Source organism: Siniperca chuatsi, linkage group LG8, assembly GCF_020085105.1.
Source record: "Siniperca chuatsi isolate FFG_IHB_CAS linkage group LG8, ASM2008510v1, whole genome shotgun sequence".
NCBI classification, from domain to species: Eukaryota; Metazoa; Chordata; class Actinopteri; order Centrarchiformes; family Sinipercidae; genus Siniperca; species Siniperca chuatsi.
Genome location: NC_058049.1, coordinates 21,339,946 through 21,905,959, shown reverse-complemented (window position 1 = coordinate 21,905,959; position 566,014 = coordinate 21,339,946). Strand labels below are relative to the sequence as shown.

General features: G+C 41.3%; 9 protein-coding genes across 30 annotated transcripts; 3 read left to right on the top strand and 6 right to left on the bottom strand.

The window, feature by feature from the left end:
• Window positions 1-14,997: 14,997 nt before the first annotated feature.
• Window positions 14,998-71,038, bottom strand: efnb1 (ephrin-B1). The gene is made up of 5 exons (XM_044204821.1): window positions 69,989-71,038; window positions 46,475-46,752; window positions 24,272-24,364; window positions 17,796-17,912; window positions 14,998-15,625 (listed from the first exon to the last, which is right to left on the bottom strand). The coding sequence occupies exons 1-5, from the start codon at window positions 70,102-70,104 to the stop codon at window positions 15,231-15,233; spliced, it is 999 nt and encodes a 332-aa protein (XP_044060756.1). The 5' UTR covers window positions 70,105-71,038; the 3' UTR covers window positions 14,998-15,230.
• Window positions 71,039-81,423: 10,385 nt separating this feature from the next.
• Window positions 81,424-107,563, bottom strand: stag2b (stromal antigen 2b). Of its 3 annotated transcripts, none has more exons than XM_044206082.1 (34): window positions 107,439-107,563; window positions 105,110-105,237; window positions 104,955-105,036; window positions 104,648-104,791; window positions 104,430-104,526; window positions 104,163-104,239; window positions 103,764-103,968; window positions 102,727-102,878; window positions 101,669-101,742; window positions 101,438-101,561; window positions 100,266-100,364; window positions 99,992-100,071; window positions 99,647-99,754; window positions 98,835-98,946; window positions 98,597-98,714; window positions 98,399-98,502; window positions 96,642-96,734; window positions 96,442-96,531; window positions 96,108-96,311; window positions 95,602-95,672; window positions 95,359-95,446; window positions 95,172-95,252; window positions 94,959-95,051; window positions 94,317-94,491; window positions 94,035-94,174; window positions 93,019-93,120; window positions 92,738-92,886; window positions 91,379-91,507; window positions 90,913-91,139; window positions 87,631-87,850; window positions 86,602-86,709; window positions 86,384-86,510; window positions 84,588-84,665; window positions 81,424-83,320 (listed from the first exon to the last, which is right to left on the bottom strand). In XM_044206082.1, the coding sequence occupies exons 2-34, from the start codon at window positions 105,151-105,153 to the stop codon at window positions 83,297-83,299; spliced, it is 3,819 nt and encodes a 1,272-aa protein (XP_044062017.1). In that variant the 5' UTR covers window positions 105,154-105,237; window positions 107,439-107,563; the 3' UTR covers window positions 81,424-83,296. The 3 variants fall into 3 exon arrangements, with proteins under 3 accessions (XP_044062017.1, XP_044062015.1, XP_044062016.1); XM_044206080.1 differs by having other exon boundaries at window positions 107,306-107,512; XM_044206081.1 differs by lacking the exon at window positions 107,439-107,563 and adding an exon at window positions 106,791-107,201.
• Window positions 107,564-108,233: 670 nt separating this feature from the next.
• Window positions 108,234-113,768, bottom strand: LOC122880699 (X-linked inhibitor of apoptosis). Of its 3 annotated transcripts, none has more exons than XM_044206075.1 (8): window positions 113,622-113,768; window positions 111,714-111,995; window positions 111,053-111,620; window positions 110,807-110,906; window positions 110,553-110,670; window positions 109,547-109,586; window positions 109,204-109,386; window positions 108,234-109,078 (listed from the first exon to the last, which is right to left on the bottom strand). In XM_044206075.1, the coding sequence occupies exons 2-8, from the start codon at window positions 111,942-111,944 to the stop codon at window positions 108,885-108,887; spliced, it is 1,434 nt and encodes a 477-aa protein (XP_044062010.1). In that variant the 5' UTR covers window positions 111,945-111,995; window positions 113,622-113,768; the 3' UTR covers window positions 108,234-108,884. The 3 variants fall into 3 exon arrangements, with proteins under 3 accessions (XP_044062010.1, XP_044062009.1, XP_044062011.1); XM_044206074.1 differs by having other exon boundaries at window positions 113,607-113,766; XM_044206076.1 differs by having other exon boundaries at window positions 110,592-110,670; window positions 113,607-113,766.
• Window positions 113,769-114,983: 1,215 nt separating this feature from the next.
• On the bottom strand, window positions 114,984-118,534 carry psmd10 (proteasome 26S subunit, non-ATPase 10). The gene is made up of 5 exons (XM_044206077.1): window positions 118,331-118,534; window positions 118,142-118,240; window positions 117,625-117,771; window positions 115,801-115,967; window positions 114,984-115,483 (listed from the first exon to the last, which is right to left on the bottom strand). Exons 1-5 carry the CDS (start codon window positions 118,442-118,444, stop codon window positions 115,330-115,332), a joined length of 681 nt encoding a protein of 226 aa, XP_044062012.1. The 5' UTR covers window positions 118,445-118,534; the 3' UTR covers window positions 114,984-115,329.
• A 209-nt stretch (window positions 118,535-118,743) lies between these two features.
• On the top strand, window positions 118,744-120,125 carry nxt2 (nuclear transport factor 2-like export factor 2). The gene is made up of 4 exons (XM_044206078.1): window positions 118,744-118,896; window positions 119,060-119,146; window positions 119,527-119,671; window positions 119,830-120,125. The coding sequence occupies exons 1-4, from the start codon at window positions 118,882-118,884 to the stop codon at window positions 120,012-120,014; spliced, it is 432 nt and encodes a 143-aa protein (XP_044062013.1). The 5' UTR covers window positions 118,744-118,881; the 3' UTR covers window positions 120,015-120,125.
• Window positions 120,126-120,128: 3 nt separating this feature from the next.
• Window positions 120,129-129,925, bottom strand: acsl4a (acyl-CoA synthetase long chain family member 4a). The gene is made up of 15 exons (XM_044206073.1): window positions 129,772-129,925; window positions 126,823-127,348; window positions 126,555-126,732; window positions 126,356-126,465; window positions 125,546-125,684; window positions 125,289-125,439; window positions 124,756-124,879; window positions 124,499-124,570; window positions 124,230-124,369; window positions 123,966-124,138; window positions 123,800-123,874; window positions 123,511-123,699; window positions 123,199-123,313; window positions 121,675-121,832; window positions 120,129-121,451 (listed from the first exon to the last, which is right to left on the bottom strand). Exons 2-15 carry the CDS (start codon window positions 127,177-127,179, stop codon window positions 121,294-121,296), a joined length of 2,139 nt encoding a protein of 712 aa, XP_044062008.1. The 5' UTR covers window positions 127,180-127,348; window positions 129,772-129,925; the 3' UTR covers window positions 120,129-121,293.
• A 2,265-nt stretch (window positions 129,926-132,190) lies between these two features.
• eif4ebp3l (eukaryotic translation initiation factor 4E binding protein 3, like) lies at window positions 132,191-136,263 on the top strand. 2 transcript variants are annotated; one of them, XR_006379012.1, is made up of 4 exons: window positions 132,191-132,600; window positions 134,529-134,705; window positions 135,252-135,341; window positions 135,670-136,263. XR_006379012.1 is itself a non-coding variant. In XM_044206079.1 (3 exons), the coding sequence occupies exons 1-3, from the start codon at window positions 132,471-132,473 to the stop codon at window positions 135,696-135,698; spliced, it is 336 nt and encodes a 111-aa protein (XP_044062014.1). In that variant the 5' UTR covers window positions 132,193-132,470; the 3' UTR covers window positions 135,699-136,263. The 2 variants fall into 2 exon arrangements, 1 of the variants encoding a protein (XP_044062014.1); XM_044206079.1 differs by lacking the exon at window positions 135,252-135,341 and having other exon boundaries at window positions 132,193-132,600.
• A 4,782-nt stretch (window positions 136,264-141,045) lies between these two features.
• Window positions 141,046-151,283, top strand: zgc:165573 (cysteine-rich and transmembrane domain-containing protein 1). Its single transcript, XM_044205338.1, has 3 exons — window positions 141,046-141,201; window positions 144,967-145,286; window positions 150,217-151,283. The coding sequence occupies exons 2-3, from the start codon at window positions 144,986-144,988 to the stop codon at window positions 150,318-150,320; spliced, it is 405 nt and encodes a 134-aa protein (XP_044061273.1). The 5' UTR covers window positions 141,046-141,201; window positions 144,967-144,985; the 3' UTR covers window positions 150,321-151,283.
• Window positions 151,284-152,687: 1,404 nt separating this feature from the next.
• Window positions 152,688-355,128, bottom strand: tenm2a (teneurin transmembrane protein 2a). Of its 17 annotated transcripts, XM_044205099.1 has the most exons (40): window positions 354,496-355,128; window positions 348,107-348,186; window positions 305,860-306,185; window positions 288,896-288,940; window positions 288,726-288,764; window positions 287,220-287,513; window positions 219,665-219,871; window positions 211,712-211,943; window positions 201,166-201,404; window positions 190,102-190,224; window positions 188,463-188,689; window positions 187,590-187,785; window positions 185,459-185,560; window positions 184,813-185,007; window positions 183,159-183,359; window positions 181,017-181,202; window positions 180,026-180,052; window positions 175,647-175,793; window positions 175,108-175,318; window positions 173,590-173,709; window positions 171,854-172,115; window positions 171,304-171,571; window positions 167,703-167,846; window positions 165,947-166,196; window positions 165,514-165,534; window positions 165,135-165,364; window positions 163,368-163,522; window positions 162,976-163,077; window positions 162,487-162,660; window positions 161,521-162,158; window positions 161,047-161,222; window positions 158,842-159,077; window positions 158,414-158,710; window positions 157,611-158,168; window positions 157,207-157,476; window positions 156,593-157,003; window positions 156,310-156,420; window positions 155,784-156,051; window positions 155,230-155,360; window positions 152,688-155,100 (listed from the first exon to the last, which is right to left on the bottom strand). In XM_044205099.1, exons 3-40 carry the CDS (start codon window positions 306,083-306,085, stop codon window positions 154,363-154,365), a joined length of 8,457 nt encoding a protein of 2,818 aa, XP_044061034.1. In that variant the 5' UTR covers window positions 306,086-306,185; window positions 348,107-348,186; window positions 354,496-355,128; the 3' UTR covers window positions 152,688-154,362. The 17 variants fall into 17 exon arrangements, with proteins under 17 accessions (XP_044061034.1, XP_044061032.1, XP_044061042.1 ...); XM_044205097.1 differs by lacking the exon at window positions 348,107-348,186; XM_044205107.1 differs by lacking the exons at window positions 219,665-219,871; window positions 348,107-348,186 and adding an exon at window positions 280,299-280,349 and having other exon boundaries at window positions 354,496-355,127.
• Window positions 355,129-566,014: the final 210,886 nt, after the last annotated feature.

Genomic DNA, 566,014 nt, shown 5'->3' with positions numbered 1-566,014 from the left:
TCAAGTATGTTATACTGTATATATACACACATATTTATGTATATATAAAAATAAGCCACTGAAATATTCAGTAATTACCAAATAAACATTTTTACACCTTAACAGCTATAATGCAAACTCATAACATATGTAAACTTGCTGTAGGTATAGAGCATACCTTGTCATACATCATTACCACATTGTGTTTTACAGGGAGTAAGTGCGTTTTAGTAGTTTTTTGTATTCAGTTTTGTTTGTGTGGTATTGACTTTTAAAAGAAAACCACAAATGACAAAAATTATTATGTGATGGTTTTCTAATTTGTCACCTCTCTTCTGGGGGAAGAGAATGCCAGTCAGACAAATGTCAACATAGTTCTTTTTCTTTTTGTGTGTGTATTTTAACAAATGACCAATGCAGTTGTTTTCTGACTTTTTGTTCAACAAATGGAAAATCCAACAGGACACCACCCTGCCATCTCTGAGGAGTGACCCCCCAATGCCATGGTTGCATACCAAAGATAAGAAAACAAGTCAGAAACTGTTGGTGTTGGACAGTCTCTGGTTCTTATAGCTGTGGCAGCATGGCAGCATGGGTAATTCTTTGTGTAATATTGCAAGTACTTTCAAGAAACCTTTCAACGTCGTTTTTGTGTGACCCATTTACAAATTGTTTAGTTTTGTACCAGCATTTCTGTAGATTATGCAATATTTTGCTTGTTTGTAGAAGGAGATTTTGTATAAGAAGGTTTAACACATAACATTAATATTCTGCTGCAGGAAGACTTCAGATCCTTTCCCTAGATCTTCTTATATAGTATGTTTAATGTCCACCACTGCAGAAATTGGCTCATTTAATAGAGGCCACACTCCTGGATTACAGTTCAATGTATTTCAACACTTCAGTGCTCTGTGTCGTATGCCAACGTGCAATATATCAGTCTCTATTTCTCCTCTAATGCATGTAACACAGCAATTTGTACTTTTCTAATCAGTGCTGCGTAAATACATCACTGTCAACATGCAGCACTCCGCTGACTCAGTTCTTCACTCAAATTATAACCATTGTAAGTGATCTTAATTTTACAGAGCTGGTGAATTATGAATGATATAAAATATTTAAAAACCTGCATAGAGCAACAGCAGAAAGAGTTTCATAATCAAGCTAAGTACGCAATGGTCCATACTTAACTAAATGAGCCCAGAGCTGTGCACTGTGTAACTGTTTGACCTCTACGCAGCACATTAATTTTCCAAACATATGTTGGCTATTTTGGCAGCCCTGGACTGTGAAACTGAGACAGGGGGAGAGAGGTCTGTTGTGCATGTGAGCATGATCTAAGTGGCTGTGAATACAGGGAACGGACCAGCGGTTAGCGGTTGGGGGAAGAAAGTTAGCAAAGTGAATGACATGTTTGTGTGATGTGATGCAGATTTTTCTGAAGCGGTCTGAAGGAATGGGATAACCCGGGGCCCTTTGGGCTATGAACTTCAAATCATTTCCACACATACATGAGCGCACAGCAGACGTAATTATGCCACCAATCCCCATCAGCATAAACACTCGTAAGGTACAGCTGTTGTACTGTGTTTGATGTTAAATGACAAGGTGACTTGGTGTCCTGTAGGCCACCTGAGAGGTAGAGCTCTGCAAGGGGACACAGAAATCTATTCTCCTCAGTGCTGAGAGGAACTTACTCAAGCAGAGCAGCAGTTATTTCCCCACTCTGCTCTGCTCCGCTCTGCTCCCAATCCCTCCCGGTTTGCCTTCAAGTCAGCACCAGTTAGTAGTTCCTTCTGTGTGTGCGAATGTGTGTCTGCAAGACAGTACGCCAGGCTAATTTCCACCACGATGCACTGCAGTTGCTATGAGCGTTCTCCAGGATATTGATGTGCTGCATATTAGGCAGCAGAGTGAATCAGCTCTGTGTGCTGTAAATATTCTATTGTCACTTTAATGCCTCTGTCAGTGGCTTTGTCCAGGGTAATTCAGTCCGCTGCTGTTTCTGTCCCCTGTAGCTTCCACCAGCGAAGCGTCTCTCACACATCTGCACACACTTCATGCACACGCATGCAGATACAGAGAGACTGAAACAGAGAAAATGAGAGGAGAGAGGAGAGAAAGATAGGGAGGACACACACATCTCACACACGCATACACACACACACACACACACACACACACACTTCGCCTCAGGTTTTTCTTGCCGTCACAGATGATCAGGCCCAGTTTTGGCTTTAGCTCAGCTCTGACCAACCCCTGGTCCTGGAGCCAAACTGTTAAAAGACATTAAGTCAGCACAGAGACGCACCACTGCCTCCTCTCTCTGCTAACCACGGGACACTAAAAGTGTGTGTGTGTGTGTGCACGCGTGTGTGTGTGTGTGTGTGTGTGTGTGTGTGTGTGTGTGTGATGGAAACAGGGTGACTGTGGGCTAAGATCTGCACACATGTATATCCTAATGAGTCTTTGCATGTACTGGCGCATGTGTAGCCTTCTCCTTGGTGAGGTCAGATAGAGAGGGGGCAGAATATTTGGAGCAGCCTTCCGGTCTCTCTGGGCGCACCACATGCCTGTCGCAGCTCAGTGAGCAGACTGTGAAAAGCTTATGTAAATGACGAGCCGCTCAGATGTGAAATCAGCCCTGTATTAAATTGTTTTGTTCCACTTGTCAGAGCTGATTAGTCCAAAAGCTCTCCAAAACACAGGTATTGTGTTGATTGTATTCATATAGGAGCGAATGCAAAAAAATAAATAAATAAATCACAGATCACCTCAGGAAAGAGCATCTGTGTAGGTAGCAGGGTGCAATTGCAAACTGAAGTGTGATCATTAGTCAGTTATCCCATGACAGATTATTCTGGTGGTTTTTGAAGATGCTGGATGGCCCTTCACAGATGCACACTGATTGCCATCCTCCCCCATATGTATCCAGAAACACTCCACCTGTCTCTTCAAAGGAGGCCGTTCTCGCTCCATTACAAAGACTAGATCACAGGTCCCATTAGTCTAACCTTAGTCCATTTCTGTCTGCATGTCATAGACCAGGAACTGCATGCCCCCCTCCCTCTCTCTCTCTCTCTCTCTCTCTCTCTCTCTCTCTCTCTCTCTCTCTCACACACACACTCTGGGCAGGTGGCATGGCATCTTCAATTCTGAGCTGGGATAGTGGTGGGAAATTAGAGTGGAGGAGAGAGGGATGTGAGAGACGGTGTGAGGGGGGGGGCAAAGAGAAAGAGATAGAGAGAGAGGCAGTGAGGAGATTGCAGCACGACGGCTGGAGGGCTCCCAGCATAAAGCAGGTCTTTGAAAAGGGCAGACAAAGAGAAAAGGTCTCGGCCAAATACCTGAAAGAATGTTGAGAGGAAAGAGGAGCGCGGCCAGAGGGAGATAAGGCAGTTAGCCGCACACTGAGGCAGCTCCTGTGTCATTGGTTCAGGTTACTTCTGCTCACATGTGTGTGTGTGTTTGCGTGCGCTCATCTGTGCTCTCGTCCATTTGAGCACCGAGGTCGATACCGGCCCTGCCGACATTCCGGAGTGGTCTGTCTGCATTCATGGTCCAGTGAGGTCGCTGACAAAGCCATGATGGGTGAGGCTGCGTGTGGCGCCTCCAGGGCGAGCCCAGGTTGGTGTGACAAGACCCAGACCACAGACGTGAACCACAGCATCATGCCAGACTACAGGGTAAAAGAGGGATAACAAAGTCTCAATATTTCTGTTAGACTCAGGAGGATTCTGGTTCCCATGCGTCGCTTTTTCAAGCTCTTCTCCTGGGCTTCAAAGCATCTTAAGAGGGGAGCCTGCTTTGAAAGTGATTTTCAAGTCTGGGCTTTATCTGTGTGTGGGAAATCACCCTCCAGCTATTTTGTAAGCTTAGCTACCTTTGAAAAGACTAACAGAGCCCTAGGATAAAGGGATCTACTGAGCTACCGTAGCAACAAACCGAAAAGAGGTGCAAACCAGCTTCTGCCTGTGTTGATGTGGAAACGACAACAAATCTGTCAGGTTATTAGAAGTGGATAATATGAGTATCGAAACAAATCTAAGCAGTTATTAGTTGTGATTGAGGTCTGATAGCAATTAGCCTCGCTCCAGGACACAGACTGATTCCTGTCTAATGATGTCATTGACCTTGTCACCTCCCAGAGGTCAAAGTGTCCATGTTAAACCATACGTAATGGTTCCGTGTTTAGACTACAAGGGCCTGTCCAGCTAAATGGTGATGGATCGCTTCTTTTCGCTGGTGGTGGTGTGTGTTGCATCAGATGATACGGGTCTCAACATGATACGCAGTTGATTAAATCAATACTCCAAGGAAATGTGTGGAGGGCTCCATTTCAATCCAATAACACTGGGGCATTAGGTGCGCGTGTGTGCACGTGCCCACACATGTATGCGTGTGTCTGTGTGTACCCTTGAGGAGCATTTGCACAGTACACAAAATAAAGGACAAGGACATTGTGTTTGTTTGCAATATACTTTTGAAATGAGGTCATCAACACTAAATGCACGCCTTTAAAGAGGTATGATGATCATATGAAACACATGAAAGCAGAAATCTCTTCCCTATTAGCGATGACAGACTAGATGATAGTGGTCATTTACTGCCCCAGGTTCCAAAATCATAAGGCAGAGATAGAAAATGACAGCAGGCTCACGCAAAGAACCAAGGGCCATTTTTCTATTTTCCTTGACTTGTTCATTAGATTTGTTCGCCAAGAAGCAGCCAGCTGCTGTTAAGGCAGAAAACTGAATGGAGAGATGAAGGATGTAGAATAGGAGATATGAAAGAATTTCCACCCATATGGCAGCTGCTGTCCGCGTTTCGTCAAAGATTGTTAGCAGGACATGGGCTGCCCTTAGGCTGTGCACATTAACAAATGCATGCACGCTGTTCATCACACTGTTCGCACTTCTCACACAAACATAAACACAGCAAAGCAACGCAGAGCTCAGGACAAGGAAACTAATTTGTGCTATTTTACTGCCTACCTCTCCTTCTACCTCTTTTTCTCACTCACTTTCTTTCTGTCTCACCCCCAGCGGTGACCCGTAGTAACCCCCAGTCTAATGACCGCCACAGTTTGACACTCATTAAAGGTGGTCAATTAACCAGAGGGCCCGGAGTCACTTTCATTAGACGACTCGTAAAGGCCTATTTTAGTCTGGCTTTAAACATAAGGGGGGCAGACAGGATGGGTGCTGGGTACCTGGACCTCGGGTGGTTGTAGTTGTAGTCACAGGAGAGGGGGAGGTTTAAAACCTGCAAGAGGAAGACAAAAGAACCTCCGGAGAGTCATTTGTTTTGTTTGTTATTTGTTTTGTTGAACTGGATTCTGTTGGTGTTTTATGGAAACAAACTCAAATGGTGAAAAACAGTGAAATTGCTGAACAGAGCACAGAAAATGAGATCTCATGAGAGGGAAGATGAAAAACAGAGCCATCTGCTCTGAGGATTGGCTCTCTAAAGACGATCTGGTCTCATTTCAATCCTTTGTACCACTCCTTTACAGTAAATCAAGGGAGAGACTTTTTCCAATGGTTTAAGCTTTTGTATGTGTGTGTGTGTGTGTGTACTTATGGATGCACGTGCATGTGTGCAAATATAGTTGCGAGTGCGCCGAAGGGAATGTTTTTCCCATTGTGCACGTTTCCTGCTATAACATATCTTAGTGTGTGTGGATCTGGTTTTAGGCAGAAAGCGTCTCCCGGTCCCAGGCCTCTGGAGTCATCAGCCTGTGAAGGTCAAGTCTGATTCAGAAAGAGACAAGGCAGATTGGCATGGAAATGGAATCTGCTGTCTCTGTGCCAAACGTCCAGACTGACTGACTGACTGCCCTCAGCCTCTCATCACATCCAAGTCTATCCTCTCATCGCATCGTCCACTCCTCCTCCTCTCGTGGCCGCCTCTGCATACCAATATCAGAATAACACCGAGGAGGAACAGCACTGAAACGGGCCTGTTTAATAATCACGATGTCAAACAATGTCTGCATGAACGGGAAACATGAATCCAGCTGTTAGTTGCAGCTAGGAACCATCTGCTTTAAGCAGAGCTGTCTCTTCTCATTGCTTTTTTGCATATGGCAGATTTTGCCTTAAGCCATTTTTAAGCAGTTATTTTATAATGAAACAAGAAATGCACTTATTGAGCTAATGGATTCATAAGCAGCCGCTGCTAAGAGATATTGTTCAAATGTTTATTATATCTTTATGAGAGAAGTCAAGTTAGATGAGTTGTATGAGGTCTTGTGTGTGTGTGTGTGTGTGTGTGTGTGTGTGTGTGTGTGTGTGTGTTCTGCTGTTGTATGTAATGAGCATGCGCTTATGATATGAATGAGTGCAGTGAGGCGTGAGATGAGTATGTGCCTGCTGGTATGGAACAAGTCCTTGCACTTCTTGTGTGTATATGATTTTGTGAGTGGATTATGTGTGCGTGTGTGAGTGTGTGTGTGAGTGTGTAAGAGCGAGAGAGAGAGAGAGAGGGAGGGAGGGAGGGAGGGAGGGTGGGAGTGTTCATTGGGCTGAAATGGGTCCCTGCCCTTCATGAATATTCAGTTACCCCCCGCGTTTCCACTGATGTCTCACTGATGTCAGCTTGCGTGTGGGAAAAGGAGTTGCCCCGGTAACAATGCTCCCCAAAAGCTGTTCTTACTGCTGCAAAATTAAAGGGGGATGTGTACTGTAGTTCATCCCCAAAAATGCTTCCCCATCCCCAAAAAAGTTGTGCACTGGTCTGTAGCCAGTAATAAAATACAGCTGAGTGAAATCTTCTTGATCTCATGTGGCACCCTTAAAACTGGGGCAGCACGTAGGTCACATGTTTAGGTCAGTCACCCATCAACTGAAGGATTCTCTAATGCATCCTGTCAACCGCTGTGCAGCCACAGCATCGCAGGGAACACAAAGACATGTCTGCACCCGCTCATGATGCTTCCTGACTGCTCTTCTGAGTTTTTAATTTCTCAGCTGGGTATTTGCTGTGAATTTGTCTGTTAAGGTGAGTGACATTGAGAGATCCTTTCGCTGCTGCACTGAATGAGAGATGTTATTATTCTGACACTGTCATTGTCAAACAGACTTGCAGAGAGGCACACGGGCATGCGCACACACACTCTCTCTCTCTCTCTCTCTCTCTCTCTCACACACACACAAACACACATTCACTCTATCCGTCAGCATCCACCATCTCTGCCCCCACAGATGTTGCCCAGTATTTAGGTCAGTTTGCTTGCAGATGGGTGGTCAGCAACGCTTGTATTGGCTTGGGTTTCCAGGAACTGATACAATAGGCCAGTCAGCTCTGAGCGGCCACCCCGGAGCGGCCGGAAGTGCAGCTCTTTATAATCATAACAGACAGTGTTCACTTACGGATACCAAACAGCCTGGCTAATGACTGTAGCTACAAGATTTAGACTGCTGTGAAAATCCAATGTACTGAAGAATGCTTGTACTGTAGCTTTGGAGACTGATCATATGACTATGTATTACTTACAGTATGTTACTGTCTGCTACTAGGAAGACTTCTACTACTACTACAATGGCAGTGCTACTGCTATTACTATTATTATCAAGCACTTTTCCTGTTAAATGTTTGTGCACATCGCTGCTGAGTTTTATTTTAGTAAGACTGTACTTTGGGCCATAAATGCACTGGCCATAACTAATCAGTTATTTCATTAATATTTAAGATTATTGAATGTCAACTCACTCTAAAACTGTATTACAGTACATAACAGAAACAAAAGATGGCAAGTTTGTTCAGTTTCATCAGATTATCATTTAATGTTAGTTTTCATTGAAAATTCTTGGGTTTTTGTTCAATGATTTTTGGTATATGTTCAATATTGATAGGTTTTCATTCAATATTCCCTGATTCTCCAATCCAATAGTTTCAGGTTTTCATTTAAAATGTTTTCAGTCAGTGATGCAATGTAATATTTCCTGAATGGTATGCTTAGTAACTTAGTAGATTCAATTGTATTTTTAATGTTTTAAGACTTTAATTTACTTCTTGAGTTTTGCCAGCCATACCTCCTGGGTTTCTCCTCCTTCACCAACCTGTCACTCAGCCAAGGCCAGGACACAAATCCTTGTGTGGCAGCGGATGATAGGTGTCTAGCTTAAAAACAGGTTGAAAATAAAGTTTCATAAACACCAACAATGCATAAAGAAGAGGAAGGCCATTACTCTAAAGTACAAATGTGTGTCTGTATTTGCCAGGTGACTCTTTTGTAGTGTTAAACATCAAGAGCAGTTTGAGTGAAAGGGGGGAAATGAGAGAGACAGAAGGAACTAAAGCTTCAAGGCATAATACTGTAATTGGAAAATTGTGCAAATGCGTTTTGGAGTCATGTTATATAAATGGCCAGCAGAGATAATGCCTGAGATTCGAGGCATGGCCTAATTGAGAGTAGGAGATGGAGGAGGAGAGGGGTGGTGATGCTGAGGGGCCGAATGAAGTGTGGGTTTTAAATTGGGTGAAGGAAATGTGGATGGAAATGGGATGTTTTCAAAGATGTGGGAGGGAGGGAGAGCGAGCTGTTTCTGTTTAAAGGGGAGGAGGGAAAGAAAGAAAGGGAATCATTTCCACTTTCTTCCCTGGTCTCCACACCTGTGACCCAGCAGCCAGCCGCCCCAGCTATTTCTCCCATAAGTGTGTGTGCGTTTTTTATGTGTGTAAGTCTCTTAGGTTCTCTCACTCTCTGTATGATTGATGAGTCTCGGTCAGACCTGGATCTCTGCCATGGCCCAAGCCTGATCAGGCATGTTCTGGTCATAACAATGCCATCAATATGTGGCTGACGGCTGTGTGTGTGTGTGTGCATGTGTGTAATGAAACATAAAAATGAAGCATACCACAACCCAAAAGAACCAAGATGCTTTGGCAGAATTTCCATTTCCTGCCCCTCTGAAGGATTAAAGAGGAGTGTTGTTTAGATATAGTTCCCCCCATTGATTGGAATTTGAATCGCATTAATTAGCCTTTTCAAGAACAATCCATATGTTACTGTTTGACTAATGAACTCTCCTTTCATGGTTTTTCTTCTCTCCGTTTCCGTTTCTGTGCACCGTCTCAGGTTTCCTCTGTAGCTCTAAGACTGACCAAAAATCTGCTTGATATTTGATGAGCAGCATTTGATGAAAGGCATTAGTGGGCCTGCATTATTTATGAATGGCGAGTGATGCATTAACCCATTAAATATGTATGTGTACATTACATGAGAACGAACATGTCCCATAGCATGTCATATTGATTCTGATGTGAGTTATGAGTCTCCTGCATGATCCATATGAAAAAACATTAAGAGATGGCACACCAAATCGCTTAAGAGCTATATTGACGGACTCTCCCTCCGGATGCATGGTCACAGTTAAGAAGTTGCAGAGTTTGAACTTCCTTGCTTCAACAGATCAAGGGTAGTGTCTGCGCATGCAGCAGATTTAGTGTGGGAGCGGGGCGTGTGAAATAACGTGATGGGGAACTAAGATGTGGTGCCAACTTATGCTGTTAAAGGAATCGTACCAGTGTTATTGAATTCTTTCCCTCATCTGGTTAGCTATCACTTTACATCTCCCTCTGACAACTTTATTTTCCATGGCTTCTTCACAAGCTGTACTGGCCTCGTGGCCTCGTCAGAACTGGAAATGACTTGCCTTGCAGGCAGTGATGTAATAGCAAACAAAATGATAAGTAAACTATGCTAATGCACAACTGGTTGGTGATCATCTGAGGCTAACAACCACCAGTGCAATCTAAAATGAATAACTCAGCTCAAAAAAAGCATCAATCTATGCTTCCTCATCTTAAAAGACACTGTGCTCATTTAGTTTACATCAGTTTGAAAGTAATTACTATGGTGGCCACACGCTGTGAATTTATATCATGCAATTTTTGTCAGCCTAAGAAAAAAGTTCAACATCATTTCACACAAAAAAATGCGAGTTTGCTCTGCTTCTAGGACTCTGTACCTCAAAAGTGACTTTATGATAATCTCCAGTGATTTACTTCTTTTCCACATTACAAGCTGTCAGAAAAACTGAACTGGAAAAAATAGCTTCTCTTGGAAGTTCTTTTCACAATTAGACTTCGTGGTCATGGATGAAAATGAGTGTAAGTTAAATTGTTCCCAAGCCACCTCAAACTGCTGGCAGCTGTTGCTTTCCCAGGTGACTTGTTTCATCTATAAAGACATGTGAGCCACCATGTTTCACAATGGGTAAAAAAACACAATGTGGGGAATTACACATGCTCACATCAAGTGAAAACTCACAAGGGTGTTTTTGCTGCAGTTTCAAAATGTACTGCTGTTTAAATATGGAAATGAAGTGTGCAAAAATACTGACATGTAAATGGACGAAAACTATTTCACTTAGAGACAACCCTTGATAATCGTTGTAAGCTGCTGAATTCTTTTAATGATGCAGCTATATATATATACTGTATATATATATATATATATATATACTGTATATATATATATATATATATATATATATATATATATATACTGTATATATATACTGTATATATATATATATATATATATATATACTGTATATATATATATATATATATATATATATATATATATATATATATATATATATGTAAACTAACATGTCTAGTATTAAAAATTCAAATGCAACTGTTGAATAAACTGGACAATTGAATATCAAGCTAATATTTGATTTAATGAGGATCTATAGGGTGCATAAAATGAAAGATTAACAGTAAAAATGCAGCAGTGCATGCTGCAACAGTAATATTTCCTTATTTTTGTGATGTTGACTTTGTTGTAGAACAACAGAAGCACCCTGTGGCAAATGCACACACACTCAAACACTCACATACACACACACACAGAAAAACATGCAGTCACACACAGTAGCTCAGTGGGGGGAAGGTTTTAATAAACCCACAGTAACGTGGATCTATGGGGGCGTCTCGGGGCCGAGCCAGGAAACCAGATGAACATACCTGCCCCGGGGCACAGAGAGAAACAGCGAGGGTAGGAGTGTGTGTGTTGGGAGGGGGGGTAGTAGTGAAGCCACAGGCACATTATGTCTCTCATTGCCCTGACTTTTTCTCTGCTGCCATCCGTCTCTTCACTCACCCACACCCAGCCACACGAAAGCCATGCCCACAAACACTGATGTGTTTGTCAGAGAAAATGCCCAATCACTTTAATAACATTTCATGCCATCTCTGCTTTCACCAAGGACTTGGAGTTTGTTCCTCAATCGGCTAAACGCAGACTGTAATTTCAGACAAACGCAATGGAAATGCAGAGTGCAGCCAATCAGATTTAATCATGTATGAAGAAATGTAATTTTGGAGGACACCAGGGCAGAGCGGGTTGATACGGGTATTAGTTACTATGCAAAAAGGCGTGTCCATACTCCCCGAATATGAATTTATGAAGCCTGCTTGTGATTTCAATCTGACTAATGTATCAGAACAAACCCATCTGTGCAGCACTGACCCCTGAGGTGAGGGTTTGGGGGGGCTGAGAGGGAAGTGCTGTGAGCGTGGGCGGCTGGTTTATGCTCCCACCATGAACCAAGGTGGTCAGAGAGATGGGAAATGAAATCTTTTACCCACATTTGTAAAGCTTGAAGGAAAAACAAAGGAGGAAGAAAGAAAGAACATCTCTCCAGAACAAGTTCCATGGGAAAAATTTTATTTATCAATATGCGATAGTTTCCAAACTGGTGGAACGTTATTTCCATTGTAGCTGGTGCCAATAGGTTACGCTGAGAAGCGGCGAAGAAGTGAATGGCAAAAAAATAAAATAGAATAACAAAACTTGACAGTTATGATTCAAACAAAGGGAAATAAATTCAACAGGTTTTGCTTACACATGCACATTGAAAAATAATACTGTGGCTTTGAACAATAGCAGAAATCAACCTACAGTGAGGCTCATACCATGAGCAACACCCTTGTGCTAAATTAGGAAAGGAGGGGAGAGAGCAACTTTAAAACAAAGGACCGCCTGGGAGATAATGAGTGGTGTAAACCGGATGATTTATTGGCGAGCACAGCACGCTCACACTCGTAGCCCCTTTTCTCCTTTTTCTCCCCCCCGTCTCTCTCTCCGCCTGGCCCGATAGACTTATTAAAATTGAGAAAAGATTCGTCTTTCTGGACCAAAATGTTTTTGTTACATCTTATAATGGAGTGGAAGGTGTAGGTAACTCAAAGGCAGTGGAATTACACAGTCTTCATATGCAGAGTTAAGTACTGTCTCCAACGGGGAAGGGCCTTATCATTCATAGTTTCAATGACCTATCCATTTCAAAGCCGCCTCAGTGACTTCAGTCCTGAACAGTTTCTGAGCAACTAGAATCCTGTTGAATGGCGATGTAAAAACTCTGAACCCCGTTTGTTTTGAACACGTGTGGTAACAAAGACTTTTTGACAATACTGGACGCTGCCAAAAAGACAGCTCATGTGTCCGTTGCAATATTCAGTTTAACTCTAAAAGAAAATAAAATAAAAACATATTGCAAACAGAGACAAAAATGCAAGGATTCATACAAAACACACTTTAAAAAGACAGCTATTTACAAACATCCTCCATTACAAAAATCTAATCTTAAATTTTTCTTATGAGCAGTGTTCAGGTGAAATTACATCTTAAATTGGGCTCTATCCATATATTTACATTTCTCTCTCGTTTTAATTTTTTTTTTCTCCCCCAAAACTTGAATAACATTAAGTGGTCACTAGAATGAATAAAAATGAGATATGGTTTGTGGTAATTTGGTAATGACTCCCTTGGCTGGTGTAGGTGAATGGATGCGCACCGATCCGAAACAAAAATATTTGATCTAGATGTGTTTCACAGAGGGCCACTGAGGGCTGCATGCTGAGTTAAAACACAGGACCACAAAAGCACGAGCAGCTGTTTAGGCTGTTAACTCTGAGGTTAACGACACGCAAAAAGCCACTGGAGTCTTCCCCGAGTCCTCAAGCTGGGCTGCCTTTTAACTCAGCAGTGTATAGCTGTGGATGGCAATAGTATGTGGCAGCGGATGATAGGTGTCTTTGCCGGTGAATAAACATTAACTGGCAGTCTGACCGTTTGACTGGAGATAAACCTGGACCCGTCAGTCTCGGTGTGTCTTTGCGTGTGTGTGCACATGCGCGTCAAACGTCAGCTCGTGTCTGCGTGCTGAGGAAAGGCTGTCCTTATCTGCTCCCCTCTCCTCTCACACATCATTAACCGGGACTGCAGCGCTCCACACTTTGGCAGCCACACTGTTTGGAGCACCTAGTTCCAGTCCCAAAAACTAAGTCAGCTGCTAGACCACAGAAACCATTCACAAACACATACATACACACACAGAACTGCAAATATAAGCACAAATAAGCACTCACACATAGACGCAACTACATGTGCACACAGACAGATTCGAACAACCCCCCCCCGCACGCCACCACCTAGAAGCAAGTGTCGGTGTGCACACATCCAGCTGCAGTAAATCCTGTCTCGGTGCCGCTGCCCTGGGCTGTGTGATAGCTGAGCTGCAGTGTCCTCGCTGGCTGAACACCTTGACTGTGGAATATTCTGCACAGCATTTTTATTCACAGCACAACTGGTGAGAAGATGGAAACATTAATGCTAAACTACCCACCCCATCCACACCGCCATCTTCTTCTCAGGTTAAAGCCAAGTCACAGGAACATTTTCTCCTTTATCTGCCGCTCTCTCTCTCTCTCTCTCTCGCTCTCTCTCTCCTCCCCGGCTGGTGAGTGTGGGCATGGAGATGGCACATAGATTAGTCACATGCTGGCGACGCCACTGACTGCACACTCCACTGACTCATCCACAGATGGCAGCCAATTGGCATTTGAAAATACTGTATTTCAATGTTCAGCCGTATCTCGCCATCCAACTTATATATAGGGCATCTTACCTATGTAGGCCAGCCAATCAGTGTCGACCATCCAACCTACACCCACCTCGCCCAGGCAGCAGGCACCAAACTGAATGTATGATGCTTACACCGTAGCACCAGAAGCTAAAACAAACAAATATCAGCCTGCCTGCTGTCTTAAAAACCATCTCCCCGAAAGCTCATCAGACACATAAAACCTTTAAATGGTGCCAATTGGAGCACTGGAGGGGTTTTGTAAGATCTTGTCTCTCTGTCGGCTCGTCAGTCTGTCTGTATTGTTTTTGAAGCTTGCGATACAGTAACTTAGTGTTCTACCCCTAAGCCAATAAGTCTGCCCAGATACAAGACTGGTCTGGGCATGCCCAAACACACACACACACACACACACACACACACACACACACACACACTCACAGAGGACACACCCTCAAATACACACAAGCAGGTCATAAATACCAGAGTAATGGTAAAGCTCATATCAGACCAGTGGAGAAGGGAGTATTCTCAGGAACACACACACACACACACACCTTGACATCAACAGTCCAAGTCAAGGTACTTTCTCAGGAAAAACATGAAAGCAATGGACGACATGGATGGTGGGAAGATGGAGTAATAGTGATGATCTATTCAACTCTATACATTGTGCACTTGTAGGAAAAGTCTAACAAAATACAACTGCTTTGTGAACTGAATCAGGGTTTGAGGAAATCCTCCATCAAAAATAGTAAGTAAGGCAAACATCAGAGGTGCAAAGGGAGAGGAACACATTATTTCACACACTGTGTCTGATACCTGAGCTATCTGGAGAGTTTCCTGGCCCCAGCACAGAGCCCTGACTAACACACACGCACACATGCACACGCAGAGACACACACACGTTTTATGCTTGCACACAAACTGCAGGCTGAGTGGCGTCCGGGACCTGTGTCTGCCTGTTCCTGGCTAGTGTATTTAACTGGGTGTAGCACAGTCTATACTTAAGGGAACTGAGATAAGTTATATCCTGGGGACAGCGAACCAGGAAGCTAAGAGTTCCATCTGTTGGTTCGCTCCAGCCCCGCCCCCCTGTCGGATCACAGCAGGGAGATGGGGGAGGGGGAGGGGGCGCTTGTCAGACAACCAAAACAAACAGAATAAACCTCTCTCATAAGTCAGTTCACAACCCCGCCGGTTACTGGTCAGTGCGTGTCTCTCCAGATTTGTGCAGCAGGTGGTAGAAATAACACGGGCTTGAAGAATCATCAAGTCCCCAAAATGCAAAGGAAAATGTTCTTCCCAAGAACATAAATCAAGCGCTCCTCTCTTTCTCTGACTGTGTTGCTGGCTGTGCGGAGCGTGTCAGACTTTGTAGTAGATGTTGGCAGGGCTCTGCGGGGGCATCTCCTGGACAATGTAGACGGGGTGGCCATAGTCGCCGCTCACCTTCTCATAGTGAGGGCAGTAGTTGTTCTCTGTCCGCAGCGGAATGATGATGTCACTGGGCTCTGTGCCAGCCGTGCCCCCGGGTAGCTTGGGATTCGACAGCGTGCTGAGTGACAGTGCTGAGGGGCGGGGCTGCGAGTGGGCGTTTTTTCTGGCGCGCTTGCGCATCTTGATGAGCAGGATGACGAGGAGGAGGATGAGCAGGAGGAAGATGATGCAGCCAGCCCCGATGGCGGAGAACACAGCTACCTTGGAGCCGAGGATGCCATCCGAGTTTGCCGAGGAACCAGACTGGTCCTGATTCATGTGGTCTAAAGAGAGAAATAAAAAGAGAGGGTTAGGGACTGTACAAAATTATTAGGGAGGGAGGGAGGTGGGGTCAGAAAAGGGGGAGGGAAGATAGAGATCAAGAAAGGGTGTTTTATTTTTTCTTACCCAATATTTCCATTTGTAAGATTTATATATTTTCATAATATAAAAAAAGAGATCAAAAAGATTGTTTTCAATTCATTGTCGGGTGAAAATATAGCATTGCAGAAGCCCTTCAGCACAGAGCTGTTGCCTGTTCCCAGTTTACTCATTTGGTGGCTATAATAACAGTTTAATTAGCAGCTCTTTATTCAAAAATAGAGGCTGTATTTTCACCATTGTGTTACATTTGCAATAATTACATTATTTTGAGATATGTGGGGGGTATTGTATTTTTTTTTTAATAGAGGGGGATGGTCGAACGAAAACATTAACAACACTTTCATACAGTCCCTTAGAGACTGCTGAACACTCTGAGAAGTAATAACATTTACAGTAAGCCAGTCCTGTTGTGCAGATCTTACAGTTTTGTGCCTAAATCAACTGTGATCACATCCCTGTTTGTTGTTTGCTCTACATGACTAACAGCCCCATTGATGTAATCTAATTGAATTAGCTCAATCAAAATAGCCTCCGAATGAAATCCGTAGTCATCACTCAACATAACAAAGATTCCTGCTCTGATAAGATTGAGCCCGGGCAACTTGTATGACATGTCGAGGCCACATTTGTATGGCAAAGGCCAAGTGGGATATGAAAAAAATGAGGAGGGCATATCTGAACATCTGATTTTATTTTATCCCTTTGTCTTTGGGGTTCAGGATGGGGAGGATGGGGGAAGTGTGTGTGTGTGTGTGTGTGGGGGGCTGTTACTAGATGAGAGAAAGAATGACTGGCTCCTCCAGTGACTGAAATCTGAGAAGAACCAAATCTGTTTTCCATGTATGCATGCAGCTGCTGCCAAAGAGCAGCATTCACCTCCTCCCACCACCACCACCACCTCTTTACTGTCCATGACCCCCACCAGCCCCACAGGCACACAAAAGCCTCATACCTCTGGAGACTGCCATCCCCACTAATGACTGTGTCTCTGCACTCGGCTGACCACTCTGCACTTAACCATTTATTGAGGAGGGGATAACTGCGCCTTACGCCTTATCACAACTAAATGACATCACTGAAAACTACCGTTTCCAGCCTTATCTGTGAAATCAGAGACGCAAAGAATTTTGTACATTCTGGGCGCTGGAGAGAGGCTGTCAGAAATTTCATTCCTGAAATATCAGCCCCTCAAACCACAGTGACATGTCCTTCATTCCACCCTCCACTTCTTCACTTGACATAATCACTGATCTAACAATGGTAGACAGGTAAAAGCCCAGGTATAGGGAAAAGTGACATTAGGAAATCTTTTTATAGAGCAACTAATGTCAAATAAGCAATTATTAAATGAGGATGGCTTATCACATTGGGACAGGCAGAACAGTCTGTACTTGGAGGAAGTTTGTGGCGTACAAAGTTGTGGAGTGAGTCAAAAAGTTGAGAAGTGGTCCCTCCTGTGGAAAGCAGCTATGAAAGGTGCTGGTGAAAACAGGAAACAAGGAGGCCCCAGAGCTTCCAAGGAGGCTCGAGTGACTTCTTCAATTACCTCTGCTTTTCATCTAAATTTATCTGCAATTCTAATGAGGTTTAAAAAGATATATAATGAAGAAGTCTGTCTTTGAGTCTCCTTGGGTGCAGCACACCCTTTGTGTAGAGTCTGAATTAGTAAAGTGACTCAGGGGTGAGCTGTATTTGTTTTGGGTGGGGTTTTATTATTATTATATTATTGTTTTATTGCAAGCTGCATTTTGGTGAGCATTAGATTTATTATTATTAACATTGGTTTTACACCTTTTTTAGCATGTTGACCCCCAGAAGTCAAAGGATGCCTGCGGCATAAAAACATATGAGAGAATAGTTATTTTGGGAGACTCAACTATGATTTATATTTTCTCTTTTCAGGCTAAATGTGATTAATTATTAGAGGAACCCTTGAGGCTGTGAATATTCGTTTTTTACATTTCAAAAACCTTTATTTTACTAAAATATTTGCACTTTAGAAACTAGCATCCTGTAAGTCTGAAGCGGCTGCAGTGTATGGGTATAATGTTGGTTTGTCAAGCTGCTCACCGGTGTTTCCTGGCATCTCGGGTCCAATCCGACCCTGGTCAGGCGGACTGGGACTGGACTCCGGTATAGCGTTGTCTTCTGGAGCCTCCGGCGCCACGGGGTTCGCTGCGTTTGGAACTGTGGGAAACAAAAAACACACAGAAACTCAGCCTTGGCAAGCTGCATGCGCTGAATTACAATAACTTGTTCCTCAGCATCGGTAGGGATTATTTTTTATTATCTTTTGATATATCTTTTATACACAGAGAAGGTTATCTTTGCATGTGTTGAAAGCATCTCAGAAGTAAAGATGAAAGCACAAAAAGAGGAAGGACAAGTTAGCAAACGTCTGTGAAACACGCCAGTATCCCTGTCCTGTCGTAAAAAATGAGCTCACATCTACATCAGCTGCTCCTTCAGCAAACACTCAGACAGGCATTTCCAACACTGACACATTCATGAGAGCGTAGGACACACACACACACACACACACGCGCGTGCACACACATAAGTCCACACCTAGAACACTCTTACAATACACTTAGGCATGGCAGAATGAGGGTAAAGTAGTTATATATTAACTTTTTATTGTTTTACATTATTCATCACGTAAAAAGGCCATAATATGCTTTATTTATTGCTCTGGCTTACACTCTGCCTGAAAAGAGGCACACTTCTGAAGAGGAGAGACTAGGAGGACAGGAAGAGAAGGGGGAAGACAAGGAGAAGAGGAGAAGGGGTTTCATAAGCTCTGAGGGGAACGCAAAGGAAACAGACAGTTTATCTGTCTGTCTGTTGTGATTTCAGCACACACACTTTGAAGTCTTTGTGCGGTAAACACTGGTGGGTCTGCGGCGTGGCTTTTACGAGGGCAGGGTCGGCAGACACAAGACAGTTATACCCTATTACTGAAGCCAGTCCGATGGATTCCACAGCACACTATCAGATGCTTCTCCTCTATCAGGCCTTATCTGCATCTGCCCGAAGGCCTGCTAAAGGGGTGTGTGTGAGAAATAGAGAGGAGGGCGTGTGGGGAGGCAATTTACATTTGAGTCCCTCGTGGCAAGTTTGTGTGGCGTGTGTGTGGCCATGCATGGGTGTGTGTGTGTGTGTGTGTGTGTGACAGTCTAGCAGTCTATTTTCTATTTCCACCCCCAGTTTGGTCGAGACTCACGCAGGGAAATGATTCGGGTGTGGGATGTCTGGAAGATAAGAACGATAGAAAAGAGAGAAGAAAAAGAGAGGAAATATGGAAAGAGGAAAGACAAAGCGGGACATAAATTCACGGGCAACATCCACTCATTTTTTTTGCATTTGGCAAACATAACCACACTATTAACAAATTAATCTCCTCTCCTCCTCCATCTTCTCCATGTCCAGACCACCGCATTGCTCCATACTGATTACAGCAGTGGTGAACCTAGCCGTGAGCTGTTGTGCGCCATCAATAATTGATGAGAAAAGACAGGAGTGAGAAGTGGGAACATTCATGTATGGCAGAGGATATGAGAGGACACAGTGATCTGATTCTCTCCGTGCATGTAGCCCCAACACTGTTTGTCACTGAGCATGTGCAGGGAGCGTTCTACTGTTCTGACCCATTTTTCTGGGTGTACTGCTGACATTTCCCTTAGCTATGCAGGCAGCAACTACCTCAGAACTGCCAACCCGCCAGAAGGAGGGAGAAGGCGGGGGGAAGAGGAGGAGTGAGAGTGAGGGAAACAATGATCGCGCCACAGAAGAGAGAGACGGATATGTTGGGAGAGGTAGAGAAGGAGAAAACGGGTGGGGCATGGGGGGTGCGAGGCGGTGAGTCAACACATTTCTAATGAGCACAGTGACATGTTGTGGTGGAGGAGAAAGAGTGCTGAACGGCGATGGATGTATAAAATATGGGCTCCCCCGTATTTCCCCCTTCAATCAATTTTGCTTCCTCTTTACTTCACATTTTATATAAAGACAAAAGACAGAACACGAGGCATTTAAAGTACTATTAGATATCGACGTGCCACGGTGCATAATTTCCAGCAAACAGATGAGTCAACATGATTATGCCCGGGAGTGTCTCCACAATAAAAAGCAACTGTAACAATAAAAGAATGTGCACATATTGCACACTGGCATGAGTCACCAAAATATAATCTACAGAGCAAAGGAGTACGAGTGGACATATGGGAAGATCTTGGGCTTGGACTTGGACACAGGAAGTGTTGGCATTCAGCTGCAGAGATGGAGGAAATGTGGCTTAAACAAAATAGCATCTGGGGTCAGAGACAAGCAGAGCCCAGGTTTTCTAGTGTGGCTACAGAAAGTAAAGGGCTAGGGCTGCAAATAATGACTGTTTTCATTACTGATTCATTTTTTGAGGGTTTTTTTTTTTTAGTTAAGTGATTTATCTTTTTAGCCTATAAACTAGTATTAAATGCCCATCACAATTTTCAAGAGCCCAAGATGACATCTTCAAATTACTTTTTGTCTGACCAACAGTCCACAAGACAAATATATTCAATTAGTGGAGTCAGTCAAAAATATCTATAAAAAAATAATAATACTTTTTAAAGGCAGCCAATTATATGGCTTTTGTGTGTGATGAATTGATGATTTGCTTTGTCATATATGATAGTTAAACTGAATATCTTTGAGACTTTGCATGAAATGGTCGGATAGCAGTGGTGGAGGAAGTATTAAGATAAATTACAAGTAAAAGTCCTGCATTGAAAATGTTACATACGTATGTAAGTATTATCAGTAAAGTGTACTTTAAGTATCCAAAGTAAAAGTTTTCAATGCAGGAAAATGGCCCTATGTGAGTGTTAGAATATTATAAATTATATCACTGGATTGGTATTTCTGATGCATCAATGTATAAGTAGCATTTTACTTTTGTATACTATTTTACATACTGTTGAGTGGTTTCATCTCTAATAAGGCATCATAATTCACAAGATCATCATACGTATGTAAAATATTATTTTTTAAAGTATCTAATAACTATATCTGTCTAATCAATGTGTATGGAAATACTCAAGTAAAATACCAGTACCTTAAAATTGTATTAGAGTACAGTACTTAAGTAAATGTGCTTAGTTACATTCAACCTCTGTCGGATAAAGCAATTTAAATACGTGACCTTGGGCTCTGGGAAATTACATTGGGCATTTTTCTGTATTTTCTAACATGTTATAGACAAAACAATTCATCGATTAAAAAATAAAATAATCGGCAGATTAATCAATAATGAAAAGAATAATTAGTTGCAGCCCTAATGGTAGCTTCTTTCTGTCAGAAATTTTCATCAAAGTTTCTGCCGACGCTCTAATTTCTCACGGCCTTTCCTCTAATAGTTACTGGGTTGGATTGGCACATTATGCATCAAAAATTCCACTCACAGAAATAGATTTAAAAGTAGTAGCAGCTGGGCCAACAGCATCTTTTCTAACAAGGTTTTTAGGGCACATTGATTGTGAGTGACAGCTCGCTTTCGGACTGTTTTGGGAAATGAGCGCACGGCTCTGGCGAAGTTGAGGAACAGCCAGCAGCCACACAGACTCGAGCTGTGAGGAACTTTCCTAGAACCTTCCTCGAATAAGACATTTCCTTTCAACTTTCATTAACGTGAGTTTGGGGATTTGTTTTCCTCCAAGTTAATAGTTTAGTGTAAAAGCCTGTGTTGCCTGCACTCATACAGCTGTTGTCATTTGCCGATGGTGTTGCAATCCCAGGCTGTCGGATGCTCAAATTGACCTACATGGAAAAGATAATGCAATGCCTGTCTGTTTCCGAGATGGTTGTGGGTATTTTTCACTGGATCTGTTGAATTTCTTCCGACTCAGACCTTGCTAGCATCAGCAGCTTGTTAGCTTCTCTTCTCCCACCGACTGCCAGGATACACTGCTGTCATCCCACTAGCCAACATTCAAATATCTGCACAAGTTTGCAGGCACACACACACACTCTGCCACACACTGCAGATTTCTCAGCGAGTCTCAGTTTATTTTTGACATGTTGAGATCCAGCTTTTAAGCTGGAATCAGATCATCGTGGCGGGCAGATGTTCCTCTCAGATGGTGGTTAGTGTCTGTTTCGGTCAAAACAACCACACTGAGGATGGGGGGAATGTTTACAGAGTAACACATCTGTGTACTGTACCCTGTCAAATTCAGGATATGGATGTCCACATACTAAGTAAAACTGCATCTAAAAGTGAAATGCATGATACAAACCAAATGTTGTGTCCAAGGATATCTAAACAAAGCTGGCTTGTTTACTTCTAGCATTTTTAGATGACTTACCCCGACCGTGCACTTACATACCAATTTCAAACACATTTTCATTCTGGGGTTACTGTATAAGAATCTGGTTAAAAAACAGCTGAGGAACATCAGAGGCCTTTCTTTTTAGTCATTTCCTGTTTGGTTGTTATTTCTTAGTGATCTCACAATTTGCGCAAACTGTTTATGTTATATAAAAGATTTATTCAAAACTACTGTATATGACTAATAGAGGTGGATGTATTAGAGTATATGTAATTTCACAGCATGATATTGATATATCGTGATTTTTTACTGGAAATTCAACTGAGAAAATGAATATAGACAAAATAACCAGATGGGAATGTTCTTTTGTGGCAGACTTATACCTAACTAAATACCTAACAAATTACGGTACTTCATCACATTGAAGCAAAAGCCCTGTAAATCCAATACTGCAGGCCTACTTACTGATTTCAACATTGCCTACAATGGGCCTTATACAACCAGAGATATTAAAGCAATGGTTACCTCAGACTAATATATGGCTAAATCTTTTCTATTGTCTTACAGTATATATATCCCCATATCACCCAACCTTATAGACTAACTAAATAATGTAACTGCTGATTTGAAAGTGATATTTAAAACTTGAATAATCTTTTTATTTGTAGCTATCTTGAACACTTCACATGAGAGTTTCATTTTAGAATGTTTTTTTTTTGGTAGCAATTTATTTTAATCCCTCTATTTAGCAGTTATAAAACAGTATATAAACAATAATACATGGTTTATAACATGCTACAATACACTATAATGTAGTTGTAAGATTATATGAGGACATTTAATGTTTTTATTCATGTATTTGTGAACAACTATAACTCCTCCTGTGAAGCATCTGTAAATGGTATTTTGAAAGATAATGACTGATTGACAATATACAAATGTAATCATATAAAATATGCCATTATATTTTTATGAATGTGAAATATTAAGTCTTTGATTATTATATTAATTATTTATATTAATTGTATTATATATTGCATTACATTTTTTAATGAAATACTATGTTAATTGTTTTTATTTTGTTCATAAATACTTCTTCTTTACTCTCCATAACAACTAAGCAAACTCCATCCATGAAAGCCACCAGATGTAGTAAGTGAACCTTGAGTTAAGAGTTTTTTGTAAAACTGCTATTTCCGAGGTCAAGAATGAACCTTCAAATTCAACATGTCTTCAGAAATTTTGAACACATTTATGCATTTTTTAACCTGCCTGTTAACGATTTGTGCATGTGTATTAACAGCTAATAAATGTTTTATAAAACTGTATGGATTTGTTTATGTGTGTAATCAGATATCATTAAACATTATTGCATCTATGTTATTCTGTGTTTTTATTCATTCACTATTCATAAACCAGTTATGGATGGTTTGTAGAAGTTATCATTTTTGCCAAATACATTAATAAACACTTTAAATGTCCTTATACCTCCTTACAACTACATTATAGTGTGTTATAAACTATTTAGTAAGTGTTTTCTTACTGCATGTTAATTATTATTTAATCATTCCTTTTAGCTTTTAAATAAAGGAGCGAAATATTTTTTTCTGAATATATCTATATTGTGTTGTAACCTGTAAAATCAAACATTGCAATCTAACAGTGTGCATTTACTATATTTTTACTACTATATTGTAAATGGTTGTTAATGGTAGGGCTGGTAAATATGCCTGGAATATAATATTTTTAACAATATTAATAACAATATTTTTCTATTTCAATATACAGTATAGCAAATGCAAATGTCTGCAAATTCACATATGAAAATAATAAAACTGATGTTAATCAAAATAATGTTCCATTGCTATGCATTACATCTAACATACGGCTTCAAAAGTGGAAAACAAAACCTTATCTTCATTTGGACACTAGAATTTTGTAAAATGATGGAACGATATGATCATATCATCAAGAGAAATGGCAGTATTGAATTATCACCAAGCCCTAGGTAATGCCTCTATAGAAGTTATATCAAACATAAAAAAAAAACACAAAAGCATTAACACTGGTGGACAATTCATTTTATAACACAACTTTACAGTTCTACCGAGCAGGTCCTGTCGGAGGCCTGTGGCGGACAAAGTCACGCTAGCGATAAATGAAAATGTCACACCAAAGTGAAACATGGCTTTAAGGCAGCAGCACTGTATTGTGTTCTACATGTGAGGTGAGCACATTTACCTTGCCCGACTTTCATGATGACTTTCATGGCTCGGCTCTTGCACACGCCTCCCTCCCGGTTCTCCAGGCCCTCGACTGTACCGTTGGAGGTTGCTGGAGGGGGAAGAAGGAGATGAGGAGAAAGAGGACGGGGTGAAGGACAAGAAGAGGGAGGAAGTGATGGAGGGTAAAGAGAAGAAAAGCAGCAGAAGAGGAGAAAGTGGAGGAGAGAAGATGACACACTGGTTAATGAGCATGTCCATAACGTACAGAACTAATCAATATTTACGACAAGCACTGATTAGCTGTTCCAGTGATTAGCCGTTCTCACCCTCAATCAACCGCCAGCTTCTCTCAACGGTATCTCTCATTAACACAATAAAGTGAAGTCAAATGAATGGAACAACATTAGAGCCAACTGAGGGAGGGTGGGTGCTGAGGTGGAGAGGAGGAACCTGTGTGTGTGTGTGTGTGTGTGTGTTTTCTGTCTGTGCATAGTTTAGCAGTGAGACATGCCAGCGAGAGTTCCAGCTGCTTGCCAAGTCCTCGAGCAGCTTACTCCCTCTGAGCCACATGTGTCATTACTTGCTGGTAGTGCTGAGAGCTAAATGCCTCCCTTAATGTTTGCACATGCATGTGTGTGTGTCCATTTATATATTAGAGCTTGTGTGTGTGTGTGTGTGTGTGTGTGTGTGTGTGTGTGTGTGTGTGTGTGTCAGCCTCTCTCCATTTGTTTTAAAGTGTGAGTTCTGCTCCGACTTGAACGAGGAGCTCAGGGTCGAGGGTTGCTTATTCAATGTCACATTCACTTCAGACACTGTGACACAATTGGCTGTCTATTTTAGGGCCCATGATAATGACCTAGGGAGACAGACTGTGACTCTGACCTTAACACTGAGCGGCTAAGCACAAGGCAAGTTGTGTGTGTGTGCGTGTGTGTGTGTGTGTGTGTGTGTGTGTGTGTGGCTGTGCGCCTGTGTGGGCGCATGCGATGGCAGCTCTAATTTTGGAATTCCCCAAATGATCTCCATCTCCGCTTAGTCTGCTGTTTCAACTTACTCCCTTCCTCTGAAATGCTTTTGTTTCTCTTCCTGCATTATCCGTCTTGGTCTCACTCTCTCTCTCTCTGTTTTTTCGCTCACTTCATTTAGTTTTTTATCTGCGCTATCTGACTCTACCCCTCCCCTTCCCTCCCTCTTAACTCAGTGACCATCTCCCCGGGTGATTGCTTCAGATGGCACCCTCATTATGATGAGATAGTCTTGGAGAGGCTGCTTATCTAATGATGACACAAAGAGAGGCAGACTCAGCTACAGAAAGGGTGGGGTGTGGGAGGGGGTCCAAACAATGCACTACAAACATCAAAATAGTTATTCTCGCTGGCATGATGTATCAATGTTTCCACATGCATTTCCCTGCTGTAAACTGATGTTGTATCAAACAGTGTTGAAAACTGGCTCTGTAGCTATGGAAAAGCTCATCTACTTGATTCATGCCTTGTCATTCCTAAGTATTATTAATGTTGACATTTTGTTGCCCTGTGGGAATTCATCTTTGTACTCCGGCAAAATTGAAGAAAACTAAATAATGAATTGCACTAATATTATGTTACATTATCAGATCATACTCAGGCTCTAAATTATGAGGAGAACCACAACATTTTGTTAGTGTGGCCGGAGTACGTGACAATTTGTGAGAATGATTGTGATAACATTGTGTCAGGAGCTCTTTGGCAAATTCCCTCCACTGTAGACTCAACACGACTGAGTGAACCGGACACTGAAATATATACGAGGGGCCGGCGGAGCCGAGTGCAGCGCAGGAACAAAAAAGATTTCAAATTTACGTGGGACATTAATGTGGATGAACACTCAAGGCTAAGTGAGTCTTATGATTTATGTAAAGTCTATGCAGGGAGCATGTCTCTTCTAAAGGGAACATTCAAAGACAGTGAGGTGAATAGGCCTGTTTCCAGACTTAAAGGCACACCGTCTCGCAGCCCTGAATGGCCCAGACGCTGCTATGAGTGCTAACCTCATCCTGCCATTTTCCACCCAATTTCTACTCTTCTTTCAATTTTTAAATTTCCAAGGCAAGGTTATACAAAAATGAGCTCTTTGAAGCTCGAGCTCAAAGGCGCTTGAATAATCTGACTAAGAGTGAGCGTCATGCTATGAATTTTATATCCACTCAGGGAGAGCAAATCTTCTCAGTGTTAACTTACTTCTGTCATCTAAATTAACTATTCCTCCAGGCTGGCTGAACGGGCTCCTGCATTACTGATGTGGCATGATGATAAGTTGGCCCTCAAGGCTCCTGTTTAGACAAACAACTGAAAGAGAGCTGGATTTATAAAGAGATGATCATTTTATATGTTGTTTGTATTCAGGCCATTTAAAACGTCAAATAATTCTAGGCCTTTACTGTACCACTGGAAATTCATAATTCGATTAACTGTGTCCAAATTTAACCACATTTCCTTATGCGAATCCATCTTTTAAGTACTATTCAAGATGTAAATCTACTACAGAAACAACTGTTGAGTGCATTAAAAAGTGTGCAGTGAATCTTTAAAAACAAACTTGCAGACTGTTAAGCAGCACACACTCCTGTTTGTCATTTTAACCTTTGTCTGATATCTGTATTTACATCTGTCATGTCAGAGTTTGCTCAAAAAAAGATGATTGCCTGCCACTTTTCTCAACCTCCCTAACCCTACTACACACTGCCAGCTTTTTTTTTTAATCTGAAAGCCTCTCACTCACTCTATCTCCTCTTTACCTCCCTCTCTAACCCTCTCTCTCTCGCGCTCTCGCTCTCGTTTCATCCCAGCATACTGACGTTAATCCAAATCTGGATTTCCCAATATTAAAAGGCCGACGGTCATGGCGTGTTTTGGAAAGTGGAAACTGGGGAATTGGGTCTTCCTGTGTCTCGGCGGAGATAAAAACACAAGGGGATAAAGCAATGACAGGATGAAGAACAAAGAAACTCCCATTCCGCTGCTAATGATTTAGTGGAACAGACCGCTTCAACATTAGCGGTCCAGAATGCCGAAAGAACTGGTCATTGCATGAAGGAATGTTGCTTTTTTTAATAAAGCGGTCGGCTCCAAAGCTGGTTTTTTGTATGATTTAAGGCCCTCTTTGTGGGTGTGGATCATTGGCCGCAGAGTGACTAGTGGGAGAACAAAAGATCTACAGCTGCTGAAGTCATAAGAGAAACCAGGTGCCAAATGTTGATGTTGGGAAATATCTACAGTGCAAATGTATCAGCCAAGAGAAAGCCTTACAGGGGAAAGAGCTGGCCTGCAACAAAGGCTCCCATTCCAGTACTACACACATACCACTACTGCTAGCACATTAACATGCATGTGTAAATGCACACACTTACATATACACAAATGCACACAGATTTCACAAGGACATTCGGGGTAGAGTGGAGTGCTCCCCTAGGTGCCTCGAGGAGAAGAGTGGGAGATGTGTGAGAGATACAGTGCTGACTGGCCGAGACGACACAAGCTTAGGCTGGAGTGCGATGCGGCGGTCTATATTTATTCTCAGGTCTGCTAAATGAGGTCACTCAGGTGGTCCTGCTGAATACATTCCCCATCTCCATCATGAATCATCTGCTGCTTATTATTCCTGTCCAGCCCAGGGGGGGGGCTTGCTTTCATACAGCGCAATGGGCTGTGTGTACACGTGTGTGCATGTTCTCCCGTGTCTATGCGTGCGCGTGCGTGCTCGCGTGCGCAACATCTGCCCAAAGCACCGAACGAGGGGATAGATACAGCCCATGTGACAGACAGAGAGCAGGTTGTTTAATGAGAAAGTGGATGAGAGGTGACATTCATTGGCTACCTTTCACACACCCCCCCCCCCATTCTCCACAGCATTCAGACTTCCACTTAGACGAGCCGAGCAGGGACCGGGTAGTCACAGTAACCACCAGTAATAATGTCTACATTTTCACACAAAAAAAGAAGCTAAATACATAAACAGGCACAACCATGATCTGATCACTCACAGTTAGCATCAAGGAAAAAAAACAGCACACAGAGCTGTTTCATCCATTTGAGGCAAAGCAGGCAGCTAAACACAGCCGTGCCAGGCATGTGTGTCTGTATCAAACACAGCGCCACAACAGAAATGGCTATTTCTCATACCTGATATTGCTATCTCGCTTTTTGTTTACAAGTGGGGAGAAGGAAAAGAGAGGCTATTTGCACAAAATATTTCACTCCTGAATGAGCACAGAGAGGATGAGATTAGGTTTATGGGCCCGATTCCAGAGATAACCCTACCCAGTAGATCTGGCATGCATGCAAGCACTCACGTGCACACACACACACACACACACCCACAAAAACATACAGAGTGAGGTTGGCAGACTGGAATAATACTGGAGGATCTAGATGTTTGCACTTTGAACCTTTTCTAATCCAGAGTATTAGGGCATGGCTAAAGCCTGATTATGGCAGAATGAAATGGATCTAAATAGAAGTCCAAGCCTCCATTTCTTTGTTCTAGAAATAGATATGGAAATCAGTAATCAACCTCCAACCTCTCGGTAGCCATCTCTCCTACGTAGCCTTCTGCACAGGTTTGGCATCGGCAAAGAAAATTCATTCAGACTTTTCATATCATCTCAGATGAATTAGGTGCCCTCGGCTCAGCCAATGTTTTCTTCTCGTGTTTCTTTTCAATAATAAAACCTGGCAGACATTATAAAATAGTCATATCTTCAGCACTAGTGCTGCACATTTTTCATGCTCTTTTGAAAATCCAATATTGAATTTTGGTTAAAATAAATGTGGTGTTGAGTAATGTGCATGGACACAGCTGATGTTTTCATCTTCATGTTCAACAACGGTGCTTTTTTCCTGTTTCGTTTTTTGAGAGCATCACCATGCTGCAGCTCTAACATCACCGCGTGCTTCCTGTTCCCAGGAGCCGCTTTGCTGCGTGTATAGTAAGCAGGTAGCAGCATTAATGTCAAGGTTTAAGGTGGTTAGCGGCCCACTGCACACAACTGTTGCTCAGCTCACTGCTTCAGTATACAGCCAGAGGGGGAGCTCCTCTCCTGCGTCCTGATTAGACTGCTCTCTCGCTCTCACACACGCACACACACACACACACACACACAAGCAAAAAGCAAACGCATGCACAGCTGCACACACACAAATGCAACCACACTTGAAATGGTTGCAAAAAAAATATACAGACATGTAAGCACTTTGGCCACAGAAGCGAACACACACTGAAGCACACACTGACACGTACACACACACACACACACATTGGCTGCCTGTGTAGCCAGAAGATCAGGCAGGACTTAAGAGCTCCTCCGGCACCAAAATTACAGGGTACCTCTAAATCCTTCCAGCAGAGAGCACTATGGGATAGTGCGGGTTGGGGGCTGTGGAAGGGTGAGGGAGGGCGGTGAAGTGGAGAGGTGTGTGTGGGGGGGTGAGGTGTTTAGAGAGGGGATGGAAAGAGGGGTGTGTGGGGGCAGGAGAGGAAGCGGGAGATTCCATTTTTTGAAGACAAGCATGTGTGTGAGCCAGGGAGGAGTGAGACTTGATCTGTCTGAAGTGTGCTTGCATGCAAGTGTGTGTGTGTGTGTGTGTGTGTGTGTGCGTGTGGGGTAGTGGATGGGGGTGTCTGTGCGTGCGTGCATGTGTTGGTGAGGGAATATGGAAGGAGGTGATGAAGTGAGGAGTTGAGAGGAGGAGGAGGAGGAGGAGGAGGAGGAGGAGAGCTCAGTTTGGAAAGAAGAAGAAGTGGGAGGTGATCGCTCTCTGTGAAGCAGAGGAAGCATATGTGTGTGTTGGACTGTGTGTGTATGTGTGTGTGTGTGTGTGTGTGTGTGTGTGTGTGTGTGTCTGCCAGCTTGCTTCTCTCTCACTCACACTAACCACTTCTCTTACACTCTCCCCTGAGTCTCTCATTGTGTGTGTTTTGGCCTCTGTGCAACTGTGTGCATTTGAGCATCTCTTCATGGAGTTGTGTGTGTGTACATTAATGTGTATTTTAGTGTGTGTGCATGCTTGGACAGATATTTGCATGAGTGCGAATTTGTATTTCTGCATGTACACGTACAAGTGTTTGGGAATATTTTTTATTGTGTGTGTGTGTGCATATGTTTGCGTGTGTGTGGTCCCTGTACATCAGTCAAGACAGTCCCAGATTACCGAGCCAAAGGTTGGGCAATATGGACTTTCATGGCCAGCACCATTGGGCTAGTGCTTCAAGACTACTTATGACAGCTTTTAACCTCTGCAGAGGACCTGTCAGCAGCTCCCAAAGTGTCTGTGTGTGAAACCGGGAGTGTGTGTGCGTGTCTGTACAAGACTCCCAGCCTACAGACACAGAGAGCTTCTGCATCATTTAGCTGGGGGTGTCTGTGTGTCACCTCTCTGGTGAATCCAGTGGGGCAGAGCTTTTACACCACTGCACTTTCCACTCTCCATTTCCCAACTCAGCATGCTGCAAAACCCCATGCTCCCGTACACAGCACAAAACTTCCCTGTGTATCTGCGCGCACGCGCACACACACTCACACACACACACACACAAAAACAGAGGATGACATTGTCCTGTATGCGCAAGCACAAGGAAACACATAAGAGAGGATACGCACATGCAGAATTTTCACATACACACACCCACGCCTACACACAAACAAACACAAGTACACACACGGTGCAGGCCGTCTGTCGGATCAGTCAGAGATAAAGGACGCAGAATAACAGGAGGACCTTGGGGAGCAGAGCAAGTCATCTGTCTCAAACACGAACAGACTGAGCACACTCCAACATGACAGATGTAGACAGACTCATCTTAGAGCACATCGCATCCTGAACCTTTTTCCTGCATCTCCCCCACTCCCCACGCACACAAAATGAAGGAGGCCTGTTCAAAATGTGCATGCATGCTTCTAAGCCGAAACCCACATAATCTGACAGGTGTGCACTGGGGGACTTCAGATGATTTTGAATGCGGTCGATTGGCACAATAAAACAGTGTAACCTGAGGGAGGGGGACTTACAGTTTATAATACTATAAGCTGTTGCATATAGTATTAAAGTTATGAGAAGCAACGACAGCAGCCGAAGCATCCAATATTAATTTCATAACCACACTGACTAAAATGTAAGCCTACCACGACTCTGCTGTTCTTAATATGGAACATTTTTTAGATATCAGCTATTTCAACTTTACCAGCTATTTCAGTTATAATTTATTCTGTTGTGTGGAGAAGTTGCCAGTAGCCCACACAACCCTCCCTAATGACAGAGTAGCTAATTGGCTGTAATGGCTCTTTTCACCGATATCATCGAACTGCAGCCGCAGAAAACATCAGCAGTTTTACACAAATCATATACAGAGTAAAAACAGGGGGAAACAGCCTGAAGAGGCGGCCTATAGTTGTATGCACCTAATAGCAAAGACTTAACCATAAAAGGAATAACATTTCAGACGGTTGTGATTGTTATTTTTCTTTTCTGTTTGCAGCAAATGTCGCTCCTTATCAATTAAACGTTTCTTTTTACACACACATTAACACCCTTGAATACACAAAACTAACACATGAACAAACACGCCTTGAGAGTTACACACAAACACCCAGTGCAGACACACACTTGCCTCTGAACTCCACTCTCAGACAATGCATCATTTGACTAATAGCAGCTGAAATGTTGCGTGTTCAGAGAAATAAGCAGAGGGGAAACTGGGTCAGGGAGAAAAAAACGGCATTTCACCTTCCTATTGGTCAGAGCTAAAGGTTAGAAGAGATGCAACACATGCTGAGGCAAACACACACACACACACATACACACACTTAAAAGGTTAATATTGTTCATGTGGGAGTTGCTGAGTTACTGTTTATCTTGCGCTTAACGAACATGTGTGTGTGTGTGTGTGTGTGTATGCATATGGCTTGTTTGTGCGTTTGTGTGTGTAGCTAACAATGAGTACACAGGGTTTCATCCTTGTTTAAGAGGGGAGTTCCACATTAGTGTTCCATTAATCCCATCATAGGCTCAGTGTTTTCCTTACCTTACCATAGAAATTAGTGGGCGAGATGCCCAGTCTTCTCAACCAACTGCCGACTGATCCACATCAACAATAAGTCCACATGACTTTTACTCCTGTATTTATGGTCTTACTTCAACAGATAACAGCATCACTAGTTTCTGATCCGCCATCACATGTCATGCTATTGGAGCTTCCGTTAAACTGACTGATCACTTCCTGCTGCTACTTCAAATTAAAAGCTGCACACCACAGCCATATCCTTTGGTCATGCCCGGGGTTAAGAACATTCTGGGAAGTTATACACAAAGAAATGGAGCGTATTATTCAATTTTCATTATCCATTAACCATCATTTACAGTGGGGAGAGTCGGGGAGAATGCCAAGAGAAATGGTGGACAAAAGAAACAAGTATCAGTTGACAATATTAAGAGTAACTGCCCTGAAATTAACTAAGAATAGGCTGCAAAAATATGTCCATAAATTTCAAAATAATACACGATATATAATAATGACTACCTTTATTGTTTGGGATGCATAAAATAAGAGGCGATGAAATGGTTAAATTATCTCTATGTCAAAGAACTCTTATATTTAATGTGAATGTATTATCAAAATGTTCTATGTATTTTTTGTCTTTCTATAACTTACTCTTTCTTATAATCTAATGGGTCTTACACATTTGTTAGGGCAATTTCCATGAACCAAAAATAATCCTTTACATTTTTGCATTTGGCTTGATGATAAGGATAATATCAATAAAGAGCTAGAGTGATTTACCAGTAAACCAATGGACTTTTATTATCATGCAGCTACAGGAAGTGCAGCCTTATAAATGGAGGTTAGCAGCCATGCTAACTTACTTAATGTGGTTTATATCAGTGGTTCCTCATCCATTTTTGCTTGTGACACCATAAAATTAATATTAGTCTATTTGTGACACCTTGTCACAGATTATGGCCTGTGGACATGAGTTGTGAGCAGCTAAATCAAAGAGAATTTTGTGTCTGTTTCATTTTAAGAGGCATTAAGAGGTGAAAGTATCCAAAATTTCATGAGAAAAATGAGAAAAATAAACAAATTTCGCATAACAACAATTTTTTCTTTCTAATCCCTTTATTCATAATCTTTCATCACAATCTATATTTTTGTGGTTTTTCTTGGGACCACTTGTTGTTTCCCGACGCCCTGTTTGGGAATCATTAGTCTATATAAAGATATGGACATTTTTCAATGCTTTTTTTGTTGGCGGTTCCGTGAGCTGTTTTTTTGTTGGGCTGCAGACAACAAGCTGTTTTTGCAGTTTGAGTACATTTCAAACCTTCAGCATGTCATCAAAGTATGACAAACACTTTTTACCTTATTGCTTCTGTATGGAAAACCACAATGCATGCATCACAGCCTCAATTGCTCCTGGCGAGACGCTGATCTCCCAACTGTGCATACAGTATATTCAGAATATGCAGGGTGCATTTTATGAAAATTTATTGAAAACTATTTAGCCCCCAGAGCAAATGTGTTCTCGATATTCTCATTCAATTTCAATGCATACATTTTTAACGCAATGCAAAGCACAGTGTTTTTAGCTATTTCTTATAGTAATTAAAGAGAGTGATGCTCTGATTATCCAATTATTGTGTGCACTAAATACCTTTGTATTAATCCCCATCCCAGTAGTTATTTCCTGAAAACATCCAGTAACTTCCATATTAGTGGGTGGTATTGGTATTGTCAGGTTACACATGTGTAATCAGCTGACAGATGCACACAAAAGGTCTCGTACTGGGCTTGTTCCTCAGCATGAGGCTCACTGAAGTTTTTGTCTTGCTTCATTTGCACTGATAATCACATGAGGTGAACCATGGTTCACTCGCTAAATCCCAACAGATGATAAAACTGATCCTCTCAGTCTTTTCTCTGGCCTTTGTGGTCGCTTACAAAGGTGATATGGGACTCTGGACTCCGGAGAGGAGTCACCCTCCTCAATCTAAAAGGTCCACGAGCTACAAATCAGCCTGTGCTGCCTGATAAAAGATGTGCTGGGATGGATCGGAATGCGGTGGGAGATAGTAGTGGCATGTCAAAGGCCACGAGGCTCCAAAAATCTAGACTGACTAAATAGCTAATCTGTGAGCACCCCCCCGCCCTCCCCGAGGGAAACCAGAGCTGAAGCCCTGGAACAAGTTAACGAACAGGAACGGTGGAGGACGAAATATCCTCAGAGAACTTGAAAATCGTCCTGGTGCATGGAAAACGTGTGCTCGCAGGGACCGCGCATGTGTGTTTCTGTGTGAATTTACGCGAATGTGTTTGGATGTCTAAGCCTGTGTACATGTGTACAAGGCTCGTCTCTGTGTGAGTGTGTGTGTGTGTGTGTGTGTGTGTGTGTGTGTGTGTGGAGCTCATACACTGTGTCCATTCATCCTCTGTGGAGAGAGGAGCATCATTTTCACTGACCTTTTCAATCTGGCCTCCAGAAGAGAGTTATGACAACTGAGCCTCGTGTTCCTCGGTACAATAACAAACATCAAAGATGTTAGAAAAAAACAACAAACAAACAATTACTCTTACCGCTGGCTCAGCGCTTCCATTCGCAAATAGGCAATGCAAAACAAACCTAACTAGAAGAGTGCACTCAGTAGAGTGCAGATCTCCACCAGGTGTGTCTGGGGGCATGTGGGTGGGGAGTGCAGGGCAGGCTGTGTGTCCAGTGTGTATGCACGAGAGTAGTGTATAGTATAGTGTAAATTTTCTTATATAGATGTATGCCAAGTTTTTAAAGTGTTTGTATAGTTTAGTCTCAGTTTTCTTTAAGATACATAGAATAGCGTAATGGTATTGAAACCGAGCGTCCTGGGTTCGCCCTCCCTCTCCCCTCCCAAATAAAGAAGAGTTGAATCTCACTCAGTTGTCCCTCCCGGCTCCCTTACAGTCAAGATGGCGGTGAAGATATCAAAAACGGGGATTTATTCGTATGTCGTATCATGCCTAACTTTAGTGGATCATAACATATCGGTTATGGAATTAATCAGCAGATGCTTCAAGATGAGACCAAACTTTTCTATTGATGTCAGTTTTTGAGCCACGACAAAGGCCAAAATGTGGTCTGCAACAGACTAGATAAACCTTGTTTTTGGCCTAGCTGTTTGCTGGAAATGCCTTTTGCTGAGTTGTAACGCATATCGTAAAATGGCGAATACTGCTGAAAAGACGAAAGTCTAAGCTTTATGCTAGGCTCAGTCAATAAAATAGGTTTTTCAAAAATTGTGAATCACTGCAACTACGAGAGGTCCTTCAGCATGCAGTCAGAAATGTGCCACACACACACACACACACACACACACAACCATAATAATGAGGTATTCTATGTAAGAGGGAACAGTACAGTGATTCAATGTGCGAGGAGAAGAGACAAGCTGAGTGCTATGGCTCAGGTGAGAAAACTGCCTTTTGGGTAATGAAGGTGCCTGGGTGATGATCAGGTCAGAGAAACACAAAAGGGGAATTATTTCGGGCTGCAACTAACGATTTTTTGCAAAATGGCAATCACAATCACAAGGTGATGTTTCCAAATATCTTATTTTGTCCTGCCAACAGTCCAAAACCCAAAGATATTCAATTTACAATTATTAACAGAGAAAAGGAGCAAATCCTCACATTTGAGAGGCTGGAAGGTGTGAATGTTTGGGATTTTTGCTTGATAAATGACTGAATACAGAATAATTGACGAATCGTTTCAGCACACGCGAGACGACAGCGCAGACAGACAGTGAAGACAGTGAGATGGACAGAGTGAGACATGCCAGAGACAGAGCGAGAGACAGAGTGTACTTGTTATTTAGGAGAGAGTCGATGTCAGCCCATCTGTTGTCCGCAAAAACAAAATCTGCAAGAGGCAGAACAAAGACAGAGATAAAGAGCGAGAGAGGGAGGACAGTGCACATGAGTGTGGGCGTGCATGTGTCCCTGTGACTGTGCATGTGTGAGTGTGTGAGTGTATGTGTGTGTAAGTGTGAACCTGCGTGACTAAACCCTGGGGGAATCTCCTGTACCTGCTAACATGGAGGCAACTAAACAAAGCTGACTGCAGCCAACATGTGACCCGAGTCAGAGCAGCTCTAATGCACACAGACACACATATACACAGCCATTGAGAGTCACAAGGTGGCAGAGAGACGGAAAGATATATAAGAGATAGAGGGTCTGATGTAGCTGATGTGTAAAGTGCCAGAGCTCTGAGTGTGGTTCCAAACCACAGCGAGCCTCCTTCTCCAGCTCTGAGGTCAGGCTGCAACACAAGAAGCAGGAAAAGAAACACACTTTTCCTCCCAATCCCTGTTATTCGCCAAAACCCCAATCAGAGAGCACAGCAGACCACAGACTGAATGCTGCTGATTACATCCTAATACACACAAAGCCAGCAGCTGACGCACGTATACAAACACGCACATACACACACACATACACACACACACCGATTACATCCTCTCTGGTGCTCCTCTCTCCTCATCCCTGGTATCAGTTACACGGTAAAGCCACACTGATCGAGGATCAGTGTTTTTTGGTGCAGGGCGGTGAAAGAGTTCGGGAGATTAACCTCTAGTCTGAGAGCGAAGAGAAACTGAGGCTGCGGACCCTCGTGCCCCCAGCACAAATAAACAGCTACAACACAAAAATGTCTGGCAGACTCGAAACAATTTCCTGAAGGATCTGTCACTGTGCAGGAGGGATAGGGAGAGGAGAAAGGGGGGGGGGGATCTAAGAAGAAGAGAAAATATGTGGAAGATCTAAGAAGGAGAGAAAATAGGTGGAATAGCAAGGCAGAGGGAGAGAAAAATGAAGTTGCAGAAGAAGAAGGCAGAGAGGAACAGAAAGAGAGAGAGAAATTGGACCTGTGGGTTTGGGAGGTAAAATTGTTCCTTCGCCATCTACAAAATCATCAACTCGCTGAGAGAGGCAGCACAGCCTGAACGCAAACACAACACACATTTATTTGAAGGCATGGAGCTTTCTATTCAGTACCCATCTATCCATCCATCGTGGTACGCATGCACAAATTCTGACAGCACACACGTTCGCACCCGTGGGACTGCTGACTGAAAATATCTTGTGCTCAGCTAAGCTACAGTTCTCTTGAATGTGCATTAACAAACACTGAATACATACAGGGGCTTCTATTACACGCAAGTCTGTGCAGAGAGAAGGAGGATGGACGTGTGAGAGCGAATTGTGTCTTTTGTGGGAGCATTATAAGTGTATATATATATATATATATATATATATATATATATATATATATATATATATATATATATATATATATATATATATATATATATATATATATATATATATATATATATATTTGAATTTGCTTATGTGGCTTTGTGCTTATTTATGCCTGTGTGTTTGTGCGCACACACGCCTCTTGTGTGTTTGTCTGCTCCTGTTACTGTGTTTGTGTGCCTGCGGTTGTGCTGGAATGGAACATGGACATTTTGCCACCGAGCTGAATTCACAGAAACGGGCTTGGTCCTGGCCTGCAGAGCAGTATTTAGACTGTGTATTTATGCGTTGGACAACCACAGCAATCTCTATCACCGCCTTGTGATTCATGTTTGTTTGCTTTGCTCGGCGCTGATTCGATTCCATCAAGAAGCTCCTTTTTCTCTCTTTGCTCCCCCAAAACGCTTTCCGCAGAAATGTTCACGCCATCCACGGTCAGAGTTTCATCAGCCGTCCCTCATCGTAGCTGACCAAGCATGCAGTGGTTTCCATAAGCAAGGATGCGACATTAAAACTAACAGCCTCTATAATTATACATCCATATTTCTCCGATGAGTTTGTGTAAACAAGCCCGGGCTCCAGCTCGGGGAGGCGGACTTCTTGGCAGTCCCCGGCTGAGGGTGCCACTGAATGGCTGTCGGAAAACAAAGCCATTTCAGAGTGTGCCTTGGAAAAGACAAACCACTGTTCTAGGGATGATGGAGAGGGAGAGCGAGCTCCATCTGAGAGACAGAGCTGTGATTTGAGCTTAGCTATTGGCCGAAGAAGAAAGACACTGAGAATATGTGTTGTTGGCAAAGCAGAGGGCTGACAACCTCAGCCATCTCAGATGGAAAGGGAAATATGCATTTCCAGAGTGTTTTAGATTATGGGTTGTCATTGTTTTATCCTGCGCTTATGTTTCTTATGCAGCAATACACCATTGTCCGATACAATTTAGCTTATGGACAATGATGCTCATCTTCTCCTGCCCTACATTTACTTTTTCCTAATCACCATGGACTCTACTCCAAACATGCATCTTTCCAGCAGTCTTAAGATGTCTCCTCTCCTTTTGCCTGAAGCTATTTTAGAGTTGCAAAACCACAGAGATGGTTTCTGCATAGCGGATGGAATTAAAGAAAACCAGGAAGCTACTTTGAACAACTGAAAATCATGCTCATAGAGAAAAGAGTCATTTGGAAGCTGAGTTTGTGATAGTTGAGAGGATGAGAACGCAAACAAAAAATCAACAGTGTTGTTGTTTCGCAGAGTTGGCTCCGTGGTCTCTCGTGGTCCGTGTGTTGAAAGGAGATCTAAGCTATCAGTTAACAAAAATGACTTGAACACAGACTTCCCACAGCACCTACACACACACACACACAACTTCCAAACGTGAGAGCAGACTAATGGAAGGAGAAAAGGATTGTTGGAGGAGTCGGAGCGAGAGATGCCATAGTAGGAGAGAGAGAGAGAGAGAGAGAGAGACAGGGAGCACTCGCACGAAGGATAAAATATTCTAATAAGATAAGCATGGAGCCCAGCCGAGGAGGGATGAGTGTCTGCATTTGAAGATGCACGGAGCGGACTAATTGAGATGAATACATGAATATATCAGCTTCATCTAGCAGCGACGGGTTCAGCCGTAACCAATGGTTACCATTCACTTGTACAGCCACGTGAGCAGCCCTCCCTCTAAAAGAAAGTCCTCATGCCCTCCCCACCCCACCCCACCCCACCCCACCCCACCCCACCCCAACCCACCACCACCACCACCACTCTAAACAAACTCCTCTGTAATAAACGAAAGGCAATAACCAGCGACAATAACGCTGTGCCTGCTAACCCTTTCTGAATGAAATATCCAAAGGAGAAGTAGCAGAGGCAGCCTGGATAGATTTGCAAAGCAAGCAGAAAGTCATATATTACACTGGTACTCTAATAAACACTGGGCTATATTCACTCACAGGGGGGGGGGTTAAATCTCCTTATCCCAGGCCATGCTGCTCCAATGGCACTAACCTGACCTGTTAGCAGGGTTTACTTTGAAAATGAAATCCTTTGAGGCTTAAAAGGCGTAGTCGGTAACATCAATGACAGTTGCTCGATGTCAATCCACAACTGATTTTTCTACATGAATCCAATTCTTGAAGCATTTTGCTATTCATGATAATTTACTAATTGAAAAACATGACATATACTGGAACAAAATGACATTTTATAAAAGGTATGAATGAGATGACTTTTATGAGTAACCTCTAGAATCAGGGGATATAAAATGATAAAACTGATTCTTTATCTGAGGATACATACCATTGCATTTAAAATAGGACTGACAGAAATGTTTTCCAACAATATTAATCATTATTCATCATTCATCATCAGGTTCTGTAAGCGATTTTTAATGTTCGCAATCTGCTAAATATGCAATAAAACAACACGTCCTTTGTTCTTTGCTGCTAGCATGTATGTGGGAGAGCCCACAGTCAAAAGGAAAATCCTGCACAGTGTCTCTTCCTTGTAATTAAAATATTTCAGTGTGATTTTACTGAGGGAGGTTACCAGATGTTAACAGTTATCACTTCTCAACAAAAATTAATTTAATTGTGAGTTAGAGATGAGTGAGTTTTTGGCATCTCTATAATCTGACAATCAAAATGCCTTTGTCTTTTTGAAATGCGCCGCTGACAAATGCAACTGCCTTTTTTTTTAAGTGGCTGCGATTTGATTATGGTAATTTTATGTTAACTCTAAAAGATGACATTTAACACTTTTTTCTAATCAGATTACTGTTATTGCACTGCGACAAATCGAGCTATAAGCCTGCCACTGTTTATATTTATTTGACTGTGTACAAGCCTTCATTTGTATATGTGTTTATGTGTTCATGTTCCTGAGCTCTTGCATTATTAATGCAAGTACCTGCGTGGGCGCGCGTGTGCACATATGTTGGAGTGTTTATGTCTTTGCAAATGTAGGGCAGGGGAGGATCTTGTGATGTGCTGCAGCAGGGCAGGGGTTTTAAGCTTGACCTTCAACTCTCCCAAGGGCAAATAAGAGGACAAGAAGTTGACTTGTGAAGCAAAAGGAGATGGTGGAAGTTGCATGTATATTGCCCAATGGAGGAGGATTCTTTGGGGGGGTATTTGGATGGAGGGGTGCATAATTTGTAGGTTGTTGAGCATAAAATAACAACGGTACAGAAGAGAGCCCACGCAAAAGAGTATGATTGTTAGTGATATGCAACATGCCTCCTAAACTTAATCCTGTCAGGTGTGAGCACCGCAGAAAGATCATCCCACGGTGTCACATGCAGTTTGTCAGATATATTCTTAGGCATTGTTCTTCAAAGATTGGGTCAGCACCCATGTTTAAATGAGTCAGGAAATAAATAGAGCTTTTCCATTACCAGTTTATCCTCAAATAATAAAGTGTTTATCAGTTGCTCTGTGTTTACAGACAAAAAAAAATTAGGAAGATGGACTGGATTTACCTGCAAAGTCAAAGAAACTAAGCGAAAACATCTTTGCTGTTTGCTGCGAGTGGGCATTATGTATTTCACTGAGGCAATCTTCTGGAGGTGAGATAGCGTGTGCTCCACTGCGGCAGTATTCTGGTGGGGAAGTCGGTGAGTGTCAGAGTCCACGATGGTACACTAAGATGGAGAGTGACAGGTGTCAGGAGGGATCAGGCTTACTCTGCCCGCTACACAGGAAATCAAGGGAGAAGAGGAGTGCATGACGACAGGCTGCCTCTGTTTACTGCCTCATGGCCTTATCCTTATATAGAACAGAGACTCACCGGCCCAGCTAACCACTGAAAACATATCACCAAGCAGTCATGGTACATTATTTCAATGAGGAGTGAATGGGAGAGAAAATGGAGGGATTTTTTTTGGCTCCACTGGGGACGTATAAAGACTGTCTGTATATATATGTGTGCGGGTATGTTTGCTTGTCCCTTCTCTCTCTTTCCCGCTCTGTTGCTCATTTTCTCCATTATATTTCCTTTCGCCTTAAAAGCCTCCTGTCTAAAATCACTTCTCTCCTGACTCTAACCCCTAAACACAGAGCGGCCATTTTCCTCACAAACAGCCCATTCCATATCCTGTGTTTAGACAACGCAATGAAATACAACCAGTTTGTCTGCTCATACACTGGGGGTTACGTATATGTGTGTGTGTGTGTGTTTGTGTGTACATAGGGGTGGGGTGCTGATGGACAGCACAGGCTGGTGCTGGTATGGGGTTTAGATCAGTGCAGGGTTATCATTACCGAACCCCTGCTGTGTTTCCATGACCCCTTGTCCGTGAGTTTTGACCTTTAACCCCCCCCACAACTCCTGTCAGAGCTGGGCTCAGATAGACGAGACCGAGTGGACGGGATCCCCTGTGGTGACGCCAAGGCACGGGACACACACACAAATACACACACACACACACACCATTTGTTGCTTACTTTACCACACACCTTTTGTTGCTTATTCTACCCCATGGAAGGAGCAGAAAATGCAGAAATAGGGGTGGGGGTGGGGTGGAGATGATCAAGGAAAAGACAAACAGAGCCACGGAGTCAGAGTGGAGACCGTGGGTGGACAAGAACAAGACCGCTGGAAGATTCAGTGGAATGTCCACTCCCTATGCATCTTCTTCTTGTCTCAAACAGTGTCTGCCACGTTTGACCGTTAATCAGGCCAGATAAGCCGGGTCTTTATAGGCCGAGCAGATTTACACCGCTCTGCTGGCCGGCTGGACCTCACTCCCAGCAGAGACGTAGGATAAGGCACTCACATCTTCTAGGCGGGGATAAGCTGGCCTAAAGGGGCCTCAACACACACACTCACACACACACTCACGCACACACAGGACTATACTGTACAGGAAAAGCAGGAAAAGTGTGTTCAGCGCAGGTGCTCGCTGTCCCTCTCTTGCTCTCTCAAGAAAACACACACATGTTACACACATACAGCAACCACGTGTGGCCATTATCTAAATGATAGATGAAACGTGTCATGATGTATGCACAGGCTGCAGTGGAATAAATAAAGCAAGCTCTTCCTGTTGCAAAGGACAACAACATTAACATAATACCAAGACAAATGCTACATCCGATTACTGCTGACGCGAGAACGTTACAGTATATGAGCCTAATGATGATCCACCATCAGGCTGGATCCTGCACGTCCAGCCTCCCTTGTGAAGGATTTACAACGGGCTCTAGTTCTGAGGTCACAGTCTGAAGCACTATGGAGCGAATGTTAAGTATTCTTAACACTTGCATAATACACACATCAGCAAGAATGGTGTTATACAGCAGCAGAGACACAAGAGAGTGTTGTATAAAAGCAAATTCAACCTAAAGTAAAGTTGATGTTTTCTCTTTGATGTTGGATCATACTGTAGTCAGGATGCATGCCCACGCACATGTCACTAATAGAGTTAGTTAAAATATTTATGATGTAATCAGGAGACAATATGTGGAGCAGCCCCACTAACAGCCGGCTAGGAAAACTTTGAGCGGACGCCGAAAATGCCCATGGTGTTTTCTAAAGACATGTGGGTGTAATAAGGCTCAAAGAAATATTTCTTAAAGTCCACATGATATGTTGCCACGGGAGTGGCCCCCCAAAAGATTGTCGCTTGATAACATCACAAGCTTCATGCTTCCCTGCATTCTGGCTTTGAGGGAGATTTCACAAATATCGATTGAACCGCTGCAGATCAAAAGAAAAAACATATGTGAGATTTAATTTAGCGTTGCTTTCTCCCTCAGAGGGAGATTATATAAAGACGCAGTTTTTTACTGTAAGAACAGAGTGGATTTATTTTCTTAACATACAGTACATTTAACTTTATCTTCTGAAGCCTTTCAAAACTTAACTTAAAGATATTAGGTTAAATTGTTTAAATAAGCTTTCTCTCCATATTCAGCAAAACAATATTATATAAGGACATAAAGATGATGATAGATGTGAAAATGGATGCATATTTAGAAAGGTTAATTATGTCGGAGTAGATGTTACAGTATTCTGTATTATGTTTTCTCTTCCAAACGTGAATTTACTTCATAAGAGATGATTAGTGGTAAATCAAATTTACTGATTTGTCCTGCAGTGCCTCTATTGATGTCTCATTGTGCCAGCAGTTCTTCGGCATGAGGCAGATCTGATCATTTCATCGATTCAGTGAGGAATCAATTACAGATGTGGCAGAGCCCCCAACTGACAGTATCCTCAGACCAGAACAACCACAACACATGTTATGATTTTAGAAAACTGTTCAAGACATTCCAGGAAATGTAGGAAATGACTAACTAAAGTAAAAATGAGATAAGGCTTAGGTAACGTCTAGAGTAACGCTGTCTTCTGCATTATGAACTGAGCTGCCGTATGTTAGCTTCTGCAGCCGCTGAGCTAACAAGTTGGAGAAACACACTTTAATACACATTTGGTGCTTTTTAGCTAGCATTTAAGGCACCAGAATGTATGTGGAATTGACTCAAAATAAACTACAGTGGCCATGTTCATCGTAATGAAGGAACATGTCACCCAGTGCAACAGTGTGGCAACAACAGAGCTCCATGGCACAGAGGTATCAGCTCTATCAGGTGGCTTTGGCTTCTCAGGCAATGTGTGTTAGTAGGATAAATTCACAGTTTGTTTTTGGTCTTTTCATGGAATTTGTTGAGAGTCAGAAAATATAGAATATCACCAGCCTTATCCTTTACTGCAAAATATACCAGAAGATTTCACTAGGTAAAACAAATGTAATTAATGGCAGCTCCTGTGACCATCAACTGGGGTTGTGATGACCAAATTGTTAGATATATTATGTATGCTTCATTTCATTCTAGTGGTTATAGACATACTTGCAAAAAACATTTCCTTGATGACTGAACTGTAGTTAGACTTTAGACATTTTCAGATGTATTTTAAAGAAACAAATCCTAAAAGTAACAATATCTTATTTCCTTCAAAAGTGTTGTTTGATACACCCATATATGATAGGGCTCTGCAGCTCTGCTGGCATATACAGTACACAGTTACAACTAAGACCTACTATTCTCTAAGCCCACACCAATGTAAAATGCCAGATCAATTCTGATAGACTCTGTCGTGTCATGCTTACAGATTACTTATCTCCTTTAAGTTTTTTAGCACTGTGGTGATGGAATTCCTAAGCCGTCAGCAGAAAACCACATCCCATCTCAGGTGACTGCTGAAGACATAATCAACTTCCTTTCGAAGCAGGGCAAAAGTACACTGAGAGAACGGCGAGTTACTGAGACACATACAGACGGTCCACCACCACACCTTAAACTCTGCTCAAGTCACACCAATCTGTCTCTAATCAAGTTAAGAGTAACAGTACAGCTTCTGTTTTGTTTCTGTTTGACGCCTCTGGGAGTTTGAACTGGAGGATTTTGATGAGTATGATACCAAGCCTCTTCTCATGCTGGTAAGAAAAGAATCCTGAGAAGACTTACAGTAGTTTGGAGTAAAGTATTACTTTATTCTCATTCTATCTTCTAAATATGTCCAAACTGCACTACACAATTTCTTGTTTCAGGTGTGGGCACTAAATGTCAGCAATAAAATGAGACATTGAGTTTAAAGCCCGGATGCTCCTCAACTTCCCAGAGGCCTTACCTCCTAATTTTCAGTGAGTCACATTTGACATACAGTACATTTATTAACAGTTAAATTACAGTGGTTTTAATATACCTGTGACATTCTGAATGGTTTTACAATTTTTTATATTACTATAACCTACAGACAAAGACTATGTGACAAATGTCTGTTGGGGTTACAAAGGCCATTTTGGACAACGTCTCCATTGTGCCCACCACTGTGGAACATCAGGCCACCTTCTCCCGCTCCATCAGGGATGACATGGTCCTGTCTAACCTTACAACCTGTCTATCCTCTTGAACCTGTGGTCATTGTAACAGTACACTCAGAAGTCAAGATGACCAAAGAGAAGAGAGCTCTGGGCTTCTTCCGCTGGCTCTTTCAACCACTGTGCTGCTGCTTTGTAGATAGTGACACAGAAGCTGACTGCTTGTCTTAGGTATTAAGTATTTTCCATTCAAAAATTAATGCTCAGGTGTAAATGAAAAATTTTACATTATAGTCCCAGGTTTTTTTGTGCAAATCCACAAATACTGGGACAGAATATGATTTTAACTGCAAAACTATTACTCTCTAGTTACCCCCAATATGACTCATAATAAGTTAATAATAATACAATACCCAGAAACAGGCTGTGTCTAAAAAGTACGTGAAAAGGGAAGTGTGTCTACATATTTTATTTTGTCAGAGGACATATTCAGAGAACCTACTTCAGTAAATATAGTAATACCACCACTCTCTAGGTTACACAAGCAATTCATTGGAATTAATTAAATGGAGGTGTACCAACTGAACACTGTCTCTATTTTCCAAATTATTACTACCTAGTTCTTGGTCGTCTTGGAAATTAGTAGGAAATACTTCTGAATTTAAAGTCCTGTAAAAAAAAAGTGTTACACAATTTTAGATTATTACAGAAATATCCATTTGTAGAAGTACAAATGCAGAGACTGAAATACAAGTACCTCAAAGTTGTATTTAAGTAAAGTAGCGCTTGAGTAAATGTCAGTAAAGATTGTAGGTTTGTATCCTGAACTGACAGACAACTCTACCTCCCTGAACACCAACTGCCACTGTGCCATAAGCAAGGCTCGTCACCTTCAGCTGTTGCTATGGAGCTGCTGCAGCGGCCATTAAAATACAGTTTTACTAGGAAACTCCCATGTGTGACTGTGTGTAACTGAGTGTGAAGCAGAGATTATTACTCAGATTGTTCAGTCAGGCTTCTCTGGTTAAATGAAGGTTAAAAAGCTAAATACCAACAATAAATCATCTTTTAAGACAAACTTACAGGTGATGTAGTAGTTGACGTTCCTCTTGAACTCCAGGCCCATGTAGTTTGGGCTGAACTCCTGGAATTTGATGGTGAACTTGATGTCCTTCTCCGGCTTGTTACAGTTGACCAAGACATTAGGATCGAGGACTGTACTGCAGCTCTCCGCCTGCTCCCTCTTCACCAGGTACAGCTTGTAGTACTCATAGTCTCTGCCTTGGTCTGCTTTGGGACAGATGATGTCCAGCTTGTCTCCGATGTCTGGGTAGATCACCAGGCCCTTTCCAGCCAGAAACCTGGGGGATGAGGGAAAAAAAAGAAGATGAATTGTTACTAACACATAATATAGGAAGTCTGGAAAAGAAGCCACATAATTCAACAACAGTTTATACAGTCTTAATACTCTGAGCTATAGGAGTTATGGGTTTAGATTTGTCTGGCATGGGCTTTTAGGCAGAGCGTAGTTAATTTGGCCCCACAAAAACACTACATGTAGCAGCTTGACATTGTTCGGTGTTAGTCGACAGAACACTTCACACAAATCCTCTAAAGTTTCTTCTCATACTTGGATCCAAATCAAAGCATACCAAAAGTTTGCAAGGAGGGAAACAAGATGGCCAAACACAAAATGGCTGCCACAGAAATGGCTACAGATAGGATTACATCCAAAGAATGCCACAGATTCTTTTTTCAGATTTTTGGAGTTCTGTTGAAGACCTGTGCTTCAACATAAAGTCTACACTGCTTCTACTTCAGAGGTCTGAGTTTCTGGAAGAAAACTGTGTGCGGGGGTCAGCCGAGAGGTTAAGGCTTCCTGGTTCATCTTCCCTCTGCCATGAACATCTACTGGAGGATTAAGATAATCCATCTGGCCTTACTGTACCTCTCCACCTCGCTCTCTGCTGCCAACTCAATCAGATCAACTCTTGTTCTCTTTTATTCACTAAAGGTGGGGAACAGGAGGAGACCCACTGTGTGTGTGTCTGTGTGTGTGTAAGTGTGTGTGAAGAGAGGGGGCGGGGGTACACTGACTATTTGCAGTGTTTGGGCAGTGGTGTGTATGTTTATGCACGTCTGCATGTGTGTGTATGTGTGCGTGTCGGTCAGCAAAATGGGCTGAGGTTGCGGTCTGATGGGGGGGCAGACGGGCTGAATCATTGTTCTGGACTTGTTTGAGGCTTAAAATGTCAACACGGTTCAGCTCTGCTGTCCCAGTTAGCCAAGCATTAACCCAGACAGCCGGACTGACCACGGGTGTGTTTATGTACGTGTGTGTGTGTTGTGGTCACAGACAGCGAACACAGCAGCGGGGCTATCTGCTAGATCTGCCCATGCCAGCGGATTTAAGCAGGACTTAGCGGCGCGCAATGCATTTGTTGTTCTTTTTGATCCCTCACGTTTTAACAAGACATCAGGGGCTGGGCCCCTCTCTGTCTCTCTCTGTCTCTCCCTTCTTTTTCTGTGTAATCTCACCTTATCTACAGCCCCTCATTTCATCATCACACACATCATTTCACCACTAAATAACTGACTCTTCAGACAGGCCCAGGGAAGGGAGGACTGTGATGCCTCCTGAAAGAGACCGTTAGAGGAGTATGTGAGTGTAGGGGGGGGCTTATGACCGCCATCCCTCCTCCTCTGATGTTAAACACTGGCAAATGGCCAGCCATTTTAAGAAATGATCATTTCAAAAGTCCCATTTTCTGAAGAAATACCCCCCCATGAAAATGAAGATGATTGGATTAAGGCCCTTACACCATCCATGGCCATTCTTCTTGGACAGGGGCATTAACAAATAAATGACTTCATTCATAAAAGAGAAAAATGCAACATGAAATTTGCAAAACGGTCAAAATCCTGTCCATCCATGATGTCATGAAAACATGTGTGGATAGGACCTCTCGTATGAGGCTTGGGAGCGGGTGAGATGTTATTTCCACGCTATTGTCTGATGCTCTTGGGGGTGAGGAGGAGGGGGCTGGGGGCCGATAGGAGAGAGAACGTGGGGTATCCTTTGTCCTACCTCTCCCAACAATTTGCTGGTTTTCAGCAGCAACACTCTGCATGTGCTCATATGTGTGTGTGTGTGTGTGTGTGTGTGTGTGTGTGTGTGTGTGTGTGTGTGTGTGTGTGTGTGTGTAACTGTACATATGTTTTCATTCGTGTGTGTGTGTGTGTGTGTGTTCACCATGCCAGGGTACACGTGCGTGTGTCTATGAAGACACGGACACAATCAGTCTCTAATTGGATCTACAAGATGCATCAGTGAGGCATAAACAAGTTTCCATGGCAACATTAGGCTTTGTTGCTGACCACCCCTCTCTCCTCCCCACCTTCTCTCCATTCCTCCCTCGATTCCCCAATCTCAGCCCCCTCTATTTCAACTCCCCAATCTCATTCCCTCTAGCTTTATTCCTTCCCTCTCATTCACCTCCTCAACATTTCCCTCATTCTGTTTTCTCTCACCCCCTCCACCCCCCCCCTCTCTCTCTACACACACAAAAAACACCTACAGAAAAACAAGCGTGAAACCAGAGGGAAAAAAGAAAAAACAGGCAAACATCACAATTAGACCTTGATTTGTTTCACTTAACAAGTAGGTGTTTTCTATTTTCTGTTTCTTTATGGGGAAATTGTTGGCATTTTTCAAATCTTCTGTTTCAAAAATGTTAAAAGTACTTAAAAGCCTGGCTTTCAAATAAAACAATGAGCCTCACACCCCACTTCTCAGTATTACAACCCATTTATTCCATTATCAAAGCGAACCCCAACAATTTAGATGAATAATTAAGATTTCCAAAATCTTAATATCTTAATATCCCTGAAGGATTTAATCACAAGCCGGCCCTTGTCATTGATTCAATTTTCCAAGCAGGCCTCCTAGTTGGCGGTTAGATAGCTATCCTAAGTGAATTCTCGGCTTCTGTTTCCCAGCCTTTGTTAACTGTCTGCTATAATGAGGCTCTGGCTGCTGTGGAGGTCTGGAAGCGCCATCACAGATGGGAAAGAAGCAACATAAAAGAAATAGGGCAGCAATTAGTGTTTAGCCCAGTTTAAAAGCCCTCCACTTGGCAAGCTGCAGCCCAGCTCCAGTCCAGGATGTGAAACTAAACTGGTGGGCTGGGACTTTGTCTCCCGTTTGTCTCTCTGTTGGCTTAATCAGCGCCACTCCGGTGCTACACACAGCCACGCAATGGAGAGGAGGAGACGAGTGACTGAAGATTATTGTACTTTTGAGGAGGTCGAAAGGGGCGAAAAGGGAGGTTGAATTGCATCTTTCATTCATGTTGTCTGGAGACTTTATAAGACCTGTTGATGAAAGAAGTTTGAGTGCACAGAGGAAGAGCCGTGCAGATACAAACGATGTTTCTGGGAAATGACCCTGAACGAGAGAGAGCCTTTATTCCCCGCATGTCAAACGAGGTGGATCTGCCTGAACCAAACAAAATAAAGAGAATCATTTTCAAAACAACTAAATGAGGTTGGTTTTGTTTCATCTGGATGGCTCCACGGCGCGCTCAATCCAGTAAAGAGCTTATACAAACAGACCTACACTACAGCACAGCAGAGAGAGAACAGAAAACAACGAAGCAGAGGGAAAGAGAGGAGAACCCCCTCCTCTCTGTTTTTACATTCCACTGGTGAATATGAGCACATGATCTCACATATGCTACCCCCTCTCCCCATACACATACACACACACGAATGTGAGAGCACACAAAAGCACTGTGGGGTGCATCCTGGACCTTCCCAGCCCAACTTCCCAGCCACCCCTATTCAAGCGCCCTGCCCTCACCGACTTTTATATAAAACGCCACCTACACTAAGGCCCACTCAAAGCCCCTTACAGAGCCTCAAACCAGCCCCCCCCCCCCATGTTCTCCACCCCCGTCCAGTCAACTCAGGCCTCAGCCCCGAGCACTGCACTGGCAGGCAGCCTCGGCCGCTGAATGAATGGACACAGGAACTGTGAGAGAAAAAGGCACATATCAACAGAATGGTGTCAAATTGATTTGTTCTTCCCAAGCAGCAGCATGAACATGCCATACATAATCAATTATCTTCTACCACATATACAGGGCAATCCGTCTCTACCAGGGGGGAACATGCCAACAGCCCGGACACAGGTACTACCACACACAATCATCACCACAACAGGTACTCAATTCTCCTTGTTATCAGTGTAGTAATTATCACGCCAGGAAAAGTGTTCCCTCACCAATTATCATTTCTCTTTTACATTATCCACAAAATCAGTGTGGCTGCTTCCCCCCTTTATTACAGATGACACTTTCCATACTGCAGCCATATACAGCCGTTTCAATCACTATTTCTTAGGCTTATAGTTCAGATTTTATGGCTTCTCATGAAACATTACAGTAATTCACCCACATGACAGGGTAACATTTATGTCTTTTAAGAACACAAAGCCATGTTTTGCAAGGAGTATTGTAGTTGAGCTCTTCTGTAATATATATAGCGGCTGGAGGTTTAAAGCTGATTCACTTGCCTCAGACGGTCTACGTTTTGCGTAATCATAGGGTACAAACGCATCCTGTTCCCATTCAAGTCAATCAGTATTAAATAATTCTCTGCTAGACTGTTTCAGCCTTAAACTGCTTTTAGATCCATCAAGATAGAGCCACATGCTCGCTCGGCCTCACAATGGAAACATTCAAAAAGCAGCTTCTGAAATGGCTTCCCTCTTGATGTGTGGTTAAGATCCACCGAGCGTGTTGACACAGTGTGATCATTTCATACTTGGGAGAAAAGGCACATATCATCAAACTGTCAGTGTGTTTGTACGGTTCCAGATAAATTCGCCACATGTATAATGCTGTCGAGTCGACGAACTGTCGGCTATATGGCTACCAGATCTAAAACCGGTTTAAACAGTCTCCCTCTAGCGCTTGAAGCGACGCAATGGGAAGGTGAGCTGGTCATAGGTCTGCGCTCGTAGCCGGCGGTTCAACCTGAGTGCTTGTATACATAGTTGGCTTCTGTCAGGCTGTTGCAGGGGAAGATGTTCTTAGGGAGGCCTGACTGTAAACACACACACATAAACACACACCCCGCAGTGTATACAAACCCGTTTCCTCACATGTCAAACACGGTAAACAAGTCGCCTCAATGCTGGTGCAGGCCACACACACATAGAGAGACACACGAACAAACACAAGGATCCTGAAATTAAGCAAAACAAGACCCATCTGGCTCCAGAATTGTTTAGCAAAGCAGGAAGGATTTGACCCTTATTATAGAAGAGCAGCACAAACGGATAGTGGTATTGGATAAACTATATACTCAATCCAAGTTGCATTTAAACTCCAGTAGGCCAGACTTGGCAACGGTGACTTGCTGAAAAGCAGAAATATCTGTATTTTCCCTTCGTGCTGTCCCCATTAGAGGCACGTAAATGAAGATGTCAGAGGCAAAAAAAGGCAGACAGAATATCCTGAATTCCACCCCGCAGAGAACTGCTTTTGTACGTGTGAACACAGACACCCTCTCTCTCTCTCACACACACACACAGACAAACACACACTAGCTTCAGTTAGCTCAGTCAACAGGCTGGCATGCAGAGCAAATCAGATTCAGCGTGACTCATAACAGTTGCACACAGGCGAGTTATAACACACACACACCTCTCCTGTTCACCAAACAAGCTCAGTATGCTTGCCCTCGATCACTGTCGCATGAGGGGCTAGCATCACACCATCAGCGGCCGTAATGAGCTAACAAGATGACGCCCAGATGGCCTTGCCACAAGGAGGACAGAAGTGGACGTTGTTGCTACATAAACAGGCTGAAGAGGACTGTTGAGCGAGAGGAGTGTCAGAAGTCATTAGGGAGGAGAAAGAGCATAATCTGTTTCTTCTTATGGCCTCTGTGGTTTCCGTCAATGCCGAGCCCATCCCTCTCTAAGAGCAGGGGAGTTAAGCGAGCATGGGTGTATGCGGTTGTGATTGAACGTCATCCACGGTATCACTGACAGCGAGAGAAGGCCCAGACCGTTGCTCTCTGAGACTCCACTTATTCATCCCGGAGCCCAGAGACTGAGCTCTTCCAGCTGGAGGGCTGGGGGGGAGAGGAGAGAAGAGGAGAAGAGAAGAGAAGATTTGGCTCGGCTAGACGAGAGCGCTTGGGTCAGTTTCAGCCTGAGTTTAGCCCTCATTCTGGGGTTGCTCTGTGACCCAAACACACACAAGCCTCTTTCCTCTTCCCCTAGTTACTTCCCTGGCCACGACACAACACACATGCACAAACACACACACATACACACACACACACACACACACACACACACACACACACACAGCCAGCTGCCTCCCATCTCAGAGGAGCAGCCACAGATGGGCTCTGCATGCTCCGTAAAGATCTCTCCACAGGCCCAGTCTACAGTCGCTGCCAAACCCGCCTGGCCCGAACCCGCTGTATGTGTGAGAGTGTTTGTGTGACTGCGTGTACAGATATACGTGTTTCCATACATGCCTGAGTGGGTGACGGGGTGTGTGTTAGTGTGCCAGCCACCCCGAACTTGCCAGAGTTGGTGTGTGTGTGTGTGTGTTTGTGTGTATATGGGGGGGGGGGCTGGACAGTCGTAGAGAGAGGAATCCCCCAGGACGAAGAGCTGCAGAGCAGAGAGTCAAGAGCTGGACCAGGATGCAAGGCTGTAATCAGTGCCGAGCAGAGCAGAAGGGGAGAAAGCAGGAGAACCTCCCAGACGAACAATACCATCTCTCACACTCACCCGATTGTATTTCAGTCCCACTTGGGGGAGTGAAGGAGAAACTAGAGAGAAAAAGAATCATAACCATTATCAAACCCATGCAGCTTGCCCGGGTTGTTAACCAGCAGCCATTTTCTGCTCTCTATCTCCAACCCCATCAATAAGCCCTCAGAAAGCATTTCTCAGAAAAAACAGCCCTTTAATGTTGCTACTCAATCAGCACATCACATGTACTAATAAACACACACAATCACGCACACACACACACACAGCTTCATATTATACACTAGTTATTTAATTTCTGTTTGGCTTAGATAGAGCCAGTCATGGTTAAATTCAATTTTTTACAATTGCCCTGCTATCTCAGCATGGTTAAAATTACTCGAGGGATCACAGTTTTAGACTGAATAATGAAGCAAAGTGAAAAGCTCACTGAGGATGAGAGTCAGGCTAGGGTTTGTAGCTAAAGTTAGCTAGTTTTTCAAACGTGTGCTCGGGGTTTAGTTGCCCTGCTCAGCAGTATTTTGCCACAGACACAACTGGGAATCAAATCAGCGAGTGATCAGCCACAAGACATCTCCCAAACAAACCTGACACCCATCACTAATGAGGTTTTTCTTCTTTGACATTTTGGGAAACACACTTATTTGCTTTCTTGCCTAGAGTTAGTTGACAAGATTGTTACCATTTTTATGTCTGTATGGTAAATATGATGCTGGAGCCAGCTGCAGGTTAGCTTAGCATAGCATAAAGACAAAATAAACCCCAAAAAACTAGGGGAAACAGCTTGCCTGGCTCTGCCGGAAGGTAGCTAAATCTGACCAGCACCAACCGTAACACTGCTATGTGTTGTTTTTACACTTTGGTTTCTGTACAGATTAAACAAGCGGGATATAACATGTTAATTAGTGAGCTTTAGAAGTGCTGGTAGGCAGAATTTGTTACCTTTGGACAAAGCCAAGCTACCTTTCCCCGTTTCCAGGCTTTAAGCTAAGCTAAGCTAATTGACTGCTGGCTGTAGCTTCATATTTAGTGTACAAACATGAGAGTGGTATCAAACTCCCAGCAAGAAAGCAAATAAGCGTTTTTACAAAAATGTCAAACTATTTCTTTAATTGGAATAACATGATATTGATCCTTAAAAAGATATTTCTTTTTTGATTTACCCCACCTATCTTCTAGAATGAACTGCTTCCAGTTCGAATTTTACAGCAACACTTTATGATCAAGGGGGAGCTGAATCGATATTTTATGACTCTGTATGTTGTTAACAGGTGTTAATATGACACAGCTACAGAAAGTCTGGCATACTGGAGAGAAACCAAAGCCTTCCTGGAAGAACAAAGGGAAGACATGGCACGCAGAAAGCAAATCAATCAATCTCTGCCAGAACACGTCTGGCTTTGACAGCATGGTTCTGAACCCGAAGAAGTAAAAGATAGCATGCAGTAAAGTTCAAAATACTTTCATTGTTCATCTGTCAGTGTGAAAGACAATCGCAAGGGAAAGGGAGGGAAAATACTAACACAATATTTATCTTGCGTCCCCTTCCCTCCTGACTCACTCTTTTTTAATGTATTCCTGCTATTGTGAGGAGTGCTGGGAGATGGATGGGTAGAGGAGTCCGGTAGGTGATATGTGTCTGCTACAAGCACAGTGCAGTCACTCACACATTTCCCCTGTCTCCAATCTCAAGCAACGGCAATAATTCAGTCACCAACAAACAGCGCCGGGGTTTTTTTGTGGCATTTCAATTGTCGGTGGTTGGTGGTTTTTCTTCTACATTGTTCTTGAAACTGCTTCCCTGGGAAACTGGGAAAGTCAAACAGCTGACGAGATGTCACCTCATGAACTCTCTCCTCGGTTTCACACACTCACAAACAGCCACGTCGGCGATCTGACACACACTCTCCCTCTTAACCATTCTCTTTTTTCTCCTTACACGCACATACACACACATACACACACAATTCATCAACTCATCAACTGCTTGTCAAGCTCAATGGCACACAGCTCAGTCTAAACAGGCCGTGAGCTGCAGCTTCTCACATCCACTGACTGTTGCCTTTCAAGGCTGGTGACTCTTGATCATATCATGTCAGACATGTGAGTCTTATGATGGCTGCTGGCCTTCCCTTCGTTCACAAGTCAAGGTAAAAGCTCACAGTAAATCTAAGGGATTTCTGTAGAGTCGGAACGCATTCCTTAGTTTTTCATTTAGCCTACAGCGGCGCAAGCTTGAGAGAACGTGTGTGGTGCAATAAAACTTAGCTTTAACAGTCATTTCCCTGTAGCCATACCTGTTCACTGTGCATGCCCATACCTGGGCCTCACAAATGCCTGTTGTGACTGGTCATGCGGTGCTATATGGGGAGCATGTATGACCTGAGGAATTATCCTGTGTTCAAACAGGGACATATGCATGCATGAGCACGCACACACACATACACACACACACATGCGCGTATTCTTGCATGTGTAATATACACACACACACATTCTTTAAAAGCCAACAGGAGCAAAACAAGAGACGATAGGCCTCTCTGTGTGCAACTGACAGAGTGAATTACACTGTGAGCTAAAACACTAGCTTCCTGTCTGACACAGCAGCACTGGATGGCTTTCAGATGGATTTCGCCGAATCTTGTACAAACAGTGAGTCAATAACAGGGCAATGGCCATTCGTTGAGGAAGAACAATTCATAAGTGATTTGCAGAGAAAATGTGTGTTTAGGGCACTTTGCACCACAGTCACCCAGCCACAACAAAGGTGCGCTGCCAATAGGTTCCATTTGCAGGGCTTGACACCAGAGCCGCATGCAGATATCTAAATATTCCCGAGCCCTTAATATGTGACTCGATATACCTCATTGCAGACAGGTCTTGGGGGAAAAAAAAGAAATTCCACTGATGAAAAGCTGATAATTCTGTCTCTAACGATTCAGTAAGCCATGAAATCAATGACAAATTTGTGTTATGAGGAAACGTACAAGACATTTTAATCCTTCAGCACTTTGCCTCTGATATTTATGTCTGTCGCCAGCGCTTTCATTATCATAAAGCGTGTTTAATATTTCTCAGCTGTGTGAGGGGACCGCCACACTACAGATGATTGAGTGCACTCGATTTAGTGGCTCTTTCTGTCTCCCCTTCTCTTTCTCCAGTTGTGTCCACGTACTTCAGGACCTATACGCGCGACAGAATCGACCGAGAGAGAGGGCAACAGAGAGAAGAAGAGAGGGAGGGGGGAGGAAGCTCTGTGCAAGCACTGAGGACATGGTGCCAACCAGAGAGGCCCACCGTGCCTCAGTCCCATCTCTCCAGCTGAGGGCTTTGATTCGCCTGATTGTCTCCAATATTGAGACACACAATAAACACAACACTTGGCGGCCATTTGCAATTCTAATCAGTCCCTCTCAACTGGCCTGGACAACCCAGCTACAGCCCTCTGGGATATCACTCATCTGACTGCAAAATAATGACACAATCATCGCCATGGCTACGCTCCTACTGCATCCCATGAGCGGCGGTACGGAGAGGAAATTAATACACAGGAGTGCTCGGAGGACAAAATGAATTAGCCAGGAGATTAGCTAGATACCAGGTTAATGAATATGCCACGCAGGCAACTTGTCCCGTCTAGCATTAGGGGAGTGCCCCCCCCCCCCCAAACATCACTAGCGGCAAGTAGGCGAGCCAGCAGGACCACACCTGCTTCTGCATGGCATGCTGCAACAGGATTTCAATAAACCATCTTCTTTCAACATGAAATTCTGACTATGTAAACTTAAGCTGATTGTTTCTTGATAAGACAGCAAATTGCAAACTTCAGCACTATCTGATTTTGACATGCTGTAAAGTGACGATAAACCAGCATGCAGACAGTGATATGATCATTTCCCACCATAAAAGTCTATGTTTATGTTGAAGTATGTGAAATAGTTTGTTTTCCGGATGTTAAGAATCATATATCATTGCAATTTAAGAAGTTTAAGATGAGCTAAAGGATAAAAGATGCTTTATCTTTAACAAACTGTCCCAAAATCATACATCTGTGAATTATAAAAGCCCATCTGTTTGCTTTTCCAGTGCTGTTTTCATTGACTTGACAACATGATGGTGATAGATGCTTGCAGATAATTGAGAGCAAAGTGACATGCAATCATCCACGTTTTAGTAGCCGTGATGTATTTGCTTTCACAGTCACCCGGAAGATGAGAAACTCAAATTTATTTCAGAAAATAACAGGCACATCTTATGAAGCTGGCTATTTGACTTGCAAATCATTCAGATGATTCATAACGGCGACTGTGCTCGTTTGCCCTCGTTTTCAAGCCAGCACGAGAGCATGCCTGCATGCATGCGTCCAAGTGTGTGTGTGTGTGTGTGTGTGTGTGTGTGTGTGTGTGTGTGTGTGTGTGTGTGTGTGTGTGTGTGTCTCAACGCTTGCAGAGGCATGTGAATGACAGCCTGTCAGTGAAAGAGATGTCATTATCTGGCTGATGCCTGTGCAAGTTGTGACCGGGTGCAGGGTCACATCACTAGTGGGGAACTGATACTCTGCAGGAACAGGAAACATTACTTTCTGATTTCCCACTAGAGAGGAAACACTCTTGTCACAATCTGCAATGCCACTGTTCGACCTCATTTAGAGGTTATTCCAATATGCGGGACAAAAATGTGTGTGTGAGTGCAGCACACTCATGACAATAGCATGAATGATACTTACCTCAAAACCTTTTTTACAGGAGCTATTTCTTTAAAACAACATAGTGGGGATTATTTTTTTTTGCTTTGTTCACAAGGCCTTGATGAGAAGACTTCTGGTAAACCTCCCCCCCTTCCTGTCCTTAGCCTTTGACTTTTTCTATGTAACAACAATACACGGGTTTTAGTTCAGTGTCCTGCAGTCGATCTGTTAGGGCGCTGATAAGAGAAGCTGATGGATAGGTTTAATCAGCCAAGCCCAGGGATCAAGACCACGAGACAGATCAATCAAATGCTGTGTGGTTTATAAAAGAAACAGCTTTTATCAGTGTCACAGGGGTCTCTGTCTGCTCTCTGTCTTTTTTTTCACTGAGGGAAGAAACTGGCATTAGAGAAAATAGAGAAAGTATCTTGGGTACATGTGTTAAAAGCTGCACTAATTAATGTGACTAAACATAATAAGCCAAATGCAATAAAAAAAGCGCAGTCAAAATGAAAAATGCACATCTGTAATCACTATACCAAGACTATTAAACTCCTAAGGCAGCTCTCCAACAAAGCATGAAGCTAAATGTCCCTGGTCTCTAACATACTAAACACCTCCTGACATAAACTGAAATAAAACTCCAACTAAACCCATTCTGAAACATAAAAACTTAACTGATACTAAACCCGCACTGAAATCAAAAAGGAACACAACAGAGAGACCAAAAAAAGCTGAAAACTATCTACACCGAACAAACAATAGATCTCCATATAAGAGAGCGCCAGGCGCTGTTATAACTAGGACACAGTTTTTAATACACAGCTGCCTTCTGTGTCTTAAAAGGAGCTTCTTATCAGAGAATTTGAGTGACAAGTCTATTCTCTGCTTACAATCTCAGCTCATGATTGTAAAAGACAGCTACACATGTCCCATCCAATCCAAGACAAATTAGTTGCTCTTTCTTTTCTCCCTTGGATGGGAGATCTTATCCAGGCGGACATGCTTAAGTTGTCAGTGGGTTTTATAAAACCCATATTGAACAGCATATTGACTGATGCAATCGCAGAGACACACATCATTAGGCTCATTAACAGTGAATGTAAAAGGGGAGGACGGCCTAACTGGTGTAGCGGGACTCTGTGTCTCCTCTGATAACACTCGCCTTTAACAAGCAGAGCTCAGGCAAGATGCAGGCTGCCGGTATTAAAATGAAATATGTGTGTGTGTGTGTGTGTGTGTGTGTGTGTGTGTGTGTGATGTGCGTGCTAATAAATAGCTTGTTTGACATGATGCTATTCTCATTCACACAGTTTGCTCTGTGATAACTGGGCGGGTTGTGGCCTCGTAAAGACACTCCATGTGTTGTTTTAGGAAGCCATTACAAACTGGGCCGTCTCCATTACAAGGGCTATCTGATCATTATTACTGCCATCTGTAACGCACACTCAAACCTTAATCTGCACAAGCCAACCAACCACAGCTGACTTCTGAGTGTGCGCACACACACACACACATCCTCACTACCTTCTGCTGTGATATATATGTGTCTGTGTGCATACATCCAAACGTGACACAGCCGCTGTTCCCTCGTCACATTGCGGCTTTCGGGTCAACACGTTTTAGTCCAACCTACTTAAGCAACGCTGAGTGGAGCACCACAATCCTGTTGAAGCCACAGACTTGCAAGTCTCTTTGCAAGGCCGAACCCCAACACCCGTGCAATGCAATGCAATCGCAATCTCCCAGCCAGAACTGCCCGCACCCTTCAAAGGCTCATCACAGGGCGCACATCTAATGCAGAGAGAAGGCCGGTTAAAGCCTCAGCCAGGCACACTGCTTTGAAGCGACTGCTCCAGCCCCTCCACTAGGAGCCAAATCATTTCCCTTCCCTCTACCATTCCATTGTGTGAGTGGTGCACCAGGCGGCTCTATTCGGTGGCCGCATGTGGGGCGCCTTAAAGGATCACGCCACTCCATTCCAGAGCACGGCCACTACAGGAAATGAGACTCTCCCAGATGCATAGGGGCTTCTGGACAATAAATATATTCATGCATTCATGTATATTTCAAATACGAATTTGACTCAGCCCGCATAATGCACATGCAAGGTTTCCGACTTTGAGATTCTTGACATGCACAAGGTGCTACAATCAGAAATGTATAAATAAATCAGAAAATGCAGCAAACAGAGCTACTAAAAGCAGCAACACAGGCCTAGGCCCAGCGCACAGAAAGGACTCGCAGAGGTTTGTCTGCAAAGAAAAGCTTTCATCTCGGAGACAGGAGAGAAGAAGAGAGGAGTGATGTGGTGGAGGTTCGGGCTGTCATGTTTCACAGTGGGCGACTTGAGAGACAGATGAGGAGAATAGCTAAAAGTAGTCAAAGTTTTCAGTGCAGGGGGAAAATGGAAGATGAGACAGCAGAGCACGGAAAGAGTGCCACACATTAAGATTAGCAAGTTGAAATCACAGTGTGAAATATTATATTACAGAGCCTTAAGAGGGAAAAAGTACCACGGTTACTCATTAAATCGAGTCAGCACAATGCCGTTGGTCTTATTCTTTGCGTAGTTCATAAAGCTAGTGGAGAGGTTTAGGATATTGTGTTTGCTTTAGCAGACCTTCACTCCTATTTCCAATATCGGAGAGATGAGAGGCTTCCATGACCAAGCACATCATGGGGGAGAATAAACACACATCTGATGGGAAACATGTGTGTGGGAGATGAAACGGCCTCCCTCATGTGAATAGGATGAAATATAGACCTGTGTCCTGCTGCGCTCCAATCACGCCCGTAAGAACTCGGCGTGGAGGGGAAACGGCAGATCCCCGACAGGCTCTCTCACTCAACACACACACACACACACACACACACACACACACAGACACAAGCTGCCAATATGGCTATTCTAGAGCAGATTCATGTGGAGGCCAGAGTCTGACAGTGACATCTCCATTCACTCTTGAATTCTTTTTCTCTTCCCAACATGCATGGACACACACACACACACACACACACACACACACACACACACACACAGACACACTAACAGAGAGCCAGAGGCCATGGGAGGAGGAGCAGCGCTGGGGCATAAAAAAGCCTTTCTCCCTGCCGTGGGTCTCTGTGGGGTTTAGCATGGCATTATGGGAAGATTAGACTTTAGAGTGCTCTACTATCTGATGTCATTGTTGGTTTTACATTGTCTGGATGGCTTGTGGAACTCGGACCTGATGGCAGGCACATTTCTCTGAAAACAAAATGCTCGGGGTTGCAGTTGTGATTGATTGCAGGTTCCTATTGTATCTGTCTGGTATGGCTCTATTGGAAGAAGAATTAGTCAGACAAAAACTCATGGAAAACGCTCCACATCTGACTCCATCAATCAAGTCAGCAATCAAAATAATTCAATTAAGAGACTTAAATCCCGCTGGCTTACGAGTCCCTGCTCCAATAGCCCAGAGACAAACTCAATTTACTGACAATCCATACATGATAGCACTAACTCCACTTTAAGGCTCAAATCTTTTTCCATTACTTACATTTTCTAAATATCAAGGGAAATGCAAAGGAAATAGCTGATTTATACTGTTTACTTAGGGAGAGGAAAACTCGGAAAAGATTAAATAAACAAACAACTTTAAATATATAATAAAATTGCAGGCTGTCCAGACAACTAAACTAATTTGCAAGTTGTTTAGAAGGAGGACTTATTTGCACAACACAGAAACTTTAGAAATGTTTTCATAGATCGGGTAAATGGCCGTACATCAGAGATGCAGGATTGTGGAAAGACTGGGAGAGGGAGGTTTCTGAATATGTGTGTAATTGTCTTTTTCCCCCGTTTCCGAGGTGTGAAAGGGAATGCAGGGTTGCACTGGGGTGTCCCAGGGAGAGGCGATTGAAGCGTCAGTCACAGCTGCCACACAGAGCCCCGGCGCGCAGCAAATCCCAAACCCGGCCCTTGTGGGCGGAGGGGCCGGGGCCGGGCCTGGGAGCAGCAGGAGTCCCATAGGCCTTTTCTTCCAACTCCTCTCACCAGCACAAGGGGGACCGGGATCATGCTGGGAGTTTGCTTAGAAAAGGCTGAGCCAAGACTTGGCAGAATGGGTTAACGGAGGCATGCATATACACTCACACACACACACACACACACACACAACTCGAATACTTTTTTGGGCTGTCTGTCTTGCCTGTGGGCATGGTGGGAAAAAAAAGGATGAAGCAGGGGGAAAAAATCAAAGACAAATCAAACTTCCAACTAACATCTGAAAATTTGGAACACACATTTATAGAGACACACACATACAGAGAGCAAGAAAGGGACTGCTGAAACAAGATTACTGGAGAAATGAGTGGTTTTTGCTCTATGCCTGGGGAGCCTTATAGTGGTAAAGTCCTGAGGATTATACACTGTGCCATTTCTATGCTCTCCCTAATAGTCTCCATGTCCTGCCTCTATGCCATAGACGGATTATGATGCTTTATAATTAACATGGGGGAGGGGGGTTGTTACAGACCGCCCATCTGCCATGCTGACACACTTACAGGGGGTATCCCTTGGGAAAAAGGGGCTGCTACCACATTATTGCATTACTTTATCATTCTATCATTCTATTATCCTACCACTCCATTCAATTACACTGTCACTCCATTAGTGTACTCATAACAGTGAACAAAGAGCTCCATGATGATCATTAATGATGTGTTCAGAGCTGGTTGGGTATGGTCATGCTTCATCCAGTCTGAACTTGTAAAATATTATCTGTTACAAAAGTAAAGCTCACTTTGGTTCCACAGGTAGGTGGTTCAACAGTTCCCATACAAAATGTATTATATCTTATTATATTATATTTATCTTGAGTGATAAAAACTTATTTTTGGAACATCAAAGAATATTTTTGTGGAACGGGAAAGTTCATTCTTGAGCTTGGAAAGTTTGACACGTGTTTGACAAAAACTCAAGGTCGACTTACTAGCTTTTTTTTCCAGAGCTTTCAACTGCACGTCACGGTCTGCCTCAACAGGTGGAGTATGCTTCATAAGAAGACAAAAAAAAAGCTCGTAAAATTACTATTACAGCTAGTACATGAAGCTTGAGTTAGGATTTGTTTTGATATTTTTGGTCTACTACACCTTTTGTAATTTGTAGATGTGGTTGAAAGCTACTAAATTTGCAGTTCCAGAAAGAGCTTGTAAAAGTGCTAGTAAAGCTAGTAGGTGGACCTTGAGTTAAGATTATTTTGTCTAATATACTTTTAGTAATTTTGTAGACGCAGTTGAAAGCTCCAGAAAAGGCTAGTAAAATTACTAGTAAAGCTAGTAAGTGGACCTTGAAATAAGACTTTTTTTGTCTTATATATATTTTTTTTAATTTTGTAGATGTGGTTAAAAGCTCCAGAAAACCTAGTAAAATGAGTAAAAAAAGCTAAAAAAAAATTGACTTTGAATTAAGATGTTTTAAAATATTTTTTTTGTAATTTTGTTCTTCAGCACTAAAGAAATGAAGAAACAGTTGTCTACACTTGCATCATAATTTAACAACCTCAATTTTTCAGCAAAACCATGACATTTTTATTTGTTAATAAACATGCAATCCTTGTCTTATCCCACCCATTTTCCATCATTGTTTATTGGGATCTCTCATCCCCTTCCCCAAAGTCCTGGCACATTAAATTCAAACTTCCCCACAAAAGTCTTTCGAGTGCCACAAACTGGGGGAAAACAGATCCCTTGCTGACTGTATACCGGTGACAATTCATGACGTCTTAAAGAAACTTGTAGTGCAGCTGGCTGTTAAGTTTGCCTGCCCGCTGTTTGGGCCTGGCGTCTGATGAGGTCTGCCTCCACAGCACAGAGGGGTTCTCTGAGAAAGAGTTAAGTCTATGAGGTCAGTCCAGAGGACGAGGTTACGAGTTCCCGAGTCGGAGCCGCAGGGGTAATGGTTTTAGAGATGGCTGTCACACAGATCCGTTCCACTGTCCAACACCGCCGCTGATCTCCACCAATCCAAGTCCGCTTGCTTTTCAATCGCTCAACTTCTCTCTCCCTGTCCCCCTTTCTTCTTTTCTCTCTCTCTTTCCCCTCGCACTGACACATGGAAGTAATCTGGGAGCTCTACGCTGGACTGAAAGGATGTGCGGTTGAGCCCAGGGCTGCGTTTCAACGCTCTACATTAGCTTCCTTTCCTCTCCTGTTTAATCCCCTTATTTTCAACTGCTCTTATGTAAAACAACTAAGATGGCAAACAAAAGGCAGACTTTTCCCCACGTTTGCCCAACTTTTTCCCCCACTTCCTGTAACTCGGCATCCCTACATTTTCACTTGATTCAGCTGAAGTGCAGCCGAGGCGCGAGAAAGAAATCTTAAGGGACGCTTTCCAGCACCAGCGCCTGTGCCTCTGCTTGGCAGAGCTTGAGCTGATGGGAACTTCCTGGTTGCTGCCAGCCAGGCCTCCGTCTAATGAAGCCGGGTCGCTAACTGCCTGTAAGGCAGCCACTGTTCAGCCACTCCACACTCGTCCACCGCTCGGCCCTCAACACTTTCACAAGGGCACACTGGCACGCTTCTAACACTTCCTTAATGCTCCACTGTGACTGGACAAAGAACAATGGCACACCAACATGCACTTTGAAGCGCTCATTCATTTCCATAAGCTTATACTTGTCCCTTTCATATGAGACTTAGTGTCCTTTAATTGTAGCGTAAACACATTAATTGAGTAAAAATGAACAGAACTCATTAATTTGCAATTTATTTTACAAAATAATTGCACTTTAAATTACTGCACCAGATAAGGACCAAATATCCACTACTTTGTGTTTGTTTTGGCCCACTTACATCTTAAATTAATGTGGTTTTATTACCAAACCAATTTTGTTGAGTAGCACAAAATTTAAACAAACAGGTTTGTCATAGTTTTCTGTGACTCACAACAGACAAACCTAAGCCCATGTCTGTCACGCCTATGTGAGAGTCTAGTAGTTCCAAACCCTGGTTCTCAAGATTAAGATATACAGTTAATGCATTGTTTGTTCTAGGGCTGCAAGTACCAATTATTTTTATTGCTGATTTATTTGTCTATTATTTTTTGGTTTTGTGATTAGTCAATTAGAAAATTCAGAAAAATAGCCATGACATCATCTTGGAGCCAAAGATCTTGAAATTGCTTGTTTTGTCCAACCACTACTCCAAAACACAAAGATATTAACATTAAAGTATATAAAACAGAAACGTAGGAAATTCTCACATCTAAGAAGCTGGAAACAATATGGCAATATCTACCACGAGATTTTTCTATTCTTTATATTGTGGTATCTATGTCTGGTTGTATTAGGTTGTATTAATGTTAATTGTTGCAGCAATGTGATGAAATATCTTTATCTGTCAGGTTTTTAATTCCCTGGATAAACCCACAAAAAACCTCAGACATTCTGTCTGGTTAGTTCAGCCATAAACAGTTTCTCACGTGAGTTTCTAGAAAATGTAATAATCCACAATATATTGATATCGTGACAGAAGATTTTTTTGCAATATTGTCTACCCCTGATTGATTATTAAAGTTGCTGTTGATTGTTTTTGATCAGCTAATTGATTATTCAACTAATCTTTTTAGCTCGTCTTCCAAGTGATTCACTGCATTCAGCTGTTGTGAATCAGTGCCTGTAATATGTCTTGAAAGAAAACCAACTATAACTCTGGGTCACGAGGACCAGTTGGGAACTCATACATGCACATTTAAAAATAATGGTAAAAATTAGTTGCAAATGCTACTTGTCCCAAAGCCGGGGAAACGAAACTGGGTTTCATGCGCACCACTGCTTGAATATAAAGAAAGGAACGCATCAATAACACACAAAAAGCAGAGTGATCAGTTTTCAGTGATGTGGCAGCCAAACCACCAGCGGATAAAGTGAGTCCATCTGGAGCAAAACCATGATGGAAAAATAGTTTTGTTTTTTTTTCCTGAAATAACGCAAAGCACTGCGACCCCTTTCTGAGCCCAGGTGCCTCACGTGGATAACCACACGAAGAATCTGTCGTTACGCGCCGCTGAAACAACAGACATGTCGACACAGAAGTGCACACACATAAAAGCAAACGCAGCTGTCCTCGTGAGACATAAGGTGCCTTTACAGCACCATGGGCCAGTTGCTTTCCAGAAGTATTTCTTATTGGTTGGCCCTCTCTCTTTCTCTCTGAGTGGGGCTTAGGCTCTAAGTCCTCTCTGTGTGTAATGAGATCTTTATCAGAGGGAAACACGATCAGAGTCTAAAGGGGGAGAAAGGGGGGACTCGGAGAGGCAAGGAGAGAGAAGGTGTATATCGCAAGGGGTAAAGGGGACAAGCAGCAGGGAAGAAACAAAAACAGGCCTCTGACCCTCTCAGCAGTGACCCACGCCGCAGCGAGCAGCAGAGGGGAGCGTTCACTGGACTCCTCGCAAGGAACCAAATCCTGTTTCTGGTCTAGTCCTGAAGTTTCATCCGGCTCTTGCTCAACAGGTTATGGCAGTTTCAAGTTTTGCGGTTGCAGTTTGTTTTTTTAACCTCCTACTGAAAACCTCGTTATATTTAAATGTCAGCTCAGCGAAGCTTTTCTGAACATCACTTTGCAGGAGTCAAAGGTTCCTCAGTGTTTCGAGAAAAAACCTTTAAAACATCTGCTTTGATAACATCTGTCTCCAAAAACAAAGATAAGGCAGGAGTTTGTTTTTTCCTAATTACCTCATAGGAAAAACATTTTTTCCACCCAACTATTTTATCGGGAAAAGGCAATTATGAAAACAAAACTTGAACTTTAATTAGGCCTTCTGTGCACCTATTCTACTAACAGCAGTCAAATCAACTCATGCTGTTTTGAAAATGTATTTAAAAATAAACTCGCCAACTCATCATCTCAAGAGTTTTTGTTTTCTCTTAAAAAAATTATAACACAAAATTGTTTTTCTGTTTTTCTTGGGAAAAATAAACATGTTTGCTAAATATCACAGTGGTAATCAAATCCAGCTTAATCATCAAGCTCACTGAACCTCCAAAGCATGCAAGCACGTTATAAACCGAACCAGTCAACTGTTAAACTATGAGCCAGGCAGCTGAGGTCAATGGACAGCAGACCCACAGCAACAGAGGCTTTAGTTGACTTTTATCAACACAAACACCTCTGTCTCTGTTAGGCTATTTTGTGGGCTTCAAAACTGACACACAGGCTAAAAAAATGTCTGCAAACTGTTTCCAAGCCTTGCCGAAAATGCGAGTTCAAAATCAGTGCAGCAGACTCCTGCCCAGCCTGTGGCTGTTTCCTGGCTGTGTGTTCTCAGGTGTGCAAGTGTGTTCGTGTCCGTCTCTCTCCCATCATCTTATTTGTCTTCTGAGCTGCTGCAAACAGGCTGTGGTAGCTATAGGTCATGAGGTAAATATTAGCTAAGGAGGGTTAGAGGACGTGCAGGAACCACTCATAGCAACCTTGTCAGATTATCATTAAATTTTCATCACTGAAGCAGTCCCCAGCACACTGGGAGTGTGTGTGTGTGTGTGTGTGTGTGTGTGTGTGTGTGTGTGTGTGTGTGTGTGTGCGTATGTAGCATGCCTGTACATTGCTGTGCTAGCTTCAGCCAAACGGATGGGACGTGATCAGTCATAACAAAGTGACATTTTCTGGCGTAATCCCACTCAGCTAAATGAGAACTAATCCGATTTGCTCTGATCAAATGTTAGACGGTTCTTTACCGGCCGGGGACGTTGACACATCCAGCCTTCTTCTGCACGGCTGCTCCTCCACCCATTCCATCCCCCCACCTCACCCGCACCCCCGCCATTTCACTCATCCAGACTTAAATTAAATATCAAAAAGGTCTGAAACATCCTGCAGCAAAACCAAAACTCAGGGATGTTTCTTCTTTTTTTCCAGACGGCGCTGATGATGTATGTTGCCTGTTCAAGCACGCTGGGAGGAAATCAATTAAGCAAACCCCAGTTATTGATAATGCAGGAGCGGGAGTGATGGCATCCTCACATGGAAATCCATAACAGCAGGAATGCTCGGAGGGACTTGCACATAAGCCTGCACACAAACTCACATAAAGAAAAAACACACACACACACACACCGTAGTGGGCCAAACATGCTGGTTTCCTATACTTTGTCTCATAACTCACGGCCTGTAGGGAGGCACTGGTATTGTTATATTTTGTGTGTATGTGGTACAGTGTGCAAGCAGAGGGCCAGATTAATTTATTAGCTGAGGCAGCAATGCTCCCCAAAGTGGGAACAGGAAGTAAGAGGTCGTAAATCTAGATAAGTCACCAGATAGTGTACTGTACATTTCTATAGGCCTCTCCCTCTCTGTTATCACTATGGAGTAATATAGGCCAGGACAGAGGGAAGGATTTTAAAACAACAAACAGTGAAGACAGATGCTGATTGCTGTACAAGTATTCCTTTTTTATTGCCTATCAGACAGTGCTGCTGACTGATACATTTCAGAAGAAAAACAGGTTTGTCTTTTGTTATTGCAAAGCCTGCATACAGCAGGATAATTGTCTATTGTTTTCTAAGCGCAGAGGAGCAGGATAATTAGGTTGAGAGAACACTTTGCAGAGTGCATTATTGTTCCACTGTGAACTTTATGAAATATTCAGCCAGCATGGGGATTTTACAAGGAGCAGAGTGGAGAAACAGATGGAGAAATGATCCTCCAATCCCTAAACCAGCGGGGTAACCTTCTTAGACATTCCCTCCAGGTGACATCATCAATCAATAAATGTCCCCCCCCTTTTTTTTTTGCATTTGACTGACACAAGGTGTGGGTTTTTGTGCATGTATAATATGTGTGTGTGTGTGTGTGTGTATGTGATATGTCTGTCTGATGACGCTCATTGTTCCACTACCTCTGCAGCCATAGTCAAATAAAAGCTGATGGGCCGTAGTCTTACCATTAGGACCAGGCCACACACACACACACATATATATATATATATACACACTCCAGTGAACATGGCAGCAATATTCATACTCACTGACTGCACAATGAGCTCCTATGACATTTGACATTTGGGGGATAAATCATGGATTCACTTGAATGAGTAAGTTCTAGTTATAAGCTGGTAGAGCTACTCTCCATTTCCTCTCAGTGCTGTGAAGGTCAGCTCCAAGGCTCCAACCATACAGAAGAGGTGGGTTTTTTTTTTTTCGTTTTTAGTTTATTTTCCCCTTTCCAACATCATGCAAATGTGGGAGTCAAGTCTAAGTGGGTGATAATTGTTACCAGAGTGTATTTTATTATCAGCAGTCTGGGCTCACTCTGCTTGTTTTGATGGAAATAATATGAATTTTTTGGGAGAAAAAAAAAAAAAGAAGTCTGGCTTCAACGGCTTACTTTTGATTTGATGTGGAGAAATTAGGCTGGATCCAAGCCATGACAATTAAGGAAAATTAAATTCATTTCAAGCATTTGGTACCTGTGGTATCTGAAACCATCTTATCACACTTTTATTGTGTGTGTGGGCAAACTAAAATTCAAACAGTGGAGAGTTGGGACGCAGTGTAGGCCCTCTCAGAAGGCAAGCAGTCCTGAGACCGCACTGAGAGGAGACATTTCTTCGAGCCAGTTAACTGGGCTACACCTTGACACACTTGGCATGCTTTCCTTGACTGTTCTCTTTCATTCTTTACTAATTACATAATTCCAAGAAATTGTAGGGAAGAAGTGGACAAACTCTCACAACTCTGAGATAGCTGTGCTTGAAGTGTCCAAGCAGACTTTGCCCTCAATCTGGTATAAAGGGGCATGCAATATTATCATAAATTGCTATAATTAACCATATATCATTGTGTTTTAAGTGAGGCCTACTGTATATTGTTTGAGCCTATACCTACTGTGCTTCTCTGGTGTTGGGAAATCCCCCCTCAGAAACAAATCAACACAAAACTTTAGGACGCAGGAATGCCAGTTAAAAACTAAACAAACTGTGTTCTTATTTAGATAATTGCTACATTTAACAGAACATTTAACCCAGCGTGCCCACAATAGCAACTTTTCCAGTAATGTTAGTCCTCCATTACGCACACACCCAGCGAGTTTGCTATGCTTGTACAAATTGAAATACGAGACTTACTTGAGATTCTGCGAGCTCCAAATTATAGTTTCCAGCGATTTGGCCGAAGGTAACGCCGACCTGCACATTAAAATAAAGATCCAGAGATAATACTTCCAACAACCGAGTCCCGCCATTCTGATAAATGTACAGACAGTGAGCCGATAACTCAGAGGGTCGGACAGTGCGCCTGGCAGCCTTTATCTGTGGTTCGCCCGGTGGTAAGGTGAGCTACGATCAGTCGGGAGCATGTGAGGTCGATATCAGATACATGTCCTTCTGTTCCGACTTCTTAAAATCTGCTCCAGACCCCCGTGTCCTTGACTGAACTGTCCGCAGGACGAGCTAAGAAGCCCCCGGTTCTTCAAGGGATCTGGAAGGAAAGCAGCCCCCGAGTGTCCTGGTTGACCTGTGGCTGAGACAAAAACCGCCCTCCACGACCTTCTTGCTCTGTGGAGAAAACTCAGCGATACGATCTGATGTGCGGTGAAACAGATCTAGCCAATCGCACAGTTTTTTGGAGACACAATTTTGGCGATGCGGCTGCGCCGTGCCTTTGTCAGAGCTCCCCTGACGGTGTCTGTACCTGTCGCTGTATATAGCCTACAGATGACCACATTCATCCATCAGTCACAACTCCGCAGCACGCTGGGAATCCCGAGGTCCACTTCATTCCAGTGTTATCTTTCACTCCCCCTCCACCTGCTATTCTTCTACGCGGAGGAATTGAGTTTCTATTGTAAATATCCCTCCCGGCTCTCAGCGCCGTTCCGCGTGCGTGTTGCGCTCCAGAAGGGCAGCCTCTTGTCCTACTCGGGCATGCTGCGTGGTCAGTGCGTAAATATACTGTACGTCTCCCTCTTGTTTGCTGCCGCTCGGACACAAAAAAGAAAGTGCAGAGGGGAGATTAGACCTGCTCACCAGCCCGCTCGGTGGCTCTAAATCCGCTCGCCAACATTTCTATGCCGGTATATGCTTTTTTTTTATCGTGTAACGCACTCTCCGCACTCCGGTGAGTGCAGCAGCTCGAGCTCAACTGTAACCCGAGCCGAGGAGAGCGCAGGAGGAACAGCCCACAGTGCGAGCCGCGGCCAATCACAGCGCTCTGTCCGAACTTGGAAGCAGGAAGCGAAGGCATTTATGGGGACGTGGAGGGGTGGATGGTGGATAGAGGGAGGGGGGTGAGTCAGTTATTGGGTTGACCCCACATCTCCACCAACCCTGCACCTCGGCCCGAGCCATCGACCCAAATTGAAGTGGACTTTGGTGTATTCGTCATACCGAAAGCTTTGGTGAGGAAAACGAGCGTGCGTAAAACTGGAAGTTACAGAAGTAAAACTTTGGTCCCTTTAGGTCCAGGACCTGCTTGTCCCTGTAGATCCCGGGCTAAACATTTATGCCATGCCATTCCTGTAATAAAGGCCTATCAAAATCTCTCCTTAGGGAATTATAATTATGTCTGCGGTAGGTAGGATAAGTGAATTTGTAATATTGTCTCTATAACTAGGCTATAATTCAGTATAATACTATTATAAACGTCTCTAAATGTATACATAGTCTAATTCTGCAAACATCTTTAGAATTTACTGTATAGGATTACAGTATTTGTTATTTCGGTCCCTTCTGTTGTCTTCTTTGAAAGGAATGATGATTAATGGTCTCTTTGGATCTCTTTCTAGTTGTCCCCTTCTGGGATAATGAACTGCATGAGAACTTAGTTTCCAGTGTCAATAGACAATAGACGGTCGGTAGCCTATAGTCACTGGACCATTCATTCATCGAGGAAGAAATGCTTGACACATAATTGATCATGTCCATGTCTGTGCCCCCTTTGTGTGCGTTAATGTGTGTGTGAGAGTAAAAAGGAGAGTTTCTCTTAATTTAGTTGCATTTATTCAATCAATGCCGCCCCCTAATGGTTGCGATGAAATCGATTCACGGAATACAGGAGGGGGGTTCAGTGTAACTGGAAAGGAAAAATAACAGACATTTAAAGACATGTCTTATGGTTCCTGAAATGATTTTTTTTATTACATTCCTGTTTTGTTTTGACAGCCCATAAATCTTTGTGAAACAATGAGCTCAACATCAGCTTCACACCCAAATGATTATGCACTCTAATTATCTGAGTGTATTTGTATTTGTATGTGTTTCGTGTGTGTGTGTGTGTGTGAGAGAGAGAGAGAGAGAGCCAGTGATAACAGGGGCCACAGAAGTTGGAGCACCATGGCTGCATGAGAGTAGGGATTTGTGGCACAACGTCACCTGCTTCCGAGGTGCATGGAGAAGGGAGAAAAGTCTGAAGAGGTCATAAAGTTTACACCGCTAAGTGTTGGTGGAGTTTTGCCATGGCTGCATCCTCAGGAGCCTTGCTACAGACCATCAGAGTGTTGTCATAGCAACAGCAAACACAGGCCAGTTGCTACAGAGCTGGCATGTCTCCTCTGATGGCCGGGACGTCTGGGATACCTGACACCTTGATGGCCAATCAGATGGTCATAGATAGATACCTGATCTGCTGTGAGCCAATGAGACTCCTCCTGTGTACAACTTTTTGATGAGGGCCACAGCTGTGGCCAAAGCTCAGTGACCAATTGGAATATGGCTCCAGGACGATGACGTTGGACATACCGTGCTGTTGTTGTAAGAGTGTGATCAAACCACAGCCTGGAATAAGGAGAATCAAAAACACTTTATTAGCCAAGTACAATATAATACAGAGATTTGCCTTGAGAAACAATCAAAACTAATCTTTTACAACAGTACACGTGGCAGAAGAACAACACGTCATCGTATACAGCCACCTATGAAATAGTGGCGTTTTCAAGGAATGAGGTCATCATGTTAATGTGTATAGGTGGCTGTGATTAGTGCTTCTATAAATAGCCTGAATGTGCTTTGATACCACAGAAGCTCATACACAGACGCTTGTCAGACCCTTCAAAATGGAGTCGGGCTGCAGCTAGAGATTATTTTCATTAATGATCATTGTTTTTTTATTAATTGTTAATCATTTAGTCTATATAACTTGTCAGAAACCAATCACTGTTTCCCACAGCCTAAGGTGACATCTTCAAGCTGCTCATTTTGTCTGACCAACAGTTCAAAACCCAACTAAGAGTCGTCAGCCATGCTAGCGGCTCTGTGAGGTTATACATAGGCACAGTGGAGCTTTGAGCTAGCTTAAATGCTAATGTAAGGATGCTAACTTTCTCACAGTGACAGTGCTAACATGCTGATTTCTAAGCAGTTATAATGTTTACCACGTTCACAATCTTAGTTTAGCCTGTGACAAAGTGCAGTTGAGGCTAATTGGAATGTCATTAGCTTAGCGAGTATTTAGTCATAATCCAAAGTATTGGACAAATTAAAATGTTTGACCAGATGATGGCCGTTATAATGATATAAAATAGTAAGATGCAGGAAATCCTCTCATTTAGGGGGATGAAACCAGAGATTTATCAGTTTTTCTCGACAAAAAGATTGATCAATTCTAAAAATGGTCGCAAGTTAATATTCTGTTCATCGTCTAATGATTAGTTTAACCTCTAAAATGGAGAATAGTTAGTCATTCTCCGTAGCTTTTGTTTTCCTCTCTGAAACTCCGAGATGAACCCTGCTGCCGAGGACATAGCTCCTTCCCAATCTGATATTTACACTTAGCAAACACTGAAACCATGACATCATCATTCCGGGATGAAGCCACTGCAGGCCTGTAGTCAGCCCAGCAACCTCACAGTGAAAATAAATCACTGTTAAAGTGGCCTCCTCTTGCTTTTAATCTGCCATTAATGAAGTCTGGCATATTTCCCTCTGGTGTGGCTCTGTGACACGGCCGTGATCTACGAGCCAGGCTGGAGACCAGAGGGCTGCGGCCTCGTAGAGCAGTGGGAGATGTGGCCCCAGCCAGGGCTATGGATCCAGGTATGAGCGGAGCCCCTTTGGCATGCACGGGGTCAAGTGGTTAACCCTCGTTATCTGGAGAGGACGAGGAACATGTGACTCGGACGTTCCAGCTATAATCAATAGCGAACAGCCATTAACCACTGAGACAACAGACCGTCACAATCACACATACACACACACACACACACAAGCACTTAACAGCATGTTTCCCGTCCGTCTCACGCACAGTAAAGTGTTCACTAAAGGAAACACAAGGGCACAAACGCACGGATTCACTCCAAACACTGAGCCGGTTGAAACAGTGGGAAAACTCTGTTAATGTAAACGGACTATTTTCAGAGGCTGACACTTGAAAGTTGTTGTATGAGCTATTCATGCTGCTTTGATTTAACTGTAATAGCAGTGAGGCCAAACACAACAGCTGGGGCATCCGCAGACTTACATTTCCTGTTTGTGGTATGCTTGATTGCTATCCAGACGTCTTCCTCCTCTCTCGTCTCCTTCTCTTGCTTCAGTCTACCTCATTTACTCATCTCAGCCATCATGACTGACAGGAAAGCACTGATTACAGATAAATAACAATCTGCGCTAAACATGTCCTCCTCAATTTAACATCCCAGCAGGAGATGTAAGCAAAACCTCTTCTCTTCTCTTTTCATATCAGTAATTAGGTCTAATAACAAGCCAAGACAATAGGTGTTTCGTGTAACCATCTTTGTCTACATATAAACATCTTGGGATCTTGATAACAATCCTGATTACTAGCTGGTTGTGATCCTCCTATCCGAACTCTCCGCAGTTCCCCGCATTATTCCTTTTTAGCCTCTCAGATGAGATTAGAATTTGAAAAGAGAGATTGTTCTTTGATGCTTAATATCAAAGAACTCGGCGCTCAACAATTCCAGATGAAAACATAGGCAGAAAGTTAGGACATGCACACATGCTCATTATTAACACATTGTGATTATTTGTTAGTGTAAACTGCATTTTGTAAGCCCGTGTGGCCCAGAGGGTTTAGGGAAGAGCTAAATTGACGGAGAGAATATACCAAATGCTGGCCTGGGGGGGGGTTCTGTCCATTCTAATAGAATTACAAGCCTCTGATAGATGAGTCTTTTCTCCAAGGCTACTTGTCTGTCAAACATTAGGTCACACTCAGCTTCCAGACTGGGGTGGTGGGCACCGAGAAAAGAGGGGGATAGGAGGGGGCTCAAGGCATGGAGAAGAAAAAGTCTGGAGAGGTGCCTCACTCCCTGCCAAGAAAAGGAGGGCAACAAAAGTGAAAAAGGGTTAGGGGAGAGAGGGAGGAATGAGAGAAAAAGAGAGGGTGGGAGCTGGTGAAAGAGAGTGAAATGAGCGAGGGTGGGGGTTAAAGAAAGAGAAGAGATTGAGAAGTGTACAAAAGGGTGCATTCGAATCCACTCTAATTAAAGCCTGTGTGATGGACAGGACCTGTGGACGTGCCTTCTTTTCTTTTTGAGTGTGTCAGTGTGTGTGTGTGTGAGGGGATGGTGTGATGATGGGAGGGGCCAGGCCTCTAGTAGAGATGTCTACTGCCAGCAGCCTGAATGGGACAAAGACCTGAATAGAAACTTCAAAGCGACCTCTGTGAGCTAACCCCCCCCCCAAACACCCTCTTCTTCACAGTCCCATGGCTGTGTGATGGTCAACAAGCTCTTGCTCAAGTGGTGTGTGTGTGTACTCACGGCATGTGTGATTCTGTTTTCCAGTCTGTTATTTTCTGACTGCTACATGCATTTCTTGGCAGCTATGCATGCAGTGTGGATTTCAAAGTGTGTCTTTCTGCCTGTGTGTGTTTTTGTCTTATGCGAGGATGTGTGTGTGTTTGCTTTAAAGAGCAGACTGCAGGATGCAGATATAATTGGAGCAGAGGATCTGACTCATTGCACTCCCCCTCTGAACTGAGCGCTGGCTCTCTTTGGCGGGATTGGAATTGAAACAAGTAGCCCACAGAACTGACGTGTGGAAGAAATTATTGTTGCTAAATGATACAGAGGGATTTAGCATCTAATTTGATCCCAATGTCCTTACCGATTTTGGCCTGTGTTGTGATCTTGTGGTGTGTGTCATCTAATTCTATTTGGCTCCGGCTCAGGGCTTCTAATGATCTTCCACTTATCGCCCCTCTCTCTCTCTCTACAGTAGATACTCCTAAAAGTGTCTCTCCCCGCAGAGCTAACAGCCTCACACGACTCCACTGACTGCTGCAGAGAGTCTTTCTGGGCCCCTGAGAAAAACAGGAAGACCAGGGGTGACGGCCAGAGCAGGCAGAAAGATAAGATTTGTGTGTGTATTGTACGCTTCGGCATGTGTGTTATCGTGTGTGCGTTACAAAGGTATCTGTCCTGTCTGAGCCCACTTGCATCAGTCAAGAGTCAGGTCAGACTCCAAAGCCCCTGGGATCAACGTGTCATTGTTGCTGCCTGGTGTCACTGACATGTCCTCAGTGACATCATCACCCGGGGACAGTGAACAGATGATTCATCTCTCTTCATCTGAAGAGCCATTAGAGTCCACCGCTAATCAGACTACAGAATAAAGTAGTCCCAATAACCTCATCAGCGCTGCCTTTTTCCCCCTGGCAGGTGCAGCGTAACGCCGTGGGCCGCTGCAGCTTTGATCATGTATTTATATTTTAAGAGGTAGTACAGAAGCCCTGCATGCAGGCCTGGTTCTCATAATGACTGTGCCGGTAGAGAAACATCCTCTGAATGTGCCTTTATTCCAAATCTAGCAGTCGCTGACATCAGTTTCTGAGAAAATACGCTTATATTTGAACCATAAAAAATCACACTGAGATAACCTTATCTGCAGATAGAATGTTATCTGTCATCCTGATTATGTCATATGTTTTCAGCTGAGCGTGATTCTGTGCAGCTATAAATAAAGAGGCCATAAAAACCCTAGAGGAGGTCTGCGTAATGCCCACACACACATAATGCTGTAATTGTGACACGCCTTTAAAACAAAGACGCAAGAATAATCACAGCTAATGTACACACTTGTGCACATGCCCGCATACAGAACAAAAAGCGAGCATTGCACCCCTAGCACGCACTGTTGCACAAACACACCTTTGGCAACCAAAGATATACACCCAAAAAAAAACCACACTTTAAACCCAGAGAGACAAACTCCTAAATCTGAGGATGTCCTTGTTAGTAAGCAGCCGAGGGTACACGAGTGCTCTCAGCCGCATCATCAAAGCCTCAGCAATTACTCCCATGCTCCCTCACTCTGGCATAAATCTGTTCTTATCTCGGCTCGCTGCAGGATCAGGGAATATCAGCTCCAGCATCTGCTCCATCTACAAACCCGGCCACTAAAAGCACAACAAAGTGGTTCTGCAGGCATAAATAAAGGAAGGAGGGGCACCGGAAGAAGTGAGGAGGGGGCGTAGAATAAAAGATAGGCAGAGGGTGGCACAGGGGTGTGGGTTCCTGCTTGCCTTGAGCACATTTTGGGCTCATTCAGACTGTAGTCTGTCAATCAGCCAGCCCCCCCCCCCAAAAAAACTGATTTACAAGCAGCTCTGCTCGGCTCAGGAAAAAAATCTTCACGGGAAATTAAGACATATGGAGAGAAGGAAGGTCAACAGCTCGGGTTGGGGTAAAAAGTCAGAGTTGAAGAGTCAGTGGTCAGGGGCAGATATGAAGTTAAGACCAGCATGTCATTTTTATTGGAGGGGTTAAGATAATCACGGACTCTGTTTGTCAAAGGGCCTATGAACTCCAGAGAAGTTAGGAACAAGGCCCCCCGGACACATATTTTGCATTATTAACCCAGTTTACGCAGAGACGTCCGCTGATTCCAGGTCTGTTATCGAAAGCAAAGTCGCTCACACCTGGCTGAAGCAACGGCGGTGACGAATGAATAGGTCGCCCAACTATTTTTAGGAGGATGTTTATTTTCCTCACGGCCGGACTGAAGCAAAATCTTTCATTCTGACCTCTTTATTGCAGATGTGACCCTGACCTCCCTCCTCCACCTCCCATTCTGTCTCCTGTACCTCCCTGTCCTCTCTGCATTTCCTCCTTTCCTCTCTGTGCCGTCCACTCCCATTCGCCCTGGGTCAACCACTCCCTGCTCTCCAAATATACGCCCTGTGCGCGAACGGGAGAGCTAGCTGCTACATTTTTGTCTTGCGATGCATATTGTAGATATTACGCAAATTTACAACCATTCAAGGCTATTCAGTTCAACATGAGCTGAAAGACCGCAGCCCGCTGGCTGTGAATCAGTTATAGAGATAAAATGTTACAAGTGAATGTTATGAGGAAATACCTCAGCTCCAGGTGCTGGCTGGGGGTCAGGGGTCAGAGGTTATGGGTCACACACCACCCCTCAGGGCTCTCTGACCTCACAAGACTGATGAATAGTGTGCTAACAAGGACCAGCTCTCTCTTACTGTGTCTGCACTCTCTCTTCTTGTCTTTGACTACCTCTAACCCCCCGCCCCGCCACACACACACACACACACACACACACACACACACTCTCTCTCCTACTCTCCTGGGGACTGATCTGGCAGCAGCAGAGTAGTAATACTTATACCTGCTGAACCTTTAAAGTACCTCACCACCTGTCGTCTCCCTTGGATTTATAATTGTCATCATATCACACTCAAACTAGGCACTGTCGCACTCTTACATAACCTAACCCCTATCTACCAGCACATGCAATACTTAAGAATAGATTGAATAAATTATTATTGGGTGAGGTGTTAAATCTTGGCCAGCAATAGAAGTGCTCTCTTTCTAATGAGGCTCCCTACCTCATTTCTGGCTTGTATCAGCGCAGAAGGGATGTGAGAAAGCTGATCACAGGCACATGCGTGGGCTACCCGCCCACACATACACATGCAGACACACCCAATGCACCCCCTCGCATGCATGCACAAATGGACATGGCGCAGACGTGGACATTGCACACACACATTTAACGCACACACGCGCGGGCCCCCTGGACCATTTGCACAGTCATATCATAGAGCCAATTAAAGAGATGAGTCTTATTAGCAGAGGGGTCCTGGCCCTCGTTAATCACTGGGGTTTCCTGGCAGGGGCTGGTGACACGCAGAGCTCTCCGTCATCTTTATGAGACCTGTCTCATCACGCCCTTATAAGACACTCATCCAAACTTTACTGAGACTCATGATTTAGCAGAGCTGGCTTGGCCCAGAAATGCGTTCAGTCATCTGCGGGTCACCTTTGAATGAGTTTCAAGGGATTTGAAAATGGAAGCGTAGAAACGTAGGCCTTGTGTGGCGCATTGCTACCTCACAAGCTTGCATGTTTTCAGAGTTTCCCCCACCCCTAATTAAAAAAAACATAATCTTGTTTCCTCTTCCTGCGAGGAAAATCACTGTTATCCTCACTGCAGAGCTCAGGCCCACTGGGATAAGTGAAAGTGGCTCCACAACAATGATGTGAGGTGAGGAGAGAAGGTGTAGAGAATCAGATTCCAGCGTAACCCAGGGTAAATATCATCCTGCTCCCAGCTGAAAACCTGTCTTGTTTACTCGCTTCATGGGCCAAATGCCCTGCCAAGACCTCTGGACCACCTGTAGCTCTGCCGATGACAGATTCCCTCCGCACACTGGACCATCTCAGCTCTCAGTGTCAAAGGGAGACTAATCCTCCTGCTTCTATCCCCTAACTACAATAGGCCTGTCACTCGTTCACTCATTCAGCATACCGTTAGCTGCTCTGCCTGTGTGTCAATACGAAGAAAACCGACAGGAGGCAGACAGTATGTTCCCACGGCACTCTATTCATAGCTTTCCACTGGAATCTCTGACCTGTTCTAGCCTGTCTCATGAAACCTGCTCCTCATAATGAAGGGCATTGATCCTTTTTCTCATTTCATATTCACCTTGACATCTCTGTTACGGCTCGCAAAGCGTCTCCTCTTAATCCAGGAGAGATTCTTTCCCTTTATTTGGTTATTTTATTGGGAGCACAGCACATTGTTGTAATGATATGGCCCAGAAATGTCAAGGATGGGGTGTACTGTAGTGCACCATGAGGCAATAGAAGAGGAGTCTGGACGTTTGAGTGTCAGGGGCCTGGAAGTTGCTTTATCTGTGTCCGTGTTCCTAATCTGAGGTCCTGGTAAATGATTTTCCAGGGTCAGCTGCTTTCCTCTGCCCTTACAAGCCGAGGAGATTACGACCAATGCTCTCATTGATGATTTATCCAGACTTAAAATTCTGTGGGTTAATCTTCTTGTAGAATACTGGAAAAGTCTTGTGCTCCACGTGCAACAGCTCTCCTCTCCTGCAAGTTGTAATCAATATCATGAAATAGCGGCTGCGTTTCCTCCCAAGTCCTTTAACTATGAACAATGTAGAGCAAACATGTATATCTTAAATTGCCATGGAATACTTTTCAGATCCTGTTAGACTAGTTTCCCCAGTGAACTCTGCACATGCATGTGTGAATCATGATTCCCAGTCCTCCTGCACTCTTTTTGCGGTCTCAACACCAGCTAAACTGATAGGGCCTGTGGGTTATCAGGAGTAAATACAAGCTAGATGCCCTGCAGAGGTTGTGGCTCTGATTTAAACTCAGCAGCCCTGACCTCAGCAACAAAACTTAGCCTAACTCAGCCCAAGCAGATGCACTGCTGTGGGAACCACAGAGGGAAAAATAGAGGGAACATTTTTTTGACTCAGAAGCGTGAAATGTGGACATAAAACACCTCAACTTTCATTAAACTGGTTTGACAACAGTTATACACTTATGTAAATGTTCTCTTTGGTCTCTTTTTGCATGAACACTAATGGTGCATAATAAAAAAAATAAAAAAAAAGGGCTTGACAGCTCAGAAGACAATCAAGCAGGGCTGCCGAGGTAAGTGCTTTTCGGTACATTATTCTGACAGCCGACATGTGACAAGCAGACTGACGTAGTGATAGATGAGCCCCTTCATGTATCACAGGCCGGACATGAAGGGGAGCACTCTGCCAGGTCCTATTCTAATACGCCCCGCATTGATCTGAGCTCCTCTTTATTAATCATGCACTTAACACAGAAGTCTCTGTTGCTTTCATCCTTTCTTCTGCTACCTCATGTCCCCACTTTTATCATTACAGCAACTATGGCGCTCTTTGTCTACCGCAGAACAAGACATTGCTCTCGCTACAATGGGGCCTTTTGATAGTCAACACAAATATAAAAGCCATCACATCACGAAATGTGTGCATTGAAAATGCAGAGTACCTGAGAATACATATTCATAGCCTTTTCAGCAAAGTGAAAAAGATACATATATTACAAAGAGTGACACCGTGTACAGTAGCAGCACTGCCATTGTGGGGAGAATAGATTCCCGCCTTGGACTGTACTGCCTCCTAGTGCCATTAAAGTGAATAACTTCAGTGTCACCCCAACTAAACTATATTTCACCCCAAACTGAATGAATGTGCAAAAGGAAAAACAAAGACAATACTGTGCAGCCTGGATCTAATTAACCCCAGTATTAGTTGTAATAAGTTCATTGTGGTCAAAAGTACAAAGTACCACAGATGAAATGTGTTGATTTTTATTCAAAAGTTACTGTCTCCAGACAAGTACAAATCAGAAAACAGAGTGACTGAAAGAGGATGGGATAATAGACAACAACTTAGAGTGTAGGCAAGAGTGCAGAAAAAAATAAAAACACAGAAATGGCCAAAAGGAAGGGGGAAAAAAAAATTAAATTTGTATATATACACATGATCTAATAAGAATTTATACCAATGTAGTGGTAAGTAACAAACAATAAACAGTACTTTTTCCTTAAAAGAATTTTCTTTTTTACTTACATAAAATAATTAGGCAAAACACATATAGGCTGTTCATCTACTTTATCACATTACATCTGACCACCTCATGTTTCATGTTCTAAGAAGCCAATTATCCACCTTTAAACATGACTGATCCTCTGACATGGAAGATTACTGTGAGAGAAGGTGACCTTCACAAGCATGTTTAAGGCTTAAGCATGGAATGACTACAAAATAAAAACCTCAGTAGACAAAACATTTCATCAAAACTTGTGTGTGACAAATATATGTCAAAATCTAAGCTTTGTCTAGCTGCCACAGCGCTGCTGAATAACTTTCATTTTCAGTATTGTCTGAATGACTACCGTTCACTTTTAACATTTGAAATTTTAAGTATTTTGTGACAGGACTTTTCATGTTGAGAAAACCTTAAAGCTGAATTTCACAAGTCTTTTCATTAGTTTTATCCAAACTAATTTACATGTAGGAAAAAAGGTAGAAACCCGAAGACATTATCAAGACAAAAAGAAAAAAAAAAAAAAAACAAAAACATAAAAATACAAATTTAAAAATCTTCCTTGATGCATGGCTTCACATGCTTTCATTTTTTTTTTTTGTTTTACTTACACATTTCTCAAACTTTGTGACTGAAGGTTGAAAAGTTGAAAATAAGAAAACCAAAAGCACATATATAAAATCAGCACCGATTCATATATAACTTTTATTTAAAATGTAGAGATACCCATTTCAACATTATGCTGCTGGATTTTAAGAGAAGAAGATGTGTAATTCTTTAACCGAGCTGCTTTCTGCCAGAGCCCACACAGTGGCACTACTGGGATAAAAATCTGCTCATTGTTGGGGGGGGTGGACACATTTCTCAAGTAGATGGTGGTTAAGGAGTGGTCCAAATCTTAGGGTAAGCTCTAGGACTTACTGCTTAACAGTGTGGAGCGTTCAGTGGACTCTGGGAATCTTCACAGCATAAAGGGATCATGACTGATTCTACGTGACATCTCACCATCTTAACCACCAGTGGTTATCAGGACCTCAAATCAGGCCCCTCAACACGGAAAAAAACTTAAGAGATAGAGGGAGAAGAAAAAAAAAAAAACTAAGAAAAAAAAAAGCACAGAAACATAAAGACCTCCATCCACTTGGCTAACACAGTACAAGCAAGCTACTACAGTCTGTTTATAAATTACTACTTCACACCTGGTAACTTACTACAATTGTAAAAAGGGTTAGACATAAACAAAAAATGTTTCTTAAGTTAAACACACCAATTCATCCCGTTTTTAAAAAAAAAAAAAGAAAAAGGAAAAAAAAAAAAGCTATCATGGATTTTTCTTCAGACATGTCTCATTTCTAATAGGTTTGGAAGTGGCCTGTTACACTATTTCTGAACAGGAAGAGCTTACCCAAGATTATAAAAGTAAATATTTGAAACAAAGTCCTCTCTGAGCAAGCAACACTGAGTGTGGGTTGTCATTGGTCCACGTGGAGTACAAGCCAGAATTTTTTTTGTTTTGTTTTTTCTTACAGAAAACACTTCTGTTTTCACCTCTAAAATTCTCTTTAAATACAAAGCGCCTCTTCTGTTATCCCAGCGTCAAAGTCATCTGGATATTAGCTTAAAACATGGACACCCCAAGGACCTAGAAGACACAAAAACATGCTTTAATAATCAGTTTTACATTTAATATGAAAGAAATTGGTAGGAATATGACATGCTGACATTGACAAACACAAAAACTCTCTCTTGCCTATGACCATGTAAGTCCTAGTATGAAAATATACATGAATAATGAGCTAGTCTAATACACAATTTATTATATTGCCACTATTTGCTTCTGCAAATGTATGAAATAAAAAGGTTTGACTTTTTTATTATCATCTATGAGATCTATCAAGTTAATGTGATGCACCACAATTAAGTTAAGAATACTTCTGGTCATGTCAAGGTGGTTGCATCATTATAGCAGTTGCTGCCAAGGTATCGAAAAAGTAATCTACCTGATTATTTAAAATTAAAATACAGTCCAAAAAACTATTTTGTCTGATTGTTACATTTTATTTTGTCTGATTTTAGACAATCATTTACTTTTTTGTAATTCAGTAATTCACAGTGGAATTTTTTTTTGATTTGAAGCAGACTTGTTCTGCACTGGGGAGCAGTGGGTTGTTTTAAGTGGCAAAAGCTGAGTATCTAAGTGTGCTGTGTGTTTCTTTTCTCAGAAAAAGCTTAATGGAACAAGACACATTTGTGTTTGCTGAAGCAAAAACAGTTTTCTGCTTTGACAATGAAATTATTTAAAGTTGACACAAAAGGAGGAGGAGCCCTGCATTTCAAAGTCCAGTATAGGGACAACCCTAAGGCAAATCCCCAGAGTTTCTTAAGGTTGGGACATGTTGAAACAAGAATTTAAGGATGGCAGTACATTCTGAAATAAATAAAATTTGGTATGTTTACACAGGCAAAAATGGTAGCTTTGCAAACAATATGAGATGTTGCATTTGGCTGCAGTGCATGCAGGCTGGTCAGCTGAACTTGTCTAAATGTTTTGCACAGCCTCATTGAGTGCCCCAAATACAACATGCTTGCAAGTGGTCCAAGTGATGTGACTGGTTGCAAGCCATCTAAACTCGATTTACTTCCATAGAGTTATACTAATTTTGGTGCAAGTCTGTTTACTTTGAGGAAATCACAAGTTGTGTCAGCTCTCACTGTGCCTCACAAGCTTCTCCAGCTGGCCATTACACAAACACACCTGGAGTCTTCATGAGTATATTGGTATTTGTTTATAGCACTACATATAACAGCAGTCTAAGGACAAATCTGAATTTAGAGTACGCCATCAGCCTTGAGGTAGTCAACATACAAGGTGAAACAAATCTAAGTGACAGAGTGTAGCTGCTCCTTACCGATTCGTCCATGATAGAAGCAGGGTCAAAGTAGTCTGGCTTGAGCTCGGACCTCTCACGACGGTTCTTAGAAGGTGGCTGGAAGAGAAAGACAAGTGTGTTTAGAGCAGATACTCCAACAACCTTTCCTGCTCTAACAGCTGTTTTGGAAAACAACCAATGAATATTTGAGCAATCTTTGCCCATACTAAATGGGGCTGAATGATACTGAAAAACACAAAAACAAAAAACAAAAGAGAAAAAAAAAAAAAACCCAGCAAAAAACAAAACAACATTGTGACATTACGGATTTCTGCAATACTCATTACGTAAAAAAACAAAAAGATATATAATTTTAGTAGATATTTGCAGCATTAAACTGCTGCAGCTCAATTTGAATAGAATTTATCACATATACAACGAATGGTACGAATTTAGAGAAACTAGGGCAGTTTTTCAATTTTCTGGTTGATTCAACATGACATTTGGAGCCTTTCTCAAAGTGTACAGCACTAGCATAAGCATCCAAAATAGACATTTGTCTTGGATAAAATTTAGTTCTGGCTTTACACTCATCATACGTGGTTCTGTGGTGTTGGCGTAAATGGTCAAATAAATTAGTCATGTTGCTTCGTGTTGTACCAACAGTTGGAAGGCACTGTTGACAGAGTACATCTTTCATCATCTTTTAAAAAACCAAAAGCCAGATATATCCTTCCCCACAGCCACAATTATTTTGGTTGATTTCTTTTGTCTTCTTTGCTCATTTTGAAGTTACAAACAAAGATCAACCCGAGCTGCTCGTTGCATGCTAAATCAATTTTTCTTAAAATAACTGACTGGTTATTCCACATGCGGGCAGAGTATGCATGCAAAACCAGTAAAAGAAATTGAATTAAATCAGGATATATTATGGTCTTAGAGCTTAACTAACCGAGTTAGCTTTTTCATTAGTAATAAAAATCAAACTCGATGGAAAAACTTTGAAAGGGGCTGGTAAATACTGGAAACAGTTTGGCCACATAAAAAAAAAAAAAAAAAAAGACTACAGTATTTTTCTAGGGATGCTCAGATTAATGATCTGCCTTCACTGACATTGATAAATGACTTGATTAGTAGTCTTAAAAACTCACCAGTCAGAAAGTTTTTTGTTTTAAATCAAAAAATAGAAAAAATAAAAATAAATAAATAAAAGAAAAGTCTCCACCACACTGGTTTCTAAGGCAGTCTAAGGTTTTTTGTGATGCAGGCAGGCAGGATCTTTGGGCTGCTACTTCTTAGCTGGCAGCCTGAGATTTGTTTTTGACACAGAGTTTTGAGGTTTTTACATTTTTGTCCTCTGAGTATCTCAGAATTAAAACAGATTTCGAGCAACTGTTTCTTGCTGCATGACATTGCTTCCAGTATTGCAACTGTAAAATAAATCCGACCACGATGAGTCTCCAGATTAACATCTGGCCTTACTGTCCTAAGACCAGATGTTACATCAGTAGAAACAACAGCAACTAATGTTGCCTCCTAATGGGAATTTTACGACGTGTCTAAAAGAGATATAAAAATGCCTGTTAGCTATGTAATTTGATCTTCTGAGACAGTCAGATTTTTCAGTGAGGCATGCAGACGAGAAAGATCTAAGCAGGACACTGAAGGTGGTAAGGATGCAACTGACAATTTTGGAAGGGGTAACGAAATACAAATCATAGTAGGACATCCCTATATTGGGTTTGTGTAAAAATCCAAACATGATTTAAAGAATACTGTATTTTGGATTCAGTATAAATTCATAAACACTTAATTCAGTGACATTTGTATCTTACCAGATCAATGTCCATGGTGTCAAAGTCCATGCCTTCATTGAGGTCATCCATACGACCCTCAGACGACATCATCACATCCTCCACAATTGGCTCTTCGTCTTCCTCCATAAGCCCAGTGCCGCGACGACTACAAAAACAAACCATTATATAATTATAGAAACATACTTTTGACGAAATTTTCACAGGCACCACTATGTGCAGGTGTGGGTGTGTCTTACATAGCATGCTGCAGATTGGTCCTGAGCTTGGCATAGTTCATGGCTCTTTCCTGCTGCTGGCGTGCCTCTTCTTGCTGTCTCTGAGCCAGCATCCACGTCACCTGGGAACTAAATGCACAAGAGCGCATTAATTAGCAATGTTTTTAATCCATATGTGTTTGGTGATTTAACTGGAGGTACCAGGAGGATGTCAAATACAACTATATAGCTGGCCCACTGGACCTGCACCTATGAAAAGTCAGCTTGGATGAATAAACTAGTCAGTCACTATCCCAGTAGGGCCAACACTTGGCAGGCTGTTAAGTACAAGCATTTTGCTACCATTTGCCCTCAAAATTAATAGCACGCAAATGGGAAATTACACTGAACCCTGTCCTAATGCATTTTGGCTCATATTCCATATCTCTGATCCCATTCTCAGAGAATAAGTGATCCACTGAACTGAATGATGGGCCTGGATATGGGCCTAGATATATTTATAAAATATTATGGTAGCAAAGCATTAGGATGCAAGGAAATTACAGATAATTAATTAAAAGAAATGGCCATCAAAGAGTTTCTGAATTGCTGGGGCAACACAGCAAATGATGAGGAGAAAAGTTAATGTGGGACTGTGGAATTTAAGAGCGTAAAAATATTCCTTGATGGTGTGCACCGTGAAGCTGAAAGATTGATTGAAATATCCACTTTAATTATGCCCCCCTAAGGGAACTTGTTTTTATATACATAAAATAAAAGAGTGAACACTAATGACATAAATTAACACTGATCTGTTTTAGGTCTCAACAACTTTCATGTCAAACATTTGTCTGAAGATGTTTTGCTTTCTGTGGCCTGGCCAAGTAAGGTTTTGCACTGAAATAAAAAAAAAATAAATAAAAAAAAATAAAAAAATATGGTGAAACTTAAAAACACATTGTTTGCATGTTATGAGGTGGACTTAAATTTTCTACAGTGGCGTTGCTTTCATTTAAACTTTAAACAACTACATCATTACATCTCAGGAATGCAACAGTCAGGCCTGCATACTTGTAATCCATGGGTGTCTGGTGGTGCTGAGGCGTCTGTGGATGGTGCTGTGGGTGTTGGTGAGACTGCTGCTGGTCGTGAGGGAGGGGGTAAACCCCCATGAAGCTGTCATCACGGCCCCTCTTAGGGTCTCGCATGGCAGTGGAGGTGAGGTGGGGGGACGGCAACATGACTGGGGTCTGCATGCTCTGCTGCCACACCTCGCTGCTGCTGCTCTCCTCTGGAAAGGAAGGGCCAAAGTGTCAGACAAACTTGCAACAAACATGCACCTGCTTGTTTTAGGCGCCCAACATTTCACTCAAGTTACCACAGTTCCTCCTAAATCCCTTAACTATGAACAATGTTAAGTTTCAAAACATAAAAAATAAACACTTAGGACTGTTATTGGGTACTATAGCAAAACCAACGAATAACTTTACGCTAATGCTGGGGTTTTCATATCTTATCCATTTTGAAGAGATGTCGGGATGCCGGTATAGTATTTTTGAATTCAAATTTGTTATATTCTCCAAGGATGTGGAATACAGTACTGGGTGGAAATGCTCACTGTATCCAGAGGTCTGTCCTCACACAGAAGGTGGAGTTTGTGATTCACGGATAAGGAAAATAAATTGAATTAAGTGAAATTAAGACAACTAAAAAAAGGGGACACAACTAGGCCTGTCACAATTATTACATGACCGTGATTATTTGAGAAACCGGATCATTTTGCATAATTGTTAGATTCCATAATCAAGGGAAGTTTTGCAGTTGATTATTTATTATTATTTACATGCTGATATTTAGTCATATTTGCTTCTATTCTTAATATATTATATTTAATCCAGGTCTACTAATTGGATTAATTACAATCATATTTTATTTGTTTGTTACCTGTAATGCAAAATAAAGAAATACATGCATCTACTAATCTACAAGAGGAATTGGTGTGAGATATGTGGATATAGCTAGGTTTACACTCTGTAACAATTTCTGGATCCTACAGGTGTGTTTCCATCAGCTGTTGAGGCAAATCTACCTGAACGCAAGTTTCCAATGTCAAGAAAAAAAATAAAAATTGAATAAAAGAGCTTGGCTGTCCAGACCTTACTGCTAATGAGCAGGTTATTTTGTTTCATCTCATATGAGACCATATTTCTTGCTTTCCAAAGCAAGATGATGACAGAGTTGCCAATAACCGGTCTCTTGATTTATAGTGTGTATACAGTAGAGTGTCTCCCCTTCGGGCGCAGCAGTGCATTTGACAGCTCTGGGGAAAGTTATGCTGGAGATCATTTACAACCAGTCCTTTGCTGCTTAATTTCAGTATGTTTAGAATTGTTCACCAGATTAGAATTGTTGTGCAATGTAATGGGACCAAACAGCTGATCTGTCATGTAATATTTGCTGCATCATTATTTATTCGACAAACACGTTTCCAGGGCTCTAAGCATGGACAGTTTCTGTGCCTGAAATGTGTTCAGGAAATGAAGAAATTAATGAATTGAAAATGAAATTTATTAGCACAACTGATACAAATAAAACAACTACATTTTTCCTGGAGCTGATGATGGATGTAGCTAACGAGTGAACATAGTGCTGAAAGCAGTTTGTTAAGTTAGCTTTATGTTCCAAAATGCAAATGTTACTTTTTGTTAGTGTTTGTCATGTCTGTTCAGAACATGGTGGTTTATGTTGGTAGTCATTTTTATGCTTTGGGCAGCTTTTTATGGTTTTACCCATTAGTGAGGTGGCTGTTACATTTCATGACACCAGCTATATTTTACTGTGCTTGAAGTGCTTGAGAGCTGCTTATTCTCTCTCATGTTTCACTGCTTTCTGCTGTAGTGTAGCACACTCTGCTGGATAAACTTTGTAGTTACACCAATATATTAACTCATGCTTTTCTTTCTCCCTAATATACTAAAAAGAAAACAGTTTTGGGTAATATCAGATAACACATATGCCGATTCCGATATATCTACAATAGGCCAATATCGGCTGATAATATCAGTTGACTTCTAAATCAGTCAGGCTCTAATAAAAAATGCTTGGATGGAAACATGGCTTTGTGTTTTCCTGTTGCATATCAACTTTTGAAAATAAAATCAAGCGTCCTACATTTATTAACTGTCTTGAGACACTTTTTGGTTACATTTGGAAGGCCTACACAACAGTTTTAGAACAAGCTATTTAAAATAAATCCGCGCACATGTGCAAACTATGTGAAGATGAATATTAACACTTCTTTGCCAATGAGCGCATCGTTTCGATGAGCAGCCAATGAAATTAACATGGATTTAGGTCTAGTTGCAAAGCCAAACACATCAGTACCACTGTGGGGCATAAAATTAACAGAAAAAGACAAGTAAATCATTAATCAATTATTTGTATGACAATTAATCGTCAACTAAAATTTCATGATTGTGACAGCCCTAGACGCAACCCCACCAAACTTAGGATGCAAGGACATAGGGCTCGGCGACATATTGAATATTAATTTATATGCGATATAGCAGATGACCATATCAAAATAAAAAGCCCCTGTTTATGTAACGTTACTACGCCGTCTTCTGCTCTTTGCAGAAGTTGGTCTAGACTGTGGACAGCTAAAGTTAGCTAGTTAACAGCTAACTTTGAGTGATTTTTTACACTATTGACATAATGCATTCCCTAGCCCCTTACCCTAACCATCACAACTAAATGCTTAACCCTAACCATAACCTAATTCTAACCTAACCCTTAAAACCAAGTCTAAACCTTCAAACAGCCCTTTGAAGTCGTGAGGACCAGCAAAAATGTCCTCACTTTCCAAAAATGCCCCCCCTCCACACACACACAGATTTCAGTGACCCTGTGTGATTGGTAAGGAGCAGTTTGACTCTGGACTCTCTCCTACCATCTGCTGTTTAATCTCCTCACCCATCAGATCGGCTAGCTGTGCCAGGCTGGTAGGAACGCATTTGGGTTAATCTGGGCTCCAACTCTGCTTTTGTAAGGTCATTGCTGGGCTGAGCTATAATGTATGTGGTTTTCATGGAGACCTATGCGACCAGTATGCTTGTACGTTTGTTGGTGTTGAGGAGTTTGAACTGATTGATGTTTGTAGTTCACAATAGAAAACTGCTGCTGTCCAGTTTTTAAGCTTTAAAAAATTATGCAACTGCCTGCACCAACGCAACTGCACTAAATTAAAGTCAATGCCCCTTTTTCTCTGAAGTGGAAAAAAATAAAATAAAATAAAACAAGAGCTAAGAAACCACCGTTATTAACCACATTATTAAACATTACAGTGTGCGATACCTTCTGGCAGCTTCCTCTTGGCTGCTGAAGTTCCAGCTGTAGCAGCAGGAGGCTTGATCTTCTTGGAGCGGATGGAGGAGCCTCTGCTGGAGTAGCCACTCATCACCGACATGGTATCGTCATCACCACCAGCCTGCAGAGAATTCCTGTAGGAGATGAGGGGGAGCCAGCAATCCTCTCGCTGCAGTGCCATCTGGAACGTCATGAAGCGCTCCAGGTACATGTGGCTGGGGAGAAGCGGGAGGTCACATAGACAAGATGAATAAAAACTTGTGCATCCATGCATACAGAGGACAAACTATACACACAACCATGTGCACATTCCAACTGGAGGGGGGAAAAAACAAAATAAACCTCACATCAACCACTCATGCATCAGAAACACCAGTTGCACCAGTTGTCACAAACACCTGTTACACTGAGACACTGAAGTCTCCCACCTGTCAGCTCAGCAGAAAACACTTACACAGTCCTCTTGTCTTGTCTCATAAGCTTGGAGGAGAACTCGCTGAGGATGTCCAAGAAAGCCAGGTTGAGGGGAGGGCCTCCTTCTCCCTGGGGACTGGGATCCTTAAATGCAAACTCGATACCATCCCTGAGAGATGCACAGAGACAGACACGAAAAATAACACACTGTGAGTGGAGAAAAATAATGTGTTTCATAGACATAAAACAACAAAAAAAAAAAATTGTTGATCCAAACTGTAGTGAAACTCACAAACATCTAATGAAAAACAACCTGTATTTATTCAAACCAGGGACACTGGTCACATGGTACATGTTTAAAACCAGGCCACAGTCATGCCTTACTTAACTACTTGTTAAAGTTTTAATTTGACTATTTGTCATTTAATGTCTCCTTCAGAATGTTTTTTTAGTAGGGCAGAAAAGCATGTTAACTCTTACAATGAAACCACAAATCTCACTAAAACCAAGGGTATTGTGGTTATCATTATAAAACCTTCATGGGTACTTGATATTAATCAGACTATATGTTGATCATCAAACTGGATTAATGTCGAGTTAAAATGACTTTCACTCACTTTCTGTTCCACCCAACTATACCCAGTAGTCATGTCACATTGTGCTATAACGCTGTGCTATATCACTTTGAAAGTTTAAACATTTTAAATACTAGATGGAAACAAAGCATAATCTTTAGCCTGTCTTTCATTACTCAAAACACCAGTTGCACACCCGGCATATCCCGTTACATAGTGTTCCCATATGTTGGAATCCTGGAACCTGACTGAGACTATAATATAATAATCCACATGAGAGAAACAAAGCTAATGTGACGGGAGTGGGGTATTTACAAATGTGGAGGATTGTGTGCTTAAAAAGAAACAAAATGAATCAATTTATAAAAAGGTCAAGATAGCATGGAAAATATTCTTCCTAGTTTGCCACTGCACCAGTTTTCACAAGCTGCTGGAAATACATGATGATGAAATTACAAATTTTGGATCACACATTTAGCTACATAAGAGCACCATAAGGAACACCTTGCACAGCTCTTTTGATTTGTGTGTGGGTTCCTTACACAGAGTATGTAACAGAGCAGTTTTGTTTTTATAGCACTATTGCTCCTCTGTGTGTTTGAACAGCCTGTTGTTTTTACATGTTAATACTTTCAGTGCATGGGAACAGGCAAAACTGCAACATTTTATCACTTGAGCCTCTCCAAAATCCAGAGGAAAAAATAACATGGCAAGAGGAAACACAGTATTCAAGGAGTAATTTGTCTAACATGACAGTTTCCAGATGCAAGGCCAAAATTGTAACAAGAGCAATGCAACGTAACAAGAGCAGAATGAAGCCTTACTTGTGCAGCATAGCGATGGCATCTCTGGTTTTGACTTGGTCGAGACCGAAGGTTAGAGAAAAACGACGGGCCAACTCTTTGATTCCACAGAATGCAGAGGAGGAGCGATCAAACCCATGACCCAGTTCAGACAGCATTTCATTGAACAGCTAGCAGGAAAAGATATATGTGAAACATTAGATCAACAATCTCTTAAAAAAAAGAAAGAGGGGGAAAAAAAATGGACAAATGGACAGAATTACTAAATAAATGAATGAATGAGCAAGAGTGTGTACACTGACCTGCTGCAGACTGAGGATGAGCGTCTTGGCACATTGAATCTTGTCAATTTGCCGAGTCTTACTCATAGTCTCCTTGATGATGTCACCATAATCATTGTAATACTGTAAAGAAAAGAAAAAAACATTACTGGGACATGTAGAATTATGTCCACATACATGAGCTGATTTACATGTCTAATTTTAAGACAGACAATGCATGAATTCCTGCAATAGCAGATGTTAAAAACCATGTGTTGCTCCTGCATAGTCCTCCTTAGGGCTGGGTATCATTCAACATTTTAGATATCGGTACTGGTACCTTGACTTCGATACTGGTGCCTGAACAATACTTTGTTCGATACCAATTTTATAAAATCAATTTTAACAAAAAGAAAATTCAATACACATTACGGTACAATTAATCATTTCAAAAGGAGGAAGCTATTCAAAGACCTGGGAGCAGCTGAAGAAAGTTTTTACTGTACAGTATATAGTGGGACTATATAAAATATAAATAAATGTCGAAAGGAACAATAATAACAAACAGTATGGCAGTAATAAGCCATTGTAGCATCTAGTCTGCCTAATCCAAAGAAGAAGGGAATGACTGTGTGGGTGATGTACGTTTGTGCAGATAAGCAAATGGCGGTAAAAAATAAATAAATAAATGAATAAAAATACACAGCGACACATAAATACATAAAAACACAGTAAGCCCCGTCTCTGGGCTTAACGTAGTGTTTTTCCCGAATACCTCAATGACGTGTAATGTTAAACAAACCATCACCAGCATTATTAGATCTTGGTACAAGCATGCTGCATGCTTATTGGCGCACTGACGCTGATGAGATTGACTCCTTAGGTATCGAAATTTGGTACCGAATGACAAGGCATTTTTTGATACTTTATAGTTTCAAAGCAATTTGGTCGGTGCCATATCCTGAGTATCGAAGTTCGATACCCAGTCCTAGTACTCCTTATTAAAGATGTACAGTGAGTGGCAAAAGCATTTTTTAAATGATAAAAGTTCAACTTACCCTCATGTACTGTTTGAAGATGTCAGCTCCAGTCTTCATTTCTACCACACAGTAGATAATCAGTTTACAGTAGGCAGCCAGGAGGTTTCTCCTCTTGTGTAGAGCTTCAATCTTTACCGCCTCATCGTCCTGTTGCCCATCTGAGATGATAGGGGGGAAAAAAGAAAAGGAAAGCAGTTCTAAAAGCTGCACATTGGCTGATTTGAAAACCCTTTTACTTGCTCTCCTTGCAAATTGGAACAGAGAAGAAAGTAAATGACTGCTAAAACTGCACATTTGCACCTGTGCTATTTGTGTCATCATCCTGGTCTATGAAGACATGGTTCAGGATGAAGGAGAGCAGTTCGGACTGCAGCGAGTCCTCTGGGGAATAGACCAGAGGCTCCAGGTGTTCCCTGCCTCCGGACACCATCTGGTGGCTGAAGATGAGCAGGAGATCACACAGGATGGTGAATGCCTGTAGGAGGAAAGGGAAGGGGGGAGAACAAAAAGGTTAAAACTCAGTGTTCATAAGTGCAATACAAAAGGACTTCTTGCAAATGAGGTATTAAACTAGGTTTATGAGTATAATTATACAGAGCACCTCATGGATTTTTGAAAATCTGACTTCTTACATCAGTTGTGAGACACAGATGGCTTAGGAAACAAGTTTTATGAAAGACGTTTTCATTACATGAGGCAAATAGAAGGTATGCACTGAAGTCACTTGTTCATGCAATACAACCCTTATTACCAGCACTTTGTGGCCAACTGCGGCTGCAATGAATGGCAGTCAAACCTCCTCTTAAGAATTCAAAGTTTTGATCACTTTGCCTAATTGTTGATGATCTTCCTTTTATACTTCCGTCTCTTGCTTTGCTTTTAAGCAGATTTTACTACTAGTAGACTTTACTTCATGACTTGTTGTTCTTGTGTTTGTGTCACCTGTTCTTTGACGGCTGTGTTGACATTGGTGAGGTAGCGCTGACACATCATACAGAATGCCCTCATCTGCTTCCTCAGGGTAACCAGGTCATCCTGATTCAAGAAACAGAATTCAGACAGTTTTTTTTTTTTTAAACCATCACTCACACCTATCCAGTTCTCTTTAAAACAGTGCAGAATAGGGACGATGAAGTTGGCTTTAGGAGACCTCACCTTCCTGGAGCTGCCCTCAGATGACTTGGCCAGGTGCCACAGGATCACGTAGTGGGTACACTGCAGCGAGTGGATGACTATCTGCTCAGAAGGGAAAACAATCCCACAAGGGTTGATATTTATTAGAATTCACAAATAATTTGTTGAATCATATAACTTCACTTGGTGCGTATGTGTATTTAATAACCTGCTCAGGCATGTCTCCATTCTCTATGCCTGTGTTGAGCAGCTTGAAGTTGCTGGTAAAGAGGTCCCATCCCGACAGGTCATGTGCACTGCAACAGATTTAAGAAGGTCAGTTTCAGACACATGTACACAGAATCATAAGTAAACTGTTGTTGTAACTGTAGAGGGCACAGAAGACGTGAAAGTGGCGACAGATATTAAGTGTATGAGGAAACAGGTACTCTAGACAGAATAAATGTCATACTTGTGAAATGCTGTGATCCTTTTTAGAGTTGACAAAACCTGATAAGCATCATCTTCATCAGCATCTTCACCCTGGAAAGACAAATTGATTCATTGCAAATGAAATATATCTGAAGAGCATCTTCATGTTTCACATTAGCAGTATGTCATCCCTGTAAGGTATATTCTGACTATTCAGAAAAATATAGCCAAATGCAAACAACTCTGAAGACCCACTGCAGCTTTTAATAAACAACTTAATATAATTAAATACATTAATCACAGTCAGAGACAGCAAGTAAGTCTTATTTGCTGGTAAATCAGTTTTAATTTATTGACAATTTGGAGGAGGGTGCCACAAAAAAGGTTTAGGCAACCATACATAAAAACAAAAGGCAAACATGGGGGTGATAATATTAAGCGCTAAAGATGTTGGGTGTAAGAGGATTAGGCCCACTTTACCAAAAGAGCAATGAGTATATATATGCATGTTTAGCAGTGCTGACGTGGGCATTCTGTCACTCTTACCTCTTGTAGAAAATCCTCCAGTAGCCTGTTGAACTTGTCCACCAGCTCATCCAGCAGCTGGGACCGGGCAATGTCCACCCTGTTAAAGATTGTGAACTCTTCATTGCAGAGGGCATGGTAAGTCTTGGAGCAGGCCTCCAAAACTTCAGTGTCTGTGTGCTTCTCCACAATTTCCCTTATCTGACGCAGCAGGGATTCCAGGTGCTTGGAGAGAAAGAGTGAAATCATGTTGTGATAACAGTCAATGAAAAAGATAAACCATTTTGTTATTATGTTATATTAACTGATCCAATTGTTCCTAATTTCATTGGTGTTAAGTTGATAAGAGTCTTACCTTCTCCAGACGACCTGTGGTATAAATTTCCAGGTCAAAGAACTGAGGCAGCTGCAACAAATTAGTCACCTTCTCTGCATCCACAGCGTACTGTAGAACAAACATTCAACATAATGATATTTTCTGATTGATGAATACACACCTGAAGCAAACAGCTCTTGAGGAGTACTTGTTACGAACATAGAATGGATGTAACAAACCTTGGCCAGTAGAGGGGGCAATGCCACAGCAAACAGCTCTGTCATTCTGGTTCTGTCATCCAGCTGAGTCTTCTTCTCTTTAGCTGTCATCACCTGATCACAGATGCAGCAAGTTAGATGCTTGTCCTCAACTAGTTTGCATTCATGCATGCAAAAGGTCTACTCTTCAACATTTTTGTAAAGTTTACTCTTTGACCAGGTTATTTCTGGTTAATTTCAACCTCAGCTATTTATTTATTTTTTAATTATTGCCATGTGCAAATTTGTCACTTTTATGGAGATTGATGTAGCTCCACTTCACCATGTTCCCAGTGGCAGGCTTTTACTGTGTTTTATGGATAGATTTACTAAAGTAAAACCAAGAACATGTCTTAACATTATTCTTCTAAACCTGATTCTTGAAGACAGGCCCCAGTAGTGCAGCTTTCAAATATACATTTAAAAAGGCCAAAAAAGTGTCTGTTCAGCACTGTAACATCTACATCATAATGTCTATTAGCCTTGGAGACAAACCCCTTTTAATGTTAAGGTTATACGGGTTGTAATGTCAGATTTTGTAAATACAACAGTCCAGATGTAAAATAGCTACAGATCAACCTTCAACTGGTAATAACAAGCAGAATATCTGAAAATGTTTTGCAGGCTCAGTTATCTCAAACCTGATTTCCAAAGTGCGTCAAAACAAGCACAAAACATTGCAGCACATTCACCAATATCACCATGTAATGTATTCAAAAATTAAAATTATTTCTCTAATACACTCCCCAAATGCAATTAACCATGACTAGAAAACAATCCTTTTATCTTTGAAAATGTCTTAAATGTTGCAAAACACAGCTGTCAGACAAAGCAAAGAAGAAAACAAAGGTTGAAAAACAAATCAAATACACTACTAGCATTTATAATGGTTGGATCAGTTATTTTAAAGACATTAACTGTGCAAGTGCTGCTAGAAGGATATGTTTGTGTTCATCTTGCACTGACCCAGCTCTAAAGTTAAGTAAGTGATCAATGTTCAACACAGTCGTCATCATGGCAATCCCAGGACTGTCAGGCCCATGTTAGAAAAAACAATTATCCTTTAAATGAGGGTATATGCAGGAATCCTGAAGTTAAATGTAACTCCTTTTAAGACCTCATCCACACTTTGAGTTGAATGACTTGAGTGACTAACCCAATGCAAGGTTTATTAGAAAGAGTAATATCAGTAAAACATGAGAGCTACAAACACAATCTTGTTCCCTATAACACACACACACACACACTCTCTTTTGTGTGTATGTTATGGCACAATTAAAGGAATTAGAGGTCAAGACTTTCCCTACATGTACTTGTATAACCAGTATTTTACCAATAAACTTTGATAAAAAGGAAACTTTGGTGAGCTTCATGTAGGAGCTCCCTCTTGACCTCTTCTGTCCATGCTAACAACAAGCTGTTCTTTAAAGTATGGGTCTAAACTGAATCAGACTATGTACCCGTTTTTTTTCTTTTCCACAGGCAAACGTCTTGGCTATTTTTGAATCTGGGAACATCGCTTGAAAAGCGATTTTAGCATACAACCTCTTGGACAAATATACATATTGAAAACAAGCAACAAAATGTAATACCTTAGAAAATGGCGCGTAAGGCTTTTTAATACTTATAAATACTTTAAAGGGCCTTAGTTGTTGCTAAATTGATTTATCAACTTTAACTACTTTTTGAGACCCTGCAAACACCCAGTCCACTATTGAAAATGTTTTAGCCACTCTTACCCTCTTCCCTGTGCCTCTTCCAACAGGTGGGTGGCATTCAGCAGCCTGGCGTACAGTGCACAGCATGATTTCAATCAAGGCTGTCTCTTGTCTGTCTGTAAGAGCTGCAAAAAACACAAAACAATTAGCATGATCCATGTCAGTTTGTGCTCTGAACCATATACAAGCAACGTAGGCTGCGAGAAACCAGTGCCATACCTTCCTCTCCTGGCAATGGGTCATCTAGCAATAAGCTGATCATACACTCCCAATCCTTCAGTAGCTCTGCACCGCATTCCCAGAGGGAGTCCACTAGGTAGGCTGCATGCTCATGGAGCTAAGGAGAGAGATGTTCACACAAATGAAGGATAGGTGATTCAATTGCTTAATTACTGTCAATAAAGACAGAAATTGTAGCCTATGTGTGACAGTAAAGGAAAAAAGCCTGATAATATACCTCACTCTCCAGGAAGAAGAAGACAGTGGTCTTAATGAGGTTGGCGTTGGGGCTTTGTCTACCTCTCCTCTTGGGGGCACCTTCCTCCTCTGGTTCCCGCTGGCTGAACAATCTTTGAGGAATATTAATCATTAGTGTATCACACAAAAGCAACCACTTCATAATCCTCTATTTCTTAGAAGTAGCAAGGGGCGTGGAAAATTAAAACTCATAAGCTAAGCTGAGAACTGACTGACTTGTAAAATGAAACTTTCAACAGACGGGTCATGGAACAACTTTACAATCTTGACTTCTGAGTTTCAACTGGAGTTAACTGTGAAGGTGAACATGAGAAAAACTTAGTGAATCAAAAGCTACAAAGTTTAGTTTGTATGCACACAGAAGTACTGAATGTGCTTTTCAAGTAGTCTCATATAAACATTCTTAAAGAGTAACTTAACATCGGACTAAAAAGCAGTGTTTTGCTGCCCTCTCTGGTTGAAAGTTTCAAGCCTGTTTTGCCTCTGATCGCACCCAGCACCACTGTTGTGGTCAGATGTGTGCTCTGTTGAACCTGTAATTACACCCAACAGTGACGGGTCCTGTGACCCCACCTGTATTGTACTGCAGCAAGGTAAAAAGTTAAACTACCGGAGGTCAGCAAAGACAAGACTTTCATGTGTCCTTGAAAACTATGGTGAATCCTTTATTCTTTCTCCTCCTTCCCCAACCTGCCTCTACATACATTTTCCTGAACTCTACGCTTCTCTGTTCAGTGATAAACATTGATTTGACTCCTGTTCAGTGATATGTGTGATTTATGCCTGACATACTTTTTAAAGAGGAATTCTCCAGCTGCAATGGCAACAGGCCTGTGTGCTGAGTAGACCAAGTGATAGACACTCTCACAGTCCTCAGGGGTCAACACCTCATCTGTACTACTGCAGAGACAAACACAAAGAGTAAGTCAACTTAAGTTCCAAAGTAGTAGCAAGTAGCAGTGTGCTCTGTTGAACCTGTATTTATACTATATTATACTCTATATTTATGATTCTGGGCACACTTGTACTTGATGTATTTCATGAAAAATGTGTACAAGGGCTTGCCCTTGATGTACAGACTATGTCCCACAGATACGTGGTAAACAACATGGAAGTCGGGACAACAACAGAACTTACTTCAAGACTAGAGTGAGTAGTTTAATTGCTTGTACTGCAACGTCGTACTCTTTGTCAAGAGTCATGGAGACAATACGGTCCTGTGCAAAGAGAGAGGGGACATATTTAATGAGTTATTTGGCTAAAATGATTGATTTGATTATTAAGTCATATTCTGTCACTTCAATCACAAATGTATCCATAGAACATCAGCTCAATGTTTGTTGCTGTATAAGAGTGTGAAACAATGAAGTTGGAGCTGTTGTGTTGAAGATGTCCAGCAGGTGGTGCTGACCTTGAAGCGACTGGTGAAGAGTTCCAGTCTTGCATTGAGTTCTCTGTTGTAGTAGAGACCCTGCAGAGCTGTCAGACACTTCAGACGTACCTCGCCTTGCTGGAATAGAGAATTAGAAAACAGTCATTTACTGCATAGTTGCAGTAAGCAGCAGCAATCAGTAATTTTTTCTACTTATATAAACTATATTTACTGATAGATACATATATATTTAGATAGATAAGAGTTTGACCAAGATGAAAAAGGTTTCTCAACTGATCACAATTGAAAATAAAGGTTTGTTTTATACTGTATTTTCAAAAATAAGTAAAACACCAGCATTAAACACCAGAAAACACTAATAACAAATAAGAAATTAACTAATATGTTTTTAAAGTAATTTGTGTTTGTCTATTAGACCTATCAATCAATGCTGGACTAACAGCAGGTTTCAATCCTGTGTTCAGAAATTTCATGGCTACACTTTGCAGTTGAGTCACTGATTGTGCCTTTAACAGCCCTGCATATCTACACAGGTGTTTTCAGTTATTCTGACTGATTAGACATCTGCTCAGATTGAAGCGCACTGCTAAGAACTGGGAATTATGTGACATCACCAAACTTCATAATAAAAATAATAAAATTGATAAGTTATCCTACACTTAATGGTGCAACAAAACTAACAGGAGAGTGAGAAAGATGTCAAAACTCCTGTATTGGTGGATCATGGGTGTGTAGGGGCTTTAAAGGTCCAGTATGTAACATTTAGGAGGAGCTATTGGCAGAAATGGAATATAATATTTAGAATTATTAGTTTTCATTAGTGTATAATCACCTGAAAATATGAACCGTTGTGTTTTCATTACCTTAGAATGAGCCGTTTTTATCTACACAGGGAGCGGGTCTCCTTCCACGGAGGCCGTCATGTTGCACCGCCATGTTTCTACAGTAGACTAGAACTGACAAACCAATCACTGGCTCAAGATTGGGCCTTTTTTTTTGCGAGTTTTGCGGCCACACAAGTTTCTACTACACGCTTGGAATGGGAGGGTGAGACGAGCAGTATTCAAATGGTTGCAAACTGCAATTTCACCGCTAGATACCACTAAATCCTACACACTGGATCTTTAAAGAAACTACAAAAAAAAAAAGAGAGAAAAAAAAAGAGCTAAAGAAACCTTCCTGGGACCCACCTTATCATGCATCGTCCATCCCACATACTTCAGATAGCTGTCGTTGAGGAAGGCATCGCTATAGAGTTTCATCCACACTCCAATCTCTTCTATACAGATTGCCCTGATTTCTGCTATCGAATCACTGTTAAAACATTATATCATTATTTGTTCAACAGAATACAAGAAGTTTTCTATAGCAGCATCAAAAACCATATTTTAATAATAGATGTCCATTATGTGAAACCATACCGATATCGGTGAACAAACACTCCTTTGAATATCGCATTCATCATGTTTTCAATCTCGTCCTGATTTTCTTGGAGCTGAAATGGAGAGCAGAACAAAACACATGAACACATTTATTTGGTCAAACATAAAGCCTAACTGACTAGAATGCTACAGTAAGAGGTGACCAGGAGGCATTGTTAACATAACAAGACATGTGTGACAGCTAACTATGCCACCATGCTATGGTGTGGAGGCACAGTGAACCAACAGATGGATGCCCGGTGGTGCCTGCTGTTATATAACCTAATAAACTGACAATGCTAGCTGAATAACACTCAGCACTAACACAGTCACTGCAGAGGTGTTGCAGTTCTAAAAATGGAACAGATTTATGACCAAAAGCTAGAGTAGTTCACAATTATTTACTCTTACACACATTACTTTGACTGGTTAGCTAACGTTGCAGGGTGGCTGTGTGCAGGTGTCTTTCATGATTTGCCTGAACAAAATGGCATGTAGGAGGATGTAGCGTGCAGGTTGGGCAATGTTTAAATTTTATCAATTCTGATTTCAGTAATAGTTCTTATTGAATTCTGGCTCAAAGTCTAGGCATAGGAATTGAGTACAAAAAGAGAGGCTGCCATAGGGCTGAGTGCAAGGCCCCAGCCCTGGAACATATCTCCAGCAGTAGAGCAACAACAACCTCTCTGTTGCAACGTTAGTACGAGTGAAACCCACCGTCTTCCATAACTCTGTACGGATGTTTATTTTACATAACCAAAGAGCAGTGCATACATATCACAGTGAAAGCACACTACATTCAGCGTCTGTTGTTGCAACTTTCTGACAAAGTTATGCAAAACTTTTCTCTAGTTTGGAGCATGCCACATTGGCTAGTGAACCTGATAAACCACTACTCAAAATCCACCTGCATCTCACCAGAATTTGCTGACAATCTACAACCCAGTCAGAATTTGAATCATTCAATGTATACGTATGTCTAAATGCAAAAGACATGCGTTTAGGCCAGAAGTGTTTTAAAACAAAGACAGCAAATTGTCATGTGGCCATTCACTTACCTCTTTGCGTTTCTGCAGGAGCAGCTCCAGCCTGTCATTAGCCCTTTTGGCCACAATTTTATTCCTCTCTGCCTCATACTGGCGCTGGGTGTTGTCCATGTTGATACTCAGATTTAGAGCTACATTCACCAGAGCTGTCATCAGCTTCATGGCTGCCAAAAACACAACAAGTAACATCAATAAAAAAAAAAAGGAACCACACATAAATACTAACTCTTTAATGTAATAATTAATAATTGGCTGCCAACACCATGTGTGTGAGTTTACCTGACTTGCCACTGTCTATAGTGTCAATGTTGGGCAACATAAACTAGTCCCTGGATAAAATGTAATCTTTCAGTAACCTAGTTACACCACAGATCAAATCAAAATACACGACAGACCAAATCAAAGGCCGATGAAATATGGGAAATTAGAAAACTATTTGTTTGTAATTGGGAGAAAATTATTTCAAATTTGCTATCCCTTTAATTTAACTAATTAGACCTCGGCTGGAACTATGTTGGAAATTAATTATACAGGGTCAACAAACTCCACAAATCGGTCCACTTTTAGCTGCATCCAGTATACACTTAACCTCACCTAAGCGCAGTAAGAAATCATTATTAAACAGGGTACCATCTAAAATAGATCTGCACCAACGGACCCGCTCCAATCTGGTAGTCAAGATCAGTGCAGACACCAAAACAAACAACAAAAGCATGTTACAGTTTAACACTGACAGTTAAGGACAAAGATGGTTTCTTAGACAGAACAATACATGAATGTTTTGTGGTCACACCACACACCTGCTCAATTATGACTGTTGTAAAATTAAAATAAATTATATGGGCTGTGTCTTCCGCATGCCTCAGGTTCTGTGCCCCCAGATCCCTCCAAGCTGGCTACTTTTCCCACCCAGCTAACAACGCTGTATATAGCATAGAACACGTCAATTACTGCAGTTCAGCACTGACATTCAAATGTACGTCTCTCTCTCTCACACACACACACACACACACACACACACACACACACACACACACAGTTCATCTTACCTGCCAGTGTTGAGGTGTGTCTGAAGGCTCGGACTTGGGAGTCTGATAGTCCGGTGAGAAGGGAGATGACTGTGTCCATCATGTACTCATCATAGATGATACTATATTGACACTGGCGCACTAGCACCGAAATGAATTCACAAAAGCTTGATTTGAACTTCTTCCACTGGGGTCCTGCTATAGTTAGAGGGTAGTCACCACTGTCCTACAGAGGCCACAGAGGGAAGAACATCAGAAATTGCAATTAGAATTTGTTGTTATCGCTATCCTGCAAGAACTTAGCAAGTTTCAATGTCCTTGGCAAATAAAAGAATTCTAAATTTGATATTTAATCTAAAATGGCACTTTGGAGGTTTATGGTTAATATGGTAATGATTATACTGGAAAAACTGAAGTTACCTCATCGAATTCCTCTGTCATTCGTCGGATGATCTCAGAGTTCTGCATGTTGCGGAACATTTCTCCGCTGACCACACCTGATAGACACAGAGGGGTTAGATAGAAGACAGTTTACTAAATGGTCAAGAAGACCAACCAACTCAGGGAGAAGAGAGTACCGAATATGTTTGAGTGGTTCTGTAGGACACACAGATTCAAATGTTTTCCTCAATACGTTTAAAAAGGGCCAATCATGGAATAGGATCACTTAAACAGACACACACATACCTTTACATCCCGAGCACTGGATGAAGAAATTGATGAGATCTAGTAGTGCAACATCTCTGTCATGTTTATAAGACTCAATCCAGTCATCAACGACAGACTGCAGGAAAATAGGGATAGACAAAATCAGAAATCAATTAAGAATGCAGACAATTAGTTTTTTCATATGACTGAAAAAGATTTTTTCAATGTGGCAGTCTAAAGGACCTGGTCATTCATACCTGCATTGCACTCCTGCCCAGCTTCACCACCTCAAACAGCATCATGTTTTCCATGCCATTCTCCTGGTGGTGGCCATTTATCCGGCCTGCTCCCTTCCCTCCTTTGCCTTTCTCCCCAGCTGCCTTCTTCCCCTTCTTCCCACCCTGGAATAGAATAGATGACCATGAGGAATAATTAAGTGTGAGAACCTTTGCAGAGATTAAGAGAAAAATTAGCTAGCTATAACTGAAAGAGACAATATTGTGTTATTTGACCAGGATGTCCTGATCCAGGACAAGGGCAGAGAGCCATTTGTGCTTTCTATACCTTTCCTTTAGCTGAGATTGTACTCCTTCCATCGAGATCCTCAGAGAAGTCTGTGTCTGAAGAGAATCGGGTGTCTGTATCCCTGATAGACAGAAGCAAACATTAGAATGAAAATTTATATCAACCTTAAAATTAAAGGGGAAGCAATCACTTACTGAGTATAGGAGAACTCTGATGGTATTTCTGGTGCTGCTATCATTTCTGTAACATCTTCTGGATAACTTCAACTTATGACTGGCTTGAGATCCTCAGAAAATACAAGACAGGAGAAGTTGCATGTGACCTAGAATGTGAAACAGAGTAATTTAGAGAACTACACATACTTAGTACACATTTCAACATAGCAGAAACAATAAATGCTGCAAAAGCAAACATAAAATATGTATATGTTCACATAAATCACATCCTCGGTAGTGAGCAAATGTTTCTTTGATGCCTTTCAGAGAGAGAGAAAAAAAACAAACGTTTCACATGGTAACAGGGGGCGGACAGAAATGCTCCTGTCACACTCAGCTGTCTAGCCATTGGCTCCCTCTCTTTCTCTGCTACCCTTGGTTTACAGACAACGTCACAAGGACCATTGGAGTGTCTTCCTCAATTGCCAAATATGGAACTGCCCTATCCGCCCCATACATATTTCAGCCAATCAAAAGACAGTATCAACATCAACAAGATACTGCAGGCCACAGAGAAAAACTATGGCATGGTTGTGATGTGTAAATTAGTGGCACATACATCAAAGGGGAAAGCAGAAGAAACTTTTGAAATTAGTATTCTTACTTTGTCTTAATTCAGAAACTAAATTTAAATGTCTCTTTAGCAGTCAGGGGAGTCAATAAAAGCACTCTGGGGACAACTGTTCAGTCTTGAAAAGGCAAACTTAAACTCCACCCATCATATACCCGCTCTGGGTGCAGTAGGTGCGTCTTTCAGTCCTAGTACATGCAGTGATGACATACAAGTGTGTCATTCTTAAATTATAATAGAATTTAAGAGAAGTGAGTAGACTTTCAAGAAAGATATAAAGCTGATGTAACGATAGTCACGGGATTCTCTCTTTCATTATCCTGCAAAGGATGGCCCACATTTGCCAAATTGGGGATTTTGCCAAGCACACATTTTATGAATATACAATGATCGACGTAAAATTCCCCACACCTTCAAAACAGTCAGCGTAGACCCATGCACTATGTACGGGGTAACGTTAGTTACGACTTAGTGACTTTAAACTTAACTGGGACATTTATTGGTTTAAGAATCTGATAACGTGCCTATTTCCTTGATAGTGAGGGGATACTGCATGACAAGATGACGGGATTCTATGGGTGTAAAATCTAGACTGAAAAAGTGGCGCCAAATCTCATAGAGTATCTCATAAACGTGTTAGTGTCAAACGAGACTAGATGATCTTAGATAAAACGAAATAGTGAAATCCAATAGTGTGGATTCCTGCAAGTCAACTATGCCACAAACTACCGGCTCAGTTCTCTCCAACGACGCCGGCACGGCTACGCTCTTCGTCGGCTCCTGTCAAAATTGACGCCGGTGCGCTGCTAGTGCTAACGCCACTAGCTAAGCAACCGAGGATTTTGGCGTCTTTCCCCCAGCGTCAGCTAGTTGAAATTTGATAAAGTAAGCATGCACTACTCAGTGCGAGCAAACTGCGATTTGCCGAACAAGAAGGGCGACAGACTTGTACAATGCATTATCGTTGGATATCGAGAACATGTCAGCATTTACTAACGCTATCGTACTTGGACCATAATAACAAAACAACGCAAGCCCTACTGTACTAGCGCATGCTAATATTGGCTAGTACACAATAACGCTACTCACCAATGTTTCCAAGGACAGTAACTGCATTCTGTCTACCCACCAGCCGTGTCCAGTGCTTGCCCGAAGATAAAGCAAATAATCAAAACAGATATGCTGTAATTAATGAGCTGATAATAACTCCCACTAGTTAGCTATGCTAACAGCTACTGCTAACGTTACCTAAAAAAACATCACGTCCTTGCGTCCTCCATCTTGCCTCGGGAGTTCCAGTACCGTATTGCATAAGCAACAAACACTTTGTTTACAAATATATAAAGTGCAACTAAGTCGCTTGAAACAATAGAACGTTTCTTTCGGCTGCGAACTAAATATTTTGCGTTACTGTGCCAAAAAACCAGTTCGTTAGCTTGCTAACAACCGAAGTAGCCATGTACCGCGAGCTAGCGAAGCGACTTGGTTCAGGCAGACATCCGCGCTCTGGGCTCATCTACAGCTAGCCTGGCTAGCGAGACGGCTAGCAAAATACAAATCAACTAACTTCCAGATAGCTCTCCGCCATTTTACAGCTAACTTACCTTGTTGTGAAATGTAATCCCGGCAGAATCGCAACTTTTAGTATTCGTATAAAGCCTCCGTCTGAATTCCACTACAATTCTGTAAAAAGAGTTTAAAAGTCGCGGTCAGAGGCGGTTTCGGACGTTCTCTCACCCCGCTTGCTCCGTAGTTCGGTTTGTTGTTTCGACGACCTGGGAGGAGGAAATCCTGGTGCAGAGCTACCACCTAGCGGCCACAATACCCGTATTAGATACACCGTTGATGAGCTGACATCTAGCGGTCACTGACAAGTACTACATCTTAAGACTGCTGCTTCTGTGTTTTGTCTTCTCTTACGAGCTGTTGTGGGAAACGCCAGAAACAAAATCAAGTCCAGAAGTCTGAACTATTTCGGTAAATACAGACTTAAATCTATCTCACTTTCATTTGTTTCGAACAAGGGGGTAAGAAAAGAGAATTTCTATACAGAGTTCATTACCACCAAGGTTCAGCTTCCTTCCATTGTTTGAGATATAACCTATCACTAAAATTAGTTCATTTGAACCCTTTTGTGACACAGGGAATTAAATCCATCTTTATATATTTTAATCTATTAATCTATGAAGAGTGACAAATGCAGAGAATTAATCTAATATTGCCTGTAAGCTGCTGCCATATTTTTGTAATTACCAAAATGCTGTTTGGGTTCTATTTGAAAGATTAATAGCTACAGGAGCTATTTGTCACATCAAACCTCAACTGAGAAAAAAGGAGCGTGTCTTGCTGATAACATGTAGTCTGTATAACTGGAATAACTCATGAGGAAATTTCAGGATACTCATTTTACAAAGTTATACAAACCCTTTCTAAGTGAGTCGAGTTGGTGTCCTCTAAACACAAAATCCATCCAGTTGTAGTTAAAAAAAAAATGCAAAATGTAATGGTTATCAAAGACAAACATATTTTAAGTCCAATTATTAAAATTTATTCACTCTTGATGACACAGCAGATTGCATGATGAAATTGTAAAATAATTTCACACCACACTGATTAATTGCAACCACTCAACTAGATTTGATTTTGTCAATTATAAAACAAAATCAAAGAATCTACCTTTATACATTTCTTTACAGAGCAGCTTACATTGAGAAAATGGAGTCGAAAGCATTAAGTACACCAGACTAAAAAGATGAAGTGTATCAAAGTGACTTATAGTACATCCCATGTCCAGTTCAATTAAACTGTCCAAAATAAAACAGCAAAAACGAGACGTGCGTACATAAACGCGTATGATGAGTGTAAGGCACCTCTGGTAAGAAAAAGTGTTACAAAATGGGAATTGTCGATTAGTGTGTATTTTGGTTTCAGTACCTATAAATGGCCTAGAAAATCTACATCAGCCATTTATAGTATCATCTCATCTCAGTGATTGTGAAAATAGTATTCTTGTGAAATGCACTCACTTTCATTCTCATACACATACAAACAACATGGTCCTTATATACATATATATATATATATATATATATATTACAAGCTATCTACATGTAATGTTAAAATACAATATTATAAAGATAGTGAGAAAGCAGCATTGACTTTTGGAAAGAGTCCGTGATTCCCTCAAGCGATATAGGTCTTGAGCTTCTGTGTTATGGCTCCACAGCAGATTGGACACTTGATGAGCGACTCTGAACACTCCTTACAAGTGACCAGATGACCACATGGAATGAAGACAATACAAATATCTCTGTCCATGCATATTTTGCACTGTTTCTCCCTCTGTAGCTTCCGTAGTTTCTCCAGTGGGTCCTCATCTGGAAGAGGGGGAAAAAGATCAAAATGTGTTTGCTCAAATTTAAAATCACTGCTGTTCAGGCTTTGTTTTATGTAGTCAACAACAGTGCTATGAACATAGTTTAGCATACAGTAGGTACAGTACCTTGTTCCGGTGTCTTGACAGCATCACTCTCTGGTGTGTTGTTAAGACAATCCTCCACAAGTGCTTCCAGGCTGGAGTAGCCTGAGCCTGTCCTACTGATTTTCTCCAAGGTGGTCTTTTCCACCACACTGGGCTCTAGACCCATGCTTATGGCCTTCTGAGCCATGGCAGACCGCAGCACCTCTGAATACAAAGAGGAAACATCATTGTACACAACTACTTGTTTTATTCAGTTACATTATTTTAATTTGTTACAGGTATACCGTATTTTTACATCTTGTGCAGAAGATTCTTAAATGCTCAAAAAAAAGGGAAGTCAAATTTAAAAGATATAAATGTTTACCATTCCTATGTCCTGAAAATCCATTCTGATGACTTGAAGTCTGGAAACAAACGTGTGTCATAGTTATTTTCAGAATAATGCAAGTAAAACAAAAGCCTGAGTGACATCACTACATGTAACAGCACCTTTGATTGCTAATTGTTCCACAGAGCCAAATGATGTACATTTATCCAGAGAACAACAAACATTACAGTACTGAGTATTATCATTTAAACATTGTAAGCATGCATTCTTTTTCAATTTGTCAAAACAAAAAACAAAATTCCCACATGTGCCTCAGGACCATGTGCATCACTGCAGCTAAAGGACAGGTTCACATTTTTGTCAACTCTGTCTTAAAACAGCGTTTACATGCCCATAAATACACTGAGTTATTGGTTGCTGTAATTGTTCCTCCGGTCCATATTGGCTGCAAAGAGAGCCCCTCTTAAAGCGATTTCAATTTAAGTGATGGGGGACAAAATCAGTCCTTTTGTCTGTGTAAAATGCATTGAAAAGTTCAAATCTTTGAGATTTCCTTTTTTAGTACAAAATCCCCTCCTCCCAGGCAGAGTTTGCTTTCTGAGCCACTGCAGAGGGATAGTATCAGAAAGAGGGAATTTGGTACAAAAAGAATTTGTCTAGGAAAGAAAATGTGAACGTATCCTTTAAATGGCTGGAAGATATGATTCAGACTGACTATGTTTACATGCACAGAAGGAACCGGGCCACAGAGAGAAATCAGATTAAATGCCTTTATGTGCATATATGAACATATATGAAAATTTATTTCAGTTTTAGCCTTATTTTGGATTAAAGTATTTTGGATACAAGGTAGCACCACTATGAGTACGCACACACTGCTGTCACAACAATACTTCTGCAGTCCTGGGTCTTTATCATGCACATGTGCCACATGTAAACCCATGGTTAGAAACCAGGTTAAGCATATCATTGGCCAGGAAATCCAGTTTCTTGTTTACATGAGGTTTACAAAATCACATTACTTGGCAAAGTCAACAACAACCTGGGTACTTAAGTGCATGTAAAAGCACTGAATGCTTACAGCTCCACTTCGTCGTGGGTCTTGTAGCTGGATGTTGCTGACAAATTCTTGTCCTTTTTCTGCTAACAGGAAGCTGCATCTGATTAAAAAAAACAAAACAAAAACATAATTATAGTAAAACAAATGTAAATGCCATAGCAAAAAAAACAAACAAAAAAAACAAAAAATCTCTGTGTATATGTGTTAAGAAAAGGGAACATCATGGTTGTTCTTACCCAGGGTAGTGTTTGGCATGTTCTTCCCAAGGATCTTCCTCAGGCTGCCAGCCTTTCAAACCCCCATCACAGCGGAAACACAACACCTGGTCTCCGTTCCCTGCAAGGACACACACAATTTAAAACTTCATTCACAGCTATGATCAAATACCAGAGAAAATATTTAATCACTCCGTTTTGAAGTGTTACTTAATGTTTCTTTAGTCCCAAGACTATGCCCCCTTTGCTCAGGTATCTGTGCTCTACCTGTGCTGTAGAAGCCAGCTCTGGCAAGCCTCTCGTGGTCTATAGGGTGTTGGACACCCGCAAAGCTACCAAGCCTCTCCTCAAAACTCCCCATACAGAGGTGAGTGTTTGCATGTCGTCTACTGCCGCACTCCTCTTCCTCTATACCCCCCTGGAATGGGATGTTGCCCACATCGTGCCCAAGGATGAAGAAGCAGTAGGGGAAATGTTTGGCATGTTCTCCCCAGGCGGTGTCCCCTGCTTCCCAGCCACCCAGCATGCCACCACAGCAGAAACACTGCACCCGGTCGCTCTCCCGTGAGTAGTAGAGGCCGGCTTGGGCCAGATCTCGGGGTCTCACAGGAGCAGTAGAGGGCCAGGATGAGAAGGTCTGAAGCCGGGCCTCCTCATTCCTCATGTGAGGGGCCATTGGGTAGGTGGTCTCATCAACCACCTCTCCTGTTCTCAAACGATATTCCATGTCCTCTGCTTCTTCATTGTAGGTGGAACCGTTAGTCAGTGTGGTATCAGAACTCGGGTTACAAATGGTACGGTGGGTGCAGCTGAGAAACCTGCATGCAGGGGAAACCTGTAACAACAAGGAAAGTATGATTGATCTATTTAGAAAAGAATGGAAACAAAAAAGTTAATCACATTTGTTTTTCATTACTATTATGATTACCTCCTTATGCCTCTCTACAGGTGTATCTCCCCTGCACCAGTTTTCCACAGTTTTTCGGCAGCTGAAACAGCGGACACGATCAGCATGGCCAGTGAAGTAGAAGCCGGCCCGGGCCAGTCTTTCTGCTGACACCCGCTGGGTCAGGCTGGAGCCACGGAATGAGTCCAGGCGACTGTTCATCATGGAAAAATCATCTGAGTGGTCTGTCTCCAAATCGCTGTGATCACACATGATAAACCAGGCAGGAAACTGCTGAGTGGACTAACTTGATGGAAAGAATGTCTGTAAACAAAACAGGAAGAAAAAATATGCTGATGCTGTAGGAATTAGGTGTATACACATTTTGAAGTTAAGCAAATATCTAAACAAGGATCAAATAATATCAGAAAAATCACTTCTTGCTACACAAGCGTGTAGAATTTAGAAGTAGCTAACAGCCTAGAATACACTTAAATTTTATTTCACAGGGTCGAAAAGTAGTCAGTTTAAAAATCAGACAATTCTGTGGTCGAATGGATTTCTGTGTCTGGCACCAGAAAGCCGATCAGCACATTTAGGCTCTGTGCCTTTAAGAGAAGCAGCCAGAATGAAATCACATGAAGGCACTGGATATTCCATGTGAGGGATGGGCACTGGAGAGCAGGATTGTCTACAGGCTCAGTACATTAGCATTGCAAAGGGTGTATCCCGCCTTTTGCAGCCCAACAGCACACACTATGCCAAAGGACAACAATAACAACACGTCCTTAAGGATGGTATAGGACAGTTAGGCATACACTGATAAATAAATAGGTCTAATATGATATGTAGGACATATAACTAAAAAGATCAACATTATAGAGGTGTGGCATAATATTTTAGTAAGCAAAGGTACATGCTGTGTATTCATTGCAAGATAAATTATGTTGCAACACATCATGGGAAGCATACCACACCCCCACTTATACATATTTTCTCCAAAGGGTGGAACGTTAATGTTCTCGTCACTGCATTGCTGTCATGGTGGTGGTTCTTTTCTTCTTTTTTTGTACGTGTAGCATTCTCATCTGTATATTGTACTGTACGTATGCCAAAAGGAGAACTAAGACCAGCATAGGTACAGCAAATAACTTATGTAGTGGAAGAACAACTTAATCCCAAAGCAAAAACAGCATTGATCACAGCATATCAGCACTGATTAAGCAACTATTTATTGATCTACTGATATCTTTAAAACGGTATATTTACTTTATTGAGGGGCGCAGCTTGTGATCTTTGTACTGCGTTACGTGTCGGCATTCTTTCAAGAAACCAATCACCAGATCAAGAGCAAAGTTCAGGTTTAAATTTGTGTTTTATGTACAATCACAGAAGCCAACATCTCAGACCATTTGTAAAGATACTCGCTGCATCTGAATCAGCCAAAACTGCTTCGCACAAGGTACATGGCGTCAGAGGTGTTAAGCCATGTGATAGCAAGTCATAACTCAGATATCCACCTACTACATTCACGTATATTAACGGTTAGATTGTAACGACAGGCCCCGAAAACTCCAGAAAGGTCGCGCAGCTTTGAGTTAAACAATAGCGACACAACAGCCCCATAGTTTCAGGTAGGTAACCACCGATTAAAGCAAATAGACTGCTTCTTGCATCTGACACCTCCCTAACTAGAAACACACTACATTAGCTCAGTAGTTAGACGAATAAAGCAATTTATTGAGCTGAAAGTATGCTAATCAGTATGGCGTAGTCAATTTGGACGTTCACCAGTGCTCCTGAGCTGCAACGATAGGTTATTAAACGAGACTGCGAAGATGTAATCTAACGCTAGCTACAAACGTTAGCTAGCTACGTTAGCTTAACTATTCTACGTAACATTAAGTCAAAAAGTTGCAAAACTTCAATAATTACCGTTTAATAGCTTACAGGCAGATCCTCAGTCTCTAATTTCAGGCAGTCTTTGGTGTGAACACCGCCTACAGCAGAATCCAATGATTAAAGAGGACTGTTAATTTGACGTGACCTCGCTTTCAGGAAGTGAAGGCATCGGGGTTGAATAATGCGCACCCAGTCGTGCGCATCCCAGCTGACCACAGTTGTGACGTCAGGAACGTTAGGAAAAAGTTCGCGGTGTATAAAGTAAATGGGGATTTCCCAACGAAACCCCAACTTTAAAGGTTACACAGTTTACAGACTTTATTTTTATTATAATATTTATCACCCACACAGCCTGTTAGGCTGATACGATAGGTATATGTCTTGCTTGTATTACATAATTTGATCACATTTGTTGTCAGTGGTGGAAAGAAACTTCTACTACTACACTTGAGTAAATGCACTTGTGCTCTGATCTACGTATTCCAGTACCTACTTACTTGAGTTACTGTACCTCATTTCTTTCCAGTACTTTACTTGAGTAATTTAACTACTTTATGCTTCTACTACTCCGCTACATTTAGCTCCTGAGAGAAATATTGTTCTTTTTTACTCCACTGTACTCCGACAGGTATACTTTGGAGATTAAGATTTTAAAAACCTATAATAAAATATGATGCATATGTTATGCAGTAATTAAACCACCAAACATAAAATGGCTAGAACCAGATACATCTCAGTCAGTTACATTAAAAATGCTGCTTACATTTAATAAGTATTACTATATATTTTATAATAATATAACTGGCAGACACCATTTTGCTTACATAATGGCCACTTTTACTTTTATATTTTTAAGTAACAATTTGCCAATCCATGGTTATATGTCACAATTTATTATTATATCCTCTGGAATAAAACTGAAAACACAAACCTTTATTGAGTTGTTAATGTCAGCGTTTGATTTTAGCAAATTTTCTTCATGTATGCCTAAACACATACTTCCTTGACAACTGATAATACATCCAACCAACAATTCTGGCCTCTTGAAGAGTCCTTCAACAGATGTGCACAAAGCCCTACTTATGACCTGTGCTATTTCACAGTAGCTCACATATTTGCCAAAACTGTCTTTATAACCACTTTCAGCCTCCTCCTATTCAGCACTGCATTAAAAATGGCACACACAACAGTAGAGAGAGATATTCACAATACTTTACATACAGAACATGGGAGAGAGCTAATGGGTCAAGCTATGAATAAAATCACAAATATGGAGTAAATATTGTCCACCATATGGAGGGCAACTATTGTTTCATTAATTAAAGGTGGCAATAGGTCAAAGGACAGACAGCAAACAACATTTGCTGGATCCAATGCTTGCATGTACAACAAATAAATACATCCCAAACATGCTTTATCAACAAGCTGAACAGATTTTTATTTAGTCATTTTTGCAACAATTCAAACTTAATGGAAAATAGGTTACAGCATTGGATAGACTGCGCTTTGTGCAGGAGAGAGTGTTTTTGATCAGACATCACAACAAAGTCTGAGCAGTTTAACTGCCCCATCTGAGGAACAGGATGTGGTACAGTCCAACTTTTCTCTCTGGCACTCTCATCTTCCACCTGTTACACATCTGAATGTGTCACACCAGGCCGCTCAGGGACGATCGACTGGAATGAGAATTCTCATTATGTAACTTGGCGATGGTGGGGATTCGAGCTGGAACATGACCTGTAGGTCAGTAAATGCATCATCCCTCCACAATCCGACGAAGTAAGTTGCCCAGACTGCCCTTGGCTAGCTGGAGGGGTGTCTTCTCCTCCTTGTTCTCAATGTAGATGCTGGCCCCATGTTCCACCAGCAACTTGGCTGCTTCTACACGCTCCTCATCGCACGCCAGGTGGCTGGTAAAAAAAAAACAAAACATGCATGTAGAACTGTAAATACAAAAATGCTTTTCGTTTTTAAAATTTTCAATGTTGTAAGCACCACATACTAAATTCCATTCACCTCCCTTATATTAATGTGGAGGTAAAAATCTCAGAGACTGATATCTTAAATTCAAAGCAAATAAAGCCAAACCTAGCTCCATGGCTTTTTAATTTAGAACTGACCCTTTAAGGGTTTGTGTTCGCATTTCAGCCTACATTATTCCACTGCAACTGTACATTTGTGTCGGCAGCCACAGTGTTGTATTAGACAACTACTTATTCACACATACAGTGGTGTGTTGCCCTGTGAGTCCTGGATGTTGGTTGAGGCACTCTGTTTGAGAAGCAGCTGGATGAGGCGGTAGTTGCCCTTTGCAGATGCTCTGTGAAGGGGAGTGGACTCCAATTTGTCGGTGACATTGGGGTCTGCTCCGTTTTCCAACAACAGCAGGGCAATCTACAAAGAGGGAAAGCTGTGTTACTCACAAGTCATTGACAAGTGACCTATTTTTAAAATTCAGTGATTTCCCATTTCACAGGAAACAGGTTTTCTGTTCCTGTGCTGTTGGTTTCGGAAAGGCAGGCCACAGTTCATTTGCGAAACTCCATGTAAAGTTCCTCATTTCATCCAATAAGTACATTTCCAATTTAGTGTCTAGTCTAGTATTTACGGGACTTGCTGCATGTTGTCGCTCTCCTCAGTGGTGAGGGATGTACAGCAGAGACAACAAAGTCATTTTCTGTGTTCCAAATGCATACTAAATACTAATTGTATACAGGTGTGAAAAAATACCCAGTTAAGCGGCAAAATAAATAAAAGGCTGAACTTGTTGGAATTTGGAGAAGGTAAAATGAATGCCAATCCAAGGTTATATGTCACAAGTTATTATTATAATATCCTCTGGAATAAAACTGAAAACATAAAACTTTTAGTTGTTAATGTCAGCGTTTGATTTTAGCAAACTTTCTTCATGTAAGCCTAAACACATACTTTGATAACTGATAATACATCAAATACAAAAATTTGAAAACAAAAAAATATTAACTTTCATGGTCTTTTTTAAACTCCTATTACCTCAGTATAACTAAGTAATGCTAAATATGCTAACTTCAGTTTGGCAACAAGTTAAACTAAGTTGCCCACTTTCTGTGTGGCTCTCTCACTTATCATAGCACATCGCGCTTAAATACGTGATGTCGTCATCATCATCATCATCATCGTCCTCATGTAGGATATGGTTTAGTTCCTAATAAATGGAGGGGAAAACCCTTAAAAAGAGTGGCGATGGGCGTTTCCTGATAACAGTTTCTGGTTCAGAATTGATAATGCTACTACTATGCTACTATAGAATGATGCAACTGATTTTGAGATGGTGCTGTTGTTCTCAAATATTAAATGTATTGTCCTATTAAACAATTAAAAATACCTATTACAAAATATTGCAGAAGTTGATAGCAATGTATCCTGCAGTACACATATTATCCAAGTGATAATTCTAACTCACTTAAAAGAAAAGTAACAGCTAAAAAGCTAAAAAAAAAAAAAAAAAAATATTAGGACTGCAACCAACGATTATTTTCATAATCGATTAATCTGCCGGTTATTTTCTTGATTAATCGTTTGGCCAATTTAACATTAGAAAACAGTTAAAAAATGCCCATCACAGTTTCCTAGAGCACAAGGTGATGTCATCAAGTGTCTTGATTTGTCTGACTGACAGTCCAAAACTCAAACATATTTAATATAATGTCAAGACAAGGAAAAGCAGCTAATTTTCACATTTGATACGCTTAAACAACACATAGTTTTTTAAAATATGACTTAATGATTAATCGATTCTCAAAATAGTTTACAACTAACAACTTTCTATTGATTAAATCATCTATTAATAAATAAAATTGTTGCACCTCTAAAAAATGTGAATACATATATCTAGAAATAAATAGATCTAGATATTGGAAATATAACACTATTGTAAATTAAAAATATAATTTCGATTACATGTATAGAGCTACTTGAAAGACAAATTTAAGATTACAAGCATGTAGTACAGTCGTGTGGCATCATGTAGATCAAACTATCATCCAATGTTACTGCAACCTGGGAACCTTACCTCATATCTGTCTTTAGAGGCGGCATAGTGCAGAGGGGTGCATCCATTTTGATTAACTGAATTCAGCTGAGCTCCTTTGGATATTAGAGATCTCACTATGTCTTCTCTGCCTGCAGATGCTGCAATGTGAAGAGGGGTCCACAAAGCCTGGGAAGTAACACATCACATGTAGTCATTTCACAAAACAAAGTGAACTGGATAATCTTGAGATTACTCAATATTGTATCTGTTCACATTGTAGATCATGAGACTGAAATAACTTTTTTTTCATTTGACATTATTATAAACACTGAAATAGCCTCAGTTAATTTCAAAACAAATTACACGTTTACATCAAAAACATAAAATTCATAAAAAAACATAATTTTGCAGTTAGGGTTGTTGTGGTGTTAGGACTAGCCTACATTATATTGTAAGGTGCACCTATCTAGTATTAACTGTCATCAGTTTAAGTAAAAATTAAAAACATTTAACAAAATTCTGTGTAAGAACCATTAACGTTAAGGCCTAACGTTACATCATCCTGCAGATTCACTTCGACTCCCAGGTCAAGCAGAAACTCCACAATGTTGGTGTGGCCAGCAGAACAAGCCCAGTGCAGGGCGGTTCTACAGTCCTGAAATTACAGAAAGTCGTGGGTGAAAACGTCACTTGACATTTGTCATTATTTCAGTATTGACAGGCTAACAAAAACATGCGTTCTTACCTGGTCCGTTTTGCAGGCAAGCGTTTTATCTGACAGAATGCACTGTTTCAATTTCTCAAACTGCCCCGTATAAGCTAAATTACAGACCTCCACATTTGATACTGAACCCTCCATTGTTAAGTATACTTTAAACGTCAAGCAAAATGTATAGTAGCCTAGCGGGGTTGTTTCGTTTCAGATTTGAATGACTCAGGAAATTATGAACTCTACTTCCGCATGGGTCGATTTTTCCTCTTCAAATTAAAAAACTTTAAAATACTGTCAGTGGCATCGACTGGCAATGAGACTGAATTGTCATGTCATTTTTATTGTTCATTTAGTCTTTATTCTATCTGAATCACTGAACACATAGAAGATGTCACAGGTGTGCAACCACGCTATCAGTGGAAAGCACAAACATTTTATTTTGGTAGGTATATTTGGTACCCGGAGGAAGTAATACATGCGGCAAAATGGCTGCTAAGTGAATAAGGAAAAGAACATCCACCAAAATTAATGCTTGAAAAGATTTTCTATTATTCAGTATCGTTCTGATCCACATATCTGTACTTATGGCAAACACGCTGGTATGTTTGAAAATTTCGCCACACTTTTATGCTGAAATCAACCAGCTATCTTAACGAAATGTTTGCTAGCTAGCTAATTTCCAATGTGCGCCTTTTCCAACGAACAGTCGCAGATACCTTGTTCACTAGTGGACAAGCATTTAATACATGTTTGTCTCACTAGGATTTCAGGACCCATGCCGACCAGTCATGCAGATATTCAGAAGAATTTGTCAACATTTATTATGACTGCATGGATAAGAAAAGGAGGGTGAGTGGTGGTCTCGGTTTGTACACTGAATTAGAAAACATCAGTACTGTAGTTATTTTAAACCATTTACTAGAGCTTGACCGATACATCGGCATGGCCAATATTACCGTCAGACTTTGGGTTCACAGATATCAGTCTTGGCGTATATATCAGCCAATAATAATAAATAGTCCAAAATGGCCAAAGATATGTTTGAGGTAACTTAACGTTACGTTGTGTCAAATAATATTATCAGTTGATATGTTGTTATATTTTTATTTCTCAAATATCAGTGTTGGCTTCCAAAATCCAGTATTTGTAGGGCTGTAGAGCACACTGTATTCAGTGTTTGGTTGATGTCATTGTGGCTGTTATTGTTGTTCTTGGCTCCTCTGTCTCAGAACTTGACCCGGCTCTACCTGGACAAGGCGACCTTGGTGTGGAATGGGAATGCAGTGTCAGGACAGGATGCCCTGGGCGAGTTTTTTGAGTCGCTGCCTTCCAGCGAGTTCCAAGTTCACACGCTGGATTGTCAGCCAGTTCACGGTGAGTGGGGCAATCTCAACATATAACATCTCATAGTGATATTGGTGATTCTCAAATGTGTCTTAGAATAGAGGAGAACTGTGTAAATGTGAAGCAGAGCATTAAAGTGTTTGCAAAGTAACTAATCCAGCATCAATCTACCCTTTCTTCATTCACAGAACAAGCAACCCAAGGGCAGACTACACTGCTCGTGGTGACTGGTGGGACAGTTAAGTTTGAAGGGAACAAACAGCGTTTCTTCAACCAGAACTTTCTTTTAACAGCTCAGGCTTCACCCAACAATGACCAGCCTGTTTGGAAGATTGCTAGTGACTGTTTCCGATTCCAAGACTGGAATAGCTGAGGCTTACGCCATCCCTGCTTTCCCCTCTAAAAATGTATGGACACATGTATGAAAATCAAGCTGCCGTTTGTTTATTTCTGTTTTTGTAATAAAAATCAAAATGTCATGCAACACTGAATACGAAAAGCTGTTTATTTGTAAAATGATGAACAAGGCATGTGACCATAATGATGGAGTAATAAATAGAAACAGGTTCACCAAACAACCAACTGTTATGTGACTGTCAACGTCTGTGTTCTTAGTTTTAATGATGCTAATCCATTAACACAACAACATTTCGAAAAACACAGAAAACACTTCTATAAAATTGAAATGAACAGACTTATCAGATAACTGTTATACCAAATTGTACATTAACCTGATAACTGAGGTAAAATATGCACATTATTACAGTATACCAGCTCTGACTAGCTAATGATAATAAGCATTTTAGTAATTAAGCATGCTTGCACTTCAATAAATAAGGTGCCCACAAGAATTTTGACAGAAGTGCTTTCTGAACAAGGAGCCCACTGTTAGACAGTTTAATATATTAAAACATTTGCTTATCTTCCTGAGTCATTTATGTTTACACATTTTGGTCTTACTTTCTGAATCAATTGACACAATAAAAACTCATAAATAAAACAACATTGGTGAGAAAAAAAAAACAAGTGGATAAGCAGACATGATCACAAAACTTTTTTTTCTCTATGATCAATGTCAGTAGTGGGGATATTTTTTCTAAAGCCTCAAGTAAACTTCACATGACTATTTAGCCATTTTTGTTAACACAAGCGTAAACTATTTGTTTCTATCTAGATGCCAATTTCTTCAGTTTGACTACACTAAAGGCCGAAGGCACAGGAACATCAGTACTTCAACCTTAAAAAACATTACAAGCCTCTGTGATGATTACAGTTGTTAATGTTTTAAATGGAACTAACAACAAAGCATCAGCGACATATGACGGACAGTAGTACTTTCAATCAGCTACAAACTGAATGCCAACAGATTTAAGTGGATGGCAGTTAAGTCAGATCCCTTTCATGGAATAAGAGTTGCCACTTGAGCGTATCACTTTGACAATCAAAACTTCTACACAAGAATAAAAAGCAGCACATGTGGATCAACAGCTACAACTATCTACGGCTTCTGCCTTTTTGCTTCAAGACATTTTCATTTGGACGCCTGTGGTACACAAACGGCATAAAGATACAACTGGGTACCGGGAAGATTATTTACACATCAAAACAGTGGTTAAGGTGATAATGGGGACTCTTGGGTGAAATTGTCGAAGTTATTTGCCCCCATACATTCTCTCTATGTGGTGGAGATAGTGGTTCTTCAGCTCTTTCCTCTTCAGCTTGAATGCATCTGTGACCAGACCTGTCTCGGGGGTCCACGGCTCTGGACTCAGATGCACCTTCATTGGAATCTCAAATCGCTGGAGTTTAACTATATGGATGAAAAGTGAAGAGAAACAGAACAGTGATGCTCACCCATATTTACCACAGTTTAGTACAATGGATAATTTGCTCTTTTTCCACTAAAATATTGTTACATAACATACAGAAAGAACATGTATATGTGGAGCTAAGGACAGAAGTAAGAAGTAGAAAGTTAAGATTATTAGTACAGCCATATCACAATATAATGAAAAGACATGGTAGACTCTTACTGTTAGCAGCAACCTCCTTGATCGCCTTCAGAACCTCTCTTTCCATGTTGGGGTGAGTGCAGATCTCCTCCCATGTTCCCACAATGCCTCTCTGTTTGGCCAGTTCTGTCAACTTTTTCTGGTTGGGAACCACAAAGCTGATCACGTAGTTCTGATCACTGTAAGGATCAACATTAGAAACAAGGTTGATAAAAGGCTAAAGTTACTGAGAAAATGTTATTTTATGCATGTGCTCACTGCATACACATATACACAATATCAATAACATAAAATTTTCTTTGCATATCATAGAAGACTGGACTATTGGCCTTGGCAGGAAGTCTGCATTCTCCAAGAGCCCTTCTAGTTCATTTTGTTTTGTATACAAATATCCTTGTTTTTAAATTTGTCTAGCATATACTTGTTGCTGACATGGGGTATGTGTGTGATGTACTAAATAAATAAAAGCAAGGTACAGGAAACTCAAAGACGAGGAATTTGTAGCTTAACAGGTGTTAATGATGTATGTTGTCTTGCCATCAGCTCTTAGAAATGTCACCAATTGTTTCTATGTTGTTTCTTTACCTACATTTTATTGTCTTTATTTCCTGGTTCAGACCAGGTTTAAACCAGTCTGGCTGTGTTTTGTCACAGTACAGATCGGGAACACTGCTCCACCTGGGCGTCTCCTTTGATGTGAGTTGACAGGAGGTGACTTCTCAACTTCCATGAAGTGTTTTGACAGGGAACATGTAATGCTGACAACTTGCTAGTCTCTCTATATCTGCTGCAGCGGCACACACAGTGCAATGCAGAGCTTGTTTAGTAATTTTTGGCGTTGTTGAGTGAATCTCTGTATTGATATTCGGGTTATTAATACTCTGGCAGTGTCCAGCACAAACAAACTTTTCATTTGGTTTCATGTTAGGTTGAACTTGTTGGGTTGCCACTATTTGATAACGAGTTGATAATGAGTTTTTTAGCTGTAATTAGACCATGAGAGATTCACTTCTGTTGACATTGATTCAAATGTATCATATTCTCAGAAAGTTTGTCTTTGGAATAATTCCATCCGTGTACGATGCTGAATTGGATTAAACACTAATAGAACATATATGAATATGTCTCAGGTGTAAACATATCAACTGACCTATGCTCTTCCCAAGCTTTCTTTATATCCTCTCTAGAAGGCATTTTGAGATTTTGAAAGGCACTGTAAAAGTGAGAAATGTGATCTCATGCCCGACTTAAAGACACTTATCAAGTTCATCTGCTTTAGTGCTGGAAAAATCTGGGAGGAAGGATTTTAAACAATTCCTAATTCTAGTCACTGATTTTATTTGCATTTAACGGTTGCCCATACCATCCTGGCATCTGGACAAAATCAACAGTGATTTTTAGTCATTATTTTAGGTTTTCAGTAACTTTAAATGCTTTGCACAGTACATCACATGTGTTCCTAAACAGATATGGAAGAAATGTGACTCAAAATCACATTTCCTGTCACTTTAACTTTTCCTAAATAAATGACGGCGACTTACTCACCTGTTTGCGTAAGCACAGATGTTGTCTATGAGAGAGCAATTTTTCAGGGCAGACTCGACTTTACCGAGAGACACATACTCCCCGGCCTGCAGTTTGACCAAGTCTTTCTTGCGGTCTAAATGAGAATATAAAAATCTGTTCACAACAGTGCTCTGTTATCAAGCACAAACAGTTTGTCTGTCAGAAACCACAACCACATTGACTGCAGTGCAATGAAATTAAGTATGAATGGTGTGCCTTTTACAAAACACCATGAGATGACAGCCATGGGCCTCAGTAAAGTATAATTGCTTTGAGAACAAATATACACACCCACTATTTGTAGACAGCCATCCGGGAAAATCTCTCCTACATCTCCAGTGCAGAACCACCTCTGACCATTTTCATCCGCAAAAAAGTCCTGATTGTTGCTTTCATTCCTGTAGTAACCCATGGTTACATTGGGACCACCAATCAGGATTTCCCCTCTTGGGTTTGGTTTGTCTTTGCTGGTGTAGCCACCTGAGAAAAAGTGGCAAATTAAGTAGTAAAATACCCTGTAATTAAACAAAATACTCAATATCATTCTGCACGGTAAGTACAGCATGTTTTTCAGCCATACCTTCAGCCCAGTCCCTGAGTCTGATCTCACAGCACAGAAGAGGAGCTCCAACACGGCCGGTGCTGATGTCCGCAACTGTATAATAAGACACAATAACTTAATAACGTAGATATTCAGTCTCATCTTAACACTCTCTTCCTACTCTACACTTTAAATCTCATCTTACTCTCTGTGATGGTGCCTGCTCCACAGGTTTCAGTGAGGCCATAGCCCTGGCCCACTGGACAACAGAAACACACATTCATGAATCTCTGAGTGGCTGCGGACAGGGGGGCTCCTCCAGACAACATCATCCTCACCCGTCCTCCCAGCAGTTTCTTCACTTTCCGGAACAACAGGCTGCAAAGGAAGATTGATGTGTGTTTGATTTTAAGTTGAACAACACAATCACATTTCTAAGGTCACTGGAGGAGACATAGTGGTTTCTTACGCATTGCAGAGTGGTGCGTCATAGCCCCTCCTGATCTGTTCTAGTTTATATTTGTAGCCCAGTGTAAACAGCTTCCTCTGAATGAAATTCATTTCCTGCACTTTGCTCATCACATTTTTGTTGATGCGATCCATTATTTCCTTGTAAGGAGAAAACATATAGGATTAATTTATACATTTCAAGATGAGTAGGTGTAAACCTGAGCAAACAGAACAGATGAGAACAGAGTAGTGAGTGATAGAGGAAAAAATTTAAAGCAGGATTCTTACTGGCACAGCTGCCATCAGGGTGGGTCTGAGCACAGAGCAGTCTCCTTTACTTCCTTTCTTTATCTTAGTGGACTAAAGGAAACAGAAATAAATAAATAAAATTGTTGAAGGCACTGATTACATTAGACTGCAACAATGATTAAGCGAATGGCAATAATGTAGACAAGTACTAGTAACCACACCCAGGCATGTTAAAAAGAAATATAGCATACACATTGACAGCTACAACACAACCTGGTGTTGGTACTGGGTATTACCTGGTCTGACAGTGTCTGGGGGGATGAGTAGCCGATCCGACAGCCATATGTGACACAGGAGATTTCGGCTGTCATTTCCAGAACATGAGCCAGGGGCAGATAGGCTATGTAAGTATCATTAGGCCTGCCGGACCACAGGGAGAGAAAGTAAAAGGTTAGGGCCAGTAGTTACTACACATTTTCTGTTCCTTGTTCCAATTCTGGTAGTTCCTTGGTTCAGAGTTCACAGTAATATAGATAGCACAGTCTCAAAAATGTACCATCCACTTCCTTACACCTCTAGGCAGCTGGCAAGTGGTGGCTATTTTGCTCCTGGAAGCCCATCCCAGAACAAATTTATATGGACAATTCTAAAGTTATCTACTTGGCATTGTTTTAGTTGGAATAGACAAAAGAACACTGGAGAGATGTGCTATTCTGTAAGAGCTGTGAAGTTGGGGTAAGTTGAACCCTGGCTGGAGAATGGTAAAAGAAAACTGCTGTGAATATTATATTATACTAAATCATATATAATGACCAATACTGAAACTCACCCGAGTCCAGGAATGCGTTCACACTGGCCTGTCATTCCTGCAATTAGGTTACTGTGGACAATCATGACTCCTTTGGGTCTGCCTGTAGAGCCACTGGTGTACATCACCACAGCCAGATCAGAGGGCTGGGGCTTCACAATTGCCCTCCCCACTGCAAGACAAACAAAACAGTTATTGTCTTGCACTGTATGTGTGAGGTTTTTCACTCCCAAATTTGACAAAGTAGCACAACCAAGGTGAGTCAGAGAAATACACACTATTCTCAGGCAGCGTGCCCAGTTCTTGTACGGCCTGCATGCTGTGGATGGACAGTCCTGCTGGGTAGCCTTCTGTGCTCACTTTCTTCTGGTCTACATAGATCACATGCTTCAGTTTTGGGATCTGTGGAAGCACATTCTGGACAGAAAGAGAGGTCAAAGCTGCCATTACAACATGATGCGCAATCACATGATTTCCTTTTATAAATAAGAAGGATTTCTAGCTCCATATTTACTGGCATAATTTTTTATAATGGGCAGCAGCTTGACCTACTAAATTAAAGAAATCATCCACTGGAACTACTGGAAGATCCACAAATATGTTAAAAGAAGTTTGGAATCTAAAAAGTCTGTTTGAGATGTTATCATATTCATATAAATTATTTTACTACATATTACATTCTTTATTTCTCCCAGCTTTGTTTTTTTCTAACCATTCTCACACTTTCACACTGTCACTGTTGTGACACAGTCCACATTTTGTTGTGCCTAATCTAAAAATGGCTTGACAAGCATTACATGTTGAAAATAACTGCCATAATGAAGTGATTAACTGCAATATGTTTCCTACTTATAAACACCCCCGTGTTCATTCATTCCTCTATGTGGTTGCAGACAGTATACTATATTTTTCTGGGTTCACCATACCAACTTTGAGGTTAATAAAATTATCTATTTAGTCCCAAATTATCATCTCATGAGGGCTACTTATATAGATAGACAAGATGTTTCATGGCCATTGTTTCATCATTGCTTCTCTTTAAATCAAAGCGAGCAGTTCTGATTATGTGCTGTAAGGGATTAACTCACTTTCAGTTTAGTCTCAAGCAGTTCCAGACTGGTAACTAGATGTGTAACTCCAGTCTCGTTCAGTCCAAAAGCAATTGCTTCCTCTCCCAGTGTGGCATAGAATGTCACCACTGTTGTGATGACAAAACATAAAATGAGCAGTTAATACATTAATACATTATTCACAACATAACATCTGTACATACTGTAATATACTTACATGGGAAATTGTGTCTGAAGCATGCCTGGGCAGTGATCATCCATTCTGCTCTGGTTTCACAAAAGATTGCAATACTGCTTTTAGGCTGCTGCCCCAGAGCTGCCAATCCACTGCCAAACTGACTGACTATAGAGTCCACGTCATTGTAGGAGAACCATCTATATTCCCCCAGGATCAGCTAGCAGGAGAAAGAGTAATTTGCAACATCAGACATCTTTGTCCTCACAAGCATCCTTCTCCAAAAAAATATGGTAATGGGAATCCTTACCTTTTTAAATACTTTACCACTGGGTTGAATCTCATTCTCTCTGCTCAAAATATCTCGGGTGCCGAGACAATGTGCTTGTCCAAAGCGCTGCACAGCATGCTCGAACAGCTTATCCAGTGTGTCCTTGCCTGGGAAGTCCTCCCTGGCCAGGGAATCGAAGTGGTCCACAGAGCGGTATGGTCCCTCTGCACAGCCTGAAGTGGAACGGGCCTTTATCCGCCTGGACAGAACTTTTTTTTGCCTGGCACCAGTGATGTAGTACCAGGGCAGGAAGGACAGGACGGAGTACAGCCATACCAGAAGGTGGATTGGAAAGAGGAGGATAGACTGGAGGGCGGAGTCTGACTGGAGACCCATACTGAGTAAGTGTGGAAGGGAACTGAGCAGCAGATGTTTCAGGCGTGTAAGGACGATTATGTCAGATGGGAAGTCTCATAAAGAGAAAAGCCCCCAGAGTAGACAATTTTTATGAATCCCACAACTGTAGTATGAAAATATTTGGTCCACTGATTTCCAAGTGTTACACCTTAAGTTGGAATAAAACAGAAACTACCATCAGAAAAGTTTATTTATTAAGCACATGTGAAATAACTACCATTAAAGGTAGGATAGGTAATATATTTCAGAGGCATTTTTTGTTATATTTGTTGAAATTCTCTTTACATCCTGACAGCAATCAATAAATGAAATTCTCTGGAAAATATTTTTAAAAAGCTGGTAACTGTGGCTGTCACTGGCCTGTAAAAAGCCCAGCCAATCATTTCATCTGCAGCACTCTGCCCATGCACTCATTGCGCATGAAAATGTGTTTTGGAGGAGCGGCTTTGGAGGCAGGCCTGAAGGGAGGGGGTGGGACTTTTTTTGGTTGGATACTTTCAAAATCTAGCCGTCTCTTGCTAGTTTCTCCAACGTTACCTACTCTAGCTTTAATCAAAGCTTTTTAAAAGTCAAAAGTCAAAGCAAAAAAAGTCAGGCTTGATTTGCACCCCAAATATCAGTTACATGCCAACAGCTGTCTGGAAGAGGAAGTTGGTTTGTTAACTAAGTACGTCTGGTGGCACACTTCTCACAAAAACAATGACAAAACAATGGTTTGAGAATCAAAGAAGTTAGCTACCTATAAAGGTTATCTACCAACTGCATCTGAAAGTCATTTAAACGAATCCCTTGATAACCTCCTCTTACACCCAGGAGGACTGTGCTATGCTGGCTAAGAACTACACCCAGTACTCATCAGAGACTCACCTCCTTCTTGCTCTGTACATCTGTCAGCTTTTAATGCTCAATTATATAAGAGAGCTCCTAGAAGGGTGTGTAGTGTACACACCCTTGTCTGCCTTTAAACAATAAAGGGAAGATTACCTGAGAGGATGGAGGGATGAAGCAGTGTTGAGATATAGCCTCTCTGACCAAACTGCCCACTGCCCTGTGAGTTGTGCTAAAAAAGGATCAAGCTGCGGACAACCAATGACAATACTCTTTAAGCTCACCCCACTCGGTGGTCAGTGAAAGGCCACTCTAGGACAAGCTCAGCTCGCTAATAACCTTACAGTGCATGGTGGATGAAGGAGTTAAACTGACCAAACTAAATGTTGTTTTTCTTGTTTTTGTTGCACAAAACAAGCAAAGCATTGCAACTGCACACTGTGAAAGGCAGTAATCATAGCTTACAGCTGTCATGTGGGACCTACTTTCATGTCAAAAGATAAACAGATATAGAAAGATATGACTTCCGCAACATTAGATAAAAACAACCAAGGTCTTTGTATGGGTATTAACATGACTATGTATCTACTCAACTATTTTATCTAATTTATGGTAAATAAAAAGTCAGTAATGTACTGATGTTACCAACCCTCCCTATTGTGAAGGCCTCACTTTACATAGTGTGATTCACATTTCAGTGAATCATAGCTCTAATCTACGTCACAAATCTTCTGGCCTTACTCCTGAAGGTGCATGAAGATGATGATGCTATGTTTGTAATACCAGAACTTTTGCTTGGGCCTTTACAGCATAGTGGATTCCATTTCACTGAAACAGACAGTAGTAAACCACAAAACATTCTTGTGTAATAACAGCATATAGCCTATAGCACACACTCCCTTCCAGATAATAAAGCCGCTGTGAAAACTTTGTTGCGTGACTTCAGAGACTAGGTTTTGTTTTGTCTATGGGACTTGAATTTACAACAGAACATTTAAATGATTTCATTTGCAAAAGATCGGTATGCCTGGAGCTAGGCAAATATTCTGGCAAATGTTAATGTAATTAATGAAGACAGCATCGTGTGATAAACCCAACTTGATGTGTCAGACCCTATTTTATACAGTCTACTCAGACCTGATAACGGCGGTTAGTTTCCTGTCATACACTTATCATCACATATGAGTGAGTTATTTCCATGGCAACATAACGTAGCCATTTTGGACGGATATTGCTAATGTAACCCATACGAATTACGCACAATATTAATTATTATATGGAAATGCCCAAATTCAGTGTGAGCATGGTCGTTTTTACGCGCAAGACTTATTGTTTAAAAACGTCTTAAACTCATAAAAAGCTATATCGAAATGAAACCAAAAAAAAAAAAGAAGTTATCAGAATTGGCTATCTTCAAAATAAGATAACCTGTGAGGCGAATTCAACCTCCTAATACATGCGTTATATAGCGGCTATCTGACAATGGGTGAGAGGCGGGATGGCAGACGAAATGATGACAAAAGCCGCCACACGTTGTTGGTACAGCTCGTGTCATTGAGCAACCGTCGGCAAGTTGATTAACGTTGGCTAACGTTACTGAGCATGTAGCTAAAACCAATTCAACATTGCCCACACAAATGAACCCTAACTTAAATCTACAAACGGATAAAGGCAGTAATAAGATTACAGTGGCCAGCTAAAGAGTGATACCCTGCTTATCTGGCAGGCTTGAGGCATTCTTACCTTCAGCAGCGGAAAACCCGGTCAGTCGTGTGTCTACCGCTATCCAGAAATGACCGAAAGTTACCTTTTCTTGGGACCTAGAAACCCGGAACTACTACGTCATCTGATTCCATAATTTTGGACCAATGAGCAACCGAGGCGGATTTGCCCTCGGTGTTTTTTCCTCTTACGTCCGCTAAATAAAAAATATTACAGGAAGTAAGTTTCGCCACTGTCGTGGAAACCAACTGCCGTAAAACCTCAAAGAAAAATAAGTGCTGCCACTGTCCCCATATCAGATGTTATCGACATTTAATTGTCTATGTACTTGTACATAGTGTATGTGTCGAATTGTTGAATCCCATGTTTGAATTGGTTAGGCTACTTGTATATTTGACTTAAATGTGTGTATTTTGTGTAAACGTATTGATCAGTGGAGGCAGAAAACACATACTACCGATTACATCTCTTATGGCATCACTGTACTAAGTAAGTAATCCTGGAGACTCTTTGCTGGATATGCTGAATTGTATGGTACCCATGACCCTTAATGGACTTTGCAGCAGGAGAAAAAAACAGATGTTCAAATTTTAGACCTATTATATATTTTATATTTATACATTTAGGTAGTAAATTAGTGTGCTTACAAGTGCATTAAAGATCCCACCCAGACATGTTTCAATTAAAAATACTCTGCTTTGTAAAATAATATATGTCTCACATGGTTTTTCTACAACAATTAAAAAATAAAAATCAATTACCTCGGTAAAAATTCTTGAAAGAACACGCACTCCTCCCTCATAAAAAAAATCTAAATATTTTGCTTTCAACTATCTACTGGACATAAAGATGTATTCTGCTTCACTGAAAAGTCCATTCTCAGTATATGTGCACTGGAGGCTCCAAGTCTCCACACACAGAGATCAACTGTATTTTTAAGGAAGATACTACTGGTCATAGACAATTTGTAACACTGAAATGGTACATTCACATCTGCGTTACAGTGAATTTAAATCTCAGTTTATATGGTATTTGTTCACAACAGTGGCCCCAGTGTATTCCTGTCGATGTCGCCCTCAAGTGGTTGGGAAATAGGAGTAACTTCTTCATAGGAAACCGGAAAGGAACTTAAAGTGTAAATTAAAATTACGAAATAGGTTGTTTGTTGTTTTTATTTTATATTCTATTTAAAATTAATTGTCCTGATTAAACATTTGTGTAGCAATATTTTTGGAGGCAATATTCTTTCTTCCTTTCTATTGTTTATATTTTTCAGGGGCAATAGACATTTTATGTGGAATTAATAAGGTGTGTTGCCTCATTTCGTTGCCCTCATTTTGTGTCCAATATGTGGAAACAAATATTTCCGAAAAACTCTACAGGCAGTATCTGCACAGCTTCGCATCATGGATTCCTTCCTCTGTATTTATTTGTTTAGTTTTTTTATTTTTTCCTCAAATATCTTTATCAACAAAACCGATGTACAACGATGAGACATTACCCAAGAGATGGGGTAAGGGTACATCAGAATTAGGTTCAAGGTAATACAATAAATACAACCAAAATACCGCAAAACATGACCAAAATAACACAATAAAAAAAAATTTAAAATTATGCATCACCTCATTATAGAAAAAATAAGCACATAATATATTATTGATGTTGTTGAAGTCGATCAGGGATCTGCAGCAGCTGTGACGAGCTCTCCGTGAGAAACGTGCACACTCTGTTCCACACATTGAAACGCCTGTAGGGGGCAGTGTTAGCGAGTGAGTAACACTGACGAGGTGGAGTTGCGCGTGTTTTGTGAACCAGAGAAGCCCTGGATAGCAATTTTCATCTCATGTCATTTTATGGTAATTCATTTGACGCCATTCACCTAAAGCACTATTTTGTGTTACATTATACTGCATAGCCACATTAAAGGGATGAAGAGAAGCTTACCTGAATGGAGGTAGATCCTACATCTTCACATCTTTAAAATGTCGCCTTAAGCCTTTACCTGCAGATCTATTCTCCAGCGGGGATTTGAAGCGTATTCTAAGCACTGGGGAACCTTGCAAAAGCTCAGGTTAGAAGTGGATGACTGAGAGAATGAGGTTTGAATCATATTTTAAGTTGTGTTAAATTACTCTTTTTCTATTTGTTCACATTTTAGAGTTTTGCACTGGTTTTTATAGTGCAAAATCATTTTTTCATAAAAGAGATTTTTCTCCTAATCTCACACTTTGGATGATCGTATCCTTTAGTGTAAAATAACATAGCTACACGTTTAATCGGGGTTAAAAAACATATGTGTACTTCTCATCATAATCAATATTGATTTCCCCCCCACCCCCATTCTCCATTGTTACCACCGCCCCTACAGACTGTCTTTTACAAGCAAACATTCGCACCACATGGCCGTTGCACCACGTGTCTCATAGCTGTTCCACAAAAACATCACGAGTGACTGTTGCAGCTGTGGGTGCTACAAATACAGCACATGGTAGCTGCTTGTAGCGACGGACACCACCGAGCCCCAAACTCCGTGCTTGCTTGAACTCTTAGTTTACACGTTGAAGTTATATAACTTTTACTTTAGTCAAGTTTTGTTGTAAAACACCTACTTTGAATTTATTTGTCTTCGTGCGAGGCTGTGAGCGAGCGTTATTTAGCGAGTTTAAAGACTTTAACAACACTTGTCCCAGTCCGCCTGCAGCAACTAAGCAGAAGCTAGCATGTCGACCGGCACAAATGAAAAAAGCTGCCCCATCCCCACCAGGGTGCTCACCCTGAAGGACTGGTCCCAGCTACCCGACTGTTACAGCCAGACACCCGGGGGTACCCTCTTCTCCACCACGCCTGGAGGTAAGAACTGGGGAAACGGAAAGTGAGCGAAACCCTTTCTCTCGAGATAATATTGCTTTAGTCTACTTTTGTTTTGTGAAATGCGTTCACACCACAGAACTATCCAGAAAAAAGTCTGTATCTTCAGTACAGTTTGTGTATGCGTGCCATTACTCACATCGCAACGATAAGTTCTCGCGAGACCCTGCAAACAATAAGCACATGCTTAAAACTGTTGATAAAAGTATCGGATTAAAATGTTATTTAGCTCACCATAAAATAACCGTATTAAAATGTAAACAATTGTGAGTGAAAGTATGATAGTTAGATAGATGCCTTGTTGCTCACATAGTGACAGTTGGATGCAGCCCTCATGTTGTCAACAAGTTTGCTGTCTTTGTTGATTTGGCAAAGTCAACAGTTTTTGTGAAACAAACAATGAAATCAGGATGTACTTACACCATAAGTAGTGTACACAACATTTTTTTGTTTTTTATATCACTAATTTTCCAATTACAATCAGTACTGCATTGTAACACAGACGTGTATATATTTTCATTGCTGAGAGCAGAACAATAATAGTAACTCTTCAGACAAGATGTACACATGAGTATTGGCATAAACATGACAAATAAAAACATAACTTTTTAAACACATTGAAGTCTGAGCACACAGTCACTTGTTGTTGCATGAAAAACACTGACATCTAAAGACAGCAAGAGCTGTCGAACCCGTGACTTGTGATTCTAAGAGGGTGTATGTGTCCAGCTGCCAGAACAGCAGAGTGATTGGCCTCTGCAGTGAGCTGGAGGCCGTCCTATCCCCACTGCTCTCTGCTTTGCATTTCAGGAACAGCTGAGAACATTCTGTACAAGTTAAGAGGGGGAGGGAAAGGAAATGTCTAATGCATGGGGAGTATGAGCAATATATGTTTAAAAATGTGTGCCAAACATTGACGGCACTGGTAAACAGCGTAGGACGTTGCAACACAAAGTTCTGACTTGTGTTCCACTTGACGTGCAACACTTTTTACTCTACCGGGGTTATGCCATGTTGCATTGCTAACCCCTTTTTTTTTTTTTTTTTTTTAACATAACTGCTCTGCACTCTATTGCTGCCTTGCAATGCATTGCTTGCGCTATAGCTTGTATTCCAGCCCCCTTTCCTCACCCCAATTCTTTGTCTCCCCCCCTCTGCTTTACTTCCCTTTGTCCAGGACGAACTACTCACGGCTCAGTTATTACATAACGTGTTTTTCCTTGTACAGAGGTTGAGAAGATACTGTACAGACTGGTTCAAACTCCAATAAATACACAGCAGACCACTCCTTGACTCAGTCATGTCCTGGTCAAAATTATCACAACACGCTATTTATGACACTGTTTTTGCTTGGAGTTGGCCTAAGTCCAAATGGTGAGTGCCATGCCAAGTAGATTTTAGATGTGGCAAGCAGCAGGGTTTGTGTGGAGCTTTGAGCTTAAATCATGTCACCGCTTTGAGAAAGGTTGAGAAAAGCCATCCTTGGCTACATACCTAAGCATGTTTCATCTGCTGTCAGTGTTAAAGCTTTTACCCAAAGAACGAAACATGTGGCTTTGGTTTAATCTCAAGGCCTCTTGCTTCAAAGAGAGAATGTTTTGTGCTCTGATTTCCTAGAACTCATTGCTGTGGCAGCTTTCATCCCTCCACCCTGCACGCACACAGAACGCTACTTTTCCACTCAGATCCCCCTCCGGTTGAGGATAATGATACTTAACTCCCCAGATGTGCACCTTGAAGAGATGCAAAGTTGCTCTAGTAATAATTAGGCTATCATTTGATCCTGTGATATATCAGCATTTGGTCGTGTGTGTGTGTGTCTTCACAGCATTTACTTCTTTCAGGAAGTGAGTTGATGTTTGTTTACTGCAGGTCAAACAACAGATTTTTTCTTCTTCTCTCAAACATAGGTACTCGCATTATCTATGACAGGAAGTTTCTGTTGGATTGTCGAAATTCCCCTCTTGCCCGCACCCCCCCATGCTGTTTGCCCCAGATTCCAGGGGTAACAGTACCTGCTACACACCCCATGGGGAAATTGCAGGATCTCAAAGAGGAGGCCGAGGAGGAAGAGAAGGACATTGCAGGTAAACATACCACTATTTAGTTCTTATCTCCCCTTTCATGCTTTTTGTGGTTTTATGAAATCAAAATATCCCCCACAATACACATTTTTTGTAGCCCTATCAAATTTCCTTATGCATAGAATGCTTTTCCAGCTTAATGTGGTTTTCTTATGAACTTGCAACCCTTTTGTTTCCACTGAGTCTTCATTTTACGTTGTCATGAGTATTCAACATGTGCTAATACAGCAGAAATGTGCAACATGTGTTCCTGCAGTGCCATGCCTACATGTCTGCAGCACAGCAGTTGTGTTGAGGACTGAGATAGGAGTGCTCTGTCATTATCGCTATGTGTTAGTTTAGTCTTTCAGGGGCTGTGCCTTCATGGGCATAACCAGGCTTTTAAAACTAGGCCAGTGGCTTATTTACTCAACAATCACTATATATTTTGTACTGTAATAAGACTGGTGGTGTCAGATGTTAATTTGTTGTTGCTGAGGGATTAAGAAAAATTATTAACAGTTATTTAGCAAATCGATGGTTTTACTTAATGTTCTGTATTTCTGATAGCCCTCTCCAGAGGATAAAAGACCTCATTTTGGCAGTGCTTCTCTTGTGGGGCTTTTCGTGGCACTGTAACCAAAGGTTTTGGCATCATAGGCAAGTTGAGACAGCTATTTATTATTGAGAGAAATACATCCAACCATCAATCTGTCCCTCTCCATTCCTGCTGTCAAACTAAAGACCATGGGGATTAGGGTTGACCCCCTTTTTCCTCTGTCTGGCTTGGTAAACACACATGGGGTTTGGACTTTTAGTGTTTTTTGATTTTTCTTGACAGTTATGAATGTATTGATAAGGTCTGCACTTTGTCATCTTCTCTGTAGTCTGTTAAGGTGTGGTTGTTGGGCTGCAAACACAAATGTAAACTGACAGCTGATTGTCAAACTTTTTAATCTCAACTGTTTCTTCTGTCCCTTTTCAACAGATGACAACCAGTTTGAGATGGACATCTGAGCTCCAGTAATACCTCCTGTGGAGAGTTAAAACACCCCCAAGGTCATTCATGACTGTAATGCATTTCATATAAAGCTTTTTTTCAACTTTTTTTTTTTTTTTTTTTTTTTTTTTAATAAAAGCTTTTGTGAGGAACCAAAAGAATAGAAGAAAGCTGTAGGGTGTTTTTGACCCTAAAAAAGTGTGTTAAGTAAAGAAATGGTATTAAAGGGGTTGGTTGGTTGCTCACTGCAGCAGGATTGGGGAAAAAATCCATTTTGATTTCACTTTTTTTTAATTTTTTTTTTATCTTTTGTAAATAAGAATATTGTACTATGTAGCCTATTTTCTAAGTTGGAGAATATAAGATGATTACATTATGACATGTAGAGTTTTTTCACTGCAGGCATCAGTTTTGTTTTGTTGTATTTCCCCCCCAAAAAGGATGGCTAATTTTCTTTGTGATAGGCAAAGTGTCTCCTAATGTTGGGGGTCAGGGCCCACAGAAAATCAGCTCATACTCTGTTTTGTATGGAGGAAGAGATGACTTGTGAATAATTTCAAATAAAGGCTGTTCAAACTGTCAGCAGTCACGTGTTGTTTTTTTCATTAAATGTATTGTCACATTCTGTATTGAGTAATGTTCAGGACGGTGTTATTCTTTACACCATAGATACAAAGTGTAAGAAAAGCATTTAAACTTTTTCTTTTTCTTCTTTACTATTTCATAACCTTTTAGGAGTTTCTCTTAACTGAATTTGAAGTTTTAAGTGTCTTATGACATGAAACTTTGCTCCTTGAAGCTCAATGTGTGTAGTTTATAAGAGAATACAGGAGAAATCTGTGGTTAATGTGTGCCTAGTGTACATTATAACTAGGAGGAACTAGGTTTTAATAAAATCTTCTCTGCAACAGCCTCATAACACCTTGTGTAATGGAAAAGCATGTGGCCACAGAAAACTACACGTTTTAATGAGTTGCAAAAGTGCCTCTTGCATGGAATGGTATGTTTTTGTGCACTGGTGGAGTGAACTCTCCTCACACAGGCAGACAGAGTTGGCCCATCTGTGTTGAACTGATTAAGCAGAGAAGCAGTTGCTTTAGGTTAGGTAAGTTATTAGCATTAAGGTCAAACATAAGCATACTTTGTTAACAGTCAGAATGACCTTAATACATGCACATCTGGTGATAGCTGACTAATAAAACACACAAGTCTAATACAACAAAAGATATAGCTAATAATGAACATTTTTTAGACATTTCTGAACAACAGGAGTGAATTCCAAGTGCAACAGTAGCACATGAAAGGCTGAAAGTAACCCAGACCCATGTACACTGCATAGTCAGCTTTTCACACTGTCAACAGGGTCAGGGTATGCCTGCTTGTTCCAGACACTGATCTGTAGATTAGGGAGGCTGACTGTAGGAGTAGACCTGGTCTTACGGAATGCGGGCAGCTGCAGTCCAAAGGCCAGACATATTGAAACCACTCTGCGATGTGGGGGTGTGACACCTGCTGGTATTTGACCAGGCAGTTAGTTCAAATATGTAATTGTGGATTTACTGAGTATGAGTTGTGTTGAGGCAGATGTGGCATAAATGTTTGTTTCAACAATGATGACCCCACAATTTGGATTTTAAAGCTATTGCTGATGTCAAGGTATATCTTGCAGTGCAGTATTCAAGTGAGAACAGATAAGCAGGTCCCTCTGCGTCATGTGTAAGTTAGTGATGTGGGTCAGCCCGCTCAGCTGTTCCAGTCCCATGGCCTTGCAGATGTGACTGACTGCATTGCATTTAAGCTAACAATGGACTTTTGGCCGAGAGGCTCTGTTATACTGACTCCTTTTTTATAATAAGATTCAAAGAAGGTTTAAACATGTGCTCAGTATTTGGTTGATCGCAAATAAGAGCATGCAAAATAAACCTGCTATGTGCCATAGTGTTACTGTGCCCTACAGCAAATACTAGACCCAAATACTGGAAAACGTGCCAACCTGCATGTACTCTTTGAACAAGTGTGTGTGTGTGTTTGTGCTAGGCGCACGTGAGAACAAGGCCAGGTGCCAAGTGACAAAAAAAGAAATGACATATGCTCCCGTCGTGGAGTTTTGAGGGATTTCCTGTCTGGCAGAGGGGGAGATATGAAACTGAAACTGATACTCGATGTACTCCACAAACCTCACTGTTCTTGTGCATACACGCACCCACATACCTTTGCACAAGCTTTTGGTGACACACAGTGAGGAGCACATTTACTGATACACCAAATCTGATGTAATCATCCCATGTCCTATTCTGGGATGGGCACCAATTTACAAACACAGCTTTGAGGTCCAGTAAAAAGGGTGAGGGTGAGGGCAGCTATGCCAAAGGTGTATATAGAGGTAACCATCTATCACAGACTTTAAATGAACAACTCAAAACCTTGTCTACAATAAATTCCTTTACCTTTATCAGTAGGCTTTCTGACCCATTAAGCTTGATAGTACCAATGAAAACCATTGGTGACAAATTAAATCAACATAAGGTATAAGGTAATCGGGTTGGTGACTCTCTAGCTCAAAATTGCTCTCTCATGACTGAAAAGTCATGGCTTTAGAGGAGACAATGTGCACATGTGTCATTGTGATTACATGTTTAAAGTTTGTTCACTTTGGACAAAAAAACTCACAGATGTACGCATGGGACTGACATGACTGCCACTCTATATTTGTAGTGGATATACAGTATGATTACTAGCCACATACATTTGATGTAAACGTCATGTAAAATTTGAATTGGCTTTCACTGCAAGCTTCCAATCACACCTGCACATGATTTCCAACATACATTAATTTGCCATTGGTCATTTTTAATAATTATGATCTTATAAATGAGATTACATCAAGACTTTTTTTGTAGCTGTGTAATAAAATGGTCAGTGTGGGAGGTCCTTGCTAGTATGTTTATCACTGGGCATGTGACAATGACACATGAGCTTGTCAGTAACTTTATGGACAAGGTATCCATCACTGAGCTAGGGCCAAAAGTATCTGCAAAGATAAATTTGTCATGGCTTATTTTCTTGCAATGCATTCTACAAAACCCCCATATTGTTATATTGTGGGCATGACACAATATAATTACACATATTTCAGAAGTAAAATTAGTCATAATTTCAAAATAAAAAAGACAAAGGATATAGTGCTGTTTAACTGAATCACACACATTACATTGAATCCAAATAAATAAATGTGTAAATGTGACACAAGGTTCTGCTTGCTCCTTATATAAAATGCTTCATCTTGGCTTGTGGCGAACCAGTCAATGGTTTGATTGCCATACATCCTTGAAAGGTTGTTTTGGAAAATATCAGCTTTGTTCCACTATAAACAACTTTACTCCAAACGACCACCCCTGCCTACCTTCTGAGTTTCAGTGAACCCCACTGCCTTTTTCCAGAAACAAAATATTCCCCCTTTTCATCTCCTTCCCCCTACTTCCCCCCCCCGCTCCCCTTCCCCAGTAAGAGGGTTGGGAAGAGTTAAGCTGGTTGATGAGGCTCTATTTTTGTCAGCCGCTCCTGTTGAACCCGCCGGTGCAGGCTCGGGCTGAATTGCCGAGGCGACGATGTAAACAGAGACTCAAACACACGGCCTGCTTGGTCACATCTATCATGACATCAAGGGGACAGGGGCTGAAGTGGGCCGCATGTTTGCCTCATGCATGAACACACATTCACAAACTTAAATTTATATTGCATTCACTCAAACATTTACACTGCAGAAATCCAGACAATTCAGACTTTTGTTGAGTAAGATAATATTCAATTCCAAGATCACTGCTGCATTTTGAAATGAAATCCGAGACACAAGCTGTTAACAGTTTCTTGGATTAAGTATATTTCATCATTGGTTTAACCTGTTTAGCACTTGGAACAAAAGATTATATAATGAAGGTCTTAAAGTGTAGAAAATTACAAGAAATACTATGATATAATGATATTTTAACTCACACTGAAAGCAGACCTTGGCCTTGTTCACTATACAACAAATTTGTTTAGAATGACAGTGTACACCGTGTTGCCATGTATTTGGCTCAATCTTAGGATAAAGCTTATGATTTATTTTCTGTTAATGATATGCCTCATAGGGCAGTCTCAGATCAGACTTTTAACAGTTGCTGCCAGGCCACTAATAGTACTTTTCCCCAACATCTTTTCCATGCATTACTTTATACTAGCTGTTAACATAGCTTAGTGTGTATCTGTCAAAGGTCAGGTCCTTGTTTCTCAGGGGCACCACTGATCTATAACTATCTGTCTATTGATATAGGATCAATAGGATCAATTGTACATACTCATTGTGCAAGCCATATCACATGTTACTACACAGTCTGGTATCACCTTGCAGAATAGAGACCATTTCCTTTTAAGTTCCAGTGTCAATGACAGCTGTCATGCTGGCAGGCTGCTGGTATGCCACTATATTCATACTGTACTCATGTAACGCATGTCTGATGGAAGAAATGAGATGATGTTTTACAACCCTGTCTCCCAACCCTATGACCCCTTGTTTGTGTGTGTGGTACACATGCATGGGTGCTTTACAGATTAATAAAATACATGCAAACTGTATCATCATTTTATAGAATATGATACTTTGTTATAGATTAACTACCCAACCATATGTAATGTAAAAAAAAAAAAAAAATCAGTGTTTGTTGTCAGTCTTCAAAGTGTTTTATGGTTGAAAAAGTGCTCCTCAATGGCTGAATTTATATTGGAAGGCATGTGATGCTGATACTTAAATTTCTGAAAACAAAAATAAAACACAGACAAATTTATTAACCTACATAATAACACAACAGTTTAATAACTCATTGCCTGCTTTTTACAGTGCAAGAAACAGCAGCAACCTACACTTCAGAGAAGACTGTGAGTAGTCTGACATCTGCTGGGAGAAAACCAGCAATGCACCTTGCCCAAATAGGTCTGCTGTTATAGGGTGAATAAAAACACAATGATGTAGATAAACAAAAAAGCTCCAAAATATTTGCATCTATAAAATAATAGCAGCTGCCAAGTTTCCATATGCTTATTAAAATAAAAAAAAATCAAATTCCAAGGGCGAAAACAACTAGGTCACTAATTAATGATTAACATTTATTAGTCACTCATCTCAGCTATTGTCTCTCATTGTCATTGACTTGGTGATGTAGGCCTATTTAATCTTTTATCTAGTCAGATGATCAGGGGCAGGAGTCTTTTCCCTGACTTCTCATCGCTCTGGCTTGTGATTGGACGCTATGATCAACGGCTGTCGGAGCAGCCAATCCCGTCCTTTGTTGCCCACTAGCACTCCCCGTGCTGTACCCTTCAAATGACGTCACGTCCCGCAAACTTGATACGCACTGGGTTTCTAGGCACTAGAGGGTCGCTCATTGCGGTAAAAATAGTAATAAACACTGAAGACAGAAGAAGTTTATTTCTAAACAGACAGTGCTGCTACTTACAACAAACCGCGATACTATTTATTCAAAGGTAGGTGGTCCACACACGTCCGTAACTCTTATTTTTATGTGTTTATCAGCCTAGTCATCATGAATTTAGGACCGAACAGTGCTATAGTGGGTTGTGGCCTGCAGGTGCCACTTCTATTCGGCCTATGTTAGTAGCGTTTAATATTTCTTAAACGTTATAGGCTATAGATAACTAACCTAATGTCGGAATGCCGTTGTGAAAACACTACTACCAATACTAATATTAATAGGCTACTAATACTAATAAAGGCGAATATGGTAACATTAAGCTAATGACAAACTAGCTTAATAGCCGAACTCTTAATTAATGTAACGAGGCTAAATATCACTTTAGTTTGTAGCAGCAAAGATTTTGGTTAATGTACTGTAAATTATAGATTTTTTTATTGAATCAGTTTGTCGTGACCTAACTCAGCCCATGTGTTTGCCCATGTGTGTGTTTGTGTGAGATAGTTGTGGTTCTGATTCTTCCTAATTAGATCCAATGGGGTGTCTTCATATACACTCATGATGTCTCTAGACGTAGAGAAAGTAAACACAGGCTGCCAGGCTACAGAGCCGCAGCGTAACATGGATAGCTCAGTATGTGTAAGCAAAGTCTCAATTAAATGAAGCTTTTGAATAAACTGTGCCAACATAGACTGCCTACCTTTTTAGGCCATACTTTTAGGGATAAAACAAAGAATTTATCGTGTTGATGTGCAGTATTTCTACTGGACATATTACCTTAAAGTTGACATCACATGGCTCATTTAAATTGTACAATGCATGTAAAATCCTGTTTAAATTTCTATAGAAAAAAAGGGAATTTGTTAATTCATGCAAGTTCTCCCGGTATCCTCAGCTCATTGCACTTGTGTTTTATAAGCAGAACACTGGCATTTACTGTGTCAGCTTAAATCAGCTGATGCTAGCAGCACTTAATGGATTTTACAAAGTTTAATTTAGATTTGATCAGGTGCCTTGTTTTGTCCCTTACTTAGTTTACAGAGGCATTGTTTTGATTAAGGTTAATAACTTTTACCAGTTAAGTGGCTGTTTTATTGTAAATTGTTTAATGCTGCCATTATAATAACACATTTGTTAGTCAACTGACTATGCCTTTTTACTCCTTCATCAATATATTCAACGCCATTAGGTTCAGAGGGATTTAATGGATTCAGAGACATCTCAGGTGCACTGTCCGCGTGTGTGTGTCTGTACATGATATTATCACTATGATACTGTTGTGGAAACATTTTCTGAGCTCACTCACTTATTCCTGCAGTCCAACAGGGGAAAAACAAATGACACACATGCAAATGAACATACACTCATACAGTAAACATACAGACAATATTGTGCAAGCCCTCATATGAGTCAAGACCTGTAAATCACCTCTCATCAAAACTTAATCTGATACCTAAGACTAGTGCAGATTTATATGGGTACAATAAAGGCAAGGTGACCTACAAGGTGAACTTTGATGCTGTAGACATCCTTATTAGTGTCAGATTACTGATTATTTGTAAGGTCCCGTTGAGAAAAGCCCTTTCTCAGCCTTTGGCCAGTAATGTAACGCTCTCTAGTCACAGATGAGCTGGAACAAAGGTTTGACAGCCATCGAAGAAGCTTCCCTGTGTACAGGGAGAAAGAGAAATCTGATAATTGTATTATTTTACTACTCCTCGCTGCCTTAAGGTACAACAAAAACAAATCATCATGGATTGTTCTGTTCCTCCTGGAGCATGGTAACCATAGTTACAGAGGCCTTGCCATCTGTCAGTAGCTTTAAGAACACATTCAGGTAGTGAAATGTCCAGCCATCTATTGAAAAGCGCTGCACAGAGAAGCTTATTGCTGATGTTAAAGCAGGAGGTAGTAATTGTCACTTAGTACAACAGAAACTGTTGTATTCCTTCCATTTCCCCATGGGTCTATTTAATCTTACACTTTCATGGTATTTAGAAATTAGTATGAAATGTATCTTATTATCAGGTATAACACTACCCATGAGCCACCCATAAACCTTGTTGTTAATATTATTACCAAATTAGGTAATCAAAGAGATGAAAAACATGTTTTTTTCTAATACAGAAGTGGAAAAAAAAGGCATTGGCAACCAGTTTTGTGTCTACCAATTCGAGAAATGCCTCTTGATACTATTCAGTTTGCAGCTACAGCAGTATTATAGACAGAAGATGGGATGTGGATGGAGAAGCTGAGCAGAAAGGGGTTGGAGTGCTATTTAGATGTTTACTGTGTACATATATGACATCACAGAGGAATCCTGGGAGGCCTAACAGAGGTGCAGTTTTCCATCTGGCCCACTTTCCTTTGTTATGGATGATCTACATGAGCAAATTCAGTGATAAAGGCTAGCATGAGGGTTGTGATGGACCTGATTGCCTCAGAAGCCATTGATGGTAGGTCGGGAAATGCACTTCCTTCTCACGAGGTCTAGAGTGGAACAAATAACCTTTAGACACTAAGATGATAACAAACATTTATTGTACTTTCTAAACGGCCTACAAATTATAACAGTTCCTGGATAAGAAACAGCATCAAAAGAAATGGTTTCTTAAATCTTCCTTCTTATGTTCGTCTCACAAATCGTACGGAATCTATGTATGTGTGACGTCGATAATTTGACATCTCACCTTTCGTGTTTGTTTGTTTGTGTTTCTGAGTAAAGAGGAAAACCAAGTGTGAAGATACAACCAGTACAGGCCTGTATTGTCACTGCAGTCTCTTTCTCTCCTTCTCTTTCTCGTGATTCATTTGATTAGCCTCACCCTGCACACTGTAAAGCTGACTCCTTCATTTGTAAAGTCTGTGTGTGAACAGTAAGATATTGTAATGGTGCTTATCTCTGGTAGGGCTGATGTGGGTTGTGTTTGTCCATTGACTCATAAGACACCCTCAACAAACTGTACAATAATATGCTGTGCTTGTGTTTCCTGTGTGGCTGTGGAGATCACGGTTGTTTGCCATATGAAGGTTGAGGGATTAGGGAAGACAACTATATGCTATGTACTTTTCTGTTCTGGTAAACAATTGCATCATTTTTGTGCCTGCCTGAAAATGTTCTGTTCTTATATTGGGACCCAGAGGAATTCATTGCCTAATGTGACTCTAGAGGCTGAATTTAACATGCAGACACACACTTGCTTACATTTTTTCATGGTCCATACAATACCACATATTGTTCTGAATAGAATTATGGTGCATTCACATCTATAAATATAAAGGTAACTTCAAACTATGATGATGGAGTGTTGTTTAAGCTTCACAGCATAAGAACATCTGTCATAAGGTCCTCCAGCAAATAAAGCCATCACTATAGTAAATGATGTTTTTATTGTTTGAAAATGCTTTTTTTTCCCCGCCATTTTAATAACCACAAAAAGTGTATACTGTGATCGTTGTAGTAGGAAAATCAATATACTGTATATAGTCCTACTGTATGCAGTATAATTAAACTATTTCTAAGTAGGCTTTTAAATCTTTATTATACAGTTATATATGAGAGTATTTAAGGTATTTGGAATTTTTATTGTACATTATATTATGTCTGCATAATAGCAGAAAAACAAGTTGTACTAATTCTAATATGTGACATGTGGTACATTATTTTGTATTTTCCCCTTTTGACATCAGTACTGGCACTGGTGAATACATAGGACACACATCATCTGCTTGTCTTTACTGTATACACTTAGCCAACTTATTAAAATGAGAAAAGTGCCATTATTTACACCATCACTCCTATTTTCTTGTTATTTAGGTGATTGTTCAACCCAAAGATGAATTTTGAGCAGCCCCCTCCATACCCAGGCAGTGGCCCCACTGCTCCAGGCTACCCATCCCAGGGCCCACCTCCACAAGGCTACCCACCTCAGGGTTATCCTCCGCAGGGATACCCTGTTAACATGGAGCAGCCTAATCCAGCTTACCCTAACTACCCTGCTGGACCGATGGGCCCTGGAGGTCCTTATCCTGGCCCAGGACAGCCTCCTTATCAAGGGTACCCTGGACAACCACAATTTGGCTGGCAGGGGGGACCCCCTCCTGACCCTATGTATGGGGAAGCTCCCAAAAACACAGGTGAGTGGTAACACACAGCAGAGGTTGATTCAAATATGTACAGTATTCATAATGGTGTCAGAACAGAATGGTTGGAAGACCACTGATGACATGAGAAGTGTTATCCTGAATGACGTGTTGACAGGGAATTGGAAAGTAGAACAATTGTTAAAGGGTTTGCGCTCTTGAATCCAGGCTTTTCAAAAGATAGTGTCAGGTGCGTGTAGCACTCCCATTACGCAGAAAATCTTTCTGCACACCAGGGCTGGGTATTGTTTAAAAAACTCTGATACCAGTACCTATACCGGTACCCTTAAAGTGATACTGATACCAGTAGATTTTGATTGGTATCGGTTCATTCGATTTTGGTGGCATCATCGCTGAACTGCCAACTCCATTAAATACACTGCGCTCGACTTCACCACCAGAGAATGAATGTAGCTGCTAGCTGTAGCTGCTAGCTGTAGCTGTGGTGGTGGGCCAATCACATGTTGCATTAAATTGAAGAATGCTTGTGGTGATTGGCTGCAAGCACAACCATACAAATAGTCATTTTTTTCTAGCTCTGGGTACAAAAAGGATTGAATGCAGGTATCGTTTGACTGGATAAGTTTTGATACTACTTGGTACTGGGTTATTTTGGGCGATACCTTAAAGCTATCGAGTACTGATACCCAGCCTTACTGCACACTGACACAAAAAGTAGAAGAAGCTCTTCAGATGCAAAAAGAACACTTTTGACAAAAATGTCCACTTTTTGTCACCTTTGCACCTGGAATATATGTATTCTTTTTACATCTGAGGAGCTTTTAGCCTAATACATTTAATCAATGTAACAGGACATAAGTTTGAAAACAGTATATAAAGTAGTGAAAATGAGCTCAACCTTAAACATCTGCGCAGTAAAATGCAACATACACATTATGCAGCTATTCCAGAAACATCATATATAATAGTATAACACTGACGGGGAACATTTTTCTGTAGAATGAGTACTTTAACTTTTGATACTTTAAGTACATTTTGCTGATAATACTTACATTTACTTAAGTAAGGTTTCGAATGCAGGTCTTTTACTTGTAGTGGAGTAATTTTATAGTGTGGTATTAGTACTTTTACTTAAGTAAAGAATCTGAATACTTCTTCCACCACTGGTGTGCAGGCAATTTTTCTACATAATTGGACTGTTGACTGGGAATAGGGCTGCATCGGACTCACAGAGACGACGGGGTTAGCCGTGCTAGCACTACCGCTAGCGAGCTAATCTGCTAGCATGTTTACTGAAGGCTGACCACTAATAACGTGAGCTATTCCAATGTTATCTGACCAGACCATACTGACTTTGGGTGTGATCGTGTTCTTTATGAGATTTTATTTAAAAAATGTCGCAGTGGACACATCTTAGTAGGTATTGATTAATTAAAATTGACATTTGTTTGTCTTTTACCACAGTAACATTGAGCTGTGGCCACTTCATTATCTGATATTTCTCCAGCAAGACAATCTGAACAAAGGTGGTGGAAGTCTTTTGCTGTGCGACAGACTCACACATTAAAGGATTTGTGGGAAATGTCTGTGATAAAATAACTTTGGTTCAGAAACTGGAAAGTAATTTATATTGAAGGGATCCTTACATGTTGTCAAAATCTGCTCAATTAGACTTTGTTTTTCATGAATATTCATAATGATACAGTATAATGTCATATTTTGGAGGAAGGGTTGCTACAGGTCTTCAGTCTGTTTCTCCCATAATCAATTAACATTCTAACATTGTTTTGCATTGTTGAAATCACAATTATAAAATTATTAAATGTCAGCATAGTCCTATAACAAGTTTTTCCCTTTGCTGTAGAGAGTCTTACTAATTGTCCTACTAATAATACCTTAAATTGGCCTGTCGGCTGTCTCTGTTGGTCCCATGACCCTCTCCGTGCCTCTTGTAGCGGTCCGTCCGTTTTCACAGACATTTTGACATGTCACAATAGGAAAAGCACACGTGTAAATAATAAAATTGATGATGGCTTAATTGCATTTAGCTACTTTGGTTTCAGGGTCCTGGTATTCTGCATGCTGGCTCATTGTCACATGGCTTACAGGGACACTTGAATAAAACGAAGACAACGACCCAGCGACCCTTTTTGGAGACAGTGCTCCTCAATTTTATAACTAGGAGCATCAGTGCGACTTGCAAATATGCTCCCCGTTTTGTTTTTTTTGTTTTTTTTTAAAATCATCATTGTATATCATATGAAACAACTATAATGTGTGTGTGAGTGTGTGTGTGTGAGTGTGTATTACTAATGCTGTGGGGACATAAATCTCTTTACAATCACATGGGGACTCGCCTTCATTGTGTGTGTGTGTGTGTGTGTGTGTGTGTGTGTGTGTGTGCCTGTGTCCGGTCCGTAAGTGCTCTCGCTCTCGCTTGGCTCTTTGGTGACAATGAAACGAACTATCGATTCATGTTTCAAAAGAAAAGATCGTTCATTCCCTCCCATTGTCCGGTTGCTCTGTGGGCTGCTTGAGCAACCCATTATACAAAAACAAGAGCGAGAGAGGTGCGTCGGCGGTCCAGTTTGATTATGCACCAGGCCACGTCGTCCTCCTCAAGATCCTCAATACCAGTTCAACTGTTAGTCAAGGTTTTGCAGCTGAAGCCGCAAGACAGAAGACAATAGGGATACGATAAGCACGGTTTAAGTTTGGGTCAGTGTCACTTTTCGTGAACTGACCAATCACAGCCTGGTGGGGCGGGACATTAAAAAAAGCTTGACGTGCTACAGTAAACTTTCAAATGTCAGCTCGTTATTATGTGTGAATGGTTGTAATAATTGACAAGTTAGTACTTAGCATTAACAAATTAGGGACTAACGACCAATGTGAACCATTTTTCTTGCACAAGGATTTAATGTTGGAACAAAACCTACAAAAATTATAAATGTTGGTTGTGCATTTCTTAAACTGCTGTATTATCCTACTGCCATTAATATTGTACTAGTGGTAGGCTATATAGTATACTATTATACAAAATTATAATGAATATAGTAACATTATATAATTAATTACACTAACATTATACTATTATATTTAATTATATTTTTTATTTAATGTTATATTATTAAACTAAAACATTTATATTAGTTACTCATCCAGGTTGTATCATAGTTGTTAGTGTATCATAGTTGTTATAAATATTGTTCAGTAATCTTGTTTACATAAACTGTGGCGTGGGTTGGTGGTATATCGGCGGGGGGCAATATTAGATTGCAAAGAATGGAACGCTCTGTATTGTATGTACTGCTCTCAGTGTGGCCGAGCACAGCATTTCTGTAAATTGGCTATTTATTACCAAAGCAGTTATCAGAAGTACAGTTAAGATGGAAAAAAATATAGTGGTGCTCCTAAATTTTGTGCTGGTGCTCCTAAAATTTTCAGTAGGGAGCACCAGTGCTGCTAGTGGAAAAAGTTAGTCTGGAACCCTGTATTAGTAACACCTGTGCTACTGTTAAAAAGGTCATTTTCATTATCAATTAATCTGCCATTTATTTTCCAGATTAATTGATTGTTCATTTGGTTTATAAAACTTCAGAAAGTAGTGGAAAAGCTGTTACAATTTCTTAAAGCCCAAGTCTGACCAACGGCCCAAAACACAAAGATATTTACTTACTTACTATAATGTAATGACAAGCAGAAAACCCTCACAAGTAGCTGCAACCATGAAATGTTTGGCTTTTCTGCTCAAAAAATTATGTTTTATCGATTAACAAAATAGTTGCTTATTAATCTGTCGACTAATTGATTAATGAATTACTTGTTTCAGCAACTGGGACTGTAAAAATGCAAAACCCATCAGTATGTAGAGTAAGCAATTAAGGATTTAAAAGTGTGAAATCAAGCCAGGTTTAAAATAAAAGGTGTGTTAATGCAGTAGCACCTTCCAACTGAGCATCCAGAAGAGAGTGTAGCACAAGCTGGGAAACTAAAAGCACACGTCATTGTAAAATATTCAAAATGAATATGCAAAGAGAACAGTCTAGCTTCCAGAGAGCACAATTAACATCTTTATGTATTAAAGCAGGCTGTGAGGTGTTATTGCTCATGTAACTGACTTTAGATAAGCCTCTTCTGGCTGATCAAAGGAGAGTGTTCTGCTATCAAGATTCTTGCTTTGAGTCATTTTGATAGAGGCATTCATTATTAAATATTGGCCAATCATTAACCAGTTCTTTGTCATATCATTATCAGAGTTCAGTATGATAAGTGGTCAGCTAGCGTCACTTATTCTATTGAGCAGGAGCTGGTCACCTTGATAACACACTCACGTATGAGTCACTGCACCTGGTTGTTAAAAGCTGGATGAGTGTTTCCCTCCACATGAATGATTAATCACAAACACAAGGAAGGGGAGATGTAGTCATTCAGGACTGTTGTTTGACTTGACTTGAATTTGTCTGGAACACATGGTAAAGCTCACGTATGGGTAACGTAATCCTTTCACATGACTTATTTAGATGTATTCACTGAAGGGGAAAGCCACTGCTGTACATGAAGTAAAGGGAAATGCTTTGTTGTGGCATGGAGGAGTGTAGTTCTGAAAGCTTTCATTTCATTGGTTTAATGATACCTCAGAGCAGTGCTGATGTTACTCAAGTGTAACGCTGTCTGATCATGGCTCTGGGCTGCTATGGCATTAACATGGTAATGTGCCTCCCATGATGAATGTAATTAGAGGAAAATCATAGCAGCCATGGTTACACTTGAACTCACTGCTTGACGGTGTAATTCTGAGAATTATCTCTGGTTAAATGCAATTTTAGAAAAGGAATCACTAATTGCTTTCTTTAAATTGTCTTCCATTTTTTCCCCCTTCTTCTCTATATCACCTTGTCAACCTTTTTTGGCTCTGTTCTTCTTTTCTTTGGCACTTCTCTCCCTTTTTCTCTCTCTCCAGTGTACGTGGTGGAAGACAGGAGAAGAGATGACACAGGAGACACGTGCCTGACAGCCTGCTGGACAGCTCTGTGTTGCTGCTGTCTCTGGGACATGCTGACATAACCTATTCCCCTAACTGTTCACTCCCATTACCCCCTTGCCCCCCCATTTCTGTGCCTCGAACCCCATCACCCTTTCCCCCATCTGCCTTAAACCTCGCACTCCCTTAAAACCACCCCTACTTTTCCACTACAAGTCTTTTGCTCGTCTATAAATAAAAGCCTCGATCCCATATGGACATCTCTTCTTCCCAGAGCTACTTATTCTACCGTGATGTGAAGCCCTCAGCACTGACTGACAAACTGACTGACCCTGTCCAGGGGCTATTCTGTAGCTGCTTGTAACTGAGCTTCTAAACGTAACCTGAATCTCACACTCTTCACTGTACCAACACACAACAGGCACAGACGCACACACACCAAGGTAGATACACAATAACATATACACACATACATTATACTTGTATCTCAGGCTCATCTAGTGTGAGGCTCTTTGGCACTTTATGATGATTACCTCTGTAAGATACTACTCCTGCCTGCCCTCTCAACCATCTGCAACCCTCCCTAACCCCCCTTCAGCTATGCTACTTCCCTTCGCCAAGGACAGCCCCTTATCCTGGACCCTCCATAACCCAAAGGCCACCAAGACCCTGGCCGCTAATGAGTCGAAGGCACTCTTAAGAAGCTGATGCTTGAAATGTATCCCTTTTATTTGCACAGAAGCTGTTTTTGCCGACGTATGTCTTCAAGTGAAATTATATGACAATAAATGGAATGCATTTTTAAAGACGACAGTGATTTATGTTTGATTACTGTTAACATTCAGTGGCCTCAATGTTTTTTTTCATGGTGATCTTGAAATGAAAAATTATTCCAATATTATTTTTATTACATACCTTGGAGAAAAAAAAATGAAAATATGAAGAAAAAAATGTGATTGCTTAACAGAAGAAACCAAATGACCTGTTATTAGATGCCTTTTGCTTTAGATGAGAATCTTGCATTAAAATAATTTATTCCCATGAAATGAGAGGCATTGTTATTTGTGTTTATCTGGGGGACTGCAGCATGTGTGTGTGAGTGGTGTGTGTGAGGATAAAGGAGAGTAAGGAGGATAGATCAGTATACTGTAGCTGTAGGGGGCCTGGCTGGATCCATTCAACTATTTATAATAATTGCTAGTGCAGGATGTTGGTTGCAACATGGTTGCCTGCCTGAAGCATTAGCAATATGTTTCACAAAAGTGAAGCTAAGTGAAACTAAAACACTGGAGAGACAATTTTACACAAAACTGATAAGGGAATAAATTCCAGGATGTGTCATGGCTTCCTAATGCACAGTACCTTAAAGACGGTGAGATGGTGAGAACATTTACAATAGCACTGACATGCTACTTAGGCCTACTTACATTACTCTAATGTACTTTTCTTGAGTATTTCCATTTTATGCTACTTAATACTGTTATGCCACTACAATTCGGGGGGGGGGGGTACTTTTACTTTTTACATTTATCTGACAGTTACAAGTTACTTTTCAGATTAAGATTTAACATACAAAAAAAGGATCAGTTTATAAAATATGATACATGATAGATTAAACTACCCAATAATATATGAAGAAATTCAAATTAACCCCACCTCGACCAACTACAACATTTAGGTACTGCTTAGATGTTAACACTGACAGGGCTCATTTGGCATATTTGATACTTTTTGTCGCTGATAATTTTGTAGTTTTACATCAAAATACAGGACTTACATGTAATGGACAGTGTCACTTTTACCTAAATCTGCAATAACTGATATTAAATGGCCACTTGGGGGCAGTGGATACAAGCTGTGAACACACCATTGACACATTATCACCTTTGAAGTTAATATGGTGAACGTGTTAGCAAACAGTTTTATATTTACACATGCAGCAGATAGCGAGCAACATTTACATTAATTTAAAATCCTGTTTGTGTCCACTTAGGTGATAATTGTCAGTGGGTTCATCACTACGAGCAACTCCCTTCTCAATATACACAGTCATTTGATCCATTGTTATTATAAAAATATTGATTATAGACAATTTAACCTCTTCAACCACTGCTGAAAGGGGATGAAGCATCTCAAATTCAATAGTATAGACTACAATTGTCCCTGGAAATAACATGCATCTGTATGCACTTGGAGTTAACGGGTAATTGTAATGGCTACTTAAAAGCGCATCAAAATCGATGAACAGTCAGTGTCAAAAATATTGACTCCTATAACATACCTTATCAGCGAGGTTGATGCAAAATTAACAAAGAAAGCTTGTTTTAATCAATGGAGCTTTCCAGTATACCAACAACACAACACACAGTGACATGTTGCTACTGTAAAAAGAACATCAATTGTCTTCAAACACAAAAATTAGATGAAAGTGAAAACTACACAATGCTCAGTTGAAGTAAACAATTATGTTTTATTGATAAGGTTCTCAGAAGAGTCTCGTTTCAGTGAATGTATAAGAATCATCCTTTGATAATACTGATTTGGTACATTATGACATCCAGCACGAGTCTCTTCACAGTGAGAGGGATCCATTGCTGCTACTGCTGTTGGGATCTAGGACAGAAATAGCTCTGCTTCCAAACAAACAAAAAAACAGTCAAAAACAACAAACTGGGGATTGATATTGTAGATATGGAATATTAGAGTGCCACAAAACTCTAGAGTAGTAAGACCAGCTAAAGATTTTGCACATTACAAGCCACTTCCTCTTAGAAATATAAAACTTGATATTCTGGACGATATTCTACTGTGCTGCATAAAGGTAAGTCTATACACTGTACATCGAAATATATTTCGAAAAAACAGATTTCACAGTTTTAAAGACTTTATTTAAAGTATAAACCGTTTTTTTTTAAAACACTTTATTACATAAATTATTCTTTTTGAGAGTGACTATTATTTGCCCTGGCAGCAAACTGAAATTAATACAAAAACAAAATCAACATTTCTTACATATTTTACAAAAGAAAATAAACTCATCCATTAATGTTCATTTGGAATAAAACAGGTGACTCATTCATGATTGTCATATAGTACTAAGAATAAATAAATAAAAAAGAATAAAATAAAATAAAATAAATACTAACTTAGCATGTTTTCCAGACTGTGAGTGGTGTGTTTGATCGTTCTGTACAGAAGTGCCTTGGTGAAAGTCTCACAATTCTACCGCGACTGAAACGTACAAAACTACGGCATCTACAGTATACGCAACATCCTGAAATTTAGTGTAGTCGGACACATATGTAGTAATATGATTCTTCTCCCCATTGCAAAATAAACAATGTTGGGTGATACCACTGTCCACAAATATAGCCATCACTTTTTTTGACTTTTTTAAAAAGTTTATTTTCTAGTCCATTAACAGCTTGGATTTGTTCAAGGATGCTGTTAGCTTGTGTGTTGCTTGGTTGGATGTGCGCTGCCTCAGCAGCAGACGACTGGTCCGTGGTGGACGATGGGAGGCCTGAGACAGGGAGACGACTCATAGTATTGGACGACCTTTAACATTGCCTTGTCTGTCGCTGTTTATGACGTCCTCCGTTGATGTGTAGTTGTAATGGCTGCACTCTGTAGTGGCTTTGTCTCCACTTTGGTCCCTGTGCCTTCAGTGTCTATTAGAGACAGACAAGCCTTCCCCGCAGAAGCCAGCACAGTACAACTCCACCGTGTGTTCAGTAGCTGTCATGGCCGCTCTCAGTGTGACCCAAAAAATATGGGCGAAAATATCACTATCTTTTTTAAAAAGGGGAATCTTCTTATTCATTAAGCAACCGTTCTGAAAGTTCTTCAGTGCTTTTTCAGTTGTTCAAAGTTTTTTCAAAAAAAGAACCGTTTGACTAAACTTTAAATTTTTTGCCTGTGGCAGTAAAATTAACAATATGTTTTCTGATAAGTCATTCTTTTCCCTGCAGCGTTCCATGAGTAACCCCGTTTGTTGGTTAATTCTCCATGGGTTTTGAGAGGAGCAGGGTTGAGGAGGCTGGGTAGGAAAAAGTAGCTGGATCTAGAGAAGTGAAAGTGAGAGAGAGCGAAGAGTCTGCCCTTCAAGCAAGTTCAGGTGGGCTGTTACCTCTTGCCCATCTCGTTCTGTCTGAGGAACTGGATGTTGTTGCTGCTGTCGGCCAGTTCTGGATACTGCTCCACAGGCAGTACATAGTAACCATCGTAGCCTTGTACTCTACCTGTCGTTAGGAGCTGCTGTCTCTCCCCCTCCGTCCAGAGGCGACTGCCTCCCTTCCCATCCCTGGCCCTCTGCTGTTCCTTGGCCCAGGCTCCAGCCAAGGCTCTCTGCCTGGCCAGCTCCAACAGTCTTACCTTCTCTTCATCCACCACATCCACAGCAAGCCCGTACCGAACACTCAGTACTAACGACGGAACTGCAAACTCCACAGTCACTCCTCTCCTCGAGCGGCCGCTCACCGTCACATTGATACCGGTCTCCAGTGATTTACGCCCGTTAGTAAGCCCCAGGGCCAGCAGGTCACTGTCAGCAGAGCCCACTTTCACAAAGTAGTGACAGTCCTTCCCGTCCTGGGTGTAATGGGTGCCTTCAAGGTACTGGGCGCCACTGAGCACCAAAGCCACTTTACGGCTGTCGTCATTGGCCAAAGCTGACACGCCAGCCACCACTCTGCTTTCTTTCACAGCCAGCATTACTCCTCGCCCTATTATGGGAGTGCTGGTGCCGAACCAGTGACCAGGCTTGTCCTTGCGTCTTCGGCGTTCCTTGTTGAGGAGACGACCCTCCAGGGCCATGAAGGCCTGGTTGTGACGCTCTGCTGCCTGCTGCACACCAGTAATGAGCTACATGAATATAGAAATAGAAAAAAGCTTGGTCACTTTGTTGAAAGATACAGTAATGTATTAACGCACAACCGACTGCCACTTGCTTTGATTCTGTTGATTCAATATTTTCAGCACAGTAGTCCTTACCTGTCCGTTCTCACAGTGCTGGGTGGCCTGCAGCTCATACGGTGGCTCCACAAAGTAGAGTGAGTGTCGAGGGAACCCTGGGATTATGTTACTGAGCTGGAAGCCAAACATCACCAGCCAGCTCTTCACATCTACAGCAGACAGGAGGGGAAATGACTTTGCTGAATGACAACGTTAAACACGGTAGCAAATGAATCTTTTTTTATCATAAAAGAGTGAAAGCGTGTTTGCCTCTGTGACTCATCTGGTGTTAGGCAAAGCTATCGGCTCCTGTGCCATCTGTAGTACATTGTTACTTGCTTAAACTATCTTGTCCATAACAATCTGTTTCTTCTGCACACTAGCGATATCAGAGACAATGTCAGGACATAAGCTAAGTTGAGCTTGTGTCTGCAAGCTCTAGTGTAGTGACATTTTGAAATGGCAAGGGGAAATGGACAGCTTTAAATAAAAATCCAGCCACTTTAGACAAGTAAAAATGGCTAAATTATGCAGAAATATTCATACAACAGTATTCAACATGTGCACCATATTAATACATAGTAATCCTCTACCTGTGACATAATTTTTTACATCCAGCATGTCACTGAGGGGGTTGTTGTTCTTGAACATGTACAAATTAAATGGAGAGGGATCCTTCCCGATCTTGGGCCAGATGCTATAGTCAGGCGAGGTCCAGCGCCCGGCCAAAACGTCGTAGTCCCGCTGTGTGAAGTGGACCAGCTTAGTCAAGGGGTCGTAGAGACCACCGTGGAAACCGACCACCAGCTGGAACTCTGGGTTAGAGTCAAGGTACACTTCTCCATAGGCTGTGTACTGCACCTGGGTGACACAAGCAGAGTCAATTTGCTTCAGCTCTTCCTCTGATGGAAAGGTCAGAACACTGTGTCAGGTACACAAGAGCGTCCCTGGAGCTGATAAGGATTGTAGGGTCTTGTACAAGGACGCTTTGGGCATGACTGATGCCAGAAGCCTTTTCCATATGCAGATTTCTTGTTGTTTTTACCACACAATTTTACCACAGTTTTTGTAGCAGTAATTGTTTGCAAATAAGAGATTCAAAACTACGTTGTGTATTACCTGTTTGATCATTTGTCCATTGCTGCTGAAGACAGCCAGCGGTGTGCCAGTGTTGTCAGAAGCTATGTAGTATTCCTCTCCACTGCTCACCTCCATGGCGAACAAATGTCCCTGATCATGAGAAAGTCAGAAATTCAGTACATTTATATTACTGATATACTTATATTGCTCTAACAACAATATTTATCAGTATTCAGGTTTCCAAGAAAAGATTATTCAGTATTGTTGATATGTTGAAATATTAGGAAAGGTTATTGGCACATATCTGTACACCCACGCCTACCTGCAGGTCATAGTAGAGCGACGAGATGTCTGAACTGGAATGGTTGAAGATGTGTGTGATCCTGGTCGGGTGGTTGAGGTCAGCATAGAAGAACTGAAGGTGCTGTCCCAGGCTGTTCCTCGTGGACACCCTGCGGCCCAGCCCGTCATAGTGATACACAACACTCCAGCCGCCGGGGCCTCGATTGTAGGCCCTCAGTAGTTGACCTTTGGAGTTATAGTCAAAAACGTCTGAACCACGCTGGCTGAGGAAGCCGTCTTCATCCAGGCGGTACTGGACATCTCCCAGGCGCGTGATGCGGTCTCTGAGGTCATAGCGGAGCGGCAAGATGCGGGCACTGTTCCCAGGATTCAGCAGGTGGAGGTTACCGTTCAGGTCGTAGCTGTAGCGCCAGGTAGACCAGTCATTCACCTGGAAAAAACAAAGAGGTTTGTAAATGTGATTCAATCAGTTTTTGCCTACTGGAACCATATATATGCCCTCACAACAGAAAGGTCAGTGACAGAGTGTAATGTCAGTGACAGATTAGAGTTTCTGAGTCATATTAGGTGTTCTAAAGAAGACAGTACCTAAAAACCCACATTATACCAACTCTCTCCACGCATAATATTCACCTTGACGCCACTCAGCTGTCCGTCTCCGTCATAATCATAGCGGTACTGAGTGGTGTTGGCATATGGCCCAATTTTGAGCTCTCTCTTCACCACCCGTCCCATGCTATCATACTGTACGGTCATCCAGTACATAAGTGAACGGAAGATCTCGTACTGGACCTCCTTGATGCGACCGTGGGTGTCAAAATGCTTGCTCAGCGTCATAACGGCTGTGGTGATGATCTGATTAATGTCGTAGTATATGACCCCGAACTTTCCAAAGTGCTCCACCTGTAGGACGGATAGAAAGGTTCAGAGAAAAGGTGAGTCCTCTGGCAGCCAAAGAAGGTACATTCACAGACAAAGTTTGTTTTGTAAGTTGAATTCTTTTGACGACAATGTAGACCAGGACAAAATGTTTGCACCTTTCCAGAGATCTCGTCGTATCGGTACAGGTCAACAGGCAGTGGCGTCTCACTGATGACTGGCTTCATGCTGGCGATACGGAAGCTGTTGTCATGGTAGGTGTAGTCAAATCTCGCATTGACCATTCCCTCCTCACTGAAGCGGTAGATCTGCTTGTCGATAAGCGGGCCCATTTTGCGATAGCGGATGGTGCAAGAGAAGCCCCCACTCTGCAGGTTGACCATCTTCAGCACACCAGCTGTCTCGTCATACCCAAAAGTGACGGCAGTGCTGTCGTACACAATCTCTGCCAGCTTTGCCAGCTTGCCGTACTTGTAGAGGACCCGGCGGCCTGTGCCCAGGTAATGCGTGGCCTGAGGTCTGCCATCCTCACTGAAGTCATGGATGATGGAGGCGTTGCTCTCTGGGGGGTTGTAGGTGTTGCGGATGTAGCCGACCGACACGTGTGTGAACATGGTGTGGCGGGCTACACTGGGCATGGTGACAGCTGTGACCCGACCTGAGGCGTCAAACTCAAAGACGTACTGTCTCTGGCTCTGCAGGAGCAGCACCATGGACTGGAAGCAGAGAGAGAGGCAAAGTACGGATTAATATAATAGCATTAACGATGGGTGACTTGCCTCCTGTGAAATAGCACCAGGACTAATTTGCTCTGAGCTGACAAATTTGAATCTTCATAACCATGAAAATGATGTATTATTTCACTCAATTCTGCAATCCAAATTACTATTCATTCTTGCTACTGCCATGCCTTGGTAAGATTTGATACCTAGATGACAATGTTAAAGATAAATATACTTACTTTGTCAAGGTAGCTGTAGCTCCACACCTTCCCATCCACAAAAGAACGAGAAAGGATGCGTCCCTGGGGGTCGAATTCGGTCCTCTCACTCATGCTCCCCCTCTGCAGCCCAACAAGCTGTCCAGTAGTCGAATATGACACATTGACCACTGCTAGGCTGCTGCTGGGCAACCACATAGCTGGCCGGCCCTGAGCATCGTACATGATGCGCAGCGTGAACTTTCGATGATCATCATAAATCTTCTCTGTGCGTGTGTTGCGGTCAAAGTCAATGGAGAGAAGATTGCGGCCATGAGCCTAAGGAAAAGGGAAAAAGAAAAGGTTAATTTGAAGAAATGTTTTTAGGTTATATATTTATGCCGAGATGTTAGGCGTGTTAAATAACTATTTATAAGGCCGTCACTGACACATGAAAAAGGTCAACTCACTCTTAGCTTCCTCCCAAACACAGTGACCTTGCCCTTGGTCTGCTCCTTGCGCAGACGCCATTCAATGGAGTTGAGGCCGTTGTCAGTGGGCAGGGTGATGTTCCTGCGCCCAATCGTAGGGCTGACAGAGCCTGCCAGGATGTGGGGCTCAGTGTGAAAGCTGATGCCCATACCATTAGCGTACATCACTCTTAGGGTCCCGTTGTTGCACAATTGGTAGCTGTTCCTCACCTGGTCTGTAGGGGGAGACAAACAGATATAAGGTATGCAAGAAAAGCAGCCACCTGGGGGACCAGATGACTTCTAACCATTTTTATTCAAATCCTGCCTACTTCTGAAGGAATGTCAGACCTTAAGTTTGATTGGGGTCAGTCATAGTCAATAAAAACAGCGCTGCACAAGAAATCCTTTTCTTAGGTTAGGAAGGTTCCTTACTGAGTTAACTGACCTGGAGGTATGTGACAGAAATGATAATAGAAGCTGGGTAGGGGCATGGGTTTGATAAGGAGAAATGGACATTGGGTAAGGGACAGGGGATACGTCATGTATATTGCTGTTGCTTGGCACTTGTTTTCTGTTGAAGTTTGTCTTTTGTTGAGAAAAAAAAGATGTGATGAGATTTGAAAAGAAATAATAATGGCTCGTCAAAACCTCTAGATCCGGAGGAAATGCTCAGTGCTGTCCTTTTAGCCAAGGATAAAAAATTAAGTTTACTAGAAAAGGGAAAAGTCCAATAAGCCTAGAGGCTCATGTCAGTAAGAACACGATCATGTCCATAAAATATTTATGGACATGATTCCTTTTCCTACAAACTCCAAAATATTCTGAATGAAAATAGTCAGGCTAAACTGACATCTCTCTACAATACTCCTATCTCTACAGTTTAATGACTCATTCCAAACACAAGAATGGAAACAGATAAACCCATGCTTAATGCTGAGGCTAATTTTTTCCTCAGATGTCTGAAAACAGGCGTCCTGATCACACTGATGTGATTGAAAGTAAGATAGAATTATTTTCGGCTCAGAAATATCTGGCAGATGCAGAGGGGGGAGCTTTTTTATTTCATTTACAAAAGGTGAGGGGATCAGATGGTGTCTCCCTTTGAAGCCCCGCCATAAATGACAGTAATCCATAAGGCCAATTTGTAATAAAGCTCCAGGCACATTTTAACAATGCCTCAAACAGACAAGTGAAGCTTTTTCCATTGACTTGGCAGCAACAGCCTTTAGATAAATCTTCTCTGCTCTCTCTGTCTGAACAACCTCGTAATAAAACAGAAGCGAGATAGAGGGAAAGAGAGAGAGAAATGAGAGCTTGAGGGCCAAGGAGAATTCACTGTGCAGGAGTTAATGAAGAGAGCGAGAAAGAGCGGAAAGAGAGGGAGATGGTTAAGTGGGTATGTCAGCAGAGAGCTGTGCTGAAACCCACACAGTGTGGTGGAAACCTTAAATGACTTACAGCTCTGTGAACAACTCTCCCCTTTTCCTCCCGCAACGCAGGTGGATCACTGAATACATATACAACTTATTCTCTCTGAGGCCTTCAGATTTATATATTTCACAGTCATACTTCTGTCACGCCACTCGCACTGGTCAAGGGAAGGGAGACAGTTATTCTCCTTCTTCTTCATCCTCTCTAAACAGACCAAATAAGCTCAGGGATCATGGGAACTCTTTGAGAGCTGTATTTGTATGTTGGTGCATTTGTGCGTATGTGTGTGTGTGTGTGAGGAGAAAGCTTGAGGGATGAGGAAGATTCACTCTCCATGAGTTAATGAATTTTGCTGTGATGATATTCAAAAACAGGATGATCCCAGCTGGGATTAACAACTATATATTGGTAATTTTACTCCATGAGAGGGAGTGAGAGAGGGCTGGATGTGGGTAGGGAAGGAAAATAATCTCCTGGAGCATGTACATAACTGAGTGAAAATTACAAGACTTTCAATTAGAGTGGGCAGGCCGGCGCATATCCACCATCACAGAGGGCAGCTTTGTTTTTGAATTACATAAATTTTCTTCTACTCAAAATAATTAATAAACAATATACTTTCTACTGAATTTTGATTTATATTGTCCTAAGACCGGTGCCCAGCATTTCTCCACCTTCGTGCCACATACTCTGCAATTTCACAAGTATTAAAAAATTCATGACCAGCTCATTTTCCACTGCATGTCCTGTATCTGCTGAGTGTGTCTCTACCTTGCACCACAGTGTACGAGGCTTCAACAGAGGATAGGTTGGTGATGACAGTGACATCATCGTCTCTGCTGGAGCTCTCAATGTCGATGTTGATGGAGCGTTCGATCTCGCGGTGGAGGCTTGTCACCATGCCCGTGGGGTATGTCACGTTGGTCAGGCGACCCTCGCTATCGTACCTGGGAGATGGATTGCAGTGAGGGTGGACATGTTCATACTTGTACCGGAAATGTTGAAACACACACGCGTGCACACTCACACAAAAACACTGCCAGAGAGGATCATAACAGGTCATCTTACAGGAATTGGCTGTAGTTATAAAAGCTAACATTGGGGGGCAGCAGTACACTGTGTGAGGTATCCCTGCACTAGAACATGAACATAAAATCTGTGAAACACATTAATCGTGTATTACAGATAGGTAGAAATGTGGTGGAAATACACAAACACACATTCAGACACCAACTATACACTCACTGGTAAAACGTGGTCCATCCAGTCTCATCAGCTTTGGTAGCAAGGAGGCCTGTGTTGCCACTGTAGCCCATCAGAGCCACTTCCTGGCCCAGGGCTGACACACTACGCAGCCCCCCAGTGGGGTCCAGTCCCAAGGTCACCACTTGATTCTCGGGCAGCAGCACCAGTCTGAGCAGGCCGGCTCCTCCTCCCTGGCCCAGGCCGTCCCGTCTCACCTTCACTGTATTGTTGCAGTTATCCACCAGCATGGCCAGCTCTCCGTCAGGACCATAGGTAAAGTTGTAAAGTGGCTCCCCTGTCACCAGACTAATTGTCTGGATGTGAAGCCCCTCCCCATTGAAGACATACAGCTCCTGTTCCCTTGGTGATGCAACTTCATACTGCGCAGACCCTCCGTACCCCACACTTGAGACGGCAGGGCCGGGCCGGTTGGCTCGCACAGCTCTGATGCGTATGTTGTTGAGGTCTGCAATGAAGAGTGTCCCATCAGGGGACACAGCCAAGGAAGTGGGGGAGTTCAAGCCGGCGTCGGGGGCGTAGCCGTCATCACCGTAGAAGCAGTTGCAGTTGACGTCATTCTTGCAGTCACAGTCGGAGGCAGCACCAGCCAGGAGAGAGATTTCTCCGTTAGTGCTCACCTAAGAAAAATGCACAGACAGAAAATGGAAGAGGAGAGCCAGTTAATGATGAGATTGAAAAAAAAAGTCACCACTCAATGAAAGAAAATGTATTACCTAAAAAGACAAATTCATTATGGAGTTATCAAAACAGAGGAATGGAAAAAAAATAAAAGTGCCTGAACGGTTTGTAGTGTCTGGATCTGAAACAATCTCAGAATATCTTAAAAAAGCCTGACCAGCTGTGCCCTCAGTTCTGCTAGCCAACAAAATAACTTTAAAGTAACAAATTCATTCTAAAACAACCAGATAGCCAAACAACTGTGCACGGTACTTCTCCATCTCATACCTGTCTAACTCTGTTGATCTTTTTCTCGTCTGTCTCAGCGATGTAGAGGATGCCGGTGTGGGACAGGGCAATGGCTGTGGCGCTCTCCAAGGCCGCATGTATAGCCAGCTTACTGAGGCTGTAGTCGATACCTGGCACTTGACAATGCATGGGCCGACCTGCTATGATGCTCACCTGTAACCAACAACAGAGAATGTCACATCTATGATCAAACAATGGTAAGAATTCCACAAAAAATGTAGAGCTGTGGTTTGCTATTAAAACAGTGCAAATGAAACTCCCCATAATGAAGTAAGAATAGAATATAGTAGAATATTCCTAGAGCTAATTAATCAGTAATGTTGCCACCACTTCAAAACTTAGAAAACTATGTTAGAAGTTCTTAAGTGGCTTGTAAAAAGCCTAATTGGGACAAAATCCTATCAAAACCCTACAGTGAGTGTCCACCCTAAGGGTTTTGCAGTGGTGATCCAGCCTTGTGGTACACACCTGGTGGTTCTCAGTGATGCGTAGGATGACATTGTTTTCCAGGACATAGAGGGAGTTGTCCATGGGGTTCACTGCTAAGTCCGTGGGCCACTCGAGACGTACCTGGTAGGCAGAAACAGAAGTTATACACGAGACAATATCTATGCTGAGGGAGGCATTTTGAAAGGATGCCAAGGTTCAGACTCTTCTTCATTTTTTAAGTGACTGCAGTCCTCAATCTCTTTTGATCCATTCATTTATCCATGGACTCTTTAATCCCTCCCTAAATCAGTCTCTCCCTGACCTCCTGGCTGGCACGTGTCCACACAATCGTCATAGCTCAGCACTCACGGGGCTTTTAGATCAACATCTATCACACCATCACCCCTTGCACTTCCTCCTAACCGTCGTACCTGGCTGACGTCCATGCTGTTGTCACAGCTCAGTGGCCGTACGGCAGTCAGATCGTTGGCCCCCAGCAGAGTGGATATGATGCCGTTCTGATCCACCTTACGGATCATGGTGGCATCCACAAAGTACATCAGCCCATTTTTATCCACTGCGATACCTGTCAAAGCAGAGATGAACACCATGAGTGACGACTCATAACTCAACCGCTGCGGGCAACCCATAGACATTTTAAGTCAATTAAACTTCACTCCTTCCACCGGCTGAAAACAGATAGCAGCCCTGACAGCTGAATGGCTCAATGCTTCATCGAATGAGAGGGAACAAAGTGATGGAACGGGCACTGAACTGTTAGAGAAGTGTTAGTTTTGGGATGAGTCATCTGGATGCGGAGCTGAGCTCATGCTCCTCCCAGAGGGCAATTGTAGACTGCAAGCAGATTCTTTAGAAAGGCTGTACTTCCTTGGTTTCTCCTCGCTGCTTTTTTTTTTTTGTCACCCCCACTTTTCTTCTTTTCATTTGTTCCTGCCTTTCTCTTTTTTAGCATTTACCAGTGGTGCAGTGTCAGCCTTGTCTGTCTAACAGGCAGCAGGCATTCAGACAGGTGTGTTTGTTCGAGGCAACTGTGCCCCAAAATAACTTCTAGACGCACTGAGATACACAACAACAGATGGAGGATACAGCGAAGGGCACAGAGCAAACGAGAGAGAGAGAGGAAAAAGAAAGAGAAAGAGAGAGAGGTAGGGAGAGATAGTGAGAGAAAGATGGAGAAGAAACAGCCAGAGAGAGGGCAAGCTGATGTGTGCTGGCTGACTTTGCCTATGACAGGTAAGAGGGAATCAGTGGCTCATTGTCTTTTCCTATCTCTCACATCTTCCCTCACAAAATACACACACACACACACACACACACACACACACACACACACACACACACACACACACTGTATATATATTAACATGTACACACACTTGTGTCACTGACAGGAAATGTGACAGCGTGACATCCTTGACAGTTTGGTGTCACAACGTTCTAAGATCCAATGATCCACAAAAAAAATCCATTAATAAGTTTAACATTAGCCTGGTTTATAACCTCCTTCTGTCTCTGTCCTGCTTTAGTTGAGTCAAAAGATGGGCGCATTGTGAAATAAAAACTAAAAACTCTGATCATGGAAAATTTAAGGCGCCTTCAATTTACATGTCTTGTGCACTGAACTACAGGTCATGATCTTAATATGGGTCTGAATGAGAAAACACAACTTTGAAAAAGACAATCATGAAGGCATTTTTAAAAATTATTTTCATTAATGATTTGAACATGAAAATCTAAAGAATTAACATAAATGCAGCAGATTATGATACTGTAATCATGGTTCTGTAATCATGAATAAATGTATAGGTTTTTGGCCCTACTGGCCTTAATACACCACCCTAGGGCTGCAACAAACAATTAGTTTCATTACAAATGACGTTTACTGACTGAACGACTAATCGTTTAGTCAATAAAATGTCAAAAAATAGTGAAAAATGCCTGTCACACACAGCCCAAGGGAACATCTTTAAATGTCTTGTTTTGTCCGAACAATAGGACAAAACCAAAGATATTCAATTTTTGAGGATATAAAACAGAAAAGCAGCAAACCATCCCATATTAAAAGTGGGAATCAAAGAATGGCAACATTTTCACTTGATAATTGACTAAAACGATTATTTATCAATCGATCAAATTAATTGGTTATTCATTTTCTAGACTTTTTAACAGTGGCTCACCTTTGGGGCTCATAAGTGTAGCTTCAGTGGCTTTGCCGCCATCACCGCAGCGCTCATCAAAGGGCAGGCACTGCTCCCCTGTCCCAGCCACCACCTCGGCGTTGTCTGACAGCAGGCGGCCTCCCGTTAATGAGCGAACACGATAAATTCTGCGGGAGTTGGTGTCTGAGATGAACAAAGCCCCAGATACTGGATCCACTGCGAGGAAGTACTTATGCGTTGGGTTATTACTGAGGTGACAGAAAAAAAAGACACGATTATTAATTATATATATATATATATATATAATAACTAAATTTTATATCTTCAACGAAAGTATTTTTGCTATTATTGCTGGAATGCACTAGAAACTTTTAATTTATCGTCATAAGGATCTTACCTGTGTCTGAAATCTTTGTTCCTTCAAGGGAGAAAGCGAGATAAAAGCACAACAAAACAAATGTTAATTCACACAGTCTGTGGAGAGCTGGCTATGGTGTGAACAGCAAAATTTAAACATAGGTAAAAACACCCTGGAGAAATGGTATCTTGCACAGTGTATAATTCTACCTCAATCTTGTCATCCCCAGTGTCTCACCTTATTTTTTCAAGGGAAGACACATGTTCTATGTACTAAAAACATCTAGTCTTTTCCCCCTCTTCTTTTCCTGTCACCTTATTTTAATCTAACCAGCCCTTTTTGTATCTATCAGTATTTTTTCCTGCTACATCAAAAAACCTCTAAATTCTAATGTGCTTTCTAATTGATTATTCTTGTATTTTCTTCTCTTCTCCTTTCCTTTTCAAAATTGATTTGGGGTTTGGGGTTTTACCTTAATTCCAGGATGCCAGTTGTGTTCATAGATGGGAAGACCCTGCGTACAAAGTTGAGGTCCCCGACATAGAGGCTGCCATCGATGCCCATTGCCAAAGCGACTGGTGCCAGCAGCTTGTTGCCGTCTGCCAGGCCGTTACAGCTGGGGCAGGAGATACTGCGCCTCCGGCCGTTTCCCATGACGCTGGTGATTACTGGGGGCTGCTTTGTCACAAAGATGTTCTCACCACTTCCCTTGTGAAGAATGCCTGGACAGGAGAGAGGGCAGAGAGCAACATAAGTATGTTTGGAATCATTATTTCTTACTTCTTACTTACTTTGTTACTTTGGTAACATTTTGAGTTGCCATAGAAGCTGGTAGATTATACAACTATTTTTTAGCCACGCTAGCTGTGTGGCTCTAGGGATGGTAATGTCGGCCGGTCTACCATTTCGGTCAAGACTTAAATATCTCAACAACAAGGGAATGGATTGACATTAAATTTTGTACAGACATTCATGGTTCCCAGAGAATATAATGACTGACTTTGGTCATCCCCTGAATTTTCATATAGCGCCACCATGAGGTTGACATTTGTGTTAGCGAGTAAAATGTCTCGACAAATACTGGATGGATTGCCATGACATTTGGTACAGACGTTCATGTCCCCCTGACGATGAATTGTATTAACTTTGCCGATCTCTTAACTCTTTGTCTAGTGCTATCATCAGGTCAAATTTTTAATTTGTCCAAAACTAAACTACTGTTATTCCCATCATCCTCTGTACTTTGTGTTAAGTGCTAATGAGCAAATATTAGCATGCTAACATGCTTAATGAAGATGGTGAATGTGGTAAACATTATACCTGCTGAACATCAGCATGTTAGCACTGTTAGTGTGAGCATGTTTGCATGCTGATGTTAGCATTTAGCTGCTAGCATGGCTGTAGGCTCTTAGCCTTAAAATGTACAAGGATGCAATCAAAGCTGTTTACTGGCATGTGGCACTTGTATGTTTCGTTCATCAGTGTAGTTCACAAGCAGCTGATATTAGTGACATTTTAGTATTTTGGCATAACATTAGTCTTTTTGATGGCCAGAGTAAAACAGTGAAGTATTGCATCACTCTCAGGAAAAACAGTACTCTATTGTACAGCAGGCTAACATCAGACGATAAGGACAATGGAGGCATGGATGTAGCCCCCCACTTCTCTATACTGTACACCACTGGTTCTCCAATTGTGTCCATTCTAATAGTACAGTGATTGTCACAGCAGTCCATTTATATTTCCATGCTTTTTAGCATTACTGCATAGAGTGTAGATAATGGTATAGTAGATGATGCAACAAAAATGACTCCCCCTCGCCCACCGCCACAGACACCCCAAATCAGTTTCTAGAAAACATATCTCTGCCTCCCACTCCAAACCCCTTGCCTCTGTTCTAGTAGCTGCTGCTGCTGATTGGTCGATGCACTTGTTTACTCAGTAGGGTTGGCATGAGTGAATGAGGGAGTCAAACTAGGTGAGAGAACACAAGCTCTTCCTGTGAAAATCCTCACTGACAGGTAAAAAGAGCCTGGCAACTCCATGTGAACCACAGGAAGCACAGTGTGGTCTACACCCTCCTCAAGACAATAGCAAGTTTAGTGAGATATGCAATACTGTAAACCTGCTACAAGTGGGGAACTGGCTAAATATAAACTAAAAGGAAAACAGGGAAAACTGTAAAAGTGCTAATTTGTGAGGGAATATATGGATGTGTGTATACGTACCACTGCGTGTGTTTAGTATATGATGCTTGTCGAGTGACCAGCCGCCCAGATTGGTGGGATCCAGTTCGTAGCCTTGCAGAATGGCTGTCCTCTTCTCCCACAGGATGAGACTGGCACAGGATTCATACTCATAGCCCACTGACACTATATATAGGAAAGAATAGATGTGAGAGAAATAGAGAAAAAAGAGGTGGGACACAAAAAGAAGTGATGAAAAAAAAAAGACCAAGTCAAGTCAATGTTATTTATATAGCTCAATATCACAAATTTGCCTCAAGGGGCTTTACAATCTCTACAGCATGTGACACTCTTTATCCTTAGACCCTCAATTCAGATAAAGAAAAACTCCCCTCAAAAACTCCTTTAACCTGGAAAAAAATGGAAGAAACCTCAGGAAGAGCAACAGAGATCCTTCAGCCCAGGACGGACAGACGTGCAGTAGATGTCATGTGTACAGACTGGACCAACATAGTAAAATTACAGCATGGACAATCAAAATTATAGATTGTAAACATATATACTGTATGTATATATATATAAAAAACTTTGTCCTTCACCCTCCGCGGGTGGTCTCATGATATACACTTCAGCAGCAGTGATCCTCGAGATGCTTAGCTATAAGAGCAACCATGGGAGCCATGAGAAACAGTACCCACCATGGAAACGAAGGCTTAAAAATCAAGCAGGCACGGAGAGAAGTGAGCCAACTGACAGAGGCCGAGAGAGGTGCAATGAAAAAACAAGTACCCAACTGCCAAACAAAGGCTTCAAGCCTTGGCCAGCTGCCTAAAGAGGTACACGAGAGATAAAGAAGCCAGAAGAATAAACCGGCTGTTCGCAACTCAACCTGCGAAAGTGTACGCTCAATGGCACTGATCCACACCACCAGGATCTACAGCTCTGACATTGGGATGTCATTCGGGCTTGAGAAGTGTAGTCGAATGGTGACAAAGAGAGGGAAGGTAGTCCACACAGAAGGGATCTCACTCCCAGAAGGAACAATAGCAGACATTGAGGATGGTTACAAGTACCTTGGAATACCACAGGCAAATGGCAACCTCGAAGAGGTAACAAGAAAAACAGCAACTGCCAAATATCTCCAACGAGTAAGGCAAGTCCTAAGAAGTCAGCTCAAAGGCAAGAACAAGTCCCAGGCAATAAACAGCTACGCCCTGCCAGTGATCAGATAGCCTACAGGAATAATAAGTTGGCCAAAGGAAGAGATACAGACCACAGACATTAAGACACGAAAGCTCCTCACCATGCATCGAGGGTTCCATCCCAAATCCAGCAGCCTGAGACTGTACGCTAGCCGTAAGGAAGGCGGCTGTGGACTAGTGAGTGTGAGAGCCACTATCCAGGATGAAACATCCAAGATCCACAAGTACATCAAAGATAAGGCCTCAACAGATGACGTGCTCAGTGAATGTCCCAGGCAATGGGGAACAGAGGAAGAGATGCTGGAGGAGGGACCATCATGGGAGGACAAACCCCTACATGGGATGTACCACCAGAACATAACTGAAGTGGCTGATATCAAGAAATCCTACCAATGGCTAGAGCGGGCCGGACTGAAGGACAGCACAGAGGCACTCATCATGGCTGCACAGGAGCAGTCCCTGAGCACCAGAGCAATATAGGCCCAGATCTACCACACCAGACAAGACCCAAGGTGTAGGCTGTGCAAAGAGGCCCCTGAGACAATCCAGCACATAACTGCAGGGTGTAAGATGCTGGCAGGGAAAGTATACATGGAGCGCCATAACCAAGTGGCTGGAATAGTGTACAGGAACATCTGCATGGAGAATGGACTGGAAACCCTGAGGACAAAGTGGGAAACACCTCCAAAAGTGGTAGAGAATGACCGAGCCAAGATCCTGTGGGACTTCCAGATACAGACTGACAGAATGGTAATGGCGAACCAACCAGACATCGTGGTGGTGGACAAACAGCAGAGGAAAGCCATTGTGGTTGACGTGGCAATACCAAGTGATGGCAACATCAGGAAAAAGGAACACGAGAAACTAGAGAAATATCAAGGGCTCAGAGAAGAGCTGGAGAAGGCGTGGAAGGTGAAGGCGACAGTGGTGACGAAGTTAATTGGAGCACTCGAGGCAGTGACCCCCAAACTGGAGGAGTGGCTACAGCAGATCCCTGGAAGAACACCAGACATCTCAGTCCAGAAAAGTGCAGTACTAGGAACAGCAAAGATACTGCGCAGAACCCTCAAGCTCCCAGGCCTCTGGTAGAGGACCCGAGCTCGAAGGATGAGACCACCGCGGAGGGTGAAGGACGAAGTTTTATATATACGTGTATATATATATATATATATATATATATATATATATATATATATATATATATATATATATATATATATACACTACTATATATACTATATATATATATATATATATATAGACACACACACACAAATATATACATATATATTATATATATATACACATACATTTATACATATATACACATACATAAACATATATATACACACACGAAAAAAAACAACAACAGAGGAAGAGAGGTTATGTAAAACTTTATCAGAGCATAACCTCTAAAGTTTAATTTAAGTTGTGAAACGTGTGATACACAGAGAAGCTAGTTAGCACCTGTATCAAAACCTGCACTCACACCTAACTAACACTCTCACATGCTGCTAAATCAATTAAAAACCTTGTTAATTGGACAGATTGCCCAGTGGGCCTTTAAACCTACAGGCCACACGGGTTGCCACAGGGAAAACTCTGCTGGTGCCCCAATCATGTACATGTGCTGACAGAATCTCAGTTGATTTGTCTAAATGTACAAGTAAGGAAAATTAGTTGAGATGAGGTAGACATGTTGACTCTGAGAGTATTTACGTACGTACGTGTGTGCATGCATGCATGTGTGTGTTGTTGTGTTCCAACGTGTTATAGGAAAAGTGTGTTAACACATCAACTCCCACTTGAGTCACAGTGAGAATGCTGTTGCCAGCACCTTTTCAGCACCACTGCAAACAATCATGTAGTATACCTGCATCTGTATCCACGCTTAGCACGCTTTATATTCTTTGAGAAATGCGAAATTACAGTTACTTTAGGGAACTATGGGATCTTTGAGTGAATATAATTTCCCAAACAGTATGCCCCTCATGATTTTAGTCCACACTGAAGCCCCAGATGTCCACTGCATCTGTGGCCTGACAGCAGTGTTTGGCTGACAGCATCTGTGAGCGACAGTGACAGCAGAATGTAATAGCACTGAGGCTCCCCTGGACTGCTGCTTGCTGCTCCAGTAGCTAACTGCTAACTCACCCTGATGGCTAATAACCCTTCACCACAGTTACGGCTGGCTGACTGAACCACACGCGGCTTCAATGAAAAATAGACATTTGAAAAAAAGCACTTAACTGTGGCTATACTAAGTAGTGGATGGAGGCTGGGTTTCTAGTGTATCATCTCTCCTTCAGGCTTCCTAATTAGCACTCTCTCCCTCTGACATAGCCAGTGCTGCCTTACTGGTAAAGTTTCTAATCCACTGGGGGAAAAAATGCCCCCAAACCCCCAACACAGCTTCTCTTCCATCCATCCCTTGCACTCACCAACAGCTTCAGAAAGCCCGTAGACCCTCTGCCCATATGCATCGGTCTTATCCCAGATGTAGGTGTAGGCCAAGTTGGGTGAGGCATGGAACCACTTCTGGAAGAGGTGGCCCTCCACTGCTACCATCAGGTGGACCTTCAGCAGGCCCATGGACACCACGGCTGGAGTCATCGTCACCTTGAGCAGGGAGTGGTAACCCTGTGTCCTGGAGCTTAGGTAGCACAGCTTTAGATTTGTGCCAGGCACCTCGATCTGCTCATGCAGCACCTGGAAGACAAAGAGAGGAGATGACAGGAGAGAGGGATTATGGGGGATTAGAGAGAGAGGGAGTAATGGGGGTCACGCTTCCACTGACGGCTGAAGGACAAAAAAGAGAAAAAAGCAATGGAAGAAATAACGAAATAGAGAAAGAGGGAACAAATGGGGGGAAAAGCTATGGAAGCCAAAGGCGAAAGAGCGCTACAGGAGACAGGCATACAGGAAAGTGGGAAGAGAGCGAGGGAACCAGAAGGGAGATTAGCCGGCTGCCAGAGGTCAGTGGTACTGCACCTGTGTCTCCGGTATGATGGGTTTCTCCCCTGGCTTGGAGCTGAAGAAGGAGGAGAGAGGGGATGCAATCACAAGAGGGTCAGGCCTGACGAAGCCGCTCAGGTCACAGCCCGGGATCGTGTTCTCTTCTGTCTTAAGCACCAGAGTGTCCATAGCATAAAACTGGCTCCAGGGCAGCCACACGGTGCGCTCCTGGCTCAGGAAGGGGGCGCGCTCGAACCGTAGGGTCAGTGATGCACCACCGTTAGCTATCAGGTCAAACCTGGAGAGGTTTGCGAGAAGAGGATGGGAATGAGGTACAGATGGGGAGTGTTGTGGTGGATGGTTATTTGTACTCATACACTGTCAGCGTTTGTTTCTTTTAATATAATATCTACTCCACTGCTTTAGGAATAACTCATCAATAAAAAAACACCTGGAATAAATTATTTCATTATGGTACAACACACTTTTACAACATACACGTCTAGACAGGCAGTCTAAAAGGTCTGAAATATGAATCACACAATGTTAGAGCACTGGTCTCAGTGTAGAAGTGATTTGTATTAGATGTTCTCCTTTAACCTTTTGTCACCAAATTATGGTTAACAGCTGTGGGTTAATGAGTAGTATAGAAATAGGTCACATACACATGTTTGTAATGGCAAATGGCCAGGGCTTTGTAAGTGTCTGGAACTGCTGTGGCCAAGAGCCTCTAACAACTGGAAGAAAATAGCACTCATCAAAAACTAAACAAGGTCAGACACAGGAACATGTTCATTCAAGTCACAAGTTCATGAAACTGGTGAGTAACTGCCCCTGAAATACAAGGTCAATTAAATGTTACTAGAAATTCAGATGTTTCAGCGTCAGCTTGGCCTAACTGGAGAAAATGCTGCAAAGAAAGCATTGATAAGAGGAGGAAAAGAGTGCTTAAAGAACCTGAGCCAGGAAACACAGAAACTGCAGATTTAATGAGTGGAGGTCAGTCTAAAGAACCAATAAATCAATTTTTGAAATAACATGTTACAGATGTCAGCCAGATATAACTTGTAGGGGGAGAAAATTAGACTGAAAAGTCAAATTAAAGCAGCCTAAAACTCCCCAGAAACTGGAATTCCTGCAGAAGAAATAGAAAGACATGTCAGGTGTTGGGAAAGTGCCTATTAAAGCAAAGGGTTATGGTATTTATGAATCCACAATTTCAAGGGTGTTTTTCATTTTTGCTTTAAAAGTTTCTTTGATGGCCCTATTATTTGGTTTTACATTTTGTAACATGTCTATTCTGAGTGAAACGTCTACTGTTGTAAAATTATATGACCTGACATAAAACATCATCAATTGTGAAAACAAGTCTTATTTCCTGCAATCGTTCTCAAACATTTGACTGGCACAATATAATGCATTATATATAGTATTTTTCTTTCACATTTTCCCATTGTTTTCATTCATAATGTAAATGTTTTCATTAAATTTTCATTTCAGTTATCTTTTTTATTATTATATTTTCACTTTGGAGATTGTGAGTGTTTAATCCTGAGTTGTCTTGTTCTTGTAAATACATTTACTCTGCTCTTATTTGAAATCACCCTTCCTTTCCTATGTCTAATTATTTGTGGCTGCAACAGTGTAGTTTCCTCATGAGATCATTGTAGTTTTCTAATGTAATCTAATCTAATTTTATCTAGTCTAATCTAATAATACAGCCTATGGTGAGGTAGTTTCAGCAAGGAGTGCTGGGTAGCTGTTGTACATACATTCCATCCTGCCGTGTCAGCGTGTATCCGTAGTGGGGATTGTTGACAAAAGACACGTTCACCCCCACCAGAGGGGTTCCATCTGTAGTCAACACCTGACCCCGGATTAGAGATGCCAAACTGGAAGGAGACAGAAGAAACAGAGTGAGAGAGCGATAGTCAATCTATCAGCCCAGCCTGCCTAACCATCAATCATCTGGTTTGATTAATCTCACCATCTTTTAATCATCCAATTTGCCCTATCATTTATTGCTCTGGTCTTCCACCACTCATTAATTAGAAATAATCAGCAACCCCCGCCATCTACATTAACTGCATGTCAATCATGTAAACAAACCATGACAATGTGGATGGATGTGTGTGTAGGTTTGTATATGACTGTGTGTGTGTGAGTGGCTGCGCCCTAGAGAACTGATACACATAGAATAACATTTAAACATTTCAAAGTATATCTTTGATGAGTTATTTCCTTTGAAACATCTGATGTTGGAATGTGTAAATGTATGCAGACAAGAATCAGCACCATGGACAGTCTTGGACAGTCTTGGCTGGAGTCTGAAGTCTATTTGATATTTGTTTTATTTAACCTAAATCTTTCATTGCACACATTTATCCACATAAATGTCACACCTTCTAAGAGCATCAATGTATTCTCTAATCTCACAGGCATGTACAATCATTTATAAAACATTATTGGCGAAAACAAAAAAGCAGCATGTACTCTCTACCCCCAAATTATGAAAATTAAAGCCAGTGAAATAAAAAAATACTTTTTGAATATTCATATGTGTCTGTGAAACATACATTTTTTTTGATGACTCATTCTGCACTAAGGGGCGTATACGTACATTTATCCAATCAAATGTGATTTGGGGTGTGTTAGCTTGTGGGTCAAAATGCCTAGTAGAGTGATATCAGGGGTTGGTCGGTGTGTGTTTGGATGTTTGTTTATGTTTCCAAGAGTCTGTGGTTTCGGCCGAATTGATTAATTCCTCTCTTGTTTTCTGCAGTACAAAACGCGAGTGAGGGTGGTGTGGAGGGAGGTGGATGGTTCTCTACAGCTCCAAAATGAGGAGGTTCTCCAGAGACTCAAAGCTCAATAGGTCATGTCCACTTTTGAGTGATCAGATCAAATTCTTCAAATCCCTCTTGAAATTGTACCCCACCCACATATTCCGTCTCGCTGGGAAAAAAGTCCCATCAGCTTTTGGAAGCTAAAGATGCCCTAAATGCTGTTTCACTGTGTTTTTAAGGTTAATGTTAAAACTACAAGCTTGGTTTTGAAGTTGTAACTCAGATCTGTGAAGTCTATGCGCAGCTTTGTCAGGCTCTTAACGCTGTGTGATGAAGCTGAATACAATTTTCCACAATGTGGACAATAAAGTTCCTATCTGAGGAACTCCTTCAGGCCATGGTCTAGGTAGGTGTCAAAGTCCCTGGTTGTCTAGGATATCATTGGTGCTGTGTATACTAAGAATGTGTGATTGTAGCCTGTGTTTGTGTGTTTTCCCGCCATACCTTGAGTTGAACGGGTTTTCCCCAGGGAGGATATGGGTGCTGTCCCGTCCAACAAGCATCTTGACGCGGTCGTAGAAGGAGCGGACGTGGGGCTGTGACATCGGGCTCTGCTGGATGACCTGGAGAGGGTCCCGGGAGCCCCGACACAGAGGGCTGTTCTGACAGGGACTCTGGATGCAGCAGTCTGGGTCCATGCAGTCTGTTAGTCCATCTGAGAGATAGAAAAAGAGCAATGTGATGGTGTAAGAGCGGCAAGGAATGGACCAAAAATCTACCCCTACTTCTTCCATTCTTGATTTAATATTTTGATAATCTTTGATTCTCTCACAGAGGAAAGTTTAATTTTGCCATTTGTAGTGAGGGCTCTTCTCATGAGACCGCTATCTTAATTCTATTTCTTGTTTTAATCCATTATTTTTCTCTATCATCCTTTATTCCTTTCACAAGCATTTTCTTTTTTTTTTGCAAGATGCATTCTTAAGTGAGGGCTGCACTTCAACAGTTCTACCCCAAATTGTCTCCTGCTCCCCTTAATTCACCTCCTTCGTTGTCCTTGTTGTCAGCGCAGGAGGTCTCCATGGCAACACTGCAGCCGGGGCCCCTCCAGCCTGTCTGGCATTCACAATGCCAACTTTGCTGTCCCATGGTACACTGGCCGTTCCCGTTACACAAGTTAGGGCAGCCATCTGCGAGGAGAGGACAGGAGGAGAGAGGGGGAGGGAGGTGAGAAGGAAGGAAAAAGGGGAGGGATGATGGGAGAGAAGCAGGGTGATGCTTGTTTGTTTTATCATCAGTGATACACAGATGAACACACACATTCTTACACACACACATGCTCATATGGTTATGATAGACCAATGAGTCTCACACAATTTAATAACCACACAGCAGCATACTGTAAGTATTGATTGTTCAAGAATCAATATAATTCAGCACATGCACACCTGCCCTTCTGTATGTCTTTACACCTGGGATGGCTGCTAACGTGTGTGTATGTGTGGACAGTGGTGGATAGATTGTTTGATTCACTTACTTGATAGAGCCCCACCCGATCATCACTCTCTCTCGCTCTCTCTCTCTCGCTTACTTATGATTCAGGGTAGGTAATGGGATTCTGATGGCCTGAGAGTAACGCTTTCTCATGAGAGAATGAGATTATGTTCGATGGAGTGTGTGTGTGTGTGTGCATGTGCGTGTGTATGTGTGTGTCTGTGCAGTGGCAGTCTATGAACTAATAAACCTTCACTTTAGCTTATGCAAAAAGCCCTACCAGAATCTGAGGCCCTGGAGCCAAGAAAGTTCTGTAACTAGCATAGCAAGGCCATCCTCTACTCAAGAGTGACTTTAAGGCAAGGAATAGCAGACATTTTAAGGGAGTCTGGATAAGGAAATTTGCAATTATAGAGAGCAGTGCCATTTTGTCAAAGTTACATCTGGTAAGTTTTGGTTGGTTGTAATGGTAAAGAACATTTAATGGAATAGTTTAACATTTTGGGACATATGCTAATTTGCTTTTTGCACAGACTTTGAAGAGAAGATTGAAACCACTCTCATTTTTGTCCGCTCAATATGAAGCTGGAGCCAGCAGGTTAGCTTAGCTTAGAATTAAGACTGGAAACAGCTAGTTTGGCTCTGTCCAAAGGTAACTAAATCCTCCTACCAGCACCTATGAAGTTCACAAATTAACAAGTTATATCTCGTTTGATTAATCCATACAAAACGTGTGTGAAACCTTCAATTTGCGGTTTTAGGTGGGTTTTTTTTAATGTGCAGGACTATGTCTTGGCTGGGAGCAGTGACTTCCTAGACTCTTGTTGTCACTGCGTGGTTACTAGGCAGCCAGCAGAGACTCCAGGAAGTTATTGTGCCCAGCCAAGAAAAAGTCCACATAACCCTCTGTAAGACCGCAACTTTTCACTTTTACACTTCTGACAGAGCCAGGCTGGCTGTTTCCAGTCTTTATGCTAAGATATGCTAATTGACTGCTGGCACCAGCTTCATATTGAACGTACAAATATGAAAATGGTATCGATCTTCTCATCTAACTCTTGGCAAGGAAGCAGATACGTGTATTTCCCAAAATGTCAAGCTATTCCTTTAAGATTACTCCTATATCAAAATAATCCCACTAAACTGGGTCCAAATAAGAACAACCGCAAAATGCCAAGAAAGAAATACTTTTGTTTCTGAAAGCTAACTGTGACATTTTTATATTCTATTTGATAGTTTGCATCCACGCTGAGACAATGTTGCCCATCAATGTCTTTTACAAAAAGGCCTTTAAACTCCTGGCCTGTCTTACCATTTTCCTGTATTGCTCTAAATCACAACTTAGCTCTAACACAAGATTGTGTGTTTGCCACATTATAATCTATCAGAGCAAGGGGAAAAGAAGGCATGATGACACACAATGACAATGTTTTCTCCAGCAGCACAAAGAGCCCCAAACAAACTTGTCACAGTTATTTCCTCTTCAATAAATGACGCAGCAGGATGCGACACTCTTAAGTCTACCCACGGGAGATGGAGGCAAAGACAGGGTTGACTGATAAAACAATACGTGCATGCACGCAAAGGTACTTGCTCCTGAACACACACACACACACCCAGCACGACGCACCCTAGAGATATGACCTGACATTTCCCACTCAGTAGTAGTGTGCCGACACAGAGTGAGGAAGGACAAAATAACCCAGCAAGAGATTATGAATATGAAATGCTTTTCATTGAGTCCTGCTCAGTAGATTAATGAACATATTTTCACTCAAGTTGCACTGTAGGATTTTGCCCTCTAACAAATCGCCGCATCAATAAAGCCATGCATTATGAATACAAATAGTGCAATCTAAACCGTGGCAGCAGCTAAATTAACAGGCATTTCACCCCGATTGGCATTTTATCATATGTCTCAAACACCAGGCAATGAGGGAAAGTCAACAAAGGACTTTGAGAAAGACAGTGCGCCATCTTGTATGAACTCCCAAGAAAGGGTGGGGGGGCAGAGAAGCTTAACCACGTTTTTCAGCTCAACAAGAGGAATCAAATCAAAGGTTTTTATCTTTAATTATTACTATTTTCTACATCAGGAGACTGCTCATGATGCTGTATTAACAGTCAGGCTGGAATAGATTGTCCCCAAGTATTGAGCTCAGGGAACAAAGGCAGTTAGCAGTGATTGCCTGTTAAATGGAGTTGCCATTTAAAGCAGCCAAATACTTATGAAGCACCCGGACAGGACAATCCATAGTGGGCATTGATCGGCTTGCCTGGGCAGGCCGGCACAAGGCTCCTCTCTCTTTAATGCCAGGGCCCAGTCGATACCCACTCATACTAACTAGAATAAAGTGGGATTTCAGAAACTATTAAGTCCACCCTCCCCACTAATGTAGTTGGACTCTGATGAAATCCCCTTAAAAAGGAGAAGAAATTGCCTTGGGTTATGGGTCAGCACACACACTCTTGTGTGGTGAGCGGTGTGTGTGTGTGGGTGTCAGGGTATATGACTGGATAGAGAAAGATACTGTGTAAGACTCCGAGGAAGAAGTGAGAAAGAGAGAGTGAGACAGAGATAGAGAAAGAGACAGAAAGAATGAGAACAAAGTGCATAAAAGAAACAGAGTCGAGACTTTGTGCTAAAAAGTTCCACCATTCTCTCCATTCCCCCCGTTTGTAACTCTGTCTCCTCTAAAGGTCACACAGTAAAGGTCACAGGCATACATTCAAGACCACTGCTTATAGATGGACCAGATAACTCTGCACTTTCTCAGATAAACCTCTAGTCATCTACTCTTACTATTCTTAACAAACTACCTTAGAAATTACATTGATTGTTTTACCCCTCATGTTCTCTGACCTGTCTCTCTGCTTCCCTTTGGCTCCATCTGTTCTTCTTTACTCTCCCCCTCTGTCTTGCTCCCTCTTTAACCCTGCGATTTACCTTTTCTCTGAGCTGGCTCTTCATAAAACAATGAGAGCTATTCCATTAAGCGTAGAGGGTGAGAGGACACTCTCAACGGTGCTCTGGGGACCAGTACTGTCAGGCAATCTGTGCCGCTCCGACAGAAGTTCAGCTGCGGGGCTATCTATTAAGTATTCTTGCTGTGCATGTGAGACATTTCACCCTAGACCTGCACTCTTCTCTGTTTGCGTCAATGTCTTAACCTTTGCCATGATTCTGTTTATCTTTGTGTGATCTGACTAAACTGCTTGGTTGTTTATTTTTTCTAGGCTTAGGTTGGAGGGGATGGGTTTGATGAAAAGATAGAAATCTGGAATTAATACTGTATGCTTGCTGAGTCACACACGCACAATCAAACACACACATGTGCACACAAAATAAATGTATTAGCCACTCTACCATGGCCGCAACCGTTGCCACAAATACCCAAATGCAAACACACACACACACTCGACAGCTCTGTGTTTTTTGACACCACAATAAGGCCTTGCATCAGTGGCCTATGAAATTCACCAATTACCTCAAAAGTTCTTTACGGCTTTCATCATTTTCTCCTCGTGTGAAGCAGCTGTGTTTACGCAATACATGACTAGAATACCTGAGCAGAGTTATGTGTTTGTGTTTCCACATTAGAACTATGGAGAAGAACACACTCACTCGCATGCACATCCACACATTCACAGCACAGCCCCTCAACACTGCTGATCCCACACTAGGCTCAACGGTACCCCACAACACATCTAGGCTCAATGACAGCTGGCCCTTGCTGTAGTGCACTGCTGTAAAAGGGAGTGCGCTACATGTAGGGAGTTATCATTGAGGCTGGCACCCTAATCTACGGACAGATAGCACCACAGAGTCTACAGAGCCAAGCCAGGCCAAAACCCACAAATGCAGCAGCTAGCTTCTACCACCACAGGCTAAGAAACAAAACACCAGAGTCAGAGTCAGATACGGTACCTGCTTTGTCAACCATGCTCCCATGGTCTGCAGTGGGAGAAAACGTGCAAAAGGTAAGAGATGGGGAGAGTATTTTTTTAAAATAAATGCAAGCAACATCATGCAGAGCTGAAATGAACAACAGGCAAGCTGAGATAAGCTAACACTGAGAGTGTCTGGTGCTAGTGAAGTGTGCTTGCCGCCAAGCTGAGGCCTGACAACTCTTTCATCTCAGGTTGATGCTGCAGTCAAAGCTGCCCTACTTTCTGATGGGGGAAATGGGGAGATCATAAACTGTTATTCCCCTGTGCGTATATATGTGTTGGCGTGCGTGTGTGCGCGTGTGTGTACGTGTGTACGTGTGTTGCTTTGTGTGTGTTTTGGTGTTTGTTTGTATGTGTATCAGATTGCAATCACAGGGTTTGTGGTGACAGGGAAATGAGACTTTGTGTCTCAAAGCGCTGTGGGTGAATCAAAGGAATCTGGCACTCATCCATCCAAAGTGACAGTGATGTCAGTATGAGAGAGTGATTGACTGACATTAAAAGTCACACTCACACACACTGGCACAACTGTGTGCATGCACACACACAAACAATGTGAGAGATATTTTTTTTGATCACAGTGAGGTGAAGAGTTTTACCTTTCATCGCATGACTTTGGTGCTTCAAAGGCCATAAAAACTAAGACTCCTGGAGTCTGCAGTTGAGAGGCAACCTAAAAACAGCTAAATCATGTTCTTTTGTAATCCTCCCACCCCCACTTCTAAGAAGTTTGCTCCTCTCCTCTCTGTTCGCCCACCTCCTATGTCAACCCCCCCCCTCTTCAAATTTCCCATGGTCTCACTTTTGCCTCCTTTTCTCATTTTCAAATTCCTTTAACAAAGTGGAAAGGAGCTGCCAGTTTAGTCTGACTGGGTGCTGGTGTTTTTGTGCACGCCCACGTGTTGACACGCAGACACATATCAAACACACACCTCCGCACCCACACACAAATACGCAGATGCACTCACCGATGGTGCAGTGCTCTCCGTTCCATCCCTGGTGACACTGGCACTTCCCGTCCTTGCAGGTGCCATGTTTGATGCAGAGCGGGTTGCACACACGTTGGTCACAGCCTGCGCCGGTCCAGCCCTCCTCACAGCGACAAGCTCCGCCCATACACACTCCATGTGTCCCACAGTCAACTGAGCACACCTCTGATGGAAGCGAGAAATTTGGGTCACAAACATTATTTCTGGACTCAAAAGTTGATGGTTTTTGTAGGTTTGTATTTCACTGTTTGTCATATGTGCATTTTGACACAATGGGGATACTACCCAGTAAGCATTCATTTAGTGACTTGCAGGTCAAAGGATGTCTAGGTGAGTTTTTTTTTTTTTGATATTTGGGTTACATACTGTATATCTGTTGTTTCAGCAGTATCAAAATGGCTATATCTCAACATGAAGCAGGTTGTTGAAATATAATCATTGAAATGGCATTGAATCAATAGTGATATGTAACCTGGACGTCTAAAAACGTTCACCCCAGTTTCAACCTGCAAGTCTGAAAATCAGTGCTATGTTTGAATTCATCCCCTGTAAAAGTGAGTAACAATGTCAAATTACCCTGGCAAGTGCCAGAAAAGGCAAGTGCCCAAAGCTGCAAAACAATCAAACACACATTACACTAAATACAATCCTCCATCACACGCCTTCAATTAAAATCATTGATTACAGTTTTGTGAAGACAGGGTTTATTTCCTGAGCCTCCATTACAGTCACTGTTTGGAAGGCTCAGATGTTGCAGGCAGCGATGGTGCATGTGGTGAGATGTGACAATCCCGTTCATGTACTCAGGACCCCTGGTGTGCGGGGAATGTAGTATGTACAGATGTTTTGATACACACTTGCTGAGGGATCCTGCAGTGTAGAACAATGTTGTCTTTATTAAAGTCAAGCATGGCTTCTCTCATAACAAATGCTGGAGCTCTGTTTGTGATCCTGAGATGGGAAGCTTTGTGAGGCTGGCATGGTGGAGGTTGTTGTCTTTCTTACAGTGGTAGTTCTATTTTATTGTGGAAGTTGAGTATTTCATTATAAAAGGCATTTAAACATGAACTCTTTTCGCTACTTTTACAGCAACTGGGAAATATGAGCCTCATGCACAGGAAGTGACTCCAGGCGCTCTCCCTTTTCCTCTTGTCCCCCCATACAGACGTTCATTCATCTTTGGTTAATTGTATGTGTCGCTATCCACAATGCAAACACACCTCCCAACATTCATGTAGCCATTGAGAAACATCTGGAATTGGCATTTCATTATCTCTCCTATACTAAAATCATCTAACATCATCTCCCAGGGCAATTTGGAATGAATTTCAAAATTCTAATCATAGTCTATAAAGCCCAGAATAGTTTGGTTCCCCAGTGCATTTCTGGCACGTTCACTGAAGTCCAATCAGACCTCTCAGGTCATCATACAATGGTCTTCCAACTGTACCTATAAGATCAAGATCTGGTGAGGAGGCTTTTAATTTGGCCGATCTCTCTGAGATCTGTCAATGTGTTGTGTAAAAGTAAAATTGACACTTTTTTCTGTTTCTTAGGCTTATGCTTAGTTGCGCTGTGTGTGTGGATCTGTGTTTTTGTCTGTGGGTGGGGTGCGGGGGTATGTTATGTGTTTGCTGGTATTGTTTGTGGGTGGTTATTCTTCATTTTTTCCCTGTGTTTCTTTTGTTGTTGTTGCTTTTTCTTGTATTTTATTTATTATATTATTTTATAAGTTACATGTTGTTGACCATTTTGGATTTTGAGCACTACCCTGATAATCGTAAAAAGCTGTCATGACCATACTGTCACTGACAGTCTATCGAGAGAGATGATTTTTTATAGCCTTGACAGTAAAAAACTTGTCACATTTTGTTGTTGTTCCAATTTGGCAGAGTTAATATAACAGTTGCTGTATTCTATTTCTCAGCAAGTTGTATTGTATTGGTCTTGTAGATTTCATCCAAACACAGTTTGAAAACCAAAGCAGTATGTAATAAAATTGTAATGGTTGGGACAATGGGTAGTCAGTAGCACTATTTTCCTAACTATGACACCCAAAACTCCATCATTACTCCATGTATTAGACTCTTGCAGCTGAACCAGCCCTGCAGTTGTACTTACCCATAGAGCAGTCAGGTCCCATCCAGTTGGGGTCACAGCTGCACAGCCCGGTGTCTGGTATGAAGGCCCCGTGGCCGTGGCACTGGTCTGGGCACTGGGCCCTAGGCAGCTCGCAGTGGAGCCCCCCCCAGCCTGGCTTACAGTGGCACTCCCCATTCACACAGATGCCATTGTTGGAACACGTCGGATCCAGGCAATCCACTGCATTAAGCCAGAGATACACCAATGTGAAAAGAAAATACAGAGAAAAACAAAATAAACACAAACCAACACAAGCTCTAATATATTAGAGCTGATGTTAGAAACAAATTAAATAATATGAGTTTTTTTAAAAAGAGACATGGCAGAGAACATATTTTCATTCTTTGTGTACACAAAACGATAATGAAATAAAAGAAAATACTACCAGACATATTACTAAGGCAATTAAAGCACGCAATAATGAATAGCTGAGTTTATAATTGGGGCATAGCAGCAAATGTGTTCTACTCTGAAAGAGCAGCGAGCCTCACTGAGACAATTTTCAGTGTGAGCGCTTGTGTATGCATTAGTGTGTATGCGCTTATGTGCTAATACATAAGGGATAATCTGACATAGTCAGTCTGCCAGGTTGACAGGCAGCTCTGAGTCCGAGCAGTGAGTGAAAACCAATTTGACAAATTACCTCCTCCCGGCAAAGCGCCCACCCGTCCCTCTTCTGGCCTTCTCTCATTGCTCTGTCCCAGTCGCTCCCACTTTCTCTCCCTCTCTCTCGTCCTTTTTGTCTGACACCTCTCTCAGCCCTCCTCCTCCCCCCCACCTCAGGCATGATTGACCCCGGTGCACCCCTTCGTGCATACACATTCATAAAAGCACGTGCTTGCACATAACCTCGGCCCTCCATTTCTGTTTGCCTGGCAGAAACGGCGGATCACAGTTATCGATTTTCATGTCGCTGGCACTCCAGGTAAATTGTTTGAGGGACTCTGCTGTGATGAATATTAGATTTGAGACCAGAGAAGGGAAAAAAAAAACTGGATGTGAGGGAGATGGAGAAAAAAAAAAAAGAAAGAGCAGGCGAAAATGCTGACCTTGTTCTCCTGCCCTGTGTCTTGACTTCTTCTGTCTATCACGCCACTCCTTTCTTCCCTTTGTCTTTCTTTCCCTCTCATCATCGTCACCCTTGGCACACTGCACTCTCTTTTCTCCCTCCTTTTCCAATTCTCTCTTTCTTCATACATATTCACCTCTCACCGCTGCCCTGACTCCCCCCCCCATCTCTTATCCCTCTCTTTTTCTCTCTTGCTTTCTATCTTTTTGACGACAGAAAATGTGGCCGATCCTTCTTAACAAGGATCAATAGAAGCAATTTCATCCCTTAATAAAATCTCTGATGTGTTTGGCTGTGGTCTCATACTTCATCTGTATATATGGAGGGAACGGACATTCAGTCAGGGTAAGATTATGTTATGATGAGCTGTCTAACTTGAGTTAGAAGGAGTGCATGTGTGTATGTGAATGTGTTTGTTGTGGTGCAACCATTCATGCTTCTTTTAAAATAATCACTCTGACTTGTTGAAACCCAAAGGTACAGGCAGAAAAAACCCAACTGACACAAATTAAACCATCAGACATCCTTAAGGATCACCACACCATTAACTCTGCCTCCTCTCACCCTCTGCACAGTTCTGCCCTTTGTAGCCGATGGAGCACACACAGTTGCCGTCAGTGCAGGTGCCGTGGCCGCTGCAAAGAGGGTCGATGCACTGCGTGACGGGGACATCACACTCGGGTCCCTTCCAGCCGCTGTAACACACACAGGAGCCCTTGTCGTACTGGCCGTTGCCACTGCACAGCACCGGGCATGCCGCTGGAGGAACGAGGAAAGGGAGGAAGGGTGAGAGATTAAACCCTGTGCGTGACAAAAGAAAAACAATTAGCAGGCTTTTTAGAGATTCTCATGCCGCCCACCCACACCCGCCTAACCCCACCAACATTTCCCCATGCAGGAGGGTGAATAGAGTGGTTAAGGGGCTGGAGAGTGGCAATGACACGAAGAGTAATTACAGGCAGAGGTAACTAAACTATTCATCAAAGCTGTCTATCCCAGGTGAGCACAGAGCCAGGGAGACGTTAGCTAGGGGAGCTGCCATCCATCATCAGTCATCTTGTCTCGGCTCCACCTAAGGCCATGCGCCATCTTACTGCTTCTAATCCTCTCTACTTGCTGCATGGAGCTGAAATGTGCCTGCTCGTCTAATCAGACAGAGCAAACGACAGAATTTTATGATGGAAGAAATACTTTTGTAAGCAGCTAATACCTTTGGAGCAGTCCATGCCATGGAATCCTGGAAAGCAATGGCACACACCAGAATTACACTCTCCGTTACCATGGCAATTGCGCGGACACTCTTGCACTGAATCTGTGAAGAAGACAAAGTGAGACAGAGAGAGGGAAACAGGGGAGGGGGTGAGAGAGTTTGATGGCAAGCATCAAAGCATTCGATTAAATCATTGGCACCATTCATTCTCTAAGATGCTACAAATCGAGTCAAGTTGCTCCGAGTCTCACTCAAGAAGACATCAAAAGCAAATGCCCTCCTCCAAGATCCTATGCATTCCTTTTCAGTGCTTTTTTTCATGGTGTGGCAAGAGTGCATTTTGAATCAGCCATTCCTCGAGACGCTATCCATTACCCATCCATCATTTCTCTGCACACTGTATCAGAAAAGAGTTCACATTGTTCACTGCTGCTCTTTCACCCCTCCTCTTCCCTATATTTCTTGCACCTCTCCCCTTGTTTTGGTTGATTACTCCTCACTCTGGCCCCACCAAGGTCATTAATACTTCATCCAGGTGTGGTTGCTTGGTGCAACTAGGCAGATTTTAGCTGGACTCCATGTGTGTGTTTCTGGCTGTGTGCATACATGACTTCATTGCTCCATCCACCTTTTAGTGGCTCTTAACCCACTTACCAGAAGAGAACAGTTTGGTGGGAAGAAACAGGGTCGATGCTAATGATAAGGAGGCATTTTGGACTTTTATCCGTCCCTTCCTCCTTCCCTCATGCTTTTTCCAGCTTCTGCTCTTCTTACACAAAGCACTCCTCAGCCTATGCACACTGCCTTCGTCTCTAACACTTCCTCCCTCTTTTTCTGTCCTCAGCCATTTCCCCCAAATCTCAGCCCCATGTCTCCCTCTTACCCTAATGCCACCCTCTCTTTCATTCCCCTCTTCAGCTCTTCCTCCTCCCGTCCTTCACTCCACTTCACTCCATTCTGGCTTTGCCCCCACCTATGTCTTTCCTCTAGCTCCCCCTCTCACTCCTCACTCTAATTCTGCCCTCGCCGCCTCTTCCTCTCCTTCTCTCCACTACTCCTACTGCTGAAAGCTCTACCACCAGATATTGACAGTGAAGGATTCTTTCACTCGGCTTGACTCTTTCTATCCATCCCCCTTGTTCTCACACTCATGCCTCCAACACAAGTGAAATGATCTGGGGTGCTTTTTCAAGTCCTAACATCCAATTTACAGGGTTGTAGTGGTATTTTATTCAGGTTCGAGACAATTGAGTTTTTGCTGCTGGTTGATATTTATCCTTTCACACATGCATACACACCAGTGATTCTACACTCTCTGATATAATAAGTTGTGTTTTGTTTTTGAATGCATACTATCAATTTATTCTACTATGTTTTGGCAAACACATATCTTTTAACTCACTAAGCAGTCCTGCCTACTTGACAATGTTGCAATAGTTGTGTTGCTAGTGGCAACATTGTGGACATGCTGCTGGTGAGTGTTTTTGCACCCTGTGAATGTGTAAAGTCTTTGACGGGGAAGAAATACGTGGAAGAAATATGACTAAAATGCTACCATTTCCCTCTTAAAGGGGAACTCTACCGATTCTACACATTACTGTTTACAGGTCTTGGGGGGTACTACTGCAAATGTGTAAAAAGTTGTATAAAGCCTTTTGTGGCTCCAGAGGGAGCTGCACAAAATCTGATAAATTGCCTGTCACTTGAGTCAGCATTGGTTGGGGCTGAAGACTACAAGATTGAAAATGAAAAAAATCTTACATTACATACATTAGCCGCTACTAGCATAACACACCTGAACTGCCTGGGTTGCATTGTGGGTAATGTAGGCACCAGGTTTTGACAAGGAAGAAGAATGTGTAGAATAAAAAAGACAATATCTCTGGTTGCTCTATCGATTTTTATTCTTACAAAAAACTGTCCATCGTGAGTCCGACAATATTATACTGTAGGAGTGCAATGCTAAATCAGTGGAGTACTCTTTTAACTGGTAGTGAATAGCTTTGTCTCCCTACTCTTTCCATCACCTAAATGCTGGTGCTTAATCTCATTTTACCTCCCAGCTGCCCCTCCTTCCATCACCTTTTTCCCCACCGTCCACCCACAACTACAAACGCTGACTCTGTCTCACCCATGACGTTTGTGCTGAAGGAAACCGTCTCTCTCTCCCGACCATCATTGTAGAAGGCCAGGTGCCAGGCACCGGCGTCCAGGTACTGGACAAACACTGCCTCATTGAGGACCACAGTTTGGATGCTCCTCCTCTCACGTGGAGACTCGACCACGCTCCACTTCTCCTTCCCGTCCAGGCGCTCCATATAGTCATACTGCAGGAGAAAGAAAGAGAGAAAGGGAGTTTTGGGTTGAATGGAAGTGAGAATGAGTGTAAGAAATCTATGGTACAACTATGTGCTGTGGTGGCACTTTTTAGACTTTGAAAAATGACCCATAGTTGTATATGCAGGAAGATTAAAAGATGGGGGAAGTATGCGTGGATGGAAATTGCCAGGGAAGCATGAAGAATGCAACAGAGAGATACTTGAGGGCTGTCATTCTCTTTGGGTTTCTGGAAAGATTACAGAAAGTGTTTTTTACTGCAGCACAGTAGCCACAACTTCATGATCTTTTCCAGCTTAAGTCAGGTCAGGCAATGAAACAGTTATCTGGATGCAATTATCCCATTCTACAAATCAAATCTGCTGTTAATTGAGTAGTTTCTAATTAATAAGAGGCAGTAAAAGTTACATTACTGTGAAATTTAATTAAGCGTAAATCTTAGACTAAATGAGTTTTTTCAAACAACTATAATAATGAATCACAAATTAATTTTAAGATGTCCCATGACACAAGCAAGTTTTTTTTAATATATTCTCCATTTTAGCTGATCAATATGAAGATAAAGGGTCCCTAATGGATAAAATGATAATCCTGTGATTAGTCCATTACCCTAAAGGTGCAGAAGATGTAGAATCTACACTTGCTTGTACTTGGTGCCAGATTTTACCTGTGCATGTGAGGGAGGCAGGCCCTTGCGAATGTACACTCCAAACAGGGCGTCTTTGCCGAGGGAGATGTTGAACTTGAGGAACTGGGGTAGACTGAGGTGGAGCAGGGACCTCCAAAACACTCCTGGAGGTACTTCTTGGGTGACCCGCCTCCCAACCTCAATGTTGCCTGTGTCTATACTGCTGTTCCGGCCTGCCCACGGACCTGGAGCGAGTGGAAAAGACACTGTGTAATCTGTGATTATAGGCATTGATTGTCAGAGTCAATATCAATCATCACAGTTTATTGGAAATAATCCGTTATAAAAATTCATGGCCATTGAATAGCAGAGGATGAGCACCATTAGCTCTGCAAACTGTGCGCCCACAGTTTATGTTAAAATGAGTGTTGCTACATGTGACAGTGGGATGCAAAATGATGTCTTTGTATCAAAGCCTGCAAGGCTGTGGACTTGTTGTCTGGGCTAAAATGAGAGAGGGCTGATAGAACTGCAGGGTACAGCTTTCCAAGCAGACGCGCAGACAGGCACGCACGCAGAAACACACAGCATCCTGCAATCAGGTCAGTCAACAGCAGAGTGTTGTGGCCCAGACAGAAAGAGACAGAGTGTGAGTGTGTGTGATGTGTGCGATGGTGTGCAGAATAGTGAAGAAATAAAAGTAACGATGAGAAGAACAACAGCAGCATCTGGCCTAGACGGCTGGGGAACGCAACACAACAGTCCTCTCATTAATACAGAATACAGACACAGAGCTGCAGCCCACATGTACCTATAGTACATGCTGTGTGTTACAGAGCAAGATCGAGCGAGTGAAAGAAGAATAGAGAATCGCTGACTGAGGCGATAAACCTAGCTCGACACAACTCAGCGGAGTGGTTATACAGCACATACTGATAGCACAGCTAGTACTGTGTCATGAATTATGAAAATATTTTAGTTGGTGTGAGTCTGCAAAAGAAATCTATCAGACTGTTTTAGTATGCTACACACAGCAGAAACAGCATTTAAAAGCCTTAAAGGATAAGACTGGCGCTATTCTATATTTTTCTTGCTTTCAACAAATCAGACAATGTGTTGTGTCTGTCCTTCTGTGGCACTCTGTTCCAAGGCAATTTGTTCCTACTGAAGACTTTAAGATCTTTAAAAATGGGTAAAAAATATATAGCTTTATTTTAGGAGTAAATACTGCATTTGGCCAATTTTAGCTGCGGATTAATACACATTTGGCATGCTAGTGAGCATATACCGCACCAGGACTAAGTGGTAAGTGGTGTTAAGTCAAAATAAACTACAGTGCCCATGTTCATTGTAATGAAAGAACATGTTACCCAGTGCAACAGTGTGGCTCACTGATTTTTAATAGTTTTTGGACAACAATGGAAGTCTATGGCACAGCGGGAAAAGCTATATCAAGTTTTGGATACACAGACAATACTTGTTAGTAGGTTATTTTTGTAGTTCATTGCAGGATTTGGTCTTTTCACAGGATTTGTTGACACTACAAAATATATGAAAATCACCAGCCTTATCCTTTCAAGAGTAGGTTGTAATGTCTTTCAGACCTGAGTTTTGCCTTGTAACTCTACATACAGTGTGTAAGGATTTTAATGTGGGGTGTGTGTGCTGTAGTTCATACCTCTGCCTCCAGAGGGCAGCGTGGCCACATCACTGTTGACAGGCAAGCCAGCTCCCAGTCCGTTGTTTAACACAGGGCCGTCGGATGGTTTCAGCTGCCATGTCAAACCCAGCAAGTTGATCGCTGCACACAAAGGGATGGAGAGACAGAAGAGGAGGGAGAGAGGGAGTGTGAGGACATATGATTTGAACAGTGAATTGTCTTCAAGTCTGGTATAAAAAAAGCCACACTTGAAAGCTCATCAAGCCAAAGAAATACAGGAGGCCAACCCTGTATGTCTGATCTGTCATTTATACGGCAACCAGTGCAGCTTTTAGAGAACGCTGCTTTCATACTTGTGTTAGTGCATATCACTCAAAAACACTGTTAACAAAGTGGCAGGTAACCTACAGCACAAAAACTAGTCGTCCCACAAAACAGACAATTAAAAACCATAAAGATCCTTATTTCGTTCCTTTTCTTTACCTCAACCTCTCACAATATTCTTTCAACCTGACAGCATCTCCTGCTTTTATTTGGAAGCTTTTACACCATCTCACCGAAAGCAAGTGACAGATTGGTCTCTGAAGAGACCGCTCCATGACTCTCCTTTCCCTTCTCCTTTTCTTTTGTCCTCTGTTGTGTTATTGTGTGCTGGTGGTATAAGACTGCTCGAGTGTGTTCGCTCTTCACTTTGTCAGCTCTTTATTCTCCCTGTGTCTCTTCCATCCTGTTACCAAGCGTCTACCCCCCCCCACAAAAAAAAAACAGGAGAAAGGAAACAGCACGAAAAAAATTCAACAGTAAGAAAACAGTCCGTTCCCTTACTGTACACAAAGGTAGAAGTTCTGTGATTTTTTTTGGGGGGGTGACAGGTATGCTTTGGAGTGTTGTAAATGATTGTTTTAATGCTTTTGAATAATCTCCTGAGTAGAAAAACTGGAGATGCAACGTTTGCTCATGTCTGAATATTTAAAACAATGTTATAAAGCACAATGCACCTGCAGTTTTGTACATATGCATGAATACTGTGATGTGAGGATGCACATGGCCTGGTTGTGTGATTGTGTTAGATGCATTATGTAGGTGTTATTGCATGCCTCTCAGCGTTGGCCTGATCCCCACCACATGAGCCTTATAATACCTGCATCCGAGGCCTGGGAATCAATTTCCCTCTTGTCAAATTCCATATCCACTTGCCCAGGGTTTTCACAGGGATGAGTGTAAAAGTTGCAAGAAAAGGGCAATGCGGCTTTAGGAACTGCTGCTGGGGCAGACTCATTCTCACCCCCGAAGTCCCATTACTCTCCCCCTCTATCTGTTTCTTTGTTTCTTCCTTTTTATGTTTCTTCTCCCCTCCCTCACTCCCGGTCAAAGGAAAGCGCTGACACCTCGGCTGCTGCCCGGCCTCCACTGTCAGCTCTTTTTTATTTTTCATGGCGGCGGCGGGAGGGGGGTGTCCTCCCTCCCCGCGTCTCTTTTCTCTTACATCCACCTCTTGCCCTCTCCACTCTCATCGCGCTGACCTTCATTCCTCTCCCTCTTTTCCTTTTAATTCCCCCTTTGTTCTTCCTTCTTATCTTTGCCTGTCCTTCCTTGTAGATAACGCAGACATGCATCCGTGCACACATGCAGACGCACGCACCGCACGAAGATGGTATCGTGGCGCGCAGTCGATGGAAAGATTACCTATTGAATCAGCAGGAGACAGTAGGCAATACTTAGTCTATTGTGACGGTGCTCTCAATCTAGGTCATCCCCAAGAACACACCAGACAACCCTATAGTTAGCTTACTGTGTATGTCTTTTCATTGTGTGTGTGTGTATTTGAGGGCTCATGTGTGGTTTTCCCGAATGAGTTTTTTCTTTCCTCTTCCTCTTTTTTTCTGTGGGTGGTTGTGAAAAGTTGACCAATAGATGGCACTCTTACTCCTTGGTGACAAGAGCACAAAAGCCAATGCTTTGTCAACAGGTTTCTTTGCAGCAACAGACAGAGCAGGAGAGACAGAGAGAGAAAGAAAGACGGAGACAAAGAGAGACGCTTGTTATCATTCTCTTTACAAGTACCATCCCTCATTTTAACAACACTTCTAACTTTGTTAGGGTGTAATTTTAGTCAAAATGAAACTGCTGAAATTGATGTATTTAGCTTTGTGTTGCCATAATTTTAAGCGTTTTCCTTTCGGATCATAATTGCCGTAATTACTGTTTTCAAGCTGCATTGGAAGGCTTTATTAAATGCCATGCCAATAAAGCCTATCTGAATTGAATTCGACTGACAGACATGGATAGAACAAGTGAGACAGTCTGACTTGGGCTGTGCTCCTTTTTAATCTCTGTCTTTGCAATCATGTTCTTTTTAACAGACACACACACACACACACACACACACACACCAAACAGACATGTACACACACATGGAAAGATCACAGAGAAACAGGTTTAACAAGCAAACGAGCTGGATTAAAAATAGATCAGTTGCTTCATGAGGTTTTTATGTAATCTCAATGCATAATTCAGAGAGCCAAAGTGCTTGCCAGTATCATCTGCAAAAGACAGCATCTGAAACAGCAGCATCACACATGATCACACCTGATCCTGTGACAAAAAAAAGCAAAAAACAAAGGATGGACTGATGGACAGAGGGACGTGGGAGATGAAAAGGAGGAGGTTGTGGCTGGGCTCGGAGAGGGGGCAACGATCAGGAGCTCTTGGAGAAATCGTGCCGAACCTCGGCAGAGAAGAGGAGAGAAGAACAGAGAGAATACTGGAGGACACAGAGAACTGAGAGAATATTAAAGAACGTATAAAATCCCCTGAGGAAAAAAAAGGATCAGGAAAACAGGGTACAGATGATGTTGCAGAAAAGAGAGGAAGAGATGAATAAGGGCCTCTATGGATGAAATGAGGAAGAAAGAAGAAGATGGCAAGTGGAGGGGAAAGATTTAAGGGATGAGTGGCTCTGTATTCATTGACTGGTTGGGTAAGAAAAAATGGTTGTGATTCATCCTCTGACAGTAAGTGGTTCACAACACAGGCAATCAGACAGAAATACAATGCTTGTGTGTAGGCTACGTGTGTTTTGGGAAATATTTATATGTCTCAGAGTTAAAGGGTGTAAATGGATTTCTGCATGAGAGGAAAAAAGAGAGCAGCAGAGATGGAGAAAGGTGACTTTGTGGCAGACTGTGCATTGAGTGTCCCCTGACTGGAAAATATAGTATCATCATCATTCTGTTCTCTGGAACATGTTCCAACTGTTCAAACTCTCTCCCTTTCTCTCTTTCCTCCTCTGTGTTATTAACACTCTCGCCCGTTTCTGTCTCACCTCAACCATATCATTGCCTATTTAAATGGCAGCATCTCCCATTGAACCAATTGCACTGCTCCTAATTGCACCAAAGGCAGGGAATTGGCCTCTTGCATGATTTTGTATGTAATCTCTTGCAATGCGACGACAATTACACAAAGATCACAAGTGTACACACACACAAGCACACACACGCACGCATGCACACACACACACACACACACACACACACACACACACACACACACACACACACACACACATAGGTAACATACTTTTCTTTGCCATCTCCCCTGGCCATCCTGATAAATGCATATTAACTGTTCTAATTCACCACTAAATTAACAACTCTGACCTCAATTAGGGCACTAATTGTAGTTGAGACCAACCCCCCATCCTCGGCCTGGCTGCTAATTGGTTTAGGAAGCCTTTTCCCTGCTTTTCTACCTTTTGCACCCCCATCTTCACGGCGAGCTGGTAGACATTTTGTTGTCCAATACAAACACCCACATAAAAAGCAGCCACCTGAGAAAACGACACCTTCGGTGTTTCTTTCTATACCACTCGCACCTTTCTCTCTATCTCTGCGGCACAGGGGTGCAGTGCTAATATTGAAGAGACTGAGGAAAGAACAGTGTGCTGCCTCAGGTTCTCAATATTCAGGCCATTTGGGATATTTCTTAGAATTTACCACACAATATCCACTTATGTAGTCTATAAATAAAGCAGCCTTCTCTCTCTGCTAAGTTTTGAAGGCGCTGCTTGCTGAGATCATTTAGTGTCTCAGACAGAGGAACGGGGGCGGCGGTTGGCTGCTGCCCTTGGGGGTCATGTACACTGAGAGATACAATTTGTCTGCCACTGAGTGTGTGTGTGTGTGTATTTGCGTATGCATGCTTAAAATTGCATGGTATTAACAACAACTGCATGCATATGCACACCGGCACACACTGCAACCCCCGACGGGACCTCCTCACCTAGCTGATGCAACTGAACTGTAATTGACTGCAACACAAAAGGTTATGTGAGTTGCTCGCAGCTCCTACCTGCAAAACATTGTCTAGTGGAGAGAAACGGCAACTCACTCAATCACACAACAGAAATGGCTTCCTTATTGGCACTGGAATATTGAGACGGTCCTGACGCAGATGTAGCCGTGCGTGTGTGTTTGTGTGTGTGTGTGTGTGCGCGTACATGCGTGTGTGATGGGCTAAATGAAAAGAGATGTGAATCTGAGTGATGTCCTCCTTTCTGAATCCTCATTTCCTCTTCAGATATCTCTACCCTGACCCCCCACCACCAACCCTCCCTCTCCGCCTTCACCTCTCCACATCAACCCACTCTGCCTCGTCTCATCCCTTCCTACCTCGGTCCTTTCCCTCTCATCGATCTGTATTAGAAACAGGATATGAGGAACTATGCTATCTTATCACAGATCAGAGAGTGAAAGAGAATGAGCGAGGAAGAAAGACGAAGAAAGAGTACGTTCTGGAGGCCAAGAGAGAGACTGAAAGAAAATGAGAGACAGAGAGAGGAGAAGAGAGGACAGCGATTTCTTTCACTTTGCCTTCATCCATCTCCTGTTTCAAACACAGGACTAGTGAAGCACCATGGGCCTAATTGGACTAACGATTGGGACCAGATAAGACCAGTGCTAATGAATAAATGAATGAGGAAATAAATGAATGAAATGAGCCCATGCACTCTAATGTAGGCAATATGAACACTGACGTCAGTGAGCCTGCACATTCTGGATTTATGCACACATAAAAGCAAAGAATATTTCCTCCAAAGCACGTACAGAAACTCCAGGTATACTAACGGAAAGTCAAAGGATGAACATTGACGTTACCACCACATACTGTCTGAACAAGTGTGCACCCTGCTTTGTAGTATCTGACCAGTGCAGATGACCCATTTATCCCTCTGGTGCAGATGGTATAGCACCTTGTGCCTGGTCCTGGCCATGCCCTGCCCTTTTCCTGGACTGGCAGCGTGTGGTAAGATCCTAACCTTTATCAGTGCGACAGGCCCTGCTGCTACGGACACACGCTCCATGTCTGATCCTTATGCCCAGGTTCCTGCATTCACCATATGCCCAACCGTACCTTCACCTCAGCACACGTGCACACACACACACACACACACACACACACACACACACACACACACACACACACACACACACACACACACACACACAAATGTATATGGACAAACACACAAACACATCCACACTGGCATGAGCGACACATCCTGACCTCTAGCTGTTCCACCTTGGACCAGCAGAAGGGAAGCCACATGCAGTGAGTGAGAGGGGACTTTGGGGTCAAGGAGCTGGGTTTGGAAAGGCGCCACGTTGTGAGACCTGCAGGCAGACAGTCCAAATACTCAAGGGCTCACAATTTTTGTTACTTATTTTAAAAGAAAATCAATGAATTTACTTGTGTTTTTGACTATTAAAATAGGGGGAGAAACCAGATAAAAAAATCAACACAATTATGAATTTTTTAAATTCATAATTAACAACTAATTTTCATTGTCGCAAGATAAAGCTGAGGAGTCCAGAGATGATTAATAAGATAGAAAAGAAGAAAAAAAAATCATATTTCTGCTCCAAAAGCTTTTATGATTTTTGTTTAATCTCTGCTTTTTAAAAATTGTACAATAATGAATAGTTTCACTTTAGGTATCTAAAAACTATTCAAATGAAACATTCCATGAGGGGAACATCACTCACATAACCTTTGATAAGGGATCGCTAGTAGACACTGATTCACTTTAAAGGGCCAAAAATCTGTGACAAAAAAATCAATAATATAAACATTTAAAATGTATACATATCACCTGAAATAATCATATTTATGCTACACAAATGTCTGACTTTTCAGTGTTTGTCCAATCTTTGCTTTTATAAAATTGTGAATATTAATATAATGAATAATTTCACCTCTCAAATCTCTTTATTCAAATCCAAGAATGGAACATTACTCTTGGATGAATGCTCAGGCGTTTTTGAAATTCGGCTCCCCCTTTTTGATTGGTTGTTACAGCCTGTGGCTTTAATATATAAGTGCGTTGTTTCACATTGTGAAATTGATACCTGACAAAGGCCCATGACCATCTCTCTAATAAACTCAGTGCTGATAATGTGTGGGAATTCAACCTTTTCTTTCATATTATTTCATTTTCCTATGCACCTACCTGTCTACCAGGTGTGCATTAGATAACACTCAGTTTGAAATGAATCTGGTTTAAAATTGACTAAAATTTGTTAAAAACTAAATCAATTAACCTTACCCATACTGTAGGGACACATTCTCCTGAAATGCCACCATTTTTTTTTTTGCCAGCTTTCAAATGATTACTTTGGCAGTTTGCATCTGCCTACATTCTGATTAAGGACAAAAATATGCTAAATATTTAAGAAAATGCAAACCACTTTCATTAGAATAATACCTGGAATATTTTAGCAAAGCAATATACTGTATCTTTGAACAGTAAAAATCATTAACATGTTATTATGTAAGGGAGCAGTGATATGAATGCACTGAAGTAAGACACTTAGAACCGGGAAGAATGGGCAGTAAGCGATTGTGATCGGTCTGGAACAGCGAGACAGCAATGATGGATGGAAAGTGGTCGGCTTAGAGGCATGAAGGTCACACTCGATGACAGTGTGTGTGTGTGTGTGTGTGTTTAATCAACAGACAGGGGACCTGAGAGTAAGACTAAAAATACATTGTGTCTGTGCATGTGCATGCATGTGTGTGTGTGTGTGTGTGTGTGTGTGTGTGTGTGTGCGCGCTCTCATTCATCAGTGGTGACAATACCATGTGGAGTATGCCACTGTGGCCGACAAATTCAGCCATCACACACACGCACGCACACATTCACACGAAACTCCCCTGCAAAGGTGACACAAGCGCCCACCAGCAAGTTTACTCATTGTAGTCAAGGGCACACCTCTGTGTGTGTGTGCGTGTGTGAAAACAGTCCACCTGGACACTACTAGTCTGACATGTCCTCGATCTTTCATCTGCGTATCATACCAGCCTTTCCTCTCCTTACTAACCACAATGTATCTCTGTCTGTTTTCCTCCTGTACAGTTTCTGTCCTTAGACTTAAATCCTTCTTCTCTTTTTATTTTTTATCTTTTCTTCTCTTTCTATACAACTTCTTTTGTCACCATCCCCCTGTTCCTGTCCTTCACAGTCTCTCTCTCTGTCACACTCCCTCTGTTCTCTGTTCGCTGTGATCAATTAGGAGACATTAGTTCCACAGATATTCCAGGTGACAGAACCTCAAGAGGCCACGCTCTCCTTCATCTCTCCTCCTTCTGCCTCCCCTCAGTTTCTTCTCTTCACACCTGGCTGTCTTGTCACTCCTGCTCCTCCTCCCTGTCAGCTCCCCTTCTTTTCTCAGCAGTGCAAACAACAGACCTCGCTCCTCTCCTGCTTTTCTCCCCCTCAATCTCGCGCTCTCATCCCTTACGGTGCTGACAGTGACATATCAGCCTCAGCCGTCCTCTCCTCCGTCTCTCCAGTCATCTATCCTCCTTTTCCTCTTCCCTTTATGTTCTGGCTGCATGCTGACAGTGACGCATCTCCCTTCTTCCCCTCTGCCCTCTCTGCTCCAACTCTATTCCACCCCTTTCTTTTTTCCTTTCCCTTCGCCTTCCTCTATCTCACTCTTTCCAGGTTGCCGTTCACAATGACGGACCTGTCTTCCCTCCTGTATGCCAACCGTTCACCTGTATCCTAGCAACCACCTCTCCTTTGGCTCGGGTACTCCATGCGGAGCAAGCAAACAAGACGCCGGGGGAATGAAGAACAAGCACTCGCGTTTATCCTCCTCCCTCCATCCGTTCAGTCATTCCTTCACACGTAAAGAGGAGGCCATACTCCCCCAAAGGTGGGAACTAAACACTTTAACTGGAAATGCGACTGTCTGTCCTCACATACAAATGAGCTCTCTCTAACTACAAACACACATTTACATACAGAAATGCACAGACACACAGCTGGACATGTTTTTTCCATGTTGTGCGTGTTTATCTCATCCCCATGGCTCCATTTTAACAGCAGGACATAGTGAATAAGCTTCAAAGAGATATTGTCTGCCGTGTTCCTGAAGCATGCAGAGTACCGCCTTTCTAAAAGGTTCTCAGTGTGCATGCATACAGTACGTATGTGCGTTTCTGGTCGATTGTCGAGCAATTTCTGAAGCTTTATTTATGGTCTTGTGAAATAACAAAGAAAACTATTTGTTTGAAGGCCAGCACACCCTCAAAGCCTCACAATCAGACACACACATTGTCGCACATGCATCTCATAGGTTTTTCTTAGGGAAGGAGCACTCACACACATACACACACACGTGCACAAAAAGAAAAGTGCTGTTCAGGCACATGTGTCCTGGTGTAATTTATGAGTGGGCTCCTGGGCGGACGCCTCAGAGGGGTCCTCTTCACGCTGCATGGCTCTGGGTGCTCCGCACAATCCCCCCAGTGAGTACTGGGCTCTCACACACACACCTACATAACACACAAACAAGGTACTACAAAATCCCCCTTATGAGCAGTGAACTCTTCCGAGTGAAACTTGCTGCACGATTAACGCTACAAAAAGCTAGGTAAACACAAGGGTTTCAGGCTTGGCAGCACTGCTACAGCTCTGTTCAGCACAGTCAAAACACCAGAGCAAAACATTTCCTCACAGCAGCTGAAAAGGGGCCCTACAGTTAGCAAAAATAATAATAACAATAAAGTATAATTTCAGCCTTGTTAAGCTTACTGAATTATAGCCAGTTACACAGTTAAGTTTGACATATAATAAAACAGTAAATGCACAGAAAGTGGAGCTTAAAGGAAATCTTATTAGCAACTATTGCTCTTCACTTACAGAATTCCATTCAAAAAATGTTACGTTATGCAGTATATTTACACTGTGTGTGTCTCTTTTTAGCTATAAATACACCTAGAAATAAAGTTATTTCTTAGTATGGCTAACAAGCTAATGCTACCAGCCAGGCACTACAGACAGGCACTACTGTTAAGAAATTGTATGTATCTGGCAAGTGCCCAGATGGCACACTAACACTGATGTAGTAGCTAAAAAATGTGGATAAGGCAGCAATTATGTTCTCAGAATAGACCTATCTTTGAATTGTTTTCATAATTAGTCGCTAATTTAACTTACATCAGCTTAGTATTATTACCAATTATATGTTCTCTGATGAAAACAAATATTATTTCATTCATTAAAGCCCCAAGTGAGCTCTACTAATAAAATACTGAGGTTTTGGTTGTTTCTATGCTCCACTACATCCCTGCCCTCAAATGTCTAAGGGGAGGTGTTGTGAACTTTGTGGTGGTTGTGGGCTTCCTTCCTCTCCCCACTCCTGTTTTCGTAGCTCCATATGTGGCTGTCCAGCGCAGTGTGGCCGTGTAAAGCTCAGGAGAGGATGGATCTGTCTGTGTGCCCCAGGCGAGGGACATTGATCTGCTCGAGAGGACACACACCACTCTCAAGGGCACTCCGAGGGGATACACAAAAGAACGCGCACGCGCGCGCACACACACACACACACACACACACACAAACATGAAAACTTGCATATGGGTGCAGACGAGTGCACGTTTGCAATTTGGACACATCCAGGTGAGTAAGCAGAGGTGGATAAAGCCCATATACAAAGATACACACATACACTCACTGTGGATGGATAGATGGTTGGTGATGTATATATATATATATATAATGTAAAATTATATTAATAATGTATGTAGAGGTGATAAGGGGGTTGTTATTTCTGCTGATGCCACAGTTTCCTAAGATCCCCCCATCTGTTGACTCTGGTCTCTGGGGTAAGAGGCCAATCAAGGGCTCAGTGACACATCTGCCTCCTCACCCACACACACACACCACACACACACACACACACACACACACACACACACACACAAAAACAGACACACGCACACAATCAAACATACATACATTTTCATTGCCTCCTCTTTCTATTGTCTATCTCACACCCACATGGACACACAGGTCTGCATTCTCTTGTCCAGTGAATGAGGTCAAGAAGGAATACAATCCACACCCACACACTCTAAGCAATGCTCTTTCTCTCTCCTTCCCACAGATCCACCTGCAGACAGCCATCAGAATCTCTTCCTGAGGTGCTTGGTAAGTGCTCTCCTCTGAGTATCTGCCATTCCTTTAAGTATGACTATCACGCACTGGATTCAGATCAGTGAGAAACATCCACTTCCCTGCAGCGTCTGTTAGGATTCATACCTTGACTGATACCTGCTCATGGAAACAGCCCCAGTATGCTGCGGTTTATGTATCTTCCTGTCTGTCTGACTGGCTGTTAACTGATGCTGAGTGGAGGCCAGGGGTCCTGCTGAGTTTGATTTTGACAGAGCAGCACAAAGCTACAGTGACAAAGCTCACGCCTCGAGAATCTGCTTTGTGTTTAAACCGGGCTGTTAGCTGGACACTTTTTCGTTGTAGTCTGGGATGATTACAAATAAGAATTCATGTAGGGGTCAGGGCAAAACAAACAGGGCTAACCAACCAAAAATAAAAGAGATATTCATGTGTGACAAATCATGTGGTTCATTCAGAGGTAGTTCTAGGGTACTTCACTTTTCCAACATTTTATTGGCCATGTGTATCTTTAACTTCTCATCAAAAGAAAACCTCTAATTAAAACATATAAAATGTAATTAAAATTGAAAAATACTTGGTGCGTGCTCACTTACCGATGAAGTAGGACAGTAGGATGGCCAGCAGGGCAGCAGCTGCGATGGCTGTCACTGCGGCACATTTCCAGCTGCAGTACTTGGACGGCTTCTTTAGCTTGAAGGCTGAGCGGGAGAAGGTGTTTCTGGGTAGCAGGCGAGGGGGCGGAGAATACACCGTCCCCGAGGTCAGAGGGTAACCGGGGGAGGAGCTACTGAAGAGAGGGGTGGTCCCTGACGACGTCTTGAACAAGAAGTGCCTGGAGAGAAAAAACACATAAGTCAAAAGGTCATTCCACAGGTTCAAAAAGATTACGTAAATGTTCATGGTATTTGTCGATATTGGTTATGAAAAAAGTGGTAAAAAAGCTCTGGTAGCTCTGTGGGAAGGTAAACATGGTGCAGACACGCCAATCTACCAGAGCACAGGGTCACATATGTGCAAGCTTCTGTCCAATCTCTCTTTCCGATGAACCCTTCCTGCCATATGGGTTTGAACATCCTTGAACTGATTGTGTCTCCAATTCAGCCCGTTCCAGTCCAAAGTCTCTTTTTAACCTCCACCTGCTCTACTCTTTTTTTTTCTTCCATTCCCTTACTTCACCTCCGTTCACCCCACTTACAATGTACCTCTCAATGGCTGCAGATGATCAGTGTCGTCCCCCTTTCCTGTCCTCATTGCCCCAGTGGGGTCAGAGCTCGGAGACAGGATAAAAGAGGGATTTGAACCATCATTCCTTTGCTCATATTACCTATTATCCTCTGCTATCGCTGCACCTGCTCACCCAACGCGTCTCCTTTGCTACTCTCCCTCCCTTCTTCCTATTTCTCTTGCTATCATTTTTCTTCACCCTACTGCTACTCCACTCATGTCTTCCTTCATTCACTCCTATAAAGATTTCCCTCCCTCCTTCCTTTCAGATCTCTTTTCTGATCTGACCTGACTTTGTTGCCATAGTAAGAAAATGAAACACTGCACTTGAAGAAACTTTTCAAGGACACAGTAGGAAAAAAATTTGCAACACCTTTGTGACATCTTTCGCGACATACGCATAGCACACATGGGGAGTGAAGAGCTGGTCCTATACACTCCAGGTGGTCTGACAGAAGAAAGCCCTCAGGTGAGCGTGACAGATCAGAAGAGACGAGGTCACTCTATTGTCTCAAAGATGACGGAGGAGAGGGAGTTTTTGTTGTCCTGTGTTTGTGCTTGTTTGTGTGTTTGTGTGTGTGTGTAGGTATGCATACTGTGGTACTTTTATCTTTATGAGTTTCTGACCTTGGGAATGAGGACATTTCTGCAAAGAAAGGACATTTTGTCTGGTCATCACTTCTCCAAAAGGCTGTTTGAGGGCTGAGGCCTCGTTTCAGTATTGATGTTATGCATGTTGTCATAAGCTGTGTTTCCACAGCAGGAACTTTCCCCAGGGACTAGGAACCTTTGGAGGAACTCAGTGCATTTCCACTGCAGAGACCAGGGTCAAAGTTAAGTTCCGGGGACATTATTTTACCCCCAAAAGGTCCCTGCTTGGGGGGGGTAGTACTTTCCAAAAGTACAGGAACTTTTGGGGTGGGGCTTGCTGTGCTGAAGGTGTCTGATTCGTCGAGCTCCGACCGGCGGAGCAGAAAGTGGTTTGACTGTCTGGATCGATGTGTTTCTGGGTCACAGGCTAGTCTTCTCTGGCGCAGCGGCTCAGCTACTGTGCTGTTGGAAGCCGTGGTGGAAGACACAGAAACGGATGACCAGTCGGTTTGTATGATGCTTGTTAAATGCTATAACGCTAACTGTTGTCATGCTATTGCTACCCTAGCCAAAAGTTAACGTTAGCTACATGCTAAAGCCAACAGCTCATGGTGTAGAATCGTGTGTTCGTTAAGGCAAGGCTTGGCTAAATCGATCATACAAAATGATATTTTGTTAATGTAACTTTAGTCACAGTGAGACACAACGTTTTTTTTCTTCAACAGGTTTTTCAGATGAAACGGGCGGGCACACTGAACTGCAGGCTGCAGAGACTAGTGTGTTTACTCCTACGACCAACAACAGCCTTTGTCCCATGCCTCCTGCTGAAGCACACAAACGCTGTATTTTACACATTTATATTTCTGCAGATAAATAAAGAGTTGTGGAAACAATTGTGTGTATAGTGGCTCTATATATGTAAAAAGACATGTAATGCTTATGTTACCGTATTCTAACATTTACAACGCTCTGAGGAAGCAGTGGCTCTCAATTTCACCATTATACACCGGTAAGCTCAGTATTTAAAACAGGCGAGAGTGCATAGGTTAAAATAAGCCAAGGCCCTTATGTTGAGTTGCAGGTGAAGTGTTTAGTAAGTTAAAACAATAGAGTTATACAGCTGTGTGATGGGTGTAATTTTTCTAATCTTCACGGGTCTTCAGACCGCGGTGGAAATGCAGACAACAATGGGCTGTAGGAACTTTGTAGTTCCTTAGAATAAAAGTTCCGGGTACTTTGGGTGGAAACGCGGCTATGGTTAAACAATAATAATTGTTTATTATATTATTATAATGTGGGTCTTATTTTCGTAGTTTTGTCCATAATTTCTCAGGTATGATAACATTATACTCACCAAAGTAATTGCTGAGATCTGGGAACACATCGACATTGCTACAACATAGTCTGAAGGTGCACAAAATGAACGGTCAGACGATAAGACAGGTTGTAAACATGCCAAGCACTTAGCCAGATTATCTTAACTACTCTATTTGGAGGCAACAGAAAGAGAGCACACCCAAAATACTGGTAATAATCAGGGCTGCCAACTCTCATGCATTGACCGTGAGACTCAAGCAATTGACACTTTTCACACGCTCTCAGGCCACACGTCCTTTTTCTCACGCAATGAAAAACAAATTTATAACTGATAACGTTGTGGTGCGAATCAATTCCGCCCAGCTGATGCAACACCAGTGTATGCCAGGATAGTAATCAAGTGGACCCACTTTCGCATTGTGAGTCGCAAACACTTTGTGACTAGAGTGATAACGTTATTGGTTTTGTGATAAATAAATTAAAAATTAAGCGTCACCAACAACAGCAAGTTTGATGAATTGATCTCTGTCTGTCACTGATTAATTGATGTCTTTTTCCATCTTAAAATGTAAAAGTTTGGATTCATGAAGGTAAGAAGGATTATGTTCCTATATAAGACATTCAATTTAAGACAATGAGATGGTGGCTAAACAATGTTTAAATTAAAAAAGGGAGTAAAAAGGCATGTATTTTGAGTGGAAGTGAGAAGGTCTAATCATAATGTACTCCATATAGTAAAGAGTACTAGACACTGAACTTGACTTGAAAGTAAATGAGAGTATGATTTAAAAAAAAGCATGTAGGAATGCAGGAAATGTGGGGGACGATCCCCAGACCCCCCGCTTTTCAAACCAATGTTACGCCCTTGAGGTGACTACTACAAATTTTAAATTTAAATCACCAATAACAACCATTAAAGGGTAGCATGAGTAGAATTTTCCTCAAATTTTTTTTTATAGATTTATACAAAAATAATCCCTCTCAATCATCACTTATGACCCACTCGAAGCATGTGGCGGTGTCTGTATCTGCAGAGACCCTGCCATCTGCCTGTATTTTCTTCTTTTCTTCTTCTTTGCTGTGTTTGGGACGTTTCTGGGCGTCAAACTTTGGGCAGTGGTGCATAGCCTCCAGTGCAGGATGTAAGGTCGGGACTCTGTAAAAACGTAGGGACCAGGTTACATCGCTGTCTCTCACCTCTGCTCTCTGCTCAAAATCCTTCCCGCAAGGTTGGGCGGAGGTGTGGGCATGCTTATTTGTGCTTTAGAACATAGCCGCTGTGAAACAATCATAAAATAACGTTATATCTGTTTCACTGCTTTGTTCTCACTAACGCCACTCCCTCTCGTCATTCACTCTCTTGGTCCCTCGACCACTGCTTCTCTCTCTCTCTGTCTCTCTCTAGCTTGTCGAGCCGGGAGGAGGGTCTTACTTTGAATCTTGTGCAACAGCAACTGACAAATCCTACTCATTCTACCTTTAACAATATATGAGAACAAAATTTAATCATATCCGCTCATATATTTAACCCTCCAGATTCTCCTGAGAGTCCCATTTTTCAATGCCCCCTTCCCTCTGTCCTCCTGACAACAAAATTACTCCATAAATTCACTATAATGCAGGAAAACAGTCTCTAAAATTAACAATTTTCCAGGGGAAGATCCCCAGATAGTCTGGTTAGTCTATCTTGTAAAGTGTACTTGCTGTACACATTCTTATAAGACGGTTTGGGCTTTTGGAGTCATTCCAAATAAAAAACGCTAAACTTTAAGTAAAGTCATAAGTCATTGGTGTTTAAGTCAAAGTCGAGTCACAAGTCTTTTCTGTCCCAAGACATGTAACTCACCTCTGGCAGTAAGTCAGCTATATTCCTCAGAAGTAAAATAATACAAACAGGTGTGTGTGCACAAATGTGTGTCAGTGCTCTGTTCTTTCTTCTGTAGCTCGCTGTCTCTTTTACTCAGACTAGGCTAGTTGGACCAGTAATAACCCACTGCTGTAGCTGGATCTGATGATTGCTATTTAATATAGTGCTTAAATGCACTTAGCTGTGTGGTCTGCTATCCTTTTGATGTCTTTAATAGCTGCTATTTCATAACAGTGTGTCTGTACATGTGTCTGCTCAACTAAAAACAGTTGGTGAAAACAGGTGATGTGCTCAGAGCATGAAGATTTGGTTTGGGAGCACCGTTCCACTCTCTATCAATTATTCAGCCAGTCTGTGCTCTGTTTCTCTCTTACTCTCTCATCATCTCATGCCACTGATTGTTTGCATTGGTATCCAGCTGGATTCTTCTCTTTTTTCCCCCTCTACCTCTTCTCTCCTCCTTCCTCCCCCTTTACCTGTCAGGTACGTTGCGTGACACCAAGGAAAATAGGGGAAAGAGGAGAAAGGGAAAAAACCCTCTAGACAGATAGAGGCTGAAAGAGTGCGAGGAGGTGGCACGCAAAGAAATATGAGGTTATTGTCTAAAAATACCAGCCTCTCAGTGTCACAGCCATCAATTTTAATATGCATGCGTAAATCTACACGCTCCCAAATGCAAGAACGCGCATGGCACACACGGGTATATGCATAAACATGCACACTTCAAGGTCAACCAGCATGTGTCTTTGCTTCAACTCATTTTCACAGCCATTGATGCACTGTGATGGCAAGGCCAGCGGTAATTAATTACAATACCCCTAATATATGTGTGAATGCAAGGAGAGGGTGAGCTAGTGAATTACTTGCCATTCCATTTGCTGGTATATATTTTAACACACTCACTGAATTTATGTCATTCCCTGGCTTTGTTTGTGTGCAGCTCCATTGTGAGCTTGGTGTGGGATGGGAATATGTCTATGGGCCATACTAATTATGAGTAGGAATGGAAAGTGTCTAATGTGCTCTGGGGAGGTAATTGACATTGATTTATGTTGCGGAGGACTATGGAGGGGTTCTATCATAGCAGGCAGCCGGCAATCACAACTCTGTATCATTAGGCTGGAGTGTGTGTGTTTACTTGTATGTGTGTCTGTGTATTTTTGTGGGAATATCGTGGGATTTTTGACAGTGGTCCAGCATGGAAACACCACAAATAATTAGAGAGAGCTAACAGAGACCCCTCCACTTCCTCCTTCTCCTGAGCTGCCAGCAGTAAGCCCCCCCCAAGTCTAACCATTGCTACCTTGCTGTCATGCATCCTGCCTTACACATGCAACACACACACACACACACACACACGCAAAACAAGCAAGCCCACTCACGCATAAACAATCAAAATGTATGTGGGTTTTCTTTCATGATATTGCGCCATATGTGCTAAACATTTAATTTGTATCGTTGCGGAGCAAAACGTGACATAAGAGAAGGATGGCGAGGGAGGATATAGATTAGAAGAGGAGAGGAAGAGGAAGGGTGGATGTGTTTTCACTCCATTCCAACCCTGTTCCCCATTGACAGAAAAGAGGACCTGGACAATTAACCACAGAACAGAGAGCATGCTGGGTAATTAGCAAGAAGTCAAAGCTTGCATTCCCCTTGAGCGAACAAACACACACACTTTTGCAAGCACACGCACACACACTCTTCATTTTCTCAGTTCTCACAAACATGTGGTTGGTTAGGATAGCACTCTGAGAATCATCATCAGAGGTAGAGAACAATTAATGAAGGTCGACTTGGTATGAGGGTGACTGAAAAATGGTCAGATCTGACAATGAAACAAAGCACTCTGGGAGTGGAGGATGCTCAAGGATGGCGTCATGAGGATTGTTCCCTGCTACAATTGTAGGAAACAATAATTGGCAGATGGACGCAGTATAATGGGCATTCATTTGCTGAGTGTTGCTTTGAAGGAGGACATGGAAAAATACTGAGGCTGAGTGATGTGTGTAATTTTTTTTTTAACTTAATTAAAGGAACAATTCACCCAAATTACACCTTGTTTTGGGGTGGAAGCAGGTGTTCCAGAGGTGGATATCTCAAAAGCTCAGCAGATAAATCCAAACTATTTGCATGGCCAGATGACTAGTTGTAAGTGATTGTAAGTATTTTGATGATGGTTTAAGGGAACTGACCCTTTTCATCTTTTGCATGTAATTTCCTTGATACAGGATTTCCCACCCTGTTTTTTGTGAAGGCGCCCCCACCTTACCTGAAATAAAGAAATACCTCTGCTAACGTCAGAGGAATTTATTTAACATTTTTATGAACTATAATATTAAACTTATTAAGATGGGGGTGTCAAGGGGTGTGGTTCTGTGCTATACTAGCTCAGCAGCAACCCCTTGCTAACACTATGGAGAGTGACACAAACACCCAAACTTGTCTTCCACCAGTTGGGGCTGGAAATATTTTTTACCCACTCAGGCCAGGCTACCCTTAAGCGTCCGGCACGACCGCATCAAACCGGGCGAAGTCAGTATTGCGGCAGTGGTGTTTCAAAGCAGGAAAAGGTGGCCAACTCCTTCTTCTTCTCCTCCACCCTCTGTTCCCACCGGTAGCATCTCCAAATCTGTCCCCACACACACACACACCACCCTCCGCTGCTCCTTCCAGATAAATTGAGATGCTGCAACCCTCTCAGCGATCTTATTTCTCCCCCAGAGCTGTGGCCCACAGCGGAGCAACCAGGGGGTGCAGGGGAATATCCTGAGATCACAGAGAGAGATTGAAACTGGCATCAGCTAGCCAAGAGGCTCCAAGGGACCGATTGGAAATCAGGTGCTTTCTCGCAAAATGCTGTGACTCGTGTAGACGCATGTGCACTTGCATGCACACAGAGAAATGCATTATTTCTGTCTTGCTCACACACATACACACACACACACACACACACACACACACACACACACACACACACACACACACACACACACACAATGGCACCAGCCATCTATAGTAATTTATCTCACACCGGTAAAAGTATCCATGTTCTACGGGCCCCAATCTCCCTCCTCTGCCTTTCTGTCTTCTCTCATACACACTCCCCAAAACAATCTCCTTCAATCACCACCTCACTCCATTTCTCTCCCTCTCTCTCCCTCTTTATCTCTCCCTCCTCTACCGTATACCATTTCTTTCCATTTCCCCCCCTCTCTCGCTCCCCCGACTTATATTTCTCTGCTATATCACCGCTCCCTCCTCGTCTGTTTCTATCTCTCTCTTTCTCTGCCAGTCATCCAAGCCCTGGGGTGTTCTTAGGTGATCAATCTTCATCCTTTCAGCGCTGTCACACTATCGGGTCAAGCCAAAACACACACACACACACACACACACACACGTGCACACACACATTTAATATAATGAGTGGACAACAAATGCCAAGATTTACATATGACTACAGTGGGGAGCAGTCGCAGTCAACGAAAACACACATGCTTGGATGCAAACATACACACAAACGCACACAATCGCACGGTCCTTTGCTCACATGTGCACGTGCGCTCATCATCTCCTAGTTGCTGATTATAATGAGATAGAGGACATGCTCTGCCAGTGCAGGGATGGTGAGACTCTCTGGCTCTGCCCGGCTGGCTCTGACCCAGTCACGAGCTCCAGCAGCTCCAGCCAGCCCACCCAGCCTCCGCCATCACCAGGCCCAGAGAGGAGGGCCCAATCTGGGCAGGAGGGTGGAGCTGGAAACTCTGTCGGCTGCTCTGGGCTCCATTCACTGCGACAGGCTCTGAGCCATGCCCAACCCCACCACCTGAACATGATCAAATACAGGCACTGCAGAGGGCTCAACAGCGTGCATGATTGTGTGTTGTTTTGCTTAATTCTGTAACGATGGCAATCACAACAGCTTATGTGAAAAGAGGATTTATGACTATTTTTGTAGGGCAAACCTCACAAAAGATCACTGCATCATTTGCAACAAGAGAAATAACAAAAATGTCCTGTCTCCTCAAACTATGTTATGGCATACGCATCACCAAGGCAACACAGATCTAGATAAACAATTGCAACTGGAAATAGCTTCTATTTAAAGGCATTGGTATTCTTGTTCAACACCATGCTTCTTCTTACCCATCATGCATACTGGCGCAATGCATAACAGGTTGAGCATAGACCTGAGATCAGTGGGGCTGAATTAAACATGGCCAGGCCTCATAAATACTGCACAGGGCCGGCACTCTGGGGAGCTTATCCGGGACCATCAAAGCTGGAAGCTCCAGCGCCCAGCAGGAGAAACACAACTACAGCTTGCAGAGTAAATGCTCAGAAAGCGTACGCATGCTAGCAAGCATGTAGGCAGTGTCCCTTTCACTGCATGCCTCATGAATAGTAATACCCTGCATGAATGCTCTGTTTGCCTGGTAAGTGTTCTTTGTGTACTGGCAAAAGCACATGTGCAGGGTGTGTGAAATGGTTTGTATTTCCTGCTCCCTCACTCCAGGTAGCATGCTTAATAGCTTTGACACATGGCAGCTTTTTGTATGTGTGGCGCTTGGAGATGAGGTCGAGAATGCATTTGAGTAGCACACCTTTGTGAATCGGAGGCCAAGAGCCATTTTCCTTTTAATTAGGCGATTCATATATTGGCTTAGAATGATGGAGGGGAGACGCTCAGTGAAACTCTTTACATGGTATTCTGTGGCTTGCTCAGTTAACTAAAATGTGTAGCTTTCATCTTAAATTAATCAATAACAAATTAGGCTACATGTACTGTATGTAAAATGTGTTGGTCTCTTGCTATGTAACACTGCCCTGGATGACTATGAGAGGAAATCTGAACATTTCCCTGTCTTAGGGCATAACAATAAATAATACATTTTTTTGAGGAAAGAAGGATGAAAATACTAACTCATAGTGGGAAAGACAATCACTGGGAAAAACAATTATGTTAGGTAGGTGTTATGTCACAAAAACAACTAAGAGCCTTGTCACGCCATTATTTATAACAGTAAAATTTCAAAATACAAAGTCTCTTAATTACAGTGGAATCGCCATGATAAGTGGACTCAGAGTTCAACTGTGGTAAACTTTGACACTCAAATTTGTGCTGTTGACCAATAGCAAGCCCATTAAAACTTTTTTCCAGCTAACTTGCCTTATTCTTTATTCATGTTTGGTGAATAAAGCATGGTGTACTAGAGTAGAGTTGTGCAAGATGCTTCAATTTTGATGGACTTGCATTGAAGCTCACACTGGTCTGCAGTTTGCTGTGTGAGCAGTCTCAAGGTTAGAATTTGTTAACCAATTGCAAACCATCTTGTCAGCGCTGACCTTTCAGGAATGGAGAGCCATAGAGCCCAAAATGGAGTGTTGCACCATCCAATTTTATTTAGCCAAACTCTGCTCTACTGGAGTAAAAACTATTCCACAAAGGAGGTATGGTTTGCAGTCAACAGTGCAAATACATCTTTTGAAAAAAACTTTTATACTGTTATAAACTGTTAACTCACAGTTAATGACAAAGCTAGCTTGTGTTTAGCAAGCAAGCAAGCTTGGCAGACTATTGTGGTTGGTTAATAGTGCTACTGTTAAACTAGCATGTTACCAGTTAGCTTGCCAGCCGCAGTAACCTGCAAACTAACCCCAGAAGTAGTCACTAGTATGTCACCAAGCTTCCAACATCATCTATTTTGCAAGGAAATGTGAATACATTTAGCCTCTTCTTCTTGTGTGACCAGGTACTGAGTTGTGTTTTTTGCTGCTTTACACTGGCCTGACATTGATTTTTCCAAGGTGACTATTCCTTTTGGTGAGTTTGCATTCTTAACATTCTAACCAAGACAACTTCTATGATTGCCTGAGTGAGTGAACAGTTCTGTATCAGGGCTACATCCTGATACCCTGCTCTTATTTTCTCTCCTAGCATTTCTCTCTGACACCATCACTCTATGCTCACAAGAATGTTATTGAAGCAGCATTGCTCTGACCTTTAATTCCTTACTATTGATTACTCAAGGCTTATTCTGCTGTTGTGCTTACTGTAAGTGCTAGAGATTAGCATCAGGTAAACATGTCAACTGTAAACACAGGGGGAAAAATAGTGAAGGGAAGAGATTTCCTCTGACCTGGTCTCCAGCGGGACGTTACTGTTGAGCACCCAGCTGTCTTGTAGCTGGACCGACTCTGGGGTGGTCGGCCCGTCTCCAGTACCCGGAGCGGGGGCGTGAATGGGGTTGCGTCCCCCTCTCAGGGTGTTTCTATTCAGGCTGTTGGCAGACTGGTGGGATAAGGTGTGGTGGTTGTGCGGAGGGGGCAGTGGAGGCCGTAGTGTGGACTGACTGTGGTGGTTGGCAGCCCCTGGAAGTAGACAAGAACAGAGAGGAATTTAAGTGCCACACTTCTTTGTGAAGGAAATCAAAGAGAGTTTCAGATGAAGGGAGTGAAGTATTTCATTCCAAAATGCAAATGTAGGACAGAAATGTTGTTTGATATTTGATGTTTAGTTTTCAGCATGCCAAAAAAGTAAACCTTTTCAGCTAGCAAATAACTTCATTAACATTCCATTATGTGCTACTTTTGTGTCGACAATCATTTTGTCAGAGTAGGTGTCATATTTTCCAAATGGTCGATTTATTTTTGAAGGAAATTCCAGCTAAATAGATACATGAAATTTGATAATCATGTTTTCACATTTTGCTTCCACATTTTCCTACGTTCTCTCCATCTTATTTTTAGCCAGTTCTTCCCCTCTTGTTCCTCTCTCAGTCTCTTTCTTGTTTTCTTCTCCACAACTAAGAGACAGTGTGTGTGTGTGTGTGTGTGTGTGTGTGTGTGTGTGAGCAGTATTAGAGCACTCTGCACAGCGTGTGCCCTCATCTCTTGCTCTCAGACTTGGGGAAACATGTCAGCTAGAATCCAATACCAGCCCTTCCAACACTGAGCTAATGGACTGTTGAGTGAGAGAGCTGAAAAACAAACCCAGATGACTCAGACAAGAACGCCCATTCACACATCACCTTTCTATCTCTCTCTCTCTCTCTCTCTCCTCTCTCTCTCTCACTGTGAATTAGTGGGGGATTTGAGCCTGTATAGAGCATGTGTGTGTGTGTGTCTGTGTGTGGGTTCGTACAGAAAAATCAATAAACCACATACTATACAGTACAGAAGAGCTTGACACAGTTGCATCACTTCTTGTGAATTAGCACTTTTTGTTCACACATTGACAGGTGCATATACTCAATGCACAGCTGATCAGACAGAAGTCGAAAACCACACAAAAAAATGACTTCAGGTCATGACAAACTGTCCACACCTCTATTCTATTACTATTGGAGTAGAAATCTCAGGATTATTGCAAAACACACATTGATGTTACATTTGGATTTGAATTCTGGCTTTACAACACATTTTGCCTTTTCTTTCATCAATGCTACACATCGCACTTTCATCATTATTTTTGAACATCTAAGCGTGGAATACATTATCCTGATTGTGTTTGTTTGCGGATTGCCTTCCTTGTGGTGATCAAAGGACGGAGTAAGCGCACATATGCACGCATACGTTTAGGGCGAAAACAACAAAAGCGTCTCATTTGTCAAGCTGCGTGATCACATTTGTCCTCCTCCATTTGTCATCTCCTCTTGAATTAGATAAGAAAAGAAAGAGTGTGCGAAAGGAAGTGAGATGAGCGGATGTGTCGCACTCTCCTGTCCGCTTTTCTGCTTTGATATTTCAAGAGATTCCTAAGATGAAGGATAACAACTTTACATGTACACACTAACATAAAGCCTATTTATTTTTATGTATTTATAGCACTATGTCTCCTTGCATGCTAACTTTCCCTCTGTCTCCCTTTCCTTCTTCCTAGTCACGTGTTTAGAGCAGATAGGGGGCCGTGATCTCCCTTGCAACTCCAGCTATAATGGCGACCAGTTTGTAAGGTGACCTGATTCTTCCGCGCCGCCATTGGGACACAGGTGTCACCCACATGGCCCTGAAGAACAGATGCTTGTGAAAGGAGAGAAGAGGGGAAGGAGATGAAAGAAAGATGGAGGGGCCTGACCTCTGCTACACAGGAGGGACACAAAACATCTGTTTGCACATGCAAAGATGCTCTTGGGAGAAACAGACACACATACATGCATGCATACACTTGCATATGCAACCATACATGCAGTTGCACACCTGCAGGAAAGTCAAACTCTTGCATCATACATGCAGAGTGAAAATTGATATTAAAGAATGCAGAGTTTTATTTCTCGTGCTCTCCTCCTCCTCCTCCTCCTCCTATACAGCCTCATTTCTTCTTGAGGATTGTTGCCTTCTCTTTCATCTTGCTTTTATTTGCATTTTGTTTGTGTCCTTTGCTGAGATGTAAAGCACTTTAAGATAAACCTTGTTTGTTAAAAGCAATTTATAAATGAATATGACTTGACTTCCCCTCTCTGCAATGCCCCTATAAATGTGAAATAGCTCCTACTACGACCTATCTGCATAAATTCTTTTATCTAAGCATTGCAACAATGCACACAACACAGAGCCATATACTGGAAAAAAATAAGTTTGCAAGCACACATGCAGGCATGGACATAGTCCGAGTAATTTGAAGATAAAAGTAGGCACTCCCACGCTCACACACTACCCCACTGTCTCCCATGTTTAAGTCTGCATACAAAAATGCATGCATTTCGCTTTTGTTCACTTTCCTGCCATAAATATTGAACAGTGTTTTCATTCAGATTCGGATGAATAATATATGGCACACCGTGTATGGAAGAGGAGTACATGTTTTTTTTAGCCTTAGTTTTCCATGAACCGCTGTGGCCTGAGTGTGTGTGTGTGTGCAAGTCTCTTCGTAGGCACCTTACACCACTGGGAGAGCGTATTGTTCAGTAATCCAGCTACTACATTGTTACACAGGGACTGAGTCATATCCTGTACTGTTGCAGACACTGACATCTACCACATTTTGTAATAAAGATTTTAACATTTCCCTTCAAAAAAAGAGATGAAAATGCTATTATCTATCATCTAGCAGCAAATTCTATTACATGTCACCAGATAATGTCAGAAAAATGTAAATGCTGAGAAAAGTACTGCTAGTAATTCTATGCATTTTCTCTCATTATGGCCTCCTGGGACTGGCAGAATTGTCATGTACTGTCAGGTTAACTGAACTGAATTGCTACATGGTAGACTTTGTTGTTTCTTTTATTCTTCATTGAATCAATATTTGCAGAATAAAGTGCATAAATGACTCATTACTAATTTTTACTGTTGCTATTGTACAAACATACAGCTGTACAAAACATCAGTTTATTCTTCCAAAAGTCACACAGCCTTTAGTAGGAGTTTAAAAAAAAGTCTCTCTAGACATGCTCCGAAATATTTATGATCAGAGACAAATTGCTTTTTTTTTCTTGCTACAGCACAGGAGATTGATGTCAAAGAAATTCATTCCCATGTAGACTTCAAATCCATAAAAAGAATCCTTAGAGCTCGCCAGAGAAAACACATACACATTGAGAAGTGGGGTCTGCCTGAGTAGCAAGGCCGAGGTACAAGGCTGTTTTTTTTTTCAAGCAGATAACTCCTGAAGAAAACAGCTGATTATTTTGGCCACAGAAACACAAATCTGACTAACCACTGGAACAGAGGCTGTGCGCAGTAACGAGTAGACTGGAGGTAAATGGATCCAATAAATTAAGATAGGGGACTTAGTCAGATGAATTGTCCAGTTGTTAAAGTACAACCCGCAGGTAGGCTAATAGGAACAACCATTTTACCAGGAACCCAGTCTGATAAAAGACAAAACATGCAGTGAGGAAATAGAGCAATTAGGGAGCAGCCAAGCAGATCACATTTTATTCCACTTTATCTTTTCCTCCTTTCTTTTCTCTCTGTTTCAATCGCCAGTGTGAGTAAACAGTGATCACGAAAAGATTTTCTCAACAGCTCTCTGTTTTGTTTTCACAGCCACTTTTTGTGGAGAAGCTTAGAGCCCTTTTCTGAGTGCTGCTGAAGCCTGACCCACTTTATTCTGTCCAAGGTCCCCTGCGACTGGAGAGGGGGGACTATAGCTGTAAACTGGTGGGTTTGGCTCAGGCTAATCCCTGGAAGTTCATTATGCTCGCCAATTCAAAAGGAGCCTCATTCAGCAGAGGAGCATTAGCCTGTCGGCTAACCTGCCCCCCCTGTAAAGCTCACTGTGCACACATACATCAGTGAGAGGAAGGGGCTCTGCACACCATATTAATCTCACAGCGTGTGTGCGTCTATGTATGTGTGTATGTGTGTGGCCAACTGGCAGTTTGTTTTGCAGCCCTGGATGGGCAAACTGTTTATTGACATTTTCTGTGGTTAACAGAGAAAAGTCACAGGGCTGGATGTGCATCTGTGTGTGTGTGTGTGTGTGTGTGTGTGTGTGTGTGTGTGTGTGCAGGACAGAAATGCCCATTCAGCAGTTAAAAAGGGATCATTGGAGGGCTCAGCACCCATCCCTCACCCCCTACCCTCCCTCTGTCCTTCTCACTTCCTCTGTCTCTCCATCTCTTTATTTCATGTCCCAGCTTCTAGCCTTCCTTTTTTAAAAACACTGTGTCACCCTCCATTGTTTTTCATGCACCTTCTCTCGGAGCTAATTGCTATGCTCCCTGTGTTTTAAGGTGGTATATTCCCACGTGCCGCTGCTTCATATGTCCTCTGTCTCCGAATGTCACATGCTCCTCATTTGTCATTCTTCTCAGAGCTCAGAGGCTGAGCACAATGGAAGGAGAGCTTGAGGTGAATCTAAGAGGCACACACATACAAACACACACACTGACAAAAGGGGCTTAATTTGCATATAGACTATTATACACAAGTATACACACAAACACATACAGGCACAAAAAAAGACATAAAGTTAAAGACATACATTTAAACATGCAGGCACACACACACACACACACACACACACACCGCCTCTGCCTTGGCTAGTCATCTCTGTCTAATTAGGAGGCAATAATCCGCTAGAGAAGAGTCATCAAATTCAGCCAAAAACAAACAGTCTCCATGAGCAGAAATGCATGTGTGCATTTCACCCACACGCACACACAGATGCATATAAATGCACACACACACACGCACACACACACACACACACACACACACACACACACACACACACACACACACACACACACACACACACACACACACACACACACACACACACACACACACACACACACACACACACACACACGCACACAAATCATCCCACTGTTACGCAAATGTCTCCCTTACATAAGCACCATTAGGAAGAATAACATTAGTGCAGATGAAGGGAATGCATCTTTGTTGTGGCTTTGTTTCTGTAGATTTGTTTCAACAAAGCCATTAAACATTCATTGCTTCAGCAGTGACTTGAGGTGGCTTCCCTGACAGCAGATAGCTAGCCACTTTAGAAGAGCTGGGGCTAAAAATAGCTTAGCATTCCCCATGCATAATGAATGGCCAGAGACAGCGCTAACGCTAGCTCTTTCCAGGAGCGATCTGCTACGCTCCGTTTGGCCGTCTCAGCTCTCCCAGCGTTCCGGGGGAACGTTCCCAGACAGGTGCTCTGAGCCAGACAGTATTCCCATATAAACATTCGCAGACCCAATTCCCAGCCAATCCTCGGCAACAACGTTCCGTTCCCATTCACCTGTCATGCTTCACTAGGAACACAAGTCATGTCTATCCACCTGTTAGCTTAGGTAATGGTGGACTACTTTACAGGAACACACATACACGCAAACACAAACACACACACACACATACAAACAGCATGCAGCTTCCTGAGGATTATCTCACTGTGGTCAGTTTCTGCCTGGCTTGGTAAGGCTCATTTCCTGCCCAGCGTCCACTCTCTACATGACCACACAAAACTCACACATTCAGACAGGCACACACTCCTACAGCACATGCATAAACAGTCTCCGGTTATAGGTGTTTTATTTCCCTGCAGTTGTTCCTGTGCCTTCCTACATGCCAGGGCGTGTTTATGCAGTGCCAGACTGCCACTCTAAACTCATTTAGGTCGATTTTAATGGATGCCCAAAGTCAAGGACTCTTTTTGCACCCATTAGATCAGAGTCCTGGCTGGGAAATGTGGCAATTTGCAATTTCATCTCAATGTTGTTCTCCTTCTATCCAAATATCTCTCTTTCACCCTCTAAGCTCTCATCAGCTTACCCCTTTTCATTCACATTCCCCCTTTGTCTCTTTGACTCCTTATGTCTCTTGGTCCCTGTGTTCCTTTCAGTCGCTTTCTCCATCTATTTTTTGCTGGTGCACTTTGGGTGTTTTATTTCTCTCTCTCCTTTTTGATTTTTCCCATGCAAGATGTCTCATTAAACAACTTCAAAAGTCAAAGTTTGGCTTTCTCTATCTCTGCTCCCATTTGCCTCTTTGCGCTTCTTTTTCCTGCTTCTCTGTCATTTTTTTTCTTTCTTTGTCTCGCTTGCTTGCCGTCTCTGTGTGTTCATGCTCAGCAGAGACTGAAAGAAGCCCCAGAACAGAAAGTGTGGGTGTATGCGAAACAAGAATGAGAGAAACAGAGAGTGTGCCTGTGAGCCTCACTCTCCCTCTTTGCCAGTGTCTGCCATTAGGGTGTCAGTGGCAGAGTGAATTTATTTGCTGTGCGGTTACTGGGCTAATGATTGATGTTGCCCCAGCAAACAGTAAACCAATTAGAAGGCTGATGTAACGTCATTTTAAAAGCGTCCTAATCACGTTGCTCTTGAACCTGGGACCTGGGCCTTCCCTAATGAAGATTTATACTGGATCAAAGGAGAGCCTAACGCCATTAACAATAGATTGTATTCCACCAAAAATCACATTAGGACTTCTCTGCCCACCCCCTTCCCTCCCATCAGGCCTCTGCTAAATATATCTGCTGATTACAAGTGCAGATGCACAGAGGAATGGAGAAACGGGGGAAGAGCGGGAAGGAGAGGCAGAGAGGGACAGAGAGGTAGAGAGAGTTGGCTCACAGTAGCTAATTGTTCAGAATAAATGTGTATGCTGATGAACAAACTCATCACTGCAGTAATGTGTGTGTGTGTGTGTGTGTGTGTGTGCTTATGGGAGAGAAAGATGGTTGCGAGGTGCTGATATAAGCACACAGGGCCTGTAACAGCCAACAAGAGAGTGTCAAATGATGAAAGACAAAGCTTAGAGCCGGGGAAACTAACTAGTTTGTCTTTGCTACACTGATCCTCCTGCCGGCTCTTAAAATTCATCATTCCCTTACCGTTCACTTTCCGGTGGATTATTAATGTCATATGGAAAATAAGTACAAACACACCTACTCACTGGCAACCAATCTGCGCTCTGCAGAGTGTAGGGGTTGCTTTCACTTGCATCATTGTTTTCTGGAAATAGTTGACAAAGGTGGGAGGGTTACATTTTAAATGTAATCCATTAAGAGATTACCAATTGTCGTCTCAAAATGAGCTTTTTGTTCTGTGAGCCACAAAAGAAGTCACGTTTAGGAACAGAGAGTTTTCTTTTATGTTACTTGATTGTGCTTCTTCAAAAATGCAGCATAAGTTCATTGATTTATAGCTCTTTAACACACAACCATTAACATGTACTGTGATCTTTTATTGTTAAAAATATGTAAGTAGATTTTAAATGTATCTGTGAATGATCACATTCAAATTATTTATTTCCCCGCTTATAATATCGCATAATATCCATAATTGACCAAGATTACAATCAATATCCATCTTAAATCTCTAACTGTATATTTTATGATCCCTTACAATATAAACAATAATTGCTTAAGTCCCTTTGGTTTGATTCCCAGCCTAGCAAACAAATGCTGACTTCGGAGGGATGCAAAAAAGCAGAAATGAAGAACAAAAAGAACAAGATGTGACATTAAATAAAAGCAAAGGATTGCTTGGCATTTTCCTGAGTAATGACTAAATCAGATCAGGAAATAGACACATGATGAGGTAATGCAGTGACCCAAGTGATGGATGACATATTGATGTATAAATGAAATGACTGAAAGGATAAATGGGTGGATGAATGGAGAGCTCGCTTACCCGTGGAGGAGGGCTGGGCCCGGAGCATGTATGAGTCATCCGGGTGGGGCTCCAGGTGAGAGTGGGTGGAGTTTTTCTCCAGCAGGGGCACCTGGCATTCCCTGATCGGTGGAGACGGGCCGGGGGAGGGGTGGTGGGGGGCGGACGAGGAGGACGGATGGGACGGAGGGAGCAGGGAGGAGGAAGAGGTTGGAGGGAGTGGGCGACCTGGAGGATGAAGGGAGAGAAAGAGGGGGGAGAAGGAGGGAGGGGGTGCGTTAGACAAAACAGATGGCAATGACTGACAGTGATACAAGGGCCTGTTCCAAGGCAGGTTTGCTGAGATATCTGGATCATTTTGCTTAGCAAAACTCAGAATCTCTTAAAGGTCACCCAAATTACAAAAAAACATATTCTTTCACACCTCTGGCATTTGTAGCCATGCAGATAGTTTTGGTTTAATTTGTCCAGCTTTAAAGATAACTGTTTCTGAGATTTCTGCCTCTATCCAATACAATGGAGGTGGATGGAAATTAATGTCAACAGTTTTCATTGGAACTGTTTTCTATCATATAAATAGATCTTGTGAAAACTGTTGACAGCGTGTTCTGTGGAGTTTCCAGACTAACTGGAACAATGTTTCTGGAAAAACAGTTCCAGTTGAATTTTTTAAATGTAAAGTTTTAGCGCTGTGACTAAAAACATACATTCGGCGATGCAGAAATCTCAGACTGATAACGCAAAACAAAACCAAAACTATCTGCATGGTGGGAAGTAGATGAGAAAATGTTTTTTTTTTTTTTAGAATTTGGAGGAACAAACCCTTAAAAATTTGGAACATGGATTGATGTAAAAAGACCTGCTGCAGGTTGTATTCAACAAAGTTATCCAGTTAACTTGTAAGTAAACTTGCTTCTTGGAACAGGCACCTGGTCATATCAATGTAAAGCAGTTTGGATACAAACACAAAACCTTGCTCAGATTTTAGAGACTCAATATAGAGATAGATTCACACAAAAAGTCCACAGATCTCCTAAATACATTAATGTGTGACAAAAAGAGTTTAACTAGTTTTCCATGCTAATGTTGTGGAATATTGATATAAAAACAGCAGCATCTACCTAAAGTTTGCTAACGTTAGCCGCCGTAAGCTACTGGTCATGCTAGACCAACTAAAAACGTAGCTGCAAAACTTGTGTATTGTATTGAATTAAGCAAGAGTGCGTTTAATTTCATATGAATTCAACTTTTCATTTGTAAGAGAAAGAGTATGCTATTTGTTCTTTCAAATTTTACATTGTCTTGCTTTAAATCAAATGGTAGGGTAAGATTTTCGTGAGGACCTACATCCATTGTACGATTGTCCTCTACATGGATAAGACAAAAGAAAGTTAACAGCCAAGTCTTTAAATAGTGGGAGCCATGGGACGCGTGGACACAATCAGGCTGTCCCATACACCAGAGAGAGAAGAGAGGGATGGAGAGAATTCACTCTACTCTCCAAAGGTTTGGAATCAAGGACAAAGACAAATCTAATAAATTCTATTTAGAGACGGCTCAAAATATAGAATAATTATGTCTGCCATATTTGCAGCTCAATCAATCAACAATATGGTAAGAATGAGGCCAATGAATCCAGCCAATCCACCGAAGGTTATTACAACTACTAATTAGATAGTCGACCAAAAAGACACTTTAACACACTGATAATCACTTATTTTCTCCTGATTCCACATTCAAAATGATAGCCCTGGGCGCCAGCGATATTTTGTTCAAACAGCTTTACTAATAAAGTTATTTTCTTTTTCTCACAGATGCCTTGTCCTTCACCTTGCAAATTTAAAATGTAAGAGGGTGGAGAAAAAACTGGCTAGCTTGCCCCTGGTTTTACAAACTTCAGCCATTCTTTCTTTTGCCACTGAAAACTTCACCAGGAAAATCGAGAAGTTATAATGCACAGCCTTTCAGTAAGTCACTTCTTATTTTATTGCACTTTTTCTTTTTACACAGAACAAAAACAGGCCGGAACAGAGGTGGAAAGAGAAAGAAAGAAAAGCTGTGAGACCTTGAAGAAAAAGACGAGATAGCTGAACATTCATCATCATACTATTTCTTTTTTTCTCCTTTTCTTATTGACAGTTCTTCAGAATACAGACGTGGTGTGATTGTAATTTGACAGCATTCGCCTTCCCATCACAGAGTATTGATAGAAATCAAAACGTGTAAAGGCCATGATAGATCGGGGGCTTTTTTTAAGCGATGGTGCAATATTGCTTGCATCAGGGAAACAGTACCTGGGCGAGGGAGGTGGGAGGATTAATGTAGACATCATTTAAGAAACAAAGTGGTTGGCTAGTGGAGTTGTTGGCTAACTTGCCCATCTGTGCTGCCTCAAAATGAAGCACATTAATCATGGAAAATACACGTTTGTGTCCAGGTACCATTGCTGTTTATAGAGATATATTTGATAGAAATGGAGGCAGAGTGATGCCTCTGTCCTGCTGTCCAAACTGCTCCAGCTTAGAGCTTTGCGTCATGGAAACCAGAGCTAGGATCGATCCACATCCCCACGTTAACTACACCCCAGAGAGATGCCAGCCTTGTCTTCTGTTTAGGTATGTGTGTGTGTGTGTCTGTGGGTGTGTGTGTCCAGTCAATCTCATCAGCGCAAACAGAGAAAAATGGATAAACAATGGCAAAGCAAACACTGTGGCCGACAGGAGGGAAAAGGAGAGCGGCGGGGAGGGACAGTGAGAGACGGATGGAGAGAGGGGGGCAGGAGACAACGAGGTCACAGGGGTAACCAGGGGAATGGAGAGTGAAAGAGAGAGAAATGAATGGAGGGAGCAGAGGACGGAGAAAACAGGACAGTCAAGAAGCTATGAGCTGACAAAACTTATTGCCAATAAAAAACGGGGAAGAAAGCAATAGAGGAGCGTAATTATTAGGGGAGGAGGCAATAAGAGGGGACTGAGCAGTGGAAGATGGAGGACAGGAAAAAAAGGAATGAAGAGTTAAAGAGGGAATAAGCCAAGAAAAAAACGATTGATCTAAAGGAATCGATCACTCACTTCAGTTGATGGCGAGAAGGGGTCTAGCTATTTGCATATTTCACAAGACCTATAATGAGGCTATTGGTGACAACGGGCAATGAAAAATGTCCACGTGTGTGTATGTGTGTGTTTGTGTGTGTGTGTGTGCGTGTGTGTGTAGCAGCACACATTTAAGATTGTTTCATTGCGATTGCATGTTTTCATTGTGTGTGTACACAACTATGCGTGTGTGCGAACTTGTGGACATAAGGTTATGTGTATGAGAATGGTTATTAATATTTTAAATCACTTTAATTACAAAAAAGGAAAAATTGCACTAGTTGGCCAAAAGCAATTAAGGGAACTTTAATCTCCTTAGCAATTATGCTGTGGGGCATCCTTAACTCAGTCATTTCTGCCCGCTACATTTCGAGAAAGGTCAGTGGAAATTGCTTTGTGTTATTGGAACAAAGACTTAGCAATGAGCTCACGTGGTTCTCTTGATGATTTGTTCGTTGCCATCCTTCAGCCGCCTCCCTGGCCATCTGTATACATCTCTCAATCCTTCTCTCTGTGCCCGTCTCTCACTTTCTGAATCTACCGTTCTCTCACAAGTGTTGATTAGTGTGAAGGATAAGTGTATCACGGGGGAAAAACTAGGCATCCTAAGATTGTGGCACTGTGTTAAAGGCAATACTGGAGTCCCTTGATGATTTCGTTACAATGTAAAAAGAAACACGATCATCATTAGTTTGCTGTGTGAGCACCAGGCTTTGATTTTCTTGTGTGAGTCATACAAGTGTATGAGCTTTGCCTGTTGCTGTGCTACTGTATGTCTCTATTGCATCATCTCAATATGACTTTTGTGTAATCTATTGTCTCTCCATGAAGCCATTATTTACCGCGCAATGGCACTATACATCAGATATAATTCTGCTTGTTGACTGTTCAATGACTTCTCTTCTCCTCGTCCTTGTCTCTATTTCTGTCGCCCCCCCCCACACACACACCGTCCATCCGTCCACCCATCTGGCTGAGGTGAGGAGTGGTAGGCCGAGGAGAGTGGAGTGGAGCGAGGGATGGAGCGACAGCTGGAGCCCAGTCAGACAAGGAGAGACAAATTACCCCTCTAACGAGAGCCATTCATCATCACTTCATCTCTCCCTTCTTTCATCCCTCTCTTCCTCCACACCTCATACGTGAAATACAGTGCACCTGGGTAGCAACTCCGGAGCCCCCCCCCAAAAAAAACAACTCACCGATCTACCACACAACTTTACACTTGATGCTGTTTTCATCTAGTCGCTACTCATGTGGCTCATGCTGCCAAGTCAATCAGCACGCTCTTCTATTAAGATGACGGAAAATAACGGAGAAGAGGGGGGAAACAACAAGATAAGGGAGACGTGAAATGATTGAATGAACAGTACGCGGGGAAGAGGGAGGAAAAAGAAACGACACACCCATGCTGGCACATGCAGAGACTCATTACCATGGCTGCTGTCAGCACAGATGTTGGACTGAGGGGGAGCTGTCAGTCAGTGTGTGCGTGTGTAAGTATGCACGTATATATGTGTGTGTGTGTGTTTATGTGTGATAGTGTCTGACAGTGATCTGAGGGCTATTTAGTGATGACAGCTGCTGACACAATAGGCCCTTTTCTCTATTTATCTATACAGTGCAGTCTGTCTCCTCCATCTCATCTCTCTTCCTGTTCCCCCCTCCTACTCTTTTCCTCAAATCCTCGCCTCCTCTTTCCTCTTATTCATTCCTTTTTAATATTTCACATTTAGCTCGACTGAGGCAAGATGCACACCTGTTGTTGTCTGTATGTGTGATCAACAAATGGATGTTGCAGCCTATCCAGGAATGGTCTGAGTTCATCCGCTTGATACCTTGAATGTGTTCTCCCACAAAATCCCCCTAATTTCTTTCCTTTCGTAATCAGTGCCACTGCAGAGTGATAAAATGAGTAAAGAGGGAAGGGAGAAATGAGAGGATGATTCAACAGACATGTTTTAATTAATAAAGTTGGGCTTTCACAGCCTAAAGAGATGATTGTATCACTGGCTCTTTCTTTGATGTGTAACAGAGTGTCTGGGATCTTCTCTGGCCTAGAGCTCTCCTCTGCTTGCGCTCCGTTCCTCTCTTTCATCACGCCTGAACCACTCTATCACTCCAAAACTATGGGGGCCCTCCTCCCAAACAGGCAGATCCTCCACACACACACACAAACAGCCTGTAGCCAAGGCAGAGGACGCCTTCCGGCTGGGAAAGAGGTGCTATCCACACTCACACAGCGTCACATTGTTTTGTTCTACATTACAGCGTTTCTCGATTTCAGTTTTTATATTCCTTCTAGGATTATAACTAAGGCTCAGTATTTGAAGTACTCACAATTTTTTGCTGAAAAATATCTGGCTTTTATTAAAAGTGGCAGATCTGTTTTAAAATGATAACTGTTTCTGTTTCCATGCACCCAAAAGTTGTATTTTCTGATGCAAGAAGGCCAGTATGTCACTTACAGTTTAAGATATACGCAACAGGGTGCTGCAATGAAAGAAACCTGCGGCAGGAATCCTAACAGATCCTCTCTGACTAACTCCGATATCTAGTTCAGAAGGTCATTCCTCACTCTTCTCCTCACTCAAGTGGCTGTTTTTTTATTTTGAGAAGAGGAGAGATGAGGACAGACACAAGCTGACACTGAGCAATACACTCAACCTTTTGACCCAGACGTCCAAACACAGCCCAGCACCTATCTGCATCTGCTAATTGAAACATGCCTCCCTGTTGCTGAGAAGTGCAAGTGTGTGTGTGTGTGTGTGTGTGTGTGTGTGTGTGTGTGTGTCTGTGGCTACACATAGCAGGATGCTGCAGCACACCCTTGCTGTCCATTGTCAGAGGTGTCCACTGCGTAACATGGAGGCTGCATTACCATATAAATAACATCCATGTTGTTGCTGCTGCTGTGGATTGATGGTATTGTTATGGATTCTACACATTGGACCCTCATTGAAAACAATCAAAATCCCACATAAAAGCAAATGCACGGATGCACATACACAGACACTCGCTCATAAGTGCACACACACATATACAAGCATGTGCACATGAAAACACACACACACACACACACATGCACAGACCCTCAACCCCAGGTGCAGAGAGATAGACACCCATCCTCTCAGCTTTCCATTACATCTGAACATGCTCTGTAACGGCTGAAAAGAGTCGATCTTCAAGGGGGAAATATCTGTCTGTGCGTGTGTGTGTTTGTGTGTGTGTGTGTGTGTGAGTAATGTGTAAAATCTGTAACAATACAAGCCTTTTTACTGCTGCTGTGTTCAAGAAAATGCTTGATGTCTATTCGTGAATCAATTTGATAGCAGGAGAAAATAATGTCATTTTAAACTTGAGGGCAGAAAACACAATAAAATATAAATCAGGACCAAAATAATAACATATAAGCTGCATACAATATAATAATAGAGTAAGGAGCATACAAAAATAAGTGATTTCTTGCCACAGAATGGATGCTGGAGCTAAAAAAAATGCCACCCAATCATTTCCAAATTTGTAATTCAAATTATAAAATACAGTGACAGCAACTGTACAATGCCAAACAATCTTTTAATAAATTTAAGGGCCAGGCAAAAGCATTTTTTCCACAATAAATTCAAGTGTTTCACATTGTTGGAAGTAGATTTTATGATACCAGCAAGGCTGCCTCCATATTTTGTCACCTGAGAGAAGGGTTGAGAGCGAAATATGGACAAGCTCTTTGATGACTGGAGATAGCACTTGGTCTTGGCACTTAGTGAAGACACTAACAAAACAACAGAAACCTGCTTGCAGCTTTGGAAATACCATTTTAGATTTTATTGCATCTGGAAGAGCAATATCTGTGTGTTTGTTATCTTGACTGGAAAAAGCTTTTAGGTGTTGTAGTGTAAAAATCAGCGGGGTGAAATGCTGCAAAGAGCTTTTCCTCCAGTCTGCCACGCTGCTGAATCATTTGCAGAAAGTTTAGTGACATGAGAACAAATTGTGATAACAGATAACATGTTGTGGACATGAATTAGGACAGGATTACTAGGAGAGGATTAGGTCCTTCAGCAAAAATTAGACTCCACATTTTCACCTGCTTGTCATGTAAAAAGGTGAGTTCCAGTTAAATTTAAGTTAAAAGCTAGCTTTGATTAAAGCTGTAATTAATGTTTACTAAAAGATTAAGATGTGGCAGCCTAAGTGTTCTGATAAAGATCAAGGTAAGGATTTGGAAAGAAAGAAGCTTTGCCAAAAATAAAAAAAACTTTTATTGTTTATTGTTAAAAACATCTTCATTAATTAGCACTTAAATCTGAGTCATCGAAGCTTAAATTAAATGTTTACACCTATTCATGACACCCTAAATTTCCCCTCTGATAGTTCCTGCTAATGCCTGGTTATAGTCGTGTCTCCTGCACACAATCATATTATGGTGGATGGAAAAAAATATTTTCACTTGCAAAGAAGACAAACTGTTTTTGCATTTTAAGATAGGGCTCATTTCATGGAATTTTGGGAGACGAGGCTCATGCAAAAACAAAACTACATTAACCACAATTGCCCAACATCTGAAAGAACGACAGTCATCAAGAATTGAATGCGTACGGAATCACTTACAAAAAGAGGCATGAAAAACACATGCAGACACACAAGAGCGTATAGAATAGAGAAATACACATTTAACAACATACTGTAGATGCACAGATTTTAACACATGCACAGGTGCTTACACAAATACCTATTCAACATAGCAGGGCTCCACTGAACCAACCGGCAATTGCTGTGGTTGCTATGACAATCTAGTTCCGTAAAAAGCACTAGAAGAACAGAAAACAGCTGAAAAACAAAGAAGAAAAATTAAAGAAAACAAAAGGATTTGAAGGAGAGAAAAGAACTGAGGGAGGAAGAGCCCTGGGAGAAAGAAGAGATGGTAAGTGATCCAGATTTGTTTGGTGCATGGATCTGCCAGTTTGCGACCTTGTGCAGTCAGAGATAGCGTGTTGTATTGTAATCTCATGAATAAACTACATTTCAATGAAGTCTTTTTTGTGTGTGTGATGTTAAATTATGTGAAGTACGTGTGCTTGTGTGCGTGTGAGACAGTTAGCTTGTGAGGCTGAGTCAGCAGTGTCTCCTTTGATGATTAGCAAACACACACACACACACACACACACACACACACGCACACACACACACACACACACACACACACACACACACACACACACACACACACACACACACACACACACACACACATATACAGAGAGTCCACCACAGTGGGATCAGCCAAAAGAGGGGTGATGTATTTAGAGCCAGTGGATAATGATTGTACTGTGGCCTGTTGCTGAGAGAAACCTCTCCTCTCTTTGATGTTCTGCAGCCTCTATTTATAGTAACAGTAGAAAAAAGGATGGAGAGCTGAAAAAGACAGTAAGCCACATTATATTCCCTCTAACTAGCTTACTGTTGAGCACCGCACTCTCTCTCAAGGTGAACAGGCTGGAGTCTCCACACTCTGGGCCAAATTCACTGAGCCTTTTTGCGCCTCAGTTCAGACGTATTCTGAACCTTAGAGATGTGTGTTATTTATCAAAGAGACACAGCAGCGTGAGGCGGAGTTTGCCTGTCATCTGAGGTGCACCTTGTGTGCCTCTTTCTTTTATGCACATGCATTTGTAGGAGGCTTGCACAAATAATACAAAGAATAGGCGATACAATAACTCTGGTTGATTCTACTGGATTTTTACAAAGGTTCTTTCTATTTGTGAGGGCCATTGTTATAGGGGTAATTCTCGCCTTTAAACAAAACTGGTTGTGGCAAAGGATAGAAAAGTTAATCAAGTGTGAGGTCACCGCAATCAAGGGAAGCTGCAGTGAGTTTGTGTAGGGAAAAAAAAAATCTCAGAAAGAAAAAGATAGAAGTAGCCAAGAATACATGAACACAACATCTGACTCTTTTATAACACCAAAGATGGGGCAGAGTGTGGTCATTAAAGATGAGCTAAGAAGAATTGTGGTGATTGCTCTCCTTTGTTGAGGCATCCACATTATGGTGTCTTGTATTTTTTAAGCAATCTTTCTTTTGTGCAACTTTTAATATAACTGTTATTTTCCTCAAAATCGGGTTTAAGTACTTTAACTGCCTTACTTTTACAAACCTTTTTATAAATAGGTCATTGCAATTTTATCATAATAGACGCCCAATTTATTTTCCCAGTTAGACTTTAATTGTGGGCTTAGTTGATGCGATTGATTGGATATTACAAATTTTGTTTTCTTGGATCTCAGACAAATCCTGCTGCTGAACTGCACCTTTTGAGCTCTTCATCACTTGCAGAATGTGTTTAGGAGGCGGTCCTAATCACTGATTACATTATTAGCTGGTGCTTTAGTAAATCAGATGTTAATTACTCACAGATTGCGAGCTCAAACAGAATGAAAGGTGCAGCGCAAAGTTGTGCCGCACTTTCATGGATGTAACATAAATCCCAGCCTCCCTCCTTGTACAGGTGTGTTTGTGTTTGTTGAGTGTGCAGAGTGGAGAGAAGGGATTGAAGATTACCATGCATGTCTAGGCTCTTTGAAGTACCTGCTGCATTGGTCATGGAAGGCTGAGTGTGTGTGAGTATAGGTGTATATAAGTTTTGTGTGTGATGGGGATAGGTTAAGTCACAAGCCTCTGCCTACCTACCTACCTATTTTTTCTGCAAGAACACGCAATCGTCACACAGCCTTACAATTAGCACAGCTTGCATCAGTTGACATCAGCTGACTCAGAGGAATATGGAAGTCCCCATGCTGATGGACTTCACATGCAGTTGTGCATCTAGGTGTATGCCTGAGTGTGTATTTCGGAGCGCTTGTTTGTGTGCCCATTTTGCACAAACACTCTCTTGCAAACGTGATGCAACTCTCCAAGGCACAACCTGCAAACCCATTCAGCTAATAAACAGTTGTGCCCAGCCAAGCAGAGGCAAAAGACTTTACTAGGCACTGGAGGAGACAGACAGCCCAGTCAAATGTTCAACATTAGGCTATTAGTCTCACCCCCTCACTATGAAGTACAGGCCTCGGAGACAAATAATAAATGCTAATCTTTGTAGGACGAAGCCAAGTCAGTCAGTTTAAGCTGAGAGCGTCGAATGAGATTTTTAATTACTGCATGACCTGGGGTATATTAGCGCATATTAATGAGGATCATTAACCTAGAGGTAACTAAGACCCCTCCTCCTTAACTACAACTGATAGCACCTCTGCTGTCTGACACTAAACTATCAGTGCGTCGATGTGTGTGTGTGCGTATGTGCATGCGTGTGTGTTTTAAAAAAACATGTTTCACAGATGGCAGATTCCATCCTTTGTAATAAACTGCACATCCTTGGTAAAAGCAAATAACTGGAGTCAATCTCCTTTTACAGAGGAATTATACAGGCTGAAAGCCTGAACTCTGGGTTAAACGCCCAGTGCTGAATACAAAACCTTGGTTTGTAACTTTAATGTTTTTGTGGCAATTTGTAGCAGATGAAAGACAGCAGGGGCAGACACTGTAGAAGAAAATATTTTCATCTGGCTTTTTATGCAGCCTCAGACCAAAAAAAAAACATTTTCAATGGGCAGCAAGTAGGTACAGAACAGAGCAGAATGAAAGATGATGAAAAGGAAAGAACAATTTCGACATGCGATGGTCAAGGTCATTTCAATGGCTAAAGAAGAAGACAAACAGAAACAAAAGGAGAAACTTTTTGCCTGTCTCTCTCTTTAACTACAAGAGGTTGTGCACCTCCTATGGTGTAAATGCCAGGGACGATATTGACGTCAACGCACCCCATCACCGTCTCCAACCTCGTGTGTCAGCTTCGGTCTAGTACTGCCATTAGGCCACAATCTCGGTTGTATAGAGGCAGATGCTTTTCTCTCAGGAGAGGAGGGACGATCCGTATTTGGCTTATATCATTTGCTAAGCACACACACACAGACACACACACAAACTCATTCACTTCCTTATCTCTTACTCTGTCCATTTCTCTCCACTCTCCTGTCTCAGCAGTTTATCCTTTCATCTTTACATAACTGTGCGGCCCCTCTGTGACCTGCTCTAAAACTAGTTGTTCCACAGTGTACACACGAAACACAGCTAATCCGCAGTGCAGGGACCCATCCACCTGAGCCTTGTATCCCTCCTCCAACTCTATCTCATATCTCTACTCATGTCAATACACCAACTGGAATAAAAACATCAATAAGATAATGAGGACAGTGCCAGTGTGAGGGGAATCAGTTGCAACTGATACACACATAGAGCTTATATATGAAATATAAGGCAACACAGCAGAGAGAACGGGGCTCCTTTGTGCAGTGAATCCATAGAAAGAAAGAGGGCTGTGTTGTTGAGAGTTCTGGGTGGTTAAATGCACAATGGAGGCAATCACTTGAGCAGTGTGCAATTCTGTCTGGTGCTGGTATGGAATAATGGGGCATAATACTGCTCTCTGGTAGCCATTTACATTATATAATCTGATGGTAAGTGTAGTATGGCTGAATGCACCATGTAGTGTTTGCACTGTGTTTGAATTTAGACAATGGCAAGTGTGTGTGTGGGGGGGGGTTGTACATTTTATGTAAATTGTGTGTATAAATGTGTGCACCAGCCAGTGTGTGTGATTGCATCTTTCTTCAGCACACCGCGCATTAATTCATTCCCAGTGGTCGTCTAGAGAGCGCAGGACTCCTATGGGACATCTGCACCTTCATTAGACTCTACTGATCATCACGCTGCAGCACCAAGAGAGGGCCTGTTCCCCTCTTTCATCACTTCTTCTTCACTTCACTACTCCCTTGCCTCTCTCCCATTCTGCTACCCCTCGCCGTTTCTTATACGTTGAGCTATTTCTCTAACGTTTTCTTTAAATGTTATCTTCATGGCATTTCTGGGTTTATTAGGCTGGTGCAGAGAGGAAGGAAAGGATTGGAAAGAGCAGGAGGAATGTATGAGAAAGTTCTGGACTTACTGGACTTGAACACAGCCGCTCTGTGCTCGCCCCCATGCCACTGCTCCACGGTGTATCCCGCTCCCTCAATTTGTAATGGCTCATGATTTCACCGCCTCCTCTCTCATCTTTCAACATTTCTGTCACTTTACCCCCCCCCCGGCGCGCTTCACCCCTCTCCACTTCCTCTCCGCCCTCATCCCGCATGTTCTTTTGCATTTTCATTCCCATCAGCCTTCCTTTCGTCATTATCTCTCAGTTAATACTTCTCTCTGTCTCGATCCCCAGCGCAAGTGGTTCTTACCCCCAGGGGGTAGGTTCACTAGCACTCCACAGACCCCTACAGACATGTAATGCACCCCGTGCCCCCCATCATCTCCATCATCTCCCCCCTACTTCTCCGACTCCTCTCTCTCTCTGTCTCTCCCCTTCTTTCTACGCAGTGGATGAGAGACGCCAGCTGGAGGAAACAGAGAGAAATGGGCCCAATTACAGCATTGGGAACTGAAAGTTGGCTAATTAACTCTAATTCGCTAACAAACTGCTTTTTCACCAAGAATCATCTCTCTCTGTCACATGGCACACACATGCATGAGAAACTGCATTTGCATGCACTGCCAAATAGAAAGAAAGGCATAGACACGCGTTCACATTTGCACAACTGCAGGTACACATGCACACAAACACAAAAACATACCCTTGCTCCCCTCCCATCTACACACACACACACACACACACACACACACACAAGCACACAAGCGCACAAGCCCACACAAATGTGCGCGGACCCACTTGCTCAGCTGTATTTACCGCAAGGGCAATATGTTGATTACGTTAGAGTGGCTGATTATTGCATAGTGACAGTAAAGGAAACAAATGTCTTTCATAGGCAGGCATCTATCTCAGTGAGAGGGCTTCTAGCGATAGACTATAGCAGCAAATGACTGCGCTGTATCCAGCTATGACAGACAAAAAAAAGAGGGCAGGAAGACGAGGAAGGGGGGAAGAATAAAAAGAAGGGAGTGATTGCACAAATGAGGTGCAGGGAGAACAAAAAAGTTAGAGGAGCACCAGATGGGGAGAACACAGATGAATAAAGGATGAAATAAAAAGTGGATGGATGGAGGGAGAAGACAAGAGTGAGGACTGAAACTGTGAAACAGTTTTCACCTACAACGGGATAATGGTGGTTAGAGGCAAGAACAATAGGTTTATCTTGAGCAAAGATGCTATCTGGGGTAAAACACAGACACAGAGACACACACACACACACACAGGTATAGACTGTAGGAAGTTTCATTACTTGTGTGTTACAGACTGTACATGGAATTATAGTGTAGGCAGCACTTGGAACAATAAGCTTGTCAATGTTGAGTTATCTGAACAGGTGTCCAGTGGGCACAGCTCCTCTGAAATGGCAGTCTGATCCTGCACACACACACACACACACACACACACACACACACACACACACACACACACACACACACACACACACACACAGTATATATGAGTAGGAAGGGTGAAAGCATCACTTGAAGCCATTGATAGTGAGTCAGGATATCCTCTCATCCCCTCTCAATGAATCGTGAAATTCTCCTGGATTACCAGACATGATAAGAAGCATCTTACACATGTGTGTAATAATACACATATGTACATGGATAGCACACACACACATACACACACACACACACACTGAGTCACATAGTCAACACCTGACCACTGTGCAGATGGTTTTAGATGGGAAAATGCCACTTCTCACTGCACCTAACACTTGTACTCCCTCCAGTCTTTCTCTCTCCCTCACTTCTTCCTCTTTCGCCAACTCTCACTCTTTTCTCTTCCAATAAATTCCCCTCTGACTCTACCTTTCTCACCGATTACCCTGCAACGAGATTGATAGTTACTCTTTCTTCCTTTCTCGCTCTGTTTCTCTGATCCACCTCCTTTTCGTCTCCCACTTGCTCCATCTCCGTCCCTCTCTCACACCTCATTAGTGATGCTAATACCCCAAGTAATAGAGGACACCATTCACAGTGTATATATGTGTGTGTGTGTGTGTCTGTCTGTCTGTCTGCATGACCACACACTCTGGAAGGGACTGTGTCTGGGAAGGGGAGATGAGTTTCCCCCTCTGATCCCATTTCTCCGTCTGGGCCCTGCTCTCCTTCTCTCTGGGAGAAAATCCGATGGAAATGCAATCACAATCAGTTAGGGTCCAGACGAGGATGGACACACACACACACACACACACACACACACACACACACACACACACACACACACACACACACACACACACACACACACACACACACACACACAAACATACACACTATTCCACTACCGCAAGGGAGCCATGCAGAAAATTGTTTTGGACATGGTGATGAGGAGAAGGGGGTCTGCGGTATGGTGAGGGGGGACTTTTTAATTTACATTTTTAATGTAAAATATCATTCAAAGAGGGAAAGTTAGGCATCTCATTATACTGCTTCTTTATTACACACAAGGCACATCAGTCTCAGAGGACTGTGTCCTGAAAAATATGCACACACGCATAAACACACGTGTGAACAACCTGCTAAGCCCTCCAGCCATAATCACCATGTTAGAAATGGGGCTCTTCCTCAGACACCATAAATCTGGAGAGAAATAATCTACACTGTCCTCCAGATATCATCAGTCACAGATCATCTTTGGATTTCCCACTTCCATCCAGGAGGGGTGACTTTGGGGGAAACTTTGTTGGTGAAAAAAATGAGCAACTCTTCATATGAGACAGCGATAATGCAGCTGCAGGATTATGGCTGTGGAGGAGTTGACTTTCTGCTCTGCTCACATCACAACAAGTGCTCACACCTGAATGGTTTGTTAGTGCCTTCCAAAATGACCCATATGAGTGTTTTCTGGATAAGATTAGGTAACTAAAACTACTTGGTTAAGGTTTAGGGAAAGATTGTGGACATGGTTAAACGTTGACTGCAGGAAGCAGATGAGATGTGAACCTTGGTCGCCAGTCTCAAAGTGAGACACTTTGTGTGCCCAACTATCCACACCAACCTCCTCTACACTGCCATGACAATGTAACGCTACTTTTCCATGAGAAAACTCGCTTACTCTCTTATTTGCATGATGACAAGAAGTTGCTTAAGTAGCTGACAAAAGAAGTTAACTTCGTTTGTCAGTGTTTTGGTGATTGGCATGTAGTGTACAGGTGATTTGTAGGGCTATCGTGACTGGAAACATGGTGGATGAGAGCAGTAGGACTGAACCAAAACAAAGGCATCTGCTAAGCAAAGCTGTTAAGAGAATCGCTTATCATGCAATGGGAAGATGAACCCCAGCAAAGGAGGCTACTTTTGTCTCCGGGGGCTACTTTTGTACTTTTGGCAGAGGTGGTTTGCTTTCAAATAAAGATGCTTGTCCTGTGTGTTTGTTCTACACAAGCTGCTGATTTCCACAACAGAACAAATACAGTAAATGGTTCACAGCAATAAATCATAATCTCCGTCTTTCTAAACTCTTGCTCTGCTCAATCGAACGAGACACTTCCCGCCTTTAGCGTTGCCCCGCCTCCGAGGTCACAGCCAGTGATGTCATGCCAAAATGAGACTGTGTCGGCCTCAGAAGCCCCTGGAGCTCCTTGTGGCCTGCCCATGTCATAAATGATCATCATCAGGCCATCAGTCTGACATACGGGCTGCCGTGAGGATCAACCACCTGCAGCAACACTAGTGGTGATGCCTCTAATGGCGTGTGTACATGTCTTTGCCTTTGATTATATATGAAACCATCTGCACTCGCTGCTATTGCAGCTGCACCATCAGGATGACTCTTGGGGTTTTTTTTGCCACACATGTACATCTGAGCGTACATTATCAACATCTGCGTATGTTTGTGTGGACTAAGAGGACATCTGGCCATGTCAGCAGTGATTTAAATGTTCTCTAAACAGGAGTGTGAGTTAATAAACCGTCCATCTGACGGCTGAATTTGATTGATGCTGATTCATGTAAGCAACGCTGTGTCTATTTAAAACTTGGTCCCTAACCTGCAATAATTTAAATTCAAAACCTGTTTGCTTATCATATTGAATAGCAATTGTAAATCAGCAGGATTTGTGTCGGCGCTCTGATAATCATCCCGCAAAGACCTCCTTGTCAAAAAGTGTAGTTTCACAAAGTAATGCAAACACACGGTTGGAACGTGAACCCAACACTGCCCTTCCTCTCCTTCCTCCTTTTTTCTCTCTCCTTTCATGCTGTTTTTTGTCCTCTACAAGTCTCCTGTAGTTCTTAAAGGCTGAGACGGCACTGTGGGAGTCTGATCGCTACTGAGTCCGCACACACACACACACACACACACACACACACACACAGTGAGCTTCTTTTGTGGTGCAGAAAAAAACCTGCACCTTTAGAAGTGTGTCTGTCAAAATGAAATTGCTGGCTGCATTACAAGCCTTTGAAGGTATTGAAAACTCATTTTTTACAATCACCCCACAGGCAGGTAGAGAGACGTCTGTGTGAGTGTGTGTAGTTAGACAGTTTCCACCAGGTGGTTTAGGCAATATTCTCTGTTCTTTTAGTCAGCTTGCAGTTGATTATTATTGTCTTGGCTACAGTTTGTTGCTGAGCTTGTTGTCGTTCCTCAGCCCTCCACCCACCCACCACGTCTTCGTCTGGATAATCCTTACCTCTTTCTTCCCTTCGAACTCTAAGCAAAGTCATTTCTCCCTGAGACCCCCCACTGGGGAAAAACAAACTTTCAAAGCCAGCCCAACAATGAGTCACACGTACACACATTCCTCTATGAAAAGACACACTCCCGCAGAGGAACATCAAGAGGCATAGAACGGACATAATGGCTTTCTGATAATTATTCATAAAGGTGACTTTTGTGTGAGCGCCACTAAGTGCTCGAGCTCAGCAGCATGGAATGAGCCTGGAGTTAGTCACAACACAGGCAGATGACCGACATTATGGTCAGGCTGAAACAGACTGACAACACACACACACACACACACACACACACACACACACACACACACACACACCCCTATGCTTAGACACAAAAACACACACACATGGGCTATCAGCTGAGGCACACACATATGCAGATTCCGTGACTCGGAATCGTTAATGTTTCAATTAGCTGCAGAGGACAGTCTGGCCGCACACTGATGGCCATGCCTCCCATCTGGGGTTACTGCAGTCAAACAGGCATGCGGATGGACGGACAGCATGACGGAGGGGCTGATGGCCCTCCACGCTGATTAATTCTGAGAAAATGAAGAAGGCGGGGTGAAATCAGAACACAGCGATGAGAATAATCAGGAGAGGCAGTGAGCTGTACTTTTCCCGGAATTACAATACGGGCACCAAGAGCATATGGTTGTTCTCTATTTCAGTTTCTGTTAGCATTACACCTCCAGCTCTACAGTTATATAAGTCTCACTCCTTTGTTTGAAAACAATCTTTCACCTTATCTCTTCCGCATTCTGCTTGAACCCGCTTTTGTTTGCAGCTGCCGGGACATAAGCAGCACCCATACTGCTGCAGCAGCATCGACAACAACAACTGTCCCGAAGGACCAGGAGGGAGGAGGGCTGCATCGTCCCTCCATGATATCTCCCTTAAGAAACAGGCTACCCCTTCTCCCCTAATTTCTATTCCCAGTATTTTCTCGTTGGCTAGAAAACGATGCCTTATCGTTCCCGTATGGAAGTCGTTACTGAATGAAAAAATGAAAAAATATCAATGAAAAACAGCAAGGACAAACTAGATTTCTCCCTCTGTCTCACTCCTCACCTCTCTGCTCAGACCCCTCGTCATCTCACTCTTATACTCCCTCCATCTCTTTCTCTCCATCACCCTCTCTCTGGTGGAGGATAGTAATCCCATTAGGATCAATATTCCAGGCGAGTGAGCATCCTTTCACTGCAGCAATTACAAACCTTTAGAGATATAAAGGAGAGCATTTCTTCACAGCTTAGACCATCAATCAACTATTTAGCTTCAGAGGCAAAGGATGTTGTGTGTCTATGTATGTGTGTGTGTGTTTGAAAGAGACTGTGTATGTGTGAGTGCGTGCACGTGTTTGTGAATGCTGCAGTATTGTTCCGTCTGCGTTACTGAAATGACTGTTGGGATTTTCGTCTTATGGATCCTATTATGGGTGTATGAATACATGAGAGAGTTTCTTAATGCACACTTCCCATCTGGCAGTGCAACAAGGCCCTATCATCCCCCTTGTGAATGCATGTATTAGCATTGTCCACAGTGGGATTTCACAGATGGATAAGCTTGGGTGTTTAGCCAGGGGTTAATATTACTCGCCTTCACGTTACACCCCTATCCCATCCCACCGCACCCTCCATCCTCCTTTACTTCCAGCCTGTGCATCAAATCCATGCAGGTTGCCTCTGCAGCATCACTTCATTGCTATGCTAGTGTGCCAAACACACGGTATGCTAATTTAGCAATCTTTGAACTAGGTTCCTTGACAGCTGTGGAGCCTTCCTATGATCGTAATTCTACTAAAAATTGGTTTCGAGCAACATAAATACCACTGCTACAATCCCTCTCTCGCCATCTTCCTCTGAATACTCTCTCTCCCCTTTTACTCTGTCTCTAATGAGGTGGCGTGACTGACAGGAATGGTGAGGGCATATCACTTCTCATCTTGTCAGCTCTGCGGCCACTTGTGCCCCTCAATGTCACAGGGCTCCTCTTTGCCTGGAGGCTCCCGGCTTCCATCTATCTAACTGCTCCACAACCCCCATCTGGCACGTCTCGCCCCGAGACAAAGACAGCCTCGGTTGGGTCACATCTGGAGGCACCCTTGGTGACGGGCTCTGGAGCACAGTATGGCTACGATGATGTTAGAAAAGGGAGAAAAGGGGAAAATGCATTTCATCAAAGAGCTTCATATACATTCTCTGCAGTGGAAATTTAATCTGCGTCTGGGTTACAATTTGTTAGAGAGTATAACAATTTAATCAGTTCTTTACTGGAGCGGAAAATAGAAAATGCTATACTGTAAGTCTGATGCAGCAGTGTGGTTTACAGTGGATCTTAAAACAACAAATGCAAAATATTAAGGCTTACAAAACCCACCAAGGAAATGACAGATCCAAATGGCTCACTATTTTTATCGACGATTCGAGAGCTGCATCATAGCCTGTGGCTCACACTGTCAAAATGATCGTTCTAATTCTTTGCCATGAAAAAATTCAATTAGACTATCATTAGACCAGGCTGATGATGAGGTTCTGTTTATCGTTAACTGCACATTATTCGATTCTTCATTTAACAGGCAGCGCCTCATTTACTGATGATCCATTTAACAAATGCTTTTCTAAAAGTTTCTTTGGGCTGAAAAAGTGGAGTTTTTGAATGTATTTGTCTAGAGTGTTGCACATAAAATCTGGGTAAATTTTCATGTCTCTCTGTTTGACACAAGCTATCTGCTTTATGTTGTGCAATGAGAAGTTCCCTTTCCTGCCAGTTTGACTCAGAAACTCAAGCATATGACTACATGTGAAAAACAAAGGGAGTGGCAGGAGGTTTAACTGGTAGATTGTTGTATTCAGTCCCAAACAAATGGGAGACGGAGCAAAAAGCTTGCATGAGTGTTACTGAGAGCAGCAGAAGGAGGTTGATGGCACTTGTGGTAGTGGATTAACTGTTATATCCCTAACAGAAAGTGGTAGCCGGAGAGAAGCCGAGCCCTCGTTTCGTGAGGGATTTTTTTTAAATAGAGAGGGGAACAGATTGACTCCTATAGGGCCAGCACCGTCTGTTCTTCTTTTCCTGCATCAACTTTCTATAAATCTCCAAATTCTAACACTCCCAGAAAGGAATCTACTGTAGTTCGAGCTACACTTGGAAGCCTGTGGGACCAAATTTGGCTTTGCACCCTTGTCCCTGCTGGTGAATCTACCAGATGCCATAGTAACTACTGCACATCCTTTGCATTTCCATCACATTATCGCACTTCTAGCATGCACACATTCCCACAGTCACACAAATCTACACACGCACACCAAAGGTCCTCGTACCGATCACCCACTCGTTCCTCTCAAAACCCTGGAGACGGCAAACACAGGCTAACAAGGGAACATCGGATGAAAACAGAGCGCTGGAAGAAATGCAGCGCTGGAGGAAAAAGTAGCAGGGTGGAGGACATCTTTCCTCAGAATCAAACTGTGCATATTTTCATCTTTGCTCATAGACCAACTCCCACAGGACATCAGTATGCCAAACCAAAGGCCTGCTGCGTCTGTTTACTCTGCGCTACAAGAGAGGAGACTGAATCAAACTCATTTCAGTAAAGAGAAATTATATCTCCTTTGATACCACTGTGTGTGAAGGCAAAATTCGCTATCAAAGCTGCCTCATCGAGCAGATAAGTCCTGTTCCAATACCTTCGAGGAGCTAAACGCCAGCTTGACAAATATGAACCTAATGCTGTTTCGTAAAACATGCTGGACAAATATAGCAGAAGGCGGCAAAGACACCAAAAATGGTCACAGTCAAGCGCATTAATTGAGAGACGAGATTTTTGATTTTATCCAAACAATGTGAAAATTGAAAACACAGTGTGATAGCTTTTATGGAGAGCATCCTCACAGCCTTGAGTTTGTTTACAGGGGCGACTGGCAATAATGGTTATAAGCTGGCCTTGGAAAAACAGTCCATCACTATGATATCGGCTAGATAACATCTACAATATCACATACACTGGAGCATGGAACAAAAACAATGGATTTAAAGTTTGTTTATCTCCCTACACACCTCCCCAATTATAATGTCAAGAGAATCGTATCTGTGAATCAACAAACAATTTTCCTTCTTGACGACAGGCCTGCAAGACATATTTAGAAGAAATAAATGCATGGAAATTCAAATGGAACTCAGTAATATGGTTGTGTTGTTGCCATTCTTTTTCTGATTTCTCTGCTTTTTGCTGCATGTTAAGTTTATGCATGTGGGTATGTTGGTGAATAGATATGTACTGACAGTCTGGCAGCCTCCATAAGAACCTTGCATCTCTGTCAGACCGCAGGCTGACTGACTGATGAGGAGAAGAGCAGCAAAGTGGAAAATGAGAGGAGAGGAGCAGGGAGAAGAGGAGGAGGAGGAGGAGGTGTGAAAGAGGAGCAGAAGGGAAGGAGGGCAAACTGGACGAGAGGATTTGAGAAGGTTGAATAAAACAAGGGACAGAAAAAAATGTGGCTGTGATTGTGCTTGCAATGTGGTGGCTTAGAAGAGGTGGGGAGGATGGATGGAGGAAGGGAAGGAGGCATGGAAGAGCAGTGACAAAAACAGCCAAAATAGAAGAAGCTGATTTAATAGCTACTGTATGTGTGTGTGTCTCTGTTTGTGTTGCGTGTGTGTACGAGCAGGAGCTGGTGTAGGTGAGTGGCAGGGTGTAATAAGAAATGTGACCTATTGATTGGCTGTAGAAAGATGTCAGAGCTCAGCGTGCAGGGCGGGATGGTGGGGGTGGGGGGACAACGACATCACAAGACAAAATGGCTTCCTTCCTCATCTTCTCCTCCTGTGTATTTATTTCATCTTCATTCACGTCTGCTCGGATTTAACCACTTGCCAACACTTCTTTAGCATCTAGCCCAAGATTTGGCTCGGTGACAGATAAAATCTGATTATTATATGATTATGATGTGTGGTTAAGGTAACAGCGCCCGAGGGCTGAGGAGTGTTATCATGTGAGAGTGTTAAACAGAAGAGGAAGTGGGCTTCCCCAGATTGACAATCCAATTAAATTACTGTGTGCTGTGTTAAGAGCGGCTGCAGGCCACCCAGGGAAACAACAAATAATACTACATTTCTGGCCTACATACACACTACATTTAGAGGGGCTGTCTGTGCAGCCATTTACGAAAAATAAACCCTTATTTGTATGGCACTTTTCAATACGGGTAACAAAGTGCTTTACAACACTCAATATAAAACACACAAAAAAATCCAAATAAAATATAAAATAAAAATAGGAATCACACAGTAACAGCTTTTTTATAAAAATGTGTCTTAAGACGTGAGATAAAACAGGAGACTGACTCTGCAAGCCTGATCTTCTCTGGCAGATTGTTCCAGAGTGTAGGGGCCCTGACAGCAAAGGCCTTGTCTCCTTTGCTTTTCAGCCTAGACCTTAGAATGGCTAGCAATGCCCTACCAGAGGGGTTAAAAGGTCAGAAATATAGTGAGGGGCCAGCCTTTCCAGTCTGTCGATGAGCGTGTTATGATCAACTGTGTCGAAAGCAGCGCTGAGGTCCAAAAGAACTAGAAGAGAGCACTCACCGGCATCTTCAGCCAACAGAAGGTCATTACAGACTTTGAGAAGAGCAGTCTCAGTACTGTGAAGGGATTGAAAACCAGACAGGAGCAATTCGATTGGTGGGGGGCACCAACAATCCGGTCAAGTGTCTTAAACAGTACTCTTGAGTTTTTGGTATTCTGAGAGATTAAAGTGGAAAAGTGAGTTGCTCGTGCATCATTAACTGCAACATTGTGTTTCTTCATTAAGTCCTTCATGTGCTATACTACAGCACAAACACACACTTATACACAGCTTATATCATCTGTTCCTCTAGGCTATCATATATGAAAGGTGTGAGTGGATCCCGCAAGAATGGCAGAGCGTGACTTGACCTTAATGCTGTTGCTTGACTCTTAGCATTATCGATAAGAGCAATAGCATACCGGCCAGAATGCACACTATTCAACCTAATATTCCCATCTCTTCTGTAACAAGCTGTGTCTCTTATGGCCCACCTTGTCAGTGTTTCTATGTTTGCAGGAGAAGAGATCAGAGGTGTAAGTACACAGGAAGCCTATAGACAGACCAAACAATTCAAATGCCACACAGGTGATTGATTAGCTGACCTGACCTGGACTCCTGCGTCAATGAGATGGATCATGAAAGAGCATCAAAGGGTGAACGTTTGACGGTGTGTGTATGAAGGTGTGTGTGTGCATGTGACGGGTTCCTAATGCTGCTATAAAGGGCCATTCATAGCTGATCAACTGCCAGACTGTTGGTCAATTATTGATGAGGTTGTTTGATATTTAGAGGAGAGGAGAGGAGGAAGAGAAGAGAAAAAGTAATACAAACTTCACTTTCTTTATCTTTAAATTATAATCGTCATACCTCTTAATTTTCTTTCTGCTTCCCCACCCACTCCCGCAACTCTTTTTTTTTTTACCTACAGGCAATTTATGTGTAGATGCGTTTACTTCTGCTCATTTTGTTCTTCATGGTTGAACACAATTTGAGCAGTATTTTGGGAAGAGATTTTGTGTTCTAAAACAATATGGAGGCCTATTTGTGGATGCTGTCTCGTATTCATCCTTAAAGGGACACTCTACCTATTGTACATTTTACTCATCATGGTTAGTGCCGGTGGTGGAAGAAGTATTCAGATACTTCACTTAAGTAAAAGTACCAATACGTTGATGTAAAAATACTTCATTATGTGAAAATTCTGCATTCAAAGTATTATCAGCAAAATGTATTCAAAGTATCAAAAATAAAAGTACTCGTTCTGCTGAATGTGTAGTAACATTTAACTATAACAGCTATTTAAGGTGAGCTAGTTTTAACTACTTTATATACAGTTAGGCATTTTAGTCCAGTGGTATCCCATATTACAGGAACCTACAAATTTGACACTGAATGTGATTAAGGTCCTCCTGAAGTATCACCATACTTGGAACCAGATGAAGGCAGAGGCAAAATATGTTGGGTGAGAGAAGGAACAGATTTTATTTGCAAAGAGCAGAGTTAAGTGCATTCTTCATTGTTTCCTGTATGCCTTGTGTTGCACCACATATCTCTTGCAACGTGCATGTTCCCTTTTATCTGCATCTCCAGTTTATGTTCCACCCCGCCTTGTTTCTTCCAATATCTGCTTGACTGCAACCAAACCGTGTTGACCAATTTATGCGGAGACGCATTGTCCCATACGGGGCCCATCTAGACAATCAAGGCTACCTGATGAGACCCTGGGGGAGATGAAGGGAGGGAGGGGTGAGGAAGGAAGGATGGAGGAAAAGCACATACAGGAGTTGGAGGGGGAGGAAGATGAGGGTGGGAAACAGGCGCCGAAAAACAATGAGGCAAAATCAGAAGATAAACGAGGCGCTATTTCAGTGGCAGGATTTATGTACTGTCAACATTACCCTCGCTATTAGGGGGAATCCAATTACTCTGCGCCTCTCCTCTCCTCTCCTTTCTCTCTGGGAGGGAGGGAATAAGGGAGCAAAAGAGTGAAGGATGAAAAGAAAATGGATACAGAGAGAGAGAACAAGAACACCTCTGCATGATTTATCTAATTTCCAACACATATTTAGATATTAAGGAGAGAGAGCAGGAGAGGGATGGCAGAATGGACTCAAAAACTGAGTGAAAGAGACAGGAAGAAGCGGGATCCACAACGGCACAGTGTAAAGGAATAACACAGAGAGTGAAAGGACGTGACTGAAAGCTCCTGCGCATGAGAGAGGGGGGGAGAAATTATGAAAGGGAGAGAGGATGCTGAGATTTGGAAAGACAGAAGCTCCCTCTAGATTTAATTGCATGCACCTCCGCTTTTAAATGGCTGATAAATTATACATGAAGGATGCTAAGACAATAATTATGAGCTGTTTTAGTGCAGAACAGCGGGATGAGGACAGACAGACAGCGGCGGAGGAGTGGAAGCCTCGAGTCGGCCAAGATATCCTCCACGGAAAAATCTCTGGAGAGCGTGCCAGGTCCAGGAGTGAAGGAATCACAGTGCATTATCATGATATTATGGAGGCTACACGGAGCAAGTAAGTAGTGGGTAGTCTTAGTGAAGCATCAAGACACACACACACACACACACACAGACACACAGACACACACACACACACACACACACACACACACAAAGCAGCACACATAAAAGAGTGCATGAACACAGGATTTCTTTTCAATGCAGTGCCCTCAGGTTATAGCCCCAGCAGCTTTGGCCCCTCAGATTTTCGGCTTTGTTTATGTGACCTAGCCTGCAGCACACACACACACACACACACACACACACACAAGGATCCTAGCATTTATAGTGCTCTGTCAATACTTCCCCAAAGTATCCTCCACTGAGTTTTTCTTTACCATCATCCTCTCACTCCGTCCATCCATGTCCTATATCGGTAGATTTTTATACAGCGATGATATATTCTTTCCTCAGTCTCTTGATAATCATTATAAATCTCTATTAAACCCCCACCTTCTGGATAGATGGGGAGTGTCAGCCCACATCTGGCACTATATGAGTGTGTGTGTGTGTGTGTGTGTGTGTGGAGGGGTTTGAAATCTATAAATGAGAGTGTGAGAGAAAAGGAGAGGAAATGAAAGACATACAAATTGACAATCTAGCAAAAACAAAGGGATGACAGAAAATCAAACATCTCTTCCCCACACACCGTCCACTCTTGCGCTTCAGCTGGGTGTGTGTGTGAGTCCTTTGTCTTGTTTCGCAGGGCTCATTCGAAAGCTGTACGGGAGTCAGCCAGTGATCGCAGCAGTGCTGTTGTGCCCTTAAGCACAGCCACTTAACCCAGGCTAACTCGCTCACTCAATACACTCAATACCCGGTCGGGCAAAAATGGAAAGCCTGCAATGGCATGCTGCTTAGCATAAAAGCTATAAAAAGACACAGAGCTGCGCTAATGCTGTGTCCACAGTCCGTGTACTTGTCATATCTGCTATAGCTGAGGGTGGAAAGCTGTGTGTGTTTGTGTGTGTGTGTGTGTGTGTGTATAATCCTTAGTGGTTAGCTGGGGGCATCGCCACACTGGATGGCAGCATCAGCTCTGAGGCAGATAGTGACTTAGCTCTAACTGCTTCCCTCTGCTTGGTGTACAAACACACACACAGACTCTCTCTCTCTCTCTCTCTCTCTCACACACACACACACACACACACACACAGACACACAGCACATATAACGAAAGGTCAATTTCTTGCCACACCACTGGTTTGCCCAGGAAACCTGAATTGATTGATTTGACTCGATTCTACCGCAGGCTGAGAGAAAGACAGAGAGGGTGGGAGAAAGAAGACAGACAGACAGGCTGACAGCACAGATAGAGAGAGAGATAAGACAGAGAAAGGAACATGGGATGAGATTTTGAGAGAAAATCAGGAGGAGAAAAATATGTTTCCTGTGTGTGTTTCATACTGTGAAATCTAAAAGAGCAACACCTCAAAATGTGAAATATGAGCCAACAATTCTGTCATTATCTATTATCATCACTGCCACACACACACACATGCACACCTTGGTGTGAACCATGGTAAAAGTGTGTGTGGAGAGGCGCGATTGGATCAATCTATTCTAGTCGTGGTGTCTGAGGGGGCAGATTTTGTGTGAACAGATGGTGTTTACCTAGTAGCAGGTTGGTTGGATCACCTTACCAACCCCCTCTGCCGACCATACCATTTTAGCAACGTCGACCTTATAACAGACACACACACACAGACACACACACACACACACACAGGATGTGCCCACGCGGACATGCAAGCACACACTGATGCAGAAAAGAAGGAAAGAAAAAAACTGATTCTCATACACGCCACTCCTCTCATCTGAATGAGGGGTGATAACTCACCAAGCCGCTGTCGGGGAAAGGATAGAGATAAACGAGGGGTGACGAAATGAGAGAGAAAGAGAGCAGCTAGAGAGGGAGCGGCAGAGATAGAGAGAACGAGGAAGTGGAGGAGAGAGAATTGGGCCATTGGTGTTTTTTTTCTGGTCTGTAGTTATGTAGGTCACTTTTTCCTCCGACTCGGGAGTGGGGGAATTTGTAAATCTGACATAATAAGGCATTTGGCCCGCAGTGACGCTTCTGAAGACATTCTGTCTTTCCTGCTCATTTTCGTTGCACCATCGCACAGCTAGCCCAATACTACTTTACCTGGTGATCTGAGGAGAGAGATGGAGGATGAATGGAAGGAGGATGGCTGATTAGTTTTTTGCCAGGGGAGGGAGAAGTGAGAAAAATGAAGAATATTTAAATGGAAATAAGAGTCTCCACACAGACATACGCAAGCGCGGAAAGGGTTGCAAGCTACAAAAGACACAAATTCCTTGATGGCCTCAATTTCAGAGGAAACTGAAAATATTTGGTATTTCATGCTTGCCTTCCTTCAGAGACTTTTCTTGCTCTTCTTCACCTCTTTCATGTAAGAGGCGGTGACAGATCTGAGGTAGGACGACAATTCCCTATCTCGTTAATAATTCATCTGTAGCTGTGACCACTCCAAAACAGAAAGAAAGAAAAGATTTTTGAAATTCCTAACATCTTGGGATGTTTTCTTGATGACATTGCATGTCCTGTCAGTCTTGAAACATTGTTAAATGTGCACATACATGCAAGTGCAGAAACACACACACACACACACACACACACACACACACACACACACACACACACACACACACACACACAGGAGCAGACGGTGCAGTGTATGAGGTCTGACAGTGCTCTCCAAGGACCAGCTTGTGTTGCTAAAATAAGGCTGTGTCTGGAAAGAGGTGGATTCCCCTTGAGTGGGGCACAGAAGAGCACTAAAAGCTAAGTGAAGATGAAAAAAATAGCCTCTAGAACTGGATGGGAGAGTGAGAGGATGAAGGAGAAGGAGAGGAGGAGGGAAAGGTGAAGGGCAGGAGAGGGATGGAAACAAAATCAAGGACAGAAAGGAAAGGAAAAAAGTAGCAGAGAATACATAATTCTGAGTAACATTTCAAAAGCATACTTTCAAAGACAATAAAATTTTATCCTGGAATACCTAACTTATTCATGGCTACATTTTGTCAGATGGTAATTATCTATACATAATGTACAATGACAAAATTACTACAACTGGACATAATTTAAAATAGACATGTCTAGGCATGGCAGAAAAGAGAATAATATAATCAAACCTCTGCACACCTACATACGGTAATGTGAATATTCCAGGAAATGGCCAGGATGTGAGAGGGAAAATGAATATCCTGACTACTCCATGAAATATTAAGTTTCATAATTATTATCGATTGAAAATTAATTGGCAACAATTTTAATAATCAAATAATTAAACTAAATTAAATAATTAAATTAAATAATTAAAAAAACTGTTGATTAGCCAGCACAAGCAATTTGAAGACATGCATTTTTTACTATTTTCTGACATTTTATAGACTAAATGATTCATAGATTAACTGAAAAACAATCATTGATGGATAAATAATGAAAAGAATTGTTAGTTGCAGCCTTATATATCAACAAATATGTACATACACATGTATACACATGACTTACACTGAGTTGGTGTTTTGGATAAGTTGTAAAGTATTTTACGACTTGCCGTGGATAAACACATGGAACAAGGGTTTTACACTGGAAACATGACTGAGAGCTTTTTTACTCTCTTCTCCCCATCATACGACATTGTGCCTCCCCTCCTGTTTCTATCACTCTGTTTCTGCATGGCTTTCTCCCTCTCTTTTATGCCTGTGTGCCTCTATGTCCCTCTCCCTCTCTCTCTCTCTCCATCTGTGCCCGTGAGTAGGTACATTCCTTCTCCATTAGCTGCTTTTGTTGCTGTACCAGGGGACACTGGGAGGAAGATCTGGAGAAAGAGTAAGAGAGAAGGATGACAGAAAATAATAATAATAATTATGACGTGTCTGGATGCAGCACCTTGTCCACATACCTGCACTCATACACGAGGCACTGGAAAATTACAGGGTTTAGAGGAAATTGTATGGAAAAGAAGAGCCAAACACACAGCAGAACCAGGAATAACCAGGAAAAATAACACAATAGCTTTGCAAATTGGCAGCATTGCAGCACTGTCTTTAAGTGGGATTGTTTTGTGCATCTGTACTTTTTTATGCATGTGTGTGTATCCATTGTTTTAAGAAAACATGAGGCACTTGTGGACTTGCTGATGGCTGAGGCTGGAAAAACAGAAACATTAAAATGAGCTGTTTTTTAAGTCACCCTTGAAAAAAACCTCCCCACTTTTGATATGTTTCACTCGGCCGTCTCTCCCACGTGTTTTGATTTCCCACTTTATTTATTCCCTACCTTATTTACTTGTATTGTTTGTTTGTTCTCAAAGATGACTTTGCAGGGCCTGAAATTGGCAAGTGGTGCTTTAAATTTGTGCGGCCTTGATCGGGTCACGCAGCTAACAAAAGAGACACAGAGGAGCGATGCTCAGGCAGAGAGCACTAGCTGTTTTTTTTAAATATTCTTGAGGGGTGGCTTTTATCAGGAGGCTTTGGTGTCTGCATTCAGCTCCGGCGGTCGAAGTCGTCTCTTTCCGGTCACTATTCTAATTGAGACCGCGACAAAAAGAAACGACAAGTCCCCTTTCTGATGCCGATGCAGCCTGGGTAATATCCCTGCTGTATCCCCAGCGTGCTGTTTCAATCTCACCCGGTCGGCGTGAGTATGATAGAGCAAGATATGAGCGCATGAGCACCAGGGGACAGGAAAAAAAAAAGTGGGGCTGTAAACAACCTCAACCTGTTCTCTGAGCGCTCCCCGTCTATGTCTGCACGGGGAGCGGCGAGAGACCGAGAGATAGGGATGAGACGAGCTGGAGTGTGTTTGAGGAGAAGCACCCCTCCTACTGTCTCCTCTGTCTATCTTTTTCCTTTTCTCTCTTTGCAATCCCTCTTTCCCTGCGAGTCAGTGTGTGTTTGAGTGGGTGAAACACTGCCACAGTCCTATAGCCTCCCGTGAGACACTACTTCAAACAGACTGGAGAAGTACTGCCAAGGGTTCACTCGCTGGATGTGTGTGTGTGTGAGGGTGTGTGCATGCAACAGCTATGTGTGAGAATTGTGTCTATACGCACAGATGCTCTCTAGGCCTCCATGTTCTCTCGCTCTCTCATCTACTCTTATAGTTTTTAAAAAAAAAAAAATTGTTACATTACATATGCACAGATTCCAAAACAAACTGTCATCAAAGTGGCACTCCAGCACTCAAACAGCCTCACTTTCCCTCCCTCTTTCCTAAACACATGACACTCGCACAGAAACACAGACACACACACACACACACACACACACACACACACACACACACACACACACACACACAGACAGACGTAATTAAACAAATCCATGGTGTCTATTAAGCATGAAGGCATCCCTGCTGTGAGAGACATATTAAAACCAGGATTAGTCCAAAACAATTACAAAATGCTACAGATAGTCTCTGTACCCCTCTGGACGGTGCTGTAAGTGTGTGTGTGTATGCGTGTGTGAGATGGCCTCTGTCACCTCATGTGGGCGTTAAACTGGGAACACGGGTTCCTTTGCTCACATTGCTCTTACATGTTATGTTTTATTTAATACCAATTGTTGGTGAGCAAAGGCAGCAGGGACCTTGAAGCAGCACTAAATAAAAACCACTTTGAACAGTGCAATGGCAATGACTCAAGTCTCATTATATTTTGATATGTGCCGTTAACAGTGATGTGTGCAGTTAACAACGTGAAGAGAGCTCTGACAAAAAGAGAAAAAACTGATTTGCTGAAACAAATATAGAAATACACAAGGTGGAGGAATGATTTGCTACCATTACTGGATCTGAAATTTCAATATTTTGTGCTTCACCTGGAAAGTACAAAACCATTATCCTTCACCATTGACTCCCCTACTCTGTAACTCTTATTCTCTCTTTCTTTCTCCCCCTTCCTCTTTCCCTCCCTGTCACAGAGTAGAAAAAGAAATCTCATGTCTTGTCTATAAATCATTAAATGGCTTAGCCCCAAGATAAATTGCTGACTTGCTTGTACAATATGAAACTACTAGAGCTCTTAGACCATCTGGTGCTGGTTTATTTGCTGTTCCTAGAGTAAGAACAAAGATGAGTGAATGTTCATGTAGTTACTATGCGCGTGAGGAACAAATTACCAAAGGATCTGAGGTGTCAATTTCTATGCATGCACACATGCGTAATATATCTCTCTTATTATGTGAATGGACTTTGAAATTGGCTTTGAAATGGACCTTTTCCCAATCTATCTTATGTAAATATTTGTCTTTAATTCTTCAGTTTAAATTCTTTTAAAACAATTTTGCATATAAAATCCTTCCAGTGCATGAATTATGCTATATAAATAAACTTGCTTTCTTCTCATCCTCCCTTAACTCTTTCTTCCATCACTCTCCCTTACTTTCTTTCCTCTCTCCCTCTATAGATCCATCCAGCCACCTCTTTCTCTCCATCTTCTCTGCCTCTCCATCTCCTCCTTGGCAGAAGAAGTGAGAAGTCTACCTGCTGGATAATCCTGCATTACATCCTTAATCCCCTCACCGTTTTTGCACACACACACACGAGCACACATACCTATTCGTACATGCACACACACAATGCTAAACAATAGATGCAGCTGTTGCACACACCTGCATGTACAGCACATTTTTCAGCAAATAGTATGTGTGCATTATCAAGTGACAGGTTTAATTAAATCTTCTCACACTTTTCATTAGATTTTTAATAGTGAAGACATACTGTTGAAGCCAATATGGAAGCACAGTCTTCCCTGCTGTGACACTCACAGATTGGACAAGCAGAGCCTCTGCACATAGTGGACTGTCAAGTATAGGGTCTGACATTGGTCTGTCTAAGAATATCTTAGAAGAAAAAAAAGAAGCATACAGAAAATTAGTTTGAGGTGTGTGTGTGTGCACTCATATGTGCATATTCTTTAGTGGGCAAAGGGCAAAGGGTGAGAGAAATGAGAGCGATAGAAAATAAAAACAGTGTGAGAGATAGAGACTGAGCAGCGGACGAGAAACAGACACAGGGAGGAGTGGAGACCAAGCGAGTATGGAGATCTCTGAGCAGTGGTTCTCATTAAGAAGTGGCTCCAGGGTCGAGTCACTTGGCATTGATTTGTTTAAAATCCAAAGCTCAGCCATCGACAAGCTTGGCGTCCTCAAGTATTAGGACATCCTCATATAACATGGTCAAATTTTTAAAATAAAAATGATGAAATATTTAACCAGATGTCAATCACATTAGAAAATGGATACAACAAAATCCGTCTAATTTCTCACATGAACCCAGACAAAAATCTGAACTCCTCAAACACTTAAGTGTGTGTCTGGTTTCACATACTCTAGACTTATTCTAGTGCATTTGTATGTCCATGTGTATGTGTGCTTCTAGCTGAATAGCCTATGAATAGAGGCCATAGTCAATCAATAGCAATCTACGGCCAGCCTTCGCAATATTAATGGAACTGTGCAAGAGCTGGCATTTGGCCAGTGCCATCACTGCAGCATCAGTCTGAAAGCACACGTGTGCACGCGCGCACGCACGCACACACACACACACACACACACTCAGAAAAAAGGTTAGAGAGACAAGAGGTGAGAGTCACAATGTGTGTCAATATGAGACAAAGAGAGAGAATAACACAGAAGGAGGGAGAGACACACATACAGAGAGATGAATGTGCTGTGTGACATTGTTTAGGTGATCTAGAATGATCTATGGAATCATTTCACTGCCCCCTCAGCCCTGCTGCATGGCCCATCTCCCCTCATCTCCCCCTTAAGCATTGGTCATTAGGAACACACACATGCGCGCACATACGCACATACTAACACACGTTAAAAGACTGAGTTTCACTTTGTCATCATCCCTAAGGCAAGGTCACAGCGCCCTGTCTCCTCAAAACACACCCTCTGTTTAGTACGGCAGCTGGAGCCGCTGTCTGGTGAGCTACTGTGTGTGCAAGTGTGTGTTTATGTAATCAAGCCTGTGAATTAAGATGAGAGAGAGATTAAGGCTGGTAATGTACAGGAAAAAGGTTATGTAACTATAGCTTATGTGTTGAGTTCCAAAGTCATATAATGACTTATTCGTGTATCACAGCTACAATGACCTTTACAAGTCCTTTCAGAGTCTACAGTTCAAAGTGAACATACTGCACTGTAGTATCTTTTGAGTAAATCCCTCCTGAGCTGTAAATAAGCCTATGCTGTGACTGAATACTGAAATGGAAAGAAAAAAGGAAGCCGTGATGTTTCTCTGTTTAATCATCTCCTTGTGGAAGCGAGCACATTACATCGAGTTAATTGAGGGAAAAGTGAAAAAACATTTTAGTCGAATGTGTCATCCACCTCACAAAATTGATGGACGGCTAATGTACCTTTTTCGGAAAAGTCATTTCAGTGTGTTCATCAAAGTAATTCGAAAGTAATAAAACTAACTCCATAATGCATTACTGTCTGCATGAAGACAGGCTTGAAGTCCTTGCTGTGATTTAAAGGACACATGTAATTGATAATATCTTTACTAAAATGAATGTGACAGCAGGGAATGCATATACAACACAATGACGTCCCCCCACAGCCGAGTCAGATAAACTCATGTACCCCTTCATCAACACCATGGAATATGTTCATTTGAATTAATTTTACACTGGATGTTATTTAACACTATTAATTATATATATGTTTTCATACAATTTAACTGACAATTTTTAGGTTAGTTTGGTCATTTATACTACTACCACTTGGATTAGCAGAAGCTAACCATTTCAACCATTTAGCCATTACTTTTAGGTAACTATTTAAACAGTTGCATTACTTTTACTTTCTATTTCAACCATTTGTGTATTACTTTTAGCTAACTGTTTAGCCCTCTCTGCATGCTTGCTAACTAGTTTTTATGCCTTTTCAAGTGCAACAAACAAGCTAGTGCTCCGGTGTTACAGGTGACTCAGTAGTGTGGATATTTATTTTAAATCTACACATAATATCTATTTTTTCAAATTATTAGCTACTCCACTATCTTTTCACATAGCACCGGCAACTGCAGTTGTAAGTACCAGTGGTAGAATGTAACATAAGTAAGTACATTTACTCATTTACTGTACTTAGTTACATTCTATTTTATGCAACTTTATCCTTCTACTTCACTACATCTCAGAGGCAAATATTGTACTTTCTACTCCTCTACATTTTTCTGACAGCTTTAGTTACTAGTTACTTTTCAGATTACAATTTTTTTGATGACTTTTAATTAGAGTTTTTTCTGATAAACTGAAGCATTAAGTGTTCCTTTATGGGTTGAGAAAATTCTCCTACTTCTTAAGCTAAATAAACTATTTGGAGTAGCTGGAAAACAGGACAGTGACGCTACAAACATATGATGATCTTATAGAATATTATGCATTGCTGTAGATTATATACTGTTAGCTTAAAGTAGTTAAATTTGCGCACTGACTAGCACCCCTGGTTGGGAATCACTGCTATAAGATATGCCCTGACACAACAAAGGCAGAGACAGAATTGCATGATGACAGCTCCTCCACTTCCAAAAGTAGCCACATTTCCACTATTGCTCAGCAAAAACAACTCCCTTTCTGAGCGTGTGAAACAATCCTATATTTGACTTATTTTTGTGCCAGAAACAGCACAGCAAACTACCTGGCTGTCTCTTTGAAACTGCTGTATGCAACTCGCCATTGTCCTCATCCCAATCCCTAAAATCAGTTTCACATCTGTCGCAACGTGACAGTCAAGGAGGCAGCCAGTAGTTGGCGGGGCGGAGTGACTCACAGTCTGGGCTGGATGAGAGGTAGTCTCTCCTCCTGTTTTATGTTAATAACACAGACCTGAATGTTCAGGAGAAGGGAGGAAGAGATGCAGGAGAGAGAACAAAAGAAGGGGTGAAGAGTTCAGGAAGCTGGAGTCAGTGCTTTGGGGAGAAGGATATTAAAGATGAAGGGAGGTGCTGTGAAGGAGGAAACGTGGACGGGAGGTAGTAGCAGCAGAGAGGCAGAGATAGCAGAGAAATGGGAAACATTAGATAAGATGAAGAATGAAATGGTGAATGGTTAGTCGGGTTTCGAGTTTACAAACAACGGCGTGATGAGTCAATGAGTCACCGCTGTCGCTGCTACCCCAGAAGGTATAATGAGGCTGTGTAGATGAATGATGGCACCTCTAAGACAAAAACTCTTTTCCTGCAGAAATGCTGGGATCAATTTGTCACTTCAGCATGACTGTAATTGTGACACTTTCATCTGTCACATAGTTAGCTTTGGCACGGATCGATCACTTAGAGTGTTGGCGTTGCATAGCTAACAAATTGGATAACACTGCATCCTACACAGTTGCTCTGATTGAGGATATGATGGTTTCTTGCTTAGAGGAAAATTAAAAGGTGAATGAAGATGATGAATAACTATGTAAAAATATTCTTCTTCTTTATTAATATGCGGCGTAAAGTAAAGCAAAGGATTTAAATTAACTGCGATGTCAGCCTTTGTTTTCTTTTTCTTTTTATAAATTAGCTTTTTAAATGAAAGCAGAAAAAGCCAGAGATAAGAGGACAATGACTAGACAGCGTCAGGTGTGGATGGAGGGATGGTTAGAGATATGAGAGGAGTGGGATGTGTTGGGGTATAGGTGACACACATGGCAGCGCCACATGCAGATGGTACACATGGATGAGCAGCCAGGGTAGTGAAGCATAAAACCAGCCAGCTCGCTGATCAGACACACACACACACACACAAACCCGCTCAAAAGCATGCTGAGAACACCAGCTAGCTTGCCAGCCCTTTACTCACCCAAATCACCACTGTGAAAATTAATACCTCCAACGGTCCATACAAAAACCAGCCACACACAAACACACACGCACATGCGCACACACAAGCGCACGCACACACACACACACACACACACACACACTCTAGAAATCAATAAATGCATTAAATATTTACATAGGAAAATGCATCCATAAAATGTGTGAGGAAGCCTTTTTGAAACATTTTACTTATAAAGTCGGTTCAATAAAAAACAGCCTATGATCCTTACCTTTTAATATCAGCTGTGTTAATCTTAACGATTTCCTTTCTTTTTTCATTTCCTTTTTTTCAAAACGGACTTGAAAACTGCTTTTCCATCAGCGTGACACACACACACAAACACAACCACACACAAGTGCTTACCTGATGAGAGACCGGACAGACTGAACAATACAAAAACACAAGCCCCTTTTCCATGATTTCAAACATGCACACAAAGCCATCAAACTGCACATACTGAACACAAATGCACAGGCGCTGACGGCGCTGACGGCCATACACACAATAAAGCATGGTGCGTCGGGGAGGACACAGGGGCCTGAAAGCAATCTTCCAACTGACCTTGAGTAGGGAGGACAAAACGTGTGATGGAGGGAGAGAAAAAAAAAACCCAATGCAAGGAAAAGGAGTGAAATACATAATCTATCTCCACTGGCAGAGGGAAACAAATGCTTTCACTGTGATTGAGGACACATTGCCCTCACATATCGACACACACACACACACACACACACACACACACACACACACACACACACACACACACACACACACACACACACACACACACACACACTTTGGACTACAGAGCATTAGATAGAAAACTGAAAGCAGAGAAAAACTAATTTTCCTAAAACAGGAGGGGAAAAGAGAGAGGAATGGAGAAAACGAAGCAAAGAAAGAAGATGATGGAGGAAGAAGGAGAAAAGCAGTGGGTGGAGAGAATAGAGGAGTCACTAAAGAGGCCAAAATAGGTGGAAACAAAGAGGGAGAGGGAGCGAAGCAGACAGAGACAGATGGACAGAGTAAAGAAAGAAAGGGAAGGGAGAAAGAGAGATGACTGCTAGTGACCGGCCTTTGTAGATGACTGTTGTTGCTCACTTTCGAGTCAGTTTCACTGAGGCAAAGTCTTAATGACTCACAGCCCAATACTCCGCATAATCAAGCTGTGCATGTGTGGGTCTGTGTGTGCGTGTGTACGAGCCACTAGTCTTGTAACAGAGAACTTTATTACCATCTGTTCCCACACATGCTTATTTGTTTAGCCGTGACACGCATGTCTTCTTCAATCGCTTTGCTATTTTTTCTCTCTCCCACTCTGTGCCTCTTCCAATCACCTCTCCTTTTGTGTCCTCTTCTCCCCTCCGCCTCGCTTCCCGCGTGGAGGGGTTGTATTCCAATAAATAGCGTCCAACCAAAAAAATCTTGGTCATTATCTCAGTGGCTTCCTAACTACCTCACTCGTCGTGGTGATATGGAATAGAGCTCCGATTTTAATCAAAGCGTGTGTGTGCATGTCAGTCTGTGTCAACGTGTGTGTGAATGTGAGTGTGTGTGTGTGTATGTGCCTCAGTACCTGTAGATGCCATTAGGTGGAGCTGGTGCCTGACTGAGTGAGAGATAGAGAGAGAGGCAGGACAGATAGCTGAATGAAATGAAGGGAAGGCTCCCTCTCCTCTACCTGTAATGATTAATTTTTCTGGCAGTGTGTTTTTAAGGGGTCCAACACTGTGTTGCAGGTTGGATTGCTTGTGTCCAGAAGCATCAATTATGCATGGTACAGGGAGTATCACTTGGCAGTAGTAGTAGTATGTTATTGGCTGTAGGTTAAAAAAAGAATAGAAAAAAAATTATATTGTGCACTCTTGAGCTTGATGCTTTTAGAGCCAAAGAACATACAATATAATAGACCTTTTTCATGCCATAAACTTTAATTCATATTAGCAGGAAAAGCACAGGTGTAACTAATGACATTAATGATGCTCCAGTAAGCCATACCAGTAAAAAAACATGCCAAAGTTCCCAATCTGGAACGCCTTAATGGAATGCAGCCATTGTTAATGTTATTATGTACACCTGTGCTTTTACTGCTGTGGCATGTCAAAATGCTTGCAGTGAAAAAGGGGCAATAACTGAAGAGACAAAAAAAGTACAATTACTGACACAGACCTTAGCCAAAAGTTAAAAGCAAATGAGAGATGAGAGGAGAAGTATCATTCACATTCACACATTATTCAATGAGAGCACTTTTGATTTTTACTTTCTGTGAAGGGGGCCTCAAATCAGCTAGGCTCACTGTGAAATTTCTTCACGATAAGATTCAGACGTTTCAAAAACACACAGATCCCCCGGATTTGTGAAAACACACAGACACGAGCACCTGTGCAACCACAGATCTTGTTGGCAGTTCAGAGAAAAGGGACGGTAGCCTGGAGGAAGGGCAGGTGTCCACAGATGGAGCTCTCTCTGTGTCTCTTTCTCCATCTCTGCCACAGATGGACCCAATCACACCTATTTCTCTCTCACATGCCCTATAGCTACATAGTCAGTGTGAGTGTGTGTGTGCGCGTGTCTGACTTGTTTATTGTCACATTAAATGGGTGTCTTCCGAATTAATCTCTAAATATGCATACGTCTAGCATGGTTACAGCCTACAGCAGAGCACATGTGGTGTTTACGGAGAGAAGCAACGGCTACTACAATGTGAAAATACTAGACTTCTATCAGTCTGTTTAAATTATAAATTACAGTAAATGTGTGTGTTCTGTGAGATGTGCATATTCCCTAAAACACACACCAATTTTTCAGAGCGTAGCATGAAAATGAATCCTAAGACTCAAAAGTGTCTGCTGGCTCAGGATAACATTTCATTTCATGTTTGCATGTTTGGTGACAGCTGAATACATGTGAGGTGGCCTGCAGTGGGTCTGTCTGTCTCAGATGGCAGGGGGTCCTGCTAGCCAATGGGACCACCCGCTCTGTAAAGCAGGAAGTGAACCACCGATCTGTCATCTGTCTTCATAAACCCACCAGTCAGGACCCTCCTAATTAGTCACCATGGAAACCATGGATAATTCCCTGGTCTGCCATGCCAATCACGTCCTGTCTGTGGCAGCAATCAGAAAGGCACATTTATCCACCGCTGGGCCGGATCCGTGTAACAGATGTGCGTGTGTGTGTGTGTTTGTTAGTGTGTGTGTGTATGTGTGCGGGCGGTTCAGAGAGTTTGTATGTGAGAGCTTGTGAAAGGCTTGTATTTCCTTAGACAATGTCGCCTTTATGTTTAAGGAAAAAAAAAACATATTACGCCTGTTGAACTCATAATGTTTGTTCAGATATGAGGCAGATGTGTCGGAGCTGCTGACAGGGGTGTGTGCCATGTTGTGATTGTCTGTGGGAACTGTTTGATTAGCTTGACGAGTGCTAGCAATCCCCTCACACCCACAAACAATCAAACAACTATTATAAGCACCAACACACACATAGATACAGACGCAGAGATATACTGTAGACACACTTAACCTTTTCCCTGAGGTCAAACTGTTCTGTCAAACAATACTTCTACACAAAATATAACCCCTCCTGTTCTCAAATAACCTGCACATTCACTCAACAAATCAGTTCAAAACAAATCAGACCATTTTGATTTTTAAATTGAATCCACTTCACATCTAAATATTCAATCCATTAACCAGCATTGACTTTGAAAGGCAAATACCTAGAAATAACCTTGTAAATATTGAGGAACACACACATGAATAAATTATGGATTGAAGTGGAACTGGGGCGACCCGTGTCCCGTCCATTTCTTGCCATCAGCTACCTGTCAATCACTGTAATTACCATCAAATGGAATGTGCTCACTAGAAAGCTGGGGGCTGACACACAAGGGTGCACTTACATACGCACCAACTTCAAATCAATGACCAACAAACACACACGCGCAGAATCGCATATGGACGGCACATACTGGCATTCGCAGATGCCAATCATAACTTCAAGCGCACATCAAAGCCAAGTTCTATTCAGATGTATGCTGTTTGATCGCCACCACTGCCTCCATCGTGTACACATATTCTCTCACACACACGAACACCCACACACTCCATCATATGTGCATATAACCTATATTACATCAAGGTATTACAATACAAGATGCATAGGTTGAAAAAAGGTGAGATAATTCAAGATGGTTTTCTGTTTGAGCGTGTGTGTCCATCCACAGCAGAAGAAACAGGGATTGGCTATAGTCAAGTTACTGTGATGTTCTATTGTTCCTTACACTGTTGTCTGGAGAAAATATAGCACAATTCCATCTGACTGCTGTAGTGACAAAGAAGTATCCGAGGGTCTTACCTGTCTCATGAGAGAGGGTCTTGGTTCTTCCTGTGTTGCCTGAGTGATGCATTGCTCCGTACTTGTGTCTCTCTCTGATTAACCCTCTACCCTTATCTCCTCTTCTCCACACTCCACTCCTCTCCACTCCCTTAAGAGTCCTCTTTTCTTGATTCTCAATTTTTTGCGCCCTGCTTTCTCCCTTTTGACAAAGTCCTTGCTGCCTGTCGTCTCTCCCTCGCTGTTGTTCTTCTTCACTCTTGTTTCCCTTTCTTCTGTCCTCTCCGTCTGTTTGCAGTGAGCTCTGTGGAGCACAATCCGCAAGCTGAGTGCCGGAGCACCGCACAGGAGGAGAGAGAGAGAGATAGACACGCACACACTCACGCAGTGTGTAACGACACGCTTGCACACGTGTAGCTGTTGCACTGCAGAGACAAACGCCACACACCAAAACACCAGAGGGGGAATAAAGATGAGCGCAATGCCCTGCACTGCTTTCTCCTTTTTCCAGGAGACTGCAGGTCTTTTTGTCTCCCTCCTGTTTCTAGTCCTCAATCCTTTTTTTTGCTTAATCCGTCACAGATCAAGGCCAGCTTGGGCATAGGGGAACGGATGGATGAGGAGATACTGTGAGTGAAAAAGAGAGTGCCTTTCAGCCTGTGGCAGGCAGAGCAGTAGAGAAGGAGAGATGTGGCTGCGGCTCCATCCTCCATCTGCCCACAGCTGAGACTGAGAGCAGACTCAACACACACACTCACGCGCTCTCTCTCTCTCTCTCTCTCTCTCTCTCCTCTCTCTCTCTCTCTCCCAGCAGCGCCACACCACCGAGATGGAGGGGGAGGAAGGATGACGGCGGGAGCTAACGAATGAGCCAAAGGGAGAGAGAAAAGGGGTAGGGGTGAGACAGTGAAAGAGGGAGAGCGCAGTGGTTGGCAGAAGGAGGAGGAGGTGGCAACGAGGGTGGGAGAAAGCAATGGAGCCCACGAGCGCTAGAGAGTGAAAGAGTGACAGAATCATGGGAATGTGACAAAGCATGCACATCAAAGGCGAAGGGGAAAGAGAGAGGAAAAAGGATAAAATGAGATATAAGAGACACGAGGGAATGGGTGGCGAGAGGAGAAGAGGGGATGAGGCAAGGTGGAAGGAGAGGAAAGAGAAGGGGTTGAGGGTAAAAGGAGAAAAGGCAAGGTGGTGAAGCAGAGACGCGGAGCGTGAGGGAGGGAGGAAGGGCAGAGGACACTGCGGCGAAGAAGCCAGTAATATGTCAGATCTCACATGAGTGTGCTCACATTCACATAATGTTCCTAAATAGGAAAAGAACAATGTCAACAATGCAGGAGGATAGCAGCCACAGAACCAGCCTCTTTGACAAAACTCTTCCTCTCAAACCAAACATCAACCTCACATACCATAAAAATGAGAAAAGTGATTAATCATTATGTTGTCCTCTGACAGAAAGACAAAGATACTCTGGAGATATCAAACATCAAACTAGCTACATTAAGCCTATAAAACATAAAGGCGTGTTTCTTTCTCTGTCTCCTCACAGACTCCATCCACCAGCTCAGGTGGCAGGTTACCAGGTGAGTGAAGGTCCTCACAGTGCCCAGCAGAGGGCAGACGTCTTGTCACATATCAACCAACACGCTGAGGTCATCTCTAGCTCATCAACATACTGGAATATTAACATAATCCTACGTTACTGAACATTCGGTATGCATCTGACACATCACTTAAGTCACTTGTTAGACATTATGCATTTAGACAGCCCTGCATCAACAAAGCTGTTCATCATTTAGTATACATTCAGAGATAATTCAACATGACTAAGAAGAATGATATTTAAGCTAGTTATTGGTAAGATAGTCTGGAATATTGGTGTGTTTTTTTCTGCTCTTGGACATTGCATGCCAGTGTGGATAGTGAAGGTTACTAGAAGCCATAGAAGAAGAACGATGACACAGAAATAAAAGTAGACAGTGATGTAAGAGTGAAAAGAGAACGATACACACACTCACAGGCATTGAACTGCAGCTATAGAACTGCTGTTCAGAGGAAAGGCTATAGCTGACACAAAGTAGGTGTGTGTAGTGTGGTGTGTACCGTAGTGAAGAGGGAGGAGGACATGAACATAAAAGGCCAAGCCCTGAGCCACAACTCCAGAGGACCGCTGTCAGCCTCATTTTCTACCTCTTCATGCCATATATCATCCTCAACGAGTCACAGATGCACACAAGGCACCATGGCACCCCGGCTTGCACTTCCACGGTTGGTATGTGTGAGCACGTACGCACATGCCCGCACATGTGTATGCACAGATCAAGAGCAGTACACGCACGCAGGCAGGTACGCTCCCTTGGTACACACACTTTCATACACAGGTCTTGAGGCTCGATTTACAGCGGGGGGTGGGGGTGGGGGTGGGGGTTGGATCGGGGGGTGGGCGGTTGTTTGCAGCTATGACTTCATCATATTAAAGTTGAGTGTGCGGCCCAGGTAGAATCGGCGGGGGCGCTGGAGGAGACGCTGGATTTCTAGATGAGGTTCACGTCAATTTGTCATGATAAAAAACCCCATCTGAGACAGAAACAAATTGCTTTCTTGACAACACCTTGTAATACTCCATCATGCACACACACATACACACACACTGGCATGAGCCCCTGTGCATATACACATGTACATACACACACACACACACACACGCATGTGAACGCAAAGTGATACATTTTCTCATGCAGGTTATTTATCAGTGCCATTCAGCATCATTATACCTGGCATATCTGTATAACCATATATATGCGGTCTCTATGTGGGCTACATAGGAGCTCCCACTCAGCGTGATTCACAGGAGAGTCCATTCAGCCCGCTATACTTCAGTGTGGAGGGCATGAGGCTTTACGGATGTAAAGAAAAGAAGAAGCTTGTGTTAAAGGAAAAAGAAAGAGAACATATGGAAAGGTCATACAGACTAAGGTGAGCAAGGATTGTGTAACAGTATGAGAAGTAAAGAAGTAAATAACCTCTGCTTATTAGGCCTATTAAGCAGATTTACTCAATCTCTCCCCCTTTTTCTTTATCTCACCATTACACTCTTAGGTTAATGTTGGGTTTCTAAAACTTAAACTAGGCAGTTTGAATTGCAAGTTGTCAATTTATATACTCCTAGAATGTTATTTGGTACTTTTAAATTTTTTTCAGTGTGTCACAATTCCTTTCTTCCCTCAGTGACAGTTTTTGTTATTTTGCCCCTTTTGCCTGTTCCCATCCACCTACCTCCTCCTGTTTCTCCTCCTTCTACCTGCCTCCTGAACTGAAACGCCAAGGGAGAGTGGGTGAAGGGGAGCGAGAGAGAGTGCAAAGAGAGGGAGGTAGGGGAATAGATGGAGAGAGAAGGTGTGCTATAAGGTACCCCCATGGGTTGAACATGGTCATTTGTCATGAGGCTGAAAGCTTAAGAAAAGACTAGTTAACCTTTACAGCTGATACCCGTGAGACACAGGCAAAAACATAGCCCAGCAAAACACCTCCAGGAGAAGGCTTACAGTATGCACACACACACACACACACACACACACACACATGCTTGAATGGCCCTTGCAGTAGGCTTCAGAATCCAGAATCGATAGTGGTGAACCCGTTCTACGAGAAGCGAGCAGAGGTTACCGTTTTTTTCACCACTTCCCCTCCTCGACTCTGGCTCTGTTCCCTCAGCGAAAAGCCTTGTTGTCGCCATGACCCTCCCCCCCCCCCCATCCTTGTCAGGCCCACACCCTGCCAGAGTAATTAATCACCTTGTGCTAATGAGCTATTAACTAATGACAGATTGACATGCCTCTGCCTGTGTGCGCATGTCTGAGAGTGTGTCTGTGTGTCTGCGCAAGCATGTGTGAGTCTCGCCAGAGCCACCCTCAGCTAATGTGATTAATAAGGTTAAGCTCTTATTAAGGAGGGAGCACAAGGAGTACACGAGCACACACCTGTACACACAGAGGCCAACATCCATGTGCACAAATACAAAATTATCACAAATTTCTTTCCTCTACGGGGCAAAGAATGACTAGTGTCGGCCTGCTGTAAGTCTGAGTATAAATAAAACTAGGGCACAGAAAAAAATAACGTCAAGTGCTTTATACCTTTCACCATATATTCTCATTACCCAGAGGCTGACTCTGCTATACACTAATCACATCTCAGGGAAAAAGAGGGAAGCATCGGAGTAATGCACATCACCACAACTGAGCTGCAAATGTGCTTTTAACAAAAACCTCCAAGCCCATTTTTGTTGTTTCTTTGTCGACATTTTCAGTCGTTTGTCGACATTTTTACACTCATTCAGCAGACGATTAATTTAAGCCAGTGGAGATCAACAGAGCGTGTGCTTTGCTTGCTGTTTGTGACAAAGAACACCCCCCCCCTCCCAACTCTCTGTCCTCCCCTCACCTTCAAGACTTGTTTCAGCACCATGGACAGCTACACAAAGGAGCCGCTTTATGAACAAATTTGAAGTGTCCTTAGAATAATGTCCTTGTTTTGGTGCACAGCGTGATACTCCCCTTCTTTGTAATACCATTCACATCCTAATAGACTGTGTACCAAACAATTACAGTGTAAAAGAGAGGCACTATATCAAACTGTAACACAAATAGGAAGTGTTGCTTGAGACAGGTAGTTACAGTAGAAGTCTGTACCTGGAGTCTGTTTAATCAGATGTATTGGACTCTAAAGCCTCTGCTTTCCAGTTCCAAGAGAAATGTAGTTACAGCAAAATCATTTGATACTCAAGAGAATCCTCACACTACATAATAGGGAGTCTAACCTAGCTGCACGTGTGCGCATACGTGCAACTGCATGTGTGTATGTGCCAGCGCATGTAGTCTTACTGTATGTGTTTCTGTGTGTCTCTGACCTAACAGTGTGTCCCTCTGGGGAAGTTTTGGCGCATACCGAGACTCATTTGCATTCTCGCAGCTCTCTCATTTTTTCTGTGGCTTTAGAAGTGAACAGCTGCTTAATGGTCATAGCTCTTCAGAGACAGGACATTGGGAAGCACAGAGGGGGTTAGCCAGAGTTTCTGCACTGCCAAACACACACACACATACAGGCGCAGGCACACACATACACGCTGAGGCACACACCAGGTAAAGCCTGGTTCAGCTATGGTTCTGAGAGCGAGCTGTGACCATTTAGCAGATGTTTTCCTTTTCAAAAGTGACTTTGGAGGCTTTTCACACTGTTGGATTTAACTACAGTGGAAAACAAAGCTAGCTACACATGCATTATACTGTAGCTGATGTGACAACACAAGAGAAAAATCCTTTGCTCAGTATGGCAAAAACAATATTGGTGTTGTTTGAGATAGAATTTGTGTTGATATACCGTATGTTAAGAGCTTCTGGTATAGCTACAAATTCCAAGCAACTCATTGTAGGTATAATATCTACTCTGTACGCCACTGAAATCATTGAAATCCTGAGTATTAAGAGGAAAGATAGATGGATGGATGGAAGAAGCAGTGGAGGGTGTTTAAAACCTGATTTAAAAAGCAAAAAGGAGGATTGAGGCTGGATTTTGGGGGTGTAGGGAGGTTGAGTGCTTCCTTTTATTTTTGTGGAGCTCACAAATTCAAATAAGCTATTTGATCCCTGCACCGCAGACACACATCCAAGCACAGCCACGTCAAATAGCCTTCATCTCCACGCTCATTTGACTGTTTGACTTGAGCGAACAGCACAGACACACACAGATGGGTTATGTTTCATGAGATGCCAAACGAAGGGATTTGGTGAAATAAAAGAGCAGTGCGAGAAGGTTATTGACCCACAGTGGAAAGTGTTGAGTGCCGCCCTGGTTCCACAATTTCTCCTCAGCGGGGAACCTCACGTCTTGACCTTTACAATAACCGAGACTACTCAAATGTCCTTTTTAACAAAGAACATTGTCAAGAGCAGGTCAGAGAAGTGCACCCAGACACATGTGCACACAAATCAACCGATTGACTGACAGGTTTATTTGCCCACAAATCATTTGTTTCATCAGTTTGGTAACCAGTGCTATAAATACACATAAAAAATTTAATCTGGAAATATATTTGATCTAATAATAATAATGAAAACAAACAAAAACTATTTATTGAATATGACTGTTTTGACTTAATTAGGATAAAAACAGTAATATGTTGAGGATCGCTTAACAACAAATTATCAGGATCGATTTCTATGTGGAAGACTGTCTAATTCTGTTTGCCTTCTCTTAAAGGTCAATAAACTTACTTAGCATTGTTTTATGAGCTTGATAATTTAATTACTTTTTCTAATTTTATGAGAATTGCTTACAAACATGATTTTGAACTGATGACATGTTTCTCTTTGGCGTCTCAGAGACTCCAGCTGTAAAACATGGTTTAATACAATGGATTTTCTTAATGATCTATATCTGGGATTTGGGTTGACTGTACGTTTTACACAGCAAATTTCAAATAACTCTTTGGATTTCTGTTATTAGAGTTTTTAAAACAGTTTGATCATAAGAGGTCTAACAGTGAGTTTCTTTTTCTCCTTTTCCATATCTAAAGTTAAATATTGGTACCTGCGGCTGCTTTTCTTACTCTTAGTTAATCCTGTCAAGCAGCATTTCCCTACCTTTTTCATTATGATTGGCAAACAGGTGGAGGTGCCACAACTATAGAGAAGCTGTTGAAAGTGCCTTAAACTCCTGACCACAGTCAAGCTGTGTGTGATACAGCATTGATTTTGCAGCTCTAATTATTGTTACAAAATGTTGGCTTTAACTTCTTGTTTTGTGATAAATAGCACCCATCTGGTTTCCTTCAGGTGGAGTGCTAAACTTTCCTCCTGGGCTCAGCGTGGCACTTTTTCCAGATGCTAAACATGCAGTGGTATTCACAAAATAACAATAAAAGATGGGTGTAGTCAGACAGGGCCAATAGAGACATACATGAATGTAAATGCCCCTAATGAAAAGAGAAAAGAAAAACACAAATACAAAAGACACCAGCCCACCAAATCTCAGACGCTCACATATCTGGATGATGATGAGGAGCAGAGAGGGTTTGGAGGAGCCAGATAGGAGAAGCGGGGCAACAGGACAGCTCTAACATAGAGACAAATGACCTCCCAACATTACAGACATGGTGGGCCTGAGGAGAACCAGGTACATAAAAGCCTGGATACATAGAATAGAGAAGGCAAAAGACACAGAAGCAAAAGGGGAGAGCTAGATCAAACACAAGGATTGATGGGCTTGTAATTTTCTCTTTTCTGCCCGATAAAGATGATGAATCCCTCTATGGGGAATTTAATCAGACTCCAACAAAGAGCATACACACAAGCAGTGCTGCAACAAACCTGTCATGGGTAAGTAAACAGCACAGTACAAACAAATACAAAGCTTGTGTGTATTCCTGTGTGACACCAAAGCACACACATAAATTCTTAAATTCTGAGCTCAAGGAAAAGTTTTGGTGTTCATCGCTAAACAAACATTATAGTCAATAATTTCTCTTTTTTTCCCCCCGTTTTTGAGAACAAAACAGGAAATAATGCACAAACACACAGTAATTAGCTAAGATCCTGTAAGAAAGCATGCATGTATTTTCCAGGAAGCAATGGATTGATTTCCAACTGGAAATTGTGTGTGTGTTCTTTGCTGGCTCTTCACCTGGCATGAATGCTACCTCTTTACCAGACTGAATAGATTACAGTGCCTATGCCTCACAGATCAATACACACAAGCTATGGCCAAATTAATTGCTTGTGACAACACAAGGAAGACCACAGAACTTGTGAGAGGAATCAGCCATGAAGGGGGAGCAATGTAAATCTTGAGTGTGTGTGTGTGTGTGTGTGTGTGTGAGCTCATCATCTGAGTGAATTGTGCATGCTTCAAATAGTCATTGTTAGTCAATAAGCAAATTCTATGCAAGAGGCTTGCACAATTAATTCATTTACAGTAGACCACCTTGAAATTTCTAAATAAAAAAAAGAAATCTAGAAGAGAGGAATATAATGATCATAAGAATAGAGAGGTAGAGAAAAGAAGAGGAGAGGAAAAGGGGAAAACAGGTGTGTTTGGGGGTTTCTGTCATTGTGATGGATGGATCAAGAGAATAGGGGCTCCCAGACGGAGAAGTGTAAAAATAGGATAACACCTCTCCCATTACCTCTCCTCGCTCTCTGCCCATTCATCCAATCATGAGTCTCCTCTCCCTCTCATTCCCTTCTCCCACTCTCCTTTCACCTATGACTCCCCCCACTCTTCCTCTTCCCCTCTTGGTGCTGTTGTTCTCCGCTGTTTTCTAGACATCATCTCCCAGCATCCTTCCTTCCTCCTCTTCCTCCTCTGTGTCCATTTACTCATCCGCTTACACCTACACCTGACACAGACAAAAGACAAAACCTCTCCATCCCACTGGGTTTCCTCTTCATCACACTCAGCTGTAGAGGCTTCAACATTTTTTACTGCGCTGATCTCAGATGACACACTTTGACTTTTTATGAAAAACCTATATTTACACCAAGGGATTGCTTACAGAACCTCATGTCCTTTTAGCTCAGCTGCCTCGCCCTGCTTTGCATTCATGCTGCTACACAGATTCAACACATTCAAACTAGTGGTCTATGAGGGATACTAATGGAAGCCGTTCAGAGCACCACTTATTGTCCTGTGTGTCTCAAATGCTCAACAAGCCAAACAGCATTGGGACCACTCAAGAGGGAATGGAAACAGTCCTCCACTGCTTTGCCCAGGTTTTCGTCCAAGTCTCACTTCGATTCTTTTTCTGTCCTCTCCGATATCTATCACATTCTCACTCATTAACCATACAACCCCCATCCCTCCATTCCTCTTCCTCTCTCCGGAGAGGAAAAACAAACAGCTGTCAGGGTCAGGCTTGCAGATGAATTCCAAATGACTTTGAAGGGCAGAGGGGCCGACCAACTTTATCCACGAGGAGAGGCCGGTTACTAACACGCGCGTACATGCATAAAAAGAAGCACACAAACAGCCTCAAATAAACATGGCCCATTCCTCGACCCACACACACACCACACATACACACACAAACGCAGAGTGCAGCTACTCTTTGAATCAATATTACATCTTAAGTCAGCCTACTGTCAAGGTGAAGGCAGTTTGTGTTTGTAAAGTACGTAGTATGTATGTACAAGTGGCTAAAGCTTGCTCCCATGTGATGATTCAGATGTCGTGAAGCTCAATAAACACAAATGCATCGTGCACAGGTTCACCTCACCTTAGATTTATTTAACGAGAATCAAGTCCTCCTCTAAACTTTCTAAAGACACACGAAGTCAATTTCACCTTCGCCGGCTCGCCACCCATGGCTCAATTTGCAGCTCCTGCTGGGTCAAGATGAGTCGATGAATCATTTTATTCATCTTATCAATCATATCTATGTGATATCTCTCCATCTTGTCTGTTGTCTGAGTCCACACTCTATCACTGTCTGTTAGCATTCATCCATCATGAAGAGACCTATACATTATTCAGTGGTGCTAAGCAAAGGTTTAATCAAGACGTATACATCACTCTCAATTCTTTTTTGCTGTTTTCTCTCTAATTGAGTTGATACCAAAGTCTAATTTGATTAGTCAACAAAACTTTAGATTTATTGACTGGTAAATCTTGATTGAAATAGCCATACAGGGGTACTTTATGTTCAGATGGGTGAGAAACCCCCCCCCCCAAGATAAAGGGTCTTTAGCTCAAAGCTTTCACAGTTCTGAATGATAGACTGTTACAGTAGCTCTGGTCAGTTTTGTGGTTACACTGACTTATTACAAACAAACCAAGAGGTGTAAACATGGTTATATGAACTGGCAGGTAACTCATTTATTGGACAGTTGCGGTGACTGTCATCCTGCATCATGCATCAACATTATTTGGAGCCATGTGAGGAAATCAATTGCTGATCATAGAGATATACTGCACTTTGTGTGTTTATTTATCTTCTCTGGTGTCACAAAGAGAGCATGAAGAACTGATTATGGGCATTATTAGTAGAGATTGCACCTAGACCTCATGTCGTGAATGATGGTGGTCATGATGTGAACACCATGATCATGTGAACACCATGATATTCCTTCATTTGGTTCTGATCAGTGCTGTGCTGATAAAAAATCTGCCACAAGTGTTCACTTGGGTTGAGATCTAGAGACTGTGAAGCCCACAGCATGTGATCACTTGTATATTCATTATACCATTTAGTGACTCCTCGTGCCCTGTATGGATGCATCTGAATTGGTTATTTTGCCCATTTGTTAAGCATTTATTCAGGTTTTTCCTTTAATTGCACCCATCTGTACATATTACACAAGAGCTGCTTTGATTTAATTTCCTGTAATATATGTATTATTTACACAATGTATGCTTACTGCATGTGTGTCTGTTTCTGCTTCTGTTTGTGAGTGTCTGTGGCTGTAGATAAGATCATGACGCTTGACTGGAACTAGTATTAAGGGGAAAAATATTCTGAATCATTTTCAAGCCACACATGAAACTTGTATTTACATCTCACAGAGTAGGTTTCAACAATGGCTGACGAAATTTAATTCACTTTTTAGTGCCTGGGTGTATGTCGGTGTGTATGTGCCTGCTCCTGTGTGCGTGTGTGTTAGTCCTTCCAAGCCTTTGAGTTTTGGCAGCAAGATCAGAGGAAATGTGCGTTGTTGTGTTTGTGTGTGCGTGTGTGACGGTGTGTACGTGTGTGTGACAGAGAGAGAGAGAGAGAGAGAGAGAGAGAGAGAGAGAGAGGCATGAAAGTGAGATTCTGCTCTGAGACGTTTGATGTCGAAGAACAGCGTCGGCTGTCTGTCTGCCAACTGCCAACCCTCTATCACCATCCCAACACATGGCCTCCGCAAAGTGTGCGCGCGTGTGTGTGTGTGTAAGTGGTCTGATTAGGTAGGGACTTGGCTATGTGACACTGCTACAGAGCTAGTTAGACTCATAACATGCATCTCACTGTGTCACAGTGTAAACGTGTGGGCCTGTGAACGCAGAATAGGATTTTGTTTTTAATCACATGACAGAGACATTGCGAGAGATGAGGGAGAGAGGTGAGTGTGGATGTGTGTATGTATGCATGTGGGCGTATTGGAAAGGGTGAGTAATCTCTCACTTTTCATACCTCTCATCCCACACCAGCAAGCTTTGGATGGGTCCTTAACATACAGAGTCAAGCATACTTAGGGCTAATTGTTAACTGATGTATGTGTGGTTCTGTGCACATGCATGTGAATATTTCTGTTTGTGCATGTATAGGTTGTGTGCAACACTGTGTGTGCCAGAATACTCCAAAGCCTATTCCAGCATGACTGATGTTACACACACGCTACTCCTGTTTTCATCTGTAACTGCAACTTTGTCCAAGTAAAATAATAAGTACAAAATAAACACACTGAAAATACAAAAATAAAAGAGAAAATGAACTGAAAGAGCAAATGAAAGATGCTGCTTTCTATATTTGGCCTCATAAGGCCATGGGATGCTTCCATGACGAATTTTAGTTAGGTGGAAAAAAAATGAAAAGATCCAGCAGATGTGTGAAGAACTGAAAGACAGGCGGAAAAAGCAATGAAAGAGAGAATGGAGAAGAAACGCAGAAATGAAATCTGTTAGAAAAGTCAAATACTTGTCTTTAACTCACACTCGCAGACAGGCATGCCTATGCAAACTTAGGCAAAAAAAAAAACAGTGAAACAAACAAAACAAAAACAGTGATTGAGGTAGTAGCATGAGCACACAAAAAACCATACTGAGATATTGGCAGAGCAAAAGGCTGAAAGATCAGGTGAATCTACAGAGCAAAGACACACAGATCTTTCTTTTGCACGCTTTTATGACATTTTCACTCTGATAGGGACAGATATAGCTTTTCTGCCTCCTCACAGCTCACGAGAACATACACAAACACACACACTGTGAGAATGAATGGTTGAAAAGTGAGGGGGAAAGAATTTTAGAGGAAATAACAGAATAAAATATGGTAAGAAAGCAAACAGTAGCCAGCCGCTGGAAATGTCCTGTGGCAGCAGACAAATAAGTGATGCTACTGGAGTAATCTCAGCACCTCAGGTCGGCTACATTGAAGAGGGACTTCACAATGCTGTTCACCCCGCGATAGGCTTGAGAGATGGAAGGAGCAAAAGAAGAAAGTGAGGGGGCATAGAATCAAAAGTAAGTAAAATCAATATGTAGACTTGTGACAAAAGGACTTGACACTGAAAATTAGATTACACTGAATAGATAAAGACATGCTGTGAGAATTTCACAGTGTTTCTTTTTGCAAATTTCCCAGTGCTTTGTTGCCTACAGTGTTATACTTAGCAGTGCCATGTCTCCTCTGTCTTTGGATAGAAATAGAGAGGCAATAGCTGTCTACCGATCTGCGATTGGTCAATTCATTTTCAATAGGTTCAGAGGGCTGGGCTGCATTAATTATGCCCAGAGGTGACTGGAGCATACTGATAATGATCTGGGTGGATGGTTCTGATTTTAGTCCAGTGCTGAGGTATGCAGTGAGAAGTTACTTGTGGACTGTGGCAGAAAGACAGAAAGTGTCAATATCATCAAAACTGACCAGTGTGATTAGACTGATTTATTAGCCACATATTGGCCACTTTAGTGTCCAGATAATTTCAATGTTTATTTGATTTTAGAGCAGCATGTTGAGGATATCAAGGCTTTTACAATTAGCGGTGCTCTGATGGACAAGATTTTAGCGTTAATTAGTGATTTATTAATTTGTTGGATTGACTTCAGTAACATTTAAAGATATTTAATATCAGTTAAAAATAATGGCAAACCCCATCTTAGTCAAACCCTAACATTTTGTATAGTATCCTGAATATCTCTGAATGGAGGAGTGTCAGTGTGGAAGTGTTGTGGCAGAAAGGATTGACCAGGATTCTTTATACCCAGCATGAGTTTTTAACCAACAGCAGCATTTTAGTGGTGTGGTAATCCTTCAAAATGTTGCTGAAATACTGTTGGATACAAAGCCAACGTTTGTTTTAGTCCAAAGCAGCTCTGGTTGCTTTGGCTAACTTCCTCTTGATTTGATTGTGTCACTCCATAGTTCACACACTTGCAATTGTGTGCATTAAGGTACAGGTTACAATATTTCAGTGATGGGGCATATTTGCCTGATGGTCTGAACCATCTACTAATCTTTTAATATAGCTTGATTGGCCCTGCAACTGATCTCAGAGATCAGCTTGGGACTGTATGCATTGTTGTTGATTACAGTAACTTGCTGCTGTCTGCCCTAAAATAAGTAGTTATGACTTTGCAAAGGGACCACTGGGGACAGAGGCTGGGGTATTCTAGGCTGACCCATTGATTAGGTATAAAGGTGACCGGGCCGTACTATTGATTGTAACTGGTGGGAGAGTTTATGTTATTGCATAAAGTGGACTAACCTTTCAGTGCAACACCCTGGAGAGAGATAGGAGTGACGACAGACTGAAACACTTCTTATGCGCCTATTTGCAAAGTCAAGACAGTAGGCAAATGGTAAAACCAAAACAGCTGATCCAAAAAGTTGTATTCCTCTGTTTCCTGGGCTTGAGCTCCATTGCCTGTACAACTGATATCTGGCTTAGCCATGGAAAGGGTTCAGAAAGGGAGATTTGGGACCAGCTGAGATGCCAGGCTGTCTCCATGCTCAGTTATGGAGATGGAAGATAAAGTCAGATACTTGTCTGATGATTAGCCAACTCTGGGTATTAAGTGGCAAAACAAGGGGACTTGCACAATCAGAGGTTAGAGACTCTGATATAGATTTATTCATCTATTCTCTTTCCTCCCATTTGACTCCCCACAAAACAAAGCCAACCTATTAAAGCAAGTATTGAGTGGAGAAGAAACGGTTTTAACAGAAATATTGACATCAGTCCTGCCGCTTTTTTTCTGCTGAACAGTGTGGTTTCAATCAGGGTCTGTGTCTTTGCTTGGTATATCTACAGTGACTGAGAAAATGGGTTAGGTTCATGAATGCACACAATTGCAATGCAATAAATGCATTACATGAGGTTATGTATGTGACAAGCTAAGTGGTTTGATAGATCAATGCTAGCAAAATTATATACAGTGATTACAGTTTCTTTCGTCCTCTGAGGTACAAAATAAAGGCAAACTCCACCAATTTTACACATTAAGAGGAGTACTATTCAACCTTTCAAAAACAGTTTTCTGGTGGCTCTAGAAGGAGCTCTCCAAAGTTTGCGAAAAAACCCCTGATGTCCTGACTTGTGCTTGGGGATGATACTGTTTTAATATAGAAAGCCCATATTACGAACTGGGGGCATGGGGTCTGAATGACTTGGAGTTTTTTAAGCTTGACCTCTGGGGAGTAAAATTCCGCATATCCCCACCTCTGCTGCACCAATTTTGACAGTTCTTTGACGGAAAGTCCCCAACTTTATGCAAATGTCCTATGACCAACCAGTCACACTAGTTTTGATTCCTTCAGGAAATGGAAGCACAGCTGTTTCCTACTCCAACGTCGCTTTGCATAAGCACTTCAAACAAAATGTGGGAAAGGCCGATTGTCGCCTCCCAATTCAATTTCATCTAATATTAACAAATTACCAGAACTTGAAGAAGTCAAACAATGCATGGTAACACATTACTTTGTTGTGCACCCGTATAGCATCAAAGGGAGAAAATAACTGTCCAATCAGAGCTAATTATGTGAATTTGCTACTTAATGCTTACCACACCCGCAAGCTTCGGGCTCGTGTGAGACATGAGAGAGCGTGCTTTTTATATCTGAACAGGCCATTAATAGCAGGAGTACCCCTTTAATCCCTAACCTAACAGTGACATTAGCATGTGTGCTATATGTGCTTATATAGACCTGGCTGCGTCCCTTAGTGAAAGCGTGGCACTTTGCTATTAGACTGTTTCTACTTTCTCTCTTTCTGTTTCACACATAAACAAACACTGGCCAACAGAGACTTGTAAGGTAACGCCATGCCATGCCTCGCCATGCTGTGTGGTGCCCTGCGGCGCTGCACTCCATTCGATGAGACAGCATGAAGCACAAATCAATATGGATTAAAACTCTGTAAGGAGCTATCCACTGACTCCACCTCACTGCATAGAGAAGAAAAATGTGTGCACTTGTTATGCTGGATTGCAGATGTTTCCCCTTTTCAAATCATAGAGGCAAAGTGAAGAGTAGGAGATAAACTAACTCTGGACTAAGGGCCATCATGACACTGAAGAAAAACGCCTGTGCCACGCCCGCCTCTCGCCACCCGTGGGGCATATCCATCAAGCTGCTTTGAGCGCTGCATGGTGGGGGGCTGGAATCTGCACCTCATTCCACCTGCCACACCTAGACTGAGAGTTACACATGAGCACATACACATACACACACGCTCATACACACACAGTGACAGGCCTGGTGGTAGGCCTCAGCCCCATGGCAGTGGTGGGCTTCCCACAGAGCTCTGCAGGACATCAGAGATTATCCCAGTGCTTGCAGACAGTCACAGAATGTTAATTCTCAGCCATCTCTTCTACTGTACTGTTAAATCTGGATCTTCCTCTCAATCGCTCCTTCTCCTTAGCTCCCCGCTTTCTTTACCCCCCCCCCCCAACATTCCTAGCCACATCCTCTTTCTATCATCTGCTTTTAACTCAATCCTCTCCTCCCCTAAAATCTCTTGAACCCCATTTCCTACTTGAAAGTGACAAGGCCTCATCCCCATTCGCTCTTATCCTTTCTCTCCGCTCCCCGTCCAGCCCTTGCTATCAGCCCCGCATTGATCTTCTCATCCCCAAGAAAACAAAACACCAATCAGCCTGTCATAATCACTCTGCTGGAGGAGGAAACGCTGAGCGCCAAGCACAGCTGCTACATGTTGATGTAGAGACAGTGGAAAAGCTAACAGGGCAGCAAAGGGTAGCTGAGTTTGTTTAGATGAACATGTGCTGGATGTGTTCTATTTTTAAAATATGTAAAAAAGGGACTATGAAGGTTTATTAACTACACTGTTGATTCCACTCTGTTAATGATGATACTGATTCTCATTTCTTTCTTATTTGTATGCTGGAACAATAAAGTGACAGCTGCTGGAACCGTTCCTTCTAAAAATTACAAAAAACAACCTCTGAATGATATCTGGTCTCCCACAGCTTCCCTCCTCTATTCACTCTGATTTGCTCTCATAAAAATTGCCCTCTACTGCTCGTACTCTTTTTACTACTTGTCCCACAGGATTTTCGTCGGGACACTATGGCGGCTAACTTCCAAACAATAAATACAGTTTGTGATCTGTCAGCAGTCTCCAGACTGTTACCCCTGTCATACTGTGCTTTGTTGTCATGCAAAACACATGGATTGCAAACTTTATGTCTTCACATACCTCAGCATCTTTCCACCACAGGCAGATCTGGCAGATCAAATAAATCTCCAGCTGAAATATTTGCTGTGATGCATTTAGACCTTATATTAACCACTTAAACCATAAGTTTTCTCCTTAAATAGCTTCAAAGTTAAATAAATCACTTTTCAAATTCAGTGAAATATTCTAATTCAAGATGCCACCATTTATGGCTGCTTCATCACATCAATTGGAAACTTTTTAGACAAGAAAGTTAGTATTGATGGACATGCTAAAAAATTAGCAGGGATGAAAAGGTTAACACACACTGATTCATTAATATACATTTATTTAATTTGCTCACCCTTAATGGGTTTTACACATTATTAAACACTTGATATAAGCTCGATACTATAAAACAAAAAATATTAAACAGAAGCCAAACAGCATTATAAAACTCAGATCCTCCTTCTCCAGATAATATTTCTAAAGATCAATAAGGTTGTCCATTACAGCTCAAGGTGCCCTATATCATTTATACATAATGATGTATGTGAAACTTCAGATACTGTACTGGAAACAAAGAAAAATACCCACACACAGTTTTTTTCATTCATAATACTAAAATGTCTGACAACATTTCAACCAGTTGCGGTATTCATCAGTTCTATAACATCTTTTGTGTATTGCTGGTGCTTGATTCTCCTCTCAGAGCTCTCTCTATGTATTATGAAACTATTCAACAAACAAAATAGTTACATGATACAGTGATGTCTGAGAGCAGAATGAAGCATCAGAAACACACTAATGTTGTATTCTTTTGTGGAGGGTTACATTCTTTTGAATACTATGTTGTGGTTTAAGATGTTTTATTGCTGTTCAATTCTGTCTGACAAGCTGCCAGCTTTCTGGTATATTTCCGACCAATGGAACTGAAGACTGAGCTCATTTTCGTGCATCTGTCTTGTATCAGTAGGTAAATGGTATCACCATATGTTTAAACAAGACTACGAGTCTACATAGGGGCTCTGTGATGCTGTACTAAGCCACAGTGCTTTGGCCGAAATGCAAACATCCGCATGCTAACGGGCTCACAATGACAATTTAGATGCTTAGCAGTTAACTCTTACTATGGCTGCCATCTTGGTTTAGCATGTTAGCATGCTAACATTTGATAATTAGCACTAAACACATAGTAGAGCTGATGCTGATAGGAATATGGGAAAGGATAAGTCAGGGGATCACCAACGTTGCTACAATTCATCCTGAGGAGAAGATGAATGTCTGTAGCAAATTTCATAGCAATCCATCCAATAGTTGTTGAGCCATTTCACTTAACCATAAATGTCAACCTCGTGGTGGCACTAAAGGAAAGGATACAGGTGGCATTTCACAACCAGATGTAATCCTCTTAATGAGTCTAACAAACAAAAAACCTGCACAATCTCACGTTTATGCTTTAACTTGTGCAAGCAAACCCAAAGCAAACATAGAGGTAATAGAAATGGTGGGACAGACTTCAGTTAGTCAAAAACATTAAAAAATTTTGGTGGCGAAACCAGTATATGTGTTGATAACGGTCAGTTGATGTACCAGTAATGGCTGTTCTTTGCACTTTTGTATATCGAGCACCAACACTAATCTGCCAGTTCAGAAGATTGATGATGGTGTAGCCTGATGTCCTCTACAGTCACTGGTGGGTTGTATATCATTCTTTGGACAGGTGACATGTGACTTGGACTTTTGTATGAATGTTTGACTTGGTTGATAGCTCAGTAATTGGTGTATCATATGCTGTACTTTGGTAAATGATGCCATTTTGAAAGAATATGCATCAGGTTAGTTGGTTACTTTATATGAAGAAGTACATATTTGTCTCTAATTTGGAATTCATTTAAACAAGATAACTACATGACAATACATGACAATAATATTTCATTGTGTAAAACTGAAAATAAATTTAGAAACCCTGTGGTGTCAGCCGGGGTAGGTCTTGTTGGAAATTGAAGACTGCTGAAGAGCTAAAAACTTAACATGAACTTAGTATTCTGTATCTTCTATATCAGTATTAGTAATGAACTGTCAGTTTCATTGTCAGTGACACGTCTTATGTAAAATCATTTCTCTGGATTCTTTTATCTAAAACCTTAATCTAAAATTACTTTATATTGATTCTTAAAGGAAATGCTTAAGGAAATACTGTAGAAAGGCATCAAGATGTTATCCTTCCCAGTTATTGCATACTGTATATGTGCAGTATGGTAAGTAAAACATTTTTCAAGACTTTCATTTCTGAGCAAATTGTGAATATTAACTCACCAGAAACCAAGGAGACTGTGCACAGAAAAAAGTCTAATTCTGACGCGTTTCCGCAGACAAAAAGTAATAAAATAAGGCACAGAGGGAAATTAACATCAGCAAATATCAGCTGTGATAACTTTGCTTCATATAAGTATTCTAATTAAATAATCAGAAGAGAAACGTCTGAATTTATATTAACAGCAATTTCACTCAAAAGTGTCATTAGGCTCCATTTTTCATATACTGTATATGTGTAGGTCAGAACAAATAAAGCAGTTTTCAAGCTGCATATTTATCTGTAACACTTTATAATCTACTGAATGTATATGTGTGTGTGTGAGTTCACCTACTTTTAATGTGTGTCCCTCCCGCTGTGTGCTGTAATACCTGAGTTCAAAATTTCTTCAAGAAGATTAAGCTTTACATGATCCCAAGCAGACAACCTGTGCTCCATTATCTCCTCGCAACACATCACTCATACCTAAACGACAGAAGAGGTCATTTGACAATGACTCCCAAAATGACATATATGAGCGTGGGAAAGTACTGGTATACCTGGACCCGGACCTTCGTCGTCATGGTAACAATAAACGCGTGGTTTAGGCACGAAAACTACTTGGTTAGGTTTAGCAAAAGATCATGGTTTTTGGTTTAAAAAAGTAAGTCACAGTTAGTCACCTGATGTAACTTAAATTACGAACGGGACTTAAAATAAGTCAGCGTTGACATTTGGTTCCACGCGGGACACAAACAACAGTCTCCTGGGGGAAAGTCCTGTGTTTGACCCATCCATCCACCCCAGCGTCCTTCTTATGCAGACTTTGTCGCTCTTCATACTACCTCACCTGACTTTCTCCTTTGCTCCCATCATAATTACTACGGCCACTAGAGGTTGCCACCTAACAATAAACGTAAATATGGGTCATAATAAGCTGCTTGCACAGATGACCTATACGGCCGTATTTTTGGGGAGGACGGTCTGCACCTGAGCTCTATGCTGCCATGTGCATGAATGTCTTACTTCCTCTGCTATTCACTTCAAGGTTGTGATCTTAAGCATTAAGTCTAACATATACACAATGTGTATAAAAAATCCTATTAAACTAACCATCTGGCATAAAAAACAAACTTCACTTCCTAACATACACACAGGCTTATTTTCCTTCATTTCTACTACACACTCTACTCTCACTCACTCCTACCACTCTGATCCTACTAATGAAAACTGATGAAAACTCCACAGCCCAATAACACACACATTAACACTAATTCACGCTCATAGAGACAAACAATCTCAGAGACACGAGTAAATACGGCTGACTTTCCAAAAGTGGAGGAGGAAAAAAAAAACACCCTCTGGGAAATTTTCTCTGATCAAGTGCAAAGAGATTAACCAGTTGGATGTGTGCTAATGAACAGGAGATCATAATGAAAGGAGCTCGTAAATGTAGATGAGGCATGTGAAAAAGAACAATGGCCTCGCCTATCAGATGAAACACAAGAGTACAGAAGCCAATTTATTTTACTGTCCCATTTTCCACCTAACGCCAACATCCTGACAACTTCTAACAATGGACTGAAGACAATGTAATGTTTCAGTTGTAGACATGAATATTACAACAATTACAGTAATATGTACAATCATACTTTCAAAAAGAGCAAGCCTTTCAACCGACTCAGGGATAATGTTGTACTCTTTCAGTTGGAGCCTAGTTAGAAGCTTTTACATTGTGTGCAACAGCCTTTTTCATAAAAACATCACCTTATAGACAAAACAGTAAATCACGCACTCACAAATACAGCAAAGTACACAAGAACACATCAAACACAATCACATACAAGCAGTTAGGCCTAAAGTGGGCAGAGTAATCTTAGACTACAGACAGACGTGACTTACTGATTACATAGTCCCCAAATGGATCCTCATCCTCCTCATCATCTAGGTAAGCTAGAGGAGAAGGAATTTAGGAAAGAAAGAAAAAGCAGGAGAAAAGAAACAAAAAAAGGTTATGACAAATCAAGAAAGAAAGCATGAGTTTGAGAGCAAAAACAAACCAAAACAAAACTGAAAGTGGACAAGAAAAGCACAGAAATGCTTAAAAAAAGTAAAACTATGGTTAAAAAATAAGTGAATGCGGCCTTCTGCCCTCTCTTCATCTACCTTTTTTCCTCATTCTTACTCTCAGTCTGATACCTCCAGTCTTCATTAGGAAGCAAAGCGCTGATCATTAAACTACAAAAGTAGTTTCAGCACCATGCAGAGAAAAATATGATCACTCATAATTGGCTGGAGAATTCTCAATTTGCTCTCAGTGCGCCTTCTCTCACTCTCTTTCCTCTCTCTTTTTCTGGCAGGTCTGTAGATGGCATGAGAGGCCATTATGGCCAATTAAATTCCCTATTAGGGCGGCAGCATAGTCGTCAGCAAGTTACAAGTCCGACGCCAAAGATATTTCACTGCTCCTGTGACTTGCTTTTACCTGATAATAATACTTTTAGTATGTGTGGGCCCTCACTGCAGATGCAGCGACTGCCAGCTCACACCAAGGACACACGATAACACATTTTTGAATGCCTTCATTGTCAGCTTTATGTGAAAATCCCTCCCTCATCTCTCCCTTTCCATTTATTCATCGTTTCTCTTTTACCTCTTCTTCTTCTCTTCTCTCTATCACTCCAGGCTCCCTCCCTTTAATGTGAGTTAGCATCCATCTACTGTGATCAATATCCCAGGGCTTTTATTAAACACTGCTCTTATGCATCTGTGTGTGTGTGTGTGCGTGCACACCTGCCTTCCTGTGTGTGTCTGTCTTTGTGTGTGTGTATTATTGACTTTCACTTCAATATCAACTCTAGTCCAACAATGTCTTTATTGAGTCAGAGATACACAATGAGGGTTGTGAATGTTTTTTTTAATCATCACTTTGTTTGTGCGAGTGTGTGATCATGTATGAGCACTGTGTTCAGTATGTTGCATAAACCAATCTTTATTGATCCTGACTGCAGGGCATTTTTCAAACCCTAAGCTTAACCCAAAGACAGACACGTACAGATACACGCTGTGTGTGTGTGTGTGTGTATAAGTGTGCGTGTCCATCACTACTTTGCTCATTCCAGCATGTGTAGCTCTCGCTGCATGGACAAAAAGTCCTTGAACCAGTGGGTGAAGTATGGAGGCGTCCATGCACACACACACACACACACACACACACACACACACGCACTCACAGTCGTGTGTGTTTGTGAAAGCGAGCTGTCAGTGCTGCTCTCACACACCATTCATCACAAGCTACTAATTCTGTTAGACCATTGTCGAGCCTTTCGCACCCCACGCTGCACTCTGAAAACTCAATCAGAGGCTAATGCCCCCAAACCTCCTAACACACACACACAAGCTCTCACTCTCAGTTTCTTACTCACACACACACACTCAGAGACCCTGAGGGGACAGCAGTGGTCTTGGGGGACCCCACCAGTCCAACTCTATAAGTGTTGCTTGAATTTGATAGACAGGAGCTGCATGGGCCAAGTTACTGGTGTTGAGAGTGGCTGCGGTGGGAGAAAAAAGGGTCTTACAGTCCCTGTGTGACATATAATTATAAACTATATTCCAAAGTATAGAGTATATGAGCTTTTTATTCAAACTCAAAATGATCATAATTAAACATGATCTTAATTTACCTTGATTACAAGACAATTCTTTCAGTGCTTCACTTCTAAATATTCTCTAAAGCTATAACACATAATCTGACTTGAACGTAGTTGATTTGGTTTGAGCTATGGTGGAATTTGTGCTGTACACTATAAAAGAATAAAGAGGGGAGCACGGGTGCAGGCACTTTGCCACCTGCGCTAGTAAATTTGATTAGTTAATCAGGAATCACTTTGCCTAACGCTTTATAAAGCATAATTGCAGCTCCAGCTACCAAAAAAACAACCACTTTTGACTGCAGATGTTTTAAGGGGCATTTTTGAAAGTTTTTCTGCTTTGGTTAAAAAAAAAAGAAGACAATTTTAACATAAAGTTTAAGCAACATAAACATAATACCACAGACCAGTTTCTAAGTGTACCCCCCCCATAACGAAGGAACCAGTGAGGGAAAACAGGCAATTGAGCATGCCCAGACGAGGGGCAGGGTTAGGCAGAAAGGCCAGACTAAATTTAGCACCACCTTTTCATTCTCTAATTACAAGATTAATACATCCTGTCACATACGTCACAATACTACCCTATGATTTATTATCCAGTCGACCAGATGGAGAGATTGGGCCAGAGAAGGAAGGAGGAGAGGGAGATTGTCTGAAAGCAGCTAATCAACATGCATGTGTGATTGGGCCTCGACTGTTGAGTGTGCTTATAAAGTTGGCTGTATGAGTAAACCCAAGATTTATTGATGGAAAACAATGTTGAAGTTGAATTAGATTCTGCCTGTTTCCTTAACAGGCTGCTATTTAATGAGAGCGAAATACAGAGGCATATGGACCCACATACACACAAGCATGTGTAAAGCACTGGACTATGGATTGTGGTCATAAGGTCTGCCCTGGGCTTCAGGTTTAAATCAATGTCAAAGCCTGATCTTATTTCATCTAATGCGTGTTTTAATCATTCTCCCGCCTGATCAATGCATTTTGGATGCGGCCATCAGGCACTGCTGTGGGAATTTACAAGCGCTCCTATTCTCCTGCTTGTGTTTCCAGACTGACGTTTTACGAGGCAGTGCACAGTGTGACAGTAAATCTCTTCCTCCACTTTGCCAAAATGAAATCTCCCAATGCTGTTCTCTATGCCCATATTTGTTTGTCTCACTGTGTTGCTTGTGCAAACGAAACTTGTATTGGCTCTGCCAAGTCAACGTTCTAGTCTCTTTATTTTAATAGTGTCTGGAAGGGGCAATAAAAGCGAAGTGTCTTTATTCAATACTCGACAATAAAGCTGGATGTAGGGAAACTTTGAAATCCCTGAGTTGCATTTAGGAAACTAATTTAAAAGGCTTTACATACTTGTCGGTAATTGGAATTTAGCAGTAAATGAAAAAACAAATGAAAAAATAATTTCACAGAGTTTTAGTTTAGAAACTGATTTAACAGGTGCCAGAGGTCTGCAGAGGAAACTACAACACAAGTGAACCACATTTTTGAATGAGTAACTTGTTTACATGTACATATATCTGCTGTTCTGTTGTTAAGCTGGAAAATTGTTTTCTGGGTGTTTTGTTTAATGATTTTACAGGCTTTGAAAGTCAATCTGTGTGTATGCACACATGTCTATGTGCATATTAGGCTTGGACGATAATTCAGTATTAGTGTTCATCAACTTTCCGTGGAATCGTATTGTAATTGTCATTATTTCACAAAACTCAGTTGTCCAAATGATTCAAAGCAGCTCGTTGTTGAAACTATCAAAATAACATGACCGAAGTTCTAATATTTTGTCACTTGATGACAACTGAACCATCTCCATGACAACTGCGCAAACTCTGTCCACTGATATAGATGGTGAAATATCAAAATATTCTAATTCCAAAATCAACCAAAGAATGGTCAATTTAATTATTTACTGTTCATGCAGTCTCGCATACATTTACCTTAGTGTGAAAAAACTATTTTCATTGATATCATAACATTGATTTCAGCCATGTTGCCCAGCCATATGTGTTTGAAGAGTGTGCGTAAGTATAAGTACAGTATATATACACACTTTATATATATTTATATATATATATATATATATATATATATATATATATATATATATACACATATATATGTATGTATACATACATATATATATGTATGTATATTCTATATATCCTGCATATGTTCTCCACCACAAACTCCATACAATTTTTATTCAATTTCAATATTCAAAAATATTTAGTGATGTCTGTGACTGTCTCTGATGTTTGTTTTTCTTTCTATCTGCTGTACTCAGGTCTCTCTTGCAAAAGAGATCTTGGTCTCAGTGAGATTACCTGATTAAATAAAGGTTGCATATATAAATGAGGGAATATCTTGTGGAGGAGTGGTGTTCATCCCTCCAGGCTTGTGGTGGCCTGACTCTATACTAAGACCCTTGTTTTTTCCATTAACTTGTCACCCATCTGTGTGTGTGTGTATGCAGGAGTTCTACTAAAACATATACTGTAGCTGTATTCATAGTTCTCTATACCAGTGAGTTTTAGTTGTATTAGTCACATACTGTATGTGGTGCTGCTAATTGTGTTGAGACTAGCAAAGGCACCAGGCACCGTGACTTACGACTGCTATCTATCCAAAAGATCACACTCTTTAATTTGTTATCGACTCACGTTTTGTTTTGTTTGTTTTTCAGTCTTTTCAACTCCTCCAGAATCAAACATTTAAAAATAGTACATGTAGTTAGGCAACCTGTAATATGGGAAGCAAGTCTTCCTAAGTTGTAAATTATTATCATTTAACAAAAATTGAGTAATGAAGATGAAAAGATAAAAGAAGAGGCAAAAGAAAGAAATTACTCTGCAGCCAGTTGCCCTGCTGACACAAAAACTAGCATACACACACAAACTCTTATACAAACACAATCTTACCCAAGGTTTGTGATATCTGTTACCATTCCTCAGGGCTTTCTATTTTGGTAGTGAAATCTGCAATAGGGCACATGTGCACATTTTTCCACATGTACGCTCCTGCCCTGACGGGGAACCCTAGACCCTTAAACTGACACCTGTCAGTCATGGTGGCGAGCTGTACTGACAGGAGCAAAACGAGGGATGGTAAGAGGCGCAGCATGAGCCAAGAGAAGACAGAAGACGAAGCATGAAAGATGAAGAAGAAAGGTGGAAGAGGAGGGAGATGAAGAGGAGGAGGAGAAGCAAGTGGAGGTGAGACTTCTGAAGCTTGTTAGAGACGCAGCAAGATGAGAGTAGTGCAGCGTGCTGTTTGGTGTTTTAGCATGTCACCATCTTTTTGATTTGTTAGCAAGTGTTTATGATGTTGTTTCTCTGTCTGCCTCTGTCAGTTTCTATTATTAGACCCACAGATCCTCCTCCTGTTGTTTTGACACTCCCGTTGCTCCTGTTTCACACTTCTACACACATATGCAGGGTTTGGGCTCATACACACTCTCACACACATAGACAGACAAAATAGCATATAGAACGACAATGACAGACTCAGTAACATACACACACTTGCAAATTCAGCACCCCCACTGCTCGCGGGACACTCGCCGGTTAGGACTGGCGGGAGTGAAATCTTTCCTCTGGGTGCTTTGCGGTGTGACATGCATTCAGTATCAGATGTTCTGTTTGGAGGGAGATGCAGGAGCAAAGGGTGAGTTTTCTTCATTCAGAGCAACTAAGTAACTAATGAATTGACTTGATCAGACACGCGCACACACCTTGTCCTTTTATCAGGCTGCTGAGCTGCCTCTGATCTCTTCATGCTGGCAGAGACAGCAATGCAGAAGCCTGATCTAAATCTCTGGTCTGTGAATCCATGAGACGAGCCTAAAGGTGTGAGCCGGTAGTTCCCCTGAATGCTTCTATAGAAGCCAGACTTTTGAAGTCTTGCATTTAATTGAATTGCTTTGACACATGCTCTGCATAATCATCAATATGAATTTCTTCAACAGACAAGTGAATGTTTAGACCCCCACAAAAATACTCATGAAAAACACTTTTCGACAAAGTTTCTTTTCGGAAACTGAAAAAAAAAAACAACGTTTGATCTTCTAAACAATCAACACTTAGTGACATCATACTGCAGGCAAACGATTATCACAATATAGTGCTGGATTAAGAAGCTAATTTTACAAGGTCTGGAAATGCTGGCGACAGAGTGCTCAATAGCGTTCTGGCCCTGAGACAGATTGAGTGAGAGCAGCGTCTGCGGCTGATATCTGCGGCTGCAAGATTAGCTTGGTAATTAACCACAAAGCAATTATCGGGTGATGGGATGAGAGGCACATCTCAGGGAAGGTGTTTCTTGACGTGTTTAATAGGTGTTGAGTAGTTTGATCAGTCGACAGAAGTTGTCTGTGATTCGGAGGCCCGCAGTCCAACAGAGGTTGATCCACAGCTGATACTTGCGGCTGCCGAGAATTCAATTAATTAGGCTGTTGCTTTTCCTTCCATCCACTTTTCATTAACCTCCATTGACACATCTGCGAAGCTTGTACGCAGGTTTACGACTGTGTCAGGATTAACAAGGAAATGGGAAGTTGGCAATAAACAAAGTTGCCAGAGGATGGAGATTCCCTCTGGGAACATCACACTAGAGTGGAGATTCAAAGGATGCACTTGAAAAGTAAAGAAAAGCCTGACTGCATCTCGGTGTTGGATCACAAAAGGTAAAATGCTCCAGTGTTGCCGTCTACAAAAAGTAGAGTTTTTTGAAGACTGACAGACCAGTGGTCAGATCTCAGCAGATAAATGGTATAAGAGGGTAGAGTTAGAGGGCTTTGGCTAAGTGCTATTGATGAAAATAAGGATTGCTCTCGGGGGGGGGGGTCCAACCACTGTTCTTCAGATCAGCAACAGACTCAATCAATAAATCCAACTCACTGCCAATTCATATAATAGATGTCTGTTTGAGAGGTGGTCTAAAGATTTTAACAATATCGACAAGAAGATATACATTCTCACTTACGATCCCTTTAAACATTGACCATATTTATTATACTATATGCTACATCAGTCTGACGCATCCTCCCCGATTCGTTCTCGTTCCCTCATCAAGTCTTACTCACTCTCTTACTCACTTTTTCTCAAATCAATGGGCCTGTATTTTGATATACACATAGCATATTGACCCTTTCAAGAGTCCTTGGTCCTACCTGACTCGTCGTCAGACTTGTTGTCATTCTCCGAGTCGGTGAGGGTGAGGGCCGAGTTCTCGCGACTGGACACTCCTGAGCTGCGGCGAGACTTTACCCTTCCTCGTCCGGCCCACAGCTGGATGGCTCGCTCTGGAGACAGCGGCCCCTCGGGGTCTGAGTCGGCATCAGAGCCAGCACTGAGGGAGTACCCCCTCTGGAGGAGGCCCAGGTCGGGACAGTAGGGAACAGCAGCAGGGTGCGGAGGGGGAGTTGGCTCACATACTCCCAGCTCGGCCAGGGTGAAGTTACCCCCTGCGAGAGAGAAAGTGGAGTTACAAAGTTGGGGTGTAGAGCGTAATAAGTACAAGCAGTGAATGGAGATACAAACAAATTCTCAAACAAGCAAACTCACACGCATATCTAGCAAACAAACCCACAATCACACGCAGAGAAGCACACTAATTATGAAACTATGGAGGCGGAGGCTAAAAATTGGGCTTTGTTGTGGCAGGCAGGAGGGGGAGAGATGACGCAGCATGAATCAGGCACAAACTACAAACTAGCTGCTGGAAGGAATATGTACTGGCCTGCAGGCCTGTTAAGGCTGGCTTAGAAGGCCTGCCTCCCTCGCTTTACTGCTGCGCATTGGCATTCATGAGGTGCTGATGTGAGATCAAAGAGCTGTTCACTTGAGGCCTCTCAGACTGTAGTGGAGCTGCTTTGCTGCCTTCTGGGTTTGATCATCTCCCCACCTAGTTGCCATCACACACCAGACCCCAAGCTCACTGAATACACTGCAGTCTGCTGCAGTACCGGCCCCGCTGCCTAACACTCTCCCCCTCAAGACAAACCGACTTGTCATGTCCAAAATAAATATATAAAATTATCCAAATTAAAGCACATCAAAGGAGATCAATAAACAGTGCTGCAGCCCAATTAAATCCAAGCTGAGGAAAAAGCAATTAAGGAAAAAGGCATGCTCAACCAATTTATTCTCTATACTAATTAAAAGAGTATTGTGGATGCAATCGCTCACCATCAGCTGTTGGGGTAAAGGGATCAGGGGAAAAACAGTTGTGATTCACTTCATTAGCAGTTTGTGAGGGAGGTTAAAGGAAGAGGCAAGTGAGGAGAGGTTTGCATTGTGGCAGCACACTTTAGGAATCAATGCACTGGGAATCACACAGCTGTGTGACTGGGTTAACTGTGACTCATCAGGCGTACGGACGCAATCAGAGAGAGAGGAATTAAACAGATGAAAATCGTCTGCTGGATCTTCACAGCCTTGCTGAAACTCGAGAGTTGCGCTGAAAGTAACGAGGAGAGGAAGGGCCTGAAAGGAAACTTAACCAGGGAAGTGGTGAAAGGCTCTATACTTCTACTCAGACAGACAGATGGACTGGACTAGAGAGCGGAGGCAAGCGAATAACTCCACAGGTGGATTACGCTTCTAGGCTACAGCTTGCCAAGCATCCAACCAGCTACAAAGACACCCAAATACTGCAAGACATCAGGGAATATTACCATTCCTTATCTTCTTGTCTTCTTTGCCTTTTCCTCCCACTTATCATAAAAGATGACAAAAGGAACCTTCTTTACTATACGTGACACTAGGGACTTACAATCTGTTGGTAATTTACACTACAGTACTACTGTATATGCACAGGATCTAACTCTAGTCGCTGAACCCATACCTGAGATGAAGTATCGTAGGAGGACGGGAGAGAACTCCAGGAGGCCTGAGAGAGTAGAGCACATGGGTTCTTTAACATCAGTCAGCAAATCATCCTGAACTGAACTGTTTGCTAGAAAAGTGTCTACTCCACAATCACAGTTAGGATTAGTCTTTATGCAAATCATCCCATCCAACTACAATGACAATAATTGGGCCACAAACACATCTTCTAGTCTAAACAAACGCTATGTGGAAGTAGTTACACAACATAAAAGTGTGTGTGTGTGTGTGCATGTGTGTGTGTGTGTGTGCTTGCCACACATATCTAATGTTACATCCCACAGGCCACCGCTCTGTACAATTAACATCCCATAACCAGTGATTACACATGCAAAATCCAATCACTCCTTATCACCATCAGCGGTAGACACAGCCCGATGCCGTAGCAATCTACATGTACTCAAAGAAAGATGGATTGGTGCAACGGGTTGAAGCAGACATGAAAATCTATCACAGTTATTCCACAAATAGAAAACCAATCACATGTTTGTTACATGATATTATGACAGATGTGGGGGAAAATGTGGTACTGCATTTTAATCAGATCAATACCTTTCTTTTGGTACAATACTGTCACTGTCATTCTTGCGCTTATAACGCACACTAATGGGTGTTTTGAGCCTTGAGCAGCTTCGGCAGCTGCCGTGGGCTGCGCACATCTGCGTCTGTTCATTGTGTATGTGCCGACTGTGCTATAGGGCGAAAGCAGCACAACCTAGAATGCTTTCCTGAATGCTTTTCACTAATAGAGGGGAAAAGAGCGAAGAACAGAGAGGAAGGAAGGGAGAGAAAAAACAGATTTGAAAAGAAACACATGCGATAATGTGTGTGTATGTGAGAAAGTGAAAGAGAATATAGGGTTACTGAGTTAGGCACTGAGTTTCAGCGCACATGGAAACAGAACATGAGATGTATAAGAAGGGCCTAAATCAGTATATGCTGAATCAAGTTCAAATGAAAATATATTAAGTGAAATAGGAATAACATGAAAGACAAAAACAGGCGCACCATAGCAGAACTAAAAAGTGGGTTAACAATATTTCTGTATGTGTGTGTAGACATCTGCATTAGACTTTTCACTAATAGAATGAAGGGCAAAGCGGAAGGAAGGGAGAGAAACAAAGACAGTAAAACAGTGTGTGAGAAAAAGAAAGAGAGAATAGTGGGGTAACTGAATAACTAGGTTACACAGTCTATATGATAAAATGCAAGCCTGTTTTTCAGTGTGCATAGAAACAGAATATCGCATGTACAAGATGAGACTCAATCAGTATATGCTCCGTCAAACTGAAATTGAAATCAACTGAAAATGGGGCTATATTAAGTGAAAGAGGAATAACAAGAAAAAGCAGAACAGAAGCAGAACTAGCAACTTGTTTCTCAGGAGGGACTTAACTTTCCTGCACCTGAGATTCATCATCATTTGAAGTATTCATGCGCCGCACGTTGTCGCTCCAAAAAGTAAGTGACACAGGGGAAAAAGAAGCATCTTCTTGGAACTTGAATACAATAGTGTGAGTGGGAATGGCATTTGCAGGGATCCATTAAACCACATGTACTTTCCTTGATAAAACTCATTATGGATGTGTGTGGGTGCGAATGTGTGCAATGTGCGGTGTGTACGAGTATGAGTGTTTGTGAGTAGACAGCTTTGTGGGATAGAGGGGCCTATCATTAAAAAATCATTTGTGCTTGTTAGCAGTTTGACAGGCAAAGTATAGGCAGCAGGACTCTGCATTATGCTGGTTGACTTTCGCTCACCCCACCGTGTAATTCTGTAAAGGATGTAAAACAGACAGAACGTGTGGGCTTCAGCGCCTGCAATTATGTTGCTTTTTCCAGATCCAGTAGTTTACAGTGCAGGCCACCCTCGGACAAGTCATTTTGAGCTTTGGAGGGAGCGCCAGTTCAGAACAAGTTCTGATTTGCCCTGAAGTGCAGAACTAGTGAACTGATTTGCTCCTGGGTGGAAGATGCATCAAAATCAGGAAGCAAATGCAACTGTGCACGGTCGGTTCCCCACACAATCCCCTGAAATAGCTGAAATTACTGTTAATAACAGTAAAAGCCTTATTTTCTTTGTCACAGCTAAGAAAATGCTAGAATTTGTGGCTAATAGCAGCCAAAATGTGTCATTTTTTAATATTTTCCATTTTCATTTGCATCCAATTCAAAATTCATCTGCACTCCACTTTAGTATCCCTGAAAAAAATGAAGTTCTTTTTGGTGTTTTCTTTTCTGTGAATTATGAAGCAATAAAATATATATGTACATTTATATATATATATATATCTTCCTTTCTAATAATAGAGAGCTTAAGTGAAGAAACGTTTCAACAGACGCAGGAGAAAGAATGAGAGTCAGGGAAATGACAAAGTAGAGATGATATAGTAGTTAGGGCCCAACTTTCAGGGTCACATATTCCCACTCTCCTGGGATCAAATCCCAACTGAAGTTGCTCTCCTGTGTCTCCCATAATCTGTCACACTGTCTCTCCTCCTAGTCGCTCACGACAAGACAAAATGCATTTTAAAAAAATCATTGAGCTGCTCAGTGCACTATTAAAAAATAAAGAACAGCGAAGGAGAGCTGGATTGTAAAACTGAAGACAAGATGGGGAATATTACAGTTTTTTAATTAGTTACACACATTTCTAAGTGTTGACTTCACACACATGTAAAATAATTTGTACCATAACACTTCCCTCGACAAGAACACACCTTTAGTCAAAACAATATCTATCTATCTATCTATCTATCTATATAAATGTAAGCTCATCGAAGACTACAGTACAGATGGTCTTTTCTCTGTCGTCTCATCTCCCACTACACACATGTACTCCTCTCACTCTCACGGCCACTACTCTACTACTCTACTACAGTGTGCTCTGTCTATCTCTGCCCATGTTTATGTACATCAGCTCCTCCAAAGTGTTCCCCTCTTTGTATAGATAGCAATGAAATCAGAAAAAGAAAATGAATATGTAAACATATGCAAAATGGGCTGTAGATACCGTCCAGAGACAATTGTTGGAGATTGAGGGAGAAGATTCATGAATTTTAAAAGACATGGTCATTGAATTCATTCACAGTTTAGTTCACACAGGCTGCTGCAGTTCTATACTGTGTGAAGAGGAGAAAAATGTACTTCCTCTTAAGTTGATGAGGGGAAAAAACTAGGGAGTAAAATAGAGAGTGAGGCGAGGCGATGACGAAAAAGAGGATCATAAGATGAAGGAGTGAAGAATGATGAAATCCTTGGTCATGGTAAGCAGTTTCTGCAGGGAGAGAGACAGACAGAAAAAGACAGAGACGGAGTGCAGACTGACAGAGGAGTAGAGTGTGTACCTGAATGATAACCCAACATAGTGGATTTGACAAAAGCACCTAAGCAGAGAGACAGAGAGCGAGAAAGAGTCGTTCGGCTTTGACTTGAACACGTTATACAAAGGTCAATGTTCAAGGTCACTGTTGTTTGTAAGAGTGAGGCTGGAGCTTGTGGGATTGTTGTGCAGCTCTAATTATCGCACATACATTATTATTACTCTCACACACACATACACATACACTTGCACACAAACACACAGTGCAGCAATAGGGAATACTAATAAACATCTTCAAAAATCTGGGTTTCCATGGTGATGAAGTGAAGTAGTATATAAAATTAAGTGAATGTTGCACAGGTGCATACGTACACACATCAGAAGTGAGGATGTACATGAACAAAACCTCTACAGATAATGTGATCACACACAAAATGCCTATTTCTCATCTATAAGAAAAACTCTTCAATTACATATGGAAATATCAGCTGGGTATGCCTATGTTCATATCGGACGATTCTGCATGTCACGATTTATGTCAAATGCCAAAGTTAAGTGCAGGAAACAGTGTGCCCTTTATAGCGAGGCAGAAAAGACGGGTATGGAGACCAGAGAGGTGTATATGCATGTAGCACATCTGACTTTCACGCGGGAGCTGGGAGATTGCAGTTTGCGTCATCTCACAGAACTGCAATTAATGTTGGCTTTTTTTTCTCTTCTTCTTATCACCCAACTATGCCGTTCCCCTCAGCTCTATGGAGCTTTTTAATGTCTTTCAGCGCACTGTTTTGGTTTTACGGCCCAAACCTTATTTCTCAATGCAGCTGGCAGCTGCTTTTAACAATAAAGCTCTAATAAACCCACAGTATGCTATCTACCCAGCACCAAACAGCAGACAGTCAAAGTTTGCGACTAGCTGGTGAACATAGTGGAACATTTAGCAACTAAAGAGCCAGATATTTTACTCAGGAGCTGGTGAAGACCAAAAAAAGAGCTGAAGGCGACCAGAAATATGACTCCAAATGAATGCTAATGTTGCTCTATGTCTGCTGGATGTGTAAATAGGCAACTGTTTGCTAACACATTCATCATAACAACTTAATAAGATGATAATATGTCAATGTTGTGTTTACAGCGTGTCTTTGTGGCCCAAATTGGCCTAAAACAACAACAAAAAAATGAATACGGCTTTAACTTTGTGTTTTAGTTGCCTAAGCTTAACCATACGGTAATTATAATTGATTTGCTATAACCACAATATTTCCCTAATGCATTTGCCATGCGCAGATACCGTAAGAAAGTATTTTAAAAACTTTGGCATTAGGCATTTAAAAAGGTTGTGACTGAACATACTGTGTTTTTTTTTTTTTTGCAGATTTCTCAGGGCTGCACAATTAATCGGAATAATATCGCAATCGTAATATCTGTCAAAATAATCGCAATATGATTTTTTTTACTATATCGTGCAGCCCTAGTTCTTGATAATATACAATACCTGTAATTCATATGGTCAAAAATTGATTGGGCTTAGCTATTAACAAAACAATAACAACAACAATCTTAATAGTAATAAGGAGAAATGTGTTTTTTGCCACCCAGATCTGCTCTCTACTCAACCTGTAACCCCTTATTTAAAGTATTAAAGGGTTGTACTGTAGAAGTCTTTCTTTTCTCTTTGGGTAAATATCTTATCTCGGTCATCACTCTCATGACCATCAGATAAAATGCCTGATCCCTCAAAAAGGAGACTATTCTTTGACTCTTATATGCGGGGATTAAAAACAAAGGAGTGTGTAGCACATGACACTGTCAGTATTAAAATGCTTTATCTTGACATCTGGAAACTAAACATGTGCATTTTGCTCTAATAAGTAAACAAAGTGTTAGCACACATGCTATTTCTTCAAAGACTGGCACATTCACTTATCTTAATGGGCATGTCAGGAATCAAGGTAAGGTTTTATGTTGCTTTGGGAAACAATGACACTGAAATTTATCAAATTTGAATGTGGATGTAAATGTATTTATTGTTTCATTAAACAGCTCAATTTCTACCCACTGTTGTATCTTCTTTTCAACTTTAGTTACCTTCCAAAGTGCTCCTTGCTGTTCATAGTGAGTGAGTGGCAGTAACTGAGATATGTTACAACATTACCTTCCCTGTGTGACTGACATGTCGTGACAGGATGACAGTCATGTCCATGCAGGCACACTGACAGTCAACCTCGTAGGCTTTGGTGTTGATTATCAAAAATCCATTTCACACACACGTGCATATACACATACATAACCCATAGCATGTGGCATGTCATTAACGCCACCATTAGCAGCACAGTAACGACTTAACAGATATGCCCAAATAGGAGTGTCATGGTCAAACACTTCCCACACCTCCCAGATGACATCCGTTCTTTTGGCTCCCGCCTGAGCCACAGGGGCCCTTACACCTCCTAATGAGGAGACCAAAATAGGTGTGACAAATGTCATCCATCCCTGGGCTAGTTCTACTCCTGCCCAGAGGACAGCAGTCTGGGTTGGACAGGACATGACAGGACATGGCACAACACCATGCACTATGGAGGAGGTCTTGTCACTGAGAGGTGTAGCGCTAAGCAGTGAAACACCTCTCATCCATGAATAAGAGGCCAAAGTTGACTAGACTGGGAGGCATGCCTCACTGTTGCTTATGTCACTGGAATACTTACTACTTACATCTACTAAGAAATCAATTTTAAAATTAAAGACTTTTCAGGAATGTTGAAAACTTAATGTGGCATGTACTGCCCCAGAGACACTTCAAATAATAAATATATTCATAATAAGTCTGGAGATTTCAAGGGAGATTGGATAGGAATTAAACATGTTCACTGCTGATAGGTAAAGACTCCAACCTATGAATAAATACAGATGCTGTACTATAACCAATTGACTAGAATGACCATGCAGTGTATAGTGAGATAAGATCAAGTGGGAGTGTGCTCTGCTGAGCTATATATGGATCTTTTGCAGTATTCATCCAGGAATACTGATATATTACATATATGAATATGTATATGTTTTTGGCAAGTAATGTGTCGATATTGAAAATTCTGAATAACATATTCCTTTATGTTATTTAATACATACATGCACATTGTCTTTCTTTTTGTAAGTTTTCCTATGTGCTCCTTTTTTATTTTAGTCTTCCTCTCTTGTTGCTTTTCTAGCCCATTAAAAGTCCACTTTAGGACTGGAAAATGTCTAAATTTGGCAACTCCTAGTGGTTCTATCGAAAAAGACACTGTAACAGACAGCGATGCACGCTGCTACACCCCTTCACCCCTTCACCCATGGATCTGACCTGGGGACACTGAAATACCTGGGCCTAAAGCAACACATAGACTGCACCAATTTTCACTGATATATATATTTTTTTGTCTAATTATTTCATTGATATGATAACAGTTTATATATATATATATATAAGCTATGCTAGGCGAAATAAGACATTTTCACAAAAGGGCTTTAAACCATGGACACAGAAAATACTCACTGAGTGTCTGGCAGGTTGCACAGGACACATAAAAATTTTGGTCAACAGTTTAACCACCAATCTAACTCATTGCAAGGTATATTAAACATGGCATACATCCGCACACACATACACACACATTTAAATTCTGTGGCTGGGGAACATGTTTAATTACAGCCTAGGAAGCAAGTGACTCGGCTGAGAACGGAAAAAAAAAAAACACTTGATAACACTGACATTTACAATCTGCCTCATTTATCAAAAGCTGCCAAAGCAGAGTCAAAGAGGGTCATTACATAGTAAACACATATTAACTCAACTCTCACAAAACCTACAAAACATTGTCTAATAAATGATTTTTAGTTTAAGAAAATTGCAGATGTCAGCATGCATTTCCCCAGACTCTGTCAATTAATTGTCTTATTTGTAACCCAATATGTGTGTGTGTAGCACGCACATGTGTGTCTGTGTGAATAAGAGCCAGCATCAGTGTTAAATAGCTGGCACCTTCAGCATGCATTTCCCTGGCCTCATCCTATTATTTGTCTCATTTTTTACCCAGTGTTTGCATGTGTGTGTATGCATGCACCTGTGCCAACATCAGTGCTAATAGCTAGCACTTTCAATTATATAGCACTGACAGGATTTGACAATCTAAGCTGAGGTGTACTCTGGTTTCTGTGGATAATGGTATAGAGTGAATCTCAAGAGCACATCAGGTTCTGATAGACCTGTACTTAGTGCCAGTCATTCTATTTAGTCCCAAAACAACTATTAATCGCTCTCGTTCATTCACAAACACACTGTTTTTACAAACACATCCGTGCTGCAGGGAAAAGAGCTAATGTGAGTCTGTAAACTGGGCCCTTTTGACATGTACAGTAGCCTGATTGTGTGTCTACAAGTGCCGAATGCTAGACCAGATGTTACTTTGAGTTAAGTCCCCCTTTACAGACCTCCTTGCATGTGTTGGGGCCACACATACAAACCCACATAAGCAGTTTCCTGTCTATAAAAGAACAAATATGGGGATGGGGTGAGTGGGAGTGCGTTGAGGATTGGAGGAGTGGAGTAGAGTCGGCCCCAGGATATTCTTCAGCGACTCCTCTGCTCTGTTGCTGCAGCTACGGGATGCTTTTGAGTGTCAGCAGCTGGCAGAGGCGCAAAATGCCAGGGAGAAGACAAAGATAAAGCGGGATCGGAGGAAGAGGGGAGGGATCGCATTTAATCTCACCACCATTTATTTTTAATAGCATGCAGCTGCTTTGTTCTCTCTTTGATCATCAGCAGGCCAGGTTGACTGTAACACAACGGAATGCATGGACACACACGGGCACATGGGCATGCATACACACAAAGAAGCATACAAACACACATTCTGTATCTTATTATATTTTATTTATGTGGATTTTTGCACCTATTTACTCCCAATTTTAAATGTCCAAATCCCTATGCACCGCAGTCATTGTCACTGTCTGTGGAGGGCTGTAGACAGACATGTGCTACTTCTGCGACACATGGTGTCATCAGCTGCTGCAAGTGATAAGCTTCACCAGGAGGCATAACACGTGGTAGGTACACAGTATCCCCCCAATTCAACCCGCCACTGTGAAGGAGCCCTGACTAAGCATAAGACTATGCTAGTGAAGCGACAAGGACAAGAATCCTCACTGGCTTCCCTCTGGAGAACACATCTAGTTATGCTCATTGGAAGGCGTCCAAAGGCACCACTACCAGGAATCAAACCCTGGGTCTCTGTAGTGGTGGGAGAGAACTTTACACCTGCACCAGCTGTGTACCAACATGTGTCTGTCTTAATGGAATGAAGTCAGCAAAGGTAGCTTGTATCTAATCTGCTGTTCTTGCAGATACTTGGAAGTCTTCTCTCCCCAAAGAATGGAGAGGACCAGAGGAAGCAGAGGATGCTTCTCTAGGCTAAAGCCTCCTCCCAAACACCCAGCAGTGCATTTTCCTTGCCATTCGGTCTTGAATACAGGCAGTTTTTGGACAAAGCAGTCCTTGGCTACTGTAGTCATTTCTCACATAAAAGTCAATAGAGAAAAGGGAATGTAGAATGAGGTAAACATGGCCATTATACAGTGTGTATACTGCTGGCTCTTATAGGTGTGAATGGGCACATTCTGATTATATTAGCACATATGCATCTTTTAGTGCATCTGGTCAAGCCTATAGAGCTCAGATAGCAGGCAAAGCCCTGCGTGAAATCAAACACAAAGTATGCTCATTCTCAAAGCCATAGAGAGAGTCTCAACATAACAAATGTGTGATATGATCACTAAAGCAACAATACAGGAACAGCAAGGGTGTGAGAAGGGGGCGGGGGGTGTGGGGTGGGGGGGTGGGTGTAGTGGTGGGTCAGAGAAAGCAGGCATGAGAGGTGTGACAGAAGAGCAAAAGAGGACATAAAAGGAAGTGAGAAAAAAGTCAGAGATGGAAAGATAGATTCTCAGAGAGAGAGACAGAGGCAGAACTAGTAGGGACAGTTGATGATGTTGAGTGTTGTCCAGGCAGTAAGGCAGACAGGTGGGTGGTGGATTCTCTGTGTGGTTGCCTGGGGGCAAAGCAACATTGGAGAATGTATAGGGGCTCATTTAGAGCCTTCTAAGAGGAAAGACCAAAGCTTCTAGAGACTACAGTGGCTGTGATAATGACTGCTGTCTAGAGGTGGACCTGCAGGGTCGACACACCCCTGGGATATGCTGAATAGGAGCTGCAGAAAAGGGCTGGGAGAGAGACAAGGAGACATACAGTATGGATAGAAAGATCAGAGAGACAGAGAGGTGAAAGACTGCAGACAAACAAAGACAGCAGATGCTTCTGTGCACTGCTCAGAGTGGCATATTAGAGTTTACACATTTGTCATATTTGTACTTGTGTCACAGGATCTGTTTAGCAGTGATCCACACATATTCAGCCCAAACTAACCCACTGAAAAAATATGACTCAGACTTGTTAAAATTTTATATGTTAAATAAGGCAAATATGTAAGCAAAGCTTTCTCTGATATTTCCGGTTATATGTGAACGAAGCTTGTGAGCTTGTGTGTGGGATCAGTGATGTTTTCAAATATGTCGTTTTGTGGTGTTAAATAGTGAACACTTGTAATGAGATTTCCGGGCTGCTGCATGTTATAGGGAAAGAATGTGTTATTTGGCTGTGCTTATCCAAGCAGACTAAGTAATAAGTGTATAATGGGGAAACAGTGGAGTTGAGATCCAATGAAAGCAGGGGGTCTGTTGGAATACACAACCAAACCCACTTTATCAAAATCTGCAAGTAGCCATTTGGGACAGCTAGTGTTCAAACACTGAAAAAAAAAGAAGAAGCATTGACTCGAAATTTGCACGAGTTCAGAAATGTGTAATACATCCTGGCATAGTTGCATAATTTGAAATAGGGATTTCAACATTATAACATATATTGTACAATACAACAGCACTTTCTTATTAACTCTACTCAGTGGTAGCCAGATAATCAGACTGAATTGCTATTAAGTTTTACTTCATTCATTCAGCCTGACATTGACATTTGTAACGTTATGTCTGTTGTCTTTCATGCAGAAGTACAGTCAGCATAATACCTTGTATCATTTAGAAAATATATCACAGAAGACATAGAAAGGTGTAACTCTGTTTTTCTGAAACTGGATGCAAGTGCAAATGCAAGCAAAAATGTTGTTGGAGCAGGAGGAATATGTTGGATGTATGAGGAATACATTATCAGCATGTAGACTTGGAGCAGGCCTAAATAAAGGTCATTGACATCACCTTCTTTTAAAGCAGTAAACAGTTTCCTAATGGGCTGGGAGGTAAGTCCACAGAAAATATGTCTTACCCTGGAGGCACAGAGGAGCAAAACACAAATATACAGCATCCCAAAAAAAAACTCAAAACACACTCCAAATATGATTCCAAAGGAAGACGATGTTCCTTTTTAAGTTGAATTTATGCTTCAGGAAACACTAAAAGTCCATTGAAGCTTTTCATGCATAATAATTTGCAGTAAGTAAGTTATTTTAGAAGGCAATGATACCTTTGGAGTAAGACTACAACTACACTAAGCTGTATCAGAACTAGTGTGCACATAAATACAGAAATATACTTTTTAAAGCTGTTTAGATGATAGCAAAAACTGAAATATACCTATCATAAACTGGTTTGAACAATTGAAAACATTATTTTGATAATTGAAGAAAAGTGTTTGTGTTCTTGGCGTGTTGTTCCAAGAATCACATCCCAGGATCCTTGATTTGGCTCAGAGCACATCCTGTGGACATCTGCTATACTCCTAATAATTTGCACTGCATAACTTAATGCAAATGATCTTTCAGAATTTCCAAAGCAGCCCAAAAGAATTAACTTGTGAAACTGTGTATTGTGCCTGCATTTGAGCCTAAGCAGTGTTTGCATGTGCAGGAGGATAATTAAGCCTAAGCAACAAAAACAGTGATCATCTCGTCAAGATAAATGTCAGGGGAATATGAACTTTCCTCCAGCTACTACAGGTGAGTCAATGAGCTACTCAATATGAAATTCAGCAATAGTGCGTGTGAGTGCGTGTGAGTGCAAATGCTCACTGGGTGCTCCAGTCCCACCTGTGCATGACTTACACCTTTTTGTCTCACACATGAATATAATGACAGCTATAAGGGCAAGTCAATATGCATTAACACACCACAGAACTGTAAATTGGTTGTGCTACACATAAGCATTAAAGCAAAATTGCAGTCTGAGAATAGCTTTGGATGACCTCAAAACTTCTCAAGAAGAAGAGGAAACGCCACGAAGGCTCGCCCAACCAAAAGAATAACATCATTATTATTTAATCAAAGTTAATTATATTTTCTAGTGTGGTCCCATCAGCGCATGAATTACTAATGGCGCAGGTCAGTTTAGATATAAAACCTCCCCTTCAAACCATTTGTTGGATATTCAATAAAACAACAAGGACATTATCTGAATTCAGTCTCCCCTATGTCCAATTTTAGTAGTTACTGTTGAAGAAAAGAAAGTTTCTGTCTACCATCTTGCCTCTAAAATACAAGCTGTTCAAAAGAAGAACACATTGCTTCAATGCCTCACTCTCTCATTTACTAGTTACAAAAATATTTGGTTGAAAGATGAAGAAAACTCTATTTATCTGCGGCTTCTCTTGCTCCGTCTTTCTCACTCTAACTCCTTTTCTTTCTCCCTCCTTCCAGCACTACTCCTCGTCCCGTGGTGTCACAGTCCATATGGTGCTGCAACACTGTTGGTCTCCTGTGGCCACACTTCCCACGATGCATCTGTGGCTCTGGGCTTTTGAGGGAGCTGAGAGGACTGTGGTATCGACCAGCTATCGCCTGGTGTGAGGTCAGCTCAGTGCAGCAGTGGAGTGTGTCCGAACAGCACACACCACTGACTTCCAGTCTTTCATCCATCCTGCCAATCAATCCTCCATTTTCTATCGTTACCTTTGCCTCTGCAGTATAAAGCATGCTCTTCTGTTGTATTCCTTTCTTATTCTTAAATATCTTCCCTGTGTGTGTTCCATTAAACATTTTCTTCTTTAAACTACCGTCAGATTGATCAATTTCTCCTATTCCTTGAAACCACACAGTCAGACATGAAACCTTGACAGTAGGTCTACCTTTTCAAGCGATAATGAAGATGTTCCATTTGGAAAATAAAACCAAGGAAACAACATATATATTTATTTATTTCTGATGGAGATTTTACTGTTATTTTTCTCTCTTTTGCATTATTGTGTTGTATTGCTCTGAGCTCACTTCCTCTCCTGTCTGCGTCCATGCAGAGAAAACAGAGCTTAGTACAGATCAATCCCATTGAGTCTGACTCCTTTCACTAGCCAGGGATCAATACTGCCTGTTTCATGTCCCTCTGCAATATACACACATGCACACACACACACACACACTTTAAAGACATGCCTTTGAGAGCAGGCCCACCCCTTTAGAGATGACCTATCGGCCTATCGGATAACTTGCTCATCAGGGGGATACAGAAGTTCATTATGACAGGGGTGGCTTGCCAGTGCTAAAGGTCTGCTTTGGTCCTCTGCTGCAAAGTGCAGCATTTACACCATCTGATTACATGTGCCTGGAGCACATTGGACAACGCCTAAGTGCTCACTGTTAAAACTAAACAAAACTGTCATCATCACAAACAAAGCATTATTAGTATAGCCTATATATGGCTGAAAATTTACAACCACGAAATGCAAGCAGGCTAAGAAACCGAACACATGTTCTGTCTGTCTGTTGTTCTCCTCCGCTCCGTTTCAGTTCTATGGACAATGTCGCACCTACACACGCACCTCCTAATTTAGCCATACTCATTTCACCATTTCACAGCACAAACGCCCACTTGCTTTGCTGTGGGGCTTACAGTAATCATATGCCAAAATATTTAGACACCAAAAAGCATTAAACCACTTGCCAGCATTCAGTGCATCTACCGGTGGGACTTTTATTCCCCACATTGGCATTAATTAATGCATTAATCATTATCATACTCATCATCACCACCCTCCAAATCAATCATCAACACTACACAGCAGAGAATAGTAATAAAAAACGTGTGCTTACCTTTCTGTTTATTTGCCCAAAACAGCCCACAAAACATCCATAGAGTCCTTGGCCTCCTTTCCTCTGCTTCTTACTTTACTCCGAGTGTCTCGGGATGTTCTTTGGTAATCCACAACCTCACATATGGAATGGGGTTGAACTGGGTCAGCAGTGGTCCAACAAGGCAAAGAAAGAGTACCGAGGAGATGGTCGATGTGAAAAGAGATGACCTGTTGGTCGTGCAGATTACGTTCATCTGGGAAAAGCCCCGCTCACACTCTGCACTTGAGATGGGGACAGTGTTGCCAAGAGGTCCTTCAGTCTATCGGGGATAAATTCCCCAATATTGCCCCAGTATTCTCTGATGTGCCCGAATGACATTCCTAGGGCCATCGATGCAAAACTGCTGGCAGAGTGTCTCCACTTCTTCTTTCCCAAACAGTGCCTCTTCGTCCTTTGGCCAATATTGTGAGTAAAGCGCTTTGAAATCATCAATTGACTTGTTGTATCCTGTTTGGTCTTTCCCTTGTCATAGCATGCGTTTCTCCAGATTCTGTGCCAGGCTCCCGAAAAACGCCCTCTGGTCCAGGGCTTTATCGTTTGATCGCCCTGATTGTAGGGGCCACCTTGAAAAGAGTTCTCTTCAACTTCCCTCTGGCTCAGTTGGTTATGACGACCCGGCCGCTCCGACATAGCCTCGAAAACCCTGACTTCCCAACGAATGGCTTAATGTGCTATTATGATTGTGCAGTCTAGTTTCTGGAGCTCGAGAGACAGTTCTGATAGTTCTTGTAGTGCATCATACATGAGTCCTAAATTGTTTACAAAGGCATATTATGACAGGCACTTGGCCAGGCCGTTGTAGCTTCCATGGGTAGTGCTGTCGAGGCATCCTCCACTGCTCGCATAAAATGTTTATAGAGGGCAGGTTAATTTCTTCATACAGCTTCAACCATTCTGAAACTGGATGCTACCCATCTGTTGTCGAGAACCTAGCCAATTGTACACAACTGAATGTCTAAACTGTCAGCAGATTTTTTTTTAGCTCCATTCTGTTTTTGTTGGATGTACTGTAAAGTGCATTCAGTTTATTCATGATGATTTTGAAATGATTAATAGCCCCCATTTCTTTCATCACATCACCAACTGCGAATTCCGGCCGATGTGCGGAGCAGTGACATACTATGATGTTTGGGAAAAGGATTTGGAGGCTGACTGCCACACTACTCTTGCGCCCAAGCATTACAGATGCACCGTCACATTTGAGGCCATTGAGAGAAAGGCCTCATTTTAGTTAGCACCCTCTAAAGAATCCAACAGTTTGCGGACAATGCCTTCAGCACTTAAGTCATCTAGCTCAAAAAGATCAACAAATGCGGGCGATTCCATCTCTGGCAACTGAAGCCTCAAATACACAATTAATGCACTCTTTTTATTTAAGCCCATTGTCTCATCCAGTATGAGTCCGATTTTTGAAGCACAATCAACCATCCTCTCAATTTTCTTTTCATTTCATATGAAATGTGCTGTTGTATGTGGGAGCATGCCACAATAGAGTGGAGACTTCTCCCCATGTCAACACCATTCAGTTCCTGGCAGTCTATTTTATGCTCAAAGCAGTAAGCTGGCCTATGGTGCTTGGCCTCCTTGTAAGCTGTATGGAAAACCCTTGCAGTTGTTTGCACTTGGTCGGATTGGTTATTGAGTAATTCATTTGTGAAAGTGTCCTTCTTTGCCTTTGTCCAAATTATCTGATGCTGCTATATGTGCCTTAGTCTTCCTATGCTCGAAAACCTTTTTCCTTGATGCCCTTTGTTGTTTTTTTATGTACGATGTAACTGAGACCCATTCTTTTTTCAGTTTAGTTCAGTTTTTTCTGGACGCAATGACCTGACGTTTTTACAGATGGCACAGCCCAGAGTAGTCTTGTCCATTGTAAGCCAAGGATAATAGCCTTTCTTGGCTTTGAATTGAGTTTCCATCCAAATGTCCCCAGTCTGAGTCTCCTCACCAACTGTACTCACGTGGTCCAGCATCTCCACCATCCTCTCTCTCCGATTCCAAGTTCTCCATGTCATCGTCCTCTTCTCGTTCCTCGTGCTGGTATTACTTTTGCTACCTGTGCTGCTATTATCGTCGCTCTGATCCACCGAAACGACCTTGGCCTGCTTAGGGTCCGACTGACCTACTGCTTTAAAGAAATTTCTTTTTGACATTTTTTCCTTGTTGCTGACTGAGGGTAGCCTGATCGCATTGCAATAACATTAGCTCACGTGATGTACACAAAACTCACATGCACGCTTCAGCCGTCATTGCATGACCTAACCTCTCTCTCTCTCTCTCTCTCTCTCTCTCTCTCTCTCCACCATCTGTCTTTTAAAAAAAATGCAGATTTAAAAGGCATCCAAAATAGGCAAACAAGCGATTTACGAGTACCTTCAATGGGAAAGAAAAGAATGACGGAACAGATAACACTAAATATTACACAACATTTACAGTATTAGATAGTGACATAGGACATGCGGATCCAATCAAATAGGTGCTGGTCCCAATCTGGGAGGTCCTAGACACAAATTAAGCCGTGCTTGTCACAGAGGCCTCCCAAGAAACACACAGTGACTAAAAGTAGTATACAGCTAGAAAACCTTTACATGTGCAACAATGTGACTGTTGAATGTGTGATAGCAGATGTTTAAGTAATATAAGAATCACATAACAGGACTGGAAGGGCTCTAAAAGGGTTTAGCTATGCTTGGCTCAACCATATGTGCTGGACAGGAAAATGGCATGCCTACTGGAGCTGCATTGAGAGCAGAAATTGGTTTGAGAGGAAATTGCTACTTCCTTGAGTTTCTAGTTTTGCTTTTTAGATGCAATTGGCAGCCTTTATTATCAGTTATACCTAGAAAGGGTTATAACCCTGGAACAATATTGCATCGCATAAACCCCTTTTTTGATAAAAACATGCTTAATAATACTATGCCTAATGTTTTATGCAAATAAATTTTTTGGGAAATATGTTCATTTGCTTTCTCGCTGAAAGTGAGATGAAAAGACTCTCATATCTGTAAGGTAAATACCAAGCTACTGACAGCAGCCTGTTAGATTATCTTAGCACAAAGACGGGAACAGGGTGAAACAGCTAGCCTGGCTCAGTCCTAAGTAAAGTACCTATATTGCTCCTTAATTAACATATCGTATTGCGTTTGTTTCGCTTGGACAGAGGAAGTTTAGCTGTTGCCCCCTATTGTAAGTCTTTATGCTAACCTAAGCTAACCGGCTGGCTGTAGCTATATAGTTAACATACAGACATGAGAGTGGTATTAACATTCAAGACAGAAAAATAAGCGTATTTCCCAAAATGTTGACTGTATGACTATTTATTTAGTCATACAATTGTCTTGATTTTCCACGTAATGTCTCCAGTCCAGCACTGTACAGATCAAGCCCAAAACTACAGTGTAATAAAGCATTTGAAGGAGATGCTTTGCTCCACAAACCCACCTTGCCTGGAGTACTCATCAGCCTCGTGGTGAACCAGGTCAGTCACACAGCCGCTGTAGTGCAGCCTCTGCTCATGGTCAAAGGCCTTGAGCGTCTCGCTGGAGCTGTAGGACTTCTGGGTAGGCACACGGCACTCATCTACATCCAGGGAGGAGGTGTTGTACTGGGAGTCTTTGGAGCAGCGACCCCTGGTCAGGGAGCGGTTCCTACGATCCTTCAGATCCATGCTGAGGTTGGGAGGAGGAGAAGGAGGCGGAGAAGCTGGTGGGGGGAGATGGAAGGGCCTCCTAGTGGGCCTCCGTAATGTCAATCTCCACTTCAGTCACCTGGAAAACAGAGAAAGAGAGAGGGAGAGATGGAGAGAGTCGAAAAGTTAGCAGAAGGTTGGTATAAAATGAATGGATGCACTGCTGTGACTCACTCTTACTTTGCACTCTCCAGAGAATTTACAGGGAAAGTTAGGTAAGAGGGAGTGTGGCGAATGGATATTTGAGCAACCAGGCAAATATACAACACATTGGAGTATTGATGAGGGGTAAGTAAGGCTATTGTTGGGAGAAACAGAGCTACCAGTGCTGTGGTCCAGCCAGCATTTAAATCTATGACATAAAAACAGAGAGTGACTCAAATATGGTCCAGTCATCCTAAACTGATGTCAGCGATGCATGAATACAGACAATGATGACAAGAAGGGGCAGAGAATAAAGAAACCAAAAAATGGGCAGAAAGCCGAGAAGAAAGACAGACAGAATGATGGGAAAAGAGACACAGATAATCTAGACTGGAAAAAGGTAAAGGGCAAGAAAGAAAGAAAAGCAGCTGGATGCAACAGGAAGGATGAAAGAAGAGAAGAAATGACTTGAGGGTATTGCTAGTCTCTCCCTCATTATCAGAGTGAGAATGAATCCCACTCCCTTAGAGGCTGTAAGGGATAATCAAACACAGCCAGACGCAGATACACACACACACAACATCACAAACACCCAGAAACAAACACACTCAAATGCACATATACAGTATGGAGGTACCTGTGCTGAGATAGCAGTGTTACCTGGCCCTGACACAGCTTGCAACACAACTTGTAACACAGTTAACTTGCATCAAGACATCCCCTTTTCTGTGTTAGAGCCAGTTTGTCCAGTGCTATTGCATCACAACCAGCCCACTTTTAATCTATTACAATCGTATACTTGCAGATGCAGATTATACATGATTATGATGCTAATACAGCATGATACTAGTTCAGCGGCCTTGAGCAATGCATTACATTAGCAGCTAAAGATCAAAGTACAACAATACAACAACCAGCAGTAATTGACAGGAATGCTTCCAGCAGCTGCCTGTATGGGATATTTATGGTAATAAATAGGTCATCCATGTTTCTATTGCTTCAGGCCGAGGAAAGTCTGGTCCACCCACTGCATAACAGCGTAGCTTTGCATTTTCATCAAAATATCTCTCAGTCTGGGCAGTATGTATTGATATCAGAGCGGGCAAGGGCATTTCTAAAGAACAGGCATCATTTGATTCAGAATATGTGATGTAACTAATTGCATGCTGGGATGGAGGAAGAATGAGAAGGAAGAGAGAGAGTAGCATACAGAATGTGAGTCAATCTATTCAATGAGGGCTCATTTTAAAATGCTTAGAAGGTAGTATTGAAAAGTGCCCTGCTATGTCCATTGATTAACAGTAGGTATTAAGACTCATAAAGAGCTCATTATGCTCCAGCATCCATCACACAGGCTATTAGGAGTTCAACCTCTATGTGTTGGTACCTTGAATGGACGGTGAGGAAACAGAGAGGGATACTGGCTCTGTAAATTCAGGGACATTCTGACTGGCATCATGCAAACAATGGGCAAACATGGCATGGTGAGTGTGCGTGGCTGTGTGTATGTCTGTTGAGTGCATATGATAGAGGTTAGGGCTATTATGTTAAAGGACTAGTTCACATTTTTGGGAAATGCGCTTATTCGCTTTCTTTTCAAAAGTTAGGTGAGAAGTTCGACACCACTCTTTATCTGTGCGTTAAACACAGAGCTGGAGGAGGCAATTGGCCTAACTTAGCATAAAGACTGGAGGCAAGGGGAAACTAGCCTGGCTCCTTCCAAAGTTAAAAAACACAAGCCTACCAGCACCTTTAAAGTTCACGAATTAACATGTTGCTTCTCTTGTTTGTTTTATCCCTATACAAACTAAAATGAAAACAGCGACAATTTGGTTTTTATGGGAAAGATAAGTTCTGTAATTTTTTTCTTGACGAACAACACTTTATCCATCTGGCTAGTACTTCAAGGCAGCGTCTCCACCAATAGTGCTGGTTGACCAGCAACCTCTATGTAACAACAACAATCTGGGAAGTCACAATCATGGAAATCAAGTTACAATAACGTATGTACCCCCAATGCTGTGTCTGTATGGGAGCTGTAGTTTATTGTATGCTAACAATTAAAAATATGCTAACACAGAATTTGTAATGATCATAAACGTTTCTAATAACTTCTAGTAGATGCTCATTTACCTCAGAATATGGATAATAAACCCCAGGAACAGTTTTTATTTTTTCAGAAAAACAGATGCAAGAAATGCTGAATGAGATTGAACTGAGTTACAGAAGCTAGTGGAAAAGCGACTGGCTCGGAGGTGACATCAGGACTTGAAAATAGATCCAAAGTAGTAACAGCACTTAACCCTAAAACCTTAAACCCCCTGCTTCCAGTCTTTATTCTAAGCTAGGCTAATTAGTTCTGTATTTAATGCTCAGACATGAGAGTGGTATTGATCTTCTCATCTAACTTTTGTAAAGAAAGTGAATAAGCAAAATTCCCAAAATGTTGAACTATTCCTTTTAAAGCAGTGCCAAACTTTGTAAGTCAGTGTATATGTATATGGGGTTACTAGTAATAAATAAATCAATATAATATCCCTCATGTATATAGTGATATAGTGACAGTTAACAGGTGTGTAGGGATCACACTAGAAGGACTTGGTAGTAGTTTGTAGGTGTAATGTAAGTTGAGGGGGAGGAGAAAGGATGCAAAATGAGAGATAGATGGAGAAAGTGGAGAAAGCCGAGGGGGTCAGTCACGAGATCTGGAATGCATCAATCACATTACCACCAAGCAGGTGTTTTCCTCAAGGCTGCTGAAGCACATACCTTCGCACACATACACACACACCAGTGTGTTACTCCGGTGACAGCAGTCCAACTTCCGCTAATCATCACACTGAGGCAGATTATCTAATTTATAAGAAGTATAATGACTCTTTGTCATTCGGACTGTTCCCACGCCACGATTTCATCGTATGCGACAAGTCAGGCACACAGATACATGCATATTGATATACAAAGACCCAGAAAGACAAACAGACACAAACATGCAAAAGTGTGCATACACCCGCATGAGTCTGCAAGTAGCAGCATTTCCTTGACAGGCGAGGAAGGGTGGTTAGATGAAGGAGAAAAGAGACATGTGTGCGACCGTGAAGTGACCATGAAATCCAGGCAGAATGAGAAAAGTAATTGGAAGACGACAGGGTGGGTGGATAATTCATTTTCGAAATTACAGAGGTGAAGTTTGGTACAGATAATGGCCTTTTCTCTGCAAATAAGAGCTTGGAAAAATATGGAAAATGACACAATGTAAATCCACTGTAACTAGAAATCAAACCCAGTTAATATGAAGCTAATGACATCAATGGATTAGCCTGCATCAAAGAAGATGGTTTCCCATTCAACCTCATCAACCTCTGAAAGTATAGTGTCCAAATATTAAAGATAGAAAGGCAGCAATATTAAGTTTAAAATTGTAAACATTTCTACTTTTTTCTTAAACATAATTGTCAAATTCTTGTTGAGGTGGCTAACTACGTCCGTCCACAATTACAAAAAAAAAAAACTTGAAGTAAAAAATATATTGTCAAACCAACAAAAAAACAGCAGTGGTGGAGGTTTCAGCAGCAGGTGCATTAGTGCATTTATGGTTTGAAATTTCCTCGGGTATTTTGTGTTTTGTTGTATCATGCCTCAAATCTGCCTGAAGAAAGTGCTGCAGAGACAACCAGCTCTGAGAACATGCTGATGATCACAATTGAATCTGCTTGGCAGAGATTATTATTTCACTGCATTTGTAATGGTTACATGTACATTGGCTGGAAACCCAAAGACAATTAGCTGCAAAGATTCCATCCAGCTTCCATTTATCAAACAAAAAAGCATGGAGGCGGTGTGTGAGTGCTTGTATAGATGCTGTTTGGGGCCATCACACTGTGGGAGGCTTCCTGTCCAGATGACTCCTACTGCAGCTAACTAGGAGGAGGCTCAAGAAGGGCATGTTCACTTTCTGTATAAACTATCCTGACAATTACTGATATAGTATATTCTTATACTTCAGACAAAATTATACAACAGAGCTTGCACCGTTTACAGATTTTTGTGTATTTCAGTACGTATATAGCTCAATGTGATATATTTATATTTAGGGCAGCAACTAACATCATTATCCATTAATCTGCAGATTATTTTCTTAAATAATCCATTAATCCTCTGGTCTATAAAACATCAGAAAATAGTGAAAAATATATGTCCTATTTTCCTAAAGCCTAAGGTCGGTGCCATCTTCAAATGTCTTGTTTTGTCCAATCAACAGTCAAATCCCCAAAAACTTTTAGTTTATTATCACATAAGACAAAGAAAAGCAGCAAATCCTCACAATTTAGAAGCTGGAACTTTTACAAAAAATAAAAATTTTAAAAATTACATATAAGATTAATCTGTTGAAATAGTTGTTCGACTAATCGATTAATTGTTTTTATATATACTTTATACCACTGCCTGTGTAAATCCATACCTGTATGCACAGTATGCATGGCTCCTTGTAGACCTAATAAATGTGAATACAACTGTTTTTGCACATAGATATAGATACAGTCATTTGTATTTTGTCATTTTAGCACTTATTTTTTACTTTTTTACACACTCAAAAAATGTCATTATTACATTTTTGTAACCAGTTTTTACTACTACTACCATACCTTTAAGACATAGTTTTTCATTTCAACATTAAACATAATTTTTTTTTATTTGCTTTGTTCATTTTCTTAACAGTATTTTTCTCTTCTGTATCCCTTATCTTATCTTATCTTATCTTATAGTTAGATTAGAAGATCCTATAAAGCAGCCATTATCTAGCTCATTTAATTCAATTGTAACCAAACCAAAAGCAACAATCAGCCAACAAGACTGGTGGCTAAAAGCCTGATAAGACACAGCATGGAGTCTTTCCATCAGAAAATTCATCCACTCTTCCAACACTCTGTCAACAGGAGCTGAAGTTGTTCATTCGGTCTCTCTCTCTCTCTCTCTCTCTCTCTCTCTCTCTCTCTCTGTCTCTTTAATTTGAAAGGAATTTGAATAGCAAAAGAAGGCGTATTGAAAACACAAGGCCCTGTTATCACAAAAGACAAAATTGTGACTATAAAGCATTTTGCTTCAGTTTTCTGCTGTTTTTGTGCTGCTGCTCAAATTAAGTTGTTTACACAGTTTGTTCACAAAGACAAAGAGAGGAAGACAGAGTGACTGAGAGAAACAAAAGAGTAGACGAGTGGACTGAAGAGAGGTTGCGAGAGTATAAAGAGGAAAAACAAATTGTTGTATGTGACTTGTACTCAGTTACACATCACCAAAAAACCTGCATGCGTCTTGATTTCAGGTGGAGCATCCTATTCGAGGTCCAAATATGGTTAAGATTAAAATATTATATATACAGTTGATCAAAGACATGTTTAGATTTCCCTTACAAGCTGCTTATACTTAACATCACATCTTTAAGTGTAAATCCTTATTATGCTTATGATTAATTAGTTCTTTTCACCAGTAAAATCTTTTCTGAGGGTGCATACTGAATCAATGTAATTAGCTTTAACACTGTATAGTAATTAATAGCTTTTTCGACAAATATTTCATTATGTCCAATACACTTTCAATTTCACTGTATGGATAACAAATGCAAGCTGTATAGATGTGTGAAAAATGTGTGTGTGTCTATAGAGAAGGCTCGTGGGAACGTCACTGTCAGGGGAAGGGCTGGGCATCCTGATTACTTCCTGGACTGAGATAAAAGTGTGTATGTGTGTGTATACAAAGTCTATTCACATGTATTAGCATATATAAATATTCCTGTATATATCCACATCTATAAATGCACCATGACCTCTATCATTCTCTCTCCAACACACACACACACACACACACACACACACACAAGCCTGCCTTGCATGAGCTTTGGACTGGGCTCTGACAGAGAGGCTCCTCACCACGACGAGTCATTAATCATGTCTTCGATCTCGGGTGGCACTGAAAGTGCATGCAAAGACACACACAAACACACACACACACACGCCAAAAATATGTACTTACACACACATATACACCAAAGGCAAAGGGATGGCTGGGGCTGCTTGCATGGCTCCAGTTCAACTGGAAACAGCGGCCCATTCTGGATCCAAGATGATCTGTGAGCCAACAGCTGAGGGGCGTGCAGGACAGGAAACATTTCATCACTCTCTCCCCCACACACCTCGCCCCATTACCTCCAACACCTCTTTTAGCCAAATAGGAAAAAATCACTTCCTTATTAAGTGTGATCGGCCGTGGTATTCCCTAGTTGTGTCACTATTTGTATTTGTATGAGTATAAGTTGGCATGTTTTTTTGTCATTGACATTGTCGTGATATTGATCCACTAAAGCCATTTTTGTACGATGAGCATTCATAATAGCACATCACAACGAGAATATAAAAGTAATGTTGCTGCTTCTGTCCAATTCACAAGATACTTTTTATGATCTCAGTGTTTGATTGTTGTGTGTCTTCTGCATTTAAATGTCCTACAACTTAGCTTCTGAATGCAGTGATGTTGTGCATATGCTCATATCACATTAGCAAGTGAGCACACAATAAGTCAGTGGTAGACAAATTAGGCCACCTTTCATCTGCACTGCCACACAACAATAAGGTCACTTACAAAAATAAAACAAGATATATTCTCTGTAATTGAAACTAGTTCTATTAGGTTTCAAGCCTCTGCAAGTTGATTTTCGTACTATACTGAAATAGAACGGAAACAAAAAACCCATTTAGCAGTCTAGAATAGTTTTGTATGCGTTAGAAAATGTTGGCCAGGAATGCAGACTTCTGAGTTAATAATGAATACTTGTTCTGTGCATTATTTGTGCTTTGCTGAGTATCATATCTGAATGAGGGAACGTCCCTTGTGATCAGCCAGCCTGATTACATTGTTGAGGTCATACAAGAGTATGGCATAAGAGTTACATATCCCAAGGTCTGCATATGTGACTCAGAGTTGTGGTCCCTGCAGGGAATGAGATGGATGAAAGTTGCCACACTGATCAGAAACTGTGAAGAGACCTCATCCACCTTCTATTTTCTCCTCTATGTCTTCTCTCATCCTGTCATTTGTCAGGATGGAAATGAAGGAGGGAAACAATCCACCCCTCTCTCTTCCTTGCTCTCTGTGCCTGTGTAATCTCCATACTGGGCTGCAGAGTGCCACAGAGCCTCTGTTTATTAGACTAATCCTTAAATCCACATTCTGCAGGCCTCGCAAACGCCTAGCAAAGCTTTAATCTGACTCAAAACAAAGGGATTAGAGACGACAAGGTCCCTCTCTCTGTCTCTCTGTGTCTGCCAGAGTGGGCTCGGGTTGACGCACACATGTGCCGAGAAACACACTAGCACTGTTGCATACTCTTGCCTGTCACACCCTTATTTGCTAAAGACTGATTGGTGTATGCCTCGCGTGCACACACACATGCTTCCTGTGAACACAAGCTGGCTGTGACAAGACAGGCAGTTAGAGCCAAGGTGCAAACAAACTGGGTAATTACACATAGCTCCAAAACTCATGGGAGAAATGACGGACAAGATGAGAATGAGCTGTGGGAATGAGACACGACGACAGCAGGGAGGATATAACCAGAATAACTAAACAAACCTGGCTTATATTATAGACTCGCACTGTTGCAAAAACAACCGAGTAGAGTTTTTAACACAGTAGCAGTGGATGCCAGGAGTCCACTTTGGGGGCTACAGGCCTGTTACAGTGTACACACAAAATAAAGCACAAACAAATCAATTTTGGTCCAGTACTTATCTGCATTAAAGGGCCTCCACATACACAACAGACACAGTAACAACATAAGAATATGCTCCAAATTCACTCGGGCCCATTTTAGACAGATGCCACAGCTGTGACAGGCATACTAGAAACTTCTTTTCATTCTCTCTGTGTTCTTCACACAGTTTGAATCACAATTTCATTCCAATTCTTCTCAATATGGCAAATGAATAATGCAAAAATGCAGCACTGAAATTGTGTTCACTCAGTTGTTAATGCTAATTTTACACTGCAATCTTTAAGTAACAGTGAGTCCGTTTAGCAAATGTAGCATGCAATATGTTGACAAGTGGGCTAAGTTTATTTTCTGGCTACTTTCACACACTTACCAGATTTACTGGTTTGTCTCTTCACGGGAAAGCCTTTTTTCCTTTTTTATCAGATACAAAAATGTGGAACTTACAACCAAATGAAAATAGTGCCAAACAGTTGTGGGCATGTTAACATTATGCTAACATTATTGGAAACATTATTTAATCATCTTTGCCAGCACTTGCAATTTGTGCAAGTTGTTTGGCCTGAATGACATCTATATATAGGCTAATAGACAGTTTAATATGGTCACCTTACAGACCTCACTCTAGTGCACATTAGTATAATATAATATAGTATCTTCTGCAACATGGATTGTTGCCACAGCTTCTGCCACACAATCTGCCATTGTTGTCATCAGCTGATAAGGATCCAACCGAGCAGAACTTTATTTAAGCAGGTTTCTCTGCCCTTGTTGCAATGAGTATGCAGCATGCCAGCAAGGCCAAGTGCATCCTCTGAAATCCTACTGATTCTCCCATGTTAGTTATTTTGCCTGTTGAGGAAAAACAACTTATGCCTTTTTTATGATTGTTGAGTTTGTGCAGTTTGATGACCTCAACAAATTTGTAGCACAGCTCAAGTCAATTTCGACCATTTTTCTTTACTAGAATAAAAATGTCAAATCTGCCGTCTCAGTAGCCTGTCTCAAGGTGAAATGTTATCCAGACACTATTGTTTTGTATGATATAGAAAAGCATGGCAGTCTGCAGATGGATAATGTCTGTAGATGGGTCACAGAGCCATGTTACTTGTTCTTCTCTTCAGTGAGGGAATCCCTGCTCCTCCTCATTCAGCGGAATCGCGCCCATGCTGGTATGTGTGTGCTACCATGTACACGTGCAAGTGCATGGGCTCTTTCACCTATGCCCTAGGAACTAGCTGCAGCACAAAGAGTCAGGGCAAACTTTGCTGCGGTACTGCCAGTGAGTTATTAAAACAATTGAGTGCTGACAAGCCCTGCATTCTGTCGCCAAGGGAGAGGACTAGGGCTTAATAACTCAGTGTCACGCCTTGACATTCTTACCATCTGTCTGGGTAAAATATTCAAATGTGCAATAAATGTCACTGGGGACAGACGGTGACACTGTCTAATTAACACTATGACAGAGGTGACACACTGAGGGCTTTGGCTGGCTTTTACTGTACAACATGCATCTCCTGTGTGTGTGTGTGTGTGTGTGTGTGTGTGTGTGTGTGTGTGTGTGTGTGTGCATGTCATAACTCTATGCAGAGGTGAAATGCTGAGGGGCAATACAGCCATTTCTACTGCCATTCTTTCTCTTTAAAGGAAAGTCAGCTATTGTGTAACTAAACAGAAAAGTGTAGCACTAACACAAACATTAAAAAAAGTGACAGCAGCTATAGGGCTGTGCAACCCCGGAGCAGTGAATAAATGCCAGAGAAGAGTCATTTCCTCAGGCTAAAATGTCAACTAGGGGGAGAGTGGGCGGGAGACCAGATTGCCAGCCATATACGGTATCTTACTTCAACCCAGGTAAATTCATGTGGATCAAAAACAAGCTGCAGTGAATCATTCCTTAATTTCAGTAGAACTGGTACAGGGTGCCTCATCTGTGCATGTGGGGGCAACTGTCTCCAGAGATGGAGAATGTAAAATTGTTCATAATCATGTATTAGACAGAATGAAAGCTGAGTGGTATGTTTTCAGTTTTTTTGCAAATCACAGAACCTGACCTTAAACATGGAATTTAAGCATGAAGCCAGCATGGAATTTAGTTTGAGCAGTTTTTTTCAAAATGTAAAAATAGCAGGCCCAAAGCACTTAAAAGTTTGTGTAGACAGGTATTTAAATACCATGGCAACATGTAGAGAGCAGGGATGTCTCAGGGCGTAGTGCTTTTGTGTCTATGGGTACTGTATGTGCTTTCAAGTATGTGAAAATTTGCAGGATAGTAAGGCAAGAACATGCAACTAACAAGCAGTAATACCATTTACCCCAAAATAAAAAATACATATTTTTCCTCTTACCTGTAGTGATAATTCACAGATTTGTTGTGAGCAGTTTCATGTAGGAACTATTTTCTCTCTACCGATAGTTCCTACATGAAACTGCTCACAACAAGGTCTGTGGATTATCTTGAGTAACCAGGTCATAGTTTTTGGAAAGAGATATTGCTGAGTTTTTCGAATGTATTTTTTTGACGCTTTTGAGCACCACAAGCCAAGTGCCATATAGTCCCATTATATTAAAAAAATGCAGACATCTTTATGGCTGATATCTCCAAAACTTGGCAACTCACCAAAACAATCTAGATGGATAAATAGCACTACAGGTAAGAGGAAAAATATGTAATTTAGATTTTGGGGTGAACTGTCCCTAAGTGCATGTCCGTAGCAAGGTGGGTAAACTGACTTTCTAGAGAATAACAATTTTATGGAGGGAGGGATAATTCCCATGTGTAACACCTTGTAAAATTGACAACATGGTTGGGGATAATAGCCATTCGGAAGGATTTTGTGAAGCTACTTAAGTTTTAGAACTTAAGTATAGACTAAGGAAGACAATTTATTAAAAACAAGACTAAGAGAGTAGGCAGCCATGCTAGCGGCTCTGTGAGGCTGTAGGCACAGTGGTGCTTTGAACTAAATGCTAATGTTAGCAAGCTAACATGCTCACATTGTAATGAAAACTCTGTCATGCTGATGTTTAGAAGGTAATGTGTAGCAAGTTCATTATCTTCCTTTAGCATGTTAGCATGCTAACATTTGCTACTAAACTAAACACAAAGTACAGCTGAGGCTGACAATGTCATACATTTTTCAAGTATTTTTTGATCATAAAGTAAAGACTAATTGAATTTTTGACTTGATGGTGTTAGATGAAAAGTCAGGGGATCACCAAAGTTATTACAATTCATCCTGAGGGGGGCATGAATCTGTATGCTAAATGTCCTGCCAATCCACCCTGTTAATGTAATTGAATTGAAACATTCCACTATGAACCAAAAATGTCAACCTGTTGGTAGTAGAATAGAGTAGGATTGAGTAGAGTAAAGCTTTAATGTCCCCTACAGTGTCCACTGACAGGAGTCATTGATAACAAGTATACACAAGTACACTGTTTACCGCCAACGTCACTGTTGTCATTGTCACTTTTCGACAAAACCATCCATCAAAAGCAAAGACTGCTGACACTAGAAGACACCATCAAGTACATGTCAAGCTACAGTGTTTCGCTGAATAAGTGAAAACTTGACTGGTCGGAGGTGCTACAGGAAAAAGTCAGGGTGTCACCCAAGCCTTTAAGCTTCATATACTGGTGATATCTGTACAAAATGTTACATGGCATTGCCATCCCTAGAGCCAGGTCACAAGCATGGCTAAAAATAAATGTTTGATAATTTGTACAATGCATTTCATTAGCAATGAACAATTGTTAAACTATTTATGCTTATTTAGCAGTGACATTTTTTATCACTATCAATGGTTTTGGAATATCTACATTCACCAAAGTCACAATTACATCAGTACATGTGTGTCTGACCTTGCTCATATTCAGTATAACATACCCTCTCGCATGATATTGCTTAAAAAACGTGGGATGGCTGCTGCTGTGCAAGGTAGTAGTGGCACCAGTTCATTTTCAGTAAGAGAAGATGAGCATAGTAGTGATAGAACATATTTATACTGTAATCCTCTACAAATGGCACAGAGACACACACTTTATAATATTTCATCCATACTCAAATGTGTACATTTTCAAATAACTTAATAAGCAAAAAGTGTTATTATATGTTTTAATATCTAAAATAACATAACAGTACATCTGGGTATAAAACATACACTTTCACCTGCCAGAATGTGTTTGAGAAATTTAAGCACCTAACAAATACATGGCTCTCCTATTCTCTGTGTTTCTCTCTCAGTCTGTGCGGCTCTCACTTCCCTCTCTCTGTATTCTGTGAGAGGCTGTTGTATGAAGAACCTTTAATGGGTTTGTGAGGGATATATTGGACTTCAGTAGGAGATTTGACACACTGTGTGTGCGTGTGTGTGCTTTTTGGATTGTCATGTAGGGTCCTATATTACGGTGCTTTTACACTTGTGTTACTGTGTGCACTCACACTCCAAAGCCATTAGATTCTATATGAAATCCTGAAGCTGAGAACTTTGAAGCTGAGAGTGGTACAATTGACGGGCTGGTATCCTGCAGAGCACGTCTCTCTACTCTTGATCTCTGGTACAGTACCGATCTCAACTGCAGCTACAGTTGCACTTTCACATACACATTTTGACTCTGTTACTTTATCTGTTCTTTCCAGCCCACACATGGGTGCCTCTGTCTATGGATGCATACACGGCACTGATATTTCAGTGCTACCACAGACAAGCAGTCTGCTTGGGTCTACATTTTTTGTGCCTGCTATACTGTGAATGCTTCTAATGCCATCGACTCATTGTCTTGGAGTGGTGTTTGTGCCTTCAGGGCCAATAGAAGACAGCTATGACCGCTCCAGCACCAATGACATAGCTGACTGGTCCCATTTAGCATGCTAGATTTAGCTTCATTAGAGAGGATGTGGCTGGGAAGGCACACAGAAGAAGTGAAATGAGGGGTGAGAGGGGGAGACGGGAGAACAACAGCTGGGCTTTAGCAGGGGCCACTTTGCATTAGAGCTGGACGAAAAGCCAAAGTAGTCTCATAAAAAATACTTTATAAACCGGCCATATCCATAATGGCTATCCAACAGAGAGAGATGGATTAATGCAGCAGTTGGAGTAAAATTAAAAACACACCACACTGGGTTAGAATATGGCACACATCGCTATCAGCAAGAAGCTTTATACAGGTTTCCATGTTGCTGGAGTACAGTGAAACATAATGTTGCAAAATAAAGTACTTAAAAATGCATTTTAAAATAAAGAAGAAATTATGAATACCAATTATAAAGACTTTAAAATCTATTCATCCCAAAATAATTATCTCTAATTTTATATTCAGTCTTCCAAAAAATGTATTCAGCACAAATAAGTACACCAACAATCTACCCAATGGGGTGAGTTATATTTAAACGTATTACACCATCCCTCATGCAACAAGCGTTCTGACGGGTGATCCTTTAAAACTGAGTCTTGATTCAAGAAATGTCCCACTTTGGCATGACAGAAACAAATGAGCTATCACATCCAATTGGCAGATTTGTTTCACTTGTATTATGAAAAAATAAGTCTGTAAAATTGAAAATAAGAATAAATGACTTGTCAAGAGGGATTCTGTTTGCGGTGATGAGACGGGATTGTGGCATTTGAGAGGTTATCTAGGATTGGTGGCAGCATTGGGACTGTAGCTGGGTTAATATCTGGCGATCTGAGCAGCACAAAGAGGAGTGGGTGGGACAGGCAACCCCAAGGTAATACATCAGGAAAGGTATGTTACCCTTTAACCTTGTCCCTGATCTCTGTGCATTTACTTGCAATGCACTCACATACACACAAAGACAAAGTCACACCAGAGTGCTCAAGGGAAGTACACAAACACAACAAGACTGCAGATATGTGTGTGTGTTTGTGTGTTCATGCCTTAGAGTGTGATCTCATGGAGCACATATCCTCCAGAAACAGAAGCACACCACACAGGTCATTGAAAGGCACCCTGCAACAAATGGTGTGAGGCCATCACACTTAGCCCTGACCCTTCCTCTGGGTCAATGTCACAATAACTGCTGATGATAAAGGGGTTTTCAGCAAATCAGAGAGGAGAAAGGAGTCCTCCAGGTGTGCATGTCTCGCAGCACCCAGACCCCAGGTGATTTATCTCTCACAACTCCTGTACCACACTAAAGCATTAGGACACAGTAATAAGAGATACACATAGTCTGGGACAGAGTTGGTGGGGGATATAGGAGAGAACACAGCTTGTTCAGTGACATGTGAAATCCTATCTATAGTGGTCATGCTGGGAGGTTATTTTTTTTTCTCAGAATGGCTAGACTCCCAATGCCCAACATCATAATTTTGAGCTGTTAATAACAGCTTCTGCTGCCAGTGCAACTACACTAGCAATCACTAATATTGTGGTGGCCATGATTATTGCAATAGACATTATAATATGTAAAGGCAACAGTAGGAAAAGGTGCCTTTTTTTGTCCTACGCCTACACTGGCACTTTAGAAAACCTGTTTATGAAAAATGTTCTGTAGGCTGCCAGTAAAGCAATGCCAAAATGGTGCTATAAATTATAACCCTGTAGGAATGGATGACATGTTTGAAATCAACAGTGTCAGAGGACATTTTTAAGATCCACCTGAGATCTAAAGACATTTTTAAGAACAACCTGAGTTCCTTGCTCTGATTAGCTGGAGAGATTGATTACAGCTCCATAGGGACCTCCTTTAACCAAAGAACCCTTGCAGAACAGTCTTTCTCTGTGTAGTAAAGAAACAGCAGCAGTACTAGTGGCAGTAGTATCAGGTGTGGCATGGAGTGGTCAAAATAATAGTGGCCGTATTTTGGTGGAAGCAGTCGCACCAGTCTAGTATAGTGCTATATTGATTGGATTGGAGTGTTCTACCCCCTCCTCCACACACGGGCCTATATTGGATTTCACGCTGGCTGCCCATTCACCAGACACTGCAGTGCATTCCTAACCAAGGGCCTAGAGGCAATACGGCAGCTTTATTTGTTTATAATGTTTAGGCTTCCCGCAAATGGCTTGCGCTGCAGTCCTGATAACTATGCATAGTTACATTTAGACAATCGACTGGGCTCGTTTCGACATGAGCGCCGCAGCTCAATTCATTTGGAAAAGGACTAAAAATCCAATAGCGTTGTCTAAGAGGGAGGAGGAAAACGGAGAGGAGGGGAGAACTATGGATGAAAAGAAATGGAGAAAGAAAGAGCGGGGGGGGGTTGCTGATGATGTAATTTAAATAGGATAACCTGCTGATGTACCTCTATAAAGAAAGCCATCCACTGAAAGATACGAAGATGCCTGATGGCATGTTCAGTTTCTCACACCACCATGTTGCCTCTCCCATCTTCTCCCCGTCTCAAATAAGAATGGCAGATAAAATATAGCTGACCTCCCACTGCTCTTGGTCACTAAACAGCCCTCTCCAATCTCCCCCTTATTTCTGAGTGTATATGCACAGACCCCCAACGCAACTATGTGTATCCCTCTGGCTTCAACAGCACCCATAAAATCTATGAAGAGCCAACAGCCAACCTTCACATCTTCAGTTCCATTAAGAGATATGACTACATCCGAGACAAATTCCCTGGAAACACTTGCCGGAGTGAAACTCTAATTTACCGAACTGATGACAGACGATGACACTCAGGTGACAATGCAGGAGAAATTAAGTTAGTGGTGTTGCAGTAGGTTGTCTCAGAGATTACACGCAAATGACAGCATCTGGTAAGAGAACTGGTGTGAGTCATGTCACTGCATGTGTGTACTGTTATAGCCTGAGTCATCATTGCTTGTGTGTGCATATGTGTGTGTGTGTGTGAGTGTGAATCTCCCATCTTCTCCACTAGCCTACTCCTTGTCCTCTGCCAGCTGCTCAGCTTCTCACTCCATTTGCTCCAGACTTCATACACATCTGCCTACAAAATCCATCCATCTCTCTCTCTCTCTCTCTCTCTCTCTCTCACACAAACACACACACATACACACACTATCTCTGCAGTCATAAAACCACACATAAGCCACTGGCCAAAGCAAAGCAAAGCGTTCAGTGAGGTGCATCACATAGCTCCCAAACACTTAGCGCTGGCTTGTGACATGAACAAACTGAACACCAGTGGCCCGCACTAACCAAGGTCAGCCAAAAAAAAATCTGCCTTTTCTCCCTAATTTTGCCTTTTCTCCAGTGAGTTCACTCCACGTTCTTTCTGCGTGTAAAATGGAACGTCCTTGCAAACTTTAGGTGATGTCTCTATGTGGTTGTAGCAAATAAAAAATCTGAAGCCTCCCAAAGGCTCCTGTGAGTTAAGGATGAAAGCCAGTGAGCAGGAGACTGGGTAGAAAGCTGGAGTGAGGGGTTTGATGCAGTTCTCCTGAGTGAGGGGAAGGGAGAGAGAGAGAGAGAGAATGCAAGGGGAAAAAGTGTCCTCTGAAAAAGAAATTGCTCATTGATGCAACCATTTCTTCTTAACCTCAAACAGGAAGCTTCTGAGCTAAGAGGGGCAGAAACCAGGGAGTTTTCTTGAAAAAGAAAAGGAGAAAAGGGCATTTGTCCTCTGCCTTTTCTCCTCCTCCACCCTCCTTCCTTCCTTTTTCTTTAGGGTCTTTGAGCAGGAGCTGGAGCATCTCTCAGAGAAATGACAGTTCTTATACAGGATTTTGGTTCTGTAATTAACCTGCTCATTTGCTAATTTGACTGTAATCAAGCCCCTCATCTTTCCCAGCGGGTTGCCAGAGCTCTTTGAGCAGACAAGGCAGGAGACAGCAGCAGTGCAGCTCAGTGATGAGTTGCATCAAGAGCCTCATCTCTTTTACTTCACCTTCCGAAAAACTGAGCGCTCACAGGAATGAGCAAACAAGCTCAGGTAAAATGCATAGTGGAGGCTGACACATATGGTGTAGTGTTAAAAAAATTGGGCAGTGAAGAACAAGGCTTTCCTCGGGGCTGCTCATGTCTGCTGTAGCTCTGCTGTGTGTCTCAGCCCCCGCAGCCTCTGTTAGGCGCACAATTTATGGAGGTAAGGTAAAAGGTAAACACAGTCATATGTATTCTCCATTCAAAACCATTCAAACCAAACTTTCCAGCTGACATTTACATCTGTCAAGACCCAGTGTGTGTCCTTTTTCTTCTCCCTGAATGATCAGAATCCAGTATATCTCTTTTGATTCACTCTTTATCATGCTCTTTTATTCTCGCTCCTCTCTCCTGTCACATTCAAACACAGCGACAGACTCTCTACACAGAGCGGGACTCTATCGGTTGCCAATGGCAACAGAAGCGCAAGGTAATGGCATCAGATCAGCTATTAGTTGTGATGTGAACTTCATAGTTAACAATTATGAGAGAACGAGAGAGACAGAGCCACTGGGCCAACATTTACATGCTGCCTGTTCATCCATTAATGGGACTGATTGAGCCGCACTTCAAACACAACACCTTAACTCGTGCTCAGATTCTGGTTGGACGGTAGCTTGGCTGCCTTAGCCCACTGAAAATCTATTCATTGGAAGAATTTAGTTTATTAACTCCAAGTAACTGTTGATTGCATCAGAGAGCCCAGATGCATTATTTTCATCTATAAAAAAAGATTCTTAGTTATAAAGAGAAAACTATACATAGGTACTGCATTTTCAAAGGTTCATTAATTAAGAAAAAAGGTTCAGATTCAGGTAAAATTTTAATTTGTTATTGTGATTTATGGTGAAAATCATCCTCTGATACACAGGTGGTTGTACTAACCGTATGATGTTTCTTAATCTCCCATTTAGTGTGTCAGACTGATGTGATAAAAAGCTGTTTAATCCAATTAGGTGATAATATGCTACACAGGCCAACATGTATACTTTACATGTGAGCTCATTTCAATATAAAACTTTGATCAAATTATATAATTCTTTGGTGGTCTGCGTTTAATTGGCAGATGTATATTCAGAGGGAGAGAGACGGAGGGAGGGAGACAGAGATGAGGAAGAAGTTATTTAAGAACAGAGAGGGTCTGACTGAGACATTGTCTGCCTAACAGTCGGTTTCAAGATCTCTTTGATGCATCGAGTGTGACTGAAGAAGTTCTGCTCATCCCAGCCTTTCCTCTGTCATTCTCTTTATGTCTAATAGTTTTTATATATAATTCATAAGGCAACCGCTACCCCAACTCTGTCTTAGTAACTTCTTTTCTCTTTCCTATCGTCTACTTTTTTTTTTATCCGCATTGATCTGTGGTGATTCCTGCTCTGCAGATGACACCACAGCAGGTGTTGTGATTGGAGGGATCAGCTTGTCTCAGTCCAATCAGATGCTTGGAGAGGTGTCCAGGAAGGGGAATAATCCCTTAATGAGACCAGCACCTGACATACTTGCACACATTGAAAAAAAAGGTGCCACACAAATAAACACACACACACACACACGTCAGATAGCGCATGTGCAACTGACACATTTACCAGGACTCAATAACCTACAGTAGACGGGTGCCAGGCTACTGTAACAAAGAAACAACGTTTACCAAAGGATACAAAAGAATCATCCCAAAAGGGACTCAAGGTAAGGATGCAGCTGTTGGACTAATGACGGGTGCATTTTGCTGTATTGTGTGAGGCATCTCCATGCAGTTGCCATCTCTGCACAAAATGGGAACAAAAGGAAAGTGGTCGGTTGGCATGACGACGGTGCAGAGTCAAAGTCTAAAGAGCTACTGGGCCCAATTATAAATGTTTGGTCAAATGTGCATGTAAGCACACCCACACACACACACACATACACAGGTCTGACATGCACATGGGTAACATTCCCCGCAGATGCACAAGTCATGAAGGTGAGCAAAAGATGTGTCTCTCCAAAAATAACCCACTTTTTAAAATCTCACAGGTGCGCCCTAAGCATCCTCCACAAAGTCCCACAATGCATCTCACCTGACGACCACCATCTGGTGTTGCAGTCCAAAAATGACCCCTAGAAGGACCCTTGCCTGGCATTGACCTCTGCTAAAAAGTTTTCCATCAGTGTGTTTATGCATTTTTTTCTCTAATAACTGCAAAAAGCCTTGTCTCAGTGAAATGAAGTTTGCTGCCTCCAACAAAAAAGTGTTAAGAAAAAAAAGTATATGGGATTTAAAAAATAGAAACTAAAACTTGTGCTACTTTTAGTTTCAATCTTTAGTAGTTTCCAGCAGAAGTTGCTTGTGGGCCCCTGGCTTTACTGTTCTCTCTCTGCTTTCTTTACACTATACAGAGACATAACTCGCCTACTCTTCAAAAGGCTGAGCCGCATCAGGGCCGCATAAAAAATTCCCTGATGAAGCAAGATCCAAATGAGCTGCGTGTTGCAGTGGAGAAGAAGTCAATAAAAGTAGATAGATCTTCAACCAGGGAAAAATTATGTGTTTTTGTAGTTGGATGATGTTTACCTCAGTATTTTGTACAGTTGTGTACAGTAGTATATGTGTATATGTACCTGTGTGTTTCAACATGTTTTCCTCTTATTTTCATCGACAAAGATGTAACTCTCCAATCAGCAACAACAAGGTACGTCTATACATAGCAGGCCTGATATGGTCCTGCATGCTTATGTGTGTGTATACATGCAGGTGAAACCATTCACAGCCTCTGCCCAGCAGCCCTCCACCTCCAACCCCTTCAGGCGCAGCCAGAGCAGAGAGAAGATGGAAGACAGAACACACTCCTGTGTGATTAAGACTATTTTTAGATAAGCGCCCCCTGGCTGTGCCGGAGTGCAGACATGTTCCTGTGACTAATCCATAACACAAGCATGCAAACAAGTACCACAAACCCACAAACTCCTTATGAATGCATGCACACAGGTTTGCCCATGCATGCAAATGAAAAGGATAACACTCGATACATGTTTTTAACATGGCACGTGTCACAATATTCCACATTTAAAGTGCAGAATGAGGCCATAGTAATAATAGAAGTAATAATCAAAGAAGGGTGTTTAAATGTATGTGAGTATTTCTCGTTTTAAAATAACACTTCACACACACAGCCTGCGTGGTTGGGCTTTCAGGCATGTGACCCCGTCACCCCAAGACAAACCGCAGTTGCCACAGCAGCAGTGTCGCCACCTCACCCTTCCCCTCCGCTCTCACCTCTACAAATAGAAAGGTCCTATCTAAGTTTCAAACCCTGTAAAATATTCATCAGCACCGAAAAAGAAAAACTTTTAATACACATGAAACAAGACCCTGCTGCCTTTGTTGTTGCTCCCTATCTCTTGGTCCCTCTCTTTTCTCCCTTCCTCACTCTTGCCTGGTCCCTCTCTGTGGTTCTCATGAATAATGAAGGCCTATAGAATCCAGTGGCTCAGATTGTCCCTGCAGTCGGATACAGCTCTCCTGTATTGATCAAATAAGGCTCCTTAAATAATTAACCAAGCCTTTGTCATGCAAATGAGTGGCCGCAGCAGTGTGTGTCTGTGCGCTTGTGTGGCTGCGAGTTCAAAACATAAGAAGTTGCTGAACGTTCATGATGGGGCCTGCAAACAACTTGCACCTTACTAACAAACTTGTGTAAGTACATTCTGGTGTGGATATGTCCAGATCAAGCAAACAATCTCATTAGTAAATCAATGCATATGGTCTTTACCAATAAACACTTACATCCCTCCTCTGCATCTCACCCTTTTTTCTTAAACCTCCCCTCTCTATAACTCTCTCACTTTTTGGTTATGGAGACGATAAACGGTGGCAGCGAGGAAGCATGAGATAAAGCAACAAGGGCAGACAGAACAGAAAAAAAACACAATTTATACCGGCATCTGTGCTGAGCTTCCAGTTTACCGAGAGTTTACAAACTGTGAGAACAAGGAGATGAGATAACTTTCACTCATTGTGCTTCTCATTCATCCCTGCTCTTCAATAGTTTTGGCAACATACAAGCACTTGGAAAGAGAACCTGCCATACGACTTTATCTCTTTCTTCCAAGGACAGGCTCTTTTGTAATGCAACAGTACTTTGTGACACACAGCTCATTTACATTCAACCTCCATTTTTTTTCATTCTGTGACTTCTGTGTGATATAAGTGTCTGTTTCTGTAGTCTGTTACCTTTTGCTTTTAGTGCAAAAGAGGCAAAGTTGCTCCCGTTATACGTGGCATTTGGTAGTCTATACTGTTACTGGCCAGCTTGCATCGTGATATTTTGTTGGGAGTTGGGTGCATTTTATTCTCACTGCACATGTTCTCTGAGTCGCAGCATAAATAGAAAGATAATAAGTAAGCCTACTTTCAAAACTGCCATGCAGGGAGAGTTATTTGATTCTATAATAAGCTACTTTGGAGAGCTGTGGCAGCAGAAGTCAACTAGGTAGTTCCAGGTCCTTCAGCTGTAAGTAAGTGCCACCTATAACTTGTATTTGTTGATTTGTTTTTGATATTGACAGAGAAAAATCTGAAAAAAAAGATGTCTGAGTATTGACTTCTTGTACAGAATTGGCTCAGATCCACTTGAACTATACCAGGCCTTTAAGGGGTTTAAAACATTGGTTTCCAACCTAAAGGTTGGGACCCAACAAGGGGTCACAAGATGAACTAAGGTGCTGCGAGATGATTACAGGGGCAGCAAAAGGAATTACATTCCCATCAGCCTCAGCTATACTTTGTGTTTACGGCTAATTAGCAAATGTTAGCATGCTAAAACCCTAGTGAACATGGTCAACATTATACCTGTTAAACATAAGTACGGGCGGCTGTGGCTTAGTGGTAGAATGGGTTGTCCGCCAATTGGAAGGTCAGTGATTCGATCCCGGCTTCCCCCAGCTCACATGTCAAAGTGTCCTTAGGCAAGACACTGAACCCCAAATTGTTCCCGAGGGCTGTGCCTTCGGTGTGTGAATGATTAGTTTGTTTCTTTTGACTGACGAGCAGTTAGCATCTGCCATCAGTGTATGCATGTGTGTGAATGGGGTGAATGTGATATGTAGTGTGTGAAGCGTATTTTAATCAATCCAGCTGTCTACACAGGCCAGGTTTTGCTCTTGCTATATACGCATGTGACCCAAAGCATATTGTTGCGCTTCAAGTCTATTTTCTTTCGTTTTATGCGCATAACTACAGGAATTGTGTGTTGGTCTCTGAGTGCTGCCAAAACGCAGGCGACCTACAACTCAATACTGTGCCTGAATGTATCCTGTGTAGACACACACACACACACGGAGCACTGAAACTGCTGCTCTTCTAATGTGCTGCTAAGGTACGCCTCCTGTGTGGACACTGTGTTAGTTTTGACTCTTAGACTTGTTTTTTTTTAAATACTATATCGATTTACAACCTCAGAACTTTAAATTAAAAAGTATTGAAATGTAACAGTATGATAATGGAAAATCACTCTTTGATTGAACTGCTCACACCTCAAAGACATGCACCCTGAGATGAGGGGTCGCAAGTAGACATTGCTTTGTATTAAGGGGTCACATGCAAAAAAGGTTAGGAACCACAAGTATAGAAGACAGTCATCAGTTAGCTTCACATTACAGAACTGTATGTTGATGACTGAACTGTTTTCCCAGCATACTTGCCATGTTCATTTGTCTGAAAGCATTTTTTTTCAAGTTCAAATTTGTTTTATTGGCAGAATTGGAGAGCAACCTTGGCTGCTAATTAGTGAATTAGGTAACTGATAATACAACAAATGTAATAAAAAACAAGGACAAGTGTGCAGTTCCAGTTTCTTAAGAATAATTCATTGGTTCTATTAAAATGAAAATAGATATTTTGAATCAGCTGCCCAGCTCTGTGTCTCATTTTATCCCATGTTTGGAAGTAGAACTTTAATTAGGGCCCCCTGACTTATTATTATCAGTTACATTTTTTAGATGTATTTTGACATCATCAACCTACCTATTGAGATTAGATAACAATGAGATGCCCTTATTTTGGTCCTCATGTGAATTTGTGTTTATCTCTCAATTATACTGTTTATACTTCATGTGAGTTGCCATGAACTATTTAGCCCTGTACAGGTGGTTACTAAATTTGGTGAGCTTAAAAGTAGCAGTATACTTTTTTTTTTTTAATGTTTGCCCTTTCCCTCACACTTCCTTCCTAAACCTAAGATATGGTTAAATGACAACCTGGCCCAACTTTGACTACTATCCCTTCTACTCATTTTTCATTTCCATGGCAACTGGCAGTATGTACTCTGTTCTCTTATAAATCCTTTCTTTTCCCTCATTATGCTAATTAAGACCAACTCACAAGGATCACACCAATAAGTGCTCTTCCCCTCTGTGCTTCACTCTACTCATTTAATCACGATGGCTCAGAGAGTTAGTAGCATAAAAATACAGTTTTAACCCTGCTGCGATTGATGTACTGTTCACGTTGAATGGTGTTAAAAGCTGATTTCATAGCAAAATAAATGTTAATTTTACCCCGCATAGCTAAGCACTAATTGTCTTTTTTGTGCAAATCTACATGTTTGAATGTGGCTGCATGTGTGTGTGTATGTGTCTGTGTGTAAATGTGCTGTGTGTGCATGCTTGAGTGACTGCAAGCATTGTATGTGCCAACATGCCTCTGTCCTAAATGTCCATGTGTGTTCCAGGGGGGTATTAAGCAAATTCCCTGTGAACTCTTTACAATTCTCGCAGGGACACTTTTTGTGTTGCCTCAGCACTCAACTTTGATCAGTATTTTATTGCTAAATCCCCTTTTGTCAACTGCTGCTGGGGATGTTGCTAATTTATGTTGGTTCTTAATCACCACATACACCTCTGTTTAGCTTTGGTCATGCAAATCTGTAATCAGAAAGATACAAAAATCACTGGGCATTTTGATGTCTAGTCTGTCTCCAGGCCTAGCAAGCCTCCTGTGGCTGTTTTTCATTCTCTCTTCCCGTCTTTCTAAAAGAGGGAGAAGGAGAGAACGGAGATTGCCACTGGGAAGGAGTGATGGCAGATGACAGGAAAAGAAGCCAGAACCAAGGTGTGCTCACTTCTTTCTTTATCTCTCTGCTAAAATGCCTGTGTTTCTCAGTGACTCTGTTTTTCCCTCTGACTTTGCAGCACCAAAATGAGCTATTTAGCTTGACAACACTGGTAAATTACATAAAATTGGAATGGAAAGGGGCAGTTGACATTTGCGTAGATTTTTGTCAATAAGCATTGTCACCCCTAGACGCTCCATGTTTAACAGCAGCAGACCTTGATTTAATTACTACTCTAGATCCATCCATCCATCTATCCACTGTCACTCACACACCGTAACACAAATGCCAAAGAGGCTGGGAAAGCACGATTGGGGGCAGTTGGGGGTGCGGTGTTGGGGAGGGGTTGAAAATGCCACCTTCTTTGTCTTTTTCAGAATACCAGATCAAATTGTGGAACTTGTATTTTTCATGAAAAGATGACATGATGACATGAGATTGCAAAAAATAACTCCATGTATAATTATGCAAAATTCATCAGGAATCTGGTAATTAAAATTGTCACTGAAATATCAACCTCAAATCCCAGGTTATTTCGCCCCTGCTGCTTTTTTATTGAGGTGATTTCTTTCATATAGTTCAAATTAACACCGGGTACTAATAATAGCTTGTTTTTTTATGTTCATTTTCTATTTGCTAACATAAGGCTCTGGTTACAGTTCTCTAATTTCTATGTTTACCCTGAAGTCCTCAATCAGCTTACTCACTGAATCAGCTCTGCTCTCCTCTCTGTTTGCAACTCACGCATGCCTACAGGGACCAAAAGCATTCATTCCCCACAGCTATTCTTAACATGCTTACTTGCTGGCTTTAGTACACACACACACACACACACACACACACACACACACACACACACACACACATACACACACAGAGAACTCAGGCCTTGCCAGGGGAAGGCAGGCAAACTTTCCCCCAGCATAGCGACATCTCCCCAGGACAGAAAAAGTAAATGAACAAGAATGATTTGTGTGTAAGTGTGGAACCAAACACACAATGTGTTTTGCTGTAAAGCTTTTCTGTCAGGTCTGAAGGCTCTGAGAGCACACGGCCCATACAAATAGGCTGCCCCAGGGCCCGCTTCCTCTAATACGCCACAACTATCAGCAACAGATGACAGAACGGGGAGGGGGGCGACACAGAGAACGAAGCAAAAACTGGATCACCGCTAACAGAGGGAGACAGAAGGCTCACTGGGGGTAGAGATAGTATGACATAAGAAGGACCAGCCGCCAGATGTACAGGGAAAAAGTTTGTTGGCACAAATACATGGGAATAAATGGCATAAGTAGCACAGAAGCAAAAAGGATTAGAAAAATGTATTAAATAGGTAAAAGAAACTGTAAATGTACGTACAAATGAGGAGGTGAAAGGCAGCACTGCATGTTTACCATGAGAGGTCACATGTAATGAGTCTGTGCATTATAAGGTTAGGTTGCTGAGAAGAGCAGTGTGGGTGTATTTAATAATGATATGTTATGAGAGCGACATAGACTGAGACAGAAAGGCAGAGATGGAGCAACTAAGACAGAGAAATGAAGGCAAAAGAGATACAAACAAAATGATTGACAGAGAAATAGATAAGAAAAGGAAAAGATGGAAAAGAGAGAGACAGAGGGAGACAGAGGGAACATGGGGGGGGGCATTGCTAGAGTCTTTGCTATGACAACCTTTACAGAACTCAGCATGCTCCCAAATGTACAGCTGAAATGTCACAGACAGTAAGCAAGAGAATGCGCTTCACACACACACACACACAGACATATCTGCTGCAACACACAGGCGATATAGCTGACAAAACAAAATTGTCTTTTAAGTACACCAGGATGACTGACAATGTGGTCAATTATGTGACAAAATAACATCTATACTGACAATGTAAAAGACATTCCATTCTCAGTTTTGCCAAAAAAAGTCTTGGTTTATTCAATTTGTTCTTTTTATTCAGCCTCTTCTATTTGATTCATTCTCTTTCACTACAGCTGCTGAGTAATGGGCAACATTTGTCTTATTTAACACTGATAGTATGTCATTTCTATCCAGGATTACTATCAAAAGTCTCTGAAACACTCTAAAAGCACCTAATGAAATAAGCAACATGAGTCTAATTTCACAGGAAAGGATATTCAAAAATGAGCTTGTATGACTCATGCATGGCTTGTTCAACTCTGTGTGTGTGTGTGTGTGAACTCGTGTGTGTTTTGTGCTGCTTGTGACGAAGTTAAGAAGTGCCCCACCTGCTTGAGCACCTTTTAATGATTATTGATGAAGTTGCTCAGTTAAAGAGAAAAACAATTAAGACCCTGCAGATGCAGAGTCCACACTGCTAATGAGCGGGAGCGTGCCTGGGCCTGCTCGCCGTACTGCTGACTAGTGTGTAAAACCTAATGGAAACAACACTTGTTAATCACACCTGAATCCTAAAGACTCGAGGTAGCTGTCACTGTCAATGTCTTTACAGGACTTTAGCTTATGGGGCTAAAGCAACAGCAGATGGGCGAGGGTTTCAAGAACAGCAACACACGACGAGTCCTTGACTGTGCAGCTCGCTGGAGCCCGGGGTGGTGGCGTGTGCAGGCGGCTTTTCACATCTGCTGTTTACACATGGACAACCTGACCCTTCCCCTCTCCCGCAGGCCCCCAAAGAACCCAATAAAATCATCAGCCTTTGCTCAAAATGACTGCCGCATTTCTGAGCTTCTCTTGTCTAAGCTGCCCTCTTCCCTGTCATCTCCTCTCTGCTCTCTTGTCTCCACTCTCTCCTATCCTTACCACCATTTCTTCCTTTCTATCTCCTTTCCCAACACCCTTTCCCTCCCTTATTTCTTATTCCACTACGAGGAGATTCTAAGGATCCAACAGCAGCTTTATAATTTATGGCAGGACCACTGGCTGGCTGACCTTTTCCACCTCCAGCTGTTTCCTTCTACCTCTGGCTTCACCCCTCTCATCTTCTCTCTCTTGCATTCATTCTGTCCATCTACATCCATAAAATAGGGCCAGAGGGTCATTGTATTGCACCACGTGTGCGTGTATGTGTGTTTGCAAAAAAAAAAGAGTGTGAGAAATGGAGCTAGAGGGACCAGCGTGAGAACAAATAATATCGTCCTCCAAAGAGCAGTGTCTGAGGAACATTAGCTCTTCCTCTGTGGATGTGTGGGTAAGTGTGTGCCACATAGACAACACCAGGCCTCACTGGAGGATTAACTGAGCCCATACGTGGGAATCACCATCCCCACACACACGCACACACACACACACACACACACCCCGTCAAAACAGCCAAATCCTCAGCTGGATTTGTGTGCATCATTCTGTCTTTCTTACTGTCCGCTCATTCCCTCGCTCTGAACCCCAATCTCATCTAGAAGAGGATTTAAGAGGGGGCGCACCTCATCCCTCCAACGCAACACAATCTCAATTGGACTGAGTACAGCCTGATTCCAAACCAGACATCCATTAAACCAAGGTATTACTGTAATACAACTATCGGACAACTCTATCTCTTTCGATCTCCCTCTGTCGCTCTCATTCAGGCTGAACATCAGCGAGAGTGATGTTATTAATATAGATTCCGCTATAGTATACCGACATTTCATTTCTGTGTATATCAGATTAAAATGCCTAACAGCAAACACCTTATATATTTAAATAGAAAAAGCTCTTTTGCCGCAAGAGGATCTAGGTTCGTGCTTGGATGATGATTAGGTTTGGGTCTTGTCTAGATTCTGTTGAATTCTATCAACTAAATACGTGCGTAACATAGTCCATAGATAGCTCCTCTTGGCTTGCTCAGGAGACAGGGTCTATCCTCCTCCCCAAAGACTCTCTGATCCAATTACCAGCCTGGCACGGCTCGGCTCAGCACTGACTCTACCAACCTGGGTGAACTATGACTTATGTCTACTCTGTCTCCCTTACATTGCCTTCACTCAAGTCACTGTACCTTTATCTTTGGTTCGCTCTTCGTTTACCCCGCTATGTGATGCCGTCAAGCTCTGTCAGCCTCCAGCGGGCTTTCTTTCTTTTTTTTTTTTTTTTTGCATTGTAACATTGTGTGTCTGTGTATGTGTGTTTGTCTGCTGTGCGCTGAGAGGGAGTTTCAGGCTGATTAAAGAGATGATTTATAGGAGCATGATGTTGGGAGGAATTCCCTGATCGCTCCTCAAATCGCGTCTTTTTAAATGAGCTCTCTCCACTCAACCACAGTCAACCACAGAAGAATCCTGGCCCCAAGACACATGCACACATATACATGTATACACATACACATCCATTTATTTTTACACATATCACCGTATATCCATGCTGCTTACATTTCTGAGTCACTGGGTAAAAATGTCAGTTCAACACAGAGCCCCTGGCATGATTACTTTGGTATTTTTACCACTTTACATGACCACATTGGGGTTGTGAAAAATGCCTTTGGTCCTGCATGTACCTCTAAAATCTTTAGTTCTGTCCACTACCAAATCTGAAATGAAACTACCCTTCACACAGTATCTTTCACAAATCAGACACCTATGATCTAACCAACAGACCAAACCACACCTAGTCCTGATGAAGCAGAATAGCTGAGATTAGCTGTTAAATTATTATTTAATGTTATAGAGGAGTACTACACATTTTCAGGGGCTTTCAAGTTTCATCACACTGATGGGAACACAACCACTTTTTCCCCAGTGTGTATCTTTCTGTGAATGTGAAATCATTTCTAGGTAACAAATATATGCAAATGCCTCCCACAGAGGACATTTAAAGTGGCATAAACGAGGAGCATGCCTACCAAAGTTCATAATTGGAAAGATTGGAAGTCGCTGTTACTCCCAGATTGATCAACAGGTTTTTTAATAATAATTACACTAAACAGCAACTACAGTATGTTGAAGTTATTCATTGTGCTCTGTGATGGATTTCCTAAAAACACAGCAAATATGAATTTTTGCACCAAAATTGTGACATAAAACATCATAATACATACATATTTTAATAGACATGGTATTTGACTAAAGTGGGTCATTACATATTTGTCTGTATTGCTTATTTATGTTTACTTCTTCTCATATCAGTTAATAATCACAACAATTTGCATTTGCTTGAGAATTATCTTGTTAACTTAAGCAAAAACAGCTAATACAGCTCCTCCATACAGCATGAACTTTGTTTTTCCTTTGTTATACTGTGAACCACACACACATATGTTTTCTATTACCATGCATATCACTGTCATAAAGACAAAAACAACGGCTTTAATTGGAGTGGCAGAGTAAGCTGAATACTGCAATACTGTTAAGCGAGGGCACCAGAGCAGTAAACAAAGTGAGTAAATGACAGAATCACTAAAGAGGAAAAAAAAATAATAAATGAATATTATCCTCAGCTACTTTTATCATTCTGTGTTGTTTCATTCAACAAGTTATTTTGTGATTAAATGTGTCAATTTGCCTTTCTGTTGTATCCACTTTCTCTCAAATATCCTCAATCTGCTTCTGCATCACTTAGTGATTTCCTATATTTCCCAGGAAGCCTTTCGACAGAAAAAGTGCCTGGGTTGGTTATATTCAACTGGATTATATGTGAAGCCAGAGAAAGCAACACCAAAAGCGGTATTAGCCTTATATGAGCAAGAAAGTCAAATTTCAGTCATGAAAAATAAATCTTTACAGCATTCATTGAAAATGCATCATCTCATACTGTAGCTGCATTGCAATATGGACTATATATTATATCTGATAGGCCACGATTACTGACATGAAATTTTGAGTCTAGAAAAAAAAATGTTTCTTTGATTCTGAGCGTGTGATATTGATATTAAACTACCTCTATTTTTTTCTAATTAAATATAAATCTTATTGCAGCACTGTCTGTGTCTAAATGTGTTATCTAAAAGGAATACAAAACACACACACCAGCAAACAAATAAGCCCATAAAAAGTACTTTATCACTGTCTGTTTCTTAACAATGTTTTCTTTTCTCAGTTTTCCTTTTATACTGATGTCCATGCCAGAAACCTTCATTTAGTCTTTGGAAAGTCACCGGAGATCAGGTGACATCTCATCCTACATCCCATCATACACTGAGAACACAGGGAGACTGTTTAATTGTCCATTGCAGGCCTTACATAGACAAACCAAAGAGACAGACAAATACGTTTCATTTCAACTCTATGGGGAATTTAGAGGATCCACTTCACCTAATTGACAAGTCATAGGAATACAGAAGAAAAATAGTGGCCAGTAAGGAAGCCTACCCCACCAATATACCATGCAATCTCAGTCTAATATCCATCGAGCAGAGGAACCCCGCTCTTTGCTGTAGGACTAATTTTCCAGTTATATGCAATCAATAGCCACTGTTTTGTTATGTTGTATAACCACTATAAGCAAATGATGTGTTTGATGGGAAATATAGATTGGCTGTGTATGTTTTGTAAACGTCCCCAGTCACTTCAGGTAATTTAGTTCTATTGGGAGAGCAGTTCGATTTCTGACATATCGAGAGGGTTTATTTTTTTCTGTTTTCTTTTCCAGCTTGTTTCCCTGGCCTGCAGAGAGGGAATGAGGCCTTGAATAGTGATGAGTGTGTGCTGTAATGCAACTTCTGTTCAGTTGAGAGATTCATTAACAAACTCTGATGATTTATATATTTTTTGCCACACCACTGTCAGCACAGGGGTTTTGGCTGGTGTTAAAACTGTTTATCCTATCTCAAGGTTACGCTTTCTCTCATTTCCCCTGATTCCTCTGTTTCTTCTTGAAAGTAATTGTTCCACGCTATGGCTGTATTCAAGCTATGTGAGCTATTAGCTGAATCCTCCGGCAGGAGTGTGGGCTAAATGGAACGGTGTCAAGAGGCTGGCTGCCCTGCTGCTGTGCGTGTGTGGGAGGATGACTGGGAGTTAAGTAACAATGGACAAGTGAACGCAGTGCGATTTTTAGTGTGTGCCTCTGTACGTCTGTTTATCACAGGTACTTTCAAATGCAGCGTCGCCCAACCCCAACAGTTCAACCAAAATGTCAAATTCCCATATACTGCATAACTGTTTGTGATGCTAAACAAATCGCAATGTATTTTTGGTCAGTGAAAGCATGCTGTTTTGAGATAAATGTGACTGTATGTATGTGTGTGGGATGGCTGAGGTATGATTTTAAAGGAGAGAGGTCTGCAGTAACTGCAGGAAAACCTGGAGGGTAGAGGAGGGAAAAAAGAGAGGTACATATTTGCAGCATTTCGCCTGAGACACAGGAACAGAAGCACGGTGTATTGGCAACATCAAGCACACGAACGAGATGTAAATAAAAAGCATGAACACATACTTCAAAATACTGTCGATATGTTACATTGCTTGACAACATACTAATAACACAAATCCCAACACAGAGACAAAGCTGTAACCAAATATGGCAGACTTTTAGGAACAGACGGCCCCCTTCCCAGAATAGGTAAATAGGTTGAGTTAGCTAAAGACAACATTTGCTGTTATTTTGGTCACAGAAGTTGGCTATTTAGTTGGCTATTCCTTTGAGGAGGTAGGCCAGCTCAAGAGTTAAAACAACTTTAGTGACTTTAACTGCTGAACGTAACTGACACTAGATATACGCCCAAACTTTAAACATTTCAACACAATTATTATTAAGGATTTAGACTGACAGGATTTAAGATTTTTGTTTATTTTTGTATACTTTATTTATCTATATATATCTATTTATAATAGATATTCTGTTTGCAGCTCACACGATTATTGGCCATTTTCCAGGTTCTGAATGTTATATTATGGATTTTACGCTTAAAAGAGTACTGCACCAATTTAGCGTTGCACTTCTATAAAATTGTTGGACTCATCATGGACAGATTAAAAAAGGCATCAAAATCATTGCAGCAAAACCAGAGATATTGTCATTCATGCATTCTTCTTTGTCGTCAAAACCTGGCTCCTACATTACCCACAATGTAACTCAACCACAAACATTTCAGTCGGAGATTCAAATGTGTATCAGATTTTTTTCATTTTCAAGTTTCAAGTGACATCACTATCAGACTTCGGCTTTATACAACTTTTTTCACATATGCAGTACTCCCTAAGACCTGTAAACAGACTTTGATGTGTAAAATCAGTGCAATTCCCCTTTGGGGGAATCTTCTCGACAGAAATAGAGACTTAATTTATACTGTGATTTAAACATTGATATTGACTGATAAAATATATATATATATATATACTGTATATATTGTGGTAAAATGTGTTGCCCAGCCCTACAAACAGCACCAGGTTGCTGTCATCTTTGAAAACCCATACTGCTACTGTCCTGCTACCTGCTGGTGTTTCCCTTCAAGTTACAAAAAAGACGCAAAGTCCCACTGATGCTCACTACACTCCTCTTTCCATCTCTCTCTGATTCACTCACACACATACTAGCTGCCCTATTAAATGCTGCAGAAAAAAGCAGGCTGCCTTTGTCCTATTACTGTGGCGTGGAGCTGATGTTAGTGAAGTTGGCAGCCATGGATGACTGGCAGCCACCAAGGCCTTGGTCAGCTGACATTATCCTGCCCCTCAAATGCTACCCAGCCCTGCAGCGGTGTCTGCCTGTGTGTGTGCCTGTTGTACTATTTGTCCTTGTCCAAATGTAACTTCTGGATGGAGTAGCCATTCATTGCTTGGAGGACAGGAAAGAAAAAAGAGAGAAAGAGAGAGAGCGACAAATAAGGTGGTAATCTGAGTGGATCTGAGCGCTGATCCTCTTTGGCTGTCGTAGTGTGTGTAGGAGGTCACATCAAGCTTGAGCTCTGGGATAAGATGGGCAGAAAAACAGAGGCGATACGATATTTGGACAGGAGCTAAAATCACCAACAACAGATTGAAAAGGATCAGCGTTATAGCAGCATGGAAAAATATGGAACAATAATTTGAGTTATCCGTTTGTACTCTTTATATCTGTGTGTGTGTGTGTGTTGATATGACTGAGTTGAGAACCACATATGCCACAGGATTACAGACACACACACATTGAGTCACGCAAAATCCTTAGAGGTAAAATGGGTCAATGACCATTCAAATTTTGTGACAGCTGTAATGCCGAAGGTCTGAATTGAGTAAAGGCAGTGGAGATGAGCTTCCAGTGCTCAAACTGTAGTCCAGGGATGAGGCTGAAACCCAGCAAACAGTCCAGATGGGTCAGCAGCACAGAGCCAAAGCCCTCCTTAACCTGGTGGATCAGGGAATCAGCCATACTTCACAGCTACGGCAGAGATCACACACAATATCCCTCATACACATACACACACACACACACACACACACAGACACATCTCTACCTGCATACACCCACGTTCAGACCAGGTGTAGCCGTTCGGCTCAGTTTAAAAAGTCTATCCTCATTGCTGAAATATAAGGCAATAAAACCTGGCTCACTAGTTTGTTTATGGTAACTGTCGTAAAATAGCTACCGCCTTGCTTTATAGATTGAATGTCATAAAAGGATCAATTTGTTTCTTTGGGAATAAGCAATAATACAGCGCATTTAATATTCCTTTTTACAGACTTCTTTATTTTCATGTAGACTGGAGCATTAGAGATGCCATTATAAGGCCGGATAAATTGGTCCACTGAGGCTTGGTCTAGCCCATAACAAGCACCGTGATTCTAAAACATTTATGCAACATCGCCCAACCTTACAACATTCTTGATCATCTATAGGGACCAAACAATTCTCCATTACAAATACTAAAAGCAGTAATTTCACAGAGCAGTTATCTGCCAGTTACTTGTTCCTTCTCTTGTCATGGGAACTGCATGAAGAAAACCCATTTTGCACCCACCCCCACCCCCAATGAAAACAGCCATTAACCTGTTTTAGCTTTTCATAGCTTATCACTAATTAGTGCAGAATTAGCAGGCTGATTGTCCTGAAAACCTCCAAAATTGTTGTCAGGAAGAGGTTTGAAAATAGCTCTCTCTCACCCGTCTCTAAACTTGTGATTATGTTTATCAGCTGCGGCTCTGCTTTGCTGCACCGAAGACAAGCCATAGCGGAGGGAAAGGGAAGGGAATGTGTGCACATACACTGTTAGCAATTACTTTTTCTCAGAATAATCGTCAGGCAACTGTGGGGCACACCAAATAAATAAGAACGTAAGTCGGGTTTAGGGCACATTGTTATCACAGCTGTGCCAGTGCTGCGACTGTGAAATGGAGAATATGGTTTTCCTGCTTTCAAAAATCACTCTCGCCCACTGGGCTAGTGTTCCTCAAGTTCAGCTCACCCAGTGCGATATCCACTTGCCGATGGTGACTGCAGGGTCCTGAAATTCTATCCTACACTGCATTTCAGTCCATACCATATACTTTAAGCTGTGTCTTGGCTTGAGCTGGGTAACACCAGCATAGCACATGCCTCTAAATAACTGTAATGCTAGGCTGTGTTTTTATAGTGCTACTACTCCAAACAAGCCTCTGTTCTCTAGTAAAACAGAACTGAGGCAAAAGTGATGAATATAGGAAGGAGGGAAAGACAAATTCCCAATCCTATCTCTTTTTGGGAGAGAAACATAAAATAACCAATCCATTATGTGAGCACCACCCCTGCTGTGTTCCCCTGATTCCCTCTAGCTATTAGCAGCTTAGGACACAAATAGATCACACAAGATATTAAAAAGCAGCGGGAATCTAACAGTTTAAAAGCCCCACCGTAATCCTCGCTGTGGAATAGAAACATGTCTTGAATGCAGTCAAATTATTTTTTTGTTGATTCTTTCTTCTGTTTTATGGTTATTGTTTAGTATTCATATTTTATAGTGCGTGTTTTTATTAGAGATGGAATTTACAGATGAGACAGAAAGAAGAGGTGAGGCAACACAGGTCATAAGCCAGAGTTAAACTCATCAGCAACAACATCACACAAGAACACTGACACTTAGCTTATTCTCTAAGTTCATATATTTTTGATTAATTTTATTTCTCTTCCGTCCCCACATACATATGACTCAAATGAACTGATAGTACTGTTTTCACTCTGGCAGGCTATTGTGCCAAAAATATTGAAGTATCTGGTTATAGCAGTGTAGAAGCAGATTCAATAATGAAAACTCAGGAGACAAATGTAATGTTGTTCATAACAATGAAAATATACAGATATATCACTATACAGGATTTACCCTCAAAACTTCAGTCACAGATTTGTGCATGACAGGAAATAAAACATTTTGTCAGAACTGATCAAGGAATCAAGTAGTGATTGAGGTTGATGTTAACAGTTTATGATGTCATCTAACTGACAGCACCTGGGTGTGCTACAGAAAACAGAATGTGTACATACTGTGTAACACAGCATAGTAATGGTACAAATTTGACAGAAACATTTTGTAGGCTTTGATGTTCAACACAAGCAAGGTGCTTATTTCAATTATATAGACAGAAATGTTTTGTAATACAAATATTGCTTTCTGTCCTGACACTTTCAGATTTTCACTTACTAATATTCATTTCAGCCACAGAGAAACTGCAACTACAAAATGCCATGTGAAAAGATTATTATATATACATTTTTTTGGAGATGGATAGAAAGTGGAGATTGAGGGGAACATATTTCTGTGACTTCAGGTATGAAGAAAGGAGAGAAAATGTACAGTGTCCTTGAGATCTTTGATGGACTGTATGATCTCCTTTGTCCAGTGAATCCACAGGATCCCACCCATCTATGCTGCTGTACCCCTGATTTAATGACTATATTCCAATTCTCCTTCTAACTCTCACTGGATTTAGCTCCTTTTTGGGTTATAAAATCCATGTTGAGGAAAATGAAATACCGGCAGACATAATAAACATCAAGGCAGTTTAAGTGATTATGTTGGTGCGCCTTCACAAACTAAATCCATGAAAATCCATGAAACTAAATCCATGAAAATAGCACATGATGTGAGTGTTTGCTCTAAGGCATAGTCTGAGTAGTTAGAAGCAAAGGCCTAATTTTTATACCAAAATTGCACTTAAGCCTTTTCACATATCTTATGCTGACCTTATGCCAGATGATTTGAAGTGATTTAAAGTTTTAGGCAAATTTCCAATTTAAAGTCTAATCATGGAGTTGCTGTCACAGCACTTGAGAAATAGGACTCAGTCAGAGCTAACGTAATGCAGTCTTTTTCTCATTTTGACCGTTCTGACACAATCAAGCAGGTTTGATATTATAATAAGGTTTTGGTTTTGCTCAAAAGATGCATGATAACAAAATTCATAATTTTACACTACAGAAAGCCAATAGGCGTGATCTTTTTGCCTACATTCAGCAGACCTGTACTAAAAAACAAGCTATAGTACACATTGTAAGGTTAAGGGGTGTTTACACTGGGATAAAATGGGTGTCATTACCCAGTATTTAAGTTTCCAGATTCTAAATTACTTGAGAAAAAGAAAAGCTTTCAGCTCCTGTGTTGCAGATAGCAGTTGGACTAATAATTGTTTATTAATTAAGCATCTAATTTGGCTGCAACATAACTGACTCTCAAGTCAAATAACATAATCAGTTGATACTGTAACAAGTAAATTAGTATGTTTCGTGTTTTAGTACAACTGGTGTCCCTAAGGATAATTGCTAAATCAGTCCTTAATCAGTATCCTTAGGGTCATCTAAAACACAAATTAATTAAATCAGCATGGTGCCTCACATCAAAGCCAAACAAGCTACAGTATAAAAATGGCTGTGAATAAACCTTTAATCAAACAAAAGGTAAATCCTCAATGTGAACATGAAATACATCATGCTTCAAAAGGAACAATTCAAACTTGAAAGATCCAGATAACTTCACAGTATGAATCAAAAACATCACTCCCCAAACCGTCCTCACTCCTTATCAGACCTCCCTCCTCAATTGCAGACATATTCTTAAATTAGTGTGGAGTGATAGCAGTGTAAAGAAGACTAGAGTGGACTAGAAGACGGACTAAGTGGACTAAGAGTGGACTTGAAGACGTCTAGTGTCTAGACCACTCTGGCTAGATACACACACACAATCACACACACACACAGTTATGTGACATGCCCTTATTTTCCACGTTACATCACATCAGGGGCCCCTCAGGACTCGACACTTGCACAAACAAAAAGAAATCTTAAGGTGGGACGACACCTGGTCAAGCTGAGGAATTAACCTTAAGTACGGATGTTCTGACTAGACGTTACAAATATAACTCCTACACAATCGCACGCACACACAACCACACACACACAAATGTCTCAGAGGGCATGTTCAAGCACAATCACATCACAACATCCACTCATGTAATTACTATTCACCATCTCTTTGTAAACATCAAATATGAATGGTGTAGACAAGTCATTCCCTATGTGTGCCTATGTGAGTGTGTCTATGTGTGTGTGTGCGTGCGTGCGAGTGTGTGTGTGTGTGTGTGTGATGAGATTAGAATCGTCCAGGACATTCATCTATTCTGTAGCTGGTGAGGAGATTGAGTGGGGTTGGGTGGTATGATGGCACTTTCACAAAGGACTACATTACTCTCTCTCCCATTCTCTCTCCCTCATATAGTACTCTTTTTCTCTCATCAATCCTCACATTTGATAATGGACATGGATGCCTATGTTATGAACCGAGCTGGTGCTAGATAAAGGATTCAGACCCAAAGAGATGGAGCTACATGCACACAAGCATGTATGAGTGTATGTTTAAGTTAGATATGACTTACTGAACTTTCCTTTTCTTTTGCCAACTGGTATTTGTCATCCACTGCTATCTCTGCATCATGAGCTATGTGAGAACAGAAGTATAGAGCATGGTGTAGACCTGCTCTATAGGAAAAGTACAATGAGATAACTTCTGTTATGAATTGGTGCTGTATAAACAAAATTGAATTGAATTGAATAGCATTTAAAGGCTAATTATGCAGTTTAGTCTGTCTAGTGACTATCTAAAATATCTAATCAGAAAGTCATCTCATATTTTCTCATGTAAAAATAGTATGAATGGAGGCACGGCATAACATGTTCAGTACAATCTGTATGTATGATTAAATGTATGGATAACCATGAGTTGATGAAATAGGTTGCAATCTAGTGGTGGCCATTTGATTGCAGTTAGCAACAGTAGGGATAGATGTTTGGAGTGGGAGTTTGCTCTGTTACTGTAAATGTTATGTGTGGTTTTTAGTGCATTTTTTAGTGCATTAATAACTTCATGTGATTAAGCATCAGGGATTGGTAGTAAATAAGGTTCTGAAATGAATTTAGATTTTTTTTTTAAATTTATAAGCCTTAAGATTTATGTTTGGCATTTTTTTCAGCAATAATTAAATGTATTTTCATTCTGTGATCACCTCTCTATATAGTTGCATTCAGTCCATTTCCGCATTTGTTTCAATTTGCCTTCCCATGCACAAGGGATTCACAGAAAATGATGCATCTATGTAATCCAGCGTTACTGTTTTTTAATTTTATCTCAGTAATATCAGCCTAACTGTTTACTGTTCACTATTCTACAGCCTTATCAGAGCTGTACTGAGTTACTGCTAATACAAACCCAACATTTCCTACTGGTCACATTAAAAGCGTCCAATTGTGGCGGCTTTTATTGCAGCCGCAGGAAACGCAATATATTTGTCAATGAGGTTAGTGCTGACATCAATCTATTTATCTGCACTTTTTTGACAGTGGACTTTTTGACGGTTTTAAATATTGCAAGAAGTAATGGAGCAAGAAAGAGCAGCCATAGTTAGCTGCTCCTTCTTGTTAGATAAAGAGTTGCAGTCGACGGCTGCTCCGATTGCAGTTGCCATTATTTTTGACTGATTAAAATGTGAGTTTGTTTGGCTGCACTGTAAACAGATACACCAGTTGCTCTTCTTTATATTGCTGACAAAGTGGCTGCTCAAGAAGTGTTTCCTGTAGTACTAAGCCACATTTGTTGCCACCTGTAAGCACAGATGTTGCCAAATCAACCAGGACTGAAAGCTTAAGGATTACAACTTCATAGTATAATAAATATACCACATTTGTCTTGATGGGTTTTTACAATGCAAAAGAAGAGGGCAAGATATTTTATGACAGCAGACTCAGCCTACATAAGGCTCCATATGAACATTAAACATTCTAGATGAGGTGTTGATGGTAATGTGGGTGTTTTAAGTACTGCAAAGTTTATAATAAAGTTGATTGACTCATAAAATGATATATTCAACAACAAACTTAACTTACTCTCCATCTTTTAAATTAATTATAAGTGGTTTTAATTTATGTCATCTATCATGTTGGTGGTTACTGCATTTTTCTTTTGTTTTTTTCTTTGCATATTATTCACTGATAAATCATACTTTATATGACAGAGGATATGAGACCTCACTAAAAATGTTTAACTGCACAACGAAAGCATATTTCTAAAAATAGTTGCAATCAATGCAAAACCCATTCCTATAAAAAAATCCCACTCTCAACTGGGAGAAGGTCACTGTGTCCACAGGCTAAAGCTGGTCACTAGAGAGATAGAGAGACATACTAAGAAAGAGAGAGAGAGCGTGCTCAATAAAGAGACAGGGAAGTGGTAATGACAAAAGCGTAGGAATCTAATCTAAAGTTGACTGTAAATGCTTTCCATTACAATAAAGATGTGTTCAACCACCCTCTGTGTTTCAATGAGTATAACTGTGGAATGATTCACTGAAGTGTGCTCAAGTAATAGAGCTTCAGATGCAGCCTGTGGTATTTACACTTATCCTCTCAATGTGCTGGCCCAGGACTGCCAAAGAGTATTTGTACCTGCGCAGAGCACCTGAATATGCACACTTATGCGCACACACCGAGACACACAGCTGTATCACACTGATACAGCCAGCCCCTGCCTTTCTCTGTGCTTATTAAGACATTGAGGCTTTTAGCACCTAGCAGCACTAATCCTATAGCCTTATGCTCACTGGTACTGGAGCCAAATGGCCTTATACAGAGGCTCTCTCACTGTTTCTCTCCCTCCCTTTCTGTGAGTGTGAGCAACTGTGACTGTTTGTGATGAATGGATGAGGCGTAAGAGGAGAGGGGTGAATGTGAGACACTGCACCACTGAGGTCAGTGAGGAGAGAGAAAAAAGAGAGAATGAATAAGGGAGGCAGAGACGAAAAGGACGGGTGTATGTTGGGGTAGGGTTGTGGAGGGAGAAGGGGGGCTGGTTGCACATGAATTGCATACAAAAGCACCTACATGCACTCTGCCCCTGCGTTTATGTCCTGCTTGTCAGGCATGCAGAGCGCGCGTGTACTTACGAGTGTGTGTGTTTGTGTTTTTGTGTACGCCCTGGTGTGTGTGCGTGCATGCGTGTGCAAGGCCGAGGTAGGTTAAACTTGTACCCAGAAGAGATTAATCATCCTGTGCTGGAATGCAGCATCGTGGTCATAAATCATCACCTGACCTCTCTCTCTCTGCCACACGTAGCGGTGGAGTCAGGGTAAAAGAAGTGTCATTGCATATCTGCAGTAAACAAACATCCAACAGCCTTGACAGAAGCATGAAAGGTAGGAAACAGAGCTAATTATCAAATACCAGAGTCCAGTCGAAAGATCAGTCAAAATATACGGAAGCCTGTTTATGACAAAACCATTGACAGAATAAAAAAACAGAATGGGGATAATTATGTAAATCAAGATTTGAGAGGAAACCTGGATTAACTTGTAGGTGTAATGAATGTTTTGAGCCCATAAGAATAATTCTGTCTCTAGATTTAAGCAGGTCGTGATTGCTAGGCATCTTACAAATTGCTTGTTCTCAATTCTAAAAGTTTGTACCCCTGGCAGCTAGTTTTACCAGACAGAACATTGATATTGGACTATTTTGCAAAGCCCTGGTTAACATTAAATAATATTTTTTAATCCTTCAATGCCAACATTTTTAAAATTATTTATTTCTACAATATCGGCACATTGCAAGTATGGGATGGTAAGATTAGGAAAATAATTTGGCAATGGCAAAAATATTATGGTTAAGGTACAGTTAAGGTTAGATCACTAACTAATTATTGCTACATAAAGGACAAAGTAAATTGGCACTTAATGTTGACATGGACAAATCGTCCAATATGAACCTAATTCCTAGGATTCTATCCATTAGATTTGGAATGAAAGTAGTGGAGAGCGACAATTCAATATTATTGTTTATTGATTTTGAGTAGAATCACGATGATATGTAAATCTCATCATAATATGTTTGTACAAATTTCTGTTGTCCAGATTAATCAGAGCAAACTATAAATAAATCCTAAATAAAGCATAACAGTGGAACACAAACACACTGCTTTGAAAATCAATGATTTGATTATTTTATATATTTACATTATGCATATATTTGACTTATCATGATATATACTGATATAAGCAAATATCCTTATCAATCGTAATAATGATTTAAAGCACATTGCACAGACCTACCTGGAAGTAAAGCGTCATCTCGTTAGATCCCTCATTCTAAGTAACATAAGACTACATCCAAACGTGGTCAATTGGTTGTGTTTGTTTGACTAAAGATATAATGTTAAAATAAATATGACCTTAAAAGCCAGATAAAGTATTGGCAAATCCTTTTAAAGCATGCTTGCCAGAAACTGCAGCTTTGAATACGCCAAAACATCTGGCGAGCACATTTTGAAGTGCGCATGAAATCAGAATTTTACACTCATAAATCTGTAACTTTGCCCTCTCAAATCTTGACACATGCAAATTGCACATTCCATGCAGCTTGACTGTGAATTGTGCTTTTTGTCCTCATAGTATTATTATTAATGAACAAGGACATGCATATACTCCTGTGAGGTAGCTACTTTTCCACATTCTAAGCAGTGACTGTGGTTAAGACAACCTATATTTCCAGGTGCTACTCAAATGCTGAAGGGCTTGTGAAAGCCAAGAGATACTGTTGAACAAATGTTTTGATCAAACCTCCCCACTCTGATCTCAATGGGAAAACGAAGCTAGCCAGAAGTCAATGCTTGTGCATTTTGCGACTTAGGTAGAAGAAAAGAGCCTTCCTGGTTATGTTCAAGTACAGGAAATTGATTCTGTAATATTAAAAATTCAACAGCTAAGTTTCATTACTTTTCTGAGCCTATTCCCTTTCCCTTGTGGAGTGGAAAATATCACAGTTTATTAAATTACTTCTCTGAAAAGTCTCTAGGGATGCCATCTTAACTCCCGTCCTCCTTCACAAGGCCATTTTAGACTGTAACTCGGCATGTCTGCTTAGAAAGAGAGACAGAGAGAAAGAGAGAGTGGATAAGCAATAGAGGGATGGAAGGTACACTACATTTCCTGAATTCACTGGCTGCTGCAGAGAGTTTTTGGTTATTCCATTGGCTGTGAAAGGCATGGAATTGAATGATCCCACAAATCACAGGTAGGAGAGTTAGAGTACAGTAAATGGAGAAACCACAGTCATTTCTAAGTGAAATTGCTAGTGTGTCTGCATGTGAGTGTATGATGCATGTGTGCTTGGATGTGCCCCTTAGATGATATGTCCTCAACTATTCAGGGTTACAGCAGACCCTCATGCAACCTGCAAAGCCCTCACCTGAAGTGTATGGGCACAAAAGATCCTCAAGCATCATATTGCCCTAACTACACTTCCTGTCCAAAGCAGCAAAGGGGTCAAGGCTTGACTGGGTCTGTAGGTCTGAGCAATGACTAGGCAGTCTCTCTGAGCATGACTCAACCGGCCACACCTTCCTTATAAGGGCAGCAGAGGACAAGTCCACTTTTTACTGCATTTCTCAACAGAGACAGAAAGAAGAAGCAGGAGAATTTGTAATTTGTATGGGAGATTACTCACCTCTGCACACTGTTGGAAAGTTTAAAAGAAAACCTTGCACTACAGGGCTAACAGATCTTCTTGGTTACTTTTTGTATAATTTAGCTCTGCAAAGTCAGCCAAGACATTCAGTTTGATTCATTGTGGCCTGGATAGGCTCATCGGGCATTTTGCTTGCTTTTTCAACTTCAATGGGACCAAAATTATTTTACAATGGGATCAGCATTTAACCAGTTTTCACACACTGTGCAGCAGGTGTCATTTTAACTGACTAACTGGACAAACAATTTCACCTAAATCATCCACTGAAAAAGTTACAGATGGCCTTACATAGAGTGGTCTATGCTAAAAGACTTGGTACTCGTCATTATCCACGAGTGCATGTGCAAGTGGGCACATGAGTTGGAGACTTTACTTTTGCTCAACTTAAATGTAACCGAGACGCTCACAACAAAGCGCCATGAGCATGTGAGAAGGATGAGTTAAAACCAGTCGGTCAGCTGTCAGACAGATGTAGTGAATATCATCCCACTCTGCTATCTCTTCCAGCACAAAACCCCACAGGATCCATGGGCATGGTAATCCAAGATGAAGGCTGCTCTCTACAAGTGTCACTTTCTCTAAAGCACAGCTAATGTCGGGTGTCACACGCCACACACATGCACACACACATTGCACTACAGTGAGCAGTGTGGTCTACAGCCCCTTGAAAGAAAAATATAGGCCATTAAGGTCACAAAGAGTATGCAAGGGACAGAAGGAAGGAATGAGCTTATGGCCTTCAGATTTCATGGTAATATATGAAAAATTGCAGATAACCACACAACATAATGTTAACAATACTCAAATGTAATGAATCTGAAAACTGAAGCCAATGCAGGAATGCATTAAGACACAGTACCAGTAATGTCTACTAGATGCTGGCTTAAAGAAATGTCAGACTATTATGTATTCAAAATCATTTTCACATTACGTTGGGGTCTCTCTGGCTAATTTCACTTCTAATGTGTGTCTTGGCAGCAATTTTGAGAATCATTGTTCCAATAAAGAGATGTCCAGGGCTCTATGTTAGTGGCAGTGCATTACACACTGTGTTTACTTTGATTTAAATAATGTGCAACCCACAGGCTGCCACAAAGTAACCACACCAACTTCTCTACACTCTTTCTCTCCTCATCCAAAAACACAAGATTTCAGGGAGGCAGCCACGTCTATCTTCCCAAACTGTTTGGTAAAAGTGAAATTTGATTTATAATTGTTCATGCATTATAATTGTGATAAGATGTGATATGGCAGAATTATGACTTTAATTGTTTTGGTTATACATTTAATGGGGTGAGTCAAGACACAAGTCATGCAAACAAGATTATTATGGAGGATACTAAAAAAAAGGCTTGAACAAACTATTGTTCATTTACAGTTTTGGAAGCAGTGGAAGTGATATTTTGCATGTGAACTAAAACTGATTTAATTCAACCTTGTAATCACTTAAGAAAGAAAAAATAAACATTGTTTTAGTTTTACTTTTATGAAAATCCAAGCCACAAAACATTTCTTCAGAAAGCTATGGAAGATGTTGTTAACCATGTTTTTTACACTCTGTGGTTTCCTACCATCTACCCACCAATTAATCAATTATTGCAATTAATTTCATCAGCAAGTCTTTGTAATTTTAGCCTCGCAAAAAACCACAGCATGCTATCCCTACATATGCCGATCCCCAAAGGAGCACAATTAATGTTGAAAGTTGAAATGTTGAAATATGAAACAAAAAGGACAATGGAGCATTAATGTATCAAATTGAGGACTAGACAGCCAGAGCAGGGACATGTGGAGGGGGACGGTAAGCAGTCTATAACTGGTTAGATGTAGTAGAAATGAGGGGGGAAACTGAGTTGGGCCTTTTCAAGTCTTTTTGAGACTGTTGTATCTCATGCCACCCAAAAGCTGCTCTGCAGGAGGCCAAACCAGGGCAGCATAATAGGAATGAAACCATTCCTGCAGCAGTTTTTTTTTTCTCGATCTGGTTTTATGACACTGAGTTGATTGTATTTCTGGCTAAAAAAAAAAAACCCATGAGCTTGTGAAATAGCTGAGAGGGTAGTAGGACGGGCAGAAGAGCCTATAATAAAGCTTAGCTGGTATTTTCTATTTAGCTGCACATGCTGACAATTACAGCAAGAGTACAAACAATATCACCCCCTCTCCATATTCTGTCACAAAGACCATCATTTTCACCCACCTCTCCTCTTTCTAAAGGTCAGTGTTCTTAGTTAATCAGTAGTGACAGAAGGTTGTTTCTGCTTCTATTACCTCCTATCCTATTCTGTCCCGAATGATAAGATGCTATGGTCTAATGTACCGTACAACAGCAGTGTTTGCTATATTTCAAAAATGACCTCACCTGATTAAATAACAGTAATGCTCTCACCTCCATTTAGCTTGGAACCATTTAAGACCTGCTTGTGAAAATGGCTTAAAACAAAAAACAATGGAGGTTTAAAGATGCAGGTGTGTGGATCTGCTGGGGATAACTGCTTGCTTTTCTCCTCTCTAGCATCTTGGTTGAAAGATAAAAATCTAAACTTGGCCCCCCAAGACTAAATCTGATGGATTCAAGGTATTTAAAACTTCCTAATGTTGCCATAGTTGCACTGTTAGTGGCAACAGTGTGTTTCAAACCTTGTTAAAATGTCTAGCTAAAGGAAAAATGCTTCCACCGTGCAGCAAATGGTGTTTTCAAAACCAAACCATTCAACACATGAAATCATACAAAGCCTACAAATAAGGGCCACTTTACAGCCTCTCGGGTAATTATACCTGAGAGAAATATAAGCAGCTTTTTTTATAACATCAGTTAACATGCTGCAATGTAGTTATCATTGACAGAATTTAAAACAATGAACACAGTGGTGCCTATTTTGTGTTTGAAAGGGACTTTTGGCTCTAAATCGGCAACAAAATTGCATTGGCCTAGTCACAAACATTCAGCCCACTATGCTGGTTCATTATCTAACACTGAGTGGGTTCTGAATTGGTTGGAAAGGACACAATGTATCAACTGGGCTCTCTGTACCAATACAGGTCACGCCTGTAGTGTGAAAATGGCATTAGTGAAATTGGACTCTGGAGGTTTTCTAATGCTGTTTTCCATCTGTTTGAATGTGTGAATATGGACAGTCCTATCTACACAACGCAGGACAACACACAGCAGAAGGGTCACACTGGATATTGCTGACCTCTGAACAGCCCCACAGCCCCGAGAGTGTGTGTTTGTTTGATGCGCGTGTGTGTCTGTGCGCATGTTGGCCGCCATTCGCACGCATTAGGGTTATTGTGTGAAGCCTTCAGTCTTTAATCCCCTAATCTTCTGAACCCTGGAAATCACTGCAGTCATCTGTCAGCTGGGTCAGAGTGGGCTACAGGGTTCAACAGTAGCACTCGTGTGTTTTGCTGTGTTCATGCGCGCACACAGCAAAACACACACACACACACACACACACACACACACACACACACACAATGATAGTCATTTATTCAACAGGGCCAGCCTCATTTCAGTCTAATGAAGACTGATGCTCCGCTTTCCAGGCCTCACAGGTGTTGCAGTAAAATGTATGTATAAATACATAACCCACATAGAGGAAGAGAGAGAAAGAGATGGATTAACAGAAAGAGATTACTCTCGCATCATATTCACATGTGAATCGATTGAAATATCCAGCATGCACATAAAAGTTTGCATGTGTAAAAGTCAATCTACAGTATATCTCCATGGTAACAGGCACAGAGTTAATCTTGTTGAATAGTTGTGAAGGTCCAATAAGGACATGGACTCAGAGAACCCATAGTGCTCAGACCCTTGAGTCAAGTCTAAACCTCTCAGGCCTGTTTGTGCATGTGTGTCTGTATGTGTGTGTGTGTAGTCATGCCAACTGGGACACCCTGAGGGCTTGTCTGGAGATTGTGGTTGACACAGCCTGCTGCTGTCCAGTGTGAGCTCCTATTAGCACTTAAGACTGTGACTCGCTACATGTATGCACACACACAAACACAACACACCGGTCATAATGATTATGCTTGGCAGGTTAAAGACTGAAGATGGATGGCAGTTGAGTGTGTGTACTTGTGTCCCTGTGAGTAAAACAGACATAGCTAAAGTACACAATGTGCACTCGTTTCTATATGCATGTATTTAAATGGGTGTCAGGAATGATCGCACGCCAATCTCAGGGCTTTGCTTTCTTTTTGATTATATGCCGCTGTCAAAAGCTCAAGATGGAAGGGTGGAAAGTGGGAGAGGGATCAAAGAGCGTGATAGATCACACAGACGCAGGCAGGCTTGAAGAGAGCTAAAGGTGGAGGAGGAGATAGAAGGGCCACAGAGAGAAACTGTACCAGTTAGATTGAAGTGTGAATCTCAGCAGGGCGCCTCATCATCAAGATCTGCATGGCATCTGTGTGTGTTTTCATGTCATAAGGTGCTGAGGACTGCCAAGCTCTGGGATCTACAGCTGGTGTGTGGGCCTTATCCCTTGACACCCTTACTTGATACACAACTGACTCCAAAAGTTTTTCTAATGCAACCTTAAACTGAACGCACCCATATGGCATTAATCCCTTAACTAGGAGTCACACTCATGCCCAATGAATATTCGTTCCTGAGTGAAGGGCTTCCTGCAGTGTTATGGTCATCACTGCAGCTGGAGGGGAACCAGCTGGGCTGTGGCTTCCAGCCTCTCTGTGTCACCAAAAACACAGAGCATGGCAGCAGAGGAAAGATATTAAAATTCAGCACAACACACACGCACCTACACTGCCTGGACCTTTGATTTCGCCCTCCACAAAGCATAATACCTTGGATTATTTCTAATCCAATATATGGCAGCATGTAAGCCAGTGGGTGAAATATTAATGAATTCAATGACTGTAGAAAATATAAAGTGCAGTGTAGCAATTGGTGCTTTTTAACACATTAACTCATTGAAATGTGGAGAGGCAGCGGCTGCGGCCGGGCGGACGCTCCGCGGCGACGCAGAGCTGTGGCCGTCCAGAGGAGAGGAGACGCGCGATAATGATAGGTCAAGCAGCCCACTAGTAACTCCATCTTTGTTATGATGAAGTGAAAGCATCTTTTTCGAAGGACAAACTCACTTTATCACGCATGTACAGAGAGCGATGAGATGAGGATTTTGCGCTGCGGTAGTCATAAACGCGTCGGACAGGAACTGACGGTTGGCTGAGCTCCTGCCCCTCATCACGACAAATCTAACCTCCTCCACCTTGACACTTTCACGAAAAGAAGCTCTACACAGCCAGGACACGCTTGATTTTTCTTGTTTCTTTTAGAGATATCATAAGGACGTTTGTGTTGGCATGACGTGCAGATGTGCTGTGTGCAAACCTCTCAAGCCACAAACTCCATAGCGATTCGTATAAGGTCATCCCTGCCCAGGAACGATTAACCAGACAACTGGACAACATGACACATAAACGACACCGTAGACACTCGAAGGAAGCCATGTGTGACCAATGCCAGTCAAGTGCATTCTCACATGAGGACCACTTATGTTTTTTTCCGATAGAAGGCACCTCAATGTCATCGCTCTGCGCTGCCCTCCCCGTCCTACTTGCCACAAGAACTGATTGCGTACACACATGTGCCGTTTGTGGTCACAGAAGCTTGTGTGTAAACAACAGGAGCGCGTTTCCATAGGAATAGATTTTAAATATCACGTACCTGTTTCCTGCTCTGTGCGGCACTCACTGCATAATCCTCCTCCTTCAACTTGAACTTTTCCTTCACTCCAATCGAACAGCCCGAAGCTACTTGACACTTGTTTATTGCATACTTTTCTTTGCCCTATCCTGACAAGCAGCTACTGCATGCAGCGAGAGACGAGAGCACGGGGGCGGGTGAGCTAATGTACAGGATAGGCTATAAGCCTCCAGTGCAACATCACAACAAATCAAACGGAGCAATCCATTCCGCGGTGATGGTCGTTATAGGGAACAGTGCTGACTGGAGAAAGATGGGCTGAAAACGGACGGACGCAGCTGTGCGCAAACGACACGTCTTCCGTGGATTCTCTTCAGCCCAGAGAAACAGCGGGTGCATGCTCTGAACGTGAGCGACGGCCGATCGGTTAAAGCTGCGCGCAGCAGCACCAAGGGAGCGACCATCCGCACATAGTATAGAGGAATGACCGAGGCTCGCGGAGCGCGCGTTCACGGCTAAGCCAAGTCAATGGTCATTATCAGCGCATGTGGAGAGTAATCCACTGTGCACTGTTGGCTGCAGCTGCATCCCTACAAGATGACATGCAGGGATCAGCAGTGGTAGCCATTAAACAATTAGAATTCACAATTCTTCACAGTGCGTGTCCTTAACTGGAAATCGCTGTAAATGTCAAAATTAAAATATATGATCATTATTTGAAAAAATAAAATATATATATAGCTATGAGTGGTCTGATAATATGTTATTAAATATTATATAGCCTACTGTTTAAGCATGCCATGATACCCTACTGAATATTATTCTGATTATAACTTACATGTAATAAAAGGTCAATTCCATTATGACAAATGGGCCACAGCAACATTGCCACATACATTTACAGCCTAACAGGCAAAGTTGACTCACTGTATTTTTTAGAGCTTGAACATGCCTTCTTTGGGTGTAAGTACCCTTCTTTTGCATGGCCTAGTGCTCATTACACTGGTCCTCATGCATCTCTTTTTAAACAGTGCACCCACTGCACTGCAGGCTACTGTTCACATTAGCACACTGCCTAATGGGCTTTCTCTGTATTAGCAGCAATAGAAAGGTGCAATAACAGAAGCATGCAATTATGCACCATAACTAGGGAAAACATTGTTAACAGTTACCCTATTGCCTCTCACTCTCCAAGCTGTAAATGCATATTTCCCAATGGAGGTATGATAATAACGCCCGCTTATTTGAAAACACCTTGTAAGGAGAACCTTGTGGCTCTTTTGATAAAGATTTCATTTCAGAGGCATTTTTATGCATAACTGGGGATTGGCAGGGGACATACACCTCCCACTTTTGGTTTTATTTATTTATTTATCTATTTATTTGACTCTTTCATTTCCTATTTTAGTCTAGTAATACATTGCCCTTTCCACCACTGACATATTGATTAAGACAAATAAGGGTGTCAGCTTAGTAAAATCTCAAAACCTCGACTTGATTTGAATTCACAGATGGTTAAATCCAGAGTGAAGGGTGAAAGGAAACGAGGGAATCATTGGATCTAGTGGGTAACACAGGTGCAGTATGAGATGAAAAATGCAGATGAGAGTAGGATGGCGTACTGAACCATTTTTAAGTCCCCAAGTGATAGCCTAAAAAAAACCAGCTTTGACTTCGGCCTATGATACCTATTCTTAATCATGCAGGTGCAGCTTGTCCAGACCTTTACAGTTTCCCCATACTGTCCATTGTGGAGTATTGTTTTCTTACAGATAATGAGTTGAGTATAGCTACTTTAAGATACAGCAACATAAGCTTGTTGACAAAAATGTATCGTTGCTTGCAGTTAGTTTTATTATTCATAGCAACTGTTATTCCACGAACCAAGAAACAAGAATAATAAAAATTATTTAAAAATATATATGACAGACATTTGTAGCGCCCCTAATTACCCTCATCTATTCCCAGGTTGTTAGTGGGGATTTGAAAGTAATGATGTCAGCAGTATTAAATCTGTCCTTTCCATCCATCTGCACTTAAGTCCTTGCATATGGACACACCTAGAGATTAGCCCTAATATGTCCTATAACAGGCCAACACTTAGCCAGTGAGCATAGATGTGGAGACTGGCCAGTGAACAAACCCAGATTAGATCATCCAGAAGCTGTAGCCACGGGTGGCTGACTAGCATTTTTCTCATCGGTTTAAAATCGACCTCCGAGTAGACAGCCGCCAGCTTCTGCCTACAGGCTGCCCATGGGCCTCGTCCTGCCATAATGCAGGATCAGTCGTGGCAATCCTCCACCCTCGATCTTACCACATTAGGGCAAACCAAGGGCCTCTAGTGGTATTTAAAGCACCACTGGCAATTCCCCTTCTTCTACTGCCATTGTTAAGCAAACTGTTTTTCTCCTTTGAAGCAAACTATGACAATATTCTTTTGCTAGTTAGTTAGTAATTAGGTTCCATTTCTTACACACCCAGCCTTTCTATTCCGTCCCTTTGCCTGGTGAAATAATTAGAAACCGCCATCTTAAAAAGTGATGGATCATCATAAAATCTGACCCCTGAATGAATCTGTTGCCCGAGACTTGCTCGAATGAGGAAAAAATAATCCTGGGGCGACTTGTCAGATGCTATACGTGTAGATGAGTTAGCTGACCTTTCTCTATCCCGAACCAATATTAGCACAAGCCATTATAACCTATCAAAGACTAATGCTTATAGCCAATGCTCAGGGGTCCTTGAGCCTCACAGCACTAGCTGTGAATTGCGTTCCCAGCGCTATCTCCACCATTACAGACTGCACAGCGTCAGGGGTTCTGTTTAACCTTGTGTGATGAGTTCTCCCCCAAACATCTATGTCTACCAATCATATCCACATCCTCAAGGGTTAACCCTCCCTACAGGGTCTCAGCAAGGCACACATATACACCCACAACACCTACAGATGCGTAGGTGTTGTGGGTGTATATGTGTGCCTTGCTGAGACACTGAGAAGAAGATGCATTGTACTGTTAATTATATAATCAATTTGATTAATTCTCAAAATGCAAATTAGCTAATTAAAGGACCTGAACTTATAGAATTACCACTGATTAGCTGGCTAAGCACTATAGCTGCCCTCTGGATACACCCTTATTAAGCTATATTAACTGTACCTTTTTCACTAGTAATATAACACATTAATTATAGCTATTCAAAATAGTATAAAAAGACTAAAAGAAAACCTAACATATGGTGGGTTTTCAGTCAACCAAGATGAGCAAAAAACAGCAGTAATGTTCAGAGTAATAGGTGTTAGGCAGACAGTATCTCTAGCCAATTTGTGCACACACTAACCTTTGCTTCCCTAAATGAAGTAGGTTATTTAAGACCATATTAACAGGCTTTCAGGCGTTCCTTTCAGTCTGTTTTTCACTGTCTGTCTGCCTGTTTGTCTCTATAGTAAATAAAGCTTTGACTTTGTATTTCTGCTCCCCTCATTCCTTGTTTCTCTCATCTCTCCCTCAGAGCTGTAAGTGCCCCCCCGTCCCTGTCCCCCGTCCCCCGTAGTGGGAGCTAGCTGATGTGAGGCAGTAACAGGTACATCAGGGAAAGGAGAGAGTGGTAGAAGAGGAGGGGAGTTGGCTTGGTTTGGCACACAAGTCTGCTGAAATTACATCAAGCAGCGGGGGGCAAATGAGCATTTACAGTATACTTGAGATGTAGGCGATATGTATATGTGTGTGTGCTCACGTTCACATGTGTGCAGTGTGTTTTCGGGGGGAAGCATTAGATCCATCGGCATGAGTCTAGAAGCTTACAGGCAGCTTACAGAGCAGCAGGGGGTTTGTGGCACGGGGTAGAGGAGAAGGAAGGGGGGGGTAAGACATGAGAGGAGGGGGATGAGGAATGCTGGAGGGCTTACAGAGGAATAGGGCACAGCTGGTTTTTAATTGAGTCCCCCCCAACTACACCGTGTGTGTGCACACGCACACACACACACACTTATTTTTACTCAGCAATTTCCCAGCTGATGGCTCAGAGGAATTAAACACTTTGGTATGGCAGCAGCCTTCATACGAAACCCTCCACATGGGCTCTGTTTTGGTTGTGTGACTGATAAAGCCCTCCACCAATCAAGGCCTTTGACAGCTGTGTGCTCCCATGAATCTTAGTGCTCAGTCTCAACACAAGCCGAAACAGCCTCATGATCCTGCTTGTGATCTCAGCTGGGAGGACCAGAGTGGTCCCACACAAAATTCCAACTCTCTCTTTTCCTGAATTGTATGGCTAGTTATTAGATATGGCTCAGCATATTACTCAGATGATTATCTGCTCAATCACTTTTGTATATTTTTTTCCTCACAAAGGTAATTTAACATTATTCAAAATTTTCATACAGTCCAGAGTCAGAGCTTAATCTTTCACCCCAACCAACCAAAAGTAAGGCTAATATGTTGATTTGTAATATTTTGAGCAAGTACATTTGAACTATACTGCCCTATAAAACCCTAACCACTGGTTTAAATGAATTCTGATTGTGATTTTGGTATCTGTTTTACCATATTAAATTATTATGCCATAGAAATACTACACAACTGTAACTACACAGTGGAGCTAAAAACCAAGCCAAACCGCAGGGCTGGTTTGATAATCTGTGCTCTAGAAGCTTCTGTCACACTTTTTGGACTGTCTCACAGAGAGACAGGCAGCCACCTAGACAGCTAAAGCAAGATAACTATGAACTGAACTATGAACTATGAACAAAGTCAAATATTTCTGGTGAGATAGCCACGGCTAGCTTGAGTTAAAGGAGGAAAAATAATAGCTAAATAACTCCTGCTAAAGGTGACTAGCTTAGCAGAGTTGCAGTAGCTTCCATCTCAGCTTTGAGTTACCTTTAAATCACACATTTAAGTCTATTCAATTGTAAATACAAATTTTATATTGATTTCAACATAAATATAAACAGCAGATGGAAAGACAGAGATATGGCAACACCTTAGAAACATGAACTAAATAATGAAAATTAAGTTCATTTCCTTTCTAAAATGGACAAAAAAACTGAAACTGAAAAAACTGTTTTCACCTTGCAGAGCGCAGTATCTGCTCTTTTATGTATCTATTATCAAAGTAAAATAATAAGCCTAATAAAGCATAAAATAAAGCATTACAACCTTTACATTTCTCACCAGTTTGCTGGCCAGCCTGAAAACCGTACACACATTTTTCTCAACTTCACTGCCTCTGTAGTTATTGCCCTAGCTCTGCCTTTGTAGGGCAGCATATATACGGTATTTTAAAAAAATCTGCATTTTGTGTGTTACCAAGTCATCAAAATCAAAAACTTCAAAATATAGACCCATTTTCCCACTTTGTTCACAAACATTACTGACTGAAATTCCTTAGATTTAGTTAGTGTTGGTCCCTGTCAGTCCATATGGAGTGATAGCAAGTTGCAATCCTTTGCTTTGATTTTTGGCTTTTGGACTACTTTTATGTTTACATTAACAGATTGCACATTTAACACTTAATTAGCAAGATATAATGGTACTCACAGTATTTCACCGCCATTATTGCTCTGTATTACATAAGAAAATATGTTGTTAGGACACATACTGTGCAGAGCAGTTGGTACTGTAAATGCGTTGCAGTGTGATAACAAGGTCCACGGTTCAGAGCTATGGTACAGCTACTATAGAAACTGTGAATGAGTCAGAAATTACAATAAATGTTGCCCCACGAAATAAAATACTTTTCTGTTCTCAGTGCAAACAGCTTGAGTTCTTATATCCGTGATGCAACAAATAACAAACAGGCAAAAAAACAACACGAACATTTCTTTATTTTAATGAGTTGTGGCAAAATATGTGCGATGTGCATTTGGAAAAGAATGTGCAGAGGGATTGGACCACTAACTAGAATGCTGCTTTTCCTAGATTGTAACAATAAAGTGGTAACATATTTCCTGTTCCAAGCCCCCAAAAACACAAGTAAAACCTAAATGATATAAAAACTCATTGTGTGTGTTTGGATCTTTACGCTCAAGTGATGTAATGATATGATGATCTAGACAATTATCTTTGCTTCCAGTAACTACACAGTTCATTTTTTTCACTTGGGAGCACACAGTAATTGTTGCTTCCTATGAAAATAACTCCAATGTTATGGTTTTTAGTTTATAGGTGTCACTGTGAAGTAATGCATGCTAATACTACTAGTAGTGTATGGGTAAACATGGTAACAATGTTCAATATCCTGCTGGTGCCTTAACTGACTAATATGCTCTTGGTCCATGGTGTCCTACTTGATTATTCTTGACTGCATCTGAATGCTGTCAGGAGCCCCTTTTGAGCTCTGCCCATGATATGCCAATTTGCATATACACACACAAAAGCATACTTGCACACACACACACACACACACGTGGACCCACACACACACGATGAGCCCATTCCGCTTCGTCTACACTGCTCTTTCACAGTGTAGCTGACACCACATGACTGCTACCTCATTAGAGGCTTTAGCCCGTGAGCTAACAGGCCACAGAGACAGTGGGCCATGCCACGTTTGCTAATTATAATAATAACAATAACACTGCCTTAGGATGCTACTTACTTTTCTTTTCAATTAATTTTATCAGATGCACTCGAGGGGAAAGAAATGGAAGAGGCAGAGGGAGGGGGCAGCCGCCACACTCTGGCTCTATAGGAGGGAAATTATGTGTTTATTCTACATACTTGGCCAGATGACAGGCTGTATAATTGCTGCCAAACAACAATGGTTAACCTGCTTTTGAATAAAAATCAGTAACTTATGACAATATTCTTGATGTGACTGATATTACTTACTGTACCACCAGTTGCAGACAACTACTGTAAACATGCTGTGATTTTCCAGTACAATTGCAGATGTGTGTGACATACAGAGGGAGCTTCTTGTCGCCCCTTTAGAAGGCTGATGTTTGCCTGAGACGGTGAGGTCTTCTTGAGGTATGCTAAAGTGACTCGGCAGGCGAAGGGGACCCATAAACAGATGTTGCCATCTGTGAGATATTGATTTTGATATTCCTCAACTTTCCCCCAGATCAGAGTTCAGCCTCTGCTATTTCATGTTATTATGTTTGGAATAGATAGCAGTCATCCACAGGTGCCTCTTCGACACAGATACTGTGCAGATCCTAAATCTGTACATCAGCATAAAAATACACACTGACTCATAGTCGAATTGCTTTGTGATAATGTATTCAGGTATGATATGTATTTCTTGGAGAAATTATTTTGACACTTTTGTCAGCAGTATTACTATTCCCAGCACATACTGTAACAAATGGGGTAAAACACTATTCCCACTCTGCTGGGGTGAGATTTCAAAACAACAGCAGTAACTGCAGGAGCATATGCTGCCTGCATTGTCTTATTAGAACTTGACGTAAAGAAATCTCAGCAAACAGCAAAGTTGATTAATGCAGGGTTAAATATTGTAAGGACAAACTAATTGCAATAAGACCCATGTCTCGTTTTGGCAAAATTGGTAGATATTGTAGAAGTCCTGTTCCAATGAAGCTGTGGGGTTCAAACACCCTACAACTACAACCCTACAACCTGGCAACAAAGAACCCACAACATATAAATAAGACAACTTTGGAGTTAGGTTTCCGCTTAAGCAAAAGCTAACCCCTTCCCCCCACCTCCAGCAACATGTACCTGACCAGTCTGTCAACTGAACGCACAGAGACTGGTTATAATGCAAAAATGAAATTACCTTACGGGCTGCCAGGTTGTGAGCTCACAGGGAAGGATTCATTTAGTTGGTGTATACTCTATATCCTCTGCCAACATTTTAGCAAGCAATCGGGGTTTATAATTGCAGAATTACATTCTTATTGTGAAGTGTTGGTTTCAAATTTACAAGAAGACATCAGTCAGGATGCTCTGACAACTTATATACCCTTTATAAATACCCCTTATTGTGAGGTGGTAAGCTGGTAGTTTGACACTGAATATGTGAAATTTTACAAGGTCAGGAAGCAGGCTACTTTGAAGCAATTAACAATCCAATAATATATTCAATGTGACAGTGCAAGTGGGCCAATGTGTCGTTTATATAGACGGCTGTGGGGAAACATTGTTTCTGCTCTTAGGTTATACTGTTCCGTCGTGTTAAACATCCAGCCAAGAGGGCCAATGATAGTAAAGGATGTCTATCAAAGGTGAATTACTGTAGCTCTCTGGGTTAACATCCACTCTTCTTTATCTCTGCTCTTCACAAACAGGGAGAAGCTATGACTGTTAAAAATGGGAAACATGCCAAAATAATGGTTTCAGTCAGTTCCATGTAGCAACTAAAGCAAAATAAAAACCATATTCAAACACTTTCTGCAATGACTAAAAGCATACTCAAAGAGGATGCTTATTAATGGAAAGCAAAGATGACACATCCATCTGACTGAACTACAAAACAGAGAGAGGGATGAAGAAATACTGTAAGGAAAAAAAAACTATAATTAAGTAAATTAAGCCCTGACTTATTTGCATGATCTCAATTAATGTGCAGTCCGTGTAGCTGCGACAGGCACACACCAGAAATCAAATTAGCAGAGATGAGACGGCATCTGTCTTTGGCTCCCATGTCCCTCTGGACTGGCAAGGATGGTAGGGCTGGCTCCAAACAGCCCATTGTTTTCACAAGGGCTTGATGAATGGGGGGATGACAGCATGCTGTATGTCAGTCACAGAGACAAACTTACTCTGTTCGAATACAGGACAGCAGACATATTAGAGAACAACATGGTGATTCAATTAACTGCCACGCTGTCAGTTACTGCATATGCGAGTGGTTGTGTCAATGCAAGCTTAAAGGTCTGAGCCTATTTGATTCCAAGACAGTAACATTACATATGCCCTTTAAGACACTTTAGATCCTGTGGGTTATGATATTTATAATGCTTCATAATGCAAACAAAAGTTTAGAATAAACTCTTTGTACAATGGCCACTGATGAGTATTTGCCATTCAACTTGGAATTGTTCACTCTTTTTTAAATGTATATATATGTATATGCATAAGCATATACACATATATATGAAATGAATTTGAGATCATTCATGTTTGATATGGCAAAATATGATCCCAAGTTTAAACTGACTTTTGTGGACAAAGAAAACATAAAAATTAAAATGTAAATATAGCCGCAAGCAGCAATTCCGGTGCAGCTCTGTGATTGATGGGAGGAGACATGCGCCATTTACTGGCAAAATATGATCCCAAGTTTAAACTGACTTTTGTGGACAAAGAAAACATAAAAATTAAAATGTAAATATAGCCGCAAGCAGCAATTCCGGGGTTCAAGCCAACACAGACCATTAGAAGTTTCAAGCTTTTGATCTGGACCTGGTCAAATGTGGCCTAGATGTGAAAAAAAGCAGTGAAATCTCCCCTTTTTTGTGCATTTGCAGCGCCCCCTAGTGGTCGATTTGAATGAACCATTCAGGGTATGTTTCAGGTATTCTGTGGACATATCCTGTACGTTTTGTGATGACTGGCCCAACGGTTGTTGACTTTGGTCTATTTATGCAATGATGATCCACCGAAAAATGTGTAGCAATCGGACTTTTAGGAAGTTTTAGGACATGTCAAAAATGTGTTTTTCAAAAAATTCTAAATGGCGGAAAATCTAGTTAGGCGGACTTTAGTGGTCCAGGAGGCTTTTTTGTAGAGCACACTGAGCCGGACTTGTGAGCGAAATTTTAAGTCATTCGGACTTACAGTGTGAGGGGCGTGGCCTGTTCAAAATTGCATTTTTGGCCATTTTGTGGCTGACTGGGCTCATATTCTGTGGAAGCACATGCACATCATTTCCAGTTATTGGGCCAATGATCGTGTTTCTAGCTCATTCCAGCTCACAGCAATTTGAGCCGTGGCTCAAAGATAAATAATAATAATAATAATAATAAGACAGCCCCTTAGGGGCTGGAACCCCTGAAAATCAGAACGCTTATGAGGATGGCTTTTTAGCAGCTTTTGACTGACAGGCATCTCCAACACATTTCTTTGAAGCGCTGTAAACTGAGACAGATGGAATTACAAAAAGCTCTTTGTGCCTATATTTGTGTATGTGTGACTGTGCTTGCAGCTTCACAAGTATCCTACAACTAAGTCTTTGCAAATTGTAAGTGCAAAGATGTAGGTCTGTGTGACTGGCGCTGAATTTAGCGGATCTATTCTCCTTCATGGAAATAGGCCAATTTTCTCTGTGAGGCGTCTTGTGGCTGCTTTGAAAAAGAAGATGGACATTCCTTCTAGTTCCAGCTTGGCCAGTAAATGGCGCATGTCTCCTCCCATCAATCACAGAGCTGCACTAACAGACAGCTGGCTGCCTAATATACACCTCCATTAAGAGTCTCCGCTCCTCACTGAAAATCATTGGAATCTCAATAGATACTCCAGGTATATGGAGGAGTTGTCCTGAGGCAGATTTGCCCACCCTCCTCCAGCTGAAGGTGTGAACGACTGTCAGGATTTCAGCTAACAGCTTTTCAACCCCAAACACAGGCAGCAGTGAATTACCTTGCTGCCACTGATGGCTGAAGACAAATGAACCCAACATCTGGAAAATAGAATTTTATTTTAATATCAGACTTTGAGTCAAAATTATTAGTTACACAAATATAAGTAACATGTACAAGTGGAGGAGCTCAGAAAGTGCTGTCTTTCTACTGCCTCCTCAACAGTCTCCTCAGACTACATCCTCTATGTATTTATTCTGCTTGCGACAACGTACAACATTTACTACAGTTTTACTCAAACATAAAACAAAATACTGATATGCGCACCTTTTGCACACTTACGTTATGATTATTTAATGTTTATTACATTTACTTTTGTTATTGTATGTGACTTTCCATTTTGCTGCTATAACCTTAAGCCGGGTAGGAACACATCATAATATTTAGCATAGGTTAACCAGAACATGTTTGCACTCCTCTAATGCTTGAGATGACTGCAACTAAAATGCAGTGACTTAGTGTTTTACATATTAGTTTTATAACTGAGCATTTGCTAAGCCCTGCCCGCTTTAGTTACTGTTGATACACATTGCACAAGTTTACAATGAGGATGGTGGCAGATTTACTACATTTTTTAAAAATAATGGGTCTTAGATTTGACATGGAAGTAAACAAAAGCAGACTTCTAATTTCTGACCAACAACTGTGGATTTTGTCGACTGAAATGACGATAGTCGATTTCATTAACTGTGAGTTGGTTGAAAGCTCTGTCTCCAGCCGATTTCTTATTGTTTCCAGCGGATTTATTTTAAAATGAGAATCTTGTAAAAAGGTCTCTAATATGCACATGATGGCTACAAACATGATGCAATGCTAAAAGTGTCATAGTTTCGGGGTTTTGTCCTGTTTCCTGTTTTATTTTGTAGTGTTCTCCTCTCCTCGTGTGTCTTGTTGTTTTACTTCCTGTCTTTGTTTGCTTTCCCTCCAGTTTAGATTGTTGGCCCCGCCTTGATGAATTGGACCTGTGTCTCATTGTCTCCCCTACCTAAGTGTAGTGTAGTCCGGGTTTTCCCTTTTGTTCAGTATCAGTTTGTCATTGTCATTTGCACGTCGTGCTTTGTATCGATGTCAGGCATCCCGGCTTTGTTTCCTGTGTTTCCCCTGAGTCTCTTGGATTTATTTTTTGTGTTTGCTTGGACCTCACCTGGATTTTTGTATTTCGTTTATTGTTTGCTTCTTTGGATTTGTTTGCTGTAGTTGGGACTGCTTCCCTGTTTGTTTGTTTTTTTTGCTTTTTTTTTTTAACCACTGCTTGCCTGAATCAGTGTAAGCCTGAGTTTACACTTAATAGTTCATTTTCTCCTAATTTAATTTGACACTTTACACATACATCAGATAAATACCACTTTTGTTTCATACATCATATGCACATTTAGTTAACTTCTGTACAGTCACTTTAGTTTGTCTTTTTAGTTAAGTTTGCCTTAGGTTGTTCTAACTTCTATATCTTTGAGTAATATGTATGTAAGTAACTATTATTTGTATTCTATTCTAATTTTAAATATTTGAATATATGTTCTGTGGGTGTAGTGTGAAGGGGGCTACAACTTTAATTTCATTGTGCAGCCCTTTGTTGCAGAAAGACAAATAAATGTAGGGACAGGCCTGAGCAAAAGATGCACCCCCTGAAGCAGAGCTGTTAAATACAGGAAGTGGCCTATCATGGGGGAAATGTTTAGTTCTTTAAAGTATATTAGTTTGTTGGTGCTTTTTGTTTCGGTTAATTGTTAAAATATTTAAACTGACTAATTGTCGTGTTTTATTTTTAGTTTAGGTGGTATAGTGTTTGTGTTACCCCTTTTGTTTCTATGGTCTGATCTGCCATTAAATACTGCATGGTCCCCTTTGTGTTCAGTTAGGTGGGTCAGTTTGGTCTGTTGAGTTCTATTCAGTTTAAGTTATCATAGCCTGCGTTTAGTTCTGTTTAGTTGATGCCTGGCAGCTCGGTCCCTCACAATAACCCTTGGATGGTTTTGGGGTTTACTATAGAAAAACATACAGGCAACACTGAGATGTATGCTTTGTTTTCATCAAACAGTAAGCTTTACTTTCACAAAAGAAAATTATTTGAGGATGAAGAATAATCAATATGTTGGGAAAACATAATGCTTTCTAACGCAAGTTTAGCTGGAATATAAATTTCCCCAAACCAAATAAAGAGTAGGATAGAGACACTCGTTACTCTAAACTCTGATATATTAGCTGGCGCCCACGGAGTGGATGTTCCATCCAAATACCTGAACAGGTATTTTTTCTAACATAACCCTGCAAAATAATGTAGTTAGCTAATGATATGCCCCATGCCCCTGGAAATACTGCTAGGCTACTAGATAGAAAGCTAATTAGTTGAGCATGCTAACATTTGCAGCTCACGTTAGGGCACAAACACAGTTTAAATCATTCCTTACACTTTTGCTTTTGTGTTTTTGCTTTTGTAAAGGCTAAGAAAAAAACCCACCCCGCTCTCCAAACTCTTGCCTGCCGTGCCTAGTTACTGTCACTAAGCTCTGATTGGAAAATCTCTGTTCGGGAGTGCGGTTTAGCAAACAGTCAATTACAAACTTATAAGATTTTGTAGGCGAACTTTGTTTCAAGAGAAGCTGCAGGCATTCAAAAGTATACCACAAAGTAAATATGTTATGTTATCATCTTTAATATGTTGTGTTTGAGTGTAAATTATATTAGAAAAAGAACTTGAGTAGAAACAGTCGATTACCCTGCAGTATTGGTATAATAATAATTATTGTCATGTTAATTTCTCCTTGGAGTGAAGTATTGCATAACTTGAACACTAAAACACACTCGCTTTTAAGAATATGTGGTTAGTGGGTCAAGACAAAGCATGAACATAGGTGTTGAGCAGAAAGCGATAGATGTCTATTGACTGTCACACCTCAGCCACATCAAACAACCATCATTACTCTTTGAGATAAAATAAAGATACAGAAAAAGGAAACAAACAGCAATTTCATCTTATGAAGTGCGCAATCTATGAGAAGACACAATGAACACTCCAATCAATACTCCCCCTTTCTTCCTGCTGTCTCTCAGTAATATATTGGAAATGGAGTTAGAAAGATTGATTCTGTACACAGCGCTACAGGCCAAAGGAAAATTAAATGAAAATGTAAATGAAGACTGCTGTGTTTGGTGTGTTTTCTCCTTCCACTTGTTACTCTGCTCTGAGGCCTTTGCCATAGCCATTTGGAATTTGGTTAATTTGCTGTTTCACTTCATGAATAAATTCAGAGAGGCAGAAAGACAGAGGCAAGCGGGGGGGAGGAGGTAGGGGGTAGGATGCTTAGATTGAGATTGTAATCATTATTAAACATTATTAATACATAACGTCAGCCATGTGCTGCCATTAGGAAGAGAGCACAAGTAGCAGCCATCCATTTAGGAGAGGAGGATATGGCTGACAGGACAAAAGAGGAGAAAAACTTCAGGGAAAGGTCAGAGAGCTATTTCAGAAACTGACAAAAAAAAAGCATGCATCTGCCACACAAACTTGCACAGGTTCACACACACACACACACACACACACACACACACACACACACACACACACACATAGACACAGAGGCAAACAAATACAATCACCTTTCCTCAGGGTTAAAGGAAACTGTACTTTAACTCTGTACAGCCACTAAAGTTGTTGGAAATGGCTTTGGGCTAGGAATGAAAAACTTGAAATCCAAGGAACCTTTTTGTTGTATCACAGAGGTTAGTGTCTGATTCATACAAACTGTGAAATGGCTGAAGATTCTAATACAATGTTCTTTCAACTGAATGGGCCAATTGTTCATTCTCAATGAATTTCTCTCTACATCAATATGATACAATATTAGGTCTAAGTTCTAGGACATGAGTGATGATGTTTTTATAAGTGGGGAAAAAAGTAAAATGACCTTTTACAGCTACTTTTCCATGAAGATTTCCCATGCCCCCAGATTCTCTAAGAGGTCCACTCAATTTAAAATAGGTTCCTGCACCCCTAACGCAGTGAAGCCTATTCAACAGAGTACATTTTCTCAAAATATCTTGATGGAATTTTGGATGTTTGTAGTAAATTCTGTTATTAAATTTAATGTATTCCAAACAAAGTGTAATTTATGTTTGATTATAATATATAAAGTTTATTATTTTTGCCTTTGGAAAGTGAAGTTTGATGACTGTCCTGGAATAACTTCTGGAGGTTTTGACACAAGATTAATTGACAACAGTGCTAGGGACTCTGTACTGTACTTTGAGCTAATTGCTCACAGTGACAATGCTAACATGTTGATATTGGCATTGTTATTGTGCATAATGTTCATCATGTTCATCATCTTATTTTTGTGTCTTAGCGTGCTAACATTTGCTAATTAGCACTAAACACTGTATTATACAAATTAGAATTTTGACCTGATGATGGTGCTACATGAAAAGTTAAGGGATCACCAAAGTTACATTCATCCTGATGGGAACATGAATGTCTGTACCAAATTTCATGTCAATCTATTGACTGTCAAGAGACTTCAGTCAAAACCAGGCACTGGAGGAAAAGTCAGCGGATCACCAAAATCATTAGGAAACATCCTCTGGGAACTATGAGCATCTGTACCAAATTGTGAGCCAATCCATCCAGTAGATATTGAGGTCTTTCACTGGATAAGTAAAACTTTGACCTGGCTGTGGCACAAGATGAAAAGTCAGTGGATGACTTAAGTATTTAAGGATCCATCCTCTGGACACAATGGTTATCGGTACAACTTCCATGGTAATCCATTCAGTAGTTTATTTCAGTCTGGATCAAAGTGGGCACTAGCGTGGCTAAATATTCTATCTGGGATATAGTAAGAATTGGAACAGCACTTTAAAAGTCACCAAAATGTGCTAATAACCATGCAATATTCAACAGGAAATCTATATTCTGATACAGTTGACATTTTAAAAGTTACCTTCTCAACCCTAGCAATACATAATTCTTATTTCAGGCTCAGACAGTTTCATCTAGTTTAGCACATTAACATTTTCCAGGTAGATTCACTCTGACTAATCCTCTTCATGTGGTCTGTGGCAGGCCTTCAGCGAGCACCCCTACATCCTGTTCTATGAGAAGTGAGCGGATGACAGTCTGCTATAATACCTAATTTGAAGGTGTTGTTTGTCTAGATTAAAACCCCTCAGTATTGTATTGTAAGAAGCTGTTCTGTATAATCCCTGGAGGAAGGTGACAGGCCTATAATAGTAGAGCACAGATCCCTGGCGTTGATGTATACAATAGTCTTAACCTCACACATCTCTATTAGTGTGTCCACTGACACAGGAATTACAATCCCCCATGGGAAGTCAACTAAGATAAACAGTGGAGAAAAGCAGACCCGACGCTCATGCTTCAAATATAGCCGCTCATTTTTCAAAACACAGCAGGTGGCGATACTTCAAATATGATAGGGCATCTGTCTGGTTGTGAGTTAGTTCCATTTAATCTCATGGTTATTTTGGAGAAACTTGCCGTAACAAAAAACAACAACAAAAAACCAAGTATCATCAGAGAACATTGCATGCAAAAAAGTGCATCAAGTGTATCTGTGAAAGAGAGACAGAGTGAGAATGTGTCTTTGTAATGATAAGTCAGGAGTCTGTGGGGATGCATAAAGACTTTGATATGCAGCAGTGACACACATTAGTCATGTGTACGCATATCTGCATGTGTTATGTGTCTATGTGTGTGAATGCAGTGCCTTTGACTGTGGCACAAACCTGTGCATCTGTGTGGGGCCTTGAGTGTTGGAAAATTGGACTAACATCTGTGAGGATGTAAGACGATTTTTATCCACGGCAGGGACATGGAGGGGATCATAGAGACCCAGAGGGAGGCCGAGAGTTTCTGGTTGAGTCCAGACCTCCTGCTGGGGGGACCAATAAAGGAAAGGGGGACGATCAGAGAGAAGTTCCACTTGGGGGCTCTTTTTTTAGGGTTGTGGACCGCTGATGAGCAGGGTAGAGCAGAGGGAAACAGGGATCTGGCTTTTTGGAACACAGTAATACTTCCCTCCCTCATACACCAGCCTCCCACTCTGATCTCCCCTGGCTTGTCCCCAGTAGTATTTCAGCTGAGAAAAAGTGTGTGTGTGTGTGTGTGTGTATTGGAGCAGGGAAGGGATGGGTTCTGCCTTATTTGCTAACACGGTCCAGCCCAACAGAAGGCAAATCACATTCTGTGGGGGTGTCTGTCCTGTTCCCATGGCAGAATTTGTTCGCTTTCTGCAACTCGACAATAAATCATGCCACCCCCCCTGAAGGTTTGGACATGCCACCACTGGCAACTAAAACAAGCACTTCACTCACTCTGATTTATTCCTCCTATTGCAAGGAGGAGAAGAGGAGGTGCTAACAGGGTCCCTGGGAATGGTGAGAAGAAGGTGCTCGCTTGCTTGCATGTGTGTGTGTGTCTGTGTATGTGCTCATACACTTCCTTAAATTGTGCTTTGGAGAGAAGAGAGAAAGAGAAAAAGAGGACAAACGGACAGCTCTGTTATTCTAAGTTTAGACCACCATGATATCTTTATGCTGACCCACAAGGTAGCTGCTTGGCACATAAGTCTGAGCCTTGCTCTGCACTGGACTCTGGCACCTGTGGAGACTGGAACAAGACTTCCTCCAAACACAAAATTAAGAGCCACACACGCAGACACAACTGCACATGCGTGTACACACACAGACACACACACACACACACACACACACACACACACACATGCACCGAAATGGGCATGACTGAGTTAGTGTCTGAGAAAAGGCTTCCTCCAGATACCAAATTAATCAGCAGGCTGGAAGATGCAAATGACTGGCCTACATGGAACAAGCAGCACAAAGCCAGAACCCACACAGCACCATGGACAGATGGCCTGCAGGACCACACCAGCACTCACATACCTCTCTCTCATTCTATGTCTGTCTTGCTGTATGTGTGCCATCCCTCTCATCACCACCTCATTCTATCTCAATCTCTCTGTCTGTCTTTTTCTCTAACTCACTCTATCTCTGACTCTATCTGTGGCTCTAGTTCACTTTCTGTCTCTTTCTTCTGCTCTATCCATCTGTCTTTCCTTCTGTCTGTCTTTCCTCACTCTCTCTCTAACTAAATCATTACATGTCCACAACTTCCAGGTCCCTGTAGCGCACCTGTTGAGCATCACAACAAACATTAGCACTACACCAAAACTCTATCAATTCAAATCTACTAAGACAGCTAGACTAGTTCAAATGAGACAATGTAAAGTTAAGTAGATTGTTTTCCTTTGCTTGCCCTTTATGACTCTTTCTAGCAGGCTGCAGCACAGCTAACACAGTGCAGAAGGCAGAGAGCAGAGTCTCTGACCTATTTAGGAAACTGGCAAGAGAGCAGCCAGGGAACATCAAAATACTTCAAAGGCTCCCTTTGAATCCATCGTTACGCCCAACTTAGTGTGAGCGTGTGCACACACGCAAACACACGCACACAAGCGCGTGCAAACACATCGCCTCTGTGCACACACAAACTTCATCAGCCAGTCTGCACTCTTTCTCATACACACAGTCACACACACATACACACAGCTCCCCCGATATATTCTGTCTGAGCTCTTCGTTTGAACTGTGTCCCACATTGCTAAGTACGGAGAAGTCGGAGAAATCACATTAAACGGTGGGTCTGCCACCAGCATCATGACTCAGGCTGCACCATGGAATTTCTGTCCCTGACCCAGCTGTATGGCATCTTCTTGCCCTTCATATATACACTATAACTTTGCTTCTTGCAGTGGTAAAAAACTACATTTAAGACAACTGATATAGCAACTAAACTTAAAAAGGCACTGTGTACAGTGGGCTATAGATAATAAAATGCACTGGAAAAATATGGAAATTTGTAATTGTTTCTAAAATTTTGGCTAGTAAAAAGCCACAAGCACTTTTATAGAGTGAGTTCAATTCATTACCAGTATTATTTTTAGACTGAAACAAGCCTGCTACTTGCCACTACACAGCATGTAGAAGCCAAAGCAGGTTTCAGAACTGTGGACAGCTCCTGTGCTAAATCAGCTGGTCAGGACCTTGGACAGCAGCACTATGTGGGTCTCTTCTCTGGATAGCAGACATCACAACCTTGGAAAGCTGCAGCAGCCTGTTGTGTGGGTGTGAGTGTATGTGTGTGCATGCTCACACGCAGGCGCTTATCCTTTTGTGTCATTCCTAACACAAAAGTACATTTATCGCTTTGAATTAGACAGCTGAAGGCTGTGTGTGCTTGCACTGCCATTGCCCCTATGTTACTTTCACTTCTGACACTTTCCCCTTAGATAGCAGATCGATAGGAATGAGATGAAGAGAGGGATTCAACAGATGATAAATGGAGAGGTTGAGGAAAAAGGCAACATAAATATAGGAAGTCTTTGAGCTTTTTTTGTTCCATTTAGGCGTGTGTTTGGGTGAACTGTTTTGCCCAAAGGGCACTCTTCCATGTGTTTATTTCTGAGTAATTGTGTATGTGTGGGCATGCACAAATAATGGGAGATACCAGAGACTTTCTTTGAGGTCACATCAAAATGCCTCTTTGCAGCTCGAAAATGTTTGTGTGTGTTGAATGATTACTCTCTCATTTTTCAGTGTTTAGGTCAGTATGTCTGTGTTTGAAAGGGAAGACAGAGGAAGACCTAGGAGGAAAGAAATGTATGTCTTAGTGCATGTTTTTGTGCGTGTGTGTATATGTGCGCATTTGTGTGAATGTGTGTGTACTGCCTGGTACTATTGTACCAGGGGGCATTTCTTTACGCAGTGTTCCTGTGCCTTGGAGCATTAAATAAATCGTAGACAGAGCAGAAAGCATTAGCAGGCCTTTTAGTTTACTGAAAATGCCAACAGGACAATAAAGGCGCAGTGCTACTTTCTGGTCATGTGGCATGCAGGTCGACCAGGGCAAATTGTATATTTCCATAGTTTCTTTGTGAAAGTACCTGCATGCATGTGTGGATGTGTGTGTGTCTGTAGTGTAAAGAGAGGGTGACAAGAAAAAAAAAACAATCAAGTATGTTTGCGTCTGTCTGTGTCCAAGGAGTGTTTGCATCAGATATTTTTGGTGGTAACTGGAGCAAGCCCAAATGGACCCCATGGTTGTTAGGGAGAATGCTGCATCCTGCTGAGAGGGATCTGGGACAAAGGAGGGGGCTACACGGCTTTAGGCGGAGGGACTGAGGGGTGACTCCGGGTAATATTGAAGATAAGTGGGTACTCTGGGGTGAGTGGTTGGGGTCATGAATGTATTCAGGACACTGGGAATAAAGGGAGTGCATGTGGCATGGTATAGCAGCATGGGACCACTTGATCCAGAGAGGACAAATTCTCAATAAAGACAGGAGGAATGTTTTGGCCAGATAGTGCAGCTAGGAGGTAATAGGAAGTATGTGTCTGGTAAAAGCTCTGTTTCTGTGTAAGTAATGGAATGCAAACATACATGCGGTCTATAGAAGAGAATACATGAATAGTGAAGAAATAACCATTACAGTTTATATATTTGTCACTAAAATCAAGGGCGTACAGCCACCTCATCACTTTGTGACATTGTAGGGATGGGTAACGTTACTGAAACCTGCTATTAAACGGGCTAAATCATTAAAGACCATAGTGTTAACACACTCACTGCAGCCTCTCCTGCTGTCTGTGTTAGGGCTGGGTTGAGCTCCTCCGACACCCGACAGACGTAGCGCGGTCAGCAGATCAGACAGGCCACGGTGGAGATTACTCGAGTTGACAACAACTACGCTTGTTACTGTAAGTAAGTGCAATAAAACCTCCACACATAAAAAGCAATACTTTATCAATACACCTGTTCAACAAGCATAAACATGTGAACATGTAGAAAGCGATATTTTAACCTGCTCTGTCTGCAGTCTTATATGTTTTACACAAGCACAGCGAGCTAGCTTGGCTAATAGTAAATTGTTACAAACAAGCTCTAACTGTATAACTCTATCTTAGTTAGCCACAAATCTTAAAATTTGGCAAATTCTTGTAAACTTAATTGCTGGCTGAGACAAAACAGCCCCTCCTACATGTTTTCTGTTTTGGTGAATCACAGCAGGAGCAGAGAGAGGAGAACAGAAGACAGGAGGAAGGACTCATACTGACTGAAGTTTACAAAGAATAAAAAACACAGACATCACTCAGGAATATGATTCATTTTACTGACATTAGATTTGTTTCCAGTGAGATATTATTGAGTTTATATAGAGACTTTGCTGTTGTAAACACTGTTGCTGCTCTAGAAACAAAATTTAGTTCCTGTTCTGAATAAATTTTTTCAAAATAATATATTTTTTAAAAGCAATTATTCAGTAATGAAAAAGAACCGATGAGCATTGATAAATAACCGAACCGATAAGAGCATCGATAAAGAACCAAACTGATATTAGCATTGATAAGAATAGTAATATCAATAAAATCCTAACGATACCCATCCCTACTCATGAGCGGTGGGTAAAGACAAAGTTTATGATAATTTGTCACTCGCTCACCGAGTCCATCTCTAGGGAGAAGGAGGGGGGATTGTCATACCATTTTTGATATGCAACAACGTTTGTTGCTTTGCAGCTATGATGTGTCCTTGTTCTGATTCATTTACTTTATCTGTAAAGATGAAACATGACAATTAACTTCAGTTTTTGTTGTTATTTGATAACTGCTAATAAATAACACAATTTGTACAGGGGCAAGTAAAAACTAACTTAGATTTGAAGTAGATGTCTGACCCACTTGCCCGTCTGGGCAAATGAAAAAAAACCTTAATGTTGAACCCGGTTATGAACTACACTCATATTTTGTGCTTTTGTAATAGTACATTTTATCAAAGGATGATAAAGCACTTTTTAAATTAGAATTAGCTCTACATTAACGTCTGTTATCATGCTTATGTGTGCCAGACATGTGACTCATGTCATTAGTTTGGACCAAGCAAGTGCCAAGTCATGTTTTCTTGGGCAAGTCAAGTCACAGGTTATGTCAAGTTAAGTCAAGTCGAGTCCTTAGTTGAGGCAAGTCAAGTCCCAAGTCAAATGATTGCAAACTGCATTTCACCGTTAGATGCCACTAAATCCTACACACTGGACCTTTAATGTGGCGTTAAATGAAACGTGGAAATTTTTAAATGCGATCAACATTGAAACGTAACTTAGAGATTGAGATCCAACATATCCGTGGTTTGCAGAAACGTAACATTACAATGCCATCGTTTTATTCTAGCGATTGGGTTGATTAGTGATTCAATTGTTATCAGGCTAATGTTAGCTAGCTACAGAGTTGTGACAGAACAGATTGGCACGTAGATGATGATTTGATCTGATCCATAGACCTACTAATCAGGTAGAGTCGCGAGGAGCTTGACCTACAGGGTAGTCATCCAGTCATGACAATGCCATTCCCAGTGTGCGCTCGCCTACGGGGTAACATTGACAACGTTGAACATGTTTAATATTTTATATTTAAACTGAAAACATAAAATGAACACAAACAAGTCATTCAAGTCATCATGTCTCAAGTCAAGTCTTTAACTTCCAAGTCCAAGTCGAGTCTCAAGTCATTTATTTTCTGTCAAGTCAAGTTACAAGTCATCAAAACAGTGATCTCTGATGTGTGCCTCTGTGTGTGCGCTAGCTTGAATGTGCACTTCTGTGTCAGCGTGTGATTTCAAGTGTGTGTGTGTGGAATGGAATGTAATGCAAACTGATGTTCATTATTTAAAATGCATGAATCTGACCACTTTAGTTAAATTAAAGCATATTCCCGTATTAAGGAGACCTCCCACTGCTCTCTGCACTGGTAAGAGGGGGGTACATAATCAGTGAGAAGCTCATAAAGCATATTGCAATGTGATTGAATTTACACCTTTGGCTGTTACCACTACATATCACTGCATGTGTCAGGAGACAGTTTTTCATTTTGCTTCCAGGATAAGTAAGTCATAGCTTCACAGGTGTATTTAACTTGACCATTTTAAAGAAATCTCATTTTCATACATATTAGTCAAATTAGTACAAAGTAAACACCTTCAAATAGTAATCCACCAGGATATTTACCTAGAATTTTTATTTACTCAGATCTTATATAATCTATGCAAGGGAAGGGTCTGACTAGACTTAATATTACTAAAATTCTGACCCTTAGAAATGTGCCTCTGAGGAACACACTTAAAGAATAAATCTGGCGATATTCTGTATTTTTCTCATAGTTTTTGTTTAGCCCATGAAAAGACCAACACCAACAATTAATTGATCCTACTAACAAGTATTATCTATGTATGTAATGCCTGATACTGTATAGCTTATTCCTATGTGCCATAAACCTTGATTGTTGTCCAAAAACTATTAAAAACATATCACTGATCCACATCGATGCACTGTGTGACACGTTCCTCAGCACGTTCTAAATACCGACGTTTTGTCACGCCCCTCAGTATTGTATACAGACGCACAAGGTACCCTTTAGCGTTTGTATGGTGCGCACAGGGCTGCCAGAAAACCTAAAGGAAGTTAGGTGACGTAATATAACGAGCGCCATAATGAGCGAGATAAAGAGAGCAAACACAGGAATTTCACCCAGGAGACCCAGGGGTTTGTGTCCCAGTTGAAACCAGAAGTTAGCGTAGAGTTATTTAAAGTTTTAAGTTACGTTACAAGTCACATCACATGACTCACATGTTACGTGACTTATGTCACTTACGTCATGTGACTTCCTACTACTTAAACAAGTAGTTTCTGAAGGCGTCTCCTACAGATGCTAAAGGGTAACATGTGTGTCTGTATACAATGCAGAGGGGCATGTCGATATTTGACGCCCTGGGAATGAGAACGGGTTGTGTTCCTTCATTACCACAAATATGGACACAGTACTTTATTTTAAGTCTATCCCACATACACCAACCTGCTGCTGTAAATACTCATTAGAGCACCAAATCCACAGCTGAAAATAGTCCCCAACAAATGTACTATTTACTCCTGTTACTCCTGTGAGTAACATTTGCTAAAAACTACAGTGCTCAGCCGTTTTAGGAAATGATTCAACTTTTAAAATGCAATGAAACTATATATTTGGGACTTTTTTAAAGAGATTCACATCTTCAGTGGTGTGTTGCTGCTGAGAGCAGGCTGGGCATGTCAGAAAGTATCAGAGTAAGACATTGTTGGTTTTGGTATTTTCATGAGATTTGTTGACAGTGAAAAAATATAGAATAATGCCAGCCTCATCCTTTAACCACACAACTCCAGTGCAGCTGCTGCAAGGCCTATACCATGGTATTGTGGTCATACAAGACACCACCCGCGTGTAAAAACATGTGACTTTTCTCCAGCAAAGCAGGACTATGCTGGAGAAAAGTATTACTATACTGTATATACTCAGAATGAAAGGTAATCAACAACAAAGAAAATAGGGCTATCAGATTTGAATTGCTTCCCTTTGAAAATTAAGATATTGATAAGACAGCATAGCTGAAAATATTGGCATAACCAAGCAGACACACAATCAGTATCATGCAGCTGTGGCTGTGCTTCTCTCTTCCAAGTCTCTTGCAAATCAATTGGCTGATGGATAACATGTCTTTTGTGAAATGGACTGGCCTGCCTGTCTCACACTTGAAGAAATTGCTTTTGAATAGCAAAATGGCAGTTTGAACAGTCGTCATGGATTCTTCAGACTCTGTCATTTGTAATATTATGGTTTGGTTGAAGAGTACACTCGGCGCAATAATAGGTTAAACCCTCAACAAATCAAATAAAAAAAAAAAGAATTCCCATTGGATTTTCCAAAAAGGTACAAGCCTTAATGCAGCTAAATGCTCTGCCATAGTCACTGATTTTCAGCTTGCCCAAGACACAAAGACACACATACACATACACGCGCACACACACACTTTTCACACTGTCTCTTCACACACAGAGCTGCCACAGCTGGCTGATGGGATAAGGGCAGACACAGGTAGGCCAGCTAGGCTCCGTGCCATGGCTCCCAGCTCCAGGGCAGTAGTGTGTCTCACAACATGGAGGACAGGGGAGGAGACAGGAGTGAGAGCCACTGCTACACTATATCCCCGGGCTGTGTGGCATGGCAACCACTGACACAGCCCTGACATAAGCCCTGGCCAAAGATGATGGCTTAGTGCCCCTGCTGCAGGCCTCTGCCTCAGCCATTCACTTCAGCTGAACACATCCAGAGCCTGCTCCATTCATGGCATGAGGCCCTGTACTTAACACTTTCACAATACACTCTGCCCTCGGAACTAGACAATGCGGTCTGGGTGAATAAAACAACACCCAGCGCAAAGTTATGCAGGTTTTACGCCGTCGTGAGATGAATGAGAAACACTGGAAATTAAATTGAGCTGGATGCATGGTTTTCACACCTCGGGCAAACCATCCCCTTCTTCCAGACACTCACCGTCAATGTAAGTTTCAGGCGGACCCTAGTCTCTAGGGTATGGACTCTCTGTATGTATATAGACAAACCCATAATCAGGCCATTTATTCCCATTACACACTAGAGAATCATGTCTGACAGCATGGGGGCAGATAGCTCTAACAATATATCCTTTAGACCATCTTTGAGAAATGTGTGCTCTTCCACCACCCACACACTATACAGAAATGTCTTGCTATTTTAGTTACCTAAGGTGCATAACACAAACAAATTCAAAGTACTATGTGATAAATACACACTCCATTTTTTCCCTGTCGGTGTTGCATATGGTGCACTTATCTTCTGTGGGCCAAAATTTTAGAGGAAGAAATTCAGCCTATGGCTGCTTCATAACACAATTGCTCATTTTATGTGAGTTGACCGCTAGCACAGACCGATAAAGAGTAGCAGTATAAACATACAACATACCCAATATATATACCCAACAGTGAGCTGCAGTATGTGAGCTAGATCGCAGCTCTGCCACTGAGAAAAGAGGAGAGTCAGCCAGCATGTGCATCACACAAACACACACACACACACTGAGAAAAACACACTGAATAGGGTCCTCAGAGCCAGTGTTTCCTCCTTTCCTTCAATCTCCTTGAACTGTCGCTGTCCAGCCTTACACTGAACCACGCGACTCTGCTGTGGGAATGACACTGTACTTATCCTCTGCAATACTCGCTAGAGAGCTGTGTGAGTTGGTGTCTCAGAGTGATTTGGTAACTAGGTCAGACTGTTGGAAAAGACGTAGACCCAGCATGCTACTGCTGATAATGTCCTCTGCATGGCTTACAGAGGAGAACACACTCAATCATCTGATCGCTCAGCTTTAGCGACCTGTTTGTTTTCAATATGACAAGACACAAGAAATAGCTAAAGTCCTACAGACAGCAAGATATTCCTGTAAGAGTACAGCAGAACTAATGAGAAAGTTCAGTTTTGTTGTGCATATCATGGCCCACTGTTGGTACAGCAGTACACCAGGCGTTAGGTGAAGCACCTCAGGCAAGGTCCCTGTTAACAGACGCCTGCAGCAAAAAGAAGGGAGCCAAGTACTGAAATGAACTAGAGAATGACAGGGGAGTCTGTGGTAGTGTTAACTTAGATGCTGCTTAGAATACAACACACGCAAGTGTGTTGTTGAGCTAGTAGCTACATGCTGTTCCCAATTAGGAAAACAGCGTGTGTGTGCGTGTGTGTGTGTGTGTGTGGTGGTGGTCAAACAAAATGCATCCTCTGACTTGTATAGTGAGGTGTTAAAATATGATGACTCATCTACTCAACCAGATGCCTACCCTTGGGCTATGACGTTTATTTTCTTTTACAGGAGAGCAAAACCAAAGTTGAAATAAATACATGCTTTATAATTATATTCATTATAAGATAAATTATTAAATCTCACTCTATGGCAATATTCTTATTGCAGCATTGTACCTCCAGTCATGAAACATTGTAAATGTTGTAAAACACTGTAGTATAAAAGAATGCAAGCCCTGTGGCTCGATTTCTATCAGTTTGTGGGATAATAGTGTGTTATAATACCTTGCATGAATTGCCAGGAATTGTATGTGCTCTCGGTGTGATGAAATGATTAGTTATTATTGAATGTTGATTAAAATGAGTTAACACACAACCTTTCTTTTTTGAACACTCTTCCAAATGCTTTTTTCATCATACTTCAATGAAATGGTACCAGTGGCGTTAACATCTAATTTTCTATGGGTTTTGCCTATGTCCAGACACCCTCATCCACATTTTTTTTTTAAATAACTGGACTGACGAAGCTTGATAAGTGGATTGATGTATTAATTGGTTTTATTATTTTTACACATTCTCTCACCATGATCTAGAGTTCATCATGAGCTTTTCAGTATGTAATCAAATGTGTTTCCAGACAAAATGTCACTTCTTTTTTTCCTACTGAACTCTGCCCCCCGCTGATTCCACTGTCCCCTCATATACCTTGACTTAAATGCTGCTATATTGTTTTTGCTACATGTACCACATGTTCAAATGCACTGTCAGACTATTTATTTATACATATATTGCATAATTTGCACTCCAGTACTATGTACTGAATACTGCAATAACTCATCTACTGCACTGTTAACTATTTCCATAATTTGAACTACTTTATATTCATTGCACTGCTGTTCTGCCCAGTCCAATTCATTATTGTACATATCCATCAGTATACTTCTGTTTATAGTAATGCCATCTGTATAAATTGTCCATAGTACCACTAAAATATTTTCATAATACTGTTCTATCCTGCATTTATGCACACACTTTATATCCTGCACTAGCTTATTGTACTTCTGGTTAGACCTAAACTTCATTTCATTGTGTACTTGTACATGTGTAATGACAATAAAGTTGAATCTAATCTAATCAAAATTGCTCACTGTACTGAAACTACAATCTCAATATATTGTAGTGCTCATAGCTTAGGTTTAAGATGAATGTATATATTTAAAAAAAACAACTAAAAAACAACCATCTGTGTAAAAATGCAGATGGTTGTTGAAACCCTATCCACTACCAGTGTTTATTGATCAGAACCAGTCTACCCTGCTTGTCAATAGGTAATTTCATTACATGACTAATAAAAATGAATCATTCAATTAAGGACTATAATCTGACAACCACTAACCTGATGTACCACAGAGCCCACTTAAATTAATCAACCACTGCCAACTGATCAATCCATATGGACAATGCTGTATTTTCTGCACTTACAGCATACACAGACACACACAAACACACAGCTGTAAAACACATAAGCACTAGCAAAAACTTCACTGAGAATGAATATGGCTCTGTTAGATTCTGTCAAACAATGTTTAAAACACTCTACTTCCTTTATTGTTGATGTTGTATCAGTCCTGACTGTTTTATTGAACTCTATTTTATGAGTCAGTTTGTGCAGTTTAAATGAATTTTCAAGTTAGAGTCTAGTTCAAATTTGTTTTAACCATTCCAGTATTCAATGTGCTCACACCAAATAGAGGCCAACCATACATATTTTCTCTAGGAGGGTGGGAGAAGACTTGTTTTTCACCTTCATGCAACTCTTACAGCGGTAGCGCTCACAAGGCTCCACCTGCCTTTGGTGGGCTCTCAAACCTGCTGCATACAGATTTGTTGTAATGTAGCCTCTGCACTTCCTTAATTGTTTGGAAACAAAAATAAATCACAACGTGGGACTATATATTTTTTTAAAACTGCTGCCAACAAGTATGTGCGTACACTCCTAGCTACTATTTTTGGAACGTTACATTGTAATGGAAAAGCAGAAACTTTAGCAAGCTAACTAAGCTAACCATCGGCGCCTACCTCTCCAACAGAAAACAGGCCTGCTCCGCGTCGCTCTTCATCCCCATACTCTCCTGCAGTGCTCGCCAGCGGGTGAAAGCCAACCCCAGATCAGTTTTGCCAACTTTTGCGAGACAAATAAGCAACGGCAGCTTCAAAAACAAGCCCAAAACAAACCAATATTAATATAGCCTCAATAAATGAGCCTGTAACATATTAAAATAAAACCACTGGTGGAAAGTCTTGTATTTCAGGGTGATGTTGACAACTTATCCAATAATGATTACAATTTACATTGACAGAATATGTGATTGTTGGATTACTCACAAAGCGTGATATAATCTAATTACATCTAGTCTGTATAGCCAGAAAATAAAAATCCTCTAACAATGCTGATTTAAATTTAAAAAGGAAAACTAAGAACAATCATGTGCTCCATTAACTTCTTTTATCATCTATTAAAAAAGAATAAATCAGAGTAGTCAATATTATTTGGTACAAATTAAATGCAAATCACCACCAATAATGGCTAGGATAATGCCTTCCTTCTAAAATGAAAGATGTGCTTACATTTAATTAGAAACAACCAACCTATAAACTACTGTATTAACATATTGTTTAATTACAAAGGGTGCATTTTTCTGAGAGCAATGTCAAAATTCATAAGAATGGCGCACTCTAAAAATAAAACTATAAACCTATGGAATGTGGCTCTTAACTAGGCAGTAACCATAAAACCAGATTGATTATGCTACAACATGATTGACATGACATTGATTTTTCTCCAATGAGAGGTAGGAGGGGGCGGGATAGGTCCACATGGGAATTTGTGGGAGGGCAAATTACACTACAGCACTGATATTATTTGTGAGGCTGTGAGCAGACAGTGTCAATCAATGCACTGGGGGAAATAGCGACCATAAATGTAACAAAAAAAAAGAAGTTGCTTGTCACATTTCCTAACAAGCAACCATATTTTTTAAAAATAAGCCCAAAAAATCACAAGAAGTTACTTGAAAAACTTCAAGTGACTTAAAAAAAGAAGTAGCCCAAAGTCACGCATGTAGTACCCTTGCTAATTTTGTTTACATATTGTTTCTTTGGTATATATATTTCAGTTAACAAACACAGTCTATCTGTAAGTATGGGCTGGTTACATTATCGCTGGTGTTTAATAACTTTTGCATACTTGGAGAAATTTATAGTTTGGTAAGCGTTGTTTTAAAGTGTTGTTTTGAAGCTGTGTTTTAGTGAGTAATTCTGCTAATCTCACGCAACCGCCATAACCTTGTGTTGACTGTTGCTAACTAGATTGCTTTAGCTGGGAAGAGACAGAGTGTGTGCTGGAAGCCCATTTTTGCCCCAAGTTTCTGATTGAGTACGGATACTTGAGAAATGTAATGATATGGATGTTTATAGTTAAAGGATAGGAAGTTCATTAGTGTTTGTGAGTTTTTGGCTTGTGTGCTTCGGATGCTGCCACACATGCTGCTGCAGTAGAGGTGCTCAGGACTTTTAGCCACATCAAGGGGACCTGCTTTTTAGTGTTGTGTCATTCGCAAATGTTTCGTTCAAAAGAATGAATCTTCTGGGTGAACACATTAACCAAATCACTTCCTGAAATGACCCGTTCTCAGTCAGTGAGCTCTCAGTCATTTATGCAAGAGTAACAGGGTGTGTTCAAGACAGCTAACAAACTGATTTGGGTTGCTAACATTTAGCTGCAGTAATTCAACAACATTGGTCTTGGACCAGAGCATATGTGTGTGTGTGTGTGTGCACGTTTTTGTTACCTCTTGGGGACCTTTTCAGGTATAAACACCAGTTGGTGTGTCGCTGCAGTTTACAATATGTGGTGAAACCTGCAATGTGAAAAACGGGTGGCTGAGTCTGAGACTGCAAGGGAATGGTGTTCACTGAACATACTACATAATAAACGTGAGCCCTGAGTGATAGACAGCTGCTCAGTCGCTCAAGCCTGCACATCTCCCTCTCCCTCCCTCTTATGTCTTGAAGTGTGGAAGTAGGAAGTAGGACCAAATATTTTATTTAATAATTAGGTGTCGTGAAAATATACGTGCTGTACATAATAGTTTGCAAATCCTGTTTTTATCCAACTAAATTCTCAGCTCACTGGCTTATCCTTCACAAACGACCGTTCTCAGCTGAACTCAACATTCAGCGGTGATTCAGTTCAGTGAGTGGGACTACGCAGTCGGAGCTCTGGTCAAGCACTGAACGATTCGGGGGAACAAATCTTTTGAACAAAATGATTCTAGTGCACTGAAAATAACTGCTTTGCCCATCACTACTGCTTTTGCACATGGATGGAGCCTCAGGACGGGTTTTCTTCATCGTACAGCTCACTGCTGGACAGAGGGTTTGAAAAGACTGTTGCTAACAACTTTCAGAGTACACAAGGAACAGTGAGTACAGACAATATTTTCCTTGAGGATTACAAATGAGCTCCAACAACTGAATTATAAAATACCGGGTATTTTTTTTCTTTAGATCAACAGAACATTTTAGAGGTGTAAATCACCTGGGTTCTGCAATAAATATTTTACTGTTACTGCTTTCAATTCTTGTGGCGTGATATTTATTCATGTTGAATAGAAATGTGATTCATGTGCATGTTTGATAGTCATGTGATTTCATGTGGCACAATAAGGGTTATAGCTGGGTATGAATGCAGGGGAGTTTTAAGCTCACAATAACAGTATAGCAATATAATAAGCTAACCAGGCCTCCCTGCACCCTAGAGTCATATGCCCATTTGACTCTAGGGTGTCTAGTAGTCACTGTAAACGCATCATAATTTTACATTGTAGTATACCCTGACCAATTCAGCTCCCATGCAAAGGGTTTATCAGATGTAAAGGTGCCATGTAACAAAATTAGAATTGTGTGGGTGGGATACACGTATTATAAGCAACAGATTCACTCTCGTTTTTGAATAAGCTTTGTCCGCTTGGCGTTTTGCCTTGCTGTGTGTGCGTTTTTTCGGCGCTGTGTCCGCAATTTTCGTAGGTTCTTCTTGGATGCGTGCTTACAATCTGGCACCTGCTTACCCTCACACGCTGCGCACTGTTTTTTTGCCCGGGGGCTACATACCTTGCCCAAAGGTTGATGCCCAGAACCATCCCAAACACAGCAAGAAAATACAGGCAGAGGGCAGGGTCTCTGCAGATACAGACACCGCCACATATTTCTAGTGGGTCATAAGTGATGATTGAGAGGAATTATTTTTGTATGAGTCAATACATTTTTTTTAGGAAAATCCTACTCATCCTACTTTAAGTAAACACTTACATTTAGCTTGTCAACTGCTCTCATGTTTCTGTGGGCATTCGTTGATCTTTGAAGAACTCGAAGTTCTCTTGTTGGTCACAAGATTTAGACAAAAAAGTGAATACTGTAGGCATCTTTGCAAGAACCCAACAAAAAGTAATGAGATTTGTCTTGATGAAATTCTGTTTTCTGCCAACAGCAGTCTGAGCTAAACTATATTTTGAAAGCTGTGCGTCTTAGTATACTAGAGCTCCACTCTGTTCTTGTTAGTTGGCTGCACTGTTTTTAACGAACAAACGGTATGACATGCAGCCAGTGATATCCCACAGCCGAGGAAGAAGCTACCCTTTCAAACATGAAGGTGAGCTGCAGCTACTGTATTGCAGGATCCATTTAAAGGTCCAGTGTGTAACATTTAGGAGAAGCTATTGGCAGAAATGGAATATAATATTTATGTAAGTATGTTAATTAGTATATAATCACCTGAAAATAAGAATTGTTGTGTTTTCATTACTTTTGAAGGAACCAGTTTTATCTACATAGGGAGCGGGTCCCCTTCCACTAAATCCTACACACCGGACTTTTAAAGGTGGTGTATGCGATTCTAATTCAACACTCGTCTTTTTGTCAAATTCAGCGAATATCTCCTCACGGCCCGGTCCGCTAGCTGTCCGTTCAGTGTGTGCGCTGAAAGAAAATCCTGTGTTTGTACACAGCCCTGGTTCTGTAAATGGGAAACAAACAAAGTGTCTCGGACCAAGCCACACAACACTATTCCAGCCATGATTTGTGTGTCAGGTAACGTTAAATGACTTGCCCACTGACATTCAGCTGACTTTCTAGTTTGCCAAGATACACTGTTGTTGTGATGTTAGCTATAGTAGCAGGAAAGTTGTGAGTATGCTGTCTGGAGCTGGTGTGCTGGCTCTGGGAAACGTCTCGTCCTTTCTGGCTGTTAGCTTCACAGCAGCAACTGTAGGGACGGTTTGCTAACCCGCAACCTAGCTAACAGTAGTTATATTACTTGCTGTGTCATTGTTCGCTCTATATCATGGTATTTGTCATGGTATTGGATTTCTCCAGAATCGCATACCCTACCTTTAAGTGGATGGACTTTGTCATGATTCACTGACATCCCAGACCATTGAAATATTTTCTGAAAAGCCCAGAGCTACATCAAATACAGTTGAAATGAGGATGATGGAAAATCTATCATGATGAACTCACTTATAGATTTTTAGTCCTGCAGATTTGTGAAATAACAACAATGCATACTCCAATCCAAATGACATCCATCAATGCAGTAGTCATTGTATTATCTGCATTCTAGTTTGACATAAATACATTTATATTAAAAATTGCATAGATGTTGATGGTGAAAATATCTAATCTAAACACTAATCTGTACTATTCATCACCATAGAAACTTAACCGTAGATTGCCCGAGAACCTGCTGTGTCCAGCACAGTGTGTTCGTGCACATGTGTAGTTGTGTATCCCCTCGGGTCAACAGTATCCATCACCTAGTATCTCCTGGACAGTTTACTGCATGTGAAAATATACAAGTGCATGAAATATTACTGCAAGGGAAAAACACTCTTGGGTACTATGATTATTGCACAGTACAACTTACATTGACAATAGCATTTGTAACCACCATTGTAAATGAGCAATGTTCTCCAGCAGTAGAATATCAAACAGTGGTGGATCTGGTTCTACTACACTGAAAGAAAACCAATTCACCCTGTGCAGTCCTATCTCATCACTCCTTCACCTCCCCTGCCCTTTCCCATTTATTTAACCACCCCACTAACCATCTCTAATGTCCCCATCAACCTCTGCATTTCAGATTACACATGTAAAAAACCAAAGCACATTTAGAGATTAGTGTATATATTCCCAAATCTCAGTACACTTGCAAATCTGAATACACGTTTGCAGATTTCAGTACACATTCACAAATTGAGTACGCACATACGGATTGAGATACAGTTTCACAACGCTCCACACATATTTGCAAATACTATTGCTACAGTAATACCCTCATAGTGAACCCACCCTCCAGATGCACACACGCATGCACACTCACAAATCTACATCCACATACATCCCGCTGTGCCACAATCAGCCTGCACCACCCACTGGAGCAAAAAGACAGAAAGACAAGATGTCACTCAACCCTGACCTCACACACAGGGGGGCAAGCAGGTTCATAACTGTTGTCAGGGCAATGCTGCGGGGTGTCTTTCAGGTGTCACCGGTGATGGAAAAGGTAACCGCCTCACACACACAAACATCACTATATCACTGAATATGGATTGTTCCGTGTGGTTACGCTCCCACTGCTCGTGGTGCCCTCCTTTCACCAGTCATGCTCCAATGACAGAAACAGGTAGCGGGTCGCTCGTTTGGTGGTTGAGGTGATCGACAACTTCTCCTACCTGGGAAATACCTGCTCTTTCTCCCCCAATAACTTTGATCGACTTCATGAGGACAAGAAGCAGAGAGAGTTAAAGGCCCCCGGAGTTGTCAGGCCTGGAGCCTTTTTCCAGAATGACGACTGTCCTGCTGAAGCTGCTTCTCTGTCTTGTCAATTGGCAGCAATTACATATGCATCTGCCTGCTTCTCAGTGAGCCAGCCAGCAAGACAGACAGCTTGGAGAATGAGGGCTGATAAACGCCCCATTAGACAGGTAATTGCCAGAGTATTCTTTAAATCTTAATTACATTACAAGTCAACAGTGATGCCATCTTGTGATAAAGAGACAGATGTTCAACAAATACCATTTTTTACCCTGTGTTATTATAAAAATACTGTATATGCATAAATAAATTGAATAAGTTAAATTAAGAATTAGCATAATGAGGCATCTATCTACCGTATAGAATAGCCCACCATAATACATAGAAACTCCAAACCTTGCAGCAATGTTTACAACTACTCACTATGAAGTAAAGGCAATTTACTGTTGTTACAATGGCTACAGTAGCCATTTGTGATAAAGGGACAAATGGCCCAACAAATAACATTTTTTCCCTTCTGTTTTGTTGAAGGAATAAACACAGGTTGGTGCAAGAAAAAGAACATTCATATGCCCTTTTCATCCCTGACAGGTTCTCTATTTGCAGTAGCCTGTCAGAACACATATTGAGTGCTAATGAATAAACTCCACTCCATGTACTGGTTCTGCTATTGCAATTTACTATTGTTACAACGGCTGAAATAGATGTTCTGGCAAAGGAACAAAATACCACATAGCATCCAAATTCCATGGAGCTGTATAAAAGGGTCAACGGTTTACCAGGCTGTCAACAATTTTACTCTATAGATGAAACTAAACTAATGACCGCCTAATAATCTTCCCTGGGGACTCCAGCAGACACAGCGCAGTGCAGAGGAGTAAAGATTTAGTTTTAAAACAGGAGGAATGCAGTGAGTCTTACTGAACTCAGAGTTGATTTAACGTAACAGAGCAATGCTTTTCATTTTCTGCATTGTGGTTTCAGCCATTTCCTGAAATTAGTCAACTGAATAGAATCAAGTGGAATCCGCCATGTTAAAATGGAATGCTGTGAATGTGTGGAGAGTGGCTGCTTTGTTTTGGAGTGCATACCTTACTCATGGGAGCACCCTGTGCGATGAAGGTGTAATGTGGTGAAGCTCATCTTCATTTTGACAGCTTCCCCTCCGGTGGTAATGACATTAAGTGATGTGAGTCAATCTAGCGTGTTTCTATTTCCTGGTCTCTACATGAAGAAGCTTCCTGATTAGCCTCATGCTGTAACAAAGACCTTTTAAAGTTTGTTGAAGCAATTGATGGTGAAATTGATTGAACTAATGGAACAGTAACATACCACTCTGTGTCCAACTTTTCATGAGGGAACAAAAAAAATGTCTTTTCTTTCCAAAGTCCACATATCAGGATAGAAGACAGACCCAAAGGACATTTGCCTAGTCAACTTTGTGGATTCCTCCTGTCATTTACCTAATCCTGATGTTCACACTCCAATGGCGAGACTTGAGGGACAAGGAGACGGGTGATGAGAGGATGGGAGACAAAGAGAGACTGAAGATGTGATGGCTGTCTGTGGACGGTCCCAGGAGTGTGTGGAGGGTTGGGGCTGGCTGGACCAGGCTGGCCTGAAGCTACGGCATGCCTGACAAGCCGCATCGGAGCCACTGACACATCTCTGAGTCTGAGCACTGACCGAAGTGGACACTACAGGACGCAACACAGCCAGAATCTCAAACACAGTCACCCAGGCAGGGCCATTTCAATGATATTACTATGTATTCTGCAAAATGTCATAAATAGATTCAAAACAAAGGTCTGACTCTTTTAAACATATCAGAAAATAACTCTTTATATTATTAACAAATGATGTTAAGATAAGAAAAAATGATGTCGCTTCCTTAACTTAAAATCAGTTTTGTGTTTGATTTTGCAAATTGTGACTGATTGTAGTGATTGGCATGAGTCATATTTATATAACATAATCCATATGTAACCCAGTAAAAAAAGTGAGTTCCATAAACTAAACCCACTGTAACACTTTAATGTACAAAACGATTTTATTTTTTAACCGTTCTGGCCAAAAAACACGACATGTCAATAACAAATCACCAAAACCACAATTCTCTGTGCAAAATCTACAAGCCTTTGGAACATGAAATAATTTTCACTTTACTACATCTCCATTGCATTCTGAGCAGCAGGCCCACAATGGACCGACCAGGGGTGGTGCAATCTAATCTCTTGCTCAGTACACTCTGCATAAGCTCCCTGGTCAAAATTCCACTTTTACAATTTCCTGTGTTTCAGATTTGTATTAAATGATGTACCTGATTACAATGCAAGAAGTAGATTGCAAGGTGATTAATAAATAAGCTAGCAGGTTATGCCAGCTGGATTTAATTACTTCACAGAACATTCACATGCAGCCTATGAGAGGTCGGAGAAAAACGTTAACGTTTTTTTTACCCAAAGCTGTTAGAAGCAATTTTAAACTAGTGATTTGAGACTGGGCTAATTCATCTGTCAGGAGGGGTGATGGCTGACTGTGATCCACCGGAACATCACTGCTTTCACTGTCAGTGAATGGGTTCATTTTGTTTCTGCCAACGCAGTAATGCCGCCGTCGCTAGAGAGCACAACACATAAAGCCGGCGGATTTGTCTATAGGTTAACTAATCCCTCTGTCAGATTCGGTTTCTTGTTGCTACTAAACTTCCTATTGGAGAAAGGAATTAAAACCCACCCCATCCTCAGTAGTAAGGCAGGAAAAGCAGGGGAAAACGTTAACAAGAGCAGATGTATGGCAGGGTGTGAAATGAGATAGAACTCCATTGATCAAAATAATACATGTTTGGTTAATTTTTATGCAACAACTAGCAGTCTTTAGGACGACAACCAAGACTAGCATCCAAGTCGTTCCAGGGACCTGTGTGCTGTGCGTTAATTACTTTTTGCAATGTCTCGGTGAGAGAATTTTCAGCTAAACTAACGTAGCTAACTATTGTGGACAGTGTTTGACTGCGGACTTGTGATGCAATATGGAAGGAGTGTGTCTTTTCCACTGCTCATGTGTGAGCTTCACATGTAAGATATCAAAGAGTTTTAATGTTTAGTTAAAGAAGGAAAATGTCTAAAAACGTAAGTACTTTCCCTCTATTGCTGAATGGTGTTGTTGTTATGCATTACCAGTGTTAATATTATTTAGTTGTCCATAAGGCAATATAAAGATGTGTGCATCTAGATTTGTTACATTTATTCATATGACTGAGGAGTGTAACGTAAACTGTTTTAGCATTAAAATATATGTAAAGTACCAAAAGTTATGCAGAATGGCCCAGAATTCTTAAGAATTCTTAAGAATGGTATACATTATATTATTGGATTATAATTATTGATACATTAATGTGTACATCACTTTGCAGCTGGTAAAGGTAGGCTAGTTTTAATTACTTTATATATTGCTTTTATATCATTCAATATGCCAGTGGGTCCAGTCCAATAATCTTTTTGATCCGATGTAGTAAGAAAACAAAAAAAAAGAGAAAACGCTCTACGAGGTCTTTAAGAAAATCACTTTCAGCATTTTTATCTTGCTGATTCAAGTTTATTTTTTTATATATCGGAGAAAGTTTGGTTTAACCTGCAGAGTGCAAATTGCTCTCACTCACTTTGCACCACTACTCTTCCACCTGGTATCCCAGTGCTTCAATCTCTGGAAACATCTTTTCTTAGATGGGCTTGCGCTGGGAGATTCATTTGGGCCTGGAATTGCACACATCACCGCAATATTGAATCTAACCAAGCCAGACTGCAGCAAAAGGACATTTGGACTGGGTGAAATTGGATATTCTAGTACTTCAATAAATTTGAGGCCGGGACTGGATGGAGGCGAAGGCAATTATTCATGTTCAACAGTGAAGTTGGCCAATGTCTGGAATGCTTTTAAATAAAGCAACACATCTAAATGGTATCATAACTGCTTTCAGTAGAGCTGATTAAGCCTCTTGAACAAGTGGTGAAATGCCCTCAAGAACAAACAAGTCAAGCTGCTTTTGACTTAGTATTTCTAAATACAGTATCCTGTGACCTGGATGATTGAGAATATTAGACATTATTGCTACTCCACTGTTTTCCTACTGGGGCCGGACTTTACTTCCTCCCATGGGTGAGGATCAGCTCTCCTTAGCCACATTTCTAAATAGAGAAATTGTTTGTTAGAAAAGGTCAGCGCTGTTAATTATACACCTCGCAAGGGCGAATGTCCCTGTGAGATTGAAGATGGTGTTCATAAACTGTCTCCTAACAGAATGGACAGGTTTGAATCTTTAATGTGCCATTATTGTTCTTTGAAGCATGCTCTCTGAAACATAATGATTTAAACATGATCATTTCCAATTTACGCAGGGAGAAATTTCAAGTCTATAGGCATGAAAGTACGAGGACTCTTAAATGAGAATGTGAAGAGTGTGATTTTGACCACATTTCACAGTTCTTTTTCCTTTGTTTAAATTGCATTTGTTCAATAGACTTAAATAATTCAAGCTTTGAACTTAGCTTCATATCTCTGACAGACAGGACCATTATAATTACAGGCCATATATTTTATTGTGATTACAAATTCAAGCGAGAGTGAAAAAGGAAACTTTCTACAAATATCAGTGACGATTTTCAAAATGGGTTAATTTAGATACTTAAGATGCTTATTTACACCAAGTCTTGTTGTTGCCAATCACTTCAGGGCCACCACACAAGGCTACTTTTAAACACATGAGTAAAGAGAAAAACACCTATCACATTACTAATGAGAGCCCAGATCATTAGCATTACTGAAAAGAGCAAAATCACTTCGTTCACTTTGATGAGATATTTAAGTCCTGATTGGAGAATTCTCCATTTTGGAGAAAATTGGATCTCTTTTTCCAAATGCCAGATTGCATTACCATCATCTCTGGTTTGTCCACGGTTCTGGCGCATAATGACGACTGATTTATGGGTGATGCATCGGGATAATAGCCAGAGATTTGGCTCATTTTTTTTCTGCATGTTATGCAAGCACATAATGTAATCTATATGATTTAATGGAACGCAAGATAAAACACTGAATCAAAAAGATGCTGTGCACTGTGCACTAATGGAATATGTAAGTGAATCCTGAAATGTCTAACAGTATCTTTAGTGCACTTACCAGGAGCTGAGTGTGCTGGCTGATATTATTTGTTTGCTCTCAGAGTGATCTGAGGCTGCGCTGCTGTGCTGTGGGGGTGAAGCTTGATGGACGTTGAGAGGTGCTTGGCTGTGGCCTACTGTAGTGGCTGATCTGTCTGGGATCAATAGCAGCTAATTACAGCCCACATTGATCCAGAAGCCTCAGTAATTTAGAGCTGAGCCCAGGTCCTCTCCATACAGAGCCAGTGAAGCAGCTCCAATCCCAACACTCTGGCCCTGCAAACATCTCACTCAGCAGCTCATTATCTCTGAGCAGAAACTGGTGGGGCATTGTCTGTCTCCTGGGATCAGCTTTAATGCTGGAAAACTGGACACTTGTATGGAATATTATAGATTCTCAGATGTTATTCTGACGAGGGACACCAAAATGGGGGGGGGGGTGTGTGTTAACATATAGGATTATAGATATATTTTCTTTTAGGATCCTGAGTTAGCATTTTCCTGCTAGCCCTTAGTTTTTAAACAACATCCCTGCTTCTAACACTTATTTTTGTCCATTCCTTTTGTTGCATAAGTACAAAATCTTGGTGCACTTCAAGTAGCACAAAGTCACGTACTTTCACATATATCGAGAAATGTTTCAACCTGCCCCAGGCCTTCATCAGAGCAAAACCCAGACACACCAAACAAAAGCCCCAATGTACAGGTGAGCTGATTACATAGACACATGACTTCCTGTCAGGTAACCAGAAATGAAGTTTCCATAAATTACCTTTATAAATCTATATTTCAAAATAAAATGCATTATTTTATACAGTGAAAACAAAAACAATACCAAACCACTTTCCTACCAGAATCTTCTTAGCCTAGTATATAAATATAACTGACTTGACTTAAATACAGCTGACTGCCTGCATTACCCATACCTATATATCTATCAAATCAGTTGCCACACATCTTTTCTATTATGTCCAAAAGAACCGTTCATTTGAAACTCCTCATTCAAACCATCTGGATGAACAGTACGGAGGTAGTATATCCTTTTGGCTTCCTGTTGTAGTGTGCATGTGTTTTGGCTTGCATGTCTCCAAGATCAAGGCTACAATCTTTTCATCCTCTGCCCTCCTGCAAGCTTTGATCTGACATTTGAATGTTACACCTTCTGTTCTTCCATTGTGTCCTCACACACATAAATCTGTGCTGCAACTGCCTTTGGGATGTTTGGTATAACTTGGCTAGGGTCTTTTTGCTAAAGGTGACCTGAGGTCACTGACCCATCCTGACCCCACCTGAGGAGCACAAATACAGGAAGACAAAATAGTGGAAAATAGTAGAGCAAACAGACTCACCATCAGCTCACACACAGAGCAGACGTGAGCAGTCTATCCATGTTAGATGCATCCGTCCTTCAGCGTGTGACCTCTGCTTTACAATAGCATTCAGCTCAGACTAAGCTCTGTTTTTACCATTCTATCTTAGCACTTTCAACACTATTCAACTCCACAAGATTGCCTCGCTCTGCAGCTATTATAGCACATCGCCACTCTTCCAGATTGAGCGTTTTCACTCACACACCTATCCCTTTCCTCTCCTGTTTTTCATCCGTCTCACCCCATTTCCGTCGCGTGCTCCAATTGCCGGATCACCCCGGGCTCTCCTAAAAGTCCACATTCACTCCAGCTGAATTCAGCTGAGGGGGAGCTGGGGGTATAATTGCTTTTTGTACTGTGGTGTGGTCATCTAATAGCATTGGTAAGCACATGCATGCACAGACACACAAATGAGCACACATGAACAGGCCTAAATTTATTCTCTCAGATACACACACTGAGATGAACATAGGTGTACACACAAAAACCATTATAGAGAAAGGTCTGTCATTATTTTGGTAAAGGCCTGAGTGTCTCTCACCCTGCTGTGCCAGACATAAGCAGGAATGGGAGTTTTTGCTAATAGCATGTGATGAATAGGGCACATGAAGCTCTTTTCATTCCTTGTGGATTTTTTAAATATCCAATTTACCTCAAATGGCCTTGATAAAATACTCATCAATAGCCTAAAGGTTATAAAATTAGAACTGGAAAGTTAGAAAAACAACCATTGTGTATTCTCTGATTTAGAATTGTTCCTAAAATTCAACCAAACAACATGCAAGCCTTTTTACAGACTGTAGAGTTCTAATTTATGCGGTAAGACAAAATATACTATACGAGGCTATTGGCTTGTTCTCATCTCAAGAGAGTCACGGTGAGAAAAAAGGTCAAATGACTTACTAAATGCAGTAGAACCTTGTGCAGAAAGCATGCTCACACCAGTAAAACACACACACACACACACAGTGGTGAAAAGAGGCACACACGTACACACAGTGAAGACTGCATACACACACAATTGACATGCATCAATTCCAAACAATTACAGTGTAACAGGAAGCTTGTTCTGTGAAGTTAGAGGAGGTATTTCAGCAAACGTTAACAGTGATGTCCAGGAATCAAAGCAGCTCTTCTGTGTGGCAGAGAATCTTATGAGTGAGCTATCATTTCTACAAAGACTTCAGTAGGGCAAGCCTTCCTCTACTGTACTATCTACAGCACTGATCAAAAATACTAAAGAGATTCGTTTTCATCATAAAAATGTTTGGTTTCCCTCACTGATGGAATAAGTTTCTGATCTTTTGACATTACTTTAACAAGTGAAAATTATCCACACATGCGAGTGAACTTATTTGTAATAAATTTCAATTCTGTGTTTTCACTGGTGCGTGAGTGGTTTCACTAATGTGTGCGCCTGAATTCACTTGTGTATGTGGTATGAGGTTTCAAGTGTTACTGAGAGATGAGAGAGTTGAGAGAAAGTTTAAATTAAGTCCCCCAGGGCACTTCATAAGAATCCGTTCCATAATTTTAAGTCCTTTTTTTACAAAACCGTGAACTGCACAATGCCAGCAAACAATGTGAGGCACTGTTTGCACTGAAATCATTGGGAAAAAATGAAATATGTGTTTGACATGTGGACTCCTTTATCTGTGCTTTATTGCTTTTCCTGGATTCTTTCTCACCACTTTGATAAGAAAATCTATTTATTTATTTATTTAAACTTTCACCTCTAAAATACTTTTAACATTTTTTATACAGTCAAATGTTGACCAGTGCAGTGCTTATATTATGTACATGTGCTTTTATACTGTATCTAATCAGGACTATAATAAAGAGCATTTCCAAAAATAACTGGTTTTGATCATTTCTGATTGACAAGGCATTTTCTGACATTTTCTCCCCTTTCTCCATGATTAGACTGTTGTTGACAAATACATCATGATGTATGTAAATGATACATTTGTCAACAATAGACTAATTGAATAATTTTTTATACAAGAGACCTATGTATGAAACATTAAAAAAACACAGAATTACATTAGTTAAAATCAATACACTAAATAAAGTTCTGTTTCAGTTTCAGTTCAGTTTCTCTCTTGGTGAACTCTCACTCACCCACTCAAACACACTCTCTCTCTCTCTCTCTCTCTCTCTCTCTCTCTCTCTCTCTAATGTTGCTCTTTTTCAGCCTTCTTGCATACGTGAATGTTCATAAATTCTGCTTAAAATCAATAACATTGAATAAAATTCCCTTCCCCAATAGAGCCTGTTTTCCAAAGCCAGGCTGTGTCCGACCAGTGTTCAACCCAAGTTGGATAATACACACTGACCCTTTCTAATTGACCACAGGGGTGAGTTTAACTTGTGTCTGACATTTGTATAAATAACCTGTGACTCACATATTTTTTGGTTCCAAAACCCATCTATTTTCCAGGCAGGTCTTATATGGCAGGATGTTGAGACAATCATGCTAATGGAACGGTCTCATTTTGATACATGTGCTAATGTATTTCTGAATCATTACTTTCCTCCGCTGCACAGTACATTTTACAACTTCTTGAAAGCATGTTAAATTAGTGAACAGGTAAACAAAGTCCCTGTCTGAGTCTGTCTTTCCATCATCTCATCGAAAATGGTATTGGGTGCTCCTCAAGTACTGTTTTCCCCCTCTCATACTCCTTTTCTAGAAAACATCTCCTTCCATGAATGAGGACGCCATTTCCTTGGGACAATTTCTGTGGGAGGAGCTCAGGACAAAGGAGTACATTTCAATATGAAAAGATGGGGACAGAGAAGGAGCAGGAGGAGGTACAGAGTGCTATGCCCTTCATCTGTGTTACCATGGGGCTCAATTGTACTGCCCCCTCAGGACTCTAATTGGTTGAAGAGGGCTCCATTTGGCTCCTAAGAGTCCCACTCACGGGTTCTATCCGTCACATGTTCCATCTAGCCACTTCACTGTCCTATTCACATGAAAAATAGAGATCTTGGATGCATTGATAAAAAACACTTCATTCTTTATGTCATCCACTGATACACTGTACTGTATCTCTGCCCATGTCTTTGAGAGCACTTTACTGTCCACACTAAAAATGAACTTGTTACCGAAGAAGTTATATATCAACTAAACTGAGTTTTTTTTTTTTTTACGAACAACTGAGCACACAGAAAGTACACGTTGCAAAAAGTCAATCAAGAAATTTTGAGGCACAGGTCAGTTGCACAAAAGGCATTGAGATAAAATGTTTGATGATAAAATCATTCCTTCCCCCCCTTTTTTATTTACACCCCCCACGCGCACACATTGCTTTTCAAATTATATTCACAAAAGGTTATTTCATCAAATCTGCTCACATAGTCCTTTCCGTTATCAAGATGAACTGCTGATGTGCCTCTGTGCAGAAGACAAATGTGCAAAGTCAAAAGAATGCCCTCAGTCAGACGAATGTGCTTTTCTCTGATGTATTCTCACAGAGTTCAGTGCTGACAAAGACGTGCAACTTTAAACTGGAGTTTTGCTTGACACGTGTCAAAACATTACGGAGAAACAGTGCAAATGTTGACAGTGCCATGTTGTAAGACCTTTTATCATGTTTACACCAGAGGTAAGGAAAATCATAGTCACTGTATTTTAATTTTACTCTGATTTTGTCTGAGTGTTTTCTCTATTTTGCCTTTTTTGTCCTTCAGGGTAATATCTGCAACCTTGCAATCTGCCAGTAGTTGGTATCACTTCTCTCTGTATCAAAATATTCTCCATGGTAAACATACGCACACTCACACAATATCAGATCAGCCCACATTTCCTACAATGTGGATGATTCACTGATTATTAATGAAAGTTACCTTTCTTCTTGTATGCTTGGCACCCTCTTCTCTCTTTACTTCTTTTATTAGATTTTTTTTTATTTCATCTAGGGATGACTGATCGATCAGTTGTTCCACCACTTTGGTCCAGACTGAAATATCTTTGCAACTATTGGATGGACTGATGACATTTTGTACATACATTCATGGTGCCCAGAGGATGAATCCTACTTACAGACTTTGTGGATCTTCTGACTTTTCCTCTAGTGCCATCAGGCTATGAGGTTGACATTTGACATCCATGTTGAATACACTATGAATTGTAATAACTCTGATGACGCCCATCATCAGGTCAAATATAAAAATTTTCTTTTTCTTCAATTAATACTGTTTCAGTGCTGATTAGCAACATGTTAGCATGTTAACAGGCTAAATTACGATAATTACCATGGTAAACATCATGTCTGCTAATCATCAGCATGTTAGCATTGTCCTTTTGAGTATGTTAGCATTATGATTAGCATTTACCGCAAAGCCTTCCTTTCAACACATACAGTATTTGCCACTTTGCTCATTTCCTCTTTCTGCTGTCTTGCTACTTCTTGGTAACCCTGCCTCTGCTCCCTTGTTGCTACTATGAATTTATACAAGCATTCCTTGGGTGGAATGTAACACTAATATTAAGCACTAGTGATAAATCTATTTGATGACAATAAATTGAGGTGTTCACATACTTGAATATGTGTGCTTATGTTGCGGTAGTGAGGGAATGTGTATGTTTTCAAATGACACAAGACTTTATGGTAAAAGCAGGACTATTAATTATTGTGGTTTGTCAATAGCAGTGGATCTACAATGAACTATCCTTAAAGCAACTACAAGGAGTTTTAACTGGTTATGCAACAGTCTCAGATTGGCCAGTTCTATATAGGTATTTTAAATGCCTGTCACCGGGTCCGATTTCTTGCAAAATCAGACAGAACGATTTATAGCACGCACCACACAGACTGGAAGAGCCTATGTTTACATTTTTCCAGACGAAGTTTCCAGCCTGTCCTCACCAAGAAAATGACCGTATAGATCAATTGTGAAAGCAGCTTATTACGACCCATATTTACGTTTATTGTTAGGCCACAACCTCTAGTGGCCATACTAATTATTACAGGAGCAAGTCAGGTGACGTTGTATAAAGAATGACAAAGTCCGCGTTGGGAGGTTGTTGTAGTGGTGAATGTCTCAAACAAACACAGGATTTTCATCCAGGAGACTCGGGTTTGTGTGAAACCTAGTCAACGTTGACTTATTTAAAGTTTTAAGCTAAAAAACGTTACGTAGTTGACTTACGTCATGTGAGTCAAGTCACATGACTCATGTTACTTACATCATGTGACTTACATAACTTATTTTAACCCAAACCATGATCTTTTCCTAAACCTAACCAAGTAGTTTTGTTGCCTAAACCTAACCAAACTGCGACCATTTCACAACATTAATCACGTGTTTAACGTCATGTGACTTACGTAACAAGCGGTTCGCTTGTTGCTGGTACTTTCCAACGGTCATATACGTCGTTTTGGGAGTCATTGACAATCGACCTATTCTGTCGTTTAGGTATGAGGATGTGTTGGAAGTTTTGCAGTGAGTAGTACATTAGCCAGTTAAAAGGAAGCAGGAGGAGATTTTTCTTTAGAGAATTATATTTTTGAGGTTATATTTTGTGGGTATGGCTGATACTGGGGCAGGATCAGCAAAGGGGAAAAGAAAAGAATTGATCGAAGAACATAAAAAAGCTAAAAGGACAGTGATAGAGCACGGGCGAAAACACAAGTCAACCTTAGTCGGTCATTCAACAGATGGAGAGAATTGCGGGATTTGAAAGGATTCAAAACTGATCCTGAACTGCCCTCTTCCTCCTAGACAGGTATGTAAAATGTCTATTTTATTTGGCTGCGTATAGTCCATGGAGGTATAGGTCACGGTGGACATTACTGTAATACAACTGACATGTAATGTAATATTTTATGTTGGCCTTGCTATTGAGCTATATCTTGCTGTTGGCTTATTATTATGAAGAAATAACATAAAAATAAAAAAATAAAAATAAGTTGTGTCTTTCTTTCACTCGCTTCCAAGATAATTGCATGCACTAGCCAGATCAAGATCTTTACGACATGAGGCAGTGGAAACACTACCGCTTTTGTCCACAGGGGCCGCCAAACATTGATTACACACAGGCTAAAGAGAAGAATCTGCTCTTCAATCATGTCTGACAGCCTAACCCCCAATCAGGGGTTATTTTGCTTAATGAAAACCTTCAGAATGCCCCGGGCAATGATTGGCTATGTAGGCTGGACCAAAACACAGCTAAAATGTTGCATCCATCAGGTTAAAACCTTACCATTTAATAGAACTGCACTCTAAAGCACCATTAAGCTAAGGTTTAAACACACATTATTGTTTTCAAGCCTTCTCAAAACACAGTCAACGAGAAGGCTTGAAAAAGTAAATTAATTTGTTGGATGGATGCTGTGTGTCCCATTTCCCTTCCCAATCAATGGGGATTCCCTAAAAATTAATAACGTGGTCAAGGTATTTGACAGTCATAGCAATAGAACATCTAAACCAAAAATGAAGAAGAAAATGCAGAAAATATCTCATATGCTTAGAACAATTTTGTGAGAGCACCCCATCAAAAAAGAAAAAAAACACAGCTGCCATTCTTTCTCTTTCCCTCTCTCTCTTTTTGCGGTGCAGTCAAACCTTAAAGTTGTGGATTCAGAGGCTTGACACATACGACAGGTGCAGGTTTGAAATGTTTTCGGAAAACACACATTATACACAGAATACTCTGAAAATAGTCAAGCATAAACTGATCACTCATATGCTAAAAATTATGTTTGAGTAGTCTCCTCCGGCACTGAAGCAGTCTTATCTGCCTATCTAACTACCAGACACTGTGACCTGAATACAGCTACAGGAAAACTGTCAGCACTGCCTTCTTTTCTGGGCTCATTTGCTAGTTGAACAGATGCATAGGCCCTAAAGTAAAAACAACGAGATTACGTGTGTCTAACTGAACTAGGTTCAGTTAGACACAATCTGACAAATACAGTTAACCTTGGTGTAATGGCTCTGTTCAGAGCAGTTTTCCTGCTCAGTGAAAAAGCTGTGTCATGGTGGGCAGGGAAAACGGCAAAACCCCTGTGGGATCTGAGGTAAACACTGATTTGATTCAAATGTTCCAAAATTAAAATGCCTGGAGTTAATCATGATAAAGATTAATTCAAAGGTAATGAATCAGCATAAGTTTAAAAAACATATGTGTGCATTTTCACCTTGCAGTTAGCAGTAGCAATAGCAGTTAGCAACAGCAAGTAGCGGGTGACAGGTTGGGATGATGGGTGGGGTGTTTCCTATTGCAATGCATGACAACCCCAGCCAGGATAAAATAAATCAGCAATCATAGCTTCAACTGAGTAACAATGATGCATTCTTAGCTACAAATCAGAATGATACATGACTTTACAAAATAGTACTAATGTACACACACACACACACATATATATATTATACATAAGTAAACCCCTTAACAACCACTCCTGTTTTGTACACCAGCCCAAAAATAAATGGGTATTGCTCTTAAACCATTTTGATTCCAGTCATGATTCTGGTCTCGTCTGAAAGGTAACTCTTTTGAATTTACTACCGGAGAGTCAGACTGAGTCTAAATGACACTAAACTAAATTTACAGAGACACAAATGGGATAAAAAAAAATTATTTCTTGCCTGTTTTTTTCTTTTATTGTTCTATTTTGTATTTACTTCTGCTGCAAAATAAGCAGCTGTTGTCGCAGTGATATTGGATTCTTAAAATGATTTACACAAATAGAATTGTGAGGCGTTGTGCTTTAGTTTCAAACGATGTACACTTTGTCCTGATTGAGTAAGGATTCAACTACATGCCATCCCAAATAACCCCTGTATTCATCATAGTTAATCTGGAACGATACAAATAAATAGGTTATCAGTATGCATGTTTACAGGTATCTAAAAACTAATCGTTAGACACTGATTTACATACAGTATGTGTTTTAAATAATTATTGTTGTTGCACCTCTGACCACAACCACAGTGTACTGACACACCCTGTAGTACACTTCTACATCACTGTAGCAAGGTGAGAAGTTAAACCACTGGAGGTCAGCAAACAAAAGATTTTCGTCTGGTGTTAAATCGCTCGATAATTATGATATATACTCAGTTGGGGGATATCTCTCCTTTAGGATGTGTTCACTCATAGCATTTCCACCACAACAAATGCGGAGACAGTGCCGGTGGAGAAATTGGTTGCTGTAATAATTAAACATTGTTAAATAATCGAACATGCCTGCAACAGGGCAACAGGTAAACTGAAATTAACAGCCTGTTGTTATGGAAACAAGATGCGTGTTCCACTTTTTATTACCCCTCACAAGAAAGCGCTCCAGGCAGTGCTTTTCTGTGCAAAGAATGCAACATATGATCAAAGCCTTAATCATTAAGAATCCATAAAATTTTGATTCTTCTCAAGTGTTGAGAGATTAACACAACTACAGACCTATCAAATGGCACAGAACTTCTGTGGTCTTATGTACATAATAGTAAGCATCTAAAAAGTATTAGAAATGAGTTTCAATCCAAATTTGAAATATTGTCGTGTAAGTTTTTGTAAGCTTTCCTGATATTGGGCGTGGTTATGCTCTGATATTTATTACGAAAATTACACAGCTAATTCCGTGAACCAATCATAAAAACCACGTCAGTTTTCCCACATTGACAGTAGCATCAAAACCTCTCGGCTCCTGCTCACTCTGCCTCTTTGAGTTTGAGCCGTGGATGTTTAGTGCTGGCTACAGATCATATATATATCAGATTGTTGGCCATTGTATGGCAGTAGCTAATGCTACAGAGCCATCATTTTGCATTGCATTCATTCAGAACAAATATGGGCAAGTTAGCCAACTTTGCATGTGTATGCTAACTATTCTACTCAGGAGTAATATGGATAGCAAAGCATTTTGTAATTCACCATTCAGTGAACTACTGAAATGAAACATTTTCAGATGGTAGGGCTTCTGCTTCGTCCTTGTGACTGTTGCCATGAAAGATTGTTGACATAGGCGGAGCCAGGGAGATGTCAGTCATACTGAGGGAGATGTCAATCAAAATGTGATCTGCCATGCCTAAACAGTCTTGAGAAATGGTCTAGGTTTTCTAATAGTTATGAATGTTTATTTCCACTCAGATTCTTGTAGGTGCTTAATGAGACACTCAACTTTGATATCATATTTGTATTTTTACTATTTCAAGCCACATTTCCAGTGGCTTTAACACAGTTCCATCTTTTCTATGTCTGATCCTGATCTCACATAAGTGCACAAGGTTGAATTTAATATGAAATCCAACAGTATTAACAAGAATGAAAATGTGACATGGGTTTATTTTCCTACTTTGCCTCTGCAATCCTTTTTCAGTGCTTTACTTCTACCAAGCTTCAATAAAAGGCATCTTCAAAGTGCACTTCCAAAATTTTTCATCATAAACTCAGCTATGGGCAATAATTCACACAAATTCACTTCAAATGCTCTCATTTTGCAAACAATTGGTCCCTTTTCTCCTACTGTGCACTGAAGGGGAAAGGAGCAGTGACTGAGTGAGCTGTGACATTGTGCTAGCATCAGCAGGCTCTCGTGGAACTGGGCTCCCTGGCACACAGGAGTTAGCCAGGATTAATGAAGATGCCAAAGTCACTCCTCAGCTCCTGGCTCTAATGGCACGACACACAATGCAAATGCAGTCAACACAGGATGACATATGGCATCATTGCCACTGACACATCGGGAACTTTTGGGCTGAAACCCTGGATTAGACGAGAGAAAATTCACGCATTACACATTTACTCGCACATACATTTGTGTACACACATGCACAAGATTGTTAAAATCACATCTGAGTGCATTCCCGGCTAATTTAGACTAGCCCTTTAGCAGGAAATCCTCTGGTGCCCAAGCATGAGTGATATACAGATCCACCCACAAAGACCCTGGCTCTATCTATCTCCCATGTCATTGGCATTCTAAATCTCTCAGTCATGCCTGCATCCATAATGGCCCAATTACTGCCGATGGGGATCCCACTCCCTATCTGACAATTACATCTGTTAGAGTTTGAGAGCGTTAATGCCTAAAAAATATCAATTAAGGTGATTGATCAGGATGTTAATATCCTATTAAACAGTAGTCTGGGGCTGCAGAGCATTTGTGTTGATTGGGCTGAAATGAGAGAGACTCTCCAGGATGAAGTGACTGTAGTTTAGTGGGCCAGTTAGATTACAGATCTAATGAACACAGAGATGGCCCAGAGTTGCATTTTATTGCCAGATAAACCTGGACAAGAACAACTTTGGGTAATTGCTACTGAAAGGCAGTTCATGGAGCTATAAAAAGGAGAACGGACGGACAACTTTCTAGATGGCTGAGCCAGAAACAGGTATCGATGTAATTTTACAAAGAGCAGGGGCACAAGGGCTTTGAAAAAATTACAGTTTAAACACTGTATTACACACTACGGTATTTGTCCGAGGATCATTCACAGTAACTGACTTGAATCAACATTTATTTTTCATTAAACTCACTGGCAGTCATAGCTGAGGTACAGTATGGTACGCTGATTCTCATTTACACATACATTGACTGAGTAAACTTTGACACTGTCTTCTTCGTTGGAGTGGTAAATTTGTTTCAGCAATGTCTTATCTACAATGTCTTATCTCAAGGTGATGGTATTTTCTTTTCCTAGGCATTTGCCGTTTTAGCACAATGTTTGACGAGCTCTTGTAGTCTGATATTTAAGTTATAAGCAGTGCAAGCAGGAAATTTTATTTCTCCATTCAGTCCAATTCAGCATATGAAGAGGATGTCTGCTATTTAAGCTCTCAGAGATGATTGGACATATTTTCAATTGCAACATGGCTCCTTTCTACCCGATTGTTTGAAAACATAAAGGATCTCCTTGCATTGTTAAAGCACACAGTGAAGCCTTGAATAGGGGTCAATTAAATTCTAAAGTATAATTTCATACATTTGCAGTGTGTTACAAAATGTTTCCTCTTTTTATCGTCTTGTCGATGATCACCAGAGTGCAGCACTCATCCCTCCCTCTGTCCTCCCTCCACCCTTTCCCCTCCTCCACAGCTTCCATTTTTGAAAGGCTTCTAGCCGTTCCATTCTTCCCCTGGCACGGCATCACACACTCATTTCATTTCTCATTTACAGACTGATAATCAGAATGTCATTACAGTGTCCACACTGGGCCGCTGGAGGGGTAATTGAGCAGCATAAAAGGCATTTGAAAGAGGGATGAATAATATAAGTGGAGAGGGGGGTGAGTGGCGAGCTGGACCCAGGCCTGCTCTCTCAGGTGTCTGGCTGCTATCGGGTGGCATCCGCCTTGGCATTATGGTTAACCATGTCTGCGTCAACCTCATTTTTCACCTCTAGCACATTAGAGGCTGAACAGGCATCAACACTCATCTGGCAGAAAGGGAGAAAATCAATAGGAGTTTTAGAAGGTCAAAGTCAAGCATCAACAATCACTTTACATCATGCAAGCCCCGTAGATTTAGATGCTAAAATGGAGTGTGATTTTGTCCTTGGTTTGGGTGTTTTTGTGACTCAGGTTGAGTCCTCCCAGTTGCATCTGTACACAGAGCACGTCCACCCAGGTAGAGGTTAAGTCCATGTCTCACTGGGATGCTACAAAGACTTTATTTCTCATAAAGGCCCCGTCTGAGCTGTCTTTATTTCTTCCTCGCAAACTGGTTGATTAATTAATCACTGGATGGCTTTGAACTGTTGTTTTCCACGTTACGTCGTAAACAATACATTTTATCACAGCCCTTAAATTACAAAATTGAGCATGACTCCTTTAGTTGCAGTGACACAGATAACAACAGTTGCATCTGTATTACAATCTAATGGTATTTGTTTTGCTGCTTACCCCTCCCTGCTCCCATCCGCCCTGACTATGGTGTGGCAGCTTGGAACAGCGCCAGCTCCGTTTGGCCGTGGTGGTACATTTCCATCTCATTCATCACATAAAGACAGATAATCAGAAAGTCATTACAGTGGCTTGACACCAGTGCTTGCCCCAGGAAGACAGAGTAATTGAGCACCACAGAAGGGAAGAGAGCAGACTGAGCCAAGGCCATGCGGTAATGAATGTGAGATGTCGACATAAGAGGAGGGGAAGAAGATCTCGACGCACAGAGACATGGATGGACAGAAAGTGAGACTGACAACTGTGGAGGTAGGAAGACTGACATATGTGGGTAGGTGGACAAAGAAAACGGTGTGGGAAAAAGTCAGAGAGGTAGGCAGACAAACACTGACATTACTTTCAGGTAATTTGATCAATACACACAAAAAAGGTGAGATTTGACTGGTCTTCTGACTGGCCCCGAGATGTTTTGGTAACTGTATGTCTGTGTGCTTCTGAGAAAAGCTCCAATTTTGTGTTTGAATCAGTTTCTATCTAAATAATGGCACAGATGTACAGATGAAAAACAATAAAACAGACTGTTCATTTATTATTTTAAAATAATTAATTGAACCCATTAATTAAGTTGAAATAGAATGTTTTTTTGTCAGCAAACAGTGCCAAACTAGTATCAGCACTAACTGAACATCTTATGAAGAAATTTGTTTTTCAAACAAGTTGAGTTTTTTAATTAATTTGAGACATAATATCACAGTCAAAACAACCTAGTAGCCAAAATCTAATCTTTTTTTTTTTTGAGCTTTAAAGAAACACCAAATTAAATAGCAAAAAATGAACAGCAACACAGCATATTAAAATCCACAATCTTTAGGCATAATAACATTCAGTAGCAGTCGGGCCGCGACACTGCTAACCCCCACATCACACACTCCGCTATAATGCATTGAAAATTACATTTAACTTCACAAGAAAGCATTAACCACAGCACAGACCCAAAGAGCCATTATGCACAAATGACCAACACTGACTAAACAGTTAAACAAATAGCTATAGATACAGTATTTTAACCCTATCAATATAATTAGCAATTACTACCTCACACAAATGCGACATGACTTGTGGTGGCATTGCATTCTAGTCCTTGCTCTTTTATTAGTAAAACCAAAACATGATGTGTTTTCCTATTTTTCAAAATAGCTTTATCCCCTATTAAAATCCATTATAGCTGCATTATGAATCATCATATTGTCTCAGTTTTGCAAGGTACATATAAACAAGACACTACCAAACACCTAATGGACATAGGTCTGAAAAGAAGATCTCCATTTTTTAAACAGTGTTTCAGGGTGCCTATAAAGTTACAATGGCTCTCAGTTACAGTTCCTGGTGGTGTAGCTGCTAACATCAAATCCGTAAGTGATTTACGCCTGCAACACCAGGTGACTGCAATGAATATGCTTGTAGAATGGAAAACCAGTAAAAGTATAATCCCTAAGGACCAGGATTGAGAACAGCTGCTCTGTCAGACCACGTTTGTTCTGTCAGACTTTAGGTGGTGGTTGGTTTTATTGCTGCCTGTAGATGCCAGGACAGCTCTTAGCCGAGGACAATCTCATTTTCTGGGGTTGGTGAGTTTCCAAGATCTTTTAAAAGTTACTTGTTTTTGAAATTTCCCAGCGTCCCCCTGCAGTAGGAGATTATACTACCAGCTATTTCTCACAATTACAGTTTATGTGTGCTGTAGGCAGAAGAAAGTTTTGACGCCATCTATCACTAACTCGGCTAGAAAACGACTGTTTGTTGACCAGAGCTTTCTTTATGTGTTTTGAGGAAAGACTTCCTGATGGTAATGGCAAGAAAAACTCCAACCCTCAAAACAGGAGCTTTCAGTGAGTACCTTGAAAGATCCAAAATCATAGAGTCCCTACTATTCCAACCCACTATTAGAGTTCCTCAATCAGTGGTAAAAACCACTGACTGAGGCACAAAAAGCTTGAAATCCCAACAAGCGCCTAATATAGATAACAGTTTCTGAAGGGGCATCCAGGTTGCCATGCAGGACAACAGGGTTATCAGCAAGATAAATGTTGTTTTCTGGGGTCTTCACCTCTTCCTCAAAGCCTGAGTACCTCCACTCCACCGAAAGCATGTTTTCACTGGAGAAACAAGGCCTGAGTATCGTTAAGATAGCTTGTCAATGTTTTTGGACAGATAATTATTGTCTAGACTGGCTCAACAGTCTCAACGATAAGATGCAGGATTGCAAAAAGAAGAGCTTTTTTGTCAAGGATTTCTTGTGTATGTTATACAGTATATATGTGCTATAGAGTTGTGAAGTGGGGGGAGCTATTTCGGGTGCCACCTGGTAAAAACGTTACAATGTTATGTGACTCACAGTTGGAGCACTTGTACAGCTTGGATAAGCATGAAACTCTCCGGGTTAATTCATCAGTACAAATGATTAAAATCTGCGTTAGAACATATCAGGTTCTTTGATAAAAAGTCAAAGGTACAAGCCCGTTTGCATGAAAACTTCAAGGCAGAAGTTAACTACGTCTCCCAAAGTGCATTTGGGCTTAAAATTCATTTATGTGCACCGCTAAAGGTGGGAAGAAGCTAAAGATTAAGGTGTTGAGAAAACTCAAAACACAATCTGCAGCGTAAATAAATTCACTTTTGAATTTTGGCAAAATTTGGATGAATTCAGCAATTATGCTGCCATGTTTTGTTCTGAACTGCAACAACGAAGCATTTTTAATTCGCCACTGCTCTGATTCGTGCCTGACTGGCTTCATCAGCATCCGAGGGTCATGGGTATTGTTGCATTTTGAGCCATTTGCCATGCCAAAATGACAGACAAAACATGATTTCTCAGAAACAAAACTGAAATAATTAAAACTGGTGGTCATAGAGTAAACCTATAGGATTGGGCTATAAGCCCCTGAGAATCAAGAGTCCATTGGTGGTTTTATAGTGACAAAGTTTTCTTTTTTTTCTTCACAGTTTTAGTAGATGTTGATGTTGTTGGAAAAATCATGCTTTACCTCTTGTAACAATCAGTATTAAAATACTGTATATTCTCTGTAGCCACCTGGACCTGGATCACAAAGATAAGAAGATGGAAATCCTTGCACTTAAACATAATAAATACAGACTCTTGTAAATGCAGCACGTTGATGTACACGTTACTGTAAATGCTGAAAGTGTGAAAGATAAGAATCAACACTGGACTGTCCCTCTACTAATCTATGTTATGGTGTAATTGAGAGATGATGTGCAGAGGCAGCTGTGGAACACCACCTGCCAGGTTTTGACCCTGGTCTGGAGCTCAGCTGTGTCCAACCAAGACACACTGTGATTGGCTGTGGAGTCTACAGTATGGATTCTCCAAGGGCACCTGCAGACCATAATAAATCTATTATAGTGAGGGCAAACTGATACTCCCTGCTCACATCTGTTACTTGGCCAAATATTTTCTACAACACTGGTCTGATCATTTCATTACAGTCCAAATATGAAATAAACACATTTCATTTGCTCATTTCTAATTTTCCTTGGAGGCTTTTCTTTTTTGTTTGTTTTTGGTGGTTTCTGTTTAACCAAAGCAGGTACGAGAAGTTGCCTTGCCCTATCTACTCTTATATATGACTTATATATTGTTACCATGCTACCATGCCAAATACATACTGCCACTGGTAAGGCATTACAAACTTAAACGTAAAATGTTACAAACTGACTTTACATTGTGTGAGTTACTGTGTCAAAGTAATGCTTAGTTTTAGCAGTGTGGGTGGTGAAACATGTTTTCATCTCAGGGTTTACTGTAGCCCTACACAGTTGCTGACACCTTTCAGTTCTACTGGCAAACCCCTGCTGGACTGGTGGTTCCAGAAACTGTATATAGCCCTCATTTATGGGCTTCTTATTAATATGTGTTGAGATTACTAAGCTACTGGAAACCTGACTCGCATGCCTCAAATGACTCAAAGGCAATTATCCAAGCAACCAACAAGTATGACATATATCAAGGTAATGAGTTATCCCCACTGCTGTTTTGCATGAGTCAGATCATCATAAAGCACAGATGTGAAGACAATAGCATTTTTATATGATGGGGGTAACTGTGGGGGTGGATGGTAGTGAAGAAAGAGAAGACAACTAGCAGTGGAAGCGCCAAACTATCACAGGGCCACATAGAACAGCTGCAAGCAAGTGGGGGTTCAACAGTTGCTCAGGAGCCATGATAACTCAAGAGAGATATTAACATCCATGTATCTTGACAGAATAAGACAGGTACTCAAGCTCAAACTGAAATAAGATCCACACATGCACCCTTCAAATCATTGGATATCCAGCTGGTGCATTAAGCTTCCAAGAGAGGACATAGAAGCTGCTGACATCAAGAAACTAACTCTAACCCATGTTGAACTGAGGACTTTGACAAAAGTCAAGCATACAAAAAGCATCAGTTAAACAAAACACAACAGCTGGAAAAAGGGGGCCAGGGCTAAGAGAGTGTGTCAACCATGGTCCTTAATGACAACAAAAGTGCAACTATAAAGTATCTGACATAAACAAGCTGTTCACAGCAGCAGATGTAGGTGAAGATGAAGAGTAAATAAACAGTGTCATGGGAAGATGGTTCCTACACAAGTTGTACCACCGTTAGACAAAAGAGGTGACTGACATCAGAAAATCAATCAATCAACAACCAGTGGCTGGAAAAGGCTTGACTGACAAACAACACTCTGGAAAATGGGGTCAACTGTAAGATCTGCAGAGCAGTGAAGATGTCAGTTTGGGACAAAGAAGCAGGATGCAAAATGCAGGTAGGAAAGGCCTACACAGTGCTGCAAAGCCAACTTAAACTCAACCTTTACAAGTCCAGAAGAGATGAACCACCAAAAAGGATGCTTGCGAATGACTGAGCAAAGATCCTCCGTGATTTCCAGATCCAGGCCCTGGACAACCAACAGGGCATTGTGGTAATGCACTGGGAACAGAAAACAGCAGTGGTGATAATTTGGACTGCTAAGGGCTGTGGCACCAAAGCTCAGTGAGTGGCTCCAACAGGTTCAAAGAACACTATCCAAGATCTTTGTTCACAAAAGTGAAGTTATAGGAGCTGTTATGGTCAAATTTTCATCACACCCACATCAAAGCCTAGTTTTTATCACACCCACTTTAGCTATATTTTCCCCTTTTCTCAGTTCATTAACACTGGTCAAAGTGTTAGTATGTGTGAGTCCTTTTATAAGCAGAGATAGGTAGGTCTGCTAAAAACTTGATTGAAATAAAAACTTGAGGAAAAAAGTTGGCAGTGCTTCTTTATCAAAAGATTTTCCCTACATTGCTCACACACATTTCTACAACTAGAAAAGCCAGTTGAATTCAATTTGTTTTCCTGCATCTTCACCTACACGGCAGAGCACACCACACTTCGCTTTGGTGTGGCATTTTGTCGATTTGTTAGTGGAGCCCATATCCCCTTTGTCATGTGGTTTCATCTCGTCCTTCAATCTCATCTCAGGATTTAAGCACAGAATGGACACATACGGAAACAGGTAACAAAATACACGCACAGGTTAGTGCACACATGTACACAAACATATACAGCACTAGCAGATTGGACCACAAGTGGTTATTTTCCATCAGGGATGGCAGTTAAGAGTTGGATCAGTTGAATAAAACAAAAACAATCTCAAAACTACATTTCTATGGAATATAAAAGAGGTATTTGCCATACGTGTGAGTGAGGGTGTCTGCACATAGGTATGTGTTAAAAGAATACAACACAAACAGAGGAGAGTCAAATCCATGACAGACACAAACAAATAATAATCACAGAGCTCACTGCTTTTGCTCATAAGATATAGGGTCTGTGTGGTGATGTGATTTATTGAGTGTTAAAGAGTCTTCTGATCAACACACAGACCCTGACTGGTTCATTGCAATTCACAGCTGAGACCCAGTGTTGAAATACCATGTATTGAGCATCCTTCCATGTTTTTTAAAGGTAGCCTACTGTGTGTAGTTTTTAACATGTATTAATCGCTTTTGATTGCCAATGTGTGAATGGGCTGTAACTACTCAACTTACTACTTACTAAATCCTTCCCTGACTTTCTCGGTTGCTTTCCCATTTTTCCGGGAATTTCCGAAGGATGTGACGTTGATGCACGCTCCCGAGTGCCTTCTCTTCTACAGCGCTAACAGTGTGCATTCGATGCCAACAGTGTGCAACAACAGCTAACGTTAGCTTAGAAATGGAGTCCGCCAACGTCAACAAACAAGCAGCACCCATTACAACACAGAGTCCAACAAGTCCAAAGTCAAGCTAACATTAGTGCAAAGCATGTGAAATACATTGTACTACTGTGGTTTTAGCTAGCTAATGTTAGCAATGCCAGCTAAATCATCCAGACTCCTGGGACTGATCTGGCTGGTAGATTGGTTGGCTTGCGTTGCAGGACAGCCGGCATCGGATCCATGCAGCGTGGTTGGGTTGCAGCTGGCTGGCTAACCTTAGCTTGCTTGCTCGCTAACATTATCGCTAGCAATATACTATCTGAGTGCATAATCAAAGTGGGCTGATGACGCATCTCTCTCTCGCTTGCTCTCTTAGATGCAAGCTGGGTTAATTTAGCTCTTTTCCCAGCTCTCTTCCTGGGGCGATTGCACCGCTTGCGGTGGCGTTTGGTCTGACTGGTCTGGCCAGGCGGTTGGAAGATGCCATGGGCAGTGATCGTCTCAAGGTCCGCTGCACTTAATCCAATCTCTGTGCTTCCTTTCCGACGTTGATGAGTGTAATTCTGTCATAGACTCCCGGGGCTGTCCGGGACCCAGCCCAATTTAACCCCTGTGTATATCTAATGATAGCTTTCTAATAGCCAAGAGCGATGCAAAGCAGGGGAGGCCTACTAGCTAACTGTAACCTAAGCTTAGCTGGGGTTGGCTGGCTGGGTGTGGCTTGGCTGCGGGGTGTGGGTCTTTGGTTGCTTTGTGGAGTTGGCTGATGGGGTGATTCGCAAACGGCAAGCTAGTCAGCCAAATAAAATATATAAGAACATTACAGATAGTAACATTATTCTAAATGTGATTGTAGTTTATTTTCCAGCATTCAGTGTTCATTTCAGAGTTCAGTCTCGTGTATGTCACGTCACAGTTTTGGCTAATGCCATGGATGATGCTTGCGCAAGTCTACGGAGTGCGAGCAACAGGATGCTGACTGCAGTTCAGTTAACGGCCACCAGTGTCATTAATAACTAGGGTTTTCTGAAAGTTACATATAGAACCTTTAAATGTCAATTTTTTTGACAAGGCTTACAAGACGCACATTCTGCATGCCTAAGTATAAGAAAATGTATGCATTTCTGTGTAATAATTTGGCCATATATTATGCACCTCAAGCATGTGTGCAGAAATACACTCAGTATGTTTGAGGCTGAAAGTTCCAAAGGGATTCTTGTTTGAAAATTAAAATGGTTGTGTTTTCTCCGAATGCACCCTGTTGGTTTCATGGAGAATAAGAGAAATGTTTTAGCAGGCCCCCTCCTGTTTTAGTTACAGCCCCTTCACTCTACGCACTCTTTTCTAGGATTTCCAGGGAAATCACAGAACAACACAGACAGCTGCCTAACTCTCACTCATGTATGGTATGTGCGAGTATTTTTGTGTTCTGGTGTGTGTGACGAGTGTGTACAATTTTGCGACAATGTTTGACGCTGTCTCTTGCTCTGCGTGTGAGTGTGTGTGCGTTTGTGAGGGAGAGTATGTGTGTCTGTCACCGTGATACAAACAAAGAGTTATGAAGCTCAGCTCAACAAAGACTCTCTCAACAAACTTGTTTGACAACACTTTGCCTGTCGCTTTGCCATACTTCTACTGTTGGAAAAAATACTAAGTTACAGCAGCATCAAGAAAGTAGGAAGCAATGGCTTTATGAATGCAATATATTAAGGCACGGTGTCTTAATTGTTGCTTTATTATTAAGTGTGGAGAAAAACATGTTGTAAAATACTGTAATAGATCATTTGTCAGTGCGGTCTTAACTAATTGTACATTTACAGCAGATAACTAGAATACAAACCCTAAATATGTACTGTAACTGCACAATTAGCAGTTCTGTAAAAACAATTTTGTTCTTGTTCATAACTAATCACAGTGGGTTATGGTTACGTCTGTCTCAGTATCTCTTTGACTCAGGATCTAGCTAGTTCCCACTTGTGTGTCCATAGCAAGCCCACTCACCCAATGTGACTGACACACAGTAGCCTTTCTCAATACATCCTGCTGCATTGTCCACCACATGACATATCCCATTAGGGGATGTTTAAATCAGAATTTCAGAATTCTTTATTTGTTTTCATTTCTGTATTCTAACTTCAAAGAGAAAATAAGTTAAATCTTGTAATTACTTGCTTCTGGACAACTTTTGCTTCAACTGTGTGTCAAGAAAAAAAATCATACAGTGTAACAAGGCTCATAGCAACTTCACAAATCTAAAGGTGTTGTATCACAATCATCCAACCAAATCAATCAATAACCTGCCAAATAAGCCTTCAAACAACTGTCAGTCAAACAGTCATTCATGAACATTCACTGTTCTAAACCTTCCCGCTCTATGCTTTGGCAAAAACAATGGCCACCTGGATTCATTTTGCACAAACGTGGCTGCAGTAACTGGGAAAATCATCTTCTGAATAAATGCCCTGCAGCTGCCACCATTTTCCCTTTCCAACATAACCTGTAGTAAACCAAAAAAAATAAATCAGTGTAAAAACATTGATGGCACACTCTGCTCATTTTCAGTCATCTTTTTAACTAAGATATTGTGATGAGCTATGAGTTCCTCTTTCACAAGTAACATCTTGACTTTCACCATGCTTTCAGACAGCTTATACAATGAGGCAGTGACTGTTGCCTACTATTGCACATGGGCTCCATACCGTACTGGGCTAAATCTCATCAAATGCAAATATCTTGATAACTTTCTTTAATAGTAATTTTTCACTTTCATTATGTCAACAGTTATGCACAGAACTCAACTACTACTACAGATTACCTCTATTATTGGCTTTCTTTCTTAATTTTTAACTATGTTTTGTGTATTTGTCAGCTTCACACAGCTTTACATCTTTAACTTTTTAGCTACAACATAACCTGTAAAGACACTGTCTAGAAATTGCATCTGTCATTTTGAAAATGTTGCAAATGATTTGCCAAAGCTTAGCAATCATTGTAAGGTTAGCTGAGTGTTAGAATTTCTGCCTGCCACCTGTGAGACTCAGGTTTGATACACACATTGCAGTTTGCAACGTTTTCATTCACAGCTGTGAAATAGCTCCAAACGATGCTCCTCTTTCGTTCAGCCATCACTGCAATTACATGTTGTACTCCTTGTACATAACATGCAGACTCCCCGAGGTCACAGCTTCAGGGATGAACAGTGTCAGTTTTCCCATTCACTGTGGTGAAGTCCAGGAAGCTGGAGTTCACTGCATGGGATCCAGCTATGCTGCCTTTACAAACACCCATTCCTGGGGAAATGATGGTGGCCTCTCTACTGAAGTTCATCTGTAGGCTCCTTGAAGGATGTAATTATCCAGGGCAAAGGGTATGATGCATGGCAAAGTAGTCGTCAGACTTCATGACCACTGAAATGCTGTCTCAACCATACAAGGAGCAGCACAAAACACATGGTTTTGTCTGAGAGGTGAGAGGTAGTAGTTCCAGTGGAGGGGCAGAGGAGAACGGCTCTAGACAGCCATTGCCAGACTCTGCCTCACTGCTCTCATTGCAGCTGAGCTATTGCTGGCGACTCACAGTGGACAGGGCTTGGCAGTTAGTCCATCTTGCTAGAGCTGAATGCTGGCAGCAAGACAGTCAACAATGGGACATGTGAATCTTTAGATGAAAACATCTATTTAGTAGTTTATTAGTTTTTGTTGTGTGTGTTGCTGAAGAAAAGTGGACAGGATTTGGGTCAGAGCTGCTTTTTAGTGTAAGCCCTCGTAGGATTGATACAAACAATGTCTGTAGACATACAGTACAGTCAAAAAGTGGTCAAGCCTATGGAGCCGCATTACAGGGTAAAGGCCTGAGTATGCTTGAAAAGAAGAAGTTTGTGTTGTCTTACAACCTCTAAAAGCAAAAGTGTTTATATTTGCTAAAAACTGTTTATACCTGTTCCAAATGCCACACTTGAAGGTAAGGCAGAAAGTCTGCCATCAGACAGAGGGAAAAGATGCAATAAATAGTACAAATGGGGATAATGGAGCACTTTTGGACAGTGTTACACATAAATTGTGATGGAAGTATGTGGTATGGAAGTTGTATGAGGACCGAAAAAGACAGAAAAAGACAGCTTGAGAGAGTAGTTCAAATCCTGGATACTTAATTACTGCATACCTAGCTGACTGTTGCATGAAGTGGGCGGGCTTTTCAAATTTGTCAGTTTTGGAAAGTGACAGAAAAGATCAATTGGAGGAAATGAGTTTCAGATGCTGTTTGACCATCTGACAAGCACTTTGTTTGAAGCATACTGAGCACTTGAAGCCTGTGAAAAATAATACAATGTAGGAATTATTTTCCTCTTTACTGCATCCTAAGTATAGTCAGATTGTTTACATTTGTATGTTACAATAGTTTCATCTGCTTTAGATCTCACATGCCACTGCTGATGCAGTTGCAGTTTGTGTAAGAGAAAAAGAGTTAGATAAAAGAGAGAGAAATAGAGACAGAAAGAGAAAGTATGTGTAAGACAAAGAGAATGAGATCAAGAGATAGAGGGAGAGAGAGAGGTGTAATGGCAAAGCTGTCTCTCTCAGCTATGGGGCCGGGTCATGTCAGTCTGATCTCATTATCCAGCACTTAGTCCTAGAACAAACAGCCAGTGGCCTCCTTCCTTCCCTCCGTTACTCCATCTCTCTCTCCCTCCATCCCTTCCTAACGACTAGCACTGCTCATGTCCTAACAACTCGCTTGGCTCACTTACTGTCTAATGACTGCCACTCCTTATAGCCTGTGCTTCAAATCCCATTTATCTCCACTATCGGAGGCTCACATTCAGACCATTCTGTTTCTAATGCCCTGGGAGAGCAGAGAGAGAGAGAGAGAGAGAGAAAGAGAGTGGGAGGGTTGGGTGAATAAGTGGGAGGGTTGGAGAAGGAAGGTATTGGGATAGGAAAAAGAGAACTTCCTTCTGACATAAGTCACAGTGGTAATGTAGCTTTTAGGTGTTTCCATTAATCTCAACCTCAAAATAGTCATGTGCTCGTTTCCTCCCTTTCCTTTCTCACTTCATTTTATGCCAGTCCTCAAGTGGCAGGATATGTTTTGTGGATGATGATCTCCTCCCTCCTACACTTGATGTCATCCACTTTCATCCTCTTCCTTCCCTCTGTCCCCCTTTCCTCTGTCTTTGTCCTGAGTGTTAATGTGTTAGATGGAGGTCTTTCACCCGGCAAGCACCATTACAGTAATTTCCTCTGTAATATGAATGACGGCGATCCATTATTTATCTCAGACTTGCTCATTATTCCCCAACCCATTGCAAACCCTCCCAGACAAGGCTTTCACAGCCAATCCAGACATTACTTTATTAAGAGGGCGAGGCTGCAGTGGGCTGTCATGAACAATGCTGTAATCAGGTGTGGTGCATGCAATGGTTAAGTTCATCATCAAAGAAGTGAGTAGGCTGGGTTCCACTGTTGCCTAGAAGTAAATTATCATCTTCCCTGCTGGCAAGAAAAGGTCAGGATACAGCAGTTCAACTGTACAGAGAATTTCTTAGCATTTTCTGTAACTTTGTGGAACAGAGCTGGGAGTGCAACTTATTCTGAGCATTTAATATTTAGCAAGCAACACCTTGGATTCATATATAAGATCAACTGGTATTGCTCTCATTTTAGGACATATTTGTATAAAACAGCATCTAAGCTTAAAACAGCATCTAAGCTTAAAAACTCTAGGTGGGCTTTTCTCATAGCAGTGGTTGTTTGATTTTTTAGAGCCAGCTTTGCTAGCAGATGCACTGTCATCTTCTGTAGCACGCTACTTTGGAGCCATTTTTGCCACTTTTTCCACATATAGAATTCGTTATCAACCATAGTGATTTAAGCTAGCTGTCCCTTTACATCATTCAACATTTGGTAGGAACCGTCATGCTGTTAAGTCTGTATTCCACTGGGAAGCTGGCCAGTAAGGCTAACTAGCTTCCAAGCCTAGCTAACGTTGTAAATGGTTCTCCCTACACGCAGGATTGCCAACTGTCCCGTAATATACGGAATCGTCCCGTAAAATAGGGAATCAGTCATTCCTCAGCCTGTCTGTTGTTCCACTCCCCAAACAGAGAAGCAGGGGGAGGCTTTCAACACTTGTTGAGTCATCGGCAGCCTCAGTGCATTATAAAGAGTAGCTAGCCTTGGCTTTCCTTCTTCCATGGGTGGTGATGGCATATAACCAGGCCATGAAAACTCACAGCAACAAGTAGTCCTTTAACCTCAGCACTCCATACCGAATCACCGTCACACCATGATTCAAGGGATGGCACGGAGTAGCATATGGAGTCATGGTCGTGGGGACTGCTCAAATCATAGATAGAGCTGATAGCAACGGCTAACAGTACCAGCCAAGATCACCAATGTAGGGCATGGCATCAAACTTCCATTTCTTCTTTACAACTTTGACCAAAAAAGTACACTAATCAAAACACACAACAAGGATATACTGATTCCTTAACAAATATAAATTTTAATTTGAGTTTGACTTGAATGCATGTTTAGATTTTCATCTCCACTATAGCGGTCATATAATGTATATATGTCAAATAACCTTGCTACCTTCCAAGTTAATTTTCCCCTCTGTAACCAAGAAGGCCAACAGACTCTCTATAGAAACAAGTTGCAATAAGGGAATATCTATGCAGTATGGTGTGTTAATGAAAACAGACAATTGAATATAAGGACGACTGCAAAGAGAAAATGAGCATGAGAAGAATGAACAAGAAGCGTCACTGTTATAATTTATAACTCTCAATAAAAACAGTCACATGTAATGAAATATTTTTTTCTCTTCAGAACATAGAAAAATGAACTGCAAATCCGGATAGTGTAGAGACAGTTTCATTAATCTCAGGCTTTACCTAAGGTTTATGGAATGGTGCTTAATAAAGCCTCACACATACAGAATGTTCTTTGCTATAACTGGTAATGATTATAGGATATTAATGTCTTCTGAAACTAATGAATCTGCAGCACACACATGACCTCTTTTGGCACTGAGCTGCATTACAGTGATAACTCCCCATGAAGCGGACTCTTTTTCTCTGTACTGGGATCCATCTCCTTTCACTTATTTTCACCCTGATACCATGCACATATTCTCCACCCTATCTGTCCCCACCCTCTCTCTCTGTCTCTTGTTCTGTCATTCTCACAAGGCTGCATTCACACCTCCTCCTCCTCTATCACAAACCTCCCCTTTTTCCTCGCTGCCTGTGACATCAAGTGCAGTAGGAGCCATGAGGATCTAGTGAGTATGGCTCCGTCTCTGCTGTCAGACAGGCCTCGGTCACAGTCTCTACCCCTGTCTGGTGCTGAGGTATACACACATGGCAAATTAATCCCTATGCCCTCTCTGCCGCTCATAGTGCTCATGTCAAAAGTAGTACGCTGTGTGGAGACTTGGGTGACATTTTCGAATAACAGACACACTGTGGGAAGCCATTACACTCAGAAACAACACATAGAGAGGAAGTGATGGAGAGCGGCAGGCCTAACGAAAGGAGAGATTTAGAGAAAAAGGAGAAGGAAAGAGGATTAAACAGGCAGGCTAATGAAGGGTAAATGAAGGGACACAAATAAAGCAGCTAATGAGACAGATGCATCAACCTGCTGTGACCTTTTCCTCTTTATCTAATCATGCATGCCTTATTATGGTCTTTTTATTCACTGTTTACCATTAATAATAGTTGTTGCTGTCTCTTAGGCCCCCATGCAGCACTCACACAGATTACAACCTCAAATCAAAACCATTTGTTTTACTAACTCCCGTTTGTTTCACTTACTCTCTTATCTATCGATTGCATTTATCCCTGTTCACATTCATACTGCGCATGAACAAGGATCAGTTTTGTATGCGCTTAAGAAATACATGTCTTTTTTTTAAGCTGGTGTAGCCCATTTGATGGGTAGAGAAATGTGCTGAAGGTGAGGCTGGTGACTCAGATCAGATGAAAAAATGTTTGGAAGCACCTGACCTGAGGGTTAACTCAGGTCCAGCATCAAATCTCACAGCGGCTCAGTAGTCTTTCCTTTGTCAGGTAGCAGAGAACACTTTCTTACGCAGCTGACGAATGCCACAGCTATTTTAGTTAACCTCTAAATGTATGTTTGAAAGGGGGTTTAACATTACATTTCAAGTAAAGCACACAAACACGAAAGAACATCGTTTTAACAATGTGATTATGCAAACGAAGAGTTGAATCCACAGCTTTTCCCCTTACCGATCTGTGAAGCCTCCACCAGATGTTCCACCGCAGCTGGATCTGTACTATCAGGTGCTTCAAATTGACCATACTCGATTTAATAGCTTGGTTACTTTGTTATCTTCATCCAAATGTAGTTTCTGAAATCATTTTACAAGCTAACTAAATCAAGCTGCCATATGCCTTGGTGTGTTTTTGCCAGCCTAGAATGAATGGAGCTCTTAAACAACAACAACTGCTGCTCTCCCCCCTTGAGAACCTGGGCTGAGGCTGGGAACATGCTGCTGTTTTTACAGCATAATGCCTTCCCATCAAAGATGGAGGGCCTCAACCAAATGACTAATGGCATTTTTACACAGAAGTACCATTATTTGTGTTTATCGCAGCAGCAGAGCAGACAAAAAGGCTCAGCAATATGGATAGAAAGAACATGTTTCCACCATGTTTCTTTAAAGGTTCTCAAAGAAGACAAGTCCCTGGAGAACCATTTGAAAGGTCCATACTGGAGAGTGAAATTAAATGCTGGATTGTTTGATCTTTGAAACAGGGTCTGTTTTTTCTCAGGAGATGTCTCAGCACCAATCATTGCTCTGAATCCTAGACAAGCACAAGGGCAAAAGAAGACACTCAGATGAGCCAAAAAATATGTTTTGTTTTATTATCTGACTGTGTGAGGGTATTTTAGGGCTTGAAAAATAATTTATTTAATAACATTAGACCTGTCTCATTCAATCCTGTGACTATGATGTACTGCATTTGAGAGAGAACGTGTGGTGCTTCATCAAACCGTTGCTCGCTGTACTAAGAGGTTGCTGTAGGCCAGGGCTGTGTGGTACAGATGTTTTCAAAGCAACACAAATTTGGGCATCTCTTTATTTGGCTTCTTTATTTTTCATTTGCTTTCTCCCTTACATCTCACCTGGGAATTACTCTTACAAGACAACCCTGCCAATAAAAGGAATGGTCTCTGTGTGCGCTATGAAGCTGAAGAAATAGCAAATCCCATTAATGCTTCCTAATGTGTTGGGTGAGATTTGCGGAGGGCTGGAGTTAGATACAATGCTGACATATCCGAGTGTATTTATGTCACAGGAGCTGATCTGTTTTTGTTTTGTGTGGAAAGTGCAGATCCATGTAGGTTGAGAAAACAACAGCACTTGGTTTAGGGGAAGGGAGGAAAGTGGCAGGACTACAGGGATCAGAGATCAAACCAATCGCCTGCAGTCAGAGGAGAAAGAAGAGATGGAGGAGGAGAGTTTGATGGAGAGAGTTACAGAAAAGTGCTCTTATGCACAGCCTACGGGACTCTCAGGTGTGAGGGAGGAACGGATGGCTGTCTATTTTCCAATCTCATTCCTGTCGAGATCCCTCTCTCCATCCACGCTATTTAGGTTGTGCGTGAGGTGTGTGTGTGTATGTGCGATGGTATCTTCCAGCTTGCCTCGAGACATGGCACTGTGTTTCACAGCTAGATCAGCAGTAACAACCACTTCCACTACCAGAGCTGTCACATGCCGTCGCTAACAAAGCTACAGCTCCCACTGCTAACACAGGTCACATTTAACAAGGATAACAGCATGGATTGTATTCATACTGTGCTAAATGCTTGTTTCACATCAAAACTCTATATCTAATTTCACATAAGACTGTGTGTACAGTAATCACACAATGCACACATTGTTTTTTTTTCTTCAAATTAAAGCTATTTTTTGTACAACGCTTTTCAAAAGCATTGTCACAAAATGTTTAATATTTAGGGAAGAAGGCATCAAAACAAAGAAAAAGAAGTTATATAAATTAGGGATGAATTAAAATCAATAGCAATGATAGCAGAAAGACAAAATAAAGAAGACACACTTGAACCATTTTGTTCTTGTAAAATTTGAATTGATTTTACCATAAAAGTAAAATAATGATATTTGCACTCATTTGCTTTCCACCTCCCCACTTTGGGCTAATCCTTAAATGGTTGAAAATTAAATGGGGAATTGACAGCCATTATTTGGAAAGAAGTGGTCTTAGCCAGCTCAGGGTCTCTTCGAAAATCTTTATCATTGTGTAAAAAAACAATTAGGTTATGAGGCGAGGGGGGGAGCAATAAATTTCCCTCAATAATTTGAGGAATTTCAAACAACTAAACACAAATACTATTGCACACTTGATAGAGCCAGCACTTTTCCTGCTTATAGTATATCTCTTTTTTCTTGCCATCTTTGCCATTATTTGCAATGTAAGCAGCAGAAAAAAAAGAATTTTCATCCACTGCCACCAGAGACACAATAAAATGGAAAATAAGATAAAAACAAGAAGAGATAGATATAAAGACACAGATAGATAGATAGATAGATAGATAGATAGATAGATAGATAGATAGATAGATAGATAGATAGATAGATAGATAGATAGATAGATAGATAGATAGAGCGATAGAGAGAAAGAGAAGGATGTGCAGGCTCGTCCCAAGGGAGGTGCTGGCCTTAATTATGCCAGTGCGGCTCATCAGTCTCCAGGCTGGCCTATGGCCTCCACGTCCTTTCTCCTCGTGGACTGGGAATTATACAACGCAGCAGTGTTTGTCCATAGAATAAATCTGACAGATTAACAGCTAAACACCCACAGATCACACCAGGAGCCCACAGGGACCCTGCTGCCTGGGGAGCCCTGCCCAGACAAAGAGAAAGATAGATTTAGGGAGAAAAAGTAGGAGAAGGAAAGAGGAGGAAAAGGGCTTTCGGTTTCTCGTTCTCCGAGGCGCAGAGAGAACTTTACCTGCTCGGTTATTTCTGTCTGAAAATCTCAAAGCCCCAAAGGTAGCAAGGAGGCTAAAGTTTTGGAAATAAAAAGAGAGTAAGAGAAAAATAAAGAAAAGTGAGAAAGGAAGAAATTGAGTATAATGGGGATGGATGGGGTAATGTAAAGGGTTGCAAAGAAGGGATGAGAGGAGAAGCAAGCAAGCAAGTCATGCAGGGACTTTGCTAATAGGAACAACAGCAGCAGTATTCCTGAGTGACTAATTCAACGTCAGGAAGTATTGTTAGTGACATTCTCCACTCAGCGTAATGCTTTCCAACTACAAATGTTAAGAATGGAGACGAAAACCCAGGAGATGAAGCATTTTATTACTTTATAATGGCTCAATACAATGTGCACTCAACGGAAAAGGGAAACGTAGATTTTAAAAATGAAAAAGTGAAAAAAACACATGTATGACTTTTAAAAGGCGAATCCAGTCTACAATTATTCAGCCATATGTTTTTTTTTTTAAATTGCAGAGTTTGAACATGAAGAACACTTAGTCCAAAGCATCAATCAAGCCTGCTTGATTGTGTCTTTAAAAAAGAAAGAAATTGACTTTGCAGATGTGACTGCTACGGTACTTTACAGACCTTTGGTTTTATTTTATTGGCAATACTTTTTAATACAACAGTGCAGTGCAGTGTAGGTGTATTTGACTTTAAAAGCTCCAAAAAACTCAAGTCAAGTCAGTGCCTTCAAGTTTTGTTCCTTGGTGAAATTAAAGAGCTTTTTAGGGCTTTCAAAAATACAATAGATAAATACAATAAATGAGAAGAATTCAATATCAGGTTGTAGAAAATAGAGAAACAGATGTATTTGAGCTGCATTTCCAATAAAGTAAATACAATTATTTACTATAATAATTATTATTATAGTTGAGCATGGAACATGGCAGAACAGAAAACCAAATCAGTGGACAATGAGCATGTATTTATGGGAAATGTGAATATAACATGAATCATCGACTGCAAAATATAAGGATGCAATTTTTCAAATGCATTCTAGGCGAGGGTGAGGCATAACAAGGAAGGATTGTGCAAAATGCAAAAAAACCCTCAGCGATAAGTTGTATGTGAGACAGAATAATGAATATCATAGACTGCAAAATTCAACAACAAGTTATTTGTGAAACAGAATAATGAATGTCACAGACTATAAAAGTTGTCACCATAAATAAGTGTTGAACACCACAAAGACACTAGTGCTAAAATACACTGTCACTTGATCAAAAAGCCCTTATGCATGCGTCAACTTTCATATTGCTCGCAGACAATATCGCTGAAAGAGAACACTTGCAGCATGAAATGAGTGTGTTGTGCAGCTGTTGCACAGACTCCAGAGTGCCCATGGAGTAAATGAAATGCTGTTTATGTTTATTCTCATTCTATGATACAACCACTCCAGTGAGCTCTGAGCATAAACACCAAGTTCCTTCAGATCTATTCATTGCCTTCCTGTTTTGATCACAACAGTATGACAGACAAATGCAAAGTGGTTGCAATGAGAGGCAATGTTATTTTGAGGATGGGCTTCTCTCTCCACTTAACTCCTGTGACAAATATATTATATGGCATTATCTCTGTGTGCAGGGCCAACTATACCTGTGCTCTTGACAAAGGCCAGCTTTTCAGGGGGAGACAATGGTGTCAGGCTGGAGGAGCTCTGTTGTAATTGAGTATTAATGAAGGTGGCAAGGACGGGGATGCCTGATGTCTGATCTGTTAGCAGTGGCAAGGCCTCTGTGGTGCAGGCAGCTAGCGTCTCTGTGTTTTAGAGGATTTGGTTATCTATTATGTATGAAGGATTAGTCTCCTTCTGCTCCTTCCACCGGTGGGATATCAGCTCCTCGATAGCCTTGGCTGCCAGGCTCCACACTTGTTTGCAGATTTAGAGCTCCCACCCCTACACACCCCTGCCTTCAGAGTCCTGTTTAACCTTGAAGACAGAGAGCCAGAAGTCCTGGTAACGATCAAATCCTGGTGGGAAACACAACTCGTGGTCTCTGATACATAACTGGTGGCTCAGGTGGTCTGGGACAGCGCAGGGTTAAGCGGTTAGTGCCAAAATGGAACACAGGCACACACACATATAAACACAGGTACTGTATGGCACACACACGTACTGTATATTCACAGACACACAACCGCCACACACACTGGTTCCTGCATATATATATACACAATGGGGCCGCAGGGTTCAGCTGCTCACCAACAGCTTAGAATTGGCTTGTTTCATATGCATATAAATATTAATAAAAGATCCTCGACGGGCCACAGTCCGGCTATGCTCCTGTAATCTCTTACAATTGAAAGCCAAGGCTCACGAGATGAGAAGGAGAGGAGGCAGAGAAGAGGGAGAGGGAGAGAGAGACAGGAAAAGACAAAGAAAGAGGGAGTATAAAAGGCCTTTGTGATTTATCATTCTGAAAATGTCTCAGATGTGGAGAAGGTCTGTAATCCATCAAGATCTCTTTTCTTATTAAATTCTTCAGGATACACTTTCCACTCCCTAAATGTGGCTCACTGTCCCTTTTGATTTGATGCATAAATAGATAAAAGACCAAGAACTAAGTGAAACACCCATGCCTTGGGAGATAAGGTAAGGTTTATGAAATTACACTCACGCTATATGTACACTAAGGCGCTAATGCCATGCCTCTGATGATACAGTACAGATGAGTAAAAAGCTGTATAGCTGTCTTTCTTGTCTGTATCAGTACTGAGACCGTTTTTTGGCTTTTTTTCAAATCTCACACTTCAAGTAAAAACGTTGAATATTACGTGGTTTATGAGCTTTTGAAAAGTATTTCCCATGTGTGCAAATCTAGGAAACTAGAGACAAAATGGTGCATTTTCACTAAAACACTATTCATAGAGCTCTTATAAAGAAGACTTGATCAAGACACAGTGCATACTGATGGTGTGTAGTCTTCATTCAATTTGAAGTTACTGTATGTAGCTGTCATCCCAAAATGATTTTGTCCTGGATCTGTGCTCTTCATTCAGTTCTGTGATGCTTTAAGACAACATAGGATGACCTGTTTGAATTCTGTTGAAATTTCCAAATAGAAATTAGTCATGTGATAAAATACAACGTAAACATCATTTTATAGGCTAGTTCTCTTATACCTCTTCTTTCCATCTAAGTTACATTTTCTGAGATGTTTGAGGGAAGCATTCGTAACACATGTCCTGTGTGAAGCTGTAGCGTTACCAGTAAAATAATTGTAAGTAGACTTTTGTGCTGTAGTTACTTTAAAGCCCCCTTGAGGGGGGGATTTGAAAATATCTGACTTCAGTGACTCCTGATGGGATGGGATCAAAAAGATTAGGTAGCAGACAGCAATGCACATCACAAACAGATCAGATCTTCCCCTATGTCTTTGTCATGCTAGTCCAGTGATTCTACTATCATGCTAGTCCAGTGATTCTACAAAGTCATGATCCCTCACTGGTTTCCCACCACTGCCAATTTTGTTACTTGGAAAACACAAAGAAGCTGAAGGTACTGCTATCAGTGGCAGGGCGCACAATGACAACACTTGGATGATAAAGTTGGTGAAAAAATGCATTTAGGTCATGAGGTCAGATTTTCGACCCTTTTTCTGATGCTTTTATTATCACTGCCAACATGCCTGACATACATTATTGTTGTGAAACCCACCCCAAATCACCCAATATTGAAAAAGTGGGTTTAGAATGAAAATGCAATGCAAAGGATGATTATAATAGCATTTTATTTCATGTCTTCTTCACTTTCAAATAAATGGTCTCAATAGTTATCATATATCACTACTTGAAACAAACCTATTTGTGGTAAAATACCATGTAAGTTGTAATTGTGGAGAGAAAAAAAATAAAGACACAAAGGCAGAATAAAAGAGACAAAGAAGGAAAGTGCATGGGCACTGGCCACCACCAGTGACTTTCTAATGAGGCAGTAGTTGCCATGGTGACAAGGCTTTTTGAGACTCTACCAAAGACGAGGCCTTGCCCTGTACCAGTATTGTGTGTTTGTGTGTCTGAACGTGTGAGTGTGTCCTTAGTGAGGCAGGCTTAGCATGGCTGTACTATGTCCTCAGGCAGGCTTGGAGGCTGTGAGTCAGACTGAAGAAACCCGGCTGTGATAAGATGTTACCAACAGCCCTCAGCCCAGATCTGTGCCCTTTCTCCAAGGCTCGGCTATGGTGCTGCGACATTCCCTGGCTCTCTTACTGTGCCCACCCCAAAGATGACACTCCATGGGGGGCTACATGTCCAGTTACAGCCCCAGCCCTGACCTTTTGTCTGAGGCTATCCTCCCACCCTTGGCTTCCTGAATAGCTTAATTTGACCTAGCAAACATACCACAATCCATAGCCTCTGTCGCTGTGTGTTGTTCCTATTTGCCACAGTATTGAGTGGAAAATCAGGCAGGGGACCTCAGTCTAATGCTTCCCAATAGCAGTTAATTCAATAAGTGACCAGCCTTGCCTTGATTTGCCCTTATGGGGAGAGAAAATGGACAGAAAAATACATGAATAAAATGCTGAGTACAGAGCAGAGAAAGAGAGATTGTAGAGAAACATAATATGGTCTCAATCCTGTCTCATTTTATGACTCAACCATCTCCCACCCCGAACCCCCTAGTATTTCTTTAGTTGTCATTGTCAGCTAAGAAACCACAGCATAAAAATTAAAAACTTATATTATTAATTATAAATTAGAAAATTGAATTAGCTAGTGAGGAAGTTGTCCACAGTATGGAAAATTGTCTTCAGCTTCACCAGTGCCTACTTGACACATGAACCTATGAAACCTAGGTTTATATTTTATTATACATATATGTGTGTGTGTGTGTGTGTGTGTGTGTGTGTGTGTGTGTGTGTGTGTGTGTGTGTGTGTGTGTGTGTGTGTGTGTGTGTGTGTGTGACTAACATGATGGAGCTTCACAATAAAAACATTTAAAACATAATATACTAGCAGTTACTGCTAACTATAACTATAACCTCAAACAAACCTGCGTTCATTCTTTTTTTTGTGGCCAACATTGACATATTATCACTATAAAAAGTTTATTATTGTGAACGTGTTAGCAAACAGTTGCCAATTTACTCATCTGAAGTTGTGTTTCTGGCCACCCAAAAAATGTAAGTCCACTATTCAGTCTCCTTCTGCTTTTGTCTTCACCAACTCAGCCAACCAGAGAACTATCTGGCTCTTCAGTTTCTAATCGCTCCATTATGTTCACCAGCTAGTCGCTGGGCTCTTTGTAGCTGAGGGGAACTGCAGAGTTGGGTCATAACTCTCAGTGGGTCCGACACTCAACTGACTCTGTTCCCATTACACGCAATCATTTGACCCATTGTTAATATAAAAATATTAATTAGTGCAGCTTTAAATCCAAACTTAGAAGCAAATGAATAGAAAGGAAAAAGGCAAAAAGGTGCTTAAACCAAACCTCCCACTGCACCAAATGCCATTGTAGGATTCTTTAATTGTTGCACCATGCAGTTATTTATCTGACTTTATTTATCTATCTAAATCCATATCACTGCTACAATCACAGTAGCTGGTGAGTCACTGGTAGAGTGTGTTTCTGAACAAGTCATCCTATAATAAAATACAGAGGGGCCAGGTGCATAATATAGTTTGGAAACTGTGCATTATACACAGTGCATCAGGTGGAAACAATTGTTTTTTTCCCCTAAGATGGCTGTTCTCTCCTCCCCAAATCCTACAGAAAACACGTGGGCATATGCCCTTTGATATTTCACTGGTGTCTCCGTCTAGCTGTATGACAGGCTTTTTAGTCAGATGGCTGATGCTGGCGCTGTTTTGAGAGCAAGAAGATCAGCATGTCATACAGGCAGGTTCACAAACAAGTCATCTCTGAAATCCTGCAGACAAGCACTCATCAATTAGCCTGGTCTTAGATGATAACGTAGCTGTTTTCACTAGATGTTACATCACACTCCATTCAATTTACAAGAGGAGGCGCACACTGTCTGTGAAAATAGTATAATGAAAGCAACAAGGATTCATCCTGTCACTGTGTCATTTTATTTTAGGTATTACCAAAGAAGATCTTTAAATATTAAACACAACTCAGATTTATATAAACATGTATGCTATATCCATGAGAAATCATTTACTGCCATCACGCTGCATGCACTTCCCTGGCCTTTAAGGGAGCATGCTACTTAAACAGAATAAGGATATGCAATTCTAACTTGCAGCCTCAGAGCAGTTTGTGAGTTTTAACCCAAAGGGAAAATGGAGGTTCTGAGATCTCCTTATATGAGACATGAAGGTTCTAAAATCAAATTCCTCCGAGCCATATAGGCTTGTGAAGGGAATACTGAGATGGGCTCTGAGGCATCTCTTTCCCCTCCACAAGACTAGTGGAGTGTGGGATTCTCCTGTTCCACCACACAAACAGATCCATCTGACATGACAGACCTTAACCCCTGAGGGCCCACTTAACTCACAGCCACATTAATTGAATCTGGCCCTTGTGAAAGCACTAGAGAAACTGTACACTATGTAATCCAGTATAGAAAACGGCAGATTTGGAGCAAAAGAGAATGCATGTCATGGGTTGAGATTTGATGTGTTTTGAAGCCGATGAAGCGGAGGACTGTGATGTGTGTTCCTCAGATCATTAGGTTGAATCAGCTGAGATTCATCTGAAAATGCGGCTTTATAGGGCAATTCTCACAGCTAGCTGGTTACATCTCATTGTCTCTCTGTTTCTGCTGTCTCTTCTCTCGTCTCTTACAGGCTGTTGCGGGTAATGGAGAGGTTTTGTGAGTGTATTTCTTGCATTCGTGTTCCTTCAGGGATCTCCATGGAGATAACGTTGACCTCTTGGTATGTAATCATCCTCCTCCACTTCGCAGGTGAGGGAGGTAAGGGCAAGGATCTTGGAGAACATGGCAAGAGCATGTAAGCACGCGCACACACACACACACACACACACACAGAAAAAGACACACACCACACAACGCAAAACACACAACACTCTGCAAACACATTGCTTCCGTTCACCTCAATATAACCCCTGTGTTTACTCCCAAGAACAACATTTTCACTCTGTCTCACTCTGTCTGAGGATTAATTCACTGGATAGAGGCTGATAATACAGACCCACAGAAATCTGGGGCTCCTCCTTTTACAAATGTCAGATAAAGTCATCATCGTCATTTTATTACACAAAGCCGATTACTCCTCCAGCCAGGCGCGTATAGGGATAAAAGTGGGGATCGGGTGGAGAGCCCTGACACAAATTGGATTTCCGCTCTCCTATATCCTTAAATATAGATTTATTATCCATTAACACACCAGTATCCCTAGCTAGTTGCAACATGGGGATTTACTCTAATGAATAGAAATTATGCAGTATATAAAAAGGTTTTATTTGCTTTCTAGGGCTTTATTGAATTTGGAGCAGAAAAAATGTAAATGAGTGAAAAGGTGCAGGGAAAGTACTTTGTTTATTTCACACTGTAATTGTGTCATAATCTACTGTAGTAATCTACTGTAGTATGGAAATCCAGATGCTGCATGAGCTTGAACATTTTTAGCAGTAGAAGAACTATTATTAAGCTTGAATGATTGACACATACCATGGCACACAAGTGTAAGTACATTTATTGGCTAACACTTTGTTTAACACTTTAATTTTTTAATACAAAATGATGTAATGCTCTGAATGAGTCAGAGCTACTTTGCAGTGTGTGTGTGTGTGTGTGTGTGTGTGTGTGTGTGTGTGTTTGCATGCGAATGTGCATGTTTGCATGTTTCTGCTGTGTGCGACTGAACATGCTCATACTGTACATATATTTAAGTGTGTTTCGTGTGTGTTTATGCATATCACAGTGCCTGGATGTGTGTCTATTCCCATATCTCCGTGAGTGTGTGCATGTATTGAGGGTCAGAGTTTGTTTCTCTCCCTGGCTGGTTGCTGTTGGCAGGATTAGCGACAGGACAAGATGTTCAGTAAAAGCCCTCAGTTAGCGACGCCAAACATTGCATAATGCTCCATTTAGCACAGCACAAATTTGAGGATTTACTCTCAGACCTCTGACCTATCTGTAGGCCCCTTCTGGATGGATGAACCTAAAATGCGTTTTAGCAGATGGATAATGTTTGTGGTGATTTTCCTTGGCTTAGTGGCTAAAATATGTTTTTGCTTCGCCTGTGAGCTGTTGTTTCTGTTTGTATCACAGATAACAGACGAACCAGTGGCTGCTTGTTCTAGCTTATAAATTTCCGCTATGTGGAGTAAGTTTACACAGTATGTATGCTTTACTCAGCACAACGCAGACCCACAAGAGCTGTGTCATAACAGCATAGTGTGGTTTGTACTGTATATGTGTGTGTGTGTGTGTACAAATCTTTGACTCCTACCTCTGAGAAAAATATAACATACGTCATTCGTCACTAAACATGAATTACAGATGTGTGAAGAGCGAGACTGAGAGGTAGACTCGTCACTCTCAATCATAGTTGAGCAATAATTCAAAAGTGTTACTTTGGGCTATCTGAGGACTGTGCAAACACCAGAGCCTATGAGGCCCAGTCGAGTCAACACTGAAGCATGTTGGAGGAAAAAGGTGATTTTATGTATTTCCTGGCAGAGGGTAGATGTGTAATTCTCACATAAAGAGGCTTTTCAAATGTGAAAATGTCTTATGCTGTAGAAACTGTGTTTTTGTGGAAGTGTAAAGCATACTGTTCTGCTGGCCCTTCCATTCCCCATCATGATTTGCTTTTACTGTACATCGTTGTGCCTTGTCCTCTACTCACTTCTTGTACTCTCATCTCTCTCCCCATCCCTGCCTTTCTCCCTCTCTATCTTTCCTAGAACCCCATTTCTGTTTTTGTCACTCCTGTTTCTCGCCCTGCCAAATTCTCCTCTCTACACTTTATTCTATCCCTGGGTACCTGGCTTTCTCTCTTCCACCGCTGTGCATGTCCCTCTCTCCATTTCTCTCCCTCTCTCCCTGAGATGACTCTAAGTCATCTTCACATAGAACTACTCTCATCTCCTCTCTCTCTCCATTCCAACCATCTCTTTATTGACTTCTACTTGTCCTCCCATCCATCCTTTCCATCTCTCCAGGCTTTTAGAGTGAATGATACAGATAGATGCTCTCTGCACCCTTTCTCAAAGCTCTCACACACAATCAACAGCTCCTGCACTCAGCAGTCCAACTCCCCTGCACACACATACAGACACACACGCACACACACACACAGACACACAAACACTCAAACACTGCGCAGGTCTCTTTACACCAGGTCCATCTCGGATCGGAGAGGTGTAGGTTGATGCAATGGGGGCAACAAAACACTTCACTTGTTTTCCTGAGCACTGGCTGTAGGGGACAGAGCTTTACCTCCATTCCCTTGATAAAAATACATGTATATATTAGGCAGAGAAACATTGGAATTGCTGATGATTTTGGCATTGCTGATGAATCTTTATTATGTTATGCAGTGGTGGAAGAAGTATTCAGATATTTTACTTAGTAGCAATACCACATTGTTAAAATACTTCATCACAAGTAAAAGTCCAACTTATAAATAAAGGTACGTGAATATTATCAGTAGAATGTACTTGAAGTATCAAACGTTACTCAGTAAGCAGCAGAATGTGTTCTAATCCTACTAATCAATGTGTAAGCAGCATTTTAATACTGTGGCTTGGTCACTGATTTTAATTATTTTATACACTGTTGGCAAAGATTACCAGCTGGGCAAGGTGGGCACCTGGCCCAAACATTAACCACTTTGTGGTCATTTGATTGTTCGTTTTTTTTTTTGTTTTTTTTTTGTTATTTTTTGTTTTGTGCTCTACTAATGCACAATCTAAATAAAAAATAATTAAATAAATGAATAAAAAGATTTTAAAAATGTGCCAGCAGCTCACTTTTGTCCTGGGGTCCCCTACCGGGTTAATCCAGCCCTGACTGTTGTTTGGTTTGATCTATAGCTATGCATCATATTTTGTAAGCTCATCACATGTTTTGTATTTAAAATCTGTCAAAGAAATGTATGCATGTGGAGTGAAAACTAAAATACTTCTATCTGAAATGTAATGAAACAGAAGTATAAAGTAGTATAAAATGGAAGTAGTAAAGTTCAAGTACAATACTTGAGTAAATGTACTTAGCTTCTTTCTTTTTTTTAATAAATCTTTATTAAGTTTCAACAGGTTACATATAAAGTTTTACAGAAACACAGCATAAATATTCAATATAAATCCAAAACAGGAATATTAAACAAAATACAAAGTGGAAAAAGTGATAAAGTGCACAGTGAGGTGAGATATTAAAAGTCCAGTGTGTTCCAGGGGAGTAATTGTCTTTTATCTAAAGTCCTCCTCCTCCTGAGGTCAGTCAGCACATGTTTCACGACCATTTTGCTGTCAATGACAGTCTGCTGTAAGACCATGGCACATCTAGTTTTCCAGATCTTTGCAGAGACGATGCTGATGACCAGCTGAAACAGTTCTTTTTGTTTTGTAGGTAACTTCTCTTCAAGGAGACCATACATGACTGAGTTGTAATTGACGGCTTTGCTTCTTTACACCACTGATCTTATGGTTCTTTCACTACACTTATGTTTGAACAACACTGCCCTTATTACGAGCATATACCACACTGTTACTTTTACTTCTACAAAATAACAACACGAATGTCTGTTTATCTAATGCAATTAATTCAATCACCCCTGCAGTAAATGCTACTTCTGTGAAGCCTATAGTGTTCTGTTTTTGCTGAGACTGCGCCAGAGAGCTAATGGTTAAAGTCAAGGGTGCAATTTCAGGCCGAAATGTGTAGTGTTGTGTTTGATTGCGTTATACTGTACAGGTCTTTATTGTGTACACAGTGTCCAAATCAGCTGAGGTGAAGAACAGATGAAAATTAAACTAAATAAAATTAAATTCATGGTATTGTCGCTGAATCCAATTCAGTGTATGTACTGTAACCCTCCAAATGCTTTCTATTACACTAATTATGTGTTTCACAATTATGGCCCTTTCTCTTATGAGATTGTATCAGTAGTGTACACTGTTCTTGCACTTCAGCTGTCACTTCACATCAGGTCATTGTGTCATGCTGTATGTAGTGTATCTGTTCACCAGTTTCACCTGGACACCTGATTGTTAACAGCGTGGTTCTCTTCTTACTGATCGCCTTTGGCATTCTGAAGCAAGAGGCGATATGATCCTGATTAAGAGATGTCTGCTTTGAATTCCTGTTTCCCAGATGGCTGAGCCTGCAGGAGGTTAAATTATCATGTCACTCTGCTAAAACACCAGATTATAACATGTACTGTAAAAAATATATATTCCCTCTGTCTCTCCCTCTGTCGTCATACACGAACACACATTTGCACACACACATACACACTTCCTGTTTTACACCATAAGCTCCTGTGGTACACATCAGGCTGCGATGATGAACGAGCCCTCTGTCTTTTACAGTGTGATAAAGCCCCCTGTCTAGGCTTAGATAGGAAGGTTATTGTTGGAACACCATAACCTTTTATTTCATCTGCTGTAAAAAGAAATCAATTAAGAGGTAGGATCCTGCCTTGCTTTTAGCACAACTAATCACATTTTGCTCACCCACATTTGGCTCTCCGTGCATCTCTTTTCCTTCTAATTCCATCTTTTTGTGTCTTGCTCTCTCTCTCCCTTTCTGTTTGTTTGTGACAGCAGGAGCAGTCAGAGCTCCCATTTAACCCTACGCCTGCAGCTTTAATAGCTTTAATCATTGCCTTCACCATAGCAACCTGTCCGGACAACCAGTCAGATCCCACCAGTGGTATTTTCTGTACGTCAAAGCCTACCTTCAATTGCTACCAGTTCCGTAGAAAAACACACTTTCAGTAAAAGAAAAGGTGCAAAGATTGATGTAAACAATGAATGAAGGAGTTGAGCAAGAATAACCTGAGAGAATATGGCACATCCCCAAAGACATTAATCAGTTTCAGACAAATCCTCCACAATAACGTGAATTTCACACCACTTCACATGTCACACCTGCAAAAGATGTCAATAATCCACATCAAAGCCTTGGGAGGATAAGTGCAGAACAAACTCCAATTAAAAGCTAGCAGGCTGCACATGATGTACAGTGGTAGATGGATTCCCAGTACTGTGTGACTAGTAATAGTACAGTGTTGTAAGACGCATACCATAAGGTGTCCCAATTTGTGCATCCATCCTGTACTGTATTTGTCTACTCCATTAGTACTGTAGCTGCCATCTTCAAGATAAGGGATCTTATACCCTAAAAATACACAATTTCTTCTTTTCAATTTCGTCTCAACCTCTCTATGGTTGGATGAAGAAAAATCTATGCAGAAATGGTTTTCCCTTAAAAACACAGTATTTTTTTGAGAACAGAGCATAGATTTTTAGATTGACTACTAAATAACTGAAATTGTCATAGAATTTGTGTCAAATCAATATTACTGAATATTGAGTTATTTCCATTTAACAAGTACCATTTTTTTAAATACACAGTAAGGGAAGTAAACTTAAAAATCTGGAAAAATCTTGTCGAGAGTTAGATGAGAAGATCGAAAACACTCTCATGTCTAATGGTAAATATGAAGCTACCACCAGCAGCTGGTTAGCTTAGCATAGCACAAAGACTGGAAACAGGGGTAACAGTTAGCCTGGCTGAGAAGTAGTCCAGCACATAACCCCCTGTAACAAAACATGTACTTTTTATATGTCAGTTTTTGTATTGATTAAACAGAATAGCTATAACATGTTAGTGAGCTTTAGAAGGGCTGGTAGGTGGATTTTGTTACCTGCATCCAGTCTTTATGCTAAGCTAAGCTAACCGACTGCTGGCAGTAGCTTCATATTTATTGACATGAGAGTGGTATCGACCTTCTCATCTAACTCTCAACAAGAAAGCGAATAAGCATATTTTCAAAAAAGGTTTAACTATTCCTTTATGATCTATGTAAAGCAATTTTCATTTTCTCAAGCAACTGACTGACAGAATATTTCACAATAAACACATTTTTTAATATAGTTCAGATGATGTTTTCTGTGTGCTGTGTCTAGTTAGAACACACTAGTTGAGGATGTCACAAACAAAGCAACCTTATGCCGAATTATTCAGAATTATTGCAGAAGTATAACTGTGAGTCTAGTGTTGCTCTAATTAGCAAGTACCTGTATCACGCCTCACTTTTTTCCTCCACTTTCTTCCCTGCAACTGTGCATGTCACGCCATCTATGCAAAATGCACTCCGTAACCTCTCTCCTTTTCCCTTCTCTTACTCTCTCCTTTTCACTGTGCTTGCACAGCCTCCAACAAGTTTTCTCTATTTTTCAGTGAATAGGCAACTAAAATTTGAAAAATCTCTCCCTCTCTATCGTCTCCTCACCACACTCCACATTCTTCATTCTCCACCATGACAAAGAAATTGAGAATACTTCTGAATGAGCCGAGCTGGCATGGTTCCCAACCCCTCCTTTGCAAAGCACCGCATTTCTGTTTATCATTCACTTGTGTTTTGCCCCTGCAAAATTCTCCTCTCCCCTACCTTAATTCTCCATTCTTTCCCTGTGTGCCTGGCCTTTGTCTCTTTCTCTGGTGCGCTTACCTATTCCCTCCTTACTCTCTCTACCTCACCATCTCTGTCACTACATTCCTTTGCCCATGTCTTCCGGAGGGTAGGAGGAAAGAGAGGTTTTAATTAGGTGAACACATCTTAGCTCCAGGGGAACCAGAGATGGTACGCTGACACACGGCCACTACTTAGGCACCCTGACCCAGCCGAGGCGTGTGGCGATAAGGGCGGGGAGCCTCATCTCACCCATTCCCTTGAGGCCCTGGCACTGCGGCCTCGGCATGGTTCCCAGATCTCTCCATCTTGTTTGTGTCAGTGTTACAGTGCAGTTTCCCATCAGCAGCAGTAATGGTTGTCTAATAGGGCACTCCAGTCCTGCCTGTGGACGGAAATGAGGACTGCTGCCAGTGCGTCACAATTGCCCTTGTTTTCCACTGCGTGGGTGTGCGCCTGCCTGTCTTTGGCACTTTCATCTGGGAGGGAGTGATCAACCCCCCCCCCTTTTTTTTTTCTCACTTCCTATTTTACACAAAACAATCCCAGACTTATTCCATCAGTCACCCTGAGATTGTATTACATAAGCAGAGTCAAAGACTCTGGGATTTTGGCCTTGGGGTAAGTCTGTTTGCTCTGCCTTAGATACCCTATAGTGATAGTCAAGGGGGAACAATTACATTCTAACCTGCAGCACTGTAGAAGAGTACTTATATTTCCCCTTTCATCTTTTCCTCTCTGTCTTTTTCTTGCTCTTGCTCTTTCTCTATCCGTCTTCATTAGCAACACAGTACGGCTGTATTTATCGTTCTTGGAGAGGATCAGTGGCCTGCCTAGGGGCTGGTGTGATGAAGTTAGAAACTCACAAACACACACACACTCATGCACAGATCCTGTCAGGTCCTGTACGTGACACGACTCTATACATACACACAAAGACCCTAAGGGTACTGGATCTAATGAGGACACTGGTCTAGAGCAGGGTTACCATAACAAGCTTAGCTCAGTATGTGCGTTTGGCTACATACAGCTTCCACACTGTCCTTATCAAGTGAAAAGGCCCTTTGAAGCAGTAAAGGTACCATTAGCTGGCCTGAAATCTGCTTGTGAAGAAAAAGATTGCAAAAGGCAAAAGAAGGATGAGGTGATCAAGATCAAGAGATCTATAAGCAACGCTTTCATCTCAGGGTTTTCAGGTATCTTCTACATTCTGTTCACGTCAAAGGCTATTGGCAGAGACCTTTACGCCGCACCAGCTTGCTGGCTAAATTATGAAACCCAAACATCAAAACTGTGGGTTTTTCTTTCCTCGACAGCTGACTAAAATGATACAAAGCAATCCACTGGCTCCTGATTTGCATTGAAAGATATGTATTGCTTTCTTTTCAGCTACTTCTCATTTTTATGACTTTGTTTTTGAGGATGATTTCTCTAAATGGAGACAGACATGGAGAGACAAACTAACCAACAATATCAATTTGTAGTGGATGATTTACAATTTTACCACACAGTCACTAATGTCTAAAGAGCCTAAGCTAAAACCCTTTAGCCACTTTACACTATGTAAACTCTCCCCTCTGCTTCATCATTCTTTAATTGTAGCTGTTAATTGCATCTTTAATAGCTTCTCCTGGACCTAGAACTAGGCATTGTGGGAGACAGAGGCCAACGATGGCTTATGTCACCCCACTTGGAAGACACAGAGTTGGACAGGGAAACGTAACCCCATTGACCTGGCAGCTAGAGGCTGAACAACATCATCAGGCTTAAGGGTCAGCTCACTCTGGCAGCAAGCAGAATGTATGCATTAAGTAGAACATATTATAATTTCCTCTATAGTCTGCTGAGTACTTAACAGCCATTAGTCTGAACTTAAATATCCCTCTGGAATGTGATCATTACTGCAGAGACACATATTGTGTAGTGAGGCAAAATGAAATTTGGACTTAAACTGTACATCCTGACCTTTAGGTGAAACCAAGATGGCCCTTGCCTCCAGGCAAAACTCTAAAACCTTCTCTCTTTACCCAGAGTAATACACTTTCCGTGCATCCTCTATTAGCATTACCAACTTTTCTCAGCAAGTGTTTTTTGGGGCATTTGCTCAAGTTATGGTGCCTCTTTAACTGAGGAATAAATGCAGCGTTTCAATGTTAGCTCATTACTCTACCACCTGGAATGATTGAGCAACATGATCAAGTAATTTCCTCTTAATGATTAAAATGCAGTGCACAAATTTTGGCCAGAAATGTCAAAGTGCTCATTGTGTTCCCACTCCATATCCACTGTGTCAAATCTGACCTTTTCCCTCCATCACTGTCATTGCCACTCACGTCTCGGTATGAAGCAGGCCTTGTACACCTGGAGAACCAACTTACTGAACAGCAAGACGGCGTGTTGACAAACTGAGGGGAAACAACCTTTTGAATGAAGATCAAACTGCCATTTTCTGTTGTTGACGCTGATTTATCAGCGTCCTGTTAGTGGAAATTGACAAGTGCAAGACATGCTATTACCTGCAAATTGTTGATGCTGATTTGGGAAACAAACAAAAGTGAGTTCCTGATGGAAAACCCCAGAAAAATAATTTTTTTATGATTCTTACACATGGCAAGTTTACATTTTAGTGTAACACATTTTTTTGCATGTATAACAATTTTCTTGTATCTGTTATAGAATATGCGACTGGGGAAAAAAAAGATGCGTATTTCAACAAATCGGTGGTTTAATGGGCCACAAAGTAGAGAATACAATCAAAGACTCCCGTTCTGTGTGCTGCATGCATCAGTTTTGATTTCATTTGATCATAGAAAGCAATCAATAGCACATCACAATGTTCCCCTATTAATCTCAGATCTAAATCAATTCAGTTTGTATTCCCATACAAACTCAGGTAACAAGATTCTCCACACAATGGTAGGCACACACTAACTGCACAATTACCAATTCAGCACTGGGCACTCACTCACAGATATAAACGAGCTGTCAGAAAGCCACAAGAAAACTAATTGGATTGAGAAAAAAATGAACAAGCATTTTGTCGTTTGGTCAATACTAACAGCATGGATTGGGAGTTTTACATAAAATCTGCTTAGACTTTGACAATAGCCAATTGACGCAGCCTTTGGGGGGTAAATACAATCTCTGTTGTTTTGCTTTCTCTCTTAGCTCCGTTTTAAGTAAACGCATTTTCAAGTGCAGGCCTGAAAATAAATATCAAAAGGAAAGAGGTCCAAAAGGCTGCTTGATTGAAACTGGTGGAAAGCAGATGTGATCATTACAATCTTAACACAGGAATTACACATACACACACACTCAGGATTCTTCAGGACAAAGTCAAGCACCTCTCAAAGTCAAAGCAAGCCGAACTACAAAAGGATCAAAGCCCAGGAAAGGTAAAAAAAAAACCAATCTGACCCGATGACACCTCTGGAAGACAGAGAGAGAGGTGGAGGATGGAGACAATTAACATCTAGCATAAACATATTCAAACATACCAGTCAAATGTGTGTTAAACAAGCAGACAATAAGCACAACCTCCTGAAGAAATTTATGTCAGCACCAGTTTTTCTATGTCCAATTTGGTGGTGACAATCCTCATTGTTTCCATTGTCCAAAGATCCTTTGGGGTTAGATCTCAAACTGCTGCAGTTTCTACTGTAGTCTCTATTACATATGTTACATCACAATGGAGCCATGCAGTAATTCTTTTTCTTTTGGCAGACACACACAACAGAATTTCGGTCTTGACTTGACAAAATGCATGTTTAAGTCAGAGTTTCAAATCTCTTGAGGGTTAGTTCAAGTTTAGTCTCCTGAAGGGTTCAGATTCAACAACAATGTGGCTATTTATTAATTTTCTATTAATAGATTATGAAATATTACCACCCTACAAAGTTGTTATGGTGAACATGTTAGCGAACAGTTGCTTATTTACATCTAGCATTGACATGGAACAGCATTAGCATTTACTCTATTTTAGCTCTGGTTTGGTCTCCACCAACTTCTGTGGAAAATATCTGGCTCTTTAGCTGCTAAATGCACCAGCTATTCGCTAACTTTATCTGTTTGCTTTTTTGTGCTGGGTAGGTACTGTAGCTTACAGTGGGTTTTATCTGAGCTTTTTCACTGAAAAAAGCTGCCTGCTGAGTTGGGAAATGAGGTCAATAAAAAGTGGTGGAAGTGAACCAAAACAGTAAAGTTGTGGGCCGTAAAAACCATATAGTCCCATTATATTCAAAAAACGAACTGTCCCTTTAACAAGCCTAGCACAGGTATTACCTCAAGGCTGACGCTAACATTAGCTAAAAAGCCAACCCGACTGAATGTATTCAGGGGCCATTTAGAGTTATAAAAAGTTGATCAGGTGTTTTTCACAGTCTGTAACTACTCTGTATTCTGTGGCTGACGCAGCTTGCTGTGGTTTGATTCATTCATCTGATTCATTTGACGTCAAACCCCTTCGGCTGACAGATGCAAACGAGGACTGTTGGAGGGTTAAATCAAAACAACTTCACTCCTGTGGAGAAGTTCCCAGTGCCTTAGCAATTTTTCAAAGACTCTCAAACAAAGACTCATGTTCATACAGTAAGTCATTGTCAACTAGAGTTAAATCTGATGTCAGTAACAAAGGTTTTGTCTAGTCTAAAGCCTATACACTGTATAAGTGCAACTCATGTATTAGTCACCTGGGTCCAACTTGACTATACACATAACTAATATACACAGTGTGTATTACCTTTATATGCAGTGAATATTGCATAGACATAAACACAAAAACTAATCTACACATGCGCACACACACTCTCACAGATAGTAGCAGGTGCTCTCTGTTGGATGTGGATGAAGACAGATGAACGGTGATCATTCTCATTAGAGCAGTGATGAGCTCCCGTGAAGACATACACCTGGACCAGTGCACACCTGGGGAGACAAAAAGAAGGTTGTGTGTGTGTGTGTTTGCATATGTGTGAGTGTGTGTGTGTGTGTGTGTGTGTGTGTGTGTGTGTGTGTGTGTGTGTGTGTGTGTGTGTGTGTTTGTGCCTAAGTAAGAAAAGAGAAAGAAAGAGAACCAAATATTAGAGAGGCAAAGCGACAGAAATGAAAGAGAGTGAGGGAGAGAAAGGATTACTGGGATCCACCCAGCACATAGAAACATACAGTAGGAGATAAAAAGGCATTTATAGAAGAAACCGTTGTAGTGATGGGCCAGTCAGTCCAATTCATTTTTCTTACCATTACAAGATATACTTCTTATCAGTATCACTAGATATACCTTCATCCTACAACCTGCAGACTATCTCTCCACGGGAATACAGACACACACATGCACACAGACTTGCTTTATCTCTGATGAACCTGTCTCTGAATGACTCCGGCTGCACAAATGTATTGCAAACCCTATTTAGTGTACCTCATTGAGGCTGACATCTGTAGTATAATGTTCACAGTGTGCGTGGACGTTTGTTTTTCAGAGATAGGCTGTAGGAGGAAGCTGTGTTTAGTGACACCATCTGAGGCAATCCTGAGCCTTACATTGAAACATAACATCACAAGGCAGCCATATGGCATTAACTATATAATTCACAATAACACTATATAACTTGTGTCTGAACTTGTGTCTCTCTCCTTGGTGGTAACATCCAACATGACCATTGTTATAGTAGCTGTATCAGTAGCAGTAGCATGCAGGGGGCAGATTCCCTTCACAAGCTACATCATATTTACGTGTGTGTGTGTGTGTGTGTGTGTGTGTGTGTGTGTGTGTGCGAGATTGAGAGGGCGGGACATGGTCAGATAGGGAAACCTAAATCGTTTGTTGATTGACGGATTGCTGTCATCCAATTCCATTAGCTTTGTTCCTACACACCTTGGCAGTTGCTAATTTAATTTCGGCTCTGATGGAATGTAATTTGGTTTAAAAGGGCCCCTTATTAATATTTCCAGTATCATTTTCTGCCACTGATGGGCAGGGGAGCTTTCATTACAGAGAGAAATTACAGAGGCAAGATGGCGCGAAAATGGGGAGACAGTAGATGGGACTGGACAGAGATGTATGGGAGCATGGATGCAATAGCTGACATCGTTAGCTTCAATCAGTAGCCTGAACACACACAAAAAAGACACACACACATAGGCTGACGTGCAGGAAAGCATAAACAGTGCAGGGGTGGAAAGTAACTTAAGTACTTTTATTCAAGTACTGTACTTAGTAGTATTTCCATTTAATGCTACTTTACACTCTTTCTCTACTACATTTCGGAGGGAAATATTGTACTTTTTACTCCACTACATGTATTTGACTGATGTAGTTACTTCTCAGAATATCCAATAATTCACAAAAAAAAGATCAGAGAAAAAGTAAGAAAAACAAACACAAGTTTGTGTAGCAGAATTTTTATTTTTCTTCTTTCCTGTGCCATTAATTGTCTCACGACCCCAGATTTTTATTGTAACCCTTTGGAGGGGGCTTGACCCCTAGTTTGGAAACAACAGGAATACACCACCTAACTGTAAATAATGTAGTTACAACTAGCTCAACCTCGACAAGCTACAACAGTAAAATACTGCTTATGCATTGATGATCATATACTGTCAGTTTTTCTGTATAATGAGTACTTTTACTTTTAAAACTTTAAGTGTATTTTACTGCTAATACTTACCAGATTATTTTTACATTGTTGTATTGGTACTTTTACTTATGGAAAATATCTGAATACTTCTTCCACCACTGATGCACGGACACAACGACACACAAACCCCAACAAACCCCAAGTCCCGTATATTAAGATGCCATCTATAGACTGGAGGATGTCTGACAACCATTTAGCTGTCAGCAAACATAATAAGCACCATAACAACAGAACATAATCCAAAGGGCTGAGGGTTCGCAAGAGAGAAAAATATCACCCTCCATGCTCTGAGAAGACTATTCTCTCCTTCCCTCTTTCTATCTTTCCGTCTGCTTAGTACCGACAGAAAGGCGGAATCAGCCATTTAATGGCTAACATGTCACACATCTCCAGACCACATACACACCACCACTGTGCATCATGCTGTATCCGGGCTAGCTAGCAGAAAGTCTATCATTGCACTCCTGTGTGTCAGTGTGTGTGTGTTTGTATTTGCATATTGCACAGTATTCAAAGGAAATGGCAGTAAGGGGAGTAATATTTGGCAAGCACAGCTACTTGTGGTGCATCCCTGCCCCTTGCCAGTCTTTGTATTAGTTATTCAACCTTCTTTTCTTCCGCTCCAGTACTGACTTTGAGTTGCCCACCGGAGACATAAATGAATTTTTAGCAGGTAATCACTAATTTCTGGCAGATTCAATTTAGAAAGTAGCCTTTTCAAGTCTGGTATATAGCTTTGGAATTGCTTTTGCTTTAATTTCCTGCTGTAGTACTTGTATTCACTCATGCACCCCACATATGTTCCCCCTGCTTCCTTCCTCACCTCAGGCTATATTCCAAATCCTCCCCTCCGCTCAGCTCCCTGTCCGACCTTCTTCTTCTGCTCCCTACCCTCACCTCCATGCCCTAACCACACCTCTACTCCCTACCCAACTGCTCTTTTTCTTCATCCCTCCCTCTGCTTCCCTCTCTTCCTCCCTGCCCCAGGCCACCCCTCTTCTCCAGTCTCATCCTGCCTTTCGGGATAAAGAGAATACAGAGGATCAGTTCTGCTCAGTGACCTTTGGAGGTGGCCTTCAATCTAAAGGTATGGCAGGGGAGGCAGAGCTTAGAGAGATTTACTGGGGTTGCCTACGGGAGAGAGAAGAGATTTCTCCCCCTGCCAATTCTCTGGAGGCAAAAAGAGGTGAGGCAGAGAAGAGAAGAAAAGGGAAGAGAAATTAAGTGTCTTTTCTGAAATAGAGACAGACTGAGCGCTTGAGCAGATGAGAGTAGATAAGAAGAAAAGAATGGTGAGGGTGAGAAGAAGTGCCTGCTGGTCACAGTGGGGCAGCGGCCATTTGTAGCACAACTGGAGGCTCTGACCACTGAAAGGAGAGGACAGATGCATAGATACAGTATAGGATTAGAGAGGTACATGGGGAGAGAGAGCATATCATGAAAGGAATGGAAAAAAAGAATATTCTTATAAAGACGCCTCAAAGGGCACCGCAGAGAACTGAAACAAATAGATTCTTCTTTGTTCGTGTCTGTATGATCGTAGCTTTAACAATGCTCCACCCACATCCTGTTAACTACATTCATTACCTACTATTAGGACAGTTGAAGGTTAAAGCTGAAGAAATCAATCAGGTTTTAATTTTGGTCCAATTTGCATATATCCAATCAGGTAGAGTAATTGGGAGTGTGTGAGATAGCGTGGGGAGACTGCACACACACAGATACAATGAGGGCGTTAGTCTGTCCCGGGATGCAACAAAAATTGGTTGCAGACAAGCTGATGACACTGATAATTGTGACACTGAGTGATGGCTCTAATCAGCAAAAGTATCTTCCTAATCAATTGACCTTCCCCCACCTCCTCCTGTCTCCATCTCGCAGGCTTCAAAACAACTCCTTGTCCCCCCATGAAAGGCGTCCACATTGGAGATGAGCATGAATAGCCTGAATTACAATCATTGACCTTGACAGGCAGTGGTAGACAAAGCGCAGCGATAAGAACCACACGGGGAGAAACAAATTCTCAGCATGAAGCTAGATGAATAAGTGATGCCTGTCAGCTGATTTCAACTGCGCTTTGTCTAAAGATGCAAACCTGCAGTCTTTGTGGATACTTATTTCATGGTACAAAATTTATATTTATTCTGAATACTTTTACACAAATATACAGATTGTTTAACATCATTGCAATTTTACTTTCTTAAATATCCAAAAGTCGCAACATAAAACCAAATCAGTTTTAGTGCTTCTGTTGTAATGTCCCACAGTAACAGTTCACTGTTACCACATTTTTCTACATCTGAATTATTAAGATAAAATGAAGTATTTAGTGTTCCGCTGTGGGTTAAGAAAATTCTCACAAGACAGTGAAAATAGTGTTAAAATTACTTGAATTAAGTAATTTAGATCAGATTTAATGGAACATTGATGGTACTTTTGTGAACCATTGCAGCAAGAATTAACACATTATAAATAATAATAATAATAATAATAATAATAATAATAATAATAATAATAATAATAATAATAATAATAATGTTATTTACAGAGCACTTATCAAAACAAAGGACAAAGTGCTTCACAGAGAGTAAAAATAAAATAAAATAACAAAATGCATGATAAAATACAGGATGGCAAAATAAAAAACTTAAAGAAAAAAAATGATAAAAAGCAATGGTTCCCTTTTAAACCAGTGCACCCCTTCATAGTTTCTTTCCCATGACAGCCCACACAACATGCACCATGCATACACATGCAACCTTTTCAGCTGAAAATGAAACTATGGATATAACATTGTATTTTAACGAATTAACAAATCAGACAAGACTGATGTAAAAAATGTGGCATAATATGAACTAACATCAATTTTCAGTGAAATAATACCGTCTTATTTTCAATCAGTGAAAAAAAAAAAACATGTTAATTTTAAGGACATGTTGCTCAACAGACTTGCAGTTAATATCGATCTTAAATGAACAAGAAATACAAATAAATTATTGTGCTAAATAGTTAGATTTATCTTTTTTTCTGTTTAAAAATTAATTTGAGCATTTTAAGGACAAAAACATACCCACAACGTCATTATACGCAGATTCTGTTTTTCATGTAGGTTTCTTTAAGAATTCTGCATCGAATGTTCTGCAGATGGGGCATTTTGGCCTGTTTAATAAGTTTTAACCCTGTAACGCCAGTTGTATCATATTTGCTACAGGAGTTTCTGAGACCTCTACGTCATCAGCAGGATCAATACTTTCCTGAAAAACCTGATGTATGCAATCTGAAACATGTCTGCCCTCTGGTGGCTTATCTGTGCACTGCCGGCAGTAACGGGCCATATCCAACATGGCTGTCGTCATGTACTGATTCGCAAGTCTGATTAGCAAATCTTTGCTAATTTTGAAAACGTTAAGGCAAGAATATAATATTGTTACTGATATTTCAATATTAATATTTACTGTATTGAACCAACTTATAATTACTTAATATTTCGTACCTTATTTTCCAGATCCAGAGTACACAGTAATTCATTTTTTGTGTGTATTTGATGGCAAAGAACAGAAACTGTTTTTGGGCCTACCACAAGTCTAAATAAAAAGGTTGTCAAAAGGTTCCTGTCTGAAAAAAAAGAACCAAACCAAATGAAATGTTCAAAATGCAATGAACAATGATACAGGAAAAAATTCATGTGTGTGAATGATTAAAAAAATTATGTTATCAGAATCAGAATCAGAAATACTTTATTGATCCCCAAAGGGAAACTCTTTGATACAGCAGCTCGCCTTTACGTCAGTGCACACAGGAGAAAGTACTAGCAAAAAACATAATACAATACATTTTAAAACAGGTCAGAAAATAAATAAAGTATCAGGTGGGTATAAGTATAAGATAAAATAAGTGTGAAGTACCAAGTGGGTTTACCGGTTGATGATGATAATACAGTATATAATACAATGTAATAATATAAGTAATGAGTGGTGGTGCATGTTCTGTCGAGTTAAGTGTAGCTTATTGAGATTATTAAGATATTGCACAGCAGTAATGGAGGTATATAATATCAATAAATAGGAAAAACTAACATAGGAAAACTAAATAATGCACAGGAGTAGTACACAGAATATTGCACAATTATTCAAGTATGGCAGAGATGTAATAATCAATGTCCAGTTTAGTGACCTAGGGTCATACAGACTAACCATAAGTCATACAGACTCGTATAGTTATATGTATAATAATACACTGATTACTGTGCAAATCCTGTGAAATGTTACATTTTTGTTTCTCATATGCTGTCACAGTGAACAACATATAGGGTTAGAACTGTACTACAATATTCAGCATAAGGATGCTTTTGCCAGGGAAACCAGAGAATGCTTGTTCTATTTGTTCTAGCTCTGTGGTTCAACTGTGGTTTCTTTCTCTGGAGGCATGATGAAAAATGCATATGGTTGGAATGACAGCTAATTTCGGGGAGAGTGACAGAGTTTGTGGATTGTAAGACTCTGGAGAAGCCTAATCAAAAGGAGAAGGGCCAGCTTGAGAAGAGAGAAACACTGAGAAAACCCATAATTACCAACAGCCAAGCAAATGGGCCATCTAGGCACACAACCACTTAATTGGTAGTTAGGTTTTTCTGTGGAAAGGCACAAAGCACCAGAGATAATTTCTTAATGGGGACCTATTAAGTCTGAGGATGTGGCATTTAGGGCTCACATAGAGGCAAACACAAATATGCCCACACGGACAGACGCACACACACGTGCATGAACCTCACTAAGACATACTCTGGCTGTCCCTTGTCCACTTACACACACATTCACAGATCCTGTAGGTACAGTTTCTCTGCTTCTCTAAACAGCCTTCACTGGCACTGTTTACTGCTTTGAAAAGAAGCGTGTGTTACAGCATGCATAGTCATTTCCTGCCTTCATGTAGCTTGATCATAAGTGTTAACAGGTAAAGGAGCGGACATTGTATGCTTATGCCTCTTTCTCTAATGCTCTCTATGCTGTGCCATAACTGTAAAGTCACGTTTCTTCTCCTACCACAAGCTTCATTGTAGCTCGTGTTCAGAGGTGGACCTTTTTTCAAGCAAAACAGACCATTGTAAATTACTTGACCTCAGTAAATCCAGTAGAATACATAATTAACATGCGTTACCATGTCTCCACCTATTATTAGTGCAATCCTCTCTTAAATCCATATGCAATAAGGAGAGAGGTGCACCTTACAAACAGCTGTGCCTCCTTGATAAATACAGCGCATGTGCCTGGGACACAGTGGCAGAACTAGTACTCAGATCCTTTACTCCTGTAAAAGTACCAGTACAACAATGTATAAATACTCAACTAAAAGTCCTACATTCAAAATCCTATTGAAGTATCATCACCAAAATGTACCGTAGTATCAAAAGTAAAGCAGTAAAGTGTCTCCTGTGACTAATATATTATTATATATGACGGTATTAGATTTTTAATACTGATGCATCAATGTGTAAGCATATCACTACATTCACCTTATACTATATGTATCATAAACCCATAGTATATTATACTATATTATGTAAATATGTTATACTGTTTTATTACATTATGTACTATATTATATTTCTATTATAATTCTAAATTACTGCTACATGACTGCCTGAATAAATCACACTTCTGTCACTTTACCTTGTAATTTTGTTTTTAATCACTCTTGTATAGTTTCTACTTTTTTACTTCTATTCTTATTTTAGTTTTATATACCTCTTATTATTTATTTTTTATTTTCTTCATTTATCTGTACTTATTTCTGTCCTGGTGCTGCTACAACAACCAAAGGGCCACAATATAAATATGGCGAGTTGCATCATAGTTCTGCTCCACAAATGTATATTCATTTTTTTTTTTTACTTTTCTCTAATCTTTGCTTTTTTTGTGAAATACTGGACAGTTCTTACCTCTTTAATTATTTAAATAAAACCATATGAGAAATTTAGAAACATGTAGTGCAAAAAGTACAACTTATCTTTTGGAAAATGTAGTGGAGTAGAAACATGAAGTAGCATAAAATGGACATACTAAATCAAAGTACATGTACCTCAAGCAACACAACAGCTATGGTAAATGTGGCTCTCAGTGTGCTTAAATGCACTTTTAACAAAGTTACCTGATTTTTTAAACCCCTTTAACACAGCTAGATTTCTAACAGGGTTATAAAGTTTATAAAGTCTGCTATGATAGAGCTTTGGTCCCAACATGGGGAGAGGTAAAGGCAGACACACACTCACACGCACACACACGCACTACTGTCCAGCTTAGCAGCTGCGTTTGGTCAGTGCAGCGGGCAGGCTCTGTAAAATTACACTTGAGGACATAATCTTGACACTGCACTGTGTTATCTCAGGCCGCCGTGATGTTGATTCAGCAACAGAAACAGCAGTACACAAGACAGAGTCTGGGAGGAAATGAAGTGCGATGGGCTTCTGCTATACTTCAGTGTATGTGGAAATGTCTCACAGTACATGGAGAGAAAAAAAAAACATCCTTGTCTGGCACATTATTTGTTTCTGCCCTTAATTTAGTTTGGCACAAAAACACAGAGTCTAAACTGAAAGACAACATAGGACATTTTTTAGATTAGGTTTGAAAAACAACAGATTTGAGCGCAGGATAAAAAGGGATAAACATTTTTGTTGAATGTTTGAAGACCTAAAGTGAATTTTTTATGCCTCCGAGTTCACTCCTCCTTGTCTCTTACTGTACTCCATCAAGAATAATTTCAATTATGACAAATTCTTGCACGAGGACGCCTGATCTCATTCACAGATGATATATTTTAGGAGCCTTTTAAGCCGGCTAGCAAACTTCTCTGCTATGCACCAGCAGGGAGTAATCTCTTGCGAAAACATTTATCTTTGAGGAATCTTGCTTAATCATCTCCATGGTGTTGTGCAGCTCAGCATTTGAGGACTTAGGTGGTTTGGATTAGGCCCTCCTGCTGTATTTGAGTCTTATCACAGCCGCCACGCTGTATCCAGCTACAACTCGATGGTCTTAGCCCAAGAATCCTTTCTCGGAGAGAGCCCTGAGTTCAACTCATTGCTTTTTTGTTAAGTGACAATATCTGTCTATGGCTGTCTATGGAGTGAGCAGCACATCACTCGATACATCAATCTCATAAGGTCTTAATCTCAATAGGCTTTTTTTCCCTCATGATACACATTTAAAGCGTAATTTGCGAGGCCACAGTGAAGTTAGCGACCTGTCCTCTATCTCCAGCACCTTATCCTCTTGTCCTCATCATGGTTTATATATAGGCCGTGGCTCACGGTGAGAGAGAAAATGGCCGCCGCAGGAAGCAGACATGTCATGGAGTCTTGCAGAGAGGTTAATGATGGGCTGGCTGTCATTCCCGAGGCGGAGATGGAGATAGGTCATACACACATACACTTGTACCACACGCGCTCTCATGCACGCACACACGCAAAGGTGGATGTCAGAGAAGTGAGTGATGCATATTACCCTGAGTGTTTCTGACAAGCCTGAGCAGTCAGGGAAAACAAGGCCATGCTGCATGATTACTAACTGACACATGAATGTGTGCAGACGGGCCTAGTCCGCTGATGAGTACTCGGTGTGGGTCTGTTAGTGCGTGACAAAACACCACCACCTGGACCGGTATACCCCCGGCATTCCCCAAAGGCACTCAACCCTGTGCTTCAGGCTTCTACAGCGTGCGTCCCAATAATTGCTCTTTCATCGCTCTTCAAAGTGTATATCAGAGGGAATGCGTGTTTAAATATGCGCATGTGTATTGCTGTGGCCTGCTGCTGCACATGTGTTGAGGGGATAAATATCCTTTCATATGTCCGCAGCACACTGCCCACGCAGGTTCTCCTCTCTCCTGACTCCTATCATTCCCCTCAAGTTTATTTTTCTTACGTTTACATGTCCACTTTTATGTTTGTGTCTACATTTATCAATCAATCGCTCTGCCAACAGTATCTCCTCATCAATCTATGAAATACCTGCTTCTCCTCCTCTCTCCTTCACCCTCCCTTCTCCCCACCGTATCTCCTCCCCTTACTCCCACTCTTTCATCCCTCTGCTGCTGTTAGGCTGCTGTGTGTGAGTGTGTCTGTCTGTGTGTGGTTGTCCGCATGTCTGCAGAGTGGATGGAGCCCAGCTGTCGGTGCTGTCAATCACATTGCCGGGAGATGAGATGAAATCAGGATGTTCAGAGGACACACAGCACCTACCTGGCTCTCTGCAGATATGAGCGCGGCGAGCGGGGGGTGTCTTTGTGTGTGTCCATGAGGAGGCAATGAGGGTGGTGGTGTGTGTGGTAGGTGATGGGTATTGTTGATTATGTGCATGTGTGTGTGTCTATATCCAGAGCTGTATCATATCGTAGATAAATCAAGTCTGGGATGCAGAAGTTTAACTCACATAAACTCAAACAGGACAGGTTTAGTAAGATTGGACTTCTTGCTCATTTGCATTTTCCTGTTTATAAATCACTTAATAGTGTTTACTAGTGGTTTTGTCAGATTATGTAGTCTTTTCATACAATGTATTACCAGTAAATACGCTTGCTTGTGTGCAATAACCTTAATTTCATTTTCATTTTTGAGCTACAGAGATAAGGTTGAGCCAAATATATTTATAAATACACTGTTTATTACACATTTTCACACATTTCTGAAAAGGCGATGTTACATTTTTTAGATGTAATTTTTCCAATGCTATGAGCATCACAAAATAAATACCATTCAATCCCAAATAAAAACAATATGTTTTTTTAATGTCAAACAGCCCTTTAAGCAAACGATCTGGTTACTCACAGAACGCATTCCTTTTCCCACATACAGTATTGCTTAGTGTTTCTTAGTGTAATTTATTACAGCCCCAATGAGTAATAAAATGTTTAATTTATGCATGAGGATTTAATTTTGAATTAACAATATAGCCCAAATTCTTGTGTGTTAATACTTGAGTTTAAACCTCACAGTATCTAAACTGTTTGACATGTGAACACTGTTAAATTGCAGGTCTTATCTGACACTTATAATTGTTTTTAAAGGTGTCGAAACAACACTTTTGGCACTCTCACATACTGATGGGTCTGTAGATGCCTCTGCTTCCGTCAGTAAACTCCATTGATATGTTGTCACTGTGTATCACAATGCAGAACAAGCTAAACTGTCAAAGCAACGATGACACTTACAAAGTGAAAGGTCAGTGATAGACCTGAGAGCTGATCATCCTAGCACAAAGAAACACTGTGTTCAGGGTGAAGAGTGTGTGAGTCATATGACTCAACAAACTAAAACTCAACTGTCACCTGAAATAATCTTAATCGTTAAGATAGATTTTGAAGCCCTGTCTTTGCTGCAGGTAATCAGGTAATGCAGCAAGACCCTTATCATGTAAGCAAATAATGTTCTTTAGTAGTTCATATTCCCACATTTCCAAACAGAGTTAAAATGAATTGTATTATTATATATTAGCACAAACACATTGTCATACATTGCGTCTGGAGCTGTATGGTCCCTTGGGGTCTGGAGTCTTGGGCTAGTTGCCCGGTTGGTAATCCAGCCTTGGTAAGATATGATGGCACATTATAAAAGCACCTCATCACCAATCAGCTCTCATTATATATAATCAACATGTAATTTGATTGGACTCATAATGAGAGGTTTGTGTCTTCATCTCAGAAGCTGTACAGTGTTTTGTGAATCTCTTTAGGAACAAAATTTCCTGCAAATTCATTAACCACTTTTCAGGATGTGCTTCTTACAGACAAACAAGCCAACAGATGGATGGGGCAGAAACATAAGCGTACATACAGCGTCTGACAGACATTGAAGCAATAGGAGACGTTAAAAATCACCTTGGAATTATCCTTTAACGCCTACAGGGACTACAGTTGAAAAATAGCCTCTTGGTGAATTCTGGCATTTGTTTTACCATGTGTCTATTACCATGTGTTCCTTCTCTGAAAATAAACTAAACTAAATTTACAGACTGAAGTTGACCCACGATTTTGAGGTGACATGATTTATTCTAAATTCACACCTGAAATTGTAAAAGAACTGATGAAAGTCACATGGTGGTATGTCTGTGAGCCATATATTTAGAGCAACACTGCCTCACTGAGTCATGCTGCAGTTAGTAAGCTGTTGCTGTGAAGGGTTTCAGAAGTTCACAGGCGTCTTTAATGTCAGATAATCGCATTGCCACTTCAGTGCCAAACATGTCAGCAATCACAATATAAACTCTTGAAATATAATACATATTAGGATTGCTTTAGAAAGAGATTAACTCAAACCCATATGTGACCTCAGCCCTCACTCCAAACCAAAGTGTGTGTGCTTACATTCATGCAATATGCGTGTGTAATGTCAATCCGCTCTAGTCACCCTACACTTATCCTTCATCCTCTCTGCACCCAGATTTAACTGTTGAACACCCCCACACACTTTCTAAACCCCAGCACTTAGCCAACCTCTGGATCACAGATGCAATATTTCATCTTTCCAAAATGCCTGGCCCTTTTTTTCCCCCCTCACTGTCTCTAGCTTGCTTAACATTGCCAAACGGAGCCAAATTGAACCAACTTAAAAGAACGAGGGAGATCTTTTGAAGAGAAGCATGACATAAACATAGCTGAGGATGAGAGAAAAGTGGAGGGGTGTACATTCCCCCCCCCTTACTTGTCCAATCCTCCCCACATGTGCATAATTCTGTCTCAGAGGAAGCTCCGCTGCTCTTAGATGTTGTGATTTGCATGGATTTGAAGAGGAGATGGGGTGGATTTCCAGGACACTCATGACTGAATGTGACCATAGAGGCATGCTGGATTAAAAGGCTGGGTCTTTGATAAGGAGATGAAGGAGAGCAAGGGAAAAGGAGAAGAAATGTGATTAGAGGCCAAGGTCTGACACTGGCTGTAAAGATGACACATTTCTGACGGTGATTTACAGCTGAGGCATCTCAGGATGAAGAGATGTGGGAAATGAAATTGTTTAGATTGAGTGATATGTTGAGGTATGAATCAAAATTATGTATATTGTTGAATAAATATGAGTAAGTTTAGTGAATGTAGATGTACAAGAAATCAGGGGCAAGGTTTTGTTTATAAAATGCCATGGTTATCTATCAGCAGAGCTGCAATCTGCATTCAACAGGTCCCCTAAAGGTCCTCAGCTCAGATACACAGCCACATCTCATGCACAGCAGCTTAGTTTAGCACCAAGACTTGAAACAGGGGGAAACAGCTAACCTTGTGCTCTCAAAAGGTAACAAATAACAAATCACGATATAATGTTCTAATTAGTGAGCTTTAGAGGTACTGGTAGGCGGATTTTGTTAATTTTCAACAGAGGCCGGCTAGCTATTTCCCCCTGTTTCCAGTATTTGTGCTAAGCTAAGCTAACTGGGTTTTGCCTGTAGCCACATATTTACATTGGCATTGAGCTTCTCATCAAACTCTCGAGAAAAAAGCAAAAAAGCGTAAAAAAAAAAATCTCAAATGTGCTTCAATTATGGAGCTAGAGCCGGAAGCCAATTAGCTTAGCTTAGCATAAAGACTAGAAGCGGGGGAAACAGCTTGCCTGGCTTTCTCCAAGTTAAAAAATAAGGTTTGACACAAAGATTCGATACCCAGCCCCAAGCACACGAGCATTCATATTCACACAAAAACTCATAATAAAAGTCCTGCACACCTAAAACACATAAACACACATAAAAAAATACAAAGCTCAAAGACAAAAGTAACTGCTAGAAACAGAGGTTCAGCTGAATCGAACTGCAGCCTTTTGATACCTCAATGTTAGATGTTTTGAATTATTGATTCCTTTCAAAGGAAGATATTATTGCCTTTAAGATTTAACTGAGTGTTGAATAGTCTCCTAACCAATGTTAAATCAAGTCTTAATCACTTTGTCAGAATAGGGCACATACTGTATCAAGGCTACGTCCTTCTGTGAATTCCACAAACCATTATTTCTGCACACTGTTCAAATGCCTGTATCCCTGCATGACTTTTGAATCAATGTTTATCACAGAGAAGTGATCAGAATATGACCTTGATGGGATGTGAGCAGGGTATGCATAAACCTAGTTGACAGGGAATAAAGGAGAAGTGACAAATTCAGTATTAATCATACTTGCAAAATGTATTTGCTTCATTCGGCCTGTTTCTCTCTTTTTCTCTTAGTGTTTTAACTCTCTCTGACTCATTCCCCTCTGATTTTTTTTTTTTACCCTCACTCCTTCCCACCACTAAAACTCCTTTCTTCAGCTTCCCCCTCCCTCCTAGGACCCCTACTCCTCCATCCCCGTCTACACGGTCTCAGTCTTGGTGGCCTCCCCAGAGTGTGGTGTGTCTAACTAAGCTGTCCGTGGCTGTCTGTCAGTCACACATCAACTCTCAGCCTTGGGGGAGAAACAGAGCAGGGTGGAGGAGAGAGGAAGACCACGGTTAATATTGGATGGACGTCTGACTGGTGTGCACACATTTTTGCTCACATATATTTATCTACATGTATATAGCTAAGTATGTACTGCAAGTAGCTGTCTAGTCTCTGTGTATACGTTGTTGTGCGTATTCAAGCGGGACTTCGAAAGGAAACATAAAACAAAACTAATCTGTCTGTTCTCCTCTAAACCACCACATCGCCTCTCACACCCCTGTTTCATTTTATTTTTCCTGTCGGCTCCCTCTCACAATTTATTGAGTCCCTGCTCCCTGTGTCGTCTCTCTCCAGCCTCTCTGTTCAAATGACAGGCTCCCCTCTTAGCCCCTGTCACCATAGCTGCCACCTTGGCAGCAAGTGATAGTGTGAAGCTGTGTGGGAGTTCTATGTGGTGGTGAGGATGTTTCAGGCTATTTTCTTCTCTACCGGAAAGGTTTATAAATCTGGATTATGAATGTAACTATCAAATTAAGTGTCTCAGAAAGGCCTAAATGCTCCTTCCTTGACCCCCAAAACCATAATCTGCATACTAAATGTACCAGAATCACAGACAAAATTAAAAGACAGAGAAAATTCTGATGGAAAATACACTGACTAGTTCTAAAGATTTACTAAAATAAATTTACAGAGCCAGTCACTTGCTTTCTCCCTCACCTACCTTTAGGATCCACATTGTCTTTTAACCCATGGCAAAGTGAAGAGGGGGATGAAAGGAAAACCTGGTATATCTATTACCCGGCCCCCTGCCCACACAATCTCCTTTAGAAGGACCGCCCACAGTGACATACTGAAATTATTCATGGGAATTGCAGACCACCTAGCACCTAGCAGGAATATCACTCATCCATCCTCAGATACATGGACACTTTAATTTGATAGTGTGAAATTGGAGCGTCTCTGAAGAACCTCCCCAAAATCCTATTTCCTCTTTCTTCACTGTCACTGGTATGTCTCTGCAAGTCGAGAAAACTTATAATTTGCTTTTTTTTTATGATATTCACAGGACTGTGATCTCTCTCTTACTCTTCACTCAATTTTTTCCCAGAAAACTTTTATTACAATTTCACTGTGGCTAAGTCTTTCGATAAATCTACTTTTGTACATGTACATTGTCACTCAATAGTATTCCACCTCATAAAAACCCTCACAGGATTTCCTTCTTTTTTCCCTTTTCTGAGTTGCTAAATTACAACAATGGAAGCAGCAAGCTGATGGTGTCTGATATAGTGAGATTCTTACATCCACTATACCTTACTGTAATTACACAATAGGAATAGCTCAATTAGCCCATAAAATACAATTAGCATCCTTAAATAGCTCTCTAGATTTGATGTTACTATTGATATATTTATATTTAAACTGTGGTAATTTTCAGAACTTTTTTCATCCTCAAAATCTGGAGTTAGACATTTTCAACAGAATAAGCATAGTTCATGTTTACTGTACTTACTGTACATACCATCAAAGAAATGAATACTGGGCCAGCAGGAATATGGCTGTGTTTTGTGGTTTCAGACTGCGCTGCCTTGGGCTATGGATCTGGCTGAGTGTTTTCTGATAGATGTGCCTCTGTATTCCACTTCAGCGCAAATACTTCTGAGTGGGACAGGCTAAGAACACATTTACTCCCAGTTGCACATACTGCCCTACTTTAGTCCAACACCACCGTAGCTCGCAGTATTTCTTTTGACTGATGTTCGCAGAGCCATTCTGAAAAGTATATTCAGATTGGAATTGGACTACAACATTTCAACAATTTTCTGAGCTTTCACAATTGAAATCATGGCTGAAACATAACCATGTGACTATTAACCACAAAGTACTGAACAAAGAGTATTCTATTTAATTTTTTAAATAATGTAATGTTTTAAATGTAAAGTGCTTTCAGTTTAGTAAGATGAAATGTTTATTCTCTGTACCCCTGTCTGAATTATAACATTTGTTGCCATAATTCTTTTGTGGATTTGCCTGCCCAGGGACTGCTCATGAAATTTAGCTATCTAGCTAACTCTCTCTCTCATTGTCCCTGTTAAATAAACAAATACAATTGAATAAAAAAAATTACAAATGAATGTTTTTTCCTACAAAGGAGCTCAGTGAAACATACAAAATCAATAGATATACCTACAGATGAGAGAACCAGAGAGAGCGCCTGTCGAGTTTCCTCCTCTTGTCTCAAAAGATCCATTATGCCAGGAAATGCTTCACTGGTGGCAACATTGTTTCCCGACTGACTGTAATTGTACTTTGCCCACTTGTGCTGACCATTTAAATACAGGGAGCGGATACAATAATATGGAAATCTGTACAGTCTAAATGTGTGTTCAGACTAAACACAAAGCACATTTTTTCCTTGTGTTATTTGTGTTGGAGTGTTTATTTACCCTAAAAAGCTAACATAGTCTACAAACTGCACAGACATTAGCTGTAAGCTAATGACAAGTTAAAAGTATAGTAGTACACTTATATTTGTAACAAGTATTAAAATGTAGTAATAGTATTCTGTAATAAGGTCAAAAAGATCATACAGTCATGATTAACAAATTATGCGAGTTGTCTAAAACCATAGTATTTTGTTTCTACTGTGATTTCACATGTTTCTACTGTGATTTCACATGTGCTGTATACAGTTGGCAATCTGAAATAATGTGTAATTATTGTTACAATGTAAAATAAAGACTCAGTTTACGGCACAAAAAGCCACATTTGTTTTATTTGAAAAAAGTAACAAGTGAGAATGGGTCCTATAACGTAATGTTAAGTCTCGAGAGACAAGAGTCATGTCATTTAAATCAAATCACTGGTGGACAAACATACATCGATTGTCTAATAAAGTTTTTTAATTCAACTGAATTGCCTGCCAACCGCCGTTAAACGAAACGAAAAAGAACTGAATTGCCTCACACCCTTGTTCGCTTCATTTCTCATTTGGTCAATCGGTTGCTTGCTAGGATGGCTGAACATGCAAAGTGGTCAAAAGCTTGGCTGCATTTCAGTAAAGCCAAAGATAAGGAGGAAGAGATTTTTGTTCTAAGTTAATTTCTTGTAAGGAGGGAACACAACGTCAACGCTAAAGCACCTCAACGTTGCGCATCAGTCAGAACAATGCCAACTCTGGCTGCCGGCAGGACAATCATCCTCCTCCACCCAAGGTATGCATGGTGCGCACACCCCAACTTCCCCCAACTAGCAAGTCCTGTTCGTTGACAAAAATAATCCAATTGATAATAATCCAAAAATATGCGATTTCTTAAAGTGACAGTACAGACATTAACCAACACTTTAGTGTGCAAACGAAATAGTTATTGAAACATACAAACAACAAAACAGTTATATTAATATTCAGCACATTTTACCAAATTAAGCATGTCTCTCCTGCCTTCTGTCTGAACAACATTTGGAGGGCCTAGTAATGAGTTGTGTTTAACGATAGGCCAAAATATGTTTAACATTCGCCAACTTCATTCATTTAGATGGTGGTCAGCTCAAGCTCACCCCATCTTTATTGTTGGAAAAAAGCTGAAAAATATTCAACTCTCACAGACGTGTCTTTGCGTTAAAGACACAATGAAATAAAAGATACATTTCCAAGTTCTGTCCCTGTGTTAATTGTTCTGCTTTTTCTTGGTTTATACTAAATATATGTATTTTTACATCAAAATCTCTCTGTTTTCCTGTAAAAACGTAAAGTCGTATGGCGCTTACAGATAAATCAATCCAATCAAATGTGATTTGGGGCGGCTAGCTAACGACTAGCTAATCATATAAAACTGCACTTGACCGATAGCTTCAGTATAGCAAGAGAGAATGTGGTTGAGGTCTATTTTAGTTATTTCTTTCTCGTCCTCCTCCTTAGGTACGGGAGGTGTGGGTGGAGGCCAACAGTCCTCTACAGCGCCATATCTCTCTACAGCTCTGGACCACATCACTCTGCAATCGCTAAGTCTGCATTCGATCAAATTTCAAGGATTTGATTGAAATCCCTCTTGTAACTATATCCCACATATTCCATTTTACTGTGTAATGTATCACATTAGCAAAGCTAAAGCCACTCTAAATGTTTCTTTAACTTCTCACCTTCCACGACTTTAATTTGCATTGCCCAGAGCAAATATACACACAGTACACACTGTATATACCATATACCTTTACAAGGGGGACAAAATGACAATGCAAATAAAACTTGGACATTATAAGCCTCAAAAAGTTACATTTTTGGAGAGCCATAAGCTATCTGATTGCATCAGGTGCAATCAGTGTATTGTATATTTTGGTTACTTTTTCATTTTGCAGCAAACAAAAATGTTACAAATATCATATTATATCTGTTTTAATACGACTCACTGCTAGTCAGTGACACTGTGCTGTATGTCTTGATTTTGACTATTTCTTCAGCTGGCACTGCAAGGCCAAAACCTCAGGGGAGCATCTTCTATGTGTATGTGTGTGTGTGTGTGTCTCTCTGTGTGTGTGTGTGTGTATTTTTTAATTATCAGAGAGGGAACAAAAGGCTAAAGGAAACAGAGGACCTGATAAGACAGCACCAGTAAGAAATCCAAAAGAAACTTCTGCCCACAACTTCTCAGTCTCTATAGCAACAGCTGCTGAGGCTCCGAGCACTCCTCTGATTTTCCAGCGGCTCTGTTGAATACTCGATTCAGATTGGTTGGACACTGAGAATGTATTGTATTTTGTCACTACTCATTTAAAAGATGAAATGCAAAGAAAGTAAGGACTGTTGTACTTTTACATTATGATCAAATTCCAAGAACAGACATAACAGATTAACTTATAACTGCAGACAAACTTCAAGACAGAGAAATTAAACATTAGGAGTCACTATTTTTGGTGTAAAAGTATTAAAAAATGTATTCATAAGCCAACGAAGGACTTTTTTTTTACATACCATTAATTGTATTGTGATATATTGTTATCCAATCTTATAAATGTTTCTGACTCCCTCACTCACCTCCCAAAGAACACGCCCCACAATGACGCACAACAATATAAAGGCAATTTCTGGCTATTGTTGCATTCTGACTACCTTCTCCAAATGTAGCGGTTCTATCCTGTCTTCCTAAGAATCCTTTTGACTTTGTATTTAGCAAGGAAAAACACAGACAGTAAAATGAAAAAAAAAAGAATGAAAGAAACGAAAAAAGCTCTCAAGTCTGAGATAGCCTTTACATTTCCATCTCTCACAGTGTGCATGCATTGAGGAATATGCTTGCTAAGTTGATTATAGTCTTTGGCTGGTGAACTGAGCATTATGTGGGAGAGGAACCCAAGAGTGAGGCAAATTGTTGAGCTGAGAAAGGACCACTATTCATCAGACAAGTTTGTGCAAAAGCGTGGCGGTGCAAAAAACATGCAGAAACTTTTTCAAAAATTATTTCAAACAACAAGCTATGGACTGTGGAAGATTGTTCTATTCCTTTACTATTCTGTAAATGTTATTGTTTCACATGCTATTAGAAATATTACAACATGACACGACATGTTGACCTCAGAGCACTTTCTGTCTCTATGTTGACTGCAATGCTTTATTGTGGCAGAGAGCAGTAGTGAAGTGAAACATGGACAGATGGTATCTGGAAGGCCTTGCGAGCTTGTATCTGTTTGTCAGCAAGAGGTTATCAAGAAAACTTTTGCTGGCTAGTTCCCTGAGTGTGTAAAAAAGGAATCAAAGGACGGAGACACACTTTTTTGGTACCCTGGGGGCAGGGACCATCCATGGCGCAGCTGGGCTTGCCGAAAGCCTTGAGGCGAGAGGGCACCCCTCTGGTGCCTCGAGGGCAGACCACACCCTGCTGCTGCCCTACAGGCCACAAGATGTCTGGCAAGGGCAGGGCACAGATGGAGGATCGTATGTGTCAAGGCTTTCACAGACTTGACTCTTGGATAAGTGCAAGGTACGGAAATGTTTCAATAAGGGAGAGGATGTCCGACTGACATGTTTGCTTCTGTTTCACATAGAAACATATGCACCATGCTACTACGCATGCAGATTGCCCTCTAGAAATAGCATTAAGTAAATGACAATTAATTAAATGAACAATGTACTTGCTGAAGTGCAATCACTGTACATGTCTTTCTAGTTAATTATTAGTGTGTTAACAGTGCTTTCACCGCTGTCCAGTGAAAACCATGTATCTGCGTGTTTGGTGATCCTTCTTTATGATTAAGGAAAATTTTTCTTAGGCCAGTGGTTCCCGCTCTGGAAAGCCCGAGCATCACTGTATTTCCCTGCTCTACCCTCGCCAAGATCTGATCAGGTCTAGGCAGGATAAGGAGGGATGAAAAATATGCAGAACTGGGGATCTCCAGGACCAGGAGTGGACAGAATTGACTTAGGCTAAAACAAGACTAAAAGTCTACAGGCATTTGGGGCTATATATAGGCACAGCAGTGCTTTGAGCTAAATGCTAGTGATCATCATGCTAACATTCACACAATGACAATGTTCACCATCTTAGTTTAGCGTGTTAGCATGCTAACATTTGCTAACTAGCATGCACAGGGTCAGCGGCTGATGGCTGATGGGAATGTCAGTAGTTTTGGAAGTATTTAGTCATTAACCAGCGTATCAGACAGATTGAGATTTTGACCTAATGATGGCGCTACATGAAAAGTCTGTTTTTACAATTATTCCTGAGGGGTACATGAACGTGTGCACCAAATGTCATGGTAATTCATCCAATAGTTGTCAAGACATTTCACTCAAAGTGACAAATGTCAACCTCATAAAGTCTGAGGATCACCAAAGTTGTTAGGATTCATCCTCTAGGGACCATAAATGTCTTCCACAGTTCAACGATTTCCATCCAATAGTCGTTGAGATATTTCAGTCTGGACCAAATTGGTGGACCGGCATTGCTATCCATAGAGCAATGCCGCTAGCATGGCTAAAAAAACATTTAAACATTTAAATGTCATTAATCTTAAAAAAGGCTGGTTTTGTTAATTCATTAACTATTGACATTTTTGAGATACATGCTTTTTTCCAGACAAATGATATAAAATAAACTGATATAGAATGATATTAATTAAAGAATAAGCAGCAAATCCTTACATATACACAACATAGTTATTCTCCCTGCATGATGTGTTGACTCTAGGAACAATGTGATTTTGAATATGGAATTTAAACAGCTTATCAGTGCTCTCTAGAAATAAAAAAGTTCTGATTTGAATGTAACTAAGGTTTTAATAAAATGCTAAAGAATAAGCTGCCCCAACTCCATTTAACTATTTTTTGGTCAACAAGTGCAAGGAAATGCAATTTAGTGTTTTATGCAGTCTACAAGAAACCTTCCCCCCGGGAGTAATGGAAGTGTTCATTATCTAATCGCTGGCATGCAACCATATTTAATGGTCTGAACGAGAATGAAAGAAAGTTTAAATGAGTTTAAAAAAAACAATAATGGCAATCCTCTACCTCTCCTTCCTCTACCTTTCTCTCACAATTCTGCCAGAAAAGAAAAGCTCTCTGAGCGTGCAGTTCAGACTGTAAAAGGGGGGAAAGGGAGATGAAAAGGCTAAAGAATGAGAGAGGGAGAGAGAGAAAGGGAGACAGAGAGTGAAAGATCCCTTTGATGTTCTCTGCTACAACACATCACAAAGTCAACTCAAAGGGTTTGTTAAAAATGCATGACATGCACACAACTAGAAAATAAGTAATGAACTTAAAGAAATAAAGATCAAGTGATTTCATACATGCCCCAACTTCAAAGAATCAACTTGACTCAAGGGGAGGAAAATAGAGGGAGAAAAATACATATCAATGATTTCTTCTCTCTGAGATTGCAGACTAATTATCTTTCTGTACCACAGAGTGGGCCGGACAGCGCTGGAACTGCACCAATGAACGGATTGAAAGGAAGGCTAGAGGTTATTTGGACTTTCAGAGAAGTTTAGGCAAACATTCAATATGTCCTCCGTCAAGTAGCCTGACAGTACTCTAAGTGAACCTGCCATGCCAGCGGGAATGTAATAGACACAATCTGACTTTGCATTACAGCGATGGAACACCAGTTCGAGGCAAGGAAGCAGATAATTGCTACATAATTACATGCAACAGCAGCCATTAGAATATCCGATAAAAAAAGGGAAAATCACAATTATGAGAGGACGGTAATGAGGATTCAATCGACGGGGACGACGTTGCCAACACCAGAGAGACCTCTGTTCTCTCCCAGTTTGACTCACATATGCTGGCCCACATTCCACCATCTGGCAGTGGACACAAGCATGAAATGACCAGACACTACGCAACATAATGACTTTATCTGTATTCAGTTTTTTATCTTAATGACACACCTTTTATTCATTCATTCTTTTATACCAAAGCGGGCTTTAGGGAAGAAATGTGATGTGTACTTTTTGTTCAGCCCGACTGTGCAAGATTTGACACCCCAAGCATTTCTATCAAACTACAACTGATGCTGGATCAAAGCTTGGGGATAAAGGGCAGGGAAATGACAGATATGGGTAGCTTCTAATCAAATGTATGCCAGCTTGCCAGCTATTCACATGTTTAAATATAGCCAAGAGCAAGGTAAAATCCCCTCATTAACCTGACTATTGCAATCAGTTCGGTTTGCCGTGAAGTCTATTTTCACAAGGCCGTATTGGTGAGCCATTGTGCCATTTTTCCCTTTTCCCCCATTTGTCTCTTTATTCAATACTCACAAATGTAATCCACTGAATTTCAAATAATTTCCAGCTCAAGTCAATGAATGCAACCATAAGCCCATGGTAGCTAAACCTCAGGAGCATATGAATAAATCAGCAGAGAGAAAAGGGGGAAGAAAAGGGGGGGAAATGCAGAGGGAGGAGTGGAACAAAACTGGATCCCTTTTACCCCTTAGGTCTCCCTGCTCCCCGAAAATGTAATCGGCTTAACCCGTGGTGTTGTTGTGGGTTCTCTAGCATGAGCCAAACTGTGCCAAACCAGATCCCACCAAGACCAGAGCGAAGCAAAAATCAATGCCATACACCCTCTGACTAATGAGATTTCCTCCGTTGTGCTGTGTGTCAAGAGGGTGTGGGCATGTGAGTGTGTGTGTGTGTGCATTTCAGGTGCATGTGTACTGTATGCCCTTGCACTTTGTGTGTGTTTGTGCGAGTGTGCATGTTTGGTAAGGAGGGTGGTGGGTGGTAAACGTCTGACATTTCCTCACAGCTGGGGGCATCTTGGGCATGCTCGGGGTAGAAAATAATGTGTACGTGCTGAGGGGAGGGGATGGAAGACAGGGAGCCGTGGGGGCTGGGTTCCTGACTGTGGTGGCATTGCAGAAAGTTGTTATTAGAGAGGTAGTCCTCTCTCGTCTCTCTCTTTGCAGGGTTTGTGCTCTCTTTAACAAGAGCGGAGATGAATTATTAAGCTGAATCTAGAGAAAGCAGAGAAGGAGAAGATGGGTGGTGCTGCACAGGAGTGGTGAGAATGGGCTGTGTGGGAATTAGCAATGTCGAGAGTGAGAGGAGGAAGTACAAAGGATCAAGACAAGTAGACAGAGAGGACAGGAGGTGCAAAGTCTCTATGGCCGTGTTGTAAAATATACTGCCGCCCAGTTATGCCTCTCCTCCACTTGGCCCTTTTAACTTTACTTTTGGAAGCACTGGCTGAGCTACACCTGCAGGAGTTGGAATTACCTTTCAATTACTGCTGATAAATCTACGTAAGGCTTTGGGGAGATCCCACTTTTAAGCCGGCTAACGAGACTAATTAACTAACGAGACCTGGGGGGTTGTGAGGAGGGGTCTATGCTTTTTTTTTGCACCATTACAGATTCTCTCTTTTTTCATACTGTATCTCTTTATCTGAAACCCATCTTTGATATCATAATCTTTGTGTCTCTTCAGTAAAACAAAATCATTAAGTACTGTCAGGGTAATACCAGGGTAGCGCTTTGGCTTGCTTGCTTGCTGAGGCCAAAAGTCTTAAGAATTTAGTGTTATCAGGAATATTTATGAATCTTAGACATTGTTTCTTAGTGAATGTCCAACTCTAAGTTGGTACACGCGGCACTTTGAGTACCGTGCAGCAGGGGATATATAAAGCAAGCCTCAGCAGTGAGTCTAATGCAACATATCATAAATAACTAAAGTTCGCCATTTTCAACACGGGTGCTCCTGAGGAGGCTTGTAATGGTGTAGCTGTGTTAAGCGGTAAGGTCTCACCCCTGAAGAACTGACTAGCATTACCCTGCCTAAGACAGCCTGCAGCTGGGTAATAGCATGCATACACACAACTGCAGGACACACTGAAATATTTACGCCCTTAAATGTACAGAGTATTCCTTGAGCATCATCACACTCTTCCTCTCTCTCTGCTAAAAAAATCTGCTGTACTTTGTCTCATTCTTTTCCCAGTAGTAGCACCAGCTTGTGTGCATGTGTACCTCTATGTGTGCATATATGGAATGCATGGTTGAGTGCATGCATCTCTGTTTACTCCCCTGTATGAATGAGTGTCTTTAGGGATGATTGAGGGAGCATGTTGTGCAAATAAAGACTAGAATAATGATGATACTAAAACAGTGGTTTGGACTTTGTCAGTGCAGGGGGGGCTTGCACATTCTCCAGTCTCCTGCTGGGCTGACTGCAGCTTTCAAAGCAACACTGGAGATGACAGGGGGAAAAGTGCCTTGCCAATTAGGGTGCCGAAGAGAGAAAGAGAAAATGAGGTGGGTGCGGCAGAGAGAGAGGGAGAGAGAGAGAGAGAGAAAAAGAGAGGGACAGAGTGAGAAGAGAGGGTACAAGTGAGAAAGGAAAAATAATGGCCCTACACTGTCAGGCTGGACACTGAGCCAAACAGAGGGAGAAGAGGAGGTAAACACCAGTGGGACAAACAAGTCAAGAGACAAGAGAGAGGGAGACATGCAGGAGAGAGGAAGAGGGAAAGAGAGGAGTGTTAGAGGGAGGGTTAAATTGGCCTCTCTCCCCTCAGGCGCGGTGGCTTCACAATGGCGCCTCACTGGGAAAGAAAGTAACGCTCCAAACAGGACCCACAGGGGACACAGGTGTGTGTGTGTGTGTGTGTGTGTGTGTGTGTGTGTGTGTGTGTGTGTGTGTCAGAAAGAGAAAATAAAATGACTGTCATAGATAGCGAGGCAGGTAGAAAGAAAATGTGTATGTGTGAGAGAGAGCAATACTGAATACTGCGGGGTATGTGGGGAAGCTTGTCACTGTCAGACAGACAGAGATGGGTGGATTTAGGACTAAAATTACAAGAGAAGTCTGTTTCACAAACTGAAGGCACAGCAACAGTGACAATTGAAACAATTAATTCCCTTTTTTGCCTGATTTCTCATTCTACAAAATGAACTCACATTTATTTGGGATATCTCAAGAAGCTGTGGACTCACACAGTGGACCCCCCCAAAAGAGACAATTCAGAGACCATGAATAAATATGAAAAAATTCAGAAATACAAAGAAAACAAATAATAGCATGAGAGACACAAAACATTTATTTTGGTCTTTAAATTGTTTAGTTTTACTTTAAAGGATTATTCCAGCAATACTCATGTCTTCCATAAAATTGGACGACTCTCAAGAGAAATTAAAAAAAAAGAAGGGTCAACGTTGAAGCTGCAGGACACTGGATCCTACATTTCCCATTATGCAACCAATAGCATAATTTCCTTTGAGCCTCCCTGCCTGGTAAATGCCCATGGCTTTCAAACTCCATGCCATGAATTAGTAATGTAGGCTTTCTGTTTAAAATGTATTATCTCCAAGCCCAAGCTATTATAGCCCTGATGACATCACTATGACATCATCAGGGGTTATTTTCTCAGACTTGACCTATCTCCTCCAGAGCCACATAAGATATTATACAACTCTCCATGGTGAGTACACTGACATGGTGTATAAAATTGGTGGAGCTTCCCTTTAATCTTCCTTGTCTTGCTACACCTGGACCCGTACATAAGATTTACAGTAACATTTGGTCAGTCAGTGTTGAATGTAGATGGAATTTAGATGCATAGAGAAAATGACCTTCTCATTATTGAGATTGTTTTCTCTTAATTATGAGATCCTCATTTTGAAATTATGAGAAAAGGTTAAGGTGGATATCAATCGTTGTAATGTGGATTGTATTATTATTTGTGCGGTATTCTATGCCTCGAGTGAATAACCAATCAGATGTCCTGTTGACGTAATCCTGTTATGTATGTATATATATATAATGTATTTATCCCTGTATTCCTCCTATTTGGAATGGCAAAATCCCCTTGAACTGCTAACTCCCACTGTCAGCCCAGAGATGGTGTACACACTCATGTGTCTCCCCCATGGCCTGACCTGCTTCTTTTCAGCCAACAGTGAGGAGCTTCACAAGGAAGGTGTAATGCATCCGGATTTTCATGCTGGTAAACATTGTACAAGTGTACGAATCAGATAGCAGCATATTCATACTCTCTATTTGTAGGGCGTCTGATGGGTCTTGTACACCGCATAGGCATTCACAATGTGTCCAATTTCCTTTCTCAATTTTCCAAAGTCCAATTTCCTTCTCACTCACTCTCAGACAGAATAGCTGTCCGAGCCTTTCCTGGCTCACAGTGGTCCTTTGATATTTTATCAGTTTCTGTTTGGAACATGAGCATTCAGCAGTAGCCATGGTAACAGGACATTAACATTTTAACTAGCTTCATCACTATCTTCTGCTTAGTCATGTGGCCTCCAAAACACTAAAGACAGCAAGTAAAATCATTGGAACTGTACTGCCATTAATAACACACCCAATGATCTAAAATTAAATAAGATCCACAGCAGCATCCATGATGACCAAACTCATCCTCTGCCCTGGCTATTTAAGCTGAGTCAGAAGGGCTGAACACTGCAATGTTCATCACAACAATAAGGTTTAAGCATCTCTTTGTTCCTGCTGCTATTAACGTGCAATTAACAGCTGGCACTAAATCTGTGCTGTGTGTGATGGTATTACTTATTACTGTTTCATATGTGTTACTGTCACATATTTAATTTATTCATATATTACAGATTTAGTTTACACTGCTGCTTTGTCTTTGGTGTGCGCAAGCGTGTGTGTTTGTTGTTGATAGGTCTGGGCGGGGTAGAAGCAGACTACAGGGAGAGGTAAGAAAGACGGTAAGATGTCCTCCACTGGGTACCTTTACAGGCAGTTCTGTACAGGCAGTTCTTACAAACAAACAAGTTCACATTAAGTGTTTCTCACTATACCTATTGTGTGTATCCTTGGGGTCCAATAAATGTGTAGAATGCATGTTAGAATTTGTTCAATATTTTAAAAACACAGATTTAAACCTGATTTGTTTAAATCTGTGTTTACACTATAGCTGCTATATTTTTGGAGGATGGCACTGTACTATTTAGTGTTTTGTTTCTGTTGCTTTTGAATTTCTGTTTTCAATGTCTACACCGCTGACCAAATGAATTTCCCACATGGATAATTAAGTCAAACTTTAAATTCAGACAGAGAGCAATATAAAGCACAGATGGAAGGTTAGAAAGGAAAACTGATTTCCTTTGTAGGAGCTTCTGCTTTGTTCCTCTTGTGCTTTTTGCCACTTGAAATAACAGTGATGCTAAGGCTGTCATCACGTCCCCATTTTGGACGTCAAAATTTGAGGACCAGAGTGGGGCACAGGTATTTCAATGTTACATTTGTGCTCCAAGCATGACATACTGTGACCAGATTCAATTGGTGCTTGAGTGGTCCATACAGAGTAAAGGGGAACAGTTTTTTCAAACTTGGTTGAAGTACAAAGTTAGCCGTATCGATGACAAATGATCAACAATCAATGACAAATAATAAGATAATGACGATGAAACTTGACCGGCTTGCATTTCTACTTTATGTGTAATTTCTATCAGTTTAGAGGAACCCAGCACCAACTCTCAAAAAACTCTCATAAAATTCTAATGGCTAGCGTGTAAGCTAACAGAGGGAACACAGCAACATGCACATCACATTAGAGTCCTTTTATTGCCACCTCAAATGTAAGTCTGATTGGAAAGGGCTAAAACGCTAAAATTAGGATTTTCTTTGCCAAGGTCTGAGACAACAACATGATCTTAGCTAAATGTATGACTAAATGTGTGACTTGTGCAGAAAAACTGTTTATTGCAATTTTGGCTTTATTTTAATAACTCTGACCATCTGTACATTGCAACTGACAAAATTAATTGCTGAGATTTTGGAACGCTATCGCTAAAATTGGGTTCAATGGGGTAGCGAGCATGAGCAGTCAGACGATCAGACAGGTTGTACACAAGCCAGTGGGTATGCCAAATTTAAAAGATAAAAAGAAGTCTAGCAGTAAAATTACAACCCAAACTGTCCGTTGCAAACATCCATCAAATATTGCAGACACGGGTGCACTCCCTTTCACAAAGTGGTTCAGATAAACCTGTTTATCACAGGATTAATAAGAAGTGCGACAGTCTGAGTCTGTCAGGCTCTCTAATCAGTGTTTTGATGGTCGACATGTGTATGTCAAGCCGTGTATAGCTGCAGTGAGAGACCTGGTGGCAGCTGCATGTTAGTCATAATTCAAGTTCGACAGAAGTGAGAAACATATGGTCCAGATATCCATTTACCTTAGTATGAATCATACACTCCTTTAAAAATAGTTCTACTCTCATTACTGTACTAAAACTCCTTCGGTGATATCAGAATCAAAATCAGAAATACTTTATTGATCCCCGAGGGGAAACTCTTTTGTTACAGTATATTACAGTATATTTTCATGTATTTTACAATATGTCATCTTATCTTAATCTGTCATGATATTTGAACAAGTTTTAGCACCCACAACCACAGAAAAATTATTACAATCTAATGTTTCTGTTGGCATTGGTTGTTTCTCTCAGTTTATCTTTGAAGAAAAAGCCCACCATTTCAAATCTCTTTGACACATATATAGGCAATCTCTCAGCGCTGCTGTCTAAAACAGAATCAGTCAGTCCATAACAGTCCTCAGTGAAATCACTGGAGCATAATTGCTCTGTTCTGTTGGTTACAATAGTTGGCTCCCCTCTGCAAAGTCTTTATTGTCCCCACTAGCTGTGTGGCAGAACGCTGGGTCTTTGTTTATTATTCAAGCTAACGGGGCTAGTTCAAACATAAATAGATAAATAGATTTTCTGTACTTCAAACCTGCTGTGGCAAGACGACTGCTGACCTGTGTTTAACTTGATGTCATGGGCCTCTTCCTACAATTTCTCAAATTGTTGTGCATCCGCCCAATATGCTGCCTCTACCTCCTATTGTCCAGTCTATAACTAATTGGCAGAAGTTCATTCTTCAGCCTTCTATTCTTGTTGCTCCTCTTTTTTGTACAAGGATTGATTTTAGAGCCTGCTGTGTAGTTTTTTCCAGGAAGTGTGCTTGCAAATAGTTTTGTTTTTCCAGCAGGAGTAGCAGCCACTGATTGGTTAAAAAAAAAATTGGTAACACTTTATATTATGGTACACATATTCACCATTAATTAGTTGCTTATTAGCATAGATATTAGTAGCATGTTGGCTCTTCATTCTGCATGACCATATTCTACAACTACTACATTACCTAAGAGTTTTCCCTCAATAACCTCCTAATTACTGCTTATTGTTAGTAAGTAAGGAAGTTGTTGTACATGAATTACGATCTTAATATGCTTTGCTCAGTATGGGCATTATAAGGTGGTAGTACTACAAGAACAGTCATTCTCCCTTAATAACACTTAAGAACTATGTCTGTTCTTATGTAACAAACACAAAACTATAAGTGTTAATAGTGTCCAAATATGTCCAAATTAAGTCTTTCTCATTCAGAATATGTTCCCCATTCTAAAGTGAGGTCTTACTCATAACTAATTCACTAGTAGTTTGACACTTATTAACCCAAACAGGTTCCCTATTCTAAGGTTGCCTCCTCACACACTTAGTAACTCTATTATTCTCTACTTGCACAATGTAGTGTGACATATATCCATTTTATGAACTGCATGTGACGTCTGTTTACTTCATGTCAGCTCTAACGTTACCTTCGCGTCCAGCCTTAGCGATCACCTTACAGTGCTTTCTTACCTTTAACTTAGTTACTTCACGTTTCAGTTAGCTTTGTACATATTGTTATAGTATTTACTGTTTGTTTTTGTATATAGTGTTTTTTTTTTATCATTTTGATAATCACCTTAGTGTCTTGGATAACCATTAATGACGTTGGTGCTATGTGTAGCACCAATGTTAGCATGATTTTCACAGCTTAGCTGACTAGCTGGCCTAATGAGCCTGACATGGTGACCTATGTCAGACATGGTGACCTATGTCAGGCTCCCTGCACCACAGAGCAGGCAAATTTTAACATCTTTCACATAGGGCTGTGCGATATGGCGATATATATTGTGTGACCATAGAAAAATGGCTATCGTTTCATATTATTCTCTATTGTTTATTTTGCCGTGAAGCAAATCACACTCTTATAATACAAATATGTTAAAAAAACAGTTTTGTTGTATAGTTTCAGGTTAACTTACCTGAAGAGTAAACTGGAATGATGACTAGTACCATCCATAGACCGCCAACCGCATACCACAGGGTTAGCCGGCTAGCAACGCAGAATAGCATATAGCCTAGCTTCTTAGCCTTAGCTAGCTTGATAACTTCGAGCTAGGTGGGCGTGTTTCAGCAACCAGGCACCTCAGCTCCACTCGCGCTCCACCTCTTTGCCCATTTTTGGTTATCTGGGAGTTGGGCCGAGTGACGTGCTGCCAAAATGGCAACGGCTGGCGCCCACTTTCAGCTTCAAAACTGCTCTTCAGAAACCTATGGATGACATCACAGACACTACGTCCATGTTTTATACCGTCTATGGTGTCCACACACGGAGCCCGCCCCCCAAAAGCAGTCAACCTATAGGAAATATGTGTTGCTGTCATCCTCTTGCACTCTAAGATGCCGTTTAATGTTAATGCTTTTGTGTATTTTATTTCTTTATATTTCATCATTCACTGTGGTATTTTATCTTGTTCTTGTTGTGAAGCACTTTGTACTTTGTTTTGATAAGTGCTCTATAAATAAAGTTTTATTATTTTATTATATTATTAATTGTACTAATTGAGTACATTTTAAACTGTTGGAGATTTGTGTCACAAGTGTCACAACCACTGTCAAGATGCTGATCCTGTGACGGCCATGATTGCGGGAGCTGTCCACGGTACTCCGTATTTGACTCCTCCTCATTACTCATTATGGCAGAGTGCAGGATTTCATTATCAAGATTATTGTAAAAAGCCCACCTGCCCACTCAACACAACTGTACTGCTTAGTTAGAACAAGATTTTCCTTTAAGGCCAAAATATTTTTTTAATCTGTTTCTCAAACAGAGCAACAAAGATTACATCAATTGTGAATACACATTCATTTTAGCAATAGGACTACAATATGTGTTTTCTTACAGTGCGTTTATTTTCAGTAGTCAGGGTAGCCAGCCCCGGCAGTCTCTCCTGTGCCATGGTGCTTGTCAGATATGTTTTAATTAGTTTCAGTTTTGAGCATGGTCACAGGAAGTAGGAGTGTTGAGGGGGCTGCAGCACTCCCTAAAACCATTAGGACATTAGAAAAACCATCAGTTGATAAAAATAAACTATGATGAACTGGTCGTGGGTCACATCTCTTGCTCTCGTCCAGACGCTGTGTCTCCCTCTTCATCTCCTTGTTTCCATCTCGCAATTCTCATGCATTAGTTCTGTGTTGACTGTGTAGTTGCTGTGGCTGCTTTGATAAACAGTATGTTGGTGTTCAGGTTTGCTGTCTGCTGTAGTGTAAAACGTTCTCAAAAGGTTGTAAAAGGATATGAATAACTATTATGTATATGTTATCATGACCATTCAAAATTAGACAAAAAACATGAATATTGCACACCATTTAGTATGGTGTCATTAGACTGACCTTCTCTCAGTACCCCCGACTGTAACTTACTTCCAGCGTACCTAGTTTTGAGAAGGGCACTTGCGACAGTCAGGTAGAGTAAGAAATAGTTTAACAGCCGTAGCTACATCAGACACACTTGGTAATATGGAGTGGTGCTTTACGAATACAGGAAGGGGCAGGGCCTGTTTAGATTGCAGCCCCAGAACGTAGTAATGCACCAACAAAGGCAGTGAAGAAAACAGAAAACATGAATGTAGACAATGCATGATTTGAAATATTAAACAAATTGGTTTTGAAAATGTTTTATGTGGATGAAAATGCACTCAACACATTTACGAGATCTCAAGGATACACATCATGAATTTGGTGAGTAAGACTGAACTTTGTTTGTTTACAAGAAAACACTTCAGGGCACCTTTAAGTTTAGCCCAAGCTAAAAGGAAGGCCCTTGCCATTTTTGTCTCAGCACAAGGTTATATCCAGAACTGTCCACACTGTCCAGAAAACAACTAGGAGATACCTTCTCAATTTGCCCCAGACTGCTGAAGCCTCACAAGGACTGTGGATCTTACAGTACAGTGTAGTCAGGGCTTAAAGGGATCTCTTCATGGCCAGTATGGAGAAGAGGATTTATTACAGAGACCAATAACTCTCCCAACGTACATATGACATCTGAGTATTGAGTTTTAAGATAGACTTGCAAAAAATCGGAACTTATCCTGTAAGGGTTCAAGCCCAACTAACTAACCTGTACTCCCTCCACATTCACTATTGGGAATTTTTTTATATGTTGCTTGAAAGATCTACCAGCATTGGGTGATGTTTCTAATTATGTGTGTTTTTCCATTTTCAGCATAGTCAGCCTTTGATTTCCTAACAAATGCAAACCTTTTGTCAAAAGCAAAGCAAAGGAAAAAAAGTGTGAAGAGAGAGAAATGACTCATATTATTATCATATCAATCGTTATGAGCGTTATATGAATCATTATCATTTCAAACTATGCATTGCACTGAACCTGTTTGACTGTACATGTTGTACCACATTTGCAGTACAGCTTAACTATAATGAGAAATGTCAGAAGAGCTGTCTAGTATATTCATTCACAGGTCAATAGCTATTTTGTTAAAGTTACTCCCAATACACATGCCTAATAGCAAATCTTTCAAAACCCACAGCAGAGCATAACTAACAAAAGATGAATGTCTGTGAACAACACAAATTGATCGCTAAAGTCCTTCCATAACCATCCGTACACAAAAAACCTCTAACTCATTCACCTCCCCTGCCTCATACCCATACGCACATACACGTGCACACTGAAACACACACACTTCTCATACCATCACAGTCGAGTGGTTTGGCAGAGCAACAGCAGCAGCAGTGGTGTGGAGCTGTCTGCTGTTCTCTGTGCACTCACCTTTCACCTCCTGCCATTTTAGCCTCAGTGATTCCATTAGTGCACCTGAATACAGATGCCGAGCCCAGTCCTCTGCTTTGTTCTCACCTGGCACGCGAGGACACCAGCACAACAAACGACAAAGTATAACGGGTAGGAGAGGGGAAACACAACAACAATAAAAATCAGATATGAGGCCATATGACAGCCGGAGAGACGGTACGCCGGTGTTGTTTGCTGCGTCTTGACATAATTCGTTTTCCACCTGTTTCACCTCATGTCACTCTGCTTTTTCTTTCCTTCCTCCACCTCACAGTCCTATTTCCTGCCTGTGGTCATTTTCATTCCGTTTGTCTGCATACTTCATACTACATACTACCTGTCCTCCTCTCTCTGCAATGCATGTCCCCTTCAGGATGATCATGGCATTACAATGGAACTGTTTGGAGCAACCATTACTATTTAAACTCTTGATATGTGAACCGTTTAACCAAAATATGAACCATTGAATATGTTTATACTGTACACAGCAACCACCCTCCCCACCCGAATGACACAATTTACCACATGCGTCACACCAGTATTCTCTCAGAAGTATAACACACTCAAATTGAAACATAAAGACATCACACACACACTGCTAAGCTATTCTTTACAGCTTTGGCAGGTTCTCAGAGATCTCTCTGACATTCAAAAGAGAAAAAAGGCACTCCTTATGACTTCAGATCTTGGCTCATAATTATCAGATTCAGACTTTTTCTTCAGTAAAAAAAAGTAATCCAGGTGGTCTTGTCTGTACAGTGTAAGCAGAAACTGCTAGTAGCTTTCCGTGATTCAGACTTGCCAAAATGTAAACAGATAGGCTGTAGACTGAAAAAACAGAAGTGCGGATTGGTTTAACTTGAAAAATGTCTTCATCAGATTTTTGTGAAGTGCACAGCAGGCATTATTTTTAACTGTGCTAGTGACATGGCTCTAGGGATGGCACTGTCCGACTGTCCATCGGTTTGCCATTCAGACTGAAATATCTTTATTGGATGGATTGCCATGAAATTCTGTACAGATATTCATTGTTCCCAGAGGACGAACCCTGTTGACTTCGGTGATCTCCTGATTTTTCCTATAGCGCAACCATGAGGTTGACATTTGTAGTTTTTAGTTAAATGTCTCAACAAATATTAGCTGGATTACACAGATTCAATTCCCCATCAGGATGAATTGTAATAACTTTGGTAATACCTTTATTTTTACATGAACAAGTAGCCTACCAATTCGTGTAACAACAAAGCCACCTGAGCTTTCCTTTGCAGTATGACGTTCCACAAAAAGCAACATGAAAAAACGGTTTCCCACATCCATCCTTCTACTTTGGTTATTTGCTTTAAATGAGTTTTTACCGTTCACACAATTTCTCTCGGCTGTCCCTCAATACTAGCCACAAAACTTGTGTAGCCTACTGGTGATGCGTGTATCGGCTCTGACACCATCCAAATCCGCATTTAGCCTACACATAGATCATCCCAAACAAATAATTTTCTCTGATTTAGAGACCTGCACGGACATTTCTCTCCACCTCTACCGGTCCCTGTAGGCTAAATTGAGGCTAAAAGTTGAAATGATGACGAGCAGCGCAAGCTTTCCAGGTGAGTTCTTTATTGTGTGTTGTATTGATGTGTATTGATGAGTGTTTTCTTTAATGATTTACTTGATTAGAGAGGCTGCTGTCAGCCATATTAAACATTTCCATGCACACAGTAATGTCACAGCAAATACCGTCGCACATTTAAGCAACAAAACTAAAAACTGCAGTTATAAACAGAGGAAACTCTGCAGAGGAAACAGAATTTAAATTTTAGCAATACATCTTTTTAGACAGCTGTGATGGAGCTCAGGATTTATCAGGAGGACAGCTGCTTTACTCCAAACAGTTTCACTGTACGAACCTGGACTGTGTGTGTGACCTTTTGGATGTGTAGAAGAACACAGAACATAAATTAACATCAGATTCTGACCGATCCTGTCGGCGTGTTGGGAGATTTAAATAATCAATGAAGTTACGCTGCTGTGCCTCACGCGTAAATGTCACAGCATTTCTCTTAATGGGGAGAGTTTAAGTTCAACAGGCTAACCTTGATAAACAGTAAAGCAATATAAAAATGACAAAACTTACAGCTTCTAAGTTTAAAGTTGGTAATGTTGGCCCTCGTTGAGAATACAATCCGAACACATTTAAGAGTTTTACTGTTGTTGTGGGGACATTTCCACCAAAAATAAAGTTAATCCACTAGGTCTTCGCTTCCTCGGGTGGTGGGAGTAGATGAAGACTTTTGTGTTGATTCTTGTAGCCAACAACAGAGAAATTAGTGTCGGTGTTAGCAAGGAAATAACAACGGCAGACAGCGAGGTAGGCCTAGATTCACTATGCGTTCACTCTTTGATTGGATTAAAATGTAAATATTCTTCCCGATTCATGTTTGCCTGCTTTATTTTACCTAATGTCTTAGAGTTAGTCCTCTATGTCGAACTCTAAATCCTTCAACCTACAAACTATTGATGGTAATTTTGGTTATAGTTATTAATGTAATTATTAATCAGAGTTCCAAATTGATAGTTTAGTATATTTTATGAGACTAAATTAATTAATTGGCTATCAATGTTGTCTTCTTTAAGAGTGATGCCAAGGTGAATTTAACACAAGTTAAATTCTATTATTAATAATAGTAATAATTATTATTATACTATTATTTATGTAAATATTGATGCCATTTAAACCATAATTCCCTACAACCCATCCATCCATCCATCCATCTTCTTCCGCTTATCCGGGGCCGGGTCGCGGGGGCAGCAGTCTAAGCAGGGACTCCCAGACTTCCTTCGCCCCAGACACTTCCTCCAGCTCCTCCGGGGGGATCCCGAGGCGTTCCCAGGCCAGCCGAGAGACATAGTCCCTCCAGCGTGTCCTGGGTCTTCCCGGGCCGCCCCCGGTGGGACATGCCCAGAACACCTCCCGAGGGAGGCGTCCAGGAGGCATCCGGATCAGATGCCCTAGCCACCTCAGCTGGCTCCTCTCGACGTGGAGGAGCAGCGGCTCTACTCGAGCTCCCCGTGTGACTGAGCTCCTCACCTTATCTCTAAGGGAGCGCCCAGCCACTCGGCGGAGGAAGCCCATTTCGGCCGCTTGTATCCGCGATCTTGTCCTTTCGGTCACTACCCAAAGCTCATGACCATAGGTGAGGGCAGGAGCGTAGATTGACCGATAAATCGAGAGCTTTGTCTTTCGACTCAGCTCCTTCTTTACCACAACGGTCCGATACAGCGCCCGCATCACTGCAGACGCTGCACCGATCCGCCTGTCAATCTCACGCTCCATCCGTCCCTCACTCGTGAACAAGACCCCGAGATACTTAAACTCCTCCACTTGGGGCAGGGACTCCCCACCCACGCGAAGAGAGCAAACCACCTTTTTCCGGTCAAGAACCATGGCCTCAGATTTGGAAGAGCTGATTCTCATCCCAGCTGCTTCACACTCGGCTGCAAACCGTCCCAGTGCATGCTGCAGGTCCTGGTTTGAAGAAGCCATCAGAACGACATCATCTGCAAACAGCAGAGATGAGATCCTGTGGTTCCCAAACCGGACACCCTCCGGCCCCTGACTGCGCCTAGAAATTCTGTCCATATAAATTATGAACAGAACCGGTGACAAAGGGCAGCCCTGGCGGAGTCCAACATGCACCGGGAACAGGTCTGACTTACTGCCGGCAATGCGAACACAGCTCCTGCTCCGGTTATACAGGGACCGGACAGCCCTTAGCAAAGGGCCCCGGACCCCATACTCCCAGAGCACTCCCCACAAAGCGCCCGGGGCACACGGTCGAATGCCTTCTCCAGATCCACAAAGCACATGTGGACTGGTTGGGCAAACTCCCATGAACCCTCGAGCACCCGATGGAGAGTATAGAGCTGGTCCAGTGTTCCACGACCGGGACGAAAACCACTCTGCTCCTCCTGAATCCGAGGTTCGACTATCGGACGAATTCTCCTCTCTCAGTACCCTGGAATAGACCTTACCGGGAGGCTGAGAAGTGTGATCCTCTGTGATTGGAACACACCCTCCGGTCCCCCTTCTTATACAGAGGGACCACCACCCCGGTCTGCCAGTCCAGAGGCACTGTCCCAGACCGCCACGCGATGTTGCAGAGACGTGTCAGCCAAGACAGTCCCACAACATCCAGAGACTTAAGATACTCAGGACGGATCTCATCCACCCCGAAGCCTTGCCACCAAGGAGCTTGCCAACAACCTCAGTGACTTCGGCCAGGGTGATGGATGAGTCCGCCTCCGGGGTCCCCAGCCTCCGCTTCCTCTTCGGAAGACGTGACAGCGGGATTGAGGAGATCCTCAAAGTATTCCTTCCACCGTCCGACAACATCCCCAGTCGAGGTCAACAGCTCTCCACCCGCACCGTACAAGGTGTTGGTGAAGCACTGCTTCCCCCTCCTGAGCCGTCGGACGGTTTGCCAGAATTTCTTTGAGGCCGACCGATAGTCCTCCTCCATGGCCTCTCGAACCTCTCCCAGTCCTGAGTTTTTGCCTCTGTGACCGCACGGGCTGCAGCACGCTTAGCCTGCCGGTACCTGTCAGCTGCCTCGGGAGTCCCACGAGCCAACAAGGCCCGATAGGACTCCTTCTTCAGCCTGACGGCATCCCTTACTTCCCGTGTCCACCACCGTGTTGGGATTGCCGCGCGACAGGCACCAGAAACCTTGCAACCACAGCTACGAGCCGCCGCGATCGACAATGGAGGTGGAAAACATGGTCCACTCGGACTCAATGTCCCCAACCTCCCGGGATCTGGGAGAAGCTCTCCCGGAGGTGTGAGTTGTAGACCCTGCTGACAGAGGGCTCCGCCAGACGCCCAGCAGACCCTCACGATACGCTTGGGCCTGCCAAGTCTGTCCGGCTTCCTCCCCGCCAGCGGATCCAACTCACCACCAGGTGGTGATCGGTTGACAGCTCCGCCCTCTCTTCACCCGAGTGTCCAAGACACGCGGCCGGAGGTCAGATGATACGACAACAAAGTCGATCATCGACCTCCGGCCTAGGTGTCCTGGTGCCACGTGCACTGATGGACACCCTTGTGCTTGAACATGGTGTTAGTTATGGACAAACTGTAACTAGCACAGAAGTCCAACAACTGAACACCGCTCGGGTTCAGATCAGGGGCCGTTCCTTCCGATTACCCCTCTCCAGGTGTCACTGTCGTTGCCCACGTGGGCGTTGAAGTCCCCAGTAGAACAACGGAGTCCCCGGGTGGTGCACTGTCTAGTACCCCTCCCAGGGACTCCAAGAAGGCCTGGTACTCTGCACTGCTGTTCGGCCCGTGAGGCCGCCACAACAGTGAGAGACCTGTCCCCACCCGGAGGCGGAGGGACGCGACCCTCTCGCTCGCTGGGGTAAACTCCAACACGTGACGGCTGAGCTGTGGGGCTATGAGCAGGCCCACACCAGCCCGCCGCCTCCCCGCCCGGCAACGCCAGAGAAATGGAGCGTCCAGCCCCTCTCGAGGAGACGGGTTCCAGAGCCCAGGCTGTGCGTGGAGGCGAGGCCGACTATATCTAGCCGGTAACGCTCAACCTCCCGCACAAGCTCAGGCTCCTTCCCCCAGCCAAGTGACATTCCATGTCCCTAGAGCCAGTTTCTGTGTCCGGAGATCTGGTCGCCAAGCCCCTGCCTTCGACTGCCGCCCAGATCTCTCTGCACCGGCCCCTTACGGATCCTCCTGCGGGTGGTGGGTCCACGGGAGGACGGCCCCACGTCGCTCCTTTGGGCTGTGCCCGGCCGGGCCCCGTGGGGAAAGGCCCGGCCACCAGGCGCTCGCCGTCGGGCACCCACCCCAGGCCTGGCTCCAGGGTGGGGCCCCGGTAGCGCCAATCCGGGCGACGTAACTGGCCTTGATTTTAAATAATCCATAAGGGTCAAGGTGAATTTAACACAAGTTAAATTCTATTATTAATAATAGTAATAATTATTATTATACTATTATTTATGTAAATATTGATGCCATTTAAACCATAATTCCCTACAACCCCTACAACAGATATTCCAAACACATACTTGATTATCATATTTTAAGTTCAAATCTATAACATTAATAATAAACTAAACGTTTTGATACAGATACATATAATATTTTGATATATAAAGAGAGTGACATTCTCCTTAACTCCTATTTTGAACGCAGCGTATGCTTTCTTCCTCTCACTCCCTCTATCCTTCTCTATCTCCCACTCTTTCTGTCTGTCTTTCCTTGAAAAAGATGATTGGTATTCCTCCTTACCTCCTCACCAACAGCAAACATCACTCTCATCAAAGGCTCTTGTCTTTGATCAGGTCTTCAAAGACGCGTGTCATCAAAGTCTATCAGGTTAGATATGAACTGGGAAAAGAGAGAGAGGGAGAGATTGCTGCTAACACCTCTGGGTTATGGCACAAATGCATGCAGTAACGGGTCACTAATTACTAATTACTATTGGCACACATCAACGCAGGAGCTGCTGTTAGACGGCAAGAAGAAGCGGCGGTTTTGGGTTAACACAAGATAGGTTTCACAGAGCCCTATAACTCCAGCAACATTACCATACTGCAGGAGAATAAGAGTGAAATGGACAGTGGTGGAATGTAAGTAAATTTACTCTTAAGTACTGTACTTAAGTACAAATTTGTGGTATTGTACTTTACTTGAGTCTCTTCTTTTCATGTCAATTTCGACTTTTACTCCACTACTTTTCAGAGGGAAATATTGTACTTTTTACTTTACTATAATTATTTGACAGCTTTAGTTGCTAGTTACTTTACAAATGAAGATTTTTGCATACAAAACATATAAAGAGCTCAAATAATATGATGCTTTGTCACAAATTTAACCACCCAACAATATATACAAGTACAGCTGAAACAATTAGTCGATTTAATCGATTTTAAGTTGACATAATTGCATTTGTCATGCAAAAACATTTCAGGTGTCACTTTGGGCTATGAGAATTTGTGATGGGCATTTCTCACTATTTCCACAATTTTTACAAACCAAACAACATTGAAATAAATAATCAGCAGATTATCCATAATGATCCATAATAATCCATAATGAAAATAATCACGAGTTGCAGTCTTTTACAAAATAGTTGAAAAGTAGCTCCACCTCAACCAACTACAACAGTAAAATACCGCTTTTACATTAATGCATGAGTAATAATAACAGGGGACATTTGTCTGAATTGAGTACTTTTACTTTGAATACTTTAAGTACTTTCCCGATTACACTTACATACTTTTACTTGTAACAGGGTATTTTTACAGTGTGGTATTTGTACTTTTACTTAAGTAAAGGCTCTGAATACTTCCTCCACTACTGGAAATGGAGATGACAGCAGAAAAGGGCAGAGAGCTGTCCTCTCTGTTGGGAAACGGGAACATTTACTGTTCAGTCCAACATAAACGGGGTCTTCCCTGGTGGCATGACATCTGTAACATGCACCAACATTACATACCACAACACAGACGCCAGATATTGAGCTGTGTGTCAAGCGTGAGGAAGAAAAGGAGGAGGTTTTGGTTAGAGAATAATAGAGGACAGAGAAGAGAAATGATCTCCATAGATAAATGCCTGTATCACTAAGAGACGCCCTCCCTGACTTTGCTCACTTTAAAAGAGACAAATTCTCATGTAATGTATCCATAGCAGCACATTGCATTACTCGTGTTCCCCAGTGCTGAAATATGAGTGCTATGTCACCTAAGGCTGCCAAGCTAACCGTTTGCTTAATATAGGAGGGAGCGACACAGCAAAAGAGAAAGAAAGGGAGCACTAAATGGCCTGATGGAAAGAGAGAGAAAGAGTGATAGAGGCTCCAGAGGAATAGTGCCATCTGCATGTGAATGAATCTCACCCGGGGAGATCTCTTTTGGAGAAATTAATGATCTCAGGAAAGCAGAACAGAGACCGTGTGCTCGGTGGAAAAAGGAACGAGTCTCCCATCAACCAGGTCTCTTTCTCCTTCGCTCTTTGTACTCAGTCTGATATTAAACGTCCCTGGGCCTCCTCTGGCAATCCTGTGCATATCCGCTTGTTTAAATATCATTATTTCAGGGGGACCAGGAGGCATTTGGTGAAAGGGCCATAATCAGAGAACAAGAAAGAAGGATTATATTAAAAAAGGGGGAGTGAGTTTGAGATAGGGAGCAAGTTAAAAAAAATAAATAAATAAAAAGAAAGAGCGAGGCTGATCTGAATAGCATTGACATCCAGCTGAGGGCTCTGTACCTGGCTGGTGAGATGTGAGAGTTAAAAGAGCAGGCTAATAAAGGATAATCAGCCCTGCATTGTGGAGACCTCTATTTCTTACTCTGTCCTCCTCATTATTTCCTTTGTAGACATGTCAATGTACTGCATGGCAAAACTATGTCAGAGTAGTGACTCAATGGTAAGAACCTTTCTCAAATGAGAGCCTTGAACTTTTCTCACATGGAGGTTCACGAAACCTTAGATTTTAAAGTGCGATTTCTAATAGACCTATTGTGTTTCAAAAAATTAAGCTTGACGTTTGCATGTTTCACTTTCAAATTGAATTTGAAGGATAACTTTGCAAGACTTTATTTTAACCCACCCATTTAATATTTATAAGTAGTTTATAAACCCTTAATAGCTGGTTCATAACACACTATATTTTAAGGAGCTATGACTACGGACTATAATGAAACATGTTTATCACATGTGAAAATCCCATATACACAGTATAACAAGCTGTAATCATATCTAATGATATATAATTACATGCATAAACAAATGACAGTTGTTGATAGATACACTTAAACACTCAAATTGCCCTTTTATTTGCTTACACCCATTTTAAGGGACTTAAAATAAAGTGCTACCACAACTTTGACATGCTATTTGAAATACAATCTCAAGCTTCTTGAAGACATCCCCTGACCAATATATTACTGAGGCCATGTAAGTTCTTTCAATAACCCTACCATTCACTTTAGTCTTTGGTTTCTTGTAAATCCCTTTATTACAACAGGAGTTTTTGTATGGAATTGCTCCCAGTCTTGGCTAGCTGGCTGAGGCAGCCTGCCTGATAGTAGCTCTTACAGTTTAGCGCTCACATTTGGCTGTTTACAAAGTCTAATAAGCGTGTCCCTGAGGCAGGCCATGCAGCTGCAGAGGAGGAGATTGCATTTTAGCTCCATTGTGAGGCTTGTGGTCCCCTCATCAGATCTGACAGGCGGTATGACAAGTCCTATCTGTCAGCTAGCTGATAAGTGCAGCTCAAGCTCCACTTAGGTCTGCCTCAATCCAATCATACGACAGTCCCAGTGAATGGCGTTCACTCGCTGCAGCCGGGGCAGGACTATCCTGGCTCAGTCGCTAATACTGTAACACTCTGAGCCATGGGTGGAAAGCTAGCCATGCAGAATTATAGTGTATTGCGTTAGATATGCTGCATCGACTTGAGTTGTGCCAAAGTTGATTTGTGTTAGTATTTGGTTTATCTAATAGTGCCTGCAATACAGTACATAGAGCACTGAAGGAGGGCTTTATCTGGTATATCTTGTCTGTTTTTTTTTCTGTACACATATGTAAACCTTTCAGATTAGAAGGTGAAAACATATTCCACTGCTTCATTTTTACTTCTAAAATTGACTCATATCATATCATAGGATCAACTATTTTATCAATGTAATAAAATGTATTTAGTATCAATGACAATCCTGTAGATAAAATATTGAATCTTCATTAGCGATGTTTCTTACAAGCATCCACTCTTTAGGAGACAAAAGAACACTACTCTGTAGTGTCCCGATGTCATGCAGCTACCTTCCCTAAACTGCAATTATCAAACTGCCTCTGATCCAATAGACACGATTCCCATTTCCTGCACTGAGTTAATCCAAGCCATCAATCTGACTCCTTCACACCAGAAAGTTACCCAAATGTATTTGTAGCCTGCATACAAATATTTTCACTTTTCAAGTTATGTGCATATAGTTGAAGCATGGCTGTGGAAAAAATTAAGATGCTGTGACAATTTCAACATTTTGGTTACATTTGAAAGTGATATTATTATTAGTTTAAATTGATGTAGTCTCCATTTAAAGTATACAATGGTTGCACACTCTGTGCTCAGTTAGTGTATGTGTCGATGCAATTGGCCCAGTAATCCTCAGTCAGTCATGCTGACAATAAGGCTTCATGGAGAACCATGCCAAGTCCAATTAACAAGGCCTGTTACCATCTTCTGTTGAAAGGAGCCACATACTGGGCTTTCATTTGGGACTATAACAACAGAGATGTAATGTGCACTGACAAATGGTGTTTTTGACTTCCCCTCTGTTTTGGAGAGAGAGGGAGGTGACAGAAAAGAGAACTGGCAAATTCCACTGTAGCATTAGTGCTTACATTTCCCTCCTTCCCTCTGAATTTACTCCCCACGCATTGTAGTTACAAGTGCCAGACTAATACTGAGGAGCTTTTTGTAAATTGACAATCACTGTAAAACCTTATTTCAGCAACATTTTATTACAAAACACCTTAAAAGATAGAACACTTTTCAAAGTGCACAACTGAAAAAAAAGAAAAGTGAAATGAGGGACAAATTGCCAATACCAATGCAGGTTAAGGTAAAACGCAGTCAGTCATTCTTCTGTGTCCATCAAGCCACAATTGGAACATAGTGTGGCTACTTGGAGACTATGTTTTAACAAAGAGTTAACATGCAGTATTTAGTTATTCAAAATAGCCCAATTTTAGATCCACTTATCAGTCCTTTCTGGAGATTTCAACTGTATCACATGGTTTTCATCAACGGATGGTGTTCTCTCTGTAGATCACCTTCCCAAATGGCACCCTGTCTGAAATGTTTATTCGTGTAATAATAACTTATTATTTATGAATAACGTACACATTATCCGTTATGGGTTTCAATTAAGATATGTCATTTGCATCAATAAATAATTAATGTAAAAATGAACATGTGATGATTTGTTTATGATAGTTCATAATGAATGGTTTGTAAATGACAGGATTTGTGATATCAACAAATCCTTTATTAGTTATTTATATACATGATTTATTAATTATTAGTCTATCATTTACCAACAGCTTCCGCGTGGCTGATCGGTATTATAGTGTCGCCACAAAATCTCTACTGATCTGTTACCTGAACAACTGTTTGGATTCTCATGTTAGACAAGAATCTTAAACAAGACAAAAAATACACAATAATACGGCAGGAAGAAAGGTATGTAGGCTACACCATTGTGTAGAAAAACGCATTTACAGCACATTTAAAAGCAGTGCTCTTTAATGACGTCAGTATAAAATAGTCTGTATTGAAAAACAGTATCTATAGAAATAGCTAAATATGTTTCCTTTCTTTGTGAACGCTTATGGTTACTTGGAAAATTGTTAACATTGGGTTTGTGTTCTGTGTGGTTTGGCAGCCAATCATTCATATGCGTCCTCAGAGTTTAGCAGTTTAACACCAAGCCTGTTAAAATGCCCCAGCAGCTGTCAATCTGGCTGCTATCCTGGCCTTGTTAGAACCTAGATAGTGAGAGGGGAGGATTGCAGCCTCTGATACATAACATACCCCCTGTATACTGACAAGTAGACAGTGTGCAATGCATTGCAGTTAGAATAACAGCACTCTAATGAGAAGCATGCTACATAGCATGTGCATCACTGTGAAGGCAGATTGACAAACAAGCGAAGCAGTCAATTGGTCAAAGGATAAATGAAGAAGGCCAAAGAGAGATTACTTAGCATTCAAGTCAGGGAGGCTGAAACACACAAGTCTTGGAGGAAAATACTCTTGGCTTTCGGTGGGAGCAAGCTGCAGGCTTTCTAATAAAGAATGGGGCCTATGGAGCCCTTCCAGGTCAAAATGCCATGTAGATCAATCAAAGGAACACAGACCACGCTCCCCCTGGCAAGTCCACAGGTGGTACAAACTAAGAAACACAGTCTAGAACTGCAGAGCCGAGGACTCCCTACAAATTCCCTTTAATCCTTGCCTTGGCCAGGCTAACAGCAGTGTCTGTGCCTGAAGGGCAGGGTGGACACTCTTCTCGCAGGGGTCAACCTTCCTGCTGCCTGCCCTCAGAGAAGAGGCAGGGACGCTTTCCCACCTTCAAATCCTCCTCACATTTGGGCCTCAGAAACCTTACTGCTGTTATTTACATGGAACTCAAATTCTAAGTGAAGTTAAAGTATCACAAGAGTGTTTGCAAGTTTTAGCTCCTTCTAGAGGGGGGAGTCTCAATGGTTATTTTATATATTATGTATAACAATATAACCTAAAAGGACATGGAATGTATCTAGCAGGGTTTACTGTTTACTTTTAAGTTATTTATAACGTCAACAGGATATTTTAAAATATTCCTATTGTACCACATTATGGTACTGCTACTCAACAGTGTTCCTGTGGTGTTTTTTCATATGGTATCAATATAATATTATAGGGATGGTTTGAATTGTAAATCAGAATTTCTTCTTGGATTCTATTAGACTTTGTTTTGTCAACTGTGTGTCCCAACCAGAGGTTGTCCAAATAAAAGGGAAGAGATTTATTTTCTATTTGCCTGTTATATATGCAAATGCTCCAATCAAAGACGAACACTGTCAGCAGAATATTAGTATAATACATTGGGACCAATGCAGCGGCATCATCCAGTGCAAATTTAAGACATAACATTGCAGCGCTGTCAGGCGATTGTATTTGTAATCCTTAAGTCAAATTGTTGTAGTGGTTTAATTTGATTGACCGTACCTTTTGCATCTTCAGTGGTTATGTTGAATGTTTTTGTTGCTCTTGAAAATTATTACCATTCCCATTAATAGTATTATTATTAACCTTTCCCATCAATGGTACTATTATTTGTGTTTCTATTCATGTTACCTACATGCTGGTGACCCAATGGCTTAACACTGGTGAAGCATTACAGGAATAATAAAGAATATCTGTATAGTAGCTATCTACAATTTATTTTGAGCATGCAGTTAATGAGCATTAGGTAACTCTACCATTTATAAACTAGGGCTTTGTCACAAAAGACATGAAGCATTTTCATTAAAAAATATTGAAAACTGAGTGAATGATGACTTTCTGCTGAAAGTTAACTAAAAAAAAAAACAAAAGGTCCTGGGTGAAACCACACAACTGGTTGACAGCATACATAAGATGATCAAGGCTATAGATATGCAGTTATAGACAGACATCTTTTAGGCATAACTTGTCCTCTTCTCACTAACAAATCCAGAGGGCAGCCCACTCTACTTATAGTTTAGCACAAACTACTGTATAAGAAATTTAGAACAGAAGCAAAAGAGCGTGTGTAGGGGTGGTACTCTATTAATATTCTCAGGACTCCAGGTCCGTAAAACATATCTGATTTAGAAGTTAGATCATTCGAATGATGATTTTCAATGATGCTTTGACAAGTATTGTACATCTAAATGCTCTAATTGATGTATTAACTTACCGATCAACTGATAAGAAGGAGCGAATCTTATGTAGACCAAAGAACAACCCAAAAAGATATTGTTTGTCCCGAGAGTGACTGATCCACCTGTCCCTCAAGGCTTACAAGAGGATCCGAAGGAGATCTTTTACATGTTAGTCCGTGTTGTCCTAACAGAGACAAAATAGTCTGTTTTTGTTTTTCATCTGTATCTATATTTGGATATATACATTAGCATAACCTAATTTTTTGATATACAGGGAATTTTCTCTACGCTGTTGGGGTACAAAGTGCTGCTAAGTACAAACATTAAATGTAGGACGGAGTACATCTAAGATCTAACGTATAGACAGAAGGTTTTTTCTTTGTACTATTGTGCATGTTAATCTGTTTGGATTGCTTTGTTTCTTTAGAGCCCTTCTAATGTGCAATTTTGACAAAGGGCTTATTAGACACTTATCAAGACTGCACCTAATTTGCATTTAATCACCATGGAGTTGTGAACTTGTGCATGCATCCTCCTAGAGGGATTTTCATGCAAGCCTGAAAAAACAAAATGGTCATTCATTCATTTATTTCTTACTAATCTGTCAGTAATGTTAGACTTGTGATTTAAGTTCAAGGAAATAGGGCATTCTTTGATAAAATATTTATATTAACAACATAAGCATGCTAACTAGTCATTTATTTACAATTCTCATAATGCACATGTGGAACAAGCATAGAAACCTCAGATGTCCAAGCCAACACACACTCGCAATTCAACATTTTTATGTTGTTTTCAACAAAAGAAGTTACAAAAAAGTTACAATTGACTTGACAGGAATTCGAGTAAACTAATCCCTGATCATCAAATATAAATGGTCGTCTAGAATCAAAGGTATAAAAAAGGCATGTGGAGAGGCCAACTAAGGTTATTTTGTAAATAATGCCATCCCACATTACAGTTACTAGCAAGCATTTATATTTTATCTTGGCTGTATTTCAAACTTGTTACCCTAGACCTGTAAAAAGTAGTGCTCTGTTTTCTCTCCTGTTATGGATCACAGATATTCGAGACATCATTTGACTGACGCTAAATAATTAAAATGAGGTGTAAAAAGTGGAGAACAATATCCTGGCCACATTGATGTTGAATAACATTAATTTTACAATCATGGATGCATTTTACTCTACTGGTACCAGAATCCAATGGTGACATTTAGCTGTATGCTTAGAAGCTAAGGTCTCTCTACAGTAAAGGGAGTGGGGAGCTTGGGTCTCCACAGAGAGAGACAGCAATGACACTGTTCTATTTGGTATTTGGAGACAATTTCTATTTTTCTCTGCAACCCCTAATACTTTCTTTCAATCCTCCCTTCAACTATATGCAGTGATTAAGTAAAAGCAATCAGATCCTCCTCAGTGCTGAGACATGTCAGTAAGATCAATAAAAATGATAAACTCTTAACGAACGCCACTCTTCATCCCCTCTAATTCCACCACTACTGCCAGTGTGAAAGCCTCCGTGCACAATAATGCCATTTAATATTTATTTACACCCTGTGAAAATCAATAGATAGATTTTAAATAGAGCTGGAAGACACCCGTTTGCCCTTTATCGCTCTTTTTAATGAAGGCTTTAGTCCCTTTGGAGATGGGAGGGCATTTTTTAAATGAAATGAAATGCACTTCAAGCATTTTGGGGTGGAAAGAGAGCAGATTGAACTAGCAATTGTGTGCGTGTGTGTGTGTGTGTGTGTGCGTGTGTGTGTGTCTGTGTGTGTGCAGCTTTAACTGACACTGTTTGCGGCTACACAGAGAAGGAAAGAAAGCCTGAATCAGGGCTTTCAGTAATCAGTGTCACATTGTCAGGGAGGCTGCCTTTGACTAATGAGAGGTGCTGACAGCCTGGCTGCATACTCCCTTGGCTCTGCTGAGTGGGACGGATCTGTTTCAGGGCCTTTGTCAGGTTCATTCTCCCTCTGCTCCTCTCTCTCTCTCTCTCTCCCTCTGCCTGTCTCTGTTTCCTTCTTTTTCTCTCTCCGAGTGTCAGGGAGAGCAATGACCAGTGGTCAGCCCCAAGGACACCTCCTGGCATTCCACATGGTGACAAATTGACCATGGGGGACAAGGTGCCTCAAAATTGCCTCTGAGATGAAGAGGTTTTGAATGTTCCATTCTCCCCCTAGGACCGGAAACTGCAGATCTTGTTGGAATGGCAAAGACAGGAAAGAGAGGGGGAATGTCACAATGTCAGAAAATAAGTAAAATAGGTAGGGAGAGGTAGGCAGGGCCAATATCAGAGCTGAGTGAGTCTGGGATTGATAGAAAAAAGCCTGTATTGAACATAGACACATTGACATAGTCACACATTCAGCATGTTGTGTGTCAAAGGAAGAATCCTGCATTGTGTGTAGCTCAGCTACAATGCAGTACAGATTACCTCTGTGGGGTGTGGATTATCTTTTAAAATCACAAAAGCACCAACTGGGTGCAATTTAAGCATTTCCTAAACACAGACATTTTCTGTGAATCCCAGATTCTTCTTGGAAAAATTCACAGAGTGAATCTGACCTTGGCAGCAAAACATATTTGAAGACAAATAGATGTCATGTAAGCAGTATTTTCTCTCCTGCAGTCCTAGAGAACTCATGAGTTTCAAATCTGTGAATGTATGATAACAGAAAGATTGAACAGTGTCTACAAAGAGATTCAACATCAGAGGGTCAAGTCAGATCAATACTGCTGGTATTAACTGATCATTCTTGTTTACAGTCAAGTGGAACCCATCTAGCTGTTCCTGAAGCACATGAGATCGATGGAAATAAAGTTAGAGTCACTTAAACATTCCTGGACTCCCCACCTGGAAGTGTCACTCATGGAGGTGATTTGTTGGTATATCATGTAGCCCACTTTCAAGGGTACATTTGTGGTTATAAGGTCTGTCTCTGTTGCAAAATGCAGTTACCATCCACAGCACATTTGTCAAGTATGCTCCCAGTGCTAATCTGACACACACATACCTTTGTTTGTGTGTGTCCCTCTATCATAGAAAAGGCTTCCGTCGTAGTCATCTGGACACTGTTTTCAGAATCAAGACGTTTCAGCTCCCATACGGAAGACAATTCTCAATTGTGAAAAAATGGGACGGGAACTAGAAATTTAAGCTACTCTGTGTTACATAAGCCCTGCCTTCAGGAAGGAATCTGCCTGAGTATCTGTTAATATAGGCAGATTCCTTCCTGAGGGCAGGGCTTATGTAACACAGTAGCTTAAATTTCTAGTTCCCGTCCCATTTTTTCACAATTGAGAATGACTTCCGGATGGGAGCCAAAACGTCTTGATTCTGAAAACAGTGTCCAGATGACTACGACTGAAGCCTTTTCTACGATAGAACACTCCTGGACGAATGAGGGACTACACCGTCTGTGTCCCTCTATAAAAATTCTAACTTTAAAAGAGCCTTGACACCAATCAACACCAATCAAAATGCCAAATGCAAAGACCACAGTACACACAGGTGCACTGTCGAGTTCACATTATGGGAGCTTTCCTCGCTCCAGTCGTCTTAGCTGGCTGTCTCCAGTCAGGCCTTCCTTTGAGCTAATCAGGCCGTCTCAGTTCCATAGATGCCCCCCCTGGGACAGCACAGCCACCAGCACACTTAATTGGTTCATTTGTTCCGTCATGTTTTGCTGAGCAGAGACAGAACGAGAGTAAATGCTGCAGTGGAACCATTGTCTCCACGCTCGTCTCCAAGGATAAGAGAAAGTGACACATGAATGCTCTCCCAGATAGATAAATAGAAGAATGGAAGTTAGATAAAGTGTCTAATGAAAGGATGAAGGCAATTCATTTTCTAGCTGCAGAGCGAAGGTCCTCTTTGATTTAATGTATGTCCATTGACTGAGATAAGTTTAACATGGAGAATTGAACAGTAGCAGAGATACAGTCACTATACTAGTGAGATTCAACCACTCTTTCTTCACTCTGTCTTTGTCTTTCATTGTCTTTGTCTCTCTTCACCACCCCTGAAAATACAAATACATATGCAGGCATAGCAGTAATTCCCAACCAGAGGTACTTGTATCCCAGGGGGTACTTCTGCAGTTGATAGGGGGTGCGAATATTATAGCTCAACTCATTTGAAAAAAATTAATCATGAGTTGATTAAAAAATATATCCACATATTGATATTATATCAGCTATAACACCTGGACATTATGTGTCGTGATTTGAAACTAGTTAGCAAGCAAACAGAAAAGTCAAACAGCTAAGTTAGCTTAAAGTAATGGCTAAATGGAAGGCATGGCTAAATGTATGAATAAAAAGTTCAAATAGTTAGGTAAATGTAATGGATGGAGTGTTAAAATAGTTAGTTACTGTAACAGTAATGGATGAAGCAGATACCTAAAGTTATGGGTAAATGGTTGAAAAAGCTAAAACTGATGTATTAAAGGTTAGCTAAAAGTAATGGATAACCGATTGAAATAGTTAGCTAAAAGTACTGGATACACAGTTGAAATAGTTAGCTACTCTAAAAGTAATGAATTAACAGTTGAAACAGTTAAAAGTAATATGGCTAAATGGATGGCATAGATAGCTAAATTTATGAATACAAGGTTAAAATAGTTAGGTAAATGTAACGGATAAACAGTTGAAAGTTAGCAACTGTAAGAGTAATAGATAAATCGTTGAAATTGCTAAAAGTAATGAATTAACAGTTGAAACAGCTAAAAGTATTGGATAAATGGTTGAATTAGCTAAAAGTAATAAATTAATAGATTAAATAGTTAGCTAAAAGTAATTGATAAATAGTGAAAAACCAAAAGGTGGTTGATAAATTATTGAAATTGTAAAAAGTAAAGGATAAATGGTTGAAAAGCCCAGCAACTCTGGTAGTAGTACGAATGCAAACTAGACCAAACTGACCTAAACAATGATTTAATTGTAAATGATTGAAACAATATCCTCTATATAATTAATAGTGTTAAATAACATCCAGTTAATAACTAATTAAAATAAACACATTTGGAACATGACAGGTTGTGTTGATGAAGGGCTACTTGAGGTCATCTGACAGGGCTACTGGAGTGTGTCGGACAAAACAAGGCTGGGGATCACTACTGTACAGTATATTTCCTTGTCCATTATACATGCTTCTGTTTTGTCCTATATTGACCTCTACCGCTGTTTACTACACACCTGTGCACAAAGAAACACACAAGCAGAAGATGCTAACATTTTTAATATATATGGTGACATATATGAGACAGTTACTGCATTATAACACAATCACATAGAGAGCTTAGCTGACATAGTGCCTCTGCATGTGCTCCCCAAGCTTATCACTTCCATCTGATGAATGGGGTAGATTGGATTGGGAGGCAGACATGGGGAGAGAAAGGGGCAGAGGGAAGGTGGGGGGGGCAACCAAGGCACCATGCAGCTTAATTCTCCCTGTTTCTAAGATTATCTGCCATGATTTTCCAACATAAAGTAAAGATAGATAAATAAAACCCAGAACCATACTGAATGAATAACAATGAAAAACCATAAAGGCTTCTGGGCGTCTCCAAGTAATTTATTCACCATTTGCCGGAATACCTGGAGCGAGAACAATTCGGTGGAATTGAAGGATGAAAAAGAAATAGAACATTATGTTGTAGTTGATGGGTATAAAATTACATCTGCCATTAACTCTAAGGATAATACTACCATGGTAATCAAATAATGCCTCATCAATATTGATGATTATGTAGTGGAAGAAAAAACAATGGCACCTGATTAGTGATAGTGTGGCATAATACTTAAGCGCATGTGTTAGCCTCATTTTTTGATATACAAACTGGGAGTTTTGCTTGAAATGACATCAGATCTCTTGGGATTTGCAGTTCCCAAACTGATACATTTTTGTGGAAATACCACCTGCTCACATCTGCACATAAATCTGTACAGTACTTGAAGCCAGGCATATGCAGTGATGGTAATTGCAGGGCCACACACATGCAATGTCGATGAGTCTGTCCCACGCAATGAGTGCTGTTCAAAGGTTTATCTGCAGCAATCTACAGGCCTCTTGTATAAAACATTTGAAATTTGCGTCACATTCAGTCCACAGCAATCACTCAGATGGGCCTTAACTGAGATTGCCTCAGGATCAACCTGTCAACCAGCTCTGTTCTGCTTCTGTTTCTTGATCTCTAATACTAATCAGGTTCATTTGAGGAAAACTGCAGCAACTCAAACTAAGACAAAAAATGTTTTAAAAAAATTGAGAGAAAACTACTTCACCTCCTTTATCTTCTCACATGTCTTTTCTTGTCCTATCTGCACTAAACTGAATCCAAACCTAAAGATTAGCACTGTCAGTGAAGAGATGACATACTGCACAGCACAGGGCCGCAGAGCATGATGATAGCTAACACACTCACACAGTGACAGATGGATCAGTACTAACCAGCAGACACCATTAAACTGAACCTTGTGGTGTTGAGTGGAGTAGCTAGTTCAGCGAACAGGACACCTCCACCACTACTCATAGAGAAAAGCGCTGTCAGCCGGCTCTTTAATGACCACTTACAGCTGAGGAATGGGCAGAGTCCAGCTCACACTCTCCCACCTCCAGCAGGAGTTATATGAAGACAGAGCCAGTCTTGGCTTGTTGCCCTGCCGTCACAGTCTCTGAGTCCGCGTTGCAAGTCCCATGTGTGGGCAGAAGGATGGTGAGGGCTGGGCCTGATGTCTGGAGGCTGGACAGGGTCTGAAGCAGCGCTGAGTTATACTCCGGAGGAGCTCTGGTTAATGGAGGCAGGTCGCTACGACATCTGTTTCTGGTGAGCAAAAGAGACAAGGAAAGAGAGAGAGAGAGATTAGTAAGTGGCGAGGGAGGTTCAAACGCTTTCTAGCATATGAGCTAGTAAATGGTTACCTTACAGTAGCTTGCACACACAGATCTGTTATTTGCACATCTTTTTACAAACCACTTTGGAATACAAACTACTTCATGCAAATTAGGGGCTCTAAGTGCAGAGCCACACATTCTACAGCGTCCCACCTTTAGCATGTAACAACCAATCTGCATCATGCTGACAGACCATATCTTTCTCTGTGCCCTCACTAAAACCAGGAGAATGTCACGGTGCTCACATTACTCTCACAAAGATGGACGCTGCAGTAGCAACATCGCACAGGCTGCAGCTCAATGACTTTGCTAACCTTTTTCACCAAACCAGCCCTGCAGCTAGTCGACACAATGCTTATCTTAGCAAATATTGCACAGCAGGTAACTAGGGCTCTCATAACCTGTTTATACACACATACTCCAAGGACTGTTCAGTCTGTCAGAAACACTCTAGATTTACAGTATGTACTGCAGCCACTGCATCAGGTGTTTTGTTGTATGTTTGCATGATTTGGCAAAAATAGTACTGCTAGTGGAGATTAAAACATGAAGGATTTCTTATTTTGTAATGTACTAGTCTGGTGTAATTGGGACTGATGTTTGTGTGTGTGTGTGTGTGTGTGTAAGTACATACTTGGCTTTACTCATATGCAGAGGGATGAAAGGATAGTCCGAAAGACAAATATAAAAGGATTTCCAGTGAAAGAAAGTGGCGCCGTGATCCATAGTAACCTAGTTAGTGATTGAGTCCATGAGGGAGTGTTGTTGCTGTGACACTGACAGATTTTTACTTTTGTGTCTTTGAGACCCACACGACATACAATTTGACAGACAGTCAGAGACCCTGCAGTCTGGGAAAACCAGACAAGGGAGATGAAACAGCAAAATCCCACTGGAATATAGTATTCAATTGTTCTACGACAGAAGTTTGAGGCTTAAATCAAAACAAACGTACATATACTTCTGTCCATAGTGACAACTGACATTCAATTTGGATGCAGCACATATGGGAATAGTAGAATGAGAATCCTATAGCAACTGTAGAAAAGCAGAGCACATGGCAACGTTTCACAGTCTCCAAATTACTATATTGGATACACTGAGTCAGACAGGGAATATATATGATCATGTAGTACTGCCAAACATGACTGACTGAAAGGAGAAGTGATATATTTGACCTTTTTAACTATCCTTCAAGTCTCTCAGTTCTCTTTGAGCTGACAACTTTGAAGTATATAATGAATGTGAATTTAAGTAGTCTGGTCTTGTTGAATTATATCACATTTAGTAGTTTAAGCCCTCACTGCTACCTTGTTTTGTTTCCCCTGCTGGGACAAAGACAGAAGAGGAGAAAAGACTTGTGATAAGGAAGCTGGATGCAAAGAAAAACTAGAATATTGACTTATTACCCTTTGTGCAGCAGCTATTCTACTCTGGACTTTGGGGACATACACCAGGTGTTATCACTAGTATGAGCCAGCACAGGGAGGACACATCCTGATCCATCCCCTGCCTTGAGACTCTATCTCTGTGCAAAGCCACACAGACTTGGCCTTTCACTGGAGGCCACAGGGTGCAGAGCCTGCAGGGCCAGATCCCTTTTAAAAGGCAAAGCTATCTTCTAAAGACAAATTCCTTCACAAAGCTGTGGTCCCCTGAGAAAGATAATGCTTTGCAGCTCTTTACCCATGATGTCACTGACTAAATCTCACATCTAATGACAAACAACAGGGGATAGGCATGAGTTAGAGGCAGTGAGACACTGACTTGAACTGGCACAGGTAAAGTAACTCAGGTCATGATGCTCATGAATCTGCAGTATTGAAGCCATTAACAAGCCACAGCATTTTGATATAACACAGATGCTTTTCATTCCTCTACAAAACTGTGATGTACTGTAGGATATCACACTGCAGACAGGTAAAAAAAATCTAACAGCCTCCATTGAACAAGTCCTTGGAGTGTGAATTTTGCTTCACATCCACATGAAGTTCACTCAGGGTCTACACAAATGAGACCGTCTCTGGGGAAGGTGATTGGCTGGAGATTGCAGTGGCAAGGGTTCCCACTGAGGGACGAATGTACAACGGGGCCCTGAGGGGCCTGTTGGAGAAAGGCGTTTAGCCTCCAAGTGGCCCCCTGTGGTAACTCTATCTCAGGGGTGGTGGGGGGCCCTCAGCTGGGGCTAAGTGGAGGTGTGTAAGTCAGTTTTCCTCCCCTCTGGCTGTACCACTTCCCCGAGTTGGGAAATAGAATTAGTGACTGATGGTTTTGGTTCTTTTCCTGCTTCCTCTCTTTGCTGGGTGGGAGTACTTTGTGTCGCATGTTCATGATAACCTTGAAGAGCAATGCGACAAGTGGCACCAAGGTGGGAATTGTATCACTCAGTGGGGGGGCCTTTACAGTCTTTTCACAAGCCTACACATACAGTACATGATTATTAAACAAAGTGTTTCACAATTTTCAGGCCACTAAAATCATGATTATTGTTGTTATTATTTTCTACTTTATTAAACAGGAACTACATAGAATAGAAATATACATTTCTAAGAAGTCTGATGCACTGTACAGAGACATAGCGATACAGCCTGGTTTCTACCTAATTTCTTTTGCTGTTTGTTTCACAACCACTGTCCAGAGTGCTGGTTCAGGAGCTGTCCAGGGTTACTTACCACCAACAGAACTCCAGCCTGCTGGTGGGGTCTGTAAGCAAATACTTTGCCTTTACTGACCAGTCTTATCACTTAGTTTCTAGTTTATTAGGTACACCTAGCTAAAACTAATGCAGTCTAATATAACAGTCCTGCAATAAATACTCCCTTCATGAAGGTTGTCATGTTCAGTTTTTGTATAAACTGTTTTAGAGAGGTGTTGATTCAATGATATGGTCATTTTGGAGGCTGCAGTTTGTGGTGCTGTTGAACTGTATTGCATTATACAGTAACTGTTATTCAGCTTACCCCCATTGAATATAAATTAGGTAAACAAAATAATAGAAACACCTCTCAGTATATAGCGCAATACAGTTCAACAGCACCACAAACTGCAGCCTCCAAAATGACCATATCATTGAATCAACACCTCTCTAAAACAGTTTCAACAAAAATTGAATATTATAACCTTCACGAAGGTAGGTAGGACTGTTGGATTAGACTGCATTAGTTTTAGCTAGGTGTACCAAATAAACTGGTAACTGAGTGTATATATCCTGTTTCTCCAATGTCAAACAACCACCTTTAGCCTCTACACGCTTAAATAGAAACATTTGATTTAGTATATTTTAGTCAGCTAACTCACATAGAATAGATTACTATGTGAATGTAGAATATGCACGGTGTCAATGTTTGGCTATATACAGTAAAAGAGGTGTGACAATGGACAGATGATGCTGCTGTGCCACATGTATTATTTAATAATGTCGCTTTAAAATGACGACCCTGAAACAAGGATGCCTCATTTTGTTAAATGCCTGTAGCCGCGACTCCTTTCTCCTCATGTGTCTTCCTTGCCTCCTCCGCATCTCAGGTGGAAGGGACTAAGACGCGAGGAGAGGAGGCAAGGAAAGGAATCGAGGATGAACAGAAATGAGAAGAGGGGACAGAATCAGAGCCTACAGGTGGATGCTGGGGTGTAGGTGGGGCTTATGAAATGTTACATGAACAGCTGCAGTGGTGGCAGCAAGTTGCAACACAGCTTTCAGGTAAGGGGTGTGAGCAGGCATGGCAGCAAAAGAGAGAGCAGAGCACTGCCATGATCAAAAGGGTGCGTTGGATGTACGTATGTTTCGGTGAAAAGAGCGTGCCATGTGAGTGTAGCGGCAGACTTGCAGGCTTTGCTTTACTTCTCTAATGTTTGGGGTGGATTGAGGTTATTATTTCTCCCTTTTCTGGTTGAAGCTTTTCTTTTTTAATGTGTCTGAGTATCTGAATTATGCTTGTGTTGTGGTTTCTGCACTTTGGTCTTACCTAGCAACATTACAGGCCAAGCAAATGTTCAATGGACAATAGTCATCACCAAGAAATAACAGAAAAGTGTACATACAATTACATAGCAACATCAATCCTTAAATAAAATGACAAGAATATGAATCCATTCTCTGAACTGTTGGGTTGCAGGGTGGGGGGTGGAGCATTGAGTATCCCAACACCCATTTGGAAAGAGGCAGATTCCAGAGGAACAGTTCACACTTACATTCACACCTACAGGCAAATTATTGCAGAGTTTCCCTAAACAGCAGTTATTTGAACTTGAAAACTATGAGAAAACCCAAGCTCCCATTCTCTCTCTCTGACATTGGTCAGTCTGACTGTTTCGCAGGTCAAAATTGAATCAAGTAGATTTCTTTATTGAAATGAATGGAAAGCAATGTTTCCCTCTCAACATGAGGGGACAGTTCACTGGAAATGGAGGCAGAGTTGTATAAGGATTCACCCTACTGTCTTACTGGTGTGACAAGCAGTTCCCCAAAGGCTCTTGCAGCACGTTCATGCACATTTTCATTGGGCACAGACATCAAGATGAGGGGCCAAGCCTACAGAGCCCCATCAGGGCTCCACCTGTGATCATAATGATTGTATCTCTCACCCTATGTGGCAATGCATTTGCCTCACAGTAAACAGGGTTTGACACTGTTGCTAAACTAATGTTTCATCGGGCACTTGATCCCACCAGGAGAGTGAGAGTTGCGCTAATGCACTTTGACATTGCTATATATGAACATGCTCCATCTCCTGCTTACAGTAATGTATGTGAACTCATGAACATTAGAGATTCACAATGCATTTGCATCACTACAGTCACTATGGATACAGTGGCAATCTACATAACATGTAGTGTATACCAAGCTCAGTTTGTGTGTAGTAAGGGATTGTTAAACTGAAAGAATAATATATATATAATATAATATATATATATATATATATATATATATCATATAAAGAGCTAGCAGTTGATTAGATGGATTGATTTCCTGTTAAGTCTCTGTTCCCTAATGACTTCATGAATCAAGGATAACACACTACAAACAATTAAACAAGCAGTGTCGTTATTTGTTTTTGTCTGTGGTGGCGTGCATTGGCAAGAGGGCAACATTCTGGAAACCCTGCTACATTTGATATTTCCTGTCAAACACATAGATATATCTGAAACTGAGTAGGATGAAGGTAACAAGGTAAGGCAATGGACTGGCATCATGCCACTTCATCTTTCACTCTCTGTCTTTATGTCTTTTTCCAATCTCTCTCTGTCTTTACTATATCATTCTCTTTCACCCCTCTTATCTCTTCATCTATCTTTTTGTCAGCTTTCTCCCTCTTTTACAATGCGGACACATCTGTTCACTCCTTTCACCGCCAGTTTTGCAGTGAGCGATGTTGCCTTAAGCCCTGAAACATCAGAGAAGCCAAAAAGCAGGACAATAAAAGAATATATTCTTAGCAGCTTTCCAAAGGTTCTTAGCCACTGCCCACAGATAGCTGTTAACATCATTTTTCATTGTTGGAAACATTCCCCTTACAAGGAGAAGTCTAACTTTTTAAAACACATAAGTGATAACCCCTCTAACTTCACTTTTCTCAGGCATTGACTGATTTACAGTAATTCTACTTAGAGTTAAGGTTATTTTCAATTTAATAAAACTGTGCTTTTACAATCAAACGCAGTTCAACAGTGTTTTTAAAATAGGAATGCCGGTAAGGGCTTGAGGTCATTCTTTTGATTTGGAAGGGACCACTTAACAGCATAATTTAACCTGTTGGAGAAGTGCTTCTTCTTTCTTTCTATGATGAAATGCGATTAGGCAATACGACACCTTTGCCACCTTTCCTTAATGCAAATCTTCCATTCAGCCCAATTAGCCTTTCTTCCAGAGCGCACACTTCTTTTCAAGCTGTCAGTTGGAGGAGCATTAGCCTTCACAACCTATGTTTGTGCTTGAGGCCCAATAAGGAAGTGCCTCTCTCAGCCCTGGCTAGTGACTGTCAGACAAGCATGAAGGATTTCAAAATGATGGGAAGTGCCTCTCGGAAATCTAGGCCTGAAGAGTGACAAATGCAGCGAAGATGTCACAAAGAAATTCTTTGGGTATCCAAGTTTCAAAATGTAATGGAAATACATCTAGTGCTGTGTTATGTGTATGATTTTACTTACATAAAATACTGTATAAAAACTGTGAGATATAACAGGTATATAACGCATTACTTAGTTGCTGTAATTAATGTGATTTTTTTAGTAACGAATATTGTAAGGGATTCCAATTTGAAATTCAGTTATTACATTTTAGTTGCTAACACTCTGTTACTTCAACAATTTAGGGGTCGGCTTGTTCGCTGTCTTATTGGGAGTTTGATGGAGAGTTGATATCAATTTCTTCCTAAGCGTTCAGTTGACAGACTGATCCGGTAAGTGTTAGCTTGCACAGGGACTGGAGGTGTGGGGAAGCTGTTAGCCTCTTCCAAAAGAGGAGAAATAAGACTCCCAGTAACAAGAATGCGCCTCCTAGTAATACCAAAATATATTTATTTAATCACACATTTTGTCCTCTTAGCTGGCTTGCTAACATTGGCCATAGCTGCACTGTGAGGACGGGACTTGTGGACTGCTAATCACCAGGGCAAAGCTAGCTGTTGATCACACAGCTAGCTACAGGTGGGCTGCTTGTTAAACTTGTTTCCTTTTTTATTTCTTCACTTGTTAAATACCGAAGATGTAACATGTGGGTATGAAGGCTTTGGAGTTGTTCAAAGGCACCTTTGATGGTGCTCATCGTAGTAACGAGTAATGTAGCTAATTATTTTTGCTGTTGAGTAATAAGTAAAGGAAAATAATACTATTTGAGTAATATAAGGAAATTGTGATTTTTTTTATTACAGTTTGCTAGTTCTTAATAAACATCCCTGTAGCATAACAGCATGATGATCTCGATTCAGTATACATTTGTTCTGCTGTTTGAATTGAATTTATGATTAAGCTACATAGTGTGTGTTGTAAACTCTGGATTTGTGCTGGTGTTTTCCCTCAAAGCTGGTGTTTCCATCATGAATGCTTTTCCTGACCTTGTCAGCACCTTGACTGTCTGTCAGCTAGCTGCACTAAAACGGCTAAAGCAATCTGGCAGCCTCCCCCGGATAAAAGGGTGGGGTGACAGGAGAAACAAGGGTGGTGGAGGGATGAGGGAGATGTGACCTTTCTACTTGCAGAGAATTGTTTTTAGGTAAACAGCCTTTCAGAAATGAGCCAAATAACAGGTTGGCACACACTGTACTACAGAAGGAGAGTCTATGCTTGATTTCATGGGTATTTTCAACAATTCTTATTATTCAGTTTTCATTCATATTCTCACATATGCCATGTGCATGATCTAAAATCTCAAATATTAAGAACCAAGCCAACTTTATTTCAAATACAAAGTCGATACCTTTGGTACATCATCTTTCCAAGCTTTTAATGCCTTGGTTTTTATCCAAAGAATAAAGCTGAAAAGCAACACATGAAAGTGAAGGATATGAGGCCTCCTGACTAAACCTTTTATTACCTCCGCCAAGGAGGTTATGTTTTGGGTGCCGTTTGTACTTTGTTTGTTTGTCTGTCAGCAGGATTACAGACAGCCCGGTTTTCATGAAACTTAGTGGAAGGGTGTAGCATGGGCCAAGGAAGAACCCATTCCATTTTTGAGTGGATCCATAGCAAAAAAAATATTTTACGGTCATGCTAGGTTCTCTGTCCTCTGGTCTCCCCTGTGTGTTTGGCTGAGGGCGGGGCCCAGCTCCTACACACACACTGCGGACAGCAGAGCAGAGAGCCGACGGTGAACCCGGTGAGGTCACATTGACGAGTTGACGATAACTTGAGTAAAAAGTAGGAAAAGAAATCATTTGCCTAAATAATTCTTGTAAACTAAAACTGTAAGCTACTGGCTGAGACAAACCAGCCCCTCCTCTCTCTACAAGCGATACTTGCAGGCAGTAAATCACAGCAGCAGCAGAGGGAAGAGGACAGAGGACAGGACGAAGGACTGATACTGCCTGATGTCTGTGTTCTTCCTTCTTTCTAAACTTCACTCAGTATTTTGATGTCAGGAATATTAGGCTATTTATTTTAGACATTTTAGATATATTTCCGGTGAGATATTATTGAGTGTATATAGTGACTTTGCTGTAGTGAACTTTACTGTTGCTGCTCTAGAAACAATATGTCACGGTACAGCTGTACCACTCCTGGTGTCTCTGTTGTCTGTTTGTCCCCCCTGTTGGTTCCCCTCCTGTGTTTGTCTGTGTATGTGTGTGCTGGCGGGGCGTGGCTTCAAGTGAACCTCCTCTCAGAATCTGACACACCTGCTACTCATCTGCTGCTACTCACCTGTTCTCCATCCACCAATCAAGACTATGCAGTATATCTACCCGGCTCTTCTCGCCAGTCTTTGCCAGATCGTCTGTTTACACTAGTGGTACAATGTCTTGGCCTGTGAGCTTGCATTATAGAAAGTTTTCCGGTGTGTTTCCGGAGTCCATGATTAATCCTATGACTCCTTGTGTTCAGGTTCACGCCTCAAACCGACACCTGCCTCAGATCCACTCACCGGTTCTTCAGAAGCTTCTCACCACATGTTCACCTCTGCTCCACTTCAGCCAGCTGTCCTCGCTCTGCCTGCCTGATCTCACCAGCTATGCTCCAGCCAGCCGTCCTCGCCCGGTCTACCTAAAAAAAAACAAAAAAATAAAACATCATCCTGTTTTGAATTTATTCTTTTTTTTAATATAAATCGCAGTTCAGATCCCTTTTACTATAAGCCTTGTTTAACCAGGGTTATTTTGTGATTATCTTCTATTCTTGCTAATGTCTGAGTGTAATGTGAAACTATAACCTGTGTTTTTCTTATAAATATTGTTATAATTGTCTAAAATTATGTGAAAATGTGTACTTTTTACTCAAATAGCAGGACCCCCAAACCCCACAACCACATATTAGTGGTTGCATTTGCAGATTTGGATATCATAGAAGACTGGATTATTGGCCTTGGCAGAGGTCTGCGCTCCCCGAGTGCCCTTCTAGTTTATTTAAGTCTTTGTAAGTAACTTGTGACTTCACTTATTTACGACCTCACCAGACTATGGCACTATGTCCTTTTTGAGTGAAACACAATGCATACTGATGTTGTCCTGGCTTACCAAGGTCGACACCACAGAACTGCTGGCTAACACCACAGTTTTTGTGATGTAAAGGCAGTCTTTAAAAATGCACTGAGGTCTTGATCTGCAAGTGGGGGGAGGCTGTAATGAGAGAGGCTCAGCTGAGGTCACCTATATGCACAGCATCAGCAGTGATGACTTTATTGAGACACTCTTGGGGAGACAAAAACACACAATATTTCCCTCCGTCTCTCTCCCTCACACATCCACACGCACACACAGGCTGTGTGCTCCTTCTACCAGAAAGGAGACTGAGATTGGAAATAAAGACCATCCTCTGTGTCTGAGGACTGTGAATGGGAGCAGTAATGTTTTCAATTTGAGCCCTGAGAGCAATAATGGAGCTCATTCTACACCACCTAGATACTGTAGTACTGTTGGCCTTAAAGCTTTAGGATTCTATCATCCTTCACTCTCTCAATTCCTCTCCCTTTTTTCCCACTGTGTGCTGTTCATGAAGGGATTAATTTGTGGGATTAGAAGAAAAAAAAGAAACATTGTGGAAGGGGAGAAGAGAACGGGGATAAATGAATAAAGACGTGAGGGGCATAAGCCTGTGTTTGACTCTAGGTGTTATTTCAAACTCTGGCCCCTCACATTTAAATGACACCTGCTCAAAGCCGTTTCATTCATTCACACAGTTTAAGAATTCAATTTTACAGCAGAGATTGAGTCTCTGGGCAAATGTCCTGCATCTCTTAGTGTTAGCATGCCAAGAAGTGATTCATTCTTCCTCTGCTGGAAAGAAATGGTAAATTCATGTGGGTCATGAAACGTAATCCAGGTTATTGTCTAAGCCACTGAGCTTCCACAAGTATCCTGTAAAAGACTTTTAAACACTCACTGGGGAAATAATGTTGTGAGATCTAACTGCTGAGCCAAAGGCAATTGTGAAATATTCAGATCTGAAAAAAAACATGATTACCTTTGTTGACTTGAATATATTGATATTAGAACTGCTTGTGTATCCTTGAAGACTGCTATGTCAGTGCTCAATAAACGGGAATTCAAAAAGTGCAGAAGTGGTACCAAAGGTGTCATAAAACCTGATCTGAGAGTGAAAACTTTAGATGGAAACTGGAATGTCATAGAATAAAAGTCTCAAGGACAGCACAGAAAGCATTTTTTTGAGAACAACAAAGTGGTCGCAATGTCACGGCTTCCCCTTTTCATTCATGGCTACAGTGCCTACATCTGACGAAAGTGTGTGCAAGTACATGGACTTGGTAGTCCGTCTGACCTTTAAGAAATAGATCTAAGAAGACAAAAGTGTGAAAAACGCAGAGTAAAAGAGACAGAAAGATAGTAAGGAGAAAGAAGGAGAGGCAAGATGAAATTCTTTTAAATGAATAGACAATGACAGTCCCCTTCTTCAAAACAGTGTTAAATCTGCGTGTCTGAATTTCTTGCTCCATCAATCAGAAACAAAAGCCCAAGTCTGTGCAGACAAATTTAACCGCTGATGCTTTTCAGTTTTGCCCTTTATGTCCATTTCTCACCAAACAAAGAGGCATCGGGGCATCATCACAATTCGCGTTTGTGTGTTTTTCATGGCCATCAAATAACAAAAACTACTTGTCTGCATCCCTTCGTGCCCATCATTGTGTCACCAACTAGTTAATCCCTTTGCCTGCTTGGCTGTAAAAGCCAGTATGTTTTATGCACAATGTTTTTTCATGCCAAAACAAACACTGAATGTACTTTATTGACATTATTTACTCACTCTTTAGCATTCTCCTAATATAATGAATGCATATGAATATGATTCTTTCAATAGCGCAACAGATAGTCACTGCATTTTTCTGCTTTCTTGAGATCAGAACAGTCTCAAACATCATAACAGCACATGTCCTTGAAGTGAGAGGGATGATTCAGCAATCCAAATGCCTTTCAGTTATTAGCCTTAAATAATGTAGCATAGCCACTTAATGTTAATGTTTACTCTAAAAAGCTATGATGAAAGTGAAACGCTGAACAGATCAGATGATACTAGTGATAAGGGACTGATGTCCTTGAGCGTTTGTGTCTAAGACGAACATGTAGGTGCACTTCACCTCCAGTTTTAATAGTATGGCAATATCGGAAAGATATTTGAGCATTCATTTTCAAAGGATGGCTGATCTTAAGCAGTTATCCATCACTGGACTGTGACCGACACATAAGGTGCAGTTTGATTGGACTGCAAGGACACAGCCAACAGGAGCCACAGCTGCTGCATGTGAGGGATTATTATCACTCAGTCCAAACAGAGATGCCTTTCTTTGATGAGATTATAATTAACTAATTAGTTAGTTACTTTATTATTAGTCACTTTAGGTGCCTACAAAAATGATTGGGGGGGAAAGCAGGTTTTGTTATTTTTCTTTTTGCTAGTATACATTTTTTTGGGAGAGCAGGAAGGTTCTTTTAACTTTTTCTCATTGGATATTTTAATTCATTCTTCCCTTGTGAGATTCATTTTAAAAAAGGAAAAAAAAACCTCAAATGGTTACATCAAAAGAATGTGGGCCATGGGTCAGACACAATTAGTACTTATTAGAGATGGACCATTGTCTTTTAAAAGAGCAGGTAATTTCTCACAACGGCTCCTACCTTCATTCTTCATCAACACAGAAAGCAGAACTACAGCCAAGTAAAATGTGTCATGTAAAGTTGGCCTATAATGCAAGTTGAACATTACACATTGCCAACTTTTTCGAGGAACAGGTGAAGTTAAATGAAACATGTCGACCATGGCTATTTACAGTTTGGAACATTCTTCAGTTAATTAATGTGTTGTTCAGTCCATTGGCCTAGAACCAAATCATCTGTGTGAAAAAACAAAACTTATTGGTACAGCAAGGTCATGTGCCGTCTTCCGCTGTATACCTCTCTCTTGCGCATTGGTGAGCAGTGAACTTTACATTTACCAACAGTAAATTAACTTACATTTTGATATTTGCAGGTGCAGTGATCTCATACAGCACATATAAGACTATAGCCTCATCTGATATAAGTTAAGTTTATTTTTATCATTCCGAATTCTCTTCAGCAGCTTTGGAGATGAGGGGGATGTGGCTCAGGAGGTAGAGCGGGTCGTCCACTGATCACAGTGTTGGCGATTCGATCCCCACCTTCTCCTGTACACATGTCGAATTGTCCTTGGGCAAGACACTGAACCCCAAATTGCTCCAAATTGCTGGTTGGCCAACACCAGCACCTGCATGATAGCTCGCTGCCCTCGGGGTGTGCGAATGGGTGAATGAGCGGCAAAAACCTTGTAAAGCGCTTTGGATAAAAGCGCTATATAAATGTAGCCAGTGTACCATTTAGAGATGAGCCCGTTTCATTCAAATGTTCAGTAAATGGGGCACACAGTTTTGTTCTGTTTTTAATGTGCAATTTGGATATGTGAAAATTATTGTTCCATTAAGATGTTATGGTTTAAATAGGGTTACACCATCTGAAATCTTATATGCACTTTTAGTCATTAATGGTGAAAGAAATTGTATCAGTTCAGTAGTTACATTTTTTTGAGATATTGGGAGGAGGGTGTTGAACTTTTTCTTTTGTCAAGCAGAGGGCCAAAAGAAAATATTAATGCTGACGAGGGTCTTGTTTTTTTTTTTTTTTTTTTTTATAAAGTGAAACATAAGGTTTCCTCCCCCCCCCCCAGTCATTTTCATAAAGTCCCTTAATTATTGCAATCTATGGGTTTCATGAGTCATGATAACATATATAAAAGTTAATCAAGATATTTGAAAATAGGGAAGAACTGCATTTTGTGATTGACATTTGTGACAAGAAAACTCCTCAAGTGAACATGCAATACATATATTACTGGTTCACTCTCATCACACCCATGAAAAGCCTATATACCCCGACTTGACAGCCCTAAGGACCATTGCAGAGAGTGATGGCAGCTGGTTATGCCTGCGGAGGATAAAGGTGATTTGCACAAAAACCCAAACAGATGCACCTCCTAAGTGCTAAAAAGGGGAGCGGTAATGAAAGCTCGTGTTCATTTAGGCCTCCTGTCTTTTTCCAGTGGAGGCAAAACAGGACAGCTTCATCAGGCTTTTATTTTTTTATTTTTTTGCCAGGTCCAGGAGCAGGATGTGTGTGCCAACGCTGTGATGGCCAGCAGGTTTATCTAAGCTGACAGAGATGAATCTCCCAGCAGAGGGCTGGGCCTGTTCAGCTGTCCTGCTGAGGGGAGCCCACACCAGGGCTGACATTAAATTATTTCAGGAGGTAATTAGTCTTCTGTTTTTCACCAAGATGCCAAACGCTCTCAATCTCATGCTCTCGTGCACACACCCATGTCGCCCATGTCAGATAGACCTGCAGTACAGAAAAAGGAGAGGGAGAGATTAAACAAGAGAAATAGAGGAAGAATAGGTAGTCAGAAAACATTTAACTTAGCTTGTAAGTACAAAAAGTCATAGAGCAGAGAGAAAAAGCCTTTTTAGAGGTAGACTGAGTGTCTGAATGAACAGCTAAAAGGTGGTAATCTTAACCAAAAAAAATCTGAATAAAAGAATCCAGTTAAATTCTGTTTCTAATCTGGTTAATGACACTAAATTAAAGACTGCACTGTCTGACTTGATGGAAACAGACATTACTAACTTCAGTTATTCAATCGACAGACCTGAGAAGAGAAGATATGACCACAGGTCAACAGAGGTGTTAGGCTTTTATTTTCTCTATTGTTCCTACCTCTTCCTGGTGCTCCATCCCAAACTGGGGCCTTTTTACCGTGCATCTGAACTGAAATTAATGTTGATGCCCTATCAAGGAAAATATGATTTGGCTGTCACAGTTTGAATATTGTTACCTTTATGGACTATATTATGCAAAGTCATGCAAATTAGATACGCAGCTATCAGAGAAAACAACCCTTAATTTTGTCCTTCTGCTTTTCTTGTGTTTAGCGTGTAATGTGGTTATGTGTGCTGCCAGCAAATGAAAAGTCACTTTCATGGCATATTATTTTCTCATGTCCCTTGCTGATCAAGTGGTGCATCCATTACCACCACTTCATCCTAAGATAAACAAACAGAAAGCCTTTTTATACATAAACTTTCTGGTGTATTGCATACAATATGAGAATTTTGAAAACTGTGACAATTTTCCTAAAACACATAGCCCTGAACCATAGCTGCACTCTTTTTGTTTGTCTGTAAATGAAGTTGTTGAAGTGAAGAATGGCTTTAAAATAATCTCATCTCTCTCTTGTGTTCGCTGGTAAAACCACATAGCACGACACAGTAGTTTACAGTTACTTAGATCAGCCCGTGGCTCCGTTCTCTCATTCAGTGGGTCATTTAAGGGGTAAAGAGTAATTTACCATGAAAATCCAATTGCTTTAATCTAATTTCCTTTGATATAATTCACAATAGGCTTACAACCACAAAGTGTTTACCTAGCTGAAAAAGTGGAAGTGCCCCTGGGGAACAATTATAGTCCAGCTACAGGTACCTGACTCTCAGTACACTAAATAACCAGCATCTCCTGCCATCGGATTTACAATGGAATGAAGAAGATCAAAAGAAGTAGGAAAAATCACAGATGCAAAAGGTGAAGTTAAAAATTCTGTTTTCATTTTGCATGTTTCACTTCAGTATGGGAGTGTATAACTGAAAGCCTGACCATTTCACAAACACAAGGCTTTTGTTTCTATACGTCATTAGGCAACCATTATAATTCAATCCTTTCTATATTTGTGTTATTGCTGGTAATTCATACACCTCTTAGAAAATAATGGGAATTAAAAAAACTACTCCTATCGTAAATAAATACAGAACAAATATTAATAATCATTTGTGACACAACAGTATACACATGAAAAATACTTTTTATTTCCTGAGCAGCATTTTTGGTAATTCCTTGACCAGAGTTGCATCAGCAGTAGAGTTGTGCAAGAGGGTGATTTAATAGAAATACATTATTATCAATAGGTCTGGTAGAAACCTGTGGTGACCGTGGCCAATCTCTCATCCCTGCTATAAGCAGTTTGCTCTCTGTCTGGCAAACAAACCATGACATTCATTTCATTTTGGGGAAGGAAATTATGAACTACTTCAGGACAAAAACAATATTCTTGGGAAGGTGAGTCACACAGCATCATGATTTGACACCATAAATATGCCACCAAGAGTGGATGGTGCCACTTCCCAAGTTTATTTCATGTTTGTAGAGATATTAAAGACCCACTCACTGTGATTGATTTGTTCTTAAAGGTTTATTTGGAACTGCAATTGTTCTAGTTCATTTTGTTGGTTGTCGTAGTCCGTCTCACATTAGAGATGCATGATCAAATGTGTTTACAAAAGCTGCTGTTGTCAATACTACAAGAAAGGTAATTCTGTTTTATCTACATAATTGTATAAATTGGCACCTGATAATAGCTCAGTTTACATGACTGAGGCATTTATTTTGTACATATTTTGGATGTCCAGAGAAAAATATGTTATCGTGCTGAAAATGGTTCCACTTAATTTACAGCCAGCAAGCCTTGAGGCGTATATGAAGCTAATTTCAGTGTTTTTGCAATCTGTGTTTTGCAAACACAGATTTGCCACAAGCAGCCAATGCATCAACTGTACAGATGTTAGCTGTAGCCAGGTCACAACACAATCCAGCTACAGTATATATGTGTGCATTTGGGCGCAGGTGAGATTTAAACAGAATCTGCCTGATACCAACAGTTTATTATCCCAAAGACTGTGTGCTCATTCTCCTTGATGATGCAGTCCTTTGTGTCTCCTTGTGGAAGAACCAGAGCACGAGACGCGCAGGGACCATGTGACCTACATGTAAAGTTCATGTGACCTCATGCTTCCAGAGGAGCGTGTCATGCAATGGGTCTCCTCCCAGTGGTTAAAGGGCTGTCCGTGTTACATGTGACGCCAAGCGGTCACACATCAAGCTGATTGCACATCGGATGCGTGAAAAACTGTAGGAAGAGTAATAAAATGGCAAAGGTGTGTGGTGCTCTCCCTTGCAGCCCTGACACCAGCACTTTGGGCTTGTCCTACCGTTGAACCAAACCATTTCAGACAAAAAGACAGGGAGGTATCGATTGTACATTCAGGTTGCTTTGGTATCCTGTTGTTGACAGAACCCAGACAGAGGGTTTTAGAGAAGCCGGCGTGTTTGTAATGTGTTTGAATGGTAAATTACAGCAGGCCACCTGCTTTAGAATCCTTTACTTATTTTATTTCACAGGTCTGTGAGCCACTTCACAGCTAAGCTAACTTCCCTCCGAAGCCATTCAGCATGGATGACCTGCACTGGCTGAGAGGGATGCGGCATTTTTGCTATACACTCACATGCACACACATTTTCCCAGCGGTTTATCATTTCTCAATGTCATTTTTAATGAATATGAGACTATATCAAGTCATATCCGTCTCAAATCATAAACCTCCATAATAAGTTGGAATAGATCGTTCATGGTAGTAGGGGTTTGCTCTGCCTGTTACCAGCTCTGTAATTGTAATATATTGGACAATCCATCTGAATTATGTGTTTCAACCCCTGCCCAGTAACAACTGCATATTTTGTCCTTTTGTGAAGCATAGTAAATATATCCAGTTACAGTCCAAAAAGTCTAAAATGGTCTGCTAAAAACACTTTCAGCTATTCTGTTGTTCAAATATGATCCCTGATGAATGCCTACATTGACATGTTTATTTAATATAATAGCCTATTTTGAAGGTGAAAGCAAAAAGCAACAACAGGAGAAGCAAGATTACAATGAATAACAACTCTATTATGTCCCTTGTCCTCTATCTCTCGTTTTCCTTCCTCTCTCTAATCTCATTTCACAGGGGACCACGGGGAGGAGGAAGGAAGTTTTCCTCTGGTATCACACAAGAGACTACTCTTCCACAGGAGGAAAAATGAAGCGAATAAATAAAGAGAAAATCGAATTCCTTCAGCCGTTGCAGGGGTGCGAGCCAATGAATCAGCAGAATAAATTCTCTCCAGAGATAAACAAACATGATATTTTAGCTGGGAGCTACAGGACAGAAGGACCGCTGTCGCTCTCGTAAAGTTCAGAGCGCTCCGGACCATAAAAGGAGCCGCCTTCTCAATCAGGAAAGCCTCTGGCAGGGAGGCCTTTACAGCTGGAGCTATGTGATGAAACCACACAGGAAACCTCACACACACATGCTCTCAAGCAGGGCTTTAACACCACAGATATATAGCCTCATATAGAAAGCCATTAAAGTGGGATTTTCAAGCACAAGTGTCTCCCAACACACTGTCAACACACTAAGTGCTCATAGGCTTGATTTACACGACTATGTGCTACACTGTACCTGCATGCTGTATGTAATAAAACACAGGGCTACTCTCCTGATTCGAGAGACATGCAAAAAACCTTGAACTGTGAACCTTTTACTGGCTTAATTTGTGATTTTCTTTAGCTCGTGTTATTTGCAAGCATCCTATGCTGCTTTTAAGAATATATAGCTTGATGCCCTGTGTTGATTAAACCCATACATCAGTGTGCATAGAGAGATGTCTATGGTTTTTGTTTTGTGGCTCAGAGATGATAACAAGACAACAGTGACAGCCAGAGTCAACATTTATGCCATTGACTTTAAAGGTCAAAGTCTTGTGCATGTTCCCTTGCCTTTTTCACACCTTCAGGCATAAGCACGAGCTGCAGATGTGAAATAGTCACTCATGTGAAGTGAGACTTGAAAAGAGATAGCTGGAGGTTGTGTGGAATAAGCATTTGAGGACTCTCTGGGGGAAAACAAACACGTCTATTTATGTGACTTGGTAATTCAAAACACATCTAAAAAGCTTTAAAAAATTCAATTTGGACTAGTGATTGAGCTTCTGAAAAAGACAGAAAATTCAACATAGCATATGGCACAGCTGGTTTATTATTACTTCTTTTTCTTCAGGAAGGGATGAACCATTTTGTTTGTTTAGCAAAAGATGTCTGAGTCAAACTTCTTGGCTGAGGTTTTGTCTCTTTCTAATTTATTGGATTGTTTCCAAACACACACCGAACTCTTGCCTTGACAGGTTAAATGGTTCCCGTAATACAGAGACACATTACTTTGGCACGGAGAGAGTATTTTGGGGGAACAGCATGGCAAACTGCAGAGCTGCTAGTCTTGTCTTGCTTCAAGAAAACAACACATAATTGGTCTCGGCATTTGTACCGTTAGTGCTGTATAACACTTGTATGGGGATGTCAGCTATCTTTGGTGATAAATGGATTCCTGTGGAAATAAAAAGGGCAAACCGTGCAGTTTTCTTTTTTCTGTGTAATTACAATCATGACATTTTTTTTAAAAGCATGTAGCAGCAAAATGGGCATTTAAACAGGTTCTCATGTGCTGATGTTAACTGTCATTTCTGCCATTGTTTCTTTCTCACACTGTGCATTTCCACTTTCCGGTATTTAAAGCCCAAAAAGGTGAAGGCTCCATCCAACCAGAGCATCGCGCTCAAAATCGATAAGAGCCACCAACATTGTGAATGACTGAGCTATCATCCTTCACTATTTATAGCGTGTGATGCTCTGTGAACCGTGAAATTAATAAATAGCATGCTCAGTAATTGCCTGGAAACCAAGCACTGTGGTAAAGTGAGGTATAAAATCAGTGGCATCAGATGGGGTTTCTAATAAGTTGTCACATTATTGTCAATGACCTTCAAGCAATTAAAACAGTAGAGGAATAAAAGAGAGAGACAGATAGTGGGGGGTGAGGGTGGGCAAGGGGTGGGCAGAATAAGGAGGAGGTGTTAAGAGCAGTTGAATTGATGGGAGTACAGGAGGACTCTATTAGGCTAGGAGGATCTCCATTAAAAAGTACTGACTGAGAGAGGGAGACCGCTCCACAGAGCGGCAGGTTTGCCAAAGGCCCAGTTTAAGCAATCTTTTGCTTAATCTGACGGCGGTGACACTGAGGGCCTTATAAAATCAAATGCTGCTCCATTCAACCAAACATCAGGGGGTTAGGAGGGAAGCAGTTTGGTCGATGAGCTCAATGAGCACGGCTGGTGGTTCAAGGTACTTTTTTTATTAACGGCGCTTTGGTAGAGCTGCAACAAGAAAACTACCCGTGCACATAAAAGGGAAGATTTTACACAGCATACAATCCAGCTACCAACACTTGGCTGATTTTACAAGCGCATATTATCAGCAAGCAGACAGCATTTCGGAGCAAGAAGTAGCCTAATAAAACATAAAATGCATATACTGTGTGTGCACACAACACTAACAATGAGGTCACACCCGTCTCCAAATGTGATTTGGGTGATCGGATTTTCACTGCGTTCTGGGTGTGTTTACACATTTTATTTTTTGCCGCGTATGAGATCACCTGAAATGGTTTTTAATGCCTGAATGTCTGAGCAGGGTCATACTGACATGAGCACAGCAACACTGCAAACCACAGCCTCACGCTATTTTCTATTCATCAACTGTTCCAGCTCATCACACTTACCGGGGCTGCTCATTAGTACATCATGTTAAGCCTGGCACTAAACTTTCAACGTCCCATAAGGCCAACAGCTTTCAGGATGTAATCCAGCAGAACAGCCGCAGTAATAGCGACTGTCATGACATAGCAATCAACAGTTTGTAAGCAAATTAGGCACTAAATGACAAAACTTTGCACTGACATATAGTCAGTTTGGGCAATGGGCAGCAGTTTGGGTGTGAGACTGTGAAAGCTGTAACATAAAATAGACAGCAAAATATCCATAAAGTAAGTAAAAGGCTACAGGCTTCCCAAATGTTGTGCTTCGTCATTAGTAATCAGAGTGCTATAAGGGTGTTATAACAATTCATGATGGTGCTGAAGTGGAGGTTTCTGCAAACGCCACCTCTGTCTGAAAGGATGCTGCTGACCTGATTCTTTGGATTGTAGACAGTTTGCAGTTTGTGGTATCATACAGCAGGTGTCTCATAAATGTATTGATCCATACTATGTCCTTGAACTCATGGGATCCAAGTAAACATTTGAAAATAACTCTTTATGGGCACAGACAAGAAAGTGCATGTCTTTTTTGTAATTTTTACTTATATGCTGATAGACTTGATCACTTAAACCTGCATTAACTGATTTTGTGTCCAGCAGAAACAAGTTGATATGGAAAGACAGTGGCTTATTTACACCTGATGGTGTTCACCAGATGAATATAAGTCCAATATTGACTCTTCTTTTAGCTCTGTCTGTCTCTTTAGCTGCTAAATGATCCACTATGGTCACCAGCTAGTCGCTAACTTCAGCTTTGTCTGTTTGGTGCTGGACAGGTAGCATACAAACAGCTGCCTGCTGTGGCTGGAAACAACGTTGACAAGAACGGTGAGAGTGAACCAAAACAGTAACGTTGTGGGCCAGAAAACCAAAACAATGAACTGAAAGACACTAAAAAACTCCATAGAGCTAAAGGGGAAACCGCAGAGTTGGGTGATAATTCTCACCGGGTTTGTCACTGCGAGTGACTTCTTTCCCATACAAGTAGTCATGTGATCCATTGTTAATATCAAAATAATGAGTACAGCAGCTTTAAAAGAGTAGGCCTATTTCATATTTTATATTGTTATAATGAAGTCAATAAACTAACGAGCCCTTTAAACACATTGTCGTATTTTTTTAACCTACAGCAGTTGACAGATAGATTTACCTACCTGAGGAAGAGGAAAAAACTCCACAGAGAGAAAAATCTGCTTTATTCGAGTTCATTGCTGGTGCACATCCTTCTGTCTGGAATGAACAAGCAACCTCTCACTCATTAATTAGTCAACCTCTCTACCTGTGGGCCAGCCTGCCATACTCCACTGTGACTGATGGAACAAGAACAAAGGAAGGGGACCATGATTACTGATGAGAATTATAAATACATTTCAATTAATAACAACTCCCATTGGTAATTGTCTTACAGGTTTTGCAGGTAGTGTAGATGTTTAACTAGTGAATATTGGGATTTCTGTGCAACACAGTGAGATAGCAGCAGTGGTACAGGAATAGAACAACAGCAATTTCCAGTGCTATTCTAGGTGAATGAACAGAGAAATAGAGAAATTGAGGAAGAGGCAGAAACAAAGTGAGCGAGGGCAGATGGAGAGAGAAAGAAAGACGAGGGTGGATATCGCCCAGTGCTCTTTAATAACCAGGGCAGTGGAGGTGCAGGAACCAGACATGAGCAACCCAGTGGACACTAGAGGAAGGGCAATGGGGTCACACGGCACGGAGGGGACGACATACAGCATCGCACCCACAGGAGATTGATGTGTTTCCCAGCAATCTACAAGCCCATAAAAAAGGGCACGGTCTGTGGGCAAGCTTAAAAACCCACCAGGGAATTGGTGGACAAAAGTTCATCTGGCACTGTCATAACACTGCAGCATGACAACATAACTTAACAACATCAACCGCTTCACAGGTAGGGCAGCTTTTTTTTCTGTTCATGTGCAACTTATGAAAGCTAAAATGTTTATTTGATTTACAGTGGGTGTATAAAGATGTGCATCTGCAACATAAACTCACTCCCACTGAAAAATGTCAAACATTCTTTCACCTTGATGTTCTCTGTTGTATTCAAAGCTGCCCTCTGTAGACATGTTGTCAAAAGAAATAAAAATCCTTCACACATTGTGTCCACGGGGCTGAGCTTGACATGTTAAACGCTGTATTGGTTTGTGCACAATTTCCTGCTCCTCCATTGGGCACACATTGGTCCTAGTTCAGTCATTGGCTAGTTTAACAAACTACACCTCCAGCTCATTTGTTGGTTGAATTCCTAGTTTGGTGATTGGCTCAGCAGTTCCTTTCAAAAATAGCCCAGGCTCTATTACCATGGTACGTCCCTGAAAAGGCCAGGGGATGAGGGGAGTAACAAATTAATTTATTATCCTGGGTTTTTAAAAGGAGGGAGAGGAAAACTGTTGTATGAACAAAAAAAAACAAAACAAGTTTTATTATACAAGTAAATACAAGGTTCAACAGAAATGTACTTCTTCAAACTGGAAGCGGTAGGTCCGCCAGTCACAGTGTATAATATAAGCTCACACGAGCACACGAGCACACAGCACGTATGCTGCCATCTGGCCCACTGGCCGCTCCTCTCAGTCTTCAAGCTCCAGGCCATGAATAAAAACGGAACCTGGAGAGGAAGGAGAAGAGGACACAAACACATACACACAATACTAGGGCTGCAACTCACACTAGCAGCACATTATCCAGCACACAGCTACCTGCCAGGCACAGAGACAACCACTATACACACACCCGAAACTCCAAACAGTATGCTACCAAATGGTCCACATCCAAATGCAGCTTTTTCCATGCCTTTTATACTCTGGTCCTGATTAGGTGATTTCTGACAGCTGCCACCAATCAATCACTGCAGCTGCTAGGCAAGGGAGGGCAATACCGGAAACCTTCTTGTGAGCTCATCAGGATCGATGTTAGAATTTAAATGGAAGTAGGTTTTGGTTAAAAAAAATGTGAGTATTTGGAAATGTACATGGCATACAAAACTGCTGCAAAAGGTCGTCAAGCATTGGAAAACCATTGTAACCACAGTGAATCCAAGCTGACTGCAGCCTCACTTTTCCAAGAAGCAAATTTATTACAGCCACATTTCAAGACTACAGAGGGAAGGATTTCAAACTCAAAAAACTTCATCTTCAAAGAACCCCAACTGACTCTTTGACACCTGTGTGTATGTTGCAAAACACAAGGTAATTTTTCAGTATTTCAAAGCAGCATTTATGATGACACCCTGAGTACATACTATAACCTCCTCGAGGACACTGCATTTGCATACAGGTCTGACTGAATACACTCCAGTACAAGCTTTATTATAACTCAAGCAGCGTATAATGTCTCTATTGGACTTAAATGGCCAAAGTATCTTCCACCAGGTCCTTGTGTCTTCCTCTTCACAAAGTCACTGTACTGTGTTGCATTGAAAGATCAAAGAGCATTTTGAATTGTGGCGCCTTGAGGATGGTTGCATGAGCATCTTCAAAGGGCGACAAGTTTTATTAATCACTGCAACGTCTATGTCAACACTGCAAGGAAGTGAAAGGAAGACATTTAGCTTAACATTGATGACTGATACAGAGGCTTCCAAGCTTTGATTATGCAATGTTTACAAGAAAAGATGCAAATCCCCAAAAAGGGTTATGAGCCCAAAATGTTTGAAGTGAATTAAAGTCATTCAGTTGTATTTTAAATTCCTAATAAATAAGAGTGAGGCAGCATTCAGCATCAGCTCTGCTCATATGAAGAGGTTTTTATTCTTCAGCACAGGAAAGCATTGATCATCATGCACCTGCTCCTGTCTCCACTTAAAAAGAGTGCATCTTGTACCCATTCTGTGCTGCAGTGTTATTCCCATGATGCTTTTTTCATGCTCCAACCGCTGTGACAACCTGGCTGGAGCTGGAAGGAATTTTTGATTCAACACTGCCTCTAGTGGACTGAGTCTGCATATCCAGAGATACTATAAACACCTGCAGTACAGTCAAGAGCAGATGCTGCAGTGAAAAAATGTTCATTATACCCATATCTCCTGAATACTCATGGATGCCCATATTGAGCTGCTCTCATACAGGCGAGTTCAACTCTTATCCGGGTAATGTGGTTAATCAATTAGAAGTCCTCGTCCCCTGAGGGTATTCACATTAACTTGAGTATAGGTTTTCACTTAGAGTGGATCAGTGATCTCTGCAGTGGCTTCCCCCGACAGACTTCTTTCATTATCTTAAATGAGAGCATATTGAAGGGGGGCACCAAGGTGGAGCAGGTTGGCGGTTTGGTGGGGAGATTTGTGTGAGTGGGTCACATTCACGTCTCCTGCCACACCTCAGCGCTAAGGTCTCTGCATATCCATCAACATCAGCTCTTGGCTGATAAAGAGAAATGACATGAGCTGCATTTGGAGAGTATTGACTGAGACAACTATAGTGTTCAGTCAGTGTCAAAAAAAAAATAAAAATCTAATAATTGCAGCCCCTCCATCTTCCCCCACTGCCATGGTTTAGAGGAATCTATTCAAAACCACACGTAATTCTCTGCATTCAGTCTCATCCATACAAATCTGTTCATTCTCTCTAGCACAATATTCTATTCAGGGTTTTCTCTGTTAAGTCTCTGTTCCTGGCCTCGCTCTCGGTCTCTGGTCTGTTGCAGTCATCCTTTACAGAACACTCCTCCTGTTCCCAGTCAGCCAGACTTTGTCCTCAGTTCAATTCTCTATTTTAACAACAACAACAAAAAGACTTCAAATAAATAGAGCACATAAATAAAGCACAACAAAGACAAAACAGACAGGTTCAAGGAAGACCAGAAGACCTCATCAATCATGTTTCATTTATGACAGGTATGTCAAGGAACTGGTTACATCAAGAATATTCTGTAGTAGGTAGTGCAGATACTGTTGACAGCAGTGAGGGGGAAAAAAAACAGACAATCAAACTTTCAACTTTCTATATGTCCATACAAACTCTGCATTTCAGCATTTATACACCAATTCTGTAGTGTGAACATGATTTGTTTTATATTTAATGTATTTGTCTTTGACTAAGTACTGTACGTTTTAATGCTGTTAACTGTTAAATGTATGCATGCTTTGTCAAACATTACTGCATACCTTGGGTCTTTAGCAACCTTTAGCACTTTTATAACGCAGATTAAACCATATATTAAAATCATATTGCTTGTAAACTTTTCAGAATGATATCATTAACAATAAAAAACACACAACAAATATATTATTATTATTATTATTACTATTTGAAATTTTGTATTATTTAAATATATATATAATTTCCCCAACATATTCATTAATATATTTCAGTGTAGCCTTTCGTGTTTATACTGTACTCTAACTTCTCATAGGAGGAAGTCGTGGCACCTTCAGCCAGGTTTTCTGGGAAAGTGTGTTGCTTGTGAGATCATCTGGCTTCCCAAGGTCAAAATTTGGCCAGGAAAACTACTTGCACGTTTATAATAGCAAGGTTGAGGTAGTTAAGGTAACTATATAAGGATCCCTCATTCGTCCTAACTTCTCTTACTGTGACAGTAGGCTAATAAAAACAAACTTTTTCATCACCGTCTTTATATACTCATAGTGAGACAACAGTGGCATCATGAGGCCAAAAAGGAAAACACATTCCTTGCTATCGCTTGCATCCAGTATATCGTGAATAAAAAATTTAACACTCAGACCTCAGGTCTCTAGCAACCCTATAAGAAAAACATTAGAAAAACATGCTTTTTTTTTTTACATTTTGACACCAAATCAATACCAGGGAGCTGAGTGCTTGATTGAATAAATTTTTATTAATTTCATACCTAATGGGTAAAACACCCAATTATCTTGTTATTTTTATACCTCTGTGCTGTAACCTATTAGTATTTTCTGCTGAAACTACTCAAGCACCTCAATCTGTATTTTAAGCCTTGGGAATAATTTTACGCATAATAGATTGGAGAAAGTAGAATGTATATAAGATACTTTGACATTTTGGAAAATACACTTCCCTTTTGTGGCTGAAGTTACGACAAGCTTAGCTTAGAACAAAGACTGGAAACAGGGGGAAACCTTTATAGCGCCTCTATAGCTCACTAATTAACACTGTGTTTCTCGTTTGTTTCATCCGTACAAAAACAAACAAGTATAAAAACAACAATCCACCGTTTTATGGGGAGTTATGTCCTGGACCCTTTCTTTATGCTAAGCTAAGTTAGTCAGCTGCTGGTGGTAGACTCATACCTACTCTTGACGAGAAAGTAAATACACTCATTTACCAAAATGTCAAATGTTTCCTTTAAAGGTATAGTTTGACAATGTGGAAAATGTATTTATTCGCTTTCTTGCAGAGTGTTGGATGAGAAGTTCGATATCTCTCTCATATTTATCTGTTAACCATGGCACAAGAGCAAGGTTAGCTTAGCTTAGCATAAAGACTGGGAGCAGGGAGAAACATAAAAAAATATAAAAACGTCTGCCACTTTGTTTTTTTGTACAGATTATGCAAACAAAATACACCATGTTAATTAGTGAGCTTTACAGGAGCTGGTAGGCAGATCTTTTGTTTTTTATTACCTTTGGACAGAGCCAGGCTAGCTGTTACCCTCAACTACCAGTCTTTATGCTAAGCTAAGCTAATTTTTCTCCTGGCTCCATCTTCATATTTAGCATACAGATATGAGAGTGACATCAATTTTATCATCTAACTCTCGGAAAGAAAGCTAATTAGCACATCTTTCAAAATGTCAAAGTATTCCTTTAAAATCTGTTCTGAATGTCATCGACATATACTATACAGAGATTTTTCTAAGCAGAATGCAACCAAACATCTGTGATAGTAGGTAAAACACATATAACCCTCTATCTACCCAAGGATAGTTGGTGGTACATCAGATCCTCTGTATTTGTAAAAGCGACGAAACAATAGAGAACAAAAAAAAGTGCCCTACTGTTCACTTCTTTGCCTCCCCACTGCCTGAATCTCATCTGTCCTCCAGCCTCCATCCTCCGATCCCCTTTCCATCACCGGCTCTCTGTACCAGTCCAACACTCCATCACAGCAGCATGGAGCCCTGGAGATGTCTTCCTGCTAAGGAGTGATGTAGTGGGCTACGCTAACAGACCCTCTCGGCCACTATTATTAACCAGGCCCAGCCCTCATTTCTCAAGGCCTACAGAAACACACACACACACACACACACACACATAGGAACACAAACACACAAAAAAGTCCAGAAAAAGACACACACCTACTAAACACACACAGGCAATTCATTCAATTCTTCACTAGAGATAAGCAGACATTGCATGTTTTCTTATGTTAGAATTAATGTAGCAACAACTACATTTGATTTAACTTTAATTTGGTAGTTGAATTAATGAATTAGCAGCGGTGCGTTACAATGATGACAAGACTATTTTTCCTCAGTCCCACAACTCCAGTGGCCAATGATAAAAGCAGTATTATTACCACAGTATGCAATATTCAAACAAGAGATTTGTCATCTAATGAAGAGAATTACATTTCAGACTGCATGTATAATTCATTGCCATCAACCATAATCCAGTACTCAGTGCTGCAGACACAGACTGCAAATGAAGAGCAGAAACACACAAGTGCTTTATCTGAATCAATAAACCACTATAGATTAAAATTCTAATATATCAGATAGATTTTGGGAGATTTGTGAGGACAAATGTGAGACTACCAGTATCTGATACTGATGTGTGTGTGTGTGTGTGTGTGTATCCATGCTTGCATGTATACAATTCAGTTTTTCTTACTTCTCCTGTGGTGCATGACAGAAATCTGTTTTATTTTCTGTTGATGTGTTACAGAGTGTGTTTTCTTGCCTGACTGGACTGGTATTCCTTCATTAGTCTATCCTTATCAGCAGAACTGCCATTCCTATATGTGAGTGAAAAAGCCTTTGCCTTCCAGTTGTGTGTATCGAATTCCTTTACCCCCTAGTACAGCTAGTGCTGCTAGCTAGGAAACAGAGTAAATATAACTGCTCCCTCTCTAGCCCACCAAGGCATTGATTTATACATAGCGTACTGCAGCTGGGAGCTACAAATCTGAGGGGAAGTCAGCTTATTCATAGAACAAAAATATAGTTGTTTCGTACACACACCTCAGAGGATTTGATTCGGTATGGATGAGGGTTGTCAGAGCAGTGTGCAGCAGTGGGTGCCAACTAGACACAAATGTACTGTAAGTCTACAAAACAATGCCAGTTGATGACATTCTCCAAGTATATGTGTGTGTGTGTGTGTGTGTGTGTGTGTGTGTGTGTGTGTGTCTGTACTGCCTTTAGAGTTTTGGCAGAGGAAGAATGATGCTCTGCACAGTTGTCTACATCCACAATTTCTTTTTAAAAATGATGATTATAATAAGGTAATAATACACTTTCACTGTCTGTGTGTGTCGCAGTAATGCTGCACACAGCAGGAAACCCACCTTCTCACTCAGAGAACAATTAAGAGAAGAGAGGGAGAGAGGACGAGAGGACGAGAGGGGTGACTGCAGACGTGTATCTTTCACCTCCGTAACATTTAAATAACGCCGGAAGAAACAACAAGTAAGCGTTTGGAAGTACAAAGAAAGAGAGTGAACGGAGAGGGACAGATGGGAGAAAAAGAGGAACCAGCAGATGGAAAAGATTGAAACAGACAGAGACGGGGAGAGTGGAAAAAAGAAGACAGGAAAAGTATAAAAGGCCCAGGTCGGGAGTACGTTCCTCTGTTGTGAGAGGAACCTTGTTGAGTGAGCCAGTGGCTGTGGTGTCTGGCACAGCATCAGTCCATGTGATCAGACAACTGGCGTCTGGCTCATCACCCAGTCACTTTGTTCCCCCTCTGACAGCCTCGAGGCCTGATGCCTGACTGACTGTTGGTGAGAAAGAGAGACAGAGAGAGAACGAGAGGACACCTACCGCCTCCGTTCATTGTCAGCAAAGAGGAAATTAGCAATGTGAAGCAATTAAAACCACTGCGAAACACCGGCTAAAATTAGCTTTCCCAGGGGTCAGTGAGGCAAAAGTCGATAGTTCAAAGGATGAGTTATCTTTCTTCCTGTCTCTATCTGTCACACATGTACACGAAAACATACAGACATGCACGTACACACACACACACCCCAGTAAGATATATAATGGCTGTCCTGTCCACTGCCCTGCAGGCCATGATCCCATTGCCCTGATAGAATTCCTAATTGATGTGACAAAGTGCCTGAGAGTGTCCCGTTTCTCCGGAGTGGTTTTCTAAAACGTTGCTCCGACCTCTTTCTCTCCTCTGTCTGTCCTTTTGTATGCTATTCCTTTCACGACCAGTGGGTAAAAAAGTCTCTTGACATCCGACAGTCGGATATTATTATGATCGCCGGATATTGACCGTGGCCACACGGCGGGCTGGAATGAGAGGACAAATCAAACATCAAAAAGCTCAGCATAAAGCGATGGTCTTTGCAGAAATGAAAAGCATAGCAGTGAGTCAGCTTTCATCTTGTAAGATAATAGCCCAGTCATTGCTGTTAAGAAGACATGGCTTTAGAGTGCAAAAGGAGATGGGTTTGCCTGTGGAAGCTTTTAGGAGCTGTCACTCCGAGAAACATGACAGCGTCGCTAAAAATAATGCCTGCTTATAAACTCAATGTCAGGGGCTCGGGGCGTGTTAGGTGTCTACTTAAGAGATCGCAGTCTACAAAAACAACATTTGAGCGCGCCAGTACACGCGCACACACGCAAAGGCTATCAATCTCAGTGTTACATTTCGCTGTCAACGGGCAGCAAACGTAGAATGACACGAGCCGACCCCTTCTTTGTTTTCTAGTATCTAGATGGATATTCTTGTTGTGTTTTGTTTTCCATTAATTAAGTGTGGGGGTGTTGGTGTCAGTCACTATTAATTTGGAAGTGGTGATGCGCCCGGCTTTGTTTGTCAGTCTTCCTTTATTACACCACACTATTGTCACTGAAAATCATGATTAATTTGTTGAATTTAATGATGTATAATTTGGCAACTCCATTTTTTTAAATAGCTTACAACTTGACAGCACTGGAAAGATGTATTTAGAGGTGGGCTTTAGAGGGAGGCTGGGTTCGGGTTTACTAATTGTGATTTGGTTGCTGAAATTGTTTTTTAACAATTCAATTATTGCAAACCGAGCTACTGACAGATATTAGAATTTTTGTTTAGTCTGGGGTATTTTGCTGCATTTGTCTGTGGGCAGGTGTTTGTGTTCCCTTGGATATTGTTTTGTGTCTGTGTGTGTGTGTGTGTGTGTGTGTGTGTGTGTGTGTGTGTGTGTGTGTGTGTGTGTGCCTATTTTCGGAGGCAAAGCCTGAACATAACTACTGCTCAGACTGGCTTAAAACCATGTTGTGAAACAATGTGAAACACAAGCTGATGTCCTCAACACAAATTACACATCATGCAGCAACTGGAAGTGTACCAGAGCTCAGAATCTGTCTGGAAACGCTGTGGAAATGCTGTTCTGCATGACCATGATCTTTAAATGTCCATGTGTTATGACCTTTGCTGCAAAAATGGGCACTTTGTATTGCAGGCCTAAAAGACATTGAGAGATAAAGAGGTGTTCACTGACCTGTGCAATGAGATATATTCAGTGGTGAAAGAGATGCAATAATGCTTTTATCAAAGCCTGGCTGATTGTGTGCCCATCTATACTGTGTGTGTGCATGCATGTTCGCCTGCCCAGAATTGTGCATCTGTGTGTGCGTGTTTGTGTATGCATACGTGTGTGTGCAGGTGTTCGTATGTGTTACCGTGTGCCCTTGTGACTCTGTTTTGGATTTCAAACCTGTTTACCCCTCAAAAGTCTTGATGTGGGCCATTTACATTCTGGAATGAGAAACAGATTCAGAGTCAGGGACAGTTTCCAAGCCCCATTATTTGCCGTCACTTTCAAATCAAAATCAATTTCCAAAGCCCCTGTTGTTCTCCTCTTGGGCTAAAATATTTTCTCTTCGAAGTGTGTCTGATGAAAGGTTTTCTCTGCACAGCCCCAGAGAGCTGGTGTGCTGAGGGAGAGGCTGCTCTGTGTGTGTGTGTGTGTGTGTGTGTGTGTGTGTGTGTGTGTGCGTGCATGTCATTGAAACACATTGCGAATGTGAGATGGAAGAGAGCAGTCAACGCTGACCTAAGCTGCCCCGCACTGCTGTGTTTGTTTAGAACAGAAAGTCAGTACTTCATACTAAAGACAGATAACATCACCACCAGTAAACAAACACACACACACACATGCACAAGCACAAGCACACACACACACACACACACACACACACACACAGGCACTCTAGCCCAAAAGTGCTTCTCTGTTGTGGTGCATGTTTGCTTGTGATGTGTGTTGTCTGAAGCGCTGTTTGTTCCCCTCCCCATGCTTGATCAGGTTGGATGAAATCCCCTTCTCCCTGCCGATGGCAGTGACACAGTGGCGGAGGGGGGATACTGATCTGTCAGCGCACCATACAGACAGCACTTAAGAGACTCAGGGTAATGGCTGTTCGTGGGCCCTGTTAAAAACCCTCCCCTGTTGCTGAGGCTTACTGTCACTTAGGAGGAGGGTGTGAAAGATGCAGCACAACTGCAGGGACTCTAACTAGATGCCTGCCAACTGTAAAGACAAGCTCCTGTCCAAAGAAATAACAAGATTCTAATGGCCATTTAAACCTCCTGCAGGTTAAATATTACACTCTACCGGTTTATGTTGTTCATTTTTATGTATATAAAGTTTGTGTTTCAGTTAAAAACAACGAAAATCTTAAAGCACTTAGAAACCTGGTTTCAACACTTTCTCAATAACATTAACTACTTGTGACCAAATAAGCAAAATTCACAAGATTTCATACTAATATGATAAAATAGTTTGTTTATCGTTGCCTTGCAAAATGACTCATGAGCACATTTGAATCTAGCGCCACTATCCACAGGAGGACATCATTTGTAAGAGATTTCCAAATTGAACAATATGGCCGTTACAAAAATGATTCATGGGAGTGTTTATGTATCACTCATTGCTATGGTTAAGGCCTCGCATAGATTAAGCAACTTACAGTACTTGGTTAAGGTAAGTAACGTGAAATCTGTGTCTGCCCTCAGTCCCGTCTCTCAGCGTCTCTCTTTCCCCACGTCTTTTATTTGATGTGGCTATGACTGGAATTATTTTAACCACAGTTGCTCTTCCTTAGGTAAAGGTAAAGAAGTGAACATACACCTGTATATATTTGTGATGAAACGACAAGTTTTACCTGAGGATCTGTGGTTGAAACGTTTTATCAGTCATGTCAACATGAAATAAAAGTAGTTTGAGAGTATGAAGTTTTAAAAAGGGACCGTGATATGTACAAAGTTCATTAACCTGTTTTGTTCTGTGGAATACACAAAACTAGGTCTACAGCAGGCTGAGCAGGGACAACAGTTGGTGAGTGAAACATCCATATTTAGTCTTTATTAACTTAAACTTTGGTTATGAAGAAATCTGTCAGAATGTTAGATTAATGTTTAACTCTATGTTTACCGCATCTCGGCACCTGTCCGGCCTTGTAGTAATGTAGACCGCTGTGTCTATTTTATGTCTGAACAGGCCTTGTATAGTGTTGTAGACCGCTAAAAGCTTGTCTTTTTAGAGAGGCTGAGTGGACTGGTTATATTAAGCTTTGAGAATGAATGAGCAAAGAGCAGACTGAGGACTTTGCGGTGCATAAAGCTCACAGAATGCCGTTCAGACAGGTGAGAACAATGACAAACTCTTGATGATTGTAGCTCACTTTCCATATGAGAGCGTCAGCAGCGACTGCGTTGCCTAGCATCGTAGCGTTGCATGTGCAGTTTTGCTTTAAAATTAGATATGATGAAATAGAGCTTAATTTATCCCGAGGGAAATTGTTGTGCAGCAGTATCAGTACAAAGATGGAAGACTGAATTGAGAAGAATTGTTTTCTGGTTTTATATGGTTTATATTTAAATAGGCCTTGTATAGTGTTGTAGACTGCTGTGTCTATTGTATGTTATGTTTATGTTAAAGTTATTCCCATGTAAGAAGGACATGGTACTGAGACACCTGGCTGTCTAAGCCTCTCGCTGTCTATTGGCGGTGGTGCTGAACCGTTTGTCAATAGATGCATCTAGAGCGCCACTTGCTGTATTCAGTGCTGAAACAAAGCGGCTTCACTGCATGTTTTCTTAGACATAGGCTTGCTTGGCTCAATAAGGGACAACTTGTGTTTATGGATAGGATAGGATAGGATATATCTGCTATTTGCTATTGCTTTTGATGGAGTTTGTGTCTGCACACATGTGCACAGTGCTAATACTAATAAAGGCACACAGCTATCACTGCCAGAGCAGCAGTGTTTTCTCTCTGTAGCCCGTTACCTGTTTAACAAACACCTGCACATGAATAACAATCTGCATTCTGTGTTTATACTGTGTACTGTGTCCTGCTCAGAGGCACAGGAATCATTTCTACTGGCAGAATGCCTTTATATTATTTATTCATTATTTGCATCTGTATTTATTGATATTCTGATTGTGAATTCATTATTGAATAACCCAGAATATGATTATGCTCTCTTTTGAACACTGGAAATTATTTATCATTTATTATTTATTTAAATGTTTCAGGGGAAATTGAAATTATGTAACTCATTTCAAACCCAGCGCTCAGGAATTATCAGCCTCACATGTGACTGAATGGAAATGACGATAAATGATGTAAAAAGTGTTTCTTGCTGACAGACAGACTCTCTGACTTTAATAGTATCCATAACAAAAGTGAAAGGGGGAAATAACAGCTCATGAAAAGAAAAATATTTCTAATAAATGGAGAAAGTTGTTTCGGTTTTGTTGTTCAGACCTACAATTAACACATATTTTAAACTAGACGGTGATTCAGAAAACAAATAAAATATAATATATAATAATTTGGGAGTGATACACTTGAGTTTAATCTGTTATCTGTCTTCACTTAGGTATGAAACTCCAGTGATGTTGTGATGTATCAGATCAGTCCCATCAGCTGCAGCTTTAATCAATAACTGATTGGAGTGTCGACCCGTAAAAGACTTCCGTGAAGGCTGCTCTCTTGTCTCCTTGCTCATGGCTCCTCAGAAATTCCTCATCGCTCCTCGGAACAGAAATAAGAGCTTTGGGATGGCCAGATGGCGGACCAGAATATACTCTGGTTCAAGCGAGGAGCGAGGAAATATCAAATAAGAGACTTGAGATGTACCCAATATGTTGTTAGCCAGTTATCCTGGTGGATTTGTTTCCACAGACATTTTTACACACATAGCCCTGCTACCGAGAAGCACTCCACATAATTTAGGGCAACATTTCATAACAAAAGGTATCAACATAACAACCATCTGCCACCCTTCATGAAAAGCAACAGTCTTGAATTCATAAGTTTCATAGGTTTGAGTAATGTGTCCGTGAGCTAATCCATCAAGTTAGTTAGATAACATCATAATAGCTTTGTAGCAGAGGCTCCTGATATATACCTTTTTGGCTAAAAATACATACATTTGCAACATTTCAAATAGCAACACAGAACACAAAAATCTCATGAAATATTGAAATGAATGTGACATCATTAATCACCAACAATGACTAAAGGGAATTGATCCTTTTTGCTAGAAGCAACAGGCGAACAAAATACGAACATTTGGTTAAATGCCAAGTTTAGATTTTCGGTAAGTTAACAATTTCCTGAACATTTTGTGGTAAAAGTGTGTGACCCAACTTAACTCAGCTACCTGGCATCCGATCCAGGCATCAATAACTAGAGCTGTTTTCAAATATGAACTCTGGACAATGTCCAAAAACATGTAGATTGTCCGTGTCAGACGCATTCTCACAGCTGGAAAAACTCTGTTTGGTTTAGGGTGGCACGGAGGTAGAGCATGCAGGAGGAGGTCTCATTCCTAATGATGACTGTTTTTGCGTTGATATCAATACTACATGTATTTGGACATGTCTGTTATGTTTAATAACTTCAGTTCACACGCTTAACTAAATTGGGCGCTGCACATAACAACTTTAACGGCTCTCTTGACTATTTCACATTGACTGTATGTAAAGATGGACGACATGACAGGTTCCCAAATATAAAGCCAAAACATCTCAATCGCCCCCGGGTGGCTGGCTGCAGTATAGGTCATAAACCCCACCCCCTCCATGTTAACGGATGGGACGTGGGTCAAACAAAAAAATCAAAGTACACGTCAAATACATTTTTCCCACAGATGGTTTCTGTCATTTTAGATAGTTCTTATCACGTTGATGTATGTTCAAGGGTTCATTTATCTGATAAGTTTGATTTTAATTTGTTATTTGATGTTATAAAAAGAGGGCTTCACGTCATAATTGACAGCTGAGCCCTGTTTGCGATTGAGTCAGCCAGGTGTATGGGCGGGACATCGATACCATGGCTTCAACCCCTGATCACTACTGCACAGACTAAAAATGACGTCACCAGCGCCAGATGGCAACGCCCGCAACAGGGATGTTTTGACTTCATTTTTGTACAGTGGAAGGAAGTGGAGACACATCGTCCATCTTTATATACAGTCTATGCTATTTCACAACAACCCTGTTTTTGGCAAACTGTTGTGAAACTGCCATGCTTACTGTAAGGTAGCAGTGCAAACATGGTATGGAATTCCATTGATTTGGGGATTCTCTCAATAAGCAAGTGGAATTAATTTCATAATGAAGCACTGACACAGCACACTGAAAAGAGGACGTGGTAAAAACATGGTAAAAGTGGGGGGGTCTAAACTAATCATTTTAAAAAGTGGTTGGGACTTCTCCCTCATTTAATAGCTTCCACGCCCATGCATGAATGCATAAAATAAATAAAAGTAGTGCAATGAATGCATCCAAATGTAACTGTAATGTAATGTATGTGAGTAAAAGTAATGATTTTTCTCTAAAAATCAACTCAAGTAAGAGTGAAAAATATGCTGCATTAAACTCCTCACACTAGTACAATTTACTCAAAAAAGTGAATTAAGTAGAAGTAACGGAGTAAATGTAACTCGTTACTACCCACCTCTGATTAGCATTAAAAAAGTGCAGCTGAGGATGATGGGAATGTCATTATTCAGTCATAAAAGTATGTTGTCATAAACAAAAGTACTAGACAAAACTTGAAACAAGTTTTCAACAAGCAAGTTTCATGGCAGTACATGCAATAATTTCATTCCATTCAAAACCACATACGTGAACCTCATGGTGGCATTAGAGGAAACGTTAGGGGAGCCCCAAAGTCAGTAGGATACACCGACTGGGAACTGTGAATGTCTGACCAACTTTCTTGCAAATCCAAAAAAGATATTTGTCAGGATAAGAGAAAACTTTGACCTGTTGGTGGCGGTAGAGCAAAAGTCGAGAGATCCTAATTACAATTCATTCTCTGTGCACCATGGTTATCTGTACCCAGTGTCATGGAAATCCATTCAGTAGTTGAGATATTTAAAAAAAAAAAAAAAAAAAAAAAAAAAGTGAACCTCAAGGTGTCGCTAGAGGAAAAGTCAGGGGATCCTTCGGGCACCATTGAAAATGTTGTGCCAATCCATCTAAGACATCGTGAGATATTTCGCAGGATAAGTGAAAACTCTGACCTGCTGGTGGCGCTACAGGAAAGGTCAGGTTATCACCAAAGTAATTATGATTCATTGTCTGGGCACCATGGATAACTGTAACAGATTTTGTGGCAATCCATGCATCAAATATTTAACTAAAAAACAAAAAATGTCAACCTGCTGGTGGCGCTAGATGTAAAGTATGTAAAGTGATCCCCCAGTGGTAGGATTCATCCTCTATGGAAGCTGAATGTCTGTGCAAAATTTCATAGCAATCCATCTCATAGTTGCTGGGATATTTCAGCCAAGACCAACGTGGTGGACTGACAGACTGAGATTGGCATCCCTAGAGTCATGCCACCAGCATGGCTAAAAAAAACAAAGTCAGACACTTTGTATGCCCAGCAATTCACACCAACCTCCTTCTCCAGAGGTTTTGCAGTGCTTCAACAATGTTATACCACTTCCGCCTTTGCTTCAGAGACTGGACAGTACATTGTTTGCATGCCGAAAAGAGTTCACTTGTCAGGAAACGTAAACATAGATAGTTTTCTGTGTTTTAACAAATGATAGATGCTGTAGTTATTCTGGTAAGGACAGTCTTGGTTAGACCAGATTTGGTTGAAGTGTTTCTAAAGAACATCATTAATTCCAAATATGCTTCTTCTATAGATTACCTCTTGAGAATATTACTCCTTGTACTGTAAAACAGTGTTTATAACTTTGTTTTATATGCTAGTGGTAAGATCTATGATGACAATGATATACTGTAGTATATTGTTACATTAATTTAAAAGTAAAACATAAGCAGGGTAACTAGGGTTGTTCTAATCTTAGAAATGCTGAGAAAGCCCACAGACACATACACCAAGCCTTTGTGGATCTTCATTCTATAGCAATGTAAAATCTGATGTAAATTCTACCACAAACTAATTCAGTACAACAGAGAATACACCTCTGCTTGCTTATTGGTCCATGGGTGTTATCTTATGGATTGAGTAGACACGCACAAGACATAGAGTTGGCCATTATTCTGCTGCAACTGTGGGGCTTCATAACTCAATAAGAACATGGCTGTTGGTGATTTATGCTGCGGACCGTGGGAGTCCGTACATAAATCACTAAGAGCTCACCTATCGCTTTCATTTATTCATGCTAGCTATTATTTATAATGCCATCGTCTGGCCCTGTGTGATCAATATCCTTAATTCTAATTACATCTCAAGCATTCGCCACTCTGTTGTTGGAACAACACACATTTGCGTTGAAAATGTTAATGAGCAGGGTCGGCATCAGGTGCAGGAGGGGATGAAAATCATTGAGGGAGAGTGGTAGAGTGCGAGGGAGTGTGATTAAGCAAGAGTGCAGGGAAGTGAATATGAGCTTTATACTGCAGCAGTGAGATGATGTTGACCTGAAAAACCTGTGAGATCAGACATAATCTGTCATGTTCAGCCGAGGGTCCAAGATGGTGTAGAAGAAAGGCCAAGACCAGATGAATAGAGGGGATCAGCCTCGCCACACAAACAGAGCTTTTATCCGGAGCCGAGCGGCCTGTTGACATTCCCCATAGTTGGCTATCTCCACTCCCATCGCCTGTTGACTCTGCTGCTCAGTGGATTTGAGACAAGGATCAGACCATGGCTCAAGTCGAAGTCTTGTGTTCATAATGCCCAGTATGCTAGTAGACACTATAGGATGCTCTGTGTGATAAGGTCTGTTCACGGCCTCAGTCCCTGCTGGTCAACTTGCTGTTTAACTTCACAAACAACAGCAGTGATGACAATGATGGTAAAAAACACACTTTCTTCCTCTCTGTGGTGGTTATATGATTAGGGATTGTGATCGCATCTTGTTGGTACAGCTAGCAGGGAAGAGTGTAGCGTAGTGTGAATGTGTGTGTGTGTTGCTTTGATCAAAGCTGATGTGAGCGGGGATGAGGGATCTAATCTGTCCAGCAAGACACAGAGTGGCATCTTGACCCTTTGCACACTGGCTTTACGATATATAGCAAAAATGTTTCTATTCCACCAATAGGGAATAGACTAAATAAAATGAGCACACAATTCATACAGTACAGTACAATACAGGAACACTGCAAACTAGCCAAAAAAAACTTCATGAAGTTGAATACATGAGCGTGCAGGTAAATAAATTGTTGCCGTGCAGACGTGACAGGAGTCGCCCTCATCTGCTGTTTGCCCACCGAAGATTACTCACACTGATAGATGTGTGTTTGTGTGTGAGCATCTGTGCCTCTGTGTGCTGTTTACTGTAAGGATGAGGAGTCTCCATAATCCAGAGCGCTGCTGTGGCAACACGGAAACAGAGGTGGAGTGATGTTAATCCCACGGGAAATAAGAAGAGGTGAAACGAAAAGGTCACCGACAAGGAGGGAGTGGGGTGAAAGACACAAAAAGATAATTATCCAAAGTCACAAAGATTTTCAAAAAAATTTTCTTGGAGGCCATCCAAGGACTTACTTAGAACTGGCAACAATGCTGCTGGTGCTTCCTGTTTGTGCTTGTTAACAATGTAACAATGCTGTCATGTTTGTTTTTTTTTCATTTTACAGAAGTCAAATAGGAAAAGGTGAATGTATAGCAACAGAATAACTGCAAAATATTTGTAGGTTTTGCTGCTGAATGTTATAAAAAGATCCTAGATGTGAATCTAGAAGTGGATTGAAAACTGTAGACCCCATGAGCATATTTTAATATTTTTTGTTTTGTGTGTGCAGGTGTGTGTTTCTGCTTCTCAACAGAGTCTGCTTCCAGCTAATAAAATATCTCCCAGTGGATACGTTTCTCATGCCCTGACATAAACTTTTGTCAAACAAGATTTGTCTCGTACTTGTTAAATTAATTGGCCTTCATCCTAAACTTGAAGCAAATCATGTCATGCATTCCATTATAAATCTACCCCAGTGGAGCTTCTTGTCAATAGCAGGAGAAAAAAAGAGGAGTGTGCGTTGGAGAAGACGTGGTGGTGTGGTAGCGGGGGCACAGAGCAGAAACACATCATAGTTGTTGTTTAATTTGATGATGTCTCCAGCGAGAGCAATGTGGGCGTGCTGCTGGCTCAGCTCTATCTTCCCCTGTCTGTTTGTGAATGTGTTTTTAACCACTAGATCATTGTAGCAATACACTGGTGGCAGCGCTCCGGCAATACCCTGCCTGCAGCATCGATCCTCACAGCTTCATTTACAACACTATGGATTTCTGCATCGGGGGGAAGGAGTGAGAGACAAAGAGAGATGGTAAGTGAGACAGAGAGAGCAAAATTGAATTTTTACAGGCAATTTCAATGCACAAGTATAGTGAATGTCTTAAAATTAAATAGAAATATATGGGCTTTTAAGTCAACATGTGAAAAGATCAAAGGTAGTTTGTTTTTTAAGCTGTAGAAATTTTAAAGGTGTATTTCAGGGATTTTAATATTGGACTTGCATGAAGTTGGGGGACTTGCAAGAGACAGTTAAATAAAGAGAATGGTCAAAATCAAAGCAGCAAAGGCCATAACATCCCAATTTGGATCAATCTCCAAAATACCTGGATCTACACTTCCCATAATACAACTCATCTTTCTTCTCACTTGGCTTCACTTTAATGGCCACGTGACCAGAGTCAGTGGAATTTTTTGTCAGTACAGCATGGAAAAAAACTTCAGTACACAGTAGCCAGGCTTCCATCCAAATGTAACACAAATTTTAAACGAATTTACAGGAAATCGGCAAAAGAAAATGCGAATGAATGTCGGTTTCCATCCACCACTGTTGTCGAATATTAGGATTTGAGCACATCGAGATAAACAGGTGGCGCTAATTCTCCAGTCGGGTGCCATTAAACCATTGCAGAAGAAGAGGGCGCAACGAGATGATATAATTACAAGAGCGCCAACCTCAAATGGTGGAAAATAATGTAGAAAACGTGGTGGAAATTTTGCATTTATGTGTGTTTCATGTTTTCATTTGAGGAAGCTTACAGTCTCCTTATTGTCTGTTTCCATTGCACTTTGTCACAATTTGCTTTTATCAATACACCAACTGTTTGAGTCTCAGCCAAGCAATATTTAAAATATGGAGTTTCCACACAAGCACAAACATATAGGCAGACATTTAACCCTCATTACCTGGAAAACACGTCTTTCAAACTCACCACTCTCAGTTCATAACACAAGCTTTTCTGTTATACATTTACAGTCTACAAACCCAAATTTAGATTATTCAAGATATAATTCAACTGTCACTTGAGTTATTTTCTCAGTCCTGAAAAAGTTCTTCCAGAGCCAAAGGTGAATTATACCACTATACAGGCTGAGCAATACTCTCTCTTGACTAGTCAGTTGAGAATGTAAAATTGGTGGAGTGTCCCTTTAAAGATAATTTTGATATTCAGAATGAATCACACTTGTAGATAAAAGAGGTCCTTCATAGTGACAAACCCACAGAGAAGTCTCACCCGACTCTGCAGTTCCCCTCAGGTGCATGGGGCATTTTAGCATCTTAGCTAATATTTATGGTTTTACAGCCCATAACTATGTTGTTTTGGTTCAGTCTCACTTCTCTAAACAGACTTTTTTCAAGCCGCAGCCGGCAGCTTTTTTTGTGTGTGAAAGAGCTCTGATAAACTGACTGTATGCTGCCTGCCCAGTACCAAACCACACACAGACAAAGTTAGCAACTAGCTCCTGGTGAACATAATGGAGCATTTAGCTGCTAAAGACCCACATATTGAATTCTTGCGCCATATCTACTGGATGTGGGATTAAGTAAAAGTTTGCTAACACATTAGCCATATCCAGTGTCCGGTGATGTCAATTTCAATAATATGTATTTACAGCTTGTTCTGCACAATCTTAAGATTAGGCAACACTGCTGCATGACACATATTGCTCATTCATGACAGATATTGCTTGGGTAATGACATCACATCAATAATTGATAGGCATTTACAAATGCAGAAAGCGCATATTGATGTAATTTGAGTCCTGGCATATAAAGTGGATCTAGTTAATGTATCCAAGGGGATTTATAATTCATTAATTCTCTGTAGCTCTGATAGTTGAGGCTTAGTATTGAGGATGTACCAGGAGAGAGCCAGAGAGAGACAGGGAGGGAGCGAGAGAGAGAGAAGGACAGCGAGCATGAAGTCAAAGGTCAATCCACTGAGGCATAATATAACATGCACATATGAATGAGCTCACTCGCTCGCTCTCTCACTCTGGTTTTTAGAAGCTTGGAGGGATTTCTTTAATCAGGGAGATCAGAGGGACTTATGAATGTCCACTACCTTACACAGCCACATACAGTGTGTGTGTGCAGAGGAGATAGGAATTTTCTTGTATGGCTTGGCTTGTAGGGTAATTTCACCAAATAAAATGACACAATGCCTGTTACAGATTAAGATTAATTTAAGGTATCTGCAGCTATATCAGATGGCCAAAAGTATGTAGATATCTCAGCCCCAGACAAAAATACACAAAAGTGTATGGACTGTTTTTCAAGGTTTGGGCTAAGCTTCTTAGTTCCAGTTAAGATAAATATTAATGCTTCTGCATACAATGATATTTGAGACAATAAGAACTTTGTGGTAACAGTTTGGGGAAGGCCCCTTCCCTTTCCTGCAAGGTCCATAAAGAAATGGTTTTCCCAGTTTGGTGTGGAAGGACTTTACTGGCTTGCACAGAGCCCTGACCTCAGGCCCATCCAACAGCTTTGGGATAGATTGGAGAAGGCAGGCCTAATCCCCAACATCAGTGGCCAACCTCACAAACACTCCTGTGGTTGAATGGGAGCAAATACAACCCAGTATCCCTGGGAATTAAATCCAGATTGGATCAATCTGCACCTCACGATTTATGTTCAATACCAACATTCAGGGAAGTAGTGTGTCCTATATGTAGCAAGGCGGAAAAGAAAGAATGTGGGTGAGAGCATCAGACTTTATGGAGGAAACTGGAGCTTGCCTCCTGTCACAGACCTGAAATTACCGTTTGCCTTTTTCTCAACCATAACCACCATCTTTACCTAACATAGTTTGACATTTTGGCAAATAGGCTTATTCACTTTCCTGCCGAGAATTAGATGACAAGATCGATAACAGTCTCATTTCTGTCCAGTAAATAAGTAGCTGGTTAGCTTAGCATAGCATAAAGACTAAAACAGGGGGAACAGCTAGCTGACCAAAGTTAACCAAATCTGCCTACCAGCACCTGCAAATCTCACTAATTAACATGTTATATCTCGTTTGTTTAGTCCATACAAAAATGGTGAATTGTTGTTTTTACACTACAGCTTTTGTATGGATTAAACAAACAAGATATGTGTTAATTAGTGAGCTTAAAAAGGTGCTGCTAGGCAGATTTTGTTACCTTTGAACAGATCCAGGCTAGCTATTTCCTCCCTGTTTCCAGTCTTGCTAAGGTAACCAGCTGCTGACTCCAGCTACATTTCCCATACAGACATGGGAGTGGAATTGAACTTCCAGAATCTTATTCTCTGCAAGAAAGCAAAGAGGAGTATTTCCTAAAATGTGCAACTCTTTCTTTAGCCATTTATTTTAGAAAGCAAGAATGTTAAAACATTGGCATTTGATATAAAAAATCTTTGAATGATCCCATATCAACTTTACTGTCTGACAATAGACTCTGCAAATTCAAACTCGTGTGGAAAGCCCTCCCAGAATAGTGGAGTCTGTTATAGCAGAACATCACAAAAGCGTGCAATGTTGGAGTGTCCACATACTTTTTGCCATGCAGTCTACCTAATCTCTGGATTTAGAGAAAGGCGTCAAACTTAAATCATATTTGAATATTTTAAAATTCTAAACTATGCTCAAAGTTCAAAGTGATTCCTTTTTTTTTTTGGGGAAGAGCTCATGTTTCCCGGATACCTCAACAGGTAGGCTACTTAGGTGATGTAATCAGGTCAAGGCCTCAATGTTCAATATCCATTTTTGGAAGAATAGTCCTTGTTGGAGAAGAGTGTGAGGATAGAGATATCCCTAGAGCTCTTATCAGCTCCACTTCTAGCTGATACACACTGACACACTTGCAGACATACTGTACACTCACACACACACACTATTATCCAGAAGAAATGCCTTGGGTAAGATAAAAAAAAGGGCTTTACACTGCCTAGTCCACTGTTGCCACATCATCTGACACACACTGAATTTGGGTTCAAGTACAGCCACAAACACTCATACATAAATACAGATGGACACAAACACTTGTACATGAATACAGATACAGTACACACATACACACTCCCAGGTTTGTGTTCGCTATGATGCAACTTGCAGGTGTAAAAGTGAAAGAAAAGAGGTAAGTGTAGAGCTGCCACCAGATGCCACTTTTTCAAATCCACTTTTCTTAAAGTCAGTGAAAGCTATATTTACAGGCATTCACTGTGCAGCTGATATGTAACAATGGTTATTTTTCCATTGCTTTCTCTACCCATAAAAGCACGAGTTTGCTATGAATTTTATGGTAAGTTATGCAGACACTTCATTTCACTTTATATAACTTTTCTTTTCTCCTATTGCACCTCATTTTACTTGGTTGATAAAGTAGCACCACATTTGGTCGTAGAAAAACAGCATCCTTCTATGGAATACCCACAGGATTTGTCATGATTATGCAGCTCAGAAAAACGAGATTTACACACATATAGAAAGAAGGAATATCAGTCAGACAAGGTTGGGGGGAGAGAGGAGAGCAGAGAATTTCTGGATCACAAGCTGCTCTGAGACTGCAGGGCAGCCAGAGAAGGGGAGAAAATAGAAGCCCTATTTGATATTTAATTGGAATTGATCCTGTGGAGCAGCTGAAAATTTTAACAGTGGGCAAATCCATACATTTCAGGCATGGAGCGATGCATGCACCTGTGTGCGGGTTCTGTGCCAAGATACAGAGCCTTGCAACACAAAAACAAAAAAGAGAGCAAAACCCTGTGAATCACACATCAGAGGAAGAGAGGCGAGCGGAGTTAGGGCGGGGGACACGAAAATGAGAAGAAAAAAACACGAAAGGATGAATGAAAGAAAAAAGAAAGAGGGAACACAGGCAACACAGGAACTGAGTGCAGGAGGTGAGAAAGCAACAGACACGTTTTAATATTTCTTCAGAGATGATTTATTTATCCACCTTATGGCAACACCACCCGTCTGGGCCAAACAAACCAACATGATCCTCAATAATGGAGGCATAGAAGCAGAGAAAATATATGTATTGCAAAATCAACCACCTGTTCACCGTACAACACATACTCTGTATTTTACTCTGTATAATTGGCTTCTTTTGGTTGGTTGTATTAAAAGCTGTATTTATTCTGCATTTTACCATATGAAAGACATTTTCTGACTTAATGTATCTGTCGAATAGAAAGTTTATTTGACTATTAATGTGATATGTATAATGTCACTGATCTATAAGAGTGTGTGTGTGTGTGTGTGTGTGTGTGTGTGTGTGTGTGTGTGTGTGCATGCATTGTAACAGAGAAAGCGGCCATTCTGTACCCACTAGTTTCTCTGAAAACAGCAGTAATGAGCCAAGATAAAATAAAAACATGAAGGGAGGAGGGATACATTACCATATGTGACGAAAGAGGAATGTGCGCGATGTCCTGCTCCTTCCTACCTCTATCTTTGTCTACGCGCTTGCATGTGGGCATATATGCACATGTGCACAAACACAGAGGCACACAAACAAAACACAGAAAGCCAATGCCTAAAAACAAAAGCTGCGCTGCGGAACAAAAGATGACCAAAAAAGCCATCAAGACACCCGCAGCAGGCACCCATTGTGATTAATGAAAACAAATATTGGGAGAGAGTGGGGCACAGGCGCAGAGAAACAGCACAAACAATGGAGCAGACAGCATAATGCATTCAGGGTTCGCTGACGGCCCTCTAGTGCAGAATGAGAATAATAGGAGGAGAAAGAAAGAGGGATAGAGGGACAAGAGAGGGAGGGAAAAGGAACGGAGGAAGAGGAAACAAGGGCACTAATGCGAAATCCATTCTCCCTAAAAACATCAACATACACACACACACACAGCCTCACACTAGCCAGCTTTCCAGCCCATGGTGCTGTCAGTGCGTCTGTGCTTACACCTCAGTGCAACTGGCTTTTCTGCAAACCTGAGTGCGCATGAAGCTCACACACATAGCTACACATCTCAAGCTACATCTGGGTGCATTTCAAAGGGCTTAAATTGGTTAAATATTGCAATGGCATGTTTGTGAGTGTTGGGTTCTCAATGTCATGGCTTATTGGGACATGCAACCTGTCATTGCAAAAGTAATGACAGCTGTGGGCTACACCAAATTGCATATCAGACCAGTGACACGTCACGTAGTCAAGGAGCAGGAGTTGGACTTGAGTAGCGGGTAAATACAAACAACTGTATCGTGAATGTAACAATCATGACTTTTGGGAGTGAGGACGAAGGATGGGATCATGGAGGTATGGAGTGGCAGAAAGCAGCGTTCAAAAGGAAGAAAAACAAAAATGGAAGTAGTGGTTATTTAAGGAGTTCAGGGGCAGAGTCTGATGAAATGGCAAAGAGAGCTGTTTGAAAACCAAAACAATGACTGGAAAGTCATAATTGAGTTTGTTGAGCATTTCCATCTCATATCAGAAAAGGATGTAGGCAAAGTGAAGTTTGCAAAGTGCTTGAATAACAAGCGTACACTTGTACATGCAGTGAGTCAAGAACAAGAAAACGCTCTTCTGAAAATGACTACACTGGATGGTAAAAAAGTAAAAACCCATGAACCTGGCTCAGCTGCTAGATACAGGGGAGTCATATCTGGAGTTCCACTATCTGTCGCAATGGAGGATATCAAAACAGAACTGAAAGGAGGGAAAGTGTTTGATGCTAAATGTATTTACTACTAAAAGAAATGGAGAAAGAGCAGAACCGCTGTCAGTAACCATCAACTTTGAAAACAACCTCCCAAGAAAAGTTATGCTAGGCTTCTTCAGCTATGCAGTAAGAGAGTTCATTCCTCCGGCATTAAGATGCTTTACATGTCAAAGAACGGGTCATACTGCCAGCCAGTGCAAAGGAAGATGTGCAAGATGTGGAGGTAATCATGATGCATTTGGAAAGTGTGGGAAAGATGTGCTGGTTAAATGTTGCAATTGTGGAGGAGACCACAGTGCAGCCTATGGGGGCTGCACAGTTCAAAAGCATGCAAGAGAAGTCCAAAAATCTAAAATAATAAACAAAGTGTCATATGCAGAGGCTGTTAAGAAGGTAAACAACGAACATATAGCAAAGGAAAACAGCACTGAAAGGAATAACCCAGGAAACAGTAATGATCCTCCAAGTTCAGAAAACAGACAAACACATCAGAGAGGACTTCATGAGACCTCCCACAAGTGCAGAGAACCATGTTCGTGGATAAATTCAACTTTGTTGTATTCATATGTAAACTGGTGTACATCGGATTAAAACAAAATGACAGGAATGAGAGAATCGAAACAATTGTGGAAACAGCAAAAGAGTATGACGAACCCGTTCATATATGATGTGTCTAGTGATTAAACTAGTAATGGTACTTACCATCTTTCAGGGAATAGCAGAAGTTTAACAGCAAATGGACAGGAATTTAAGAAGGTCATAAAGGATTTAAAGGACAAATCAGATACACTATGCATTCAAGAAACATGGCTGAGACCACATCTAGATTTTGTATTGGCATGATACAATTCAGTCAGACATGATCGAGTAAATAAACAAGGGGATGGCTGTCTCACATTCAGTAAAGATAATTTAGCATACAGAAGAATACATCCTTCAGGTGGACATGAATGCACAGTTATTGAGGTATACAGAGCACAAGGCTCAATCAAAATAATGAATTATTATAATCCATGTCAAACTTGTTTGAGGAAATACTGGGAGAGGAAAGTCACAGAGAAGTTTGGTGCGGTGACTGCAATACACACAATAGTCTATGGGGAAGTGATCATACTGATTGTAATGGTACAGTGATTGAAGAAGTGATAGATATCAGAAATCTTGTTTGTATAAACAATAGTAAAGGAACAAGATTAGATATAAATAGGAATGAGATGCCATGTATTGATTTAACATTGGTTTCTGCAAATATGACTGTGAATGGAAAATATGCAACAATAACGTAGGTAGTGACCATTTTCCCATTATATGTAATATAAATATAGATAAATGTACCCAAGAAAGTTCTCCTATATAGATGGTGCTTTAAAAAGGCTCAATGGGACAAATTTAAAGAATGCTACAGGGAATTAGCTAGTTAAAAAATAAGTTACATTAAAATGAATGGAAACGTAGATAAATGTGCTAGTGAAATGACATGTATGATAACTGAAGCTGCCTCAAAAAGTATACCTAAAACTGTGATATCAGGGAATAAGAGAAAAGTGGTGGAATGATGAGTGTAGCTTGGCTATTAAAGAAATAAATAGTGCTTTCAGAAACCTCAGAAACAACATGAATGTGGAAAAGACCCATAGCACGCAACATAATTAAAACAGCTAAAAGGAATACCTGGAGACAGTTTTGTTCTTCTATTGGAAGAGAGAGAGATCATGTATGGGTCATGTACGGAACATGGTTAAAAAGATGAGTGAGAGACGGTTAAACAATAAAATATCAGTACTTGCAGATGAGACAATTTAACAATAACAGATATGGAAAAAGCCAATCTCATAGGAAGAGTATTTGCCAATGTTCACAGTGGAAAGATCCTTAATATGAAGGCAATGATGGCTACAGTTTTCTTTGACAGTGAGAAAGCTAATGATTCCATGTGGAGAGAAGGTCTGTTAATGGATTTTCTATCAAACAGAACATTTCAAGTTAAAGTAGGATCAGAAATCAGAAAAGTTTTGTTATTAAATATGGGTTACCACAAGGTAGCGTCATCAATCCAGTTCTATTTAGCATTGCACACAGACGATGGAGCAATATGGAAAAATGGAAGAAATTGCTCAAATTGCTTGTGTTGAAAAGTATACAGAAAGCAACAGTCAGTGTAGAGAGATGGTCTTATGATTGGGGATTCAAAATTTCAGTAGCAAAATCATGCTATGTGCTGGTCACTAAATAGAACATAGGTAACGAGCAGGGGTTAACTCTATATAGCAAGCCTGTGGAAAGAGTCAGAGTGTTTAAATATCTTGGTCTATGAATTGATGAAAAATACACATGCACATTCACCATGTAATATTGAGGCCAAATGTAAAAAGGTGTTAAATGTAATGAGGTGTGTGGTCGGAACTGAATGGGGAGCTGACAAAGAAGCATTATTACACATATACAGGGCTCTGATGAGAGCTGCTTTAGATTATGGTTGCATGGTGTATGAAGCAGCTGCAAAAACTCACCTAGAAACACTTGACAACATACAAGAGAGCACATACACAGAGCACTAAAACTTAGTTTGGGAGCAGTCAAAACAACGACCATTAATGCAGTGCTGGTTGAATCCAGTGAAGTGCCTCTGCATCTGAGGAGAACTAAGTTACCACTAACATACTGGATAAGAATACGGGGAGGAGGAGAGGGAAATTTAGCATCAACTGTTCTGCAGAACTGTTGGGAATACACAACATTTTCTGGTAAAGGTTTTGGCTGGGACACTAACACGAAGGTGAAACAGCACAAATTAGATACTATACAACGCAGTCCAGCAGTCTTTCATAGCAGCATTTCCCCATGGATAGTTCCACAACCCTAAGTAAATCTTCAAATATAAAAAGGAGGAGAGAGTGGACAGAGAGGAATAATAACATTGGGTGCATGGCTCAAGAGTATTGAAGAAAAGTTACTATAATTATCTTAATATTTTTACAGATGGATCAAAAATTCAGAAATTTAAGCTAGCTTAAGCTAGCTAGTTAGCTTAAATTTCTGAGTTCTCAGACCATTTTCACAATTGAGAATGACTTCCGGATGGGAGCCAAAACGTCTTGATTCTGAAAATAGTGTCCAGATGACTACGACTGAAACCTTTTCTACGATGGAACACTCCTGGACGAATGAGGGACTACACCGTCAATACTATAAAATCCAAAAATCTGTCAGAGTCAGAAATAATCAACGTAAATGTAGGAAAGATGTTGTTATCTTTTCTAGGCTAAGACTAAAGACTAGATAAATGTGAGACTTGTAACTGTAAGGAGTCTGTTGAACATGTACTGGTGGGATGTAGGAGGTTCAGTTTAGAAAGAGAGAGACTGAAGGGCAGAGTGGTAGAGAGGCAGGGAGTGGAGCATCAAAGCTCTGTTAGAGACCAGGGAGAAACAGTTACAGGTTCAAAGGGCTTTATTCAATTATTTAAAAGAAACAGGTATAATATTTAGAATATCAAATCTTTATAAAGTGTTTTTTTTTTTTTCCCCCATTTGTTAGTTTTGGTTACACACTCCGATACAGTAGGTGGCGACATGCACCTGTAACGTTGGTTTGTAGCCCGCCAGTAAAATCGAAGAAGAAGAAGAAGAAGAAGTGCATGGATGTTGGCTTTTGGACTTTGCCTGCTCCCTGTCTGAATTGTTTTGCCTCTGTTCGACTGCCTGAAATCTGTGTAAACCTTTTGTGTTTTCTTATCATCAAATAGTTGATCTGCAACTGCCCTGCCTATGTCTCTGCATTTTGGGTCCTGGTCCTGCTTTTCTGCTCGACACACCACAACAAAAAAGGTTTTGACATTAACATAAGCACTTCATGGTTTAGCTCCTAGTTATATTACTGAATGGCTTCTCCCCTATGAGCACTTTGATTTGCTGAATCTTAATTTAACTGTGGTGTGGAATTGTCTTGAATTTCTAACAGTTTCTTAAAAGGTCCTATATAAATAAAGGTGGCCATTATTATATCATAGTAATTAGACATCTCGAAAATCTTGTCGATCATTAGAATTTTAGGAACTGAAAACCAAGGTCATGGCTAATAAAGTTGATAGGCTGATGATCTAATGCTCAATTTAGGTTCAGATGGATAATTTCTAAGCAGTAAAGTTGAAAGTCATTGATTTTGCTGTTCATAAATCACGTCCACGCAGGGCTTAATTTGTGCCGGATCTTGCCAAAATAGGATCCTGAACCTCCCAGATTGGCTCCAGCACTTGCTTCTTAAGTATCAAAAACTGTAAATAAATTGTGTAATATATCATTCTTATTTCCCATTGTTGAAGTTTCTCGTAAATATGGGGGGGGGGGATTTTATATATTTATTTTTGAGAGGTCAGCTATCCAGAGCGTGTGAGTTTTGTGCACGTCACCTGAGCTAATGTTACTGCGATTTGAGTTAACGTACCCTCAGCAACAAGGAGGAAACTGGTAAAAAGACAAATTTCTTCTAACCAGTCAGTCTGCCCCTAAGCAGGCCAAAGTCGTTTCGGCAGATCAACAGGATGGCAATAACAGCCCTGCACACACATTTTGGCATGATTACTGTAAGCCTCACAGCTAAGCAAGTGGGCGTTTTGTGCTGTGAAATATGGCTAAATTAGTCAAGTTTATCACTGCAGACCAAGACTTTTGAGAGGGCATGGTAACTGAGGTTTACAATCCACTGTCAGTCAAAAACCAATTTCACCAATACACTGCCTGAACCAGTTATTAATTCAGCAAATCACTTCACAGTATTATAAGGGGGGTACACCAAACACCTTCATTCCGTCCATCTTTTGTAAGGACAACGTTTCAGGTAGCTACTGCTGTCTGCTTACCAACTCCTTGATCATAAAAGAATATAGTAACTTTCACCACTGCTCAATTCAGAAAGGCCACCGCAAGAAAACATGTTCTTTATTTAGATTATGAAACGGACAATGGATCATAGATTTTTGTTTCTGGCTACCAGCATTAGCTAGCATAGCTTGCACGCCTTCATTTTCCCAGCATCGTGCCCGGTGTTTCTGAACAAATTTGAGGCAAGAAATGAGCAATCCAGTTGAATCATATTAGATCTACAAGGCCTAATTTAAAAGTTTGTTCAGACTTTGGTAAGGCAGGTACTACTGCACTGCCAGTTGCCACTTCTTTTCTAGCCTAATAGCTTGCTACTATAATTTCCCATAGAGGTTAGCCAGTTAGCTAGCATTAGCTTGCAGTTGACTGAATACAGCCTGTGATATATCGTTAGCCACCAGCATCTAGCTTTCCAACAAATGCTGTTATAAAACTTATGATGTGTGATTTCTAAAATGAGCAGTGGTGAAAGTTACTATATTCTGTTATGATCAAAAGTTGTCTACTTCCACTTTAAAATGTTGATAAAAAAATGTTGCTGTCTGTTGATACTTTGATCCTTTGCCTAGAGCTGAAAACTTCAGATCTAAACATTGAGAAAGGAGTCAGCTTCTTCATGTCTAACCTCCCCCTTCTCCTATGAGAGATGATTAGCCGAATTAAAAACTGACTGACAACTGGTTCAGGCTGCGTATTGGTGAAATTTGTTTTTGATTGACAGTGGATTGTAAGCCTGTGATTGGCCAAATTAAAAAATGATTGACAGTTACCCCGCCCATTCAAGTTTCCAGTCTGCAGAGATATCCTACTCAAATTAGGGGGCGCATGTGTTGGTGCTGTACTGAAACAGAGCGGAGGAGATCGATAGACAGACTGAACAAGAAGCTTAGTTCGGTTTCCTAGCCTGCTTGCTTTTCGTGGTCGTAAATAGAACTTTCAGCCCTAATTCCATTGCACCTTCTCTGTGTTCTGGGACCTCCTGATTTACAAATGAAGCACTGCATCCACACAAAAGCCATAACCTGGAGTTAGGGGTCACAATAATAATAATAATAATAATAAAACTTTATTTATAGAGCACGTATCAAAACAAAGTACAAAGTGCTTCACAACAAGAGAAATAAAATACCACAGTGAATGACGAAATATAAAGAAATAAAATACATAAAATACACAAAAGCAATAAAATAAACAATAAAATAAACAGCCAGCTCAGGTAAAATCAGGATATGCTTTCAGATAAAAATGTGTTTTGAGAAGAGACTTAAACGAAGACACTGACTCAGACACTGAATTTTTTTCAGGCAAGTCGTTCCAGAGCCTCGGGGCCCTGATAGCAAAAGCTCTGTCCCCCTTAGTTTTCAACCTGGACTCAGGAACAGACAGGAGACCCCTGCCCGAAGATCTCAAACTACGTGAAGGTACGTGAAGAGCCTTAAAAGTAATCAATAAGATCTTAAAATCAATCCTAAAACAAACAGGGAGCCAATGTAAAGAGGCTAAAACAGGTGCGATGTGGTCGTACTTCTTGGTCCTGTAGACATTGTTTCAATTTTAAGGCGTCACGAGCGAAAAGTTTTGGCAACTAAGGTGTCACACTTTTTGAATGTTTAGCAAGTCTCTTATTAAATACACTGCAGAATATTAAATGCTCTGCAGTTGTGTTAAATAAAAGACACTGGTGAAACAAACATCTGTGACACTAACAGAGAAACTAAAATCCAGAATATACCTCTGCTCATTAGGCTGCAGCTAATTAGACCTCTGCTGATTAGATCCTCCTCTTAAACCTTATGTTCCTCAAAGGAATGAATGACATCTAGTGATCCTGAATGTCTTCTGTTAGCCTGAGATGATGCAAAGCTAACACATGTCAGACTTGATCATTTAGCTCTGAAAGTCCACATTTAGCTTCACTGCTTAAACTTCCCAGCTTGAAGCAATCTGTGTGATAAGACAAACATGGGGCTTCCAGTGGCTCGACTACCCACTGGGAATCAGTGCAACTTATTTTCCTTCATCGACAGTCCCTAAACAAACAGAGCCAGCAGGACAGAGATGAAGGAGCAAATTTATGTTGTGAGACAAAGGGTAGCTGAGGGAGGAGAGATGGAAGCAACAGTCTGGTCCAGCTGTCTTGCCAAAGGCTTCCTTTGGTGGTCTGTGTTATTCCCATCCGGCTTCATTACAGTCTTATCTCTGGGCGAGCCATACAGCCAGTGAGAACGGGCCAGAGAAGCACTGCAAGGTTGTGAACCCGGCACACCTGCCACCTCAGATAAAGTAAACATCAGAATTAGGGCGCAATTTTGGCTCCTGCTTCTCAACATTTTTCAGTAGCTTTGCTCTCTCTCATCCGCCTTCCTAGTTGATTAATCCCTCTCTTGTCTCTCCCTCTGTTTGTCTCTGTTGTGCTTTCTCTCTCTCCCTTTCTCCATGTCCTTTTGTCCCTCCCTCTCTCATTCCCTTCAGTCCTTCCTGACAGGGCTGTGATAATGGGGCAGTAAATTAGGACCATCCTGTTTCCCACCTATCATGCTCTCAGCAGTTGATGTGATCTCTCACCTGTAAGGTCAAAGACTAATAATCAGTGTAAAGCAGTCAGTGCCATGGTCAGAATAATCAATCACTCTGCACTGTGATATCACAGGTGCCACAAAATGCTGTAAACACCACTGTAAAATCCCCCTTCCACAAACACACCTGCTGCTTTTATATGCATTTCAAAAAACACACACCATCAGGTTTCACTTACCCATACAAAGGTTGAATAATAGCCAGATTCCACGTAATTAACAGGCATTTATTTTGCAACCTGTTTCAAGATCAGCCACAGTGATCACACTGCCAAATATTTGTCATTTCATAATCAAAAATGGCTCCTTCTGCTGCTGGCATAATAGCAAGTGTTTACATGGTTTTTCAGACTTTCACGTTCTTCCCTTTGCTGGAAAATGTAATCACTCTCACAGGTTTCACTTAATCACATAAAAAACAAAACCTGAACTATTGAGTCTCTTTAATCCACTTCGTGAATACATATTGGAGAACACAGCTTTCAAATTCCAAAAAGGGATTAGTTCTAAACGGCAGAGACAGAGGGGCCTTTGAGGGGAGCTAAAATTACAGGTGGAGTGATCCCTTCTAAAATTATCCAACTCTTTTATATTGCACCTCTGAAGAATTCATGCTCATGTTTAATTCCCAAGCTCTGATAAAGAATGTCTCCTCCAAGCACCTGAAGATTAATTGACTTTTACCAGGTGCTCTCTGTCTTTTTATAACACACTCCAGCTATTTAAACGCTCAGCTGTCTGGCTGTCAGCTTACAGCATGAGGTCATTTAGAGGAAGTCTTAACCTATGAATATACTTACAGAGTGGTATGGCAAATACCGTCTGACACAAGTGGAAAGAAAAGTAAACTCAGAAAAAAACAGAAAATCAATTGCAAATATAGCTTTGATTTTGAATAACAATGCTAGCGGCTCTGTGAATGCTAACATGCTGATGTTTAGCAGGTATAATGTTTACCCTGTTTAACATTAGTTTAGTGTGTTAGCATGTTAATATTTACTAATTAGGGATAAGCTGAGTCATAAGGATACATCCTCAAGGGACCACGAATGACTGTACGCAATTTTGTGCCAAGCCATCAAGTAAATGTGATGAAAAGTGAAAGCTTTGACCTGCTAGTGGCACGACAGGAAAAGTCAGGGGATCAAAAAACAATCTAAAGTCACAGGGGATTCATCATCTGAGGACCGCGTACATCCTTTACAAAATTTCGTGGCAATCCATCACATAGTTGTTGAGATATTTCCGTCTGGACCAAAAGTTGTGGACCAGCTGACCGACCAACAGGCCGACATTCCTAAAAAACACAGAAAATCAACTGCAAATATGGTGTTGATTTAGAATTTTTCCTTTGATTTACATAAAACAATTTTTTTTAAAAGAGCCCAAGCGTTCAAACTCTGCAACTAAGAACAGAAATTCAGACCAACTACACATCATAAAACCAAACAATCTGCTGTTGCCCACTCGCCTCCTTGCACCAACACAAGCCAGACTTTGAGTAATGAAAAAGCATATTCAGATTTCACACTCCAATAACAACAAGTAATCAAAGCCAGTGGTGGAGCGGCGCCGACAGAGGCAGCAGACCGAGGCGGAGTGACGCTGCCACAGCCCTCAGTCACACTCTAAACACCTGTCTTCAAATGGACACATCAATCCCTATTTCACAGCCTGCCTGGCCTCCTACACTGACACACCTAAACATACACACATATGTTGTATGCAATATATATGCACACACACAGAGAAACTATGCAGACATTTCCACATATCTGTCCTAGCAGATGTTTTAAAAATCTACAGTGGGATAAGACTTTTGGACAAAGTATTAAAGTAAGTATTCTTCAAAGCTAGAACAGCAGACACCAAAATGATGGGGGTGAAAGAAAATGGAAAGTGATCTGTTGCAATGCAGCATACGGTAACCTCATTCTTCTGCAGGACGGACTGATTCACAGCCCTGGAGTGGCGAGGGATCGGTGCAGCATGTGAGAAAATGGTCCTGGACCTAAAAGAGGTTAGTGAGAAGCACTTAGCACCTGGTCTGGGATAATACCTATTCTCTCGCTTTCTTTCTTTCTTTCTTTCTCTCTCTCTCTCTCTCTCTCTCTCTCACACACACACAAACACACACATATACACACAAGCACTTTGCCTAATAGAGTAGCAGCAGTAGTCAGCGTTTCCCATGGCAGGCTGTAATCGCATGGCTGGACTCAGTGATGGATTTTGGGTTAGAGGCAGCATCAGCACCACTGCAATAAACACACACACACACACACACACACACACCATTCACATGTGCATACACTTAGGTATTTGCACAAAAGGTTCTGTGTACAAAAGGATTAACACTGATATGTGAAAGTTAAATGGAAGAGGCACATGAAGGATAATGGTTGTTTTGGGGATTGTTTTTCCTCCAAACAATACAGGAACATTTCTTTACAGTGACAATAATCAAAACTCTCAGAAAATTGCATTTACAGGGTTTTTCATGTAGATACAGGTTCCTTATCAATGCAAGGGGATGTCATCAACCTTTATTTTCACACTTTTTTTCAAAAATTGTACCAGTGCATTATTTATAATCCTGTGATTTTATTGAAAGGCAGTCCTTCATTAAACCTAACAAGTAGCCCCAGTTTCTGCCTCTCATGTTTTACCATTCCATTTTATTCACAGAGCTTAACATTAGCTCTTCCAAAAAAATGAATAGCTGTTGATCTTTGAAAAACCCAGAAGCTCATTTAAGCACTTACCGCTGTTGCGAAGGTATTTCAAGAATCCTCTTGAAAGAAGAAGACTCTTGTAACCATCTGGATGAAAAAAAAAGTCCCTCTGCCAACCAAATGAAAAAATGCGGACGCTGATTGCACCTCTGTTTCCTAATGCAAACTAAGATTGTAGCCGGAATTAACATATGCCCGTGCTCAATTTATAGGACAATCAAACAAAAAAAAGTAGGTGTGGGGAGAAATGCAATTGTGAAAAAATGGACCCGGTCCAAAATTTCCCGGTCCAATTTTTCACAATTGAGAATGACTTCCGGATGGGAGCCAAAACGTCTTGATTCTGAAAACAGTGTCCAGATGACAACAACTGAAACCTTTTCTACGATAGAACACTCCTGGACAAATGAGGGACTACACCGTCTTATGCTGATGTTACTTTATATCATGTTATTTTCATACAAAATAACACTTTTATATGTAGTGTCATTTTTATATATGTTGTAATTTCCGGCTACCTGGATAGAAAAATACAGACTAAAATCATGAAACTGGTGAAAATTATTATTTTTTATCATGCAGTGTACTGAATATTTATTTATCCAGATGGTTTGAGGAGTATTTGAGGATTGTGGAAATATCTTGAGAACAGAGATACGTGTTGTTTAACAACCTTCTTGATTTGTCAAAGATTGTCATTTATTTTTTGGAAAAACTGATGTTCAGTTCTGTGACTCATAATGTAATGGTAATACATGAGAGGCACAAACTGGGGCTAATCAACACGTTAGTGTTTATCAGTTGATGTAAGAGTGTGTAAAGGCTGATTTCGAGCTGTGATTAGGATCGTAGATTTACACTGTCTGGTTTCAGGTGCAGTGAGGTGTGAGATAAAGCATGTTTGCTTAGAGAGATCTATGGCCAGAGAAGGCTTTCAGACAACTAAATTATTTACAAACCAGCACACAGGACTCATCAGCTCTCAAAACACATGCAGACCGTGAGTAAATGTGAGTATATGTGCAAGCTCTACACAAACTTACACTGGTTCACACTTACATACTGTGACATACTCAAACTTACAAATAGATGTGTTAGCACCTACACATATATACATTTAAAATTGCTGAAAATGAATGAGAACACGTTGAGGGCACCAGTAAATGTAATTTTCAGGGATCCAACAGAATTCGTCCTGCCGTCTGTCTCAATTCCTTGAGTATTGCATTGGTCCATAAATACCGGGTGAGGGTGATGATGTGAAAACTGGTTGTGATAAAAAAAAAAAGAGGTCATAAAAACGACAAACAGAAACAGTCATCTCCATCTTATTCAGCCCCACTTCCATTAGTGTGACAATTTCATTAAACAAACATAATGTACAAAATCATTTCCTCGACTTGGCTGGCTCTGAGAAATTAACAGCAACATGGAAGTCATGCATAATGAATGTGAACATTTGCCATCTACAAGTCTCCCACAGTCAAACATTAATTCAACCTCGCACAGGGTGTGGAAAGGGAGGAGGAGGACAAATGGAGCACAGGGAAGAGGAAGGACTTTGGAGAGTGAAAGTGAAACCTTTAGAGGTGGTCTGACCGAGAGATACACTGCTGGGCTTCAGTTCTCCGAGTCTGGATTGATTGCATTGGAGGCTGGGTAAAAACACGAAAGATAAGAAGGAATAAATCGGCGTTCAATCTGTAGTTATATAAAAATGATTTAGTTTATGTATACTGAATGAAAAAAGCCATAATGCTGACCCTTAAAAATTATACTGCAGACACTGATAGGGATGATAACTTGCATCTTTTCGAAGACATGAGAAAACTGTTTGCTGTCATAGCCATTAGACTGTGTAATGCTCGGGCCAAAGTGCGTCAGCAAGACAAATATTGCAGTTCATATAGTATAAAAAAGACAAATATCAAATAAATGATTTAACTTGACAGGGAGTTAAAAGTACACGTCAAGTGAAATGAAGTCAACTTGCTGCTCTTTTCCCATTGATCAAAAACAGTAGAGTTTGACATGACTCTCATGACCGTGCCAGAAACACTTGGCATCATCTAATTCTTTTTGCATAAATCTTACAATCATTTATCTAGACACAACACAACAAAATGCTAATGGTAACATTTTAGGGAGGGGAGCCGAAAAAAAAAAAACGCTCATCTTTCACGAGGGGTGATTTATTACCCAGTACAGCAGGGTCATACATTAATTTTGCTCTTTATATAAAAGGCCGGTTATTTCTGCATGCATAAATAAAACACTCAGACAGACATGCACACATAAACACATGCATAGAAACACGCACAGCCCTGCACATTTGCAGGCCTCGCTCTCAGCTTGTGTTGGGGAAAATGTCACAGTGTTGAGAGGATGTTTATCTGGCGGGGACAGATTTGATGGCTTGACGGGGGCCGCTGCAGCTCCGTTCCCTTTTCCATGATGCGACGTACGTGTGTCTGTGTGTGTACTTTTGATTGTGATGTGTGTTGTCTTTGACTGACGCAGGACTATGGGAGATGCCAGCTCACCACGCGGCGCTCAACCACGCACATCATATCTGACACTGCCGAGCCAGCGGTGTGACAGCCATGTGACAGGGCAGAGCTGGTCCTAAATGACTTCTTAGGCTCCATTACCCTGCCAAAACAGTGGACACGCCATCTTCCATTTCCCCTTCATGGTCACAGAGCCCTTTACTATTCACAAATGGAACGCTGATTGCACCCTACCTTTCGCTCAGTATAGATTAATCACACATAGATGCAAGCTTGCACGCAGACAGATAAGACAACCCCCCCTCACTGACTGCAAATCAAAAAGAGAAGCTGAGCAGGGTGCCAGGAGCAGGCCAGCAGCGGTGGTGATTATCCTTAAGGAAACATTAGTTGTTGGTATTTACACTGCCACTCTACCCTCTGATGTTTTGACACTGGCGGCCTCTAGAAAGCAAGAGCATTTGTCAAGAACTGCTTTGAGAGGCAACGTGTTGAAGGTGACTGAAGATGAATGTGTCATTAGCCGAGACACAAATTAGTATAAGGAGAGTAGAGAAAGTAAAGGAGAAAAAGTAGGGGGAAAAGACAGCTGCAGCTCTGTTTCACATCTACATTTCCTTGTCTTGTCCCAAAGTACAAAGCTAAACTGCTATTGTGCAGAAAAGGATACTTTTCCATCTAGAGCTATTATTTATAGTATAAAGGGCAGTGACCCATGACCTTAAAAGTAGCAATGAGTGCAACTCACAAATGACTTTGTGGTGAGAACTGTCAATAAAAATCGAAAGAATGTATGATCTTTCATTTCCCATGATAGAAGAGAAAATGATAGAGGAGAAAAATGCATGACCCTCATGTGTACACACCCTTTGATGGCAGGAAAAAAGTCACATTATATGGTCATAAGGGTTTATAACTGATGCACTGCTACCCTTACCCACTTCCTATATCACAGGAGGTTTTGATGTCGAGCCGAATGTTCGCATTAGCCGTTCCTAATGAGGATCGTGGAGTGTACGTTAAACCCAGATGCCTGTTAGTCTGTTTATCTGACAGGGAGAGTGCTTGTCACCGTTTAACCAGTTTAGCTCAGTCGAGTGTGGTGACATTTCTGCTATTTCCTCCCTGGCTTTTCTGCACACTGGTAATTGCAGTAAAACGCCACATCACATTTCAAGTGGGGAGAACAAGTAAACAAGGATATGAATTCCACCATCAGATGCAAAGGCGCATAAATCATTTATGGGACAAAATATTTGCAGGCATGTGCTGAGGGCAGATAAGATCTTTTAGATTTGCGAGGTTGTTGACAGAACAGGCCCCTTTCTCTCGATTAGTGGATGATGTGTGATAACTAACAAGCATAGACTAAGAGAGAGGAATTGATAAGAGAGGTGAAGACAGAGATAAAGTAGACAGTCAGGCAGGCAGATGGGCAGAGAGAAAGAAAGTGGTGGCAGTAATAGCAGCAGTAATTTTCTAAACAGTTTTTTGGGTGATTCTTGATCCGTTGTAGCAGAGCTCCTGGCGCATTGTTTTGAATGAGCTCTGGCTGGTATGAATGAAAATGAGATTTCACTGTATCCTGTCCGCTTAACACCACATGAGTCTCAATAAACACTAAAGCTCTTCTCATTTCATGCTCCCCAATGTGTAGCGGCAGACAGCAGCACCACAGCAAGCAATCACAAATTCAAATGAAAAGGGAGAGGGAGGAATTTCTCCTTCACAGCCTTGTTTAATTTGCCGCCTCCTGGGCAATTGAAACGTGCCTCTGCTGTGCTGTTGTCTGAAGGTGTGTGAGGTTCAGAGAGGATGCCTTACATGTATTCAGGGCTGGGGAGAAGGGGGGCCAGGAGAGAGGGAATAAAAGAGAGAAGCAGAGCTAAATAAATAAGACAAATTGAATAAACTTGGTACTTCATTTACACCTGGAGCATCATACTGAAGTTGAAACACACGCCCACACATGCAGACCCACACACCCTGAGACGGAGCAGTGTGTGTTAATGCCTGGAGCTCTCCAGCCGTGCAGCCTCAGGGGACACATCCTGATAACACAAACTAACTCCTAGCTCGTGGTCCCAACGGACAGACAAACAAAAGACAAGGTTTTATCTGCTTTTATCTCATTAAACACTCTATAACTTGCCTAATTGTTTACGAAGGGATTTAGAAGAATATCCCACCCAAGGTTTATGACTTTGGTATGTGTGTGTGTGAGAGAGCATGTGTGTTTGTGTTCACTCCAAGCCTCACATGTTGGGGAGTATGCATTTGTGATTCATTGTTGCTGAGTCTTAATATCAGTTTTAATTAGGAATGCGTATGGGGGGTGCAGCCTAATAAGATATGGCAAGAGATTAGGAGACAAAGGGCCGCATTTGAACTCTTCTTCACTCCATCTTTGGAGATATCACTGGATTGTAAAAAGTGTTAAATTTGCAAAGGTTGGGCACACTCATCTGGCTCAGAAACAGGAACAGGCCTCTAAAATGTTTCATAATTTAAAAGATGGTATTTTCCCTTTACAGCCAATTCTTGTCAGCCTCCTCCCTGACCTCCTCTCCTTCCTGCTTTTTTCTGCTTGTTAGATATTCAGCCAACAGCACCCTCCTCTGCCTTCCCCAACCCCATGCTTTTCAATCTGTCCATCTCAACACTTGGGCTTTGATCTTCTCACCCAGGCCAACTCATTCCAGACCTCCAGCATCCCGTGCTTCCACACCCTTACTCTCCCATATCCACCTCCATCCCTCTTATCCCTCATTCCATTCCTCCCCTCCTCCATCTTCTCTCCATCTTCTTTTTCTCGCTCTTCTGCGCTTTGGCCACTTAAGTTGGAATGGCTATTGCACCCATGGTACTTATTAGTGCAGCGCTTTTAATTACAGTTTTTCACATCGATCAATTCACACATTACTAGATGGTCCCTGTCGCCCGGTGACCATGGTGATGAATCACCTGCGGGGATCGACCATGGTTATCTGTGACACTTGGATGCAGATTGCTCAAGACCCAGGCAAGCCGAGCCCATCCATGATGTTGACAGTGTAGGTATTAGAGCCTAATGAACAGCAGAAAAAGGTGCATGCAAAAGTTCCAACCACAAGAGAAACAGAGAACCCCATTTGCTAGAAGACCAAGCTATCCACTCCTCTCTCTCTCTATCCACATCTCTGTCGCTGCATTCATATATTTCACGTCATTTCAAACACACTGATTTGCATTAATGAAAGATAATATGGATGCCTTTGAAGTTTTGTTCTATCCTCTGGGAACAGGGGATGCCATGTTTTGTTTTTTTCTGTTTTTCTGTTCATCTCATCTAAATGAGTTATTCTGACTCACCGTATTCTGACTCACTGCACTGACACACACGTGCACTGACACAAAAACCAGCACACACGCATGCCTCGTACTGAAAGACTCACAAAAATAAGACAGAGAAGCAGTGAGCTGTCTGTCCTGAGCCAGCCCCTGCCAAAAAACACCAACACGGATTACTGCTGAGTTCATTAACATGCAGAAAAGAGCCAAAGAATCTGAAGCATGGAGAGACTGAGACAGTGCAACTTCAAGAGTCACTTGAAGATGGGGCTGGGGGAAGTTATAACAACACATCAAAGTAACAGCCGGCCGATCCTCTCTTCAATTGAGAAGTGTCAAGAAAGTGCCACAGGTAACTAGCAACTGCTTTTAGAGAAAGGCACAATATGGCAGTGCTCAAGCTATGTTTTGTGCTCAGCCAACTCATTTGAATGCCCTTCCAAAAGCTTACAAAGGCAGAGTAGGGGAGGCTGCCTCCTTCCACCTCTGCTAACTTAACTGCATGCAGTGCTGTAGTCTGTGTGTAATCTCATTACCTGTCTTGTTGTCTAACCTGGCCCATAGTGCTGTGATGGGTTGGCATTACTCTGATTAAAGCAGGGAGGGAGAGCTGAGTGGAGAGGGAAGAGGAGGAGAAGGTGTGTAGGCAGAGGTAACGCAAATGTGTGTGTGTATGTGTGTTGGAGGGGGCAGGGATGACAAAAGCACTTATTGGTATTAAGGGGTCAACTTTCAAAGGCATCCATCTCAAGCATAGAGCAAACTTTTCATTCAAAGTTACTCCAGTCCTTGACTTTGATGTGCCAGTGACAAATGATTAACAGGAAAAATGACTGCGTTGTTGTTTTTTTCACAGAAAGAAAGAAAAATGCCCCCTTGGCTTGAACCTGAGGTCATTAAGAAGCAAATAAATAAACACAGAAAGTTTGCATATTGGAAAGCTGTCAGCTTCAGGCCAGCGTCTGCTCGCTTCCAGCTTGATGGAGAGCCTTCTTTCCTGGGCAAGCACCCGGACTCAGGGCCAATAAATCAGCCCGAGTGGACACGTTGGCAGTTGTCATGTAATGATATTGCCTGAGTGTCAACTGCGATAGAAACAGTCACACACACACGTGTCGCACAAACAGATGCTGACATACTGTAGAGACACACACACAGGGTACTCACTGATGTTTCTAGGAGAGTTTCTATGGGGCTGAAAACTATGGTGGCCGACAACTGGGAAAACAAATGAACAAAACACAAGCAAATTTAGAAAACATCTTTCATTAATAAAGACATGCACAGCATTTAGAAACCTGCTGCAAATACACAAACGTGCTGCAAAGACACACTGCTACTGCGCTGAAAGTGATGGCTGCATGCACCTCGCAAGACCTTGCAGAGCGAAAAAGTGGGATTCTATCAGTAATTTTAATTATTTGTGAGGAGATTTAGTGTTTATGACAGATATTAACCTAGGAAACCTATTTATGTGCATGTGGTCACTCCAACATTCATAACAGGCTACAGTCTGTCTGTCATCACTGATGAACCTGGTTATTATCTCTGATTAATAGTAGTTTTCCAACATTTTTTCATTCCTATCCAATTCCTTCAAATTTACTGTAATTTTCAGTTTAAAAAATGCTTGACAAACTTTTTCTGTAAATCTGCGTGCTAATGTCAGTGTTGTGTTGTGTGTATTTGCAGGACATTTCTGTATTTGCAATGTCCAAATTGGACATTAAATACACTTATTTTTGAAGTTAAAATCCCTAAGATTTTCATTATTTATTTTTTCCAGCAATAGCCATTCCACATTTAAAGCGTTCAACTGGTGAAACACAAGGTGGCTTTTATTGTGAAGCAGTCACAGGAAACACAATGTATTTGTCATTAAGTTAGAGCGAGCTGCAATCTTTCATTCAGATTGCATCCACAAAACAAGGGTCACTTTCAGCATTTTTTGGACAGCAGATCAGTTTGGAATATTGCTGTTCGTAATGGAACAAGAAGTGTGTGAGTGATGTGAGTTATTAGATGAAGAGTTGCAAGTGACAGGGTGCACACCTCCAACTTCAGCAAGGAAACCAACTCCTATTACAGCGGAAAACTACTTGCACCCTCTGCAGCATGAAAGCGTGAGTTTGTTTGGTTGCACTGTAAACAGATACACCAGTTGCTCTTCTGATGTATTTCTGGAGTGTTAGCTGTAATATAAAGCATGTACAACTTTAAATGACACATGCATGTTCCCAATATAAGATAAGCCCAGTCATCGGTATATGTAAGCCTTCAGCAGTGTTTATCTCTGACTGTAATTGCATATACTAATACATGACACTTCTCCATTTCAATGCTGTTTAGCAGTATGTAAATTCCATTTATTACTAATATTTTGTTCACTTGGTTAAAAAGTAAAAAATCCAGAGTAAATATCAGTGCACCTCAGTAGAATGCCAAACTGTAAAATGAAGGAGCTATAATATTCTTGCCCTAACATGCCTATCAGCATTTCAAATGTACTGAGGCAGGCAATTTATGTCTGACTAGACATAAAATTGAATGTAATTTTGCAGAATTGTGTAACATTTTGCTAAAGGTGATCTCAATTCCATCTATTACCTGTCCTCACCTTGCCTGATCTCATATAATTACAAACGTCACTGAGTACCTTCTATAAAGTGGTTTAGTCTGACAAAGCAAAGATATGATGGTGCAGCCACATGCATTAAGTTCTTTTGGAAAATGGCACAGCTGAATGTATGCACACCCATCATGTGCGCATTCACACACACACACACACACTCATAGAGGAGTTAGCAGTCCCCTCCTGTTGAGTCTTGTCTTGAGTTTCGTGACAACCAGTTTCTGACGTGCATCACATCCAATACCATTCCACTTCTTTGACAGGATGCATTATAAATGAGTACACAGAGACACACACAAGAGGAGCTGAGAGGTGGATCAGGAAGAAGACACTGGATACTGAGTTGAATTAATAGTAAAACCTTTATTTTTTAAAGATTTCTCATGCATTGATTATATAAACATGCAGAGCTGGCAGCTGTTTAAAGTGTGACCCTAAAGTAGCTGCAGGTATATTTCAGGTAAACTGAGACAGAATTGACAGAGCTGTTTGAACAGTCAGCTCAGGTTTGATGGAGTGCAGTGAATTTGAAATGAGTTTGATGTGAGTAAAGAGCTTAATGCCTTTAAAAACCCAGCACAGGGATATATGGCCTAGCCATCTATCATGTGTGGGTGCCTGTATTTGTGCATTTGTGTTTGTAACGGAGAGAAAGTATATGTGCATGTATGTGCACGGAGAACCCTGTTTCAACTATATGTGTATGTGTGTAAGAGAGACAGAGAGAAAGAGAGAGTTCATGAAAATGCGTTAACCTACAGTATGAGTGCATGCACACCTAAATACACACAGGCGCACACACACACACACACACACATATATGCATACGCACATTCCTTCACCAGACCAATATATCACTGCACTCACAGACCAAATGAGGCAATCGCTCAAAATTATTTGCATATAAACTAATGAAATATTACTGGGTGAAACTCCGTTGAATGTTAATTACAAAGGTAATGCACTATTTGCTGATTAATGGATCGTCCCTCTTTTGGGCAAGAGATGGTACGAGCAAGTGCAAGATGATCGGTGTGGGGACAAAAAAAGGTGATTCCAGTGAACTGAAGTAAGCAGGTCTATGGAAAATGCATTGCTAGGATCAGAGAAATTTATGGGGGGGAGGAAGCAAGGACAGCAGAGGAGAGGAGAGGAGGAAAAGTAGAGAGGAGAGGAGAGGATCCATTGTTGGGAGGCAAACAGTTGTGTTAAGATGAGCGGATATAGTCACATGCCACAAATTCTTGTTTTACTGGAGTGAGGGAAATGAAAATGCATTATTCATTTATAGATCATTAATTATGAATCCACCAAAAGCAGGATGGGAGGCTGAGGTGTGAAGTGTGCAAGTCAAAGCATTTTTGCTGAGGATAGACATTACATATTTCATCTTTCTGTTTGACCTCAGAGTTTGTAAGAAGCTCCTTGTGATTCCAAAGAGTTGAGATAGTCAGAACAAAGAACATAATAACTGCAGAACTAACTTCTTAAATATGTACTATATCCATCTCTAAATAGTGAATCCACTGACATTGAAATAACCCTTTTGGAACAGTCTTGAGAAATAACAGCATTGTATTTTTTGGAATTACACTCTTGTTGGTGTTGACATGTAATGTAATTTTTCTACCACTCGCAGCACTGTTTATGGCTCGGTAAAGATAAACTACAGGAGCAATTACTCTCCACATGTATGAATCTGTCTCAGACACACACACCTGTGGAATTTAGCTCCAAGCACATTTGTTCCTACTTCAGATGTAAAGCTTTAAAAACAGGTCGAAAATATATTGCTTAGTTTCTAAAAAGTGTTAAGTAATTTCCTAAAACCGCTGGGCACTGTAGATTTTAGTAAACATTATTTAAACAGGAGGAAATACTGCATTTGCTGGGGACTATTTTCAGGTGCGGGTTAATACACATGTGGTGCACTAGTGAGTGTTTATGTCAGCAGAAGGGTGTTTATGAGACTGAGTCAAAATAAACTACAGTGGTCCTGTTCATGGTAATAAAGCCAGTGCAGCGGTGTGGCTCACTGATGTTTTTAAAAGATTTTGGACAACAATGGAGGGCTATGGCAATAAGCTACTGTATATCAGGCTCTGGCTACAAAAGCAATATCTGTTGGTAGGATCAATTCAAAATTCATTTTGGTCTTTTCACAGGATTTGCTGACATTAAGAAAAACATAGACTTTCACCATACTTATCCTTTAATATGAATGTAGGGACTGGACTTTTGTCCTCAGATGAGAGCTGAGTCTTCAGATTTTTGTCCCCACAACATGATGAATACATAATACACACACACACACACACACACACACCTCTTGAGATTATTGTACCCCCTCAGTAAAAATGAGTCAAAATGAATGAAATGAATACAAACAATGCAAGTAATAAGCTCATTTTTATTCTATTATTTTCTGTCAAAGACACTTGAATACAAATTCTAAGTTTTATCCAATTTTTCAAGCATTGAACATTAATAAAGATATCACTCACCTTAAAAACATTCAGAAAAACAAGCACACAACAGGTAGAAGTTGTCCAGTTACCAAATCAAAGGTGTCAGGTATCAGTCTGGACAGAGAAAGATAGAGAAAATCAACTGATGGTCTGCTGTCAGGAAGTCAAGATGGAGCCGCTAGTCACTCCATCAGAGAGGTAAACTCACTCATGCAGCTGGTGCCTCGCAGTTAGCATCACCAAGCCTTAACGCTTCATAAGCTTACTTTAGAGCTCTACACAAACTTATGCATGTGAAATGAGCACTTTGTCTCTCCTTTCAGACTAACAGACTATGCATAATGCATGCCCCCATGGCAGTCCTGCGAGAGTGACTGAGAGATTGATAGATTGATTGATTGATGATGGCAGTTATGACTAATTCATTAAAAAGCGAAATCTGGTCGTGCATGTCACTCATTTGGGTTGAGGGAGTCCACTGGCCATAGTCAGCCTGGGTGGGGTGTGTGGGTGTGTGTAGTCAAGTGAAACATGGTTTAGAGTTAGAGTGGGCAAACTTCTGTTTCATGCTGACCACCACTCCTGTCAGAAACTGCTACACACACATGCACACACACCACAAGCTGCTTCCAGAATCAGTGGTAATTATACAGGGGGGGGGATCAAAAAAGTCACAAATTTATACATCGACAGTTGCCATCAATATGCAGCCGTGTGGTTTTACTCTGTGGGGCTCAGCAAAGCTCTAAACTATGTTTGCACAGCAACAGGAAACCACAAGACAATACACAAGCAGTGCTAATGTGTTCACCCCATAGAGATCCAGTGCATCTTTGCAGTATATGTAAAGAGTAATTGAGACATCTTTGAGCATGACAGTATGTGCATGTTTGAATATGCATTATTATATACAGCTCAATAGGGGAGCAGTGTGCATAAAGTGGAACTGCACAGTAGCTGCACAGAACTGCTGTAAGCAAATATTGCGTCAGACTTTGCACGTACAAATCAGGGTCCCTATCATGTGTTATTCCGATCTGCATTCCTACCAATAAATGCATAGCAACACAATGTAAAGAGGAGCATGAATCAATGTAGAATAATATCCAATTCCATAATTCAGTGTCAACAGGATCCTTTGGAGCTGAACAGATCAGAGGATTTTGTGAACAAATTATGCAATAAAAGCAAAGACAGAGAGTGACAGGGGAAAAGGGGAGAGATTGTAAAAGGAAAGGCAAAAACAAGTAAGTCAGGAGAAAGTGTCAAACAACCTGAAGACGTGAATGAGAGAAATAGATCAAATTAATAATTTGCCATTATATATGCAATGATGAAATTCCATCCATATGTGTTTTGAAGGAAATGTAACTGCTGCCAGGATTTTTTCAGGGAACAAAGAGCTACATTCTTGTACCCAAGAGAATTTGTTGGGAGGTGGTCGAAGTGCATGGAGAACACACAAAGCACAGGACTTGCCAGTGGAAACCAGGGTTTGCATCCGAGTGTGGCTATACACCTCTTCACTTTCTTGCCCAGAGTAAGATTAGAAGATTAATAGCACTCTCACATCTGTGCGGTATTAAATGAAGCTTCATCTAGCAGCCAGCTAGCTTAGTACAAAGATTGGAAATGGGGGGAAACAGCTAGCCTGGCTCTATCCAACAGTAACAAAATCAGCCAACCAGCACCTCTAAAACTTATTAATTAACATGTTATCTTGTTTGTTTAATCTGTCCTTAGGAAAAAAAAGAAAATTCCCTGTTTTATGTTAGTTGTTCCAGGCTATTTCTTGGCTGGAACCAGTAACTTCCTGGAGTCTCCACAGGTTGCCTGGCCACTGGTCCCAGTCAAGAAATAGTCCCCATGTTTCCAGTCTTCATGCAAGAATTGTCAATTCTGCGTGGGAATTACTGTTTATACCGGACCATTTCTTAGTCAGGTCCAGTAACTTCCTGAAATCTCTGCTGGTCACTGGCCACTGTTTCCCCCGTTTCCAGTCTATGTGCTAAGGTAAGTTAGCTGGCCGCTGACGATAACT

Excerpts from the sequence above, each read along its gene's own strand:
- eif4ebp3l (XM_044206079.1), top strand. The coding sequence starts at position 132,471 with ATGTCGACCGGCACAAATGAAAAAAGCTGCCCCATCCCCACCAGGGTG. Across the intron at positions 132,601-134,528 it reads CTTCTCCACCACGCCTGGAG|GTACTCGCATTATCTATGAC; the intron begins GTAAGAACTGGG and ends TCTCAAACATAG. Across the intron at positions 134,706-135,669 it reads GGAAGAGAAGGACATTGCAG|ATGACAACCAGTTTGAGATG; the intron begins GTAAACATACCA and ends CCTTTTCAACAG.
- zgc:165573 (XM_044205338.1), top strand. The coding sequence starts at position 144,986 with ATGAATTTTGAGCAGCCCCCTCCATACCCAGGCAGTGGCCCCACTGCT. Across the intron at positions 145,287-150,216 it reads GGAAGCTCCCAAAAACACAG|TGTACGTGGTGGAAGACAGG; the intron begins GTGAGTGGTAAC and ends CTCTCTCTCCAG.
- efnb1 (XM_044204821.1), bottom strand. The coding sequence starts at position 70,104 with ATGGCGGGACTCGGTTGTTGGAAGTATTATCTCTGGATCTTTATTTTA. Across the intron at positions 46,753-69,988 it reads TGGAGCTCGCAGAATCTCAA|GTTTCTGGCTGGAAAGGGCC; the intron begins GTAAGTCTCGTA and ends CTCATCCCCCAG. Across the intron at positions 17,913-24,271 it reads CATCATGAAAGTCGGGCAAG|TTCCAAACGCAGCGAACCCC; the intron begins GTAAATGTGCTC and ends TGTTTCCCACAG.
- nxt2 (XM_044206078.1), top strand. Across the intron at positions 119,147-119,526 it reads GCATGGATAAGAAAAGGAGG|AACTTGACCCGGCTCTACCT; the intron begins GTGAGTGGTGGT and ends CCTCTGTCTCAG. Across the intron at positions 119,672-119,829 it reads GGATTGTCAGCCAGTTCACG|AACAAGCAACCCAAGGGCAG; the intron begins GTGAGTGGGGCA and ends CTTCATTCACAG.
- acsl4a (XM_044206073.1), bottom strand. The coding sequence starts at position 127,179 with ATGGGTCTCCAGTCAGACTCCGCCCTCCAGTCTATCCTCCTCTTTCCA. Across the intron at positions 126,733-126,822 it reads GTGGTAAAGTATTTAAAAAG|CTGATCCTGGGGGAATATAG; the intron begins GTAAGGATTCCC and ends TTCTCCTGCTAG. Across the intron at positions 123,314-123,510 it reads TGGCTGTCTACAAATAGTGG|ACCGCAAGAAAGACTTGGTC; the intron begins GTGTGTATATTT and ends ATTCTCATTTAG.
- tenm2a (XM_044205099.1), bottom strand. The coding sequence starts at position 306,085 with ATGGATCTGAAGGATCGTAGGAACCGCTCCCTGACCAGGGGTCGCTGC. Across the intron at positions 187,786-188,462 it reads TGCCTCCCTCACATGCACAG|TATGACTATATGGAGCGCCT; the intron begins GTAAAATCTGGC and ends TTTCTCCTGCAG. Across the intron at positions 157,004-157,206 it reads GACAGCTGAGTGGCGTCAAG|GTGAATGACTGGTCTACCTG; the intron begins GTGAATATTATG and ends TGTTTTTTCCAG.
- psmd10 (XM_044206077.1), bottom strand. The coding sequence starts at position 118,444 with ATGGAGGGTTCAGTATCAAATGTGGAGGTCTGTAATTTAGCTTATACG. Across the intron at positions 117,772-118,141 it reads AAGTGAATCTGCAGGATGAT|GCTTTGTGGACCCCTCTTCA; the intron begins GTAACGTTAGGC and ends GTTACTTCCCAG. Across the intron at positions 115,484-115,800 it reads TCACAGGGCAACACACCACT|CCACCTGGCGTGCGATGAGG; the intron begins GTATGTGTGAAT and ends TTTTTTTACCAG.
- LOC122880699 (XM_044206075.1), bottom strand. The coding sequence starts at position 111,944 with ATGTGTGATCACAGCGATTTGGAGACAGACCACTCAGATGATTTTTCC. Across the intron at positions 110,671-110,806 it reads CATGCCAAACACTACCCTGG|ATGCAGCTTCCTGTTAGCAG; the intron begins GTAAGAACAACC and ends TTTTTTAATCAG. Across the intron at positions 109,587-110,552 it reads ACATGCACTTAAGTACCCAG|ACTTCAAGTCATCAGAATGG; the intron begins GTTGTTGTTGAC and ends GTTTGTTTCCAG.
- stag2b (XM_044206082.1), bottom strand. The coding sequence starts at position 105,153 with ATGATAGCAGCACCAGAAATACCATCAGAGTTCTCCTATACTCA. Across the intron at positions 104,240-104,429 it reads CCAGTGCTCGGGATGTAAAG|GTGTGGTCAGCGGAGAAATG; the intron begins GTATGTGTGTGT and ends TGTGTCTATCAG. Across the intron at positions 92,887-93,018 it reads TCATCCTCAGTCTGCAGCAG|CTGTTCAATGAAATGCTGTC; the intron begins GTCAGTGTACAC and ends TTTTCCTGCTAG.